The 576716-nt window shown below is 35.0% G+C and overlaps 1 protein-coding gene and 1 long non-coding RNA gene across 3 annotated transcripts; one reads left to right on the top strand and one right to left on the bottom strand.

Moving 5' to 3' along the window:
• Positions 1 to 106027: 106027 nt before the first annotated feature.
• Positions 106028 to 481426, bottom strand: RIT2 (Ras like without CAAX 2). Of its 2 annotated transcripts, XM_012440882.2 has the most exons (6): positions 480994 to 481084; positions 435194 to 435325; positions 404986 to 405042; positions 341164 to 341237; positions 282362 to 282553; positions 106028 to 106354 (listed from the first exon to the last, which is right to left on the bottom strand). In XM_012440882.2, the coding sequence occupies exons 3-6, from the start codon at positions 405038 to 405040 to the stop codon at positions 106127 to 106129; spliced, it is 549 nt and encodes a 182-aa protein (XP_012296305.1). In that variant the 5' UTR covers positions 405041 to 405042; positions 435194 to 435325; positions 480994 to 481084; the 3' UTR covers positions 106028 to 106126. The 2 variants fall into 2 exon arrangements, with proteins under 2 accessions (XP_012296305.1, XP_012296304.1); XM_012440881.3 differs by lacking the exon at positions 435194 to 435325 and having other exon boundaries at positions 480994 to 481426.
• On the top strand, positions 481322 to 516565 carry LOC105709055 (uncharacterized). Its single transcript, XR_001105434.3, has 3 exons — positions 481322 to 481578; positions 510372 to 510511; positions 513439 to 516565. It is a non-coding gene; the product is annotated as an uncharacterized LOC105709055 (long non-coding RNA).
• The last annotated feature ends 60151 nt before the right edge of the window (positions 516566 to 576716 follow it).

Raw genomic sequence — 576716 nt, 5'->3', positions numbered from 1 at the left:
CCTGATGCAACACATTGCCATCAATCAGAACACATTTTTCTGTTCATGTTTTTCATCCACAAATGATGCCTTTTCTATCTTCACTAAGCACCTATCACACACTGTGGCAGTCAACAGTTTAAGGTTGACTGCAAAACTAAAACAAATTTCTTTTTTTCTTCAACAATTTCATGGCTAGAAGATTTGTTCTTACTGTCGATCTTAGCAACCTCACAAAATGTTTTCTCTTACCTTATTATGTCAAGGACTTTCACATTTTCACTTAAAGAAAGCACTTGGTGGCTTCTCCTTGGCATATCTGTATCACCAGCATCACTTCTGTTGTGCTTTGGAACCATTATTAAGTGAAATAAAGTTTCCTTGAGCACAAGCATTGCGACAGTAGATCTGATAACTTAGATAGCTACTAAGTGACTGACAGGTAAAGTGTATAGTGTGGATGGACTGGACATAGGGAAGATTTATATCCTGGGTGGGACAGAGCATGGTGGTGTGAAACATTATCATATGACTCAGAACAGCACACAATTTAAAACTTACACATTTTTTAATTTTGGAATTTTCTGTTTAATATTTTTGGACTATGACTGACCACAGGTAACTGAAACTGCAGAAAGCAAAACCATGGATAGGACGATACTACTCTACTTGCATTTACCTGGCTTCTCTAAAATGAGAACTCCCAGTGTAGATGGCCCTAATTTGTAACTCACATTCAAAGTCTACAACGATAGAGAGAAATTTGGGAAACACATTTAAGTTGTGTCTACATATACAAACTGGTTTTGAGAGAACTAGTGATGAAACTAAGTTAAGCAATTATTTAGAATGGGATTATAAATATTTAATTTCTTCGTACTAGTTCTTACTAAATTCAACTCCCCTTTCTCCAAATTCTGTGTGTACAGACCATGACCTTAAAATTAGTGCTAATAGCAAAACCCCTTTACCCTTTGCAGATATCCTTCTTGAGTCTTTGTTGAGAGAAGAATTGCTTCCATGGTATGGCAAAAAGTAGATGAGTGTTTTTGAAGAGCCATTCAGTTCATTATTTTCAGTAATAATTGAAACATTGAGTTGAATACTTCAAAGATCTGAATGAATCATTAGATTCAAAATCAGGATCTGATCAGCAACTATTTACAATTGGAACAACCCTGAGCTTCAACATTTCTAGCTTGATTGGGTAAACCAGAGAAAGTAAAAAGTTAAAGGAGTGATAAAGCTATTAGGAATAAAATATTTAGAAATCTGAGAGATATTCTTTGAAACACAGACCTTTATTTCATGGGTAGATAGATATGTCTAGGATATTGCTGCTGGGGAAGAAAAAAAAATTTCCTTGAAGTAAAAGAAGGACTAACATATTAATCACCTTATACTGAAGGGCTTAATAGCCACAGCCCTAGATCAGTACATCTAGGATTGAGTTTTGATAATAATGCTATTATCTCTATAAGATCAGAACAAAATGACTCACCTTCATTTTTCTCATCTGTACAATGGGGATAATAGTTGCACATGATGGTCTATTCCTGGAAAGTTTTTGGGAGGATGAAATGAGGTAATGCCTGTGGTTCCTGAAAAACACTAAGGGTTCAGTAATGGTTAGCTGTTCATATTATTGGTAGTATTTGTAAAATATGTCTTGAGCAATTCTTCAGGGCAAGCAGTGAGCTAGAATTTGAGGACAGAGTGCCACTGAGCATCTCACAGTTTAATGGAACAACAGACATATAATAAGAGCATGGTAATGTGACAAGAACCAAACACAGATATAGGTAAGGTTCTTTGACTGTATGTAGGAAGAATTAAATAATGGTATAAGGTAAATTTATAAAACACTGTATATAGTAGGTGATACATGAGCCCCAATTAATATGATAAATTGGAGTTTTCTTGGAAGGAGAGTATTGTGAGAATGGATTGTCTGGCTTTTAGTTTTAACAGAAGCTGTATTTGAGTGTGCTTCAATGTGATTTTGTTAGCAATTAATGGTGAATAATTTTATTAATCTAGTTATTAGTGTTCAGGGATGTGAGAGAGGAATATAAGGGTATCCATTTGGAAAGGAAACAAGTGCCAGATTTTGAAAGACATCATGTAGCAGTCTCAGGACTTTGAATTTAATACTTTAGGCAACAGTCAGCCATATAAACTTTAGAAAACTGAGGAGTAACATAACATATTTTCTGACATTTTAGAAAGATCACTGTGATAACATTGATGAGGAAGGATTTTAGGTCAAAAAGACAATATGTAAGGGGAATGCATAAGAGACTCTTTATTTTAAGTCTATGTGAGAAGTGGAGGGAGTTTTATCTAAGACAATAAAAACAGTGATGGAAAGAAAAATGTAAATCTAAGAGGATGAAGTTTAGGTTCTCAGAAACATGTGAGATATAAAGGAGACACAGACGTCAAGAATGACCATATCAATGGTTATGAATTGAATTAACTCTTTTAATTACTGACACTATTGTTACAGGACAGGGGTCCTGATCCAGACCCCAAGGGAGGGTTCTTGGATGTCATGCAAGAAAGAATTCAGGGAAAGTCAGCAGTGCAAAGTAAAACTAAGTTTATTAAGAGAGTAAAGTAGTGAAAGAACAGCTACTCCCAGACAGAGTAGGAAGTTCTCGAAAGTAAGAGGAAGAACACATGCAGCCTAGGTACGATGCTTGTATACATGGGAAGATGTGCTCTGCTACAAGGGTTTGTGATAAAGGATTAATTTTCTTAATTGCAAGGATGGATACTATTATGTTTAAAGCAAAACTAGGAATGCCTTTGTTCTCCAGATATCAGGATATTTGAACACTCCCAAGTCTGGGTCTGTTTAGTAAACATTATTAGTTTGTTCCCTTAACCATGAACATCTAGAGGCTAGGAATGCCTAACTTTCTGAGAATGCAGCCCAGTAAGTCCCAGCCTCATTTTTCTATCCCTCACTTAAAATGGACTCACTTTGGTTTGAAAGCCTCTGACACCATTAATAAAGATAGGGGATATAGTTGTGGCTTGGATTAACAAGTGGAGAGAGATATTATATTCCGTTTTGGAAATGATGAATGTGAGGTGCTTAGTTTACCTAGGAGTGGAAAGTCAGATGCCAAGTGTTATAAATGAGAGACTGAGGGGAGAGGTCTTGCATGACCATGCTTGCCTGAGGATTGTCACCCTGCAGGAGTTAGATGAAACCCAGACAGCCACTGTACTTCCCCAGAGAGAGACATATAAAGAAAGAATAAGGAGTGAGCATTATCTTTACTCAAAGGGAGTACCTAGATGCTCCATCTACAGGTAAACTAACAAAAAAGTAAATGTGGTGAAATGTAAAACAGTTGATGAATTTCCATAAAGAGCACAAAGGAGCTCTTTATACTATCCTTAAATTTTTTTCTAAGTTTCAAATTATGTCAAAATAAAAATTTTATCCAAAAAAAATCTTTGCAACAGAAACACTACCACATAATTACTCTAAAATTTGTGTAAGATAAAACAGTTTGACAAAATTGGTGAGATACTTTCTTTTAATTAGATGTATTTATCATTTTGCTAATGTTGCCAGTATAAGACTTTTTCCTTCAATGTTAAGTTCTCTGATTGGCTTAATAGAAAGTTGCCTAATTCTGCGATACTGTGAAATTTCCTGTAATCTATAGTGAGGAATTAAGTGAATGTGTTATCATTCCAGTCAATGGGTAACAATCAGACCAGACTTCTTCATGAAAATGTAGGAGGGAATGGAGGGGTCAGTTATCCAGGAAATGGAGGAAGTTCAGTTATAGGAATCTAACTTCAAGGCTGTATGTTTGACATGTGAGATGAATGTTCATATTAACAGAACTCAGATAATTTACAATCTCTGACTTGGGGCTCTTACTTGGTAAATGCCATAAAAAATGACATAGTACATTTTTATTTTGGTAACACTTTCCCATTTCCTTTAGCTTGAGAAAATCTATTGAAGCCCAAGGGCTTAGAAGAACACCATACTCTTATCTGTTTTCTTTGGGAGGATATGTACAGAAACAAGTTATTTTAGTTTCTTGAATGTGGTCATAATGTACCAGCCAGAAGGGGTTTTTATGAGTCTTCCAATACAAGATAAAGTGGATTTTGTTATTAGAATATCAGTTCCAGTAGAGGTACCTCTTAAAACCGGCCATTTAACAGTGTCTCTGACATTTGGCTTTTAAATGCAAATATATATTTGAAAAATAATCCACAGCATTAATTTTTAATGATTTTAAATATCTGAAATAATATTTTCATTTAAACTGAGTCGTCAAAGAAAATTTTAATAATACAATTTTTATTTTTTGTGAAAACATTTACATAATTGACATTGGATCTTACCTTTCTTCTCAATAACCTTGCTGTTTGATCATTGTTTCGTGTAGTTTTCAGTAACATTGAAAGGTTGCAAACACTAACAGTGTTCTCTTCAGCTACGTGATGTTGTGTGAGCTATGCAACTGTCCTAAATCTTCGTTTCCCCACAATAAAAATAGTCACAGAATATTTATCATCAGCTTATGAATATTAAATAAGATAATGTATATGAAATATTTAGCATGGTACCTCATTTGTTCTAAGTAGTCAATATATGTAAGGTATTATTATCTTAAGATGAAAACTTTAATAATTTTGTCCTTTTGGACTAATGCATCTATTAGTCTATTGGCACAGAAAATCAAAACATTCATATTCATTTATGGTCTGAATTGATCATTTCTTTTATTATCTGGTTAATTTAATTAAACCAGCAATGTCATTTTGTATATTGATCAATGAATTATATAGTCAGTCAATGTTTGTTTTTGAAAACTTATTGTATGTCCCTGTCTTAGCCATTGTAGAGGATACAATGTTTATGTCTCTCCCGAAGGTTATTTTTTTATCTAAAATCTGAAAGTATGGCTAATGTTTGGGTGTTTTGTAATGAACTTGTAGCTCTTAGTTATTTTGATTTTCTTTAATTTAACAAAGAGATCATATTCTACTTTCATGGGAGGAATATACAGATTATACACACAGTAGGGGATATACAGATTATAAGATTAGACTATATCCTTAAGAATCAGTCTAGTGGGTAAAACAAATGATCATAGTATAGCGTTATATTCAGCACAATAAGTGTGCATAAATGATAAAATGCTAGCAGATGGTAATGGAGAAAACAATGACGAGTTATATCTAGCAGGTTTGAGAGGACTAGATTGAGAATGGGAGCTTGAACGAGGGTGTGAAGGATGAGTACACACAGTTTCAGCAGAGTAAGGAGTCTGGAATAGATGGAAGAATGAAAGAGCTGGCATGTAAAAAAGAACTACATGCTATTTGATTGCAGAAGTAAAGAATTAAGTGGATGAAGCAAAGGAAGTGGGAATAGATGGTTTGGGCAGAATCACATAATACATCTTGGTCATTTCAATTCCTACCGCATTTCTTCATGGGAAATCTAGTTCCTTCCTTTCTTTCAGCTTAATATAAAATTCAAATGTCTTTTGCATATGTTCTTTCACTTTCCGTGTGAGATGATAATGTATGTGTTTCATTATGGGAGATTTTCTTGGGTGAAGAAATGAGAAACTAGAAATCTCTCAGCAATAAAACATTCTTTTCCAAATGTCTCACTGCTAATCCCTAATAGAGCTTTCATCCATTATTCCAAGAGCTGCGATGACTGCTCCTACAGGACCCTGACAGTTTCTTAGCTCCTTCAACAGGACCAAGTCAACTCTTAATTCTTCCTAAAGAGGTCACTGAGGAGCCTCAGGTAGCAGCTGCTTGCTACCTGTCACTTTTTGAGAAATTATTCACAGTGTCCTATTCTTGCCTCTGGGAAATAGGCCTGTGAAATAGCCCATGCTGTCACATGTCTTGTTAATTTTTAGGTGTTTTTTTTTTTTTTTAAATTTCTTGGCTATGTTTCAAGTCAGGTTAAGTTTTCATGTAGTAGCTAAGGGAAAATTCTAAAGTTTTATAGAAGAACCTGCTTTCCTATAACTTCTTGGCAGCCAAAAATTCAGTGTTCTAGAATGGCCAAAACACAGAGTTCACTTGTAAATAGTAATCTCCCAATTCACAGAGGGCAGAGAAGCACCTGTGTAAACACTGGGAGTAATCCTCAGTTTCCCTAAACTGGACAGGAAAATAAGTGTAGATTTCTGGACCTCATTCTTCCCTGACTGAATCAACTTGGGGGACATGGGATCTGCCTTTTAAGGCAGTGCGTATTCCATAGCAACTTTTTTCTCACCGAAGTTTTAAGAGCTCTGATATAAACTAAAACATTTGAAGACACTGAAAGATTTTGAAAGTTGTGCTTTGGGAAGATTAACGTTCTAGCATAGTACAAGATAGATTAGATTAAGGAGAATTTGGAGGCCATGATGTAGTTAGAAAGTTATTGCACTTCTAAAACAGGTCTAAGGGCATGAGGACAGGTATTAATCTGGTATTTGGGTGGATGTGTGGCCGTAAATCATGGTAATAAATAGAGAAGATTGCAGTATAAATGTTTTCTTTTGATGTGCTTAAAAGACATATCCTCTAGCATAACAAACCCTGCCTCATCATTAAGAAATAGTGAAGAGATGGGCATGTGCTTTAACTTAAAAGGGCCAAATGTTCCCCGTGAGTGTTGACATGAAACTGGGAATTAAATATGACCATCCAACTTCTCCAAGAAAGACATTCACTGAATTAATAAGCTCAAGAAAGCTTCGTTTCGCCCTAGTTGTGAATGCAAGCAGATGGCCAGTCACACATGCCACTGAGAAACACTGAATTGGTTTTATCTTTTTTAAAACAAACTAGGTTTTGATTATTCCAAGATGAAAGCTATTATGGAAAATGTCTATTGAGATGGGACAACAATGAACCTGACAAAATGGGCACAAGAAACAAATAAAAATGAGAGGTTTTGTGAGGACAGGCACAAAGCAGTTCTCCAATTCTGCTTTAGTTACCCAGGTAAATGGAATTTTATAATACAAGAGCTGGACAGGACTATTTAGGCTCCCAGTGTTCTTCACTCTACAGATGAGAATACAACAATTCAGAGACAAAAGCTTTCCTATGTCCTTTCACCTACATAACCAAAGCATTTTTATTTACTTCAAAACTGATGCAAGTCATGCCAAAATAAGCAGGTGTATGTGTGCTATCTTGTTCATTTTTTAAAAAAATAAGCTTCTTTTTAAACCAAAACATAACATAGATTCAGAAAATAAGTCATGTTGTCAATATTCTAATTGATGAATATTTACAAAATGAATTATGTAAAAATGATGCAGTAAAGAAATAGAACATTATTAGTAATTCAAAGTTCCGCATATCCTCTTTCTCATTCATTATTTACTCTAAGTTTATAATCTCAGGTTGTTTTAAGTTTAAGCCTATTAAAAGCAATGCTATTTTGAAATATTTCTTGTGCATGTCTTTTATAAAGATATATACTTTCCTATTGATTATATACCTAGAAGTATAAATTTTAGATTGTAATACATGTGTACAATTAACTTATTAGATTTTACTAGTTTCCTGGCAGATAATTGTATATGGTCATTAAATTTAAAATCAAAATAGTACTGTCAAGCTTGGGGAAAGTAATAGTTGGTTAATAAACTTTGCTAAAGAAATTAGAAATATATTTTTAAATGAATCTTGATCCCTACCTCACAATATAGACAAAAAGCAATGCCAAGTAAATTGTAGTAAATATTAAAATTTGAAAAATATAGCTTCAAGAAGTTATATTAAATTATATTGTTATGTAGTCTTTTGTCATGTAGACTTTTGGGCAGAGGAAAAAAAACTTTTTATAAATTGATAAAATATAGCCATGTTAACTCTAAGAATTTCTCTTAAGAATTAAAAAGGTAAACAGAGTGAAAAATACTTGCAATACGTGTAACTGAATTCAGAATATATAAAATCTGATACAACTCAAAGAAAAGACAGCCCAGTAAATATTGTGCTAGTCTGGAATGGGCATTTTAGGAGAGAAAATAACCTAATGACCAATGAAAATGCAAAACTAATATTAAACCCAGAATTAAGTACTACCACACACACACTGAATTGGTTAAAATGCACTGGAGAGGAAGATGAGCACTGGGTTTTCTCACAAACTGCTAATGGGAGTGTTAATTGCCTCAACCTCTTTTAAATCCTGTTGTACATTATCTATTAAAATTATAAAGACTCTCCTGAGTCTACACCCAAAAACATATATCCCATGAGACAGGTACTAGAATGCTCACAAAAGATTAATTTATAATATCCCAATATGAAAACAACACAATGTTTTATCCAAAATAGTACTGATTAATTTTATATATTGAATTACGGAATGCAATAATTAGTATGGTAGGGATAAGCAAAGTGTTTTTAAAGAGACAGTAAGGGAGAAACATTGTTCAGGAGGGAATTGGTGCTCTGCTTTTTCCCTGGATGATGTTTATCCAGTTGTTTGCTTTGCAATAAGTCATTGAACCATTCACACATTTTGTTCACTTTTCCGTAATATATTTTTATTTCACAGTAAAAAACGGAATCAACCAAATTTGATAAAGAATTATTATACTAGAAACAGAAGAGGAACATTTTGAGGTAAAGGCTAAAAAAAGAAAAACATAGCTCCAATAGTAATCAGAGTACTTGGGGAAAGCTGATATGAGCTTAAATTCACATGGAATTTTCACAGTGCCTTAAAGAAATCACTATAGTGTCCTGATGAAATAACAAGTCAAATTAAAGCTTTGGAGGTGGGAGCTCTCTTTACAAGAACCCATTTCTTAGTGATAACACAGCTTGGTTTAGGCAAGGGACTAGGGGCCAGAGGATCTTTTTGAAGAAAAAAAGACTAAGATTATTTGAGGTTAGCTTTTCTAATGTTGGCATATTCAAAATTGTAATTCCTCTCTCCATTTCTTAAGGTGGCAGATTTAATAAAGCAGGGAAATATATTATTATTATTCAATATTATGGAATATTCCTTCTTGTATAGAATGCTCCTCCATCTCTTAGGAGCCCTGAATCTATTACTAATGGTCATTTGCATATGAGACAGTCTCATCCAAAGCTCCTGACTAGGATTCTAGGCAGACTGCACTTGAGACTGGGGCAAAAGAACATTCAGCCTCAGGAACTGTTCTTTCTGTGGACTTTTCTGGAAACATCAGTATCTCTAGCTCTTTCTATTTCTGGAGACATCTTTACTGATTATTTTAATAAGACTTTTCACCATTCATCTTTCTCTGTGGTTGTTGACCATTTTCATGGACAATTGACTCCTTGACTTGCTCTCTTCTCTATGTTGCCCCATCCTTATTGTTTTCATCGTTGTTTACATGACCTCTGGCATGCTCATTTTGTGTGTACTCAGCTTCCTGCATTTGGCTTTTCACTTGATCATTCAAACTCCCATTTCTTCTTACTTAGCATGAGCACTGTAGATTAACGTGTATATGCATATGGTAAACATGAAGTTTGAAAGTAATGATTTTATAAATAAGCAGAAGAGAGAGATAGGAAGGAGACAAGAACGGAATAAGGATAAAAATAGCTAGGAAGGCATGTGAATCACTACCGGACTTCAAACTATACTACAAGGCTACAGTAATCAAAACAGCATGGTACTGGTACCAAAACAGAGACCAATGGAGCAGAACAGAGGTCTCAGAGGCAACACCACACATCTACAATCATCCGATCTTTGACAAATCTGATAAAAACAAGCAATGGGGAAAGGAGTCTCTGTTTAATAAATGGTGTTGGGAAAACTGGCTAGCCATGTTCAGAAAGCAGAAACTGGACCCCTTTCTGACACCTTACACTAAAATTAACTCCCGATGGATTGAAGATTTAAAGATGAGACCTAATACCATAAAAACCCTAGAAGAAAACCTAGGCAAAACCATTCAGGACATAGGCGTAGGCAAGAACTTCATGACCAAAACACCAAAAGCATTGGCAACAAAAGCCAAAATAGACAAATGGGACCTAATCAAACTCCACAGCTTCTGCACAGCAAAAGAAACAGTCATTAGAGTGAATTGGCAATCAACAGAATGGGAAAGAATTTTTGCAATCTACCCATCTGACAAAGGGCTGATATCCAGAATCTACAAAGAATTAGAACAGATTTGCAAGAAGAAAACAAACAAGCCCATTCAAAAGTGGGCGAAGGATATGAACAGACACTTTACAATGGAAGACATACATGAGGCCAACAAACATGAAAAAATTCTCATCATCACTGGTCATTAGAGAAATGCAAATCAAAACTACATTGAGATACCATCTCACGCCAGGTAGAATGGCGATCATTAAAAAATCTGGAGACAACAGATGCTGGAGAGGATGTGGAGAAATAGGAACACTTTTATACTGTTGGTGGGAGTGTAAATTAGTTCAACCATTGTGGAAGACAGTGTGGCGATTCCTCAAGGACCTAGAAATAGAAATTCCATTTGATCCAGCAATCCCATTACTGGGTATATATCCAAAGGATTATAAATCGTTCTACTATATGCAATGAACATGCACATGAATGTTCATTGCAGCACAGTTTACAATAGCAAAGACCTGGAACCAACCCAATGCCCATTGATGACAGACTGGACAGGAAAAATGTGGCACATATACACCATGGAATACTATGCAGCCATAAAAAATGATGAGTTTGTGTCCTTTGTAGGGACATGGATGAACCTGGAAACCATCATTCTCAGCAAACTGACACAAGAACAGAAAATCAAACACCGCATGTTCTCACTTATAGGTGAACAATGTGTTGAACAATGAGAACACATGGACACGGAGGGGAGCATCACACACTGGGGTCTGTTGGGGGGAAATAGGGGAGGGACAGCGGGGGTGGGGAGTTGGGGAGAGATAGCATGGGGAGAAATGCCAGATATAGGTGATGGGGAGGAAGGCAGCACATCACACTGCCATGTGTGTACCTATGTAACAATCTTGCATGTTCTTCACATGTACCTCAAAACCTAAAGTGCAGTTTAAAAAAAAAAGGCATGTGAATAAATAATAAAACAAGTGAAGAGATATTTTAAAAGGAGCTTGCTTAGAGATGGAATGAAGAGTACTCAAGAAGTGTTGCTCAATAAGAGTAGCTACAGGAGATGAGAAGAGGAGCAAGTGTTAGAAAGGATAGTTTGTGGAAGGGTAATACATAGAGCAAACATTTAAAGATGAATAATTGGTGTAGTATAAAGCCAGGCTCAATATCTATTAAGAGCAAATAATATACTTTTGTCTTGAAATTAAGACTTGGATTTTGGGACCCAGAAATAAATGGCAACGAGTCTTCAAATACTATAGCAAAGCATTATTTTATTGTTTGATGTGTATTAATAAAGTGATTCAAGTATATGCTGTCATGATTTCACAGACAAAAATAGCAATTGAGTGAGAAATACAGAGTAGTGATTTGATAGAAATTGTTCATTGGTTAGGTAGTGTGAGAAGTCCTGCTGGAGATAAAATGAAAGAACATGTTGTAGACTGCTCATGCCAAGACAAAGCAAATAATCCAATTGAAATCAGTGTGTCACCATTGAGATCCCCAGACCTCATGGGGAGTAGTCTTTATTCACTTCCCTATGCCATCATCTGCATGACTCAACATCCTTACCATTGCTGATTTCTCTTTTCCTTCAAAGCTAAAGCTTTGCACTTAGCTACACATAATGACTAAAACCATGGAACTTGTAGTCAGGTCTAATGGTGACACAGAAAACAAATATGTAATTGGTCAGTTAATTCTTTATGGAAGTGCTACAAAAGAAAAGTGCAGCTTGTTAAGATAGTGTATAATTGGGCTGGGTGCGGTGGCTCAAGCCTGTAATCCCAGCACTTTGGGAGGCAGAGGCGGGCAGACCACCTAAGGTCAGGAGTTCGAGACCAGCCTAGCCAACATGATGAAATGCCATCTCTACTAAAAATACAAAAATTAGCCCAGTGGGGTGGTGGGCACCTGTAATCCCAGCTACTTGAGAGGCTGATGTGAGAGAATCACTTGAATCCGGGAGGCAGAGGTTGCAGTGAGCCAAGATGGTACCACTGCACTCAACCTGGATGACAGAGCAAGACTCCATCTCAAAACAAACAAACAACAAAAAAACTAAAACAAATAAGATAGTGTATTATTGAAAAGCTAATGTGGACTGGGAATTTGAGAACGGTATCTGTCCCCACGTAGTGATATTTATGCTGAAATCAGCCTACTTTAAGCTTTTTGCACACAGAGTAATCTCCTTCCTTCACATCTCACCCAGTTCTTGCTCTTCCTGTCTCCCAGATGGAATTCTTCCTGAGTTCCTCATGGCACATTGCCTGATTACTGTTTTGAAATGTTTGACAATACCTAAGGCTTTGAACAGATTGGAAAGGTGCACATCTAAGTCTTTGCTAATATATTCCCTAAGAACACACCATTTACTTTGTGCTCTCAAATAATATCACATCACATTAAAGTAGAATGTTTTAGTCAAAAAATTAAAATATAAAAGCTTGCAACATACAATGGAAATCTGAGGTAGAGAAGATTGGGTATCTCCTGTTGCAGTCACCAATGTGTGGTCTAAATGACTTTTAATTTAATATAATAGCTGCAGCTAATGTACCTAGCAGTGAATTTTAAATATTTTCTCATTGAAGTCTACTCAGCAAAATTTTCCTGTTCTCAGCACTATAGTGATTACCCAATAAGACTAAAGAAACAGCATATGTAAAGTATAAGGTTGAGCACAACATACTCAAATGGTGCCAAGAAGACTCATTTTGGCTGACATGGTGCACTGTCTCACTGCAAGGAAAATAGAAGGCAGTATGGTGCTGCAGTTGGGAGACTAGACTTTTGACACTGGAAACTGAGTTTAATTGTGGCTCTTTCTCACACTGCCAACACAAATCTTCACAGGTTACTTAACCAGTCTCTGCCTCAGTTTCTTCAATTGTAAAATAGTGATACATATTATATCATCAAAAGATTGCTTTGAGGATTTAATGAGATATTGCAAGTATACACTTAGTTCAGAATAGGACTGTAATAATACAGAATATTACTGCTACATGTGATTGAAGCCCAATTTAAATTGGCTTAAGCAAATAAAATACATTTTTGGCTTAGATAAAAGAGGAGAACAGGGGTGGGGTAGGACTTCAGGTCTAGTGAATCTAGGAAATCAAATTACCTGTCTCAACTTGTCTCATTGAGTCTCAGCTTCGTTCTTTCCTACTGCAGAAAGATCCCTTCTGTTTTTTGGATGGCATGACATAGGTTCTTTTAGAGTTAATCCCATCTTTCCTTGTCAATTATTAGGAGTAGTTTATATACGTCCATGCCTTACCAATATATAGATCTCCAGCAGGATTTTGTTTCCCTAGTCTTGGGCCACAGGTGCACAATTCTGGTGGAGGAATTTAGATTGGAATCCGTAGCAAAACAATTTGTTGAAGTGGGGAAGGAATAGTATTCCCCAAGAGGAGCAGGAAGATATTGTCCTAGGGAGGAGGAAGCAGCAAGATTGAGGAGTGATATAAAGTGCTGCTAAAAGATGAATGTTGAATAGATGTTGAATTCCTGTTATGGCAGAATGAATTACAAAGTTTGAGAATCCTTGAGTTGGCAAAATGGAGCTTGTGGATGACTGCTTTGGATTAGAAAGGAGAAGGAGTGAAGGGAGAAATTTCCAGCCAGTTCATCCATTCCTCATTCTCATTTCATAATTCACAATTTTCCCAAAAAGAAGAGTGAGAGAGAACATCTGTGGTAGGCAGAATAATGGTCCCCCCAAATTTTTGTGTCCTAAATTCTCGCAACATATACATGTTATGTCACAGGGTAAAAGGGACATTGCAGCCGTGATTAAATTAAATATCCTGAGATAGGAAGATTGCCCTGGATTATCTGTGTGATGCCAATATAATAACAAGTGTCCTTATAAGTGAAAGAGGAAGGCAAGGAGTCAGAAATGGCAAAGAAGATGCAATGAAAGCTGAGGTAGCAGTGATGCAGTTGCTGGCTTTTAAGATGGAAGAAGGGGCCCTAGCCAAGAAATGCATCTAACCTCTAGAATCTAGAAAGAGAAAGGGAGTAATTTTCCCCCAGAGACTACAGGGGAAGACATACTGCTAACACATTGATTTTAGCCTTATGATATTCATTTTGAACTTCTGATATTCAGAACTGCAAGATAATATTTTGTATTGTTCCAAGCCACTATGTTTATCGTATTTCTTTTTTTACAGCAGCCATAGGGAACTAATACAACATTTATATACTTATTCTAACATCTTTCCTTCTCCCACTCTCCTTCCCTGACATTCTCCCCAGTTTGCTAGGTCTTCTTTGTAATTAGTCTGAAATCCATTGACTCATATTCCCCTAGAGACTGGGGCCACAACTTTAAAAAATGACCCATCACTAAGTCCTCAGAACAAACTACTCTGTTGTGTTGTTTTACTTTTAACATCCAGGAGCAGTGGGCTTCTTCTCCTTGTGGTAAGCATCTCTAGACAGAGCCCAGGGTAAAGACAAGTCATAGTTGATTCTATATTCTCAGTTCATGTAGGTCAGATAGGTAAGTTTATTTTGAGTTTCCATGCAAGTGTATCTAGAGATATTTCAAATCATAATTATTTGAAAAATATTTTAGTCGACTTGCAGTTGGCTTCTCTAGTAGCAAAAGAACTTGTGGGAAGGAGAGGATGGTCTGCTACTGGCAGAAAAATGAGGGAGAATCACCCTGGAAAGAATTGCAATCATATGTGGAAGACGTGGGCTATTCCTCACCTTCATCCATCTCAAGCAGTCTGCTATCAGAGTCACCCTTAGGTCCCTTCAGGCCTCAGTTTGCTATTAACAATTTGCACATAACTGGTGTACTGAACAAGCAAGGCTCATGAGTGCCATCAGAGCACACATTTATTTTCTTTGCCCATTGTCCCAGTTACTCTGCTTATGAGATAGGAAGTTGTTTTTTCCCCCTTACTCTGGAGGAATATTCAAGGCAGACCCGTAACTTTTCTGATTTTTTAATTTATTCAACATTGTACAGTTAATTTGAGTCGCAAAATAGACATTTCAGCACTCAAAATGTTCAGTTCCACGGAATCGTCAGATTTATTCACAGTTACAGCTACATTACATACTTTCCTAGCTAAAGATTACTGCTGTGGGTGGTAGAGGTATGGCAATTTCTTATTTCTCCCCTTGTTGCTCCTCCCAAACTTGTAATTTATGAGCTTTCCAGGGTTGGCTCTTAGTAAAGGAGAAATATTAAGGGGAAACTTTATACTTTTGGTCTACAGTCACATGCTGATTTTCTACTGAGTCTGGCTAATGTCCAATGCTAATGGGAATTTCCAGATAGATAATGCCCAGTTAAATTTGAGTTTCAGATAAACAGTACGTTTGTTTGTTAGTTTGTGATAAGGCCTTACTTTGTCATCCAGGCTGGACTGCAGTGTTGTGATCATGGCTCACTGCAAACTCAACCTCCTGGGCTCAAGTGATTCTCCTGCCTCAGCTGCCCCCAAGTAGCTGGAACTACAGGTGTAAGCCACTATACCCAGCTAATTTTCATATTTTTAGTAGAGACAGGTTTCTCCACATTACCTGGGTTTGTCTTGAACTCCTGGGCTCAACAGATCTGCCCATCTCAGCCTCGCAAAGTCCTGGGATTACAGGTGTGAACCACAAAGCCTGGCCAAACAGCAAAAGTTTAAAGAATATGTAATGTCTCATGTAATATTTGAGACATATTTAGACTAAAACTTGTTGATAATTTTTTTATTTATATGATTTATTTATCAATAAAATTTTTATTTATGGATTCTTTGTATTCTGACAGAAATACCTTGACTATGTTGCAGGGATCTACCTTGCTAGACTCTGTAGTACCTTATTAGATAAGATCTAAGACAATTTCACATTATTGTTCTGTCATGCTTAACCCACATTTGAGCTATAAGAAATGCTTGTGCAATCTTTGCCCTGGTTAATGCTGAGCGTGTAAGTCACCAATTTCCCCACCTTGCTTTGTTCCCACTATTTGTCTCTTGTCCTTAGCGTTTCCAGTCTGCAGTCTGGCATGGGTTCACTGCACTTCTTTAACTGCAGGTGACAACTATTACATATTCAGAGACGTCACATTGGATTTCTATTCTCTAAGCCTGCAGTAAGAGGTAGACACTTTCTACCTCTACCTCTAGAAGAAGAAATTCTTAGCAAAGAAACACGTCTTTCCATGAAAGTATTCTCCAAATTCTTTCCATCTCCAAATCAAATCCTTTTATTCTCTACCCTCATTTGATTTTTTTTTTTTTTGAAATTTGCATTGTATTAGGAAGTTGACTTTGGGGCATTTTATCTATTCTATCTTGGTGCTTTCAAAAAAATTCCTAACTTAATGTCCTGTCCATATGAAAGAACACATTGGAATACGTAATCTCTAAAGTGTCTTCTTGCACTACTTTTCTACATTATCTGGGACAGCTTTCTCCTGTCCTGTTCTGAATGATATTTTTCCCCTCAGATGTTAGATATCTCATTTTTGTTATACAATTTTTTTTCCTGTCTTGAAGTTTATTTGCAAATATTCTAATTATAACATCAGAGAAGTTGTCACCTAGTGACTATAGGAACTACAAAGAAGCAAAATTATTTTAAAAATATGCAAGAGCATGTGTATCTACAGTGGATGCATCTTTCTAAAAAGCCATTTAAAAAAATACAACCTTCCTTAAAATTCTCCAAGACCTCCCATTGCTTACCAGATAAGGTGTAAAATGGTAAATAGGACATTCATACATTCCATGATGTGGTCATGTTTACATTCGTTGTGGCCATTATATTTCAGATGCTTTAAGCCAGTCCATGACTCCATACTTGTGCTTACTCTGTTTCATTGTCTTAGCTGCTTTTCTTGGTCTTATTCAAGGGGCAAAAACTACGTAGATTTTAAAACACAGGTTGAAAAATAATCTGTCCTAAACAGCTTTTGTTGAGGCTCTGTCACCCTCCTCTCTCAGAGAACTGTAGCAATGCTCCTCTCTGGTCTGTGGTCTTCACTGATTCTTGCAAACACTTCTGGGATGACTTTATTAAAAAATCACTAATTATTACTTACTTCTATTTGATTATAAATGTCTATCTTCCTCTACCAGACTCTTAAATTCTTTGAGCCAGAATCTGTATAATTTTTCTCTGCAACCCCAGCAGCTAGTTCAGTATCTTGCACATGGCATATGCTCATGTAATGTTGTTCAGAGGGTAAATTAATAGTGTGTGGGATCCCCTTCCATGTGGTCATTTTGGGATGGAACATCATGCTTCTGCTAATGTGCCAGTAGCCAAACTATTTGTGGAAAGTCTATTTTGAAATTTAGAGCCACATGAGAGCCACTTCAGAGCCATACAAGAAAGCAATCTTGGTCTTATATAGCTTTTAGTTATTGGAAAGAAAATAAAATATACTAAAAAAAAATAGAAATCAAGTCCACCTAGAAAGTAGGAATTGATATGCTTTAAGAAGATTCAAATAGGCATTAAATAAGAATTGTTTGAAAAGGAGGAAACAGCAGAGATGAATGTATTCTTTTAAAGATAGTACTCCACATTATCAACTGTACTACTGAGAATATTTTTACAATGAAAAGAGCAATCTTTGCTTTTACGATTATAGACTACTGATTTAATATTGCTTTTTACATTTTTTTGAGTAATGTTTGCAGAATATCTTAAAAGGTTAAATCCATTTCCTACTAAATATTATAGGATCTGAGTCCATCTTAATATATTACCATTTGCTTCTTGATGAAATAATAAAATCAACTCTAATTTTTTATAAAACTTAAAAATATTTTATTCTTATTTGATAATCTCAATATATGAGAGAGACCTGAATATAAAAATGAAATAATAGCCAGACCACTTATAAAACTAGAACTCTGACTCGTTGCCTGCAGGAATCTGCCCAGGAAACCAGCCCTTTATCTACAATAAACAACTGGAAAGCCAGCCTGCTATAAATCAGACATGCAGATGGCCAGATTGCTATCACTAGCAACAATACAGGAAGCTAAACAATAATATCTATAACAATCAGCCCTGAATGGCCAGTCCTTGATTAATAACTGACAAGTTTCCTGACTTTTGTCCCTGCTTCTAACTTAGGACCAATCACAGAGAGCCATATATGTAGCTCCAACCAATCACATAGGTTGCCTCATGTGTATTTGGCCTGTGTACAACTTCTCCATGCCAATAACTTCCATGCTAATAACTGGGGCATACTGGAAGCCTTCCCTTTGTTTCACTATAAAGTTTTCCACCTCTCCTATCTGCCTTTGAGCCTCTGCCAAAATACAAGTAATAATGACTTACTCCCTTGGTATAGCAAGGTCTGAATAAATAAACTTTGCCTTTCTCATTTGGTTGGTTTTCACTTATTTCTAAATATGTGATGCTCATATTTTTTTTCTCCTTTAGAACGTGATAAATATTGGACAACTTATAATTATTCTACATATTTTTGTAATAAAGAAATGTGTGGAATTACAACCACAGTTAATAGAATGCTTGCTTTATTTTTAGACTACAGAAAACTATATTTAGAATCTGGTTGGATTCTGATTTAACATAATAGCTCTTCCTAGTTTCTTCTTTTGTATTTTCACTGTTTCTGATTATCTACTTGCTAATTGCAGTTTTAATTATACTGTCATCTCCGAGGATCAGGAATCTTTTCAAGGGAAGAAAAAAACATAAAAGTACTTAATTTTCTGTTCACAAACCCCAAATATGTTGCATATTTTTTTTTATTAATCAGCAGTTTCCAGTTCTTTCTTTGCAGCCTATGTTTGGAAATTTACTTGAAAGATGAGGAAACTGCAGTGAAGAATATTTTAATATGGAATACACTAGAGCTGATCGATGGGAAATTACTGGGTAAACTGCTGTGATTTGCAATCTGCAATAGCAGCAGAATAGAATGCCATTCTGGCTTAATTGTTCCCCTTGGTAAATGGTGTCCGTGGGATGCTACTCTAGCTGTTTTGAAATCACCTTATTCCTGGGAATTATGATCATGAGATCTCTTCACAGCTAGTCTGCTGACTTGTATATCATGTTTGATCAAACAAAATGCTGCAAATGCTAGCTAAGTTGGGCGCTCCAGGCTGTTTGTACTCAATTACGAGTGCTATGTGAAGTTTTATTTTTCTTTCTGAGAATGTACTTAAGAAAAGATAAATCCTCTTTGAACTAGAGTTGCGTGAATAAGACCTACTATGGTGCTTACATTATACTTCTATATGTTTTGCCCTTGAGAATCTGATGTGGGATAAAGTCAACAGAAAGGGTGGGAGGGAGGGAGGAAGGAAGGAAGGAAGGAATCATTCATTTCAAATCAACAAGAATTTTCTAAATCTGTCAGTGTTATTTTTTTTGTTTGCTATGTCAGGTGATAAAGGAATTGAAAAAAGCATATTATTTGAAGAAAGACACCTGCAAATGAAACAAAGATAGAGGACTCTAAATATTTTGTCTTTATGCAGTCTCTCTCTTTCATTTGAACTCTTCAGAACACCTGCACATGCCCTCCAGAAACAAGCACCTCTCTTGAGGTTTTCACTTCATTGTTCTGGCAACTGAGTCATTGAGTACTCTGACCACAGTGCTCCCTCTTGGGCAAGGCACCAAACTCCAAAACATTTTATTCTTCTCCCCAAACCAAAACTTTACTCTTTCTATTTCTTTGAGGCATCTCCTTATGAATTTGGTTACAAATCAGTTTATAATTAGGTGTTTAGAGATAATCCAAATTTAACTCATTGTACATTACTATATATTTTAATAATGTCTTGAATAAGGCCATGGTTCTTAATAATGGGAACTTAAAGCCCTGTTGAAAACCAGAGTAGGAGATGTAAGAGACTGTTGGCTTCCCCTCAAATGACATTATAATGGGCCTTCTATCTTACCTGTGCAAAGCCCATCTTTGATCATGACCTCATAAAGAATCAATATGATTTTAGAGTTTCAAAGATTTATTCCTCAAAACTTAACCTGCCCCCCCTCAAAAAAACCACCATAGAATAGCCAGAATTATACTTTGATGTGGTCTTAATCTCTCTAAGTTATTATTTATATCTCAGGTACTCCATCTCTAGGTACTTGTTCTGAAGATAGCAAATTGTTCCAAAAAGGGACTCCCTGCACACCCTCAGCAGGAGCTAAAATCTTGTGTGTTCTCTGTTCCCAACACATTTGGGTGAATGTTTGCTCAACTGTCCCTACCAGGGTTTATAACAGAAAGCTGAGGTCTTGTTGTAGAATTAGGATTCAATTTAAGTGTTTGTTTGTTGGTCCATCCCTTGCTATGTTTGCAGTGTGTTCTGTGCCTCTATGGGAGACTAAGAGTAGATTTCAGATACCTCCTGCTCTGGCTTTATTCTGTTCTTTGTGCTTCCTATTCAGCACCAGATCTATGGGATGTAAATCTTCCTTTTAAGCTAGGGTTGCTGCCATCTACCTTCCTACCATTACAAGGGGCTTTGAATCATACAAAACTAAAATCTGCAGGTTCATGATATGACTTTGACTAGATTACTTAAACTTTTTCAGCATTATTTTGTTGTCATTGATTTTCAAAATGGAACTAATACCTACTTTGTAAAAATCTTTGCAAAGATTTAGAAGATTGTAAAATGCACAGCCTTTTATATATGCTTGGTGCTCAATCAAAACGTGGTCCTCCTGACCCTGCGTTTCACCTTGCTAACCTCTTTGATTCTAAGGACAGCTAAAAGTTAACAAAGCATCTTTTTTTATTAAACTAAAAGTACATAAGGTTAAAAAGGATTAAGAAATTATAAATCCAGGTCAATTAATTACTTCACTTTTTCTGAGTCATTACTGAAGGACTTAGGATACATCAATATGCTATGATTGAATTTATATGTGGTAACAAAAGGATATCTGCTTTTGCAAAAATGACAGACTGTGCTGAATTTTTAGGAATAAATAATAAACCACTTGATGTGAAGTAGTTCCTTTACTGACTGTAAATTAGCTAAAGTCAGGAGTTGGTGAACTTCTGACTTATTCACTTCAAAGTTTTGGAATTGGTGAAGTTTGTCTTTTCTCCTGTTACTCTTTCTCCTTTTTTCATACGTCCCATGGCCTAATTTCTCTTCTCTTTTCTCCTTAAAAACTCATTAGAAACTGATAACCATTATTCAAATAACAATCATTATAAATCACTAGTTTCCACCACTCAAGGACATTTACATTTTTAACATTACATATGGGATTAGAAAGATTGGTCCCCAATTGAAGGGATTTGAGCCATTTTCAAGTACAGTAAGAAAATACTTAGAGTAAAATTGAAGCCCTTTCCCAAATCCCTGAAATAAACCACTAGTAATAATCGTATTTGATCTTTCTTTTTTAAAAACACTGATATTTGAACCTATCCCACTGAAAAGATTAGAAGATTTAAGATTAGAAATCTTAAAGCATGGGTGCTTTTCTGCATGCCCCAGAAAAGACCTAGAGAATAAAGTCTGGGACCTGTTAAAAAAACATACTGTTATACACAGCATGTCCAGGTAAAGAACAGCACAGCTATGTAACAGTTTCAGTAACTGTAAAATTACTGTAAAATTATTAAATATGAAAACATAGGACAACAAATGTGAAAATGCTTTAAAGTCATTTCACGTCTATGGGACTGAAGCAATAGAATTTTCATGAATCAGATATCAGCATGTCCACCTAATATATGGACTTTTGAGGACATAGGAATAGCTCTTCCATCTTTTCACTTGAAAGTAAGTAAAAAGGTAGTAACTTGTGTTTTTCTGCAGTAAATATTATTTATTTGGTAATTTGTGTAGTAAAATTACACAGTAACTATAATTGCTTTAATGACCCACTTTCGTTGTTTTGACACAAAGAAATCAATTGTTTTCAATAAAAAGAAATGTATTAAATAGAACTCAGTATTTCCAGATGAGCTCATTTAGATAAATTTGTTTACAATATTTAGAACAAACTACACACACACACACACACACACACACACACACCCACCCACCCCACATCGGTTTTTGTCCAGGATAAAATTTGTATGACTAAAACGATAAACACTGAAATATGATTTAATTGAATTTCCTAGTTGATTTAAGTCCTTACTGTTGGTTTAAGTACAGTCTTTTTCTTTGGTTGGAATTGTAAGCTTATATGCTTGTATGGACATATCTGGTGCATATGCTTTTAGGTATGCACACAAGTCTTAAAAAACTAATTTATATTTGAAAAATGCAGAAGTACTTTTATTTATAAATGTATGTGTGTAGCAATAAGGCAAAGTTTCTTAAATAGATAATTAGCCTAGGAAGTGGATATGTAAGAATATGAATATTTATATTAAATTTCTCACTCTTTCTCTGCAATAGACAGTTGGCCACTAGCCTTAGATAGCCAAGACTATTTTTATACTCGATATTGTATATACCAAAGAGGTGTAAATGTGGGAATCTTGAATTTAAGACAGCAGGTAAGACTTCTTATAAACCCAAGAGATTTTAAAGATTTCACTCTGTAATTATACAGACTCCTCCACAAGTAATTGTTTATATAAAGAGAGAGTTTCTTAGTCCATTCCTGCTGCTATAACAACATACCACAGACGGGGTAATTTATAAGCAACAGAAGTTTATTTTCACAGTTCTTGAGGCTGGGAAATCCAAGATCAAGTCGCCGGCAGATTCAGTGTCTGGTGAAGCCTCCGTCTCAGCTTTTTAGACAGCTTCTTGTTGCTGTGTCCTCATATGGCAGAATGCAGAAGGGCAAAAAGGCATAATTAGTTCCTGCAGCCCTTTTATAAGAGCATTAATCCCATTCAGAAGGTCAGAGCCCTTATGACTTAATCATCTCTTAAATGTTTTACCTTCTAATACCATCACCTTGAGGCTAAAGTTCCAACATAAGTATTTGGAGGACACATACCTTCAAACCATAGCAGAGGGTTGGTCATTCACTTACTCAATATGTATTGAGCATACCATGACCCTGGCACTGTGCCGCATATTCAGAAGACAATGGTGACTAAGAATCCAGTTCCCAACAATAAGGAGAAAGGGCTTGGGGAAACACTGATGAGAAAGCAGTACTCAGCTACTTTAGGGAGTCATCGAAGACATTCAAGAAGAAGCAAAGGATAAAATGAAAGAAAAGATGATAGAAGCAATAAACTCATGAAGAAAACTTTAGGCAGAGGGTGAGGATATGCTAAGGTTCAGAGAATTCTGGGGGATCCCAGCATGCTCAATAAATTGTAAAGTAAAGGGCAGGTGGTAAACAGTGACTGATGATGATATAAGGGCCAGGTTGTGGAAGGTCTTTACACTGACTTAAATAATGAGAATTGTACGCCGTGACAATAGAAACCATGGAAAGATTAAACAGGCAAATGATCTGACAAGGCTGGACCCTTAAAAGATCACTCAAGCTACAGCACAAAAATATATTATTGGGAATCAGGAATTGGGGTGGGAGAGACACTGCTTTGAGATTTTGTAATTTTGAAAAGAGTGTTGGTAGTTTTTTACTTGTAGTGAAAGAAATGCAAACATTTCAGAGGTACTATATATGGTGGTAGAATCCAATAGACTTTATGAGATCCTAAGTGAAGGGAATAAAAAATGGTAAAAGGCAAAACTGATGCCCATTTTCCTCATTTAAGTAACTGGTTTTATAGTGGCATTGTTTAATGCAACAGGCAGGATTTTAACCGATACTGTTTATTAGTCAGGGTAATTAATGCTAGCTGCTATTTAAAAATCTCAATGGCAGAACAAAATTGAAGACTTGGTATTGCTCACCTCATAGTTATGATAAAGGAAACAGAGTTTCTTAGTGGCCACTCAGGAAACTGGGCTCCTTTAATCATTTGCTTATTTCATATCAGGAACTTTTGAGTCTATTTGCATTGGGGAAAGACAGAGAAAGCGAGATTTCAAATATACTTTTATGCTACTATTTTTTAAATGGTAGATATTGTTATCCTAATATAAAAGTGGGATGCTACCTTTGAAAAACACTTTAAACGTATGGCAAATGTTAGTGAAGAGGCAGCAAGCAGGAAGAAACATGGCATCAGATTTTGGGAGAAACATACCTATTCATGTTATACAGTGGCAAAAAGTTTGGGGAGAAAAAAACACTGTTCCCTGCAACAATGTGCTAAGCAGACCGTATGCCACAAGTGAACTGGCAGGTTTAGGTAGAGTTCATTAGATAGAACCTTCTTTGTATATGTTTGTTGTCAGTGGCTGCCTTGGACAAGAATGTGCAATGCGGAGGAGACCTCAGGAGTCACTTGGCCGTGTTTCAAGCAGAGAGAGAACAGAGAAAGACCAGTAATTTGGGTGCTTGTGGGACTGAAGAACTTGACTTGTTATACTCCCCAAAAAAGACATGGAATTTTAAATGGCATTAACAACAAAGGATTATTACATTTCTCAAGTGAATATTGAGGGTCTTAGAACAAAGGTCAAATTAAAGGTGTGTGCTCCTCACTCAAGGCTAATATACTTTCAAGATGGTCATGATTATGCTAAGAGAAATACACGTGGTCAAGAAATCCATCACATAAAGCCAATCTTAGAACTATGTTTAAAAAAAGTCACAAACTGAATCCAGTGGTGGATCACAAAGCTAATCCACTATGATCAAGTAGGCCTTATTCCTGGGGTGCAAGTTTGGTTCAACATATGCACATCAATAAATATGATTCATTACATAAACAGAACTACAAACAAAAGCATATAATCATCTCAATAGATGCAGGAAAGGCATTTCGTAAAATTCAACATCCTTTCATGTTAAAAACCCTCAACAAACTGGGCACTGAAGGAACATACTTCAAAATAATAAGAGCCATCTACGACAGACCCACAGCCAACATCATACTGAATGGGCAAAAGCTAGAAGCATTCCCCTTGAAAACCAAAACAAGGATGCTCTCTCTCACAACTACTGTTCAACATAGTACTGTGAGTCCTGGCCAGAGAAATCAGGCAGGAGAAAGAAATAAAAGGCATTCAAACAGTAAGAGAGGAAGCCAAACTATCCTTATTTGCAGACAATATGATTTTACACCTAAAACCGCATAGTCGCTGCCCAAAGTCTCCTTAATCTGATAAACAACTTCAGCAAATTCCAGGCTACAAAATCAATGTACAGAATCACTAGCATTCTTGTGCACCAACAATATCCAAGCTGAGAACTAAATCAAGAATGCAATCCCATTTACAATAGCCACAAAAGAATAAAATACCAAGGAATATAGCTAACTAGGGATATGAAATATCTTTATAATAAGAATTATCTAACATTGTTCAAGTAAGTCAGACATGACACAAACAAGCGGAAAAACATTTCGTACTCATGGATAGGAAGAATCAATATCATTAAAATGGTCATATTACTTAAAGCAATTTGCATATTCAATGTTATTCCTATCAAAATATCGAAAACATTCCCCACATCATTAGAAAAACTATTTAAAAATTCATATGGAACCAAAAGAGTGAGAATAACCAAGGCAATTCTAAGCAAAAAGAACAAAGCTGGAGGCATCATGTTACCTGATTTTAAACTGTATTACAAGGTTACAATAGCCAAAACAGCATGGTACTGGTACAAAAGCAGATACATAGACATATGGAACAGAATAGAGTACACAGAAATGATGCCATACACCGAAAACCATCTGATCTCCCAAAAATTCAACAAAAACAAGCAATGGGGAAAGAACTTCCTTTTCAATAAATGGTTTTGAGACTAGCCATATGTAGAAGATTGAAGCTGGACCACTTTCTTTCACCATATACAAAAATGAACTCAAGATGGATTAAAGACTTAAATGTACAACCTAAAACTATAAAAACACTGGAAGATAATCTAGGAAATACCATTGTGGACATAGGAGCTGGCAAAAATTTCACTACAAAGATGTCAAAAGCAATTGTAACAAAAATAAGAATTCACAAATGGGACCTACTTACACTACTACACAGCAAAAGAAACTATCAACAGAGTAAACAGATAAACTACAGAATAGGAGAAGATAACTGCAAACTGCACATCTGACAAAGGTTTAATATCCAGAATTTATAGGGAACTTAAATCAATAAGCAACAAACAATCTCATTAGAAAGTGGCCAAAGGACATGAATAGACACTTTTCAAACAAAGACATACACACAGTCAATAAGCATATGAAAGAATACTCAACATCACTAATTATTAGAGAAATGCAAATCCAAACTACATTGAGATACCATCTCACCAGTCAGAATGGCTATTATTAAAAAGTTAAAAGATAACAGATGCTAGCAAGGTTGCAGAGAAAAGGGAATGTTTATACACTGCTGGTGGGAATGTAAATTAGTTCAGTCATCGTGGGAAGCAGTTTGGTGATTTCTGAAAGAACTGAAAGCAGAATTACTATTCAACTCAACAATCCCATTATTGGGTTTGCTAAAGAATTAAGGATTAAAATAAAGAATAGAAATTATTCTATCATAAAGATACATGCATGAGTACGTTAATTGCAGCACTATTTACAATAGCAATAAATGCCCATCAGTTCAGTGGTAGACTGGACAAAGAAAATATATATCTCTAATTTAATGATTTTGCTGTTGTGAATGGTGATGACTTTGCTAGCTATTGTGAATATATATACATATATATGTGTGTGTGTGTGTGTATGTATATATATATATATTTATATATATATATATATATATCACATGGTGTGTATGTCTATATATAAATACACAGACATACACACCATGGAATACTACATAGCCGTAGAAAGAAACAAGACAATTTTTGGCAGCAATGTGGATGCAGCTGGAGGCCATTATCCTGAGTTAATCTAACATAAAAACAGAAAACCAAATGCTACATGTTTTCACTTATAAGTTGGAGGAAAACATTGAGTATATATGGATGCAAAGAAGGGAACAACAAATACCGGGACCCACTTGACAGTGGAGAGAGGGAGGAGGCTGAGGATCAAAAAACTACCTATCAGGTACCGTGCTTATTACCTGGGTGTAAAATAATCTGTACCACAAACTCATGAGGCATACAATTTACCTGTATAACAAACCTGCACATGTATCATTGAACCTCAAAAAGAAAACAAAAGAAAAATCTTTGGGTATAATTATTGGTACATGGAACAGACATAAAGGAAATTAATCAGAAGCACAGTACATTTTTTGAGATAAATATATTGACAAATAGTAAGACTAATATGAAAAACAGTTCACTTGATTGTTTGAAAGACAAAATGATCTTTAGGCTGTCTACTTTCCGGAAAAAGGCAGGTTTTAAAGTCCATACAACACCCACGTATGTTTAAAAGGAGGAAACTTTTGGGCAGACAGAAGAAACTTATTTCCTCTTCTTCATTGCATCAGAATGGAGCCATGTGACTGAGTTCTGGCTGCTGGAGTGTGGCCAGAAGTTATGTCCACCCATTGCAGCCTAATCGCTAGAAAGTGCTACGTGATGTTTAATGTGTGTGCTATGAATCAGTTGACCATGTGATAGAAACTAAAAGATCACATATGGATGAAGCTTGCACTGGGAAAGCATTGATGTACATGAGAAAAAACTTCCAAGTGTTAAACCACAGGCATCATAGTTTAGCTCTTACCCTAGCATCAGTAAATTTTTTCATCTGTGTAGGCTTAAGAGAGCAAATGATGGTTTCAGTTTAAAATATTTTGAATCAACGATGCCTTTGGAATGTCTAGAGTCTGACATTCAGGTCTATTAGAAATTGCAGGACTAGATGACATCATCCAGGAATTGAGTATGCAGTGAGAGGAGAAGGGAGCCATGTGTCTTACCCCTGAGGAACAGTGTCATTTACATATGGTCTGAAAAGGCTGGTCACTTAAAGGAAACTACTAAGAGTTGATCATGAATATAAAATAAAATCCAGGAGCCTCTATTGTCACCAAAAATATGGAAAGCAGGTGATTCAAAGAGGAAGCAATTCACCATGCAATACTGTGAAGAGACATCAAAAAAGAAAAGGGTTGAAAGGTATCCATTGGGGTCTCACTAATGATTTCCAAAACCAGCAGTTTTATAGGAATAGTGAGTGTGGCTCCAGATTTCAGTGGGCTGGAGCCTGAGTTGAAAGTAAAGAAGAAAAAGTATATAAGTGATTTTCAAGAATCTTGGATGAAGGTGAAGAGCAAGATAATGTAACTACAGTATATAGGGTGAAGACAGGATTTTAAGACATAAGAGGATAAAAAATGGGTGAATGATCAGCAGACAGCTCTTCATCTCTACCAGTGATTACAGAGAATCCCATCTTATACACATTATAGCTCCACTTCTAATCCTAGAACAATTTCCACACTTTTTCCCACAGTCCTGTGAAGTTAGATTGTCAAATTCTTCAAGTCAGGGAATGTCTTCTATCTCTATGTTTTCTCTAGGGCTAAACAGACATTGAGCACATAAAAGTGTAACAAATATTTTATTGATATTCAACCACAATAGAGATTGACAATGCTTGATGAGAAATGAGATTCTGAAGAAAATTCATGGTATTACATTTCAGAAATAGGAATAGAATAGAAATTTAAAAAGAAAAAGAGTCTAATTTTCAAGAATTTTGATGGAATTTTCTAGGGAGTTTTCAGAACATTCTTCTATAAACATTTTTAATATTAGTTTGCCACTAACAATTACTACAATATCAGATATAAAACTGAATACATATGTTATAAAATACTTACATATTCCTATAATTGTAGTTTCAGTATGACCTTTTAAATTTTTGTGTCACTTGTTAATCATATTAGTGCTAATAAACTACTACTACTAAGTGCACCTTCACTTTTACCTTATTTAACTTTCACATTAGGTAAATAGAATCCTGATGCAATCGAGGAATGTAGGCTAGAGGATATATTTCTTTCTACTTTGTGACAGACTGGGATTTGAATTCACTTTCTTTACTTCCCAGTCCAAGGATTTTGCACTATACAAGCTCAATACATGAATTTTTGACATTTATGTCTCAAATATTTGCTGCATACACCTAGTCAGTTTTTGTGTCTACCTTCTTTTCCCTGGCTTCTTTGATCTTTGGTATATTTGAAATGAAGGACAATTATTTCATCTAAACAGAAATGACTGTTTAACACATCCATCAAACATTTATTTGTTAGGTGGTTTATAGATCATGAAGATTTGAGGACTACTTCCATCTGAGAAGCCCATTCAGGCTGCCTGAAACCTTTTTCATCTTACAGGGCCGGCACTTAAGGTCTTGGCTCTGTAACCAATCTTAAGGTACTCAGGGAACAACAATGCACTTGCTTGAATTCTGCAAATCTTATTAATAACGTTGCTCAGTGGGTAGGTGGAAACTACTAAGTAGGGTGAGGATATTATCTGTGCCCTTGAAATAAATTGATGCTGTTTGTTATCCATAACTCTCTACATGTGAAGCTTCTTCTGGTTACAGTAGAAAACTGATACTAGCAAAAATAGTGTATCAGGAAGGTAAATAACTTCAAACTACAGAAAATTTTAGTGTTTAAAGATTATCTCAAAAATACATTTAGTTTAAAAAAAAGCAGCTCATGCTACAAGCTTAAGTTATAATATGGTAACTCTACTGTGATTATCTTAGTAATGGACAATCGGCATTTTAATTGTCTCTTTGTCAAATTGTAGTTAATGACCTTTCCTTCTCATGAAGATAGAATAAAATATGCCTTTGGAAACAAACAGAAGGGAACATAGTCTAATGAGAAATTCAAATGAGTGATATGGAGCTGCCGAGCTTGCACCTAGTACTGTACTCTGAATGGTATGTTCTTAGTAATCAGATGTGTTTGAAAATTATTTTAAAATTATGAAAAAAGATAATTAGTTATCAGCTGGAGACATTTCAGAGTTTTGCAAGCCAATTTTGAACTAAGTTTTATACCCAACTTCCAAATACTTTGAAACTATGCTTAAATTGGAGAGTTAATCTCTCCCAGAAAATATTATCATTAAATTTCCAAGAGAAGAATGCCCCTTAGAAATATAGCACATGGTTTCAATGAAAGAGATCTGGACTGATTGGGTGTGCACTTTTTGATTAGGTTCACTATCAGATATATATAGATATAGATATTTTGTAGACAAACCATGTAACTTCTCCATATGTTAGTTTTTTCACTTATAAAATGGGAAAATAATACCTGTGCTTTTTGCAGGAAATAAGGTGTAAAGTGTATATTTTCAAAGGAATAAGTATTTAGTAAATATTTATCATTTAACAATGCAAGGTTTATCATTAGTATGTCCTAAATTCTATATAAAATTATAATTCACTAGCCATTGTGGACCTGTGGTACTTCGAAACATGATACACTTTTCTTCTCTTTCCCTTTTTTTAGATTCTATTTTCAAAATTGGCTCACAGCTTGGATATATTTGAGTAAAGCAGCTCTTCCTTATGTCCCCAATCATATGGCTCTTGAGCATATAGGGAAGAGTGTGAAAGGAGAGGGTGGGAAACATTACATTAAAGATTCAAACTCCCTAGAGTTTTTTTGTTTTTTAGTATGATCTTTACAAAAGAAAAGGAAAGAGAAAGAAAAAAAAAACCCCAAGTCTATTAAAGCATATTCTATGGTCAGATATATCTCCTTTATATTTTTTCTGTTTTTTAACTTCATTAAGTGCCACTAAAAAATTAGGTTCAATTAAACTTTATTAATCTCTGCTGAGTTTTGATTGAGTATATATATACCCAGTTTAAAGCAGGCATCTGCCTTTAAAGATAAGAGACCTCCTAAATGCTTCATTTTATTAATTGCCCTGTTTCAGATTCAGCTTTGTATCTATGTCACCTGTTAAAATGTGTGGCCTCACAGAAATGATCATTGAGGGAACGTACCCTGTTTGGGTGTAAGTAGCTCAGGGAGGCAAACCTAGCAAGTAGCATTTGGTTTCCTAGATAATGGTGCCATCTTTTTGGCACTGATGGAGACAATGAAATATTCATGAGTTTCTTAAAGCCTTTTGGAAAGAATGTGTGCTGGAATGGAACATTAATGAGCCAGTTTCTTCTGGTTTCATGCCAAGCAGGGGCTGTTAAATAATTAAGGTGTGACAAGACAGAGTCTACACAGGAGGAGGTGGGAAGAATCAGTCACTCAGCATTGGAAATGTTCCCCTGCCATCTTGAAATGAACACCCATCTGGTCCAAGTTATCTTACATTCCTTCGGGTATTCTCTTTAAAAACCTTATGGTATCCAATGCATTAAGTTGTTTTAATGAAAACCTGCTTCAGGAACATTGAACTACTTCTAACATGTTTGGAAATCATTCAATTAGCCTTTATTGAATGTGATCAGCATTGTGTTAGACACTGGAGAGAAAAACGAGACAATTGTGCATCAAGATTCCTGCCCTGTCGTATCCGCAAACTAGTTGAGAAGCTATAGAAAACATTACTCTGTGGGCAATTGTTTAATTTTTTAGATGTTAAAATGCTTTAGGGAAAGAAGCATTGACTGTTGAGTCAAAAAAGTTTTCATGGAAGATAAATGATCTTGGGCCTTGGTGGAGATATTAGACATCTATAAGCAGAGGAGAAAATAAGGTTTTATCTTAAGAGGAATAAGCAAATGAGCAATAGCATAGAGGAAGAAATGCACAAAAGAGGAAGAGCAAAAATATTCTGTAATGCTGTATTAGTAGCCCTACAGAATATAATGTCCTTGTTTTTCACACACTAAAATATATGAATAATACAAGCATATGTTCTACAGGAAATGCTGAGTAGATGGGACAATGTGTTGACTCCTCAGGATGTACGAACTCTCAGAGGGAAGGTGGGTTCCCAGTAGAGATTGCTTCAGTTTTTCAGGAAAGCAGACAAATTGAATTCTGAGGAGTTTTTATGTGTACAGATCTTTCATATCAGATCATGAAAACAGACATTTTCACAGTTTTGCATTAAATATGCAAAAGCTCATGGTTCTTTCATAACAGAAAGTATTCATGTTATGAATGAATTGATCACTCATCATCCCTTGGTCACTCATACAATATCCCCAGAATCATCAGTCTGCGGCCTTCTCTGCAAGGCTGGACTTTGCAGATCTTTAATGACTACATTTGACTGTTTATATTTCTGCTTTCACTTAAGTAACTGTTACTAAGCACCCACTGTGCATAGAATAAAGGGTTTTAAAAATGGTCTCTCTGTCTCTCTCTCTCTCTGACTTACAATCTAGTTTAGAGAAAAACACAAATAAGAACATTTATAAACAGTCACCCAAAATATTATCAAATAAATCTTAGCTAATATCTTTATGAATTTCCACTTAGCCTTTGTATCCTATATGGCATGCATTGATTAGTTGTTCATTTTCTGAAATTATAACTCTGTCATATATACAGGTGATATCCTAATATATCCCATTTGTGATATGTTAAAACGTATCCCATTCATTTGCAGAATATGGTTTTTAAAAATTTTTTGAGTCAGGGCCCCTCTCTGTTGTCATCCAGGTTGGAGTGCAGTTTTAAGATCATAGGTAAGATCATAGCTCACTGCAGTGTCAAGCTCCTGGATTCAGGTGATCCTCCTGCTTCAGTCTTCCAAGTGGCTAGGACTACATCAAGCCCAGCTAAGGCTTTCTTTCTTTTTTTTTTTTTTTTTTTGAGACAGGGTCTCACTATATTGACCAGGCTGATACTGAACTCCTGGCCTCAAGCAATCCTCCCACCTTGGTCTGGCCTCCCAAAATGCTGGGATTACAGGTGTGAGTGACTGTGCCTTGCCTTTATTTGTAAAATATATTTAATGGCCACATAGCATGCTAAAATTTAATTAAATTTTTTATTCTTGCATATTTACATTTTATGTTTTATTACTACAATTAATGCTTTGATAAATATTATATTAAAATATAATTTACTTCTTATATTCTCATGGTAATTTTCTAGATATGAAATATTTGTTTCAAAATCTATCAGCATTGTTAGTGATTTTGGCACAGATTGCCAAACTTTCCTAAAAATACCCATTTATTTATTTATTTTTATTATTTTTTTTTGTGATGTAGTCTTGCTCTGTCAGTCAGGCTGGAGTGCAGTGGTGCGATCTTGGGTCACTGCAACCTCTGCCTCCCAGGTTTAAGCAATTCTCCTATCTCAGCCTCCTGAGTAGCTGGAATTACAGGTGCCCATCACCATGCGTAGCTAATTTCTGCATTTTTAGTAGAGATGGGGTTTCACCACATTGACCAGGCTGGTCTCAAACTCCTGACTTCAGGTGATCCATTTGCCTCAGCCTCCCAAAGTACTGGGATTACAAGTTATTATTCATTCAATATATGAGAAGGCCCATCTATTTCATAAACAATTTCTTGTCAATTTGTATATGATCTTTGTCTATGTCATAAATGAAAATCAAGACATTGTGTTTACTTGCATTACATATAAAGTGGAAAATTTTCTCATTTATTTAATAGACACTTAAGTGGGATTTTTACTTGTGTGTGTCATTTGTTTCATTATAACGTTTGCCCACTCTTTTATCTCTGTAAGTTGGTTTTAGTAACTATTAACAACAATAATTATTTTAAAATTCTTCATAAAACTTTGAATAATTATAAATTTTATTTGAAAATTAATCAAAAACTATAGACAAGGCTTGTTTATACCAAATGCAAGTATAGAAAGAAAATTGAAATCTTATTACTTTTTGTCATATTTAAGAATAGGTTTAAATCACTAGGCATAAGCTTTAGAGGCTGATAATTTTCTTCTAATAAGTAGATCTGATTTTCAAACCCAAGGTCCATTTGTTGGTCTTCATCACTTGATAACACACAACCTCCCACCTGATAGGAGTTATTAAAACTCAGACATAAATTCTCAGTAGACAATGCTTTTTTTGTTTGTTTGTTTGTTTTTGTTTTTAAAGAGAGCAAATGGCACATTTTATTATAAAGGGGGACTTTACCTTTAAATGCATGGAAATATTTGCTAACCATTATTCCAACTTGCAGTTTTTGAACTTGCTCATTCATCTCCTTGCTTTCTACCAGCCAGAGATAACAGCACCATTCTTGTTAATAATGTATACTTTTACTCCTCCATTACATTCTTCCTGTTTTCCCATAGTCTTCCATGAGCTGCAGTTCTTTTTTTTTCTTTTTGCTAATTCTTCCATTTAAAAATCATATTATTTGTTTTTTTATATATAACTTGAAGCTTTGAAAGTATTATTTCCTCAAAGAAGAGAAGTACCTCTGCTCTCAAAAGACTTTGCACGCTTTTTAAAAATTTAAGAACAGCTAATTTGTGGAGTTTGGAAAAGGGAATCTTATTATTTTAGAATGTGCTGAATCATTCAATGTAATGCAGCAAAGAAATTCCAATTTTACCCTCAGACTAATTGTCCAGAAAGAAAAATAAATATGCAAGAGAATTAACCTATATACAAAGTGGCCAGATGATCAATAGATAAGAGAGGCATTTGAGAGATGATATATTTATCTGTTCTTATTCCATCTCATTCTGTTCATTGAGGCAACTTAGAAAGAATAAGAGAATGACATCGGTAGTAAAGGAGAAAAAAAGACAAATAGAAAACAAGATTAGAAAAGGATGAAAGGTTGTATATGTAGCTTTAATTATCTTCAATGCTAAAAGCAAAGAAGAAATACAGATCAGTTTAAGATTCACAGAATCCATGAAAGCAAACAAGCTGATTCAAGAAGGAGAGGACTTCTTGATGCTGAGATGTACACATGCTTTATTGATGGAATTCACGGAAAATTTATTTTTAATATAACAATAAAAAAGACTTGAATAAAAGGAAGAGATGCCAGGAGGACACACTGACCTCAGGCAAAATAATTGGGAATACAAGTATATGATTTTCTGTTATTCCATATTTTTCCCTATCAAAAACTTTTTATGCTATAAATTCTTGCCTAGTTTTCTTTTTTCCCTGCCAAGTGGTATACTCCATGATAGTTGTTTAACTATTTTATTCTCATTGCTTGGTATGTGATATAGCAGCAGTAAATGTTGAGAACAAAAAAATAAATGCACATTTTTAAAAAAGAAAGTAAAGACATTTTAGGACCTGGATTGAGACATGGTACATTTTGGAGCTGGAGTTAGTGACCCAGGAAGGCCTGCACCAGGTTTGGTTTAATAATGGTTATATCTACAAGTTACAAAGACAGTAGAAGTATATTGAATGAACCTCAGTCAATCAAATGACATTCTGCTCTGTATTGCAAGTTGGGCTCGCTCAAGGGCAGTTCTGGTTCTAAAGGTCAGTACGTTGCCATGGCAGAACTGAGTGTAGGAAATCAATGAGCATTGTTCTTAAATTATGGAATTATTGGGCTCACTACTGTGTTCGTATTCCTGGTTGTTGCCTATCATCACAAACACTGCCTTTGGGCTTAGGGTGTGTATCTGAACCCCAACTCTGAATTTTGTCCTCTGCATCTCTTGAACTTTGGTTACCTTCTTTTATTATCCCTTTATTGAGAACCTACCTTTTATCAAGCATTTCCTGAGTGCTTGGGATAAAGTGGAAGAGAGATCCACACCCTACCTTCACATAGCTTGAATTCATAGGGAAATAGACATATAAGGTGAAAAATTGAAATGTTCCTATAGTTCATGGGATAATTTCTTGAGAAACCTCGTAGTCTTTTAGCCCTTGCCACTGTACAAGGCTATTTTGTTTTCCGCTTTGTGCTGTGAAGTCAAACCAGAGTCTTAATTGCTTGTGTTTGAGCTTGTCACATCAAGCTCTCAAATACTCATCATGGGAACCAACCCCCTAGTCAAGTGTCCTACCAGTCTGAGAATCAGTTCATGCATTCCAACCACTGTCCTAGTCTAGGTTACTTTCCAGCCCTCCTGGCCTGCTGCACCCTTCTATTGCTGCAGTAGACAGTATGGTTTATTGCATTTGAAAGCCAGGAAGAATTCAGCAGAATTCAGCTCTGATATTCATCAGGAGTATGACCGTACAAAATTATTTAACCTTCTGATCCACAGTCTGTGAATAGGAATAATAATGCCTTTCTCTAAATGTTTCCGTGAAGGTCAAAGCAGATGAAAGATTATTCTCTCCCAGTGCCTGGCATAGCAGCCCTTGTTTCCTTTATCAGTTCCTGAGAACATAGGTATAGCCAGTACACTATGCCTGAAGGAAGGAAGAAGTCTACAAAACTGAAAAATGGTTCAATGAATTTTTAAGTTGGGATGATTTCCCTAGACAGTACCCTGAAATAATCCATTGAAAGCTGTAATTTATTGGTAATGTTTGGGATAAAGTGACTTATCCTTCGGGAAATATAAATGATGATATAGTTCTCATAATCATTGCTTATTATCTTGTTTTCATTTCACACTTCAAAATATGGCGACTTAACTCTATGTAGAAACAGAATTACAATAACTAAGAACCACCAGGATTGTAATTGTTTTGCATTCAAATCTATTACGATATTTATTATCATATCTTTGCATAGCACTTACGTAAAATATTTAGTAATTTAATAAACTTCAGAAAAGGTTTGCCATAAAGGAGGAAAATATAGTTTTCTCATTTTCTGCAATAATACCAATTTATGTGTGTTTGTGTTTTGAATAGCACTAAAGTTTAGAGTGTCATTGTACTTTCTAAGTGTTGATTTGTGTTTTAAATCCTCCAGCTGGTCTAGTATAAAGTGGCAATTTAGTTATATTTTTGTTCAGTCAATCCCCCACACTTGCTCACACTTGCAGTTCCTAGGGCTATAAGCCTTTATTAAGGTTATAAAATGCTTCGACCTTCATCAAAGGCACAGTGACTTCCCTTGAGGTCCAAAGCATTAATGATGAGGTGAAATGTAAAATCATTATCTGAGGGCAGCATCTCTCCTACCTCAGAAGATATTCAAATCATCCAATTGAAAGGCAAACCTATCCAAAAGCTAATAAAGAATTCTCCCCGGCCATTGAAATATTGGACAAATTGCTTTTCAACTCATGATAGGATGTTAACTGTGTGACAGCTAAATGCTGCTGGTTCACTATATTCCACCTCTGTAATCTGGGTAATTGATGGTCTTTAGGTCTCAAGGTCAACAGTTGTTGGTGAGTTTGCAATGAGAAACTTCACCATGGAAATGGGCCAGTGGTGAGTGTTTATGATTTGCCATTGTTTCAATATCAAAGTCTCTATGAGGAAAGCCATACTCATTCTGGGGTAGTGTCACATTTGCATTCGACAGTTTATGAAAACTTGTAAGTGCATTGGTGGAAAATTGAATGCTGACAACATGAGAAAATGTTACTTATGTAAAAATCAGTTTATAAAGACTGGATCTCATTCCTTTCCCTTCAAAAACAAAGCAGTTTGCACCAATGTATGTAACACTCATGGGTGATAGTGGTGACAAATAAGCGTCTCCAGTAAAATCAATCTGTTTATTTCATCCCAGATTTAAAGACTATATTAAAAGGGCTCAATGTATTTGAGAGCTAGAATGAATCATGATAGTTCCTCTTGACCAGTTATTATTCCACCTTTGTATATATAAACTTACTCATCAGTTATACAGTAAAAAAGGGAGGAATTCTTTAGGAATACAACAAAATTTAGATTCCTTACTGTCAATTATCATATTTATAGTGAGGCAGGTGTTCTTGGGATTCTATTGCACAACGCAATAATTTGATGTATACTATCAGAAAGATTTTTTAAAAGTCTTTGTTAAAAGGCATCTAAATAAACAACTAGTTTAGGGGTATCCATCTAGTTCATGGGTCTGTAGAGAACCTGGATCTATAAAGGTGAAAATGTAAGTTAATAATTGTTGTCAACATACCATAATACTTGCTTGAAATCATATATTTACTGATAGTTGTAAAGATCAACTTTATTTGCTTTTGATTTTTTTGATACAAATTCAGGGCACAAGGAATAGTGTTATCTGTGTTGTCAGTACTCTTCAGAAGCTCTGGTTGGCAGTAAAGTGACTTGTGGAAAGTTTATAAAATCTGTTTTTTTGTTAAGATTAGAGAAGTAAATTTAACTCCTAATGTTTGTGTAGGTCTTGATACTGCCAAAGCATTTCCTCATATAAACTGGGCATTAGCACATAATACCTAGAGCACTGGACTGAGAATCAGAAGACCTGGCTTCTCAAAATGACTCAGACAATATCTATGACAAACTTACAAAGTTATTTTATTTGTCACGGTCCTTAATTTTTTATGATACCAGATAATCTTTAAGGCTTCTTCCAGGTTCAAACTTCATGATGCATGTAAGTTTATTATTGTTAAATGTGTATTGTACACAAGAAATCTGTTAGGCTAGTGTGACTGGAATTATGTACACTGTGACTTTGGGCACCTTGAAGGCCGGAGGTCTGCCTGCTACAGACTCAACCATCTATTTCCTCGCTTTGGAAGGAGCAAATATTTTTAAGGTAACAAGTGAAAAAAAAAGTCTAATGGGAATTTTAAGGTAAATTTACCTTGGACCTAGTTAGCCTGTGGTGCCCTATATAGAGTTAACTACAGATCAAGCAGCACTTGGGTAATGCCTTCTAAAAGCTACCCCTGCAAACGGTGTTTGACGATATTTCTCATGGCAAAGTGGAGTGAAAGGAGAAACTGAAGAACTAGTGGAACTTATGTCTGTGTCTTCAACATTTTCCACAGATGAATACAGAAAAACAAGAAAGAAACAAAACTATGCCAAACAATGCATTCAACATACTGGAAGGTAGAATATGGCTTAATTTTTACATAACTGTAATCATAAAGAAAGAAAAATGAAAACAAACAAGAAAACACCAAACTCTAGCAAGTTCTTTTATGAGCCTGCCATGGCACAAGACTTTGAAGTCAAAGAAGAGCAATCTGAGGAAGAATGGAGGGAAGAAACAAGGGAGCTGTGATGGGGATAAAGTTGAGCTAAAAACAAGAATCAGAAAGAGTCGTTCCGCTCTAAATCCAAACACTAATACTGTATCTTGGTAGATCAGAGCATATATGGCAGGGAAAGAATTTAACAGCACGTGTCACTTGACATGGCAGCCTCCTAGAGCTCCTGGGGGGAAAAAAAGACCAAAAGTGAGAGAGAAAATCTTTTGTAAAATAAGTGGCAAGAGAAAAAGCAAAAAGGAGATCATGGGGCTCTTCAAGATAAAAGAGAACAACAAGCAAACTGGAGGATACCAGTTTTTCCCTCAATCATAAAAAAGGAATGAAAATCACTAAGGATTCTAGACTTTGATACCATGACAGAAGAATATGCCATTATAAGTATTAATCTTATAAACCACCCAAAATCCCCAGAATAAACAGAAAAAAGACAAATGAATCTACACAAAATTACTGTAACATGTCAGAAAAAATGTTTTAGCACACTTCAGCTGATAAAGATAATTTTTTCCCTGTAGAAACATAAAGCAGGACTTAACAGTTTTCAGTCCAGCATGAAAGAAGCTTAGAAGTCACTGCTCAATTCTAACAACAAGTAAAAAGTTGAACAAACTGAAAAATCAACTCTTCTTAGATCTGTAAGGGTGATGAGGTCACAGGGCAAACTGCTGTCCCTAAAACTGGAGAGACAGACAGGCTGGATATAGAAAATCACAACTTATTAGGAGCAGAAACCCATGAACAGAAACCTCCATTGAAACTAGAGCAGGGGTAGAAAAGCATGAACTGTAACTGATGAATTGCTGGAGGCCGAGTGCAGAAGTAGAAAGTAGAATAAACTTACTGATTGTTGTATAGGCAATAGGTAAGATTTAAAGTATACCATTAATGACTAACAAACAAGAGAATAAAGTGTTAAATAAGAAAGCAGGAAACAAAAGAAATAATGAAAATGAAAAAAGGAAGTTAACAAGTTAAATTATATCAAAACAGAAGTTGTGTATGTGTGTGCATGTGTGTTCATGTGTGTGTGTGTGTGTTGCATAAGAGTGTATCAGGGGCATACTTTTAGGGACTGATTCAGTGAGAATGAAGCAGTGTCTTTCAGACTTGAAAAATCCTATTGAAAGCACAGGTATCACTAGTATATAGAAAAATATATGAGTGTATGCGCATATATATGTATATATACACATATAAATTTATCTCGGCAATGCATTGTTTCATAACTTGGAATTGAGAGTGTATGTGATTTTTATTGCATACAATAACAACTGTTGTTGCTTTGACAGAGATGGCAAGTGAAACTAACATTGTGCAAAGCCTAAGCATAGTTGCTGTGTTTTTCTCTGTAATAGTAATAATATGATTAAGGGAATACAAAATATGTAGAATATGGACTAGCCAGAGAGCTTGTAGCAAAAGGAAAAGACAGAATATTCCTCTTGAGCAAATGAGAGATATAGTGAATGTTGGATTTCTTCTGGTATGTTTGGGTTTTAGAATTATATTCTTATAGCTTTCTTACCCACTATGTATTAAAATTCTTTCAGAGGGGAAAACGATAAATAAGACTGAAACACTTACTTTAGCCTCACACCCACTTTTCCACAAAATGCCTTCATAAAACATTTTATTATCAAAACCATTGCATCTTAGCAGAATAAACATTTTAATTGGATAAGTTGAAAAAAGGTGATTCCTTATCTTGTAGAATATTTTCCCAACCAGAGGCTGTGTACAGTTGCTCTTAAGGTTGAGTTTTATCTTACATATCAGAGTCTAACATATTCCATACTTTCAAAATAATTATAAAATAAGTATACTAAAGTGTGAACTATTTTTCATTTTCAACAATTTATATATAGATCCAGTTTTCCCTCTTTTAGATGCATTACAGGATGTCAGTTCCCTCTGTTTATAGCTCCATAAAATTTCAACCCCCATGAACAAAAGAATATGCTAGTCTACAGAACTAAGCTTAAATTATTTTGCTCCTACTCAGAGAAGTAGTTTAATTATTTCATAAACTTTTCTCATTTAAAACAAATTTATTCTATCTTTGATGCTCACTATAAATTGCAACCATGCTTCATTCTAATATATTCTATTACTATTTGGATCCTCGGAAGATTTAAAGGATGCCAATTTCCTGTACAATTTATCAGAAAATATTTAGCAATTCTGTTCAGAGCAAACTTATAAAAATACAACTAACAAAAGATTTATTACCTTGTTTGCATTTAGCATGTTTTCAGAACTGGTAACCTAGTTCCTTCTTGCTTCCTTTTGACAAGAGTAAGTTTAATGTTAAATATTAACCCTCCTCTCCATATAGATACTCAGATATTATTTATTTAGGATGCACCAGTTGTAAAATTATTTTCATATTTTTCTACAATGCCTACATAAGTATTATCCTCCCTTATTTGATTTAATTCTCTTTCCTCATTAATTTTATTTAGTAGCCCTGTCACCTACTCCTGCAAAAAAAGAAAATAAAAGACACTATTCCCTGGGTGGAAGAAGAAAGGTTAAACTTTCTTTTAGCATTTCTTTCTTTTTTTTTTTTTTTCCAGGAAAATGTTATCTAGCTAATCTAATGGATCAAATCCCAGGGCACTGGCTGGACCATGTGCACTCAAGTATTAGGTTTTTCTGTGTTAGAAGGCTATTCATATCGCAATGGTCAAGTTTATGCATCAATTTGACAAACCTTGGTGCCTATTTGATTGGTCAAACAATAGTCTACGTGTTACTGTGACTACTTTTTAGAGTTAAATAACATTTAAATCAGTAGGCTTTGAGTAAAGCAGATTACCCTTGATAATGTGAATGGGTCTCAGTCAATCAGTTGAAGGCCTTTAAGAGCAAAGACAAATTTCCAGCAGAAGGAATTCCATCTCAACACTGTAATATCAATTCTTAGTTCAATCTCCAGCCTGTCAGCAGCCTGCCCTATGGATAATGTCGCTCCCTTCTCTCTCTCTCTCTCTCCCCCCACCTTTCAATCTCTCTCTCTCTCCCCACCCCCCCCACTCCCCATCTCTCTCTCTCTCTCTCTCTCTCTCCCCGCCCCCCCCAACCCCCATCTCTCTCTCTCTCTCTCCCGTCTCTCTCTCCTCTATTGGTGTTACCTCTCTGGAAAACACTGACAAATATACTTGCTAGTGAATCTCCTATCTATTTTCTCCTTGCATTTGTCTGGTGGAGAAAACTTACTACAAAGGACCCACTCTTTCACTTATATTTGTTCTATATTGTCATGCTTCTTCCATTTCATATGAGTACTCTACAAATAAAGATAAACATTTTCCCTCAGAGGTAAGAAATACTCAGACTATGAATCTAGAAACTCCTGCACTGAGTCTTCTAGGTGCTTGGCTAAGACAAAGTGATCCTTCCCCTAGTGTGTGCAGCTTCCTTGGGACCACAGGTAAAGCCAAACATCATCCAGTAGAATTACAAATCTTACGTAATACGCCAACATACTCTAATGACTAAATTTGTTGGAGATCGAGAGGGGAAGCTCTGTGTTGTCTGAATCTGTCTAAATCTGGTTCTAACACAAGATGGAACCACTCTGGGCAGAACATAGAGAAAAGAGTGGCACAAAATCTCATCTGTTGAGATCTCACTTTGCTCTCAACCCAATGCATTTATTCTACTTTATTATATTATTGAACACCATTAAATTTACACCGTAATCCTATGAGGTAAACATTGTCATGAGAACACTCAAGATCACAGAGCTCTTAAGTGTCTGTGTTGAGTGCCATTCCAATAAAGGAACACACGCTCTCATAGCTATCACTGTTTGTTAATCTGCTGGCTAAGTTGATAGAGGTCCATAAACCCACATGACCTTAAATGTTAATTTTCCGAAGGTATTTAAATTATGTTCTTCTAAAATTTTTATTCTTCTAACCACATAATAAAGACTGTTGTCCACTAAAATCCATGTTCTTTCAAAATTACGGAGTTGGACTAACATTCGGCTGTCTCATTGCAGACTGCATATCTTAACCCTCTTAGCAAAAAGCATTGCCATGTAAATGAATTTCCAAATTTTGGAAACCTTGCCATACTCTTTTTTTCTCTCTCTATTGGCTAAGATGACCATGGCATGGCCAATCTTGAAGTCATTTTCTGCAGATGGCAATGCCACTGTCCCCCGTGTCTCTGAATCATGACAAAAAGAGAACAACCCACTTGCCAAGAACACCTACCTTTGAACATTACATGGGTAAGAAACAGATCGGTTTATCTCTTAAGTCACTGAATAAATTGTTAGGTGTCTCGTTACAACAGAATATCTTAGTCTATCCCAACCAGGCATATTCTGCTTATATTTTTAGTTAGTTTAATTAACATATAACATTTTACTATGTAAAAATATAGTACCCTAAAATAAATTTGTTTCATTGGTGAACTTATTGTGATAATTAAATAAATATATTTATGCATGACCAAAATTAACTGTCAAGTAAATTAATTGAGGAAAAAGAATATATCACATTGGTTGGAGGTCAATATGATTAAAAAAAAAAAAAGGAATTGGTAATTTTTGACTGATTTTTCCTTTCCAGTGTATATTAAAAGTGATATGAAGACTCAATGCTATATCAGGTGTGTGCTTACTCTGTACATGCAGGACTATTTTTATTTCTTTGCTGTTCTTTATTATAGCTATGTCCTAAGTTTATCTCAAGCAAATTGTATTTCCCAAAACATTAATAACAAAATAATTAAGACAGGGTCTCCACCATTTGCTTGTTCATTTAAATCATATCATTGACTCAACTTCTCTGCTATCTTTTAATATGGCAGATCTTTATTACAGATGTTTGGTGAAGTCTCACTGAAAATTGGGCAATGAGATAAATGAATTCTCATAAGCATTTGTAACTTCCTATAACATGGTTATTTTTATTTAAAAAATATTACAGAAAGATGCCTTTCCAAACTTACTATTTTTTACTTCCTTAGATAGCAAATCAATCTACTGTCCTAACAATATACTTACATTTGTTTTCATGATCATGGAGCAGGTGGGCACATATAAGAAATGTCAAGCTTTATCAGCCTGGCTGATTACAGATATTCCATGTGGTGATTTTCAACATGGTAAAAGGAAGAAAAAAATCGATCTACCAACATAGCAAAGCAGTACTGGGTAATTTCAGTCTTCATCTCCCACCTTATCCCAATTATAAGCTTTTTTCTATTTATTCATATCTTCTACTCTTATCTTTCTATGGCCCCTAAACTCTCATCTGTGAGATATAATTTATAAAAACACCCATTGGATCCTATTAATATTTTTAATCAATACCCATTACACTTGAGGGAAAAAAAAATACAAAATCCTTAACTTGGCTTCCAGCGAACACCTTTTTTCCCACGCTGGCATGACTTCCAGTAGTTAAGTATGTTTTCATTGTTCCCAACTCACAGAGACCCTTGTTTTGTTGCTGTTTTTTAAAGCAATGAGTACTTTTCTCCCTTAAGACCATCTCATACACTGTATCTTTGGCAGGAATACTTTCTGTTATCCACTCTTCTCTCTGCTTCAAGTTAAATGACACTTCCTCAAAAAGGCCTTTTCCAACCTTGTAAGAAGCTTCTGTGTTATAACTGAGAACATACCAGAATTGTAATTTACTTTTGTGTCTGATATTAATTTAATATTTGTCAATTTTCTACAGTGAATACAATTCGGTTTGCCTGCTCAGTGTTGCTTCCCGTTTTCTGTGAAAGAAATATCTTTCTGGAAATTTCTTTCCTCACTCAGCCTTTGTGACATCTCTAAAGATGTCTTTTCTGTTATAAAATTGAAACCATACACCAACTATAATTTTCTAGTAGAGAAATGGGTGCCTAAATATAACACTTTTCTGCTAGTCACAGTTTATTGAAAAAGGGCCAGAGTTTTTCCATAGGATTTTTAAAGCATAATTATCAAGTCAGTCTTCTCTCAAGTAGAACTCTGGTACTTTTAGCAGCCTTGTTTCTACAATTTGAAGAAATACTAGATGTCTACAATAGTAGAGAATGAGGCTAACATGCAGAAAGAATTAGAGATGAGAAGGACACTGAGAGTAGCAGCATTGAGTGAGTTCCTGGTACTAGTTCTCCCAGAAACCAGGTATAACACTAACCTTCTTACAGATGGACTGATTTTATGAAGCACTCCAGTGTCTTGTTAGCTTGAGTTGGAATGCTATTATTGATAATCAAGATTGCTGGTTATTAGTATGTCCCAGGAGCTGTATGGTTGACAAATTCATGGTGTGTCTATATGGACAGGATACTCAATCTTTCTCTTTTCTTTGGAACAGACATATTTGCATGATTTTGCAAAGAAGGCTCTATCTGCTAAGGGCATATTAAACTACAAATGACTCACATACTAAGAATTAAGTTTTCTTATTTCTATCAAAACCTTCAACGGTTATGTGAAGGGTTTTCATTCTGTTTTAGGTTGAAATCTGGAAAATGTCTGGAGTGTGGAACTTTGCTCAGTACCGCGATTAAAGCCAACCATTCTAGATTTTTTTCCCTATTATGTTTCTTTCTTTCTATCATCTAAAAACATGAACTCTTATTTAAAAATATGTTTAAAATGTATTTTTAAAAAATGCATTTTTCTGATTTGTAACATTTAAGTCTTCCTATGTTCATTTATTTTAGGCATGGTTGGGTGAGGGAGGAAACTCAGCTATTTTGGTACCTTTTTCTGAGACTATTTTGCTAATGAAGGCTCCACAGATCCAACTGAGAGATGTAAAAATGTAGGCTCCCTCTGTCTCTCAAAATTCCCACCCTGGGACCATACTCTTGCTACCTCACCATATGCTTAGATATTTCAGGGAGTAAAGTCAAGTTGGAACAACATTTCCTGCTGTTTCACCATGATTGTTTGTATAACAGATGCAGGCAATCCATCAATGCCAGGAGGAACTGAAAGGAAAATGTTCTCATGACCATAGACCCCAAAACACAATTTTAAAATGCTGTTTTAAAAAGCAACATAGAGCAATATTGGTCCCCTTTTAAAAAATAAGTATTTTATTAATATTAAAATATTTAAATGATCCATTTGGAAGTAGATTGAATGTAAGCCCTATTGAAATGAAGGTTGGATATAATTGGATAGGTGAATAATGCAATAATAACAATGATAATGTTTAACTAATCATAGATTACAAAATGCTTTTTGAGCCAAGCACACATGTAATGTGTACAGCAGTTCACATGAGGCAATGATTTTAGAGATAAGAAAAATACAATTTAGTTAGGGGAAGTGATAGAACTAATGTTGTCAGAAGAAATACAGGGCATCCAGTTACATTTGAATTTCAGATTTTTTTTTTAAGTTTAAATATGTCTCAAATTTTGCATACTTATCTATATTCAAATTTAGCTGGATGCTCTGCATTTTTATTTTCTAAATCTGGTAACCCTAGATATGATACAACAAGATCACAAAGTTAGTAATTAGCAAAGCAGATAATCCTTAACAACCAGTGGAAAAGGTAGTAGCTGTACTTAGAACATAAATTTAAAAATATACTAACCAATGGGTTTCAAGTCTGAGCTTGAACTGTTAGAAAATAAATCCTAGAAGGTACATTTTGTAAACAATATAGAAACAAGGCCCTCTACTTTTTTAAACCTGTCAAGAGTCAATGTGGCAAGTCAATGAAGACTTTGGTGGGCTTCTTGATTCAATCTTCAAGACAGACACTTATAGATCCTACTAAGAACTACATATTGTTTCACTAATCACAGGTTTTAGGTTCTTGAAGCTACATATGAGTGCAAAGACAAATAGGTAAGAAACATATAGATTTTGTCAATAGAAGTTCAAAAATTTGAGTTATTGGTTTCAGAGTGAGCACTTAGAAATTCCAGAAACATACCTAAGGCATTTTTTTCCAGATGTGGCCAAAACAAGAGTTCTATAACTTACTTTATAAAAATAAAATTTAGTTAGGGAAAGTGAGAGAACTAGTGTTGTTAGAGGAAATACATATTAAGCTAGACAGAATCGGATAGTGGTAGCTGGTTATGTTAACTTAACTGTAATATTATAATGTGCAAGTTACAGGTTTGGGCTTAGCATAAAGTTTCTTTTTTTCAGTGGACATATCTATAGAACACTAAAAATAAATTCCCCCATGGGGAGTCAGAGTTATTAAGAATCCTAAGAAATGCGATCTTCTCCTTAGGAAGCAGAGCTGAATGCATGGTGCTGTCTCCTTGGAGGAATTCAGTTGAAAGATATATAATAAACTAGTACTACTCTGTTATATTTTAGATGTAATCACCCACTTGAGTATTTCTGGACTAAAGTGGCCTTCAAGTATCATTCCAGGGGTACGCCTCCAGTACCATGATAAATGATAACATAGAATTCTACTGTGGAGTGAATGATAAAAATGAGGATTCAGCAAGCCCCCTAATCTATGTGTGCTTAAACTAAGCAAAAAACATTAAGAAGCTTAACACTTGACTACAACAACAACACTGAAAAGGGAAAAAAGTTTTGCAATCTTTCCATCTGACAAAGGGCTAATATCCAGAATATACAAAAAACTTAAATTTACAAGAAAAACGCAAACAACCTCATCAAAAAGTGGGCAAAGTATATGAACAGACACTTTTCAAAAGAAGACATTTATGCAGCTAACATACATATGGAGGTATAACAGGAGGAGGAAGATTGTGAAATTTTAATAGAGTTTACCTACTCTATCCTGTAGGAGATATAAAATAGGTTTGACCATCCTTGCCATTTGCTGGAATGGTGTACTGCTGAAGTCAGGGAAAAGGTGAACTCTATAAACAAAGCTTAGAGACCCTTCTTTTCTTACCTCTTTATAAAACAGAGAAGATGAGGAAAGGGAAAGGCACTATCATAATTAAGCTGTTAGCCAGGGTGTGTGTGTGTGTGTGTGTGTGTGTATGTGTTTGTGTATTTCAATTCAATGTACAAGGACTTCTTAGCCCACAGCTCCTTTGAACACATTGTTATCCCCCATAGCATGAAGGAATAAAGTAAGCAGAGATTTCATAATCTCCGGCCTGTAATGTTTCTGCTGAAATGTCTGTAGTCTAATGGGATCTCCTTTAAAGGTGATTAGTCACTCTTCTTTTGCTAATTAATTTATTTTTTTCACTTTGACTTTCAACATTCTGAATATAACATGCTATGATGAAGTCCTTTATGCAATGTATTTTTCTGAGGATTGTTGGGCCTCCTGTAACTGGGTGTCTGACTCTCTTGCTAGATGTGGGAATTTTCATCAATTATTTTCTTAAACAGGTTTTCTAACCTCTTAAATAATCTTTCTTTCCCATCAGGAATACCAATAAATAATTTATAATTTCAGTAACTTTATGTAGTCTCAGACATCTTAAAGGCTTTGTGCATTCCCTTTTATTCTTTTTGTTGTTGTTGTTATCTTTGTCTTACTGGATTATTTCAAAAGACGTATCTTTAAGTTCTGAGATTCTTTCTTCTGCTAGATCTAGTCTGTTATTGAAGCTTTCAAATATATTTAGTATTTCCTTCAATAGATTTTTAGGTTTAGAATTTCTGCTTTTGCTTTGTAACATACCTGTATCCTTGGTAAATTTCTCATTAATGTCTTTAGTTCATTTTCTAATTTTTTGAAGTTGGCCCAAGTGTGGGATGCAGTCCAATGTTAAACTCTCAAAATTGTGCCTTGGCCCTGTGGCCAGAGAGAGCAGGTTTCTTTTCAAGTAAGTAGCATAGACAAGAGAGGAGATCCAAATAAACAAAATCATTAATGAAAAAGGAGATACTGTAACTGATACCACAGACATATAAAAGATCATCAGAGACTATTATAAATAACTATATGCTCACAAAACAGAAAGCCTAGAGGAAACTGATAAATTCCTGGAAGCATACCATCTCCCAGGATTAAACCAGAAAAGAGGAGAACGCTTATACAGACCAATAATGAATAGCGAGATTGAAACAGTAATTTAAAAATCTCCCAAAAACAACAAGTTCAGGACCAAGATGATTTACAGTGAAATTCTGCCAAAGATGCAATAAAGAACTACTACCACTCCTCCTGAAACTTTTCCACAAAATTGAGGAGAAAGTGGTTCTCCCTAGTTCATTCTATGAGGCCAGTGTCCCCTTATCCCTGATGAATATATATGAAAGACCTCAACTAAATACTAGCAAATCGAATCCAACAGCACATCAAAATGATGATACACTAAAATCAAGTGGCTCTTATCCCAGGGATTAAGTGATGGTTCAACATACACAAATCAGTAAGTGTGATACATCACATAAGCAAAATTAAGTGTAAAAATCATAGATTATTTCAATAGATGCAGAAAAAGCATGTAATAAAATTTAGCATTACTTTATAATAAAAATCCTTAACAAACTAAGCATAGATGGATAATACTTCAACATAATAAAGGCAATATATGACAAATCCACAGTCAACATCATACTTAATGGAAAAAAGTTGAAAGCATTCCCTCTAAAAACTGGAACAAGGCTAAGATGCCCACTTTCACCACTTCTATTCAATGTAGTACTGGAAGTTCTTGCCAGGTAATCAGGCAAGAGAAAAAGAAAGCCATTCAAATTGAAGAAAGAGGAAGTCAAAGTATCCCTGTTTTTGATAATATGATGTTACATTTAGAAAATCCTAAAGACTCCACCATGATACTCTTAGATTTGATAAATAAATTAATTCAATGAAGTTTCAGGGCACAAAATTAACAAATAGGAATTTATAGCATTTATGTACACCAAAAATGATCTAGCCTGGAACTAAATCAGGAAGTCAGTCACATTCACAAAGCTACAGAAACCTCCCCGCACTGAAAAAGAAAAACCAAAAAAAAAAAAAAAAAAAAAAAAAAAAAGAAAAGCAAAAAACAAAAAAAACACAAAAAAACATAGGAATATATTTAACCAAGAGTGGGGAAAGATCTCAATAAGGACTACAAAACACTGATGGAAGAAATTTTCGACAATACAAACAAACAGGGAAACATCTCATATTCACTGATTAGAAGAATTAATATTGTTAAACTTATGCTACCCAAGGCAATCTACAGATTCAATTCAATTTCTATCAAATTACCACTGTCATTTTTTAGAGAATTAGAAAAACGTGATTTTAAAATTCATATATAGAACCAAAAAAGAGCATGAATAGCCAAAGTAGTCTTAAACAAAATGAAGAAACCCAGAAGCATCACATTACCTGACTTCAAATTATACCATAAGGCAATAATAATCAAAACAGAATGGTACTGGTATAAAAATAGATACATAGATGAATGGAACAGAACAAAGAACCCAGAAATAAAGCCACATACCTACAACCAACTGATCTTCAACAAATCAACAAAAACATACCCAAAAGAAAAGTGCCCTATTCAATCAATGGTGCTTAGAAAATTATATAGCCATATGAATGAGAATGAAGCTGGATCCATATCTTTTACTATATACAGAAATCAACACAACATGAATTAAAGACCTACAGGTAAGACTTAAAACTATAAAAATTATAGAAGAAAATTTAGGAAAATCATTTCTGGCCATTGGCATAGGTAAATAATTTCTGATGAAGATCCCACAAGTGATGGCAACTGAACAAAAATAGACAAGTGGGACTTAATTAAACTAAAAGGCTTCTGCATAGCAAAGAAGCAATCAACAGAGTAAATGACAACCAATGGAATGGGAAAAGTATTTGCAACCTATGCATCTGACCAGAATCTTCAAGGAACTCAAACAGCTCAACAAGAAACAAAAAAAACACTTTATTAAAAAGTGGGCAAAGGACATAAACAGATACTGTTAAAAAGAAAATATGTAAATGACCAAGAAACATACAAAAAAAGTTCAACATCACTAATTATATGAGAAATGCAAATTAAAACCACAATGAGTTAACCATTATATACCAGTCAGAATGGCCATTATGAAAAAGTCAAAAGCAACATATGTTGGCAAGGATGTGAAAGAAAGGGAATGCTTATACACTGTTATAGGACTGTAATTTAGTACAACTGTTACAAAAATGAGATTTGTCAAATAACTAAAAATAGAACTAGTATTCAATCCAGCAATTTCCCTACTGGGTATATACCTAAAATAAAAGAAATTATATCAAAAAAGTACCTACATTTTTACATTGATCACAGCACTATTTACAATAGCAAACATATGGAATCAACTTTTGTCCATCAAGAGAGCATTGGATTAAAAAAGTGATATACGTATACCACAAAATACTTTGCAGTTATTTTAAAAAATGGTGTATATGTACACGATTTTCTTCATCTAGTTTATCATTCTTGGGCGTTTAGGTTGAATCCATACCATTGTTATTGTGAATAGTGCTACAGTGAACATATGTGTACATTTGTCATTATAATAGAACAATTTATATTCCTTTAGGTATGTACACAGTAATGGGATGGCTAGGTTGAATGATATTTCAGTTTTTAGGTCTTTGAGGGATAACCACACTCTCTTCCACAACAGATGAACTAATTTACACTCCTACTAACAATGTATATATATGTTCTTTTTTCTCCACAAACTCATCATCAGTTAATTTTTAAGTTTTTAATAAAAACCATTCTAACTGGTGTGAGATGGTATCTCATTGTTTTGATTTGCATTCCTCTAATGATCAGTAATGTTGAGTTTTTTTTCACATAATTGTTGGTTGACGTATGTCTTCTTTTGAAAAGTGTCTGTTCATTTCCTTTGCCTGCCTTTTAATGGGGTTGTTGTTTTTTCCTGTAAATTTGAGTAAGTTTCTTATAAATGGAATGCTATGTAGCCATAAAAAAGGATGAGATGTCCTTTGCAGGAACATAAATGGAGATGGAGGCCATTATCCTTAGCAAACTAACATAAGATCAAAAAAAAAAAAATACCGGATGTTCTCACTTATAAGTAGGAGCTAAGTGATGAGAACACATGGACACATAGAAGGGAACAATACACACTGGGGCCTATTGGAGGGCAGAGGGTGGAAGGAGGGAGAGTATCAGTAAAAATAACTAATGGCTACTAGGCTTAATACCTGGGTGATTAAATAATCTGTACAATAAACTCCTATGACACAAGCTTACATGTATAATGAACCTGCACATATAACTGAACTTCATATAAAATTTTTAGAAAACAAGAATGAGAAAACTTTCTGTACTAACAAGGACAAAAAGCAAGTTTCAAAAGAGGTTATATAATGAGCTACCTTTCATGTATAAGCATATGAGAGGAGTAAGAACGTGTATTCACATTTTTTTCATTTACATAAATACATACTAGACAGATATATAAGAAACTATTAAGAAAGATATATAATAAGGAGTAGAATTTCTAAAGGGTAGACCAGCCAGGGGTGGAAAATAATACTACTCAACATGCACCTTTCAAAATAATGTTTTCATGTTTTTAATTTACCTTTACTACCTATTTATTTGGTTCAAGATCTCATTTTCTTCGCTTTGAGACCAAGTAATCAGGCTTCAGACTTCTTACCTCTGCCTACCAGAAGTCACTAATCTTATGACAGACATAATTTAGGTTAGAAGAATAACAAAACTATTACTCAACTGTTTCCTTAGAAAACAAGAAACTGATATTTTTGCACATCGATTTTGTATCCTGAGACTTTGCTGAAGTTGCTTATCAGCTAAGGAGATTTGGGGCTGAGACAATGGCGTCTTCTAAATACACAATCATGTTGTCTGCAAATAGAGACAATTTGACTTCCTCTTTTCCTAATTGAATACTCCTTATTTCTTTTTCTTGCCTGATTGCCCTGGTCAGAACTTCCAATACATGTTGAATAGGAGTGGTGAGAGAAGGCATCCTTGTCTTGTGCCAGTTTTCAAAGGGAATGGTTACAGTTTTTGCCCATTCAGTATGATATTGGCTGTGGGTTTGTCATAAATAGCTTTTATTATTTTGAGATACGTTCCATCGATACCTGGTTTATTGAGGGTTTTTAGCATAAAGTGCTGTTGAATTTTGTCGAAGGCCTTCTCTGCATCTATTGAGATAATCATGTTGTTTTTGTCTTTGGTTCTGTTTATGTGATCAATTATGTTTACAGATTTGCATATGTTGAACCAACCTTGAATCCCAGGGATGAAGCCTACTTGATCGTAATGGATAAGCTTTTTGATGTGCTGTTGGATTTGGTTTGCCAGTATTTTATTGAGTATTTTTGCCTAAATGTTCTTTATGGTCATTAGATAAATGCAAATCAAAACCACATTGAGATAGCATCTCACACCAGTTAGAATGGCAATCATTAAAAAATCAGGAGACAACAGATGCTGGAGAGATGTGGAAAAATAGGACTGCTTTTACACTGTTGGTGGGAGTGTAAATTAGTTCAACCATTGTGGAAGACAGTGTGGTGATTCCTCAAGGACCTAGAACTGTTGGTGGGAGTGTAAATTAGTTCAACCATTGTGGAAGACAGTGTGGCAATTCTTCAAGGATCTAGAAATAGAAATACCATTTGACCCAGCAATTCCATTACTGGGTGTATACCCAAAAGATTATAAAACATTCCATTATAAAGATACATACACATGTATATTTATTGTGGCACTGTTTACAATAGCAAAGACTAGGAATCACTCCAAATGCCCATCAATGAGAGACTGGATAAAGAAAATGTGGCACATATACATCATGGAATATGATGCAGCCATTAAAAAGGATGAGTTCATGTCTTTTGCAGGGATATGGATGAAGCTGGAAACCATCAGTCTCAGCAAACTGACACCAAAACAGAAAACGAAACACTGCATATTCTCACTCATAAGCGGGTGTTGAACAATGAGAACACATGGACACAGGGAGGGGAGAATCACAAACCAAGGCCTGTTGTGGGTTTGTGGGCTTGGGGAGGGATAGCAAGGGTTGGGAGGCTTGAGGAGGGCTTACATTAGGATAAATACCTAATGTAGATGATGGGGGGATGGATGCAGCAAACCACCATGGCATGTGTATACCTATGTAGCCAATCTGCACGATCTGCACATGTAACCCAGAATTTAAAGTATAAAAAAAATTAAAAAAACAAACAAACAAAATAAACTGATAAAACATGTGGGCCCTGAAAATTTGAACATTATATATAAAACTGAGTTAAAATGTGCTCTAAAAACATTTATAAAGGTAAAATCAGCAGAGTTATGACAATATGCTAAAAAATATGGTGAGGGACAATATGTTAAAAAATATCCATGGAAAAGCAGGATAGAGAGTGGTCCTCCTTCTCTACTCCTTTTACAATTTTGATTTCATTGTTGAGTTTTTATGATGGACTTTTAAAGAGGGGAGATTTGCATTCAGGTCTAACATTTAAACTATTTTAAGGCCACTTTCAACACAAGTACTTTTTTTTTTTTTTTTTTTTTTTTTTTAACTGATGACTTATGTGGTTCCCCTGCCCCAGACAAGAAGAAAAAAGAGAAAAGGAAAGGGAAAGCTATTATTTAGGTCACGTAAGGGGTTTATTTAGCTTTGAGTGTTAAAAGAATTGGCACAAAGTTTGATAAAATTAAGCCACCTGTCTAAAAAATTCATAATGTTATTTTGCACCAACATGGATCCTGTGAAATGGAGGCCATTGTCCTAAGGAAAATAACTCAGAGACAGAGTCAAATACTTCGTGTTCTTATGTATAAGTCAGAGCTAAATACTGGGTATACATGGACTCACAGAATGGAATAGTAGACATTGGACACTACAAAAGGTGGGAGGGTGGAAGAGAGATGAGGTTTGAAAAATTATCTATTGGGTACAATGCTCACTGTCACCACTACTCAATATATACATGTAAGAATCTGCACTTGTACCCCCTAAACATATAAAACTTAAAAAACAAAATATTCAAAAATAAAAAAAATACTCTTGCATGGACAATGAGATATTATGTCTATTGTCAGTAGTTTAGGCTTTGGCTGCAGGACCAGTTAGCCGCACTGAGAATCCACACTACAGGGGTGGTAGACAGCAATATATGAAAAAGTCCAAATTCTAGAAGCAGCTATGCCAGGGTATATTGACCTCACTTTATGCAAGGTACATTTGTGAGTGGTAGAAACATTTTTATTGAATAAATTAGTTATTTCATAGTTATATTGGTAAATAATAAAAATAGATATTAATTGGTAAAATTGCAAGGTATTCAAGGTATATGAATTGACCAAGAAATAAAGAATCGCTTCCACTGTTTAAAAATAAGGCATAGAAATTCAGTCAGAAGAGTATTCTCTATGTTAGGGAAGGAACTGGAGACTATTTGATCCTGCCGTTGGATTGTGAAAATGGATAGTTACCTGATGATGATGATGATGACGATGATGATAAGAGTAAAGAATCCTACCTCTGGAAGGATGTGTGTGTTGTGTGGACCTTTCAGGCAAGCTGATAGAGTATCACAAAGGAATGGAAGAACTGCAAATTTACAGAACATGAAGAGGAAATAGTTTGTGCCTGCTTACAAATAAAGGTGATTTTGTTTTTTTAAATAAACATTGTTTATTTGGCAAAATGTGGTCTATAATTAGTTATAAATGTAATTCTGATTGAAAGGTTCTGAGTGGAGCTGTCACAGGGCATCACATAGTTCAGTAAGCTCTTATTGCCTCCAAAAAGAGCCCAAGAATGAGACATAAACCGGCTTGAGCCAGTATCCAACGTTTAAGATATGTTTTAGTGACTTTTTTTTTTTTTTTTTTTTGAGACGGAGTTTCGCTCTTGTTACCCAGGCTGGAGTGCAATGGCGCGATCTCGGCTCACCGCAACCTCCGCCTCGTGGGTTCAGGCAATTCTCCTGCCTTAGCCTCCTGAGTAGCTGGGATTACAGGCACACGCCACCACGCCCAACTAATTTTTTGTATTTTTAGTAGAGACGGGGTTTCACCATGTTGACCAGGATGGTCTCGATCTCTTGACCTTGTGATCCACCCGCCTCGGCCTCCCAAAGTGCTGGGATTACAGGCGTGAGCCACCGCGCCCGGCCCCTTTAGTGACTATTTTAGGCACTTTAGCTGACCAGGAGGAGAGAGATTTGAGGAAAGGGACCAAGTTTTGATGCTCCTTAGAGTGTGAAGCCAGTGTCCTAAGGCACATATCCCCAAAGTGGGCCAGAGCCCACACTAAAAAAGTTACCTTTCTTCAAGAATATGCAGAGTGGAAGATGGGAAATTCAAGGGAAGTGACTGAGAAAAAAGAGACGTTATTAAATGAGAATATGGATTTGAGGCAGTAACAGTAAAGTACTTTTGAAGCACTTTTGAGAAGCTTGTTTTTGTAGGAGGAATATTGACACCTGGGAAAGTAGTGTTAAATAAATAATGCTGCCAACAGCACACCAGGGGTGTAGATGGGCTATGAACACAGAGATACAGAGCTGAATTAATAAGGACATCTTCTATTAAATCATTTGGCAACCTGGATGCCATTTGTCATTGAAATGCAACTTAATATACATTTTATATACTATAAAATGCTCACTCTCAGATAGAGTATATTACAATGTGAATATATACACGCATGCGGATGGATATATTTTTCTCTTCCTAATTCCCTATGGGGATGTGTGCTGTCAGAACGATGCACCCTTAGATGCTGGGTAGGGAAGGCAGGACAATTATAGGCCTCCTGCAAGTGGCACCTGGCCAACTGCTAAAGAATTCATACTAATGGGGAAGGCTAGAGGGCTTTTGTGAAATGTGGAAACACTTTAACCCACTCTCTTCTCTCCAGGGTCCATCTGTACACTGTTGCCAGATTCATCTTCTTCAATTGCCAAATTTATCATATCTGTCTCCAATTTATAACCCTTAAAAAAGTTATTTATTTCTCACAGATGAAATCCAAATCCTTACACTTGGCAGGTCAGACCTTGCAGGGTATAGACTATGGAAAGAAACTCTTCTTTTGGAATAAACTGGGGATTTTCATGTTTGCTATACCTACCTTAAACTTGCTTGGCTGTGCTTTTCTCAAGCTTTTTCACTCAGTTTGCTTTGCCAACTTTTATTCTGAAAAGAATCAAAGGTTTTGTGTTTGAGAAAATAGAAAGGAGGGTGTGGCTCTGTTCCCAGTTGATTCTGTAGGTAGTTCTAGGGAAAAAAGAAAGAGCAAACTATAAAAACTTCCTTTTTATGAGAAAAGATTGCTTGCCTACAAACTCTGTCAAGGCATTTATAAGCAATTTACATAATCAACATGGATTCCAAGTATCTCTTCACTCGATTGCATTAGATAAAAACAGTTTGTGCAATATAAATCAACTTGGCTCTCCAAACTTCCTATTTATAGTTAAGGAAAAGCTCTCTTTACCTTACATGGAAAGAGGATGTTCTAGGATCAGAAACTTGTATCAATGTGCCAAGGAAGTGACACTGTAACTTGCCCCTTCTGAATTTATTAGTTATCCAAGCCTTCATTTTACCACTGGAGTAAGAAGCACCTAAGAACAGAATTAAAAGAGAGAAATAAATGTCCAAAGAGTGGAGCAAAAGAGATTTGTGTCAGCTCAAGTGCAAAGCAGTCTGGCACTGTGCCCCGTGCCTGGTGACAGCCATCCCATCTGTGTCCAGGCAGAGTTAAGGTAGGATAAAAAAATCCGTACTCCAAAATATGTGCCTATCAGTGCTTCTCTTTCTTTACTTTTCTAGTGAAAGATGAATTGCAACCTTCAACTAACATAACAACGTTGTTTTTTTCCATATCTGAGACATGTTTAACTGGGGAGCAGTCCATTTGTGGAGGCTGCCTATGGAGAGATTAGCAGAAGAGGTAACTTATAGTCCTGGAGTGAGTGTAGGAAGCAGAGGTAGAAAGAAATGAAAAGAAACGGCATCGCACATCGCACCTTTTACTTTTCCAACAAAGGGTTCCAATTGGTTGGAATGCACACATGGCCAGAGGTATGCCGAAGAGCATACCTGAGTTATATTTCTCTATTTTCATTTAGTGCTTCCAATTTGTTTCCTAAAGCCTTGGGTGAGTGTCACATTCCCTTTCCTTCTCCTCCACCCTCTTAGGAGCCTCAGTAAACATCAGACACTCACTGTTTTCTAGACGGCAGTGGTGGTGGAGGCAGAGAGGACTGTGTTTGGAGGAATAAGTGTCCACTCTCATGATCTCCTATTTCTCAGGCCATTTGTCGTGGCCTTCTTAGTGGTGAGATCTGGGAGGGTAATTTGGTAATTCGGTAGTAGACGTAAGTTTTGGTTTTCAGAGGTAAGGTGAAGTGAGGCCTGAGTAAAGATTCAGCAGTTTAGGAAGACATTCTCGTTTATTTCTATTTTGTTCAATTCAGTTTACCAGATTAGAGAAGAGGATGGAGACTTCAAGCAAGAACTGGCACATAAATAAATCTTCCTTTGGCTAGACAGTCAATCATTAAACTCTCTTATGAGGATGTAAAACTTTCACTTAACTTCTTTCTACTTTATCCCACCATAAAAAATTAAATAAAGAGTTGCTAATTTTGTGGGTCAGAAGATTCTAGATATTGAATGGCTCATGTTTTCTAATGAGTGGAGTTACTCTTCCTTTTATTTTCCATTCTATTGCTTTTACTCCAGAGAGATAAAATTCTGGGCTTTTTCTTTCCCTCCCTCCCACCTCTTTTTCTCCTTGGCAGAAGAGGCATGACAGAGAAGAGCATAAAATATACAATGCCAAATAAAGTGAATAACTGCTTTAGGACAGTGGTTCTCAGACTTTGGAAAGTCATGAATGAGTGACTTTTTCAGGGACTTACATAAGCTTGATGATATTATTTGCCAAGTTCAATATATAACTTTATGTAAATAAATATAAGTATACATACGACCTATCATCATCCTAGTTTGATAAAATAGAGGATACTTTATTACCAGAAATGTAATAAAATATTCAGGGTTTTTAAAATAGTAAAATTTGCTTTAAAAGAAACCTTATGAAATTTCTCCTGGTCAGATGAGAACTTCATCATTTGTGTAGTAGACGATCTCAAAAAGGAAAGTTTACTATTCATTGATGTTGAGCTGCTAATTTAAGTCTAACTGTGGATCATGTTTGGCTTGGAGACCTGAATGAAAGAAGAAGCACTGAGCATACCAAAGCTTTCTATATAATTATTCTTTTTTAACAGTTATATTGAAGTATAATTGTCATGCAACAAACTACTTCCATTTGAAACATACACTTTACTAAGTACACTTTGATGTGTCTATACACCTGTGAAGCAGCATCTCAATTAAGATAGCAAACTCACCATTAATTCAACAAATTTCTTTGTGCTCTATTGCAGTCTCTTCATTTAGAACCTTCCTTATCCCCAGGCAATCACGGTTATTTTGCTATAGATTAGATTTCATCTTCAAGATATTTATATCAATAAAATTGCACAATATATATAGTATACACTCCTGTGAGGGAATTTCTTGGCTTCTTTCACTCAGCGTATTTTTTTGGATTTATTTATGTTGTAGTATATATTAATAGTTATATTTTATGTTGCTGAATAATATTTCATTACATAGATTTACCACATCTTGTTTATACATTCATTTGTTCATGACTTTTGGGTAGTTTCCATATTTTGACTATCACTAATAAAGCTGCTATGAACATTCATGCAAACATCTTTGTATAATGTGCTTTTTTTCCTCTTGGGTAAATCCCAAGAGCAGATGTTTGAATTCCCTAGTAGCCACATGTTACATTCTGACCAGCAGACTATCTTTTACTCTTGTTTTGTCAAAGTTGGTATGGTTTTTTGTTTTTTTTTTAGTTTTATCCATTCTAATAGATATATAGTTGTATTTATTGTAGTTTCAATCTTAATTTCTTTGTAAGTAATTATACTGAACATTTGTTTTTGTTTTGAGATGGAGTTTTGCTCTTGTTTCCCAGGCTGGAGTGCAGTGGCGTGATCTCGGCTCTGGGTTCAAGTGATTCTCCTGCCTCAGCCTCCTGAATATCTGGGATTACAAGCATGCACCACCATGCCTGGCTAATAAACATTTTTACATAAGTTTATTTGCCATGCATGTATCTTTCTTGATAAAGTGACTGTTAAATCCTGGGCAATTTTTTCACACTGGGTTGTTTGTGTCCTTATAATTGAATTTCTGGTAAACTTTAAATATCCCCAATAACAGATATGTTTTAAATCAGATATATACTTTGTATGTGTATTCTCCCAATCTGTACTTTATCTTTTTATCCTTTTACCAATATCTTTCAAAGAAAACCAATTTATTGGATTGTTATTTTATGTCTTATCTGCTGGTGTCTTATCTAACAACTTTGCTTAATCCACATCACAGAATATTGTCTTGTTTTCTTCTCAAATTTTATTTTACTTTTTATATTTACATCTATGATCATCTTATTCTTACAGAGTTTTCAAGGTATAGATTGAAGTTCATTTCTTTTTTGCGAGGAATGTTTAATTATTCTAGTATCATTTGTTGAAAAAAGTATTCTTCTCTTCTAAATTTGCATAGTTATTTTAAAAATCAGTTGTACATATATACATACATAGGTCTGTCTCTGAATTTTCCATTCTGTTCCATTTATCTATTTGTCTCTCAATACAAGTATCACACAATCTTAAATTCTTGAAATCAAGTGATGTTAGACCTCAAAATTTATTCTTCTATTTTAAAATTTTTAAGAAATATTCTAAGTCCTTTTCATTTTATATGAATTTTAGAATCATTGTGTCACAATTTGTGCAGGAAATGTCTGCTAGAATATTGATTAGAAACATGTTGACTTTACAGGTCAATATGGAGTCTAGTATCTTAGCAATATTGAGTCTTCTGACTCATAGGGAAGGTTGCTTCACTTATTTAGATTTTCTTAATTTATATCAGTAATGTTTTATAATCTTCAACATGAAGGATTTTTACATATTTTGTTACATTTTTCTCTAAATATTTCAAATATTTCAAATTTATTATATATTGTTTCACTTTTAAGTTTCAAGTTCCGATTGCTTTATTGTCAGTATATAGAAAGGCAATTGAATTTTTATGTAGCTATCTTGTATTCTGAAAATTTTCCAAATTTACTTATTGATTCTTGCAGTTTTTTAATAGATTCCAAATAGATAGATACGGTAGGTGAATAGATAGATAATATATAAACAGGTTTCTAAATAGATAAATAATATTGTGTGTGAATAAAGAGAGTTTTACTTCCTTGGTTTCATTCCTGTTTCCTTCCATTTCTTTTTTTCTACCTTTTTGCACAGACTCAAGCCTCCAGTACATCATTGAATAGAAGTAAGGAGAGTGAACAACCTTGTCTTGTTTCTGATGTTAGGGGAAAGTATTTACTTTACATTATGAAGTATGATGTTCAGTGTTGATATTTTTGTATGTGCCCTTTATTAGGTTGAGAAGTTTTTCTTACATTTGTGGTTTGCTAAGTGGTTTTCTCAGGAATAGATACTGACATTCGTCAAATGCTTTTTCCGTGTTTATTAAGACAATCATAAAATTTTTCTTAGTAAATCTATTAATATGGCAAGTTGTATTAACTGATTTTCATATTTCTTTTTTCTTCTTTTTTCTTTTTTTATTGTACTTTAGGTTCTGGGGTACATGTGCAGATCATGCAGGATTGTTGCATAGGTACATACATTTTCATATTTCAACCAACCTTGCATTTCCAGGATAAACCTTACTCACTTTTAATAATAATATACTTTTTAAATATTGTTATATTCAAATTATAAAATTTTCTTTGGAATTTTTTAGTTAATTTCATGGGGATTTTGGTTTATAGTTTTAGTTATAATAATGGATTCATCCAGTTTTGGTATCAAGGTTTCAGGGGATGAAAGGTAGTCCTCTGAAGGATGTATCTTCATCCTAATACCCAGACTTTGTGAATATTATCTATATGGTAAAAGAGTGAATAGTACCTTTTATGGGAAAAGATGATTAAGTCAAGGATCTTTAGAGGTAGGGCTTATCTAGGATTACCTATTTGCTCTAAATCCAATGATGAGTACCTTCATAAGGCCTAGAGGCAAAGGAATATTTGAGACACACAGAGGAGGTGAAGGCACAGACATAAAAGAGAGAGAGAGAGAGAAGGCAAAATCATCACAGAGGCAGACACTGAAGTGATGTGGTCACAAACCAAGGAAAACTTGGGAACACCTAGAATTGAGATTTCAGGAAAGACACTGAATAATGAATTAGAAAATGAACTTGTTGCAAGAAAAATCAAGAATCTTAGATATGGTTATGGTGAGCTAGAGAATCCCTGTGAGATGAGACTGTCATCATCTCCCCACTAAGAAGAGAGGCATGCTGTGGACATTATCACTAGGGATTGTGAAAGACCCACAGAAAAGCCTAGGCCAGGAGTTGGAAAAAAATTATCTATAGGATTTTTCCACAATACTTTGATAATTGATTTCTTTCACCAATTATTTTTATCACCATGTAGGAGTTTGCTAAGTGGTTAACATGAGAGGTTTAAAAGACAACTAAGAAAATGGAATTAAGTTGAAAAAGTTATAGATATTCTATAATGAAGTCTTTTACAATAGTACAACATGTTTCTCATAAAAAGAAATGAAAACTTTAAAATTAACCATTTCTTAAAAAATCAATGGTAATTCTGAAATGGGTCCTTCTTTGGTCTCATACATGCTACAGTCAATGGGTGATTAAGCCAAAACCTTGTCTTTTTCACGTGTTCTTAAATATTTGTCTACTGGAATATAAAAAATGTGATGACAGGCTGATGTAAATGGAAAGCTTCACCTTGCCAGATAAATTCATTGCATGTAACTTGCCCCCCCCCAGAATTCTTATAAATGGTTTTAATTCCCTGAAAAAAATAAAATCTGGCTTCATAGTTTAAAAATGATAAGCTCCTAGAAACATTAATTTTAGTTTCTTTTTTTTCTCAGCTAATTGAGGCAAATGACCCAAGTGTAAAATTTGCCAGCAGCTTTGGTTTTATTTAATATAAAAAGCTTTCTTATCTACAGAGAACAGTAAAGAAAGCCTTGGGTGTGCACATTTGTCTATGAAGCAGCAGTATTTTCACAGGCCTTGGCCTTTGGGGAGAAAAAAAAGCACAGAACAAAGAATAGTCATCTTGAATTTCGAGTAGATACACATTTAGTTGCAGTTGTAGGTTACCTACAGGCAATGGGTCTCTAATTCATTCCCGTTATAAATTCTAATTTGTCCTCCTGGGATTAAAATAAAAAAAGGATTAATGAACATTTTCAGGGAATGAGACCAGACATACCCACTTAGCATCTTTCTTTGACATGTCACATAACCTCTCAGCATCTTCCTCATATTTCCTATTTAATTTAACCTGGTAATTTTTATTAAGGACAAAACCCACTAGAGAAAACCGCAAATAAAAGGTCAGAGCTCTATCTACTTTGTTATAAAGCCATTTTTATGATTTATTGTTTTTCTTGGGCATTCTATTCTCTTGAAATTTGGTGTTTTAAGTTTTGTCTGTCTCCATAGGGAACAAGTATCTTGCATTCATCTCTACAAATGTTTATTAAGTGTCTATGTGTATCAAACATGTACAAAATTCTAGAAATACTAAGATAAATAAGACATAATTCATTTCCTCAAGAAGTGCTCATCCTATTGAGGTGACAGATATGTTTACCCTTAACAAAATAGAGCATAGAAAGAGCTGTGTGTGTGTGGCGTGAAAATTGCTGTGGAATCTCAAAGAATCACTTTTTCTTTGCAACCTTTGTATTGCAGTTCACCACCACTTAACAACATGACATGAAATCTCATGAGTAATGAACTTGAATGTAAAAAGACGGCTTCAGATACAGTGAGCTGACATTTTACTATTTGCCCTAGGAAGGTACCCTGAGTTTGATTTATCCATATTTTGAAAATATAGCCAGCTCAGCCTTGACAGATGCCATAGAGCAAACACAGTGGGAATCCAAACTCAGCCTCAATTCTAAGCTGAAACATGTTTTTCTTCACATATCTTTGTACCTACATAACTTGATACAACTTTAAAAAATTTATAATCTGGCCATTATCAGTTTTGCTCTGGGAAGAAGCTTACTATGAGTTTTTGAGAGGAGATATTGCAATTGATGACAAATGACTAAAGAGAAGATTCTAATCTACTTTGTTTCTTTTATACCCTTTGGGGATGGTTACAGAAATAAAAATACAGGTGAACAAATATACATTTTTTTGGTGCTCCGTTAGTTTTATTGATTTTTAAAGAAATAGACAAGAAGGAAAAACATGGCTAGCTAATGAATTCTCTGTTTCTTAGGTATACTTCTATATTCTACATTTAACCTATTTAAATGCATCTAATTTAGATTTAAAATAACAGAGTAATTTCTCCTGTATTTATATGGGAATTTATTGATGAGTGAAGTTTTACATAATTTTGGAAGTCATTAGAGTAAGCATTTAGAGTATAACAGCTTTTTGTATTAACAAATAGTAATTTACAATGATTGATATTTCTGTGGCTGAAAGAGCAGTAACAGCAGAAGGTTTTTATAAGAATTCCATTTTAGCTTCATCAGAGATCCCCAGATTACTTAGAAAGTGACAATGAGTGCTTCTGCAATTGTTATAAAACAGATTGTTCTAGCAATATTCTTAATTTTAACCACTTATTTTAAAAGAATTTCAAACTCACAGAAAATTTGCAATGGAACAAAGAGCCTCTATATGCCCTTTACATAGTTTTCCTAATCGTTAACATCTACGAGACTTGCCTTAGTGTTTTCTCTGTATATTGCACTTTTTCTCTACCATGTGAGAGTGAGCTATAGGCAAGACACAGTTAGCCCTCAGTGCTTCAATGTATATTTGCAGAAAAGACATTTTCTTCATAATGAGGGTACAACCATCAAAATCAGAAAATTATCAACCCAATGTTACCATCTTCTCAACTGGCCCCTTTCAAACTTTGCCAATTCTCTGAATTATATTTACAGTCTCCTGAATCATGTGTTGCATTTAGTTGTCATAAGCTTTTAATCTCCTTCAAACTTGAATATTGCCTGTCTTTGTCTTTCATGACTTTGATGTTTTAAAGAGTATAGGCCTGTTACTATGTAGAATTTCCTTCAATTCAGATTTGAGTCGGTTTCCTCATAATTTATGCATAACTTAAACAAATACAAATTTGAGAGAGGCAGCAATTTATTACAAGTGACACTATGTTTCCTTCATTGCATTGTATCAGAAAGCACATGATGTCCATTTGTTCCATTACCGGGGATATTAACTTTTATTACTTGGTTAACATGGTGTCTTCCTGGTTTCCCCACTATAAAGTTAATTAATAATAAGTACAATAAAGTCTTAATTAATAAGTGATAAGTATTTTATGAGGAGTAGAGCTGTCCCTTCTTCATTTATTCATTTATTGATATCAGAATAGTATGATGGGTTCCTATCATGTGAAACTTTTTAAAAATACATATATGTATACATACACACACACATATGTATATATATATATAAAATGCAACCTCATATGTTTTTATGTATACACATACTTGAGATTTTATTTTGAATGCTCAATTTATTTTCATTTTAGGAAAGAACAGCCCCCTTCAAAATGGATCTTTTGTCTTTTAGGTATATGCCCATAATTATCTGAGTACTTTCCTACTATCTGGTACCATTTCTTTTGGGTTAATCTGCTATTTCTTTTTTGCCTCAGTTTTGGAGTCAGCCATACGTCCAAGGATCTTTCATTTTTCTTCTTCTTCTTCTTCTTTTTAAATAGAGAATAGTGTTTAGAAATCAAACAGACATAAACACATACATATATTTGTTTCTATCTATTTATCTAGTTGTCTATCTGTCTGTCTGTCAAAACATAAGTTCACCCCACTCCCCTAATTTCAACCCAACATCACAAGGTTTATTCTAGTATTCACCTTTTCATGTTTGTACAGTGAGAAGTCTAGATGAATCATTATCAAAGTTTTTATATATTTGCTAGTTATCCCCTGCATATGAACAGTTTAACAGCCATACAGCAAAAAGTTCAGTACTGGGCAAGCTTCATGACCTCTACTCTGGCATACCTTTCAGAAAATATTACCCAGATGAGGAGAAAGGGAAAGAGGAAGGAGGAAAGAAGAAGGAGGTAGGGAAAAGTACTATATTTTTTAAATTAACGTATGGTTTGTTATTTAGTGTGTGTGTGTATATTTATGTTATTTAGTGTATGTGTATTTATGTTATGTGTATGTACACACATACACATTGTAATAAAAATACGTATATACAGTTTTTTTGAGATACAGTCTCAGTCATTCTGCCACCCAGAATGAAGTGGAGTGGCATGATCACTGCTCACTGCAGCCTTGAAACCTGGACTCAAGTGATCTTTCCACCTCATCCTCTCGAGTAGTTGATACTACAGGTATGCACCACCATACCCTGCTAATATTTTTATTTTTTGTAGACTTGGGGTATTATGTTATTGAACCTGTATTTGTGGTACTTAATGTCAGTAATAGTATCGAGTATGAATATTTCATTTAAGTTATACTCCCTTGACCCCCTTTTATAACCAAGTATTGTCATCCTTGAAGGTGAAAAGAGGACATCCATGTTATGCCATAATTCTATTTGTTTTACCCAATATTTTATAATTTTTGTACAAATTTATAGAGTATATGAGGTAAGAACTAATACAGAAAGAGAAATAAATATGTGATTACGATAGCATGTATGTGTGTGTGTGCATGCTCCTGCATACATGAAAATATTTTTTATTTTTTATTTTATTTGTTTATTTTTATAAGACAGAGTCTGACTCTGTCACCTAGGCTGGAGTGCAGTGATGCAGCCTCAGCTCACTGTAATTCCTGTCTCCCAGGTTCAAGCGATTCTCCTGCCTCAGCCTTCTGAGTAGCTGAGATTACAGGCATGTGCCACCACGCCTGGCTAATTTTTGGTATTTTTAGCAGAGATGGTTTTTCACTATGCTGGCCAGGTTAGTCTTGAACTCCTGATCCCAGATGATCTGCCCACCTTGGCCTCCCAAAGTGCTGGGATTACAGGCATGAGCCACCACACCCAGCCAAAATCATTTTTTATTAATTGTTGAGGAAGACTGACTGACCTGGATAATTTAGTCATGAAAAATAGCACAGTCTTTTTGGTAAAAATAAATACTTGTAAATAGTGATACATAATTTAATAGCATACCTTTCTTCTCTCACAACTATGGGGAAATGCAACCTCACACGTATAAGCATTTTATTAGCAAAGAGACACAAAGTAAGCCTATAACCTCTTTTTTAGCCAGGATAAAATCTCAGATCTGGTTCTTTGTGGGTTCCAATAGCCCTTTTCAAGAAAAGTGAACTTAGAGTAAATGTGACAATACATTAGGGGCAAATTCCTGCTGACCACGATTGCTACCGAGAGCCAGTTTCTAGACACAAGGTCAATTAGGAATCAAGCCTAGAGAGTGGATGTGAGTCATGAACAATGAAGAACTCAGTAGATTCTTATACTCTATGTAGGCAACAGTACAGACTGTATCAATGTTTTAGATAGTCTATATATGGAACCACCATTAATTTCACCAAACTTACAAGTTGTACATGTTTATGCTAATTAACAGGTTGCTAATTTTACTAGTGCAAAGATAGTTCTAGGATTCATTATTCTAACTAACTTGACTCACAACAAATATACATTTTAGCTAAAATGTCAAATGGTTGAGTGTTAAGATATATTTATCAAAAGCCAAAAGTGAAGATGTATCATTATTTGTGGTCAATAAATCAATTGACGACATTGCTATATAGATCAAAGTGAACACCAACCTTCCCTTTCCACACATACTCACTATTGCCTATGCCAATGTATTTTAAATAATTTTAAGCCAATTGAACAATCATAATAACAGTTCATCCCTAAATATTTCAGAGTGTTTTTCCAAAACATAAGTCTTTTTACATGGCTAAAATGATAGAATCAACTTAGCAACATTAGTAATGATTCCTCCACAACCTAATAAATAATAAAATGCCTCCTTCTATCCAAAGATGTCCTTTGCTGCTTGTCTGTTCCAATCATAATCCAACTCAAATTGTACGTTACATTTTGCTATATACAATAAGATTGTTTTTTTCAATTTTCAACAGTCTTTAATGCAATGTCATTCTGCTAATTGACCTGTAAATTAGTCATTTTGGATTTTTGTGATTACTTCCTTGTGGTATCATTTGATGTTTTCTTTATCCTTGTATCTCTTATAAATTGAAAGTTAATTCTAAAGATTTAATTAAATGCAAAGTGTTTGTGTTACATAGACATCGGAGGTAATTTGATATCTTGCATATTATTTTTCTTGAATTTAAGGAAGCTTAGGAATGAATGAATTACTTTTCACTGATTCCATACATTTCAATCAGTACAATCATTATTATCTTTTTCATGTTCACATTATCACAGCATTTTTCAGTGGAACCTCCTGCAAGCTAACACCTTTGTTCTTTTGACATGAACAAATGATCATCGAAAATCTTCCACTTTTCTTGAACAAGATATACCATGCACTCCTTCTACTATTCCTGCCTCACACATGGAAATGAGCTATTTCCTCTAGGAACTCAGTACTCTTTTAGTTGAAGTTATATTAGAAACAAAATTCTATATTCTTACTGTGTATATCATATTTGGATAAGAGAATAGCTCTTTGTCAATTTTGTTAGAATCGTAAAGATGTATTTTTTTCAAATCATGAGTTCAAATTGCTATTTCTAGGTCAGCTGTAACATTACAGTGTAGATATAATTAGGAAGTAGAGTGCTTTAAAAAGATTGAGTTTTCAGGGAAGTCCTCCTAGGAAAAGTGACATAAAAAATGTGAATACAAGCATATATATTCACATTAGCTTCCTGGAAAAGGACATTCTAGTTAGATGGAGCAGTAAGTACAAAAACCCTAGGTAGACACTTGCTTAGGGTAAGGAACAATGAGAGATCTAGCGTGGCTGGAGTACATCCCAGTGAAAGAAGAGAGAAAAAGAAGAGAAAAAGTCAGCATGGGTGTAGAGAGTGGGGAGAGAAAGGCCAGATCATATACAGCCTTGGAAGTATTTGAAGGAACTTGCATTTTGTGCTGGGTAAGATGGATGACAATAGCAGGATGTTTTCTTTTGTTTTGAGATAACCAAAGATTCACTGAGCCCTAGAAAATGTGAGAAGAAATAGGAGCTTAGGCACTTCTTTGTATATTGGGGAGAGTGTTATTTGTTCACTATTTCTAGAGAAAATTTTGGTAACATGCATTAAAAGCTGAAATGTATATATTCTGATTTTCTAAATCAGCTTGCAAGAAATTTTCTTAATAGAATAATAGAACAAGTGTTCAGAATAATTTACAATAGGCCAAACTGAAAGATATTTATTACAGAAATTATTACAACTATGCTAAATAAGTTTAGTGAAGTATTATGCAGCCATTAAAATGATGACATGAAGCTATATCTTTTTACGTGGTTAGTGCTACGTCATATGCACTCAAGGGAAAGAACAACAATAAACTAAAAAGATAGGAAGAAAATAATAAACTGCTTCTTTGAAAAGATCTCTTAATTCTCTTAGTCTTAAATAGATAACTTTGACAAGAGAAATAAAAATCAAAAAACAAATGTAAGTAAAACATAATTTTAAAAAGTAGGTTGAGTATAATAAAATGTAAAACATAATAAAACATTTGACAATAAATTTCCCAGAAAAATAAATTACAAACTACAAGCAAAAATAATTTCTAAAATGACAAATTGGCTAATAACTTTTACTGATGGTAAAATTTTATATTTAAAAAGCTACTTTTCTTCCTAGCCCAAATATAAAAATTCTTGGCCTAAATAGTTTTGACGCTTCTATCAAGCTTTTAAAGAAATAGAGATTTTCTAACTGAAATAGTATTTTCCAGAAAAATAGAAAAGGATTAACAATTATTCAGTTGTTTTGAGGTTTGTGTTTTATTCCCAATCCATTATAGACAGAATGAGAAAATTAAGTGTAAAAATTCAAAAGACAGTATTATCTAATAAAAATATATCATGGTTAAATAGGATTTTGCCAGTTTTCTAGATGGTTAATAATAAATTACCATACTAACTCTTATCATGGCCTATAAATACTGCATAATCTGGCACCTGCCTGTGTATTTCAGCTTAATGTGCATTTCTCTCCATTGTTACTATATTCTAACCATGCAGATTTCTATTTCTTTTTATGGAGCATCAAGCTCTTTGTTGTCCCACAGACTTTTTGCTTATAATTTCCTTTTCCTGGAATTATTTTTCAAAATCTTTCCTATTGACTATCTTCTTCTTCCATCTCATGTTGAAGACTTGCCCCTCAGAGAGAACTTTCTTGACCACCCTCTCTGAGAGAAGCCCTTCTGTCTATCTTCCTTTCCAGCAACGATCTGAATATCCTGCATGCTATTTATTTGGGCATCAATTCCTACTTAATAAAACACAGGCTAACTGAGGGAAGAAACCTTGTTTGTAATATAGGGCTGGACCATAGGACTCACTACATGTCATTACATAAACTTCACAAATCACGAAGAAAGCATGAACAAGTTATTTGGTACCTCAATTTTCTCATTTACTGCTTGGCCTAGTAATCAATGCCCTGCTTACCTCAAGTGATTTTTATGAGAATTCGGTAAGATATAGAAATGTGAACTAGAAATACCATTTGACCCAGCAATCTCATTACTGGGTATATACCCAAGGGATTATAAATCATTCTATTATAACAACACATGCACATGTATGTTTATTGTGGCACTATTCACAATAGCAGACTTGGAACCAACCCAAATGCCCATCAATAATAGACTGGATAAAGGAAATGTGGCATATATATACCATGGAATACTATGCAGCCATAAATGCCATGAGTTCATATCCTTTGCAGAGACATGGATGAAGCTGGAAACCATCATTCTCAGCAAACTAACACAAGAACAGAAAACCAAATGTTGCATGTTCTCACTCATAAGTGGGAGTTGAACAATGACAACACATGGACACAGGGAGGAGAACGTCACACACTGGGGGCCTGTTGGGGGGTGGAGGGCTAAGGATAGCATTAGGAGAAATACCTAATAGATGATGGTGTGATGGATGCAGGAAACCACCGTGGCACATGCATACCTATGTAACAAACCTACATGATCTGCACATGTACCCTACCACTTAAAGTGTTAAAAAAAAAAAAAAGAAATGTGAATATCTATTCTGACATGGGAATAAATATTATTTTTATTCCTATTCTTGCTCTATTATCATCTTAACTGTTATCACCATTTGAAAACTAATTAACACTGCAAAATACATTTTTCTCCTAGTTCTTGTCAGCATCATTTATGCAAGGTGGGTCATTCGGCAGCTGGATGTTGTAATCATTTCTAATGTTCTCTCTTCAGGGATATAGATATACCATTCAGTACTTGCCTGAAAACCAAGATTATTACTGTCGTATTTTTCCACCACTGAGCTGTGCCAAGGATGTTTATGTCTGTTTTGTTGCCTTGTAAACAGATGAACAAGATCTAAAAGGAGAACCACAGTGGCTGTGCTGGGATAAAGGGCTGGCTTGCTTTTTAAAAGCCATCAATAAGAAATATGGGGATATATGAGGACTGGTTGTAAATGGAAGACATCTGAGACAGAAGCAATCTGTCCATGAATTCAGTGGGCTTCCCTAAGCCAGCAATAAGAAGAAATGGGTGTAAGGCACGGGAGACACGTCAGACATTATCTTTTAAGAAAGTCGAAAAAAAAAAACTCATCTTTTAAAAGGAGTTCCAAGATAGAATTGTTCTCAAACTTTTCTGTTTGGTCAATGTTGCATGAATTTCTTATGGATTAATTATTAATTTCACTTGAAAAACTAATGGGAGTACTCAGTAGGCACCATGCCTTGTTCTGGAGGCCAAAAGCATAGTCAAGTATACTTCAAACTTCAAGTATGGAAAATGGCACAGACCTATTCCATATACCTTTAAGTACTTTGTAGTTTAGCAAGTGGTTTTGTGTACATTACCTTTTTGAGCTTCCAGAATAAATTCTAGAGATACATAAAACAATCAAACCAAGGTTATCTAGTCAAAATTACTTCCTTAAAGGCACTCAGTTAATGGATGGGGTAACCTAGACGTAAATTGGGTTATCTGCTTCTCAAATCAGTGCTCTTTTCACTCCCTCACTCAAGTGCTTATTATCTCAAAGTGGGCGGCATTAGTAGCCATAACACAGGCCATGATGTAGTGTTTGCTGTATGACAGCCCCATATCAAGTACCTGGAGAAATAAGAGGTTACCTGAAGGAATGAAGTAAGAGATTACCTGGAAGGCATGGCATTTCTACAAAGACCAAAGACATGAAACAGAACTTCTGCCAAGTAGGAGCTCATGACCTTCTTGACGCTTAGGATATAGTTGATATCTGAAATCGTTGTGTAGCTGGCAGCATAAACAGCACTAGGAATACAGAGAAAGTAAGATGACATCTGAGAAAGTGCCAGTGAGAGATACAGTAAATGAATAAAGAAAGAACAATAGGCAAGAGCCATAAACAGGAACCCTTCATGGCACTGTAACTTGGAAAACTGAGCGCTTGAATTGGCAGGTTTTCTGTATTGCAGGTTGGGCAGTAGCATCACACGCTGTCAGATGAAAGGTCTTGGGGATGAGCTGAGACCTCAGTGGAATAAAAACTGGATTGAGGATTAATAATAGCTATTTCTTTAATTATCATTTGGTTTCTCCTGAAATAACCTAGCTAAAAAGAATTAGCCAAATAAACTTTATGATACTCTAGTGTGAGGCTAGATTTAATTACTGCATTTTAATGGCATTTTACTTTTGTCAGGTAGCTCAGGTTGGTTTTAATGCAATCAAGTAGGAATTTATAATGGATAAGGTCTTCAGATATTGTCAAGTTTTCTCTGAAGATGCTACTATCTAGGTGGCTATGTGAATACAGACTATAGTCAAGATTTAAAATATGATTTTATTCTTCTAAATGCAAAGGAAATAGATACCAATTATAGAAAATTTAGATAACACTGACATTAAAATACTTTGAAATATTAAGTTTTGGATATATAACCCCACTGCTAAAATTTTGAAGTAATAAGTTCTAAATTTTTATTATTCACATATTTATATACTTATTTGTATTTTTATGATTATAATTATATATGACATATGTAAAACCACTTTATACACATGTGTAACACATATGTGAGACATATGAGATGTGTAGAAAATGATTTTATATGTCATATAATTATAATCATATTTATATATAATATGTATAAAAATGACCTCTTATTTATATATTTTTTGTGTCTAGGTGCATATGTGTGCATATCAACAGAGAGACAGCACATTACACTTACATTGTCATTATACTATGTATAGTTGCATGTCTTGCTTTTCTCCCCACTTAACAGTTGTGAAAATTGGAGTCTATTATGTAACCCTATATATTAACCTCATCTCTTTCATGAGTCACCTTCTTCTGGCAGGCATTCATGCGAAGGAGTGTTTGCCAGACGACTGTTCCTCAGTCAGTTCACTTTGCAGATGATTTTTGCACATGCTTGCCACCCTCTTGGTGCCACTGTTTTCTCTATGGAGGCTCAATACTGGGAATCCAGGGCAAGTTCCCTCGATCCAGTTTAGCCACCGCTGTGCTGACCTCACCAAAGGGGTCATGCAGAGAAAGGTATACCCATAGATGGCCCTATGTACAAATTTTCCTAAACACCACACAAGGAAGACTGTGCATGTGTGTACAATCCACTTTCCTAAAGGATGCAGAATGACCAGAGGTGATTAAGACTCAGCGCACAAGAGGTAGGGTGGAAAATAGCCTGGATGTTGAATAAAGCCATTCCTGGAATCTAAGGAAAAATTAAAAGCTTTCTGCATCCACCATTGCTCTGATTTGCTATGCTGTCTTAAAAACACTCTCTCTAACCCTGCTACTTCCCCAAAAGAACACAATACCTTGGATGTGGCTACAGTTGTCTGGGGTAAATACCCAGGGTTTGTCTGGTGCCAGGAAAGTTTAGGACTCCGACACACACGAGTTTAGGAGCGGAGGTTTAATAGGAAAAAAGAAGAGAAAGAAAGAGAAAGGACAGTTTTCTCTCTAGTGAGAAAGAGGCTGACTGGTGGTGAATGTGCTGGATTTTATAGTCAGGTTTGAGGAGGTGATGTCTGATCATGTAGTGCTCATAGATTGGTTTGATTAGGTGTGATATTTGCATAAGGGCAACCCCACCCTAATCTTATTATGCAAATGAACTTTTCCCTTGGCCAGTGCCAACTTGTATGCTCCTAACTGTACTGACAAAGAGAAGGGAAGATGGCCCTAGTTCCTGCCAGCATTCACCCGTGCAAGCTCCCAGCTAGCTTGTCTATGTCTGCGGCTCAACTTTGCAGGCTGCTCTTGGTTAGAAAATGATTTTGGGCTGCTTTTCTTTAAAAGGAAAACCTTACCGAGGATTTCCATACCCTCACTATCTGCCTAGGCAATTTCTTCTTAACTCCTGTGTCACCTTCAGACATCGTATTTCCCACAGTCTGTGCTGTTTATTTTCAGAAATACACACTTCGAAGTGGTTTGAAGAAAGACCAGTGTATGTTTCTCAGAAGACCAGCTCTGCCTCAGGGTAGTGAGGGCCCACATCTGGTACACTGTGAGATCTTTGCCGGTGTGAAAACATAAGCCTTTGCCTTTCTCATATTTCTTCAGTCTTCAAGTGGGAAAAAATTAGATGAAAGTCACCTGGATACATTTAGGCACATGGACACACACAGAGAATACAAATAATAATTCTCACATCAAGGACAAATCTAAGTCCATTTTATAAAAGGTACTTTTTTCCTAATGCAGATAATTCACACAACTTTCGCTACTTGTAATGTAAAAAAAGCTTTACATGGTTCTGTAGAAAAGTATCAGATATCATCTCTTCTTTGTGTATCTTCCCCTACTTCAAGACATATTCAGGGCCTACTGATTCAGACATAATGACGTATAGTAATAATAACTGTGAAACAATTGGTGATCCCTCATGAAATTTCCATTTTTCTTTACCTTGAGATAGAAAAATGTCTTAAGCATGGTATGTTTTCCCTCTGAGTGACACTATTTAGTCAGCCACTCCACAATTGTTGACTCTTCATTATTTTCATCTCTCTTGTTTATAAACATATCAACCTTTAAGGATGCTTTCACTTGCTTCACAAAGAAACAGACATGTTGGGGTGTATGATAAGTGAAATGGCAAAAACAATGAACAGGTTTTCAACAAACCTAGGTTCTGATCTTTACCATTTCATTAATTACCTGAGGATCACTGGACAAATCACCTAGACTTTCTGTGCTTCAGGCACTTTCTTTTCAAAATTACGGAGAAAAAGCAAAGCAGTCTTTAAAATCCCTTCAAACACTAGTTACAGCTCCAGAAATATTTGAATCAGTAATTCCTAGCCCTGAGCCAGATTATATCCAAATATTTTGAACGATCTTTGATATGCCTCAAACAGTTATAAGCCATAAAAGGAATTGTTTTTGGTTTTAAGTAGAATTGCATCTGTCTGTCAGGGTTACTTAAAACAAATAATAATTGTTTAAAATAAAGGCAGGGAGATAATTGTGGAAAAGTTGGTAATAAGTGAGTGCCTTACTGACCTCTGTCATTATGTAGACCAAGCCCCTGCAGGCTTTCCATGACTTGACATCCATTATTGAGCTCCTGTTATAATCTAGGCACTGTGGGATCCAGTAGTAAACAAAACGTAAAGGTCTCTATGCCAGAGACCTTTAAATGGAAGGCTTAATCATTATAGAATAGACCAAGAGGCTTGTCAGTGTCAAGCTAGGGAAAGTACAATGCCCTGGTGTGTGCGGGGAAGTATGAGAGTTTAGTCCTTATGTGGAGCTTGAGGGAGGACAGGGTGCAGAAAAGAGGAAGAAGATTCTTTCTGTTAAAACAAAACAAAGTAAAACCTTGTCTAGCCCAGGCCTGAATAGATTTTATACTGCCTGCCTCGTTTTGGGCCAGATACCTGGCCTAAGCTATCTCACCTCTTAAAATATTTCTAAGTTACTCAACTTTTTGACAACATCCTAAAATTCTGACTAATGAACTTTTGCCTCTGTCACTATTTCTTCCTTAAAAACCTTCTAAGTAGTTCTCAGATTTCATTCTGAGAGAATTCCAAAAGCTTCCAACATGCTAATCTTTCATTTTCAGCTACTATACTCTCTTCCATCCCCTGCCATGTTCTTCAGAGCAAAGGTTACATAAGATGTGATACTCATATTGAAATCCAGACTGCAGATGTATGCTCCAAAGCAAAGTATAGTTGTGCTATCATTTCTATTCAATACTGAGCTGTTTCCACCACCATTGCCCTCACCAAAAGTTACACAGTAGGAATTATAGGAGTCATAGATTAAATTTAAAATAATTTAGAATTGAGAAAGATGAGGAAAGAAATCAATAGTCAAAGAGCACATGAAATGACAATCTGATAAAATTGAAACATGCAGATTCTAATATCTAGTCAGCTACTGTTACCACAGATTGGGTAAATTGTATTATATCTTTGCACTTTCCTATCTTCTTTCATGAAATGAAACATTAGAAAATCTCTAGTGTCTAAATATATCTTGCTGGTATGGTTTAAGCAATCTTATTGAGAGCAGATGATCCCTTAACTTTTCAAGAGCCACAATTCTCTAATTCTTACTTTTCCTAGAATGTTTTCATTCTAGAGATAAGAAAGCTAAGATGTGAACTAACCACTTTTAAGGACGGAAGTACTTATATAGTACATACAGGATTTTTTTCAAGTACATGAGCAAGGAAAACATGGCCTAAGCTTTTGAAGCAGGAGTGTTTTAATCTCGGAGAAAAGGGCTATCAACAAAGATAGTTAAGAATATAATAGACAAATAAGAGTCTTGGATGGTTATTATTAATCTAATATAAAAGTGTGTATAGGGAGCTTGTGTTGATTTGAAAATTAAGTCCACAAATTATTTGATACTCTTACCTTCAAGAATACAATATGGCAGGATTTATGGTATGTCTCTTTTTTATTATAAAAGGTGAAGTCTCTCTCTCTCTCTCTCTCTCGCTCGCTCGCTCGCTCACTCTCTCTCTGTCTCTCACTCTGTTTCTCATCACCTGTTCTAAGGGATGCCAGCTTCTATGCCAAATGCTAAACTACAGTGAGGTCCATGTGATGAGGTGCTGAATTTGTCTCTGGCCAAAGGCCAGTGATGAACTGAAGCCCTCAGTCCAACATCCAGCAAGAAACTGAAGTCTATCTACCAGCAGCCACTTAATTAAACTTAGAACTGAGCTGTTTGCCAATCAAGCTTTCAGTAGAGACTACATATATATGTGCCCAGTTTTGAAACAATTTGTTATGCAGGATTAATGCCAAAGTTAACCATAGTCCCTCTCAAAGATGTCTTCCATTTCTTTGGTATCTCCATTTGCTACAAAGTAAACATATATTTCCAAGTCTGATCTCCAAAGTCCATAAACTATTTATTTCAAACATAACACAACATTTTACACAACATTTCTATATGTATTCCCTGAGTTGCAGTCTAACTGGAACTAGACTTTTTGATAGAATTATGATTTTATGATGCTGAGTCTTGGTATGCGGTTTTCCTTGCATTAAAATAAATAAATAAATAAATAAATAAATAAATAAATAAATAAATAAATAACGACCCTCTCCTCCAAACTATTTATATTTCAAAGCACATCTCTTTTGCAGTGTATCTTCAAGTTTAAACAGACTGAGTCTGTCTGAAATGGAACTGTCTGAAATGGAGTTTGAGTTCTAGCTCTGCTCATTAAAGTGTGATCTCAGGCACATAACACTCTCACTTCTAAAAGATGTGGGTCATATTTTCCTACATTAAAGAATTAATATATAGATTAAAGCAGACAGTATATGTGAAAACACTTAACAGTGCTTGATGTGTAGACATTAAATAACTGTTTCTTATCATTATTATTGTTATTCTCTTCCTCATTATTCATAGATCATTGTGTTTAATTCAGATAAGATCTCTTCTTTTTAAAAAACTAATTGTACTTTTTTCTTCTTCTTTAAGGGCATTATATTTATTGCATTACAATTCTTTCTACCTTCTAATAATTTTATGCAGAGATGGTGTATTTTCTCTCTCTTTCCTGAAGTGCCTTACATATAGCACAAAACTATAAGGAACATCATATATGTTTGTTGAATCAAGTCAGATGTTAAGCTTTCAAATAGTTTTAAAAAATAATACTGACTTCTAAATTTTTTTCTAATATCTGAAACTCAGATGACCCCAGGCAGGTGGATATTTACCATATTCTTAAGATCTCTATTGAGTGATTTTTCTGTTCCTACTAAGAGTAATGAGAATCTTAGACTTTATAGTTAGATGTGATCTAACTATATAACACATCAAGCCAGTGAACTAGTTGAGCTCAGTTTCTTCACCTTGATTTTAAGTCAGTATATTTAAACTCCCTTTCAATTCTGAATTCTGAAAGTCACACTTTCCTTATATATCACTCATCTTTTATTTAGGTTTAATCTGCAGGTAGACAAAGAGACTGAATTTTTAGTACTCCAGTCATTATGTACCTTTCTGGTTTTTATAATAAGAAGGCATTTTCTTTTGGGCCAAATAAAATTGACTTTTTAAAATATTTGCTTTGGTCTCTTTCCTTTGATTTTACAACTCAAGAAGTCTGACATGTGAATTTAATGATTCACATAAAAGCCTAGTGTATTCATACAAAAACTACTTTGTTTTCTGGTTCCTGAGAAAACTGAAAACTTATGTGCTAGTCTGAGAAAGAAAGAGAAGAGAAAAAAAATGACCATTTGAAAGGTAGTAAAGGTTTATTTTACATCCTAGTTGCATTTATGCCACTAGCTGTGATTACCTTAAAAAATATATATTTATATATGATAATAAAAAGCAAAGTATAAATGTTTTTGTTCCTAGCAAATTGTGCTGTTTGTTAGCCACAAAGGTGTATTGATAGAATATATTAAAATCATAAATTTTTCTAGAGCTAAAAGAGAGCATGGGAATGATCTCATCTAGTCATTTCTAATCTGAGCTTCCTAAAGAGCTATTTTCAAGTATTTTTAAAGCCTAATATAAGTTATCCATTGGTCTGTGATATAAATACACAATAAACTATTTAACAGAATAGTCAGATGAAAGGAGTGAAAATAATAATAGAAGATGTGAGCTGGTATTTTCCTGCCATTTTTTGAAATATATATAAGGAAAATAAGTCTTAATGGTTTATTTTCTCAGGGTGACTCAGGACGCTGGAGTTAGGATTCATAAGCCTTTTGCTGATTTCCATTTAGTATTCTTTCATTTTACCTTCTAACTACAAATCATTCTGAGACTGAACTAATTCTCTGTGGTCTCACTGGTGAGAGCCTTATGGCTCTATCTATAGGCCAAATTGTACTCAGGTAAAAGCTTTCAGAGAAGTGGACTCTTATTTTAGTTGCTGGCTTCACACTGTCATTTTTGAAATTTCTGTGATGGCCACTGCCATCTGTATTATGGCTCCGACTTCTTTGGATCTCTGTGTTATACCTGTGCTTTCTGTGCAATTAGAACCTGCCCAGTTTTGGTCCTGCTTATCCACATTAAAGATCATTATTACAATTATTATTGTAATGATAACATATTTACTGAACATCTACTATGTAATAGCCATTTTACTAAATACATTAGACACATACTTCATTCAAAGCTAATAACAGCTCTGTGAGGTTCCAGTAAGTAACAATTATACAATTCAAGTATTTGACCATGCTCACTTAACTTCTGAGTATCTGATCCAGGGTTATTATTCAGGCATTATGGTTCCAGAACTGAAATATTCTTGGTCCAGAATGCAAAAAACTTGGATGTCAAAAAATCATTTTTTTTTTTTTTTTTGCCCAAGTAGGAGCTGCAAGCTGGTCCTGCCTCCTATCTGCCATCTTAATCTCATTGTCCATTTGTGTTTATATAATCAAGATCAAGTTTCTTATAATTAAAAAATAGATAAAGATTATTCTTATCATTTTCTTACTCAGCCTTTCCTTCCCTTTTTACTAATTTGTTGTCCAATATATGAAAACCTTGTCTAACAAAGATCTACCCTTCTACCATGGCTTACCTATTTATCATAGCTTTAGACAGATACTCATAGAAGCTGTCAGACTGAAAAAGATCCAATAGTTTAACACTGTTTATCAACAGATTGCCAATTAATAGCTTACAGTAACTTCATGTACATTTCATAAAAGGCAAAACGCTAACTCAAAAGCATAACTCAAAAATAAAATCTGTGGAGGATAAAATCACAAGTTATACTTCAGGTGGGGGAAAATAATTCACGGTTAACCCCCAGTCACATGGTATAGGCAGTTTTCTCATTCCTGCTTACAGCCAGATATATATGGGGTATTGTGGAGAGAGGTATACATAAGATACTAAGAGAGTTTCACCCCATGGTACTATGGGTCTGTATTCAGATTATCCAGGCTCTGGAACTTACAGCGTTTTTGATGTTGTTGTTAATTCATTCAATATTTCAGTATTGGTTGAGAAGCTAATAATAACATAGAGCATCTTTATAAGTATATAGAGAGAAGAACACAGTCGTGACCTCTGTACTCATAGAGCATACATGTAGTTTCAGGTGGAAAATGTAGACTGACTGCACACTTACATATGTTAAGTAACTCATAGTTACACTTGCCAAAGGAGGGACTTTGAAAGGATAGACCAAAGGAACCTATCCTAGCCTATGGTGTCAGGGAAGACAATGGGAAACCACTGAAGAGTTTAACTCAGTGAGTGACAAGAACCAGATATGCATTTGATTTTAGATGTGTCTTCTTAACCAACACGCTATTTATTGTCTTCTCTTTCTAGCCAAACTGACTTAAGATTTTTTGTTACAAATTGTTTTTTCTTAATTTTCCACTTACCTCATAAACATTTTGTACCATGAAATATATCATACATACAAAATGTATCTCAAATCTACATACAATTTGAAAGTAATTGCCTCCACCTTGGGATACTATGGTATTTTTGTCTTTTCTACTTCCTCCTTATCTCATATGAAACAATTTAAATTTTATAATGAATCATTTCTTGCTTTTCCTTATTCTTTTACTACATACAACTGCTTTCATAAGCAACATGCTGCATATTTTTGCCCATTTGCAAACTTTACAGATGAGTGTGTCCATGTGTGTTCATATACACACATGTGCTCACACACATACATATATATGGCCATGGACAATACAACTCTAAAAGAATTTAAAATTCTAAAATAATTTTGCACCCAGATTACTTTGCAAGTATCTTTGAGTTTTCATGCCAATCCATAGATCTTCTTTTAGAAAAAAAATACAGAATACATCAAAGATGTATAGATAAATGTGATATATGTGTATATTAATTAAAATATTATGTTAGGCATATGTGGCTTTTTTAATATACTGCTTTTACCAATGTTTTAACCTAAGTTACCAACTATTGCATGGGGTGGAACGTGCTCTATTACAAATGAATAGAATTATTAGCAGTGTGTCCATTTACCTTAAAACTAGCTCATAGATTTGTGGTTGTTTTTACATTATACTGTGTTATATCATGGTATTAACATGCTCATTTTGGTCTTTTTTTTTTTTTTTTTTTTTTTTTTTTGAGACGAAGTTTCACTCGTTACCCAGGCTGGAGTGCAATGGCGCGATCTCGGCTCACCGCAACCTCCGCCTCCTGGGTTCAGGCGATTCTCCTGCCTCAGCCTCCTGAGTAGCTGGGATTACAGGCACGCGCCACCATGCCCAGCTAATTTTTTTTTTTTTTTGTATTAGTAGAGACGGGGTTTCACCATGTTGACCAGGATGGTCTCGATCTCTTGACCTCGTGATCCACCCGCCTCGGCCTCCCAAAGTGCTGGGATTGCAGGCTTGAGCCACCGCGCCCGGCCACTCATTTTGGTCTTAGAGTTTTTCCTTCTCTATTACTTAGATAAATTATTACCATATTACTTTAAAAACAAATTCTACCTAATCTCTAGAACAGGGTAGAAGTTTGTTTGTCTAGAAATCTATAGACCAACTTCAGGATGACCCTGAACTGTGTGAAGTTGTTTATGTACATGCATAAGTCTCTGTATCTGTGGGTATAGTTGTAAGTGTAGTTGTAAAAATGAATATCATTCTTGCAACTCTGCTCTTTGTGTTTTCTTCCAATTCTGCTCATTCTACTTCATTCCTGTAAACACTTTATAATCATTTTTCCTTCCTGTTTCTTCCCTAAAATATCTTGCTTATCAGAGATAATTATACATAAAAATTAGAATATCCAAATCAATTTCTCACAATCTGTGCCCTGATTGCATGTTTCTTCTGTAATAGTAATTGCCTCTTTGTGTTTCTGTCCATTTCATCATATAGTGCTGTCATCTTGCTTTGGTGTTCACATAAAACTCTTGATAGATTACATGAATCTAAAGAATGCGATACCAGATTATCCCTCAGATAACTTTTTTACTTGATTTTGAGACAAGTTATCTCGCTCTGTCACCCAGGCTGAAGTGCATTGGCATGATCACAGCTCAATGCAGTCTTGACTTCCTGGGTTTAAGCAATCCTCCTGCTTCAGCAGCCTCCTAAGTAGGTGGGACCACAAGCACATATCACCACACATGGTTATTTTTAAAACATATTTTTGATAGAGATGGAGTCTCACTATGTTTTCTAGGCTGGTTTTGAATGCCCAGCCTCAGGTGATCCTCCCACCTTGGCCTCTCAAAGTGCTGGGAGTATAGGTGTGAGCCACTGCACCTGGAGTATATTATTTTTACCTCATATTTATTCTCTCATTTGATATTCACAACAAGGAAATTGATAAGGGTCACGATTCCTGATTTTACATAGAGAAAACCAAAGCCTAGAGAAATGTCAAATATTTTTATGATCAAAAATTCAGTTACTGATATATCTGAAAGTATTTCCACATCTGTTACTATTAATCTAGGCCTAACTGCAAGCCTCTACTTAGCTTAGTGACTGGGTAAAACCAAGTACATCTCTAGTACTAGAAAAGAAAATATGCTTGTAATTAGATAATCTAGATTTAAATCTTAGCATTACTACCTACTAAGATTTGTTACTTGATTCAAATAAGTTCTCTCTGGATCTTATCTTCTACATTTATAAAAAGTAAAAATAAAAAAGAAGAAGGGAGAGGGTCATGTTTGAGTTTCTCTTGTCCCTTCCTGCTCTAAAGTCTTTAATGGTTTGTTGTTTATTGGCAATAATCATGTCCACCGTATGAATAACTCGATCCTGCTGTCTGGCATTGCAGGAAAGAGCACTCATAGTTCTTTGAAAGAAAGAAGGAAAATCTCCTACAGTATGCTTCTAGGACTCATTCTAGCCTTAGGCTCATAGGACCCTACATATAACAGCACTGAAGTTTGTAAGGAGCAAAGGGAACCAAATGACTTGGAACAAGATTTTGACATGCGTGTCTTCGCTAATCCCTGCTAAACTGCTGATGCTGTTTCTCCTTGTGAATCACTCTATACTCACTCACTTGTGCCATCACCAACTGCTCTTCTTGGCAGGGTCCTCGGAGGGCTTTGCAGGCCACTGCCTATGGTACAGTGCCAAATGGATTGTGGGATGGATGATTGATGATCAGATAAGCATCCTGCTTTGTGGCAACACAAAACATAACTGTTATTACGTATGCAGCCTTTCAAAACACCATGTTAAATAGCCCATGTGAAAGGAAATTAACCAAATTACTATTAGGAGCTACTTTTAAAACAGATGAATTGAGGGGTCAACAATTCTCACTTCTAATCAATCACTAAGGTTTTTCTCATTTCCATCTTTTTCATGCCTTGCTTAATTCAGTTACTCGCCATTTAGTCATTAACTTGCTGCAATAGCCTCCCAACTGGACTTTTTGCTCTTAGTCTTATCCATTTCAACACGTTTTCCACAGTACTGCATTTTTCTGGAAGCTTCCCTATATCCTTTACAATACAATCCAATTCGCTTGGCATTACATAAAACACTTTTCCTGAGGTAGACCTTTCCAGGCTCTCTAGTTCCATTCTTTGTGACATACCACTGCTAACCTTACATGTAACTGTCAGCCTATTGGTAATTCTTTTGACATAGGCATCCCTATTAATGATGAATACTTAAATGCAAAATTTTAATGAAATAAATCATTTACCTTGAAGAATGACAACTTAGTGATTCCTACAAGGGTTATTTTTGGTAAAGTCTGAATGTTTGCAGTTGGTCCCAAGCATGGAGCACAACTCAGAAAGAAATAGTGCATAACGAGTACTGCATTGGGCCAAATCGTAGCTCTGCAAAAGATATGTGTATGTGCTAATCTTCAGGACCCCTGAATATTATCTTATTGCAAGAGTAAATATTTCTGTATGTCTTAGTTTGAGCTGCTGTAACAGAATACCATAGATTGGGTGGCTTAAACAACAGAAACTCATTTCATGCAAGTCTGGGGACTAGAAAGTCCCAGATCAAATTGTGTGCAGAACCACATCTGATGAGGGCACTCTTCCTGGTTTGCACAGGCCATCCTCTTGTGTGTCTTCACATGGAGGAGGATAGAACAAGGAGAAGCAAGCTTTTGTGCCTGTTTTTCTAAGGACATTGATATGGTCTAAATGTTTGTGAAGCCCTCATGAATGGGATTTGTGCCCTTATTAAAGAAAAAAAAAAAAAGCCTATAGAGTTGCCTCACCTCTTCTACCATGTGAAGATGCAATTAAAAGATAACATCTACAAAGAAACAGGCTCCTACCAGATGCTGAATCTTCTGCCCTGCTTTGGACTTCTCATCCTCCAGACGTGTGAGACACAAATTTCTGTTGTTTAAAAGCTACCTAATCTGTGTATTTTATTAAAGAAGCCTGAAAAGACTAAGCCAGGCACTAATTTCATTGATGAGGCCTCTATCCTAATGACCTAATTAACTTCTAAAGATCCCGTCTTCTAATATCTTCACAATGAGTATCAGGATTTCAACAAATAACTTCTGAGGGCAGGGGGGCACAAATATTCAGTCAATAACATTGTATATAATAAAAGATGTGATTAAGGTGAAGATCTTGAGAATAAGATCTTATCTTGGATGGTCCAAGTTGGCCCTAACACCCATAACATGTAAACTTGCACAACAGAGGCAGAAGGAGTTTTGAGATGAAGAAAATAAAGCAATTTGCCTACTGAGGCAGGGACCGGAGTAATGTGACAAGCCAAAGAATTCCTGGAGCCAGGAGAAACTGGAACAGGAAACTTTGGTGCGGGCATGGCTCTGCTGACACGTTGATTTCCAATTTATAGGCTCCAGAACTCTGTGAGAATAAATTTATGTGTTTTAAGCCACTGAGTTTGTTGTAACTTGTTACAGTAGCCACAGGAAACTAATACAGGCACTTTAGTGAGCAGCATAGGTGACTAGGAGTGCACAGAGTCAAGCAGGCAGGATTAAGTGAAGACTAGCAAAGCATATAAATAAATGATTTGCCCAATGTCGAATCATCATCCTTACACTAAAAGTAACTAAGAGATCATTTAGTCACACATTTTATTTAGTGGATAGGAAAGCTGAAGACCACTGAGTTTCCGTGGATTTTTACAGCTGTACCTGTGGAGAGTGACAGAGCCATGGTGAGAGTTTATGTCTCCTGAGAAGCTCCAAGGCTCTCTTCATCACTCTTCAATGCTTATCTGTTGAAAATGGCAGGTTTATTCACTGTAATTCTATTTGTAATCATAAAATGTAGAAACATCACTAGATCTTCACAATAGAAAATTGGTTTGGATAAAGTATATTACACCCAAATGATGGGATACTGGTAAGCCATTTTTAATATATTTCAGTTATTCAAATGGATACTATAAAAATTTAAGAATGTCTACAGAAACAAATTTATGATATATATCAGAGAAAACAAGGAATTCACCAGAGAGAATAGTGGGTAAAATTTTCTTATTATAAAGAAATCATTAAAAAGTATACCAAATGTAGACTTGAAAAATCATACACCAAAGTGTTAATTGTAATTGTTTGTGATAATAAGGATTATAGATGACTTTTATTTTTTTTACATTTTTGTGTCATAATTTTTTAAATAAATACATATTGATTTTACAATTAAAATAAATTTATTTTTGCTTAAATTTCAAAGAACAGTCATTGTGTGCCTGTACTTCAGATGCTGTTCAGGAGACCAGACGTAGATATCTAGTTTATGTTTTAATTGAGAATTAGGGGCTTGGGATTTAAGACTATCACAAGGCAGGAAGTCAGTAAAAGTGAACAACAAAGAAGCAATAAATATGGATAGAGATGGTGAAAAGGGAAGGCAGATGCAGACACACTGGCTAGAAGATGGAAAGTTTACAGATGGACTTTGGATCTCTGCCCTGTTAGCTAGCTTAATTTTATGATTTGCATTGCCATTATTAATTCTAACATGCAGATTATCTTGAAGACTCAAAGTTTCCACAGTGTGAGATCTCAGACAAGGCAGTCTGTGGAACATCTGGGGAGCATAGCCTAAATGTCATAAAGATAAACTTTCCATTAAGATTGGAGTCTGCTGAAGCCTGACTTACTAGAGAGAGGATGCCTGGTTATGAGAGTGAAGAGTTAGGAGAGGTTTAACCTGAGAACAGGAGAAGATTTGGACAGAAAGCAAAGGTGTGTACGAGTTTATGTCTCTATTTGTGTGAACGTCAGTCCCTGTACAATCCCACTGGTCTTAGAAATTTAGGGAGGTTAATTTTTCAGTCACAATGGGCTTTTAAACAAAGGGGCAAAAGCAGTAAAAAAAACCTCCCCAATCTGAGACCAGAATAAGAAGAAAATAAATCTTAAAAAGCAAATTAGTGATGTTTTACATCTTGCCCTGTAGCAAGTTCTAGCTGTACTCACAGCTGAAATATATCATTATTCATAGCAAATTTTGGGAAGTATAAATTACTATAAGCTTCCTGGAAAATAATTTGACACTTTTAATAATTTGTCCTAAAATCTTGAGGAAATAATTTGAAAGGTAGACAAAAATTATGTATAAATATGTCATTCCTGTGGTATTCCTAATATTGAAAACCTAGAAACAAATTAAATGTCTAAAATCAGATGAATTATTAAGTAATATATAGTACTTACATATGATAGACTCTTCTGTAGTCGTTAAGAATCATATTTATAAAGAGTTTAGTGAAAAAGGAACGACATTAATTTGTACATACATTACGTTAACTATGCATAATTTAAAGTAAACCTGAACATTTTACACACACACACAACTCTTTGGAGGACATTTTTCACTCTGCAAGTTTTAGAAAATGAATTTATGCATGCTACTTTTCAAGAATGTATCAACTATGAGTTAGATATATCAGTCCTGTCATATACATTTTTCTCTTTGCAAAATAATTAATATCTTGTTTTCTCTATATCAAAAGTTTAAATTATTGCCTTTTAGACATAAGCCGTTTTAACTGAGGTGAGATAATAATTCATTGTAGTTTTGATTTGTATTTCTTTGGTGACCAGTGATGTTGACCAGCTTTTCATATCCCTGTTTGCCATTTATATGTCTTTTTTTGAGAAATGACTATTTAAATATTTAAAAGAAATCAGTATATCTAAGAGATATCTGAACTCTTATGTTTGATAAAAATATCAAAAAATTAAAAAGTTCAGACTATGTAGAACATATAGATACAGACTAAGTGGAAAATTGGGGAACAGAAAACATTAAAACAACTTTTTTTTATATATTAATAAAAACGGTGTATACACGTAGACCTTACTGGTTTCCTCTGTGTATTAGCAGCACATTGCATATTTAGTACTGTGGGAAATGATCATTTATAGGTAATTCTTTGAATGGTAGAGGAATTCTTTGTTGTTCTGGATCCATAAAGAGATACAAAATAAAGTTCAAAAAAGCTAATTCGCCATGATCAAGTAGGCTTCATTCCTGGGATGCAAGGCTGGTTTAACATATAAAAATCAATAAACGTAATCTATCACATAAACAGAACCAATGACAAAAACAACATGATTATCTCAATAAATGTAGAAAAGGCCTTTGATAAAATACAACACTCTTTCATGCTGAAGACTCTCAATAAACCAGGAACTGATGGAACATATCTCAAAATAGTAAGAGCTATTTATGGCAAACCCATAGCCAGTATCATACTGAATGGGCAAAAGCTGGAAGTATTTTGTTTGAAAACTGGCACAAGACAAGGATGCCCTCTCTCACCACTCCTATTCAACATAGTATTAGAAGTTCTGGCGAGGCAATCAGGCAAGAGAAAGAAATAAAGGGTATTCAGATAGGAAGAGAGAAAATCAAATTGTCCTTGTTTGCAGATGACATGATTATATATTTAGAAAACCCCATTGTCTCTGCCCCAAAACTCCTTAAACTGATAAGCAACTTCAGCAAAGTCTCAGGATACAAAATCAATGTGCAAAAATTACAAGTATTCCTATACACCACCAATAGACTGCAGAGAACCAAATCATGAATGAACTACCATTCACAATTGCTACAAAGAGAATAAAATACCTAGGAATAGAATTTACAAGGGAAATGAAGGATCTCTTCAAGGAGAACTATAAACCACTGTTCAAGGAAATAAGAGTGGACACAAATGAATGGAAACAAATTCCATGTTCATGGATAGGAAGAATCAATATCATGAAAATGGCCATACTGCTCAAAGTAATTTGTAGAATCAGTGCTATTCCCATCAAGCTACCATTGACTTTCTTCACAGAATTAGAAAAAAAAACTACTTTAAGTTTCATATGAAACAAAAAGGAATGCATATAGCCAAGACAATCCTAAGCAAAATGAACAAAGCTGGAGGCATCATGCTACCTAACTTCAAACTATACTACAAGGCTACAATAACCAAAACAGCATGGTACTGGTACCAAAACAGATATACAGACCAATAGAATAGAACAAAGGCCTCAGAAATAACACCAGACTTCCACAACCATCTGATCTTTGATAAACCTGACAAAAACAAGCAATGGGGACAGGATTCCTTATTTAATAAATGGTGCTGTGAAAACTGGCTAGCCATATGCAGAAAAGAGAAGTGGGACCCCTTCCTTATACTTTATACAAAAATTAACTTGAGATAGATTAAACACTTAAATTTAAAACCCAAAACTATAAAACCCTAGAAGTAAACGTAGACAATACCATTCAGGACACAGGCATGGGCAAAGACTTCATGACTAAAACACCAAACACAATTGAAACAAAAGCCAAAATTGACAAATGGGATCTAATTGGACTGAAGAGCTTCTACACAGCAAAAGAAACTATCATCTGAGTGAACAGGCAATGTACAGAATGTGATAACATTTTTTGCAATGTATCCATCGGAAAAAGGGCTAATATCCAGAATCTATGAAGAACTTAAACAAATTTACAAGGGAAATCAAACAACCTCATCAAAAAGTGGGCAAAAGATATGAACTGACACTTCTGAAAAGAAGACATTTACATGGCCAACGAACATGTAAAAAAGTTCATCATCACTGGTCATTAGAGAATTGCAAATCAAAACCACAATGAGATACCATCTCATGACAATTAGAATGGCAATTATTAAAAAGTCAGGAAACAACAGATGCTGGCAAGGCCATGGAGAAATACGCCAGTTAGAATGGCAATCATTAAAAAATCTGGAGACAACAGATGCTGGAGAGGATGTGGAGAAATAGGAACACTTTTACACTGTTGGTGGGAGTGTAAATTAGTTCAACCACTGTGGAAAACAGTGTGGCGATTCCTCAAGGACCTAGAAATAGAAATTCCATTTGACCCAGCAATCCCATTACTGGGTATATATCCAAAGGATTATAAATCGTTATACTATAAGGACACATGCACACGAATGTTCATTGCAGCACAGTTTACAATAGCAAAGACCTGGAACCAACCCAAATGCCCATCGATGATAGACTGGACGGGAAAAATGTGGCACATATACACCATGGAATATTATGCAGCCATTAAAAACGAGGAGTTCACGTCCTTTGTAGGGACATGGATGAACCTGGAAACCATCATTCTCAGCAAACTGACAGAAGAACACAAAATCAAACACCACATGTTCTCACTCATAGGCGGGTGTTGAACAAGGAGAACACATGGACACAGGGAGGGGAGCACTATACACGGGGGTCTGTTGGGGGGGCAGCGGGGGGATGGGGAGTTGGGGAGGGATGGCATGGGGAGAAATGCCAGATATAGGTGAAGGGGAGGGAGGCAGCAAATCACACTGCCACGTATGCACCTATGCAACAACCTTGCATGTTTTTCACATGTACCCCAAAACCTAAAATGCAATAATAAAAAAAAAAGAAGTGCTTTTATACTGTTGGTGGGAGTATAAATTAGTTCAACCATTGTGGAAGATAATGTGGTGATTCCTCAAGGATCTAGAACCAGAAATACCATTTGACCCAGCAATCCGATTACTGGGTATATGCCCAAAGGATTATAAGTCATTCTTCTATAAAGACACATACACACATATGTTTACTGCAGCATTATTTATAATAGCAAAGACTTGGAACAAACCCAAATGCCCATAAACGATAGGCTGAATAAAGAAAATGTGGCATATATATACACCATGGAATACTATGCAGCCATAAAAATATGAGTTCATATCCTTTGCAGGGACATAGATGAAGCTGGAAGCCATCATTCTCAGCCAACTAACACAGAAACAGAAAACAAAACACCGCATGTTCTCACTCATCACTTGTAAGTGGGAGTTGAACCATAACACAAGGACACAGAGAGGGGAACATAACACACCTTGGCCTGTTGGTGGGTGGGGGGCAAGGGGAGAAAGAGCATTAGTACAAATACTTAATGCATGAGGGTTTTAAAACCTAAATGACAAGTTGATAGGTGCAGCAAACCACCATGGCACATGTATACCTATTTAACAAACCTACATGTCCTGCACATGTATCCCAGAACTTAAAGTAAATTTTTTTATAAAATCAAATTTTCTCACATAAATATGTACAATTATAACATGTCAGTAAAAAAATGAAAAGGAAAATAAAATTTAAAAACGCCCTAGCTGATATTCCCAAGAGGCTCGCCTTAACACTCATGCACAAAGTCAAATGGGAAAGTTTTGCATTTGAGATGCAATTTCCTGAATTTCAAATGATGATTTGTGTCTTTACCTTCTCATGGGGTCTAGCAGGCATATACCTGGCATATAGAGGGTGTTGCAGCTTCTGTCTGTGGCCTACTTCAGAGACATACTCCCCACTCTCCTCCCCCACACCTCCTTGCTAAGATAACTTTGATTTTGTCAACTAATCACTCTCTTCTACAGGGCTCTATGCTCCTTACAGAAGTCTGAACCAGAAGACAAATCTCTATTTGTCTAAATTAATCATTGCAATAATGTTCCCCAAACCAATGTAATGTAACTTAATTCTGATCAATGAGATGTAAGGGTGAGTCTGCAGATGTGGCTTCTGGGGAGGCTGCTTAGCTCTTAAAGTAACAATGAAGGATAGTCCTTTTGCTTTCTTTTGGACATGGATATGGGGAGATGTGATGCCACAGCTGTCTTGTAACTGAGAGGAAGCTAGTCAAACACTAAGAAAGGCAGAATAAAAGTTCAAAAGTATGAGTCCTTCCAGACACATTCAAGTTACTGCATTAACTAACTCAGAGCCACCCTGAAGCAATCCTACCTTGTTTCACTCTTTGATATAAGCAGTAACAAGGCCCTTGTGTGGTTTAAATCCTTCTGAGTTGGGTTTTCTGTTACTCAAAGCTGAAAATATTTCAATTGATAGGGAAGGTAAAGAAAATGTTTGTTGAATTGAATTCAGTTAGAAATATCTTGTGAGGTTTCGTAAGCAGACACAAAAGGCTGGAAGAAAAGGTAAGAGACTTATTCGGGGACCCAGTCATGTAGAATTTAGGATCTGCATCAGAGCTTTGCAGTGATGAGAAGTCTTAAGTGATTTTGAACAAGGAACTAATAATATTTGGTTCTGCTATTTTAAATTCATTTCTTATGCCTTCAAAATTGTTTTAGCTACCCTTTTATAGTTAATTCTTTATATATTATAAAGTTGTTTTGCTTTCATTCTTTCTGTCTTTTCCCTTAGCCATTTGTCTTCCTATTGATCTTCTACAAGTCTTACGATTTTAACATTAATGCTATTAATCCAGCTTTGGACGTTTGACCTTCTTTCTCTTCTGTGTTTTCTTGTATTTGCCCCTTGGCGTTGTGTATGCTTTTCAGGGCTGTTAGTTTCTCCAAATATAAAACTCTTTTAAATATGTGGGGTCAGGGCCAGGGCTACATTTACCAAACTGGATATAAATAAAATTGAAGAATCTCTTTGCAAAGTAAATCACTGGTCTTGAATTAACATTTCAGTGTAAATTAAATTTCCATACTTGAGATGGACATTTAAAAAGGCTGACCTACAAGTAAATACATTGTTTTCTATTTTCTCTTTTTAATAATGTGGAACCTTTAGATTTTTCTTTGAAGATATAAGTGTGTTAATTTTGCAGTTGAGTAAAATTTGGAATTTGGTTAAAATACAATTTATTTGAAATGAGATACTCTTTCCAATCCATTTCCCTTCCATTATGTTGTGTTTTATCTCATAGTCTCTGAAATATGCCTGCTTAAACATTTAAGCAGTGCTTATCAAAGATTTTCTAGACTTCATTTCTTTGATCAATTGAAATATAATTGTCTACATCACAGGAACATTTGGTTTCAAACTTGTTAGCTGTTCTACATATGGGAAATTGTGAAGTTGTGTTATTGAATATTATTTGAACTATAAGGCAATCAATAAGCATACTGATGTGATAATATCAGTGGAAAAAATCCAGACTTTGATTTACTTAAAGTTCAGTGACTTGATTAAGAAATGAGACACAGGACATAATGACCTGACTTTCAGTGGACTAGGATATACCTTATTATCTTCAAATACTTTATTCTCCTTTTTCTGACCATGAGGTTTTAGCAGTGGTTCCTTCTTGTAGCCTGAAGTCTTAGTGGGAGAATGATCCTTCTTAACTTTCTTTCTAGAATGGAAAGGCAAAAAGAGTTTCTTTCTCTCTCTATTTTAAGGGTCATAAGTTATCTTCATTTTGTTTTATCTGAGAAACCCTTGCTGATCAGCTTCTAGAAGGTAGAAGGCAAATGTTTTCTAAATGAATTTATATGTTCTCTGCTAAAGTACATATCAGTACAGTTATAGTAAGATTGTCCCATCTTTTCCTTTTTATTTTTATTTATTTTTTGAAATGGAGTCTTGCTCTGTCATCCAGGCTGGAGTGCAGTGACACAATCTCGGCTCACTGCAACCTCCCCCTCCCGCGTTCAAGCAATTCTTCTGCTTCCACCTCCCAAGTAGCTGGGATTACAGGCACATACCACCAAGCCTGGCTATTTTTTGTATTTTTGATAGAGACAGGCTTTCACTATGTTGTCCAGACTGGTCTTGAACCCTTGATCTTAAGTAATCCATCTGCCTTAGCCTCCTAAAGTGCTGAGATTACAGGCATGAGCCACCACACCTGGCCTGATTGCCCAGTCTTTTCTAGGCAAAGCCCAGAGTACAGTTGTGTTTCTTCAACAACACAATATGTTTATTCATTTAATTACTTACTCATTGATTATTCACTATATAAGACCCTGTGATGTATTTTAATGTGCATAATCTCATTTATTCTTTATACCAATTTGTGAAATAGGCTTCACTGTTATCCCCATTTTACAGATGAAGAAATGAGAAGCCCAGAGCTCAGATTGTAACTTGCTTAACATTTTACTGCTTATTTGGTTGTTTAAAACCATTCATTTTGAAACCAGTGAGCATAAAGTGATAGGCAGTTTTGAAATAACAAAATGAAGGGCATGTTCAATAGTATTAAAACGATGTAGAAAACACACAAAATGGAGGAAAGAGAGAAGTCCCCAGGATCGCTGATTTTATTATTTTGCCATGCCCTAGCTCGTGAAGCAGCCTTTTCCAAAAGCCATGCCCTGTGCAGTCTTGTGCTCAGAGAAAAAGGTATAACTGAAAAGTCTACACAGATAGTTTTTCCTCTTCACTTCCATACTATCACTCTTGACCACACTTGCCCAACTTTGTACCAAGATTATAGCTATAGCTGGTACCTGTCAAATTATCATCTATCACTGTTTTCTCATCTCAATCCATCTTGCATTTAGTTGCCAAATAAAGTTACTCTAATCAAACATCTGAAATACTGCCTACTCTCTTAACTTCCAAGTATTACCTGTTCCAGATTCTCTTTACTGTTTTGTTACCTTGCTGAGATATCTTGTTACTTTATCTTAGACTCAAGAGTTTTCAATTTGCCTAGAGTGTCCAGAAATTGTGGTGTCACTTGGATACCAGTCCTTGTTTATCTGATTGTTTTGTTGTTTCAGAATCTGCTTCTGTGTCATATTTCCCAAGATCTTCCTCCCTAACACCCCTAGTAAGAATGAGTGTGGCAGTATCAATTCATTGCCACTTACTCTCTACTCAATATTTTAAAATAACCAGGAAATACCACAGTTTGACAATTTTTGTTAAGATATTTCTTAATAGTGGTGTGTTAGAATTGTATGATCTTGACCATTTTACTTTTTAATTGCTGTTTATATTTTGGCAATCCTCACTCTTTCTTTTCTTTTATTTTCTCTTTTTTAGAGACATAATCTCACTCTGTCATCCAGGCTGTAGTACAGTGGAAATATTTTAGCTCACTTCAACCTCGGCTTTCTGATCTCAAGCGATCCTCCTGCCTCAGCACTTCTAGTAGTTGGTACTTACAGGAGCATGCCACCGAACCTGACAAACTTTTTTTTTTTTTTAATTTTTTTTGTAGAGATGGGGTCTCCTCATGTTACCCAGGCTGATCTTGAACTTTTGTTCTCAAGTGATTCTCCTGCCTTGGCTTCCCAGTGTGCTGGGATTACAAGTGCTAGCCTGGAGATTTTTTTTTTCTAAAGCTTTTACATTATAAATTCAATTTCTTTAATTTGAATAGGACTGTTTAATTTGTCTATTTCATCTTGGTTAAGTTTTAGTAGTTTGTGAATTTTAAGAAATTGATCCATTTCCTCTAAGTTGCCAAATTTATGAGTGTAGAGTTGTTTATAATATTTCTTTATCCTTTTAATGTCTTCAGGATTTGTTGTGATATGCACTATTAAGCCTGATACTGCTGATTTAGGTCTTCTCACTTTATCCTCCTATATCTTACTAGATGTTTATCAATATTATTGATTTATTTCTCAATCACCAACCAGCCCTTTGCTTTATTAAGTTTCTGTGTTATATTCGTATTTTTGGTTTCAGATTTCTGCATGTATCCTTGTTATTCCTTTCCTTCTGCCTCTGGTGTGTTTATTTTGCTTTTATTTATATGTGTTCTTGAGGTGGGAGCATAGTTATTGATTTGAGAAATTTTCTCTTTTCTAATGCATGGATTCAGTTCCATGAATTTCCCTCAACTGTTACACGTTTCCACACAAAATTTGGTATGTTTTGTTTTCATTTTTATTCAGTTCAGTGCATTATTTGATTTTTTTGAGACTTTTTTGGCCTGTGACTTATGTAGAGGTGTTGTTTATATAACACACATTATCTTGTGTTTGTTGATATATCTATTATCTTTCTTTTATTGATTTCTATTTTCATTACATCGGGATTAGAAAACTGACATTCTATGTGATTTTAGTTCTTTTATATTGATTAATTTTTGTTTTACAAACCAGGATATAATCTACGTTTTGTTGTTGCTGCTGCTTTTGTTGTTTTGAGACAATGTCCACTCTGTTACCCAGGCTGGAGTGCAGTGACACAATCACTGCAGCCTTGACCTCCTGGGCTCAAGTGATCCTGTTCTATCCTGAATACTCTCTGAGCACTTAAAAATAATGTGTATTCTACTGTTGCCAGACTGAATGTTCTATAAATGTTATTTAGATCTTGTTGGTGGATAGTATTGTGGAGCCCTTCTATGTTCTAACTGATTTCCTATCTAGTAGTTCTATCAGTTGCTGAGAGTAAGATATTAAAGTCACTAACTCTAAAGGTAGATTTGTCTATCTCTTCTTTCAAACAGATTTTGTGTCACATATTTTATATTTTGAATCTATGTTCCTGAGTACATCATACACATTCAGGATTGCTATATGTTCTTACTCTCTCTTTCTTTTCTTTTTTTTTAAGTTTTGATGTCTACTTTATTTAATATTAGTATAGCCAGTCCTGCCTTTTTGATTAAGGTTTGTTACATACTTTTCCATTCTTTTACTATTAGTTTAGCTATGTTTTAATATTTTAAGTGAGTTTCTCATAAACAGCACAGGTTTTTTTTTTTTTTTTAAATCCATTCTGCCAATCTCTGACCTTTGACTGGTATATTTTGACTATTTACATTTAAATAATTGAATTTATCAGTACTACCATAAGAAAGCACCACAGAATAGGTGGCTTAAGCAACATAATATATGTTCTCACAGTTCGGGAGGTTAGAAGTTCAAGATCAAAGTATCACTAGGTTTGATTTCTTCTGAGACACCTCTCTTTGACTTGTAGATAGCTGCTTTCTCACTACGTTCTCTGTTTATATCTGACTTTTTGTTTGTTTGTTTATGTGTGATTTGGACTGCAGATTTATCCAGCACTCAGTCTGGTGGTAGAGGAGAGACCATAGAAAGACCCATGAGATTTACCATGTTGTCATGAATCAGTTCCTGAAGTTCCTAGCCAGCTTCCTCCTTCCAGCTTTTAGTCTCTTTATCTGATGGAGAATGTTAAGGATATTTTGTATTTAGAGGGGAGCATCAGGAAATAGTAAGTGTATGCCATACTGTTCTGAAAACTGAAGTCTCCCTAGATCTTTTCATCAAAACATGTCTTCTGATAACTTTGGCTTTCTATCTAAAATTTCTGCAATCAGTCAAGCATATCATCATTGGCTTTTATATAATAGCTGATAAGAAGTAACACCAACCTTCTCTCTGCTTCTGTGCTATTGTATTGTTCAAAAAAAAAAAAGAAAAGAAAATCGTGACTTAACCCTTTTTCCTGGACAAGAGATTGTAAAGGAAATGGGAATAGCGAATAGAAAGAGCCTAAGATTCTAAGTGGGAGCCTTAAACCTGCCGAGGAAGGGAATACTTAACTGCACATTTCATAAAGATGATAGGATGACAACCTGCCCTTTGTGGGCATGACTGTGCACTTTATCTTGTATTTTGGTGGTTTCTGTTTTCTGTTTTGTGTCAGAATTTTAAAGGGCTACAGTTCTCTTGGAAAATATCAACACATTTTGGCCATGCTAAATTAGAGAACTAGAAGAGAAAACATAAAGACAGAAGATGTAATGAAGGAATGAAATATTTATTCCTTTTTCTTTCTTCTACTGAGATAAAAAAAATAAGATCAGGCAAAACTTTGAGTAAAAATACTAAAATGCCACAATCTTATGTTTATCACAGATGTAATTGGTTAACTCATTAATTTCTCTTACACACAACTTCTTATTGGTTGTTGACCTTCTGTTTCTAAAACACTTGTCACTAGTCATTGAGCAAACTTACCCTCTTTCTTTTAATGAGGTTTGATACCTTTATTTCTTCTTTTCCTTCCCTCATCTCTACAAGCTTGACTGGCTTCTCAATTACAGTAGAGCATAACATTACACAGCACAACATAACAGAACAAAATAATTTCACCTCACTCAGTTCCTACAATTGTGTTGATTCTCAAAAACATGATCTTAATGTCTTGGTGTGGGTCATAGAAATCAAACGTCATACTAGGCAAAAGATTGATCTTTGGAAAACCAGCATGTTAGGAAACTGTAAGAATGACTAATCAAATTGTGGACAATAGCCATACGTTCCCAGACAGAATTTAAGTAAGTCTGAAGAGCTCTTGGCCTGAATAAAATACCTGGTCTGTTTGGAGAAGGGCTTTGTAAAATTCTTTGTAAGTAGAAAGAAAGAATGTGTCATCATTGCTGTGAAAAATGATAGCATCACATTTCTCTAAAGAGTGGCCAATTCTTTAAAATTGTTATTCAGCCCTGAGTAAAGTATAGGTATTAGATTACATAATTGCTAATAAAATGGAATCATTCCATACTCTTTACTCCTTCCAATCAATTCTCCAGAGCCAGAATTAGCAGTTAAAAAGGTAAATACTTGTTATTTTATCCCCACTGTTTAAATTCCTTTAACGGCCTCTGGTTTCTCTCAGGATAAAGAGCAGACTCATAACCCTCACTCAAATAGACACACGTGGTCTTATCCCCAACTTTTCCATCCTGTCTCATCATGTCACAGACCTTTTTTTCATCTTTCATTTCCTGTGATATTACTCTCCATTACTCACCATTCACCCAGTTGCCACAGGTATGATGCCCATGCTGCTCTTACTCTCAGAAACCCCTAAATTCCTTCCGTTTCCTCTTGGCCTAGATAATTTGTGTTCATTCTTTATATGACAACTAAATCCTCCTATCTTCAGGGAAGCCCTGACCACCTCAACTAGGTCAAGTTCTTCTATTATGGACAATATTTACATACTCAAACTCTCTTTTATTGCATTGACTGCAGTTGCAAATTTAGAATTACAAATATAACTATTTCATTGTCATCTTTCTCTGATTAAACCACAAGCTCAAAGAGAGCAAGGACCGTGGCTGTTTTGTTGCAATTTTATCCCCAAGCTTAACGCAGTCCTTGACACAGAATAGGGTCTCAGAAAATGTTTTCTTAATAGATGGATGAATGGTTTGGTTCACTGTGTTGATTACTGAGGGATTAACAAACAATGCTGAGTAGTGTGTGCTGCACACAAGAGTTCAAAACATTAAGTAACTGAATGAATACATGAATAAATGAATATTGAATGATCTGTGAGCCAATTATCTGCTTCTGAATTTGTAGTTCATCTATCATTTTAGTTTGACATTTGAGACCATATATTTACTACCATGGAGGTCCTCTTTCTTTCCACTGATAACTGAAATGATATAAGTAATTTCTATTGTTAACCTATAAAATACTATTGAATTCAGAAGATATGCTATATAGTACATTATACAATATGTTCCAGAAGCCAAGCTAATACATTCAGGGAATGTCTATCTTTGTATATCCTAATCCCATTCCCACTTTATATGGAAACCGCTTAGTGCTCAGAGAGGTGAAGGACTTGACTGACTCAAAGTCACAGAGTCTATGATTCTGGCATGATGCAAACAGAAAGCTCTTGAGTCTATAATTCATAGGGTTTTTTTTGATCCTTCTAAATATCTGCAGGGTACTGGCATATTAACAGTGCTTTTATTTCTCACTTTGCCTCTTCTACATTTAAACATGTAGTCTAATTGTTATAAATCCAGCATTTCTCACCAGTAATAAATTCAAAACCTTTGGCAAACTTCTCTTAATTGATGCTTTCACCCCTTGTCTAATGTACTACCCTGAAGGGAGTGACTTACAATAGCATTGCTTTCAGTGTCTTGTCTTATCTAAAAAGGAAGGTAAACGACTCTCATATTTTTGAAGGACTTTAGATTTTAAGGAGACACTACAGATCTGTTCTATAAACCATATTTTAAAATGTATTTATCATATGGCTTTAATTACACCTCTAGAGAAGAAGGAACAATGCTTACATAGCAACAGACAGTTCACAGCAGAAATCACTGTTATAATCTTAATGGCATAATAGGTGTGCAGGGAAAATACATTTGCTCTTTCCTTTGAGATTACATTTACTAAAAAATCTACTTTTGAGATTATATTTACTAAAATTTTACTAAAATGGAAAAATACAATAATCAAAAGTCATTCTAGCAAAAGTTGATGTCTGAAGTTTCACTCAAGCCTAAAGTTGTCACGTCTTCTTCCCATTTGCCTCTTCCTTGAGTTTTTCATCACTGGCATTTTTACACTGGATTTTGGCCTATGAAGTTCCTAAATGGCAGTGAAGGGTACGTCAAGAGTGAGGGTGACGGAGCTTAACCGACCTCACATGCCTTGGAACTTTCTCTTCCTTGGGTCCTCAGTTTCTCTATCTATAGGGGAAGACTGGGTTGTAATAATTCATGTGGTTTCCTGAAGCACTGTTTATTTGTTATGTAATTTAACTTTTTCTTTAAGATACAAGGTTAATTGCTATGGAATATTTAAAAAGTGGATGGGATACAAAACACACTGACATTATCATTAAAAGTATGTACCAGTTTTTTACAGGGCTGAAATGGTGATTTATTAATATACTATTTTGTCTATAAAAATTAATAACTTGGACCAGTATTTTTGAAGGAAGACAGATACACCAGGTTTCATATATCATGGGGAATTAGAGGTTGAACTAGACTGAAGCAAATGGATGAAAAAAGTATAATATGGTAAATCCAGGCGAGTTTTCCATTGCATTCTTACTTCACATCTTGCTTTGTCATTCCTCATCCATTTATTCCTCTTAGTAATCCTTTTATCTTGTGGCCTATGGTTACTTTGTTCTATCCTGTAAGTCCAAGGTCTGAGGTACAGAAGATGATTTACACCGATTACCACCAAAATGACGCATGGTCTTTGTTTCCTTTCTCATTTTCAAATTTCACGTGTTCTTTGATCCTTCCACCATAGGCCCCTTTGCTCAGCTTTTAGAAATAGCCACTAGATCATATGACAAATATATTTATGTTGTTGATATGTTAAAGAGATGGCTAAATTTACCACTTTCTTAACATTTACATTTAATGGTGAATGGGTGACCTGAAAGAATGGCTGTACTTCTGCTGTCTAACCCCAAATAGAAACTCTAAGGGAAAAACTTCAAGCCAAGTAGAAGGGTTTAAACATAAGCTGAAAATAGAGGATTTAGGCCAAGCAGGTTTTAGGGCTCAGCCTTAAATCATGTAAAGCCTCAAATCAGAAGAGCTATGACTTTTTACATAAAGATGGTCTGGAAGCTTAGTCTTAAATGTTACATATGTAATGGAGATCTATCTATCTATCATCTATCTATCTATCTATCTGAGATGTAGTCTTGCTTTGTTACCCAGGCTGGAGTGCAATGGCATGATCTTGGCTCACTGCAATCTCCACCTCTGGAGTTCAAGAGGTTTTCCTGCCTCAGCCTCCCAAGTAGCTGGGATTACATGTGTGCACCACCACACTCAAATAACAGCTAATTTTTGTATTTTTAGTAGAGAAGTGGTTTTGCCATGTTAGCCAGGCTGGTCTTGAACTCCTGACTTCAGGTGATCCACCCTACTTGGTCTCCCAAAGTGCTGGGATTATAGGCATGAGCCACTGCACCTGGCCAGATCATTACATTTAAATAATTTTAAAATATATTTCCATATCTTTAAAGTTTTATTGACCCATCATTGTCTTTCTCTCTCTCTCTCTCTCTACACACACACACACACACACACACACACACACACACACATATATGTTTTTTAATATATAAATAAATATATATTTCTATATATATTATATATTTGGTGCTTCAGTGGAAGAACAGAAGCCCCCAAAAAAGGGCATCTTTCACATCTTTGGCTACTAAATTCTGTTTTGTTTCTTATTGGAAGAAGAGCAATCTTGTCAGATTACTTAAAGAAAAGCTTGAGGTTACAGTGAGCTATGATTGCACATTGCACTCTAGTCTAGAAAACAGAGCAATACCCTCTCTCTCTGAAAATAAATAAATAAATAAATAAAGCAAGCAAGCAAATAGGTCACTCACCAATATCTTCTTCCTAACGCCCACCCAAAGCCTTTTGGGCTAAATAATAGTATGAGGTTGCTTTGGGAACACTGGGGCTATTGACAAACTTCTTCATGGCCATGGGCACACTCAGTCTTTACAGACGACCTCCATTTCCATTGGTCTGTGCTTGTATATCACTTTGCCAAGGAATATTAGGAGTAATCTGGATTCCTTGGGGTGTCCGTCTGCACATGGGCTAGACAGGGGGGTGTGGAGAGATAGAACAGCTTCACCAAAGCAGTACTTGGGAATCCCACTGCCCTATTTGTTTCATGCCAGGGATCCAAAAAGAAGGCAGAAGTGCTGGAGGAGCTGGACTAGAAAGACCTGGGTCAGAATAAAGACACTGTGCTGGAAAGAATCTTGAGACCCATGGAAAAGGGGCACGTTCACTGACTCCTGTAGAGACTTCTGTTCTTCATGGCACTCTTGCCAACACCTGACATATCTGAAAGTCAACCACCCCAGCAAACAGAATAAGACCGGAGCTTTAAAAGATCAGAGAAGATACAGGGGCTACCACAGGGCATAGATGATAAGAGAAGGAAACCACTGCTATGAGGTCACTGAAGCCACACATTTCTCCTATACCCAGATGCAATTTGAAAGGGAGAACAGAGTATAACTGAGTAATCAAACACTGACCCAGCTGCACTCAGCAGAGATTGGTTAAAGAAATGTCTTAAATTATTGCCTCAGATTAGCACTAAATTACTGGCATGAACTAAAATGTAGTCCTTCCTGCCACCAGCTCCCCATTAGTCAGGGGTTCATGAGAAAGAACAGATAAGTTACAGAGAAACAAAGCAGCTATCTGTTCCTTGTACATCTGAGCATCATACAAATGATGTGTAGTCTAATTGCTCATGTTTGTTCCTTGCTGGTATTTTCTACAGAAGTTTCCGGGTTCAACTAGTGCTTCCTGAATAAAAAAATATAATATCTTAGGCTTCCATTTGTCTCTGATCTGAGAAATTATTTAATCATAAGTATCTATAAATCAATGAAGAAATACCCTAATGTAGGACATAGGTAAATGATACATTTCTGAGGGGCAGAGATTGTATTGTTTCCTAGTACCTTTTTAATAAATACACACACACACACACACACACACACACACACACACGTGCAGTATCCAGAAAAGTTTTTGGTACATAGTAGGCATTTCATTACTATTTGATAAATTGTGTTGTTTGACTACACATTGGCCTACAATGAACACTGATGCATATTGGATAAAAGCTTTTTGATAGTTGCTTGGCAATGAAAGTGTATGCACATTGTAGTTCTTGAGCTTTGGGGAATTACTTACTTACACATCCTAGGTCTGGTGAGAAGTTTTCAGGGATGTGATTAGAAACAAGATCTTGACATTTTTGTGTTATACAAACAAGAGTAATTCAATAGGCCTTGGGCAGAAATATCTAGGTTTTAATAGGGGAGACTTTCTTTTGGTTCATTCTTTCGAAAGAAAGACTGGTGTAAAATAATGCTCAATATCTGCCTCTGTCTCTGCTGGTGATAATTATCTCATATTCTTTTAGCATGTGGGTTATAATTTACAGATGTCCTTTCTACTATAGAATAAAATGATTGGACTTGGTATCTGTTCCAATCCAAGCCTCACTGAGAATTCCTAAGCTACATAAATATTTACCAGGACTCTAGAAGCATAAAGAAAGAGATGGAACAAAGGAGAAATGAGCTATAGAACTCTAGAGCCAAAAGCAGAAGAGGTGACAATGAAAGATAAAAATGAAAATTTATGAAGATTTGATTGTGTCAGAAGATGTGCCAAACACTATCATTTATGTATAGGACAGTCAATAGGTTTTCAAAAATGCAGACTTATCATTGGAAAATAGGTGCCAGGTATTGTTTCCTAGATTGCATCTTTTGGCAAAAAGAAGTGTCACTGATGGAGGGCAGCATTCACAGGGCCTTCCCAGCTTTAATGCTTTTGTCCCATTAAATTGGCACACTCACCTCCAGTACATTCTTGCTGCAAAAGGCAAAGAAGGTACTGGAGGTGAGTGTGCCAATTTAGTGGGACAAAAGCAAAGAATTAAATGTTCCAAGTAAAAGAAAGGAGGAAACAATGACCAGTTCTAAGACTATAAGAATCTTGCTATCTTTAGGTTGTCTTCGTTTGTTATTTTATTTATTTATTTATTTATTTATTTATTTATTTATTTTTGGCTTTCTTCCTAATTATGAGTCCTTTACAATTGAAAGTGCAGTGGCTCTTGTTTTAGTGGCAATATGAGATGGGGAAAACTGGTTAGTTTCTGCCTCACTCCATAGATGTGGCTTGAGTACAACCCTAGGGATAAAGTGGCAGTGGTTAGTAACAAAAGATAAGTACATGACGAGGTCCCTGATCCCAGGGTCTAAGAGAACAAAAGTGAAGTCTAAGTGGTTTTGAGAAACAGCCTTGGCCTCAAGCAGTAAAAGGACCCACAAGTACAATATCCTGAGAGGCTATTTCCAGTTCAAAATCTAAAAAATGATAATCTCTAAATTCTCTTTTAGCTGTATCTGTATCACTGTGTAAAATATCTTTTTCTCATCTCAGAATTTATAATCCCATTGTTCTTTCAGTGGAGTGAAACTCATAGGTAAATGTTAAGCTACAGGGAGTCAGGGCCCATGTCTGAGTGATTCAGTTCTGAATTCTCAGAGTTCAGCAAGTACCAGAGGCATTGTGAATAAAAAGAATAAGTGATTGAATACTGAATGATAACCATGCCCCTCATCCCTCTTGTTCCCTAATTAATGATTAAAATCTGTCTTCAACCCATGAAGATGGGCTTGATGGATTCCATCTCATGCTTAGCTTTATGGTTTTCCTCTTACTGCTTGACTATTAAACATTCAGAACTGTGCTCTCTGGTAGTGTATTTTCCAAGCTTGAATTTAATAAACCAATTCACACAATAGGAAAAAAATGAGTGAATGGGCAATTTCATTTTACATGATGACCCATTGTAAAACAAACAAGGGAAAAGCCTCTGGTAGCATTTCATGTAAGGAAACAGTGGAGAATTTAGCAATATAGGGAGCTCATAGGGTCTCTGGAGCTATCATCAAGCCTCATACCCTGCAAATGGTCCTGATGCAGGTGAAGCAGCCCTAAGAGGGACTCCTCAATGAGGGGAGCAAAGCATCCTTTTATGAGCATATGAACTACCAAATTCATAGTAGCTTCTCTCTTCCCACTACAGAGATGACACCCTTTTGCCACAGCCCAGTGCCTTCACTGTGGTAATTTTGCCACAGCTTAACTGAGACAGCACTGTAAATGTGGCAATATTATTTCAGCTCTCCAATGACCCCAAACCAGTTCCTATTATTAATAAGTCCTTTAAGGTTTATCATCTCTGGAGCATTCAAGAAGAAGCACCGTGACTTCTACAAAATTAAGAAAAAGACTAGGCTGCAGATTTCTGTTCTGAATTATTATTTCCTGCGCTTCTTCATTATTTACTGAGATTCCTGAAATGCAAACAACAACCAGAGTGTTATCAGGCAAAGGCAGATCCCCTGAGCCTTTTATCATTCTGGCTGCAATTTTGCATATTTCCTTTATAACCAGACAGCATACCAAATGAAGCTAGACTCTTTAAAAGGAAATGAGGCAATTGGAATGTCAATTTTATTTAGTAATATATGGTAAAAACTAAACAGCATATCCAGCTGATTGACAAAATCCATCCAACTGTTAAGGGCAAAACAAAACTATCTCAAGAGGTACAGTTATGCAGATCTTGCTTTTACCTACAGGCAGATATTTAGAGAGAGAGAGAGACAGAGAATATTGAAGCAGAATGCTACATATGGAATTGTCCAACTGATAAAATTCAGAGAGAGTGAGGGACTCAAAAGCAGAGATTATCATGTCATATTTTCTCTCTTCTTCTTCAAAGAGCCTTTAAGCTTCTTCCACAGGCTGTCTTTTCTCTTCAGTTTCTTTTCCATCAAGGATGGCATGGACTCCTTCTTGCGAATTTCCCTCACTAAGCCATGAAAAGCATCATCAATACAGAATCTGAGGGCCGCAGAGGTCTCAAAAAAACCGCAGTTATATTCTTGGGCCAGACTCAAGCCTTCTTCTGTAGAAACCTAAGGAAAAAATAAATAATATTAAAAAGAAAGAGAAAGACTCTTCAATTAAATATATGTCCTCTATTACAGCTATGGACCTCAGTTAAATTTAAAAATATATAAAAATGTGATAATTTGTTTTAAGAAAGAATCCTATAATTTGAAGGACAAATGAGAAATTAGAATCCTTGAAAGGATGACTGATTAAAACTGGTTAAAAACTGAACTAGAAATCAGCTCTCTGGAATTCAAAAAAGCAACATAGCAAAGTGGTCAAAGAATAGCTTTATATTAAATAAATATGTTTGTTTCAAGTACCAGCTCAACTACATGTTAGCTCTGCAAACTTGGGTAAATTTCTTGACCTTTTTTCCCCAATTTCCTCAACATAAGATGATATTAATACTTACCTCAAAACCTCTTTATTAGGATTAAGTGAGGTCATCTAAAAGAGGCACATGCTGGGCACATGTTTAAAGTTCTATAAATGTTAGTTGTTACTATAGTCCGGAGCCTTCATTTAAGAATAAGTTGAAGAGATGAAGTTGTCATAAAAATTTTAAAAAATTATCTCTCAGAAGAAAACAAAGAGCAAACATCACCATTATGGGAAAATAAGCCTCTATCTAGCTAAGTAGTCCAGAGCAGGTTTGAGGCTCCATGAGTCTTTGGTGGCACTTACCTATGCTGTGGTTCATGCTACTGTAATGGATCTCTAGGGATCATACAAACGGACTGAGGCCAGGGACCATGTCTGTCTCACTCACCATTCCTTTGGTATCTACTATAGCTCCTGATGTCTACATCATCGTTAGAAGTATTGAAAGAGTTTAAAGAATGATTAACAAAATTACCCAGGGTTGAATAAATATTAGCTAAAATATAAAAATAAATTATACACATATTTTAGCATAGTGGATTATATGTCCCTGTAGCTGGTTCTAACAATCCTACTCAAAATTTAGTGCTCCCATAAAGCCCTACCAGATTATTAGTCTCAAATCCTGAGTTACGAGGACTCTGAATTATAAATAGACCTCCCAGCTCACGCATGTTGGATATATGGCATAACCAAGAAAAAAACTTTATTCTTTTAAGCTGTTGACATTTTGCAATTGTTAGTAATCAGGGCAAAAATCAACTTTTTAAACTGATACACCTCACCGTATGGTTAGGAAGTGGCTGAGCTGGGGTATAAAAATCTATCAAGTCTATCTGATCCCAAAGACAGGTTATTCACTCTAGTCTGTGATAGATTGATTTCATTAGTGGCTGTTAAACAGAGATGAGTAACTTGTCACATTTTAACCCTACAAGATAAAACATGTCTGGATTCTCTCTTTTTTTTTCATTCCTGCTGGTAAACATACCATTCTTTTAAGCAAATTTCTATCTTAAAATAACTTAAGAAATGCAGTGAAAATAACCAACTAAAGCTAATAATATTCTGGCTTACCAGCAATTGGGCAAAGTTTTATGTTTATTAAGTAACTTCCCTGATTTTCAAATTATCACAAGTGATAATCTTACCAAACAGTATGACACTGCATAACGTGGGTTACCATTTATTTTTCTGTTATCTGGAAGAATTTCCCTCAACCAGAAGCTAATGGTGCTTATTTTATGCTTTTTATAGCAACACAACAGTTCTGGAACTATTTTCTATATTTATTGGCTTTCATTAGGTTATACTTATATTAATACAGCCTAAATGCCTTTGTGGCTTATAAAATATTTTTTGTTTTGTTGCTACACTGCTTTTTAGCAGCTAAGGAGTAGATTTTTGGTAGCTCTGCTCCAGACTGTCAGGTGGGTTCTGGTGTGTTGCTCTTATCCTTTTATTTTAGGACTCAGGCTATGAGAGCCCTCTTATCAGGGAAATAATGATATTCCCATGATATAGTGCAGATGCACAAGAGGCAGAAATTATTTTACCTATATCCCAGTGGCCAAAAGACACATGGAGAAACCTAAAGTCAGTCAGGCAGGACATATGCCCAACTCACATTGAAGCATGGCAAAAGTGGAAGGAAAACAAAGAATTTTAAGGAAGAATTGAATTGATCAAAGTCCACATAACTGCATTACAGTCTCCAGTTTTAAAAGACAAATACTGTCCAATCAGATTTTACAAAAATCACTTGCAGTTGCAGTACTTTCTATATAAAGATATAGAAAGTGAAATTTGAATGGAAATTTACACATGAAAAATGTTGGTATAGTTTAAATATCAGACAAAGTCGACAGTAACTAAAAATAGAGCATTATTTGAGTAAAAGGAAATATTTTATAATGATAAAGGAAGATATTATACTAATCAATTCTTGTGCACTAAAAATATAGTCTCAGTGTAAATTTTGAAAGTTGACAAAATAAAATCCAAAAGCTTCATGAGATATTTTAATGTGTGTCTCAGCAATTGAAAGAACTGGTAACAATCCTATTAACATGACTCCACAAGACAGGGAAAGAGGGAATCCTCCCTAAATCATTCTATAAAGCCAGTATCACCTTAATACCAAAACCAGGAAAGGACATCCTTGATGAATATAGACGCAAAAATCCATAAAAAATTACTAGCTACCTGAATCCAATAGCATTTCAAAAAGAAAATTCACCACAGTCAAGTGAGTTTCATACCAGAGATGGTTTAACATACACAAGTCAATAAATGTGATACGCCACGTAAACAGAATTTTAAAAATCACATGATCATCTCAATAGATGTAAAAAAAAAAAAAAAAAAAAAGCATTTGACAAAATCCAGTATCCCCTTGTGATTAAAACTCCCAGCAAAATTGGCATAGAAGGGACCTGCCTTAATGTAATAAAAGCTATCTATTACAAGCCCACAGCCAATGTAGTACTGAATGGGGAAAAGTTGAAAGCATTCCCTCTGAGAATGCACACATGACAAGGATGCCCACTCTCATTCCTTCTATTCAACATAGTCCTGGAAGTCTTAAGCGGAACAGTCAGACAAGAGAAAGAAATAAAGGATATCCAAATTGTTAAAACTGTTGCCGTTTGCTGATGATAAAATTGTATGCCTAGAAAACCTAAAGGCTCATCCAAAGAGCTCCTAGACCTGATAAATGAATTCAGCAAATTTCAGTATACAAAATTTATATACAAATCAGTAGCTCTGCTGTACACCAACAGTGACCAAGCTGAGAATTAAACCAAGAACACAACCTGTTTTACAAAAGCTGCAAAATAAATTCAACAAATGGTGTTGGGATAATTGGCAGGCCTCAGGTAGAAGAATGAAACTGCATACTCATCTCTCACCTTTTACAAAAATCAACTCAAGATGGATCAAGGACTTAACACCTGAAAGCATAAAAATTATAGAAGAAAACATTGGAAAAATCCTTCTAGACATTGGCTTAGGCAAAGACTTCATGAGCAAGAATACCAAAAGCAAATGCAACGAAAATGAAGATAAATACTTGGGACTTAGTTAAACTAAAAAGTTTCTGCACAGTAAAAGAAACAATCAGCAGAGTAAACAGAAAAACCACAGAGTGGAAGAAAATCTCCATAATCTATACATTTGACAAAAGATTAATATCCAGAATCTATGAGAAACTCAAAGATATCTGCAAGAAAAAAAAACAAACATACCATGAAAAAGTGGGCTAAGGACATGGATAGACAATTCTCAAAAGACAATATACAAATGGCCAAAAAATATATGAAAAAATGCTCATTATCACTAATGATTAGAGAATTGCAAATTAAAACCAAATGATATCACCTTACTTCTACAAGAATGATCCTAATAAAAAAAATCATACAATAATAGATACTAGCACGGATGTGGTGAAAAGGGACCTCTTTTACACTGCTGGTGAGAATTTAAACTAGAGCAAACACTATGTAAAACAGTGTGGAGATTCCGTAAAGAACTAAAAGTATAACTACCAGTTGATCCTGCAATGCCACTACTGGGTGTCTACCCAGAGGAAAAGAAGTCATTATACAAAAAAGATACTTGTACATGCATGTTTATAGCAGCACAATTCTCAATTGCAAAATCATGAAACCAGCCCAAATAACAAGTGGATAAATAAATGGTGGTATATATAGATACCATAAATCAACAACTGAATAAATTGTGATACACACACACACACACACACACACACACACACACCATGGAATACTACTCAGCCATAAAAAGGGAAAAAATAAGGCATTTGCAGCAACCTGGATGGAATTGGAGACCATTATTCTAAGTGAAGAAACTCAGGGATAGAAAATCAAGCATTGTGTATTCTCACTCAAAAGTGGGAGCTAAGATGCAATAATGCAAAGGCATAAGAATGATATAATGGACTTTGGGGACTCAGGAGAAAGGGTGATAGGGGGATAAAAGACTACACATTGGGTCCAATGAACACTGCTCAGGTGATGAATGCACTAAAATCTCAGAAATTACCACAAAAGAACTTATTCATGCAACCAAACACCTATTGTTCCCCAAAAACCTATTGACTTAAAAATAAGTAAAGAAATAAAGAATAAAATAAGTAGATAAATATTCAGTAAGGATACAGAAGATTTGAGCAAAACAAACACAATCAATCCAATTGACATATCATATACAACATGCTATAGATAACAAATGAAAAAGTCACATTTTCTTCAAGTTAACCTGGAACATTTATAAGAAACAGACTTTATCCTAAAGTGAGTCTCAAAACATTGAAAAGAATGAAAATCATAGCATAGCCCAAAATAAATGCAATTCATCTAGAAATTTTAAAAACTCTACAAAATTCCCAAATAGTTGAGAAAAAGTATACATCTAAATAGTCAATAGGTCAAAAAAGGAGTTATAGAAATATTTTAAAAGTATTTGAAACTGAATGCTAATGAAAATTCACTGTATGAAAACTTGTACAACTAATGCTTTATTCACGATGATGCTTATAGCATTACATGCATGTTTTAAAAAAGCATAAACACTCAAATTTAATAATCAAAACATCAACTACATAAAAGTAACCAGAAAGCTCAGCAAATTAATTTAAAGAAAGCAAAAGAAGGAAATTATAAATAAATAAAATACAAAACAATTATGCAATAGAGAAGAAAAAATCCAACACATTTTTTTATAAAGATGTCAAAATTTATAAAGCCCAGGCAAGACAGATTAAAGGTGATAAAGAAAAATAAGTTGCAAATAATCTGAAGAATGAAATACTGTGTATCACTACAGATACTACAAACATAAAAAACATAGCATGTGAGCATAATGTTTGTCCCATTATATCAGAAATATTAGGTGGAGTAATTTCTACCAAAATAAAATTTTCAAAAACTTACACTCAAAAAAAAGAAATTCTAAATTGTCCTATATACATTAGACAAAAAATTAAATTTGTGATATAAATCTTTCCCACAATTAAGTCTCTATGACCAGAAGGCTTCTTTGATGAATATGTATAGATATAAGCAACAAAGGCATATGCAAATTGTTTATAGTAACATTATTTGCAATAGCAAAAACAAGCAAGCAAAAACACTGAAAGCAACACAAACCTTATTACCAGGAGACTTGATAAATAATTTGCTATGTATTAATACAATGTAATGCTGTTCAATATAAATTAATGACATACTATTATATAAACTTAGATATACAACTTAAATATATTATATACAACTTAGATAAATCTTACAAACATAATACTGCTGAGTGAAAGAAATTGGACCTAAGGAATATTGTTAGTAAATGTTTTTTTTTTTTCTTTTCTTGTTTTTTTTTTTTTTTTTTTTTTTTTTTTTGAGACAGAGTTTCGCTCTTGTTACCCAGGCTGGAGTGCAATGGCGCGATCTCGGCTCACTGCAACCTCTGCCTCCTGGGTTCAGGCAATTCTCCTGCCTCAGCCTCCTGAGTCGCTGGGATTACAGGCACGCGCCACCGTGCCCAGCTAATTTTTTGTATCTTTAGTAGAGACGAGGTTTCACCATGTTGACCAGGATAGTCTCGATCTCTTGACCTCGTGATCCACCCGCCTTGGCCTCCCAAAGTGCTGGGATTACAGGCGTGAGCCACCGCGCCCGGCCAGTAAATGTTTAAGTATAGTTTTCAGTTTACAGAATATGGCAACATATAATTCCCATATACCCCACATTCAGTTTTCTCTATTGTTACATTAACATGTTACACAATTACATTTTTAGAGAGTTTAAAAACAGAAAAACTATTGTTAGGAGTCATATAGAGATTCCTTTAGAAGGACATACAAGGAACTTTTCTGGGCATCTTTAATAATCTTCCATTATTAACCAGTATGGTGATTTTAGGTGAGTTCATGTTGTTGTAATTTATAAAGATCTATACTTATAATTTGTGTATTTTACATGAAACTGCAATCACCCAATGAAATAAATGCACTGTAAAATATGCAGCACTCCCTTTTAATATAGAGCATAATTTTGTCCTCCAGTACAGTAATATTTCTGTAGCTAACTATTGCAACATTTATAGCAAATAGGATATATAAGATCTCCAGATAGACTCAGATCACATCAAATCATGCATTGTCACAAAAATGAGTTGGGTCTGGTTAGGTTATGCAAACGAATACATTAAGAAAAACTTTTGCTTATTACACTAGTTTGGATTTTTGTCTAAATCTAACCAATCAGATGACAAATTCTAGATTTGTATTAGTTTTTGGTGTGAAGGTTCAATAGCATAAATATAATAAATCATTTCAAATTAGTGAAAATACATTCAAACCCTGAAAATCTTTGAATCATAGGATGTCATACAGGGATTCTAAAATTCATAGAGAAGAATAAAGGCACAAGTAGAAAAGAAATATTTGAATTCTAGTAAGAAGGAGGTACGAAGAAGAATAGTAACAATAATATTGGTCTCGCCTGATTAAGGCTGTCTGAAAAACTATAATGGTTGGTTCAGGAAAATGGGGCATTAGTTAAGGGTTAGACAAATAGTCTCATTACAATACAACAGAGAACCTAGAAAAAGATAAGCGTATCTATGGAAGCTTTTTGTATTATTGGGTCATAATTCCAAATCAGTAGAGAAATGAAAGTGCTGTCAATGGTTCCTTGACATTGAGTTATCATTTTGGATTATTTTTGACCAAGATGTATGAGAGTTATTTCCACCAATATAGAAAGGTAATTTTTCTTTAAGGAGAGTAGAAGTAGAGAGAGATTGAAGTTAAGTCTTTAGCTAAATCCATAAAATTTTTAAGCATTTGAAAAAAAATATGTTTAGGTGTGTATATATAGTACATATATATACAGTACATATATATACATATATATATATATACATACACACATATGCATATTTTATATAAACACATATTTACATTCATAAAATATTTCCTAAAGGTTAAAATGTAAGCATCACAAATAAATTAAGGACATCAAAATTCAGTTAGAAGTCCAGTTTAATAACCAAGCTCGATCAGAATTAAAATTAGTAAGCAAATCTCATGCAAAGGTTTTTGCTGGACTATTATACAGCAAAACAGCACCTTTAAAAAATGATAGCAGGCTGAAGTATAAACTGTGTCTATTCATTACTTTGATAAGTAATGTAGAAATCATGGACCCTCTAATGCAAAGCATAAAATGTAGTTGAATATCATTTTAGATTCACTATCAAAATATTAATTCCATGTTATCTAATGGAAGAGTAACATTAATTTTCACATTTGCTATAATAATAGCTAATGGAAATTAAACTTCTTTTCTATATTTCCTTAAAAATTATTATATCAGTGACCTAAAGTTTTTATGTTTTAAGAAAAATACCAAAAGTGAAAGCATACTTTAACAATAAATTTTCATGTTTCAAGAAAATACATTTTCATGCTTTAAGAAAATTTCCTCTCATATCGACAAACCATACATTTGTCATTCCTACCTTTGACCTTGAAATTTATAAGCCATAAATTTAATGCAATAATTTGAGTCCAAACATGTCAAAAAACCAAGCCCAACACATACTAATTTTTATAGATTTCTGGGTTTTATGCTTACTATTATGGTCCATTTGAAGGTCCATTTGAAGGCCATATTGCAAGAGCATCATAGGGAGTAATTTTTAGGACCATAGCAGTCCACTAGTGGGAGTCTGACTGGTTTGGAACTATATTACAAGAAGTAACAGCTCCCATATTAGAATTGAAAACTAAGGTAATTAACATATTCTTTTAGCATAAGATATCTTGTCTATCTGAATTTTAAGTAAAATTAAATTTTAAGTAAAATTAAATATTGAATATTCATAAATATTCATCTACTTGATATAGTAACTCCTAAGAAAGAAGCACAATGGTAGAAAGAAATTAAATTTTCTTATTTTTCAAATGAGGAGTTTCAGGTTCGGAAAGGTTAAGCAGTGGTTAAGAAATGGTTCGAGGTCACACATCTAATTAAGTAAAATGTCCATCAGCTTCTACAATCTTCCATTAAGCATCGCTTCCCTTCTTTCCTGCTGTCTCTCATGGGGTCTTTTCAGTTCCCTGTGCTATGATTCTGTGTATTAGTTGATTATTCTGATGTGAGGTTTTACAACTTAAGATAATTCTTAAATAGTAAACACAAGGCACACAATATTTTATATTGCATTTACATGAAAAGTTAAATTTTAAATAAATATAGAAACGGGGGAAAGAAATGTTGCAGAGAGATTATTTAGGGTTAGGAAGCAATTGATGCAGATATCATTATACCACAGTGCCCCTGGATTGTGAAAAAACAAAACGTTTTTGATTGAATGTGCCACCTGGAGGCCTTAGAAAGCAATGGCAGAAAAGAAGGAATAAAGAAAAATGTTTCATACAATTAATAGAAAATTTCAATTACCCAGGGGTGCCATCTTTTTAATATATATGACCTTTTTCACCGAAGAAGATCACCATGTAATATGCCAGGTACTCCCTGAAATGCAATTTCCCATCTGCCAGAGGAAGCATTAGAACACAGCCACAGTTGCATGGGGGGTTGATGAGACCACTGGGGCAAAAAGGCAGACAGAGCCTGTTCTAGTGCAGCCCAGCTGCTAGTGGGAAGCAGCAAGCATCCTGGCCAATTAGACTTTCAGTCCCAACAGTCTGCTGACTTCAGTAGCTTCTTAGCTCTGCATATTTTTATCTTTTACCAGAACTTGGTGAAAATAAAATACATTAAATTAAATTAAGTTATTGTAAAGGTAGTCAGGGTATTGGTGGTTGCCTAATAAGCTAACAACACAAAAGGAAACTCTGACACTGTTTTGCTGTAATTGCTAACCTTGAGTGAGGGAGACTGGCAGAAAGATGGGTCTGGCTCTTCCAACAGAAGCTTTGCAAGCAAAAATCTTAGTGGTTAAGCCTACTGGGTGCTGGAAATATGCTTAGTGCACACAGCAAACTCTTTGGGATTTACTTTATATATGTTTAATACATTCTTGTCAGTGTTTCACTCTGTTTTTCCCATGAAGTTATTAATTTTCATTATGCAGCCTACATCATCAAAGTAGCAGGAATCAAAATTTCCTGGGAAATTTGTGACCAACACATCTTATTTGCTAACCTGAAGGAAAAATGGCCCAAACGTGAATTATTCTATTTTTGTTTTGTTTAGTTGTATAATTAATTTTGATCAATTTTAATAATATGAATGGCCTTGCCAATTTTCTTAACCAGTTCTAGTGAAAATACTTTTGATTTATTAAACTTGATGTATTCACTTATTTAATATGAGAGTAACTTTTTAAAAAAAGATCATCTTCCATTTAAAGGTAAGTGCTTAGATGTCATCTCAAACTCTTTTTGGGAAAAACAAAACAAAGCAAAGCACTGGCAAGATGTCCCATCCTTAGCTGCAGTCACTGACATACAGAAAACCATTCTTGACAGATCAGAGTGTGCTTACAGGATGTTGCTTCCAAGAGTGCTCTATCTGCTCTGCTATTTTTCCCCAATTATCTTTTTTAGATGGGTGAACAAGTCTGCAAACTAAGCAAAAAACTCAACTGGTGAAGAGATGTCAGTATCTTCTTAGCAGGTCCCTCTTTTAGGAGGGATCATGTTGGAGGCTCCTTCTCTTGTATTGTAAAAGAGCAGGGCAAGAATCCTCACTTCCCTTCTTTGTGGTAGGGAGAAGGAAAAGAACTCCTGGTCTTGGTATCAAAAACTCAGATTTCCACCTCAGTTCTTAGACTGGGAAGTGGTGTGGATTGGGGAAAGGGAAGGGTAGGAGTCAACAGAGGCAATTTTGTTGTGTGCTGATCTGTAGGTCTCTTTAGAATATGGAGTACATTTTACACCATAGAGCCCATCATTCCTCAACACATATTTTTATGCCTTTGCATATTGCTTTCTCCCCTCCATCTAAAAAGTCTTTCATTTTCCTTTTCTCTCACCTCTTCCCGACCTACTCAAGGCTTCACGGACCAATCCAGTCAGTCTACGGTGACCTTAGTGGCTCTGTTTTGCTGTGTAACTTATCATCCTTGGCGGAAGTTCATAGGCCTTAGTTGCTTTATCTCACCAACCAAACTGCAAGGGAGTTAGACAGAAACCATATTTTGTCTTATTTTAATCCTCATTGTGCCACACAATCAGCAAGCCACACACTTGGCAGTGGCACGTGCTCATGAAATATTTAATTTGGATGATGATGAAAATGACACCAAATAAACAGTCAATGGAGACCACAGAGTCCATTATAATGAGTTCATAAAATTCAAATTTCAGAGGCCAGGATATTGCTCTCAACTGTACTTTTGCTATATTGTGGGCTTCAGCAAATGTCTACAATTGTGCTACAGTGGATAAGAGCATAGGTTCTGGAATCAGATTACCAGGATCCAAATTCTGGCTACACCACTTTTTAGCCCTGAATTCTCAGGGAGTTGCTTAGACTGTGATTTAATTTCCTCATAAAATTCTACTTCATAGAATTGATAATAGGATTCAATGAGCTATTACATGAAAGGCACTTACATAGCTCCTAGTATACTGTGTACACCCAATAAATATTTTTTGGTTGGTTTGTTCAATGTCTGAAAAGAAGACAAAAAAAATTTTAACTTCTTTTCAGACCACATTTTATCCATGTTTATAAGTTTTCCTACTTCTCACCATGACCTACAAATTCTCCATGATATTATTTCTATCTGTTTCCCCAAGCCTGATTCGTACCACTCTGCCTCATCAACTGTATCCCATCATATTCGATACATGCCCAGTACTATCTTCCTGCCTTCATGTATTTGTAGCTTTTGTTTCCTCTGCCTGAAATGTGCTCCCCCACAGGTCTCCTCCTGGCTGTTTTCAAGTCCCAGCTGAAATATCACCTCCACTGAGACACCTTGCCTAACCATCCTCTCAAAAGCATTCTCACACATTCCCATTAATGCTATCCCATTACTCTTTTTTTTTTTTTTTTTTTTGATGGGAAGGGCACTAAATTACTATCTGAATTCATCTCACTAATTTGCTTATATGTATTTTTCAACACCACAAGTATGAAGTAAGCTTAGTTATTGCTGAAAATGTGTCTGTTTTGTTCACCTCTGTACCTGATCTCCAGCTAAATGACTGGCACTTAAGAGGGCTCATTATTTGTGGATGACATCACTGGCACCCAGGACATAGGAATGCATCTGAGGTTATAATAAACAGAGGAGTTGGTTGTCAATTGAGACAAATAAAAAAATTAAAGAGAAATCTCAGATCAATGACAATGGTTAGCGCAATGTATAGCACTGTGGTGGCATTTACAAGTAGTGCCCAGCCGTGTTAGTGGTTCTCAGCTTCCTGAGAGAGGGAGCCTTAATCTTAGACCTGAAAGGCATGTAGTAATTATTTAGGTTGGTGAGGAGGGGTGGGATGTTGGGGGAACAGGAAGGAGTCTCAGTAAAGGGACTAAGAAAGGCCTAAGGCAGAAGTGATCATGGCGCTTTTGTGGGATCATCAGTAGTTAATGTGGTTTAGACCAGAGCACTAGGGAGAAGAAGTCAATAAGAGCACAATCAGAAGAAATTAGTGAGTTTAAATGTCTAATTTATTCAGATCTGTATGAAATTTGTTAGGAATCCATCAAATAAGTAATTTTTTAAAAGCCAATTTCTTGAGTGCCTACTCTGGAAATGTAATAGGTTTTCTCTCTCTTGCTATTCTGGAGAGATATTGATTGAATGGAGAGAAAAGCAGGACATAATAAATTAAATGGTGTAGCCAGTCATTCTGGGACACGGGATGGTAATGGCTCTAGGGTAAAGGGTTTTAGACTGCTTTGTACAGGAGACATTTGAAGTCTCAAAGGCCTTGTGCTTTTCATCCCAGAAGCTCTAGTGTGCAGGGGGGAAAGGTTGCCATGGCAGCCAGTAGTTGCTATGAAGGGAAAAAAGAAAAGGTTAATGCTAAATATTTTGCTAACAGCAATATGTGCCTTCTTTTTTGAATTTTTCTCCTAAAGACGTTGCTTTTAAAATCCCTTATTAAAAATAGAAATCAATAAAATTGGGCAGTATGTGAGATATGGACCTATGCACGTGTAAGTATACATACATGTATGTGCAAGCCTAAAGATATCTTCACATATTTGCACTAATAAATAAATGTATGTATTTGATGTATACTAAATTGATGATTCTTCTGAACCTTCAGAGGATTGGTTATTATGAATAGCTAAATTTTCACATGGCCTAAAAATGTACTTTTTAAAGGCCAGAAAATATTTTATTATTTAATCTATTATGTTAATAAATGTGTATTAGGTAAAAATAGAAGACAAAAACCTTACATATTATACTTGTAACACATAAAACAATTATAATTAAGTAACAAATTATATAACTATACAATGTCTGGATTTCCTGAAGAATATAAGACCAAGAAGGCAAGGGACATTATATTGCCATCAACACATCAATGTTTTTCATGTGAACCATATTCAATAAACACTTTTCCTATCTCTTCACTGAATGGAGACTGAATAAATGGATAGGAAGTTGACCAAAGAGGAACTAACCAATTACAACAGAAGAAACTCTCTGTGAATTAAGGAGAATTGGAAGCTGAAATATCACTTGAAATACTTAAGGTTTTAAGCTATTTCCATTAACACGTCCATACAATTCATTTAAAGTGTCAAAACGCTTGATTACATTTGTTGTCAGGTTAAACCATGGCCCTGCAGAATCTCCGCACAGAAAAATAAGAAGACTGGGTCATCATGCCTTCTTGAATGAAATCTGGGGACCACAGTGGCAGATGACTTTGATGAAGCCCAGAGGAAAGCTGGCTCCACAGAGGTATCTTGGCCTCCTTCAAGCTGACTATCAACCTATATATCTTTTTGGATTATATTTGGGAAAAGCATGACATGAAAAGAAGGATGAACTAGAGCAAAATAAATTTGGCAGTTCTAACCCTGGTATCTACAGAAAACAAAACTGAACCAATATTCCACATTTTCTGACCTTACACACAGGGAGTCAGGCATTTTTTGAAAATGTATGTGCCTGTGCTTATTGGCACTGCTGTACATTTATATTTCAATCTTAGCAGAGCCATCAATGCTTTTGTCAATCATTATACTTATTATCAGCCAGTTCCCTTTCCTAGTTCTCATTTAGTTCTTCAAATCCTTCATTTCTTGTCCCAAGTCTCTGACCCCATCCTTATTTTAAGCAGATGCTCTCACCTGCCTATTTCACCTCAGCGAGAAAATAAAAGCATCCCAAAATAACGACTTTAACATCCTGAACTAGCACCTAGAATTTCATCTGTATCATTAGACATCTTATCATACTCTCTCCTCTCACGCAAAGAGAGGTTACTGATTCTTGTCAAGTTTTATACCTCTACCTGGGCTGAGTAACCTTTTCTAAAAAATCTATTTCAATCCTGCACTATTAGTCATCCCACCTTTTTCCTATATTTTCAGGCTTCTTCTATAACAGCCCTTTTGGTTTCAGAAAAATATTTAAGTCTCAACTATTTTTAGTGCCCAGTTCATTTGCTTTCTTATATCTTCCCTTTCATAACGTTAAACAGAGAAAGGATAGGGCTGGGGAAGGAAAGCAATTAGAGAAAAGAAGGAAGTACAATTTCAAAATAAAATACATTGTAGGTTTATGTACTGGTTTCTCTTAATCGTTTCTGATTTGTTCATTAGTGTTCACAATCTGCATTCTATTCCATCTCATTCTTCTAACATGGTTTTGCAAAGGTACCATTCTTACTGCCAAATCCAAAGGATACTTCCAGCAATTTTTACCAGCTTCAATGTTTGACAAATTGCCTAGTCCCTTCTTTAAATTCTTATCCTTTAATTGATGGCTTCTTCCTTTTCCTGATTTTTAAATTTTTCTTGATGACTTTTTTTTTTTTTTTTTTTTTGAGGCGGCGTTTTGCTCCTATCGCCCAGGCTGGAGTGCAACGGTACAATCTCTGCTCCCTGCTACCTTTGCCTCCCAGGTTCAGGCAATTCTCCTGCCTCAGCCTCCCAAGTAGCTGGGATTACAAGCACGTGCCACCATGCCTGGCTAATTTTTTTTCTTTTTGTATTTTCAGTAGAGACGGGGTTTCACCATGTTGACCAGGCTGGTCTTGAACTCCTGACCTCAAGTGATCCGCCTGCCCAAAGTGCTGGGTTTACAGTTGTGAGCTACCATGCCTGGTCTGATTACCCTTTCTGAATATTCTGTCTGAATATTCTGATGTTCGACTCTTCACTCATGCTTTTCACAATTATGTGCCCATTGATTCTCTCCCTGACTCTGACCAGGACTTAAATCACCAACTCCTACAGTTCCAAGCCTTCAGGCTTAGACTGGAGCTATACAAATGGCTTTCCTGAGCCTCCAGTTTGCAGATGGAAGATGTGGAACTTCTCAACCTTTGCAGTAGCATGATTCAATCCTTAATAATAAATCTCTTTGATTCTATCTCTATATATCCTATTGGTTCTGTTTCTCTGGGGAACCCTGAGTGATACAATTCTAAACGCAAAAGAATTCAGGATTGTAATAATCTCAAGGGTCATCTTTCAGGCCATCAAGTCATTACCTATGTGTCATCCACATTTCTGTTAATGATTGTCTAGTTTCTGTAGGCACTTACTTACTGCACATTCCTCTGTAAAATGACCATTTCTGTCAATGTTTCTCACATGTCATCAGAAGAAAATTTGAATTTCACAGCTAAAATTGTTCCTGGGCATCATGTACTCCAAATTCCATCTTATATGAACTAAAGAAATGAAAACAGTTTGGAAATACCTAAATTTCCAAGATAATATAATTCTTCAATATTGGAATTGGCATTAAAAACCCAGGACTGTCTTTTTGTTACCCTGTCTCTTTGTCTAAAATACAAAGATAAAGGGGTTAAAGAGATGGTGCACAAGACAAGAGCATTTTGATAAAGAGTAAAATGAAAGAAAAGGTTTAGGAAAGAGACTTCCTGGGCAATTAGGCTTGCATTGAGATGGGGGAGGCAGGGATTAGAGGCTGCTGCCATTTTTTCCAGTTAAGTCAGAAAGTAGCGGAAGACTTTAGACAGCTAGAGCTGGGGCTCTCGCTTTGTTAAATCAAGATTTATATTTTTACACCAGGCGTGGTGGCTCACACCTGTAATCCCAGCACTTTGGGAGGCTGAGGCAGGCAGATCACAAGGTCAGGAGCTCAAGACCAGCATGATCAACATTGTGAAATCCCTGTCTCTACTAAAAATAAAAAAAATTAGCCAGGCCCATGGTGGCATGCACCTGTAGTCCCAGGTACTCAGGAGGCTGAGGCAGGTGAATCGCTTGAACCTGGGAGGCGGAGGTTGCAGTGAGCCAAGATTGTGCCACTGCACTCTGACCTGGGCAACAGAGTGAAACTCCATCTCAATAATAATAATAATATATATTTAAATTGACATTCTCTGAGTGTCTTTGATAATAGAATATATGTCTGCAAGTCTCCATCCCCTTGGATTTTGGAGATATTATATGTAGATTCAAGTGGCTGCACAGATGACAGCTTTTAACTGTTGCAAGAAACCCCTCTGTGGCCTTAGAAACTCCTTTCATTTGTTGCTTCCCAAGCCCAGTAGCTTGATCATTCTTCAGGTGAACAAAATGACCTGCCTCAATGGCTGGGCACACAGCATGCCAGTGTAAGGAAGGTAATCTTGACAAGTTTGTTAAGAAGCAGTGGCCTGAGACTGCATTTCTAAGTCAGTGACACTTGTTTTCTCTTCCAGATTCTGGTCATGTCAGAGCACCTGGCAAACAACACTATCACTGCAATGGCTTGTCAGCTCACTGACATTATCTGTGCTTTATCCTCCACAGAAGCAGCTTTGTGTGAGAAAAACTGTGTTCTTTGTGGAGAACACAGGCTGTGTTAATCAAAACAGTAGGTCTCACTGAGATACAATGAAAAAATACATCCTATTTAGGAGGATTGTTGCTGAAATCAAACGGACTGGGTTCTAGTCCCAGCACTGCCACTTACTAGTTGAGTGCCCTTAATTGAATTACATATACTCTCTAATACTCAATGTCCTCACCTTAAAAGGGGTTAAAGAGAGACATGATTAATATAATATACAGAAGGCCATTTACTTATTATGTACTAAACAGAATTATATAGGGACTTTTTTGCTTGTTTATTTATTTAACGCATGGCTTGTCTCCCTGCATGAATCGTGCATCTTGATATGAGTGAGAAGTTTGATTCTTGTTTTTATGACCACCATGAGAGAGGGTGAGGTTGGGGACTCCTATGATCAGATATTCTTATATAGTTGACTTTATTACCATATCTGTCCTCAGAGGGGTGGGCTCTTCCTTTGGGCATATTTTATTGAATCAGACCTAAAAGCATTTTGCTAAAATTACAAGTCTTCATTTGCAAAAGCAATCACAGTTACGTTAAACCTATGTAGGCCAGAATCATTTTTCTCTTCAATCTGTTGAGAGCAGATAATGTTTCAGTTTCCTTGTTGTTTTCCCACATCTTTCTTCTGCCTATTCCTATAAATTCCTTGTTTCCCTTCATTATCCGGTTTTATCACTTTAGCTTTTCTCCTTAGACTTGTCTTTCTTTATATCTTCACTAGTCAACATCCTGTTAATCCTTAAGGGTTTTCTCAAGTAACTCCGAGTCTCAACTTCAAGAGTGTTTGCTGATCTCCCAGACTAGGTATAATTTTTCTTTTTTTATAAAGAAATCCCTAAGCATTTGCTTCTTATCACTTGTCCATTAGTACAAGCAATATTTTTTCTTATTCTTTACTGAGGGCAACTTTCATGGACATTACAGCAGTGTTCCTTTTATCGCTATGTCTCTTACAAGTGGAAAAATTGCCAAATTGACTGGAAAACTTGACCCCTATTTCCTAATATTAACTGTTAACGAACTAATTGTTTATAAAGTCCTTCTCTTCTCCCAATTAACACAACTCTTTCTTTAGGAATTTCAATTCTTAGTTAATCCCCTCTCATAATATGTGACTATCAAAGCAACCTGAATTTGCTCTTAATTTTTAAAAATTACTCTTATCTTTATTTTTGAGACAGAGTCTAACTCTGTTGCCCAGGCTGGGGTGCAGTGGCAGAATGTTGGTTCACTATAGCCTCTGCCTCCCAGGTTCAAGCCTCAGCCTCCCCAGAAGCTGGGATTACAGGCATTCACCACTATGTCCAGCTATGAATTTGCTCTTGAGATCAGCAATTAGTTTTTCTCAGTGACACCTAATTCAGCAAAAGTATTAGCTCCTTTGACTAACTGTAATTTGTTTAAGTACAAACCATGCATTGAGATGGGGGAGGCAGGGATTAGAAGCTGCCTGGTAGAGATGTAAGCCAAGAAATCATGGAATTATTGACATTAGAGACACTGCCAGAAATAAGTTTATTCACATATGAGCCAATTCCAGGCCACTTATGTATAGCTCTCACTGGGAGGAAGTTAATAATATTAAGAGGTAAATAATTTTTCATTAATTTTATAACTTTTAGCCTTATGCCTGGCCTTTATAAACCCATCCAGAATAAACTCCTCCCACTTTCTCTGTATAGTAACTCTTCTAATATGGAAAATATAGATCATGTCTCCTACTCATTATTTTACCACTGAATTGTATTTGAAAGATTGTTTTATCTTATTTTCAGAAGACAGTTTTCATCCTGCAGAATCTTAAACAAAAATGACACAGAGAAGAAAAACGAGTATGTGGTTCTTTCTTTGTTCTTATAGGGACCAAAAATAAGGATTCACAGAAGAAGTAATATCAACAATTTTGGTTGCAAGATCATTACTCTTCAATAAATAAATAAATATATGTAAAAATAAAAAGATTATAAAGCAAAAAAGTTACAGTCAGGCTGAAGTGCAATGGCTGATCCCAGCTCACTGAAACCTCCGCCTCCTGGGTTCAAGCTATTCTCCTGCCTCAGCCTCCTGAGTAGCTGGGATTACAGGTGTGCGCCACCACACCCAGCTAATTTTTGTATTTTTAGTAGAGACGGGGTTTCACCATGTTGGCCAGGATGGTCTTGATCTCTTGACCTCATGATCTGCCCTCCTTGGCCTCTCAAAGTGCTGGGATTACAGGCATGAGCCACCGCGCCCAGCCACTTTTTATTTTTTTATAACTCTTTGACTTTGGGAATAAAACTTAACACTCAAACACATTGTATAGTTGTACAAAATATTTTCTTCCATTTTAAGTTTTTTCTATTTAAAACTTATTTTTTTTTTAAACTTTTCTGTTAAAAGGTAAGACAGAAACACATACATCAGGCTAGACGTACACAGGGTCAGAATCATCAAGACATTACAAAGTGAAAGGAATTTTTCAGCTCCACTATAATCTTATGGAACCACCATTGTAGATGCAGCCCATCATTGACCAAAATGTTCTTATGCAGCACATGACTGTGTATCTGCTTTTTCAGGGTCTAAGGTGAGTGATACTAAATTGTTGAAGGATGAGGAAGATGTTCTGGATCAAATAAATAATGCTGAAGTGAAGATTAAACCAACAGAACTCAGAAATAACTGCTACACATGAATTTCATTCCAAAGGAGATAAACGAAGTTAGTGTTCTGCAAAGCAACATTGTGATCACACTGATTTGGATACCAGTTTTCTGATCTGTAGGATCAATGGAGAGGTCTAGAGGGTAACTGAAGTTACTTCTACTCCCAGCTTTTAAAGATTTCTTAAACTTGTTTTTCTTTGCCTCCCTCCATGCCTGTCTATCCTTTCCTCCTGAATCAATCTTTCTATGTCCCAGTTTCAAGAGTAGAACTAACATTCACCCAGATGCTAACCACCTCCCACCTTCCATATGGTACACTCTAGCTACTTTAAAGCACTTGCACTTTTTAGAATGTATCATTACCTCTACCTAGATGCATTTTTCAGGAACATATCCCATCTCTTAAAGGTTTAACCTCCACTGTCTTTGAAGTGAGCCATTATCTTTATCCCTTATTTACACATCTTTTTTCAGGTACCTTATAGATTAGATGTCCTCTTTCCCCTATAAATAGCAGTTCTTGAGGAAGAAACTATCAAGTGCAATTTTTATCCTCAGAATTTAACTATAGCAGAGTTTTAATAAATATTTGTTGAATGAATTGGATTCACAAATAAAGTCACAGGATCACAAAATCACTAACATTATCCTTTCATCTGCTAACTTTCTTATTTCACTAAGCATGTGCCATCTCTGAGAAACCTATGAAATATTAGCATAAGAAATCAAAACAAAAGTTTACTTATAAAACTAATTTGTGATGCAGTTTTATTTGGTTTGTAGTGTTTACTTGCCAGCTGATTTGAGACATTTGAGAGTCCATTTATCTAAGCTATCTTGAAAAGTCACTGTGGCTTATTGAGGCCTTCATATTTAGGCACTCAGTACAGCCTTCATCACTATGCTTCTCTGAGCCTATATTTTCTTCTCAATGGGGCTTGGAATAGTCATTAATTTTGTCATTAGTTTCTGTAACTGATGCTTGGAATGCATTATACATGCATTTGCAAATTGATAGGGTGAATATTTTGCAATTATAGAAGTAATTAATATTTGGTTATTTAAGAAGAAAAAAATGTTTTAAGAATCAGGCGTTCAATAACAAGAAATGTATGCCAAAGCCTAAGCTTTAACTATATGTAGAGAGAATAACGTCAGAGCAGTAATGCAAATGACTCAATCCATGGACAATTTAAAAACTATAAACTTTAACTTGGAACATGTCATTATCTTCTCTGAGACTTGTTGACATAGCCTGTCCTCATGAACTAGGAAATATTTACTGTATCCACAGTATTTTACAACATTAAAATTCTGTTTGTGGCTTTTGTAAACCTCCCTGGAAAATTACAAGTGAGATTAAAAGAAACTCCGACAGCCTGGGGAGGGATTGATAGATGACCTGCCATATTTAAGACAGCCAACTTTTTGCTAAGGTCAGCCCTCACATACTGAGAGAACAAAAGCAAAACACAAGGCCCAGGGAGAGCAGAGAGGCTGAAAGAACAAAGTGGGTCGACATCAGTGACCTCTAGCCTTAGACTAATGGGAAAGACAATATATGTTTATATACATAGATGCATAAATGTTTACTTGCATATTTTTATATAGACACATATAATACATGATATGGTTTGGCTGTGACCCCACCCAAATCTCAACTTGAATTGTATCTCCCAGAATTCCCATGTGTTTTCAGAGGCATCCAGGGAGAGGTAACTGAATCATGAGGGCCAGTCTTTCCTGTGATATTCTTGTGATAGTGAATAAGTCTCATGAGATCTGATGGGTTTATCAGGGGTTTCCACTTTTGTTTCTTCCTCATTTTCTCTGGCCACCACCATGTAAGAAGTGGCTTTCACCTCTCAGCATGACTCTGAAGCCTCCCCAGACATGTGGAACTGTAAGTCCAATTAAACCTCTTTTTGTTCCCAGTTTTGGGTATGTCGTTATTAGCAGCATGAAAATGAACTAATATAGTAAATTGGAATCATTAGAGTAGTGTGTTGAAGAGATACCCAAAAATGTGGAAGCAACTTTGGAACTGGGTAATAGGCAGAGACTGGAACAGTTTGAAGGGCTCAGAAGAAGATAGGAAAATGTGAGAAAGTTTGGAACTCCCTAGAGATTTGTTGAGTGGCTTTGTCCAAAATGGTGATAGTGATATGGGCAATAGAATCAGGCTAGGGTGGTGTCAGATGGAGATGAGGAACTTGTTGGGAACTGGAGTAAAGGTGATTTTTCTGTGTTTTAGCAAAAAGACTGAAGGCATTTTTTCCCTGCCTTAGAGATTTGTGGAAGTTTGAACTTGAGAAAGATGATTTAGGGTATCTGGCAGAAGAAATTTCTAAGTAGCAAAGCATTCAAGATGTGACTTGGGTGCTCTTTAAGACATTCAGTTTTATAAGGGAAGCAGAGCATAAAAGTTTGGAAAATTTGCAGCCTATGTTATGGGGAAAAAAACAAACATTTTCTTGGGAGAAATTTAAGCTAGCTGTGGAAATTTGCATAAGTAGGAAGGAGCCTAATGTTAATCCCTAAGACCATGGGGAAAATATCTCCAGACCATTTCAGAGACCTTCAGGGTAGCCCCTCCTATCACAGGCCCAAAGGCCCAGGAGGAAAAAGTGGTTTCCTGGGCTCAGTCTAGGGTCCCTATGTTGTGTGCATCCTAGGGACTTGGTGCCCTGTGACTCAGCTGCTCCAGCTGTGACTGAAAGGGCCAACTTAGAGCTTATGCTGTGGCTTCAGCAGATGGACGCTCCAAGCCTTTGCAGCTTCCATGTGATGTTGAGCCTGCAGGTGCACAGAAGTCAATAACTGAGGTTTGGGAACTTCTGCCTAGATTTCAGAAGATGTATAGAAACACCTGGAGGCCCAGGCAAAAGTTTGCTACAGGGGTGGGTCCCTCATGGAGAACCTCTGCTAGGGCAGTGAGGAAGACAAGTGTGGAGTTGGAGCCCCCACACGAAGTCCCTACGGGGGTACTGCATAGTGGAGCCGTAAGAAGAGGGCCATGGTCCTCCAGACCCCAGACTGGTAGATCCACTGACAGCTTGCACTGGGTGCCTGGAAAAGTCACAGACACTCAATGCCAGCCAATGAAAGCAGCTGGGAAGGAGGCTGTATCCTGCAAAGCCACAAGGGGCAGAGCTGCCAAAGACTGAACCCACCTCTTGGATCAGCATGACCTGGATGTGAGACCCAGAGTCAAAGACATCATTTTGGAGCTTTAAAATTTGGCTGCCCTGCTGGACTTTGGATTTGCATGGGCCCTATAATCACTTTGTTTTGACCAATTTCTCCCATTGGGAATGGCTGTTTTTACCCAATGCCTGTACCCCCATTGTAACTAGGAAGTAACTAGCATGCTTTTGATTTTACAGGCTCATAGATGGAAGGGACTTGCCTTGTCTCAGATGAGACTTTGAGTGGTGGATTTTTCAGTTAATGCTGAAATGAATTAAGACTTAGGGAGACTGTTGGGATGACATGATTGGTTTTGAAATGTAAGGATATGAGATTTGGAGGGGCCAGAGGTGAAATGATGTGGTTTGGCTGTGACCCCACCCAAATCTCAAATTGAATTTTATCTCCCAGAATTCCCACGTTTTGGGAGGGACCCAGGGAGAGACCATTGAATCATAAAGGCTGGTCTTTCTCATGTTTTTCTCATGATAGTGAATAAGTCTCACAAGATCTGATGGGTTTATCAGTGGTTTCCACTTTTGCTTCTTCATTTTCTCTTGCCACCACCTTGTAAGAAGTACCTTTTACCTCCCACCATAATTCTGAAGCCTCCCAAGCCATGTGGAACTGTAAGTCCAATTAAATCTTTTTGTTTTCAGTTTCAGATATGTCTTTATCAGCAGCACAAAAACAAATACAATACATATGTATATATGTGGTAAAATATGCATAATATAGTATATAGCATGTGTGTATTATATATACATTGCATGAGACTAAAAATAAGATGCAGTGATTTTTCATTTTCAGAGACTTATAACATTAAGTCAAAAAATGTTATAGATTACTGCTCCTCACCCTCAGTGATCTAGTTGAGTATGGACATTTACCTTTCTGAATAATTTTGTTAGAATGATACTGGGATTAACCCAAGATAGATTTTGATGAAGTGTTACCGCTAACAAAATCATCTAAATCAGGATGGCAGGCCCAAGTGCTGGTCTCAAGGTAGCCTAGCAATAAACTGCCCTCTGGATGCCTAAGCAAGCCAACCACAAGTCAGCAGAAGTTCAAGATTTCCATGAATACCTCATCCTGAGCACAGGTGAAGTGATAACTCTTCAGAAGTTCTTTGCATAACTGTGATGGCTGGGAGTTCACTGGAGGTTAGCCTAATTAGTTAATAGAGTAAAATTAGTTTCTATGACAGTTTCCAGAGCCCACTTTAATCACAGGACTAAAAAAAATGAAGAAATGAAACTGTGGAAGAAAGTAGAGATTTAAAACTTATAACTGTTTTTATTGTTCTCTAATGTTATTGACTGATTTTCTGTTGCCTAAAGCAGTTAGGAAAGATATCCCATTTCCTAGCTGGATACTGGATGTTTTATGAATTGCAGGATATACCACCATGCCCAGATTTCTGTTTTTCAGGGATAAGGCATATTTTACATTTTGGAGTAGGTTGGGTTGGGCTCTATATACATTTCAATGATAGATATTTATCTTTGCCTGCTCTGAAGGCCTTCTCTCATGTGTTTATAATGATATCCCAACTTCTTTTTGGATCAATACCCTGCTATTTCTCAGCTGAATAGTTTTCCTAGAGTTGATCCTATTTCTGGCTTCAGGTTTAGGCAAATAACCCAGGCCAGGCTAGTCAGAGAACTACATTTCTCTATCCAAATGCTGGTTGTGTGAATATAATCTGACATAAACAGGTTGATGTGATCCCTCTGTGGGGATTTTGCTAGCATTCTTGGGAAATCATTGTGTCCCTTCATAGTAGACATTAAGACTGTTTCTACCTAAGAAAAAAGTCAATAGAAAGGTAAGAAGAACAAAGAGAAAGAAATATTCTGATAACATAGTTAGGGGCTCTGAATCCAGTTTTGCCTGAAGCCAACTTAATTGAGTTTCCCAGTTATAGGAGCTAATACATTCATTTTTGTGACTTTAATTTTTTTTTAACTAATACATTGGGGTTCTGTAACAACTGAATGGGTTCTAATATAGTTATCAAGGTTTTCAGCAAACAATATACAATATGTAAGGCATTGCCTGGGACTCCTTTCTAGTCTTCTGGGGTTGCCAACTACTATGTAGACATTACTGTGAAAAGACCGCACAGTTGTTGAAAACAGGATAAATTTTAAATGGCCAGGTTCAGTGGGAGGCTTATATCTCTTACTAGATCTTCATACTTTGTACCAAATTTCAAGATCTGTTTATGTATTATTTAAAGCACAAATGTTGTAAAATAGGCTAAAAGCTAAAACAAAAAGTGTTTTCTTGGCACACCAGAAATTGTTGAGCAGGGTACTATCACTTCCCCTCTCCATCTCATGGGACTCAGAGGGCCACTCTATCTATGATTCCTTATAAAATATGATTATATTTGCAAGAACGATGTCTTACTTCTTAGCTGGATATTGGATGTTTTCTCAATTGTAAGATATACCACCATGCCTGGAGCCACTGGACTACGGGAGAATGAGTGAATCTTAGGGAAAGGGCAGAGTGTCACAGTGAGTTGAAAGAACTCCAGTATGGATTTCTACGGATCCAAGACAGTCATGGCTGAGATTCCTAGGTTTTCTCACAGCCTAGGCCAGGTTTGGAAAGAAAATGTAGTTTCTGGCTGTCCACCCGGAGACTGCTTATCATAGGGCCAAGAATTGGTTTCTGGGGCATACACAGAGATTACTGAATGAGTAAAGGAAGAATGTGGAATTGTCCTGTGCTATCTCCAATGTTAGAAATTGTTTGGGTCACATGGGCACTGAATGACAAGCTAATATAACACAAATAGTTTGGTCCACTCTCAATGCCAAAGACCAGTTGGTAGGGTGGTCACCAGCTTCCAGAGCCAGCAGAAAAGTCACCATGACCTAGAGGCATAGTTTTCTATCTCAGTAGACGAAAATAATCCTTTCTCCATGCATGTTCCCCTCCATATCACACACACATATTAGTGCAGTTTCTACAGTGAGAGAAGTTTGATGGAACAGGAAGGGAGAGAGTGAGAGGAAAGTGAATTAGTGTTCCATTTCCTTGGCATGAACCTCATTCTAGTTCTGTGAAAGCTCTGAACTAGACAGTGGCAAACAGTAACATCTAGGCTTGGTTAAATATTTACAAGATATGGAATAGCTTTAAACTGGAACAGACTGGAAACACAAAGGATAGAATTAATATTTTCTTAGTAAGGGATAGAGATATTGTTATTTGGCAATATTAAATTTTCTAATTTCCATGCCAGTTTCCAATGGGTTGTAACTTAAAACAGCAAAATAGATTTCAGTTATGTCTGTGAGTTGAGACTGTTCAATATAATCTTTCCATAGACACAAAGAAGAAGAATAAAGAAAGGAAAAAAAGAGAGCAAGGGAGGGAGGGAACAAAAGGGAAGAACTCAATCCATTACAATCTTCATTTCATTTTAAAAAGGTCGTTTTCAAAACAAAACGTAAAATGAGGGAAAGAACCAATATGACCTCTCCTTTCTCTCTCTCTTTTCTCTGTTTTATGGAAGGATTGTGCAAACATTATGAATTGGACACAGAATACAGACTTTCTCATAGAGCTTCTATGATTCCCACTCATTTACCTTTTCAGGACCACTTCCACTTTGCCTCTGTACTGTTAAGTCAAACTACATCAAACTATGAAAATTTTTACTTTTTAAATATTACATTGAGAGTTTTCCCTTCATTATTTCTATAGCTGCACTTTCCTTAGCTAGACATGTCTTTCCTTTCTTGTCACCCTTAACAATCATCAAGACAGATAGGAAACATGAGTTTCATTGCTATGTCATTTTCTCTGTTTCTTGTACCTTCTTCTAAAATGGTTTTTATCACATTTCTCTTTAATATTTCTTTTTATGTTGATCTATTTTAGTTAAAATTAAGCTCTTTGAGGGAAGGGAAGAAGTATACAGTAATGGTTAAAAGCATAAATTCTTGTATCTACATATTCATAATGAAATCTCATAATCATGAATTCAAATCCTATATGGCATTAGGCAAACTGTTTTACCTCTCTGAGCATCAGTTTAGCTGTTTTCGTAATCTTTTGTTTTCTCAGAATTTGGTATTACCATACGGTATGTATGTAATACCTATTTGAGTATTAAAATCATGAATGAATTGATTGGAAGAAATACATGGAAGGTGTTAAGACAGCGTTTGCCTTTCATGATGGGAAGAAGTCACTAAACAATTTAGATGTTTTTCTGGTTTGTTTTCCAGATGAATTGTGTTATATCTGTTGAGATGAAGTCTAATTAACAGAGTTTGGTGCTTATGGACTGGTAGCAATGTTATTCAGGGTATATTTCTTTCCTCAAATATGAGCAATATAGTGATTCAAAGAATTACAGTGACCTTTCAAGTGAGGCAGGAATTAGAAATTTTGACACATTGCCCTTTGCAACATTTTTGATGGCTGTCAGTCTGTGTACGATTTGCTGATACGACATTTATCCTATTTCTAAAAAGATATAAAATAGCTATAATAGGGTCAGGGTCATTGAATAGCCATGGCAGAAGCAACTCAGATCTGCTTCTTCAGTTGGCACAAAGGGGGTTAGTCAAAGAATTAGAGACAAATGTCAGTGAGAAGTTATCAACTACAGAAATTGAGATCTCCAGAAGTTAAGTGACTCACCCTAGGTCACAAAGCAAATTAATAATAAAGATGGCATAAACGCCCAAGTCTTCTGACACCACATCAATGCTTGTGGAACACTAGAATGGCATGGTGAGTGTTTCCTCTTCCTTCAGAATTTCTCCTTGAAAGCCATTGTCTTTGGATGCATAAAATACCTGGAACCAGTACATACTTGCTCACTGTTCTCAATGGCAATTTTTTGACCCTAATAGTCTTTATCTCAAAGTAAGTATCTTTCTCCTGAATTCACATTCTTTAATTCCAAACATAAACCTCTTGCTTAATTTTATTAAGAATTCCCTCAGCAGTGCCTTCAACCCTCCAACCTTTTGTTCTCAAACACGTAGATCCAATAAATTTCTAGGTCTTCTTGAAGTATATGAATTGTTTGTTTGTTATATTGTGACATACTAAAAAATGTAATATTTGGTCTGTGCTACCAGTTCCTGTCAAAGAACTACTAAAACCTTTGTAATTTCATGAGCAATTAGGATGCTAGGTATACCTATTGTTCTAATCGTTGCTCTTTGACCATGGTTCCTGACATGGAGCTCCTAATAAAATTTTCTGGTGATAAAAGTGTCTTTTGTTCTAATAAGGTGACTTTTGACTTTTGTTGGGCTCCTGGATGAGAGCTGATCACCAGAAAGACCAAGCCATGATTAAAAGCTTGGCATTTTCAGTCTCACCCCAAAACCCTGGGAAGGGGAGATCCTGGGATAGTTGGGAATGATTTTTTACCTTAACTTTGGGAAGCTCTTTATACATGCTGCTGCACACCAGGTCTAGTGAGACCGTGGAGAGCCATGGTTCTGGGAGAAGGGTCCAGAGTAGAGAGCAAACACATGTATATTATTAAAAATTCTCCTCGTGTTTGAGACAACTTACCCTCCAATGAGAGCCATAGCCTTAAGCCATTATAGAAAGTCCTGTTTCTTTATACACTGTATCTATTCATCCAAGGAAAAATAAAATTGTTTTTAACCCCCTTCTGTGCAAGGCAAAGACTAAATATTGGTGTTTTCTTAATAAATATTTATGTGTATGTAAATAAAGTAAAAGTCTTTAAAACTCCCGATATTTATGAACTGATCATAATGTTTGATGCAGAACTGACATCTCTGACTCTCTGAGAAAACAGATTGAAAGGAAATCAATTCCAACCAAAAGTAATGGAAGGAAGCTCTTTGTATATGCTTGGAATAAATAATAAAAACAGAGTGATGATAGCACTGAGAAACAATTTAAGGTAAGAATATTGGGAATATAAACTGATGAAAAAAACAGTTTATTTTCTAGATCATGGGTGTGGCAAACTAAGTTTATTAACAATAGTGAACTTGAATAGTTAGCCATTGCAGAGACCAGAAGACTGAAATATGCCCTCCTTTAAGCAAATTTGTTTTAAATACTTTATTTGGTGGCAGGTCTGTACTATGTGCTGGGTGAGCACTGTTTAATATTGTCTCTGTCCTCAATTAATATAAAATAGCAATTACAATAAATGTTATGAAGGATAATTGTATGAAGAATTAATGAGTATAGAGATTTGAATACATCCAATCAAGGAAGTCAGAGAAAGGATCCTAAGGAAATAATAATTGGTAAGAGAGATGACAGAAGAGTTGGCATTAACTAGATTTACCCTGTCTATCTCTGTAATACAAAAGCTGGACTGTTCCTATATTTTATTCTTTAAAATAGTAATTATTTAAAAGGACTAACAGGAAAATAGTTTTCTCTTTTGTTCACCTGGTTTTCCTCTAAATTCTAAGTGCTACACAAAAAATTCTGCAGAAAATATTAGACTAAACGCGAATGAGAGTAATGGAATTGACAGTTTTACCAATGCTATGAAAAGAAATTAATCAGTGTCACTAGGAGCCAGTAGGTGAACACTGCCTTTGAACAAAAAGATATTTTCACACCTGTAAAAGTTAAGAAAAGGAAAGCAATTCAGACCACTTATGATTTGTTTTTCTCTTTTAAGACTCACTGTGAGACCAGTATTATTTTAATGACTGCATATTTAAATAGTAGACTCAATGATGGTTTCTTTGCTTTACATTGCTTTTTCTCCCCTCTCTTCCCAACTTCATAAGCTAGTTTTTCACACAGGACCTAGTAATTTGACTATAGAGGGAAAGTCTCTAGGAGGCTAGAAAACAATGAAGGGTAAATCCACTATGAATCTTCCTGGAGAATAGCATACTCTCTCATTGCTGCCCCACAAGTTGAATGTATCAGTCTATGTTCTGTGAAAGACCTATCTTCAGCTAAAAAAAAAAAAAAGAAAAGTAAAACATAGAAATACTATCACTAATATTTCCCCAGACAGCATTTACATGACACAGAGAAATCAGGTCAATCAGGTAGCCAGGCATTTTATTTTTTAACATTATCAATTGTTTGAATTGACTAGACTTCTTTTTAACTAAACCAAATGAATAATTTGACACCATGGAGAGATGGTGTTACTCAATTTGTTTATTCATTTTAAATATCAGTATTACTGTGAAATATTAGAGAGCTATATCTAAATGTCATTTATTCTTATCTTAGTTTTCCCACAAGTAAAACACTTTTTGAATGAGAAGCTTATACTAGATTCTGAAATTCCATGATCTTGAATATGTAGTGATGGAAACACAAGCAAGACCACGGCCATGTATATGTCCTTCTAGTGACACTTCATATGCAACACTATGATAGCAGAGATTGAGACTTAAAATTGCATTATGCTTTTGAGCACATTACGTATTGTCATCTCTACTTTTCTCATTTCAAAATAAACAAGAGGAGTCAAAAATGATATTTTTGTTGAAAATGTCAACTTATGTGTTTATCAGTTTATATTGATATAACAAAGACTCCAAGTCTTAGTGGCACAACATAACAAAAGTTTTTTACATACACTAAATTTATTTCTTACATATACAACCTGCACCACAGTTTGGCTGAGGGCTCTGTTTATTGTAGCCACTCAAGTATCCATTGTATTGGAAGAGCCACCATCTTTAATAAGGCTAATCACTATGCTAGAGAGAAAAGACATCTCTGAAAGGCATTGCAGTAATAATTAAATATTTTGGCCCAGAAGCAACAGACATCATCCCACTTACAATTCACTGGCCAGAACCAACCACACGATTTCATACAATCATATGAAAATCATGAAGGGTAAATTTGTCCAGAAGGTAGAAACCCAGACATATTTTAAGTACAATATTAATAAATGCCATACCCTTTTAGGAGTAAACAGTGACTTCAGGACCAAAATAGATTCCCGATAGCCATCTATGGATTTCCTCTTTACTAGATTTTCCAAAGGTAGTTCTGAGGGCAGAAGAACTACACACACACAAACACACACAGATGCAAATATGCATATACACACACTTTTGTACTTTCTTTTCTCCTTTCCAGTACTATTCAGTAAAAAACGAGACAAGTATCTTGCTTAAGGCAATAAATTGATGTGATGAGATCATCAGAAATGCTGTGAAAGCTTGAAGATGGGTTCAACTTATTTTGTAAGAAAAGTTGGCAGCTTCAAGTGGTCTGGATTTTGGCTCAAGAGTTTAACAGTGTAGGAAAAGGGCATAAACACAAAGGGAAGATACAGTGATAGGAAGGATGGATTCTGAACAAAGGTATTTCCAGGTGTTAGGCAATGCAAGTATATAAACAGTTGGAAAATAGATGATCGAAAGAGCAAAGATATCTGAGACTAAAGATAGAGGACAATTTTATTAGATTCATTCATTCACTTATTCTTTCAGCAATTACTAATTGATGCCTGACACCTGTTAGCTCCGTTGTTGGCTCTGGATACAGAATGTACAAGAAAAACCCAGTCATTCGCTTCATGGAACTCATGGGCTCAAATGGGTAACATTATTATCATAACTAATTTTTAACCTTCACTAAGAACTACTACAAACACATGAACTCTGTGTTCATTGGAAATTATACCAAAAAAGTAAAAAATGTCAATTTTGCATGCTTCTTAAATTTATCAATATCAAATATCTTATTTAATTTTCGTAAAAAGAAACTTATGAAGTAGTACAGTATCATGTTCATTTGTGAACAAGGACACTGAGGCTCAGAGAGATTTAACAACTTGCCAAAAGTTCTGCACTAGAGCCTAAATTCAAATTTAAGAATTATGACCCTGTTTCTCACACTCTCAATTATTGTTCTACAAAAATAAAATAAAATAAAATAAGTCACATGAAGGAATGTCAGTGTAATGAGAAGCAATGGTAAGGGAATAAAGAAGGGAAATAACATCAGAGTTACATTTTCAAAATGTGATGGTCACCATGTATGTAGAATAGACTTTTGAAAGTCTAGAGTACAAGAAAAAGAAATTTATTGATGTATTTAAAAAACATGAGATTATATTAGGGTAGTGGTAGAAAAAGTGGAGGAAAATGGTCAGGTTCTGCAATACTTTGAACATAATGTTCACAGATTGCATGTGGGATTAAGAAAAGAGAGGGAAAACTTGTTCTTAGGTTTGTGTCCTGATCAATTGGGTGAATAATGTGCTATGCACTGAGATGGGGAAAAACATATAGGTTTGGGGGTAGGAGAAACAAAACATTCTGTTCAGAAATCTTTCAATTTGAAATGACATATTAAGTATTCCAATGGAGAAGAAGAAATGTCAGTCTGGCCACTGGAAATACATGTCTGGACTTCAAGAAAAGAGAAACAAGGCTGGAGACATAAATTTGGGATTCAACAGCTTACACGTGGCATTTAAGTCATGGTCCTGGATGTCTGAGTGTAAATAAATCTCTGTGACTTTCAACGTTTTCAGGTTGGGAAAAGGAAGAGGAACCAACAAAGAAGACTAAGAAGCAGTGGCCAATACAATAGGAAAAAAACCCGGGGAATGGAGACTCTTGAAAGCCATGTAAGGAATGCTTCCAGCTTCACAGGAAAAGAAAGACATCAACTGTGTCAAAAGTTGCTGCTGATACACCAAGTAAAATGGGATTTCATACTTTGGAGTTCCTTGTCAGTATACATATTGTCATTTAGATAGAGGTCACCCCTCACTTCTGATTTGTTAGAGATTTTAGTAACATAGCTTTAGACAGCAGTCTTATTCTTTCTTTGGAAGCTACTGTTAGCAAAAATTGAATTTTCAAAGCTTACTCCATTGAAGATGCTATTTATTCTCTCCTAAAAGCATATGTTTAATTTAAATAGCTAGTACCAGATAAATAGTGGTGTCTGAAACTTTTAGCCATTATAAATTATATAATCTCTTGCTACATGATAAAATAATAATATATATTTAAAAAAACACATCATAAAATGATCATCAATAAATAAAGAACAGTTGCACCATGGTAACTCCAAGTTTGCCCGGCATTTATCCTATTGATCCTCTTTGCATATTGGTTTTCAGGAAAACTTTTTTGTGTATGTTCTGTCCTACAACTGCCATTGAGAAATTTGCTATTCAAAGCCCTCATGCTGCCCGTGGCTGGCTGCTGTGCTTTTAGAGCAAAGGCACAGAATGGAACTGATCTACACATGTACTCTAAAATTATATCATTAAGCCCCTTAGTTAATTAGGTCTGGACTGCTCCCTTCTTGCAATCAGAACAGGAATTATATGCTCATTTCCTCTCTTATAGTGTCACCAAAAGAAAAAAAATCTTTACAGAAAATATGGCAGCTCCAGATGGTGACTTTCCATCAATTAAGAGAACAGATAATTTTAGTTAACCCTTGGAAATCTTACTGTCATCATTCTTTTCTCTTTTTAAAAATCTATTCTCTTTAAAAGATCTTAACATATGATCACTAATGATTACTTGTTTATAAATATCTACTGGACTTTTTATAAAAACCTTTTTTAAATATAAACTTATACTCCATATAAAATTAAAACTTAAGAAAGACCAAGACATTTTCCTAGTGAACACTTTAAATATATTTTAACAGAAAAATGATAACCCATGTATATGGGATTATCTGTCATTTTTAGATGTCATTCTATTGTTCACAGCACCAGGTGCTCTGACAGCACCAGGCCAGCAACTCATCATTACCAGCTCTACTACCCACATGTGATGCCTGTATCCCTTCTTTTCAGTGCTAGCTGCTAAAAATTCCATGTTGTTTGAAACATTCCAAACATCTATATCTGAACAGCTAATTTCTTATTTTACATATTTTCCTTAGCTATTTTGCAAGCATGTAAATGCTCTTGAGCACTTTCATCCCATAATGGGCAAAGACAACACACACATAAAAAGAGGCAATCCATTTGACTGCTTGTCAGTTGCAGCCCTGAAAAATCTATTTCCCTCTGGACAAGACATTGGTTATGATTCATTAAACTCATTGACTTACTATGAACTCTTTTCAATTTCCCTGGTAACCCCTTTCCCCAGAAAAATGTTAATTGAACCAACACATTACAAAAATCAGAAGTTTGACTAAAATCATTTTTGATTCCAAAAAATAAATTTAGTGAAGATACCCTGATTTTCATATTGACCAAGATGTCCTTAATGTTCTCCTTAGCTTAACTGAACTTTAGACAGGCTTCTTCCTACCTAGAGGCCCCTGACCTCCCTTTACTTAGAGCATCTACTTTAGAAAACTTGCCCTTGTTTTTTCTCTTCTCCTTTGAGATACAAATCTTCAACCCAGGAATTTTTTTTCAAGAACTTGTGAGCCATCCCATCGAAATATAATTATCAAAAAAGATAGAGCCCCTATCTCCCTGCATCTCTTGGAGGGCAGGAGGCTTTTTTCAACAAATGACAATAAACAAACACACAGCCTGACGAAATGGAGAATATTCCCTCATAACATCCTATCATGCTTTTCCATTAGCTCACCCAAGTGGTTGAAAATCTTCCACCTCTTTTTTTTTTTTTTTTTTGCAGGGGGACTAAATTCAATCTCTCTCTTTCATGGCAAGTCTTGACCCTTACAATAGTCTTGCATGAAATCATCCTCTCCATTTTTGATAAGTACCTGGTGCAATTATTTTTTATAGTATCAGAACAGGAGCTATGAAAGATGTGGTCACACTATAAATTTAATTCTCATCATACAGAGCTCACAGTCTTTTCAATAAATAGAAATGAAAATGCATGAGAGAATTAGTGAAAAAATAAGGGGAATAGAAGTTCTATGAGAGAAGTCAATGTGATTTGGAAATGGCCTACAGATAAGATCGTTAGTCAACACCTGTGTGAACGCAAGGTAATATTGTACAAAGTGCAACTCTGACTTTGCCACTAACTGTTCTATGACCTTGAGCGGGTTACATAATATCCATGGATCCTCGATTTTTCATACATGAAATGGAAAGAATAGACAGTTTTTCTAGGTAATGAAACTTAAAAATAGCTATTAACTATGATATGATAGCTGTAAAGTTCTAAAGGTTTTATGTATATTAAATTATTTGTTTTATATATGTTAAATATTTATTGAGTACCTGAAATAAATCTCAATTTAGAGGTTTATTTCCCCAAGGTTAAGGACCATGGCCCATGGCACAGACTCAAGAGGTCCTAAGAACATATGCCTATGGTGTTGGTTACAGCTTGATTTTATACATTTTAGGGAGGCAGAAGTTATAGTCAAAGACGTAAATCAATACATTGGCTTGGTATAATTGGTTCATCCCCAAAGGCAGGACATCTGGAAGCAGGGGGCTTCCAGCTCACAGGAAGATTTCAAAATTTCCTGATTGACCATTGGTTGAAAGAGTTAAGCTCTGCCTGAAGACTTGAAGTCAGCTTGAGTTGAGGTAAGGCAGGAAAGGGTTGTGGAAGCCCAAGCTTCATGTCATACAGATGATGCATCCAGGTAGCAGGCTTTAGAGAGAATAGATTCAGATCTTGAAAGATGTCAGACTCCCTGGAAAAGACCTAGTAAAAGAAGGAGCTTCTCTACAGAATGTAAATTTTCTCTATAAGAGACTTTTGCAGGACAATATCAACATGTGTCAAAGAAACATCATGTGACAGACAAGTTGGAACTTGGTATCTTATTTGTTTGGTCAGCCTTAATATCTCTCTGTGTTAACACTGATGCTGGTCAGTCATGACTGAATTCCAAAGGGAGGAGAGTATAATGCAGTATGTCTGACTCCCCCTTCCCTAATGGCCTGAATTAGGTTGTCAGGTTTTTTTTTTTTTTTTTTTTTTTAAATCCCATTGGCCAAGAGGTTGTCCAGTCAGTTGGCTGGGGGCCTTAGAAATTTATTTTTGGTTAATGCATCATCAGATGGTACTATTATCATCTCTATTTTATATATGAGGAAACTGAGGCAAAAAGAAAGTAACTATATTGGTAAAAATAATTATCTCCTTTGTGGCTGACCTGCAGTAAAAGTTTAAGCACTATACTGCTTACTTCACTCAAGTAATATCTGTGAAAGTGTTTTCAAACTGAAAAAAAATCAAATACACCGAAAATAAGATAAATATAAAAAGAAATCCACTCTGAAAATAATGAAAACTGTTTGACTTTGAAATTTTTGAGTTTATGTATTCTGGTATGTATGGAGTAATAAATAGAAACTCTGTAAATTATGTTTTCCTGATATTCTTTTCATTTTTTACATTGTAAAATATCAAATATTTGTCTTCCTCTTTTATACTTATTTGAAAATTATGCTTAAATTTCTACATTCCTGGATCAGCAGCATGATCCCTTGATAAATGCTTTTGTTCATAATCCTGAGGACAGATTGAAATTGGTGCTTTCTCTCAACTGAAAGCAAGGAAGAGAAAACCTAAGAGCTGTGAGCTTTCCTTTTGTTTATTCCGCCTGGCTAACCACCCAAAGCAGCCTCTCTGATCTCTCCCTGGGAGCCTCAACTGCCACTATTCTGAAAGTTGGGATTGTGCTCCACACATCTGTTACCATATTCCTCATGACTTTTAGGCACTGGAACCCAGAGGAATGGTAGAATTTAGCTGGGCTGTTGATACATATTGATAGCATGTATGAAAATATACTAGCATATATGAGCTAGTTCTGCTCTTTGGGGATTTTTGTTCTCTGACTCTCCTGTCTTGCCTATTGCTTTTCAATTATTTGCATACTTGTGTTAATGCATTCTAAAAGATAAGCAAGGATAAGGAGAATTATGCAAACTTAAATGGATCCCTTTTATTACAGTTGAAACCAAAAGTCTGATGGGGTAGAGCTAGAAATGACAGACATTTGCCATTTGACTTTTGCTCTTGGGAAAATGAGTCATGTCATCCTCTTTTTTGCTGCATTGCTCTATTTCTGGCTTTTTTTTCTTACTGAGTAAAGTTTTCTTATACAACAGCAAATAAAATAAATATTTATAATAATTCCTTGAAAATATATTAAAGATTAACTTCAAGTTTCAGAAAAAATCTAACTGTTCAATATCTTTCAAAGCACAGGAAAATGTATAGTTTCAGAATGTATGTGTTCAGTATTAATTTTCTCTGGATGTAAAGATGGGATCAACCTTAAGAGTCTGGAAGACAGCTATTTTACCATCCATTTAATAGACTCTTAGTTGGGCTGCTTAAAAATTGTCCCTTGCTACTGTAGATAATTTATAACATTAATAGTTAGAGATTAGTGCTCATGTATCTTTGAATAAAGTATTTATTGAACAACGACTATGCTCTTATTCCTTAGTGTTATATAATTTGTTATTTGGCTCTTTCTAACTAAATTCTTACACCTTATAATAGGTAGCAGGATAATTTGCTTAAAAATAGAGCTATAATATATTTATATATATCTTATAATATAGATATTTATAATATATAATGTGTTCATTTATATACATGCTTGCCTGGCTGGCAAGATGATTGATAGAAAGACAGATGGATAGATTAATAGATATATAGATAGGTAGGTAGGTAGGTAAACAGATAGATAGATGCAATATAAGACAATAGTGCTCTATAAGTTTAAGACAATTCAGACAAAGAATAGTATACCAAACACCATACAGGCTAGAAAATAAATGCTCTCACAATATTGTAAGATTCCTGGAGGTCAGTGTTCATAAGGGGAATCATAGAAACTGCAAAGCAGATATGCTTTAGTAATTATGGTTTTAAGCCGAAGTTTAATGTGGCCTAGAATCTCCTTAGTGGGGAATCTAAATGTTTCAGTGACAAGACAGAGAGCTCTAAACATGGGTAACAAAAGGCGTAATCTTGTATCTACTGGGAAAATTTTAAGTAAAGTGCCAGAGACAGGCAAAGAACAGTCAAGATCATTTCTAGGCGGTCTAGAAAGGTAATGGTTGTAAGAAGCCAGTAACAGAGGAAGGTGAGAAACAAGACAGTTGTTGATGGGTACAGTTCCACATGAGCAACCATAGGCAAATGGACCAACCAGGATATTCCAGGAACTCAATCTGTACTACAAAGTCTATAGATGCTGTGTGTAAAATAATTCTAACTTCAACTTCTTTCATTCTAAGTATTAGTATCATACTAAATAAATGTTTGTGCAGATTCTAATGCCATGAATGGAATTAATTGTGTAATGTGTGTATATATCACTCAAAATAATAAAGAAACCGAGGTGAATGTGAGGCTCGTGAGGACTGGAGTGCTAAGTGAAAGTCACTCCAGGAAATGGAACCTAAGCTGGTCATTGATAGGTGGGCAGAAATGGACAGGCAGAGAGTGGTGATGGAGAAATTAGGCCAAAGAGTAAAGGTAGGGGAGAAGCAATTAGGGGATTTCAAAATGAGTGGAAGGAAATAAAGATTTTACGTGAGTTGGTCCAAATTATATTTAGCCTGTGCAATGTTAAATGTACTTCTGAATACCAGATTCAGGAGTGATTAAAAAATCATGTGGTTTTCAGCTGAAATGACACTTAAATTTTTCTATTTTAAACAAAAATGATTTTTTATAGGTTTATAATTTTAAAACAAGTGAGGGACAGAGGACAGAGGACACAATGAGAGCTGCATGTGAAATGTCTGCACTCATACTTACATTAAGCACTACCTAATTCTGCCTAGAGGAGTGAGTTGGAAAGAGGGAAAAAAGAACATACAGTAGTAGCTCATTTGCCTGAGATTCCCAATCAGGTAAGTACCGTGGAACATGGCATCATATGTATCAGTGTTGATCTCGCTTTAAAAATAATTTATTTGTGAACTTTGGTGGACATGAGAGCTGGATTATAATTCTAACAATCTGATGGAAGGTAAACTTTGTATTAACTCCATTATGGCAAGGTTATTTATTATTCCTTATTGGGTAACATATTATGGATATTTGTTTCTGAAACCCTCAGTGAATCACCATAACTCAGCACTCATGTACTTCTAGATATTAAGGAAAACTTCCAGGGGAAGAAAATTTCAAAGAATTAACAATGACAAAACCACGCTTTCCTTGTTCACTAGTTAATTGGAGTGAGTGTAGTTGTACACACTTCCCACTCTCCTACCATGCATAATTCTACCATAGTTCTGCCATTTTATTCACATTATATATGCCAGTCTCCCTTTTGCATATCTAAATTGTGCATAGTTTTCAAGGCCAAACTCAAAATACGGTAGCTGCATAAAACCTTCCTTGATCATTCTAGTCTTCATTAATCTCTTTCTCACATTCAAAAAAAAATTAATCTTAAAATGAAATGAATTTTCATTTTAAAAGACAAAGGCTACAGAATGTCATGGTTTATGAACTAAGGTGGTAGATTTGAAAATATTTGGGTTTCAACCACTGTGCTACGTTTTTCTTTTAGCTGTCAGGCAAATTACATAATCTTCATTTTCCTCAATTTCTTCTGTTGTAGAATGGGAGCAACAGCAATGTTCAGGGCAGTTGTAAGTATTGAATAAGAAGATTTTCCAACAAGCTTTGCATGGTACTGTAAATTCTCAATAAATGTAAGACATTTCTGGTAGTAAAATGCTAGAATTACTATGAGTTCACAAATCGGAGAAATGTTTGGGAATGGAATTACTCTATTTTTTACATTCACACCAACTGCAATGCTTTTTCTGTCAATAAAAATCTTAACTACCCTTCAATGTTCAGTTCAAATCTTATATCTAACATTAAGACTGTCTCACATACCTTAATAATCATTAATCTCCTTTGAATTATCCTAGTATTCATAGAGTTACATAATACTTTAACAACATGATTTATAGAACATTGAAATGCACTTTGGATTCAAACAGACCTAAGCTTGAATCTCTTCTCTGTCATTTCCTTGCTATGTATCATTAGACATGTAACTATAATTGATCAAAGGTAAGGGACTTCACCAGTTCCAAAGAAGAAGATCTGAAAACAGTGATCAATTTTCCATCTATGAGTTATGTAATTACATATAGTATTTAATTTTAAAATTTGGTTGCATATTTTAAAGCATTTGTTAATTAATATATTAATTTAGATATAGCATTTTTCCATATTTTATAAAAATTTTCCATTTATAATTATCTTTGGCATCAATATCTCATAAGTCAGTCATTTCTAAGGTCATCAAATCCTATTTTCCAGAGCTAGCTGAGAGACTGCATTTTCGAATTTCTGAAAGATGCTGTCTATGGACATTTTGCTTTAAGTCTCCAGTTTCGTTTGCATAACCTTGACATAGATGATTTTTTTTTTCATTTGCTAAGAATAGCTGTGATCCAAATTATTCGCTACTTTGGGTTTGTAAATGACTGCATACTGTTCAACAGGCCAAGAAGTAAAACAGTTAAGTTTAAATGAAGAGCTTCTGTTGGGAAGCACAGGGCAAAAAAGCTTAGAAAATTTGGTATCATTTTATAGATAAAAATTAAACTTGAGAGATGAAATCTTATTTTACATATAGCTGTTCTCTCCTATATCCTGTACATTTAACAGAGCCACTTGTGTTACTACTAGCAGGTTTGTTATTAGAGTCCATTCAAACCATTTTAAGAAATAGTTAGAAACTGATAAATACATTATTATCGAAACACACTTTTTTTTTTCTTTGAGGGCTCTGGGTTAACAGTGAGAGTGCTTATGAAGAGGGAACATTTCCTCACCTTCAATATTTCCCTTGGTATCTGGATAAGAATACTGGTAAAACAGCTATTACTTTGGAGAGAAAAATAAAATTAACAAAACATGACTCAATACAGTTTTGCACAGTAGGGCAGAACCAGGGGAATTTGGCCATTCAGTAAAACGGACATTAATAAGGTAATTATTTAATGACATATTACTAAAAATAAAAATAAATAGATTTGGGATGCATTTATATTTATTTTACAAATGAATTTATGGTTAAACAAAAAAGTCAATCTGTAGAATAGGACAGTAAATAAAAAAGCTCTTCAACTAGAAATGGGCTCTTGCCTGGCTTCATTATGGACTCAGCATATGGACTTCGACACACGGTGCAATCTATACATTCATTATCATTCTCATTTGTGAAATGTAAATGCTACCTGTCCTACTTCACTGAATTATCTGTGGATTAAATTAGATAATAAACATGAAAAGGCTTTGATGTGTATAAAATGCAAGGCAAATGGAAGTGAAACTTGGTTACTCCTATTATTATAAATAATATTGTATATGTGTAGACTAGAACAGATTGGAAAATAGCAATGGAATTGTGAATTGAGACTAGTTACATTGCAATGACTGATATTATAAATAGCAAGAAGTAAGTGAAATTGACTAAATTATAGTTCAGTTATTTCCCCAAGTACTAAGGTTTGATGCCATTAAGCATTCATGCCATGAGTACCATGCACACTTGGTCCAGATGTGCATTAAACCAGCTGCAAATCAAAGAGCACCCAAGTAAAGTTGAATTGAGGAGAGGAAAATGTAGGGGAGATAAATTCATTTAGTTAATACACAAAAATTGCAAACATAGATAAGATTTTTTTGAGTAGTTGGAACCAAGGTTAAATATATATCAATGATACTTTCTATGTTATGGCTCCATCTTTGGCTCAATTTTTCCATCATGATGTCATGAAAACTATAACAGATCCAAAGACCTATCCTTCCAAGTTCATTGCCAGTGAAAAAGAACACATTTTTCTTCTCCAGCAGTCTACAAAAATCCTTACGATGTTTTATTACCTATGACTGGGTCACATTCCCATCTTTCAACACATTACTGTGACCAGTGGAAGGCAGTACTCTAGTTAAATATTGCACTTGGGAGCACAGAAAAAATTTAGAAGCCCCAAATAACAATCTTAAGAAGCTTTCATTCAGATTCATTTCTGTTAATTCTGGGAAAAACAAAAAGGTTTAGGATTTGTGAACTTAATATTATGGGAAATGTTACACCACAGTCATGCAAAGTCAAAACTGAAAGCATTTCTGGCAAGCAACAGTCCCTCTTTGTTTTTTAAGCATTGAGATTATGTATATTTGATGAAAGCTAATTTACTTTAATTCAATTTCCAATAGTTTATAATAATATTGGCTTTTCCCTCCTAATGTCTATTGAGTTAAAATAAAATATTACAAAAACAAATCGAATATAGCACATAACCAATAGATATTAAATTGAAAAGATAATTACAGATCTTCAATCAGACTGTCCCTTCTGATGGGATTATAGGGAAGCAAACTTCTCAAGGGACATTACATTGTACCTTATATTCTATTCTTTATTTCTCTCCAACCCCTTATCTCTACCCTTGGCACCTGGCCAGCTAATGGCTACATTGCATGTTGAAAACTGGGTTGCCACTGATTTCCAGACAATTGCTTCAGAAACAGATTTTGTCTTTATTCACAAGGACTTAATTGAAAATCTCTTGTCTCTGTTAGAGGGAGCCTGGTGATAACTCTGATGCAGATGGAGCCATAAAGAACCCTCCCCTCAGGATCTCAGCATGCTGGAGAATCATTCTGGAGGATTTTCACAGGTCTTTAATCATAATCAACCCAAGGAACTGCAGCCAGTCTCATTGCATAAACTGTTTATTTTAGTTTTAGTGTTTGTTTGTAATTACTTGTTATCCTCAACTACTGTCACACTGTCAACATATTAACTTCAGCAGTTAACAGGAGGGAATTATTCTGAAAAATAAATAGGGCATCTCTGTCAGGCCTTCAGAGATAGAAAACAGAAAAGTAGGGAGAGCCAAATGAAATTCTTTTTCCTGCCCCACAGCCCCCAGAGGAGTTGGAACAATGGATTCAAAGGCAATCCTTTCATGAAATTGCAATATAAGTAGCTGAAAGAGTGTTACAGAATAATAAGATTATAGACTTTCTTGGAATGGGCTTTATAAATAATCTAGTCAAACCCTTTATCCAAACTAGAATTTCTCACTATTGCATTTCTCATAAATAATCATCTTTCATATCCATCTGAATGCCCAAATAACTCTAAAAATATTCCAAATTAACTTATTAATCTTCACTACCACTACCATAGCCTAAGCTACCAATATTTCCCAATTGAGGTATTGCAGTATTCTCCTAAATGTTAGTTCCTTTTTTTTTCTCTTTGATATACTGATTTTCTTTATTTGGGATTAATTCCTTTTTTTCTCTCAGCTTCTTTAATCTATTTTCCTTTCAGCAACTAGAGTAATCTTAAAGAAAACCAATCCAGGACTCTTCTTTTCTTCAGTGATCACTTTCTTATAATACAGTGAAGACTAAATCTCACAGAGCCTAGCATGATACAGCTCCTGCAAAACCTTCTAGTTTCATCTAAGAACATGCTTCCCCATATTTTTTGTCTCCATCCATATTGGTTTTACTTTACTTTCTCATTTGCAATGAGCAACATTTGTACTTAAGTGCCCTGATCCTGCACTTTCTTAGCTTTTCTTTGGACAATCAGGTCTCAGCTAGAGCTCACCTCAACACAAAGCAGCCTTCTCAAAACCTCCCAGACTAATCTAATTCTCCCATTATTATTATAGATCTTGCACTTGTCTTTCATTGAATTTATTATAATTGGAATTTAAATAATTATTCGTATATGGATTTTATATCTTTTCCTTCACTAAGCTATCGGTTCAATAAAGGTAGGAAATGTGCCTGTCTCTGACACCACTATATCTCTGGCACTTTGAAAAGCAGTCTGGCTCAATAAACATTGGCTAATCAAAGGAATGGATAAATAAATGGCATTCATTAAAAAAATCATTATAAACTACTATTTTGTGAGCCTGCTTATTCTGTGAATAGGACTACAAATTATTTTTATTTTAACTCTGGAGCTGTACACAGCTGTGTACATGTTTGAGGACAGCAAATTTCCCTGAAGCATTTATTGGTATTCTTTAAGATAATATTGATTTGTAACTTTATCCACTGTATATGCAATCTAGTTTCAACCTTTAGCTACCCTCCTCTAGATCTCTAGATTTTTGTGCTTCTTCAGGGGTTAATATTTAAACTATTACACATATTCACTTGAACCTGCTTAATTTGCATGTGGAAGTAAACTTCAGAGCTGATCTACTCTTAAGGTAATTGTTCCTCCATTTGTTTGAAGCATGTTGTATTCTTTCTTCTCCTCCAAACTCTATGTTTTCCCCTTAGTTTCCTGTATTGGAATTATTACTTCTGACTGTACCCTAGTTTTTGATATATTCCACAGTTCTGTTCTCTATTCTATTAATTTTGCATGCATTCCCTTGCAGTTTCATCTTTTCCCATAGGTTTCACTAGAACTATTTTAAAAAAATTACTATTAATCTTTAATAGAAAGTAGAAATAAGAAAAAAAAGCAAACTCAGCTTCATGATTTGTCAACTAGAAAACATCATACAAATGTATGTTATTGTTGATGATGACATAGTGGTGATGATGGTGATGAAGAAAAAGAAGAAACAGTTGTCATATCCACAGAGTAGCCAAAGCTTTACTTCTGGTCTTAAATTTTTGATCACATAGACAATCAGCCTTGACTAATCCCAAACTCGTTTTGAAAATGTTAGAGGTATAACATGGCTGGCTGCTTGGTCTGAAAGTCTAAGCTCCTGACTGAATATAAACTGACTACATACATGTATTTTATTGAATCAACAAAAGCTCAGTCACTTACCTATTCTTTGATGTTGAAATTTATTGAAAGGCAGAAAGATCCAGAATGTCGTGAATTCTAACTGGAAATACCCTGGGACTAGCTAGTTCTTTTTTCAAGCATAGAACCCTGACAACATCTGGATCCTTTTCAGAACCAGAATATCCAAAACCCTGCAGTGATTTTAGCCAGTTATAAAATGTGAAAAATTTGAATTCAGATTTAACTCATTAAAAATTTCCTATCTGCAATTCTGCAGCAATAATGAAAATAAGCACTAACTAATGTACCTCAGGTCTAGAGGAAATCATACCAACAAGCTAAAAATAGCCAACTCTGGTTTTTCTCTTGGTCACTAGCACCAATTACTGATGACCGTCATTCCTTCTTTCTTTCATATCCATCTCTTGAGTTACAGAGGGAATATGTTTTACTAAACAGCTATTTGGAAGTGTTTCTCATGACACTTTTACAATACACAAAAATGTTAACTGGATGCTAGTGCTACCAGATGTTTGGGTGGTTTGTTGAACAATGTACTCACAGCATGGAAAATTGGACTTCTGCTCAATGTCATTTTGGCCATCCGAATGCCAGGAGTCATGGGACTTTTTCTGTAACCACACTAATAGCCCTATTTATTTATTTTATGTAATTTTATCTGACTTATAAAAATATTACAAAGCAGGCTTGAAAACAATGCAAGAAACACAAATCGTGAAGCCCAAATGCAGCAAATATAGGCTATCACAGTCAGAATTCAATAGAGTTGAAAATAGGGTCAAAATTAAAAGCATAAATTTTAATTAGGATCATAATTAGGATAAATGTTAAGTCTTTCACTTGGGTTCAAACAATCAGTAAAATTGCCAACATGCCTGAGATTTTATCTGTAAACCAGTTTATACAAAATGAGAAAGCAGTTCATTAGATTGCATGCTCAGTATGAACAAACAGTGATATGGTATAGTTATAAAAAGTAAACACAATTTTGAGCTGAATAATAGAAAAACTAAAAATAAGAAAGTCAGAAATTGCACTGTTCTTGGCCCTGATAAGACAGCATCTGTAGTCTCATGTGCAGTTATAGCCATTGTGTTTTACGGAAAATAATTATGAAAGGATGCATTGATATGGAAGACCAATGAGTAACATTGTCTAGTATCATTTCCTGTTTGCACAGTGACACGATGAAAAAATGGAAAATTTTGCTAAAAAGAATAATGGCTAAAAGGATGGAGGCATTATTTATTTTGTAAATAATTCCTGGGACTTAGGACATAATTTTTCTTAAAGTGTCTCTTCAAACCACATATGGGACTTCTTGCTGAATCATCTTTTTCTTTATTCATTTTCGGGATTAATTCTTGTGATATTGCTGATTTCATGAATGTTTTTATACTTTCTCATTTTCTCTATATTAGGTGTCCTAGAATCTCAAAACTATGCTATTATCAGGCAATTTGAAATGTTATGCCCTGTTTATTTGTAAAACAAAACAAAATAAACATCTTTAACATTTCATTACCAGCTTTTTTTTTTTTTTTTTGGTAGCAGTATACTATATGCTTTGGAGTGAGATAGTCTTCAGGGAATAATGACTCTGCCATCTACTAGAACTCTGGCTCTGGGCAAGGCATTTACCTTGCTAAATCTTAATTTTCACTTCTGTAAGTTGGAGATAATAATGCCACTCAACCCTTCATTCACATATAATTTTAATTAAATATTCATTAACAACCACCATAGATATTGTACATCTATTTAGTAGATTCAACAAACATTAACTTATCTGCCTGTATATCATCAGTAAATTCCAATGACTTCATCATCTCAACCTATTTTTTATTCGAATATATTTGCTTCTTTTGTTAAATTCAACTGAATATGCCAAATTTTCTCAGTCTCATCCACAGAAAGGAACTGAGATCAGCATTAGTTGATATTAAAATGAATTAAGAATACAAATCAAATTGACATGTTACCTTTTGAATTCACAAATATTTCTATCTTTTTATTCATAGAAGCTGACATTCCACTTTTCAAATGGCTCTTTCCTAATTACATATTATATTCACCTATAAATAATATAACAGAAGAGATGTTTGTGATAGTAGAGATTCATAAGGTATTTTTTTTAAAAGTACATTTACCTCTTTATTGAAACTTTTTTCAAAGTATTTAGGCTGTTTTCTTTTATCAGATAAAATTACTAGACCCTAGATCCTAAAATACATATTCAAACAGCTTGTGGTAGTAATTTTCATCAGGTAGATTGGTGGGGAATCACAGAAGTAGAAAGCAAATTATTAGTCCATATAAATTGAAATAGTAGAAAAAGCAAGTTTGTAGGTCTCTGAGTTCAATAATTAATTTTATAAAATAAATGTTATTTAAAGGTAAAAGTACTTCAAGAAATGTAAAAAAATTGTTTTAAAACAAACATCAATTAATTCTCTGTGGGCATTTTCATATGATTTATTATATGTGCCTTCTCAGCTGATTAAATAATACATACATTTTAACTTAGATGAAAGAATGGCACAGAGCCACGTGAAGTAGAAGTTTGTTATTCTGACTACTTGGAGCTTTTATATTGCTTTGGGATATCTGACCAGGTTTGATTTGATATTGTTTGTCACTGAATACTGTATGGTGTGAGTGTTTGATCTGATATTGTTTGTTGCTGAATACTATATGGCTATGTGAGTATGTTTGCAGAGGATTGTAAACAATGGGAGCTCTTCATTTCTGTGCAGCTTTCCTGTTAGTTTTCTGTAAGTGGAGCAGAAATTTAGTATGCACTATTTTAACTATTGTGGTATATTATAGGATGCAGGGGTTGCCTTGGAAACTCCACCTAATTTAAACAGTATGAAATAATATAGCATGTTTTATGGGGCTATTAAAACATGTTTTGGTACATTCCAACCTGATGCTATTTGCTGCCCACAGTATTTATTAACAGTCAGTCCTATAAAGCATTTTGCAAACAACATGGCTTTGATAAAAATAAAAATATTAATTAAAAAAATTCAATTCCAGCAACAACTCTGTTTTAATTAACTTTCGAAAGATGTTTTCACTTTAAGAAACAGAATCTATTATATTGGCTAGCATAGAACTGGATCCTGCATAGGACAAAGCACTGGTAAGTATTGAGATGGTGTGCTGCTGTTAAGAAACCTGTTAACATAATAATTTTAGTTACATTCAAGCCTGAAAGCAAAACATGAGCCCAAGGAATTTGATACACACTTATTAATGAATGAATCAAGCCATTTATAAGTGAATTGAAGAATAGAGTCACATATGGTGGACTATAAATCACAAAAAATGAGAATAAGTTGTTAAAATCAGGATGTCCCAAGGGAAGATTTTACAAAGCATCAGGATTTTCAGGACTACAAAATACAAATCAAGCATAAATTGTATAAGAAAGAACATTCACTCCAACGTGGATTAAGACTTATTTTCTTAAGAAATTAAAGATGCTGGGAGCAATGGCTCAAACTTGTAATTTCAGCACTTTGGGAGGTCAAGGCAGGTGGATCACCTGAGGTCAGGAGGTTGAGACCAGGCTGGCCAACATGGTAAAACCCTGCCTCTACTAAAAATACAAAAATTAGATGGGTGTGGTGATAAGCACCTGTAATCTCAGCTACTTGGAAGGCTGAGGCAGGAGAATCCCTTGAACCCGGGATGTGGAGATTGCAATGAGCTGAAATGACACCACTGCACTCCAGCCTGGTCGACAAGAGTGAAACTTCATCTCAAAACTAAAAAAAGAAAAAAAAGGAAGAAAAATGCCTTCTATGTATCCCCAAGCATTTTCCCATATTTAACATGATAAATAATTAACTCATGGCCTTGGTCCTGAAAGTAGGTGTCAACTATCACAGCCCACTGTGACCGGAGCCTGCTGACTTAACTCACTCGAGGGTCTTTACCATCACCAGCTTACCAGAACCGATAACCTCTAATTCCTGTTTTAATTTACAGATAGGGATAAATGTTAAAACCAGGACTTTGTAGTTCTCTGTTTTCCTAGATGTTCCCTAATCAGGCACACATGAGACAGTGCACAGGGCATATGTCAGACAGTGCTCAGGGCAATGTGAGGCCATTGGAAAGAGCACAATGGTTTTTAATGGTGAGGCTTGAAGATTATTGCAATTTTCATCAGCAAAAATTCTTTTAAAAAGTAAAAGTGGGCCGGGCGCGGTGGCTGACGCCTGTAATCCCAGCACTTTGGGAGGCCGAGGCGGGTGGATCACGAGGTCAAGAGATCGAGACCATCCTGGTCAACATGGTGAAACCTCACCTCTACTAAAAGAAAAAAAAAGAAAAAAAAAAAATACAAAAAATTAGCTGGGCATGGTGGCGCGTGCCTGTAATCCCAGCTACTCAGGAGGCTGAGGCAGGAAAATTGCCTGAACCCAGGAGGCGGAGGTTGCGGTGAGCCAAGATCGTGCCATTGCACTCCAGCCTGGGTAACAAGAGCGAAATTCCATCTCAAGATAAAAAAAAAAAAAAAAAAAAAGTAAAAGCACAACCAAAAGCAAAAGAAAACACCCATCTTTGTCTGACTATAAAAATTTAAGATTAAAGACCAAGGTTCTAGACCAATGGTTCTAATAGTTTATGTGAGTTAAATCTATTGACTTTTGCCATATTAAAAAAGTAAAATTAAGAATTTATTAATTCATGTTAAAATAACAATGATGAATCTGTTACAAGTGAACATAAATAACTTTTTATGAAAATAGGTTTTCCAAAACAGCAAATTTGTGAGAACAGTATTACTATACATTTCTTCAAATCTCATTAATATCTAGCCAAATATAAGAGAACTGGAGCCTGATTACCTAATTTTAAAATTTCCTATGTTGCAAGATATTATTTAGTTGAAATACATAAAGACTATCTGATTTCACAAAGTGGAAAAAGGGAGGAGTATCTTACCAGCCTTTCCAGGTAATTGTGGATATTCTTTTTTGCTTTTATACCAAAACCTGACTAAAAGTAAGATTCAATGTAGAATCTGAAACTATATGAGTAAATGTCATATGCTCTATTACATTTAAATCCATTTTTCTAGCTTGCATTTCAAATGAATCTTGTACCCATGCCTGATTTTGTGACATCATCTATTTATCATTTGGAAAATATTGGCTCACTGAACTATGCTGATCTTATAAATGTTAACACATTGATTATACAATATCAAAAGAATCACATTTATTGATGTCACTACCCAGCTCATAAGAGAAATCTTTATGTGTAGGGAGGCTACAAAGTCAGGGTGCAGATAAAAGCATTCAAAATTTCTAACTGTCCCTTACTCAAACTTTATTGCTGACTACAAATACTTCTCGTGCTTTCTCTTCAACAGACAGGCTTGCTTTATACAGTTTTGAGAAACTGTCTACCAACTTCTTACTGAATATTCATAGTTTGTCAGTTATGCTTTCAGGTAAAAATAATGCTTTATGAAAAAACTACTCACCCTTCAATCACACAAGTATTTGTTCTCAAGACTATTTTGCACATCATGTCACAAAAGTGTTTTATGTGGACCTTTCATTTCATTAACAAAGAGATAGGTAATCAAAGGTAGAGATTTAATACAATTAATTTTTTTACAAATCTATTAAAGGCATTCTTAAAGAAAACTGGCTTTTTTTTTAAAGTTTATTTTTACTTTTTCAGTAAAAAGTAAAAATGACCATGACCATGAACACAATGACAACAAATGCAACTTGTGCCACTACACTGATTTGTGCTAAGGGGCCAGCAACTTTCCCCTCATTTCCTTTTACACCATTGGTGTAAATATTGGCACAGTGAAATAAGCTAGTAGCAACTTACTATTATGAAAATAGTTTTGACTTCATAAAATCTCAGGTGTCTGCGGACCACACTTTGAGTGTAATAGTCTAGATTAACACTTTGCAAGGCAATTAGCCTAAATTTGCTTGAGTTTTGAATGTAAATGATTACTGCATTTGCAAAGGCAAATGGTTATAAAATTTTTAATATTTCTCTAAAATATGAGTCCATACTTAAGCAATACTGATAAAATTCAGGACAGTAAATTATAAACAGAATTTTTTAGGCTAGCAGATTAAAAGAATTATTTTTCTCTGAAGGAAATAACTTTTAATCATGGTAATTTTAAAGAATTACTCCTATAAGATATTTATGAAGGGTGTATGGCTTTAAATTATATATATTGTATTAATTGTAACTTCATATTTTCTTCCTTTCCTGTTTTGACTTCATTATCCCTATGGTATTGGCCTTTCAAATATGTACCTCTGAATCTTTCAATTTATAAATTTGTTACCTTAAATTTCAAAAAAGAAAGCCATTTTACTCTGGGTAATTTATTCCTTTCAACATTCTTGACCAGACATGGTCCTTAGTCTCCTCTGTTTTCTTGGTGAATAGGTCATTCATTTCATACATTTTAAGTAGCCTTGAATAAAGTGTTATGTTCTGAAAACACTTCTAATATTTTAAAATATGGTAGGCCAGGTGCGGTGGCTCATTCCTGTTAATCCCAGCATTTTGGGAGGCTGAGGTGGGTGGATCACCTGTGGTCAGGAGTTCAAGATCAGTCTGGCCAATGTGGTGAAACCCAGTCTCTACTAAAAATATAAAAATTAGCTGGGAGTGGTGGCAGGTGCCTGTAATCCCAGCTACTTGGGAGGCTGAGGCAGGAGAATCGCTTAAACTCGGGAGGCAGATGATGCAGTGAGCCGAGATCACTCCACTACACTACAGCCTGGGCGACAAGAGCAAAACTCCATCTCAAAGAAAAAAAAAAAAGGAAAAAAAAATATATATATAGTGTATGAAACTGTTAATCCTGGGTGAGAATAAAGACATAAAACAAAACATTTCTAGTCCTTGTGCTTTTGTTATTTACGGGAACCCTTGTCCTTAGAAGCACAAAGCCTAGAGGCAAGACTACTTTAATACAAAGTGTGTGTGTGTGTGTGTGTGTGTGTGTGTGTGTGTGTGTAATCTGAAGGAAAATAAATTAAATGTGAGTTTCCTTGGGAACTTCAGCAGGTAATGGTGTAGGTAACAGTCAATGCTAAAGATGTCAAAGAAGGCTTTTTGATTATCCCGGCTTAGAGAGAAATGAAAAGCAATTCAAAGCTGGTCCTTTGGCATATGTGGATGATGTCTTTGGAAGAGCCCCGCAGACCCTAATGAGCTGTCGGTTGGCCAGCTAGTCAAAATTCTCAGTATGCCAGAATAAATACGAACAAAGGATTAATGAATTCCTAGAAGACTTAGCATGACATCTTTCAAGGTTGTTTTGCTCAATGGAGCAAAAGCAGAATCATTTAGCATCCATTCTCTTGCCTCAGAGTTGCATGAGATAACTGAAATGAGTGAGTTACTGCTGAGAAGAACTAAAATATTAACATGAAGGTCTGTATCACAGATGCTGGGTATTTACCATACTGAGAGGTCTGAATTCTGCTAAAGCACATCAAGAGGATCTGGAAAATGATATACTTCATAGAAAAGAGAGTTTATACACTCACGCAAAAAATACACATAGAGGACATCATATAAAGTCATAATTTCTTGTAGAGATTTTATTCCCTCATCCTATCATTAAAGGGAGGAGCCACAGTGTCTTTAAAGACAAAACCTGATTCAATATCTTATTTCAGTATAGATGTCATGATAAAAACCTCTAAATTTAAACAAAAGTAAGTAAACATCATTTGAATTAGTAGATTGGCAAAAAAAGTGAATTCAGTCTTTTTTTTTTTTTTTCGTGGTAAGAGGGAAAGGAATAGTTAACACACTATCAGGTAAAAGTTTGATTAAACTGAAAAGTAGGTCATCTTTGTTCAGCAGTTTCCTCTTTAAACAACTTTTGCCCTATTTTGTAAATACCAGAAAAAATGGTAGGACATGTAAATCATCACTGTGTGTAAAAATTCATCAGAGACTGAGCTCAATAAAATATCTTTTAATAACTCCAAAAATAACCAGAATATAATTATACTGTCCTATTTAAGACAGGTACTCTACTAGTACCAGTTACTAAATTAAAAATAATATTGATACCAGAAATGGTGGCCTCAAGCTTTACAGTAAAGATCTGGATTTCCTAAGCTTTCTAGCAATGTTACAATAAAAAGAGAGCTTTGTTTAGAATGCATTTACATTGGGTGAAATTTTGTATTAGAATTGGTATTGTTTTCAAGGATTTTATACTGTTGAGATAGGATAGGCAAAACAAAAAGTAAAGGTCATATATACTTATTGCATTATGTGATTAAAAGAAACATCAAATTCAAGAAATTGTTCTAACCTGTGTTTTGAAAATCATCTGATTTGAGTCATAAAATTTTAGTGCTGGAAAGAGATTCAAAATCACAGCCAAATGCCTTATTCAGATTAAAAAGTAGGGTCAAGATTAAAAGACTTGACTGAGTTCTAAAACTAGAGAAAGATTTAAATTCAAGATTCTGAAATCCCAGTATTATTTGCTCTCCACCACACTAAGCTGCCCAATCATATGTGATTTAAAGTTTTGTCAAGTAAGGCTTTATTTTAGGCCATGAAACTGGGAATTTCAAATAAATTCAAAAGCTACATTGAATTTTTTACTTAGTCAAGAAGAGACAGTTCTAAGTGAAATCTTGTAGCACCTACCCACCTGGATGAGTGTTCAGCCTTTCCCATCTCACCCGTATGAGGCTACTTTGTAGAAATGATCTCTACTAGCCTTGAATAGAGTTTTGTATGAATATATGTGTTAAAAAATAACTGTCTAATATAAAGTTTGAGAGAAGAAATAGGACCCAATGTTAGATCAGTAGAATGACTATAGTTTATGATAATCTATTATAGGTTTCAAGATAGATAGAAGACAAGACTTCAAATGGCACTAGATTAAAGAAAAGACACATATTTAATGTGATAAATATCCCAAATACACTGATTTGATCCTTATAAATTATATAAATCTATTAAATTATCAAAACTTTGTACATCTATTATGTATCAATTTTTAAAAATCCAAAAAACCCCAAGAATAACTGTCTAAAGAAAGAGATAATTTAAGAATTGTGAGGTAACTTTTAATGAGGTGTTTTGGGGCTATATTAATAAATAATGGGGTTCATTGTTGTGGGCTTTTAAAAATACTGTCAAACTAGTAACCCACAGAAAAGAAATCATTGCTTGACTTTATGGTACAACACCTCTAGTGCACTTGCAAAGTAATCTAAGAAAGACATGCTCATTAGTGGCTCATTACTTAGCTGGCTAATTGCTGTTCATATCAGCAACACAAATCACAGAAAAAACTTATTAAAGTAACCTATTAATTTTTTTTCCTGAAGAGCTTCATTATACAGTATCTTCTCCTAATTAATGTAATCAGCACCATAAAAATCCAAGATGAAAGAGAACTATTAGGTCATCTGCATTCGACTACCTGGAAATAGAGAGGCTATTCTCTACAGTTACCAGTCCATTAATCTCAAGCAAGGAATCTCACTGACCTCACTATAAATAACTGCTTCTCTTTTAAAAAACCCTACCTATGACGTTAAATCTCTTTACTCCTTAGAAGTTTCCTTGGCTTTCTTTAAGAGGAGAATAGATGCTAAAGTTCAGAGCAATTTCTCTACATGAAACTTCTAATGCCTTGTCACTAACTCCAATGTGAAGCCCATAAACCTTCAGATATAAAATCTAAACTTTTTTTTTCACCTGGTTTTACATATTGTGACTCCAAACTGGCTTTCTAGTTTTCAGCTTCCTAGCATTGCCTGATCTCTAAATCTGAACGTTAAGCTTCAGTTGCTATCTCTCCAAGAGGTTGAATAATTTTCCCTAGCTTTGCCTTAGTTTCTGCCACTCTCTCAGTTTGGGATGACAGACTCATTCCTTTCAACTTTAGGAATATACAGAATATTTTAGATTTTGGTTGGAAAGTTAGAGTGGATGACCTCAAAAGCCTCTTTCAATTCTTAGATATTATTATTTTGTTTCTTATTTATCCCTTAGGGATCACCCACCATTAAGCTTCAGACCAAATAAAAGATCTAGAAAGAGATCATTACTACAGACTTAAAATTACTTAAATTTCCTACTCTTGATTCTTATTATTCATAGTTTTCCGCTGAATATTAAATGATAGCACCATCTATAGCCAATAATAGCATTTTAAGTGTGCAAATTTTCATATTGAAGTCATATTTGTAGAAGACATGTAGATGTAAGGACTTGTAAAGTAGGGCCCCAGCCAGAAAACAAAGGACTACACTAGTGTTGAATGGCTTTACAAATGACCAAGATGATACAGAACCATATGTCAGTGATCCAGGAAAGTCTCCCAGACCATAAACATCTGACAAGAGTTCCAAAACGTACATACAGTCAAATGGTTGAACTTCATATTTAGCTTTCTTAATGATGGGATCTAAAGTTGTTCTTATTTGTTTTGAAAGAAGTAAATTTAAAAATAAATAATATCTAACAAGTAAAAATAAACATCACTGTACTTTAAAAATCCACATATTGTCATGCCTTATATGAAAATATGTCATGTCAATCCACATACTGTTATGTCTTAGTTGAAATAGAGTGGAAGGATTCATTTGCAAAGCATGGCAAGGTGCTAGAATTTTGAGTATATAATTACTGATTAAAAGACATCAAATACCAAAAGAACATATAGAAAATGATGAAGAAATAAATGAGCAGATATCATGAAAACTAAATTATTCAGAGAAAGCAAGATCTATTTCAAGATCTATTTCAAGCCAGCATTGGGTAAATAAAGTAAATATGAGCTACTTGTATATGAGTATTGAATCAATATTTATAAATATGGAAGTCCTGGGGCTACCAGTACATGAAGAAGATACTTGTAAGCAGAAGAAAATGCAGCTACCTATAAATATGCAAGATGTATGGTAAGAGAGATATGAGCAACTTTTCATAGTATTTTGATTTGGTAGAGAAGTTATTGGTGCTGTTCACAGAGTATTTCTGGCTCTCTGAATCCAGGACATAATAGTATTAATATATCCTAGATATCTTTGAAGATAGCTATGACTATGCAACTCGCTTTGGCCAATGACATGTGAGTTGCATTTTAAGACCTAGTATACATATCTCCATATTCCCATTTTCCTGGCTTGAACATCATGGAAATGGAAGTCTCAAAATGGAGCTTTCCTCAGCTTGGGTTTCTTAGGATGGTGGGAAGTAGAATTCTCTTCCAACTTAAGATTGACAGGAGTGTAAACAAGAAATCAAGTTTTAAGTCTTTAAAGTCATTAGAAGAACATTTTAAGCATAGACTGGATCATACTGAATGACTGAAATGGCATGTTTGGCTTGGAGAATTTTGTTAGAATGTCCCCATTTCTGTACTATACTTCTCATACATGGTAATATAACAAAGTAATTGATTTTAAGTGCTCTACTCCTAAGTACTTCCCTCTCTCCGAGACAGATTGCATATCTTTATTTTATATCCTTAGAGTTTAACACAATATCTGGCATTTAGCAAGATCTTCAATGTGTTTTTGTGGAAGGAGAGAAAAAGGAAGAAATGAAAGAAAAGTGGATTGATGCAGTCTCCCAGGCTATTTATGCTGATTGGATAGACTGATTTATTCAAGAGTTTGTGACATATTTATCCTGCCCAGAGGCAAATCCACTCTTAAAAAAGCCTTTCATTAGCTTCAATGTTGCAATCATACAGAGTATTTCCCAAAAAGTAAATTTTGCAAACCTTTTGGTCTATTCACAAATTTTACAAAAAATTAAACTTTTAAGTTTCTAACAAATGTCAACACACACTTTAAAGTATATTCTGTTACAGCCACCTCAGTGACTATTATATCTTAAAGTTAGGGTCATGTTAGTATGTAGTCCAGTCCACATGAAAGTGGCTTTATGGCAAGAGAAGGCATAGAGGAACAAAATGCGTTTTTGTTTTGCATATAAAAACTTGCAAAAATTTAGTAGCAGATAGTAATGTAGTAAGACTAAATAGAGAGTTTTTACTAACGTTTATTTTTACATACTCAGAGCTGTAATCTAGTCAAGACCCCCACTACTTTAATTTTAATTTTTATTTTTGGAGTACTAACTTTCACCAGAAGATTACTAAATGAATTTATTTCTTTTACTGAAGGGTTTCTGTCAACTTTGAATAACACATAGCATGTTTTTAAAGAGAGACTATCTTTGTAGATGCTCAGTATTGACTTAGACGACTGTTTCTGATATATTGAAAATATAAATAATTTCTTTTAAAGGTACTTATTTAATAGGTTCTCTTATTAAAATAATCATCATTGGGTTGAATTGACTTTATTGCTAACAATGAAGATTTAAGAAAATAATTATTGAAAGAATTTCAGACCATGTACTTTGAAAGAAATAAAAAAGTGGTGGAGTTACATCTGCAGATGGATTTTTCTAATACCAACAGTTTTAGAAAAGTATCATTGTTCATTATTTGGACTTTTCTTGACATTAGAGTTTTATATTTTATTCCTTTAATAATAATAATAATATAAAAATTGGGAAAATAAAAATTTATGTCTAAACTTATATTTCTACATATTTTCAATATGTCAAAAACAGCCATCTAAGTCAATACTGAGCATCTACAAACATAGTGTCTCTTTAAAAACATGCTATGTGTTATTCAAATTTGACAGAACCCTTCAGTAAAAGAAATAAATTCATTTAGTAACCTTCTGGTGAAAGTTAGCACTCCAAAAATAAAAACAAAAGTTAAAGTAGTGGGGATCTAGACTAGATTGTAGCTCTGACTTGGGCTAACAGAGCAGTGTGTGGAGGCTTGCATTGTGATTTTTTGCTCCAGAGCAACTACAGGAATAAATCAGGAAACTCAAGAGGACCCACAGACCCTCTGAAGGAAACACATTGCTCCTGCAGGACAAGGAAGACACCAAAAATACTGTGAGCACCGAAACTGTGGAAGTGGAACAGGGAGATTGTCTACCCCCAGGCACACCCCCTACTGGGAAAACTGAAGGCCTGGATTACAGGAAAAGATTCTAATCCTACCTGGAGCTGAGTCAGTTGAGAGTGCTGAGTGAAATACAGAGGTAGAGAAAGCAGAGGGGAAAGCCCTTTGAGTTCACTGGGTCACCTAGCAAACCACTTCTGCCTGGCCTTACAGGGGTCCTTTGGGAGAGCAGTTAGAGGCACTGGGAAAAGCCCACAGGGAAAAGGATGTCTCCAGCTGAACTTTGTAACAATTTGAAGTGATGGAGAAGACTCCTAGCCAGAATTCAGGAGAGGGTGTGAACCTGGTGTGCAGGCTACATAGGCAGGAGAAGAAGGAAAGATATACTTGCTGTCGCAGCTGGGAGGCAAGTAACCTGGGACAAGTTCTCAGTGCTGCTTGCTCATTGCCTGGAAACAGACTTGGTGCTGTCGGTGGGGGCACCCCTTTGGATTGCATGGGAGCTGGGTGAAATTTGTGACTGCCAGCTTTCCCCACTTCCCTAAGAAGCTGCATGACACAGTAGAGACAGCCACAATCCTCCTAGGATTATATAACTCCATTGACTTGGGAACCTCATCCCCATCCCTCACAGCAGGTGCAGCAAGACCTTCCCAAGGAGAGTCTTGAGCTCTGTCCATCACCTGCTCCTCCCCATACTACCACAGCTGATGCTCTCTGGAAAGTGCCACCTCCTGGCAAGAGGCCAACCAGCACAAAAATAGTGCATTAAACCACCAAAGCTAAGAACCCTCAGACTCCATTTCACCCCCCCGCCACATCCACTGGACAGGTGCTGGATTACCATCCCTAAAACCAGCCCAGAGCCTAGTAGACTTGCTGGTCAGCTAGATCCAGGAGAGAGATAACAATCACTACAGACAGGTTCTCAGGAAGCCATATCCATAGGAAAATGGATCAGGGGAACATCCCATGGGAAAAAGAATCTGAACAACAACCTTCAGCCCTAGACCTTTCCCCTGACAGAGCCTACTCAAATGAGAAGGAACCAGAAAACCAACTCTGGTAATATGACAAAACAAGGTTCTTTAACACCCCCCAAAAAATCACACTAGTTCACCAGCAATGGATCCAAACCAAGAAGAAATCCCAATCTACCTGAGAAATAATTCAGGAGGTTAGTTATTAAGCTAGTTAGGGAGGCACCAGAGAAAGGCAAAGCCCAGTGTAAGAAAAAAGAAAAACACAAGAAGTGAAGGAAGAAATATTCAATGAAACACACAGTATAAATTTAAAAAAATCAAATCTTCAGGAAACAATGGACACGCTTATAGAAATGCAAAATGCTCTGGAAAGTCTCAGCATTAGAATCAAACAAGTAGAAAAAAGAAATTCAGAGCTGAAGACAAGGTCTTCAAATTAACTCATTCCAACAAAGACAAAGAAAAAAGAATGAAAAAATATGAACAAATACTCTATGAAGGCTGGGATTATGTTAAAAGACCAAACCTAAGAATAATCACTGTTCCTGAGGAAAACGAGAAATCTAAAAGTTTGGCAAATATATTTGGGGAATAATTGAGAAAAACATCACCAGCCTTGCTAGAGACCTAGACAATCAAATACAAAAAGCACAAAGAACACCTCGGAAACTGATCAAAAAAAATATAATCACCTAGGCACATTGTCATTGGATTATGTAAGGTTAGATGAAAGAAAGGAATCTTAAGAGCTGTGAGACAAAAGCACCAGGTAACCTAAAAAGGAAAAATTATCAGATTAACAGATTTCTCAACAGAGACCCTACTAGCTAGAAGGATTGGGGCCCTATCTTCAACCTCCTCAAACAAACAATTGTCAGTCAAGAATTTTGTATCCAGCAAAAATAAGCTTCATATATGAAGGAAAGATATAGAGATATAGTCTTTTTTGAACACATAAATGCTGTAGGAATTCACCACTACCAAGTCACCACTAGAAGAACTGCTAAAAGAAGCTCTAAATCTTGAAACAAATCCTGGAAACACATAAAAACAGAATCTCTTTAAAGCATAAATCTCACAGAATCTAGAAAATATATAAAATCTAAAATACAATTTAAAAAATAAAATTAAAAAAACCAAGGTATACAAGCAACAAATAGCACAATGAATGGAACAGTACCTTACATCTCAATACTAACATTGAATTTAAAGAGCCTAAATGCTCCATTTAAAAGATACAGAATTGCAGAATGTGTAAGAATTCATCAACTATCTGCAGCCTTCCTGAGACTCATCTAATACATAAGAACTTACATAAACTTAAGGTAAAGTGGTGGAAAAAGACATTTCACGCAAATGGACACCAAAAGTGAGCAGTAGTAGCTGTTCTTATATCAGACAAAAAAACTTCAGAGAAATGGCAGTTAAAAAAGACAAAGAGGGACATTATACAATGATAAAAGGCCTTGTTCAACAGGAAAATATCACAATCCTAAACATATATGCACCTAACACCAAATATATAAAGCAATTACTAATAGATTTAAGAAATGAGATAGCAACACAATAATATTGGGACACTTCAATACTCCACTGACAGCACTAGACAGGTCATCAAGACAGAAAGTCAACAAAGAAACAACGGATTTAAACTATACCCTGAAACAAATGGACTTAACAAATATATACAGAACAGTCCATCCAACAACTGCAGAATATAAATTCTCTTCAACAGCACATGGAACTTTCTCCAAAATAGACCATATGATAGGCCACAAAACAAGCCACAAAATTTAATCAACTGAAAATTTATCAAGCACTCTCTCAGACCACAGTGGAATAAAACTGGAAATCAACTCCAAAAGGAACCTTTAAAACCATGTAAACACATGGAAATTAAATAACCAGCTCCTGAATGATCACTGGGTCCAAAATGAAATCAAGATGGAAATTTAAAACTTCTTTGAACTGAACAATAGTGATACAACCTCTTAAAACCTCTGGGTTACAGCAGAGTTGGTGCTAAGAGGAAAATATAGCCCTAAACACCTGCATCAAAAAGCCTGAAAAAGCACAAACAGACAATCTAAGGTTAAACCTCAAAGAGCTAGAGAAACAAGAACAAACCAAACCCAAACCCAGCAGAAGAAAGGAAATAATCAATATCAGAGCAGAACTAAATGAAATTGAAACAAAGAAAAAACAAAACAAAAGATAAATGAAACAAAAAGCTGCTTCTTTGAAAAAATAAATAAAATGGATAAACCATTGGCAAGATTAGCCAAGAAAAGAAGAGAAAAAAATCTGAATAAGCTCAATAAGAAATGAAATGGGAGGTATTACAACTGACATCACAGAAATACAAAAGATTATTCAAGGCTACTAGGAAAACTTCTATCTTTATAAACTAGAAAACCTAGAAGAGACGGATCAATTCCTGGAAAGATATTACCCTCCTAGCTTAAATCAGGAGTAATTAGATACTCTGAACAGACCAATAACAAGCAGTGAGATTAAAATGGTAATTTTAAAATTACCAACAAAAATTACAGGACCAAATGGATTCACAGCAGAATTCTACCAGACATTCAAAGAAGAATTGATACCGATCCTATCGACTTGCAATTTGCAAGTCCATTAACCAGAAGCTCAAATGAACTCCTTTGTGGTCTTGGCTTACTATAAAATGAAACACAAATATCAATGCAAATCAGTGGTGATTCCTTAGAAATTATTAGTACACTGGTATAGAAATGACATGTTGTGATCTATATACAAAATGTATACAGAATTAGGAAAATTGACATGTTCAAAGAGTGAAGAAGAATGAAACAAAGTAGGTAATTATTTGATGCATTTTAGTAGAATAGCCCTGTACTTGTATGAATGTAGAAATTAATAACAAGGATAAGGGCTTTCTTATGAAGTGGGCAAACATACTTTTTAGAAAGTTCCCCAGGGTATCAGAGGCAATCAGAAAAATACAAATCACTCAAAATCCAATTTGTAGCAATTGGGGATACAGTATTTACTAAATTTTACTTGACACATTAGTCAAATAAAATCTAAAAATCTTCATGATAGCAGTGGACAAAATCTAAAAATCTAAAAATCTTTATGTTAGCAGGGACAAACGTAACAACCATAGACTATACATGTTGAAAACATCATTAATTAATGGCAAAATACATTTGAAAGACTTGGCTTTCATAATCCAGTTCACATAGAGAGCATGATGGCACAATCTCTTTCCAAGTCTTTAATCAGCTGAAATGTCCTTGGAAATAAGAATCCAGTCAGGACAGTGGTGAGCTGGTAAATATTTAATAATCAGGTCTCCAAGGAAAAAAACCAACATCTGATTTGTAGTTTTCCAATTTCCATGGTATAAATACCTCCACCATGGCTGATTTCAAACTGTTGATTTCATGATGTCACTGTACACAGACTTGGGAAGAGATGCTTGTGCACAAATGGCTCTTAAGAGTTAACATGAGCCAGAGGGAGCCAACTCCAACACACCATGGTATCAGGAGCACTCTCATGTCCTAATGCATCTAGAGAAATGAATTCACCGACTGCTTCCTCTAGGAAGGCTAGATATTATCATCATGCTCATATAATGTTGTTAATGAAGTGTGCATAGATAAGTAAAATGCAACACTTGGAAATAGAAGATTTTGAGTCAAGAGATGTATTATCTAATCCTTTCTCTGCCAATAACTACCTGTGATACTTGAGCAAGTCTACTCAATTCCTGGAGCCTCAGTTTCTTAAGTGTAAATAAAAGGCTTAAATAACATTGTTCCTGAGAACTCTTTCTATGAAAAACTATATCCCATATAATAACACAATGTAAACATCAGGGCATGGCCCCATGACTACTGTATCTAAGCTAACATAGGAATGATGATACATCTCCTAATTAGCTTTTAAAAGGCTCTACGTTTAAATCAACTCCATTATAAAATCAAAGAATGCCAGCAATGAACAAACAGAAGACCCTGATTTAGCTAGAGAGGGAGAGGAAACTATTTTAGTTCCACTGCTCACTGCACATCAGACAGCTGAAAGTATCAGCTAGAGAAGTGTCTCACATACATTAAAGTGCATAAAAATAACTGGGGACCTTGTTGAATGCAGATTTGGATTGAGACATTCTAGGGTAGGGTCTGAGAATCTGCATTCCCAACAAGCTTTCAGGGAGAAGCTATACTGCTGGCCTGAGAACCAGACTTCAAAGAGCAAGCATGTAGATTGAAGTAAAACATTTTTTTTTTTCAGTTTCTCAGACTACAATCTGGCTCCGGAAGAACTGTAGGGAGAAAAAAGGGATTTGAATAACATCAGTTATTTAAACAGATCTGAATTCATTTTGGTAGCTAGAACACTCACAATTTAGTTGATACTAAATTGATTATTTGATTCACTGTGTTCTCAAAGTTGATTCTCTTTTAATATTTTTCATCTAGTTTAAAGGTTTCACAGAATGCATGACAATGGATTAGATTTGCAAAGTTTTGTTGGCATAATGAAAAAGAAAATCCATTTTGTGACCAGTTTGATCTGTAATAATTAGTTTCACAATTATTATCCAACAATGTCTTTGAATAATTAATTGGATAATGTTCATGTAGGTTTGAAATTACTTCCATCAAAAGGTTAACATTTATTAGATGTCCTAATTATGATATATACTAAAGGAGTTTAAAATAACAGATTAGCATAGCTTTTGAAGGCAATTGCATTATAATGAAAGTAAAACTGTATTGTAATTCAGTCTATCTGGATTGAATTTTTGATGAGTGTCGCTTATCTTTAAATGGAGATTGAGAATTGGAGTTTGATCCAGGGGAGGAGGGAGGACTTTAGGGCCAATGAAATTTGGTCTTGAAATTTGATTGGCCAAGTAATAATTGTGCAACCTAAGATAAACCACATAACTTTTCTGTTCCTCAATTTCCTCATATATAAAATAGGGAAACAATATTTCTCTTTCAGGACTGTTGTTAAGTAATAATATTTATAAAGTACCTAATAGAGTGCATGCACAAAACAAGCATCCAATGAGTAGTCACTTAGAATAAATAATTTTCATGGTTATTATGGAAAAATTATTTTTTTTGTGGTACATTTTCTATTAATATAAAAAATTTATTTAGAGATAAAAATTGCATTTATTCACAACATATATTAGAGTAGGTATTCTTAGAGTAATATATTTGTCATGTTATTTTGATTTCACAAGATGAATTTTTATTAAAAATAATGTCTACTAATAAAACATCTACTTAATATGCTTAATTGTTAACATAAAGGGAAATAAATACCATATAGGAGACATCTTTAAAACAATAAAATATGTTATAGATATGAGTTACTAAATATTCAACCAGAATAAATGGTCATGTGTTATCTGATACACACAGTTAAAATACTGATGGATCTGTAACAAAACTTCATAATTCCACTTTTGCCTGTTTGTGCTACATATTACAATTGGTACTATGAAAATCACTTTAAATGTGTAATGTGGGATTCTTTTCCTCTGAGAAATTGAAAGATCTGATTCACACACTAAGCAATCAGACCCTTAAGTGATAGATCCAATCCTATCTTTGTATGTACATATTTAGAAAAGAATAAACTCTGGATAATGGAATCATCAACTAAGTCTTTGGGGAGGTCATATATTCTAATTTTTGACCTTGAATGTTAAGTGAATTTGGAAAAGTTGCTACAAGCATCAATGGATCACGCTCACTTAGCTGAGGATATCAAGAAGCACAGAAACAGAGCAATGAGCTTTGAGCACAGAATCCTGTATGCACGCTACTGATTGTATTTAAAAAGTGAATCCTCAGAAGACACAGTCAATATAGCTGAGTAAATAAAATTGGGTAAATTATGGAGCATGTGGACTACAATACAGCAGCATTTGAAGACAATGTGGGAGGCTGAACAGTGACTAATACAGAAAGTATATCCAGTTAACAGAATTGTGTTCTCTGTGGAAAGAATTGAAATGGAGAAACATTCAATGTAGAAAGGATATAGTGGTCTCCAAAAGGCTCATAAATATTGAGTCTTTAAATTATGTTTCTATTCCTTATCTCTGTCATAAGTGCTAAATGTTATAAACATATTGCACAGAATTAAGGAGATGACAGATCAATGCTATATCAAAGTTTAGATCAGAAAAGTCATTTTCTCAAGAAAGTGAAATACAAATGAAGGCAAATGTGGTAAGAAAGCCAGCTTGTGAGAAAAAGTGACATACTCTTATCTAAAATAAATATTTATCTTTCTGCCTTATATGATAAGGTGATATAGTTGAAACTAGAGGAACTGATAGCATCTAAATCATTAGAGTTATCAAATTTATATTCACCAAGTAATAGAATTATGCAAAAACAATGTAAATATCACAATCCTTGCATTTCTATTCTAACACTTAATGCTGAAAACTCTTAGTTCCATTTCATTAAAATCACCAGAGATTTGAAATAACATGTAAACAATATGTCAAACATAGAAAATATTGCCATTCATAAACTGTTCATTTCCAAAGAATATCTTGTTTGAATCCTTATTATTTTTTATATGGTTTTGTTGTTTTGTTTTTCTAAAGCAAACCTGACTGTGTCTTGTGTATTCTACAGCAAAGTGAATTTTATTGTATGTTTCTATATTTAAATAAAGTACATCTTTATGTATATCTTATTGTACTCAACAAATATCAATTAACTTATCCTGCTTATGTTATCCCCAGTTCTTAAAAGATGGAGTGTCTGTCTTCCATTACTAGGAACACAACGACTTTAAAAACATGTTCAAGTATTGTACCTGTCCAATTTTATTCACCTGTTAAATGCATTCAAGTTAGCAGAGAATTCAGTAAAAACAGCAGTAAAAACAAAGATCAATATGTGCAAAAAACAATGGATGCCTTCTATCTGATACTAATATGAGTAGAGTACAGTTGTTTCCATCCCTGGTCACACACAAAGGACTGGTTTCAGGATCCCCTGTGGATGCCAAATGTCCTCAAATCCCTTCTATAAAAGGCCAGAGCATTTGCATATAACCTACACAAATCCTTTTGTATACTTTAAGTAATCTCTAGATTACTTATGATACCAACATAATGTCTACCTATCATTTTATTAATGTGGATTCAATTAGTACTCAGCACAGAACAAATTTAAGTTTTGCTTTTTGGAACTTTGCAAAATAATTTTTCCCCCAAATATTTTGATCTGCTCTTGGCTGAGCCCATGGATAATAAACTCACAGATATGGAGTCAATTCCATTTTCATTTCACCACTGGCATTCACCTTTTGTTCAGCATTGACTGAAAAATATTCATTCATTTGATCACTATATTTAAAGCATCAAAAACTATTCTTAGAGCTATAGATACACAGATGAGCATCATCAGGACCCTGACCTTGAACAGATAGAAAGCAGAAACAAACCAGTGGAAAAAAAAAAAAGTGAGCTGAATTATCTTTCATTCATCTCTTTACATTTACTATTCTCTGGTCTCTGCCCCAACAGTTTGACCTACAGGAGTTATATCAATAGGCTTTTTAACTCTCTGATCTCCTGTAGGATTCAGCCAGTGGGGAACCATGGAAGGGATTGGAGTGAAGAAGGGTGACATCAGACTTTTTATTTCCCTGGCTTTCTTCTTAATGGTTCACCTTGGTTTGCCTTGGCTCCTGTACTGAAAGTCACAGAGCCTATTAAGGTGGCTCTCTCTACAAGACTTCTTGCCAGATTCTGCTAACCATTTCTTCTCTTTATGCTTTCAGGTCTGGAGATAGAAAAATTGTGAGATATTGAACATCTTTTCTACACTCTGCCCATCTTTGTGTATAGCCTTTTTCTTCTTATCTGAGTGTCCTCTGTTTCCTGCTAGGACCCTGATATAATTTGGATGTATGTCCTTTTCAAATCTCATGCTGAAATGTGATCTCAAATGTTGTATGTAAGGCCAGGTGGGGAGAGTTTGGATCACCATCATGGATTCCTCCTGAATGACTCTCTCCATGGTAAGGAATTCACAGGAGAGCTGCTTGTTTAAAAAAGAGTCTAGCTTCTCTTTTCTCTCTCTCTCTTTCTATGTGACATACCTGCTGCCCCTTCACCTTCCACCATGAATAAAATTTCCTGAGGCCCTCACCAGGAGCAGATGCCAGTGCCACGCTTTCTGCACAGCCTGCAGAACTCTGAGCCAAAATTTATCTTTTTTTCTTAGTCAATTACCCAGTCTCAGGTATTCCTTTATAGCAAAGAGAAATGGACAAATACAGATAGAGAAGATTTTATGCAACTAATGGGAATTAGAACCAGACTCTGTATAACAAAGAGGATTTGAGGAAATGATGTAGCATGATGAGGAGATTTAAAGAAGGGATGATGAACAAAAATACTACCTTAAACTGTGGCATCAGGATGGTACAAGATGGATTCACATGACTCTAAGTAGGGTAGTTTTGATAGAGTAGACAGTACATGCTGTGAAAATCTGGATGATAAGGCTGTAACTGTTACTTTAAAGCAGTGGTTGTCAACCAGGGGTAATTTTGTACCCAGGGGATATTTGGCAATCAATGTCTGGAGACATTTATGGTTGTCAAAACTAGAAGGGAAGAGGAGGTACCCGAGGTGCTACTAACATCTAGTGATAGAAGGCACAGAGCTGTAGACATCCTGCAATGCACAGGTAGCCCCCTCACTACAAAGAATTACTCATCTTAAAATGTCAATAGTTTAGTGTGGAATATATGTAGTATCCTTTGACTACTTGCCCTTCTATAACAATGCAGCTAGGCAGGGAAGGTTCATTCATTCATTCAGAAAATACTAATTACAGATCATCTGCATAGCACTGGGTGAAGCCCTGTGATACAAAAGCACATAAAAAGGAGCACAGTGCCTAACCTCACAGAGCATGAAACCAAATGGAGAAAAAAACACATTAATCAAACTATTAATACAAGTTCATGCAAAGTAGAAACTGGGTAAGTGTGGCCATTGAAAATACAGGAACTTACAATGGGAGAAAGAGGAGGGAGTTGTTCTATCCAATGAGATCAGAAAGGACCTGATATAGGACCCTCGAATAGTTTGGATGTATATCCCCTCCTGCAGGAATCCAGTAGGAATTAGGTAAGGCAGGAGAAAAGCTGAATGCAGAGGAGATAGCATGTGGAGAACTTGGAGTTAAGAGAAATTGGCTGACTCCATTCATGCATGTAGATCGTTTTTACTTTAGAATTGCAGTTGTGTTTGAAACTGTTTTTTTTCCCCTGCAATTAGAGAATAAGTAGTTCAGAAGTAAGAACTGTTTATATTCCTTTTAAAGCTTTACACCTATAGGGAATACTTTATAAATGGCCCTAATTATAATTGGCTCAATGGCTAATCATGCATAAAACCTGGGATCCAAAATTTAGACCTTGAAGTTATTTGGCAATTTCACTCATTTTTGAAGAAAACTCATGCACATGTTGTTGGAGATGGTTAATAGTGGCAGTTTAAAAAAGAGTTGCTCAGGTCTCTTAGATTCTATACTCTAGTCAGTCTCATGTGCAATGGCTGGTTCCAATACTTTGTTGCACAATATTAATAGACACCAGAAATCACTGCCCCAATCTGGCACACGGATTGAAAGCACACCAAATGGAGTGTCAGGAGACCTGCCCCATTCCCCCAGCTCTGCTCTAATTACTCCATAATAATTAGAATTCCTAAAACTACGTATCCCATTTCTTGCTGCTAAAGGTTTATTAATAATATCTTTATTTTACATATCTGAAGAAACAATGACACTCTGTCTTTGAAACAACACTAAAATGTATAAAGCACTATGCAAATGTAAAGACAGACATAATGATTTGAAAATAAGTATTGAGAATTCATATCATAAAAAGCAGGAAATTCAAAATGCGAAACACTGGCCAACATCCAAAGAGAATGACAACTACAATAAAGTTGGCAATGAAGGCATTTGCCCTTGGAAGCAGAGTTCAGAAAGGAGAAAGAAACTAAGTGATTCCCACTGTTGAGACTGTGCCCAAGAAAACTATGGTGGAAAGCCTATCCGTGGAGCATCCTCAGAGGCACTAGTAAAGAAATCAGCACTGGACAGGCAACAAAGTGGCATCAAATTCCTTAAAGGGCAATTGTACCGAGAGCCTCAAATCAGATAACTCTAATGCCTGCTTTGTGATAGGTAAAGACAAAAAATACCCGTTTTCATTTTTAGTCAGAAAAACCTCTCTGAGTGCTTCCTCAGCTGTGGTATTTTACAAAAATAAAACCTCAGAGCCAAATTTCACTGCAAGGGTATTTATTTATCACAAAATATCTCACACATTTGTTTCAACACCATGGAGATGAATATGGCCAATCCTTAACTGATATTTAGGCTCTACCTTTATATAGCTTGAATGGAAACTCAGCGAGAGGAAAACGAACTCATTGTTTCCACATATCTGCATTCCACAGGCATTTATCAAATGCCTACTTGGTGCACACAACTTTGATTAAAACATGTGGAAGCAAAGATTAGGTGATTAAATAACTGCTAATATAAAAAGCATATTTAGGTGTAAACAGCATTACAGGAGAATCAAGAGATCAAGCTTCTACTTTTACATTCTGTCTAATATGCTAAGTGGCTGGCAACTTATCCCTGTACACTTGTTGCTCATTTTAAAAATAGAATGTGGATTAGAATAAAATAATACTAGTAAGCAAATATATATTTTATGATGTGTCTATTATGCACCAGTACTACACCAGAAGTTTCACATTCACCGTTTTATTTAATGTTTACAGAAAATGTTTGAGATAATCATATTTAATGGATAAGAAAATGGGTTCAATTCACAGAGTCAAGTTAATAAGTGAGAAAAAGGCACAACTGAGATTGAAGCCCATGCTCTCCCTATCACCTTATCCTTTTCCTGTTCAAATGTGGGGAAGTTGGTTGAACAAGCATGTGTTCGACCTTAGTAATTATCAGGAAACACTCTTTACATATATAGCATAATTCCATGTATGTCACCATCTTTTCAAATGAAGACTTTTGGTTCATATTCAGTTTACACTCATTTCCTTGTTTACATCAAATAGTTATTCAGTAAATGATGGTAAAATAGTCATGAGAAAATATTAATTTCACTATTACTAATGGTTCTAGATTCGTGAGTTTATAACTGTGTGAGAAATATTTGAACTTTCAACTCTTCTTCAACATGTAGCATATTTTTAACCTTGAATGTTATACACTGAAAGAAGCGAATGTTGAGTTGATAAATTCTCTTGGTTTAATTTCCTACAGTTACAATTTAAAAGTCAAAGAACAAGGGGAAGGTTGTAACTGACACAGTGAGTCAATTAGACTGTTACAAAGATTAGTCATAAACAAGAAATGACTTATGAAGACATGTTCCACTTTCATTACCATTGTCCTTTCTTTCTTGGAATTAAGTCAATATGAGAGTGCAATATTCACAATTACTTTTGACATTCCATTGACAATTCTAACAGTAGGGACAAGATTCATTTCCTTGCTATTTTTCAACCTTTTTTCTCAAAGATGCATAAAATTATATGGTAATCTAAGTATTAAGCCGAAGAGATGATAACTGACATTTCAGATCTAATAATGAATGGTTATAAATCAGATAATTTTATATCTCTGCAGATATATTAATCTAAAAATCCATTTGAAGCAGTGGGATTTTAATAAGGATATTCATATCAAATTATTCTCCTAGGCAAATCTCTAGCTATAGCTATTTTAAGCCGTGTGTGTGTGTGTGTGTGTGTGTGTGTGTGTTTAATTATGAGAGAAAAAAACTAAGGAGAAAAATTTTGATAATTAAGAAAAATGCAGAGCACACACTATCAAGACTTTATTGATAGAATTTCATCAAGTTATTCTATGCCTGATAAAAGGTCATATTCAGAGAGCCATATTCATGAAGTTGAATTAACTTCTATTTTCAAGCTAAAAAAAAATTAGATTGGACCATTCCCATCAACTCCATTAATTGCAGGAATTTGACATTTTGCACATACAACCAGTTCTACAATTTTGACTGAATTCATCAATCTGTGTAGTCAAATAAATTTGATAATTTAGTCAAACTTATGTTATGTAATTTAATGAAAAATGATGGCCACCTCAGGTTTTTTAATAACTGATGAAAATTATTTCCATTAATATACATAATCTCTAAAGACAAAATTAACATTGATATAAGTGTGTAAAAAATATAGGACATGGAAAAGAGTAGAAAAAAATACATGAAGCCAAATTTATTCCACAATGTGTTAAGTATAAGCTAGAGACAGATTGAAAATTTAGTCCTAAATTTTAACAGATAGTGTTAACAGGAAGATAGGGCTAGCCACATAATTCAGTGTCTTTATGTTAGCAGTTAATTGATTGCTAGATTAAAACAAAATATTTCTATTACTAGGACCAATAAAAAATTTTCTTAAAGGAATAATGCATGAATAATGCCTCCCCAAACACCTTTAAAGTATACATTGTTGGTATACTAGAACATAATTGATTTTTAAAAATTTATAGACAAAGCATTTTACACAAAACTATAGCACAGTTTTACATATGTACATAGCTGTAAAAATGTGACATAAAATATAAGCAAATCAATTTTAATAATATATAAAATAATATCAATACCAGTAACAGTAGCAAAGATTTCTTACCTGGTACTATTCTATGTGTTTTATGTATAGACATATATTAATTTACAATAATCTCTAAGAAAAATTATTATAAGTTTTTAAATGGATCAAAAATATATATTAAGTGTGTTCAATTGAAAACTAGGGTTTGGATAGCATACTCCTTGGGTTTACTTCTTCTGTGCAATCTCTATACGTTTCACTCTTTTTGAGCTTTTTTGCAACTCTGTAAGTTGTAGAAACTGATAACAATGCAAATAATTTGTGACTATAGAAACTGAATTAATTTTCATCTGGTGGAATGCAATAAATTATTGTCCTGTGGATAGACTCATTTAACATATCTTTGAAAATTAATTTCTGCCTTGCTTATTGTCTATACGTGGAGCACTTCTAACTCTCCTTTGAATCAGTTGTGACATCTTGCTAAATCCCTCATTAATTAATTAATCAGTCAGTTAAAATTATTGGAAAATGTTCATTTTATTTTTGTTTGAGAGTGTGGACTTTACCTTTTTTACACAAAAAAATCCTAATTGTATTTAAATATATTTAATCTCCAGTTGAAGGAGGCACTCTCTTACATCGATTTTACAGAAGAGAAAGCTGAAGCATATAGATGTTAAGTTACTTTCCCAAGGCCATTCACATAGTAAGTGGCATGGCCAGAATCTGAACCTAAGGTTAGGTTTATCTCAACATTATAATGTTTAATATTGTAATTGATAGAGAAACAGATTAAGAGAGAATGAAGATTTAATAATTGCAAGAGATGCAAAAAAAAAAAAAAACCACTTCATAAAATTTTACATTTATATCTTCCTATATCAACCAACCAACCATCCAACCAATCTCTCCCAGGAACCTGAGATAAAGAAACTGGGAGCAAACATGTTTTAATATTTACATATTAGAGTTATTTACATGAAAGTAAGAATGTATTAAAATCCTACCACTCCACATGTTTATATTATACAAAAAGATACAGGCAGTAAGATACAGTTTTATTCTAACCCTTAAATTTTTTTTTTCAGATAAAAAAAAAATTGAAGGGTTAGAATAAAAATGTTATTTACTGTCAATTTGATATTCTAAGATTTTTCAGGTATAAAATATAAGAATTAGTAGGTGATTTCAGCAAATGTGCCAAATACAAGGTAAATTTTCAAGAATTAGTAGCATTTTAAAATATAAGTAATGAAAATCAGAAAAATAAAATACTAAAAACTAAAATCCATGTTAGCAGAATAAAATATATACTTTTAAACAAATCTAATGATAACATCTATCTCTAAAAGAGAATATTACCAAATATATTGAAAACATAAAAGAAAATGAATTCAGGTTTTGGCAGTTATTGGGTTACTTAAAATGTATGTCAGTTCTCTAAATTCATATAGAAAAGTCCAAAAATGCAATTCTTAAACAAGCAAACAAAAAAAGAGGAGGAAAGACTTTGCCTAATATGTTTGAGGTTTTGTATAATGCTATTTGTTGATAGTAATGAGAACCATACAGTATTTGTGCAGGAAAGAACAGAATACAGGGTTTAGATGCTGACCGGTAAAAGACTGTGTTATATTTTAGAAAATAACTAGAAGGAAAAGAAGAATGTTTTAATAAACATTGTTGAGGCAATAGGTTTTCTATTTGAGAAAAATAAAATTGCATTAGATATATTCATTGAATCACATACAAAATAAAGTATAACTGTACATTAATTAGTAGAAAATAAAAAAGACTGACTTAAAGACCTCAGGGTAGTAAAAGGTTTCTTAAATCAGGCTTAAAAGGCAAAAATGATGCACAAAATAATAAATATATTTGTACAAAAATCAAACATTTTTAATACAAAGGATTCTAAAAATAAAATTAAAGGACAGGTAAAAATACTGGGTGAAGATATTTCCAGCATAAAAAAAGTAAAAGCGAAGGAGCAAGGAATTCACCAACAGATCAGTTTATTTTTATAAACATAGGATATGTATAGGCAATTCACATAAGAATAAAATGGAATGGTCAATAAACATATAAAGATTTTCAATGTCAAGTATTTAGAAAAATGTAAAATAAAATCGCAATGAAATGCCATTTTATTCTCTATTAGGTTGGAAAACAAAAGAAATTTGACAATAGTAAGTGCTGACAAGTATATGCATTGACAAGAAACTCTCAGACTCTTCTGGCAAGATCATAAATTTTTAAAACCACTCTGGAGAGGATTTTGTCAATTTTAGTATGTTATACATACGCAATTATCAATTCAAAAACAGTTTAGGAAATATTCAGTGAAATTAATATCAAACACATTGATCACTAAAATGAAAATAAACTTCATGTTGGGTAACTATAGAATATTTCATTGTGGGTCTTATTGGAGCATCAGCATAGATAATTTGTTTGTAAAACATCAACTTAGGTGACTACATTGTTTAATTTACCTGTAGATTTTTAAACTACCATTCAGTTACATAATGCAAATCTACTATTTAGTGATAACTTTGGTTTTAGAATAGGTGACATGTAGCCCTTCATTTTTGTAGAAAATATTTAACAAAGTCATTTGGTTGTTAAAGCAATCAAGTTGATAGAGTTAATATAAGAGAATCAGTTAGGTTAGGCAATGATGAGCCAAGACCTTTCATGGAATGAAAATTGAAACTTGGTGGTAACTTGAAAGGAGAGTAACCATTAATTTCAAGGAAAGAAATATGGAAAGTCAAGGGAATTGTCATCATGGCCTGGAGTGTAAAGATTCATAGTATATTCTATTCTCACATTGGAAGTAAACAGGAGACTGAAAAGGCTTAGACTCAGCTTTATCATGCTTCTTGTGTTGCCTAAAAACTAAATTCATGTTCTAGAAGTAAAATTTATCATTCCTTCTTCTTAGGCTCTGATATTCAGGACAGGCATAGACTGTCTAAAATAAATCTTACCCTTGCAACAGGGCACAAGTGCTCCCTAGACTAGTTTTCTGACTCACCTGTGCCCTCTTCCAGCAGGGCACAGGTGCTGCCTTGGTGACCTCTCACCATTGTCTATCAGTAGCAGAGCACTAAGAAAAATTCCCGGGATCCTTCTTGGATCTTTGGAAGAACCATCTGGACAGGTGGAGATAAGTATATTAGAGATGGATTGGGGCCAGAAGCCTGACTATTCTCTTTACATGGTTCTTTGTCTTATGGTTCATGAGTACAATTGGAATAGTTCATCCAAATTCTGATTCTGATGTCTAATATGTATATCTATATTAGATGATCATCTTATAGACATATACGATGATCATGGCTTTTTAAAACATGATTTTTAGAACAAGAATTACAAAATTAAAAGTAATATTAATACTATAAAACACACATCTCTTCCTATAAGATCTGGATAGTATGACACACCAGAAAGTAATACTTTTACAAAAGGTTAAATTCTACTACCTACCCAGGGATAATTATTTCTCATTGGAGGGTGAATCTGTGTGCTTCCTGTGTCTCTAGGTTGAGCCTAAATTGCAAGGAGATGTTCTGAGGGAGAGGAGGAGAGCCAGGTATTTCTTCCAGTCCTGGAGAACATACGATGGCAATTAAAGGACAAAGAAAAGGTCCATGACCATCTGTTGTTAGATGGAATTCTCTCAAATCAACACCACCTTTGTGGCTATGTTTCTTAAAAGTCAGTATAAAGGGTAATCGAACTCAAAGAAACTTAAGGAAAACTACAGGATGACAAGGAGAAGAGAGAATAGAAGTAGGGTGTGAGGTGAGGAGATGTAGATTAAAAAGAAATTAAAAATAAAATAAACAAGAGTATAAATAGCAAAACAAACAAAACATCCATATAAAAGATATGTTATAATTTAGAGGATTAAAAGAGCAGAAAATAAATCAATGGTAAAATTGAAATGAAAAAATTAAATATAAAAATAAATGAACATAAGGACCAATGACAAGGATTAAAAAGTAATAGAAATAAAGAGGACTGAAGAAAGCTGTATTTAAATCATCATTCAAACAGTGGAAAAATGAGATACATAGATGAGAAAAATAGAGGAATAAACAAATTACCAGAAGGAAACAAGGAGTGAGAATTTCTAAAAATTCTTGCAGCTGTCCAGTTGTTTTTCTTGACAGATACCCTCACCCCTAATGTAATGGGCGGAACTTAGAGACCATAACTAGCTAGCCATACCCACTCAACTATCACTTCCTTCAGGATCAGGCTCATAAAGCCACTATCTGAAGTGGTAGGGACATGTGTTTTTAATACAGAGCCACAGGTACACTTTCTAGGTTATAATAGCAACCATCCATAACCCAATTTGGTGTTGCCTGGTCGTCTGTTTTCTATTCACAGTAATTATTTGGAATGGCAGTTTAAACTGCTCTCTACTACAGTAAGATGGTCAACATAGGATATCACATGACTCATAAATACAGACAGCAGTGAGAATTCCTTTCATAAAGGCTTCACTTAGTTGTCGAAAAATTTTCCAGGGAGAAAAAGCTTCCATGAGTAGCCCAGGGGAAATTATACACTGCCCATTCAACAGACTTGCTGGATTAAGAAGATTAAACTTTGGATCCATAAAGTGTATAGACCAAAGCTCTACAGGAACTAAACAAAGACAGGAATTTACTAATCATCTGTAGCTGAAAACAGGGCTGCCAAATGAGACTAGAACTCAGAGGTCCTTCCACATCACTCTTTCTATCTTGTCTGACTGCCTTGTAAATACGAAAACAATAGATGCTATAGGAATTTACAGCAAGATAGTGAACAAGTTCTGCTTCAATCATAGATAGGTTTATAATAAGTGCTTTTTGGTGATAATCTGTTCCTTTCCAAGACCATTAAATGAATCAAGGCTGATCAAGTTCTCCACGTAAAAACAGAATCCTTGAGTCACCAATTTTACTATCTTCCCAAAAGTAATTGGTAGAAATGGATTCTTCTTCCCATAGTATTTTCTAATTTACTTTTCTAAATAAGGGCACAGAACAAAGATGTAGAAACTGAATGTGCTTTTCCTTATTGGATAATGAAATTCAAGTGTGTTGACCTCCTGACCATGATGTATAAGTCTAATGATTTTAAAATTACTTTTGCCTGCTGAGTTGTATATTCTAGCCTGGGACTAACTAATTATCATTTTAAACTGAACAGATTATGTAAATGAGTGTGCTTGATAGTTTGTTATTTTCTTTGTGCACACTATGAAAGGCAGGAACAGTTTCTCAAATAAAATGAATTAAACATCTGTGCTTAGGATTGTCTCAGTGTTAAAACACTGGTTTTCTCATAAAGATAGTTTTATATCTAGACAAGCAAATGCTTCAGAGGAAGAGTAATTTGAAGGACGGTAGGAAACTCCCATTCCCCATAAAATTAGCTTTGTTTTTTATTTGTTTCTTTTCTACCAGATTTGTCCTTTGTTACTAAGAATTTTTTCCTTATTATTATTATTTTTAGTTTAAATCCATTGTTTATTTGGACACATTTGCTTTGGTAGAGATAATCAGATCCTTTAATCAAAACACAGATAGGAGAGTACTCTATGTGGGGATGGACATAGGGCGTGTTTGAGATCTTAAACCAGAGTTCCAAAGAGTGGGAAAAGTGATGGAGGATTAAGGAAGAGGAGAGAAAACTGGAGGAAGGAAGAACTGTGATGAGGCTGACATTTGTGAATAATAAGTTCTACATTTGATCTAATTCTTGCAGGTATGGAATGCAGGTAGATAAAACATACATTTAACTAGGAAATGGATGTTCAAGTAAGTCAAATATATGTCAAATACAGATGAAGGTCAGGAAAACCACTCTGCTCCTAACCCCCCATGCCTCATCCCTACTCTGCAATGGCTGTGACCCTACATTAATCCTCTAGCTTCTAGACCATTTACTTGGAAGCTCAAACTTGATATCCACTCAATTTTCTTCCAATCCTACAAACATTCACACAAACCCAAGTCACACACTATCATGTCTACTATTTTTATACTTGTCTTGCTATTTCTACATTAAAGGCAGACTCACAGGAGAAAGCTTCAGGGCAGGAAACAACCAGAGGAAGAATTTTACAAAATATGCTGAAAATGGGAAAGAAATAAAGAAGCAAGTTGGAAATCGACAGAGAGGCAGCTTATGGTCCAGAGTGTGTCACTAGATTTGGTTTTTAATTATTTAGTGTTTGCTCAAAGTTAGAATGAAACCAACCATTACATTTAATCTTGAGTCTATAGCAGCAGTGAATAGCTAAGTGGTGTAATAAATATGTGATTAGTTTCCAAATAATGTAAATACAAAATGAAAAGTATTGATGAAATAAACTTATAGGCTGGTCACTTAACCACACCCACAATAATGAAAACAGGATTTTTTCTTCTTATTTTACACAAAACCTGATTTCCAAGCAATTCCCACTGTCAGAACACAACTAATAAATAATTCTGTAAAAAGATCCTGAATGAAAATCTTATCTTTCATTTTATTTATTTCTATTGATGTACAATTTGTGTACATATTTATGGGGTGCATATATTTTGACACATGCATAGACTGTTTAATGATCTAATTAGAGTAGAATATTCACTACCTTAAACATTTATCATGTATTTGTTTGAAAACATTTCAAATTTTCTATTCTAGCTAATTTGAAATATACAACATATTGTAGTTAACTATAGTCACCCTATTGTGTTATTAGATAGTAGAACTTATTCTTTCTGGCCAAGCAAGGTGGCTCAGTCCTGTAATCTCAGCAGTTTGGGAAGCCAAGGTGGGTGGATCATTTGAAGTCAGGAGTTTGAGACCAGCCTGGCCAACAAGGTGAAATCCTATCTCTATTAAAAATACGAAAAAAAAAAAAAAAAAAAAGCTGAGCATGGTGGTGCATGCCTGTAATTCCAGCTACTAGGGAAGTTGAGGCAGGATAATCACTTGAAACCCAGAGACAGAGGTTGCAATGAGCTGAGATCCCATCACTGCACTCCAGTCTGGGTGACAGAGTGAGACTTCATCTCAAAAAAAAAAAGCTTATTTGTTTTATTTAACTGTATGTTTGTACCTATTAACATATATTTACTAATCTCTCCTCCCTCAACACACACTCTTCTCAGCCTCTAGTATCTATCATTCTACTGTTTACCTCCATGATCAATATTTTCAGCTGCCTCATATGAGTGAGAACATAGGAATATTTGTCTTTCTATGTCTGACTTAATTCACTTAGCATAATAACCTCCATTTCCATTTGCTGCAAATTATAGGATTTCATTCATTTTTATGGCTGAGTAGTATTCCACTATGTGTATATACTATATTTTAAACATCCATTCCTCTGTTAATGAACATTTAGGTTGATTCAATACCTTTACTGTGAATACTCTTCCAATAAACATGGGGTACAGGCATCCCTTTGAAATACTGAAGATCTTGTCTTTTTAAAAGATAGGATGAACTGTACAGGAAATAAAGCTACTTTATACAGCATTTTACATTATACATATGTTTACATATACTACTTCATGTAACTAAAATAAGTAAAATGACTTGCACCAAAGATAAAGTAACTTCAAAGTTACAGATGGGCTCAAACTAATTCTCTTGAGTCAAAATCCCAAGTTATCTCAGTTTCTTATTCAATTAGAGAAATGATTTGTTCAATACATTTGTATAGGCTAATTCAGCTCAAATCGGGCAATATAATTTAACAGATACTTATTGAGCACCAACTCTGTGCCCAGCCTTTGGTATGTATGGATAGAGAGAAAAACAAAGAAAAATAAAATTAAATAAAAGACACAGTATTGTTCTCAGGGTACACTCTTCCTGTGGTGAAAAGGCATATGTTTGTGAAGAAGGGAAAGGGGAAGAAACATTATGTTGTTATTATTGTCTGCTAGGTATGATGCTTTGATTTTGGTCTTTCCAACAACCACTAGAAATATATACTGCTTCTGTTTTACACAGAGGAGTGCAAACAAAGAGACAGTAAGTAACTCACCCTCTTTCCCAGCTGATGTGGAGTGGACTCCATCAGACTGGTCTTTCCCTACCATGCTTTCCTCCTTTTCAGGGGTTATAAATAAACTAACAAAAGGCAAAAACTCATTTACCATGAAGTTTACAAGGAGAAGAACATAGGACTGACTGTTTTGTCCAAGGTTCTTGTCTGCTTGGTGTATGGTATAGTTGCAAATTTTGTAGAGTGAGAATCCAAAAGTCTGCAGTCTAGATTTGCATCTGCTTTAAATTCATTTTGTGGATTTGGACAATTCATGTAAACTTCAAGAGCCTTTATTTTCTTACCTATAACTGAATGGACTGGATTGGACAAACCCTAAGGTTCATCTTATTTCCAAAATAATGCTTTGACTGAAATTTATCTACATTAATTATATAACTGGATATTGGAAACTCCATTATTTATAAATACAATGGTGGGGGTGGAGTAGAATTTTGTTATCATTCTCTCTCTCTCTCTCTAACACACACAGTGGTATGCACATACACACACACACACACTCTTCAATAGTTTTGAGTAGTTTTCAAAACTTTTTGCAGAATTAAAATAAGATTAGCTATATAAAAATTAATTTTTAGTAAGTAATTAGGGAAAATAATTAGAATTACATGAATAAATGTTTCAAAACAGTTGAAAAAATATTTAAATATGTAAGTATACAGGGAAGAGCTGTACTATTTTTTCAAACAATATCACATTACAAAAAATATCTTCAATATTTTGTCCACTTAAATATGTACCTACAAATTAAGCAAAAAGCAGTTCATGCCAGAGTGAATTCATTGCATCCTTTAGAATGTTTTGACATGCTTGACATAAATTAGTCTCATAACAGACATGATTGTTAAACCATGTAAGCACAAAACAAAATTCATTTAATTTTGCTGAATGAGTTGGTCAAGCAGGACTCCTCAAACTGTCCTCACACTACCCTTTGACATAAGGAGTCAAAGGTTTCTACTTGAAGAATCATGCAGTTCTAACCTGTGAAGCTTCCAGTTCTCTCACTGTTAACTATTTCTAACTAGAGTAAGATTTCAGCTCAAAATGCTTCAGACAAATAAAAAGACTGAATGAACAATATGAGGACTATGATAGTAGTATTATACTATAATAGGGTATTGTTTTCAGGATTTTTACTAAATGTGTAGATTGTGGCTGCTCTTGACCCAGGAGGAAAAACTATGTAGCTATGTAAGATAATACATATATTAATTTGTTCCACTACAGTAATCATTTGCACACATACACACACAAACTTATAACATCATGTTCTATACCTTAAATATATACAATAAGATTCATTGTAAAAAATATTTCTGGAAATCTATGTTCTACACTGGCCATACTCAATGCCCTTGGAAGGAGATTTCTTCAAAGCTTACATGAGTCCATTCTATTTACATAATATTCTCTTTTAAAAACTGTTACTTGTTTACTAAAAGATTTCTTGACCTAGTATTTAATAGATATGATAGCAGGATGTGTATAAATGATGTGCAGAGAAGCACACATGAAGTTGGAATTGCACCTCAGAATGATAATCTTTAAAGATAAGGTCTTCAATGTAAAGAAATTAATGCATGTGAATGCAGGAACCAATTTTAGATGCCTAGGCACCAGATACTTTCAGAATAACTGCAGGTTAAATAAGAGTTATAAATAAATAGTCATAAATTAAACTCTTTAAAGAGTTATATATTGAATTTCATTAAATACAAGTTATAAATTAAAGCCAGAATATTTGTTGTTTGCTCAAAATTGTATTTGAATAAAAATAGTAAATCAATATTTGCTAAATATAAAATTGTTTATCTCATTATTAACAGCAATGCATTTATTTGTAGTAAAAGTATCCAAATCATTTCACTTCTCTGGGCTTCAGTTTTCTACTTTGGAAAATGAAAAATGAGGTAATCTTTAAGTTCTTTTTCTAGGTGTGAATCTTATTTCTTATTTAAGAACGTATATCTTACACACTTCCTACTTTCATTTCAAAGTTGGGGGAAGAAAGAAAATTGGAACAGTAATAATCCATAAGGGCAAATGCAACAAAATCTTTCATCAAACCAAACCAACCAATAGGAAATAAGAAATCCTTCATCTCATATTTTCTTTTTTTTTCCTCTCTCAAGTAAGTGTCTTTCCTTTCTAGTCTTGGAGGTCACAGTGGGTTTAATGCTCCCTGGAAGTAACGATCTACAAAGCTCCTCTTTTAGATATAGAATCATCAATGGCTGAGCTAGGCTGAAGGAAACAACACAGAATGGGACGGGGAGAGTAAAGCTGAAGTCCTCTGCTCTGCCTTAGGAGCCCACGTGTGTGGAATAGTCAACATACTAGAAGGCAGCATGGGAGCCCTGGACACTGAAGACCAAAAGACAAGAAAACAGCAGAAAAAAAGGAGGTGAGCAGGCAAAGCAGACACATTTTACTTCTTCAGAGTTTTAGATCAAAATGACAGAGGAGAGGCTTCATTTGGGGATACTAACATAATTTTTCCTAATTGTCAGTTAATAAAGACAAAGAAAAGGAACATTAACCCCCGTAGAAACGATATGAACAGTAATAGAGAAGAAAAATGCCACCAGCTCTTTTAGCCTTTGCTGAGGAATAGCCATAGTAAAGTAATATTCACTTTACTTAGAGATTACCAAAATATTCTGAGATGATATATTATCCTGTTTCCCATCCACCTTCAGAAGGAAAAGAGTTATGAGTTAAGTACATCACAGTTTTTAAGACGCTTTCTGATTTGCATAAGAATTTAATCAAAGCTTTCCCCAATACAAAGACTCTCAGGAATACTGCTCCTGATTGATAAGATGGGAAGGACTCTAGTTATTTTTACCACCATCAGACAGACCCACTGGGTTCACTAATGCATCGTTCTTCAAACTATCTATGGAGACAGCTGTTTGTTTTCTTTTTCCAACTGTCATACACAGATACACAGTCCTACTGTGCAGGTCTACTGTGCAGTTCAAACCACAACTTACCATGTGGATTAATTCACACCCACACCACTCCTAAGCCCTCTTTAATAAAACGCTTCAACTGATTATGCCCTTGAATATCATCGTAATGTTAAACTGTTTTAAAATTTCTTTAAAAAATAACCATTTACTTTTAAGTTCTAAACTTATCTCATGCTAATCATATGCAGTTCATAGGCTGGCACTTGTTTAGGGAACTACTTTGAGGAAAACACTATTCAAAGCTGTTAGGAGACTTGCAAAAGAATTTAACCAAAGCCTTCTCTAATAACACAGTTCTTCAGATTAGAGAGGCACAACTACATGAAAGGAAGATAAACAAAGAAGGTATTGGGATTTAGGGTAAAACCTGGTCTTTTTGTAGCCCCAGTTTGGGCTGTTAAGCCAGCTTCCCTTGGTAGTGTTGTTTATTTTTGTTGCTTTGTTTTTATTTACAGGTACATTTTAAGATATCTTTCAATTGAAATTAAACCAGGTATTTTGGAAACAGAACACGCTCAGTTTCTGTCTACACAGTACCAAGAAAATTAGGTAAGTATACTGGAACCAGCCCAAATGCCCACCGATGATAGACTGGATAAAGAAAATGTGGCACATATACATCATGAAATAAAAAAGGATGATTGCATGTCCTTTGTAGGGACATGGATGAATCTGGAAACCATCATTCTCAGCAAACTGACACAAGAACAGAAGACCAAACACCATATGTTCTCACTCATAGGTGGGTGAACAATGAGAACACATGAACACAGGGAGGGGAGCATCACACATTGGGGTCTGTGGGCCTAGGGGAGAAATAGCAAGGGGTGGGGAGGTTAGGGAGGGATAACATTGGGAGAAATGCCTGATGTAGGTGACAGGGGGCTGAAGGCAGCACACCACCACGGTATGTGTGTACCTATGCAACAGTCAGGCAAGTTCTGCCCATGTACCCCAGAACTTGAAGTATAATAATAATAATAAAAGAAAATTAAGTAAATATGGGAAAATAGCAGTAAAACATGAAGTAGAAAGATAAATAAAGCACATGAATGACTCTTTGGGGAGAAACAGATGTCATGGCAATATAAAAACCTGACCAACTCAATGCTGATTAACCCTTTCTCTAAAGTGCTGAAATTTCCAGCTTTCACTGCAAAATTGAATTCATCATTACACATTCCACTGCACTACTCGTTAATTGCTTTATGTATTTTATTGCTTTTTCATTTCTCCAAGCGGATTAAATAAGCTTACCAAAGGCAGAATTTGTGCAATATTTTTTTCTTTATATAACTTCATAGGACTTACATAAAGTTCTAAGAGTAAGGTTTCAGGAAATAGCCCTTCTACTTTTTCAGGCTTTTTGGAAATATTTCTCCCAAAGTTTATTTTGCAATATCGTTTTTGGTAAAAAAACATGATAGACTGGAGTCCTGATGAATTTTCTAAATAACTTCTAGAAGTTCTTTTTTATTATCTAATAATAATTATAACAATAACAATTCCTATTATTATTAGTGTATGTTGATGTCAAGAGCCCTGGCTGTATGTCATGTAATAACTACTTTTAATCTTCCATGGCAATTAAGGTCATGAGGCTTAAATCTATAGAAGAGAAAACTGAAATTTAAGGATGTCAAAAAACTCATCCCTGGTCACATAGCTACTAAGTGGCAATGTTATTACAAAGCATCAAAACAGCTTTGTCTCAGTCCAAAGCCCCTTTTCTTCATACTGCTTTGTTTTTCCTATAAACATGTTGCCTTTTTAAGCTTCTTGATTATATGCCTCAGAATTTGAAAACCAAAATCTCTGGGTTTACTTTGATACCCTAAACCCCATGAGTCCGGATTAAGCACTAGAAAGTTTGCTTCAGCTGTTATTTACAACCAAAAAGAACAAGCATTAGAAACAGCTACATATGGTATTGAAACTGGCATGCACAATTTTCTCTCACTTGAGAAGAAGGAGCTTGCCAGAGCTAGTGCATGCCTCACCTTGCAGAGCAACTTCCGACAACAAGACGTTCAAACCAGATGGGTCCTGGCAATAGGCATCACAACACCCAGCCCATAATGACAAGGAAATGCTAACATGACAGAAAGCTAGTAAACATATTAAAAATCTTCCCTCATCCATTGCACACTGGAAAATGAGAAGAGCAAAATCCCAATAAACCAAATTAACAAAAATCAAGAGAGGGCCAAGCTCCATGTCTGACTTCAGCTGACCTCCATTAGAGGGCCATTTCTGTAGGATCAATACCCCTAATGCATAACTATAGACACCCACCAATCAATGGAAAGTGATAAAGAAAGCAGAATCAATAAACATTAGAGGAGCTAGAGAAAGTGAAGAAGGAAAAAAACTGCAGTGAGAATACTGGACTTTGCTGAAATGAGAGGTATGGGAATTGCTTGAGAGCCATGTGTTTTCTCACTCATCTAAACTATTTCCCCCCGACTGTAAAAGCTTATATCTTGGCCTGAGTTGACTTTATGTGCAGATGGTTAATATCACAGTGTGACTTGAAGGCTTGATTGACTTAAAAGATTTCCTCAAGAAATTCCATAGCATGAATCGTCTGAAACTATAATGTGATACTATAATGTGACAAAGTCCTGTCTTCACGGTCTTCTTATAAAATGTAAGTGCTCCTAGAAGCCTAACACATCATGTTATTATCAGTGTAACATCGATTATGTAGTATCTACCATTTAGCAAGTATTTAATATTAATGTGGCCAGATAAAATTCAGAACACCATGCAATATTTAAGATTGAGAGAATGAACATACAAATGGACAGTGGTCAGACTATACCTAAAAATAAAATGCTGACCCACAATCTTCAACAGCTTTCCCAGGAAACCAACTTCATATCTACAATAACTAGTTCAGGAAGCCATTCTGCTGTATGTCAGATTTGCAGCAAGCCAGATTTCTATCTCCAGAAACAATCCAGGAAGCCAAACAATAACTTCTGAAAACACCAAAATGGCCAGACCTGGATTAACAACTAAAAACTCCCTTATCTTTGTCTCTACTTTCAACTAAGGTTCAATCAAAAAAGGCTAAATGTGCACACTTAGTCTATCTCATAGGATGTCCCATTCTGGTTAGCACATCTAAAAGCTTCTGCACTGGAAAAGCCTCCAATCAGGGCACACCTGAATCTTTTCCTTGTTTCAACTATAATGCTTTCTCACTTCTCTGCTTGCCTTTCAGTCTCTGCCAAAATACAAGTGATGGTGGCTAACTCTCTTGCTCTGAATAAATAGCCTTTCCTTATTCTCATTTGTTTGCTTTCATTTATTCCTACAGGACATACAATATTAGAAAATTATTTACTATTTATCTAAAATTTAAATCCAACTGGGCATCCAGTGTTTTCATTTGCTATTTCTGGCAACAAATGCCATCTTTACTATATGCCAAGGACTTACTATACAGCAATACTTACTGTATGCCAAGAACTTGCTATATGGCAATACTTACAGTATGCCAAGGACTGCCACAAAAGTTTGACATACATTGCTTTTAACTTTCACAATATTCTGAAGTAGATATCATTCATAAATGGGGCAGTTATGGCTTAGAGACATTTAGTAATTTGCTTGAATGCTAAAATGAAGGATTCAGAACTGCATCTGTCATATGGTAAAGCCCATGCCCTTTACCACTAGACTACCTTCTGAAGTAAAGACTAGCATTTCCACAAAGGAATTTGCACAAAATTCCTGTTTGACAAGACCTAAATGCTAACCTATAAGCTAGAGAGCAGGCAGAAATTGGTACCTAAAGATACTAAGTATAGGGAACACAGAAGATGTGCTGGATTAGGGAAAGAAAGAAAATGAGAAAGAATGAATGATGTCAATGATGTGTTTCATTAAATGCTTTTATGAAAACCTAATCTTAAAAAACTCAAACACGCATGCTCATTATGATAGGCATATCAGAGAAACTCACAGATATTTTCCTATCTCCCCATTCCCTTGTATACCATAAACTGGTAGAAAAACAGCCTTCAGGTTGCATAATAACAGCTTTTCATTCATAAAGCTTAAACTAAATAAAATTTGAGGCTCCTTTTTGAAAATGTGCAGTTTTAAAATTATATAATCATAAAATGTTACTGCTTTCTAATTTTCCTTCTATAAAGAGCTATGATAAATTTAGGTGAAATTCAATTTCTAGAAAACAGTATTTCCTCCTCTTGATGGTTTGCTTCTTTCATCTAACGATGAAAATATATCACACATAATTTTTCATCTTTATATTCTGGAAACCTGAAATTAGAGGCAATATTAAGACATCTAAAGTGTTGCTTTCAGTTTTCATACCCTAAGCTTACATCAAGATTTGATCTTCTCTGTATATTTCCATAGCTACCATTCAATAACTATATTATACCAGTGAAATAAGTTTATTAATTTTGGTTGTATCATTTTTCCTTTTTGTGGATTTTAATTTTTACATTTAATATTATAAAATATGTATATGCTTTCATGAGTGTACAAGGGAATCATCTCATTGTTATTAATCCAGCCCCAAATTGTCCAAGCTTTGAAGCAGCTGACTTAGACCAGGGTTTATATTAATCTCTCTTCTCACTCAGCCCTCAATAGCTTTGTCATAAAGCTTATGCCACCATGTCTTGCACATTCTGCATCCTGTATTCACATAATGAATTCTTTTAACTATAAGTTGAAGATATCACATTATTTTTCTCAAAAATTTTTTGTGGTATTTTCACACTGTTCCAGACAACTTCCAGCCAATTGAGAAAGGTAAAAAATGTTTATTTGTTGCAGGCTGATATGCAACTAATTTGTCTATTAATGATATTTCTCCCCGGGGAAAACATTCCTTTAATGTCTTTGCCAGGTTAACCTTCTGCTATAATGCAGGTCTGATTACCATTTGTTAATTTTATTTGCATTCATTGATCCACTTATATATTAGTCACAATTTGACTTAATTTCCATTTGGTGGAAAGTATACATGGATGTTATCAAAATATCTACAGAATAAAATAGCCTCGAGCTTGTATTATCAATGTCTGTCATTCTTTAACAAAATGTATAAATTACAGAATAGTCAGAAACAGATGGTGCAAATGTAAATTACTGATATAAAATATTTTATTCCCCCCAAACTATTATTTTATCGAATATAATAAATACATGCAACACATTTTTCTCAATGTAAGAAAATGTATTAATGTAAATATATATTTTAGGAGATTGAGGGGACTAGAAGTCTTATAAATATGCTTCTCAGATATTTATCAACAACCATAAGCAGAGCTAAGACTTTAATAGGACACTAATCTAGGTCTTCCTACCTTAAGCTGAGATAAAGTTTTAATCATTTATTTTAAGAAGAAATGTATTACAGATTGAGCATCCCAACTCCAAAACTCTGAAATTCAAAATGCTCCAAAATTTGAAACATTTTGATGTGCCAACATGATGCCACAAGTGGAAAATTCCATACCTGACCTCATGTAATGGGCTCCAGTCAAAATACAAAAATTTGTCATCCCAGAGAAACTGTAATTCAGAAATAGAGTAGACCTGATGACTTCAGCTGAGCCTCTTAGCCTTGTAATTTGTCAAATCTGAAATAAAATTAGAAAATAATCTCTTCCAAAATTCTTCTAAAGAATAGAAAGCTGAGGCCCAAAATTTTTTAGTGATTGTATCAAATTCCTATTGATTTCTAAAGCCAGTAATATTTCTATTCTTAGGTTTTTGTTAGAATCAACTAAATTCAACATTTTTACCTAACACCTGCATTGTACTAGATATTCTTCTAAGCATTGGGAATCTAATTAGGGAATAATGTGAAGTCTTTATAAGCAAATAGCCATGACTAACAGACAAAGCAGTAGGTAAACACTCAGCTCACATAGAATGTGATGAGTTCTAAAGCTGGAGTAAAAAACGGCTATAGTGATTCCAAGTAGGGACACCATACTTGTTTTGTGGAGCATCATTCCAAAATATTCCATACATTAATGAGTATATGGTTCAAACCCATGAATTTTAAAGCCTGCTGTCTCAGCCTTTGAAAAATCTCCAGCTGCCTCCAGGTATCTCTTAGGATTTTCTCCTATTTCCCTACTAAAAATATATCAAAAGAGAGCAATGAAATATTGATCTCAGGATCATAATTCAAAGATCATCAAATACATATTTATAAAACTATTCAATGCTCTGGCAAGATCCCTTCCAGGGCATGACCACCTGTCTGGAAATTTGGTGCACAGGACTCACACACATAGAGACACAAAAGATAAAAGCTGAAGTAAGAGATTTTATCTCTGTCTCCAGAACTCCTGATTCAAATCACAACTCTGTTCATTTATCATTTCATTGGCCTTAGTGACATTGGAATACAGCAAGAAAGCTCAGGGAGGTTTTCAATTTACAAACTTATTGTGACCTATTTCTATAGAACTTTGGAAAGTATATAACAGATTTGGATGTCAGAAAAATGTTGATGTTTGTAGCAATGACTGCAGAGGTACAATAAAACAGGGTCTGTCAGCTCAAGAGAAGTCTTAGAACACAGATTAATTTTCCCAGAGGAACTGATATCTAAGGAAGTATCTGAAAGACAATTAAAAGTTATTTTGGTGAAGACAAATGATAAGAACATTTGTGTAAGAGAAAATATGTTATCAATTACAGGAATAAAAGGAAAGAGTGATTTAAGAAATTAAAAAAAGGGATAGAATTTAATTGATAATTAAAGTGATGCAGGATTTTCTTAGACGCTTTGTTGGACTCGTGACGGGGCAAATGTTTTCTTGGCCTACAGTGCTCAACCCCTTGTGGGAGGGAGCGTGCGAGCCTGTGAGTGTGGTACCTGGCCAGCCTCTCTGGGCACTGACATTGGAGAAAGCTCTGTGCGGCAGTGCCTGGGTGGGGGTGCCTGCAATCCTAAAGCACGCAACCCCATGTTATAGTGCTCTCTTAGCTCCACAGTCCATGGACAGCAGTGTATCAGCTCAGCTGGGCACTTGCCTTGTCACATGGGGCAGCTGCCCTCCACTAGTGAGGGCAAAGGGCCAATGTGACAGCCTTTTCTGGGTACCTGCACTTGGTGGGTCCAGAGCTCTTGTCCGGTGTCCAAGAAGAATGAGGTCACACAGGCATTTGAAGGATGGTGAAGGCAGGGAATTTTATTACGTAATGAAAATGGTTCTCAGTGGAGAAGGAAGCTGGAGAGGGGATAGGATGGGCAGATAATCTTTCCTGAACTCTAGTCAGCTCTTCCATGAAGTCCAGCCGGCTCGTCCCTGAAGTCAAGTGGTCTGGCTGAAGTCAGGCTGCCTCTCTGAAAGCAAGCTGCCTCTCTACCCTACTGACTGAGTCTGAGGTCTTTATAGGAACAGGATAGCCTGGGCAGAGTGGGCAGTAGGTAGTTTTGGAAAAGGCAACATTTGATTGGTAAAGACATTATTTGGAAAGAATCAATCGAGAGAGTAGGCAAACAGAAATAAAAGTTCTCACTTTGGGCCTCAATTTTCAGGCTACTTTGGCTTGAAGGTGATGTTTCACCAGGGACCTGTCCCTATCTGCCTAGAATTTCTCTGCCTCCATTCTCTATCAAAAGTAGTGCCAGATACATAACAGGTATTCAATAAATATGTGATTATTAATTGTACAAGTGGACAATGAAGTAATCAAGAGTAATATTTAAGTTTTGGAGTAGAGCATTTTAGTAGACACTGATGTCCATTACTGCCATAAAAATCTAAGAATGAGGGCAAATGATGTGTTCAATTTTGAACACCTTGAATTTGAAGGATCTGTAGAATATCAAAATTAAGAAGCTGGGTATATGGGATTGTAACTCAGTAAAAAATATATTGATGATAATACTGATTTAGTAGTAATCGGAGTATTGAAGACGATTGGAAAAAATAAAATGGAAGATATTTTTTAGGGATCATGTATAGAGAAAAACAAATGAGGAAACTCAATGCCGTAGTAAAAACTAAAGACCTAAGTGAAGAGATTACACAGATTAGATAGCAGTTAACTTTTTCAAACAGTGTAAAGAGGTCAAATATGTTTTCAAATGAAGACAGTCCAAATATATAGAGTTGAGGAAAAAATATATGGACATATGTTTTTATATATGTATAAATAATATATATTTATGCACTATATAATTTATATTTTATTTAAGGGAAAAATATATAGATTTATATAGACAGTATAAATACAGATTTAGGGAACATTATTGACAAATTTGACCTAATTAATATACATTGCACCCAATAACTGTAGAATGCATAAATTTTTCCAGTACATGTGAAGCAATTAGAAATATTGGTCATATATTTGCATAATGGAAACTTCTTTATATTCCAAAGAATTTAAATTGTAATAGAAATATTATACAAATATTACATACTAAATATTATAGAAATTATAGAGTATATTGTTTCACAATTGTGCAATTAAGCGAGAAATCACTAAATACAAAAAGGTAATTAGGAAATACTTTTCTATGCAAAGACTAATACATAGTTGTATAAAAAGACAAAGTATCAAAGAAGAAATCACAATTAAAATTAGAAAATATTTTCAAATGTTTAGAATTAGAAAGAAATATTATATTTTCAAACTTGTGTAATATAGTCTAGAGGGAAATTCAAATTTTTGTTAATGTATATATGAGAAATAAAGTTTTGAAATCAGTACACTACATACCAATGTTAAGAAATTAGCCAAACAAGAAAAAAGTTAAACTAAAAATGTAGTAGGTAATAGGAAGAAAATAACAAACGTAAGAGCAGAAATTAAGCCAATAAAAAGTAAAGCAAAACAGCAGCTCTTAAAAAACAGAGATTATAATTATATTAATTCCTGGGCATAGTGAGACAAAAAGAGAGATAGCAGAGAGTAACTAAGATCAGGAAGAAAAAAGGGGGTGTGATGTAACTTCATCAGATACTGAAAATGTCATAGCAAGTATATGACATAGAATTATAACTCAGCAAAATTTACATTAAATAAACCAATTCCCAGAAAAATAATACATAAAAGCCATATACAAAGAAAAAAAATCAGAATAATTTTATAATTATAAAATAAAATAAATCTGTAACTGAAAACCTTAAAAAAAAAGGTTTTTAAACCATGAATTCCAGCATGCATTTAGGAAAAACATAATCTTACATAACTTATTCTTGCTTGGTATGGTATCAGCTTTGATAATAAAATTTAACAAGAGTTATCACAGTGGAAAACTAGAGTCCAATCTCACAACCATAGATGCTAAAATTCTAAATAAAATAGTAGCAAACCAAATCCATCAATATATTAAAAAAACATTAAATCACAAATTGAGGCTATTCTAAGAATTAAAATTTGGTTTAATATTCAACAAAAATAATATAATTCTTTTCATTAACAGAAGAAAGAAGAAAAAGTACACAATTATATCAATAGATGCAAAAAACTTCAATATTATTTACTGATATAAAAATATTTAACAAACCAAGAATAAAAAGGAACTCTTCAAAGCTATAAGAAGTATTTACAAAAAATCCAGAGCAAACGTTATACTTCAATTTTAATGTTAAAACTTTACTTTTGAGGTTAGGACAATGCCATGAATAGCCACTGATAACACTATTTAATATTTTACCTTAGTGTTAGAACACTCGATATCTTGAACTGGGTTATAATTTTATGGGTTTTCACTCTGGTGTAACTATTGAGTTGTGCATTTATATTTTGTACTTTGCTGTATGTAGGTTACATACTCCTCTTCCTCCTCCAAATTCTAGTATTGACAACAAGTACTATCGTTGGCCATGAAGTAAAAGGTCTTCAGAAAAATCTATATTGGACTGTTCCTCTCTAAGAAAAGTGGTCAGTATTGGTTAAATTCAATTGAACAAACCTGAACTTAATCACAATTTTTAAAGCATACACATTTTAACTTGGGTATAAAACAAAGAAAAATGTGGTATAAAAACGAGTTGCCTTAGAGGAGCAACTTATTGAACTACAGGAAATAAAGAACTATAAAGAAACAAAGATATCCTGACAACCATAACCATTCATGTTCTGAGGCTCTACTTAATGATCTTACTGAGCATGCCACCTCCATGCCAGGAACACTGCAGAACTAAGTTGTCTTACTTTAAACAATATTCTCTATCATTGGATCAACACTCAGACTCCAAGGGAAGTCATTTTAAGTTAAAAAAAAAATAAAAGTAGCAAAATTACCATCACTTTAAAGATCCTTTTATACCCTAAAAAAATTCTAGGTAGTTCATTTAATAAATCTTCATGTACCTCAAGATAGTTAAGTCATCTGTCATTCTTCATGTCCCCAGTCCATATAACCATAATTTCTAATCTTTTAAAACAGATATATTTAACTAAAGAGATTTAAAGTCTTTTACTTTATATTTTGACTGCTGGAGAGATAGTTAGAATTATTTGTACCTACGTTGTAGGTAGTCCTTTGTAGAATAACAATTATAGTCTGCAGTATAATTTTCAGTTTTTCAAGAAGGAATAATAAATGTACATGTGTTTATAAAATATGAATTAAGTAAAGGATAAGAGCATTAGAATTTGAATTAAGAGATGTATTTTTCTGAGTAGTCAGTTAGCAGGACCAAGGTAAGATAACTAAACATGTTACCAAGCTGGCTACTAGATTATAAATCTAATTTATAATGAATTTATAAAGTATTGTGATAGACACTGTGATAGGCCTTCTAGGCCCCCCTATTAAGAGAGACATTACCCAGCTGCTGGAAATGTAGTAGGCAGATAGTGTTCAGTTGTCAATGCCTTTGGTCATTGCCTGTCTTCTGGGAGCTGTCTTGCCAAGCTCATTCCAAGGATGGTTTTCATCAGAAACTGTTAAATGTTGGCCATGTTGACATGTTGACTCAATTCAGAAAAATTCTAAAAGGCAATTCTTGCTCCAAAACTCTTCCCCTAATAGGTTTGGCTGAGACTGTAATTGGGTTTTCATTGCAGAGCTGAACTTCATTTTAGAGTCTACTTCCTACAAAACACAACCTATTACAAGGATCATAGACTTAAATGGACTATAGCAGGCTGGGTGCAGTGGCTCACACCTATAATCCCAGTCCTATGGGAGGCTAAGGCAGGCAGATCATGACATCAGGAGTTCAAGACCAGTCTGGCCAATATGGTGAAATCTCCTCTCTACTAAAAATACAAAAATTAGCTGGGTGTGGCGGCAAGAACCTGAAGTCCTAGCTACTCGGAAGGCTGAGCAGAAGAATTGCTTGAACTCAGGAGGCAGAGATTGCAGTGAGCCAAGATCGCGCCACTACACACTCAAGGCTGGGCAACAGAGCAAGACTCTGTCTCAACAAAAAAAGGGACTATAGCTGTATAACATGTTTAAGACTATAAAGCCTGAGTGGTCTTTCTCAATACAAGTTAAGTGAGTAGATATCTCAGTGTATACCTATCTTCCTGTAGTCACAGGCTTCAGTAGTCCCAATTGAAACTTGGCAGTTAACATGGAACAATAATGTCGCTACAACTTATACAGCACTTATTCTGTGGCAAATTTCTGCATGTTTTATATGTATTTATTCCTTAAAACAGTGTTGTGAAGTAGGAATTATTATTATCATCATTTATTTTACAGAGAAGAAAACAGATGCCATACATACTGAAGAGCTAGCCCAGGTTATAAACACAGAAAATGACTGACTCAGGTTCAAGCTGCTGCCTGGCTACAGAGTTCCCTCTCGTTAGCATAAACTGAATATCATTTACAGAAAGCACATTGCGAAGTTTTCTTTTAGTGATAAATATTTTTGAAGTACTCTTCTAAAATGCTTATTCAACTTTAGGAGTTATTTATTAGAATAGTTTGATGATTGAAGCAATCTTTTGGTGCTTGGAATTATCTAATTTTGAGAAAAAGTCATGGATTATTAAGGTTTATCTGAGATAGGTCTGTAAACAAATTGATCATTATTTCTAGGCGTCCTAGCCACTTGTAATTATGAAACTAGATCATAAGAAACCAAAAGGAAACTTTTAAAACCCAGTTTATAAGCATTAGTTTATTTAATCCTCTCAATAATCTTTGAGTTACCTGCTGTTTTCAGGTGAGGAAATAGACCTAGTGAGGCAAGCCGACTTGTCTACAGTCACACAGTCATAGGATATCTAGTGTAGAGCTGAGATTTGAACCCAGGCAATCTGGGCCCACGCTCGAGTTCCTAACTACTCTATACACTTTGAATATGGTCCAGTCTGAAATTCAATATTTATAGGCCAAAAAGACATTCTCCATCCAGACCACAAGCATCTCTATTATTTATCACCTAAATCTCTTCATACATATTGTGTGCCAATGGGAATACTTTTTGATTTAGTATCTGTGTTTGCAAGTGCATCCAAATATATTTTTGAGTCAGATGACCTGGGTTCAAGTTTTAGTACTGCCATTCATTAGCTATAAGACCTTAGGCAAGTAATGACTCAACTTGAGGAATCTCAGTTCTCTCGTGGGTAAAAGTCAACTCATAGTCTTTTCCAGGCTAAGTGTGAAGATTAACTGAGATGCAAATAAAGTGTGCAGTACGGTGCATGGCATATAGAGAGCACCCAATATAGTCACTATTATTAACATCTGTATTAGTACAACTGAAGCAGCAAGTTATCTTCAAGTTTGAGAGTGAACTTCAACAATAAGAAAAATGTAAGAAACTTTCTCTTATTCAGAACCTTCTAAATAATGTAGCAAATCATGGGACATTTATTCATCACCACCTCATATATATCTAAACAGAACAATAAGGTATGAATTAACTGTTTCTAACCCAATCCAGCTTGATGAGCTGGAAAACGCTAGGAAGGCAGGAAAACCCTAGGGAGCTGTGCCCTCAACTCAGTCAGTAAGAGCTGCCTGACAAGGGAAAAGCTATTTCACCCTCTTGGTCCTCAATTTTCTCATCTATATAATTAAGACTGCATTAGATAAAATCTAAGTTTCCCTTAAACAGTAATAGTCCACAATTCTTATGCTAAATATTCTAAAATTAAGGTACAAAGGTCATGTTCCTATAGTTTTTAAATAGACTAGAAAGTATAATTTTAAGAAAAAATTAAAAATGTGTGTGTGTTTGTGTGTGTGTGTGTGTGTGAGAGAGAGAGAGAGAGAGAGAAAATACACATAGCAAAATGAATAAAATGTTAATGAATCCATTCTGGGGTCACATAGGAACATTTAGGGAAGAAAAATATCTGGCAATGATAATTCTTTGGAATGCTCCTCTCTTTACCTCTCTATGTTTAATTTGCTATCAAAACAATTGGTTAAAATCTGGACAGGAAATTCGAAATGCCACCAGTTTTGAATCATTTTACCCTGGGGCATGGCTATCACTCAGTTTCACCATTATCCACATTATCTAAATTGTTTGAACATGTTTATGCACAGTTAATGGATTGTATTATAAAGAGTAAAGTTGGCCTGGATATAAATCTGGTGGCAGACCACATTTGTTGATGACTGTGTTAATAGCCTTTATGCATGAATTCCTTTTACACATCAAGCTGACTCACCAGCAAAGATATTCCTGAAAGATGGAGTGATTTCAAAGGCTTGGGGAAGATTATTGAGAATGGATGAAAAACAATTACACTTGATTTTCTAGTCAGGAAAAAATGTTGAAGATAAAAGGTATGTAAATAAAGAAAAAATATTTCATGAAAGCAGTATGTAGAAGACACGATATCTACCTTATTGTTTTTCTTTGGTTTTCACGTGAAACCACATCATGCTTTCTGGGGTTTTCAGAGCCCCAGCTTATTTTCGTGTTGGCTGCAAGTCCTCCTTTCTCCAAGGTGCTTCCTTAACTCCCGGGTCTTATACCTAATGATCTCATCCATCTCTGAAATTACTGTCACAACACATTAGGTATTCTCTTTATGACTTTGTTCTGTGACCATAACATGCATTGTTTTCTCAACCTACTCTATAATTCCCAGAAGCCAGGAACCAGATGTTAGGTATTTTTCATATCCTCCACATTGCCTTTTACAGTGATGTATACTTAAGACGTGTTCATGAGTGAGAAAATAAATGAATTAATAAACTAATTAGTAGTGCCAATGACCAAAAAAACTTTACCTAATCTTGCGAAATGGGTGTCACTTTTTCATTCAGATAATGCCACAAGTCTAGCCAAAGAAAATCACTATTACTCCAAAAACCCTGACTATTTTGAGGTGACTTTTTCTCTTTTCTATCTCTGCAGAGGTACTTGATACTTTATATTTGTGGTTTACTTATTTTTTTTCCTCTTTCTTTTTTGAAATTATAGTTTAAGTTCTGGGGTCCATGTAGTATGCTTATTATTTTAAATGTACCTTTTCACACAGAATCTTGTCTTTTTGATAATAAGCCAGTTGTGTATTCAGTAATTTAATTTTGCTCATAGATTGTTTTAGAATCAAGTATTACTGAATAGAACATTCAACGATATGTGTTTGAGAAGCAAAACAAGACAAGAGCAACAAACACAGAAAATGTGGAGGATTCTCAAAATGTGTGCTCAATGTTGCCTATCATATCTTATTTCTAGAAGCAGTCATAGGCATAGGAGCAAAAATTGAAAGGCAATGGTTTTCAATTTTTTTTTTTTAACCCTTGAACTCTTACAAGACAGGTAAGGGTCAGCAGTGCACTATAACTCCTATGGGTAGTATCTGCTCTCTGAGGTACCTGCAGAGAGGTGACAGGCTGCAGGATACATGGGATTCCACAGATGCCTACAAAGTCCTCTCTGATTTTTGTCTGCTTCCGGACACCAGAACAGTGGGTCTGATCTTCAGTGCAAAGTTCACTACAAGGATATAAAATGGTGGCCACCATCTACTATCACCCTCAAGACAACCATAAATTTCTATTCTCTAAATTAAGCCATTAAGTCCTAAAGACAGCTATTAAAATACAAAGTGTACCTTAACACAATAAAATGGTAGCAAATTATGATATAATTCTCTCTCATTTATAGTTTAATACATTTAGATGAATTAATCAGGTTCTTTGCTGTTGCTTTAAAATCCATGATTATAGCTTTAAAACTTAGGAAAGGTCAGTTTTGAAAGAAATTGAAGGTAGTAAGAAAGGCAATAATGAATTTAGCATATAGGGAATCACAGATAAATGTCTTATTGAGTTAGGATACATAATAAAATACTAGTAAAGCCCTGTACAGTTGAGCTGATGTGTCTAAATATGAGATTTAGGATGGGTTGATTAATTGGAATCTTACTTTATGGTGTTCAGGCTCTGGCACTTTCTTCTCACTTTCACCATTTATTTGTTACTCAGAGATGTTGTAGAGAGACAGGGAGTAGAGTCAAAACTAAATGAAAATGGAAGCCCATTTCCAGATGTTCTCCTTTTCACAGATTTGTCCTCTTTTATGATCACATGCCCTTTACAACCTTGTTGCTTCTGCCTTTATAGTTTCTAATTTACATGTCAGTAAAATTAAGCAAACTCAACTTAACTCTCTTTTGAGGCTTTCTTTTCACAATTTTTTTTTTTGAAACACAGTCTGCCTCTGCCTGCCAGGCTGAGTGCATTGGTGTGATCTCAGATCATTGCAACCTCCACCTCCCAGGTTTAAGCAATGCTCCTGCCTCAGCCTCTCCAATAGGTGGGATCACAGGTGCCCGCCACCACGCCCAGCTAATTTTTGTATTTTTAGAAGAGATGGGGTTTCACCATGTTGGCCAGGCTGATCTCAAACTCCTGACCTGAGGTGATCTGCCCACCTCAGCCTCCCAGAGTGCTGGGATTACCAGCATAAGCCACCATGCCTGGCTTCTTTTCAGAATTTTGTAATGACTTGAAATAAATTTGTGATACCTGTCTTTGATGCACATTTACAATTAGTTACACCTTTGCTATTGATATAAAAATGATCAAAATGTAGATCTACCTGCTAAGCCATTTGGGGTATTTAATGAGCTGATGTTGAGTTGTCACAATTGACACTGCTCACTTTTAATAACAAGCTACCCTATACTATTAAATTCTGACTATGTACAAGTTAAAAACCCAACCAGTTCATTGGCACAAACTCAGACTACATTGAAACATAGCAACTGAATCCATCATTTGAAATAAATTAATAGAATATTCCTTCTTAGAATTTCTAATATTTTGTCATGTGTATTTATTTTCTAGCCTTTGCATGTTAAAAGCATAAAACTTGAAATAAAGACTCATAGAATACTATACAGGTTACAAGTACTGGAGGATTCAGTTTCTCACCTATAAATTTGTATTTTTGGCTTACTCATATTTTATGCTGTTATTGTAATTTTAATTTGATCCCTACAGAAGAATTTCTCAGAATCTGAGGATTTGCCCTTTTTAGATCTGTAACTCTCATGCAGGCTTGTAAAGTCCTGTGTACATGTTCAGTAATTTTCAGTGATTATATGGATTTAGCAGCTGTTTTAGGTTCTTTTTTTTAAATGCAATTTAAAATTTTGTTCTCCTAAATCTCTGACCTGTGTCAAATCTAAAAATACGTTGCAATACATGCTTAGAAAAAAACTCTGGGTTTATACTCCAATCAAAGGTTTATACTCCAATTAAATTTATTCTATTCAAATAAAACTTATTTTCAACTTAAAAGTTCTGTGTACATTAGATTCAAAGGAGATAATCTGTTTCTTATCTGCCTTCTCTTATTTCTTATTACTGGTAACTCATTGCTTGACCCTTTAACTGTATCATGCAATTAGTAATTCATTATATAACTTTATTATTATTCTTTAAACATTTGCTCTATTTCTGTAATTATGATGTAAACTCCTTGAGGACAAGGACCATGTCTTACACTACTTTGGTTCCTTGCATTCTATAGCCAGATCAGAACAAAGTGGTGTAGTACATGTACCTTTCTAGTTTTATTACTGAATATTGATCCTAATTCTCCAATCAATAGGTCAGAGAAGTTGATATAACCATAATTTGATTGTCACCAGCCTATGTATTATTCACATTATAATCTCATGGCTCTTTGTGTATGATCTTTAAGATAGTAAGCTTATAATAAGTAACTAGCAAGTGGGAGATCTTGCATGATTATCCAGGAAGGCAGGTGAGAGGCAAAATTTCACCTGGCTTTTCCAGTCAGCAGACAGTGAAACATTCCTGTGTGGGGTAGTTTTAAGCCTCCTTCCTTACCCCCAATGCTCTGTCATTATTTGAGCCCCTACTTTTCTTTTAGGGTCTTAATAGTAACTGTGAAGTTAAATTGGCCTTTGGAACTGAAACAAACATAATTTTATTTCTCTGCATATTTTTCTGTCTATGAGACCAGGCATATAGTCGAATACTGAGAATGAAAAACAAATAGCTAAGGTATTTGTTCTAGGAAATATCTGCTCCTGGAAGATAAGACTATGGACCCAACTAAAATAGCTTTATACTAGATTAGCAACTTGATCATAAAAATTTACACTAAGACCTTGGCCTTCTCCTCAGTCCCCAAATCCTACTACTCTCCTCTGATCTCCTCCTTTTGAGATGCTACTAAGAGGCTATAAAGGTGGTATTCTCCCTTAGTGGAGTAAGTGTAAAAAAACTTGGATTTACCTTATTAATATGTTTCCATGGTAAAATGTAGGGAGGGAGAATCAACATACAACAATTTTCTAAATCAGGCAGGAAATCTGTAATCAGAATTACATATTATAAGTGTTCTCATTTCTAAAAATCAGCAAAATATTTTGCACAGCCGAGACATGTCTCTATCAAATGTTATTTTACCAGATTTCAAAATGGTTTTTACATTCTTCAGATAACAAGGCCTGGTGGGATCTTGCTTTTGTTTGAGGTTAGATTATCGTATAGAAACTTTTCATCAGGGAAATACTCTCTACCCTTCTAATGATTTTACTTAAGCATTACCATTGTGAAATTTATAAGAGAGTAGGAGGTAAATTTTTATTCCAGAGGCATTTTGAAAGGGCAGAATAGTCACTCAAGATATACAATTATAGGAGAGGTTAACCATCTCTGCTCACTACTATAATTCACCAAATGTATCACACAATAAAATTCTGTGATAACTCACTTTTCCTGACAAAACCTGTAATGAGAACAGAAAATGGAATAAATTCATCTAATCACTTGACCCAACCTGTAAGTAGAAAGGGGGTAAATGCCACAGAATTATACCTTCTAAAAGTCACCATTCAGCTGTAGTCTCATGGCTTTCCTTAGATTACTTAACTATATATCTTTTATAAATTTTACCTCTCATTTCAAAAAGTTCACGAAGCCTAGTCAGCATTTTAGATAATAGTTATAGAATGTAACGTAGAAAAACATTTTGAATTCTGTTTTTTCTATTGTCTATAGCATATAGCCTTCTAGTTTGCTTCAGTAATTACATCAAATGCTATAAAAGGATGGTGACATGCAAACATTTGATAAACATCTACCATACATTGATAACTCTGCTAGCTGAATCATTAGTAAAATTTTAGTATTCTTTTTAAAAGGTACTATGTCCATTCTGTCTTTATTGAGAGTGATGTTGGGGCTCAAAAAAATACCCCAAAATGAATCCCTCAGAAGTAAAAGATTTTCTTTTGACTTTTTTCTGCCCGCTTGTTTCTCAGGTCCGTTCCTTCTTAGGACTAGCCATAGAAACTAGAATTCTTCTTTCCAAAGGTGGATCACAGAGATCAGAATCCCTTTTCCTCAAATTCATCCATAAAGTCTAAAGATAATATTCTAACTTTCCTTCGCCTATCTATGTAAAGATATCTATCTATCTATGTAAAACCTGTCTAAAAAGAAATCCTGTGATCTACTTGGTTTGACTATAAGTCATATGACCTTTGTTTAGGAGAGAGTCCTATCTCATACCTAGAAGGAAGGAATGCGTGGTTGGAGAGACAAAGAAGAATCTAGGCAGACATGCCTTGCTGGGTTACCCTACTTCATCTAGCAGCTTTAGATCCTACCCTTTTTGCCCAATCATATTTCTATACAGCCGTCCATACTCTGTTTAGCCTACACGTAAAACTAGACAATTTCTCTTGAATTTTTTTCATTATGAAGGCTTCTGTGTATATACATTAAATACATTTGTATGCCTTTTCTCCAATTAATCTGCCTTAGGGGGATTGATTTTTCAGCAATACTTCAGAAAGCTAAGGGGAAGTATGACCCCATAGTGATATCAAGAGAAACACAAGTCAGAAAGTCACAGTACTATTCTAACTGGATTCTGCCTTCAATTCTTCCAAGAGCAAGCCCCTTAAAATTATCCATGTTCAGTTTTTCTTCTGAACATGAAGAGGATTAGACTAAAAGAGTGGTTCTCAAAAAGTAGGAGAGGGGAATTTTTCCCTTATTTCTCAAGAAGACATTTGGCAATTACTGAGGCATTTTTAATTATCACAACTGTGGTGAGGAGAGATACTAGCATCTAGTCAGGAGAGGGCAGGGATACTGTGAAACATCCCAGAAACTACAAGGCCACCTTCCACAGCAAAACATTATCTGTCCTAAAATATCTGTAGTTTCATAGTTGAGAAATACCAAACTAAAACATCTCTAAGGTCCCACTTCATTCATATTCTATAAATCTTCATCTAACTTCTTTGTCTATGTGATTCTCTTCAGCTCATTTTTATATCAAACCACACATTTATGGACAACAGCATTGAGTTATTTGTTGAAAGGTAAAATTTTTAATTACCCTGGTATAATTTTATTTCCTGACCTAGTCTAACGGATCCTTAGCACAAGAGGTTACAATTGAATACACAAAAAATTATACAAATAAATTACTAAAAAATTATTATTACAGAACAAGATAAATCAAGACATTTTAGGTAAAAGAGCTTAATCCTGCTGGTGTCATTTACAACTACATCCCATGCACATCATAGCCAGCCCCTGAAAAGGGCCTGCATACCCCACAAAGTAAGAATTTTGCAATGAAGTGGCCATGCCCTGGATGTTTTTGCATACGTTGATATGAAGGGGGTCTTTATTTTTGCAATTGGAGTGTATGGGATAATTTGATTTGAGACAGGTTGCAGGACAAAAGTGATTTATGGAGAGAATTGCATGTTATTTGGTAATGCTCAAGACCTAGGTAATGGGAAAGAGCCTTGGGCTACATAAGTATGAGTAAAGGTGATTTAATAACATTTGCAGGCTGGGCATGGTGGCTCACACCTTTAATTCCAGCACTTGGGGAGACTGAGGCGGGTGGATCGCCTGAGGTCAGGAGTTTGAGACCAGCCTGGTCAACATGGTGAAACCCTGTCTCTACTAAAAATATTAGAATTAGCTGGGTGCAGTGGCCAGGAGGTAGAGGTTGCAGTGAGCCAAGAGCATGCCATTGCACACCAGCCTGAGCAACAGAGCGAGACTCTGCCTCAAAAAAAAAAAAAAAAAATTGCAAAGACTTCAAAAGTTTGAGTTCAAGCAGAGCTGCTTTTCATATCAGGTGGTGATACATGAAACAGACATGGAAAGAGGACCATCTCTGCACCTCTGTATGAATACCTGTTCTGCTCTGGAATCTAAGAGCTCTCAGAAGTAGAGGCACTTTGCACTCTCCCAGTGAGCCCCAACAGCAGTGGGCTATTTTAAGAAGCTTCACTAGAAAACGGATAAAAATGTGTGACTATAGACAAGAACAGAAGAGAAACCTACAGAAGTAGATGATGCAGCATAAATGCCATGAAGGAGTCTCCTGAAAGGAAACTTGCCCCATTCAAATTTTAATAAAAGATTTATTGGGGTGTAGTTAACATACCATAAAATTCACCGACTTAGTGTATAAAGCTCAGTGGCTTTAATATTTACAAAAGAGTGCAAACATCAACACTATGTAATTTTGGAACATTGTTATCGTGCTTAAGAGAAACTACATAGACATTTGCAGTTTATTCCAGTTTTTCATTCTTGGTCCCTGAGGCTGTGGCAACCACAAATCTATTTTCCATCCTTGTAGACTTCCCAATTCTGAAGTTTTCATATAATCGGAATCATAATATGTGGTCTTTTATGTCTGTATTGTTTCAGATAGGATAATGTTTGCAAGGTTCATCCATATTGTACCATTTATCAGTAATTCATTTCTTTGTACTGCTAAATAATATTCCATTGTATGGATATATTACATTTTGTTTATCATTTCATCAGTTGATGGCATTTTGATTGTGTTCATTTTGGGGGTATTATAAATTGTACTGTTATGAACATTCATGTATGTTTTTAGGTGGACATATGTTTGTATTTGTATTGGGTATATACTTTTGAGTGGAACTGATGAGTCATCTGGTAACTCTATGTTTAATAATTTGGGGAACTACTGAACTTGGTTCCACAGAGGCCACACCATTTTAAAATCTCCCCAGCAATGTGTGAGAGTTCTGATTTCTCCACATCTATGCGAATTATTGTTGGGCTATGCCTTGTGGTTTTTTTTTTTTTTTTTTACATATTAGTGGGTGTGAACTGATGTCTCATGGTTTTGATTTACATTTCCTCAATGACTAATAATATTGAGCACATTTTCCAGTGCACATTGGTAATTTAAAAAAATCTTCCTTGGTGAAATGACTATTCAAATCTTCGGCTGATTTTTAAATTGGGCTATTTATCCACATATCATTGAGTTGTAAGTGTTCTTTGTATAGCCTGGCTAAAAGTCTCTCATAAGATATGTCATTTGCCAATATTTTCTTTCATTATGTGGATTTTTATACATTTGATGGTCTCTTTAAAGCTGAAAAGATTTTAATGTGGTATGTACAATAATCATTTGAAAAATTCTGTTTTTTTCTTTGTTGTTTGCGCTTTTTGTGTTATATCTGAGTCCATTGCCTAATCCATTATGAAAATGTGCTGCTATGTGTTCTTTTTACAAGTGTACCTTCTATATTTGGATTTATGATCTATTTTTTAATCTATGATTTATTTCAGTTTGTATATGGTATGAGACATTTAACAGTAGTTCAAGTTTATTCTTTTTCATTTTTTTTTTTTTTTTGAGACAGGTTCTCACTCTGTTGCCCAGGCTGGAGTGCAGTGGCACCACTCCGGCTCACTGCAAACTCTGCCTCCCGGGTTCAAGTGATTCTTATGCCTCAGCCTCCCAAGTAGCTGGAACTACAGGTGCTATGTGACTATGAATATATCAGAAGTTTTCAGAGCCCCTCTACATAGAAAAGTTTTTTTAGAAAACCTCTTGTTTATACCATCTTATGTTACCACCTCAAACAGTTGCACGGTTAAACAATTGTCACTGATTATTTTTCATGAATATCCTGGGGATATTCTCACTAAGCAGTTCCAACTGCAGCTCTTTTCTCACCAACCAGCTCCAACTTCAACTCAGGACAAATAAAGACAAACCATGTGAATGAGACTTCTCTCAAGAAATTTCATGTAAGTCATGCAATGCTCTAGGGATTAGGTTTCTAGGGAGCTCAAAACCTGTTTCCCTCTCTGGTGGCTGCTAGGATACAGTTTTTAACAGACACCATGTTTCTAAGACTTGTTTTTTAAAGACCATGGAACTGGGAAGAAGGATACGGAAATAGGGTAAGTTTAAAATGCCACAAAGCTTGTTGTTCTTACAGAGATTCAGACATTTTTCTTTAATAAGTACTCATAGAATTATTGCAAGCATTTGGTTGATTTTCAGAGTTTTGAAAAAGTTGATTTTAATAATTTTTTCCAGTGTTCTCATTGCTTTTATAGAGAAGCAGGTTTTTAGATATTCTTACTCCGACATTCAAGTTCCTTTAGAACTTGAATGAAAGTTATCATACCATTTCTTCTGATCTCTAATTAGGAAGAGGATGGGGAGAGTAGACTGAGAATACCTTGTCTAGGAGGAATGCTACTTGTTTTTAAAAATATAAAAATTTCCGTAAGTTTCTATGTAGTCTCTACTAGGCTGCAGACAGCTTAGTAATGAACCCTGTTTTTTATGCATTCTTTATGCTAGCAGACAAGCCTTTAGGCAAGGCCTGAAAGAAAGCAGATGAACCAAAGAGAAAAAATGACCTCACTCTGCACAGCCATGTTCCTATATTCCCAGGATGGCAAGCATCTGTGCAGGTTACACTTTGAGGAAAAAAAAAATCTTTCTTAAAAACTATTTATCTGAGAATTAATCTTTATCTTTATAAAGGATGCATGCATGTGTATGGGTGTGTGTATTTTTGTATGTTTCTGTGTCACACATTAATTTAGATTGTACTCAAATGTATGGACAAGATGCAGCTTCTTTACTTTACTTAAAACAGGCCTGATCTTTCTCATAAAATTTATACTTGAGTATAGTGAGGAAATAAAATAAAACAACTATTTTGGGGCAATCTGCCCTAAAATATTTTAGGACTCAATAGTTTAAATAGACTATTTAGGTTTACATTGAACTGTTTACTCAGTATTCCATATTTATCTTCTCTGCTAACAGCTACAGTTAGGGAAAGGACATTTTTCATTCCTTGCCTGGGTGACATTCTCTTAAATGTACCTGACCTTAGTTCCATCTCTGGCATTTCCTGACTGATTTGAGTAGCAGCAGCAATCTATATTTTTGCACTCTATCAGGGAATGCCAGACGACTCAACTTCTCCTTTTCTCTTTTGCCTTTTTGTCTTATTGGGTACTTATTTCAGACTCTCTAATCCACATATCTGTCATGATATCGCCAAGTACTCCACCACTGTATGCCCCATGGGAGGCAAGCTGTTTTTTAATGGAGTATTCACATGACAGCATAGATTAAGGCTCAGAAATACAACAGAGACCCTATCTTTGTCTGACTATGCTGTTCCACTAGATTAATAATTTGATACTCTTCCTATACTGGTTTGGGGCCACCCACTTTGTTAAGAGGTTCTGCAGAGCAATCTTCTAGAGTTTCTAAAAGTAAATATATCAAGAATCTCTCTGTTCTCTATTTTCATCAAATTATCCAGTATGCCTACTCTTCTCCCTTTCACTAGGCATGATAAACAGGGGCCAAATGAATCTAGAGCATCTTATTTCCTTCAAATATGACTGGCTTTGAGTCCTATTTTCTACAAGCATATTATTTTAAATGCCAGAAATTTTTTATATCTCTCTGTATTGCAACTACCACAATACTAATCCCACCTTCTACCCTGGATGTTTGATATTTAAGCATGACAGAAGAGAAGGTCAGGTATGTTGAAAAACGAAAGAGAAAAGCATTTTACTTTTTTCTCCTTTTTAAAAATTAGTAATGGATATGGTTTGATAGGTGTCCCTATCAAAATCTCTTCTCGAATTGTAATCCCCATGTGCCGAAGGAGGGACCTGGTGGTAGATGATTGGATTATAGGGGTGGATCCTCCATGCTGTTCTTATGATAGAGAGTTCTCATGAGATCTGATGGTTTAAAAGTGGCATATCCCCCTTTACTCTCACTCTTCTGCCATCACATGAAGAAAGTCCTTGCTTCCCCCTTGCCTTCCACTATGATTATAAATTTCCTGAGGCCTCTCCAGCCATGTGGAACTGTGAGTCAATTAAATATTTTTTCTTCGTAAATTACCTAGTCTCAGGTAGTTCTTTATAGCATGTGAAAATAAACTACAATAAAATACAATAATATTACACACATCTATAATATGATCCAGGGAGACCAAAAGATGCTTTGACTGATGAAGCTAAACATATTGCATTATGGTAAATATTATTTGATATAACCACCTCCATCCAAAAGCAGAAGTAAATAGTTTGAAGTCCCTGGTTTTAAATTGCAGTGCCAATTTCGCAGTTCATGAGTCCGTTAAAACTTGATCTAATTCATATAGGCTTTCCCTGTATTCACTAATGTATCTTATTGTGTGCTATGCATCATGCATTGTACTTCACAACACAACATACAAACTTCCTGAACTCAAAAATACGTTGGCAACATCAGTGTTTCAGCCACCTGAGGAAGGGTCATTTTTCACTGCAATTTGACCCTATTTTATGGGCTTATATAACTTACCTAATAAGATTATGAAATTTCTGAGAACAGAGGACAAATCTCCTAACTTTGTATATTTTCAATGATGCCTATGATTAGGTAGAGGAGCATAAACCATATACTGAATAATCTATTAATACTTAGAATCTTTGAGTTCCCATAGATACCAGTATAGGATTCACATACTTCCTTTTTTTTTTTCTCTGTCTTCTGTGTTGTACCCACACAACAAGATAAGGCATTTTATCCACAGAAGCCTCAAATCTGGTAACTGTAGACTAACGTTTATAAATTGTGATCATCCTCTGGGCACAGATTATAGAATCTGCTGTGTTGATATGCCAGCAAAATAAACTCTCCATTATTACTGAAAATTTTTAGACAAGCATACCTAATTTGGCAGAATCTTCCTCTTGTTGGCTTTTGGAATTCAAAGTTATGTAGGTGTATATAAGTATTTATCTTAGACTTCTCATCATTTAAAAGGACACTTTGAAAAAGCTTAACAAAATCAGAGGACCTCTAATCCTGATTATCAAAGTTTACCTCTACCATTATTCTTTCATTAAATATACCAATATTTAACTCTCCCTGATTTTCTTTGTGGTATTTTTACCAATGAAGAAGAAAATTCTTCTGCTACATCTTTCTTGGTCTCAGTAATCCACTAAAGAAAAATGATCTAGATAAAAGTAAACAAAGAATGTTACTGGACCTCTTACAAGAAGTAACATAAATATCTTCCAAATTAAATTTGGAAGCCACACATGCTTTCTTGGAAATTTCAGGAAAAGAACTCTCCAGTTCTTTCTCTGAATTAACTTCTAGCATATTCAGTTGAACTTTCTCATGTCCTCAGGCCTGTTACCACTAGTTCCAGGTGAAGTATTATAGCAGTGCAAAAACTTTGAATATGGCTACAGAACACCTCAATTCGAATCTTAGGCCATATTACAGAAAATTCTAACTAATCCCTTTTAAATGATCAGCAAAGGATGTGTATTTCAAGAATAAATCTAAATAAACTAGTGAGAAGCCAAAGTCAATAACTGGGGGACTGAAGCCAAACTAATTGCATCAGGTACTGGGGTCTGTATAAAAGAAAAAAACAATGATGACATATCATTAAGAAATTTTCTGGGAAACTAGCAACTCCATTTCCAAATTGAATAACAAGATTGTACCTTTCAATAATTTCTTGACCCAGAACGTACGGCACAACACTTTCCTATCAATCACTCACATCTGCCTGTTGGTTGCCAAGCCTTTCTCCTTTTTATTGAGAAGTTTAAATCATCACAGGAGAAGTTGAACCAGGTATCAACACTTGAAGTACTCAGACCATTAATGAGATTTTCAATTTTCCTTTCAATTTCATCTTTTTCCACATTATGCCCCTGAATAATTGAAAAAATCTTTTATAAATTACAAATCTACATGAAACCTCTGTGTACAATAGTCATTTAATTAGTCAACGCTTTCTGCTGTTGTTAACTTAATAGAGTAATTGGTGTTTCTACTGCAAGCTCTGCACTCTGGTGTACTCTGACAGGAAGTCAGAACTCCTGTTCTTTCATGGGAAATAACTAGACATCTGGGTCTTGTCTTCAAATGAGAGAAGCATAGGAAGGGAATTAAAAATGTTGTCTTCATTATTGTGGCAGTTTTCAAAGAGACTGGCTCATATTGAAATTCTTGAGTTTTCAGGGGGAAATTCTGTGCTATTTACACCATGCCACTCGATCTGCTCTTCCATTTATCCATTGTAAAGAACCAGATCCTTTTTCACAGAGCCTGAGTTACACCACCGTCTTCATTTCTGCCTAGGAAGGAATTCCAGTGACTTCAAAACACAGGCTTAACAACTTTCAGTGCTCCACTAAGCCTTGCCAAGGCAGGTTAATTTTTAGGAGGCTCCATATACCCTGAAAGGTAGGGACTGCCACAGACCCAGCTCACCATGTACCGACAGTCTTTGCCTATGTATGGCAATGTATGCCTTGTATAAAACCCAAAACACCTGCCTTACTTACTAAATGGACATTCAGCTGCTCTTTGGGAACCTGAGCTTCAGTCTGATTGACAAAAATCCATACCTTGTAACTCATTTTTGTCAGCTCTCATTCCCAAGAGGTTAGACTTTGTACTTCACACCCAGAACTAGTTATAGCCCAGTTACTAAACTCAGCATATCACCTCAGCCATGAGCATTGCTATCTATTCTTTCTAACAATTCCTCACAATAAACTCTGGCATGCTAATGTAATCCAATGCAAGCTGACCCTAATCCATTGCAAATCTTGAAGACTGACTGTGCATAGTTGGCCATCCCAATGTGTCCCTGGGCATGCTATGCTGGACCTCAGTCCACTTACTTTCCTTGAGGACCTGATGTGAAGTCCCTGTGTTCCACAAATCCAAGCTCATCTTCTATTGTGATTAGCAACACAAATAGATTGAATTTAATTCCTTGACCAATTTTCCCCCGTGGCCTTCACATAGTATATTATGGCATCTCAAATAAATAGGCACATAGCAATATATAAACGTATTACCTTGAAATTTAACATCGGCTCTCCCCAAATGTATTATACTTTCTAGATATGAGTCACTCATTCACTGAATAATAGTTTTCTAGGCCCTCTAACAGGAAAACAAGCAGCAAAAAAATCAAGTACTGTATCTTCCAGTAGCAGGGTTTTCAAAAATGTATGTAAGAAATTGACATTTTAAGAAGAGAAATGAGACATTTAGTTTTATGAGCTTCAGAGTTGGCTACTTGAAGCCTTGGTTATGCAAATTGCTTGGGTGACTGCTAACATGTTGATGGTAGAATTTAGAAAGACTAAATCTAACTGAGCCTCCCCCGCCATTTCCCCATGCAACTACAATACACTCTGCATATATTCCTAGCACCAGGCAATCTACATTCTGGAAAAACCAGATCACATAGGTCTCCCCAAATGTTTTACCAATGTCTTCAGGCTGCATCCTCTGTCTGGAATGTCCTTTATACCAATTTCTACCTAGGCAATTTTTTATCCTGGCACTTGTTTTTCTTTGGTACCATCACCTCATAGAGGCTCATCTGCAAATCCAGATCCTCAAGCTTGGTAAAACCCAGCACCATCACCTAGCTATTTCTTTTGTGTAAAGCATCTCACAGTACACTCCATAGATAAAGCAATTGACAGAAGATGCCTTGCACCTGGGTGGGTGTTGATTATGGTTTTTAAACAGTTGATATGAGAAGCTGGTTGGTTATTTTCTTCCATCTTCACCTACTTAAGCATTCAGGTTAGCAATGGATACCTTAGACTAATGCACATGTCTTGTTATCAATCCTTAAGAAATATTTAATATTCAAAAAGGAACAAATGTACATTTTTCCAAAGACACCTATAATGTTTATTAATATTTGTAAAATAAATGAAAATATATTCTGTCACAGAGAAGTGGTCTGTGAACAGAATCAATGCTTGTACTAGATTGTAAAGAAAGAAAATATCATATTTCTCTTTTTTGGTCTCTTAATTTTCCATTACTGCCTTCCCCAAGCTCTGATATTTCTCTGATTTGTCTCATCTCCAAATCAGCAATCTACTCCCCATTATCCCTACTGAAAATGGCAGAATTGTTTTCCATGTACTAGGTCTTATGACCTTGGGAATTGGTCTTCAGTGCCGTTAACTATGACAATTATTTCAATATTCATCTCATGCTGTCAGGAAAAAAACAAGGAAAGCACCCTCTTCTCCTAGGATCACTATTTCCTTTCAGATATTAAATGAATGTGATTTTTAGCAGTTTTTTAAGAAAATACCTCAATCTCATTTTATTCTTAATATTTACCCTCTGTATTATTTAGCTCAGTTCAGTAATAAAATCATATTTAAATGGCTCTTTTTCTTTTGTATTTAAACATCTTTAGACTGTTCAAAAAGTCCTTATTGTAGAGTCATAGTTTTGATATTTCTTACATGGCTTTTGTATTTTGTTTGATCGCACCTAGTTCTCTGTCACCAAAGGGCACTTACTAATTAAGTCTCCTGTTTTAAGTTTAACACCTTACAAATTTGAGTATCTTTAAAAATCTCTATTTTATATCAGCAAAATTGAGCCATCATTTGTTCAATATGAACTATTCTTTACTGTTCCTTATAAGACTGCTCTGTACCTTAATTGGGAGGGAGGCTTCTTTATAATCTCCCACTGATTTGCTTTGGCTTTTTTTAGCACTGTCAACTCTACTAACATGAAAACATTAATTAAATGTGGCTGGTGACAAGAGGCTTTGTGGGGATTCTGTAAAATTCATATGTCCTATGTCAATGATTGACAAGTGAGAGTGCATTAGAATCACTGAGCAAAACTCAGTTTGCTGGGCCCTAGTCCCATATTTCTGATTCAGTAAGCCTGAATTTGCTCTAAAAAACATTATTACTGAAAAACTCCAAGCAAATGCAACTGGTCTTGGAACCATACTTTGAGAACAAATTTTCATAGAATCCAGTCTCAGTATACTCTAATTTTAATTACTTAATCCAACAGACAATCAATATCCCAAAGAGTGCAGATGATTGGGAAAAAAATACTATTGAAAGGGCATAGTGGCTCATGCGTATAATCCCGGCACCACTGAGGCAAGTGGATTGCTTGAGCCCAGGAGTTGGAGACCAGCCTGGGGAACACAGTAAGATCCTGTTTCTGCCAAAAATTAAAAAGAAAAAATAGCCAAGTGTGGTGGCACAAGTCTGTAATCTACTAGTACTCAAGCTACTCAGGAGGCTGAGGTAGGAGGATTACTTGAGTTCAGAAGGTTGAGACTTCAGTGAATCAAAATTGAACCACTGCACTACAGTCTGGGCAACATAGCAATACCCCGACTCTACGGAAAAAAAAAAGTGCTATCACTTCCTTCGTGATTCTAAGCAATGTCTGTATACTAGAATTATCTGGAGAGCTTAAACCTCTGGAATCCCCAATCAAATCAGAATTTCTGGGGTTGAAGCTCAGGCATTAGAAGTTTCTAAAATGTCACAGGGCTATTTCAATATGTGGCCAGTGCTGAGAACCACTGCCTTACTTTAAGGAGTATTTTCCGCAGGTAAGTCAAATCAATAAGCTTGGAAGTTGAGGGGCAAGTTAGAGTTAGCGTTTGTCTTAACAACTTATACTATGTGATTTACCAATAGAAAAAGTAGACACAAGCACATTTTTCCACACATGCTTTTTTAATCGCTGGGAAAGTAAATCCATCACTTTTCTGTGAATTCGTGCACATTGAGAAATGTGATTTAAATCAATGATCCATTCAATTGTCTATTACTGTCTTTTCTTCCTCAGTGGTATCTCTCATAATTGCTCCTTAGTTTTCATTTCCATACTCAATAAATTATTAAAAATAATAGCTAATAGTATTCTGGTCCTGTGGGGGAGGGAAAAATGGCTAGCTACAGCTGTGAAAACCCAAGTTTAAGGAAATGAAGAAAACCATTGCTGGCTTATCAGTGTTACATAATTTGCTCAAGATCTTATGGCTACTACATGATGGATGTAACGAATATCATTTTTTATTTCACACATTATTTCATTATAAAAAAATAAATGAGTGCTTGTTAGATGCTAGGCAGCAGTGTAGACACTGGATACTCTTTACTAAATCAATAAATACTTGTAAGCAATGCTCAACTATATGGAGGTAAAATATATATGAAACTCATGAAGAAATGGCTCCATCTTTGTTAACATCAATCCAAAGAATGTGTAGAGTGAAGGCTCACCAATGACTTAAAGATCATCAGGCACAAGAATGCCACTCTTTAATGTGTTATTTAATTTATTCTTGGTAGTATTCAAGCAGAATTGGAATTGGACTATCAGAATCATCTTAGAATCAGGAACCTCAATGGCCTTTTCTTCCCCAGTCTTTCTCCTAATTTAGTACACCAATTATAAAACATCTCTGACAGATGACAGTACAGACTGGGCTTGAATACCTTGAATTGAGGGGCTCTCACTTTTTTACTAGACAGCCTGTTACATGGCTGGAAGCTATAGTTGGTAAATTCTGCCCCAGATGGAATCCCAAATATATTCACATGCAGGTGTTTTATTTTAAATTAAGTCCTAATATCATTTGTGGAAAAATTTATTATTTCTTCTACATCAACAGTCTCCAACCTTTTTGGCACCAGGGACCGTTTTCATGGAATACAATTTTTCCGTGGATGGTGGTGGGAATGGTTTCAGGATGAAACTGTGTCACCTCAGATCAGGGATTTGTTAGATTCGCACAAGGAGCACACAACCTAGATCCCTCATATGCACAGTTCACCATGGGGTACTACAAGAATTTAATGCTGCAGCTGATCTGATAGGAGGTGGAACTCAGGCAATCATGCTTGCTGACCCACTGTTCACCTCCTGCTGTACAGCCTGATTCTAGGCCATGGATCAGTACAGGTCCATTGACTGGGGTTTGGGGACCCCTGTTGTACATGATAGTGTTTCAATTCTGATTTCTCAGATAATAGTGGCTCAGAGACTACTTGCCTCACTACTTCACTAAGTATTGGATATATTGTTTCTCTTTATTTGGTCTTGCCTTTATCATCTCGTCATAAATTTTATTGTAGTTGCTGCCCCAACATTCATTTTTTGGCCTGATATAAAAGTTGTTTGAGCCCCAGTTGTACCCCATTCCCTTTGGTCTGGTTAAAACTTTCCATCCCTCTATGGTTGCCTGGGAGATAGCCCATTTGTCCCTCATCCCACACACCCAACACAGCTCACAGCTGTTGACCACAATAAAACTGTATAATTAACAACAGAATCATGTAAATAAGTTTTCCCCTTTGCATGTGTTTTCTTTAAACTAGTGAATCCACAAGTCATGGGGGAAAGCTTAAAGGATGCCCTTGGACCTTAATAAAGGTAAAGTCCCACATATCACGTTTCCTTTCTCTACTTGCTGTCTGTTGGTTGAGTTCCCTGCCACCTCCAGACTTCTTATTGGCCCTCATGGGCACCCCTCTTCTCTCTGGGGTCTGTAAGAAATTTCTTCTGTTTTATTTGCTCTAGTTTTATCTTCTCATTGTGTCTCACATGGCAAACACACACTAACCTAACTTGCCCCCTGAACATTGGTAACCTAGAGAGTGGCTACTTGTCTTGTTTTATGGCCACTCATAAAGACATCAAAATCAAATTAAAGAAAAATCACAGCACATCTGGTTCAGATTTATATATTAACGAAACTTGGATAATTAGAACTCTTCTTAATAATAAAATCAGCTGACTTATCTTCTGATGCTGTTGTACCTTCTCTTTTTTTTATGAGACAGAGTCTCACTCTGTCGCCTGTTGCCCAGGCTGAAGTGTGCAATGGCCAGTCTCAACTTACTGCAACCTCTTCCTCCTGTATTGAAACAATTCTCCTGCCTCAGCCTCCTGAGTAGCTGGGACTACAGGTGCATGCCACCAAACCCAGGTAATTTCTTTATTTTTTGTAGAGATGGGGTTTCATTATGTTGGCTAAGCTAGTCTTGAACTCCTGACCTCATGATTTGCCCATCTCAGGCTCCCAAAGTACTGGGATTATAGTGTGAGCCACCGTGCCCAGCCTATATGTTCTATAGTTCTTTCTAGGATTGAATTTTGTTGCCTAGTAATTATAAAGAAACATTCTAAAATACGTATGAAATGCTTTCTAAACAAGAACTCATCTTTAAAATGTCCCTACTGAAGATCCTACACATAGGAAAATTTGGGGCAAGAAAACAACCAATAGGATAGGTCAAGAAGCAAGAATATGTGACTGTATTTCATGTGAATGGTTTCCTATAAAGTTGTGCAATATGGGAGCCCTGCTCAGATGGAAACAAACAAACAAACAAACAAAAAACCTTCTTTGATAACAACATTCAGAATAGAAGTTTTGGCTTAAATCTTAGGAAATTCACTTTTAGCAGTTTTGTCAATATACCTCTTAATAGCTTTACAGTACACAAACATTTCAAGTCCTTAAGAGCTTAATTTCCTACAAAAGACTGAATATTTCACTTTTAGAGGTTAACTTTCTCATCAATAGAAACAACTCTTATTATCAGCATTTTGATGTGGACTGCAGAGCCATCAATTATTGACTTGTGGTCTACGTTCTGACTGTGATGAACTACATCATGCATTGGGCCATTCTTGCAACAACTAACTCAAGTGGGATATTACTATTCAGTTCGTGTTTGTAAAGCATCTCTAAGATTATGTCTTGTGTAACTGTGATAGCTCTTATTCATCACCTAAACTCTCTTAACTCTGTTGCATTCATCAGCAACACACATTTTAGCACTTCATATTTTCTAATATTTCCTTGTCTGGTATGATATTATATCTCAAAAGCTACATTTTAAACTATATTTTAAACATTCTGTAGAAGTCATAATCATTTACATAGTCATGTAAAAGCATTACATGATGTGGATTTAAGTTGTGCTTGTGTGTGTTCATGTATATATGTATAAACGTATACACATATGTATTTTTTCCAGCTATAACTTGCTGAATAATTAAACACATTTTATATTTCATGATACAAAAATAAAACCACCAGTGATTTATTATGAATAAAGTATAAAGTAGCACTTGGACACACAACTAATCCATACTGAATCTGTTTAATCCAGATATTATTTGTACCTCTAGATAACCAAATGTCATGGATGCATATACTGAGGAAAAACTTAGAGGCTAAGAAATAAGAAAGCAAACACCATCACTCAAACTCATTATTCCTCAGCCTGGGCCAACTAGCTGTACATGTTTTGTATGCCTGATGGCCAAAGATGCAGAAGGGTAGAAGCTGCCTTAAATCTTAGGGAATTCCTTGGCCAGTATGCTGGGCTTGCAAGTGAGAGTACTCTGAGGGAAACAACACTTCTATCATGTTACTTTACAAAATATTTATACATCACCTTAAGAGTGGCTATGTAACACTTAGCTTCGCTAAGTAATACAGCTTATTTCAAATGATCTGGAGACACAGGAACCATGGTAGGGAGTATATACAAAGGCCATGGGGACATCGTACATGTCAGGGTTGTGGACATTAGCCAATGGCTTTGCCCCACAGACTCACAGTCTCACCCTTTGCCAGGCTGCCAGACTGGGGAGGAACGTGAACATCCAGGACGGCCATCCCCAATTGTCCTTCATCATCGTGCTTTAAAAAATAATTCCTCGGCCAGGAGCGGTGGCTCACGCCTGTAATCCCAGCACTTTGGGAGGCAGAGGCGGGCGGATCACTAGGTCAAGAGATCGATACCATGTTGAAACCCTGTCTCTACTAAAAAATACAAAAATTAGCTGGGCGTGGTGGCGCGCTCCTGTAGTCCCAGCTACTCAGGAGACTGAGGCAGAAGAATCACTTGAACCCAGGAGGAGGAGGTTGCAGTGAGCCAAGATCGCGCCACTGCACCCCAGCCTGGCACCTGGCCACACAGCGAGATCTGTCTCAAAAAAAAAAAATAATAATAGTAATAATAATAATTCCTCTATATGTGAATTTTTATATTAAGTAAAAATCAAACAAAAATGAAACAGAATTTCTGGACTTTTTTCTTTTAGTGTAACACTTTAATTACAAGTGACAGGAAACCCTCTCAAACTGGGTAGGCATTGAAAAAAATTGATTGGCTGATATGGCTTAAAAGTCCAGAAACAAGACTAAATTCAGATATGTCTTGTTTGTTGCACAAAGGTGGTCAGGACCCAATTTTTCTCTCTTTCTCTCTATCCATTGAAGGTTCATCTACATTGTAGACCTGTGCAGATTCAGACACCACCTCATGATGTCAAAATTGCTGCTAGAGGAAAAAGGTCTCCTATCTACAGTTGAATAGAAGTCCTAGTGCTCTCATTGCCTGGATTTGCATCCTGTGCCCAACACTGAATCAATTGCTGTAGTCCATAGAATCCTAAACCTTCTCTGTTCACAGCAATCTGGTGTCTCAATAGTTTTTTTCATGATATCCTAAGTCAAAATAAATAAACAACGGTTCTGTTTATTAAGTAATTAGGTCCAAACAACTTGATAAACATTCATACCCTAACAATACAGTGGCTGCTTGAATATATATTTTTTAAAATGCACCTTTATTTTTAAATAAGCATAATTACCTAGTAATGGGATGTGTGGGCTATGGCACAATTTCTCAAATGTTAGAATCAGATTAGACATGCCACTCTTATTTCTTGTCGCACATTAATTTTTTCACTCAGCACTTGTTATTCTATCATGATAGTAACTGAAAAACCAGCTTCATAAACAAATGGTATTATTTGGAACATCATACAACCCATTGTTGTTTGTGGTGTACTATAGATGTATCACTGTGTCACCGTGTGTGAGTATCACCGTGGCACTCTTAAAAATTTACAGTATCCCATGATCCACACTCTGAAAGCCAAAGACATCATTAGAATGACGGAAGATGCTGCTTGGGTTTAGCTGTCCTAACCTAGTCCTTGACCTGAGAGTGAGGCTGACTTCCTAAGACTGGGTGTGGAGACATTCTGTAAGGAGAATTCAAGATGCTGTTTAATAAAATAGATTGAGAATGTTGCTGGGCAGTAAGATCTCCATTATATCCAATTTGTTTTTCCTTACTATTGCAATGTAACTATATTTATTTGCTTTTTCTGCTGTATTTACTGAATGAGACTTAAAGTTTCCTAAGGGCAGAAGCCTTGAAACACATTTAAAGTCTATATTTTCATAAATTAAAGTTTGTAAGGTTCATATTATTAGTTCTTCTCTGAGTAGAGAAATGCTGATCACATAAAAGATGATATTTAATAAATGATTATTGACTGGTTGAGAATGTGACAGAAATTCTTATAAGTAAAAACACAGAAGACACATCAAGGAACATTTTTTTCCTAAGTAATATTCCCCATATTTATTTTATACACTTTGATTTTAGAGTTATTTAACAGTTCTAGTAATTTTATTCCCTTTTGTTCTTCTCCTTGCTGTTCTTTGATGAGTTAATTAAAAAATATATAAGAATACATTAACAAGAAAGAAAGAACATTTTTCTTCTGCCATACAGAAAGAATATTCAAGATGATGAAAGTAGATATCAGAAACTTGTTAAAGCAAGTCTTCAAGAAGAAAAGAACCCTGCACTCCTAAAATTCATTTATTTTCAGGAAGGAGGGGAGCAAGTTTTCTAAAGTTATATAAGAAAATTAACTTATCTTTTCTTAGAAATAGTTTAGAAGCAGAGAGAGGCTACATGGCATAGCGCAAACAGTATTAAAGTGGGAATCAGAGAATGGTTAGTGAGCTGTGGCCCAGGGGGAACACAACATCACTTTCTTGCTGATAATTCCTCAGTTTAATTTGGAGAGCACAGCTTTAGACACAGAATGGGAAATGAAGGCTGATTGTCCATCACAATATCATTCCACTGAGCGATGGAAGGGAGCAAATTATGAATCAACATAACCCTGCTCCCATCCCTGAATTATTGAGTATGAAACTAAAACCTTGGAGAGGCTTAAACAATCTATCAGCTGCTAAGCTTTCGTTAGAAAATTAGCTCGTGATATGTAATGGTCTTTCTTATACCTTTTAATTCCTTTTAACAGTTTAAATAGAGTTTGAGTAATAGCTTCTTAATGTTCACTACAGAAGGTAACTAAATCTTTAATGGACTCCTGCTGTAGCCTGCTTAATATTGTAATTTAATTGAGGTCTATGTAAAAGAAGTTTTCTTCTACTTTTTTATATATTTATACTTGCAGATTTGTTGAGGATCCATGTTTCAGTTAAACTGTTTTGCATAAACACAACTAGTATTTGTGTGTGACTGATATGGAAATCTTCACAACAGAAGAGACTTAGTTTATGTTTGCATTGTTGAAATCTTTAGATTAGAAGGTAAATTTTAACTGAAAAAGTAAGAATTGGCCAATGCTTAATTTCCCTTTACATATGTGCAGGACCAAGAACCTGTCTTGTGCTTCCCAGCCATGTACTGTGAAACCATCATTTTGCCTGTTCTTGTTATGCAATGCATTTCTCCCTTTAATCAGGTTCTAGTCTTAGAATCTTCATCATGTTATGAATCAAGAGAAAAACTGAAAACCAACTTCCCTTTACTAGAAGATTTGAATTTTTTTAGGCACTAAAATGTGAAGCTGAAGATCTAATGATATAATTTTGCACACTTGTCCATAGCTGGGGAAAGGGAGTGAATCCATATGAGAGATGGTTTGCAAGGAGTCCAGATAAGCCTCACACAGGGTTTCCTGGTTCCCTGAGAATCACATTGCAGAGCCCGGAATCCATTTCTCTGAAAGTGAACTGATCATGGACAGGCAGCATGTGGTTTAATGTTTATTTACATAGTTTAAAACTAAGCAGGGAGAAAATTTGAGAACCAATATGGTCAGGATGTCATGGTGACTGGCAACCCTTATCTTTTCTACATATTGCTTTCCTGTCTCTCGGCTCTCCCTACTGCTAGAGTGTCTGCCACCTCTTTTCCCCACTTCCTGCCATTCATTTAGTTTTTCATGCCATATTTTCCTTTATTCCCTCTGCAGCTTTAGCATGGCATTCTGGTCCTTTTAAATACGTAACAATGGATACACTCTTGTGTTTCATTTTATCTCAAATTTTGGCTTTATCTCTGTCTTGAGCATGTGACTTTATTTTTTCTAAGCCCTAGTTGCCTTCTCTAAAACAGAAAAAAAAAAAAAAAAAAGGTAATGTACCTCATTCACAGAATTATTGTGAGGCCGGAATGAGAGAGAACATAAAGAGGATAGCACTTGACAAACTGTAATGTACTAGGAAATTGTGTTGTGCTGTTGCTGATGTTTTTATTTCTCTATGACTAGCAAACCTTTGAACAGGTGGAAACAGAGATGCTTGGTGGTATGCAGGCAAAATCTTTAGTCAATGCCAGGTCTGCCCTCCTTATTCAATATGCTGAGTTCGTGTCACTGAACTATTGTTTAAAAACATGTTTTAGGAGTTTTGCAAATAGAATATAATTGGAAACCAGGAATTTTTTTTTTTATTATCAATACAGATAGCTTCAGAAAAAATGGAAACTATAATAGACCTATCAGCGAGGCCACCCATTTTGTCTTCTTTACCCTTCTCCACACAAATCTTTCTATCCTGTGTTTTTTCTGTCCTTCTTTCTGGTGAAGAGAGTGATCTAATCTTTTTAATCTTAATGGAGTTCTAGGGATACAGCACATTGACTGGCTCAGCTATTTGCATTCGAAAATAGCATAGAAGGGATGAATGCTGTACATCAAGGATTTAATCTTAGATAATGTCATTTATCACCACAGAGTTTTGGAGGGAGATGGCTTGGTTAGGGCTTCCCTTAACGGATAATACCTCCTAAAGCATCAACAGATTTTTTTATGGAATGGTATGATTTGTGAAGGTTAAATCACAAATCCTCAAAAAAAGTCAATTCATTATTCAGTTAGTCACTGAACTTGAACTATACAGACTCAAAAAGTTTAGAGCTAGAAAAGTCTTTACAGATCATTTGGTAGTTCGGCACTCTAACTTTTAATATAGCAATTAGGTCTCAGAGAAGTGAGGTGATGAATGTATTTTTCATTACAATGACCAATATTACATAATTCAGGTATTCTCTCTCCAAGTGAAGATATTTTTTATATTCCAGTAATGATAGTACATTCTGAAACCAAACATCAATTAAACTGTGCCTGAATGTTTTTTTTTTCTGGAAAACTTCACTGATTAGTTGAGAAAGTATGTTCATGTGAAGTTATCATTTTTAGGGGAGTACAAAGGGAGTATCTAAGATGAGACAGAAAAGGAATGAGGTCTTAAATTAACTTTGTTTTCAATTTCATGCCTCTTTGCTCTCCTTGGTCTCCACCACTTGTGAGAAAAGTAATCACATGGGGATGAGAAAATAAAAGCAAAAACCATGAATAACATTATTACTGAAATTGTAAAGTTAGTAAATAACACAGAAAACACGTTCCCAGGTAATTTTGAGAAATGTATCTTTTGTGTTCATGTATTTAAAGATTCATATTAATTTTAGTACAGTTTTTTTTCTAGTAAGTCACAGTCAATGGTGTAAGAAGTACATTGTTAAGTGCCAGCATTATGCTCTACGGGTTTTTCTATGGGTGCATTTAATTTTATTTTCCCACATAATTTGAGCTACTATCCCATGGTATTAAAATATTTGATGTTAAGTTCTTATGAAATTTGGGGATTTAGATTCTTTTAAAATCCTGCTATCCCTGGCAAGAGTAGTAGAAAATCCAAACCCTTTAAGATATGCTCCTCACAGTTTTAAAATCCATTTTCCCTAGCAGGACTACTCCCCGTACTAAAGAATGGCATGAGGAATTAGCCATAGAGAACGTTTATTCTGGTTTGCAGTGTTCTGCCTCTTCTTTACCTTCCACTGCCCTTGGGAAATATCATTTTTATAGTTTCACTTTCTGTGACAGACACTGACATTTTTGAAACTAAAGTAGAAAACTACCAAATTATTAAAAGAATCAGGACAGCTCAGATATAGGTAGAAGACATATGATAAGGGTATGTAGTATATAAATATATACATAAAATTTAAGTATTCATTTATGTTTTGATTAATGTTTTATTCCTGCTCTACTTTTGACCTGAGAGAGATCTTTTTATTTTCAGGTAACTTTGAAATTGTAAATTTTTTTTGTTATATTTGTGGTTATCTCTATGAGCGTAACTTTGTTTCATGAATTGCTATTGTTATCTTCCCATCAATAATTTTTAAGTTCCTACTTTGTGCTAGGTTCTGGTCTAGATGCTCACCATATATGAGTAAACAATTTAAAAACCCCTTATCTCTGTTTTTGTGTGTATACACTGCATATATACACACATACACAAACACACAGACACATAGATACATATCTATATGTGTGTATATATGTATATGTGTGTATATATGCACACACATACGCATAAATATGTATGTTTATATACGGCTTAAGCATCTCTATTCTGAAAATCTGAAATCTCAAATACTACAAAATCACAAATCTTTTGAGCACAAATGTGATGTAACAAGTGAACAATCTCACACCTGACCTTATCTGATGAGTTGTAGACAAACCAGTCAAAACTTTATTTCATGCACAAAATTATTAAAAACATTACATGAAACTACCTTCAGGCTATATGTATAAAGTGTATATGAAACATAGATAAATTTTGGAATTGTATATTTAGGGCAACCTCAATCTATGTCTCTCAAGTTGCTAGAAATATTTTAAAAATAATGAATTCTGTGTTTGGACTTGAGTCTCATTCCCAAGATATCACATTATGTGTGTGAAAATTTCTCAAATGTCAAAAATTGAAACCCAAACACCTCTGGTCCCAAGTATTTTGGATAAGAGATACTGAACCTGTGTATCTGTATTCATATACATACATATATATATATATATACAAACACATGTGGTTGACCCTTAACCAATGCAGGGGTTGGGGCACTGACCTTCTGTGAGTGGAAAATCTGTGTATAACTTTTGACTCTCCAAAAACTTAAGTAACAGCCTTCTGTTGACCAAAGCCTTGTTAATAGCATAGTTGATTAACATGTGTTTTGTATATTATATATATTATATAGTATATTCTTATAATTTTATTAAGAGAAATTAAAAAGATGAGAAAATATATTTGCTATTTATTAAATAGAAGTGAATCATCACAAAGGTCTTCATCTCCCTTGTATTCAGATTGAGTAGGCTGAGAAGGAGGAGGAAGAAAAGAAGTTGGTTTTGCTATCTTAGGAGTGGAAGAAAATTTGAATATAAGTGGATCCATGCAGTTCAAATCCATGTTGTTCAAGAGTCAACTGTATTTATTTGTGTGTGTGTGTGTGTGTGTGTGTGTGTAAGTTACATAATCAAACACTGCAATTTCCTGCCCCCTCTCCACCTGCTCCCAAACTTGTTCCCCATTGTCAGCTACTTTCAAACCATTTAGTTATTCCTTTGGCATAAATCTCCATGTCACTACAAACCATACTTATATTGCAACTTCCTGATTTTTCTGTGTTAGGCGTTTTTCTTCTGACTTTGTCTATGGAAGGTGAGAATTTAGCTTTCTGTACCCACCCCCTCCCCTTCTGCCTGCCACCAATTCTTACTTCTGCTCACCTATTTTCCTCATCTCTTTATGGCATATTTTGACTAGAGTACCAAAGGCTATTCTAAGTGATCCTTGTGATCTCTCCACTACTGAAAAAATCTTCCCTGGGGTTTATGACTATTTTGGTCTTTGTTTCTGTTTCTATGTACTTATTCCTAATTCAATATTAAAATCTCCTCAAATTATTCTCATTTTTTTCTTAATATATTTAAATATATCAGGTATCATACCAAATCTGTCTTTTTAAAGAATCTGCTACTAAAAACTTCTGACCGGTTCCAATCTGAATGATTTATTTCCAAACCTGTGAATAGCTTTCATCCTGGGGCATTTTCAGTATCTTCCTAGAAATTTTGTCTTACTTTGAGTCAAATCCCTTCTTGCCTGAGTATTACATTTTTTCCTGGATTGTTCTACTCTTTCATTGTAACAAGGAATATCTTCCAAAAGTTTGCTAACAAAAGGTACAGGCACGAGGTATATTTGATATCTTGAATTCTAAAATATCAGTCTTATTTAATAATTGAGCTGGATATGAATTTTATTGGGATTTATCTGCAGAGTTTTTAAGGCATTCCTTCATTGTTTCTAAAATTAATTGTTGCTATTATGGCATATAAGGCAGAGGCTATTTTCATTTACGATCACCTGCATATCACCTCGTTTTTATTTTTGTTTTCTCTGTATGCAAGCTCACAATCTTCATTCTTTATATGTTATTTTTATAAGAGTATATTTTGTTACTTTTTTATTTTTGAGTTTCTTTTTCTTAAGTTTCTTCTTCTACCTCCTTCAAATTATATTTTAAATGTTGTTTGTTTTGGTTTGTAGTTTTTCTAGTTTTCATGTTCCTCAGAGAGGTCATCCACTTTTAAATATGAGCATTGTCTGCTCATATTTAAAAGTGAAGCACTAAAAATATGATTTTTATTTCAAAGACAATAAACTTTAAGTGGTTGGGCAAAATTTGTCAATTGCAGGCTTCAATTATGATAATTTGGGATTTGATAATTGAGTTTTAATCTCAATAGCTTTATACGTATTACATTCTCATAGGCTGTTAATTTTCTTCTGGAAAGACTAGCTCCAGTCTCTTGATCAGTCTGCTGGATTTCTGGGAGTTCAGTGAAAGAAGAGGGCTAGCTTGCAACATATAGTCACCCAATGTTCCCTTAATTTCTCTCTTTTGAGTATAGATCCATTTCCCTTAACTAATCTGGTGTCCCTGCTACTGAGACACAGTTTCATCTTTCTAAATCCAATATTTTCCTACCTGGGAGAGGGATAATATTGCAGTTGTGTGGCCAAAAGGACTGAATATTGTATTGTAGGTTCTTCTTATACAGACTTCCCAGCAACTCTCCTGTTTGTGGCCTACCCTGACTCCATCTCTGGAGGTACCTGCAGCTGTTTGGGGCGTCTAGGGCATGAACCAGTTTCTTTCTCAGTTTTTTCTACTGCTAGCTGAATATCTACTTTCCAACTTCTGTTTTCTTAATTTTTTGTTTTACCCCTTAAAAATATTCCCTTCCTATTGTTTTAGTGGGGTTTCAAGAGAGTTGAAAATATATGTGTATACTCAATTTACCTCCTGTAGCAGGACCCAGTCTGTTATTGTTGAAATTTTGTTTTATTTTGGTTTTGCCTTTGCTTTTGGCATCTGTATTATTGTTCTTGCCTTGTTCTTCTCTTTCACGTAGGTAAATTTCTCATTTGTTTTCTAGGTATTTATGCCTCTTGTTGTCCCCAACATAATTATATTCCTTTGAGATTCCTGTCTTCATATCTTTTCTCTTTTCTCTGTAACTTCGTCCTACTTTAAATACTTTGTATACATTGATGGCTTTGAAATAAGAATCTTGAACCCAGACTTCACCCTTCTGTTTCAGATTGGTGATTGTAACAGAAAGAGCATGTGTCCAAAGGAGAATTCTTTCTCTTCCTACCTCTTTTAAACACCCCATAGCCTGCTGCCTCTCTGACACTTGGAAACTCATTGTCAATGGTACTACAACTTGCCCACTAATTGAAAACAAACAAACCCAAAACAGAGGTTGATTAAACATCTTGTTGTCACTTGTTTTCCATATCCAATTAGTCAATAATTCATATTTAACTTGCTACCCCATTTCTCATTCAGCAATACTCAATTTTTGCATGTCTTTCCTTATTCTAATAGAGTCAGATATTTTACCACTTCAATCAATTCTTTATTCAACCTTTAAGGTGATATTTTCTAACACAGAAATAAAACTAAGTCATTTCCTTGTTTTAAACATACAGTAATACCTCTTTGTGTCAATTTCCATGTAAAAGTCCATGGCTCTTCATGACCCTGCATCTTAGTCATTTTTGGCTTCCTTGCTGTCCTCGAATCTTCTCCCCTCCATATGCATGAGGTGTTGCAGCACATGACTTGAGACTGCTCATGCTTTTTCCCTTCTCTGCATTCTCTGTTATCTTTATGACTTTCTTTATCTAACTGTCAGCTCTTCCTTAAAATCTCAGCTCAGATCTAAGAAGCATTCTCAGCATGGTCAGGTTGGTTAGGTGCCCCTCTTCTGTGCTTCCTATTTATAACTTTCGGTCAGCACTTTCAACATTATGCTCATTATGGCCTATTAGATCAAGAGTTTTCCAAGGCTCAGAATTATATCTTATTCATGTCCAGTAGTAACACCTAGGTAGTGGGTGAAGAATGTTTATTGGATTAATGAACTCCTGTCTCACATTTTTAATTGTATCTCAGGCATAGAGATGGATCATTCCAAAGCACATTGCTCATTTATTTTTTTTCCATATGATTGTACAAATCTTATTCTTGTTTCGCTACAGAATATAAGCACTTCAGGCTTTATTCACAATAACCTCTGGTTATGGTTTACATCTCTCTATTTCACATTGGGCTCTTGTTTTCAATTTGATTATTTTTTAACTATTTATTTTCTGCCATTCAAGTTTATGGCTGGGCAATAAAAAACAGGCTTAATGGACCAGTATTCCAGGATGGGAAATCATCCAGCTACTGAAGCAACGAAGATATCAAATTAGAGGCAGCACTGATTCATTCCCTCCCCATGTGATATCTGTCTGCAAATGTTTCCTGGCTATAATATAAGGGGTCTGGATCTTACTACAGATTAGGAGGCTGACAATTTTCCATTCCTCCATGTTTTCTATTTAAAAATAAGTTATTCTTGGAGCAGTGTTTGCTAATTTCAGTGATGACCAATTATTTATATCTGACTGACCATAGGCTTTAAAGGCTTTGACCTGGAAGAAACCATCAATTCAATTAAACAACCCAGTAATTCACACTGATGCTTTACACTAAATGTACTGGTTAGCTGGTGGAACTGACTAGGTAGTTCAGTCAAAAGAGGTGAATTTTTCATGTCAGCACAAAAAGGGGTTGGAAGTTGGTATCAAGATCTCCGGGTCTAGTCACTGTCACTTTTTAAGTGGTTTGTCATGGGTCAATCAGTGAAACTCTAAGCATTGATTTATCCTTCTGAAAAATGGGTTAGTAGGAGGAGCATGGTCTTCTCCAGAAGAGGACCACAATTTAATGTTAAGAATACAGCTATTTGGATGATTTCCTCTGGTCTTAGAATTCCTCCTATAAACTATGGGAATGCTGCTTTGTAGTTCTAGTAAACTGAAAAATTAGGCACACTCATAGACTTATGATATGCCTTCTTCCAACACTTATATAATGTCTGGCAGTAAGTAGGTAGCTTGATAGCATATATGATTATATATTCCATTATATATTTGTATATATTATATATTTATATTAACAAAATCATTAAGCATTAAAGAAAATTTCTCACTCTATATCTAAAACCCAATAGATAGATGTTTACAAGTTACAAAATAACATCAATTTTGAATTGCAAATAAAGAAATAAATTGGAGTTTGAAGTGGTGCTTGTGTGCACGGAAGTGGGCATGTGTGTGTGTGGGTCTATATTTCAGAACCCCAGGCAGACCTGGTATGCTAGCATATGTAAAACTCTAAATGTTGCACAAAACACTAAGGCTAAGTTAGTTTTGTTCCTGACAATAAAGCCAGGAACGGAGGAAGCTGGTGATCTAATATTGCTTAATGGACTATTGCACAGTGCACAATGTCATTGTAATTGCTCTGTAGTTAATTTGCGGTACTCTATATTTGTTCCATCTATGACTATGTTAATTTTCCTGCCAAACATTATCATAACTCAAGTGTAAATCCTCTGTTGAAGAAATTGGACATTAGAGACTCAGCAGGACACAGATTTCAGATAGCACTCTTGCAAATTGGTTACTATAGGTGAATGCTTTGGGTTTCTCAGATTTCCCTTTGCCTTGTCCAACATGTGTGAGTACAAGCAAATCTTTTCTCTCAGTGGGATGCCCCAATGCTATTTTCAGAAGTAGATGAATTTGTGATTATGTAAATAATCCTTTGAAGTAACATTTTATGATTCTAGAAACATAAGAATGGAAAAGTTTCTCTTCAAATCTTAGGTCACTCCAACTATCCAAAGTCTGACTTATCAGAGTTCCTCTGTTCAAATGACTGATTTTTCTTTTTAAAACAGCTACTATTTATAAAAATGAGTCTTGAAAATCATAAGTATAACTAACTATTGTTTTTTGATTAGAATCCCAAAAGTGTTAAATGGCAACCCTAAAATCATGTAGCCCATTAGCAGCAGAAAAACATCTTTTTTACCATGTATAATGCTATACATTATGAAAGTTTGTGGGTCATTCAGCCTTAAAAATGTTTAAAAGGTTTGCAAGACAATCAGCTTCTATGTAATAACCCAAATAAACCCAAATTATAGATGCGACAACATTACGTTTTGCCATATGCTAGGACTTAACAGTCTAGCAAAATGTTTTTAAGGAGAAAATGCCTGTCAGTTTGAAAACAGAGCATAGCAGTGAGTCTCAAAGGCTTTTCTAAGAAGATATGGGTAACCCAGGAACTAGGCAGTCAGTTCAGGAGCTGACAACTCTTGAACTTTAAATATATTCTAAGGTTGGGCTTGCCCCCATTGGATTCTCAGTTGATTTATCTCAGCCAGGAGGGTACAGACCCTTAGAGGAAATCACCCTCGCTCTTTTCCTTAATGTCAACAGTTAAGGACATAACTATGAGAAACCTAACACAATACCAGTCATCTGAGAACACATCCTGTTGGAAATCTCCACACATGGCACTAAAATAAGTGAAAGAATCTTAAGATCTTTCACTATGATCGACAGATTTCTATCACGTTTTCTCTTCACCATAGAGGTTGTTTGTATTATGTAGACCTGTTAGCTGTGTCAGTCCAGAGATGCTGGACATTTCCTCGATATTCGTTTTCCAGTACCACTTTCATTATTAAAGGTGTTCATTTGAACCTCCTGGAGAGTGAGTGCATCATTACATTACCTTGAATAATAATCTGGTGAAATCTGGTAACTTGCTACTTATCTATAGCTTAGAGGTTAATTTGTCAGTTGACCAAAATGCTACCTGACAAGCCTGGGAAACCAGAATGCAGAACAGATAAACGTTAGTTAAGTGAAGTAAGAGAATTTAAAAATGTAGAGGAAATGAGCCTGTTGGTTATAGCACAATTAGTGGACATCACATAAGGACACTATTAGATTCTACCTCAACTGTTTTCCTCTACTTTTTAGTCGACCTTCTTTAAAAGTTACTTGAACTAAATTATTCACCCCTCTCACTCTAGTTCACTTTTTAACTACTTGCAAAAAGTTTCTACATCAGCTTCCCACTAAAACTATTCTCACCAAGGTTACCAAAGTGAATGGCTTGATAGTTGTTAGGTTATACCATTGGATTAACTCAAGTCAGTCTTGATATTGAAATGCTTCTGATATGAATTCATCTTAAATCAAGGTAACAACTGGCTCTCAAAGGTATTGCTGGCAGCAAGATAAAATGAGAGCATTAAAATGGAAATAGAAAATAAAAAGACAACTCAAAAACTTTACGTGCTGCTTTTGTAACATTCATTTCACGGATGGTAAATTAAAATCAGTTATACTCCTAATAAAAATACCAATTATAATAGAAATATTCTCTAGTTAAAGAATAGTCAATTAGGCACCACAATGAAGAGTATATAGGAAATGGTACAAATATATTTTCATGTATCTTTTCTATTAGTGTAGAGAGCTGGTGGAATAGCAGTACTATGTAATTTGTTTTCATATTGTTGGACTTTCCATACGGATATTACAGACCATTAACCAAAATCACTTAAATGCAAGACATTTTCAAAAGGTTTAACATGTATTTGCATATATAATTTCTGTGATTCTGATTTAAAAATTAATCCAATAACTTCATGATATCAATGCTCCCATTTTTTATGAACTTCACAGATCTGCAAGGGCCTAGTCATAGAGGTATACTGATTACATTGGTTCTCTGACATGATCATGAAGGGGACTGAGTCCAACTTCTGTTTCTATTTCTATTTCAGCTCACTTTCTATTTCTTAGAAAGTGATTTATTAGTAACCAGGATATGTGATTATATTAATTCAGCATATTTTTTTTCAAAAGGAATTCCTCTCAACATTTTCCTTTAGATGAACTGAGAAATAAAGGCAAAGTGATAATATTTGATTTACTGCTGCCTATGATTCTCAATGATAAGCTACTGATTAAAGTATACATTCTTTTTTTTTTTTTTTTTTTTTTTTTGAGACAGAGTTTCGCTCTTGTTACCCAGGCTGGAGTGCAATGGCGCAATCTCGGCTCACCGCAACCTCCGCCTCCTGGGTTCAGGCAATTCTCCTGCCTCAGCCTCCTGAGTAGCTGGGATTACAGGCACGCGCCACCATGCCCAGCTAATTTTTTGTATTTTTAGTAGAGATGGGGTTTCACCATGTTGACCAGGATGATCTCGATCTCTTGACCTCGTGATCCACCCACCTCGGCCTCCCAAAGTGCTGGGATTACAGGCTTGAGCCACCGCGCCCAGCCTAAAGTATACATTTTTAAAGTGTAAATTTTGAAATACATTTCTACTTCTGTCAGTTTTATATTTGCTTTCTATCAAAAGCATCATAAAATCTTTATCAGACAACAGAGGAATGAATCCTTTAAACAGAACTTAGAAATTGTATTGTGTGCAGAATAATAATATAAATGAGCATAATAACAATTAGTAGGGTATAAATAGATTGATAAAAATTATGCTAGATATGTTGGACAGCACAATAGGAAGAACTAACATTAATAAATTGAGATGCTTGGATTGTATGAACTAATAGCTACACTGTTTCTGGTATGGAATAGACAGATTCCAATGCTAGATTTCTTATAGTCTTTCATGGTTAAGTAGGTCTGCCAAAACATTTAAGAAATTATGTAAACTGTTGTAAATTTTAGAAAAGTGAAGGTAATTGGGTACATAAGTTGTACTGCCTTTTCCATGATTTGATGAAATATGTGTGGTATGTGAGAAGACTGGAAGATTATTTTGCAGCACATAATGAATGCTAACATAATTTTGGGCATGTAGTATTAATATAATAAATAAAATGAACCAATGCCGGAAGTGATAGAAGGGCAATATGAAAATTAAACAGCAACGATAGTAGTAAGATTGGTAGTTTTCTAATTACGAGACAACACCGGGATGCTGAGCTACCTCCTAAATTCTTTGGTTTAGAAACAAATTATCTAGAAAAGCACATAACAGTGTTCTTATACTTTTTATTTTATTTATTAATCTATTTTTTAAGACCACAATGCTACTTTCATTCAGGACAGAGTTGAAGTCCTGGATCATGTAAGATTGTTTCTAGAAAGAATAAAACAGAAATTGGAAAGCTGAAGTCCCTAAAATAATGGGGTGGGAAGAGTATTTTTTATTAACAAAATAAAACATTTGTTTAAGGATAATGCATTGTTTCATTTAATTCATTTTGAAGTGTGACTTTGGAGAAAAAGATATGATGCTATTAAAATAAATCATACCTAAAAAACAGTAGGCTAAATAAAAGCATCCAAGACTTTAAAGGTCTATTTATAGGAGTTATTAAGAACATAAAACATACAAAAAGTAAGTAATCAAGAAATATCCCTTAGTTATCAAGAGAGAAAGAAGCAGTTTCTTTGAGAAAAATAAAACAATACTTTCTATTTCAAAAACCACCATCTTATCTAAGATTTTATCCTGGTACAACGATTTGCATGTGTGATTTCATGGTAGGTAATCTCTCTTGGAGTTTGACAAGTAGTGTAAAATAGAAAGTTTCAGACTTCAGGCTTAGGTAATGTATCACTCCACACATAAAAGAATTGTGAAAATCCAAAACACTGACAAAACCACATACTGGCAAGGATGTGCAGCAACAAGAATTCTCCTTCATTGCTGGTAGAGGACAAGGGAAGATACAAGATGGTACAGCCACTTTGGAAAACAGTAAGGCAGCCTCCTACAAAGCTAGGCATACTCTGACCATACAACCCAGCAATCAAGCTTCTTGGTATTTACTCAAATGAATTGCAAATTTATTTCCACACAAAGACTATATACAAATGTTTACCAAAGCTTTGTTCATAATTTCCGAAACTTGCTTGCAACCGACTCGTCTCACAGTAGGTGAATAAACAAACAGTGATACATTCAGATGATGTAATATTATTCAGCATCAAAAAGAAATGGGGTATTAAGTCAGGAAAAGATATGGAAGAAGCTTAAATGTCTATTATTTAAGGTAAAGGAGCCATTCTGAAAAGGCTGCACACTGTACAATTCTAACCATGTAACATTCTGGAAAAGGTAAAATTATGCAGACAGTAAAAAATTAGTGGTTGCTGGAAGTTAGAAGAGAGAGAAGAATGAATAAGCAGGGCACAGAGGATTTTTAGGGCAGTGACATTATTCTGTGTTATGCTACATAGATTATGCTACCATGGATTTGTCAAAGTCCATAGGAAGTACAACACTGAGAGCAAACCCTAATATAAACTGTGGACTTCAGGTGGTAATGGTGCATTAATGTAGGTTTATAGATTGTAACAAATATACCACTGTGGTGGGGGATTTTAATTGTGTGTCAGAAGGCAGAAAGTATATGGGAACCTTTCATACTTTACACTCAATTTTGCTATGAATTTAAAACTTCTCTAAAAAACAAAAGTTTTAGGGCCAGGTGCTGTGGCTCACGCCTGTAATCCCAGCACTTTGGGAGGCCGAGGCGGACGGATCACGAGGTCAAGAGATTGAGACTATCCTGGCCAACATGGTGAAACCCCGTCTCTACTAAAAATACAAAAAATTAGCTGGGTGTGGTGGCACACGCCTGTGGTCCCAGCTACTCAGGAGGCTGAGGGAGGAGAATTGCTTGAAACTGGAAAACAGAAGTTGCAATGAGCCGGGATCGCGCCACTGCACTCCAGCCTGGCAATACAGCAAGACACAGAAGTTTTTTTATTGTTTTTGTTTGGTTGTTTTTTGTTTTTGTTTCCCAGTAATGATAATGCTATGTTGAATAGTGGCTGTTTTAAGCCATCTGAGAAATCTCCAGACTGATTTCTACAATGGTTGAAATAATTTACATTCCCAGAAATAGAAAGGGAATAGTGTATACGTATTCTCTTTTCTCCACAGCCTCTTCACCATCTGTTGTTGTTTTTATTTATTTTTAAAATAATAGCCTAGGTATACACACGAAAGAAAATAAACTGTCCACCAGAAAGACACATGCACTCATATATTCATTGCTGCACTATTCACAATAGGAAAGACATGGGATCAACCCAGATGTGCATCAATAGTAGATTAGATAAAGAAAATGCAGTACATATATACCATGGAATACCACAAAGCCATAACAAAGAATAAAGTCAAGTTTTTTGGAGCAACATGAATGGAGCTGGAGGCCACAATCCTAAGTAAATTAATGTAGGAACAGAAAACCAAATACTGTATGTTCTCACTTGTAAGTAGGAGCTAAGCATTGAGCACATGTGGACATAAACATGATAACAATAGACACTGTGGACTACTGGAACAAGGAGGAAGGGGAGAGGGTTAAAAAATACCTACTGGGTACTATGCTTATTGTCAGGGTAACAGGATCCACACTCCAAACCCAACCATCATACAGCACTGTTGTTGAACAAATCTACACATGTACTCTTTGTTTCTAAAATGAAAGTGAAAATTTTTTAGATTTTTTTTAATTTAAAAAGATTGAAAAAATTAAAATGCATTTTAGTATAATGGACAATATTTTGATCAATTGTATCTGTTATATAAATAAGTTAACATGCTGTTTTAAAAATAAATGACATATTCTCCTCAAAAACCACCCAGGCTATCCAGCTTTCCTCCAGTATTGAAATATAAAGAGATTCTACTGATCCAACATTACTTAGTGCATCCACCAACGTATAAGGTGTAATATTTAAGTTAACATAAACAACCTCTTTAAAATAATTCCTTATCTTTACCACATGCTAAACTTTCTGATTTCACTCTACCTTAGATGGATTATATATATAATTATAACTACAGGAAAATGGGATTATTTGTGTTGCTTTCTTGCAAGAAAACAAAGTAGAATTAGCATTGACTATACAATATTATATATATTTAATTTCTCGACATTTCTGTCATGGTGATCGACTTATGTTACTAGATATTTTAGTTAACTGTGGTTTCTAACTGAAGAAAGAAGCCAGTTCTGCAACGTCTAAACTGAAAACTCAGTGATTTTTTTGGTAATGGATTAGTGAATAGCAAACATGCCCTAAAGCTAAGGAGAAAAGTCATTTTTTGATGGACACATTATTGACAAGCTTCTTTTTAAAAATGTATACTGCCATCAAACATTTATACATATAATCACAGAAGATAAACATACATACTCTATCTCATGTAACATAAGCAGGCATGTGTGTTGACAACAAAGGTTCAGAGAAAGGCAGAAAGAACATTAGAGTTTTTTTGCCATTTATAATCTGTTACATCAAATACTTTCAAGTAGGGATAAGAATTATCATTCATTTAACCAGACTTGTCCTTGTGCTATGAATTTGTTTAGTTTGTTTTCTACAAAGGACATGCATTAACGAGATAAACCCCCTCCCATTTCCTCCAAATGTTCAGTCTCTTTGAGTGACTAAATATATTTATACGTTTAGTAGTATTGTATTATGCATTATGCTGTAACATAAGAAGCTGGGTGATTTGGGAATCATTTCTGGCTACCACTGAGATGACCTCAGGAAAATCATTTGACTTGAGTGGTTTTGATTTATAAAATGAGAGTTTCAGGATACTTTATAACTATATTGCCTTCCAATTCTAAGTTTCTATATTCTTCATGGAGGAGAAAACATGGTTACTCTTTATTTGGACTATTCCCTATCATCATCCTATTATAAAAAAATTTCCATACGGAAATTTTCATGAAAGTTACCAGTAGTGAAAAAGCATTCAAAGACACCCAACAATGAGAATTTTAAATTAGTTTTTATCTTGTTGCAGGTAATTTTTTAATACTATCTACTACACAACTTGAACTCTATTTGAAAAGAAACTTAATTTTTGCAATTATTTAAATGCCACAGAAAAAAAAGAAAAGAGAGAGGAAAGGATGGAGGGAGGGATGGAGGGATGAAGAGGAAGAAGGAAGGAGGATGAAAATAAAAAAATGAAGCCAGAAAGGAAGGAGGGAGAGAGAGAGAAAAGAAAGCAGGAAGGGAAAGAGGGAGTGATGAAAGCATAGACTTCCTAAGAGCCAATAAAAAGGTCCAGAATAATCTTCTTGTTAAACTTTTACTAAATAATGGCCAAGGATATTAATGCAGCCTGCTTTTAGACCCACTTAATTGGTTCCACATTCTTTCAGCTATGTTGCCAAATCTAAAAAAATTATGAATATCAAAATAAAAGAATAATGAAGATAAATCAACATACCTCTGCCTTATTAAGCTTCCATAAACACAGAGCTGTATTAGGGAATAGGACAGTTGTCTAGGGTATAATTCTAGAAGCAATGCTAAACTATCACTGGAAATAGATACAACAAATAAATTTATATTTACCAGAAATTGTATCAGGGACTATTTAGTTTATAGTTGAAAAGAAGGTTTTGATAAATTATTTGGGTGAAGGAGAAGGTTGAATCCTCTAACAGACATATTAAACTAAAATAGATTATTATTTAGTGACTGAAAAAGAGAAAGGTCTGCATAATTGCAGAGCCTGTGTTTGCTGAAATCCAGAATATAAAAACAGAGCTGAATGGCAGACTAGAGACTCAACCCTGGCCACAGCAATTATTTTTTTCTGCCTTTACCTGATGCAGCACTCAGCTTCAATTCTAAATAACTACTGTTCTCATGTTTTAAAAATGCCAACATGAAGGTGCATTGAACCCTCTAGAAATTCCCATTCTTTCACTGAATTGTCATATAGCCTTCCATCTCCATATTTAAAACATATAAACAATGATTATTATGATCTCTACACAAGTTACTGAAGTTATTAACATATTTTCTCTGTATATTATTTATATAGAACATAAAAATGCCATTCAATGTCCACAGAAAAACCTGCACACAGATTCATGGTGGCCAAGGAAGCAACCATGATGTCCTTCAGTAGGTAAATGAATAAACAAACCATGGTATATCCAGACAATAGAATATTCTTCAGCATTTTAAAAAATGAACTATCAAGCCAAAGGAAAACATGGAATAACCTCAAATTCATATTATTAAGTGACAGAAGCCAATCTGAAAAGGCTACTTGCTGTATGATTCCAACAATATGACATTCTGGAAAAGGCGCAACCATGAAGACAATGGAAAGTGCAGTGGTTGCTAGGGTTTAAGGGGGAGGAAGGGATGAATAAGCCGGGCACAGATGAATTTAGGCAGTGAAACTATTTAGTATGACACTATAATGATAGGCACGTTATTATCTTTTTCAAAACCCATAGAATGTACAACAAGAGTGAACCCTATTATAAACCATGGGCTTAGGATAATAATGGTGTGTCAATTTAGATTCATTGATTGTGACAAATGTACTCTTCTGGTGAAGGCTGTTGATAATGGGAGAGACTTGGTATGTGTGAAGGCAGGGGGTATGTTGGAACTTCTGTATTTTCTTCTCCATTTCACTATAAATCTAAAAAAAAAAAAAAAACACTCTAAAATATAGTCTATTAACCACAACAGACCTCTCCAGGGTAGAAGGTCCAGGTCAGTGTTTCCTTCCACCAAAGTTCATGCCTGCCTCCTCCAATCTACATTGTGATCGTTCGCTTCTGAACTCTGTAGCACTTCTTGTCTAGGGTACTAATTCAGCTCTAAATATATATTCTTCTTTGCACTTTTAAAAAACAAAAACCTTTTATATGTGTAGGTCCTATTTTTCCAGCTTAAGTGAATGTCTTTTCTTTAAAATTTGTCCCAGAGCTGGACTTACTATGATTAAGAACGTCTCATGAATTAATGTATTTTAATACTATCTTAATTGGGGTCTACTAGATTCTTAAACTATGGGGGCTTATATAGATTCTTAAACTATGACTTTAAAAAATGATAAACTCTGTTCTCAGAATATCATGATGCTTCAGAGGAAATAATCCTGCTTAAGAGGGTGAGATCTGCAGTACTAAATGTGTTTGCCCATATTAAATCTTATCTGAAATTGTGCTGCCTGATTCTTTCACGTTCATAGTCTGGAGTTGCTTTGAATCTAAGCAAAGCACAACTCTTGAAAATGTAGTTAAGAAAATACCCCAGTCATTTGACAAATAAAGCAGCTTTAGGGTTATGTACATACAACATGCGTTAGTGACAAAATACCTAAGAGTATCTATTTTTCCTTGAGATAAAAGTGAATAAATAGAATTACCTAAAATCATGGTGTCATACAGAAAGATCACCTACTTACTGTTCTTTGCTTGGGAATGAGTGTGAATACCGATTTATTTTATTTTATTTTATTTTATTTTTGAGATGGAGTTTCGCTCCTGTTACCCAGGCTGGAGTGCAATGGCGCGATCTCGGCTCACCGAAACCTCCATCTCCTGGGTTCAAGCAACTCTCCTGTCTCAGCCTCCCGAGTAGCTGGGACTACAGGTGCGCGCCACCATGCCCAGCTAATTTTTTTGTATTTTTAGTAGAGATGGGGTTTCACCGTGTTGACCAGGATGGTCTCCATCTCTTGACCTCGTGATCCACCCACCTCAGCCTCCCAAAGTGATGGGATTATAGGCGTGAGCCACCGTGCCCGGCCCGAATTTACAATGTTCTGTTAGCAGTTCTCTGGATGGTCCATTTCCAATGTGGTATAAGTTAGGTCTACAGAAGTAGGAGAATTAACGCTAATTGTCTTTGCTTATTACCTCGACCTCTATCCAGCTTTGAATCAAAAAAAATTACTAAAGCGTGGAGGCTGCTTTTGGAAAGTATATCAAAATAGAAAGTCAATAGGTCCTAAAATCCAAAGCCCACAGCAATTTGGAGACCAATTGAGCATTTTAAAAGCTATCTCTCTTAGTCCTTGCTGTGCTGCTATAATAAAATACCTTAGTCTTGTTAATTCAAAATAATAAATATTTATTTCTTACAGTTCTGGAAGCTGGAAAGTCCAAGATCAAGGCCCCGGTGTCTGATGAAGGCTTGTTCTCTATTTCCAAGATGCCACCTTCCTGCTGTGTTCTCAAAAGGCAGAAGGGGTGAACAGCTCCCTTAAACCTCTTTTATGAGGGCACTAATCGCATTTATAATGGCAGAGCCTTGATGAGTTGCTCATCTCGACTAAGGGACTCACCTCTTAATACTTTTGCTTTGGAGGTTAGATTTCAATAGATATTCTGGGGGATCACCAAAATTCAGACCATAGCACTTTCTAATTTTAGGATAGTAAGAACATAGAGTTGGTCATATTAGGTCATAAAACATGTAAATGAAATACGACCTTTGAAATAGTTTTTTACATGTTGCTGTTAATAGGAATTTCCAAGTATCTATAATGAAGATAGAAGGCAAGGGAGTCAAGAGTAAATCCACTGACTTCATTCTGTCATGGTCTGGTATAGCCCTCACTCCTTTCATTACTCTTTGGTCATTTTTTTATCCTTTAGTTAAAACTCATTTTTTTAAGTGGCGTAACTCCCAATATCAAAACAATTGACACTAAAATGTGAATGAACAATAGAAGTAATCCCTTCACTAAATTATTACATTTAACAGATCCAATTTTAGTAAAAGTCATTTACCAATTGAGAGATTGTAAACTGTATTCAGGACAGCAAGCATGATAGAGCTCTTTGCCTATGTCAGAATGCTGATGGCATTCAGCAGAAAGAGCACAGCTTAGCTGATCCCTTGCAGCTGTACATCACTCCCGTCATCTCCCTATATATCCTGTGGTGGCAATGACACATGAAAATAGAAAGAAGATGGGATGTTGGCATAGTCAATGCAGTTAGTGCTTTGTAAGGAAGCTGGTGAAATAAAAAGATTGTCCATAAAATATGCATTGATGTCACAAACTATGAGTTTCTTGGAGACAAAATTCTAGCGGAAATCAACAGAAAACCCAGGAGAATCCAATAATCAGCAAGACACATAAAACATTTCAAGCATCAGTGAAGACAAACTTATCTAAGTGGCAAAAAGCATATAGTGGTCATAAAAGAATCTCACTACTTCCTGGATGGATAATGAAAGAGCAATGTATTTAACAAAATAATTGTTAGTAGAACAGCACTTAATGAAAATACATTTATAATACTCAAAAACTAGCAGTCTGATCAGTATATGCTCTGGTAATTAAAGGCTAAGCTATGATCAGTGATATGATAATGAAATAAATAAATCTTGATATGTCTGATATTGCTAAATAGTAGACTATGAAATCAGCTTTAAAGAGGAAATAATGAGAGTGGTTTATTAGAGTCAAAATTAAGATACTTTAGAGCTACAATTAATTTATAATTAAAATTAAACTGTACTGTGTGGAAGAAATTATACTCTAGTATGATAGGCAATCACATTGAGTTTTCTGTATGTAGATATACTTTTGAATAATTTGTAGATGTCAGTTTGTCTGAAAAAGTTCAGCACTAACTATAATTGCTCCATGCATAGAGAAATAGTTTTAGCAGAGGGATTAAATGCCTTTGGGCTTTGCCCCTCCTGGTAAATATGACGTACATAAATACAGGTGTTAATTTAGTCTGTTCTCAAGTTATGAAGATCCTAGTTTGGAAGAGGATGCCTCAAGTATCAGTAGAGGGAGAAAAAGTGTGAATTTCCCTCTTATCCCTAATGAGGAAATATACAGACAGTTTTATAATGAGGAATTAATTAAACTTTGACATTTTAATCTCATGCAATCAGATTATAAGATATGAATTGGAAACTTCTTTCAAAACATTTTATTCCACCAGTCTTTATACTTTTTTCTAGTAATTCTTGTAGTGACTAAAGTGCCTTGTTTTATAATATCCTCAATTATAACCTTCACATAGCTTACAGTGATTATTAGTCATTACCAATTAAAGATTGTAGATAATATAGAAAATGTTTCCTATTTTCTGACATTGAGAACAATACACATGTGCTTTAGATTCATGGTATGAGCAGAATTCTCTGAAAATGAAATATTTTATAATTTTTCCATATTACAATCTTAGGAATTCTTGCCAAATTCCTTTCGAAGACATAGTCTTATTTTTACTTCCTGTTCTGTCAATCTCCAAACTTTAATGTTTTGGAGGCAGAAGACATGTGAGCTCAGACTTCAACATTAAAGTTATAGTGCTCATGGTCAACATCAAGGTAAAAAGGCTACTATATCAACATGTGATTGGACTCATCCAATTGAGGACATATGAGATGTAAACCATTTTAAATGAAATTCAAGAAACTTGGATTATTGTCCTGGATTTTCACTCAATAGTTTTGTGATCTTAGGAAGTATTCTGTAAGCCACTTTTCTCTTGCATAGAGTGCAAAATTTGACATCTCTATTAACTAGAATAAAGGGATCTCTCAGTCAAAATGCAGGGTGAAAGGAGCAAGTTGCCCAGCAATATGTGCTTAGTAAAGTATGAATAGGCATTCAAAAATCTATAAGGAAACACATCAGACTGATAACAGTGGTTTTCTCTGGGGTGGAAACCAGGAAGATGGGGGATGCAGCAGGTAGAGTGGAAGGCAATCAAAGGCAGACTTTAGATTTGCTGGTATAGTCTTTGTTGTAAAAATAAGCTTGTTTTCTTTTATCACTTGTGAGAAGGCATGGATTCAACTTCCACTTCAAATTTAATCTGTAATGATAGGAATTTTTCTTCCTTCTGTTGCACAGCATGTCTCTCAATGGCCATTTTTCAGAACATTATCCTGACTGACTGATTTTTTAGAAAGAAGAAAGTTAACTGCTCATCACGTTTTGAAAGAAGTTTATCAATATTGTTTAATGCCAATGTGGTATTCTCTTTTCTTTCTGTTTCAAGCTATGTTCTTCTGCCCACTCTCTCAACATTGTAATACAATCTTGAATTCTTTGAAGAATGTCTTGTCTTATAGCTAAGATTCTGCACCGTCTTTTCATTCAGATGAATGTGCACATATTAATGTAATCTATTGCACTAAGAAGTCTAGATTGTCTGGAGGAACTGATATTATACCAGAAAGTATTCAGTTGACTCAGGCTTTTACACACTAAACTACCTTTGCTGATCATGGTGAGCCCTGTATATTTGTTTAACTTTTTTACTGTGTGAATACAACATCATAGAGTGAGAAAACCTGTTGAGTGAATGTCATTAGATGGGTATTCTAATCCTGGCTTAGGTAACAGTTTTGCGACCTAAGGAAGTTTACCTTCCTATGTGATTTTCTTTCCTTAAACTTGGCTTACCTGGTTTTCTTGACCAGGCTTTGCCATTTGTAATGATGCAGTCCTCTTCAATGGTACTCAGTGAGGTATGACTCCTTTTCTGTACCTATCATAATTCTCTATCTTTTCTGAGACCCGCTTGTCAACCATATAATCACAGCAACATTCTGCAGGTACTACACAGTCATTGAAAGAAAGCAACGAGAGAATGTGTCATTTCTTGTTTCTTTTCTTCTTTATATGAATCCCCTGATAACTTACTCCCTTACTGCTTTCATTATGCACCTTTACCTCACAACACACTAGTTACAGTGTCAGTCCTGGGAGAGAGAGAGAGACTTGTTGTGTTAGATCCTGATCTGATGGCACTGAGGAGTGGAATGTCAGAACTGGCAGCTGGCTGAGAGAGGGAAAGGTTAGTCTGGTGCAGGGGAAAGTGGGTTTGATTTGATATACAGAAGGACTAGGAAGAACTGTGAAGGTAAACAAAGCAGCTCAGAATGCCTTATAACTTTGTGACAGGGGAATAAAACACCTGCACATTTTAACGTATGCATTCCTAATGTGGTGACCCCAAAGGGGACAAAAAGTTGACTTTAGGGGACTAAACTGTCATACTTTTTTACGTATAAAGCACAAATAAATACAAAGCATATTAACAGATACAGTATACCTATGGTAGTAAAGTTTCATGGTGGATATATTTAGGAAAAAAATGTCTAAAACACCTACTTACATGAATTATAGTAAATTCAAATATAGTATAATAAGTATAAACTAAAACTCAAGAGATGTAAATAAAACTCAAAAATAATCTAACTATAAATATAGTTTAAAAAACAAAAGGATTAGAAACACGGGTCTAGTATCATTTAAAAATAGGCTATCAAGTATAAAGATACCTAAATGTAAATAACTAGGCCTAAGGATGGAATGAGATTACTGAAAATATCTAATGTAAATAAATAAATGCTTCAGTCTTTGTGTTATACCAGAAGAAAAACAAGGTTTGTGTGGTTAATATATCTGGCAGCAGCTGGTAATTGTGGGCAAAAGATGGAAGCAGAGGTAGAGGAGAGTGAAATGGTCAAGATTTCCTATTGAGACTCTGAAGAGAAAAGGGCCAGGGTTCAGATATCTTTCATTGCTTTGTAGGCTCCCCAAGTTGGCAGGACAGGATTGAAAAGTGCGGGCAGCCAGGCATGATGGCTCCTGCCTGAAATCTCAGCACTTTGGGAGACTGAGGTAGGCAGATCACATGAAACTGGGAGTTCCAGACCAGCCTGGCCAACATGGCAAAACCCCGTCTCTCCTAAAAATTAGCTAAGCTTGGCAGTGGGTGCCTGTAGTCTCAGCTGCTTGGGAGGCTGGGGCATGAGAATTGCTTGAGCCCAGGAGGCAGAGGTTGCAGTGTGCCAAGATTGCACCACTGCACTCCAGCCTGGGTAACAGAGTGAGACCATCTCAAAAAAAAAGAAAAAAAAGTCAACAACAAAAAAGAGAAGTGTGGGCAATTGTGTAGTGTTCTTCAGAAAGATTACAGGTTTAAACATTGAGGACCAGGAAGTCAAACCACAAAAACAAAAGAAGAAAGCATGATAGTATTACTGTAACCATATAATATCAAACTCTAAAATTACTTTGAATAACAGGCACTAAAATAATAAATATATTATTATATAGTTTGTCTTGATTAATATAGAGTCCATAATCAATTTCACTGTTTGTCCCCAAAATGCCTTTAAGCATTTTTCCTGATCCAGGATCCAATTCTGGTTTACAGATTCCATGTGATCATCATGTCCTTTTAGATATCTTCAATCTTGCCTGTCTCTTAGCATTTCTTTGTCTATTATGATAGATAGATTATAAAAAGTATGGCCAATTATTCATATTAATTGGTCTCTCAATTTAGGCTCCTCCAATGCTTTCTTGTAATTAGATTCAAGTTATGCACTTTTGAATAAGAATACTACATAAGTGATATACCCTTTTCAATGCCCCTCATTAGACCACAAAATATTCTTTGTCTGATTACAAATGATGTTCACTTTTATCACTTGGTTACGGTGTGGTCCTCTAAGGGTCTTCACTGTGATAATTGATACTTTTTCAAAGTTATTTTGTGACTATGTAAATATCCCGTTCCTCATCAAAAGCAAATATTCACTCAATAGTTTTAGCATTTATTGGTCACTCTTTTTAAAAGTAATTACTTTACATTTTGAAATATTTATTTACTAAAGGATAAGTTACTTCATTACATTGGTAAACTTACAAAATCATTTGATTCAAAAACTATTTTAAGAGACATAATCCTAATATGTATTTGAGAAAAAAACACTAAACTGCTCTAGATGCCAGAAAAAAAATAAATAAAATTAAAAACAGGCACAAATTGAGATTTGTGCTGTATAAACCAAAGGACATAGTTACAAAAGATATACATTGAGAACATGAAGGAACCAGAAAAAGTCAAAAATCACCTTGATAGAATCTACAGACTGCGTTCATATTGGTTCTTCCCATGAGATCTATAGCGATTACCTTTATTTCAATTTATGGTCAAAGTGTGAGGTAATGCAAACCCAAGATGCATTAAAAGCTCAGCTTTGGGACATTGATTTCCTTCTGAAAATATGCATGCAGTTACTAAAGATGTAAATGTGTAGCCTGCGATTGGCTGAGGCTCAGATGTAGTGATTGACCGACACCCAGCTATTTTTTATAAAATATCCGTTTAGACTTTTAGTTTGTTTATATATTAAATCAACTTGCAGTTCCTTACCTAAGGAATCAAGTAAAGAAACAGCCTCTGGCTAAATTTAATTTAACACATTTTAAAAATCTTCATGAAAGTATATACTTTCTCAACATTGTATTACATGTACAATCTCATATATTATTAAATCGAGCAAGTTAGTGTAATCAATACAAAACTATATGATTTTAAAACAATTAATAAAATTTAATTAATGAAATTAGTGAAAATGAACCACCAGAAACTAATTATTAACTAACCTCTGGTAATAATAGTTAATGTCAATTAGAACTTAAAGTTTACATTATATGTCTTAATTAAATTGAATGTGTGATTAAGAAATTTAAGATTATTTTTAATAAGGTACTTTTCATTCTACAAAATTTAATGCTGTATAATTTTTGAAGAAATTTCTGCTTCTCTTTGGTGGAAGATATTATTATTAAACCTCACATGTGACAGATGTAGTATAGACACTTAATGAGTATTAAAATTAAAATAATATCTCTGGGGCTTTTCAGAAAACCTACCTTAGAGTCAGGAATCTAAATGAAAAGTCAGGTTATTAGTCCATGCCATGACAGGCAGACACAGTCACCCGTTAAAATTAAGCAAATCCCCATATACAAATAACTAAGCTTAGGACGTGCCAGGTTAACCCTGCGTAGCCTCATTGTACCATGTTTTTTGTAAAAAAGAGAGAAGCTAAAGGGCTAACATGCAAACACCTTTTAGTCAAAGAGTTTCTTTTGATGGTGTTGGCTATATCTAAAACCAAAGTGTCATACCATCATATCTCTCATATATAGGCTTCCCTAAAAGGATAAATGTACTCCTAAATAATTATCTCTCTCTCTCTCTCTCTCTCTCTTTTCATTAATAACAGTGTTGATAGTATTTTCAGTAATAAGATATGTGAGGGATAACAGAGACTCAGCTTTGTAGGCTGAGGCAGAAGGGCTTAAGAGGAAAAACTTAGATGTTTGTGAAAGGGAAATAGTATGAAATTATATCACAGAAAAGATAGTAAGAGATGGAATCAGAAAGCAGGTAAAGCAAGGGTGAATCTTTAACAGTGGCTCTCAAAGTATGAAACACAGAACTCTAGGCATTTTAGTCTCCAAGACATCTAGTCTCCAAGACTTTTAGGAGATCTGTGAGGTCAACAGTGATATAAAAATAGCTTTTATATCACTGTTAAGATTTTATTTGGCTTTTTCTTTTTTTAACTGTGCTGGCATTTTTACTGATGATGGAAGGGCAATATTGGATAAAACTGATGGTGCCTTAGCGTGAGTCAAGGTAGTGACATCAAATTCAACTAGTACTTTTCTATTATTTGCTGCCAAGTGCTCATATTATTAAGAATGGCACTTTAAGAATAAATTTGATGAGACAATAAACATTAATTGTATTAGATATTGATGCTTGAGTTCATATTAGTTTAATATTATGTGTAAGGAAATTGGAATGATGCATAAAGCAGTTCTGCCAATGTGCAATTGTTGTCTTGGATAAAGGACTTGTACAATTGTTTCAGTGAGAAGCTGAACTAGCAATGATTTTATGCAACACCTTTTTTGCTTGAGATAATGATTAACAGATAAACCACAGTTATTCAGATTTGAGTACCTGGTAAATATTATCTTGACAATAAAAGAAGTAAAACTTTCACTGCAAGGAGAACTGACAATACTTGTGGCCAGTAACAAAATTTGAACTTGCAAGCAAAAATTAGAAGTTTGGAAAATGTGTATCCTCTATCATGGGTTTAACTATCTCCCAATTATAAAAGACTTTTAGATAAATTGGGGTAAATTTAATGAATATGACGTTTCAATATTGTACAAGTAGATGTGTCACCATTTAAAAGATCCATATAAGTCATTTAACCAATATTTTTTAGAAGTCCAATGTATGATATTATAAAACCATACCGTTTTGCTAAAAGGTCAATTTAAAGTGCAAGATAGCCCAATAAGTTTTGATTTAGAAGAATATAAAATTTTATTGGCATGGCTTTAGATTGGACTTTGTAACTACTTTTTGTAAGAAAATACCACTTGTTGAATTTTGCTGTATTGTCAAAGAAGAATATCCAAAATTATCTGGAAAATATATTAAAATATCCTCCCTTTTCTGAAATTAGATTTTTTTCCACATACTTAACCAAAACATGTTTACTGCAGATTGAATGAAGTTGCAGATAAAGAAATCTAGCTATCTTCTTTTAGACCAGGCATTAAGGAGGTTTGCAAAAATTATAAAACAATGTCACACATCACTAATTTTAAGATAAAATATAGGTATTTCCCATAAAGATCTGTTACAGATATTATCATGTAATGAGTTCATTGTTAATTTAAATAAAATATAAATAACATTAATAAATTTAAAAATTATGCTTTAATTTTTAATTTGATTAATATCAAAAGGTATGACACAGATAAATAGAAGCTCTTTGGGGGGTCCAATAATTTTACAAATGTAAAGGGGATGTTCACAGCTACTGGCATTTATGTTTCTTGCCTATAACATGTTTATTAATTTGTCATGATGGTGATTAGTATATTGGCACATTGTAAAACCCTAAAGTAAAGCAAATTATTAAGAATATAAATTCAGAAAAGGACAACAGATTGCAACTAGTGAAAGTCACATAGGGAGCTTCAAAGTTACTGAGAATGTTTTGTTTCTTGAGTATAGTGTTTACAGATGTTCATTCGATTATTGTGTACTTTATACTTTACATATTTTATATGTTCTGTTTTATCAAGTATTTAAAAAAATTTAAAAGGTGCAAATAGAATTCTAAATAATAATTTATTGGAACATGGGAGTGGAAAAAATGGGAGGGCCACTGATCATACTAATGCATTGTTTGTCAAGATAAAAACAACTTCAGAAAAAAATAAATATGTTTAAGAAAAACTGGAGGTTAACACAATAGAAATATAAACTGTCACTTCCAAACAATATGAGAGATGAAAAAGTAACAAGGAATTGTTAACTAATGACAGAAATGAATTAAATGAAAAAATCATAAATGGGAAATGCCAAATGTACCAATAATTATATGTAAATGGTTAACACTGACTTTAATTTCATAAAATTGAATTTTAAAATTAAATTCTATAAAATTAAAACAAAATTTCTTTATATATTACTTAAAAGAAGCACAATTTAAGTAAAATGACAGAAGATAGAGGACTAGAGAAGACAAAAGAAAAAAGTCAAAAAGATGGAGGGGGCATAAAAATAGTAGGAAAAGAAGTAATTCTGGATATTCAAAAATAATATACTAACATGTTTTTAACAAAATCATCTCAAATATGACACTAACTAAGAATATTATGAGAAATAATGGACAATTTTCATTCACACTAAGGTGTGATATTTTAATATGCTTCTTTCAGAATCTGATGCAATAAATAAACCAAAATATACTCTATGTGGTACATTTATTGATAGATAAAAGATAACAGATTAATAAGTTGATAGCTACACCTGTTTTTAGAGCCCCAAAATATAGAAGATATTCCATTCTTAAGCCAACAAAATATTTTGCAGAAGTTGCTTATCTAAGAGCTACAAAGCAATCAGTTCCAAGAACTGATTTCACAGAAACTGAGTTGTTTGACTGCAATAAAGCTTAATCAGAAATAAAATATGTATGTACAAAGCATAAATGCATGTTTGCCAACTAAAAAAATTAAAACTCTTGACACAATTTATGTTTAGAAGAATATGATATTTATTTACAAAATATAAGTTGTCATAATTGCCTCTAGAATAGAAAATCTTCACCTCAATCCATGACTGCTACCACTACCCAATCCATCCCCACAAAAAGGAGAATAAATCAAGTCCAGAAAGTTTACAAGACTTCATGAGACAGATAATGCTATTTGTCACAAAAGCACAGATCAAGAAGGAAGGCTACTAGACTTAATATTAGATATTGATGTTTGAAGTCATTGTTACTGATGCCAAAATGGACAGGAAAAATGTAACAATAAAAGTATAAGCAAATCTTACTAAGGCATCCTAAGTGAAAAAAAAAATCAAAGTATTTTAAATCAAAATCAAAGAAGAGTTTTTTTCCTGAAACTATGCAAATTAATTATAAAATGGATGTGGCAGAAGACTAAAAATTTAACAGACAATTAATAAAAATTAGGAAAGGATATTTGCCCTACAAATTAATGGGAAAAATTATCATGCTACGTTAATTATAATACTATATAGGAAGATAAAGAAAATGTAGGGAGAGAGATCCAAGATGGCTGATCACGAGCAGCTCAGGCTCGTAGCTCCCAGTGAAAGCACAGAGAACGAGAGGATGCCACACTTTCAGATGAATATTTGTTGCTCATGGACCAAGAGATTCCCAGCGGAGGAGCCCCACGGGTCACCAGAGCGACTCTGTGGCCAGCGCAGCGGTTTTGCTGGCACCTTAGCACGGCAGTTCTTGGTGCAGAGTCCAGAGGTTGCCGGGCAGAAAAGCACCATCAATCTTAACACTGCTGTTTTGGCCAGTGCAGTGGATTGCTCAGATTTCGGCTCTGGGAATCAACAAGTTGGATGTCTGCTCAGAGACCTAGTTAGAAAGTTGGTAATTACAAAGACGATAGAGGGATAAATATATAATGAAGGGAAGAAAGCAGCCTAAAAAGGCAGAGAATACTCAAAATCAGATTGCCTCTCCCTCTACAAGGGATCACAATTCCTCATCAGTAATGGAACAAGGCTTAATGGAGAACGAGTGTGTTCCAATAACAGAAGCAGATTTCAAAAGGTGAGTGATAAGAAACTTCTGTGAATTACAAGAACTTGTTCTAACCCAATGCAGAGAAACTAAGAACCTTGAAAAAACCTTTGATGGAAGTTAACGAGAATGGACAATTTAGAGAGGAATATAAGTGAATTGATGGAGCTGAAAAACACAATACGAGAACTTCGCGACGTATACACAAGTTTAAACAGTCGAATTGATCAAGCAGAAGAAAGGATATCAGAAGTCAAGGACCAGCTCAGTGAAATGAAACGAGAAGACAAGATTGGAGAAAAAAGGATAAAAAGGAATGAGCAAAGTCTCCAGGAAATATGGGACTATGTGAAAAGACCCAATTTACGTTTGATAGGTGTACCTGAATGTGATGAAGAGAATGAATCCAAGTTGGAAAATACTCTTCAGGTTATCATTCAGGAAAACTTTCCCAACCTAGCAAGGCAGGGTAATATTCAACTCCAGGTAATACAGAGAACACCACAAAGATATTCTTCAAGAAGACCAACCCGAAGGCACATAATCGCCAGATTTATTAGGGTTAAAATGAAGGAGAAAATACTAAGGGCAGCCAGAGAGAAAGGTCAGGTTACCCATAAAGGGAAACCTATCAGACTTACAGCAGATCTCTCAGCAGAAACCCTACAAGCCAGAAAAGAGTGGGGACCAATATTTAACATCCTTAAAGAAAAGAACTTTCAACCCAGAATTTCCTATCCAGCCAAACTAAGTTTTATAAGTGAAGGAAAAATTAAATCTTTTGCGAACAAACAAGTACTTAGAGACTTCACCACCACCAGGCCTGCTTCACAAGAGCTTCTGAAAGAAGCACTATACATATAAAGGAACAACCAATATCAGCCTTTCCAAAAATATATCAAAAAGCAAAGAGCATTAACACAATGAAAAATTTACACCAACTAATGGGCAAAACAGCCAGCTAGCATCAAATGCCAGTATTAAACTTGTATATATTCTAATAGGATAAAAAGCCAAAACCCATCGGTATGCTGCATCCAGACCCATCTCACATGCAACAATACACAAAGACTCAAAACAAAGAGAAGGAGGAAGATTTACCAACCAGAGAGTAAAAATAAACAAATAAACAAAAAGCAGGAGATGCAATTCTCGCCTCTGATAAAATAGACTTTAAAGCAACAAAGATCAAAAGAGGCAAAGAAGGACATTACATAATGGCAAAAGGATTAATGTAACAAGAAGAGCTAACGATTCTATAGATCAACGAGACAGAAAATTAACAAGGACATCCAGGACTTGAACTCAGACCTGAAACAAGTAAACTTAATAAACATTTATAGAACTCTCCACTTCAAATACACAAAACATACATTACCACCTCACACCTATTCCAAAAGTGACTACATAATTGGAAGTAAATCACTCCACAGTAATCGCACAGCATTTCATAGGTTTAAATGAAATAATGGTTGGCTGCTTGTTTGTTATTTTCTTCCCTTATTCCTTCCTGTCTACATCATTAAGTATAATTATTGGTATAAAAGAGGTTTTCAATACCCATTACTAAACTGCATTCTAGCCTGGGCAAGAAAGCAATACTCCTATTCTCTCTCTCTCTTCCTTTTTCTTCCTCTTCTTCATTCTTTTTTTTCTTTCTTCCAAAAAAAAAAAAAAAAAAAAGAAAATGCATAGTGTCCCTACAAATGGACTCAGCAGGTGCATACAAGAATTTCTTTGTATGACAGTGCAAATTAATATCTGATATATGATCAAGTAGATTTACATGATGGAAGAAAGTACTCTATTTCTATGTTGCATTATACACAAAATAAATTGTTAGATAAGCCCCAATTGTTTAAATCAAAAGTTTGAGAGTAAAGAATAAAATGTAAGAGAATATTCCTGTGGCATCAAGCAAAACCCTTATCAACAGATACAGTATGGGGAGCAATGAATCAGAATAGATGCTGGCCATGACACTGGAATAGGATCCCATAGGTGTTTGCAGTGTCAGGTATTAGTACTAAGTTACTGGATCTTTGAAAATGTAAGCAGTGTCCCAGGGAGGGGCATGAGAGACTACAGCAGCTGTAGCCACTTGGGCAAGAGGGAGGCCTGAGGTCTGGGAGGTACCTGTTAATGAGAGCTACTAGAGTATTTTACAGTTTAGTAATGGATGTGGTCTTCCAGTGTGACCCAACTACATTAGTCCTGGCCTACTGAGGATGAAATTTGTAGGTAAAAAACAAAATACAACTCACAAAAGAAACTTGAAATATTAAAGTAGATAGAATAAATGATATGATAGATTGGCATATACATATTTAACATATCACTAGCAAAGAATTAGCTGGAATATACAAGAAATTCGTATTAATCAATTCATACACAAAAAGCAGGTAATAATAGAAATTTGGGCAAAATATATAAATAGACCATACACAGAAAGGACCATCAAAAGTGCATGAAAAATTGTCCAAAGTGGCAATCAGAAGAAAGAAAGTCAAAACAGAAGGATGAGATAAAATTTAACATTAGCTGGATGAGCAAAAATTTTAAATAACTAGGACATAGAAAGATGAATTTTTATTTATTCCAGAGGATGTATACATAAAGTAGTACAATTGTTTTGGAATAAATTTGTCAATAATCTGTAAAGCTTACAATCTGCATGCCTTCATACAGTTTAATTTCACTTCACATCATGTCTACAAGGGAAGTTTTTTCACTTGTATTTGAGGAGATGTGCACAGAAACAAACATAATGGGATTTCTGGTAAAGCAAAGAACTAGGGGGAAAATTTAATACTAGATCAGTAGATAATTTTAGTATAATCATTGTTTGGAATATTATTGGAATATTATTATATGGTTATTTAATGAATAAATTAGATTTGTATATGTTAACACAGATATCAAAATCATCACAATGTGTGAAACAAGATCATGGTGAATACATCTATATGGATATACCCACATATGTGTAAAACTTCCTGTATATATGAATACATATGTATATAGCCCATGTGATATATTGAAATTTACTTACATATTACAGTAGGTAAAACATTCTGTGTTATATCTAAATATAAATGCTTTGTAAGTATAGAAAAACATGCATTTTTTTATATTGACTATATCTGCTTTAAAAGGACCAGAGCCTAGGATGATGATAAAAATGATGAGACAAAACAGAGTCCAGATAGGGGGCTGGCTTTAGCAGAACTAGGGATAAAGGCTAAGGAGGAAAAAAAATACTTATAAGCAACATTTTCCCATTTATCAATTAAAAGCAAATTAGGCAAACTGAAAATAAATATAACTGCCTATACACATATTTTTCCAGGAATCTTTTCATTTTAAGCCTTATATCTCTTTAATGAAAATTTGTTTTTTTCCAATATTGAATACCAAGTTTAAATAAGCAGGGGAGGATATGTTCCTCTGTTCGGGGCACCCAGCCATCTTGAATTCCCAAGACATATACAAATTATATACTCTGCCCATTATCATGACTCAATTTGCCATATGGCAGCAACAAAATAATACAAATTTTCTTTTCTTCTCAAAGTAAAAATCAAATCTATCTATCACACTGTCTCACTCATCTATACAGATGTATGTAATACTGAATATGCAACAAATTAGAATCATAAAACTGCTTAAATCATATTATATTAATGTTATTTATCACTATTTGGTTTTCTTTATAAGAAATGTTCCCTTTGATTACAATAAAAGGGTATTTTTAATTTGATCCTTTCTAACGCAAACACATTTTCGAGGGAAAAAAGGTAATGCTTAATTTAAAAAGTAGCATGATATACTTAAGACACTCTGATGATGCTTTTGAAATTCTTGAATTCTTAGAGAAAAGCTGCCTCCTACCCAGCTTCTATCCTGCTGTTTCTAATGATAATTTTAATTGCAGATTATTCTTGTTTTTGGAGCATTACTGATAGATTGGAAACAGATGACATACATCATTAATTGCTGTTTATGGAACACTGCCTTCAAAACCTGTCTTTCCTGCTCCAGATTTATCTGATAATTATGAAAATAGCTTTGTTTCCCTTACTAAGAGAACCAGTAATGAAAATACAGCTTTTTTGTTTAAATTATTATTCCTTGTCTTTTATACAACTCTCAATGCCTAGACTAGCCAACTGTCCCACCTATTGTCTGTCTCTCATTCCTATCATTAACTTCAGAGACTTATGCCTTAGAGGAGTCACTCAGTAACTCCTGAGTTGCCTTTTTCTAGCATGGTGATGTTCTATGGGGTCATTACTCAAACGTGCTGTTTTGCTCATACCTCCCTCAATGTGTGTTTCATAACAGAAAGGAAAGCAAATTATGGCTCTATTATTTTTAAGTCTTCTTTTAGAAAAGATTTGTTTCTGCTTTTGTATAAGCTAGTTTATCACTCAATTAAGTGCATAGACTAGTTGTGTAGGTAGATATGCCAAGAAATGAATACAGTATGAAAAGTGCAAAAGCAAAATCACTGACAAGTGTAGAGGTCACAAAAAGAGGGCACACCAATGTTTGATATTCAGTGACCAGCAAAAGGTATAGTAGGGCAATTGTTTGAAGTTCAAAGGGATGAGAAGTAGTGAAACAACTTGGCATGATGGAGGTGGACAAGACTATGCTAAGATAAAAGAAGACATTATAATTTACTCTGTAGACTGTTGAAGGGGTTGAGCACAATGATAAAGACATTTTCAATTTTTAGACATGCATTTGGAGAAACACAAACACAAAGCCCAAAGCAGAAACCTACCAACAGTGCTTCACACAGGCTGGGAAGAATCTAGCATAATCTGTATGGACTGACTAGATTCCTCTACTTTTACCACCTGTGAAGATAGCACCTGCCTCCACAAGTCCCTACATAGGGCTGGATGGATGTATTTCTGGCTCTTATCAAGAATGGCAGGCCTTTAGGGGACAAGTCTTGGTAAGTAGCTCACAGAATTTTTTTTTTTTAAGTCGGTGTCTCATTCTGTCACCCAGGCTGGAGTGTAGTGGCAGGATCTCGGCTCACTTCAACCTTCGCCTCCAGAGTTTAAGCATCAGCCTCAGCCTCCTGAATAGCTGGCATTACAGGTATGCATCACCACAGCTGGCTAATGTTTGTATTTTTAGTAGAAACAGGGTTACTCCATGTTAGTCAGGCTGGTCTCGAACTCCTGACCTCGTGATCCACCTGCCTCGGCCTCCCAAAGTGCTGGGATTACAGGCGTGAGCTACTGCACCCAGCCAGATCTTTTAAAATAATACTTTCAATTCAATCACACTCACTGGCATTAAATTAATGCACGGTTAATTTGGAACAGCTAGCTGTATGGACAAAGGCTGAAAGCTTTAACAATTTTAGCAGAGGGCCTGCTGGCCACAGAATAAATATGCCATTAAATCATCTGAGTGAGTTCTTCTTCTGGCAATAGCTGAATATGTAATTTTGAATAACTCCTCTCCTACTGAAACAAACTAGTAAAACTGGAAAGACTATTGAAAAAAAAATCTATTTGACAGTTTTGGTAAGTTACTAACAGTGAAGAAGTACAGTGATTGGTAAAATAGGAGAGTCAAAGACGAAGCCAGTAATCTGGAGTTTCTTTCCCTGCAAAAGTATGTGAGCTTCCATTAAGAAGCTGAACAGAGCATAGGTCCCCTCAGGAATGGCAACAAAAATGGTAGCCCAGGAGCTGCTAAAAAGTAGGTGACTAGAAAGCATCTCCCTACCCCCTGGAATTTGGGTTGGGGCTCCCATATCCTTACCCTAGGAACAAGAGTGAATTCGAAATAGATGAGACCCCACAGGGTCTCTAACCCAGCTTCCTATCAACTCAAGTCTTGAGTAGACTGAAAGGAGATTTTTAGTCCTCTTAGTCTCCTTCCATAAGTAAATTTTAAGTCACCATGATTAAAAAACTAAAAGTCTAAAAAAATTAAAAAGTGGAAGATACTAACTGGATTCAGAAAAACAGTTATTCATCACAAATTTTTAATAATTGTCCTTTGCAACTCAAAGAAATAGATGATTACAATTTTTAGCAAAGAAGATGAAATTTAAAATCAGAATTTCTAGAATCAAAAATATAAAAATTGAAATTAATAGCTCAATGGATGTGTTTAAAGCAGATTAATTATAAGGGAAATGCAGAGAGAATAAAAAAAAGTTTAGAAGAAAAATTTCCAAAATTGAAGCACAGGGATATTAAATGACAGAAAATAAAGAAAAGAACAACACTGTGATACTAAGTAAGGTAAAAATAGATTAACATAGCTCTAACTGGAATCCCAGGAGGAAAGAAAGAATAAGATAAAGGAAGCCTGATGAGAAATACCTTCAAACTAGCAAGTAGATAATGGACACCAGAAGAAATGGAATGCTGTATTCAAGTTGTTGAAATAAGGTAACTGCCAACCTGGACATAATAGAATGTTGTACCCAAATGTATAATATGCATGGAATACTTAACGAAACTAACAAAAGGAGTGTTATAAATCAACTTTATAAATTTCAAAGAACTAAAATTGTACAAATTATATTCTTTTAAAACATTAGAAAATAAAAAGGCATTAAATAACAAAATGATAACTAGTAATTTACCATATGATAAAAAATTAGGGCTGCACATCTGAAAAATGCATGACTCAAAACAGAAATCACTATTGAAATTAGAAAATATTTTTGATGAATAAGAAAAATGCAATATGTAAAAATTTAGAATAAAGCTATTTAGCTAAAGCCTGCCTTAGAAGGATAATTATAACCTTAAAGACATAAATTAGAAAAGAAGACTGGATGACAGTGGATATGCCGAGTAAGTATCCATCTCAAGTATTCTGAAACAGAACAGTAAATTAAACTCCAACATATCAGAAAGAAGAAATAATCAAAACAAAAGGCAAAGAAAAAGTAAATACAAACATTCCATGATAAACTCACTAATACAAATAATAAAATATAAAGAATAATATATCAAGACCTGAGTTTTTTTCCAGGAACATATGGTACATTTTACAATTAAAAATGAACTGGTGGAATTCATCATTAATAAAATTACAAAATCAAAATTTATGCTTGAGAACACTAATAAAATAGATAAATAGCTCTAAAGATTGTTCAAGAAGAGCAGTACCAATAAACTATATTTGGAATGGAAAAGGGGACATCACTTCAGATTCTACAAACTAATAATATCAGAAAGGCTTACAACAATTTTGTACCAATACATTTGGAAATTGGATGAAGTACATAAACTATTAGAAAAATTCAATTTATCTAATGAATATAAAAATAAAGAATCAAAATAGTTACATAACTCTTAAGAGTTGAATTCATAATTTAAAACTTTACAACAAACAGTAGGCCCATAATAATTTACCAGTGTATCTATTCCAATATTTTAAGAAAATAGTATTATTTTTGCATAAGTTATTTCAGAGAATAGGAAAAAATAGTTCTCAATTTCTTTTGAGGCCATAATAACATTGCCTCAACTAATAGTTTACCAGGATATAACAAAATATTAATCTAGGTCAATCTCACTCATGATCAGAGATACAAAAAAATCCTAAACAAAATATCTGCAAAATGAATCCAGCAATATAGCATGGAGACTTGAGTTTTTTTTTTTTTTTTAAGGAAATACCTGGTAGACTTACTTCACAAGTAAAAATAAATCAATGAAATTCCCAATTTAATAAGATAAATTGATGAAATTCCAAATTTAATAAGGTAAATCTTAAGAATCTATCAAAGGAAAATCAAAAGTATTCATAAAATTTAATATTCTTTCATGATAGATACTCTTAGCAAACAATGACTAAAAAAATCAATTTTATAAAAGAAGTGTCTGACAAAGTAAATGCAGTTAACGAATAAATGTTGGAGCTTTTTGTCTGAAATCAGGAATGGAAAAAAGATGCCCAATTTAATTTACCTTTTACATTTAGACCTACAATGCTATTCAACACTGCAAGAGGGAACCTGGAAATAAATTCAAAAAAGAAATAAGATAAGATTAAAAAGTAGAAAGGAAATAAGACAGCGTTCATTATTTATAGAAGACATCAGTGTGTATATAGGAAATGCTAAAGGTCAAATGTTAAAATTAATGAGTGAATATAGTGAAGTTTCTGGATGTGGCAGGTTGTGTTTTCTAAGATGGGTGCAACAAGATCTTTCATTTAGCACGTTCTTATTATGTGATGGTGACAATCCTCCCATTGAGAAGTGTAGTTCACGTTTCCTCTTCTTCAATCTAGATGAAGTTGTGAATATGGAGAAAGAATGCTATATGACTGGGTCATCACATGTGATTCAGCTTCTGTTTGGTTCTCTTGGGTTGCTCATTCTTGGGGTTCAAGCTGCATGCTGTGAGCAAGCCCAGAGTGTATGGTTAGAAACATGTAAACAGTTCTCTTGTAAACAGTTGCAGTTGAGATTTTAGTAAACAGCAAGCATCAACCACCAAATAAGTAAGTGGAGAAATCTTAGATGATTGTTGCCTCAGAAACCATTTGACCACAACCAAATGGGAAATTTGAACAATAACTGCCTAGATGAACCCAGTTAATCCCTAGAACCCCAATGAATAAGAAAATAATTATTAAGACATAATGAATTGAAATGATACATTGTGCAGCAATGAATAAGTTGGTAAATATATTTAAAAATAGAAAATAAAATGTAAAAAATGATTCAATCTTTCAAAATAGTGAAAAACATAAAATTTAGAAAGATGTTCAAGTCTTCCTTTTAAAAAACTCTAAAACATAATGGACAATACTAAAGATTAAGTAAATAGTATTTACAATGTTCATTGATTAAAATATTCAACATTGTAAAGTTGTCAATTCTCCCCAAGTTATTCACTCTAATTCAATCAAAATATGGACAGATACATGTGTGTATCTGTTTGCATGTGAAATTGACAAGCCAATTTTAATATATATTTATGAAAATGGAGAAGACCAATAATAGACAAGAAATTTCTAAATAAGAAAAATAAATTTGAGATCTTTTACTATCACATATCAAGTCTCATAATAGAACTACTGCAACTGTAATATTATGTTATCAGAGTAGTTACAGACAGACAATGGAACAGATAAGAGAGTCTACAAATGGACTAACACACACATGGTCAGTTGCTTTATCACAAGGTGGACCTTGAAGAGTAATAGAAAAAGTAAGATCTCTTTCACAAATGGCACTGGGTCAAATTGCCTCTCATAAGGACCCAAAAAAAGTTTCATCCTTACTACAGGAATTCTAGTAGGACTACAGGTGTAAATATTTAAGGTAAAATAAATAATATAGAATAAAACAAAAATATAATTTTCACAAGCTTAGGTAGAAGAGGATTTCTTAAAATAGTTTCACAGAAAGCACCAACTATAAAAGAAAAGATTGATAAACTGTACCACAACAAAATTAAGAATTTATCTTAATCAATGGTATATTCAAAGAATGATAGAACAAGCCAAGTGGGGAAAATATGTACAACACATATTTCCGACAAGTGACCACATCCAAACCAATTGTCAGAACTCCTACGTACCACTGAGAACAAGATAAGCTAATACAAGACTAGCAAGGGTACTGAGAACAAGATAACCTAATACAAGACTAGCAAGGGACTTGAATAAGTCTCTAGTGAAAGAGGATATGGAAATTATCACTCTGTATTTGAAAAGAGGCTCCTCTTCACTAGTATTCAGGGAAGTGCAGAAAAACCACAAGGAAATATCATTATATGCAGAATGGAATATTTAAAATTAAAGAGACTGACAAGTTGGCAAGGATTTGGAGTAAATGGAATTCTCATACACTACTGGTAGTAGTGTCAGCTTAAACAACCACATTGGAAAACAGTTTGGTAAAATCGACTGAAGTTGAACATATGCACAACTTATGACCCAACAATTTCACTCCTAAATAAGGAACCAATAAAAATAATAAATATGTGATTCAAACAATAAGAGAAAGAACAGTAATAGCAGCATTATTGATAAAAGCCTCAAACTGGACACAATCTAAGTGTCCGCTAGAATAGATTAATAAATTGTAACATATTCTAATGGAAATACTTTATTATGATAATAATAAATGGACTTGTAAAACCATGGATGAATCTCACAAATATATTGACTGAAAGAAGTCAGAAACATACAATATGCTTGTAAAAGTTCATTCATTCAAAGTTTTAAAAAAAGGACCAACTAGTCTGATGTTAAAAATCAAGGTAGTGGTTTTCTTAGAAAAGAAAGGGGATCATTTATGTAACAATCTTCAGAGGGGTTAAGCTTTTAATGTGTCAGATTCTATTTCTTGACTTGAATGGTGGTTATACAACTATAGGCACTTTTTGATAATTAAGCTGTACACTTATTATTGGCATACATTTCTGCGTGTGTGTTAATCTTTAATACCAAAACACCCACCAAATTTTGAAATACATTGTACAAACCTAAGATGGCTTAAAAAGAGATAACTCAGGAGTCTCTAGTGAATACATTCCTTCAGAATTTGTTGTATATGTGGCAGGTGCAACCCTCTTTACCAGGCCAGATTTGGTCTCTTAATTGCATAGCTATCATTAGTCTCCTCCCCTGCCTTCGAGTTGAAAAAGAGGTGCAGTGAATAGAATCACATAAAAGAGGTCCCCCTTATCGAGAAAAGAAGGGTTTTGTGGACAATGTAGTGACGTGATTGTTGAACATCCTGACCAATATTGCTCTCTTTTGCTCTTAGTCATCTTTTGACTCTGTGTCTTTTCTACCTCTTTAATTCTCCTGTTTAAAATGAAGTGGTCTGGATTAAATTATAGCAAAAATCCCTTCCAACTCAAGTTCTGTTTCTCCCTCAGAGTTGTTCTGTGCATTTTGATAGATTAAAAGAGGTCAGCACTGCCTGAACATTACTTTGTAATCAATCAATCAGTGGACATAAAATACCCCATATATATCCAAGACAATGCTGGAATGTTTGAGGGATTTAAGAGAATTAAAGTAAAATCAGACTTATTTTGAGGAACTTACAGCATAACTTAGAAGAAAATCAAAAGAAACATTCCCAGAACAAACAATAATTAATAGCATCGAAGTGAGGCATTTGATATATATCAAAGGAAGTATTCACTGTTTTTATCTGTTTTTTCATAAAACAGAAAATTCTCTCCAGAATGATTTTGGTGAAGTCATGGAAGAAAATATGTGCTTTAACCTGGGCCTTGAGGAATAGAAAAATGTGGTAAGACTAGGAGGCATATTTAGGTGTCCAGTGTGAACACAGGCAGGGAATATAATGAAATATGCATGAAAAAATGTTTGCTGGAGCTCAGAAAAGCTACCTTCTAGTGATGAATAAAAGATAAAATTATTTATTGGATGAAAGCCCATTGGTATGTGTGCTCATTTTACTTCCGACACATTACTGGATTCTATAATTTGGAAACAGAATGGCCTTAAAATGATATGAAGATAAAATTTCAGTTAGATAGGAGAAATAAGTTCAAGAGATCTATTGCACAACATGGTGACTTTAATTAGTATATTATATACTTAGAAATTACTAAGAAAGTAGATTATGTGTTCTCACCATGAAAATGATAAATTTGTGAAGTAATACATGTATTAATTAACTCTAGCCATTCCATAGGGAAAACAAATTTTAAAACATCATATTATATACTATGAATATATAAAATTTGTATTTGTCAATTAAAAAGTGAATAATTTTTTTTAAAAAAAAGAATAAAAGAGATAAACCAGGGTCTAATCTGCATGAGTACAACAGCAGAGAAACTCCAACCATTCCAGCCTCTACTTCACATGTGAACCAATGGCAGGCAGAACAACCCACTCTCGGAGCCAGCATCAGCAGAACCCTGCATCCTCCTGACACCAATGGACTAGGAAAGTTCCTATGACCACTGCAGACAACATCAGAAGTTGAGTAGGAAGCCCCAAAGGTGTAAAGGAACAAAACAGACTAGAAAGCATTGCAAGAAAAGGAACAACTAAATAATCATTGGACCCAAAACCCACAAAAGTAGTCCAGAACTCACATATGAACCCTAAACAGAGCAACTACCTGCTGAAATAGAAAAAATAAATAGGAATAAGAGTTTACTAATATAATGACTGAAATGTCTAGGGCGCAATAAGAATTGCTGGTACCAAAAACCAGAAAAATCACAATATGAATGAGAAAAGACAATCATTTGATGCCAATACCAAGACTATCCACATGTTGGAATTATCTGATAAAGATTTAGCCAGGCATGGTGGCTCATGCCTGTAAGACTAGTGCTTTGGGAGGCCAACACAGGAGGATTCTTTGAGGCCAGGGGTTCCAGACTAGCCTGGGTAATGTAGTGAGACCCTATCTGTATAAGAATTTTAAAAACTAGCCAGGTGTGATGGCATGTGCCTGTAGTCCCAGCTACTTGGGAGACAGACAGGAGGTTTGCTTGAGCCCAGGAGGTAGAAGAGGTTGTAGTGAGCTATGATCCTCACTACACTCCAGCCTGGGTAACAGAGTAAGACCCTGTGAAAAGAAAAAAGAAAAAAGAAAAGGAGAAAAGAAAAAAAAGAAAAGAAAAGAGAAAAGAAAAAAAAGAAAAGAAAAGAAAGGAAAGGAAAAAAAAGGAGGGGAGGGGAGGGGAGGGAAAGGAAAAGAAAAAAGAAAAGGCGAGCAAGGCAGCCATCCGTCAACATAAAATGGTTCAATAATCATTATAATTTATTGTAAAACAAATTTAAAATACATAAAGAATCTCAGGACATAAATAGAATATATAAAAATAAAAAGCAATCAAATAGAAATTATGTGAGTGAAAAACAAAATAACCAAAGAAAGAAACAAGCAAAAATTTCACTGGATATTCTCAACAGTAGAGTGGAAAAGACACAGAAACAAAATCAGTGAACTTGAAGACAAATTAATAGAATTTACTCAAAATGAACAACAAAGAGAAAATAGACTAAAAGAAAAATAAACAGAGACCAAGGGATCTATGGGACAATAACAAACACCTGACATTAGAATCATCAGAATTTTGATAAAGAAAAGAAATAGAGAGGTGCTAAGAAAGTATTTAAATAAATATTTGAAAGCCTAACAAATCTGGAAAAACACACAAAGCTACAGATTTAGGATAAACCTAAAACTTCACCAATCATATAATAATTGAACTTCTGAAAACTATACACAAAGAACAAATTATTAAAATAGAGAAAACTACTGCATTATCTATAAAGAAAAAGCAAATTTAATGACAGAATCTGTCATCTGAATCTATGAAAGACAGAAGGAAGTGGTACAAGCTGTATCAAGTGCTGAAAGAGCTGTTCAATCCCAAATTGTGTATCTGGTGAAACCATCCTTCATACTGAAGTGGAAATAAAGAAATTCTCAGTTGAAAGGAAACAGAGAATTTGTTGCTAGCAGATTTACCATTAAAGAATAGCTGAAGGACTGCTGGTAGGAATGTATAGGTAGGTAAGTTGGTTCAAAAGTAATTGTGGTTTTTGGCATTTTTTTTAAACCACAATTACTTTTGCTCCAACCTAATAAATTAGTACGATGACTATGGAAAATGATAGGCAATTTCTTAAAGAACAAAAACTAGAACGACCATTTGATCCAGGAATCCCACTATTGAGTATCTATCCAAAGGAAAAGAAGTCATTATATGAAAAAGACACATACACATATATGTTTATAGCACCACAATTCACAATTGCAAGGATATGGAACCAAACCAAGTGCCCACTGACTGAGTGGATAAAGAAGATGTTGCATAGGTACATCATGGAATACTGCTCAGCCATAAAAAAGAATGAAATAATGTCTTTTCATCAACTTGGACAGAGCTGGAGGCCATCATTCTAAGTGAAGTGACTCAAGAATTAAACAACTACCATATATTCTCACTTATAAGTGAGACCTAAGCTATGAGGATGCAAAGGCATTAAGAGTGATATAATGGATTTTGGGGACTCAGGGGCTGGACTGTTGGGAATGGGGTGAGGGATAAAAGAGTACACACTGGGCACAGTGTATACTGCTCAGATGACAGTTTCACTAAAATCTAAGAAATCACCACTAAAGAACATAACCATATCACCAAAAACCTACCTACACCCCAAAAATTGTTGGAATACATTTAAAAACCTTCCAGTTTTCAAGTTCATATTTTGCAAATCTAAAAATCAAATCACCCTAATGCAATAAAACAATTTATTTTCTTAAAAAACAGAATAGCTGAAGGAAACTCGAAAGTAAAAATAATTACAAAAGATGATGACTGGGATCTTTAGAAAGTAAAGAACAGAATGTGCATAAATTGCAGTGAACATAATAGGACCATATTTCATCTCATGAGTTTAAAAATTATATTTTATGGTTGGAGTAAAAGATGAACACCATCTGACATGGTGTTCTATGTATGCAAAGGAAATGATTGAGACAATTATACCTGAAAGCAGTTAAAGGGGCCTAAATTCAAGTAAGGTTTTCATACTTGAAGTGGTAACACATTGACACCAGCAGGCAACTACTAGGAAAACTGTATAAAAAGTTATAATGAAAAACATAAATACATCAAAACAGAATTAGAAAAATCTGTTCAAGTTATCCACAGTTAGGCCAAGATACATACACACAAACAATGGAAAATTGAGAAAGAGAAAGTGAAAACAGAAAATAAATAATAAAAAGGCAGACATAGGCCCTCACCTATCAGTAATTATTTAATTGTAACAATCTAAATAAACCAATGAAAAGGTAGTGGTTCACAAAGTGGAATTAACAAACACCACCCACTTATATGTGGGTTGTAAGAAATTTGCTTTGAAAATTATTGATATAGACAGGAGGCAGGGAAATACTGGGTAGAAGAGGGTGGTTTCCTGGCAAAGGCCCCACTCTCAAGCCTGGAAACCCACAGCCCCAAATGGGAAAAGACATTTCTGTTTTCCTGCTCAAAAGTTGCCTTTTGGCCCACAACACTCCCCTATCCTGTACCTATATAAACCCCAAATCCCAGGCTCCAAGAGCAGATGAGCAGAGGAACAGAGTGGTGTTCCTCTGAGCAAAGTGGCAGCAGAGAGGCAGAGTGGTGAAGCAGAGAAGGAGAGAAGAGAAGGAGCATCTAAATGTTGAGAGGAGTTCAGCTGGGGATAGTTGGAGAAATTGGCCAGGGGATGGCCAAACTCCATGGGATGATCATCTTTTTACTCCATCCACTTTCCAGCTCCCCATCCATCTGGCTGAAGCCACCTTCATCACACAATAAAATCCCTGCATTCACCATCCTTCAAGTCCAAGTGACCTGATTCTTCCTGGACACTGGACAAGGACCCAGGAACCAAGAAGGCAGGGTATAAAAGGCTGTCATCTGATTCTTCACTGAGCTGGTTTAACACTTAGCCTTCTGTGGACAACAACTGCTAAAAAAGCATTAACTGTGACATACCCCTAGACACTACCATGGGGCTGGAGCCCAAAAGTGCTCTCCCTTGTTCCTGCACATGCCCATCTGCCTGCTCCCCCTCCAGTAAGGGATTCACACATGGTGGCAGAGCCACACCCCTGTTGTGAGTCCCAGAAGGGGATCAGGGAATTCTGCTGTTTCATTGTGACATAGATAAGTTGAAAGCAAAAGGATAGAAAAGATATATCAGGCAAATATTAATTTTTAAAAGGAGCAACTATGCTAACACTAGATCAAGGAGACTTAAAAGCAAATGAAATTTCTACAGACAAAGAACAGTAGATCAACAACAGAAACTCAGAGGGAACATTTTCAAAATCTTGGGAATTAAAAATATACTTCTAAATAATGCATTAGTCAAAGAGGAACTATCAAGAGAAAACAATACATAGAAGGGAATAAAAATAAAGACAAAATTTATATTTAAAAGATATAAAGAAAAATTCAAAACAAGCTGAAGGAAGAAAATAATAAAGATAAAATCAGAAATCAATGCATTTGTAAACAAGAAAATAGAAAACTAATAAAACTAAAAGCCAATTCATCTAAAAAATATCAACAAAATTGGTAAACTTTTAGCAAAATTGACAGACATAAAATGAGACAAGACCTAAATCATAAAATCAGAAATGAAATAGAAGACATCTCAACAGATCCATGGGCAACTATATGAGATGATGGATATGGTAATTTGTTTCACTATAGCAACCATTTTACCATATATACATATTTTACAACATTATGTTATATGCCTTATATATATATATACACACACAAAGTTTTCATTGAAATAAATTTTAAAAATGATTACAAGGAAATATTATGAATAACTTAACACTCATCAATTCAGTAAGGTGGAAGGAATAAACCACTTCTTGAAAACCACAAACTCCTCAAACTCAGCCAAAACCAATTAGATAAATAAGATAGCTCTATAACTGTTGAAGACTCAAATTTTTATTTTAAAAGCTTCTGCTCAAGAAATTTCCAGGCCCAGACGGTATCATTGGAAATTTTTACCAAATATTCAAAAAAGAATTAACAGATTTTACACAATTTCTTTCCATAATATGAATTAGAAAGTATTGTCATTCATATTATGAAGCCAGTATTATACTGATACCCAAACCCAACAGAGATCACATGAAATGTAAAAATTGTAGACCAGTATATCTCATTAACTTAAATGAAAATAATTCTCAACAAAATTTTACCAAAATATTATAGAAAAACATATGCATATAATAATGCACTATGATAAAATGTGATTTATTCCAGCTATGTGAGACTGGTTAAAGATTCAAAATATATTAGTGTAGTCCATCATTTCAATAAGCTAAGGAAAAAAATGTATAATATTATTTGCCACAGGAAAAGCATGTTATATACCCATTTACGAAAACAAAATTCACTTTTAGAACATTAGGAATACAGATGAATAGCCTCAAACTTATAAAGAATATCTATTTAAAAAATTACAGAAAATATTTTAATGGTGAAAAATTGAATGCTTTGCCTCTAAGATTGGGCATAAGGCAAAGATGTCTTTCCTTACACTTTCCTTACACTTATGCAAATAATTCTGGACATTCTAGCCATTGCAAGAAAGCAAGGAATGGAAATTAAAGATATACACATAAGAAAGAAAGAAAAAACTATTTGCAAATGGCAAGCTTGTCTATATAGAACACCCCAAGTAATCTACAAAATACTTTGAGAACTAATGAGTTTCTCTCGTGTTCAGTAAGGTTACAAAATACTGCATGAATACACAAAATGCAATGTATTTAAACATACAGATAACGAATAATTGAAAATAAAAATTTAATGACAAAAATATAATACCATTTTCAGTTACTCCTAAGAAAATTATATATACAGGTATGAATCTAATCAACAGTATTTGCATAATTAAAATAATAAAATGCTCATGAAGAAATCAAAGAAGAGCTAAATACTTGTAGAAACCTAATGGATTGGAAAACCCAACATAGTAAAAATGTCAATTCAACATAACCAATAGGCTTAACTTAATTTCTTTCAAAATGTCATTGAAGTTCTTTGTAAACACAGAATTACTGTAAAATTAACAAAGAAACAGAATGCATTAAAACAACCAAAATATGTTTTAAAAAGAAGAAAAATGAAGGAGGAATTATTAATGTTAAGATTTATGTAAAAGTCTCTGAGCTGTCAACTGACACAGGTGTCCAGGAGATGCCACAGAGCAGAGTTTGTGACTCTATCTGCTGAAGCTGAAGTAATCAAGTCAGTCTGGTAGTGGCAGAAGGATAGATGGATCAAAGGAACAGAATAGAACATGCAGACATGACTCCACATTAATATGCTTAATTAATTTTTTATAAAGGTGTAAAAGCATTTCAACAAAGAAGTAAAACACTTTTCAATAAATGATGCTGGAGCAATGAAACATCCATCAGCCAAAAATAATATCACTTTATACAAAAAATAATTTTCAAAATGGATAATTGATATAAATGTAAGACATAAAATGATATAATTTTTAGAAAGTTACACAGGAAAAGCTCTTGGGTACCTATGACTAGGCGGTGTTCTTAGATTTGGTACCAAAACCATAATTCATAGAGGGAAAAAAATCAATAAATTGAGTTCATTAAAATTTAAAACTTTCACTCTGTGAAAGATCCTGTTAAAAGACAAACTACTGACTAGAAGCAAATATTTCTAAGTCACATATCTAAAAAAGTCTTGAATCTAGAAAATGCAAGTCTCATAACTCAAATTTAAAAAAACACAATCCAACCATAAATGGTCAATGAATATAATGAAAATGAAAATCAGCATTATGTTTGGCAAAATAAGCCAGGCACAGAAAGACAAATACTTCATGTTTTCACTTATACATGGAATCTAAACAAGTTGGACTCATAGAAAGAGTAAAAGGTGGTTACGAGGGACTGCAGGAAGGGGTTGGCGGGATGGTCAAAGGATACAACATTTCAGCTAGTTAGGAGTAATAAGGACAAATGATCTCTTCTACAATATAGTGGCTATAGTTAATAACAATGTGCAATTCCTTGTAAATCACTAAGAGTAGATTTTAAGTGTTCTCACCACAAAAAATAAGTATATTAGGTAATGCATATGTTAAGTAGTTCAATTTAGTCATTTCGTAATGTATAATTTTACAAAACATCATGTTGTACCTGATAAATATATCTAATTTTATTTGTCAATTAAAAAGGTAAATTAAAAAAAAGGAAAATGATCAGAAGCATGCACAGATACTTGCCTGTAGAGGATATTCAGATAGCAAATATACCCATAGCTATCTGAATATCCTCTACAGGTAAGTTCAATATTATTAATCATTAGACTAATGCAAATTAAAATCACAATGAGATATCACTATATGCTGATCAAACTGACTAAAATGAAAAATAGTGATAACATCTAATGCTGGCAAGGGTGAGAATATAAGATAATAGAGCCAGCCATTCTGGAAAATACTTCGGCATTTCCTTTTAAAACTAAAATAGACTTATCATAAGATCTAGCAACTGTGTTCTTAGCCATTTATTCCAGAGAGGTAAAAGCTTATATTCACACAGGAACTTGTGTATGAATGCCCATAGCAGCTTTCTTCATAATAGCACCAAACTGTATGTTACCCAAATGTTCTTAAAAGGGTGAACAGACAAACTGTGATGCATCCAAATCTGAATGCTATTTAGTAATAAAAAAAACACACTACAGATAACAAAAACTTGGGTGTAATTCAAGAAATAATACAAAATAGAAAAAAATCTCAAAAGGATACATTCTAACTCATTTTATTTATATACTAAGCAAAAAGTAAAATACATAGATAAAAAATATGGTAGTAGACTAGTAGTTGCCAGGGGTTAGGGGTAGGATAGGAAGGAGATGGACAAGGGACAACACAACAGGCCTCAGAGTAATGGCAGAGTTGAGTATCTTGATTATGATGGTGGTTAAGCAGGCTACGCATGTGACAGAATTGCATCAAATTATACACATACACACAGGCATGAGTACACGTATAACCGATGAAATCTGAATGAACTTTATGCATTGAATCAATGTCAGTTTATTGTTTTTCATATTATTCTAGAGTTGCATAAGACGTTAACATTGAGAATGCTAAGAGAAGGATGCACAGGGTTTTTATACACATTTGTTTGTAACTTCTTGTGCATCTGTAATTATTTCTAAATAAATAATTTTTAAAAGCTGGATTATGTAATTCCCTAAGCACGTGGTTGAGTTAAAGTTTAAAAAAAAAAAAACAGTACTTCATAAACACACAGCTAGTGCTCCTGATTCTGAGTATTTGTAATTCAACCTACGGATATCATTCTTTTGAATTTACAGTATTTCCTTGAATTGTCTAATGCACTTACATGAATACATATAACTACACACACAGACACACACACACACACAAACACACACACCCGATACACTTGATTATTGAGTACAGTCAGAAGACTGATTGCTCAGAGTTGAGGAAATTTTCCACAAATGTTAGGGTTTGGGCAGGCAAGAATACCTGGGAAAGGACATAGAGACTTAAAATCATAGATAAGGTAATAAAATTTTAAAACTTTACCCACTCAGTATTTCCTTTCTGGAATCTCTTTTAAGTAATTGGTTTTCAAAATTATGAAAGATCAGTCAAAAGTGGTATTGTAATTTTGGATTTCATTTCAAGAAACCAGTCCAATTCTGTAACAGCTTTGCTTTTCTCTTTTTCTTAAAAGAAACAAGCTTATTTCCCAAAGCCTTTTCTGGCTTGTCAATTTTACAAACGCAGTCAATGATCCATGAAAACCAAACAATTCAGTGTAAGACAATTTAAATAAAGAGGGGAGGCAAACAGTTACAATGTCAGTTCAATCTGAGGAGACACAAGCTTTCTTCCAACGAAACATGAAACTATCAAGAGGAAGTCTATTTAGGTGTAGATGTGCAACACAAACAGTGAAATTTAGATTTTTCTAAATGACAAATTTGCCTGGGAAACTAGATTGAATCTGTAACACTTTCAACATGATTATTTTTAATATAAGCATTAATTAATTTTGTTTAAGATTATTTTATATTTAAACATTTGTATATATGCAAGCATGTATATATATACACACACATACATATACTTGTATATATGTGCATATATAATATATATATTCCTGTATTATTAGGTATATATTACACTGTATGTGTATATATATTTTTTTCTTTTAGGTCTTAAATATTTCAGTTAAGGCCTTTAAAACACTTGTTGGTTCTATGCTCTCATAGTGATTTGAAATAAAATTATCCTTCATGTACTTCATTTTATATTCATGGCTCTCTAACTTTAGCATACTGTACTCTAGTATCACCCAGATAATTTGTTAAAATAGATTGCTGTGCTTACCCACAGAGTTTCTGATTTACCAGAACTAGGATGGGGCCTGAATAATTTGTATTTCTAATGAAGTTCACAGGTGGTACTATCTCTTCTGGTTTGGGGACAACCAGACCAGAACTACAGTTCTCATCCAAGATGAGTTTTTCCATACATTTAAAACTCAGTTTAGCTTTTCTGGAATGGCCAGGAATCTTTTGTATGTGCCTATTGTCTATTTGCAAATAACTTGCCCTTACTTAGCTCATATACTATGCAAAAAAGCAATAATTTCTTCAAAGCTCTCTTAGGCAGATTTTAGTTATTAAAGAATTGCTACTTTGTTTGACAGCTGAAAAGTTGGGAAATAACTTCAAAATTGATCTTGCAAAATCCATATGCTGAAGTGATATCAGAAAGCTCCCTAGGCCTTCACCCAGATTAATTACACTTACCTTTCACACAATTCGTATGTACTTGATTAGCCGGTTTCTAATTTGTAAGAAAGAATATTAGAAGAATAATATAATAATAATAATATCAGAATAATCCAGACTATTGTAATAATCTAGATGAGGGATGAAGATAGTAGCACCCAGTATTTTATTGAGTCACTACTCTGTGCCACACACTGCACTAGATAACCTACTGACATCATATCATCTGCTCCACTCAAAAAACTATGATGGAATTATTATCATCTCATTTTACAGAAGTAGACACAGAGACAGAGTCTGGAGTGCAACATGTTTATTAGGAATCAACATTTGTGAAAGGAAGAAGAAGGAAGCAGGGTTGAGCAGAGGGAGAAGTTGAATGTCAATGCAACCCCAACAGAGTCTTTACCAAACTAGTGGGGGGCTCTCAAGTAAGATTTGCCTGTCAGTATTTCACACTGGGCTGAAATGGCTGGAAATGTATGCCCACACCTAACTGGAAATGAGTTTCCCCAGAAAGGATGTGACATCAGGCAAGGAGACTCTATGTAGCTGAGGCTGACCTTTTAAGCACTTAGTGGCTGGAAGCTATCTACAAATTACATCTTCCCACCCCTGTGCTGGGCAGGAAGTACTTCTCTGAAGAACTTAGGTACACATCTTGTGTCTGCCACTGATTTGTCCAAGAACAGAGTAATCATCTGCATAACAATTCAAACCCAGGACTATCTGATTCTTTCAACCACATAATCTGTTAGTTTCTGTATGCTGAGTACATTTCTTAACAGTGTCATCAGGACTCCATCATGGACACCCAGTGAATTGCGTGATAATGCAGTGATGACCTTAGGTGCCACTGAGGAATGTAGCAGAATATGTTGCTACATGAAAGGTCTCTAAACCTCACTGTAATCTTGTCACCTGCCAACCTGTCAGTGTGCGGTATGAGTATGGAATTCATGAACAGTCAGCACTATCCCTTTCACTCAAGCTACTATCACTTCTCATCCTGACGACTGAAAGAGCCTCCAAATGCATCTCGCTGCTTCATTGTTGCTCCACCCAATGGCAAGACTGACTAAATAGAAACGTATTCATACCACAATTCTGCTCAAATGTTTTAAACAATTGTTGTTCACACTTAAATCCAAATCCTCACCAAAGAAATCTGAAGCTTTATATAACCTGACCTTGCCTCCTTACCAGCTATTATGGCTTTCAAACATGCTAAGCTAAATCCAACTGTGAAGATTTTACAAATGCTGCTGGTTCTGTCTGGAATACTCTTCATCCAAATCCTCCCCATCCTAATCCTCCCCACACTCCTGAGTTGTGATCTCTGCCATCTTTATAGAGACTCCATCTTGATCACCCTAGAGAAAATTCAGCTTTTACTCTTACACTCCATATGCCAACCCCTTCCCTTGCTTCATATATCTTCTTTGCTCTTTTCACTACTCAGAATTGTGTACACATGTGTGTATGTGTGCATACATATTTGAGTGTGTATAACTTTAGTTTTGCATTGTACAGGTAGAATACACATACCCATACTCAAATTGTTCATTGTCTGTCTCCTCCACTGTAACTTCACAATATTACATATAGAGATTTTCACTGTCAAGTTCATCTATGTGCTCCCAGATTCTAAAAGAGTGCTTGTTATCCATTGGGAAAATTAATCAAATGAAATAAATGACAATAGTGAAAACATATATATATATATATGCTAAGAAAACTCAAACTCAAATTCCAGTTCTACAACCAACCAGTTTGAATAAATCATGTAAAACTCTAAGCTTTGTTTTGTTTTGTCTCAATTGAAGTTAATATATTCACATTTAATTAAATAACATACTACAAAATGCTATGGAAAAGATAAATAGGGATAATTAATCATTAGTTGAATGAGTATCTATCTCAAAATAATTAGTAAATTACTGAAACTTTTTTTCCCTTCAAAAAAATAAGCCCTTATCATTTAGAAAATATGTTTACATAAATTTTCCAGTGCACTGACAATGAAAGATAAAGAAGTGATATTCTTTTATTTTTTAAGTTTGAGTCGTATTTGCAACTAATTACTGCATTATACCATATCCAATATGTTCTGGTACATATTTATGTTTTGTCTTTGATTAAATGTGTCTTCAAGAGAGAAACTATGTATGAAATTATGCTTAGGATGCTTGATATGTGTGTACTAGGCAGACTGATCTTCCAAGTTTCCCACTGATCACTCTACTGCTTGTGTACACTCTTAAGACCCAAGGTTTCTTTCTTCCTCCCTAGATTGAGTATTTCTAGTTCTTTCTAAAAGAATGACACCATTCACCTTATTTTTCCTACTTGGTCAAGATATTCATTCACTCAGCATCTTGATTCTTCAAATGTGCTACCCGCATGGGTCTTTCCTGGTTTTCAAAAACTATTGCACTTATAGATTGTGCCATATCATTCAACATTTAATTGCATTGTTTAGTAGTTTTCTCCCTACATCATTTGCACAGATCCTGAGGAGAATGGAAAGTTCTTGAGGACACGGACTGGATTACTCATTCCTTTACTATATTCCAAAACCATCACCACTGTCCAAAAATAAGTAGATGCTTGATAGAACTCTAAATAGATGTTATGCTTTTCTTAATCCAGTAATTTCTAATCTCACAGTTCCAAATACCCCTCTCAGTAAAGAAATGAAACTGTTTTAATTAGATATCTCACTAAAGAATAAATAAAGGCCTTTCATGATTTCAACTCAGTACTTCAAGAGTTATGTAGACTGCGGGAAGCAGAGTTTCCAGGCCTAAAGCTGAGAATTAAGATGCAATTCGGATGTTGGGACCAAGAGGTTTATCTATCTTCAGGATATCTTCAGGATAAAACTGTTAGTGGTCTGCAATTTATGTAAAATTATCTAATCTAGCTCCCATATCCCTGAAACTTATTTCATTCACAGACTATTTCTACTTTGCACAGCTTGTCAGGGTTTTGCAAAAAGAGAAATCAGGGATTATCTCCTTCTACTTTCCAGTGGGAAGACAGAAGCTTGCATAAATAGGGACAAAGACCATGGAAGCTCAAGATCCTAATGTTGCTCAGAAATTGAGAGGCATTTTTTTTTTTTGATACAGAATAGTCTCGCTCCGTTGCCCAGATGGAGTATAGCAGTGCGATCTCTGCTCACCGCAGTCTCCATCTCCCGGGTTCAAGTGATGCTTATGCCTCAACCTCCTGAGTACCTGGAATTATAGGTGCCCGCCACTATGCCCTGCTAATTTTTGTATTTAAGGAGAGATGGGGTTTCGTCATCTTGGCCAGGTTGGTCTGGAACTCTTGACCTCAAGAGATCTTCCTGCCTTGGCCTCCCAAAGTGCTAGTATTACAGGCATGAGCTATGGCGCTCGGCCAAGACAGGCTTTAGGATAGTCTGGATAAGCTTTGGACAGAATTTTTTGGCTGTTATAAAACAGAGTTTTCCAGTAGTTTTGAATCCCATTTCCTTATTTTGATTTTTCCTCACACCAAAAGGGTAAGGAAGCCAACATGGGGCTATTACTGACTTTTCCATGGCCTGGAACTGCCCACTCCACACCCAAAGAATCATCATCCTGATTCTTTCTGTTCCTCTTTGTCTATTAGATGCTATTGCTCTGAGAAGCACGCTAGGATCTAGAAGCTGACGTAAAAAATAAATTCATGATAAAATGACAATTGTTTGTAGGCCAACCATAGGACATGGTGAGATTTTAAGTCAGAACACACTGAATTTTATCTCTCAACTCTAACTAGAGTTGTGTGACCTTGAACAAGTTATTGAATGTATTAGAGATTCAGTTGACTCATATGTAAATAGAGTACTTCATGGTCTTGTGGTTAGGATTAAATAAAATAATGTGTGTAACATGCCCAACACAGAGCCTTAAAAATACTAAATGTATCATTAGTATCATCATCATAGAAATGAATGTTGTTCATAGATTAAATATTATTCTTTAAGTCCTTCCACATTTTAGCTCAAGGAGGTGAATAATGATAAACACATAATACACTAAAATTCGTTGTCTTTTTATTTATTTTTTATCTTTTTTAGAAAGAGCCTTGGGATTTCCCAAAATGCATTAAGAATACAGGAACCTAATCTTTCCAAGTATGAAAAGAGGCAGCTTTAACCATCAAGATTCTTTCCTTCCAAACTCTTTTAATGTGGGCTGATAAGGCATAAGAGTTGTTTAGTGATAATCCTACTTCTTTGCCTCTCACCACTAAACAATAGCAGCAGCGTAATTTCATCTTTGAGAGTTTAACTTTATTACTCTAGGAATCCTCACAGAATTCCTTTGAGCTGCAAACCATCTAGGTATGAGCATCATTATTTTTCTTCTTAATTTGCTTTTTTTTTTTTTTCCACAGGAAGGAACAGAAACCTAACCTTTCAAATACTGAGGAACAAAAAGAGTATAATGTGATAGCATTTTAGTCTTAATTTTGTCACTAGCTGCAATAGTTTAGTAAAGTCAGTTCCTATCAATATATCATTTGTCAGATGTCCTCATTCTTCAAATACTTGGCTTACAACTACATAGGGCAGTTACAACATTAAAATAAAGTGTGAATTAAAATCATTTTGCTAAGGAAAAACCACTCTGCTGTTTTAAGAGTAATTATTTCTATCACAACCGCAGCCAGAAGCCAAATTTGTACATCAACACTTCATTATTGGAGACAGTGGTACATGGACAGTTTTACAAAGATTGCAATTTGTGTTTTCATGGTTTTTGCACTTGCTGTGACTATCTTGTTTACAGTACTTGCTTTTATCTATAAGGAAAAGACTGTCAAATCTGCACAGTTACTCAACTTAATATATTTTCCTGAGTTTTTATTTCAGTGACATTTGTGATCCTTGTGATTCATTTCACTGCTAATCTAAAAGGAGCAGGTAATTATCCAGGCTGAGATGGGGTTCTGATAAACATGCCTTCGTGAGAGCCAAAGGATCACCTTTGAGCCTGGTAAAACAGGGTCTGGAGAGTGAGGGAGAAGTAAATGTCAGCCAGCTTTGGAGTCATGGAGAGCAATCACTATAGAGAAAATTTAGTTAATTTTGGCCTGAAAAAGTTTTCAGAATGTTTTCAAATTCACTAGCTTTTCAGAGTCACTTACAGCTTTCCTAACTGAAACCCCACCAGAGGTTTTTTGTTTTCTAGGAATTCTTAGAAGTGCAACAAAAATGTTCATATGATCACTTGATGATACATTGAGTGTGCTTTGTCATAATAGTTCCTAGAAGCTGTAAGAAAAGTAAAGCACTTGCACTCTTCAGAGAAGTATAGGAAAGGTTCAGCTACTAAGCCTCCAACTGCCAAGTGTCTAAGAATAGATTCATATTTAACTGATGAGATAAACTTGAGTGATTAACCCATAGAAATGCAACCATATCACGCTGAGCATATCTTTGGAGAAATGGAAACAGCAAAGTACGACGGCAGAACAGGTGCAGAAGAGATGAACAAATATTATAGTTCCTAAAACAATAATTAGCTGCCACTTTAAGATGCTTAGATTCTCAAGCAAAATGTATAAAAATCTCACCACAAAATTGCATTGCACTAAATCATAGAAATACTTTTCCCATTAAGAATCAACTTGTACACATGAACTCTGTATAAGATCTTTTCAATTTAAGAAAACTTAATATGTATTAGGTATGAAAATCCATATTTATAATATCCTTAACATAGGAGACAACTATTTTCTTTCATGATGATTCCTACATTAGGAAAAGGTTTTACTAGTTGACTACTTTAAATAGGCTAAAAATAGATCATTAACTGGAAGAACATGAACTATTAAAAGCCAGTTCAAATTTAAGGTCAATTAAAATAAAGATAAAGCATCTCAATTTATATCGAAGCAACTCAATTTAGAGAATTAGATTTACAAAACTTTGATTTGCATGATACTTCTCAGTAATGTTACTTTGTACAATCTGAGACATGTACAATCTGCAGAACTCTTAAGGTCACACTTCAGAAGTGAACAAGAATCATTTCTACTGTATTTCAGCATATAGCCCCAGATCCTAGGGGATGAGGCATTAGTAAGGACTCTGAAAAATAGCATATATGGTGAAATATATTGTAGTGGCCAACACAATTTACCATGGGACCACCATGATTTGTTAGAAAAATCATGTGCATCATTTCTTTCTCATAATTCTCAATGTGAATCTTGGAAAGCAGCCATATTTTGTACTATGCATCCTCAGAGCAAAAGACAGAAGCACTAGATAAAATTGGCACTCACCTGGCGGAACTGTTCCAGGTCAATTTTGTTACCCACCAGCACCAGGGGAATTTCATAGGTGTGGCGGACCTGAAAAATGAGTTCTTTAAACTTGGCAGCCTCCTGAAATGATTGACGGTCAGTGACGGAGTAGCAGATGATGAAGCCTTCGCCACCCCGCATGTACTGCTCCCGCATGGCTGTGAATTCTGCCTGCAGGAAAATAAAATTTAGTTATAGGCTTCGGATATAGCTAATTAATATGAGTTCTAAATGTAATCATTATAAAATTTGAATGTTTTAACAATTAAGAATATTGATATTTAATCATAGGCAATTTCATTTAAGAGATCTTAGAAAGACATATTAAATAGCAATTTTTACTCATGAACTCTTAGGCATTCTATAAAGATGACATATTTTTTTAAATTTGTAATGACCTCGCTTTAAGAAAATGAATCTAAATGTGTATACTCCAATCATTAAATTTATTTGGACCCAGTCTATTCTTTAAATTACATATTTCAGATATTTTCTCACTTTCAACTTATTGAAACCAGTTTTCTTTTCTAGAAAGTGAAAAAAAAATGTATAATCTAAGGAAGTTGGCTTCACTTTGCAAATGAAAGTAAGTTTGTATAGAGGATTTGCCAAAGATATGCCAAGGAACCTGGGAGAATAAATTTCTTGTTTTTATTTTCAAAAATATGAAAGTGAATTAGAGTTAGACCTTGGTTTTCCTTGTGAATAGAAAAAGTTATTAGCATCAATAATTCCAGATCCAGTTATATGTTTGTGTATCAGATTTGTCTCTTGAAGGTGCATATACAGAAGGATCTGGATTGCTGAGGGACGGGTCAGTTTCTATATTCTGCTGACTTTTTCATCTTCTCTCCCCACAGAGGAGGGCAGGATTACAGTCCAGGTGGTGCAAAAGCCCCAATCTTAGAAATACCCCTTTATCAGTTTTCCATCTTGCTTACTACCTCAACTACTACTTCTTGATGACTGAAAATTCAATATTTGGTCTGAATTACAATTTGGAAAGTTCCTTTAAGTCTAAAATATCTGTTTTCATTCACTCTTATACTGAAACTACTGTTATAATGACAAGGTCAAATTAGATACAAGCAATGGAAAATATAAAACTTAACCTCTGTGGAATAAGCAATGAAAAAACAAAAGAGCATATTGCAACTTGGACAATTTGTGCTATAAGTAATCAAATAATATTTTAGGTGGGTTTTCACTGTGTTTGAAGAACTTGAGAAAATGTGACTTATTTACCTAGGAAAATGTTTATAAGAACTCATAAAATGTCCTGCTTGGAGGAATTTTTTAAATAAATGTTCATTTGATTTAAGATAGCTTGAAAGACGGAAGCATTTATGTAGATCCAGAAACTTTGGAAAACTAGGGTTCTTGCAAATTGAGAGACTGATACAGTTAGTAAATTCCTGAGTTGATAGGTGAATTTCACCAATCATTTTCAGCAAATATGGATTAAATGCAAACAGGCTTTGCATTGACTTTAAGCAATCATTTCTAAGTTGCAAGAACTGGATCACAGAGAGGGCAAGAGATTTGTCCAAGGACAGACAGCAACCTGATATATAGTTGGTTCAAAAACTCCTATTTCCTGACTCTGTCCCAAATTACTTAGCATTAAATTTTATTTTAACGCAATCCTAAATTTCACTATGTGAGTGAAATATACTAATTTGGGAGAAAAAATACTCTATTGGATCCATGTTTCATTCCCAAACCAAGATTGGGTAATAAAATATTTGGGGTCCCTCACAGTTCTGACATACTCCAATTTTGAAACCCTATATCTCAATCAGAACCCCATAATTGACAGGGATCAATTAGAGAATTATGAACTGAAAATGATAACTTATAGTTTCTCAAATTTATATTTCTTTGGAAAAGAAATGATAGGATCATCTTAGAAATATATTTGGTCTTCAGGAAAACATAACTAGATCTGTTTTATCAGTTGCATATGATTCAAATGATAACAAAAATGCAAACTAAATTGGAAAAGATCTATTTAACAATTTAAAGTTTATTTTATTTTTCAACTATTATTTTCAGTACTAAAGTTTTCAATTTTCAATCATCTAGTCCTTTTAGAAAATTAACAAATATTAGCAAAATATTTAAATGGTACAGATGTATATAGTACAAATTTAGTTTTCTTCCCACCTCAAGCTTCTAGTTTTCCTTTTCAAATGCATCAGTTAATAATTTATTTAACTTTACACTATTGTCTGTATAAATACAAGCATATACGTATTCCTTCTTCCTTTATACATCTTTCTAAATTCAATTGGGAACATAATATATACCTTTAATTATAATTTAATAGCCCTAATATACAATGGAAACTATTCTATATAAGGATATATAAATATTGCTTATTCTTTTTTAAAGAGGCATCATAATTTTTTAATACATGTACCATAATTTATTTAGCTACTTATCTATGAAAGGCATTTAGATGGTCTCATTTTATTCTAATTATAGACAAAGCTGTGATATATATTATTAAACATTCATATTGCACTGATTTATCTATACCTGAGAAACAGTATTTTTAGACCAAAAAAAACATACATTTTGCTTTTGAGAAATATTGCCAATTTCAATGCCAAAGACATTATATCAACAATACTTTCTCCAACATAATATAAATATGAACATTTCTCTTCATTTTCAACAATGCTGCTTATAAAATTGTTCTATGTTTATAAATCGTAGAATTGAAGCATCATGTTCCTTTTATTTGCATTTATTATTTATGTGTTATGTTCAGCATGTCCTATGTTTTATATTCATTTATATATTGTCTTCTACATATTGATTTTTATTTTGTTGAGAAGAATGTAGTGGTTTTCTTTGAAGGGAGTTGGTTCTACTTGTTATTCAATTGTATATTTTTAAAAATTTGAACTGAGGGAAGATATTTCTATGTGAGACATAAGAAAAAGAGCAATGCATTTGACTACTTCAACAAAAATATACCATAAAGAAATGACTAGCAAATTTAATAAAGTGGAACAACCTGTTAGGAAGACAAACAACTTACAGAAAGACAAAATTCACAAAGAAAATATTAGATGATTGAATAACTAAAGGTCCAATAGCACTTGCTAACCAGATTCAAAGTCACATACATATCACATTAAAAATAGATATGTCAAGGAATCACATCTGATCTAAATTGGAAGAAATCTCCAGGTATGAAGTTCCAGCATACATACTTTAAAATTTGGATGATTTTTACTTTGCACCTCTCTGTATGAATATGCATTTATGGTCAAGAGTGGTCTTTATAATCTGGAAGCAGAGAAAGAGAGTCATAGTACATGACCTCTATCTAGGACTGTTGTCTACTTAAAGCATGTCTCTGACATGTCACGTGAACTCTCTGTGCCTCAATTTTCTCCTTTGTTAAAGATGGATTAGGACACACACTTTACCAGTCTTACAAGGCAGTAGAAAGGCTCAAATGAGAGAAGAGGTGTGAAAATGCTTTGATGAATTTTTTAAATAAGATACAAATTAAGCCTATTATTATCTCTGGTACAAATCCGGCAGAATAGAAATCCTCTTTAAGATGCATGAAATCCTCTTTTAGATGCATTAAATATAAATGTGAGCATGTTTTTTATATAAGCTTAATCAGAAAAGTATTAACCTTTTTTTCCCAAACAGAAAATGTTTCCGCAAATAAAACAGACATAGTGAAGCTATCATAACTAATGGGGAGAATATTTTCTCTTTGATGACCTTTTCCATGCCAACTCTTTATACAATATGTGTGCATGTTTCTGGGTGTGTGTGTATGTGTGTATGTGTGTGTGTGTGTGTGTGTGTTTTACTAAACATGTAGTAGAGGCTGATGGGACTCAGAGAATTGAGCGAATCTCTTTACTATGTATCAACTTAATAATATACAATACGGAAATCACTTTAAAAGAAAAAATGCTGTATTCGACATGTTGCTTCGTCTTCATTCACCCATGAATTAAAGATTCCTATACTTTCTGTTTGGTGTATCCTGAATGTTAATACCTTCTTCATTTGCGTCTTGCTATAAACAAAACTCATTGGTTAATTATTCAGGAACATTATTGATTACATTTGCTCTCTATAAATAGCAACATATCTATGAAACAGACCCTCTGTATAAAATGCTACAAATATAAGCAATACTAATATTTTCAGAGTTATTCTGAATACATTTCAGTTTGATCAGTTGCCTTTGATATACTTCCTTACATTAAAATTGTGTGATAATTTTTTATATATTCTGAAAATGAATAAAGAATTTTTGATGAATCTCATATTTCAACTTCTTGATTATCAAAGTAAGGAATTTAAGCAGGTAATAGGAAATGTTGGAACTGGACCAGCTCCCTGTTTCATTCAAGTAGCAATACTACAAAGATATGAATGTCTAACTATATTCAAAATGTACTAGCACTATATTTGGACCAGCTTATTAACCACCCCCCAGTAATGGCACACCGATAGCATTACCTATACTGATCTGAATCCCTTTTGGCCATCTCTTTTAAAAAACCATATGTCCACATCAAATTTGTTATCCTTATGAAAATAGGTAAATTGAAAAGTCAGTCAGTCATATACTTAAAACTATACCAAGTGGTAGGGCATGAAAACAAAAACAAAGTCTGAACTTGTCTGGGTTTGGGAAACACAACCAAGCCAAGATAAAACAAATGAATAATAATTAAGATCTAAATAAACCTTGGGGTTCAGAAAAGGGCAAGAACAGTTTTCAGAAGGAAAGAAAAGAGGAGTGGGTGAGGGAGTAAGATAGTCTTCCTTAAATGCATTATTTGTAAAGAGATCCTCAACTTTTAGGTAACCTCACTTCCTAAGGGTATGTATTGTCACTTTTAAATGGACTTTTATAGTCCAAATTTATCATCTGCATAACAGTTAATTATCTAGGACCTGCTTACCCTTCAATAGTTGAGTTTTTGGAGGGTGCCATAGCACAGAATCATGTGATTGTTGTTTCTTTTGCTTACATCTTTTTAACAAAAGAAGAATAGAAAAACTTATAAATGATTAAAGTCCAGGTATCATAAATTTACTATAATTTTTGCAAAGCGCAAGGACTGAAGTACGTAAGGGTGGCGGTTTCTCAGTCTCAATCTGATGCCTCAAACTGGTTATGTCAATTGAAATGAAAATGAACAAAGAGCTTTTATAAATACCGATAATATGAAGTCAAAGATTGTGCCTAAAAGTCAAAATATAATTAACAAATACTATTTTACAGTTTTCAGAGAAGATAACCTATCATTTGTTTCTTGGTATTTGACACATATTTTTAGGAATGCATTTTATCATGGAATTCTGCCGGTACTGTGCCTAACTCATTCATAAAATATTTATTGAGCACTTACATATGACAGGCATGTAAGATTTGAGATTGCTAAAATGAATACATATAATAAAGCAAAAATATGGATAAATATAAAAAAGACAAATAAAAATTAGAGCATCAGAGCCAGGACAGAGTGAGGAGACAGAATTTTATTTACAATTTGACTATGAATATCTAAACAACCCAAGCTACAATGAAAACATGATCAATTACATCACTTTTGTCATCAATAACAACATATTAACTTGACACAAATCTCCACTAAGCACTGAGAGCAGAAGGCAATTTCTCTTCTGGGGCTTGAGATAAGGGACAACATCTTCAATGTCAACCCAACTAGATCTGCAGTACCAGGTTCTCTAAAACTAATTTGTGATTGTGGTTTTCAATGTAAGCCTTGCCAAACATTTCATAGACATGTGAAATAATACTGATAAAATCTTCAAGTAAGATAATAGAAAATTATTCTGTAGAAAGTGATCAGTATGTAATAATTGAGAATGATTAAAATCCTTGTATTTTAGTTCCTGAAAAACTAGGAAGGGCCTTGATTCTGATGTTGGCATTGACATTGGAGGCTTGAAGGATACTTGGAATCCCACTATAATGACTGTTCCTGGAAAAACTCTTAACTAAATACAATGTGAAAAGCATTAATGTTGTAATGCAGGAAAAGCTGCATTAATTTGTAGATCACAATGCAAAGTGAAAATGTGGGGCTACTTGTTCAAAAATTATTAAGAATTTCAAGACAGCAAGAGTAAAATATTAAAACAATTGCAATGCCCTTCTGGGTTTGGGACCCTGAGCAGCTGCAGAAATTGCCAGCTCATGAAGTCAGTCCCATTGCAATGGGATCAGCACAAAATAACAGCCAGGAGCACATGTGAGGGGAACTCCAAAGAAGACTCCATGGACAGGTGTCCCAGAGAGAACAGTGGCAATTACGTTCAGAAGTCAAGTCAGTACTGAAGCACGGTAACCCCAGTGAGGAACAAAGGCCTGCACAAGGATGAATGCTCCAGGAGTTGAGAGGTGTGGAGTTGTGGCAAGATGGAGGGTATAGGGTGACAGACTGGAATAGACCCTTAAGATGGGAAAAGATGCTACAGAAACAGGCAAGAAAAGGAAATAATTAAATTCCAGTTTTTGTAGCCCTGGATCTGGTAGTTAAAATGACAGAGATGAGCTGATTTAGAAAGTAAATAACTTAAGGGCCATCATGTCCCATACAGAGTTCTACTTGTCTGGTTAGAGTTAATACTAGATATCCAAATGGAATGAACTAACCACAAATAACTGGAAATATGGCTTAGGCAAAAGATTAGAAAATAAATGGGGTAGTTGTGACAGTCAGACTCAGGGGGCATTGAATATGTGAACTGGAAGTAAGGTACAAATCAATTAGTCTGGATCAGTTTTGGGGGACAAATACTTTTTGTCCCTTCTTTTTGAGAGCTGGAATTTTGCCTCCATTTGAAGTATTATATCTATTTTGAAGGAGATTTTATAAAAATGCTTTTTGACAGATTTCTTCTAGTTTTGTTCTCTTTTGCCAGGCATGCTCAGTACTGAACTGTCCTCAGATTTTAGCACTTATGCCTGTCTTTTATTATAATTACATGTGTTTTACTCTCATTCTCATCACTAGACTCTAACCTACCTAAGCATCGTATTCTCCAAAGCACTAGGGACAGTGCCTGGATCAAAGCCCAAAAGATAATTATATTATCACTTGGTTAATTACTTACTTTAAGCTAAATGTTTTTAAATATGTTACTATTCCCTGGATGATAGACACTTTAAGGGGAGTGAGGATTGGAGGCTGGAGATGAAGATAAAAGGAAAAGTGAATCAAATCCTTAAACTAAAAGGATAAAGCCTTTAGTTACTTATTCATTCCTATACATGTCAAGCCAGGTCTAGTTTAACTTTCAGATAAACCTATATCCCACTGAAATCCACAGCAATTAAAAATCAAGTTAATGTTCCTTATTTTGTTCTCTAGCATTAGTCATTTGTCTTATGCTAAGAAGAGAGGAGGAAAGAAGAATCTTACTGTCTTTGAATTAAATTTTGCACCAAAATTTCTTTACCATAGAAGCCTGTTTGCCTTTCCTCCTTCTATTTAACTTGTATTTTGTCAAAGACTTAAAGTTTCCTGACTGCTTCTGGGTGGTACAAATCCACTAAAAGATATTTATAATCACAGCTGGCTTCCTGTTTATCCTGGAGGTTACTCATACTGGGAGCTGTTTTCCTGCTGATAAAACCTACAGAATGCATCTTGGAAGAAGCCAGCATAACTGTGTTGTGAAAGGATTTCATCTACTGTAGTTTAGTCATCCCCAACGTGATACTAAAAGGATGATCTCAACAAAAATGTAGTGAAATAAGAAAATCCACAGGTCAAAATTGCAGTTGCTAACTGATTTAGAGTACATGATACGATACTACTATAAATAAGAAAAATAATATGGGACTCATGCTCACACATATGCTTTCTCTAAAAAAGTTTCACCATCCACAATGAAATTCATATTTTCAAATATTTAATAAAAAATAAATTACTATTTGGTTTCTTCTTTGGTAAAAAACCGAATGATTTTGTTTTGCAATATGAATAATAATTTGTCTCCAGATAATTATAAAATTTTAGAGTCATATTGAGAGGCCAGCACTCCCTCATCATACATATGAGGAAAGTGATTACTGGAGCAGATGTTTGTCCTCTATAACATCAGAAGTACAACCAGGAAGAGATTACGAGCTTCTTGACCATCATAAAGTTCTGGATATACTACATTACTCAGCTTAGTTATACCTCCTGAATGGCTTCTCTAACCCCAGGGTCTCCTTTTTCCAATCCATCAGTGGGGGAAAATCCATCCATTTCACTATCTAATTACTATTTGTTAAGTACTGCATTTATTCTGCAGCTCTTCTGTCTCCAAAGGTCCAGTGGGTACACATTTACTTTCACATCAAATCTATACTCATCAGCCTGATTTTAAGACCCTATATAATCTGATATCATGCTACAAATCAAGCTTTATCTCCAGTTAATATTTAATATGTCCTCTCTAATGGGGTCACTTCTCTCATGGATTGATCATATAAGCTGTCTCTCTTACCACTGTCCCTTCATACACATTATTCCTCATACTTGAACCTTTACCAGCTATTAGAGAATTTAGTGATTATCAGATGCAAAGATTTTACTTTGCAGATGAGAAAATCAGAGCTTAGAAATGTAATGATGACATCATTTTCTCATAGCTAATTAAAACATAGCCAGCTCAGAAAGTCCAGTTTTCTAATCCCTTCTATATTGCATGGGTAGCTTTTCTTCCTTTGCTGTGATGTGAGTCTTATACATGTTTCTTAGTCAATTACATTCTTCCTGTTTTTTTTCTTGTGAACTTATACCTAAGAAACCCAGTCTTTATTATTTTTTGTATACTTTTATCATTTATGAACATAAAAAATTAGCAATTACTTACACCTTATTTTATTTTTATTCAAGGAATTAGATTTGTGTCACCAAGCAAATTTTAAACACTTTAGAGGTCAACATCTATGCTTAAATTGTGCTTAACACATATTGCTTGGTAGATTTTTAACATTAAAAATTCAATTAAATTGCTGCCATTTGAACAAATAAATGCCATTTAGAAAAATACTTTGATGTGCTAATTCTATGATAATATATGTATTCTGGAACACAGTCATAATAAGCAAGCTTCTAACAGTGAAGGAGTTTGTGAGTCCTAATAAGGTATATCATCCTAGATAAATCTTTTAAGAAAATAGGGAGGAAAAGTTTTAAAATTTATATTGTTAAAAGATATGTCTGTACAAGCAAAATAAGCAAAGTTTTTGTTCTCAAGTCAATCAATACCTTTCTTCTTAAAATACATTTGTAACCTTGTGAAATGGTTTGGCTGTGTCCCGGCTCAAATCTCATCTTGAATTGTAGTTCTCATAATTCCTACATCCTAAAAGGGACCTGGTGAGAGGTAATCGAATCATGAAGGTGGTTACCTCCATGCTGTTCACATGATAGTGAGTGAGCTGAGTGAGTTCTTATGAAATCTAATGGTTTTATAAGGGGCTTTTCACATTTTTGCTCATTTTTCTCCTTCCTGCCACCATGTGAAGAAGAACATGTTTACATTTTGCAAATCAAGCTTTATATCCAGTTTATATTGAATATGCTCTCCACTGAGATTAAGTATTTTCTGAGGTCTCCCAGCCGTGCTGAACTGTGAGTCAGTTAAACCTCTTTCCTTTACAAATTATCCAATCTCAGGTATATCTTTATTAGCAGCATCAGAACAGACTAATATGCCTTGTATACAAATATATTAGGAAAAAAATTAAATATATAGAAAAAAATAATTGTTTATTCCATATTATTTCAACTCCTTGCAGTAACTGTGCTCAATCAAATAATTTGGTTATACAAATGTAGTTGTGTTTCATTATACTTTTAGACTCAGGTGAGCTGTTCCATAACACAAAAACATTGTCATATCAGTTTGGTAATTTTAGAATCATTTTGATCTAGTTATTTAAAATAGAATAATTTTAAAATTGCATATTCAACTACATTGGAAAAAACAGGATTTCATTATATGTTAAAGCCAGGAAAAATATGAAGATAATGGAGATTGATGAGAATGGGGATATTTGAGTTTTGAAATAATCAAGGCTGGTTTCTATTTGCGAGATGACTCAAGATGGATTCACTTGGGAAGTTAATAGTTTTTGTGATTGTTAGTAAGTTGTAGTAGTCAATATAAAAAGTATGGATAAGAGAGAGATCCAAGATTGCTGATGATTAGCAGCTTGGGCACGTACCTCCCAGTGAAAGCTCAAAGAACGAGAGGACGCCACACTTTCAGACGAATATTTGTTGCTCACGGACCAGGAGATTCCCAGTGGAGGAGCCCCACGGGTCGCCAGGGCGACTCTTGTGGCCGGCGTGGTGGTTTTGCTGGTGCCTTAGCACGCCAGTTCTTGGTGCAGAGTCCGGAGATTCCCGGGCAGAAAAGCACCATCAATCTTAACACCGCTGTTTTGGCCGGCTCAGTGGATTGCTCAGATCTCGGCGCAGGGAATCAACAAGTTGGACGTCAGAGACCCAGTTAGAAAGCCGGTAATTATAAAGACGACAGACGGACAAATATATAATGAAGGGAAGAAACCAGCGTAAAAAGGTAGAGAATACTCAAAATCAGAATGCCTCTCCCTCTACAGGGGATTGCAATTCCTCATCAGTAATGGAACAAGGCTTAATAGATTACACGTGTGTTCCAATAACAGAAGCAGGTTTCAAAACGTGGGTGATAAGAAACTTCTGTGAATTAAAAGAACTTGTTCTAACCCAATGCAAAGAAACTAAGAACCTTGAAAAAAGGTTTGACGAACTGTTAACGAGAATGGACAATTTAGAGAAGAATATAAGTGAATTGATCGAGCTGAAAAACACAACATGAGAACTTCGCGAAGCATGCACAAGTTTAAACAGTCGAATTGATCAAGCAGAAGGAAGGATATCAGAAGTCGAGGACCAGCTCAGTGAAATGAAACGAGAAGACAAGAATGCAGAAAAAAGGATGAAAAGGAATGAGCAAAGTCTCCAGGAAATATCGGACTGTGTGAAAAGACCTAATTTACGTTTGATAGGTGTACCTGAATGTGATGAAGAGAATGAATCCAAGTTGGAAAATACTCTTCAGGATATCATTCAGGAAAATTTTCCCAACCTGGCAAGGAAGGGTAATATTCAACTCCAGGTAATACAGAGAACACCACAAAGATATTCTTCAAGAAGACCAACCCCAAGGCACATAATCGCCAGATTTATTAGGGTTGAAATGAAGGAGAAAATACTAAGGGCAGCCAGAGAGAAAGGTCAGGTTACCCATAAAGGGAAACCTATCAGACTTACAGCAGATCTCTCAGCAGAAACCCTACAAGCCAGAAAAGAGTGGGGACCAATATTTAACATCCTTAAAGAAAAGAACTTTCAACCCAGAATTTCCTATCCAGCCAAACTAAACTTTATGAGCGAAGGAAAAATTAAATCTTTTGCGAACAAACAAGTACTTAGAGAGTTCACCACCACCAGGCCTGCTTTACAAGAGCTTCTGAAAGAAGCACTATACATATAAAGGAACAACTAATATCAGCCTTTCCAAAAATATATCAAAAAGCAAAGAACTTCAACACAATAAAAAATTTACATCAACTAATGAGCAAAACAGCCAGCTAGCATCAAACGCCGGTATTAAACCTATATATATTTTAATTGGATAAAAAGCCAAAACCCATCGGTATGCTGCATCCGGGCCCATCTTACATGCAACAATACACAAAGACTCAGAGAGAAGGAGGAAGATTTACCAATCAAACAGAGAGTAAAAATAAACTAATAAACAAAAAGCAGGAGATGCAATTCTCACCTCTGATAAAGTAGACTTTAAAGCAACAAAGATCAAAAGAGGCCAGGAATGACATTACATAATGGCAAAAGGATCAATGTAACAAGAAGAGCTAATGATTCTATAGATCAACGAGATAGAAAATTAACAAGGATATTCAGAACTTGAACTCAGACCCGGAACAAGTAAACTTAATAAACATTTATAGAACTCTCCACTTCAAATACACAAAACATACATTACCACCTCACACCTATTCCAAAGGTGACTATATAATTGGAAGTAAATCACTCCTCAGTAATCGCATAGCATTTCATAGGTTTAAATGAAATATTGGTTGGCTGTTTGTTTGTTATCTTCTTCCCTTATTCCTTCCTGACTACATCATTAAGTAGAATTATCAGTATAAAAGAGCTTGTCAATACCCATTACTAAATTGCATTCTAGCCTGGGCAAGAAAGCAATACTCCCATTCTCTCTCCCTCTTTCTTTTCCTTCTCCCTCCTCCCCATTCTCTCTCTCTCTTTCTCTTCCTTTTTCCTCCTTCCTATTCTCTCTCTCTCTTTCAAAAAAAAAAAAAAGTATGGATAGATGAATATTATATTAACATAGAGCATAAATATTAACATCATATAATATATGCATGCATACAAAATATAAGCACATAAATTAATATTGTAAAGCATGTTTCATTATTTAAAAATGTACTTTGGTACCTAGTACATATAATTATAGACAATGTTTTTCTTAAACCCAAATATTGCAGCAATATTTTAAAAATAAATTATTGCTGCAATATTTTAAAATCAAAATACCTGTTCAAGAGGGTTAGCAATTTCTCAGTCTCTTGACCCTCAAGATGCAATTGAAATCACAGAACTATTTTTATTATTTGATATCTATACTATCATTGAAAAACAAAATGGTAACAGTAGCTCAAAATTTCTGGAAAATTAAAAGTGAAAGCAGAAAAAAAATGATAGAAGAGTTCTAATGAAGACTTGGGAATCTTCAAACACAGCATCATCAACAAATAGAAAAAGTCAGGGTGTCTGCAGGTAGTGATCAGGGTAATTAAATAAAAAAATGGCTGGGACAAAAAAAAAATAGACAAAGAAAAACCTTTCCCTTACCTTAGCACTGATTGCTTTTACCACTTGTTCAAAGCCCTGTGGATCCTGTTAAGGAAGAGACAAGGTCTAACTGGGGCATAGTGTTGGGGCCTCAAGAGAGAGAGCTGAGCAGATTCTGAGATGATTCTGAATTGCTTCATGAGAGAGTGGAGCAGGGCAGAATGAACTAACACGGCTCAGTTAGGAAACATGCTAAGGGAATTCCCCCACATTACTCGACAGCAGAGACACCCTCTCCCTCGTTTTTTGTGGCAGTCTTCTACCTGCACGTCTTTCAGATTTTAGCAAACACAGACACCGCAGGGTTGGTTAAGAGACGCGAAGCTCTGGACTCGTATCACATCACATGTTAGACGGTGTCAGTGCAGTTGCATAGGGTGCCCTGCTGGATTCTAAGATCTAAAAGAGCTTAGACTAACTATGTAACTGACTATGTAACCTCTTACATAGTATTTGCACAGTGTCTGCTATAAGATAATAGACATATTGTTACCAGAAGGCAGGCCTGGAGTGTGAGATGTCCGGGTTCTTGGCGTGTTGAACAAATTGCGCAAAGTAACAAAGGAACGAAACTGTGAAAGTAGGAATTTGTTGAAGCTAGAGAACGCTCCACAGGGTGGGAACCGACCCCAGAAAACAGCTCAAGACCCAGGTGACAAAGTTTTCTCTGGTTTAAATACCCCCTTTTGAGGTCCGGATTGGCTACCCACTAGGTAATTGAAAGATTTTGCCTCTGGCCAATTAGAAATCAGAGTGAATTGACGCCCTATGCAGGTGAAGGCACGGACTGCACGTGGCCCGAGGGCAATCCAAGGCACTTGCCCTTTGCATCTGAGATCCAATGGAAAGGGAGGTGGTGCAAGGAGTAGCCTTTGATACTTTGTTACTGAGGTGTAGAGAGATGGGGTTTCTCCTTTGCCTCCAGCTTTAGGAAGTGAGCACAAATTGACCTTAGATGCCCTGCCTCCAGACCCAAGTGTTTTCTTTTTTAATCCAGCTTTAGGAAATTAGCGCCAATTGGCTTTCATTTCCCCGTCTCTAGACTCTATTCTCCTGCCTCGATATCATATGCTAAACAATCAAATAAATAAGTACACTTTTTGAATCACAGTATCAGGTTCACTATCATTTAACTGGGGAAATTGCCAGGACACACATAGACTTCCATTTCCTAACCAGCTTTTGCCATAACAAAAGTAGAGCCCAAACTTCCAGGCACACTGGAGAATGTTAAGTTTCCATTTAAGTACGTGAAACAACAGAGAAAAGTGTAAGTGGTTGTCGTTGTTAATGATGTTGTTTCAGTTTCAGGGAACTCATAAATAAGAACCATTCTCAGAAATGTTGGACTATTAAAGTGAAGAACCAGAGACATTACACATTTTTCTAACCTCTCAGAAACTTTTTCTGACTCCTCTTCATTCTGTGGTTTCTATCTTTAAACCTTAATTATATATCCCTATACTATATGTGGCATTCTTTACTCCACCTTCATATCAAGATGAGTACATGTGATATAATTAAGAGAATGTGTGCTGGACGCTGTGGCTCATGCCTGTAATCCCACACTTTGGGAGGCCAAGGCGGGTGGATCACCTGAAGTCAGGAGTTCGAGACCAGCCTGACCAACATGGTGAAACCCTGTATCTACTAAAAATACAAAAAGTAGCCATGATTTGTGGTACAGGCCTATAATCCCAGCTACTCATGAGGCTGAGGAAAGAGAATCAATTGAACCCAGGAGGCAGAGATTGCAGTGAGTTGCAATTGTGCCATTGCACTATGGCATGGGCAGTAAGAGCAAAACTCAACTCGAGAGAGAGAGAAAGAGAGAGAGAGAGAGAGAGAGAGAGAGAATATGTGACTTGAGAGAACCACAAACATGACTTTGGATCTGCTGAGCAAATATGTTGATTTCTCTGACCATTATTTCCTCATCTAGAATATGAAAGATCAATGCATTTCCAGATCACCAATGTGAAGATTAAATAATATAATGTATGAAAATGCCTTCCTCTATGTTGGATCTAAAATGGATTGCCTCTGAAAAATACTAGCTTGGCCACCATAATTTTTTTTCTATCCTCATGAAACTCACCTAAGTAAAAATCCCTAATTATAAATTTTATTCTTGAATAATTTGGCCAACAGTTTTGTCTTTAAATGTCCTTAAAAACACGCCTGCTTCTATGCAGTACCCATGATGAGAGTACTCTATTATCTGAGCAATTAAAAACAAAATTTTATGCTACTTGAACCTCAGAGGTACAGCAGAGAAAGTGATGAAGGGGATAATAAAAGCCTGATTGTGCTGGCAACATGATAAGTAGGGTAGCATGCATGGATTCCTATTTCCTATTATTTCAAATAGGAAATAAAGAAAAAGAAGATGTGCTCTGGAAAGCATCAAATGCATCTGCAAAGCTGGTTATCAGCTAACCACAAAGCTTCCTGATCTACATTGTCTCTGGGCTGGATCTCATTTGCTCGAATTTAGATTGACTGGAAAAGACTGTAAATAAGACAGAGTTGGAATATAAGTTGTAAAACAACAGAGATAAACTGCATTGGGGGAACATAAAAACTAACCCAATCTTATGAAACTGAAAAACTCAGAAAACAGTAATTGTAACTATTTTGGGAGATAACAGATAAATACAAGTCTTCAGGAGGCAAGGGACTGGCTATAGCTCTTTGAGAAGCAAATGTGGGAGAGGGTCAGGGCATCCACAGTTCTCTATGACTGAGGACTCCAGTAGCTGTGTGGGATTACCTTGAGCTAAGGAAACTTCAGCATAAAGCACAGTAGATAAATAGAAGGGTGTTCAAACATGGTCACCAATGTATTCCAAGGATTTTTGTAAAGAGGAAATATTACGAAGAAAGAAAAGAGAGTGGAGAAGCAACTACATTGCACTTGAGTCAACAGATGTTTAAAATTGGGTATTTGAAAGTTTTAAGTGAGAAAGGAGATAAGTATAAAATAGTATCAAGTGTGGCCAAGGGGATAAAGTAATGGCATAAAACAAAACAAGGAGCTTTCAAGCAATGGGTGCAGAAAGCCTGGTGGTAGAAATGCCAGTCCTGGAGATGTCTGCAATGAGACTGAACAAGTTTGAACACATCTATTTCAAGAAATTCTCATCCTGGATGAATAAAAAAGAGCAAAATGATACTATAAAATAATTCCTTCCCACCTAATTTTTAAGATTCAGTAGAGTTTAAGACATGTGTTGAACACTGCAAAATTTGGTACTCACTTTCCTCCTCTTCCCTAAAAATACTATCCTTCAAAGCTGCTGAAGGAAGATTTAATAAGGTAACAAAGTTTCAACTTTGAAATATGCATTAGGACAAAATTTTGCTTCCAAAATAGCAAGCTGCCTACTCCAATGTTAGAATTGAAGAAAGATCCAAATATGGAAAATATTCTATTTACATTTGGTTCAAAAGCTCAAGAATTATTAACTTACTCTGATTAAGAGAGCTATTATTAATAAACTCATTAATATAGCACACATAATACACTACTTTTCTGTTTTAAGAGACAGCATCTTTCTCTGTTGCCCAGGATGGTATAAAGTGACACAATCATTGCTCACTACAGCCTCAACTTCCTTGGTTCAAGTGATCCTCCCATCTCAGCCTCCTAAGTAGCTAGGACTATAGGCATGTACCACCATGCTCAGCTATTTTTTTATTTTTTAATTTTCACTACAGATGGCATCTCACTATGTTGCCCAAGCTGGTCTCAAACTCATGGGCTCAAGTGATACTCTTGCCTTGGCATCCGAAAGTGCTGGAGTTATGCTGGTATGAAACAGCACTCCCTGCCAATAGACTACTTCTTATTTGCTTAGAAGACATTAAATAAAACAACGAACTTAATAGAATTTTTCAAATACATTCATTGAGGACGTAAGAAAGCAGGATGATTTGAAAATGAAAACTGTCCAAGGGTTACACCAGCTCTTGAGGCTGGTGAGAGGGATTAAGCATGGGGCTCTGGAGCTATACTGCCTGGGTTTGAATTCTAAATCTGCCACTTCATAGGTCCCTAGGACTCTGCTTTTTCATCTATGCAATGAGGTTAGTAAGAGTACCCAACCAATAAGATTGTTGTAAGACCAAGTCCGTTATTACAACTAAAGCTCTGCAAAAATTTCCTCTGGTGACTGGGCGCGGTGGCTCACGCCTGTAATCCCAGCACTTTGGGAGGCCAAGGCGGGCGGATCACGAGATCAAGAAATCGAGACCATCCTGGCCAACATGGTGAAACCCCGTCTCTACTAAAAAGTACAAAAAATTAGCCGAGCGTGGCAGTGGCCGCCTGTAGTCCCAGCTACTCGGGAGGCTGAGGCAGGAGAATTGCTTGAAACCGGAAAACGGAAGTTGCAATGAGCCGGGATCGCGGCACTGTACTGCTGCCTGGCGATAGAGCGAGATTATGTCTCAAAAAAAAAATAAATAAATTTCCTCTCGTAACATGTTCCAAGACTACCTGGGCATAGTAACAGCCAATATAGCAACTATATTGCTTGGTGGCCGGGCGTGGTGGCTTCCAGCACTTTGGGAGGCTGAGGCCGGTGGATCACCTGCGGTCAGGAGTTCGCGACCAACCTGGCTAACTTGGTGAAACCCCTCTCTACTAAAAATACAAAAAATTAGGCATGGTGGTGGGCGCCTGTAATCTCAGCTACTCGGGAGGCTGAGGCAGGAGAATCGCTTGAACCCAAGAGGCAGAGGTTGCAGTGAGCCGAAATAGTATCATTGCACTCTAGCCTGGGCAACAAGAGCAAAACTCTGTCACAAACAAAAAAATAAATATTGCTTGGTTTACTAGGTCTGTTTCTTCTGCTTAGCTCAAGATAGAACTAGTAGCTCTATTTGTTACAAATGATCAGGAATGAGATGTGGAATTGTGGTTTGGACTTGCCCCTTTTAATCACCTATTGTTAGGCTGACAGAGTTACAAATAAGCCTAAAGCCACAGATAATTACCCGCAGGAAGAAATTCTACTTATCTCCTGAAACGGTTTACTAATGCTCAATCTGATATTATTACTAAAAGAAAATGTCAATTCCAATTTTTAAAATTTTGTTCTTTATTCCAAGTCAAAATCTGCCTATAAAAATTTAGTTTTTTTTTTTTAAAAAAAAGCTACTAAAGTAACATTAGTATTCATTTCTAAAATCTGGACTGCAAGCCTAATTATAAACCTAGGTCTCTCTCCCAACATTATGCTAGAAAACAATATAACTTTTGATAGCTCTCGGCACAACATATAATAATAAAAAAAATACATCATTTAAAAAATTTTTATAAATACAATAATAGTGTGAAAATAATAACCAGAGCCAGAAGGATTTGCTTGAGAGAGTTTCATACATGTACACAGCAATCTGCATTAGTCTGACCATTCCCCTATTGTTTGTCTATCTGAATGAAGGCTGATAGGGATAAATCATTTAGATTAACACTCAAAAGAAGCTGACACTGGTGTTTTAATACAGCCAAAGCTGAATAACGATAGTCCAGGAAAAATACATTTTATGCCCCCATGCATTTGTTTATGTGGCTCCCTATACCTTAAATTTCCTTTTCATTCCTCAAGGTTCAGTTTAAATGTTACAATTCACATCTCCTGCCTCCCTTCAGAGGAAAAATGTTCTCTCAAATTTTCAAAGCTTACATCATATATATATACACACACACACATACACACATGTGTGTTTATGTATATAAAATATTTAAACATATAATGTATACACAATATTTATTTAATTCATTTAATATATTTAAATATATATAGGTGAGGACTTACTGTACTTACTTTTGTACTAAATTACAGCATCATCCTTCTCTTTTGTGTATATGCATTTAAATACTTATGTGTATATATATTTAAATATATATAATGTGTATACACACACACATTATACACCCTCTCTTAACAGGGGCCTTGTGTTATCCTTGATGTCTACTTGTTGGCCTATCACACTGTGTGACTGGCTTCCAGGTCAGGTACTGTATCTTTTCAATGTAAGTAAGAATGTACTAGCAGAGTGCTGCACACAGCACTTAGTAGGTCTTCCACAACTATTTGTTAAGTGAATGAAAAATCACATTATATAAAATTCTTAACAGTGTACGTGCCTCTTTTGTTAGCTTCATTTTTTTTTTCAAATCCAATAGTATTGAAAGGTATCAATAATTTCAATTTATATATTTAAAAAAAGCCTAGGAACATTCAGTATTTTGATCAAAGTCACACAGTTAGTGAATAGGGAGATGAAAATCTCAAATTAACTCCACTTAACTCTTAATTCTGATGTACATTCCAAAATAGCATGCTGGTAAGTTTTCTGACTCTCAGAGCAGCAATGTTACTTGTTTTATGGTACAAAATCTCACTGGTCTAGGACTTTAAATGCAACTGATCTGATAGCAAAAACCAAAGTCCCATTTATTCCTAGTTGATATCTTGGAAAATTGTGTTCATTCTGTCAGGCTTGACACTCAGGCTTCTAATGCATGTTGTTTGGCTTTCTCACATTATTCAGCAGAAGGGAGGCTTTAAACAACATTTAAGGGAAAGGATCTTGAATGTGGGAAGAAGGGATATCCAGACAGAGACTTTACAAAGGCAAAGAGAAGTGAGCAAGTGGTGTATATCATTTTAAGCAGATTTGCATGACTGGAGCCAAGAGCTACTGTCAAGGAAGAAAATAGACTGGCTGTACGTAGAATTGGGATAAGAAACTGTCAAGATGGTATGATTTGAGGAACACTAAAAGCTATTTCCTTGCCTAGAAGTGCTTTCCCTGCTGAATCCTCCCACTGCCTAATATTACTTATTTTTCTGAGTTAGAGCATCAAAAAGTGCTGTTCACAGTCAAGTCTGTTTTCCAGGAGGGATTAAAGTTTCATTGTTTGCTACCCATAGATACAATGTGAAATGGTTAATCAAATTACCCCTTAAGGAATTTAAGGTTAATAAATTCCTTAAAACAATACAGGTAAATCCAGAATAAGGCATGTAAACAAATGTTTTCTAGAGGAGGTAATAATAATCCCTATTCCCGTTACTAAACAGTATTGTTGTGGAGTAGAATAAAGCACATCAATTTTCTATGGGGAAAGTGCCAGATAATTTAATGTATTATTATTTGTTTTAATGTCTAACATGATATATTTAAGTAGAATTAATAACTAACATTGATTTTACAGTGCTGTTGGTCAGGTATTGTTCTATGTCTCATATATATGTATATGTGTATGTATATTTAATATGTATGTTTTATTCCAGTTAATTTTATGAACAACCCTATAATGAAGAGACTAAGGAACTAAAAAGGAGACAAACCAAGGAACAGAGAGGATAAATAACCTGTCCAAGTTCACCACAACTAGTTAGTCATAGAACTGGGATTACTGTGATAGGCGAATTTGTTCAATCTCTCTCATTTCCATTAACAGCAGTTTATGCAAGGATAAGTGACTATCTCACTGGTATTCAAGCTATCAATGTATCATTTATATCTGACTCATCAAATTAGTTGCTTTATAGTGTTATCTTAATTGTTCAAGTCAAAAAAAAAACCTGTGAATATGTCAAACACTTACATTGATTTGCCCTTTGCCTTTTCAAAGTAGAAATAACCCCTTAGAACCTAGAAATAACAATTGATCACCCCCAAACCTCTCCATATGGCTTGGCATAAGGACTGCTTTTCTCTGGCACACAGACTGGTAGCTGCTGCCAAGACTCAACTTCTATGATTTTTCCATTAATTGAAGGCATGCATGTACCTCCACCCACTGGACAGTGAAGGAGATGTGGACTCTCACTATCAGAAACCTCTCTCTCCTCAGGAGTCCAGTGACTTGCTTCCTGGCATATTTAACATTAAATCAAGTTTCACAGCTATGTGCAGCCTTCCTCTTCCTTTAACTGTTACCCTATCTTCAACAGTAGGTTGCAAATAAAGTCATTTTCTTCAACATTGTTTTGTTACACATTGATGAGGAAAAATATCAGGCCACTCTCTGTGTGGAGTTTGTACATTCTCCCTATGCCCACGTGCATTTTATCTGGGTACTTGGGCTTCCTTCCACGTGCCAAAGCTGTGTCCATTAGGTGAATTGGTAGGTTTAAATAGCTCTACTCAGTGTAAGTGTGGATGTCGGTATGAGTGTGGCCTGCGATGGGACGGTGTCCAGTCCAGAGTGGGTTCCCATCTTGCATCCTGAGCTGTCAGGATAGGCTGCACCCATGACTGTGAACTAAAATAAGCAGGTTCGAAAAGAAAATGAATGAATACAAATTGTTGTCAAATAAAAATCCACCAAATCTGCATAATCATTTAAATGTATGACAATAAACAATGTGGTAGGAAAGCAGCCATCAAGTCTGCCATGTTGGTGACTGATGATGTTTGAACTGTATGGTGGTAGGAAGTACTCCTGACAGTTTTCAATTTGCAAATACTTATTCTTTGATTTAACTCACCACAACTATGACCTCTGTCAACCCTAATTCACCACACATTGGGTAAATAATTATTTTATGTGTTTTTATTAATTTTTCCTAAATGTATGTATATTTCATATTTATTTCTTCATTTTCTGAAGTGGTTTGGGTATTTATTTAGAAGTTTGATAAATTTTTTTTACCAGAAATAGGTCATAGGAACTTAATTCGTGTTTATATCTATTAACCTATGGTAGAATTGGTTTTGTCATGTTATTGTATATAAAATTAAAGTTTCCAAGAACCTGTCAATTACATGAGGACATTAGCTGAGGACTTACTGCACTTACTTTTGTCCTAAATTATGGAGTCATTCTTCTCTTTTATTCCCACACCTCACATTGAATCTACTAGCAAATGCCAGTTCTGCCTTCAATATATCTCCAGAATCCAACTGCTTATTTTTTTCTTTCAGTAAGGACATCACCATGGTGTAAGCCCCACCCCACTCCCTTACTTTATTGCAATACACTCCTAGCTGATTTTCCTGCCCCTCCAAGATCTATCATCAACACAGCATTCAGACCAAGCCTCTGAAATGTAAGCCAGGTCAGGTCCCTTCCCTACTTTGAACTGGCTAATGGCTCCCATGTCCTTCAGTGGAAAAGACAAAATGTTTTGACAATGAGCCCCAGGGTCACATGCAGACTTCCACTACCCCCCTTCTCTGTTTCTGTCTCTTACTGAGCCTCACTTGCTCATCCCACTCCAGCCACACTTGTCTTTTCTCTGTTCTCTAAATGTGAGAGGCAAACTCTCATACTTCTTGTTTACTTTTTCTTTATAGTTCTTATGCATCTAGCAGACCATAAGGTTTGGTTGTTTATTTATGTAGTTTATGGTTTGTCTCCCCCACTACAATGTAAGCTTCATGAGGTCATGAATTTATGTTCCCTTTATTGGCAGCAATGTCCCCTAGCCTTAGGCATGCCTGGCACAGGACAGTTGATCACTGAGTCTTGAGAAGGGCTGATTGGCCAGATAAGCCTCTGTGATTTGAAGAGAAAGTATGCATCTCAATGAGGTAGCCTCTATTCAGCTTCAATACTTCATTTGCACATGGGAGAGAGAGTCAGAAATATGAATTTTTGTCAGGTAAAAATTCCATTGTTTTGTTGATGATGATGTTTTGTTTTCAGGTCTTCAAACCAAGCAAATTATGTTGATAGGGACAGATTTTTCTACAAGTCCCTACTTTGGGGCTCTATCCTGAGACTCTGAAATGCTAAGAATCTTTTTAGATGTAATACTCAAAGATGCTACTTAAGGTCCATTTTCCAGATCACACTTATTTCCAAGAAAATGTACAATTTATAAGAGCCAATGTTTTCAGTCATCTTAAGAGAGAGATTTTATCACTTCTGCAAAGTCTCTCTCCATTAACCCATCTAGGAGAGACAAGACGGCAGTTGCAATAATTAAAGGACTTGTGAGAGTGATTATTTTAATTACTGCATGCTAAGAAAACTCAAACATTAGTTTTTGGTTTATATTCTCTTTTGTTTATAAAATAATATTTCTCAAAAATTTACTTAAAATTACATTAATGAAGGTGAGAGAGCAATTTCTATTCAACTTTATTTTATTCTCAAGTATAATTATTTATGGCTGAGAACTTTAGCACTTGTACTCTATAAGATATTTTACAGGTATATTTTGTCACTGAAGATTTAGCATTCACTTAATTAAACTGCTCATTGATATTTATTCCGTAAGAATTTTTCTGCAAAGGGTAATTACAAATATGCATAGTCAGTAAGTGCATCTAGCTTTTTATTTTTTAAATTCTTTATTTTTCCCATGTGAGAGAAAATGGGTTATCAGTTTAATATTCCTTTAGGCATAAGGCTCTTCTTTGAAGAGGAAAAACAGACTGGCAAAGATCCATTCCATTTGAATATCACAGGCTGAATATGCCTTCAAGAACGTGGGCACCAACACTGTGTGAATTTGGTGTAGGTTTTTGCTGCATAGGCAAAATTATGGGAGTTGCTGTTGAGTGTTTACCCATGACAGAAGAAGCATTAGCTTATTTCAGTTAGGCAGTGATAAGGCTACATTTCATTTGATTACTAATGTCATAATTTTGTACTAGGTATGGTCTTTTTTAAACTTCTGTTCTCTTATCCTTTTTAAAACATGCATGCATTTTCTTTCTTTCCCAGACTTGTGCAAGGATTCATCATATCTGTGAAGGCTTTTGTTTATAAGATGTGCAAGCTATGCTTAGCAAATCCAACAGTCAGATAAAATAACTTTATCAACAAATAGGAAGAAAAAATACTCAAACCAGTATTTGATGAATTTTAAGTTAGTGATATCATTTCACATATTTACATGCGGAAAATAAGAAAAGAGGAATATCAGATAAATGGAGTTGGTTGAAGAACAACCACTAATTTGCTAATGATTTTTGTTGTTTAATTTCAAATTTTTAGTAAAGGTCATACAAAGGCAATTTTTAAATGCTGTGAATACTTTGGGTGCATATTGTATGTACTTGAATGCTATGTTTTAATACAAAACTAAAATTTCTCAAATGTAAAATCAAGTAAACTGACCATAGTATGTAGACCCTATGAAAAAATAGTTTAGTCTAAGGAGTAGAAGCCTGCATGCTAATATGGCATTTTTATTAAAAAGTTGCAGTAGTAGTAATCTCTCAATATAGCCCAGTGGTTCACACAGCTTGCTGAACCTCATAATTTCCATTGCTTTTTTTTTAGTTTTAAATTATTAATTTAATTTATTTTAAATTTATTTTTATTTATTATACTTTAAGTTATGGGATACATGAGCAGAATGTGCAGGTTTGTTACATAGGTATACATGTGCCATGGTGGTTTGCTGCACCCATCAACCCATCATCTACATTAGATATTTTTCCTAATGCTATCCATCCCCTAGCCCTGCCTCTCCTGACAGGCCCCATATGTGATGTTCCCCTCCCTGTGTCCATGTGTTCTCCTCATTGTTCAACTTTCACTTACGAATGAGAATATGTAGTCTTTGGTTTTCTGCTCTTGTGTTAGTTTGTTGAGAATGATGGTTTCCAGCTTCATCCATGTCCCTGCAAAGGAGAGGAACTCATCCTTTTTAATGGGTGCATAATATTCCATGATGTATATGTGTGCATGTGTCTTTGAAGTAGAATAATTTATAATCTTTTGGATATATACCCAGTAATGGGATTGCTGGGTCAAATGGTATTTCTGGTTCTAGATGCTTGAGGAATCACCACATGTCTTCCACAATAGTTGAACTAATTTACACTCCACCAACACTGTAAAAGCATTCCTATTTCTCCAGCATCTGTTGTTTCCTGACTTTTTAAAGATCACCATTATAACTGGCATGAGATGGTATCTCATTGTGGTTTTGATTTAGATTTCTCTAATGACCAGTGATGATGAGCTTTTGTCTCTTCATATCCTTCACCCACTTTTAGATGGGGTTGTTTGTTTTTTCTTGTAAATTTATTCAAGTTCTTTGTAGATTCTGAATATTAGCCCTTTGTCAGATTGATAGATTGCAAAAAGTTTCTCCCATAACGTAGGTTGCCTGTTCATTCTGATAATAGTTTATTTTGTTGTTCAGAAGCTCTTTAGTTTAATTAGATCCCATTTGTCAATTTTGCCTTTTATTGTCATTGCTTTTGGTGTTTTAATCATGAAGTCTTTGCCCATGCCTATATCCTGAACGGTATTGCCTAGGTTTTCTTCTAGAGTTTTTTATGATTTTAGGGCTTACATTTAAGTCTTTAATGCATCTTGAGTCAATTTTTGTATAAGGTGTAAGGAAAGGGTCCAGTTTCAGCTTTCTGCATATGGCTAGCCAGTTTTCCCAATACCATTTGTTAAATAATCATTTCTCCATTGCTTCTTTTTGTCAAATTTGTTGAAGATCAGATGGTTGTAGATACTGGCATTATTTCTGAGGCCTCCGTTCTGTTCCATTGGTCCTTATATCTGTTTCGATACCGGTACCATGCTGTTTTTGGTTTTTTCTTTTTCCTTTTTTTTTTCCTTAAGAAAGAGGGATAGGAAGGAAGGAATAGAAGGAAGAAAGGAAGGAAGTGAAAGGAGAGAGAAAAACCAACTTGTTTGTAGCAGCACATGCTGTTTTTGTTACTGTAGCCTTGTAGTATAGTTTGAGGTCAGGTAGCATGATGCCTCCAGCTTTGCTCTTTTTGCTTAGGATGGCTTGGCTATACGGGCTCTTTTTTGGATCCATATGAAATTTAAAATAGTTTTTTCTAATTCTGTGAAGAAAGTCAAGGTAGCTTGGTGGAGATAGCATTGAATCTATAAATTACTTCAGGCAGTATGACCATTTTCACAATATGGATTCTTCTTATCCATAAGTGTGGAATGTTTATCCATTTGTTTGTGTCTTCTCTTATTTCTTTGAGCAATAGTTTGTAGTTCTCCCTGAAGAGATCCTTCGCATCCCTTGTAAGTTGTATTCCTAGGTATTTTATTCTCTTTGTGGCAATTGTGAATGGTAATTCACTCATGATTTGGCTCTCTGTTTGTCTAATATTTGTATATAGGAACGCTTGTGATTTTTGCATATTGTATTTGTATTCTGAGACTTTGCTGAAGTTGCTTGTCAGGCTAAAGAGATTTTGGGCTGAGACGATGGAGTCTTCTAAATGTACAATCATGTCATCTGCAAACTGAGACAATTTGACTTCCTCTCTTCCTATTTGAATACCCTTTATTTCTTTCTCTTGCCTGATTGCCCTGGCCAGAACTTCCAATAGTATGTTGAGTAGGAGTGGTGAGAGAGGGCATCTTTGTCTTGTGCCCATTTTCAAAGGAAATGCTTCCAGCTTTTTCCATTCAGTATGATATTGGCTATCAGTCTGTCATAAATAGCTCTTATTATTTTGAGATACGGTCCATCAGTGCCTAGTTTATTGAGTGATTTTAGCATGAAAGAGTGTTGAATTTTATCAAAGACCTTTTCTGCATCAATTGAGATAATCATGTGGTTTTTGTCATTTATCTGTTTATGTGATGGATAACATTTTTTGATTTGTGCACGTTGAACCAGTATTGTATCCCAGAGATGAAGCCGACTTGATTGTGGTGGATAAGCTTTTAGATGTGCTGCTGGATTTGGTTGGCCATTATTTTATTGAGAATTCTCAAATCAATGTTCATCCGGGGAATATTGGCTTAAAATTTTGTTATTGTTGTGTCTCTGCCAGGTTTTGGTAGCAGGATGATGCTGGCCTTCTAAAATGAGTTAGGGATGATTCCCTCTTTTTCTGTTTTTTGGAATAGTTTCATAAAGAATGGAGCCAGTTCCTCTTTGTACCTATGGTAGAATTGCATAGGTGAACCCGTCTGGTTCTGGCTATTAATTATTGCCTCAATTTCAGAAATTGTTATTGGTCTATTCAGGGATTTGACTACTTCCTGGTTTAGTCTTGGGAGGGTGTATATGTCCAAGAATTTATCAAAATTCTTCTAGATTTTCTAGTTTATTTGCATCAAAGTGTTTATAATACTCTCTGCTGGTAGTTTGTATATCTGTGGGATCAGTGGTGATATCACCTTTATTATATTTTATTGTGTCTATTTGACTCATATCTTTCCTTCTTTATTACTCTGGTTAGCAGTCTATTTTGTTTATCTTTTCAAAAAAACAGCTCCTGGATTGATTGATTTTTTTGAAGGGATCTTTTTGTCTCTGTCTTCCTCAGCTCTGCTCTAATCTTAGTTATTTCATGTATTCTAGATTTTGAATTTGTTTCCTCTTGCTTCGCTAGTTCTTTTAATTGTGATGTTAGGGTGTCGATTTTAGATCTTTCCTGCTTATTATTGTGGGCATTTAGTGCTATAAAGTTCCCTCTAAATACTGCTTTAGCTGTGTCCCAGAGATTCTGGTATTTTTTGTCTTTGTTCTCATTGGTTTCAAAGAACTTATTTATAAAATATCTGCCTTAATTTCATTATTTACCCCATAGTCATTCAGGAGCTAGTTATTCAGTTTCCATGTAGTTGTGCAGTTTTGAGTGAGTTTCTTAATCTTGAGTTCAAATTTGATTGCACTGTGTTCTGAGAGGCTGTTATGATTTTTGTTCTTTTGCATTTGATGAGAAGTGTTTTACTTCCAATTATGTAGTCGATTTTAGAATAAGTGCAATGTGGTGCTGAGAAGAATGTATATTCTGTTGATTTGGGGTAACAGCAGATCTCTCTGCAGAAACCCTACATGCCAGAAGAAAGTGGGGGCCAATATTCAACATCCTTAAAGAAAATAATTTTCAATCCAGAATTACATACCCAGCCAAACTAAGCTTCATAAGCAAAGGAGAAATAAAATCCTTTACAGACAAGCAAATGCTGAGAGATTTTGTTACCACCAGGCCTGCCTTACAAGAGCTCCTGAAGGAAGCACTAAATATGGGAAGGAAAGACTGGTACTAGCAACTGCAAAAATACACCAAATTGTAAAGACCATCGACACTATGAAGAAACTGCATCAGCTAATGGGCAAAATAACCGGCTAGCATCATAATGACAGGATCAAATTCACATAAAACAATATTAATCTTAAATGCAAATGGGCTAAATGCCAATTAAAAGACACAGACTGGCAAATTGGATAAAGAATCAAGACTCATTGGTATGCTGTATTCAGGAGACCCATCTCTGGTGCAAAGACACGCATAGGCTCAAAATAAAGGGATGAAGGAAGATTTACTAAGCAAATGGAAAGCAAAAAAAATAAAAAAGGTGTTGCAATCCTAGTCTCTGATAAAATAGACTTTAAACCACCAAAGATTAAAAAAAAAAAAAGACCAACAAAGACATTACATAATGGTGAAGGGATCGATGCAACAAGAAGAGCTAACTATCCTAAATATATATGCACCCAATACATGAGGACCTACATTCATAAAGCAAGTTCTTAGAGACCTGCAAAGAGACTTAAACTCCCATACAATAATAGTGGGAGACTTTAACACCCCACTGTCAATATTAGACAGATCAACGAGACAAATAATTAACAAGAATATTCAGGACTTTAACTCAGCTCTGGACCAAGCGGACCTAATAGACATAATTTGTAATTCTGACAAGTTCCTATTTGATAGGGATAGTGCTGTTCTGAGAACCACATGTTTAAAACCACAGATGTAGCTTATGTTTTTCTACACTTCTCTTTCTTGGTAGGCCTGTTACAATCCTATTAAAGACAACACAAAACTCTCATGTTCAGGAGGCAGTCTACTCTCTTTTAAACCCCAGTGAATCTAATGTTTTTTATCAGTTAATAAACTATAGGTATATTCTTTAAATACTCTATTTAATAATATATACTGTACCTACAATTCTGAGAGATTTCAAGGGTTAAAGAGTAATTATTTTTCTTATTTGCTAAAAGGAACAAAACAGTATATAGTTTATAAATTTTCTAAGAAGTTCTATCTGAATCTTGCCAACCTTGTTCTTAACGGTGCTATGAAAGACCTAGAAACTAGGAATTATCAAGGGTAAAAGTATATTGCCTAAAATCTCAAGAAAATATCATTTTGCTACAGGAGATTTAAGATAAAGTACTCCACCATTTCAGAAGAGACATCAATGAAAGTGAAATTTAGTGAGTTAGCATCCAAAGATAGTAACGAAAAAAATATAAAGGGTCACTTTCAGCTCTGAAAATCCCTTATTTATGGTAAATTACCTGACCTAAGCTTTGAGAAGTGCAAAGAAAGATTTTTTTTTTTTCCATCTTGGTTCTAGAATTTATTTGCCTAGCAAGAGGTACTATGGACCAGAAGTAAAATGGGTCAAAGAAGAGAAGAGCTATTTCTGTTCTCTTTTTTACATATCTCAAATGAAAATTATAACTATGAATATGTGGATATGATATAGACTTTCCAACTAAGCAGATTGGGAAATGATTCATTGAAGAGCTAGATTTGTGTTAGTTCTTAACTCAAGGATTTAGACATATGGATATAGGGAAAACTGACGTTCAAGAGCACATGAAACTATTAGGAAAAAGAAGGATGTTGGAATTGAGATACTTACATAGTGAATAGCTAGTGGTTCCTTTGGAGAGAAGGCTTATCTGAGAGTGGACTGAATTCCTTTGTTCTGAAAACAGTTGACAGCTGGATTGACTAATTCATTTGTGGAGTCCAGGTTAAATTGTTTGTGGATGTTGTGATCAGTCGATTATTTACAATTCAATGAACGAATCTTTCATTGCCCATGGCTGAGCACATTAAGAAAATGGAATTGAGTTCCTTCAGTGTTTTGCTTTGAATTTCCTGTATTAACCTTTGTTACCCCCAGTGCCATTTCATGTCTCTGTTTTTGCACTGAATATTAGAGGGAGTAAGCCTTCAAAAAAATCACTTGATAAGGACTGAACCTAATAGGGACCTTAAATGTTACAGTTATAAAAGTGAAGGATTTTCTGTACAGAGGATGAGGCCATGAATCAGCAATACTGCTACTATCCCAGCATAGTAAGCACAAGGTGAGTAAAGGAATTAGAAATGTGGGTCAGTAGCACATGGACTATGAACAGCTTGAAACAGATCAGCACAGAGAACTGCAGAGGAAATGGGTATTGATATAGAACATTATGTTCAATATTCATAGTAGCTGTATATAAAATATATTTAAGTCGAAAGAAGAATAAAATGTATATATTTCTCCTAGAGAGTAAGTGGTATTACTTTGTGAGATATTTTACTCTTTACCTAAAGATCTGAACTAAAGAACTTCTTCAAGTATAATTTATACATATTTATATCTATGTATGTATCTATTTGGATTAGATGGATTGTACCTAAGTAAACAAAGTTAGCAGAACTACTTTTGGAATGCAGTTTTCAGCAGACTTATTTCTGTTTCAGTATGATACACCATGCCTCCTACCATTCTAAATGTGGCATATATAATATGCTTTTAATTGGAATGAATTACATTTCATCTTATGCAGAGGATATTGAGACATTTGTGACATCTTTAAGCATAATGAGGAATGGAAAACAAGGAGCGAAAATAATTTTCTTAAATAATATAATGTCCTGATATGTTGCTCAAATGTTCAAAGGTATTGGCAACCTTAGGTAGTTAGAGGAGAGAGGGGATGTGTGTCTGTTCCAAGTTAACTCCCAGGATCTGATCTCTGATATTTGGTCTTTCTCAGTGACACTTTGAGTTTTGCAGGAGCAAGGAAGAGTTTATGATTCAGGGTAAAGTACCAGTGTTCATCCTGGGGCCAGAATGAACAGGTGTCTTGTTATAGAATTAGCAGTTTAAGAATGGGATACATCAGATGGGATGACAAGAATTGAAGTCAAGACATAAAATACAAGTTTGGAAAGTGCACATGTATTTTAGAAAATGGACCTGAGCAGAATGCAAACTAGGGAATCTCCCAGTTTGCTCAAGGAGTCCTAGATGATGTCTGACTTGTCTGAGGTATTTGTTAATACATCCTTATCTTCTGAAAAGTGTTCTCTTTGGATAAGTTATATGATCATCTTATTCAGAGGAAAATCAAGAGAAAGAAACCAGTGGGGGCATTGCTTTCTCAGCTGGAGCAAACCCAAAGCAAGCAAAACTCTGTGATGGCAAGACCCTACGCCCAAGTAACCCTCAAACCACCCCACTTTCCTCTCCATTATACGTCAAGAAACAAGTCAAATCCCAAAGTATAGGAAAGGAAATGAGAAAGGCAGAGAATCCTGCCCACCTGGGAGCTTAGAACTCTCAGAGCAACTCTGCTCCTGTTAAAGCTTCATTGGTTTTTCAACTCACTTTTTTCTTCTGATTTCCCATAGCTCTACTTCCCATCTGTGCTTCAGCCAGTAACACAGCTGGGGAGAAATTAAAATAGAGAGTGCTGCAGCAATACTTACAATTTGGAGCTCTAATTAGATGCCCTGCCACATAAACGAGGGCTTCCAAACCAAACAGATCTGAACTACACCATATATCTTTCTGCTCCAAAAGGGGCACATTTGTGGTGCCAGGTGCCCAATGAAGTGCCAATAATTCCCTATTGATGTGAGGATGACAGAGAACTCTCTGAATAAAGGAGTCAACCTAAATAACAAATAGAGAGGGGCTCCCTAAAAGAAGTTTATTTGGGAATAGGGCATTGCATGGACATATGCATATCATAGTAAATTATGTGTATATTCAAGGAGGAAAAGGAACGCAAAGGTTTTTAAGTGAAAAAATGAGGAATATTACATAAATGTTTCAAAATAATTATTCATGGCTACAAAGATCAGTACCAGGGGTGATGCCAGTCTGTGGTTAGACAGGTAATTGCTGGGCCGATATCCTTGAAGAAATATATTTTGTCTAAGGTTGTGATGGCCTTTGTGCAAGGTTGTAGTTTTTGCAGTCTTTTTCAGTATCAGCTATACGAGTATGAGAAAACTCTCTTCATAGTCTTTCTCAGCTTTGTTTAACTATTTCTTATTAGTTGCTCCACTTTGATTCTGACAAGTTTCACAAAGAATATTCAGAGGGACAGAATTACATGGGGCTTTGGATTCAATAATCTGAGACTTATTTCTCCAGTGATGAATATATCTAAAGAATAAATTTGGTTGAATTAAAAAAAAAAATTCTCACTGAATCTTTACCCCAATTGATCTGGATTTGTTCCTGAAGGGAGCATTTTTAGGGCTTGGATGTTATATACACAAGAAAGGAAGAATAAATATCTGCTATTCACTTATATCCACATAATGAGAGAATCACCTCTTAGCATCTCTAAAATTTGATTGTAAAAATTAAAACAGCTCATGTACAAGATATAACAAATTAAATAATATAAAGAGGTTTGTATCCAAAATCAGGAGTTATCTATTTTACTTCTTCCAATATTTTGTGCTTCTGCATTAATTTTAGTCAATCATTCTATATGCAACTGCTTATCTTCTTCTAGTTAACTAAAAAATATATATATGCTATAAGGCTACAGTAGCCAAAACATCATGGTACTGGTACAAAAACAGACAAATTGACAAATGGAACAGAATAGAGAGCCCAGAAATAAAGCTGCACACCTACAGCCATCTGATCTTCAACAAAAAATAAACAATGAGGCCGGGCGCAGTGGCTCATGCCTGTAATCCCAGCAGTTTGGGAGGCCGAGGCAGGTGGATCACGAGGTCAAGAGATCGAGACCATCCTGGTCAACATGGTGAAACACTGTTTCTACTAAAAATACAAAAAATTAGCTGGGCATGGTGGCGCCTGCCTGTAATCCCAGCTACTCAGGAGGCTGAGGCAGGAGAATTGCCTGAACCCAGGAGGCGGAGGTTGCGGTGAGCCGAGATCACGCCATTGCACTCCAGCCTGGGTAACAAGAGTGAAACTCCATCTCAAAAACAAAAAAAAAAATAACAATAATAATAATAATAAATAAACAATGGGGAATGGACTCCCTATTCAATAAATGGTGCTGAGAAACTGACTAGCCACAGGCAGAAGAATGAAATGGGATTCCTACATCTCACCATTGAAAAATAGCTCAAGATGGATGAAAGATTTGTATGTAAGACCTCAAACTATAAGAATCCTACAAGAAAACCTAGGAACACCACTCCATAGACTTTGGGAAACACCATAGGCTTTGGGAATGAATTTATGATTAAGTCCCCAACAGCAATTGCAACAAAAACAAAAAATGACAAATGGGGACTGATTAAAAACTAAAGAGCTTCTGCATAGCAAAAGAAACTTTCAATAGAGTAAACAAGACAACTTACAGAATGGGAGAGAATATTCACAAACTATGCATCTGACAAAGGTCTAAATATCCAGAATCTATAAAAAACTTAAAGAATTTAACAAGCAAAAAACAAATAACCCCATTTTTAAAAATGGGCAAAAGACATGAACAGACATAAAAAAAAAAAAAAAGACATACAAGTGGTTTCCAAACTTGTGGAGCATGTGGAAAAAATGCTCCACATCACTAATTATCAGAGAAATGCAAATCAAAACCACAATGAGATACCATCTCACACCAGTCAGAGTGGCTATTATTAAAAAGTCAAAAACAAAAAACAAAAAATAAAAACAGAAGCTGGTAAGGCTGCAGAGAAAAGGGAACACTTAAACTCTACTGGTGGGAAAGTAAATTAGTTTAGCCACTGAGGAAAGCAGTTTGGAGTTTCTCAGATAACTTAATACAGAACTACCATTTACCCAGAAATCCCATTACTCAGTATACATCAAAAAGGAAATAAATAATTCTACCAAAAAGACACGTGTACTTGCCTGTTCATCATAGCATTATTCACAATATCAAAAAGTCATGGAATCAATCTAAGTACCCATCAATGGGGGAATGAATAAAGAAAATGTAGAAAATGTAGTGTATATACCATGGACTACTATGCAAGCATAAAAACGAATGAAATCATGTCCTTTGCAGCAACATGGGTGCAGTTGGAGGTCATTATCCTAAGCAAATTAACACAGAAACAGAAAACCAAACCATATGTTCTCACTTATAAGTGGGAGCTAAACATCAAGTATTCCTGGACATAAAGATAGCAACAATAAATACTGGGGACTGCTAAAAAAGGAGGAATGGAGAGGGGAAAGCATTAAAAAATTAACAGTTGGATACTAGGCTCTGTACTGGGGTGATGGATCATTCATACCCCAAACCTTAGCATCACACAATATACCCAGGTAATAAACCTGCACATGTACCAGCTGAATCTAAAATAAAAGTTAAAAAAGAATATATATATATACACAACATACATATATATAAATAAATATTCATACACACACACACATATATATATATGTGTATGTATATTTGAGAGACAGAGAGAGAAAGAGAAAAAAATTATATGATCTAGTAATTCCAATTCTGAGTATTTAACCAATAGAATCGATATTAGGATCTCAAAGATATATTTGTACTCCCATATTTATTGCAGCATTATTTACAATAGTCATGAGATGGAATGTAAGTAATGCTTCAACTGAATGTCCACTGATTGAATAATGAAAATAGAAAATGTGGTTTATATACGTACACTCTGTATTAGTCTGTTCTCATGCCGCTTATAAAGACACACCTGACTAGGTAATTTATAAAGGAAAGAGGTTTAATTGACTCAGTTCCACAAGGCTAGGGAGGCCTCACAATCATGGCCAAAGGCAAATGAGGAGCAAAGTCACATCTTACATGGTGGTGGGCAAGAGAGTTTGTGTAGGGGAATTTCCCCTTTATAAAACCATTGAATCTCCTGAGATGTATGCTACAAATATATACTACTACTGAGATGTATACTACAAAAACCTATATACAAAAACCTATATAAACCTATGTACATATGTACACATTATATATATACAGCTATACATTCACTATCACAAGCACAGCATAGGAAAGATCCACCCCCATGATTCAATTATCTCCTACTGGGTCACTCCCAAGGCACATGGGAATTACAGGACCTTCAATTAAAGATGAGATTTTGGTGGGGACACAGCCAAACCATATCACACTGGAATATGATTCAGCCTTCAAAGGGAAGAAAATCCTGCCATTTATGATACCATGGATGAACATTGAGGATATTATGCTAAGTGAAATAAGCCAGACACAGAAGAATAAATACCATATTATACCACTTATGGGAGGAATCTGAAACAGTCAAACTTTATAGAAGCAGAGAGTAGAATGGTAGTTGCCAGGGGCTGGTGAAAAGAGAAAATGGGGATTATGAGTCAAAAAGTACAAAGCTTTAACTGTACATCATTAATAAAACCTAGGGATCTACTGTATAGCATAGTGACTATAGTTAGTGATACTGTATTGCATACTTAAAACTTTTCTGAGAGAGCAAATTTTACGTTAAGTGTTTTTATCACAAAAACAGAGTATGGAAGGAAATTTCTGGAGGTAATGAATATGTTTATGGCATAGATTGTGTTGATGGTTTCACAGATGTATGCTGTACAGCTTTTTGTATGTCAATCATACCTCAATAATGTAGTTAAAAAAATAAATGGTACTACAAGTAAAAGATTCTTCTAATGTCATTAAATAGAAAAAATACATGTACACTACATATACACACATTCAGATATGTATAATGTATAAAGAATAATTTAGGCTACCACCAGCTTTAGAAATAAAATATTACTATACCTATTGGAGTTTCCTATTTATCTCTTCCTGAGAACAATGTTTATATTCTTGAGGTAAACATTATCCTGTATTTTTTGCTTATCTTCTCTTTCTTTTCTTTATAGTTTTATACTGCTGAGGTGTTTTTTTACACATTATACCATCCTTTCTCAGCTTTCCCAGAAAATCTGCAGAATAAATCACATTGTTTTTCATTGCTACTTCCTCTGCAGAAACCTACGTTGTCATTTTCTTCACTCTACAAAATCAGTCTCATTCATTCGTTTATTTTGTTTCTTCCCAAAATGTATAACAATCTCTCATCCAATTGTTTTCTCTTTTTGTCTTTATGGTCATGCAAATTTTAGTCCTTTAATATCACTTTAATATGTTTTAAGAGAGAGAAAAGAGACATATGCTGACATTCTGCCATGTTTATTTTTAAATCATTATACATTATTGAAATATACAATTTTAGTTTCTCCCAAAAGCCTTATCTTTTATTATGATATTGAATTATTTTAAAGGAATACCAAGAATCAACGATTGGAAAGGAAAGATATTTAATGGAAAAAATGAACCATCTCAGAGACACTCTAAAAATAGGTGATACAGAGGTAAGGCCAGAAACAGCTGTTGCTTTGAGAATGTGGGAGAACAAAGAGGATGTTAAAAAACTATAGGAGGCATTTGTAGAGGAGCCAGTGGTAGCATGATTCCTATGATAGCAGAAAAGCAATAGCTGTTTGGGGCCTTACCTCTGTATCACCCATTTTTAGGGTGCCTCTGAGATGGCTCATTTTTCCATCAAATATCTTTCCTTTCTAATCATTGATTATTGTTATTCCTTTAAAATAAGTCGATATCATAATAAATGATTAGGCTCTTGGGAGAAATTAAAAATGTATATTTTAATAATTCTGGCCTACAAGGGGCAGGGATGCTTAAAAGAACACCAGGAACCCCTTATTTGGTTAAGGCCATTTAATTCTCATGAAATCACAAAGACATATGTGACAGGAAGGTCTCGTTATCCTCAGGAGCAACACCATTAAAGTTTGGGATATTTCCCATTGTTGCTTTCCACAGCAAAGTTCTTTCAAATTTAGTTGTAATGCCCAATACTATTCTTAAAATATTTCAATTATTATTTCTAGAAATAAATGTTTAAAAGAAGTGTAGGATTTAAAAATAAAGTACTTTAGAATAACAGTAGAGATCAGATAATATCTAGAGAGCCTTCCCAAATATTATGCTCCAGGCTGAGCCGCAATCTCAGGCTTTTCTTATCTTCTGGAATGAACTCTATTTCTCAGCTAAAACTTGAAAAGAAACAAGTTTGCTGAAGATTTCTTTGCAAATTGTAGAGTTTATGCTCCTGAAGCGTCTCAGGTTGCAAGAAAAATATCTCATAGAGAAGAGTATAAAAGCAGAAAAATCAATAAAAATAGTAGTGTATGTTTTAAAATACAGTAAATTGAGTGCGGTGGCCTGTGCCTATAATCTCAGCACTTTGGGAGGCCTAGGCAGGCAGATCACTTGAGGTCAGGAGTTTGAGATCAGCCTGACCAACATGGTGAAACCCCATCTCTACTAAAAATACAAAAATTAGCAGAGTATGATGTCAGGCACCTGTAATCCTGGCTACTTAGGAGGCTGAGGCAGGAGAATCGCTTGAACCTGGGAGGCAGAGGTTGCAGTGAGCCAATACTGGGCCATTGCACTCCAGCCTTAGCAACAAGAGTGAAACTCCATCTCAAAATAATAATAATAATACAGTAAATATATTAGGTTGGTGCAAATATAATTGCTGTTTTTTCCATTAAAAGTAATGGCAAAAATAGATAATGGTATCAACTTTCAAAAGAAAATAGAAAGTAATTAATTCCATTTAGTACATGATCCTTCTGATGCATGTTCTTACTTATTCAAGACAGCCTCACAAGTTCTATATAATGTAGACTTGATCAGACGTTGTTTGTTGAGCCATCTCTTACTTGCTTAAAGCTGAATGTGTTTTGGATTTATATTTTCCTTTTTTTAAAAATTTTGTTAAAGTCTTAATGAGATTTGTATGTACAACATAGCCTTTAGGTGATTTTCTCAATGCATGTTTATGTGCCCAATCTCCAGCCCATACAGTGAATCGGTGCTTTCTCTATATTCCACACTAAAGCATTTCGAGGGTAAGTGGCTGGGTGCGATGGATCACACCTATAGACCCAGCACTTTGGGAGGCTGAGTCAGGTGGTCCACAAGGTCAATAGATCCAGATCATCCTGGCCAACATGGTGAAACCCCGTCTCTACTAAAAATATACAAATTAGCTGGGTGTGGTGGCACATGCCTGTAGTTCCAGCCATGCAGGAGACTGAGGCAGGAGAATCACTTGAACCCTCGAGGCAGAGGTTGCAGTGAGCCTAGCTGAGATCACGCCACTGCACTATAGCCTGGAGACAGAGGGAGACTCCGTCTCAAAAAAAAAAAAAAAAAAAAAAAAAAGAAAAGGACAGATGTGAAACTCTATAAATATTTTGCCTCTATTATGTTCATTAAAGAATTCTATTATCTTTCTCCTCAGCTTTATCCTTTAAAAAACATGTCACTTTACATTTACCACCTCTCTTAATGTTCTCAATTATATTTTTCCTTCTCTGCATAGGAGATTCAGGTCACAATAAGTGAGAAAGCAATAGGCTGTATGTTTGCTTAAAAATACTTGTGTTGTTGGGCATTTCAAAGTATTTTATATCAGGCAAACTATAGCTCTGGGAGGTCAAGGGGACACACTGGTGTCTCCATGCAGATATAAGGAGACCAGGATAGAAAACATAAGGTCATTTTATAATACATTTCTGAGGAAGTCAGATAAGCAGTAATTAAATTATCAGGAAAAAAAAAAAGAGTTGAGCATGATAATTCAAGCTGTTTCTAAACAGTGACCACAAGAGCTGTAATCACAGATTGAAATTGTTCAATAATACTATTGTCATTTCAGCCAAGTTACTGCTGTTGGAAACCAAATTGTATGCAGAAGAGCAAACACCAGAGTCCAAGAATTCAGATGTAATATTTAACAAGTAGGTGAGTAAGATAACAAACCAAAAACACAAATGATACCAGGCTGATGTGAAGGCAGAAGCCAGCTGACCATGGTGGCACATGAAGAACAGTGGTTTGATTATGAACTAGCCTCACTTTGGTGTTAAATATGCCCCAGCATTCTCTCTACGTAAGTTTTAAAGAGGGTACTGTCAGGTTAGGACTTAAACAAAAGAGTCACAACGTCCTTCCACTTACGACATTTTATGATTTCATGGCTTTGCATGTGAAATAGCAAGTCAATGTCAGAGCAGAGGCTAAGACTTTATTCTCTGGTTATATGCCTGAGTCTCTATCCCGAGCATTCTGATGTAATTGGTTTGGTGTAGCCTGATCCTCATGATGTTTTTAATTATAATTGTCCTTTTTAATGAGATTTAATTCATATAACAGAAAACTTACCGTTTGAAGTGTGCAGTTCAGGTTTTTACTATATTCACAAAGTTGTTCAATTATCACCACTAAGTCCAGATCATTTACTTCACCCCGAAAAGAAACCTCAAATGTATTCCTTGTTCCCTCTTTCCCAGCTCCTGGCATGCCAGAATGTGACTACTTTCATCTCTATGAATTTACCTACTCTGGAAAATTCATTTAGTCTTTTTGGATGTTATTTCTTTTGCATCTGTATGTAGTCTTTTGCATCTGTCTTCTTTCACTTACATGTTTTCAAGGTTTATCACCTCAGGAGGCTTAAAAGCTACCCTATGTGGTTCTTATATGCAGCTAAGATTGAGACCACTACAAAAGGAACCCTTTCTTCCCAGAAAATTCAGGTAAAGACTGAGGCACTGGGGGATCAGAAGGTTTGGGTTTACTCTGAGTTTTCAAGTGATTCTTAAGGACAGCTCTACTTCCCTTAGCAGCATAAGAGCAATGCTAATCTCTACCCACACTCCACATCTCCGCTAGAGGATGCTCATGATTAAAAGAAATAGGTCAAACCCCCAATAATCTAGCCAACCCTTACTCAGTGCCCCAGGAATAAGTGCTGATTTTTATTCTCAGTGCCCTTTTTATTCTCTCTGTGTCCTCTTTTGCTGTCATTTTGCTAAATCTTTGATCACTTAGGCATGGAGATGGCATATCTGTAACCTCCATGGACTATTTGGGCTTTGTGGAATGAGGTGAAGGTTAGAGATAAATGAAACATGTACTTGAAATTTGATTTCCTCTCTGCTCCATTTCATCGGTTTGAGAGATGGTGAATCTAATCACAGATTGATCTTATTAAGTCTAATGACCTGATGATTAACAAGAGAAATGCATCTGTGGTCAAATTGCCTGTTTTAATTATTCTAAGGAGCTTCAACATCAATGGGCAGCAGGAAGCAGTCTCTTAGATGTGGATTGGCTTGCACCTGGTGTTGTCTCAGTTATTACTCTCTTGTTACCTAGCAGAGAAATTACATCTAAAAAACTCAGATGTACTCAATGTCTCACAACTTGCAATAGGCAGCATGAGTCAGAGGTGAAAGGTTTGATACTGATATGTGTCACAAATTGTAATGGCATCCCAGTGTCCCAGAAGTCTGCTAAGAGAGGAGATGAGAAAAAGCTGGAGAGGAGTCTATTGGTAGGAGATAAAGTGGAGACTGTTGTGACAAATGGAAGCCAAAGTCTAGTCCAAGAAAGTTACTAATAATAGAGAGGACAAAATGTTTACTGAGAATTCAGGCAAAGACTGAATGGTGTCTGGGCTGTTCTGTGGCAAAGCCTTCTTAGGGACAATAGAAAAACCAGACCTGAGGTTGTACTATTAATCAACATCAGTTAAAAAGTGGAATAGTTTTAAATGATACATACATTAGGCATTATATATTCACTTAAAACACAAATGTATATTCATCTTCAAATCTTTGATGGTGAGCCAACACACCCCTTTTTTGAAATAAGCCTGCCAAATGGAGTTATATTTTGGCACAAAACATCCATAATGCATCCTTCATGCTTTAAATTTTGATACTATTAAAGTAGAAGAATATAACACAGTTGTGAGTCTAGAATCTATGAGTTCAGAATTATAGATTTTTAAATGACAAATTTTAAACTGTCTTGCCAATCCTGTGGCAACAATAATTTGGGAGGAGAGAAAGCTGAGACTCATGCTTAACATACTATTTCAAATCACTCAACTTGGTCTGCATGTTGACTCTCTTCTCACAGTATTCCATCAGTTCATGGAATTTATGTAAATTAAATAATTCCTTTAATACCAGCAGTTTGGGAGGCTGGAGCAGGTAAATCACTTTAGGTCAGGAGTTCAAGACCAGCCTGGTCAACATGGTGAAACCCTGTCTCTACTAAAAATACAAAAATTAGCCAGGCATAGTATCATGCACCTGTAATACCAGCCACTTTGGAGGCTAAGGCCAGAGAATCGCTTGAACCCAGGAGGCAGAGGTTGCAGAGAGGTGAGATTGCACCACTACACTCCAACCTGGGCAACAGAGCGAGACTCTTTCTCAAAAAATCAATTAATTAATTAATTGACAATTTACTTAAACTAAAAAGGATGTACAACTGGCATAAACTGGTTTGGAAGAAAACATTACCAACTCTTAGCAAGCGTGATGGAGAGAGCTTCAGATAAGGTATAGCAGAGTGTAATCTTGCTGCCAGAATTTAGAGAATTGGAGACACTGGTCATTGAGGGAGGAGAGACCACTCATTAACCTGCTGGGTGAGTTAAAGAGAATGCTGGCTAAAAGAGTTCCTACTGTAACAGCTGATAAGAATAGAGTGACGTATTCTATCACAGGCTTGGGGAGCCATGGATTGTCCACCTTTGGCAAGGCAAGAAACAGTCTATAAAAATTAGTTTCTTATCAAGACTTTAATTCAAGATCAGCAATTTGGAAATACCCAAAGTTTACAAATTTGGTAGATATTGATTTCTGTCTTAAAATGTAATTGTGCATCAGCATTCCAGCAATTCTTATCCATTGTTCTTTATAAAATGTAGAATCTTAATCTGTTATGCTACAAAATGTATAGAAAATTATTGACCAACATATGTACCATTCTCGTGCCTACATATGCATTCAGCAGCTAGAAATGTCCTTTTATCTGGCTCCAGGTACTGGGGTAAGAATGATATCAATTCTGATTAATATAGAAGTTTCAGGCAGCCACCAATTAGCTAACATGACAATACATTTCATACTAATGGGGCATAAACTAGGGGTGCTTTTGAAATTCGGGGAACAAGGTTTTTAATAACAAAATGAAGCAATGAGGACAAGCTTGATAGGAATTTGTTGGGAAGAGGCAAAAGAATGATCAAATACAATATATAATTTGATCATGAAAAATACTAAAATGTCAGACCATGTCTAGACCATAAGATATTGCCAAGTGTAACTCCTGAACATTTCCCTAAATCCTATCTCTACGTCTGAAATGACTCTGGAATGTGCCCCCTGTCCATTCACAGAGCCAGGCTTCCATCCGTTGCCTGGAATTCTTTAAAGGCCTTTTAATGATCTTCTTACATGTATTGTCTCCTTACAGTTCTTTCTCTATGCTACTCCAGGGTGAACATTTAAAAAGACAACCACACTTTTGTTACTCTCCATCAATGACATCCCATTATTCCTGGAACAAAATTCAGACTGATTAACCTGGCTTGGTATAATTAGACTGATGTGCTTAGCCCTATTTTGGCACATGGTCCTCCACATGCTCTCTGTCTGAGCAGTACTGGGCATCTCTCAATTTACAAAGTTGCTATCCTCTCTCTTGCTACAGATATATCCACATGTCAGTTTTCATGCCAGTAATAGTTTTTATTTCCTCCCCTATCTGCCTCTTGAACTCAAGTTCATGTCTTAACTTAAAGCCTTTATTGACCTTAACCCTCGGTATTACGCAAGGTTCCCTGTGCACAGTTGCAATTGTTTAGAATAGTTCAGTTTTACATCTGTCTTTTGCACTAGACCACACTTCATTAAGGGTGTCCATCTCTGCCTTGTTCCTATACTTTCTTGTGTCCAGCTTCATATGTGAACATCACAGGTGCTTAATAAAAGTTTGCTGACTATATTAACTATTTTTATTGTTTACAAAATAATTTGAAGTCTTATTATTTGACTTTTTAATTGCTAGAGCTAAAAACTGCAGAGACATTGCCAATATTAAAACAGTCATTTTAAGACAACAAAAATGCTTTTTTAAATAATAATTCTTTAAAAAATTAAAGAAAAATTTCTTTACTGATTCTAGGAATTGTAATATATATAATGATAAGTTTAACAAGTATCATACTATTACTCTTAAATTCTACAATTAAACAGTACAGCTTTCACTCTAGATCCTAAACATATACTAACTTTAAAAAGATAGTTTTCTCATTTATTGAAAAGTTTCATTTATCAGTCTCCTTTTTGGAATTTACATGTTAAGAGACTTTCATTCAGTCTTGAAACAAATGGAATGAAGGGCCCAGACTAGTATGTTGCTATTCTAACAGGCTCTGAGGACAGTCATTTGTCAGATTTAGGCCACTGTACTCCATTTAGAATAATTCGTATGATAAAACTGTAGCATTTATAAAATTTCACAATTTAATTGCACTATGAACCCTTGCTTACAGGTTTATCTGTCCCACAGGGGATCAACAGCCTGGTGAGAACATTGCAGCTTATGTAAAATAATGCAGTCATTTATTATATGCCTAAACTTGAGATATTTCTAGAAAGATGACTAGGGAGATGACCATGCACGTGGAGTCACTGAAGAAGCCACGAGTTGGTACCTCTTAACTAAAGCAAACTTAGTATAAGTCAAGTTCCAAGAAAAGATGAATGAGATTACGTTCACTACCAAACAAATACTGAGTTAAGAATAGGATATTTTTAAAAAGTAAATTATATCATCAGTTACGAATAGTCAGAAATTTAACTTCTATAGGTTAATTGAAATATCTGGCCGGTTGCGGTGGCTCAAGCCTGTAATCCCAGCACTTTGGGAGGCCGAGGCATGTGGATCACGAGGTCAAGAGATCGAGACCATCCTGGTCAACATGGTGAAACCCCATCTCTACTAAAAAAAAGAAAAAATTAGCTGGGCATGGTGGTGCGTGCCTGTAATCCCAGCTACTCAGGAGGCTGAGGCAAGAGAATTGCCTGAACCCAGGAGGCGGATGTTGCGGTGAGCCGAGATCGCGCCATTGCACTCCAGCCTGGGTAACGAGAGAGAAACTCCGTCTCAAAAAAAAAAAAAAAAAAAAAAAAAAAAAAAAAAAATCTTAAAACACTGTTCAAGCTTCACTCTTCTGTGGTAGATTCCCAAGGTTACAGGATCTTCATAAAGGGCTACTCTTCTCAGCATTCTCTTAGAAGAGAATTAAGGAATTGTCATAGAAGTCCACATCACCTAACATTATAAACATATTTTCATGGTCAAAACCTCTGCAGAATATGTAAATTTGAGAAGATTTAGGGTCAATTTTTTGAGGTCCCATCAATGTTTTTGTTTGTTTGTTTGAGACAAAGTCTTGCTCTGTCGCCCAGGTTGGAGTGCAGTGCAGTGGCACAATCTCAACTTACCACAAGCTCTGCCTCCTGGGTTCAAGCGATTCTCCTGCCTCAGCCTCCCAAGTAGCTGGGATTACTGGCACCCACCACTACCCTCAGCTAATTTTTGTATTTTTAGTAGAGACGGGGTTTCACCATGTTGGCCAGGCTGTTTTTGAATTCCTAACTTCATGTGATCGCCTGCCTTGGCCTTCCAAACTGCTGGGATTACAGGCCTGAGCAAGCTGAAGGTTGAAGTCAGCAATATTCATAAGCTGTAAAGGTATTTCCTAAGAAAGATATTTTCTTAACAGGCCCTACATCAATAATGTAGGCTAGCATAAACAAAGCAAGGTTATATACAGTTTGTTATCAGCAAATATATTGACTAGCATGTTTGTTTGTTTTTTATAAAAAAAAAAAAAGATACTCATCACTTCCTCAAGATAGGGGAACATTGTCCTCCTGTTACAAAACAAACCTCTCAAAACATTATATATTTGTGTACTTTTACTCAACCACCTTTCTTCTAAGTTATTTTAATGGTTAATAATATTAGTTTTTTTGCTTATTGTTTATGCTTATAATGTTCCCCTTGTATCTTAGAGTGTCTAATTGGTAAAATTAAGGATGTTGTGGCACGTTTCAAAACTGCCATTTCTGGGATAAACAGAAGGGGATTATTTTAAAAGCATTCTGTTTTACAGGGTTCATACATAAAAGAATAAAAAATTGAAAATAACGAATGTTACAGTCACTATACACTCAGCTAATATTTATCCTAATTTTCTACTGTAAAAACAATTCAAGACTTCAGATTTTTTCTGGAATGACACAAATTCTACATTGTCCTTTTATTTCTGAGTTTAATAAATATCTGATTAGAAATACTATTAAAGTTGTTACCAGTTCCTCCAGAAGTAGAATTTTGACAAAGATTGGACAGCAAAGCTGGCCAATTTATTGCAGGACACATCAACTCAGCTTTAACACAGGAGTGCTGAGTTCCTAATATGATTACATTCAGCCTGTGGACTCTTATCAAGACTCAGCTAGAGCTATTCAGCCAAGCTTACTGTAATACCATCCTCTGATGATTGGCTTTCACTTGTAACCACACATTTCTCTGAACTAGAGTATAAAACCAAGGTAGAAGTAGACATGGCACCTAAAGACATGTGCAGCTGTAAAATAATCACATTGATGTATTGTGAAAATGTGTGACCTCAATTAATGGGTTGACCTCATAGTTAAATTTTATAATCATATCCCTTGAGCTACTGGGTATGTTGCTATTTACGCTACAGTTTCTATGGTCTCACCTGAGTCACAAAATGAAAATAGCAATAATTTTTCTTTAACCACCACAACTACTAACATGGAGTCGTCTGGCATTCTAACACCAATTAGTAGAACAACCTCCCCCAGTGGTATTCTCTCAGAGGAGAGTGAGAGTATGGATTTTACATAGCACTGTCTGTAGAGTCTTTATAAATATATTGATTCTATTGACTTTCTGTAGTTTAATGAGAAGATGATGTTTGGCTGCCTCTCACCTGTGTCTTGTCTATTTTTTATTGCTCCACAACACAACATCTTTTCTGTACATTTTAGATGTGAGAACAAAGGAGAGAAATGTTTAGGGGTGAAAACACTGGTAGCTATGAAAGCAGACTACTACCGTACTTTCACATGAAACCTCCCTGATACAAAATAGTCTATCATTCTACCAGAAAGAACTTTGGATTTCCTGGTATAGCAACTTTATTGTAAAATCAAAGTTGCATATCTGCAAAGAAAAGTAATAGCACTCTGCATTTTGCTACAAATGGAGCTTTGCTGTATCATAGCAGGACGAGATAACAATTAAAAACAACGGGAAGATAAAACCCATTTAAAAGGGTTTTAAAACTATTTTTATCCTTTGAGAGCATCAGTTTATAAGCCCATTAAAATATTGCTGCTGAAAATGCATTTTTAATTCCCATTAGATAAAATTATATTTTAACTTTCATTTGAAACTTGAATTGATTCAAGATGAGAGAATAGCATTTTCGGATAATAAGCTGAAAGATCCTACATGACTGCCAGAGCCACTCAGAGACTTGTGTTTAGAGAGTGAAAGTGTGTTTATCTGAACAGCCTTTGAGAGTCAAACAGCTTTGCTTCAAAGTAGAAAGCAGGGTGCAAGATTTTTGGCTTAGGAGCCTGGCAGGAAAAATATGTCTTTTGATTTCTTAGTGATATCAAAGATACTTATTAGCTTAGTGGAGGGACTCCATGTCATTTCAAACCATCATTCTAACATAGACCCCCTATTTCTGTGAGTAGTCTCTGAATGAGATGTTCATTATCGTTTTCATTTGCATTAAAAAGAACTCAGAATTCACAGGATGCTAGAATACAAATAAACTTAACAAACAGTCTCCAGAACAACCCTATATAAAGTGGCTCCTCATCAAATTCTATTGATCAGAAGACATTTTTTACTTACTTTTGAAGGCACTTAATGGCTCTGGGGTGATACATTTTCCAACTCTTTCAGTCACAGTGTGTCTCCAATTGCATTAGAGTCAAAATCAGCATGCTATTTACCTGTCCATGTTACAAGGAATAATCCATGTTCCTTGAATAGGAGCATTTAATCTCTGCTGCCTAATTGCAGAATTGATTTCTAATGGAGAGGTTTGGTTCCCCAAATTCCATCTTTTCCTGTTTTTCAGATGAAATACAACATACTTATTTTCCAGGGCCTTTGAAAATTCTTAGGAATAAGAATGGGTTTAACAGAAAATAAGTTTACAATAGTCTTGAACCAGAAAAACCCAGGATATATTATTTTCTTCTGCAATTGATTGAAAAAAGTTACCTAATTAAGAACCACCTACAATATAGCTAGCAAGACCCCAGGCATAGACAGTGACACGGGAACAGCCAGTGTATCTGGAAATCCATAAGGGGTCAAGACAGTATTTAGAAGAAAGGAAATAGAAAACTGGGTTCTTGAAACTCATTCAAGGCTTGAGGAATCCCTCTTACTCTCTGACTATCTTTCCAAAAGAACACAGAAAAAGTTTTAACATAATAGTATTGCTATATTTATGGGAAAAAAAGAAGGAAAAGTTTTTATAATACCTTTCTTTGGCTTTGTCATCAAAATGTTGAGAAAGGAAAATAAATCCTGGCCGGGTGTGATGGCTCAAACCTGCAATCCCAGCACTTTGCAAGGCCGAGGAGGGCTGATCGCTTGAGGTCAGGAGTTCGAAACCAGCCTGGCCAACATGCTGAAACCCCATCTCTACTAAAAAAATACAAAAATTAGCTGAATGTGGTTGCAGGTGCCTCTAATCCCAGCTACTGAGGAAACTGGGGCAGAAGAATCGCTTGAACCCAGGAGGTGGAGGTTGCAATGAGACAATATCGTGCTACTGCCCTCCAGCCTGGGAAATAGAGAGAGAATCTGTCTTTCAAAATATAATAAAAATAAAATAAAATAAATCATTCAATCAATCAATCAATCAATGTTGGGACCTCAAACTCATTAAGACAAAGGGAAAAGTTAAACTGTGAACTGGGTCACGCAAACCTTCCTCCTGCTTTCGGTTCCTAAATAAGATAGCTACAAGATGAAAAGCTACATGTCTCCCCAAATTTTGCCCACAAGGAAATGCCTAGTGACATCCAAGATCTTTACCCTAAAGTGTTTCTGTTAGAATTTCACCATGACAATGTAAATTGATAGTTTATCTTTACAGGTGCAGTCACTACTCCACACACCGCCCCCCACAAACTGCCCCTGACACAAATACACAAATGCATATTTGATTGTTCTCCTGCCCAATTTTGTTTATGTTATCTTATGTAAAAATAATGCAGTTTCACTACTGAGCCAGAAAAGGCATGAACGACTATTTTTTCCTACTCTGCATTTTACATAAGAATTGTGTACTTCTCAGTATCCTGCCCTTTCCCCTTTAAATTTGGAGTCCTCAAAATCATCTTCAGAGAAAGGCATAAACCTGTCTCCTGGTTGGACGTCCTTAACTTTAGCAAATAAACCTAAAATGATTAAGACTTGTCTTCTCATTTTTTTTTGACTGACAATGTCCTATTCCTAGAAGACTTGCAATGGTAGGCATCACTATTCATATGTTTTTCTTTCAGCAGACTAGTATTTTGGAGACTGTGTGTATAAATATACTTCTTCAGCGATATTAAGTCTTTTGGGAGAAGCTCTCCTAATTTATCTTTCTCTGGTTACCATTTTGCTTGAGCAAAGACAGTTGATTCTCATTCTTAAAACTTAACTGACAGCTACCTTAACAACACATTAATGACATTTTCTCTTAACCAACAGGTACATCTTGCCTAAGTTGCAAATTGCATGAAGGAAAAAAACTTTAATTTATTTGAATCTATTATCACTATTAGTAATGTTCAGAGAACATAATCCATGTATAAAACTAAATAATTTACTATTAAATGAATGAGCAAATCAATTTTGAGAATGATAGAATGTTAGAGAACAAAATCCTTTAAATAATATTTAACCCAAGCTCTTTGTTTTAAAAATGGGAAGAAAGAGAATCACAGGCACAATAAATATTTTCTTATCTATTGCTACATATCCCATTTAAGTCAGAAGTAAAAAAAAGAGGTCATATGATCTATATGTTTCATTCATTTGCATTACGTAGTTATTCTTAACTGTCTCTGCTTTATGATACAACTGTACCATAGCTACAGCAAGCAGTATGGGCTAAACCTGTTGTCCTCACTAATTTGATCATTCATATAGATACCAAATAGAATGCAATATTGTTAATTATTTATATAATCTAAATCCTTTCCCAATTGATCAATATATGGACCATGTAAATCAAGGAAACATTGAAAACAAACACCCCTAACATTTAGAGTTAGGGAAGATAAAACTTTTTGTGTAAAATATTATAAAGGATGTAAAGAAATGAAAAAATATAAAAATATGGTGGTAAACAAACATGTGTACTCATGACTGGCTTTTTTTCTTTCTTTTCAGAATTCTTCCATGATTTTACCAACCAGCCAACCAGAGTGTTTGATTCATTGTTCAAAGTTTCCAACAAGGTGTCTTTTAATTTTATCACTGATATTGTCCAAAAGTGATACATGAATAGCAAGCACTACCACTCATAGATAGTCCAATCTTACTCACCTTCACAGAGAAAGCTTTTAGAAGAGGTAATATAACCATATCACTGCAGGATTTCAGAAATGATTCACGAGCATGATAGGATCACTCCATCTTTGGCATTTAGAAGCCATGTGACCTTGGATAAGCCATTTAACCTCTTCTGAGCCCCAGTGTCTTTATTTGTAAACTGAAGAGACTAAAATATGTGACCTCCTAAAGCTCCTTCTAATATTTGATACTCATAATTATATAAATTTTCATGGATATTAAGTAGAAACCCTTTGTAAATTGGCTTCAGAGTTTCTGCTGAGAACTATCCTTAGTGAAATTTCTGTTGGTACAGTGGCCCAGCAGTAATTACAGGATGCAAAGCTCTGTCATTATCCAATGCAAAAATGAAATACTGAAGGAAATGCTTTGAATTAATGGTGACCAGTAAGCTAAGAAATGAATAATGAGACCATTGAATGGCATTCTGTTTTTCAGCTATTTCTATCAAAAGTATACTTTAAAGAATCTTGGTAGTCATTTTATGTAGTACTTTTATGCCAAGTATATTTTTTTTAATTTGGCAAATTTAGTCTTGAAATTGCCAAGTTTCAGCTAAAAATATAAATGATAAATATAAATCTAAATGATCTACATATCACACTGTTGAGTAAATAGGTGCTTAAAGCATGTTTTGATAAAAACATTCACTATTTATGAGAGAAAGCTAAAGAGGTGATATGATAAAATATGTAGTAGTGAAATTTGACATTTCTTTCTTCAGTTTTGAGTCTAAATTATTTCTTAATATGTACAAAAATGAAAGTGTAAGTTCTCCAAGGACAAGGACTACCATAATTTCATTTCTCTTGTATCAATATGGATCAACATGTATTATAAATATGTGGATGTTCAATTAATCATGTTGAGAATGTGAGATACATATATATTTACACACACATTCACACACACACACATATGACAACATATAAGAGAAAACATAGTTGTTTCTTAAATACAGAGAATTACTAAGAACATTGTGATTGCCTTCTAAAATCTTTTGTAAATCTTTCACAGTTCCTAGCCTAGATATTTTTTTTCCTAAGTCAATAGAAATATTTACCCTTGAAACATACTGTAGAAATGGTCATTTTGAAACAGTTTTTTCTAAAATTTTACACTTTCTGCCTTCTTTAGCAGAAAATCCTAATCATAATTTTAATATATTCATAGTTTAATATTGTTGTTTATTAATAGTATTATTATACCTAGCTGCTTGCTTTGAGAACAAATGGTCCCAGACTTACATATTTCTAAAATAATTTTTGAGTTTTATCTTATATTTTAAAATAATTTTATCTTTTTTCTATAAGTTGTCAGTTTATTTTACTATTAAAATATTTGCTTCTAGAAACCTAATTTTAGTTCTAAAAATTATAAACAAAATAAAAATAGGTAATCAGCATGTTATATCTGACTCTAATATCAAATAGACTCAGAATGAGAGCATGATAGTTTTCCTTGTTGTGAATTTATAAACAATATATGAATTTTATTTGATGGATTTTTTTGACATTTGTTTTGACTACCAAAACCATTTTTATTTGGCTTATATTTTCTGGTCTTCTTCAGTATAGTGATTGGCTTTTCCAGTTTGCTTGTTTAATCACAGTTGGTTTTATAGCCATGTACTGCACAGAGCCACTGTACTGGAAGAAAGCTACTAGTTTGTGATTTGGATGACTATATAATTTAATTCAAACTGGAATACTTTTGACTGAAATGCAATGCTGCCAAAAGAATGAACAAGTATTGGCCGGGCGTGGTGGCTCATGCCTGTAATCCCAGCACTTTGGGAGGCCGAGGTGGGCAGATCACAGGGTCAAGAGATCGAGACCATCCTGGCCAACATGGTGAAACCCCGTCTCTACTAAAAAATAAAAAAATTAGCTGGGCGTGGTGGTGCACACCTGTAGTCCCAGCTACTCGAGAGGCTGAGGCAGGAGAATTGCTTGAACCTGGGAGGCAGAGGTTACAGTGAGACAGGATCGAGCCACTGCACTCCAGCCTGGTGCCTGGTGACAGAGCGAGACTCTGTCTCCAAAAAAAAAAAAAAAAAAAAAGAATTAACAAGTTAAGTATTAGTCGCTATACAGCAGAAGATACCAACTAAGAATGTCCTGGGAAAATCAGGATTCATGGCAATCCTATTTGCAGTAATGTTATTAATGAATTGTTTTCAAGCATCTCAGATCCAAAACAATGGATCACAATGACCTTGGCCCATTTTTCACAAGATCAAAGGATATGCTTAACTCCACCAATTCAGGATGTGAGTAGGGTTGTAAACATACTCTGTCTTCTTATAGTAAGACATGGATTGGCCTGTGTTGATTTTCCTAACGACAATGGTTATAATATCAGTTTGCACTTAAATATCTGGCTATATTTTTTAATGTTCCTTTTTAAGTTTTCTTTTACCTTTTTCCCATATATTTCTGATTATATGGCAAGCCCTTCAGGTAAAGCCTTAGTTTTTAAAAATGTGCCTTTCTTCTAGATAGACTAGGAAATACTAGCATGGAGTGATTTAAGAGGTATGTGAACAGAATACATGTTTTAAGATTATAGTTGCAGGATACCTGTATAGAGTCTAGTGTTGAGTAGGCAGCAGTGAGGAGAAGCATAGTGGAGGAGGTAGTAAAAGGAGGGTAGAAATCTCTCCACTTCCTCAGTGTCACATCCTAGGGATAATACACAAATCTGAAAATTGGGAATGTTTTTAAAGCCTCCCTTCTCATGCCTTTGATTTTGATATTGTATTGCTTGCATTGACTCTTAGCAAGTTAGTTAGCATCTATCAAATAATCAAAACTATTGAAATGTAGCAAAAGCAGACTGGAGAGTTTGGACACATGTATTGATTCTGGAGTATAATTTGTGACGAAATGTCCTAAACATCATTCTAACAAAAACTCTTGATTTGGAACTTTATTTCCAGTTTGGGAATGATTCTAGCCCAAGTTTTGTTGTTTTGGACCTTAAAATATCCACAGTCCTGATAAAAGCAATGGGGAAAGGATTCCCTATTTAATAAATGGTGTTGGAAAAACTGGCTAGCCATATGCAGAAAGCTGAAATTGGATCCCTTCCTTACGCCTTATACAAAAATTAACTCCAGATGGATTAAAGATTTAAACATAAGACCTAACACCATAAAATCCCTAGAAGAAAACCTACTCAGTACCATACAGGACATAGGCATGGGCAAGGACTTCGTGACCAAAACACCAAAAGCACTGGCAACAGAAGCCAAAATTGACAAATGGGATCTAATTTAACTAAAGAGCTTCTGTGCAGCAAAAGAAACTATCATTAGAGTGAACCAGCAACCAACAGAATGAGAACAAATTTTTACAATCTACCCATCTGACAAAGGGCTAATATCCAGAACCTACAAAGAACTTAAACAAACAAATTTACAAGAAAAAAAACAACCCCATCAAAAAGTGGGTGAAGGATATGAACAGACACTTCTCAAAAGAAGACATTTATGCAGCCAACAAACATATGACAAAAAGCTCAACATCACTGGTCATTAGAGAAATGAAAATCAGAACCACATTGAGATACTATCTCATGACAATTATAATGGCAATCATTAAAAAATCAGGAGACAACATGCTGAAGAGGGTGTGGAGAAATAGGAATGCTTTTACACTGTTGGTGGGAGTGTAGATTAGTTCAGACATTGTGAAAGACAGTGTGGCGATTCCTCAAGGTTCTAGAAATAGAAATACCATCTGACCCAGCAATCCCATTACTGGGTACATACCCAAAGGATTGTAAATCATTTTATTATAAAGACACATGCACACATATGTTTATTGCATCACTGTTCACAATAGCAGAGACTTGGTACCATCCCAAATGCCCATCAATAATAGACTGTATAAAGAAAATGTGGCACATATACACCATGGAATATGATGCAGCTATTAAAAAGAATGAGTTCATATCCTTTGCAGGGACATGGATAAAGCTGCAAACCATCATTCTCAACAATCTGACACAAGAACAGAAAACCAAACACCACATCTTCTCACTTTGAGTGTTGAGCAATGAGAACACAGGGACACAGGGAGGGGAACATCACACACCAGGGTCTGTTGGGGGTGGGGGTCTGCGGAGGGATAGCAAGGGGTGTGGGTTAGGGGATGGGTAGCATTAGGAGAAATACCTAATATAGATGACAGGGTGATGGATGTAGCAAACCACCATGGCATGTGTATACCTATGTAACAAACCTGCACATTCTGCACATGTACCTCAGACTTAGAGTATTATATATATGTGTATATATATATCCATCCATATTGTGGGGATATATATCCATCCATGATTGTGGGGCGAGATATATATATATATCCATCCATATATATATGTGTGTGTGTGTGTATATATATATATCCCCACAATCATTTGTAGAAGAATAAGATTCCTTGAAGAAGGGGTTATGCTCTAGTATTCTCTTTAAAGATAAGCTACAAACTGGGAAGAAAGAAAAAAATTATTGTTTGTGGCTATAAAGCAATGTGAGCTTCCAGAGAAGAATTATATAAAAATTAGGCTACTAGTAATTCAGAAATCAGGGTTTTATATATGGAAGACACTTTAGAGATCAAGTCTAATTTCTTCATTTCACAGATGAGTAAACTAAATCTAGATTGCCTACAGGATTTGCTTTGACTGCAGAGTTGGTAAAGGGACTAAACCTAACACCAAATTACAACCGTTTCTCGTTGTTCCAGAATGACTTAATCCAGGCCAAAGTCAGGTATGGGGCAAGACATAGGTCTCAGAATTGACTAGATATGTTAGCATGTAAAAAAAAAAGAAGAAGATATTTGGAGAATCATTTTTATTGCTTCTAATAAGAATGAAGAGTAGTCAATACATTTATAATTAAACTTTCTATATATATTTTGCTAGAGTTTCACCTAAACTCATATTCTTAAAAAACCTTATCTTTAACTTTTGAATTAGATCTTTTAGATATCGAAGATAACAAACTATCAAAATTTCTGCATTTCTACCCTAATACTTATCATAATTTGCTGCAAGTTTTAATTAATGTATCTTCACTTCCCCAAACCTCAAGTATTTTGAAAACAGAGCCTCAATTTTATTTCATTCTGCATTTTCTTGACCTATTGCAGTTCTTGGTACACACTAAGTTATTCCATAAAAGAAGTAAAAAAAAAGAGCCTCAGTGGAAATTTAAATGGATTTTAGTCACAGATGGCTTAAGAATTGGCTGTACTACCTTAGCTAAATCACATAACTTGTATTAGTCTTGCATTTTCTATTTATGTAATGAGTAATTTTTTTTGAGGAGATAGATCTGGAACCAGTAGATGAAAACTATAAAGAAATACCCAGCTCATTGCAAGAAAACCTCTTTCTAATAAGTAAAGTTTTCCAAAACTATGCTTGTTTGTTTCCTAAAACAGAATTCTTAACAAATGGAAGAGGTCAATCGTAGGCTTAATGAGCATGCAGAGGAAGAATTAAGTATTAAAAAAATGAAAAGCTGGAAAGATGGTTAGGGTACAAGATCTTTATAATCTGAGATTTGGTAATGCCATGCTATTACTGTGGCACTGGAAGACTATGTGTATAGCATGATAAAGTGCAGGACATGCTCCCCCAAAATATGGTACCTCTGAAATGCGGAGAACCTCAAAAGCAGAAAGGTCTATCTGAATAAGCAGAAAGATCTATCTGAACTTCTCTCACCCCTGCTCTTTTGAAGATGCTCATCTGACAGGTATCCAGCCCTATATCCAGAGCAAAGGAATATTCCACATAAATGCCAAAATATGGTATAGTAATGGTATAGTAATGGTTTACTTTATAACCATAACCAATGGTAATTGTTTCTTAATATTAGGTCGTAACCATTTTTAGTCAATCATAATTGACACTACTGTTAATTCTTCATTAAACCTGAGCATAAAAATATATAGTTTTTCCTGGGTCTTTGAGTCTTCATTTTGGAAAGCTCCCATGTCATGTAAAGCTTTGGTTAAATAAAGCGTTTTGCTTATCTACTGTTAATGTCTCTGTCTTTTGTTACAGGGTGTCAGCCATGAAGCTTGCAGTGGGCAAGGAAAATATATCACTTGTTCTCTCCTACAAGCACAAACATGAAACACATTGGGACTTGGCCTCCAACACTGCCACCAAGAAGACACTCACTTTACTTCTTTGTATAACATTTTACTCAAATTCTAGGTGGTGACATTAATAGTAGCTTTTCTGTCTAATTCCTGGATTTGTTGTAAGGATAATAAACTTCAACATATATTGAAAACGAATAGTTCTGAAAGAAAACAAGATGATATTATTAAAAATACTTCAATGATGTTCTCTCCTGTTCCCTACAGGGAACATAAGTTCTGTTAAATCAACTGTATAGACCACCTCCCGATTGGAAGAATTTAATAATGGTTTGGAAGCCAACATACCACCATCTGTTTAGCCTGATGTACTCCCAACTACGTTTGGCTGCAGTTGAGATTAGCTTTAAAAAATTTTATTGATGTGAACATTTAATAGCTTTGTCTTTTTAATCGTATGTTTGCAAATTTCTCAGTATTACCAGAGCATAGAGTCTCAGATTTATCTCTCATCACTTACCACTTCATCCACAATGAGGTAAGATTCTCCATCTCCAGCCATATGTAACTGAAAAATGTTCTAATACTATTCTGTATTGTTCAGCCATTGCCACAATAATGCTACATGACAAACCACCTCAAACGTAGGGTCTTAAAGCAACTAGTGTTCATGATTTTTCTAGTTCACAAATCTGTGTGGTGTCTGTTGCAGATCTGTTCCATGTGTGGGTAGACTGGACTTTCTTTCTTTCTTTGGGTTGGGTTTAGGTCTTTTCACAGGTTTTCTCAATCACCAAAGACCAATGGCTATCTGCAGCATTCACTTCTCTTGAGAAGTAGCACAAATACACTTAATACCTCTGAAGACCTTAGACCAAGACTAGCAGATTGTCTCATCTGCCTGCATTCCATTGGACTAACCAATGACGTAGCCACGTCTACATCAATGAGAAGGAGAAATATATTAGCTATTTATCATTATATTAGCACCACACCTGGGACCAGGTAAGTCTACATAAATACTGTAGACTGAATGAATATTCCCTAAATGAAAATTTCACTTACTATCAAAGCATAATTCTAGTTGAGCATAGTTGAGTATTTCCAATAACACAGCTTTGCTATTTCCCAGAGCAGCCTATTTTGTTTTTTGATTTAAGCATTTCAGTTACTACAAAACCCCTATATAATGAGTTAAATTTAACCTACTCAATGTTCTTCCAATTAGATCTCTAGTTTCCCCTAAAAAAGTATACTTCCTCTTAGATAAGAGAGCCGTTTCAAATAATTGAAGTAATTTTTCCATTCTATATATTCCCAGTGCCTTCAACAGATATCACCCCCATAAATCCATTGTCCAAATGTTTCTAGAAGTAAATGCATCTGTTAATATATAGATTTCAAATAGTCTTTGCATAACTCAAATATAGAAAGAGATCCCCTATTTCTAGTTGCTTGTACACTATCAATATTCCAATTATGCAGTTAATTTAAAAGTTGTAACATAAAGTGATGAAAAATAAAATTTTTTTTAATTGTGAAAATCTTTAAGTACAAAGGGAAATAATATAATGAAGACCTGTGTATACATGACCTAGGTTTTCAACTTAATAATTTACTATATTTATTAGAACTCTAATAGAACATGAATTATTACATGTATAGTGGAAGTCTACTTTGTATTTTCCCCCTTTCCTAACTCATTCCTTTTCAGCTATAAGAGATAATGACTTGCTTAAATATTTTATAAAAATTTATCACATTCTAAGTCATAACCAAAAATCTATATACATCAAATAATCAATTTTTAGACTATATTATTTACATTTTAATCAGAAATCAAAAAATTATTATGTGAAAATATATCTATTTTGTAGTGACTGCAGTATTCTATTTAAGTTAAATGTGTTTACAAATCCACAGCTATACAGCTTTTCAATCTAATACCAACAGAGGTGCATTAAAACTTCCTACTATATAAAATTTTGAATTTATAAATGTTTTAGAATTCTTTTCATTTCCCTTAAAAATTACAGATTAGAATTTTAGAATATTGTGAAAATTTTTTATTACAACTGTTACTTTTACACTTTAATAATACTTTTGCATAATATCTATCTGTCTTATATTAATACAGGTGTATTTGCTTTGGGTTTGGCTACTTTTGCCCACGTTTTTAATTCCTTATTTGATTTTCCATCTTTCTGTACATTTATGTCTTTTTAACCCAAATATAGTTTAGTTTTATTCTTTTGTTCAATATGATACTGACAATATTTGCCTATTCTAGGACAGAGAGTTTCATTTATTTTGATTTCCAATATTTTGATATATATATATATTATACTTCCTTGTTACCTTGCTTTTTATTATTTCTTTTTGTCTTATATTGTATTAATAACTTTTTATTTATTCTTCTCTTTTTCCTTTGCTTGTTATCAAATTATATGGTTTATGTCTAGCACTTAATATATGAGTTTACATTTTTAGCATAATCATTTTTGAAGTATGAGGTTAAATAAAATATCCACCCTTCTTCAAAATATATCTAGGACTTTGAGATGTTTTAAATCTTATACCTTTCCTCACAACTTACTTATAAATGTGATGTAATATTTAATTCTATTTTTATATCACAAAAAAATTATTTCTCTTTCTCTTAGTCCTTCATCTTTTTCTTCTTCCCTACAGGTTTGCAAACTAATGTATTAGACCATACTGAATCTTGATTATATCACTTATCCCATCATTCTCTCCTTAGCCTTAGTTCCATGAGCACATTGGCTAAGCATATCTTCCTTCATATTTGCCTAAAATTCTCTAATAGAAATTATTATCACATTAGTATCTAGGTCAGAGTTTTTTACAAACCTGAGGAAATAAAGGATTTTTAAATTTTATAATTTCATTGGCAATATAACACCTATATAGACTCTTTTATGTTTAGAAAATTGAGGCAATTTTGAAATATTCTGATTGGTAATGAGTAATGGGTCACATTTTAATTTTAATTCCTTTTAAATTTAATTCCTGATTGTTATCACAAATTTGTTCTTCTTCTGCAGGAATAAAGTCATCTTCTCTTTTGTGGTAAATATATTTAAAGTTAAAGCATAAAATAATCTCAGAGATTGGAGAGGTTTAAGAACATCACCTACCTGGCCAGCAGTGTCCAAGATGTCCAGATAAGCCGGCTCATTGTCAATCCTGACCTGGGTCTTATAAGCATCTTCTGAAAAACACAAGGCAACATTTACATTTAAATATGTTCTACAGGAAAGGCATGATTAATTTTTAGATTTCACATGGAAGAATTTCTATAAGAGAATCAGAAATGCTACTAAAATAGCATACATAGATTGAAAAGGATGTAACCTAGAGAAATATAGGATAAAGTGTTTCTGCTTAAAGTGAAATCAAGTATATTTCTCTTTCATCAGGAAAATTTTATGATCTGAGGTGCCCTAGTGATGTTACCTAGAGAGCAACATGGAACAAATGTTATCAGTTCTTTCTTAACAATGAAGGGCAAAATTGTATCCTAACATCTTAATGGTAAAAGCCTGAAAGCTTTTATTAGATCAGGAGGAAGACAAGATTCCCTGCTCTCACCTCCTCTATTTAACATAGTACTAGAAGTCATAGCCAGAGCAATTAGCCAAGGATTAAAAGTAAAATCATCCCAATAGGAAAAGGAGTAAAATTATCTCTGTTCACAGACAACATGATCTTATATGTAGAACCTTAAAGATTACATACATGCAAACCCTAAACAAATTCAGCAAAGTTGTAGAATGTAAAGTCAACAAGCAAAAATTAGATAAGTTTCTATCAACCAGGAATAATATGAAAAGAAAAATTAGGAAATCAACTTCATTTATGATGACATCAAAAATAATAAAATACTTAGGAATTAACAAACGATGTGAACACTTATACATCGAAAATGGTAAAATGTTGCTGAGAGAAATTAAAGACACAAATGTAAAAGACATTTGATATCTATGGACTGAAAGACTGTTAAAATGTTAATACATGCCAAAGGAATGTATAGATTTAATGCAATCCTTATCAAAATCCCAACAATGTTTTTGTAGAAATAGAAAAAGTCATCCAAAGGACTGTAATAGCCAAAACAATTTTGAAAAAGAAGAACAAAACTTGAGGTCTCACACTTCCTGATTTCAAAACTTATTACACAGCTTCAATAATAAAAGCATTGTAGAACTTGCACAAAAACAGACAAATATATCAATGATGAATAGAGAGCCTATAAATAAAATAGAGAATAGAAATAGAGAGCCTGAAAATGACCCCTGAAATATATGATCAAATAGTTTCAGCAAAGGTGCTAGGACTGACTAGTCAATGAAGAAAGGATAGATTTTGCTTTTTGGGTTTTTTTTTTTAAAATGATGCCGAGAAAACTGGTATCACATGCAAAAAAGAAAACAATAAGGTTGGATTCTCATCTTATAACACACACAAAAACTAACTGTAAATGCATCAAAGAACTAAATGTTAAAGTTATAAAACTCTTAGAAGAAAGCATAAGAAAAAGCTTTATGATACTGTATTTGGTAATGATTTATTGGATATGATGCCAAAACACAAGCAGCAAAAGTAAAAGTAAATAAATTGGACCACATCAAAATTTAAAACTATGCAACAAAAGATATAATCAACAGAGAGGAAGACAACTCATAGAATGGGAGAAAATATTCACAAATCATATATCTGATAAGGGGTTACTACTTAGAATATATAAAGAACTCTTACAATTCAACAAAAAAACCAATTGGATTAGGAAAAACAAGCAAAATACTTGAATCTACATGTTCAATAAGCACATGAGAAGAAGCTTAAATTCAGTAATAATTATTAGGGAAATGAAAATTAAAACCATAATAAGACCATTTCATACCCATTAAGACATTATCAAACAAAAAACCCAGAAATTAATAGGAGCTGAGAATGTGAATAAAGCAGAACCTTTGGGTACTGTTAGTGGCAATGTAACTTGGTTCAGTTGTCTACGGACAGCAGTATAGAGATACCTCAAATAATTCCAAATAAAATTATCATATGATCCAGTAATTTCAGTACTGGGAACATACCCAAAAGAGTTGAAAGCAAGATCTTGAAGAAATATAAATCCATGTGCTCACAGCAGAATTATTCACAGTAAACAAGAGGCAGAAACAACCAAGGTGTCCATTGATGGATAAATGTAGGCAAAATATACTATATACACACAATAGAATATTATTTAGCCTTAAAAAGGAAGGAAATTTTGACGCATGCTACAACATGGATGAACCTTGAGTACATGATGCTAAGTCAAATGAAACAGTTACAGAAAGATAAAAACTGTATGACTTGACTTATATGAGGTACTTAGAGTAGTGGAAATCACAGAAATAGAAAGTAGAATGGTGGTAGCGAGAGGACCAGGAAGGGGGTAAATGGGGTGCTGTTTTTTAATGGGTATAGTTTCAGTTTTGTAGGATGAAAAAGTTCTGGAGATTGGTTACAGAACAATGTTAATGTCCTTAATACTAATTAACTGTAAAGTTAAAGTAGTTATGATGGTGAATTTTATGTTATGTGTATTTTATAATTAAAAAAAATTAAGGTAAAAAAGTTGAATTCTAATAATAGAAAGTGTACATAAATGGAGCAAAAATATTAGAAATGAGGAAACTACTTGCTCCCAAGAGCTTTCTGTTGATGTGATTCTATTTAACAGAGCAAATTTGAAGTATAGCAAATTTGAATACTAGAAAAGTATTTAATACATTAAACATTCATGCTTAACTATGATCCCTGCTATGGTTTGAATGTTTGTTCCTTCCAAAACTCATGTTGAAATTTAATTCCCAATGTGGCAGTTTTGAGAGTTGGAGCCTTTAAGAGGTAATCCCTGATGAATGGATTACTCCATTCATGCATTAACGAATTAATGGGTTAATGGGTTATCAGGAAAGTAGGACTGATGTCTATATAAGAAGAGGAAGAGACCTAAGCTAGTGATTTAGCACACTCAACTCCTCATAATGTGATGCCCTCTACTGCCTCAGGACTCTAGAGAAAGTCATTGGCAAGAAGGCCCTCACCAGATGTGGCCCCTTGTTGAACATGTAAGTCTCCATAACTGTGTAAAATAAATTCATTTTTTAAATAAGTTATTCAGTTTCAGGTGTTCTGAGTGACAGCAAATAGACTGTAAGTCCAAAAAAAAAAAAAAAAAAGCAACAGAGAAATCAGCTATGAGACATTGATGAGATCTGACACACAGCAGATAACAAAGAATAGAGGAAGAGAAGAAGAAAAAAGATAAAGAAAAATGAGATGTAAGTTTTGATGATAGGCATTGAGGATGAATAAAAATTGTGTACAATCCCCTAGTTGACATTATTTTCAAAATTTCAAAATATTCAATGTAAGGACTATGTCTTCCCCAAACCTATGATCAAGGAAGAATAAGAAAGATGAGAATCAGAGTGGGAAAAAGCTAAGTGAGAAGAGTCATAGGTTTGGGAATGAGCAGGATCTTACTTAGAAGTATGAATTTTTAACCAGTGAGACTTTTTAGGAGCTAGATGGTCCCATAGAAATGTTAGGTCTGTGTAAGGTCACAGAAAAGCTGTAACCAATAAAATAGAATTTTCTGGGCCCAGACTCTTGAAGTCTTTCAAATTTGAATCTCTCTTTAGTGTTTATTTTATTTCAGGCCAATGAGCCTGCTGTACTCTTTAGCTTTCATTTGACTTTATATTTTATAATATGTGATGTTCACTCAACTTAAGTGTTTGCCTCGACAACTGAATGACTTCATGTTTTGCATTTCTAATTCCTATCCAGAGACATCAACTGTTCTTCAGTTTCTTGAACAGCAAAACAGTATCATTTGCTTAATCAGAGAAACATAGTTTTATTTACAGTTGTAAATAACAATTGACAAAACTCTTAGGAGGAGACCAGGAAGTCATAAAACCACTTGTGCTACAATCGATTAACCATTTCTATTTCTTTTCCTTGGGAGCTTTGAGGGCCTACAATCTGGGATTCAAAGCTTAGTAAGACTCAGTTCCTCCATCAAAAAACTTACAGTCTAGTAAAAGGGCGCATACATGCAAAGATTCAAATATCATATGATATGGACATTGAAATATCCATATCAAGTTGTTAAGGGATCAAAAAGAGAAAATAAATTCTCTCCAGTAAGGAATGTAACTTACAGTTTTAAAGAGATTAGTGTTTGAGTAGCTTATTAAAGTGAATGGGATTTTTCCAGATGAAAACGAAATGAGATGCATACTCAGCAGCCATAGTACCTCCCTCTGAGTAGCAAATTCTTGGTGAGATTAAAAAACATAAATAACTAAAGGTGACATATAAAACTGACACTTTAAGAAAGCAGAGTTTTTACATGATTTTAACATTGTCTTTTTGTTTTAAAATAATGCTTTTTTTAATTAAGGTAAAATTCAAAAATTAACCATTTGTAGGTATACAATTCAGTGGTATTTAGCACATTCACAATGTTGTACAACCATCACTACTATCAAGTTCCAATTTTTCTTATCACTTCAAAAGAAAAACCTATACCCATTGGTCAGCCATAATCTACTCCTGCTACTCCCACCTGCTAGCAACCACCAATCTAAGGATTTACTGATTCTGAATATTTCATATAAATAAAATTGCATCATATATATTAGTTTGTAACACTTAGCATATCAAGAGAGAGCCTGGGGCTAGAGTTGGTTCAAAGTGTTTCAGGTCTTGATGAAATCTTCCGGGTGTAAGATTGATGTGTAGTTGCAGCATGTACCAGTACTTTATTCCTTTTCATGACTGAATAATATTCCATTTCATGTGATTATCACATTTTGTTTTTCTATTCATCTACTTACGCACATTTGAGTTACTTCTACATTTTGGATCATGTAGATAGTAATGGAATAAACATTTTTGTACAGCATTTTAATTATTTTGAATAAATACCTTGTAGTAGAATTGGTGGTTTACATGGTGATTCTATGCATAACTTTTTTAAACCTGCCAAATCTTTTTCCACCATTGCTGCAACATTTTTCATTCCCTCCAGTAAAGTACAAGGATCCCAATTACATGACATTTTTGCCAACGCTTGTTATTTTTATATTTTTGACTATAAGCATCCTAGTTGGTATGATGTAGTATCTCTTTGTGGTTTTGATTTGCATTTCCTTAATGAATAATGATGTTGAACATTTTTTTATGCTTACTATCCATTTGAATATTCTCTTTGGAAAAGTGTGAATTCAAGTGTTTTGTTTGTTTGTTTGTTTTTTTGTTTTTGCTCTTTTTTTTAGGTTTAGGGATACATGTACAGGATTGTTAGAAGAGTAAACTGCATATCATGGGTTTTTTTTTTGTACAGACTAGTCACCCAGGTAATAAGCATAGTACCCAACAGGTATTTTTTTTTATCATCTCCTCCTCCCATCTTCCACTCTCAAGTAGGCCCCAGTGTCTGTTGTTCCCCTCTTTGTGCACATGTGTTCTTATTGTTTAGCTCGCACTTATAAGTAAGAACATAACAGCGTTTGGTTTTCTGTTACTGTGTTAGTTTGCTTAAGATAAGTCTCCAGGTCTATCCATATCCCTGCAAAGAACATGATCTTGTTATTTTTCATTTCTGCAAAGTATTCCATGGTGTGTATTTATCCTATTTTCTTTATTCAGCCTCCCATTTATGGGCATTTAAGTTGATTCCATGTTTTGATGTCTTTGGCATTGTGAATGGTGCTACAACAAACAGACATGTGTGTGTGTCTTTATGGTAGAAACAAATTAAATTCCTTTGGGTTTATACCTAATAATGGGAGGCTGGGTCAAATGGTAATTTTGTTTTTAGTTATTTGAGAAATCACCATATCCCTTTCCACAATGGCTGAACTAATTTTCTCACCCACCAACAGTGTATAAGCATTCCTTTTTCTCTGCAACCTCACTGGCATCTGCTAATTTTTTAACTTTTAAATAATGGCCATTCTCACTGGTGTGAGATAGTATCTTATCGTGGCTTTGATTTGCATTTATCTACTGATTAGTGATGGTGATATAAAGGAATGTTGAATTTTATCAAAAGTATTTTCTGCATCTATTGAGACAACCATGTGGGTTTTGTTTTTAGTTGTTTATATAATGAATCACACTTATTGATCTGCATATGTTGAGCCAACCTTGCATCCCAGGGATGAAGCCTACTTGATCATGATGGATTAGCTTTTTGATGTGCTGCTGGATTTAGTTTGCTAGTATGTTGTTGAGGAATTTTGCATATAGAGGAACAAACCCCGGCCGAGAGTGTGGGATCCAGGTCATGGGCTGCTTGACAGAACACAGCCAGGACCAAGGTCAGTGGGCCTGTTACTCAGGACAGAGAGGACCCTGAGCAGATAGTGATGATGGCAAGGTTAAGGCCAAATTTTAATATAGCTGAGTCCACAGGGAGATGAGGCTGTCTTTGGGCCTATACTTGTGACTACAGTAAGTGAGCCTGCCACCTGGGTTTTGGCCTGCCTTCTCAAAATCTTCATTCATAATCTGCGGTTCCGCTGGAGTTTCACAACTTCCTACCTAGATCCCAAAGCTTCCAGCATGTTTCCACGAAGCCAGTTGTAAATGGCTGCCAAATTATTGTTGCTCTGGAGGAATATGCACAGCAGATCTCCTATTCTGCCATCTTGCTGACCTCATGTACCCCAATTCAAGATTTTTCTTCTATTTTAATGTAAGCATCTACAGCTAGATATTTCCCTTTTAGCATTGCTTTTGCTGCATCCCATAAGTTTTGGAATGCTGTGTTTTTTCATTTTCATTCATTTCTAAATATTTTCTAACTTCCCTTGAGATTTCTTCTTGAACTCCTTGGTAGTTTGAGAATTGGTTGTTTAATTTCCACAAATTGTAAATAATTCAGTTTTCTTTTGATTGTTGATTTCTAGTTTTAGTCTTTTGTGATTAGAAAAGATACTTTGTATGATTTGAATATTACTTTCTACTTACACTTGGAAGACAAAGACATCCTTCCTGGGAGAAGTAACACTTAATTGATTAGGAGTTAAGGAAAAGTGAAGCAAGAGAGAAAAGGAAAAAATATATATATATAAAGAAAGAAAACCAGAATCTCAAATGTTGAAAAGAGCATGGAACAACAATAATAACAACTTAGATAATTTCAGTTTGGCTAAACCCTAGAGTTTAGAGAAGAAATGTTGATGAAATTTAAGCGATAAATCAGATTAACTTATGAACATATCTTAAAGAATTATGTATTTGAGTGAGGTATCTGAAGTAAGACTGCCTGGGTTTAAACCCTGGTTCCATCATTATTCGCTGTCTGATTTTAGAAAAATCACTTGACATATCTAAAATGTAGATGTCTCATTTGTAAAGGTAACAATTATTTGTATTTGGGTCATGGTGCTGTTTGAAGGATTTAATGATATAAGGTGAGGAAATCACCTTATATCTTGTATATAACAAATACAAGAGTGTCTTGCATTAAAAAAAAAACCTAATGAAGGGTAAATATGTTTGTTATTATTAAGAAATGTGGGCCTAATTATAATGCCATCTGTAAATGTGCATTTTAGAATGCTCTCTCTGGCGGAAGTGTGGTGAGTGAATTGAAAGGTGGAAGACTAGAGGAACAGAAAGAAGATTAAGTAGATATGTAGTAATCTGGGTGAGAAATAATGTCTAAGATAATGGCATTTGGGTTGGAGGAAATTTGACAGAGTTGCAAGATGTTTAGAAGGTAGAAACTATAGCACTTAGTGACTAAACATATGAGAAAACAAGAAGGAAGAAGGTAGAAGAGAAGCTGTCAGATTTCTTGCATTTGAAGCTGGGCAGATGGGTATGACATTTCCTAAAAGAGGGGAGGTAGAAGGATAACCACAAGTTTAATTTTAGAAAGGTTGACTTTGCCATGTCTGTGGCTCATTTAAGACAATAAATGAACAGTTAACTAGGCCTGAAGCTCTGGCTAAAGCTCTAAGACTCTTCTTTCATTCTATGCATTTATGTTCTTATTCATGCCAATCTTATTCTACATATTTCAGCCTGTTAAATATACTTCTGTAAAACACAGGTTTACATATTATCTGTAAAACACAGCTGGACCTTCTGAAACTGGAAGTCAAAAACTCCTACAGTCTGGCTGCAATCTACATTTTGTTTTATGTATCATTTGTATTATAAACAAAAAGCAAACTGAATCACTGCTAAAAGCTTTTAGAACATCATCGGATTTTGGCACAACTCAGTTATTATTCATACTGTTGATTGTGAGCCACAAGTAAACAAATGAATTCTTTTCAGAAACCATTGTGGTAGAAAGTAGTAATGATCAACCACAGGAGGCATTTGTCCAATGCATAATGCTGAGTAACTCTCACAAATCAGATGATTGCCAGCTGCGGGAGTTATGCAGACACACAAAAACACACATGGGCAGATAGAATCATGGGCTCTACTCTCAAAACGTTTGTAAAATCATGGTGGGAGACATACACATCAACACACATACAATGGGATATTAAAATCACAAAACATGTAGAGCATAAATCCCACTTCAAGGAAATTCATTTCTTATGACTGTGCTCCAGAAGACAGAAGTTGTGGAAAGTATGACTTGCAGAGTGCTCCATCTAGTATGATTTTAGCAACTCTCAGTGATTCTAAATTTATTCAGCATATGGCCAACCATACATTTTTTCTGTTTTCTATTCTACTGCTCTTTGTACATTCACTGATCTTCCTCTCACAAAAGAGAAATCTTGTGGAATCACTTGCAATTTATTTGAAGATGCATGGGGTTGTTTTTCAATTTCATAGGGAAATAAGAATAGTTACTCTGAAGAGGGCTCTGTGACCCAAGGATTATAAGTGAATCCTTCAGATTTCTTGTTCGTTTATTTAAACTCAAAGGTGCAAAGAAGAGCCTGCTGAGGCCAGGGGCACGCTGAGTAATCTAGGCGAGAACTGCTCTATGTGATTATCTGAGCGCTAGATAAGCCCAGCACATGAAATGTATATCAAATAAAAGCTTCTCTTGGTATCAAAAACTCCTCAAAGGGCCTTGATGAGAATTGGCTGGAAACTAAAGCCAGGCCTTTTATTCAAGGGTTTTTTTTCTCTCTTTTAAAAAGTGTCTATCAGAGTACACATTTCATTGTGGGGAATCTAGGTCACCTGCCTGGCCTCCATAGAAACTAATCCTTTTCATTTCCTCCCCATAAACAATCTTTCTGTTTCCATTCATTCACTCCCTTTGAGACCACCCATGCAGAAATACACTGTCAGAAATACTCTCTTGAATGCATATAAACACTTTCCTGAATTTCAATCATCTGCCTATAGACCCAATCCTGAAGTGAACTCATTTATCTTCCCAAGCATGAGGCCAAATGTATACAAAGCTTTATCAGGCAGAAATGCTAGCAGCTGCCTGCTATATCATTTGCACAGAAAAGCACACCGGGACTGCATTCTTGGAAAAATCTACTACCTTAAAGTTTATCTCAAAATATTAATGTTTAATTTCAGATCATTGCTTCTCAGGATATGTCGTCTCCACTGTCCCTCTTTAGCAGAATTGCATAAGAAGAAATCACTAGAGGCTGTATTAAAACCTCAAATCTATCACTAAATATATATTATTGGTTAGCTATGAAACCTTATTTGTAAGATGGTGATAATAGCAAACACTAGTCAATGCATGGGAGTTCGATAAGGATCAACAAAAGTAGCACGTAAGATAGAGCTTTTGAAAAAAGAAAGCAAAATTGAAACTAGAGGAATATTATGTTAGGAGTTTTATTTAGTGTTGCTTCACATTAGCCATGAAACTAAATTATTTCTGCTATTTATATTTACCCATGTGGAAATATTTTTCCCAAGTAAATCATAAACATTTTGGCAAAACATGTTTGCAATAATTATCAGAAATATAAAGTTTTTGGTTAATTAGAAAGTGTAAGCTGTTCTTGATAATTTTCCCAAAGCAACTAATGTAATTTTTTTTCCAGAATAAACATATTCATTTAAATTATTTTAAAATATTTTAGCTGGAAATATAAAGTTGGGATGATATAAGACCAGTAAAATATACAACTGAGAAAAATATCAGAAATTTAATGTTAAATTTTTATTAGATAACTTCTAAATATCTTAAGGTAATGGAAAACTTCTTACATGGTTTACTTCATAATTTGAAATATATAATTGGTATTACAGTAAAGCTATTTTTCCATAACTCTGAGCTATTATACATCTCCAAGATATTAATCACCAACCCCAATTTTTTGAAAGCCATAAATACTACAGAGTCTCATAGAATCTATTTATAAGATATTTCTCAAAGGATTACTTAAATAAATCATCTCAATTGTGGGCACATATGTGCATGTGTGTACACAGCAGAAGTATCTTGCAACATAGTGTGTTGGACACTTTTTCTTGAACAAGATGTTAAATCATGGATGAAATAGCATTTATACAAATCTAATGTATGTATCAATATATTGATCAATAAAGGATTCAATAAATATTTGAATATGTAATAGGAGCTGTACACTTGGATGGCAATACAGTCTATACAGTTGAAAAAGGTAGGTGGTTTCTACCCACATTGAATTTATAATCTTGTGGGAATACATATAAAAAGCAATTGCACTCACTATACTTTAATGAGTGCTACATTAGAAGCACTTTAGGGTGCTTATTTGGGGAGATTTCAGAGAACACTCAGAGGAACTGATGTTGATCTAAGGTCAGTCCAAGTGATGGAATGAAAACAGAGTTTGGAAGGAGGAAGACTAGGAGGGCTTGGCCAGGAAGAGAGAAGGGAAGTTACATGAGATCTGATGTAACCCTTCCTTTGAGCCTAGACATTCAGTGAAATGCCATAAAAGTCTACATGTTTGTTGGCTGTGAAAAAGGTTTGTAAAACTGGCTGAATTTAGCTTGTGGAGTGACTTAGGGCAAAGAAAAATCAATCTTTTCTATCATAGAAGTAAAAGCTGAAGATGGGGAAGCCATAGGACATACACCCTAGAAATTCACAGGAATTATATGGCAGAACATGGATTTTTTTTTCATGCTGTAATATTGAGAATTCAGTACAGTTTCCTTAGGTCTGTGAGAAATAGGAGCTTCCAGACATTAGACTTACACAGCTATTGAAATCTTTCCCCCAGAAATTTCCCAGAAATCAACTACCCCACTAGCATCTGTTTATATAGATGGAATCTCCCTGGTATCAGAGGGATGCTGGTTATTATCAAGTACCCCACCACCACTAGGTAGGTAATAGGGTAGTTGATACCAACCAGCATCTCTCTGATACCCTCAGGAGATTCCCTATATCACTGCTCTGGAAAGTCTGCTCAAAGTGGCCAATCACACACTTGCTGTAGTGTTTGCAGGCTGGTTCTCCAGTGACTAGCATGCTTGTCAGAATGTCTGTGCCCCTGGACTTCTCTGCAAGTGGCCTTGCCATGAATGTAAAACCCAGAGAGAAGGAGAAAGCTGGGGTATGTCCTGTGGAACCACAGAACCCTGCCTGGAGGTTTGCAGGTGCAGAGGACCACTACTGGAAGATGTCATTTTAAACTGTGACTTATCAAATCAAGGACAAGCAGATGGAGAAGTATTTGAAAAGAAATAATAGCCATCTTCCAACAAGAAGACCTGTAGCCTTGGCAAGAGTATGCTGAAGGAACAGCCAAATCACTGCTCTTCTCCAAAGCCATTATCTACAGAAAATGCTTCAGGGTATCTCTCTTGTAAGTTAGGAACATTTAATTGTTTCTTTTCAACCTGAAAGAATAGAAGGATCCATTGGAAACCTGGCTCTCTTCTGCCCAAGATATGAGCAACAGGACTAGATCACAGTGATTGATGCTGACCAGTTCTTTGTTTCTGCCTCACTTAATTATTGTTTGGGGATGAACAGGGAGAGAAGAAGAAGATATTCTTGTCTCCCCAGCATGTGACATCTCTTGGTCTACCTTTTTTAACCCTCAACATGCCCTTGAAGAATGGCTTTATGATCCTAAGACCATGATCTCTACAATACCTGTCTTCCAGAGGTTTTATATGATAGAATGAGCTTAAATACATATTACTTCTTCACAGAAATAAAAGAACTTTTATGATCAGGGCAATTGTATAAGTCTCAGAGTCTTAATGATTCTTCAGCCTCAGCTGATGGACCCTCTGAGACCATTCCAATGTATCTCTGATCCCCATCAAGAAACTATGAGAATGTCTAGTGACAAAGGTCTAATTTATACTAAGACTGCTGTTTCTGAGATGATAAAATCAAAGGAATTTTTCCTATTCTTCCTGCTGTGTAAAATTTAAAACCAGGAGCCATTCATAATCCCAAAAGACACAATCCCAAATGCCATAATCTCAACTGTTGAAATCCTGGAAGATAAAATTCCAGAAATATAATTCTGGAAAAAAAAATTAAGAAATATTTAAAATGTTTATTCATATTTTAATGGTAATTCCTTTGAGAAAAATATAAAAATATGACAGAATACTTCATAGGCCACTTTACACAATAAAATAAGCAATAATAATATACATATTTTTTGCAAGCATAAACAGGTATATTAATGATAGTCTCAGGAATATAACAGCTATGATCAGATAAACCATAGTCATAAAGAAATAGGTCAAGAAGTGAAATGTATAAACACATATCACTAAAGTTGTTAATTGTGTGCACATAGGTTTATAACTGCAGTCAACCAAAACACTGTCATGAACAACCTAAGTCCTGACTAGATTGACTAGAATCCATGATGGGTCACCACCACATATGTCCCAAAAGCTGAGATCTCAATAAATTTTTTTTTCACAAATGCAGATGTACAAAAAGGACATCCCTTAATTGATGGTGGAAGCTTTAACCTTTCTACGTTGAGTACCAGGGAAGCCAGTGTTGTAACCCTCAGTCTGAAGCCAAAGCCTCGGGACTTGGGGAGCTGCTGGTGTAAGACCTGGAGTCCAAAGGCTGATGTGCCTGGAGTTCTGAAGTCCAAAGCAGTAGAGGAAAAGTCTGTCTCAGCTCTCAGAGAAAGATCAATTTGCCTTCTGTGTTTGTTCTCTGCAGGTGCCCAGCCAACTGGATGGTGCTACCAATATTGTTGGCAAATCTTTCCCAGCTAGTCCACTTAGACTCACATAGTGATCTCTGCAAACATGCACATATACCCACCAAAAGTAATGCTTTACCAGGTTTCTAGATATTCCTTAATCCAATCAAGTAGACACCTAAAATTAAGTCCACAAATCCACTCCTTAACATCTTGGCATCTGTACACATTTCCTAAAACCATATTTAATTTCCAAATAAAGATAATCACAAGGTAATAGGTTCAGCTAACATGATACAGTTATCCTGTTACTGTAATTTTCAGGATTTTAGATGTTAGGGATTTTAGACTTTTGGGACATAGATTTAGGAGTTTTGATCTTTCAGGATTTCAACTTTTGGTATTATGGCATTGAGGATAATCTCTTTTGAGATTATTATCCAGATTTACACTTGCTCAAATACTTATGTGTATATTAAACAAAATGCATAATTTATATGTTAAAAATTATCCAATACTAATGAGAGAACTCAAATAATATTTAAAAATATATTATTTATCTAGATTGGAAGACTCAGCATAACAAAGGTGTTGATTCTCTACAAATATATGTAATGATGTAACAAAATTCTTATTAGAATTGCAAAACACCTTTTGTACCTATAGTACAATTATTTAAAATATTTTGTGAAAAAGGAAAGGAATTGAAAAAGAATAGGAATATAATAATAGAATAGGAAGGAATGGGAATTTTGAAAAAGAAAAATAAAATGGAAAGAATCAGTTTACCTGATTTCAAGAGTTATCATACAGCTACAATAATCAAGGCAATGTGATGCGGGCAAGGGATACAGACACACAGATAAATGGAACAGAACAGAGAATCCAGAATTAAGCCCACAAATATGTGACTTACTAAATTTTGACAAAGGCACAAAAGCAATTCAGTGGAGGAAAAAATAGGGGTTTTTAGCCAGTAGTGTGGGACCAACAAAAACACCCACTGGCAAAACAAACGATCCTAGAGCTAATCTCACATCTTTCACATAATTAGCCTAAATGGATCACAGAATTGAATATACAATTCAAAACTACAAATTTTAGAAAAAAATGAGAAAATCTTCAGAATCCAAAGCTCTTAGAATTAAATTTCTAAGATGACATCTTAAGAACTGACTATAAAAATGAACTTCATCAAAATTCTAAAAATCAACAACTTTTGCTCTATGAAAGACTCCATTAACAGGAGGAAAAGACCAGCTAGAACAGTAGAAAATATTTGCAAATCACATATCTGACAGAAAACTAGTATTTAACATATATAAACAACTCTCAAAACTGAAGAGTAAAAGCAAAAAAAATAGACAATTCAATTAGAAAGTGATCAAAAGCCAGGAAGAGTAATTTTCACCAAATATTATATATAGATGGCAAATAAGCACATGAAAACATGTTCAACATTATTAGCCCTAGATAGGTACAAATTAAAAGCACAATAAGATATCACTACATATGTATCAGAATGGCTAAAATAAAAAATGTAGTGACATTACCTAATGATGGTAAGAATGTGTAAGGTATTTATCCATAAATACATTTACTATATATTTATGGATGCATAAAATGCTGCAACCACTCTGAAGAACAGTTTGACAGTTTCTTCTAATCATGAATGTACCACACAGAGCAACAATCACTTCATATATATATCATATAAAATAGCAATTGCACTCCTGAGCATTTATTTCAGAGAAATAAAGACATGTTCACAAGGAACACAAGGGAAGTAATGTTTTCAAGTTCTTTATCTTAGCTTCATTCATAATAGCAAAAAACTGGACACATCGTAAATATTTTTCTATCAACAAATGGTTACACAAACTGTGATACAACCATATGGAATATTGTTCAGTAATTTAAAAAAAGCAGTGAAGTATCATTGATAGAGGTAACAAACTGTGTATATCTCTCTAGTATTATTCTAATTGAAATAAGCCAATCTTTATAGGTTACAAGCTGTATGATTCCATTTATATAATGTTCCTTAAGTGACAAAATTGTAGGTATAAAGAACAGATTTGTGGGTGCCAAGAATCGTGGAGGGAGAAATATGGCTTCATAAGGCAATATAAGGAATCCCTGTGGTCAGGGAACTGTTCTGTGTCTTGACCATCAATAACAATATCCTGGTTGTGACACTTTGCTGTAATTTTCAAGAGGTTACCATTAGAAAAACTGGGTAAAGGAACATGAGGTGTTTCTATATTATTTCTGTTTTTAATTTATTTTCATTTATTATATTTTTTGGCTTCCAACAAGAAACAATCTGTATTATTTTTTATAATTTCATGTGAACTTATAATTATCTAAAACTAAAAAGTTGAATTAAAAATATCAATATCTAGTGATGTTGAAAAAACTCAAAATTTCAAAAAACATATTAGCAAACGGCATAGAAGGCATCTTGCTTTACTGAATACTGGGCGTGTAAACAAAATCTAAAGCTAACATCATGATTAATAGAAAAATACTAAAATTATTCCCTCTGAGACTGGATACAAGATAAGATTACTCAGTATCAACAATTTTATTCACCTGGTTCTTGTGTTTCATACCTGCTTAGTTCTGCAAGAAAAATGATTGATGTGAAAAAAAAAGATTATCATTGAAAAAATGCCATCATGAAAAATATTGTTTGGGCATGTAGAAAATTCAAAGAAGCTATGGAAAAACTAGATTAAATAAATGAATTTGTTATGTTTTCTGGCAATAAACTCAATCAAGAGAAATCAATTTGTTTGTATGTATAAGAAACAGGAAATATAATTATTTAATAATGTAATTTACCATAATATCCAAAATTATCAAATTCCAAAAATAAATCTTGTAAAACTTTTGTAAGACTTCTACTTAGAAAGCTATGAGATATTAAGAAGAAAAGTAAAGTTCTTCTAAATAAGTGGAAGTATATGCCATGTTTATGGGTTGGAAGATTCAATATTGCAATGACATTAGATTTTCCCTAATTGATCTAGAAATGCATATTAAACAGATTTTGGGGTGGGAGCACTGTTGCACCAACTGATTCTAAATTAATGTGGAAATGAACAGAGCCAAGAATTGTTTAGACAATCTTGGAAAAGGACAACAAGCTCTACCATGTATTAGGACTTACTGTCAATTTATAGCAGTTAAGACAGTATGATATTGGCACATGGGTAGAAAAATAAACAGAATAAAGAACCTACACACTAATGAATCCTTTTTCAGGATTACACTTGGAATTTCTGAGCTGTGGAAAATGACATCTTTCAATAAATAAAATTCAATTGAATGTAAATATTATAATTTATATATGGAATATAAATATTGGGAAATAATGGAATTTGCTATCTTACATTATATATAATAAAGAAATTTTAGTTAAATCATATATATAAACATTCAAGGAAAAACAATAAACCATATAGGAGATACTGTAAAAGAATACCTTCATGATGTAGAGTGGTAAATCCTCTTAATAACTAATATAAAACTGCATAAAGTAAAAGATTGACCATTTGGAATACATTTATAAAAATTGGGCTACATTAAAACTAAAAAGATTGGTCATCAAAAGCATTTAGCATGAGAATGAAAATATGGCCATTTTGTGAAATAAAGTAAGTGTAACAACAAAACGTTCATATCCAGAATATGTAAAGCATTCCTATAGATCATTCACAAAAAGATGATCTCCAGTGAAGGGCAGGCAAGAGATGGAGCAGTTGTAATTGTGGTTTTCAGTTTGTTTGTTTGTTAATAATAACAGATAAAGCTGTTTATTTTTATTTTTATTTTGTATTTTTTTTATATATTTATTTTGAGATGGAGTCTTGTTCTGTCACCCAGGCAGGAATGCAATGGCAGAATCTCAGCTCACTGCAGCCTCCCACTCCTGGGTTTAAGCAATTCTCGTGCCACAGCCTCCCAAGTAGCTGAGACTATAGGCACATGCAACTACGCCCAGCTAATATTTGTGCTTTTGGTCGAAGATGGGATTTCACCATGTTGGGCAGCCTGGTCTCAAACTCTTGGCCTCAAATGATCCATCTGCCTTTACCTCCCAAAGTGCTGGGGTTACAGGCGTGAGCCACTGAGCCCAGCCAGCTGTTGATTTTTAGTAAACAATGAGAAATGTGAAGTATTATTTTAGTAAATAAACTTAAAGCTGTATTACCTTATTAACAACTAGTAAAAAGCAAATTAAAACTATCTTCTGATCCAAATGCTAACCTAACAGCATGGCAAATTTCAAAGACTGAAAATATCAAATAATGGAGAGCTCGTGGTGCTACGAGAACTTTCATAATACTACCAATGGAGTGCAAAATAATTTAGCCAACTGTTTGGAACTATCAACTAAAGCTGATCCTATACATAACTTATGTGACAAGCTGAATTATTGATTCCAGTTACATATATACATATATATGTGTGTGTGTATGTATATATACAAATGAGAGCATGATACAAGTGTTTATACGTGTAAGTGTGTGTGTGTGTGTGTGTGTGTATACATACACATGTATCATGGTCTCATGGCAAGTGGATGTACTTCCCCACTCTTTGATTTTAGACTTGACCATGTGATTTGCATAATAAAATAATAATTGGTCTAATGTGAAAAGAAGCATGAAACATGCATGTGCAGTGTGGCTAAGGCTGCTTTGATTACTCCATTGCCATGGGAAAAATATTTCCTGGGAAACCTACTGACTTCAGAAGCAACCCAGATACCTATCTGAAACAGACATCCCAATTCATCTACAGGTGTATGAGGGCCAAATAAAAGTTGTTACCACTCCAACTTTGTGGCAATGTGTTGTACAACAAAAATATGCTAGAATACATTGTTACAGGCAAGTTGACACATCAGGAATATATGTACATGCAGATTTACACATGTTCATGAAACACATAAATGAGAATTTTTTTTTTTTGCTTTTTTCTAGGCTTGCATTATAGTCTGATTTACCAATAGAGAATATTTATATCACCATTATTCATACCATCCCTAAACTGGAAACAACCCAGATGTCTTAGTTCATTTGTGTTGCTATAAAATAATACTTGAGACTGGGTAATTTATAAAGAAAAGAGGTTTATTTGGGTCACAGTCTGCAGACTGTACAAAAACATGGGGTCAACATCTGCTTCTGACAAGGGCCTCGGGAAACTTCCACTTGTGGCAAAAGGTGAAGTGGATCAGATGTCATGTAATGAGAGAGGGAGGAAGAGACAGTGAAAAAGGTGCCAGGCTCTTTTCAACGAGAGCCTTGTGGGAACTAAGAGTGAGAACTCTGAGAGTAGTACCAAGCCATTTATAAGGGATCCATCCCCATGACCCAAACACCTTCCATTAGGCTCACCTCCAGCATTGAGGATTAAATTTCAACACGATATTTGGAAGGGAAAAATACCCAAATTTTATCACCAGAGTTTATCAGTAGTAGGATGTAGAAATGATCTCAAGTGTACTTATAGATTATCTTTGCTATGAAATTTTTTAAACTACATAATACAACAATGTGGTTTAATCTTAGAAACATAATGTTGATTGAGACAAGCCGGACAGAAAATATACTTTACTTAAAAAAATAAAAAAAAGTTTTAAAAAGAGAATGTTGTAATTTCCTGAATTGTAAGAAAAAAAATACTCACTTTCTCTAACTGTTCCTATTTTTATGGTAATACTATATTTGCACAAAATTAACCCATGACTTGACTATTTTTTTCCAATAATTTTCTTATTTTTTCTAGTCTCTATCAATTGCATTTCATAAAATGACAATTTCTAGATACTTAGTCTTCATATTGAATAAATACATTTCTGACAGTGCTGGTGAGTATTGGTTTTGAGGATGAAAAGCAGAATGATGTCGAAGGACCTTTCTGTTCAAAATGTTGTTCTCATTGTCCTGGCATGATGCCCCAAGTTCCACCTCTCTACTTCATTCCCTCTGGTTAAGATAAGCCATTTTATTTCCAGGGACTCCCTATTAAAATGCAATAAAACTACAGGAGAGGTAAAATATTAAGCTATTATCAACTACAAACACCTTACCCTGAGATTACTTTTGTACAAAATTAGCTGTCACAAGAGAAAGTGGAAAGCAAGGCCTGAGGGAATGATCAGCAGGAATGATAAAAGGGAAATGGAAGGAGAGAGAAACACTGCTAATAGATTTAGAAGCAGAGACTAGGTGAGTACTAGGGTGAACAACAGAGCCGCAAGAGGAGGGTGGGTTCCTGAGAACCAGAAAGGACTGCGGGTTAGGGCAGCAATCTGCTGAAGAGTAATGTTCTTCTCAAAACCGATTAACAACATAGTGTGTGTTTTTTATTGTTCCCCAAGCCTGCTGAATATGGAGTTTTAATAAGTGAACCCCATTATACACCAAAGATAAATCTGACAGAGAGGAACATAATGCATGGAATTCCTGGCTTGTCTTTGTGATGTTGGACAATCCTTAATTTGTCAGCTTCTCTAAGAGCTACAGTAACAAAACTCCCTTTATAGATGGAGGACAAAAAGTTTTGTTTCTGTCTTTGTTCTTGGACAATGGACTATAGTAAGGCTTAACAAACTTTTTCTGTACATACAAATCTCCTGAGCATCTGGTTAAATGCAGATTCTGATTCAGTGTTGGGCTGGAATTGGGATTCTGTATTTCTAGTAAGCTACCAGGCCATACCATGCTTCTGGTTCAGGACCTACAGCAGCACTATCCAACAGAAATATAGTATGAGCCACATATACAGTTTTCTAGTAGCCATACTAACACAATAAAAGGAAATAGATTAAATTGAATGTAATATACGTTATTTAACTCAATTTATCCAAAGTATCATTTGAATCTCTGCAAGTAATATAGAGAAATATTAATGAGATATTTTACATTAATTCTCTTATATTAAGTTATTAATAGCCATGGTGTACATTACACTTATAGAACATGTTGATTTGGGCTAGTGACATATCAAGTGCATGAAAGCCCATGTTGCTCATGGCTACTGTGTTGGCCAAAGTAGATCTAGAGAGAAAGGATCACTTGTTGTAAACCAGTAGATCTCCATAGATTCAAAATGTAGCTGTAGAATATTCTTTCACACCTCTTCATGGCCTTTTTGATTAAAGGAGACAAAATAATAATTTAAATATAATACAAGTGAATGTCATCCCTACTTATGGTTTAAACTCCTACAATTTCATAGTTTACTTTTGTATTAGGGTTATCCAGAGAAACAGAACAAATAAGATAGATACATGTACACACACATATAGTATACAATTTGCAGTATACATATTAGACCTTCTACATTTACAGGTATTTATCTTTACAGATATATTAGATTTTCTATATTTAGAGATCCTATATGTATATATAGGAGTTTATTGTAAGGAATGCACTAATGGAGGCTAAGTCCTCAGATCTGCAGCCAACAGATTGGAGACCCAGGAAAGTCAGTGGTGTTTCTTCAGATTCAGTCAGTCTGACTTTGAAGACCTGAGTACTAGGGAACAAATGGTATAACTTTCAGTTCAAACATAGGAGAGGACCAGTGACCCCAGTTCAAGCAGTCAGGCAGAAGGAGTTTGCTATTACTCAGCTTTTTTAGGTCTTCAATGGCTTGAATAGGGCCCATCGACATTAGGAAGGGGAATTTGCTTTACTGAATATACAAATTCAAATATTAATCTCATCCAGAAACATTTTCACAGACTCATCCAGGATAATGGCTGACCAAATGTCTAGGCACCCCATGGCCCAGTTCAGGTGATGCATAAAATTAACTATCACACTTCCCTATGAAGGGTTTCTGCGCTTGCCCAGTCAGAAACGGTTACACTCTCTATTGTACTTCTCAAAACCTTGCACATAATTTTGTTAAAAAAAAACTTTATCATTTTGTTGTAATTATTTGTCTTAGTCTCAGCTGTTTCAAAACATGAAGCATGCCTTATTCATCTTTGTATATTCATTTACTAACATTCTAACAGGCATATAATAAGTGGTCAATAAATTCAGTTTACTTTCTTCTCACATTGTATCTGGCACGCTGCTCAGTTTTTTTTTTCAGATGTGATATTAAATTTGCACAACACAAGGTGAAGTATATACCAATATGTCAATTTTAAATATGAAAACAGGGAAGTATTGCACTTTACAATCAGAGAGCCAATAAAAGACATTTGGGAGATTAAGCTAAGTCTGTTAGACACCAAAAGCCACTCCTATTTACTACATTGGTTGTTTTCTAAAGACTAACCAAATGAGTACAGAGGTTGCCTTTGAAGATTTGCTGTTTCTTCTTAAATAAATTGAGTAAATATATAACTCCCAAGTCTAGTCCAGGCTTAAATTAATACTCAGATATAAATAAGAAAAAGCAGAACCTTTTCTGAAACCACGTTTAGTAAAACACAGGAAAAATCAAGATGTTGGACAACTGTTAAGTTTGTAACCCAGCATCTTTTGAGTCCTACCTTCCATGATTGAGATAGAAGCAGCAATACACTTTCCCAGCCTCTTTTGCATTGAAGGTACAGGCTCATGTATCCAATGAAAACCTTAATTCAAACATCAGCCATATAAGAATACCTGTACCATGTGTATCTGAATTTCTGGGAAGAAGACACAGTATGGCAAACACCACAATATGGCAAACACCATACACGGTGGTGGCAATGGCAGTTTCACTGCTGGGTTGGTGCAACTGAAGCATAATTTAGAGCTGCTTCAGGATGTACACTCTCAAAATTCACTTCTCTATATTCACTGCAGGTGATGTAATCAATATATATCTAAATTATTTCCAATTTTGGATACCTTGAAATCATCCTAGAGAAATGACTTCCCACACCACTTTACAGAATATTTGAGTTTGGACACTCAACAACCTGGCCATCCCTGTAAAAACATTTTTCCTAGACCTAGCTCTTATTCCCTCCTCCTTCTTTAGGCTTCTGCACCATGCAACATTTAATTTTTCCTTCTCTTCCCCACAGCAGCAATTCTCATTTATAGTCTCTGTGTCACCTTTAAACATCTGGTCTCCATTTACCTTTCCACCACTCAGTGAGAACAGCCTGTTGTTTCAGAGCTATGCACCAGAGCAAAAGACAAGGACACACAGCTACTAATTAATTTTTATAGCACATCATTTACTCTTAGTTTTTCTCTCCCTTCTGAGGCACCAAATATAGAAAATGTCTGCCAAGTGTGTAGACTGAGTGATAGGCACATGTCCTTTCTATATGGTTAGGGGCTATCAGCAGAAACTCACAGATGTTTTTTTTTTCATGTTCCCTTTCCTTCCTCCCTTCCTATGTTCAATGTTATGACTGCATTTGGGGGGAAAATAAGCAATATTGAGAAATCGAAGAAAGTAAAGGAAGAAAGAAAGAAAAAGACAAAGAAAGAAAGAAAAGGAAAGAAGGAAGGAAGGAAAGAAAAAGAAAGAGAAAGAAAGAAAGAAAGAAAAAGAAAGAAAAGGAAAAAGAGAGAGAAAGGAAAGGAAAAGAAAAAAGGAAGAAAGGAAGAGAGGGAGGGAGGGAGGGAAAGAAACTGACCTGGAGTTCTTACCTGACTAAAAGTTTACTTTGTTTCATATTTTTATGACAGAGAGACACAGCTAATGATGCTAATCTTGTATCCCATATGTGTTGTCACTATTTTCACATACTCATTTAAAAGTATTTTGAGCATCTACAAATTTGCTTGTGGGCATAATGTGAACACAACTGAAAAAAATCACATCTTTCACATACTGTAATGTAAAGGAAAAGAACTTAAAATAATAAAAGGTGATAAACAGTGAAGCACTATTGTACTGCCTCAAGGTGTTCCCACCAACTCTTGGAAAATAGCCAGCGACTCCAACAGACATTCAAATAATAAAGATGAGGAGCAGGTATCAACACCTGGAATTTAAACATGCCTGATGATCATTGACACAGTTATTTTTCCATGCCCCTGACTACTGTATTGAGAGAGAGAGAATTTCAGTGAAAAACAATGGAAACTATATTGTTACCAAATTTTCTAAGCCAAAGAACAAGGTAGCTTGCAATAAGGCTCTGATACATTTACCACATACATTTTTCAACTTACTTCCAACTTTCAGCCACTCACTGCTACTTTTCCTATCTTCTAAACACACAGGACATTTTGTGTTCTCTTGATAAACCATGGGATAGCACACTTTCATGACATGTTTTACTAGGAATGCCATCTTCCACCTCTCTATTATGTAAAGTGCTGCTCATTAGGTTTAAGGACTAGCCCAAATATTATTTTATTTGTGAAGGGTTGACCTACCCATCTTTCTCGAAATAATTTATATACCTCTTTTTCACAATGACAAATCAATTTACCACATCTCTATAAGAACGCTTTGCTCGTAAGTAGAGATGACTATAAATTCTTGCCCTTATTCCCTTTTAGTTTTAGCTCTTCTGTTTGTGACATAACCCTCTCCCTCTCTCATTGCGAAAGTGCGTAATACTCTTTTTGCCCCACAAGCCAGGTCGAGTAGATTGGACGAACACTAAGCATTTGGTCTTAGATAACGAGTTCAATCTGATTTTCTGGAAATAGGTTTTGGATTTTTTTTAAAAGATCTCTTGGTGATTCTAATGTGTAGCCAGAGGTACAAATCACTGAACTAAAGAGATAAAGCCATACACTGCCTTGAGTCAATAATATTCAGTGTCTCAAGAATGTAAAGAGAGATACAGAAATAAAATTACTAGGTATCAAGATCATGCATAGCCAGACTGAGGTTCCAATTTTGCCAAGTGGGTATGCTAAAGCTTAGACAGTTGCTCTGCCAGTCTGCAAGGCTATCTGCAATTAATGCCTCCTCATTTTTCTGCGGGGGCAGGGGAAATAATTTCATATACCTATTAGTAAAAGAGGTAAGGTTATATGACTTTTACAAGGTAGAAAAGACTCTTGGTGTTAGATGATTGCAAACTGGGTTACTACAGGAAATTTGTTGCTGGGAAGACCTATTTTGTGGTCCAGTTTTACCATGTGTTAATTCTAATTTTTATCACCAAGGACTACAGATATAAAGGCTCTTTATACCTGAAGAAGAAAATAAATGTCTACCTCAATCTCTTTCCCTACCCCTTTCCAAAGTTTCAAAGAAAAGCAAATTTACAACTTCCTTAAGAGATAACTTTACTACTATTTTCTAACTTCAAGAAGTTCCTCTGTTTAAACTTAAGTATCTTTATTTGCCTCTCCGGCTGATCTCTGCTTATGCTATGATTTTTTTCATAGGCACTGAGCAATAATAAAAAAAATTTCAATCCTCTAATCAGTTCATATTAATCTGACATTCAAAATGCAGGCTCACTTTTTTTAAAATGCTAACACTGATGGCCATACAGGTTGCGAAGAGTACAACCCTAGATGGTCCTATTTTCTTAAACACCAATGTGAAAAAAACTATCTGGAAGTGTGAAAAGTAAAGACCCTGCCTATGAGGAAGGGGGAGAAGTAACATATTTACATACAAATGTACATGGCCATACACTTGCAGCTACAGCAAATATTAGGATATTCATGGAGAAAGAGAGGGTGTTTCCACTGGAGAAAAAGGAGTCAAACAATACAACTTGGCAAATTAACTGAGAGCTGAGAGTTCCAAAAACAGAAATGGCCCAGATAACTGTAAAGTGATCTGATAGTAGAAATTGAATGGGAAACAGTACCTGATCATGAGATCACTGAGGATTTTATCAAGACACTTGAAGTTTTAATTTTATCACTTTCAAACTCTAGAGAAGTTAAGATTTTCAAAAGACACAAAAAGACAATATATCCAGAAAACAGGTGTTAAGGGGGAGGTTGTAATGCTGATAAATGACAGAAAGAGCAGACCTCCTTGACTTCTTATTCCTTCTCTTAATGGGGGAATTGTATTAAGAATCAAAAGATTAAACTAACACTTGTAAAGAAAGAATGAAATCCCAATATGTATGATTAGATTGTAAGGGAATATGTAGCTACTCCAACAAAGTGAAAAATCTCCTTTTTCAGATTAATGGCATTTAAAAATTCTAAGAAAATGTGGTTTTGAACCTTCACCACACAGGCTAATGTACTTCAGATAGGCGACTGACTTACAATCTCAGTTGACAAAATGGAGAAGTATAACCTGGGAACAAAGATAACTGGAGAGATTACTAAATTTTGAATTACTTCATCTACACTGATAAATGATAGATTGTTATAGGTATGTAGAAATTTTTCTAATAGTTTTCTATGAATGTTTCCATGTGCCACAATTTGCTTTGCATTTTTATTAATTTTAACAGAGGTACAGAAAAATATAGTTCATATAGGAAGATGGTTAAAAACTGAGAAAGCTAATGAATAGTTTAAATGATGTAATTGGTATCCCAAAGGTCCCTGACAGGGTTAAACAATCAATTGCAATAGGAAAAGACTCAGTATAGAGTGATACAATTTTCAAAGGATGTTTTATATTTCCTTCTCAATATCCATGGACAGGATGAAGAGATTTATATTTAAAATAGCAGATATGATAAAAATAATGTGAATTTTTCTATTGATAAGTGAGGTGGTTTGGCCCTGCATCCCCACTCAAATCTCATCTCAAATTATAATCCCGACATGTTGAGGGAGAGACCTGGTGGGAGGTGATTGGATCATGAAGGTGGTTCCCCCACGCTGTTCTTTTGCTAGTGAGTGAGTTCTCATGCTGATGGTTTAAAAGTGTTTGGCAGTTCCCTGACCGCACCCCCAGTAGCCATGTAAGATGTGCCTTTACTTCCCTTTTGCCTTGAAGCTTCCTGAGGCCTCCCCAGCCATGTGGAACTGTGTGTTAATCAAACCTTTTTCCTTTAAAAATTACCCAGTCTCAGCTATTTCTTTATAGCAGTGTGAAAATGGACTAATTCAATAATCCCAAAAGAAGTCAATAGAGTATTTACAAAAGCCAGCCAAGCTCTCTTGGGCTATAGGGGTTGCATTGGGAAAGTAGGAATATCTGCACTTATTTAAAACAATATTATCTACTTATCGGGCTGTAGGTGAACTATCTCATTCATTGCAGTGGGATACCACTCTGATATTGACAGATCGTGATGTACACAGGGAGAGACAAGAGTCGTTTCTGGATTTGAAGTCTTGCTGCAAAAGATAAATGGAGGATGAGAAATGGAGAATGTTTAGCTTCCAGAGGGGAGGTCCATGCAGTGAATGTTTAATGTCAATGTTTTAAAGGGTTTCTATGTAGACAGGAACTTTTAGTGTGACTCTAAGGAAGATACAACAAAACAAAAATAAACTATTTGGATAAATTTCAAGGAAAATATATTTTAGCTCAATATAAGGAAAAAAATGTATAGGCAAGATATTCATATACAGGCCAAAAGATAAGATGAGTTTTCTTAAAGGAAAGTGAGTGGTGATAAACATGGGCTGTAGTCAGAAGAGATGTAGTAAAAAGGGTTCATACGTAAGATGGGTGGTTAGACTGAATATCTTTTAAGACTTTTCTCCCATCTCAGTATGGAGGAATTCTGGAAACAGATAGGGAAGATCATTATAAACCTATTTGAGACTAGGAATTAAGTGAGAAATAGTCCTTGCCTTTTTAAGTAATTTGGGATTTTAAACGGTGACTTCAAAGTTTAATTATACTTCTTTTAAACACATTTTTTTTCTCATTTCCTCCTTATATTATTAACCCTCTAACTGTACTTTCCAAAGATCTTGTATCAAAGGGGCAGTCATCTGTTAACATAGAATTGAATATTTTTAAGCTGCTTTGTTTTTGGAGTAGCACAATTAAGAAAATAAGGATCTCTCTCAAACATAAGATAGGTGGTTAGACTGAATATCTTTTAAGATTTTTCTCCCATCTCAGTATGGAGGAATTCTGGAAATAAGGGGAGAGAGGAATTCTGGAAATAAGGGGAGAGAGATCCAAGATGGCTGATCACTAGCAGCTCGGGATTGTAGCTTCCAGAGAAAGTGCACAGAACGAGAGGACGCCACACTTTCAGATGAATTTTTGTTACCCACAGACTGGAAGATTCCCAGCGGAGGAGGCCCATGGGTTGCCAGGGTGACTCTTGTGGCTGGCATCACAGTTTTGCCGGCGCCCCAGCACAGCGGTTCTTGGTGCAAGTAAATGGGACAGGGTCCCCTTTTGATTGACGTTTGGAGCTCCGGGAAGGCAGAGTCGCCCATTTACCTGATTGAAGAAGGGACTCAAGAGGGAAGCCAGACCGGAGATTCCCGGGCAGAAAAGCATCACGAATCTTAATGCTGCTGTTTTGGCCAGCGCAGTGGGTTGCTCAGATTTCAGCATTGGGAATCAACAAGTTGGATGTCCACTCAGATACCTAATTTGAAAGTAGGCAATTACAAAGACGACAGGTGGATGAACTTACAATGATGGGAAGAAACCAGCGTAAAAAGGCTGAGAATACCCAAGATCAGAATGCCTCTCCTTCTACAGGTGATCGCAGTTTCTCATCAACAAGAGAACAAGGCCTGATGGAGAGCGAGTATGTTCCAATAACAGATTTGGGCTTCAGAAAGTGGATAATAAGGAACTTTAGTGAGCTAAAAGAACATGTTCTAGCTCAATGTACAGAAACTAAGAACTTTGAAAAAAGGTTTGATGAAATGCTAACAAGAATTGACAACTTAGAGAGGAATATAAGTGAATAAATGGAACTGAAGAACACAATACAAGAACTTAGCAAAGTATGCCCAGGTTTTTTTTTTTTTTAAAGAAAGAAAAAAAAAGAATGAAGAAGAAGAAAAAGGAAGAGAGAGAGAGAATAGGAGTATTGCTTTCTTGCTCAGGCTAGAATGCAATTTAGTAATGGGTATTGAAAACCTCTTTTATACCAATAATTATACTTAATGATGTAGACAGGAAGGAATAAGGGAAGAAAATAACAAACAAGCAGCCAATCATTATTTCATTTAAACCTATGAAATGCTATGCGATTACTGTGGAGTGATTTACTTCCAATTATGTAGTCACTTTTGGAATAGGTGTGAGGTGGTAATGTATGTTCTGTGTATTTGAAGTGGAGAGTTCTATAAATGTTTATTAAGTTTACTTGTTCCGGGTCTGAGTTCAAGTCCTGGTTGTCCTTGTTAATTTTCTGTCTCGTTGATCTATAGAATCGTTAGCTCTTCTTGTTACATTGATCCTTTTACCATTATGTAATGTCCTTCTTTGCCTCTTTTGATCTTTGTTGCTTTAAAGTCTACTTTATCAGAGGCGAGAATTGCATCTCCTGCTTTTTGTTTATTTGTTTATTTTTACTCTCTGTTTGGATGGTAAATCTTCCTCCTTCTCTTTGAGTCTTTGTGTATTGCTGCATGTGAGATGGGTCTGGATGCAGCACACCGATGGGTTTTGGCTTTTTATCCAATTAGAATATATGTAAGTTTAATACTGCCATTTGATGCTAGTTGGTTGTTTTGCCCATTAGTCGGTGTACATTTTTCATTGTGTTAATGCTCTTTGCTTTTTGATATATTTTTGGAAAGGCTGATATTGGTTGTTCCTTTATATGTATAGTGCTTCTTTCAGAAGCTCTTGTGAAGCAGGCCTGGTGGTGGTGAAATCTCTAAGTACTTGTTTGTTCGCAAAAGATTTAATTATTCCTTCGCACATAAAGCTTAGTTTGGCTGGATATGAAATTCTGGATTGAAAGTTCTTTTCTTTAAGGATATTAAATATTGGTCCCCACTCTTTTCTGGCTTGCAGGGTTTCTGCTGAGAGATCTGCTGTAAGTCTGATAGGTTTCCCTTTATGGGTAACCTGACCTTTCTCTCTGGCTGCCCTTAGTATTTTCTCCTTCATTTCAACCCTAATAAATCTGGCAATTATGTGCCTTGGGGTTGGTCTTCTTGAAGAATATCTTTGTGGTGTTCTCTGTATTACCTGGAGTTGAATATTACCCTGCCTTGCTAGGTTGGGAAAGTTTTCCTGAATGATATCCTGAAGAGTATTTTCCAACTTGGATTCATTCTCTTCATCACATTCAGGTACACCTATCAAACGTAAATTAGCTCTTTTCACATAGTCCCATATTTCCTGGAGACTTTGCTCATTCCTTTTCATCCTTTTTTCTCCAATCTTGTCTTTTCGTTTCACTTCACTGAGCTGGTCCTCGACTTCTGATATCCTTTCTTCTGCTTGATCAATTCGACTGTTTAAACTTGTGCATACTTCGTGAAGTTCTCGTGTTGTGTTTTTCAGCTCCATCAATTCACTTATATTCCTCTCTAAATTGTCCATTCTCATTAGCATTTTGTCAAACCTTTTTTCAAGGTTCTTAGTTTCTTTGCATTGGGTTAGAACAAGTTCTTTTAATTCACGGAAGTTTCTTATCACCCACCTTTTGAAACCTGCTTCTGTTATTGGAACACACTCGTTCTCCATTAAGCCTTGTTCCGTTACTGATGAGGAATTGCGATCCCCTGTAGAGGGAGAGGCATTCTGATTTTGAGTATTCTCTGCCTTTTTAGGCTGGTTTCTTCTCTTCATTATATATTTATCCCTCTGTCGTCTTTGTAATTACCGACTTTCTAACTAGGTCTCTGAGCGGACGTCCAACTTTTGATTCCCAGCGCCGAAATCTGAGCAATCCACTGTGCTGGCCAAAACAGCGGTGTTAAGATTGATGGTGCTTTTCTGCCTAGGAACCTCCGGACTCTGCACCTAGAACTGCTGCGCTAAGGCGCCAGCAAAACCGCCACGCCGGCCACAAGAGTTGCTCTGGCGACCCGTGGGGCTCCTCTGCTGGGAATCTCCTGGTCCGTGAGCAACAAATACTCATCTGAAAGTGTGGCGTCCTCTCGTTCTCTGCGCTTTCACTGGGAGGTACGTGCCTGAGCTGCTAGTGATCAGCCATCTTGGATCGCTCTCTCGTATGCACAGGTTTTAACAGTCAAATTGATCAAGCAGAATAAAGGATATCAGAGGTCGAAGACCAACTTAATGAAATGAAACGAGAAGACAAGATTAGAGAATAGAGAGTAAAAAGGAATGAGCAGTCTCCAAGAAATATGGGACTATGTGAAAAGACCTAATTTACTATTGATAGGTATAACCGAATGTCATGAAGAGAATGAATACAAGTTGGAAAATATTCTTCAGGATATTATTCAGGAAAACTTTCCTAATCTAGTAAGGCAGGAAAATACTCAACTCCAGCTAATCCATAGAACAGCACAAAGATATTCCTCAAGTAGAGCAACTCCAAGACACATAATCGCTAGATTCACTAGGGTTGAAATAAAGGAGAAAATTTTAAGGTCCACTAGAGAGAAAGGTCACATTATCCATAAAGGGATGCCTATCAGACTCACAGCAGACCTCTCACCAGAAACCCTACAAACTAGAAGAGAGTGGGGGTCAATATTCAATATCCTCAAAGAAAAGAATTTTCAACCCAGAATCTCGTATCCCGCCAAACTAAGCTTCATAAGCGAAGGAAAAAGAAAATTTTCCACAAACAAGCAAGCACTCAGAGATTTCATCACCACCAGGCCTGCTTTACAAGAGCTTCTGAAAGAAGCACTACAAACAGAAAGGAACAACCAGTATCAGTCATCCCAAAAACTTACTAAAACGTAAAGAGTATCTCTATAATGAAGAATCTACATCAACTAATGGGCAAAATAGCCAGCTAGCATTAAATGACAATATTGAACACACAAATATTAATTCTAAATTTAAATGGATTAAATGCCCCAATCAAAGACACAGGTAAATTGAATAAAAAGTCAAAACCCATCGGTACGCTGTATCCAGATCTATTTCACAAGCAACGACATACAAAGACTCAAAACAAAGGGATGGAGAAAGATTCACCAATTAAATGGAGAGCAAAAAAAAAAAAAAACAAAAAAACAGGAGTTGTAACTTTCGACTCTCACAGAATAGACTTTAATAGTGACAAAGACTAAAAGAAACAATGAAGGACATTGCATAATGGTAGAAGGATCGATGCAACAACAGGAGTTGATGATTATAAATATATATGCACCCAATACAGGAGCACCCAGATACATAAGACAAGTTCTTAATGACTTATAAAGAGACCTGGACTCCCACACAATAATAGTGAGAGATTTTGACACCACATTGTTAATAGTCGATGGATCGACAACATAGAAAATTAATAGGGACATCTATGATTTGAACTTAGACTTGGAATAAGTAAACTTAGTGAATATTTATAGAATTCTCCACCCCAGGTCCACAGAACATACATTTTTCTCAGTATCATATTACACCTATTTTGAAAGTGACTACATAATTGGAAGTAAATCACTCTTCAGCATTTGCATAGCATTTCACAGACTTAAATGAAATATTGCTTGGCTGTTTGTTTGTTATTTTCTTCCCTTATTCCTTCCCGTCTCCTTTGTTAAGCACAATTATCGGCATAAAAGAGGTTTTTAATACCTATTTTTAGATTGCATTCCAGACCGGGCAATAGAGCAAGAATCCTGTTCTCTGTCCCCCTTTTTCTTTCTCTTTCTTTCTTTCTCTCATAAAAAAAAAAGAAAGAAAGAAACTGCAGAAATCTAAACTGGTTAAAGAGGAGACTATTGTATAACAGAACCTAATTCAGAAACTCATTGTGAGGATTATATGAGATAATCCATTTAAAATATTTATGCGAGGGGTGGTGGCTCACGCCTGTAATTCCAGCACTTTGGGAGGCCAAGGCAGGCAGATCATGAAGTCAGAAGTTTGAGACCAGCCTGGCCAACATGATGAAACCCCATCTCTACTAAAGCTACAAAAATTAGCCAGGCACGTGCCTGTAATCCCAGCTACTCAGGAGGCTGAGACAGGAGAATTGCTTGAACTTGGGAGGTAGAGGTTTCAGTGAGCTGAGATCAAGCCTTTGCACTCCAGCTTGGGCAACAAGATCGAAACTCCATCTCAAAAAACAAAACAAAACATTATTTATTTATTTTTATTTTAATTAAAAAATACTCGAGAGGCTGAGGCAGGAGAATCGCTTGAACCCAGGAAGCATAGGTTTCAGTGAGCCGAGATCACGCCATTGCACTCCAGCCTGGGTAACAAGAGCAAGAAACTCCATCTCAAAAAAAAAAAAAGAGTGAACCTCCATCTCAAAAAAAAAAAATAAATAAAAACCTTTTAATTTTTGTGGGTACACAGATGGGTGTATATATTTATGGAGGTCCCGAGCATTTAAATAAAGGATACCTGGCTGGTTAAGGTGACTCACCCCTTTAATCCCAGCACTTTGGGAGGCTGCAGCAGGAGGATCACTTGAGCTTTAAAAAAAAAAGGAAGAAAGAAAATAAGGAACATCTCCTCTCTCTCTGCTGGAGTGGATATGTGTCCATGGCATGGGGCTGGAATTTCAGAAGTTTAGTGGATTAGTCAGGATTATCTAAAGGGACAGGACTAATAGGACAGATGTATATCTTAAAGAGAGTTTATTAAGGAGTACTGACTCACCCGATCACAAAGTGAAGTCCTACAATAGGCCTTCTGCAAGCTGGGGAGCAAGGAAGGCATTCCAAGTGCCAAAACCTCAAAAGTAGAAAAGCCGAAGTGCAGCCTTCAGTCTGTGGCTAAAGACCTGAGAGCCTTTGGCAAACCTCTGGTCCAAGAGTCTAAAAGCTGAAAAACTTGGAGTTCAATGTTTGAGGGCAGGAAGCAACCAGCACAGCAGAAAGATGAGAGCCAGAAGACTTAATTGATCAAGTTCTTCCACGTTCTTCAGCCTGTTTTTATTCTAGTCACACTACAGCTGATTAGATTGTGCCCACCTGGGTTAAGGGTGGGTCTGCCTCTCCCAGTCCACTGACTCAAATGTTAATCTCATTTGGCAACACCCTCACAGACACACCCAGAAAAAGTCTTTGCATCCTTCAATCCAATCAAGTTGACACTCAGTGTTAAACATCACATTCAGTAAACAGAAACAGTTCAAAATGTATTACTCCATACCAAAGACACTTTTAAAAACTACCCACATATTAGTGACAATTACCACTCTCTGCCTAAAGCTAAAGCTCTTTAAGGTGAGATGCATGATCCACTAGTTCCTGCAAGGTATACTGATGATCTCTTGCAGGGACTAGTACATTGATGAACCACCGGGAAGGGAGTAGTCTCAGTCATTTTAATTATTTATCTGGAGTAGAAATTGTAATCTATTGTAGCACCTCCAGTGTGCCCGACACTTTCTTGGAAGTGCAATTAGTTCATTCTGCTGACTGGGAGCTTTCTTCCTTTACTAATCTTTTTCTGGAATGATGCTGCCCACCCTCCAAAAGATGACTAAGTCTTAATCCCCAAAATCTAGAACTACATTACACTACAGCGCAAGGGGAAATTGAAGTTTATGTGGATTTAATGCTGTTAATCCGCTTAACTCAGTATAGAGAGATTTTTCAGGATTATCCAGTTGTGACCAATGTGATCACAGAGGCCTTTAAAGAGGAAGAAAGAGGCAGAAAAAGATGTGACTAAGGAAGGAAGGATAAAAATATGCTGTGTTGTTGGCACTGAAGATAGGCGGCAGGTGGGGAACAAAGCAAGGCACGCAGGTAGCCAGGAGTTGGGTAAAGAGCAAGGAAACAGATTGTCTTCTAGAGCCTCTAGCAAGGAACTCAGGCCAACTGGTACCTTGATCTTAGTCCAGTGAGATCTGTGTCAAAACTCTGACCTCCAGAACTCTATGAAATTAAATCTGCATTGTTATAAGTCATCATGTTCCTTGTCATTTGTTAATGACATCAATAGAAAACTAATAAAACATCCAAGCACCACCTTTTCTTTCTGTGCTCAGGAAACAAACAAGCAAACAAAAAAAGTTATTTAAGAGAACAGAATAGTAGAATTCTCTTAAATGGAATTTTAAATGAGAAATTTACCAATTTTATTTCTCTAGTCTTGTTTGCATATAGGTAACTTATTTTTCTGAGTGAAAACACAAAGACCCTTACCTTAATTGCAAACAATAATCAGAGTTGATTTGTCTAATCCCTTTAAAAGAAATCTTCTTATATGAAGGATGAGTCTCATACAGATTTTTGTTTACTGGTAAAAATTCACTGAATTAAAAATAAATTTCTTCACTGTTAATCACATCTACTTCTTGACTTCTATTTAATTGACTCTAGTACCAATGTCCCTAATAATTAGAAAGAAAGGAAGCTACAATTCTTTGATAGCTCGTTCTGCTCATCCAACTAGTAAATTGGTGACTTGAGATAAAAACCTTTGTCTTTCCGACGTCAGAACTTGGTCCTCTCCCTGCTATCATTACTTTTTTTTTCCCTCCTCAGTGACACACACACACACACACACACACACACACACACACAGACACAATTACTTTTTTTCCCTCCTCAGTGACACACACACACATACACACACATACACACACACACTGACACACACACACATTAATATTGCTCTCCTAGGCCTACCCAGGTTCTGAAGAATGGCCAGTATGGTCTAGACTAGAGTGTCTTGCTCCCTATTTTGAAAGTAGAAAATATCCATTTTCCTACCCCAAAAGATATTCAATATGACCTTCTGTGGCAACAGGTTCATTCTTTCTCTGCTTTTTCTGTACTCTGTTCAACAGATCAGAAGGATCTGGGTATGCTCTGTACTGATATTTCCCCCCCAGGTGGCTGTTTCAACTGCCAAGAACAGTACTTTAACTATCAGTACTTTGGCTAGCCTGGAGATCTTTGCTGCTTAAAATACTGTGTACTTATGAAAAGGACTTTCATTTCATATTACTGTCTATAAATCTGCCTCTGAGAGTGAGGGCCCTAATGGATAAAGTCTGTATTAAATGTATTTAATTATTACAGAGTTTCCAGTTTCTGTTCGCTAGGCCTGAATCAACATGCCTACCACAGGGAGGCACACTGTCAGGAGGTCAGCTCTCCCTACTCTGCTTAGGATGAGTTTAACTCATTCAGAACTGAAGTTAGAGGTGTTTTATGCAAACATGATGCATAATCCTCGGCTTACAACAAATTAGGGTATTTCTATTTATCTCAAGGGGTAATGTCAACATTAAAAAAGTAATTTTTCAAAAGCTGTTTTTAAAGTTAGCCTGAGCCTTGTAGCAGGACTTCCCAGTAAGCAGATTTAAATCTACTGGGAGACCTCAAATGCCTCCAGTGTGCCCAACACTTTCTTGGAAGTGCAATTAGTCCATTCTGCTGAGTCTGAGCTTTGCTCTTTTACTAATCTTTTCTCTGGAATGAATGACCTTGTACCACCTCTGCTTCCTACTTATCCTCCAGGACTCAGGCTAAGTACTTCCTCCTCTTCTGTGAGACCATTCGCTACAGCAAAGTAATAATTGCCCTTTGCTACTCTTACTCACAGATTTTCTTTCTGTAAGATTTTCACATTATGTTTCTTATTGTAATTTTTTATGTTGGCTATTATCTTCCTATGAGATTGTTAGATCTGTAGGCTCAATTACTATGCTGTGCTCATGTCTGCATATCTTCACAGCATTGAGCACAGCCTGGCTATCAGAATGTGAACCAAACTGCCAAAGGCAGAGATCAGGAAGAGGGAAAACATTTGTGGCAGAATCTGGAAATATTTCTTGTGTAACCTCTAAGACTTCCTAGGAATGGGCCCTTTAAACAAATTGCTGCAGTGCTCTGAGACTAAGTTTCCTTAAATAGTGACTTCTGCTATAACACTAATTTGATATCCTGCTTTATCTAAAAAAAATAAGAAGACACTGGATATTCTTTCCATAGGAGGGAGGGTGTGCCATGTGACATAGAATTTTTAAATTATGGAGTGTACCACCCCTCAACTCTTCATCTCCAATTCTTCAGTCAATTCTATCTCATTTCATTATATCTGGCTTCAAAACCTGCTGTGATAAACTCTAGGTAAACAAAGCTTGAGAATATGAAATTTGATTTTAAAAAGGAAATATTTTAAACTGAAGTTATCATAATGTTGATTTACAAAAATAAACACTGGCTATTAATTAAGAAGTATCATTTCTTTCTATTTCTACATATACAAACAGTTGTTTACAAAGGGAATATTTTTGAAATATGTAATATACATTTTTATCACCTCTGAGATTAGAAGATCATGTTGTGAGAACATAAACTAATGTATCTTAATAAAATGATAGTGAAAAAACATGATTAACGGCAAATGCATATGCATTTTCCATTACGAGAACTCACTTAATTACTCTAAAGTAAGCCTCCTATTGACAGTGACAGCATTGCCCAAATTTGTGGCAGTGATATAAGACAAAACCAGTTAGAAGAAGTAAAACTAGATTCTGGAAAGATGGAAAGGGCATAGACTTTGGATCTCGCTCCATTTCCTCATTTAAAAAATATGCCCCCTAAGAAAAAACTATCACTTAAATAAAGTATCCCATGGACCCAAAAATATGATTAGATTTAAGACTTATTACTGAACATTATTACTCCACATTGCATGGGGTTAGCTTGTGTGCAATAGAAAACAAAGGTAGACAACATGAGGTCTGATGAATCCAAAAACTAGTACACATTCAAAAGACCAGAAAACCAACTGGAGAATAGTAGCTGCAACTGAGGGGGATTTACACACTGCAATAGCCAGAGAGAGCAAAAAAAATCTCAGAAAGAATAAAGATGTTAAAGTAGAATGCTCTCTAAATGCTTCCAAAACTAATTCATCAAAATTCTAACAAAAACCCATGCTGAGAAGAAACCTTTGGAAAAAAATAAAATTGAGAATAACAAGCTTAAGAGAAACAAAGGAAAAAGAATGAATAAATTAAAAAGGGGGGAGAAACAAAGAGAAAAGCTCCCACAAAATAAGCTTTGAACAGAAAATTGTGCTGTATAGTAGTACAAATTTTAAGAAGCTATCTTAAATGGTGCTTCTGTATAAAATATCAGGAAAACCAATTTCATATAAAATGTATAAAAGGGTTAAATCCATCTTTTGTACAAATATAAGTGAATAGAAAAAGAAAGAAGGAGGACAAGGAGGAGGAGGAGGAAGAGGAAGAAGAATAAGGAGGAGGAGAAGGAAGGGGAGAAGGAGGAGGAGGGACATGGGGAAGAGAAGGAGGTAGAGGAGGAGGAAGGAGAAGGAGAGGAGGAAGAAGAGGGAGAGAAGGGGAGAAGAAAGCAGCAGCAGTAAAACATCCCTGTAGACAAGAAAATCATACAAGGACAGCTCACAAACATTTGGGAATGGTACCCAGTGTTTTTTAAATGAGTTAAAATGTATTAAGAGAATAATGCAAGATAATAAATAACATAAATCCAAATTAGGAGAATTAGGAAGGTTATATAAACTTAGGAAAGAACAAATCATGTCAGAAATAAAGGCTCAAGTAGAAAGAGGTCTAGAGTCAATAAATACAATTGGTGGTGCCTTAAGAGTTGTGAAAGATAAAACTTAAAAAATGTTTAAAAAGAAAAAGAAATTTTATTTATTTTTTTAAATTATTTTTTATTAATATATACATTTAATAGACATTTTAAATGCATGTATTATATAAACATAGAAATTTTAAAAACAAAAAAAATTCAAAAGAAGTGCAAATATATGACAGGCAAAGAAGTTCCAAAATATTAGTAATAGTAAGCTCCAAAGAAGGAGATCAAAGCTAGAGAAAACAGCAAATATTAAAAACTGTAATTCAAGATGGTTTTCTGGAATTAAAGAAAAGAATTAAAAGTTACATATTAAAAAGTTATATTGTATACCTGAGGAAATCAACCCAGAACCACCATTATAAAGAGAATGCCTTATACAATTATTGGACTTGATAGAAAAATAAAAATAAAAAAGAAATAATAAATAATAGAAAAAAGTTAGATTGTCATCATACTCAGAGAAAATCAGAGTAATATATTAAAGGTGCTCAAGGAAAGAAAACATAAACCAAATATTTTATGTCATGCAAACTAACTTTCAAGTATAAAGATAATAGATGAATTATCAACATGCAAAATCTTAGTAATGTTTTTGTAAGTTCTTTCTTAGTAAAATACTTATAAGCACCCAGTAGGAATGACTATGCCTAGCACACAGGTTGTAGTGTTAAATTACCATTTTGTGCTGCGACAAACCACAGATTTTAGAGAAATGGCTGAGTGCAGTTCTGAGGTGGGAAACAAGCAACAAGAGTCAAGAACATACTTTCATTTCAGATAAGAAGAAAGCTACCAAAGACTACTGGAGTTGTGCTCATAAAACTCAGGAGTCAACTTGAAAAATTGCCACTGGCAAAAGATAAGGCAATTGGAACATCATTAAAGACAACGACTTCATTGAAGTAAAACCCACCAGGTATGTTTGCCTATAAATTAATAATGATATATGGTCACCTTTGGAGAATGCTAGAGAATCATCTCATTATTTTGAAAACTGGTAAATCATGGAAAGACTCAAACAGTTAATTCTCTTGCCATTTCTGTACAAATGAAAACAGAGTAGTCAAATAGCATTAGTCATTTCATTTTATAAAAACATCCCCCAAACTAAGAAAAGTAGAAAAGATAGAGTTGGAATATCATCATTTTGCAATTCTTGATAAATTAAGAAACTAAGCATTGATTCATATAAACGGTGGCTATAAGGATACTTTTTCTTATACTGACTCATTAAGGTGTACACTACTTTATGTTATCTTCAATAAACAGCAATAAAAAGTTAAAAAAAAAGAGTGAAAGTAGATTATTTCATTTATTCAGGCCATTTATTTAATTATGAAATAAACCTTACAACATTCAATACTAAACCTCTAAGCACATTTTATACTACCACGTGCTGTGAGAAAAAACTTGGGATAGCTTTGTATAAATCTCTCTGTCTTGGAAAAAAAAATGTTTTTAAAAGGATTGTAATAGCACCTTGATAAATAAGACAATTTATTTAAAGAAGTAGTATCAATAATGTTTATTACAATAAATACAGAAAGGATTCAGAAATTTTTATTTTCTAGCTATAGTCTCTGTGGAACTCACTTTCCTAGGTGGTTAAAAATATAGGAGTTTCTGTTTCTCCTGTTAAAGTTATGCTGAGGATCAAGTGAGATATTCAACTGAAAACATAAAAAAGCAACATGAAGAACTGTATTATCATTTGGAAATGTGGCAAACTACCACTACTCTAAATGATCTTCAAGTAGTAAACACTGTAAATATTTGGTATTTATAAAAAATAATGAATTAGAAACCAATCAATAGCAATGCCAGATAACTTAAGACATCCCAATTCCCCATGTATACACCAGAAAAAAAATTAGTTAAATATACACAAGTCAGTCATAAACTTTTTAAAAAATTTTAAATGTAATGTTATTGTTTGTAAATAAAGAAAACAATGCAAGAAATGTGACTGCTACATTTTTCAGTAAGTGGAGCAGACTGAGAATGAATGGACCATTTAAGATAAAATGACCTGAATATTACATGGACATGGACAAAATATTTTTGTGTGTACTCTTAGGTCCTCTTTGCAGGGCTAGGAGAAAATGGACTTCTTTAAAGAGTTAAAATGCTTCCACTTTCAATACAAATGGAGAAGAAATAGAGAAGTGTCAGGCAACAGAAAGTTGGTCATTGGTGAAGTACAGAGAAATGAGGCAGCTGGAATATTTTCACAACTCATTCCCTCTTCTTCTTGGAACAGCCTGAATATTTTCATGGTCTTATTAAAGACAATTTCAGAAATGCTTTTATGCATCATTGGATGCTATTTTTAAATAGGCTAAATCTTATGAAAATTTATGTTTAATTCTAAAACATGTTCCACCCACCACCGTATTCCAATTAAAGCGTGACATTGACACATTCCATGTCCCAGTCTGATGCAGTGTTGAGAATGCACATAATCTCACATGCTGGTATCTCTCCAAACCAGGAAGCCTCTTTCACCTCTAATTTGCATGATGCATTCATTTTCAAATTAGTCACGTGATTAATGAGCATCTTGGAGAGTGTCCAGTTTTATCCACTCTGTCATGTTCCCCTTATTCCCACCACCAGACTCAATTAACTCTCCCAACTAGTGCCAAATGATTTCACACAGTATAAATTATGCTTTTTCATTTGTTCCAGAAAACAGTCACACCCACTGCAATTTAGAATTGTGTTTTCCATTGGTGAGGATAATTAATTGTAAAAATGTGTATCAGCAAGTATTTTCCTTTACTACATAGACCAAACCTTCAACTGTTCAGTATTTATCAAACTCCAAACTTGTACTCCAGGATGTTCATCCTCAGCCTCTGAAGAAAACACTGCAGATTTGCAGAGAAATTCTTATAATGAGCTGTTGTCAAACTTGAATTAGGTTGCAGTCCTCTAATAGAAGATAATTAATGTAAAAATGACTTTATAATGAGGAAACTGAAGACTTATGTTATTCTTTTCTCACCATCATATATTATCTGTTTCTCCATCTCACAGCTTGGTTGAATTTTGTAAATTTTTATTATTTGAATATCCAGTTATAATATGAAAATTAAGCTCTGCTTTTCTGCCTTCACATCATCTCAGTTTAATTGAAATATTTTTCAACTCATGCATAATCTACAAAGAAAAAAATTGTATTTCTTCTGCAACAATTTTGCTCCAGTTTGAGTCATTAATAATAATTATAAATTTTTGAAAATCAAATATAATAGTTGCTTTTGAAAACAGTTATATTTTCACTGGACATTCCAGAGAGCATTTCTGTTTCACAAAGAAAAAATAATCATTGGGCATCTTGGTTAAAATAATTTGTTTAACTGAAAAACTTTAGATCTTTTATTTGAAAACACACCCACATGCGCACATATCCGAGCTCTAGGTCATGATTAATTTTTACAAGAATAAAATAAAATAAAAATGTTGTAAACAGGTATTTGTGCTGTGGTGTAATATTTGTACATGTTTAAAATTGCATAATTTATTGAAAAACATGGGAAAACAATTATTCTGTTCCCAAGTTGTCTAGGAGAACAATAGCTGTTCCCAAGATGTAATTCTGGGTGCTGAAGACATGGGACCTAAATAGATAGAAAGAGTCCTGGTTCTTGTGAAAGACAATGGAACAAGAAATACATGTCCAAGAAAAATATATTAATTAATGATAAATGCTATACAGAAAATATTATTAAGGTAATATAATAGAGTATCTCCAAAGAGAAAACATTTCTGAGGATATCTGAATGACAAAGAGGAGTCAGCCATGTGAAATAGGTACAAAAGTCTTCTGGACAGATAAAGCAACTAATAGACAAAATCAGGAGACTCAGGACCCAGCGTGGTGGTGTGTTCAAGGAGGAGCAGGAAGGTGATGCTGGCTAAGGAATAATGGGCAATGGGGAGAGTGGGACAGAATACAGAAAGAGATCAGAGGGGCAGGCAGGAACTGCATTATGCAAAGGGGCCAGCCAGCCGTGTTACTCTAAGTGCAATACGAAGCAAAGGAGAGAGATATCCTCTGGCAGCTATGTGGAAAACAGAACAGAATGAGACAAGACAAAGACATGGAGGGGAAGCTGTGTGATTTTGGGTGTTGATTGCACAGTCTACCTCCGCCTTTTGTTTTACTGTATCTCAAACAAATGTAGATTAAAGAAAAGTTTGGTAGAGAAAAACAGATAAATTAAAGTCAACCAAATAGAAATTTTTATCCCGGAAATAAAATATTCCTGGGCCTAACTGAAGAACTCTATATTGAACTTCACTGATAGGAATTTGAACCTTTGTTTCTGTTCACTTCCCTTTGCCATAAACATTTCTTTCCCTTTAGGGTTATTTCAGGGTCAGTTTCAGTTTGATGTGTTCCTAGTGCTTTTTCAGACATCTTAAACTGAGGGGGTCATTTTTTGCTTTATGAAATTCCGGAACACTTATTGTAAATGTCATTTCCTTGGAATATTCAATAAAGTAGTAATAATTTTGTATTTTAATAGAGAACATCAATATTTGAGTATTAAATTAAAAGACTGCATAAATTGAATATGGTAAGATATTTAAAGTCAGAAGAGCTTCATGTTCCTGAAATTATTCCATTGGGAAACTATCTTTCCCATTTTCATGTTCAACTAATTCTGTAACCTTAAGACAGCATTAAGAAGAGTTCAGCTATGAGCCACATAATTGTGAAAGGGGTTAACAATAAAATTCAAAGTTCTTTAATGCTCATCTCATTTCTCTTTTTTAGATGGTGTGACCTAGGAGTATAAATTACTGCAGACTGAGCATTATTGTGCAAAGGTCAAGACTATTTGTTTTAAATTTACTGGATTGCAAAGTACTAGAAAAATACCTTATTGCCTTCAGATACTGCTTTTCTTTCTTTTCTTTACCTCTATAAATCAAAACCACAATAGTTTCAAATGGAGAAAGTAATTTCTACATGTGAAATTTTCAGCACTGCATTCTAGACCTGAATTGATATACAATATAGCTGTCTTATTTAAAACATAGTAGAGATGATTTATTCTGGGGGATTTGTATATTATACTTCTGAGAATTTAAGAGAAAATAACAAATTTTCACATTTCAGTTAAATTTATGAAAATACAAATGGTAGCATCTGTATTCCTACCTTTTCTGATTTTTAAGTGTTCTCTACACTCATTTAATTGGTTTTACTTTTTATACTCTACTCTTGAAGGATAATGTATCTAAATATACTAATAACTAATCAAACTGATGACATTGAAAATATTCTTATTTGAATGCCAAATTCTGGTACTTTTGTTTAAAAACTGTTATAGTATCTTATGATCAACCATAGTTGGTTTTCTTTTTAAACAAGGTAAACATGAAATATAACTTGCTAGCTAATAGTTTGCATGTGTGTAATGAATATAAATTTATGTCAATAATTTTCACTTTCCTAGTGATATTTAGTGATATTGTAGTGTCCAGGAATCATGACTGAGAATTACTGCTCCTGCAGTTTCTGATTCCCAGCAGGGAGAATGTTGAACTTTCATTATCCATTGACGAAATATATTTCTCCTAGTATTTATAGATGAGCTTAGGAAAGGAAAGTACTACAACAGAAAAACATGTCATCATTTGGGGCCAAGATTACAGGAGAATTTCTGTATAGTGCCACATGTTTTAAACATTCCCGTATCATTACAGTTTTGTTCTGCATTATACAGTGCTGAAGTACTAGGCTTATATGACTCACGTTTTCCTTCTGAAACTATTGCTTTTAGCACTATCAGAATAACTGTCTGTATGATATATTAACCCACTGCAATTTTCTGTATCAAATACTATGAACTTGAAAACCAGATCAATAAGCATCTTGATGTTGTGTGTAAAGACAAAAGGAAAACTGATTTCAACAAGGGCCCTTCCATCCTCTCCTGGGCACACTTTCATAAACTGGGTCCTTTTGGTTTCTTTATGGTTTCCTGTCTCTAGGCTAGATACGCTAAATGCTGCCATCATTGAGATATTAAGCTTCTCTTAAGGTGAAAATATAACATTTTTTTTTTCTTTTCTTTTTTTTTTTTTTTTGAGACGGAGTTTCGCTCTTGTTACCCAGGCTGGAGCGCAATGGCGCGATCTCGGCTCACCGCAACCTCCGCCTCCTGGGTTCAGGCAATTCTCCTGCCTCAGCCTCCTGAGTAGCTGGGATTACAGGCACGCGCCACCATGCCCAGCTAATTTTTTGTATTAGTAGAGACGGGGTTTCACCATGTTGACCAGGATGGTCTCGATCTCTTGACCTCGTGATCCACCCGCCTCGGCCTCCCAAAGTGCTGGGATTACAGGCGTGAGGAAAATATAACATTTAAATTTATTCACTAAGTACAAATTGAGTTTTTTCAAGTCTCCACTGTTGGACAATGCATTGGAATTTCAAAAGAAAAGATAATTATGAAACCAATAATCACATTTAAAAAAGACATTGCCACTAACAATCCAGGGAAGTGGACTGTCAGGGAAATTATTCTTAAAGAGGTAATACATGAGCTTATTTTTGAAGCTAAAATAGGCTTTAACTAAGCAAAGCACAGAGACTTGAGATAGAAGTAGAGGTAGAGCAAGGCAGAAGAACATACTTCAGACATATAGATTCAGTTTTTGAAGAAGCACTGTGGAAGGGGGAGAGGCATTGATATTTAGAACAAAAAGAAAGACAGTATTGCTTAAGTGCAAAGAGAAAACAGAAGAGAATGGTGCTTACAAGGCTTGAAAACTTGACAGAGCAGCCCAAGTACAGCATTGCAGGACATAGTAGGTTTTTTTCGCCTAACTTTCAAGGAAAGTCATTGAAAAATTTTAAGCAGAAAGAAGGATATGCATTTGAGTTATGTAAATGCGTGTGAACATATAATCATATCTGAATTTTAAAAAGATCACTTTGGAGACTTTCTTTGTAAGATGGAGGCCTTCACTCCCATCTCAGATATGTAGAAATAATTAAAAACAAATACACATTTTTAAAATATAATAAATACATAAATATTCTCCAGGAAAGAGACTTTCAAAAGAACAAAAGGAAGAAAAAGTGGGAATAAAAACAAAGAGACCAACATTGTAAATAAAAAACACAAAATAAGACTGCAGGAATAAGTCTAGATATACCAGTTATTTTTTAAACTGTGAACAAATTAATCTATTGAAAAGAAAATTTAACTGATTAAATGGAAAAATTCTTACATAAATTACATATATAGATAGAAATTAAGTGTATAATAATCTTTATAGTGCCATATCACAGAAAAGCAAAAGTTAACAATTTTTATAGCTATGTACAATACATGAATAAATTTCACAAAGATAATATTGAATGTAGAATAGCAAGATGAAGAATAACAGAGACTGTATTTACAATTACACAAATATAAGTATTGCAGAATTGTTTAGGCACTCTTGCTTTGTATTAAAACTTTTAAGAAAAGCATGGAAAATGTAGGGTTATAAAGAACATGGTTATGGGTAGATAGCATCAGAAGTACTTATGAAATGTTGACACAGTACAATATTTTAGCAGTGTATTAGTTATCTGGGTGGTTACTGTGTAATAAAATATTGATCTATAGCAGTTATGATAGCGAAAATATTTTTAGAAGATATTTTGGAGATAGAATCAATAGGTCAATAATATCATACCTAAGAGGGGTGAGTAAAAAGAGTCAAGGATGACCATCAGTTTCAGAGCTTGAATTACTAGACGTCATTGAATTACTAGCAATGTCATTCACTGACTCAGAGAACACCACAAGAGGAACAATTTGGATAGGTGTGAGATCATAAGTTTAATCTGAAATGGTAAAATTTGAGCTATGTACAGAACATCCAACTAGAAATGTCAAGTAGGTAATTGTTTGTGTAATTCTAGAAGTCAAAAACGAAATCTAATTTAGTTATTTTCAGGTATATAAGACATAAATTTGGGAGTCATAGACATGTAGATGGCAATTAAAAACATGATAATTTTTTAGATTTTCTGGAGAAAGAACCAGGGTGAGAAGAGAGTGTACAAATAATTAAGGCTTGAAAAACACCTAGATTTATTGATCAGATATCCCAGGATGAGTTTTCAAAATCAGCAGAGCAGTGCCTGAAAATAAGTAATGAGCCATAAGCCAGGAGATTATGTTGAATAAGACAAAAGAAGAGAATGCTTCCCCTAAAAAGGGCATAATCACCAGTATTGGTTACCTCTTAGAAGCACAGTGAAACATTGACTGTCTAACATGCACAAAATATAACAGTATATGGAAGGTTAAAGTAAAAATACCACTCATATGCTGATACTTGTAACCCCTATCTATCTTAAACAGTCTACCATGGCCTCATATATGCTGAGAAGCTTTTAGTTAGTTAACTTGGTTTGACTAAAGAAGGTTTCATTATTCCTAGGTATATGACCATGTAAGGACATCGGGAAAATAAATATATATTTTTAAATGCTACTATCCAGCTCCTAATGAAAAAAGAGAGTGAGAATTTGTTTAATGTACAAAAGCTTTAAATAACCAAGTAAGCATAAAGATGCATCAACTTTTATTTATGACTTTCCTCGATTATATGTGTCTGGAAGATTTGTTTCCTATCATTTCACATGACTGATAAAAATTGAGAGATAAAATAAATTATAGCTGTGTTACATACGGATAGTTGCTTACATTGGTATGGTGCTTGATAGCTTTTAAATTGTTTTTCACATAGTTAATTTTAGCTTCAAAACAATTTTGTTTTTGTTTTTAAAAATAAATATGACAGGCATTATTTTACAAATAAGAAAACAAAGACCAGGATTGGATCAATAATTTGTAGAGAAAGACAACTAATTTGGACGCTGCTCTTCTGAAGTTTAATTCAGTCCCTTTTTATCATATAGATTCTAAACGTACCGGACATACTGTAACATTGTAAGAGAAGGTGTTTTATCCCCACCACCCCAAACCCCAGGTAAGACATAAACACACCAACTCTAAATGACTGCGTCCAGGAAATATTCAAAGTTAAAGGAAATTACCTATCTTTGTACTAATGAGAGTGCACATTATGGGACTGTCTTTAATCAGAGAAAGTCAAATTATACAATATGGACAATTGACATATTCAATTTGATTATTTACATGAATCTGACTAACCAAATATTTCTAAATATTTTCCTCCATGTCCTAATTTCATGCTGAATAAATACATACTGATATGGACAACTTTAATGTGAAATGTGAAAATGTTGTCCTCCTTGTTCACGGAAACCATATCAACATAGTAGTTAAAATTACATTAGTTAAATTAAAAGCTTTAAGCAGAATCTGACATGGCTAATAACAAAGCTCCTCTCTGAAGAGGCCATAAATTAAAAGGTAATTGTAAATAGCGCTGACATTGGGTCAAAAATTATGGATTAGGATCCTAGTTTTATCAACTTTTAAATATATGGCACTGGGTAAATGTGTCTAAATTACACTAAATAATTGAAAGTACTGAGAGGTATGTTACAATTTTAAATGTATCCCTAAGTAGAAAATTTAAACTCTACATTTTAAAAATGAATTACACAAATTGGGAGAGGAAAATGTACATTTTGTTAGCTCTCTTTAGGTATGCTTAAAATAGCTTCTACATCTCAATTTGCTTTCATCAGCAATCAGTCAATATGTAGGTCATGCCCACATGAATACTCTTCTTCCCACTCTATTTACGTAATTGGTTTATTAGGAGTCAATAAATACAAAAAGAAATCTTTAAAAATAAGCTATTAAAAATAATAAAAAAATGTAAATGTAAGTAATTTATTTCATAGTACAATTGGTTCATGTTTGTTTAGTTAGGTTGACCAGCAATAATTTTAATTAGCTTCTGAATTTAGTCAGCATCAAAGATGGCTGACTAAATATTTCATCGGTTATAGTAATCTGAAAACTATATTAAAAGAATAATTATAACACTGTTTTTATTACATTACTTAGTAGTAGTAGTTAGTATTTAGAATTAAGAAATGATCACATTATGCCAGGTTCTTGGCTACACATTTATTAAGTCAGTTAACCCTCACAGAAGACTTATATGGTAGGGAGAGTTATTAATTCCATTTTTCATTGAAGAAATATAGTTCAGTAAACCATATGTAGAAATGTAGTTATCTTCCTGGCGTCACACAAATGAGAGTCACATGTTATTTAAAGCCAGATGAATCAAACTTCCATCTGTGAGCTGGTAGCACTGGCCATTAGTTGGCAGAAGTTCTAGATTATTTACAGTAAATCAGTAACATTGATGACTATAGGAAGAAAATTGTCTTTGCAACCTTATACACACACGTGTACTGTAAGAATAAGACAGTAGACTACATTGTTACTAAGTTTATGCTGACATGAATTTTCTTCCTTTTTTTGTATCATATAAACAGTTAGTAGGGAGGTGCCCTAGCAAGTTGGGCACAAGGTCAAACAGCTTTGTAAAATTTGTAAAATGAATCACACAGTTCAGTTCACTGTGTCTTATCCCTCTGAGTCCCTTTCCCTCACACTGCCCTTCACACGAGGAGTGGTTGGAGTAGCCGCAGATGTTTCTGGCATCCGGGAAAGATGCAGAGGACACTGCAGAGGCCAATTGACTGTGATAGTATTAGAACTGAAGTTTTAGGGCTGCTTACTTGCAGAGGTGCCTTCCGAGGCCCTATATATAATTATGTATTCAAAAGTATATACTTTTTTGCTTTTTTTAAAGATACAAGTATTTCAGAAACCCACATCAAGTGGGCTAGTAAGAACTTAACTATACATATACATGATTGCATGTAAAAATATATAATATTAAAACAAGTTAAGTTAAATGTATCTCCAAATCAAAACTGAGAGAATTCATAAAACAGCAAGAGAAACACATCTAGTCACATAGAAGGGAACGAACCCTTATCAGATTGACAGTGGATTTCTAAGCAGAAACCTGACAGTCCAGGAGAGAATGAAAATATATAGTTACAGTGCTGAAGGAAAAACAAACAAAAAACAAACAAAAAACCTGCCAGTCAAGAATAAAATACTTAGTAATGTTATTCCTCATAAATGAATAACAAATGCAGTCTTTTCTAGACTAGCAAAAACTGAAGAATTTGTCACCCCTAGACTAACCCCACAAGAAATGCTAAGGAAGTTCTGTACCTGAAAGTAAAAGGACAATATCTACCATCATGAAAACATAAAAGTATAAAAATCACTGGTAGAGCAAACAAATAAATGAGGAAAATAAAGATCTCAATATTACCACTACAAAAAACCATGAAGCTACAATAAATAAGAATGAAATAAAAAAATCAAAGAACAAATAATATACAAAACAACCAGAAAACAATGAACAAAAATATAGAAATAAATGCTCACATATCAAGATTAACCCTGAATAGAAACAGATTACATTTTCCACTTAAAAAATATAGACTGGCTAAACAGATTTTTTAAATGATGCAAATATATGCTACCTAACAGAAACTCACTTCACTAGTAAAGACATGCAGACTGAAGATAAAGGGATAGAAGAAGATATCCCAAGCATATGGAAACCAAGAACAAGCAACAACAACAACAAAAGTGCAGGCCAATATCCTTAAAAAAACGTAGATACAAAAATTTTCAAAAAATACTAGCAAACTAAATCAAACAGAGCATCAGAAAGATAATGCAATATGATTAAGTGGCATTTATTCCAGAGATTCAAGGATGGTTCAACATATGCATATCAGCAAACATGATACCTCACATTGATAGCATAAAGGAGAAAATTATATAATTATCTCAATAGATGCCAAAAAAGCATTGATAAAATTCAATATCCCTTCATGACAAAAAAAAAAAACACCCAAAAACTAGACATAGAAGGAACATACCTAACATAATAAAGGTCATCTATGACAAACTCACAGGTAGCATCATACTGAATGGGGAAAAGCTGAAAACATTTCCTCTAAGAACCAGAATAATACAAGGATGCCTACTTTCCCCACTCTTATTCAACTTAGTACTGGAGTTCCTAGCCAGAACAATCAGGCAAGAGAACAGTATAAAAGGCAATAAATTGAAAAACAGTAAGTCGAATTATCCCTCTTTGCAGATGACATGATTTTATATTCAGAAAACCCTAAAGATTCCATTAGAAAACTCTTAGATCTGATAAACTTACTCAGTAAAGCTGTAGAATACAAAATCAACATACAAAGATCAATAGTGTTTTTATACACCAATAATGAACTAGTAGAAAAAGAAATCAAGAAGGCAATCCCATCTACAATAGTTATCCAAAAAAAAAAAAAAAAGCTAGGAATAAATTTAACCCAGCTGATAAAAGACCTCTACAGGAAAGCTGCAAAATACTGATGAAAGAAATCAAAGAGGACACAAAAAACATATGAGAAGACATTTCATGCTTATGAATTAGAATAATTAATACTGTTAAAATGGCTATACTACCCAAAGTCATCTATAGATTCAATGCAATTCACATCAATAGAGGGATATCATTTTTCACAGAAATAGAAAAAGCAATCTTAAACTGCATATGAGGCCAGGCATGGTGGCTCATGCCTGTAATCCCAGCATTTTGGGACTCCGGGGTGAACAGATCATTTGAGGTCAGGAGTTCAAGACCAGCCTGGCTAACAAGGTGAAATCCTTTGTCTACTAAAAATACAAAAAATAGCTGGGCAGGGCAGCTTGTGCCTGTTGTCCCAGCTACTTGGGAGGCAGAGGCATGAGAATCACTTAAATCTGGGAGGCAGAGGTTGCAGTGAGCCAAGATTGTGCCACTGCTTTCCAGCCTGGGCAACAGAGTGAGACTCTGTCTAAAACAAAACAAAAAATGCAAATGAAACCTAAAAAGCACCTAAATAGACAAATAAATCTTGAGAAAGAAGAACGAAACTGGAGGCATCACATTAACTGACTTCAACATATCTTATAAGGTTATGGTCACAAAAACAACATGCATAGTATTATTACAAAAACAGACATATTGTCCTATGAAGCAAAACAGAGCACTCAGAAATAAATACACATATTTATAGCCAACTGATTTTCAACAAATTTTCCAAGAACATGCATTGGGCAAAAGGCACTGTCTTCAATAAATGGTTCTGGAAAAACTAGATATCCATTTGCAGCAGAATGAAATGAGATTCCTGTCTCTCACTATATAAAAAAAAAATTCAAAATGGATTAAGGACTTAAAACTACTAGAAGAAAACATAAGACAAACTCTAGGACATTGGGCTAGGCAAATATTTCATTTCAAATACATCAAAAGAACAGACAACAAAAGCAAAAATAGATAAATGGGGCTGCATTAAAATAAATGCTTTCTACACAGCAAAGGAAACAGTCAACAAAATGAAGAGACAACCTGCTGAAGGGCAGAAAATGTTTGCAAACAATTCATCTGACATAGGGCTAATATTCAGAATATATAATGAACTCAAAAAACTCAATAGCAAAATATAAATTAATTTTATAAAATAATTTCATTAACAAGTAAGCACAGAGGTGGAAAGAATATTTCTCAATAGATGACATACAAATGTCCAACAAGTATATGGAGAAATGCTCAATATCATTAATCATCAGGGAAATGCAAATTAAAACTAAATGAGACATTAGCTTATCCCAGTTAGAATAAATACTATCAAGTTGCGAAAAACTAACAGATCCCAGTAAGCATGCAAAGAAAATAGAACTCTTACACACTGATGGTGAAAATGTAAATTAGTATAGTGATATGTTTTGGATCTGTGTCTCCACCCAAATCTCATGTTCAATTGTTATCCCCAATGTTGGATGTGGGGCCTAGTGGAAGGTGAATGGATCATGGCAGTGGTTTCTCACGAACTGTTTAGCACCATACCCTTGGCGCTGTCCTTGTGATAGTGAGTGAGTGAGTTATTGTGAGATCTGGTTGTTTAAAAGTGTGTAGCAGCTCCCTCATCTCTTCCTCCTGCTCCGACCATGTAAAACATGCCTACTTCCCCTTTGCCTTCCACCATGATTGTAAGTTTCCTAAAGCCTCCCCAGAAGCAGAAGCCACCATGCTTTAATACAGCCTGCAGAACTGTGAGCTAATTAAACCTCATTTCTTTATAAATTACTCAGCCTCAGGTATTTATAGCAATATAAGAACAGATTAATACATATAGCCATTATGGAGAACAGTATAGGGGTTCCTCAAAAAAGTAAAAATAGAACTACCATATAATCCAGCAATTTCACCATTGGGAATTTATTCAAAGACAAGAAAATTATTATATCAGAGGGATGCCTGCATTCCCATGTTTATTGCAGCACTATTCACTATAGCAAAGATAAGGAATCAACCTAAATGTTCATCAGTGGATGAATGAATAAAGAAAATGTGATATATAACACAATGGAATACTATTTGGCCTTAAAAAAAATGAAACCCTGTCATTTGCAGCAACATAAACAGAACTGGAGGTCATTAAAGTAAGTGAAATAAGCCAGGCACAGAAAGACAAATATCATATGTTCTCACTTATAAGCGGAAGCTTTATCTTATGGAGGTAGAGAGTAGAATGATATTTACCAGATGCTAGGAGTAAATATGTGTGAGTAGCTGGGGGTCAGGGATAAAGAAAAGTTGGCTAATGGGTAGAAACATACAGTTAGATGGAAGGAATAAGGTTGAATGTGTGGAAGCAGAGTAGGGTAACTATAGTTAACAATAATGAATTGTATAATTCAAAATAGCTAGAATATAGGACTTAAAATGTTTCTAACACATAGAAATGGTCAATACTTAGGATGATGCATATAAACTAAATACTGTGACTTGACCATAACATATTCAATACATATAATGAGATATCACATGTACCTCATAAATATATACAAATATTATTTATCAATAAAATATTTCTAAAGTTTCCACATCAACCTTCTAACCTTAATTACTGGTAAGCTTGTAGTTTCTGTCTCTTCCATGAAAATATAATCTCTATGAGGGCAGGAAATTTGTTTTGTTCATTGCTATAGCCCAGCTCAAAAAAAATGTCATGAACCTATTACATATTTATTAATTATTAAAAAATGAATGAACATGAGTCAGAACATTGATAGCCAAAGCAACCTGAAGGAGTGAGAATTCTTCTAACCTGCAGAACTCAAAACTAATAAGATTATGCTAACATATTTAAACAATACATGGTTTATTCAAAAGAGGATTCGCTTATCATGAACGCTGAGAAAACAGTGTTCTTTCAATTTTTCTGGGACTGAGCGAAATCATAGTTTATTTTGGAATACAGAATAAAGTGTTGCAGTCTTCACTGTAAGACCAATGCAGTTGTGAAATATGTCACACATTCTTAGTATGACATCATTAAAACTTTCAGTTCTCTTAATTTCCTTGGACTAATTCAATACTTAAGAGCCAAATCCTGTATTCCCATATAAAACATCTGTCATGGAGATCATATGCTACTCATATCCAGCTTTTCAACAGAGACTTCTGGATCAGAATTTCTAATTATGATTTGCCCTCTTTTATGTAGTTTTGCCACAGAAAAATTATGATAATCACAGTGCTTTGAGTAATTCCAGCTGTGGTGACAGTAATATCTCATTGTAAGTTAATAAATTGACATTATGATTGCCTTTCCATCCTCTATGAGTAGATTCTCTGAGGCTTCAAAGAACAGCACCAAGTCTAGGTGGCTTTTTCCTGACAGCTTTCCATTTCACAATTTTCATCTTATAGTTCGATTACTTCCTGCTAAGGAAATCAAAATATTCATTTTGTCTTCAGCAGAGTATAAAGCAGTTATATCTACATTATTTCACATAGAAATCATGAAATATAATGTCATCGCTGCATTTTTATAGATGAGGAAAGGTAAGCAATATATGTTAAATTTTTCAAGGCCGAAGGGGCAATAAGTACTTTCATCATTCGCTCAACAGTATATTGATAATCTGCTATAAACCACACACTGATCATTTTAGGGAGACTCCAATGACTTAAACTGCATTTATTTTCTAGCTAAGGAAGACACATGCAACTATATACTAAGTAAAAAGGTAATATGTGCTTTGAGAAAAAGAATACAAAAGAGTAAGTGTATTCTGGAGGTTCAATGATGGTCAGTGTAAGCCTGCTTTAATAAAAGGCATTTGAATCCTGAAGCAGAAACTTGAAAAAGTTAAGGATGTTAGCTTTATGAGTATCTGAAGAAAAGTATCCCAGGAAAGGAAATATCAAGTACAAAGATGTCAATGTAAGAAATTATCTGGCATGTTCCAGAAACAAAGAGAATAGTGAGGATGATACCAAATAAATGAGGAAGAATGCTGAGAAATAAAAGTCAGATGGTCAAGGTATGTGATTCATAGGCTTTTATAGGCCTTCGTCAGTTAGCTTTTACTCTGGGTGAAATGAGGAGCTACTGAAGGGTTTTGAATAGAGTGACATAAACAAGCTTATGTTTTAAAAATATCTTTCCACTATAAAAATAGTACATACATCAATGAAGCAGAATAGAAAGCCCAGAAATAAAGCCGCATACCTACAGCCAACTGATCTTCCACAAAGTCAAGAAAAACATACACTGGACAAAGGACACCTTATTCAATAGATGGTACTGAGGAAACTGGATTGTCATATCCGGAATAATGAAACTGGACCCCTATCTTTACCATAGACAAATATTAACTCAAGGTGGGGTTTGAGACTTACATGTAAGGCCTAAAAACATTAAAAAAAAAACTAGAATAAAAACTGGGAGAAATTCTTTTGGACATTACCTTTGGCAAGTAATTCATGACTGAGACCTCAAAAACAAATGCAACAAAAACAAAAATAGACAAATAAGATTTAATTAAACTAAAAAACTTGTGCACATCTAAATAAGTAATCAACAGAGTAAACAGACAACCTTCAGGACAGGAGAAAATATTTGCAAACTATGCTTCCAACAAAGGGCTAATATCGAATATCTACAAGGAACTCAAAACATCTCAACAACAACAACAACAACAACAAAATAGCTCATTAAAAAGTGGGCATTGAACAGAAAAAGACTTTTTTTTCCAAAGGAAGATACACAAACAGCAAACAAATATATGAATAAATATATAAATATATGAATAAATGCTTAGTATCACTCATCATCAGAGAAATGCAAATTAAACCAATGAAATATCACCTTACACCAGTCAGAATGGCTATTATTAAAAAGTCAACAGACCTGGTGGTGGCTTATGCCTGTAATCTCAGGACGAGGTAGGTGGATCACCTGAGGTCAAGAGTTCAAAACAAGCCTGGCCAACATGGTGAAACCTCATCTCCACTAAAAGTACAAACATTAGTAGGGCATGCTGGCATGTGCCTGTAATTGCAGCTACTCAGGATGCTGAAGCAGGAGAATTTCTTGAACCCAGGAGGATGAGGCTGCAGCGAACTGAAATCATGTCACTTCACTTCAGCCTCAGTGACAGAGTGAGATTCTGTCTCAAAACAAAATAAGAAGTCAACAAATAGCAGATCTTGGTGAGGATGGAGAAAAAAGGGAATGCTTATACACTCTTGGTAAGAATGTAAATTAGTACAAACTGTGGAAAATGATATAGAGATTTATCAGAGAACTAAAAATAAAACTACCAGCCGGGCGCAGTGGCTCACGCCTGTAATCCCAGCACTTTGGGAGGCTGAGGCGGGTGGATCACAAGGTCAAGAGATCGAGACCATCCTAGTCAACATGGTGAAATCCCGTCTCTACTAAAAACATAAAAAATTAACTGGGCATGGTGGCACGTGCCTGTAATCCCAGCTACTCAGGAGGCTGAGGCAGGAAAATTGCCTGAACCCAGGAGGCGGAGGTTGCGGTGAGCCGAGATCACGCCATTGCACTCCAGCCTGGGTAACAAGAGTGAAACTCCTTCTCAAAAAAAAAAGAAAAAAAAAAAACAAAACTACCATTTGATTTAGCAATCCCACTACTGGGTATCTACTTGAAGGAAAATAAATCATCATAGCAAAAAATGTACCTACATTTGTATATTTATTGCAGCACTTTTCACAATAGTAATGACATGGAATCAAACTAAGTGTCCATAAAAGAAAGACTGTATAAAGAAAATATGACATATATGTGACATATCTATATAGATATATATATGCCATGAAATACTGTATAAAAAAGAAACATGTCCTCTTCAGCAACATGGATGAAACTAGAGGCACTTATGTTATGCGAAATAACTCAAATAGAAATTCAAATACCATATGTTCTTGCTTATAAGTGGGAGCTAAATATTGTGTACACATGAAAATAAAGAGTATAATAATAGATACTGAAGACTCCAAAAGAGGGGATGGTGGTGGTAGGGGGTGTGAGGGATTAAAAATTATTTAATGGATACAAGATACAATCTTCAGGTGATGGCTAAACTGAAAGACAACACTTCACCACTATACAATATATCCATGAAACAAAACTGCATTCTTACCTCTAAATCTATAAATTAATAAAAAAAGGCAAAAAATCATTCTGTTATAGTGAAACTAAACTATGAAGTGAGGCAAGAGTAGAAATGGAGCTAAAATAGTAATCTAGGCTGGGGATTCTTCTGACTCAGATCAAGATGGTAGCAGGAGAGGTAGTGAGAATAGATGGATGTTGTACATATTTAGAGGTAGAGTCAACAAGACCTCCTGAGAGTATATTGTGTGGCAAAAAATAAAAATCAAGAAAGAGTCAAAGGTTTTAGGCATGAGAACCCAGAAATTTGAGATTACTATAGAGATAAGGAAAGGCTGTAGAAGAAAAAGATTTTTTGTAGAATGAACCAGAAATCAGCTGTGAACAGGGGACTTTAGAAATGTCTATTAGACATCTAAATGGAGTTGAGTTGAAAGCTAGATATTTAAGTGTGAAATTCAGGAGAGAAATATAAGATAAAGAAATAAATTTTGGAGTTGTAACACATACATGATATGCAAGGCCATGGCACTGAAGAGAATCACCAATGAAGGGAATGTGGATAGAGACAATAAGAAGGCCAAATGCAAGAAGACCAAACACTGAGTCTTAGGGGGACTTCAATGTCCAGGAAAAGAGGAAGAACCAGGCAGTGTCAGAAAAGCTGTCACAGAGATTAGAGGAAAATCAAGAGAGTATGATATGCTGTATGCCAAGTGAAAAGAGTCAATAAAATCCAAGAGTGGTAAAACATATCAAATGCTACTGGTAAGTTAAAATGGAGAGAATTAATATTGTCATTGGACTAGCCACTAAAGAGTCAAGGAAACCTTGATAAACGCAATTTCAGTAGAGTGATGGGATGAAAACATGACTAGAGTTGATTGAGGAAAGTAGTAGAAAAGGAATTAGTGTCTGGAGATACATTCAACTCTGAGCAGTTTTATCGCATCACAGTGGAGAAATGTGAAAGGCATCAGTAGAAGAAGTGGGGTCAAAAATGAATTTTTAATTTTTCTTAATATTTAGAGTGCAAGAAAACCACCATTTTTATGATGATGAGAAATGATTCATAAAAAGAAAAGATTGTCTTGAGCAATATTTTTGGGGATGGAATCTACTGAATGCAAATGGTAGTTCTGGCTTATGTAGGAGCATTGGCAGTTCACCTAAGTTAATAAGTGGCAAGGATAATTGTGGACTCAGAGTAGTGTGTAGCTTTGGAAGTATCTTCTGGGTGGGAGTCTTTAAAATTTATCTTCAGGTCCATTGTCTAATTAAAGTAGAAAGCAAGATCATCAGTTCAGATATGAAGATAGGAGGAGAAGTTGGTGATTTTAGGGCAGTGAGAGATTGAGTAGTCTACGACCTGAATGTGTTTTCCAGGGCATCATTGAAAGCCTATTTAAGATCAAGCTTAGGACATTTAAAGTGAGACTAGACTTCCTGGTCATACTCAGCTGCTCCAATGCAATTTCATAAAATGCAAAGGTTTAGGTTTAATTAGGGTGGTGCTTAGCTTACTACATCGAATGAGAGAAGGGGTCTGAAGTTATGTGACCATAGAAATCTAATTTAGATAACGGGAAAAATGACACTGAAGTTGCTCATGCATTCTTATATTCAACAAATATTTTGATCATTCCTAATAAAACATGCACTGTGTGAAGTCATGTGTGAAATTCAGAACAAAGCAGACACATTTCCTGCCATCATGGAACGTACATTTCATATGGTAAGAGGAACAAAAAATTCATATAATTTTAAATTCAGAGTTGAATAAATATGATTAAGGAAACAAGCTGTGTGCTGATAAAGGAAATACACTGTATGTTTTTCATTAATATGCGTGCATGTGTGCCTATGTGTGTGTTTATGTGCTAAACAGTTCATTTAGATAAGGTGATCAGAGACCTTTCTGAGGCAATGTACGTAAACTGAGACCTGAAGAATGAATAAGAACTTGTCCTGTAAAGAGCAGAAAGAAGGTGTTCAAGGTACAGGAAGGTACCTTGACAAAAACCCAAAGGCAGAGAAGAGGTTGCTTGGCATGTTTAAAGAACTAAAGGGAGTCCAGTGTGGTTGCTGCACAGCAAGCAGGAGGGTGTCATAAGATTCATTTGAAAAGAAAATAAGAAGCCAGGGTGAAGGCAGAATTCAATATCAATTTAATTAGTTTCATACTAATTACCTTATTATTCTACCACATTCAAACATTCCAGGGTCATGAATAAATATAATTCTTCAAGTTTAGTTTATAGGCCTTGATTTCCTTCAAGAGTTATACTGTAGCACTTATTCTGCCTAGTAGTAATATCCTCCCTTCTCCAGACGCCTTCAGTAACTATCCCTTCAGTGCTGCTCTGTAGACCATGGCTCTGTGCTTTGCTCTCTAGAATAATTGGATACATTAATCTATGCAAATATATAATGATTCCTAATGGCTCTGGGCATTAACTCTCCCCTGAGCATTTACATTTTAACAGGAATTTTCTGGTGACACAAAGGAGTGACTCTATTAATGTACATTTTAGATACAAAACAGGTCATTTTAGTGTAATTCAAACACACACTCTCTCTAAATTCCTTGCTTAAGAAGTATTTTTTTTTCTACCAGAGATATTGAGAAATGTATACTTAATGTGGTACATTTTTTCCATGCTGGTCTAACAGCCATTGAACATGAGGCTATCTACAAGATGACCTGTCTATATTGTTGATGTACTTTGCTGCTTATATAATGTCCATGTTTTTTCAAGCTGCCCAAATCATTCAGGAAGACTTAACTCTATATATGGCATTTTATTCTTTCTTTGTAGAGCTTGTTGCAGTCCTTACCAATTGCTCAGAAAGAATATAAATCTTTCAGATGAAGGTATTATGCAGTTTTCATGGCTTGTAAGTGAAATCGAAAATCTAAAACACTAAAAGAGGAAAAGCATTCTCAGTTGAGTCAATTACAAGAGGATGTATTCCTTGAAAATGGGATATGTAAGTACAGTTGGAAACTTGTTGGTCTTGTGAATTTCTGGGCACCAGAGAACCAAATAAATGTATGTGCAAATGAGTTAATAAAGTAATAACTGATTCCTGGGTTGTTAAAGCTTTTTTCTTTCCATAGGGAAAGCAACCCTAAGAAACAATTGGATAGGTCCTTAAGGGGTTCTATTGTAACTAAATTGTGTGCTGTATGTTTTTTTTTAATTTTTATTATACTTTAAGTTCTGGGGTACATGTGCAGTATGTGCAGGTTTGTTACGTAGGTATACACGTGCCATGGTGGTTTGCTGCATCCATCCCCCCATCATCTACATTAGATATTTCTCCTAATGTTAGCCTTCCCCAATCCCCCCATGCCCTGGTATCCCTTCCCTAGCCCCCCTACCCCCAAAAGGCCCCAGTGTATGATGTTCCCTTCTCTGTGTCCATGTGTTCTCATTGTTCAACACCCACTTATGTGTGCTATATTAATGTAATAATGTCAGGTCATTTTAATGCAGTGAGACCAAACAAAAAGAAAAATTGGACTCTAGACAAAGAGATATGATCAGCTCTCAGAAATGATGAAATCAAACTAGGCAAAGAAACTCAATGAGAAAGAATTCTTGCATATTATTGTATACCTTTGACTCTTTGCTTTGAACAATATCTGAAACATAAATATTTGTTAATGAATTAATATTGAATAAAGAGGAAGGATTAGAAGAGCAGAAGGAGTAAGATGAGAAAAAAGGAAGAATGATTGGCATTAGCACAATGCTTTTAATTTTTCCTAAAAATTTTCTTCTGCTAATCATTTTAGGTCAGGAAATAGCCATTAACAAACAGAGAATTTTTATAAAAGACTGCTAGAATATCTTGGTTCATTATTAGTTTAGTTGCTCACCAGGACTCTAAAGTTACTATAGCAATATCTAAAAATGATTAATGCTTTCCTACAAATGTATTTGCTTACTAATTTTTCATTTAAGGGATATTTTTTAGCATCTGCTCTATGTTCAACATTCTGTTTAGGTCTGAGATACACTAGTAATAACATACTGAGCTTTTTTTTTTTACCTTCATGACACTGATTAGACAGATAATTATCCAAATAATTACTTAATTTCATAGAGATAAGTGATATTAAAAGTATTCAAGATTCTGAAAGAATGCATAAAGAAAAGGCTTATTTTTGGGTAGCCAAAAGGGGTGCTCTTGAGGAAGCAATATTTAAATTTAAGTTTAACAAAAAACTATGAGTTAGCAAAGCAAAGATGTAGGTGAAAAAGGGAAGAGCATTTGGGGTAAAATATGGATGAAAATACCTTAAGAGAGAAAAGGGCTTGACCAGTTTGTGGGTCTAAAATAAGGTGGATGTGGTCGATGCCCAAGAAGGAAGTGGCAAGTGCGGAAGCTGAAGACAGAAACAGCAGCAAGACCATGAGAGTCTTCACTTTGTGCTTAGATTTTTTTTATGCTAAAAATAATACAACACTAGGGACCATCAAACAGAGAATAAAGTAGTCCAAATTTATATTTATAAAGATCTGTTTTGGTTCTGTGTAGAACCAATTTTAAATTGAGTCTAAATTGGAGATGGGTGTGGCTTAGAACAAAATTACCAAAAAGGTTATAGAGAAATGGGGACACTTTTAAGACCTGTTATAAAGTTAGACAAAACAGAATTTTGTGAGTGATTTAATGTTGAAGTTTAAATAAGTATCATGAATTATTCTTGATTTCTGGCATAAGATGCTGGTGGATGAGGTGCTTTACCATGAGAAAGAATCCTGGAAAAAGTAAACAACTACTACAGAAAATCAGCTATTAGTTAAAGTTGGGGCATGTTTAATTTTTCTGCCTTGGAACGTTCAAAGGGAAAAGTGAAGCAGGCTGTCAGTAATATTCATCTTTCTCTCACAGAAGAGTGTAAGACTGTAGGTATCTAAACCCTTAGCTAGGCCTACAAGATCTTTAAAAATCTGGTGCCTGGTAATGTATTGTATTTAGCTCTGTCTTGCCATTCTACATATCATGCCACTTACTTCACCCTTGGACTTCTGGTTTCCAAAATGCCCCAGCTCCGCCACTCGTCGTGTTGTCTTGTCTCGGTGCCTGTACTTTTTGCTTTAGCAATCCCTCCTCTTCACCGACCTAGTTCCTATGCATCTTTCAAAAATAAGTGCAGACATTATCTGCTCTAAACTGTCAAATAAATATATGACAGGCCATTCACTGTTTTGGACTGAGCTCCTGCCCTGGGCCTAACAGACCCGACCAAACCAAAATGAAGTCGCTCACGCTAGATGCCACAAAACCAAACTGAAACTTTAAGCAAGCAAATAGACACCCCAGCAGGGTATCTATTTCCTGAAAGCAAGAGATTCCATTCTACCTGAGTCAGTGTAAAAAGAAGTCTCCTCTGCTTCAACCCTTACGAAAACAGTACTGTGAAGTAACCTGATATTAACCAATCAGCTTTTCCTTTCTATCCTTCTAAACTCATTGGTTGCTGATGTTGAAATTCTTGCCAGTAAATAAAGGCAACAATTACTCCTTGGAAAGAACACTGGTATCAAATAATATATCTAACTCTTGTCAGTGATAAAGGGATCTTATGTTTTCAGAATTAATGTATATTCGAAAGAAGAATAACTCTAAGCTGAATAAAAGGGATAAAATAAAATCATATATTCCTCAAATATTTTTGAGTAAAGGCTATTCAGAAGCCTCAGTCAGTAGGGTAACAAACAGATCTAGAGAAGGATAGAAAAATATTTATTTTCTATCTAAATTGTAAAAAAAAGTATCCTTGATAGGTGTTATTCTTTTCTAATTTGTATGATTTTCAAACAATACTAATATAAATTTCCTCTTGAGGGGTCATTAAGTCAGCCACGCTGAGTTACAGTTATATAGTAGAGGCAGGTGAAAGGTAAATTATTTGAGACTTTTACCTTCTGCAAGCAGGTTACCAATGGAAAATTGTTAACCAATATTCCCACTAGAAAAGCCAAGAAATGAAATGATGAGAAAATAGAATCGAAAGAAATCAAGTACTCTATGTTTCCATTTTCAGACTTCTTCCTCTAAAACTGTTTTATTTATAGCCAGATAAATGTATGATTTTAGCTATCTGTTAGTACTGAATGTCCAGGTATCTTAATCTCAAGTGATAGATGTGCCTCATGGATAACTAAAGGAGACATCATCATATACTTCTCATTTCTTCCTTTTGAAGGAGTCATTTATTATTTATTCACATCTACTGCCCTATTGAAGCTGTTAGATGTGAGAGTTTGGTGAACACAAGGCTGGTTTTTGAGACACCAATACATACAAAGCTTAAAGAATAACAGAAAATAATAAACAACTGAGTGATTTTCTGACTTCATAAAGTATATATTATATTATTGAATTTTTCAACAAGATAAAAGATTTAGAGCTTTTTCCAAAGATTTCCCCTCTTCTGTAACTTACAGTGTGTGGTACAAAGCTATTGGCATTCTAGAATTAAGATATTTAGAAAATACACATAGAGAATTATCAAGCAACAGTTGCAGCTAATCACTTTTAAAACTTCACGAAGTTGTTACTTTCTCTTTAGAAACAAACCTCAACTTATTGAGGAAGCCCTTTCTGGTTACCGTATACTAATTGCATGTACTTAAATCTAATTGATTTACTTCAACTGATGAGTTGGTCTTAATAAATAATCAGACATTAAAAAATAAGTATGTTTTATGTATGTCAGCAATAGTATGCAAGCAAATATTCTGGGGGCTTTCGGGAAGGAATATAGGAGTATAATCTGTAGAATGACATTAATGTATCAAGTAGGATCTTGAATTAAAATTTTTTGATGAGCAGAATAGAAACTAGAGTATCTTACTCATGGGTGGGGTGAGAATAAGAGCTATTCAGACTGAGGGAACAAATAGGGTAAGTAAGGGAGTGGTTGAAGGAGCACACCATGCAGGCAAGCAGTCATCCCTGAGGAATTTAACAGCTCTATGCTCCCCTCTCTGGGAAATAATGCTTGATGTGTTAATACCAGTGTGTTTCTAGACAAAGAGTACTATGGTGGACTCTGCTTGAAAATCTCCAGCCAATTTGTTAAAGTAGTTTTTTGAATGAATAAAGCAATTTTAAAAACATCTTTTGTGCTTTGAATGAGGGAGAAAACCTGTTCCCCAATGCAAAGCTTCTGTAGTATATTATGATAGAAAACTGGATAGGAGGAATAAAACATGGCTGTTGTTTTGGCTCTAACAATATTTTTACACCTTGAATGTCAGTTTCCTAACCATCAAGATGAGGATGATGGATAATATTATGTCAATATCTAACTTTCCAAATGTACTATTAACATGATTAAATAACTCTATAGTAGAAAATGCAGAGACTGACAGAAGTGAGCAAATAACCAAATACATATATAATCACATCAATTTTATTATCCAGAGTACAATTTTATTATTCAGAGAAACTTCTCAAATGCAGGTAGATATCCATTATTAGATACCAAAATCACTTAATAGATTCCAACCACCATTTACCAGAAAGAAATAAAATAGAATAGATAATACCAGAGTACCTGGCAAGAAGTAAGGACAAATATTGTCTCTTGAAGCTCCTGTTGTGGCAACTTACATATTATAAATTTCTGTATATGTGTTCTGGGGCATAGAGTAAATTATATTTATTTTCCATCAACATTGCTAATATTTTTAAGCCACTTAGTCACAGTGTCTTTGTTCAAGCTAAAGGAGAAAAGAGATTTTTACTTACCTATAGTAGGGTCATGATAATCTGGGAACTGATGACTAATAAACTGCATTGTCATTGCTGAAAGAAAAAAATACATGTTGTTTAATAAATATTCACCAATTCATCAATAAGTTATTTACCAACATAGTTCACAAACCTTTTAATAGGTTCTGGGGAAGAACTTATTTGTGTGAGTGACCAATTTAATTCCATATGAAATGAAAACGGTAAGACAAAGTTCTAGAAGGAAAAATCTGTTGAATAATGCCAGATACTTCTCTGAAATAAATATGTTTGAATTGTAAGTGTATTTCAATAAAAATTGTATTAGAGTACAAATAAGCACTTGGCATAATGAAAATGTAACCCAGCTGCACAATCCCTCTTGACCAGCTCTGGTTAAATAGTTGGTAATGAAGGACAAGTCCCTTTCACCAAAAATCTGTACATTCTCTGGGACTCTAAGTTTTTCATCTTAAGAGTAAATAGATACCCTCTGAAGTTCTTATGAGCTATAAAGATATGTAATTACATGATTTTTGTCTTTAATTAACTGTTCAAAATTAAGATTATTTCAGCTACTTTTATCTTGCCCAATTTATGTTATTGACCACCTTTTTCATTACTTTTTTCTGTAATCTTATGTTCTTCACATTATTTCCAAATCTATGATTTTGTAAAACATTTGCAATATTTCTATTGTAGAGGATTTCCTCATGTGAATATCCATTATTAGGAAACAAAAGGAACTCTGAAGCAAAGCAACAAACTTAGATAAAAATGGTGTATAATAGCTCTTATCTTTCTTTTATCCTCACTTCTGCATGTGTGTTTGTTGTCAGGCTCTCCCTGAGCAAACTTTAGGTAAGACCCTAAACCTTCTTTTCCACTAAGCCTCAAACATGGATGCTGTCCTTGCATTTCTGGCTGGGACTATATAGCTCACTTGTAGTACAAATCCTGCTAAGTCAGTTTAGAGAGAATCCTCCCTGACTTGATATTTGGTCACTCTGTCCTACCTTTAACAAGAATCCTGCTAAATCAGTTTAGAAAGAATCTTCTTCCCCTTGATGTCTCCTCTCAGGACTTCTCCATTCACAGGTGCAACCCCTCCCCTCTCACCTTCCTCCTCCCCAGCCTTGCCTATAAATCGCCATGTGTTCTTTCTGTATTTGGAATTGAGCCCGGTTCTATACTAACGACTCTTTTCCCTACTGAGAAATGTAAAAAAATAGAAACTGACCCAGTGGAGGAGAATTTCTGCTTCATGCTTTAACAATTGTTTACCTCCTTTGTTTGCATTGACAAAAGAGGTCTCTACATGAAAGTATTACTCAATTTGACAGCTTTGGGCAACTTTTTAAATGCAAATAAACATTCCTTACAGATAACCTGATGAGTTAGAATACTTAGGTAAACAAACCGAAATAAAATACATGTTTATGTTTATTAAGTGGACATGAAGAAGCATTTCGAAAACACTTTTCCTGAGCTTTAAAATGGCAGTTGCCTCCCTCTTTTAATCCCTGACTGGTTTATCATATCTTCCATACAAACATTATAAATTTTGAGTTTTCACTCCAACAAAGTTTTCAAAGGTCTTGATTCTTTCTGCTATTACTCTAGTTCAGAATCTTATATTTCTTTTGAAAATCTTTATTGAATTAGACCAAAAACTGTTTCCTCCATAAATATTTTATTTTCTTTATATTAGATCTTTCCTAATGGTACCAACATCATCATTTTTAAAAATTATGACATTCGAATGTCGGCTGCTATTGAAATAAAGAACATAATGTTCAACATAATATGCTAATATATGTGGTCTTTTGTAAACTGTGTTCATCTTGCCTTTTAGTCTGAACTTATACCACTGCCCAAATAGCTACTAATCTTATTCTCAGACTTACTGTGGTACTTTCCATCCATGAGAATGCCTTTATTCTATGACATAAAAATGACCTTTGCCTTCTTCATTTTGATATCATAATGATGAAGACTCGCTCCTTGCCCAGACTTCGGTCAGGCTCCTCTGAACCTCTTCTCACCTACACCTAAACTTTTGTGCTTCCATGTTCATCTTTTCACAACCCAGGTTTAGCAAGAATACCGCTAAATCCGTGTAGAGAGCATCCCCTACCATTGATATCTGATCATTCTCAATACTTGATCAAATTTTTCATCCCCACCACTCCTCAAGAAATATTTGATTACCCTGCCTTCAAAAAGAATCTCATTAAATCTGTTTAACCAGAATCACCCCTTCTGGATATTTCTTAATACATTTCCATCCACTGACCCCAATCCTGCTTCTCGGCTATACATCTGCCTTAGTGTTGCTGTATTTGGAACTAAGACCAGTTCTATATGTAGTTCTTCCTTATTCTTTGCCATAGTTCCTGAATAAAATCTGTTCATACCAATTTAACTCCTCTCTGGCTCTGATTTTCTCTAACAATGCTAATTAAAATTGATATCTCTATTCAAATGTCACACCCTTCTATTCACACATTTAAACTTTCCTCTACCAGGTATCAGCACTTGATAGTCATGGAATCAACAAACAATAGAAAGAACTGCGTATAATTATGGGCTAAGTTAATTGCTATGCAATTGGGAAGGAATTGTGGAGGCTGAAGAAGTTTTGAACAAATTTAAGAAAAAAGATATGAAAGCATTTTAAGAAATAATAGAAATATTTGGATAGTAGACTTGAGAATCATAGAACCAACGTCAGAAATAAATGAATCAGTCAAGGACTTACCTGTTACAGTTATTTATAAGAGCACCTAGGCCAGGCATGCTGGCTCACACCTGTAATCCTAGCACTTTGGGAGGCTGAAGCAGGCAGATGACCTGAGGTCAGGAGTTTGAGAACAGCCTGGCCAGCCCACATGGTGAAAAACTGTCTCTACTAAAAATACAAAAATTAGCTGGGCATGGTGGCACATGCTTGTAATCCCAGCTACTCAGGAGGCTGAGGCAGGAGAATCACTTTACCCAGGAGGTGGAGGTTGAAGTGAGCCAAAACCACACCATTGCACTTCAGCCTGGGTGACAGAGTGAGACTCCATTTCCACCCTCCCCCATAAAACCAAACAAACAAAAACACCTGACATATATTTAGATGATGGAGTTTGTGCTTTAATGGAAACCTGCTGCTTGTTGTATAATTGAAAAAAGCCCTTCAATTGTTGAATCTTCTGACCCACCACTGAGACAGAACCAAAGCAAAATGAGCCAGCTGAGCTTTGTTTCAGAATTCAAACGATAATTTTAGAAAGATGGATTTGTAAAAGTTTCTTTTGTGTTTTACAAAGTGGCTCCCCTAAGGGACATCTAACAGGCATTTCCATTTGGGGGGAGATAATTTGTAAAACAAACAATTTTTGAAAAATCTCTCCTAAATACCTATCAAGCTCAACCTGTTATCGAACTGGAACAATCTGTCATCAGCCAGACTGGAGATTAAATTTTATTTCATTTTATGTTACACAGTTTTACATCCTCAAATAATTGGCATTCTATTATTCCTTGCTAAAGAGCAACTTCATAAGAAACTGAAACATCATAATTCTATTCTTTTTTCAGATATTTTAATTATATTGACTTTATACCATTTGATATAATTATATTGACTTTATAATACATTGGTTCTAAATATCTAGTAACAATGGTCTTTTACTCGCAAAACATTCATTTATGTGCACACAAGAATACAATATTGAGATATGGGTAATGATCAGAAAGTCTCAAGTAAGAACAGTGGCCCTAAAAAATACCAGCATAAGTCAGAAATCAATATTTTGATCAGAGTGTTAGGATATCCATGAGCAATGCAATTGTGAATTGTGACTTCTATTATTAAAAACTTTCCCTTATCTCATTTAATTAATTTTTTTCTTTTTAGTCTGATCAAAATTATAATCACTACATTAACTTTATTTCAATTTTAGGGGTTTATTCCTAATTTTCTGCAAATTTACAATTTAAAATCACTGTGTTTCAGGGGGTTCTTGGTATACTATAGTGTTGGATTTTTTTGTACCAATTTAAAACTTGTTTAATTTTTTTTTTTTTTTTCTTTTTTTTTTTTTTTTTTTTTGAGACGGAGTTTCGCTCTTGATACCCAGGCTGGAGCGCAATGGCGCGATCTCGGCTCACCGCAATCTCCGCCTCCTGGGTTCAGGCAATTCTCCTGCCTCAGCCTCCTGAGTAGCTGGGATTACAGGCACGCGCCACCGTGCCCAGCTAATTTTTTGTATTAGTAGAGACGGGGTTTCACCATGTTGACCAGGATGGTCTCGATCTCTTGACCTCGTGATCCACCCGCCTCGGCCTCCCAAAGTGCTGGGATTACAGGCTTGAGCCACCGCGCCCGGCCAAAACTTGTTTTATTTTAATAGGCAAGTTAAGACCATTCACATTCTTGTACTTATATTCTTATTCTTGTTTTAGTCTAAGGTTTAAAATTAAGTATAATAAATCTTCATCAAAGTTTTCCCAGTCTTCTTCTTCTGATTGGATGGAGGAATATATATATTAATATAAACTTATAGACTTCATGGGTACAGTATTTCCAGTGTTCTTGCCTACTTAAAACTATTTTCCTATAGCCTTGATACTGACAAGACAACTTGGCGGGATATAAAATACTTGTCCTCTTTTCTAAACCACATTAACTGTTTGATCTGTTTTCCTGGAGATACTAAGGATTCCTTTTTCTTTATAGTCCACTAGTTTTTCTAAGTTATGTCTTAAAATTAATAGTTTCAGATTTTTTTTTCAGGTACAAGTGAATTTTTTCAATAAGTAAACACATGTTTTCTTTAATTTTTATAACTTTTTATTGAATTATGTTTTTTTTTTTTTACATATTGTTGTTTTTATTCTTCAAGGATTTGACTTTTTATACTGTTGAATATTCTTTGCCTGGTTTCCATTTCCATCACATTTTCTCTGACTCTTTAGGTCTTGTAAAAATTATTAATCACATATTCATTCTCTTTGTAGTTTCCCTGCTTTCTTCAAATGGCTCAGTTTTCATTCCAAACTATTCTCCCAACAGCGTCTTGTGATTTGCCCCTTATTTCTGAGATGATTTTGTATTTTCCTACAATTTCTCTTTTGTCAGTATATTTCTTCTTTTTTAAGTTCTTTCTGTTTCTTGGGTTTTGAATTCCTGATTCTGTTTAAATTCATCTACATATGATTATTTGAGGATATTTAATTCAGTTAAGCTTCTTGTAGTACATGTCAATGCTTTGTTAAATTTTGTGGGAGAATATTTATTAGCTTAAAAGAGTTGATTCACTCTTTTTTATTCATTTTAAGGTAGTTTTGTATCATGTTTGCTTTGCCTTTTTTTCCCTCTATTCCTAGGTATTACATATTTAGAGTTATATCAAGGCTGTTGTCTTCTGTCAGGTTGGTAAAGTGCTGTTTTTTGTTGTTGTTTTTTTATTCCAAATTCTATAACATTGGGAGGTGGGGATAATAGGAGTAATTGTCATATCTTGTTTCTCTTTTATTTCACCAGGATTTTTAGCTTTCTTTACTATCTTCCTATCTTTTCCTTCACTGCTGCATCTAGAAGGTAAATACCTCTTTTCTATTTATCTCCATCTCCCTGGGAAGCAGACTGTCAGTTCTGGTTCTTATTGCTGTGAAACATAAAGTCCCAGACTAATGTTCAGTATTTTTGCAGTTAGTGTTGCATGACTTTCTTTCGAAGGATGATTTTTAAGTACCAATATTTCATTTAAGTACTTGACTTTCCTCTTCTCTTTTTCTCAGTCTTTTAAGTGTTCCCTCTCTTCATACTCTGCAACCACAGTCTTGTAATGGCAACAGAATTTCTGTTGACATTCTGTTTTATTTTTCTACTTAGAGGTAATTTGACATTCATGGCGTAGATCACATGTGGTTTAATTGTACTTCTTGTTGGTATTTTGGCTTTGAGAAAGGATATATGGAGAAATTTAGATTCAAGAGGCCAACTATATCCTGCTACTAATTTCTCACTGACCAGTAAACTCTTACGTGTAAGATGGAGCCCACAAAATTCTTGAAGTATAGATCTTGGAAACTTGATGCTTAAAATGAGCAATTAAATTTGTCATGAAGTATTTAGGTCAACTATAAGTTAAATGCAGCATATTTACTTTCTTTTCTTATCTACACATCAAGTTACTTCAATTAGACGACTGGAAATTCATTTGTCTAAGAAGGCCGAGAGAGAAGCGTAAGAAAAACTGTTACTGTATCACGATTTGGTCAAGACCACTTAGAACAAGAAAAATTATGCTGTCCATTCCAAAAGATTTTAAAATTCACCCATAAAATATCGACTGAGCATCTACTGTGTACCAGATACTAGCAATACCAAATTAATAGGTGGAATCCTTCAAATATAGTGAATTCTAGATGTGTTTTAGATCTCCCGAATCAGAAAATTAAGGTGCCTGCATGTGAAAGTGTGGATAGAGGAGAGACTGATAGAAATAGGTCCCCTGGCATAACTATAATGTATAAGAAAGCTATTTCTCAGCTACCTCTTAAAAAGAATTTATTAGTGCAAAAGACAAATGGCTGAACAAAGTTTTGGTGTTTTTTCTAGAATTATTTTTCACTCCTGTCAAAATGTAACATAAGGGAGGCTGGAAAATGATGGTTCTATTCCATGGAGTCTTTCCCAGATCCTCTCATCAGGTGGTGTCCCACCCCTCAGAACTCAAGGCCTCCATTGAGTTCTTTATGACAAATTGGCAGAAAAGCAAAGTAAGAGAATTCACAGAGAATTGCATGACAGAATCTTAAGGAAAAAGTGCCACAAATATTGTACACTACTGTATCCACAGTCTATTATTAAAAAAAAAAAATGCAGTTACTTGGCTCCTCCTAACTGCTATGAGGCTGAGATGTATGTTAGGAAGAAAGCAAAATAGGTTTGTTGAACACATAACAGGCTTCAGCATAAGAGTGGAAACGATATTTAAAGGACGCGTGGAAATGTGAAATGAAGGAAAATGAAATGTTATACTTTCCCCCCAAAAAGAAAAATCCTTGTCTGAAAAAACTAACTTTGGTCTTAATGTTACTCTGTATCTTACTAGCCTCTATAAGGAATCCTTCTAAATTATCTGAATAAAGCATCTTTTAATTTTTTATTAATATTAACAGGAATTATTATAAAAACATAGTTTTAAAAAATTTTGTAGGGTATAGCAATCTACATGCTAGGAATATATACATAATTGTATTTATTGCTTTTAAAAATTAATTCTTTAGATAGGAGTATATCTGAAATAACATATGAATAGTTTTTTTCATGTTAACTGTGTGGTCATCATAAAAAATCTGGGAAAAGAAATAACAATAGGAGGTTTGTTCTACTGCATGCACATAAATGCTTCTTTGAAAGCTGGTTAGTGGTTTTATGGATACAAAGAAAGTGCGGAGTGTGTATGAGTAGAGAAGACATTGGGTCAGAAAATTTGAGTCACCTATTGCAATCTTAATAAAAGTAATTAGGGATGAAAATAAAGAATGTTTAGTAGACTCGATAGACCTTTGCTTTGACTTGTAAAATTATTACAGTAATGCATTACCCTTGTATAGCAAGTAAGAATACTACCCTGCTGTAGAAATGGACATTACTTAATGATAAGCGCTGGATACCATTAGGAAGTACCTGATGGATTTCATATCAAAGACACTTTTTCTTTATTAGTGGCCATATCATTAACATATGTTATGTAAATGTAGTGTTTCCAAGGACTTAATAAAATATTCATTAAGTACATATAATAAATAATGGCCAAATGCATCTTAAATGTTCATAAAATAGTAGTGGTGAGAGATTAAAAACAATCATTTTTTAAAGCAAACATATTTTGTGTGGACTTCTTTTTTCATGCACATATTTTTATTTAAATTTCCATTTTATTATTCAGATATTCCCATAATTTACTATTTCATTTTAAAGTTAAATATAAGTCAACTGCTTCTTGCTTTGCATAATTCAGTATTAAATCATCAAATTTACTTCTCTGAATATCTGACAATATTATATATCACCCTCCTTGGAATGTCAGTGGTATTTGGCCAGAGGCAGAGACTGTCAGTTATGAAAGAGGAAAATTACAGAAAGGGGTTATTTTCCACAAAATATATATATATATATATATATATATATATATATATGTATTAAAATATTGTATAAGATCATACCACTCATTATTACTCCTCCAACCCACACTCATTCCTCCAAAATATTTTTTATATTTATGCAAAGTACTAAATTAAAGCAATTTAGAGAATAATATAATTTAAAACTCAAAGACAGGGTTGGCAAATCACTGCTTTTCCTTTGAGAATTGATGACCTGTCAGTGCAATGGGAAAAATGAGATTAGGAGATAGGTCACTAAGATTTAGTCCCGTTTTTCTTGGTTTTTGAGACCTTGAAAGCATTACTCAAATTTTCTGACTTCATTTTCTTGTATGAAAAATGAGAGGAGAGAAGAGAGATAACTTAAAACCACATCCAGATTAAGCATTCTGCAATGCCCCTTTCTTCATTTAACTGTTACCATCATTGCCATTCCTTCTTCATCTATTTAGGATCTGGTTATCTTATTTTCTTGTACTTCAGTTCTCTATTTTAGTCATTCTGTTTCAGTCACATTGGCCTTCAGAATTTGTCATACCTTCCAATAATCCCCTTTCCCAAGGACAGTCTTTGTTGGTGCTTCTACCTCTGCCTGGAGAACTCTCCCCCAGATACCTGCACTGCTTGCCCTAGGCTTCTTTCAGATCATTACTCACATGGGCCTTCTCTGGAAGGTATTCTCTCATTACTGAACTTAAACCAAAATCCATTCCTTCTCCTTGGAACTCCCTATATTCCCTTGCTGGCCTTCATTCATTCAAATATGTGTCAGACACTTCTTAAATAGTTGGGATATGTCTGTGCACAAAACAGATAAAGACCCTTGCCTTCTAAGGGTTTACATCTGAAAAGGAAACAGGGAGTTGTGGAGGAGGACAACCAGTAAAAATATACACACATTTGCTTACACAGTAATAGTATGTTTAATGGTGACAACAGCAACAAAAAATAAAATTATTATAGCATTATTATTAAAATAAACATTTATTATGGTAGGTAGGATAAAATTTAATGGCAAAATTAAATAGATTTATCATTTTCAACAAGAATAGGAACCATGTACCATTTTCCACTAGGATAACGAGTATTAAGTTGTTAAATCTTTTATATCCCAATGGATGTATTTACAAGAAATTATAGCATTTTTATTTAAGACATCATTATTTAAAATAAGTCACAAATTATGTCCTTTAAATTTAGGATAATATTTTTAGATATCAACTTAAAAGTATTTAAGTTTGATTTCTAATCTGCAAAATTCCTTGAAGAAACAATTTAACAAAATTGTTTTGAGATCCATATAGTAACTTGGTCAGGTTACAGAGCTATATCAAGGAATCAAATTTAATTGGCCCTAGGACCCCAAAACCAGACTCTTTCCATTGTGCTAATTGATTTTCATTAATTCCTTCCTCTTACCTGAAAATTTATGCTCTATCATAAGTGGGCCATTAATATTTGCCAAGTAATATCATATATGTACACTAAATGTTTATTTTTGAATGAATAAATAAATGAATGCCTCTAAAATTACCTCTTGACTCAAAGTCAAACTAAGGTAAAAACAGAGATGGTGATCTTTTATTTTCCCCTCAGCACACATATTTACAAATATTTTCTAAAATGCATTGAGTTGAAGGTCAGAAATAGCACTGTAAGAATTCATAGCCTAGGATATTTCCCAAAAAGGACATGCCCAGAGGAAGCATGGCAGCAAAGACACCCGGGCAGCCAAGCTGCTGAGCACAGAGAGTAAGACTGAGATAACAACCAACCTGGAATGGCCCCAAATAGGAGTGATAGGATCTTTTTAAAGTCAAGGTAAAAGGAAGGTACTGAGAATGGTGGTAAAACAGGGTCGTTGTGGAGTTTGGCAAAGATCTCCTAATTTTCTTTGCAACTTTTGATACTGGCAATGTTGAACTTCTCTACTAAAAGAACGTTGAATCAGAAATTGGGTAAGAAGTATCCCAATCCCACTCTAATGATACCTTTCATTTTTTTCTAATTAATGCAATTCTAAGTTGAAAGAGGTTCTCCTCTGTTTTCTCTAGGGGTACTGCAGGTTGTAAATTTCTATAAAATTAACATTTAAAAAGGGGTATTCAGCACTGGTGGTTTTGTGCTTTCCAAATCAAAAGCATAATTCAGCAGATTTATATGAGGGTAATGAAGCTCAACAATCCAGGCCAATCCCAAATCTCTCCTTCCCAAAGTTAGATTTTCTGAACCAATTATTTTCTTAGAACAAAACTATCACAGTTCAAAGGTGGGAAGGGAATCTGAGAAAGTGATTTAATTTGTTTATTTAATTATAAAACACTTACTGAAAACCTGATACGTCTACATTTCTATATATATGTGGTTATAGGATATGGATAGTTGAGAAGGAAGCACTGAGATTTGGGCGTTGAGGGACAGATGAGAAAACAGCACCATTTGGTTGGGGGAATGGTGTTCAACTGAGAAGTTGGATGGGAGCAGCACCTTTTGAAATTCTTCATTTCCTTGAGTGTTTTTCCTTCTGTGGAAAGTTTCCCTTTACTTTCTTGACATTTCTCCACAAACTCACTGCTAATAGAAAGAAATTGTGCTTTCCAGGACTTTAAAAACTCTATTCATCTTCACTGACTGATTTGCAAGGGTGATTGATGAGACACACAAAAAAGCAAAGAACATTAAAACTAAATATTACCAGTCATCATTTATTTGCTGTATGCTGACAGTTTATTTTATACTTAAACAAAGAAGAAAAATAGACATTTTCACTAATATTTCCTCAAGTATTTTATCATTTAGGATGAACCTCATCTCCTTAGATAAATGAAATACTGTTAGTGCCCTGCATACCTTTGCCAACATACGTAAATACAACTCTCTCTGTAGCACAATTTTTACAGCATAATAATTAATGGAGACAATTATTGGAGTCTCATCTACATGAACGGGTGGTAGTAACTACAGACAATTCCAAAGTATTCAGAGTTTAGAATGTATATAATTTGTCATAGGAGTTATCGTAGACATTAATATCTAATCCATTGAGAATTCATATTGTTATCATTTGCCACAATAAAAATTTACTCTGTCTTGACATCCTGATCCTGCAGTGAAAACATTTTCTGACATTTTAGATATTCATGTTGGTAAGTAATAGACACCCATGTATACCTGGGGCTGAAGGTTTTTCTTTCATTGGTTTAGAAGATTCTCAAAGCATGAAGGCACCTGTGATTTAAGTATTGCTATAATATTTGCATACATCCTAAGCATTTTCTTTTGTTTGATGAATCTTTATCCTACTTGTAATAATTTTGTAAAATCTCTTTGAGAATAGATCATAGGTTAGTCAGCTGCTCCCTTGGGCATTGGAGGGCACAAAAAACATTTGCCTCACCCCTAGTATCTTTCTACCTTCTGCCTGAAACTTCCCATTTTGTGTGTCGTACCTTGAATGTGTTTGGCCTCCTAGACTCTTTTCTTAAGACGTCATTAGCTTCCAACAGTTTCCACAGTCTTTCATGAGAAAAACTCTGAAAATGAAGGATAGACCATATCCTGAATAAAAGTCATACTCTTTTCATGGCCTTACCTAGATCATAGCTATTTATATTAATCAGGCTAATAATGGTGAGAATCTTTATAATATTATAGTTTCATAAGGTTCTTTTGGTTTATACATTATTTTAACTATATTTTTCTTTTCACAACATATGTGAAATGATATCAATCTAAAGGCAATGGCTAATAGGCTGGGTGTCAGATGCAGCAAGATAGGCAGTCCTGATGGGCTGGAATGATGGGACCAACCCAGAAAGATAAAACATAACAGAATCATGGAAAATCTTGTATTTTAGTCCAAATAATCAGTGTGACAATTACAAGAACGAGTCAGTGCTGGCACGACGTCTGTTCAAATGAAAAAGATGTGGAGGTTAGGATCAGATCTACATAATTGTCTGACACAACATAAAATTTGAAGGATTTGCACAGTTTTAGAGCAGATTGTGACCACATTATTAATTTTCAACATATCACTTGTTTGGTCCACTAGACTAGATTTGTTATGGTAACACAACCACATCGACTGACTAGACCAGTCGCTGGACTGGCTTTCATCTTGCTTCCATAGTAAACATGCTTTGGCTCCACACAGTGCCCAGAGATGAGCTCTGCCTACAGCTGTGTGGCTTCTGCTGCCTTCTAATCACCTGACAGCTCTCTAGAGACTGGCAACATGGTGCCTGGCAGACAACACAGGGTTTTCTGCCGTCAACATTCACAGAATTGAATCATGCCTATTATGTCTAGGGCAGTGATTCTTATAATATGGTCAAATAACACTTAGGATCTGAGAGCCCTTTCATAGGGTAAATGAGGTTCTCTTTTTTCCCACTTGTGTGTTTGAAACCAGCTTTTTAAATATACTCAACCAAAACAACACAGTTTAGCATATTGAACACAGTAACAGATAGACAAATGCAACTGCCTTTTAAGATAGACATCCTTGGAGATTTTAAAACAAAACTTCAGTTTTAATGTATAGTGTGGTAGATATCAATAACAATAATTCACATAAACAAAGCTCTTCAGGGTGCTCAGTCATTTTCGAGTGTTTAGTGTGATCCTGAGAACAAAGAGCTTGAGTACCTCTGATCTAACACAAAACTTAACCCTTCTAAATTAAAAAAACAAACAAAACTATTCATTTATCAATTAATAAATATTTCAAAGGCCTATTTCAAAAGATGACACAATTTGAAAACATATTTGAACAAGTTGTCTATATGACTCCAGGTCATTTCTTTTTTCTCATTTCGTTTTATTTTATCACCATTTTTCCTTTCTCAATGTCATATATTCATGGCTATTGTGCTTTTATGTCTCCCTTTTTTCTTTTAATCTTTCCCTTTTTCACTTATTTTGTCCCTCTTGCCATATCCAACTATTTCTCCCATCACTCTTTCTCCCTTTCTAGAACTTGCTGTCACTTTTTGTTTTTCCGCTTCACCACTATCTTACCTGTGCATAATATCAAATTATAGAATTAAAATTAATGCTTTGCCTAATCGATAAAGTTTTAGTAAATTTTGGGCAAATTATTCCCTCTTCTCTGATCCCAGGACAGCTAATATTAAAATTTTGGTGACTAAAAATCAAAACAACACCAAAAATACATTTATAAGTTATACTTAAATGTAAATGCTTGCATTTTTCTCTAGAAATGCTTTTCAATATTCTTAGGAAATATAAAGAGTAAATAAAGTTAAAATAAAATTATTTTATTTATGATATGATATGTAAAGAGTGTACAAATGAGAAGAGTAAGCATAATGTGAAGAAAAAGGAAGAAGTTGCTGTGAAAAGGTCTGAAGCCAGGGGCTGAGAGAGATGGAACATGCCAGGGAGCCACGCAAGGGAACATGGTTAGAAAATTCAGGACAATTTAATGATAGATGTCAAATTTAAAGTATGTGATTTCTTTGTGTTGAAATTATACTCCTTTGTTCCTCCTCTTGAATAAATTGGATAACACAAACATATAAGGGGAGTTCTCCTGCTTAAACCCATCAGAAAGTAGAGGCTGGCTGGTCAAAGAGACCGGCAGCCTTGGACGCTGAGGGTACAAGTTGAAACACGTGAGATCAATGAAATGGCTGCAGGTATGGATTGACTCCGAGATAACCCATAGGGATCTGTGATCTATCAGATTTGGAATCACTAAAGGTACAAAGAAGGCATAATGACCTTCACAATGTGTGTTATGCTGGGACTTGAACCATTCCATTTTCTGACTTTTAAGCCAGTGTCTTTAACAATCATTTTATTATGTGGTTGCATTATATGGGTTCATTAAATTCAAAGCTAATTTATGTCAGGCTCCTGTTTCTTTTGCATATTTATATCAATAATATTAGTGTTAAACATGACATTAAGTATAGCATATATTCGTTAAAAATTGGTAACCAACTCACTGCCGATATAAATAAATGCATCAAATATTTTGAAACCAGCAATTCAAAGAATTAGATATTTAGGTTATGAGGTTACATGAAACTGTCAGTCTGGGAAAATAGCTAAGGAAGCAAGTTCTAGAAGCTTAAGACATTTTCGGGATACTTACACATGACATAGTTTTAGGAGAGTTATTAAGTAATTTTTCTATCTCTTAGTAGCCTCATCTGTAATGTAGTGTTAATAATAATACGCACTATTGGTTTGTTAGGAAAGGTAACAATGTACGTACAGAATTTAAACTAGTGACCAATCATAAACTCTTGATAAACATTTATTGAGATTTACTTTCAAACCATTTTATTTGGAATGATTCAAATGATTTGTCTTTTTCAACATTTCATCATGGTCTCAGGGTCTATCTAGCTAAAATATGATGTTTTTTTAAAAAAACCGCAGCTCACATATGTTCATATGATGTTATCCCATCTGTTTGAAATATTACATTTCAATCAACTGGTGTTTCACTTTAATGAGTACACCTTGTTTGATGTTCCTTACATATTATCATGGGAATGCCAGTTGTTCATTTTTCTGTTGTTTAATTAATGAATTAGTAGAGAAGAGAATATAATCAATAATCTGGTTTCTAAAATGGTTTCAACCACATGTTAGACTGAATTAAAAAATAGTTTGAATCTAGAGTAGTCACTCAACTTATTACTTGGTAAGGGTTGTTTTCTGCTGTTAGCCCTTCTTAATACATGAATTGTAGCACCACCAGTATGGCACTCCAACTCTCTGGAGCAAAAGTTAAGTGAATTATGGAGAGAAAACTGGCAAACTAGCACTGACAGACATGATGATAGTGAATGTTGGCTTGTGAAATTCCAAAGACAGCATGTAGTTCCCTTTCATAAACAACGACACAATAAGAACTACCGGGAAATTGTCCAAGGTTTGATAGAAAGATCATTGAGCAACAGTGTCAGGAGAGCTAGATTCTCATAACATCAAATGCTAGCTCATTAAATTAATTCAGACAAGTCACAATGACAGCTCTAGCTCAATTTTCTTAGCTCTAAATCACAAGGACTGTAATAGATATATTCTTTTTATTTTCTGTAATTTTATTCAACAAACATCTGCACTGCAGCTAGGTCCTCCATTGAGTTTGAGGGACACAGAAGTAGAAGAGGTAAATTCTATCTTCAAGGAACTCATAGCAGAATGAAGGATAAAAATTAAAAAGATAATTACATCATTGTGCACTAAATGTTATGATCATTAATCACAGTTTCTAATTTAGGGAAGGAAGAGGGAATATACTCTAACCTTGGGGAGAATTAATTATTTCTCTGAGAAGGTAGGGGCATTCTGAATCTTGAATAGTGACTATGTATTAATAGTTAACGATGCACATGGGTAGGGAATAGAGGAGACTTACAGGCAAAGGAAAGAGCATGTGTCACAGTCCCAAAGGCTCAGGCAACAAGCTGTATTCAAGTATTTCTGTTAATTCCTTATAGATGGAGCTCAGGGTGGATATAAGGTGTGCAGTGTGCAGATGGAGGCTGGAGAGAAAATCTAAAGTCGTATCACCAAGGGCCCATTGTGTCATGCTAAACATTTTAAGCTTTGTTCTGAAAGCAGTGAGTTAATTGAGAAGTTTTTTTTTTTTTTTTTAATGGAAGAGACATACTCAGAATTGCTTTTTATTTGTTTGTTTGAGACAGGATCTTGCTCTGTCTCCCAGGATGGAGTAGAGTGGCACAATTATGGATCACTGCAACCTTCAATTCCTGGCTTAAGTGATCCTCCCCACTCAGCCTCCCCAGGACCTGGGACTGAAAGTTTGCAGCACCAGGACTGGCTAATTTTTAATTTTTTGGTGTGTAAGGAAGGACAGTGTCTTATTATGTTGTCCTGAGTTCAAGTGATCCTACTGCCTTGACCTCCCAAATAACTAGGATTACAGGTATAAGCAACCATGCCCAGCAGAATTGCTTTTTGAAAATAAATTCTACCAGCAAAAGTGAAGAAACAGATATAAATCGACATTTCTGGGGACAGGAATACCTGTTAGAAATCAGCTGTGTGAAATCTGAATGAGGAAAGGTGAAGCCTATACAGAAGACTCTGTCAGTATAGGTGGTGTGGTGTTACGGTGTTACGGTATATACTGGTTTGTGTCCAGGGTTTCTGGTTCATGACTCCTGTGGTAATGCTCATTTTAGTCTCTTGTTACAATATTGTGTGTATTGAGCCTCAAGGGTAGGCCTCAGGAAACAGAATCCCCTTCTGTCCTCCATCTGCTCCAAAGCAGCACTCCAATCTTTCCTGCCTTTCTGACTATGAGTTTTAAGACCCTTCCCAGAGAGGGTCCTGCCCAATACCTAAGGGAAGGAATGCTAACACTGTGGAGCTTCCATAAAAAAACCAGGAGGTCAGGGTTTGAGGAGCTTCAGGACAGCTGAGCACATGGAAGTTCCTGGAGTACAGCGCACCTGGGGAGGGCACAGAAGCTCCGTGCTCCTTCCCCTATACTTTGCCCTAAGTGTCTCTTCATATGTATCCTTTTGAAGTATTCTTTTTAATACACCTGCAAACATAAGCAAGTGTCGCCCTGAGTTCTCCGAGCCACCCCAGCAAATTAATCCCACCCAAAAGAGGGTAGTGAGAACCCCAACGTGAAGCCAGTTGGTCAGAAATTCCAGAGGCTCGGACTTACAACTAGTGTCAGGCATGGAGCAGGGAATACTGGGGGCTGGAACCCCAACCTGTAGGGTCTGACACTATCTCCAAGTAGATAGTGTCCCACCTGACTCAGAGGAGACCCAGTTCACTATTCAGTGGGTGGTGAAACAAAACACATATATGGCCACAGAAGTCTTCTGTGTTAATAATTGCTGATGTGTGGCATGAAAGTAGAGGAAAAATGCAGTTAGAGGGGAGAGATTTTCCATTACAGGTAGGAAGAGGTGTAATGGATAGATATCACAGAAGAGAATTTGGAGGAATTGGAGACTGATCAAATAGACGAGGTATTTTTTTCTGGGTGGATGAGATGGTGACCTTTGCTAAGGGAACACAGGAATAGTAACAGGTTGATTAAGATAAAAAATTTCCATCCAGAAGTTCACTTTAAAGTACTTGCTGGCTTATAATGAAAGACATTCATAAATTAGATAAATGTGTCTAGAGATCTGGAGATGATCCCTCAGATCTTTTCATATACTATAACTTAATTTATTAAAAAATTAAAAATGAAAACCTTTTTTAGTGTTAACTGTCTGCCAGCCATTGGTCTAAATCTGAATAATTAAATGAGAGAATATTAAGTACTTGCTGTATACATTGCTCTTGCTTTGAAGTAGCTCATTAACTCAGGAGGGATATAAGCCATGTTGTCGAACTTACAAAATAGAAAATCAAAATGTCAAACAAAACGTTTAACTTTTAACCTTTTAACTTGTTATGGAGATGCCCTCAATCATCTCTTCCCAGATAAAATTCCTACTTGTTCAAGCTAGAGGTTTTTTTGGACCCTTTCCACTCCCTATCTCTCCTGTCTTCTTACTGATTTTTGGATTATCACAAGCCTGTTCTTATCCTGTATGATACAGACTCAGAGAGGATACCCAGGACTCACCAAAGTTTTACAAGACATGCCAGACAATAGCTTGCTGAATAAAAACACTCCACTCTCATGAATTTACTTTAAGCTTTCACTCCTTTTGCTACAATTGTTAATGTATTCAGCAGTGGCTAATAAATAAATAATGATAGCTTATTTTCCTTGTCACAATATCAACCTTTAATTATGGAATTAACTTACATTGTGTATATAAATTAAAAAGTTAAATAATGCAATAGATATGTGTGTAAAAGACCTGAACTTAAATCATTATGAAAATAATGGCTGCTCTGAGAAATTTAATTAGGATTATGTAAAGAATAAAGAGGTATTTATGGGGTGATTTATTAATTGGACTTATATGTTTCTATTATGTTATCCAAGGTGATTTGTAGGATGTCAAATATAATTTGAAAATAAATGATGAACATTTCCTAACTCTATCTTTGCATATCCTTCATGAGCTTTATCACATAACCTCCTATATAAAACTCTCTATTACACATAGGATCAGTTCCAAACTCCCTAGTTTGAAACTCAGAAAATCTTCCTAATCTGTTAGCCTGAATCTGAACAAAAAAGTCCAGGGGCTGGTGACCTATCCAAACTTCTCCCTTCCACACTGTTGACGTTACCCCAGCCTTGTCTCTTATCTACTCATCTCTTTCTTCTGTATTTAAACTCATAACATTTAGCTCAGTTTCCCTTTCCTAAGAACTTACCTGATCCTCCCAGTCTTTGACGACATCTAATTACCTTTAGCACTAATTCTCTGCCTTCTTTCTTACTCTAATAATACATGTAAGTCTGTGACTCTAAGTAGCCTATAAAAAAAAGTGTAGAGAAAGTAGCCAGAAGTGAGCAGGAGATAACAGTTCTGTCTCTCCCACCAAAAGAGGCACATTGCATATTTTTTCAAGTCTTGACAGCACTTTTTGATAGATACTATTTTATGTAGATAATTAAAGGGGGCCCAGAGAGGTTTGAATAACTTGCCAAAGCCCTCTCTGCTTTTAACGGGAAACACTATTTAAATCCAATACTGCCTGGTGTATGTTCTTCATCCTCTTTCCTATGGCCACATTGTAGGGGTATCGGCTTTGAAGTCAGGGTACTAGGATTTAAATGACAATGCTGCTCCTTGTTAGCTGTGTGGATTAGTTTAGTAAATGCTGTCTAAATTCTTTGTTAAGTAATTTACACACTTACTAGTGGTAGCTTTGTGAACAAGAACCCTAGAGCCTGGTACATAAGCTATGCTCACTTTGTAAATAAGGAAATTGAAGCACAAGGAGGTTAGAAAACTTGTCCAAAGTTGCATAATAAGACACAAAACTGGATTTCAATCCCAGGCAGTCAGCCTACACTCCGAACTATTACATTCATTATTATGATAGCTTCTATGGAAAGCTATCATAACCCCTTTAAGCAGCAATAGATTTCTTATGCATAAAATGGGTATAGAACTGTTTCAAGGATTAAATGGGATGATAGGGAAAAACTTAGCATAATGACTGGCACATAAAGGAACTAATAAATACTTGTTGTTATCTTCATCATTTTATTATTCTGTTTGGAGGGCTGGGATGAAGAAACTCAATATTTTTACCCCACCCAAAAGTGATTCTGAGAGTAGTTGAATGTTCTACCTCATATTTGTTGATTTGGTTATGAAAATGTTACATGTTTTAAAAGATGGTAAAGAAAACATGGGCATTATCAAATATTGACAGATACATGGATTAGTAAAAAATTATATTTAAATTATAGATGATGGAGCATTGTTTTATGATTTCATATACAAATGAGTTCTTTCTGGAAGAAATTTTCTCTTTACATCCATTTAACAGCAGAAACCAATAGTATAATCTACTGCAGAATCTGAACACTTGCTTTAATCATACTTGCCTATAATAGAGTCATACAAATGTATTTTGGACCCCGTCATATCAGTTTCTATCATTACCTTCTTTACTAATAGCTAAATGCTCCCAAGGCAGAGTTATTGGCAGAATTTGGACACAATAGAACACTTTGATCATTTGCAATTCCCCACGGAGAGGGTAAAAGTTGTGAAATCAACTCTTTGTGGAAATGTAGCTTTGTTTGTCCTTACCCCCAGATTTGAGCCATTCTGTCTGTAAATGCATGTCTGAGATGTAAGAATGCCAAGACTGGAGTGTGCTGCTGGGTCAGTATCAATATCCCTTCTGACAAAAATGAAGGATCTGAAGGTAGACAGGATTATGATGGTCCCCAGCTGGGGACAGAAAGAATTTCAAAATAAGGTCGAAAGGTGTCTTTTTGAGGCAATTTATAATGTGTTACTAATAAGATTAGGAAGAGTTCTAAATCTCAGAAAGACTAATCTTTAACTAAAGACTAATCTTTAACTCCTAATAGCTAAATTGGACTGTGTCGAGTAACATGTTTAAATAAAAAAAAGGACATAATAATGAAAGGTGGTCTATATGGACTCGAGACTATTAACTGAAGCATAATTACATGCCAGAAGGTTCATTCAGCAATGACTATGGAGGAGATAAATGATATCTGGAAAATAAGTATTTTAATAATCAGGAAGACAGGATATGCTGCGTAAAATTTTCCATAGCTCTTTTCAATTCCTTATATGCTGTTTTATGCCCTAAAACCCTTCTGCTTTCCTAATCCATTTGCTTGGTACCTTGATAATAGAAGGATTTCCTGAAATAGCAGAAAATAAGGTAATTTGCAAAAGAATAACTCTCATTGTAAATTGACCATTTTGCTTCTTAAAATTTTAAATTGATTAGAATGAATTAGTCTTACAGATTTTGTTACTCCCATGATGCATTCATAAAAGTTTGTTTGTGAACCTGCAAAACCAAGAAGAAATCCTGAACCTGTAGAGATGCCTTCATGGTGATATATGTGGTTTTCAATCTGCTGATTGTTTTCATCTACACTGGAGCTTTCAAATATAACTGTGCATTAGACTGACCTTGGTTACTATTAAATACATCAATTCATGGATAACCCTTCAGACTTGTGAAAGTAGCTAGGGGCTGACACACTGTTATTTAAAAAGCGTATGAGCTGATCCTGGTGTTACATTTTCTATGTTTTCTGAAAATAAGGCCATAGACTAAGGTCATATTCATGGGAGAAGAACAACCTGATAAATCAGTGATGGCTTCTTAGTTATGTATACAAATAACTATCTCAAAAAATTGAGAACCAGCCATATTTTTATGAAGAAAAGCTGCATAAACTGTATAATTCTCTCAGCCCTCCCCATGGGGTCTCCTCCAGAGACATGGCCTCTGGGAGAGCTTGATGGATGTCTGGTGATGAAAACAATGATGAAATGGCACTAAGACACTAAGATGGAAATTATGGTTGTGAGTGCTTGACAACTCTGTATCAAAAGCTGAATTAGAGGCAGATTAGTTAAGACAATCTCTCAACTTCAAGTATATCTACCCCTAAATCAAAAGAGGGTGCCCATGATATCCTTCAAGTTATCCAGAAAAGAGTCAGAAATGATTAAATAAAATAGAGTCATCATTATCCACAAAAGGGAGGGTTCATGCTACATTTTTTATAGCTCCTTTAGTAACTCCTGAACACAATGACAACAGGAATTCTTCACTGTGTTTGAAAAAAAGATGTCGTTTAAAATATAACACAAAGATAAAATCCACAAGTGTAACATTAAATAAATGACATTATTTAGTACTAGCAATTTTACTGGAAGACTGGTTATGAATGTTTTTGCACATGTCTTGGAGAAAAGGATGTGGATTCCATGGAATATAAAACTTCAACTGTATACCACGGGTCTAGTAGGCAAGGATGTGAGTGCAGAGAAGTAAGCTAAATGACACAGGAAGACAGGTACCTTGGGGTTGGCACGCAGAACTTTAAAGTTATGGGTTAGAAATAGTAACCTAAAAATTAGAATTTTGTAAAGGTTAATTCCACACCTAAGCCCTCAGTTTTTCTCTGAATTTTATTGGCTTCCATGGCATGTGTGGATGATCTACATGAGAGTGTGTATGTACAGAGTCCAGTCCTGTCTGCAAAAGTAAAAAATAAGTGAGGACATGTCAATAATATGCCTACATCTACTCATACTGGACAAGCAACAACTGTCTCTTGTTATTACACATGCAGAAGCCTAAGTTTACCAGGAAATTTTTGCACAAAAATATATTTATTATTTAATAATACAGTTAATATTTATACTTTAAAAAGTCACTGATAAAGACAAATTCCAGGGTATTAAAGAATCACCAGCGCTCTCTGGAAAGCTAAGCCAATCCCGTGAAACTCATCAATACTAGAGGTCATTGAATCTAAAAAAAATGATGAAAGTAATATTCCATCCAAGATTGTGCAGACACTGTCATCAAGACTAATAAACATTTATTGCAAAAGATTATTGGGAAGCTTCTCAGAGCTGTTTTCTCCTAGGGAAATAGGAATTTACAGGAACTATGGTTTAAAGGAAATTCTATCACCCATCATATTTTAGGCTGAGAAATGACCAATAGGGGCCAGTGTAAGTGGTGGCACTTATGAAACAAGAAGTCAGCACTTGACAGCCATTTTATTACACCTTGAACATATTGAAGAAATAAATCATAACCATAGTAAAGAATTTGCGCTCTTGAAATCTTGGGCTTGAGAACAAAAGCCAAAGTCTACGGAGACTACAGAGATGAATTCTAAGCACTGTACACATTTGAGTTGCTCCAGGCATTAGTAAGGACCTGGCAGTCATGGATCCCCTGGGGTTTGGCCAGGGAGCAATGACCAGGACAATAGCTTTTGACTTAACAGAATTGCCATGATCTTTGAATTACCCTCAGTAAACAAAGTAAATTGCCTGTTTCCTTACTCTTGCCCCTGATACCACAAATTTCCACTATAAACTTTGATTTAATTCTATTCATGGGACTTTGCTTTTCCATGGTGTGAGTTCTGGAAAAAATAAAATTCCTGTTCTTGTTCTGATGATGAAGGGTACATAAGCAAGTCTAACCATCCAGCAGGATGAGGTGGTGGGGCCGGGGGGCGGGAGGACGTATATAAATATGGATTGCCAGTGGAGACTATTTGTAGATATAGGACATTGAGTTATGTATTTCTTTAGGCAGGAGGACCAGCTAACAGTATGAAATGCTTATTCATATTTGTTATATCCAAGTTTTCTTTTTCCATGTCTTCTCTTGTCCTATAATATATTGTTCTAATCAGCAGACCTATTTTCTGCCCTCTTTGATACCACGATCTTACTTATTGTTTGAGTTAAATCACAGAGGCCTCTAGCCCTTGGCTTTCTCAAAGTGAAGCACTATATATAAAATGAGTTACTGCAAATAAGACAAGGTCCAGTGCTATAAAACTGTCAACCTCATCTCCAGCATTTTCTTTCCAAATAGCACTACATACTTTCTTAATATTACTTCGCTTTGAAAAAGGGCAAGTTTCTATTAAAGTTAGGCATCTATGAATCTCATGTTTCAACACAATCCCAATAACACAAAGGAATTTGGAATATTAAACATGGATCATTTTGAATAGTTTTTTGGTAAGGATCTAGTGAGTGTGCACGCATGTGCATGAACATGCATTAAACTGGCATTCAATATTTAGTTACCATGAGAACAGATGACATTTAGTGTGGGTTTAAGATTTGAGGTATAGCATCCTATAGTTTTCCACACTCCATCCAGGAACATAAACAATTATGGGGCAGCAGATGTTATTTTCTCTAGCAATGGAGGTAATCTTCCAAGTGATTGACACTTTTTCTTTTTTGGTATGTCATGTAAGGTAGAACGAGATGTAGTAAATGGCTTGGGCCAAGAAATTAGAATGATCTCAGAAGACAACCATCCTTGGGAGGATTTTGGTGTGTCTTACCTGGGCAACATATAATATAATTTTGGACTTTCTAGACCTGTATGAGAAGAGGAAACATACAGTGAGCAAACAAAGAAAACTAGAAATGTATCAAGAAGATTTTTATTTTGGCATAGCATCTGGTAAATGTATTATCTCTAAATTAAAGTGCTAATTAAGAAAAAATGAACTGAGTAGTGGCTTAGCAGCCAAGTAATTTGCTGCCATCCTACATGGTTTAGAAGCACAAGCTTGGTTGTAACTTTGTTGGTAGTAATGTTGACACATTCTCTTTTTTATGTATTTCAAATATCAAATGATTAAAATCACTGGAATGTACAGTGATACAAAAATTACCTTTGAATCTATGAAAGGATGATCAAGTAAGTGACTAGCATGAGAAGCCTAGGTGTGAATTACTATCCTTAGACATATCAATTCTAGACTATCTGCTACTCAAAGAATAATCCAGCTTTAGATTCGTCTGGGAGCTTGCCAAAAATGCAGACACTAAAGGCTCCATCCCAAACCTACTAAATTAGATTCTAATTTTAACAAGAGAATTCAAATGTACAATGAAGTTTGAGATGCACTTTTGTACTACACACAGAAGATTTGATGTGTCCTTGTTTGTGTATGTGAGTGTGCAGGACACAAACACAAGAATCATTTACAAACATCACACTGTCATTGAAAGTTCAAGTCTATAAAAAAATAACTGCTTCTGGCTGGGTTCAGTATCTCATGCTTGTAACTGCAGGACTTTGACAAGCCAATGTGGGCAGCTTGCTTGAGCCCAGGAGTTTGAGACCATCCTTGGCAACATGGCAAAACCTTGCCTTTACAAAAAATGCAAAAATTACCCAGGCATGATGGTGTGCACCTGTAATTCCAGCTACCCAGGAGGCTGAGGTGGTAGAATTATTTGAGCCTGAGAGGTCGAGACTGCAGTGAGTTGTGATCACACCACTGCACTCTAGTCTGGATGCGCAGAGTGAGACCCTGTCTCAAGAAAAAAATATAGCTTTTTTATTTTTCAATACATTGAAGGCTTGAACCTATTATCAATATTGTTTCTTGTCTTTTTTTGTTCCTCAGGAACCACTTGTCTCCAATCTTCAACATAGCTGTTCCTCCCTACTGGCCTCACACCAAAATCAAGTTTGCACAGGGGCAGTAGGCTTGAAGATGTATGGAAATGAAATACATTTCCTCCATATTTTTTTCCAAAGAGGAATGGCATGACCATATTTTTAAGATAGTAGAATTCATTATTAGTATTTATTGAGGACATACAATGTGCAAATCTTTCTTGCAAGGGTTTTATATGCATCATCTCATTCATCCCCACGATGACATTATGACATGGGTATAATTATTTATCTGTTTTAAAAATGTCAACAGTGAGTTTCAGAAACTTTAAATAATTCCCTATGGACATACAGCTCTCACAAGGTAGAAGCAGACTTCATTGAAAACCACAATGTTATTCTCGTTTTGGGTAGAGCATTCAAATTATAGGGATTTTACACTGGTCCAAGCTTGAGCAATATCAGGGGTTAGTAGCAGTTAGCATAGACAAGATAGTATATCTAGGACTAGTATAGAATAATTAGGTTAGAAACAGGACAGCAAACAGAATTAAGAGTTCATTGATCTCTCCACCTATCTAAATCAATTCAATTCAATGTTTCATCTTGCATACAAAAGTTGCAGCACTGACAACTGAGGGACACTGATGAAATATCTCCTTTCTAATTTCTGTAAACACTTATTTGACTTAAATTACTTTGACCACTTACTAACTTGATTTGTTTTATTGCCCTATGAAATGTGAAATTTCTCCAGTTATACTGTGAGCTCTTTGTATGGATGAAAATCATTCTTACACTTTTTTTTCTTTTATTTCACAGAAAGGACAGCATATGGCCTGGCTTTAGCTTCTGCCTAACATGTGTATGGATTAATTAATTAGCAGGTTCCAGCAACTCTTGATTTTAAGGGATGTCCTAGAGTAGGTCTAGGATTTAGACATGTGCAACAAGTGAGAAGTAACCCCACCCTGGAGGCTTAAGAAGGCCTCCTTAGAGAAGTTCCAGGAAGTTTATGTTAGGGACAATTAGGCTTAAAGCACAGTCTTTATTCCCTTTGTGAACTGAAGTTCATCCATGATAACACAGCATATTAACTAAGTAATTAACTTGAAAAGATCTGAGAAGTATTTTATAGATAACAGTAGAATTTTAGATCTAAAGCACACTTTAGAGAGAATAGCATTCCAACTCCCTGAATCAGAAATCAGAGTTCACAGAGAATGAGAGTTATCCAATGTAGTAAAGCAAAACTCAAAATAGAATCAAGGTCTCCTGATACCCTGTCCAGTATTACTCTGCCATATGATGCTATCTTCCCAGTCAAGCACATTTGATGTTATGATTGAGTAATAAAACTTCCTCATAGTTAGGGAGTCTGAATGCCACTAATCTTGTAATGAAACACTTCATTCCAAGTTCCACAATACAGTCACAATGACACCAGAATAATCCAGCAGACAAAATTGCACTTAGAGTTAAGGGCCCAAATGGTTAGCTATGGGATTGGGAGATGCTGTGAGAGAACTAGCTATGCCTTCATATCATTCCAGGAAGTATTGTGTCTGGTGTCTATTACTAAGCTGGAACCTACCACCTTTTTGATGCCAATGATGTTAACTCCATTGAGGAAATGATTAATTAACATTGAAATTTTCAAAATATGGACACACGAAAATAAATTAAAATGTACCCCAGTCATACAAACATCATACAGAAAAAAATAAGTAGACGAACTAAAACACAATGATTGCAGATTTTGTCTGGTGCATATGGGAAGAAAAGGATATTGTGCGTTTTATACTGTTATATTTATATTATTTATATTTGTCTTTGTTACATGTAAAACCAGGTATTTTAGATCACCCCAACATGAGTAAAGCATCACTGTTACTCCTACAGTTTACAATGAGTATAGTTGAGAGCAGATGCCCAGCATTTTTTTTGAATCTAAGTAATTGAGCATGGCATTCCCATAGCAAGTGTTTCCATGAGCTCATTTAATGTATTATAACAGTCCCTATGACCAAGATATTATAATATCGACATTGTAGCTAAAGAAACTGAGGCTCAAATATACTGCAAGGTAAGTACTACAGTGTAACATAACTGATAAATGATCAAGACAGAATTTGATTTCAAATTTTCCAGATTCTAAAACCAGTTCTCTCAACTATTTTATGATGGTTGATTTATTGTTTCTTTAAGACATTCCAGGCTCCTTTATGTTTGTCAGAATATTGATTTTACAATTATTTTCACTAGACTAATATGTAATAGAAATCCATAATATAGTCTACCATTTCTCCTATTTTCTCAAATTTTTTTGATTCATGTATATTAACATATTCACAGAAAACTCAGGACCCTTTTACCACTTGTGGAAAAATAATAAGCAACAGAGATTAGACTCTTTTTCAGAGTTCTATATGCTACTGATGATAGCAAGAGGAAACAGACAAATTCCTAGGAAGACGGGGATAGGTCCCCAGTGAAACCTGACCTTTAAGCCAAGGACAATCTGAAGCCTAAAAACCAACTGCCAGGTCTGGATAGAGTCAATGACCAGAGTGAGAACTTTCATCCCTGTCTTACCCACTCTTTCTCAATTGGTTCCTTCTTTATGATGACTTTTAACCTATGGAATGGTGCTTTTTCCAAGACCTCCGCCATGGACCAATCAGCAGTAGTTCCCCATTATAAGCCCTTAAAAACACCCCACTCAGTCTCACAGAAGGCAACCCACTTTTGGGTTCCCTCTCTCTGCTGAGAGCTTTTATAAAAGTCTACTCTGCCTTACTCACTTTCCAGTGTCTGAGTACCTTATTCTTCTTGGTTGCAGAACAAGAACCTGGAACTCGCTGAACGGTAGGAGTGAAAAAGTTGTGAGGGTCTTACCCTCTGAGCTGCGGGCAGCAGAGAGTAAAAGAGTTGTAATTCTCCCTCCCACTTACCAAACAATGGGAGAGAAGAAGCTGCTGGTCAAGTCAGTTCCTCTTGCTCACCAAACCACAGTATAGAAGCCACAGGATGCCACTCCCTCCCACTTGCTGAGCTACAGGAGTGAAGAAGCGAAGCTCCTGGGCACCACTTTCTCCTGCTCACTGAACTACAGAAGGAAAATAGCCACAACATAGGGAGGTTGACATGGATTTAATGTTTTATGTGACTTACTATGTAGATATTCAGGACATGGATGAATGAAAAAAAAAAAAAAGGACATTTTGCTGTGTGAAGTATTATGACACCCTCACAATTTATTTAAAAATTGAGAGTGAATGTCTATACTTCAAGACAAAAAAGAGGTATCATTCCTTAAGACGGGCAGTTGTGGCCCAGTTACAAATAAAAACATCACAGTTCTTCCTCTTCTATACATTCCACATATTCCTATACAGTATGGCCTGTAATCCATTATTCTTAGTGGCTGAAAAGATTTTGATGAGACTTATATTCCATAGTTTATAATATATGAATTATGAATCTTAATGTTGTATTCACGATAAATATTGGATAATAATATTAAACGTGAATTCTCAAATTACATGTATTGCTTCAGAGACTTTGATAAGCTACGCTTTGTCCTCAGGAAAACCAGTAAATTGGTGAGCTCCACAAGACCAAGATCAGTAGCTTAAATAGCCTCTTTGTCAGTCTAGAGTATCTAGAACAGAGCAGGGAAAAGTCAATATGCTTTAGATAAATATCAATCTTATTTGGCAGGATAAAATCACCACATGTTTAAATATGGGTGAGTGATACAACATCAACTAGGCACATAATAAGAAAAAAAGTAATTCTGACATGCAAATGGGGATTCAGAGTGACATATAAGGCCTTAATTAGATAAAGGCATTCTAACAGAAATATGATATTGATAACTTAGAGGGTGTGCGGCTGTCAATACAAATGGACTTTAGTAACAAGAATTAGAAAATGGTGGTTATCTTTTATAAAAAAGGCTAGGGACATATCAAAGCGATAGACATAGCAAAGAGATGGCTGTGGTGCTTATATATTTTCCTTGAGGGTTGTAACCAGAGAAAGAAGTTCACAGCAGAGCAGATTTAAATCAAACTATGCAGATTAAATTATGGCTGGACTCAGACCTTTCCTTAAAAAGTTGTACAGTAAATATTAGTTTGAGTAAAAAAGAGATACGTTTTATAAATTTTAATATGGAATCATTATATTGTCAATTTATCTTGGAGAAGGGGTGGTTTAAAACATGATTCACCATACTTGTGTCAGGAGTTTTTCTCCCAGTCAAATTCAGAAAGCACAGGGTTCTATACCCGTAGCCTGGTATGTTGACCAATATTGACTAACTTGCTTGGCTCCATTGGTAACCTTTGGGGATGAATGAGTAGACAATTTCTGGTTTATATGCAGGAATATAAACCCAATATCTTCTGATTCGTGTAAGAAATTATTTGTGGACATTGATAGCCCTAAGACATTAACAATTTTAACAAAAGTCATTTATTTTATGCCCCTTTTGAAATTAAAGTTTGTTGAAGAAGTTTTATAGATTATTTTTTAGTAATATGTTTCAGTCAGGAATCCAGTGAAATGCCTTTAAACTTCAGTTTTGAGTCATAAGTTATTTTATTTTATTTAGGGTATAACTTTTTCTGGAAATCTTAATAACATAAAATACAGTTCTTATACAACAGCTTAGAAGATGCTTGAAAATGAGAAGTAAAACACTTTTCTCAAAATCAAGGATTGCATACTTCTTTCATCTTGTTACTAAACAGACAACTAGGCATGTTATGTCAGTAAGTCAAAAGTGGGCTGTGGGAATGATTATGGAAATGTCTATTAGGTACCCACAAGAGCTGGGAGGTCATAGGAAGAAATAAGATGACATCTCATTACAGATTTCAAATGTCTTAAAATAAAACGTGTCTTAAAACTTCAATCACTTGTTTTACAGATGAAAAATTTATGTCCAGAGAAGGTAAAGGATTTGGTTAGGGACTTAGAAGCTCAGGAATGGCAATACTGGAAGCAGAAACATGATTTTATGGCTTCCTTAAAATTTATTCAATAAAGTCTGATAAAGTAATGGATGGATGCCCTCATAAGATGATCACAAACTTCAGAACAGAAATAAATATAATTCAATCTTGGATTTGTTGAAAGAAAGTTAATTAAGGTAGGAAAAATGCTAGCGTCTTCTAACTACAGAAATCTCAACTCACCAGAAGGTTATATACCAGAATATATAATAAACGAATGAAAACATTTGTTAAGCATTGGTTTCAAGTTAGAGTAATGCAGAGCTTTTTCAGAAGAGAGTTAAGTGCATTTATTATTGGTGAAAATAGCTTATTCCCCTGACTGCAGTAGCTCTAAGTAATGTACATTTTGGAGGTGACAAATTTCTTTTTACATCCTATTACTAAGCAATACACATTTCACTCAGGCTAACACAAGAATTAAATAAAGAGATGCAATTTCAGACAGAATAAAGTACCTAGGATCAGTAGATGGCAGGCAGGTCCCCATAAAACATTTAAAGAGCACTAGAGCAATATGATTTCTTGCACAATTTTTCTTCTGGGTTCATGTGATGTGTTTTAACTCAGACACTCTTAGCAATGAAGTTCTGAAAGAAGAAAAATGGTCCCTTTAAGGACACTTTTCAAAATAAATCACAATTAGAGCATCAAATTCTCATTCTTAATCAGGTGACTGGCCAGAAGTCAGTTTACCTAAAAGTTGAACCAAAAATTTTATATTCTGTATTCCTCACAAAAACTATTTTGGTTTTATTTGTTTGTTTGTTTGTTTGTTTCTTTATTTTTGAGGCAGAGTTTTGGTCTGTCGCCCAGGCTGGAGTGCAGGGGTGCTATTCTCCTGCCTCAGCCTCTCCAGTAGCTGGGATTACAGGTGTGCACCATGACACATTGCTGATTTTTGTATTTTTTAAATAGAGACTGGATTTCACTATGTTGGCCAGGCTAGTCTCAAACTCCTGACCTCGTGATCCACCTGCCTCAGCCTCCCAAAATGCTGAGATTACAGGTGTGAGCCATCACTCCTAGCCCATAATCACAATTTAAATAGATACAATTTAGTGAGTTGTATAAGATTTTACTGGATTTGCTCATTATAAGCTCTGTTCGGCCTCACTTTCACTTTTTGGGATTTTTTTAGAGACATGGTCTCAATCTGTTGCCCAAGTTGGAGTGCAGTGTGGCTCAGTTAAAGCTCACTGTAGTCTAAAACTCCTGGGCTCAAGTGATCCTCTAACTTCAGCCTCCCTAGTAGCTGGGACTACAGGCTTGAACCACCAACATTGGCTATCATTTTTACTTTTTCTAAACATGCAAAGTAAATCACAAAATAGCAACTTATTTCATTTTAACTAGACTTTTTTTCCTGGTTTTTGTTTTTATTTGCCTACACTTTCCTTTTGTGTGCACTCATCAGTAGAACGTTCTGAATCACAGGGAACACATCTTCAACCATCTGTACATTATTTAACAATAATCGAAGTGTTTTATCTTCTTTATTTACTTGAACTAATGCCACCCCCATTTTCACCACCAACCCCATTCTTTTATTTTATAAAATGAAAGCAATTAGACAGATATTCCTGCATGCTATTGAAAATTGTGTGGCAACAAAGCTAAGACAAAGAGAGTAGAAATAGGTAATTCCCAATTATGCAATCATGGAAGGTTTTATAGAGAAATAACATTTGAGTGAAGATATGAACCATAAATAAAATTTAGAAGGGTAGAAGGGGCAGGTAGAAAACCTTGGATATGCAGATACAGGCTTAATCCAAAGCATGTAGTTGGGATAGAAAAAACACATGGTTTTTAGTTAGTAGTATTTATGTTAAGGCTATAAAATTATGTCCACATTAATACTCATGAATTTCCAAAAATTATTTCACTGGTTTAACACCATAGATTCTAGATAATTAGAATCTGTAAATTTAAATCTAGAATTTAAGCTAATTCTAGATTAAAAGTTGAGTGCTATCTATTTAATTGAATACTTGATGCATTATCATCATTATAAAAAATGTAACCACATGAACTGAAACCAAGTGGTAAGTCTGGGTTACAAAGTGCCCATCCAGAATGATCTAGAATATGCTTACAATGATTTATAATTGGCTATTTAATTCACAAAATTCACAAAGAAAATCCATAGGGAAATTTCATACTCGGATAGCAAGGGTCTGTAAACCTCCATTTAAGAAGTACTGTGTCCTAGGCAATTGTACACCATTAGAGTTTAAAAGTACATATCAAATTGGTACTCACAGAAGAAATATTCCAGAGGATTTCATCTTAAGACACAATTGGGAGCATTTGAAATAACATATTCATTAACTTCGTCTATCAACTAGCATATAGATAAGGCCTTAGGATTCACCTAGGTGTCAGGTGTTAGAGAGACAAAGATAAACAGATGGTTGTGTCATAAAGAAGCTCATGGTTTAGTTAGAACAAAGTCCATTTGACATACAAGAACAATAAAATATGGAGATTCAATGGCAGAGAAATTGACAAGGAAATGCTATTTAACCTAACTTAGAGGTCAGAGAAGATTGGCTAGGCTAAGTATTAAGCAATGCACACAAACTGTATTTAAGCATGTGTTTCGACATGTGAGTAGAAATGAGGTAGAGCATTTAAAGAAGAAAGGACATATAAATCAATGTTCCTAAGTGAAAAATTGGAAGCAGGCATTGAAAATGTAGACAGCAACTAGATCCCTGTGATTGTAGTAAATTAATGTTAAGGAGTTGACTTTGTCTTTAGGCCATAGTGAGTTTTAGGATCCTGGGAGGCAAGACATGACAGTTGACTTGGCATTTCAGTAAGATAACTATAAGGAGAAGAAAAGCAAAGAGGAAAGACAGAAGACTAGTGTAACCTTACTCAAAGTAATGATGGGTTTCTGGGATACAACATGGGTGATAGAGATGAGTAACTGAAGGATAGAAATCGTATTCAAAAGGTAAAACCAGTAGGACATCACATACACAAAGGAGTGACTAAAAGGAGAAAATTAAGCAACAGCTAATTTTCCATCTTATTGGATATATGCAAATTGAAAACAAGAATATTGACTAAAAGAGTCAAACTCTGTAAAATATTTGAAGAGATTTATTCTGAGCCCACTATGAGTGACCATGCACATGACACAGCCCAATATAAGTGACCAAGTGCATGACATTGCCCTTTGGAAACCTGAGAACATGTTCTCAAGATAGTCAGGGCACAGCCTAGCTTTATACATTCTGAGGAGACATGAGACATCAATCAAATTCATGTAAGATACACATGGGTTCATTGCAGAAAGATGGAATGGCTCAAAGCAGGTGCTTCTTGGTTATAGGTGTATTTTAAAAGTTTTCTGATTGGTAATTAGTTGAGAGAGTTATTATCAATAGAAAGGAATGTCTGGGTTATGATAAGGGGTTGAGGGACCAAAGTTTTATTATGAAAATGAAGCCTCCAGGTAGCACACTTCAGATAGAATAGATTGTAAATGTTCCTTATCAGACCTAAGGTCTATGTTACTGTTAAATGCTGATCAGCTGTTCCTGAATTCCAAAAGGGAGGAAGGCATAATGAGGCATGTCTGACCCCCTCTTACTCTCATGACCTGAACCAATCTTTCAGGTTAACTTTGGGGTGCCCCTAGCTGAGAGGAGAAAGTTCATTCAGATAGTTGGAAAGGAGGGGGCTTAGAATTTTGATATGCAAGATTATACTGAGAAGAGAAAATAATTAAGAAACTAAATGATGGGTTTAGTTTTTGACATGTTGATTGTGTAAGGCCTGTGAGCTATCCAAGGCTCTAATGGAAGACACAATACAAATTTGAAATTTGGGCAAACGCTGTGACTTGGAAATAAAATTGTAAGATTCAACAACTTAGTACTTGACCAATCTAATGAGGATGCATAAGATAGCTACTATTTATTGAGTAATTACAGGAGGCTGGATTCTCTCCAGAGTTCTTTAAATGAATTATCTCATTTAAGACTCACAATGAATCTATGGAATAAGTACAGACAAGTAAACTGAAGCCCAAGATCACACAGGTAGTTAGGGTTAGAGCTCAGACTCAAGTTCAGGAAAGCTAACCTCAAGGGATTTGCTCATAATGACTAGGCTAACCAACTGAAACATTTGGATTCTCTGAGAGAGTGCATAATGAGAGGAGCTTTGGGCAATAGCAGAACCCTGGAGAACAGCAGCAATTTTACATTTTATATTTATTATTTTATTGGAAAATGAGCCTATGAAGGAGCTAGAAATAAGAGAGACCCACAGCAAACCACGAGATCAGGAGTTCGAAACCAGCCTGGCCAACGTGGGAAAACCCCGTTTCTACTAAAAATACAAAAATTAGCTGGATGTGGTGGTGCGCACCTGTTGTCTCAGCTACTCAGGAGGCTGAGGCAGAAGAATCGCTTGAACCTGGGAGGTGGACATTGCAGTGAGCCAAGATCTTGCCACTGTACTCCAGCCTCACAATAGAGTAAGAGTCCATCTCAAATAAATAAATAATAAAAATAAAACAAAGATAATATCAATTCTTGCAAAATATAGTAGTTAAGAAAATTTATCCTTTACCACAAACCCTTGTAGCAGAGTACATCTCCCTGTGATTTTTTCTTCATTGCTTTTTTGTTATCTTATATATAAACAACATTTTACCTAAGGTGGGTGTGTTCCTCCTCTTACTATTGGGAACACCCTACTCTGTCTATGGAGTAGCTATTCTTTCACCACTTTATTTTCTTAATAACCTTGCTTTCACTTTGCACTGTGGACTTGCCCTGAATTCTTTCTTGCGTGAGATTCAAGAGCCCTCTCTTGGGGTCTAGATTGGGACCCCTTTCCTGTAACACTCTGAATTGCTCTAAATAATTCTCTGTGTTATCTCTGTTAATTTGGAAATACAATGTTATCATCATCTCTCTAATTCCATCTAGACTTGGCTTGTCTCTATCACGTAACCAATCTCCTTGTTTTTGTCTTTGCCCACCTACTGTCTATGCTTCATGCAGAAACTAGAGTGACATACTGAAAATATTAATCTAATCCTGTTAAATCCTTGCTCAGAATTTTCTGATGGCTTCTTATGACACTTAATATAAAATCTGAAATCCTTTCCAAAGGCCTACACACACTTCTGGGTTTGGTCCCTGCTCTATTTGTGACCTTTTAACTTAATGATGTCCCTTTCTGGAGTATTCTTTCACAAAGTATTCACCAAGCTTTTTCCTCTCATTTCCTTCAGTTCTCAGCAGAGATGCCACTTTGTCAGATAATATATCCTTGAGAACAATAGGATAATAACTTTCTAACCACTTTCTACTCCTCTTGTTGTGGCTTATTTTTGTCTCATTACTTCTCATTATCATTATATTATATTGGATCATATTGTAATATACATCTGTAAGTTCTCTAAGTTCCTGCAGCTAGAAAAGAGCCTTGCACTGAGGACTGCTCAAATATATATGCCCAATGAATGGGCAAAGGAAGGAAAGTATGTCTATGGCAATGCTACATATTGCTAGGAAAATAATGGTGGGGGACTTGTTGCTTTAGAATTTTTATTCAACTGGAAAATGATTTTTCATGTCTCTATTTAAGAATGATATCACCATCCTGTCAAATAGACAATATGGGTTTGAGGAATTGGTAATCAATAGATTACGATCACTTCACCAGAAACTGAAATCTTAAGAATGCAAAGGAAAGCTATAATCACAATTTCTCTTTCTTCACTTCTACTTTTAGAAATAGTTCAGGAGACAAAAACTATGGTTATCTTCTAATTTCTTCATTTATATTAATGGAGAGATATAATGGAGAATGTGGTAATAAGGGGAAAGATGTCAATTTAACTCAGTAAAACTACAGTGAGTCCCTGTGTGCCAAAGACTATGCTGGCTACAAACAGCAAAGTGCCGTTTAAAAGAAAGAAATATGATGAGTTAAGAATCACATTTGTTCTCAGGTCACACAGGTATATTTTTAACAAGAGCGAATGCAGCAGGGGAAAAGGGAAGCAGCTTTTATTGATCTTGTTATTTATATGAAAACATGATTTGCCTGTTTACCACAGTGTTCATTAAGTGCATCAGCTATTATGTAGTGAATTTCTCCAACACAATGAATATATTCAGCTGAAAATTACCAGAGCAACCATTTCATAGAATGATAATGCCTGTGAGAAATACAGCAGTAATCCAGTCAGTTAAATGTCTGCCCATAGATTTGGGTATTGCTATAACAGTCCACATGCTTTCTGCAATTACAAGCCAGCTCCATATTTATTAGTTTATTTTCTGTATACAGCCAGTTTTATCATCCCTTAGACCTTGTAAAAAAGCTGGTAATTAACCTTTTCTTGTTACACTTGTATAAAATGTGACTGAAACAACTTAATATAGGAAAAAAAAAAGAATATTGGCTTTTCCTGGTGTTTTCATGGCTTCAAAGTGAAATGTGTATTTTTACCAAAACTTTTCTAGGTTCCTCCATCTGAGCGATATAAACCTTGCAGACTATTCTGTTGCATCTATAAGCAAGGGAAATTTTTAATTGTGAGATTTTATTTAGTGGTTCAGTTTCTCTGAAATTTGGAAATAAATATCTTTTAAAAGTCCTGAATATTCTCCCTTTTCAAAACCATCTTAGTGTCAGCCTTAAGTTTTATGATCACTCTGAATTGTTTGAATCCGATGCTTTTATTTCAACTCTAACCCGTATATATCAAAATATATGCAGCAACATCTCAGGTTCTCAACTGGTGGTGGGGGTTGGGGGGGCTGGCTGTGAATTTGAATGGGACCAAAAGAACATCTTTATTTCTAACTTAACAGTTGGGGGATATCCTTTCAAAACAAGTCTCTGGTTGATGGTATTTTCTTCCATTGTTAATATATTGACCCTACTGGAGTACCATTAGCAGTATCCATGGCTTTGTTACCAGTACACGTAAGTGCTTATCTCCAGATTGTACAGATATCTCAAGATGCTGCTAATAATTATTAATACTTTAAAATTACAGTAGTTATTTCTCTTCTGATAGATCTTATCCATGTGTGCTTAAGGAATCACTTACATTACTGTATTACATTTATTAATACTATAACAAATTATTTTAATTCAGTTTGTTTTCTTTAATTCTACCTCCTTTATTTTGTGTTTAAAAGCATTATTAAGAGGAGACTTTCTGTAGATTTCATGACTCTCAAAGGTGTCTATGACTCCAAACCTGACAGGTGAACTGGAAGCATGTTATACCTTTTTTTGTTCACTTATTCGTCTTCTGAATCATGCTATTAACAAAAGAATTATCAGTTTTCAGATAATTTATTCATGCCTGTAGATCCTGCAGATACGCTATTTTTTTTTTTTTAAATGGAGTCTCACTATGTCACCAAGGCTAGAGTGCAGTGGTGTGATCTCTCCTCACCGCAACCTTGCAACCTCCACCTCCTGTTGCAAGCGATTCTCCTGCCTCAGCCTCCTAAGTAGCTGGGATTACAGGTGCATGCCACCATGCCAGCTAATATTTGTATTTTTAATAGATATGGGATTTCACCATGTTGGCCAGGCTGGTCTCAAACTCCTGACCTCAGGTGATCCACCTGCCTCAGCCTCCCAAAGTTCTGGGATTACAGGCGTGAACCACTGCACCTGGCCCTAATTTGTGGTATTTTTGTTCCTGAGCAGTTCATCGAGAGAATTCCAGAATTGGGATCTCCCTTATAAGCCTTTTTCCAAATCAATTTGCTTACGACACTGTTGACAGAGTTAATAATCAAACAGTCATTTAGGGCTAAGAGTTCTTTTTAGCTTTTTATGACTACATAAAATTGTAAAAAGAAAACAAGACATTACTCTTGGAGATAAATGAGAAGAAATCCTTCAAGTCTTTAGGAAATTACACCTGTAATGTTTCTGTGAAAAACAAAACAGTCAATTAGCAAGCTAGTCATCAACTAAGTAGCCGGGATGGATTGCTGGTCTAGTTCTTGCTCAGAGGAATTTAGGGTTTGTTTTTTTCTTTCCCCATGCCGTTTTCTTCCACAAATCTTTGCCTTACCAGCTCTGCTCTGCATTTCATCTGCCTGTTCTGAATCTCATTTTCTCAGGCTTTTTGTAACTTCCAATATCTTGCAAGGTGGTAACTAATTAATCTCTTACTGGAATTGACACTAAAGGAAAAACAAAGACACAAGAAAATTTCCTCACATTCTGTTTCTTTGTTATTTAACACTTAACACTCACTAGGTGTGGGATGCTGTCGGGGAAAAGGAGAATAAAGCATAATTCTCCACCTCAAGCTGTCTTATACATTCTACCTCCCTCTTTTCTCTGAATCATGCTCCCTGTATACCCTTTTGGTGTTTCTCAACAGATGCCATGTGTCTGAATTTAAAAAATGACCTTAGGGTGAATTGATATTTCTAACTAGAAATGTGACAATAACTTAATATTTAGGGTGTAGAACTCTTCGGGGGCCAACGTCCAGCTTTCTAAAAAGTGGAAGAGCTGCATCATAGGGAAAAGTTAATGTTTCCACCCCCCATCTTCTTAGTCAGATGACAGCTATCATCTCATTGGTTAGCATGAGATCAGTCCTCATTGATCCTCTGAAGGTTACTCCACTTGTTTGCTTATTTTTGTTGTTCGTTTTATTCTGACAGTTTTTAGAACTCACTGTGCCACTTTGTGAAAGGATACTATCAAATGCTAGAGTGCTAGAGTTTTGACTTCCGCTGCTCGGTTCTGTTCTTTTTATCACAACATAATAGCAGAAAATGTCAAAGAAGTTTAATGTTGCCAATATCGGTTTCCTTTGGATGTATCTGGTGTGGCACTTAAAGGCATGATGTCATTCTTTCTTTGTGATGCTAGCATCAAACACACATTTACATGTAAATTATTACTGATCTCTACTATCCACTGTCTTCATATAACTAAGCCCCTCCTCCAAAGATAATCCTGCCTGATTATCTAAGCCTAAACTAAAACGGTCTTCTTTAAACATGGATTCACTTTTGCAGATATCTTCATATGTGAACTGAGCTAGAGGTGGATGTAGATACAAAGATGAAATCAAATATGGACCGTGCCATCCAGGAATGGCAATTAGGAACTCTCCCCTTCAGCAATCCAGGCTGGTGGAGGGGAAATACCTAGTTTCCACTAACCATAACACACAAGAGTGCTCTAATGGCATTTAAAGAAATTTGCTGTGCATAAGTAATTTGAAATAAGAATTAATTTGTGGGTTCCAGTAATGTCTCATGGAAGAGGTAGCAGTTTAAAGAGTGTGAAAGCATGGAAGAGAATTTGATAGGCAGAGATAAATGAAAGGAAATGTTGTTATTAATGACATAGAGGGAGGAACACGTGGATTGAGTCACCTGGTGTGCCTGGACCATAGTGTATGTGAGGGAAGGTTAATAAATGGGTAGTTTTACAAAACAAAATTAGACTGCTTCAGAAACCAGGACTTTTTTTTTTTTTTTGAGATAGAGTTTCTCTCTTTTTACCCAGGGTGGAGTGCAATGGCGTGATCTTGGCTCACCACAACCTCCTTGGTTCAAGCAATTCTCCTGCCTCAGCCTCCCGAATAGCTGGGACTACAGGCGTGCGCCACCATGCCCAGCTACTTTTTGTATTTTTAGTAGAGACGGGGTTTCACTATGTTGACCAGGATGGTCTTGATCTCTTGACCTCATGATCCACCCTCCTCAGCCTCCCAAAGTGAGGCCTTTTTTTTAAATACACAATTGCAGATGGTATTACTAAATAGCCTTTTGCTATTTAGAAGCAGCATTAAAAATAGTGGCAGTAATTAGAGAGTAGAGATCAACTAAAATGAACTCATTTAATATTTAAGTAAAAATATTTCAATGAAACCACGCAGCAATTAACACACTTAAATCTCTTAACGTCTTTCTCTATATATCTTCAGATTTTTCTTTGCATATGTTTGTAGGCATACATTTGTGTGTTTATACATACATGTATGTATTTTTAAGCAAACGAGATTACACTCTACATATCATTTTGTAACTTACTTTTTTCCACTAATAAATCTCATCTTGCTACTTCAGTAAATGTTTATATTATATAAAATTCCTGCTATGTTCAAAGTTCCCCAATGAGTCCCCAATTTTTCTGCATACCTAATTTACCTAAACTGGGATTTCATTCAAAACTGTGCATTACCCCTTATTCTTTTGTGCTTTATGACTCTTTTTAAGATACCTGTACATGTATGTTCATTGCAACACTATTCACAATAGTAATGACATGGAATCAACCCAAATGCCCATCAGTGATAGACTGGATAAAGAAAATGTGGTAAATATACACTGTGGAATACTATGCAGCCATACAAGGGAATGAGATCATGTCCCTTGCAGGGACATGGATGGAACTGGAAGCCATTATTTTCAGCAAACTACCGCAGGAGCAGAAAACCAAATATCACATGTTCTTGCCTTTAAGCAGGAGATGAACAATGAGAACGCATGGATGCAGGGAGGGGAAAAACACACGCTGGGGCCTATTGTGGGAGCACACTGGGAGGCAGAACATCAGGAAAAATAGCTAATGCATGCTGGGCTTAATACCTAGGTGATGGGTTGATAGGTGCAGCAAACCACCATGGCACACATTTACCTATGTGACAAACCTGCATTTCCTGTACATGTACCCAAGAACTTGAAATAAAATAAAATAAAAATTTAGAAAGACTCTTTTAAAAACAGTACTAAGATGTGTCTTAAATTATTTATTATTCTTAGTTGTTAAGTTCAATTATATCCTGCTTTTGTTTTATGCTTGCCAAATAAGAATACTTATATTCCCTGCTATATTTAATGTTTAAGTCAGTAACTCTTCTTTTTTTTATTTCTAACATGGGCGCCATTAGCAATAAAAATGATTTTTTTTTTCATGTTGATCTATATATGATACAAGCAAAACAAAACTAGTTTTCCCTTTCATGAAGTGGCATGAACAGAGGTTATGGTGAAAAATGTTTGTAGGCATTTTCTTTTCTGTGTGTCCATGATTAACTTCCTTGATAAGAAATTGACTCCTTTGTAAATCTTAATGTTTAATTAGCTTAGAAACTGTGAGAGGCTTAGATATAACCAGCCCTGAGATACTCAATGCATATATACATATCTTTTGCTTTATAAAGAATGACTTTTTATAGAAAAAATGAATCCTGTCTTAAAACACAAAATTGAAAGTATGAAGTTCCTGTAAATTTTTCTTAAATATAACTGCTTGTTTCTGAGTCTAAATATGCATGCATATTATTTTTAGTATCATTTAATTATAGTTGGAATTGTGATTGCAACCACCTTTTCAGTTTGCTGCCATTTTGCCTTTTGCCACAGAGTTTCATTCTGGCTCCCCCTCTTTTTGTCTAACAACTCTGTCAGTCTCATCAGATGAGCAGAAATGCCCTTGCTTTTCTCAAGCTACACTAGACGAAAAGAGGAGAAAAAATGGACTTTTTGAAGATGATTGAATTTTGTATGAATCCAAAGCTCATTTCCTTTTTGGCTTTAGTGAATAAAAGGATATTTGCAAGATCCTGCAATACTAGCTATCATTTTTTATCATTTTAGCATGGGGAGCGATTTCAATAGAAACAAGCTGAGATGAAGGACAATTAAGCATAGGCCTGGCTTTAGAGTGCTGTTGGCATTGCTAGACAGGTCCATTTTTGTGATAATATCTAAGTTCTATTCAATTTCCTCCACTTTATACCGTGGTACTTACAGCTTCACATTATTCTGATCGTGAGAATATATTATTTCTTTCTTGTAGAAAACTTAATGTATACTGAAACCTGGGTATACAGAATGGTGACAGAAAGAGGACCATCCCCAGAATGTGTTGACTGATTTCTGCAGTTCATTAAGTGCTTAGGAGATGTTTGTCTACTTAAAGCTGCATAACTATAGTATTCTTTCCATAAAATTGATCATTTTTTCTCTAAATAATTTTTTATTGAGCATCTACTAAATGTCAAGCTTAGGATACAGCAGCAATTAACAGGAAAGAAAAGCAAAAAGAAAAAGAAAAACAAAACACCTTACCTTACGTAGTTTACGTTCTAACAAGGTGTTTGTTGTGTTGTGAAGGAAGAGGAGTATGGGATTACCAGAAAAGAAAAAAAAAGGTATAATATGAAATATACTGAATTTTGGTAAATGCTAAAGTGATACCTAAAAAATGTGTAAGGGTTGAGGGTGGGAAGTTGCCAGGATGGTGTAATAAAGATGGTAACGTTTCACTGAGGTCCATATATATCTCTAGTAACATCACTTTCTAGCTCACGATACTGAAGAAGGCAAAGAAGACTCATGTTACCGGAATGAACTGGGCATGAGTTAAATCCTAAGAGATCTTCAGAATTTTGTTGTTTCATCCCAAGATAGCAATGGCAAAGACTGTGTTGTTTCTTTTTAATAGGCTCAAACACAAGATTCATTTGAGTCCAATAGAACCTATAATTTCTGTTTCTTTACAAACACTGTCAGAACAATCATAGGTATATAGTGCCAGGAAATAGAAAAGATGCCTGAATGCTTTCTATATGTAGGTATTGAGAAGGCAAAATTTTGCTTGTGCATGTAAGGTTGTTTATTACAGAATCTTATTAAAAAACCAGTCTATTGGGTAGTTATAAAATCTCATTCAAACTCCCAATTGGGGCAAAACTTTCTTCTTGTATCACTGAAGACATGGCCAAAGTGCTCTCTTCTTGAACATTTTTCTCTGTGGCATTTTGTTGTTTGGTAACTTCTATTCCAAGGAAAAACTTCTTCATGTTGAGTTTAAGTCTGGACGTTTGCAACTTGAAATCTTATCTGTTTTTATCACTATTACATTCTTAGTGAGAATCCTGTAACACCAGGAGGCTCCAGTTCTTGTCCAGGATTAAGCACTAACTGGATTTATGGCTGTGATGATTCATGTAACATCTTTTGAATTCAAATTGTAACATGAGCAATGTAGCAAACACTTTTATAACTGACAACCCATCACTTATCCAACAGCTATTGTGCCCACCACCTGTCACCATATCTATTTCTATAGCCTGAACAAAGTCTATGTGCATTTACGCATGTATTCTTTATTAGATGGTATTAGAGATTTAAAAAATAGTGTCTAGAGCAGGTAGTATGTAGCACTTTTTTAGGACATTGTTTTTTTTTAATGTATTATGCTTCTGTTTTCTGTGTAAGGTGAGGCAAAATTACCTAGATGCTTACTTCTCTTCAGCTAATTCAGGTTAATATTGTCATAAAATTCTCAAATTTAGCAAAACATTCATATTTTGCTAACAGACATGGCTCGCTTCCTCCAAAGACATTCTCTTTTGAAAGGGATGCTAAAGAAAGAGTCTTCCTACGACCTGGCTCAATTTCACAGTAAACCCCAGATATTGCATACCATCGACAGCTAAGTGTTCTGCTTTTTATTACTGTGAGTAATGATATGGTCAATGTTTAATTTTCTAATTTTAAACTCCCTGACTGAGATTTCAAACCTCTCAATACTCTTGCACCTGACAATTCCTCTAACCACATCTCCATTCTCTCCAAAGGTTAAGCCTGTCCCTACTCTAACCTCTCTATGCCCCTTCCAGGTGCATGCTTGCCACTGTACTTTTGTCCAAGCCTGGAGGGAAGGATCTACTTCATTCCTTCCAGCTAGTCTTCCTTCTAGGTTTAGCTAAATTCCCACCTTTACAAGAAAGCTTTTCCTTATAATTGCCACGTGTATAAATCTATACAACCTCTGAATTTCAAAATATCTAGAATCTATTTTTATGGATATATTCAACACCTCCAAATAATCTATAAGTTCCTTAAGCCTCATTGATCCTTGCATTGTGCACCTGCTAAACATCACTGGCTCTGTGCACTACCCAGCATACTTTACATTTCTCCTGGAGCCCACAGAGAAAAGAACAAGGTGCAGACAAACCAGGGAGAAGGCTAAGCAGAATCCCAGACTCCTGCTCCCCAAGATGTTTTGGCCTCAGATATGGAGCTTTGGACCCAGGAGAGTTAAAGGCATTGTCTCAGATTATCTTTCTTAATATTCTTCTGATTTGTTTCTCTCTGACTGTGGTCTTTTCATCTCAGCTGCATCAATCTTCTGTCCAAGGGCATCTACAGAGTCCAGAGGGCTAGTATACATCCCAGAGGAGCAGGAAAAAGAGCAGGGACACTGTAAAAGATGTGCCCTGGTTGGACTGCAGGATCCACACCGTAATTAAATATAATTCCAGTGATAGAGCAGGGCCCTGTCAGATAAATCACATTCTGTTTGAATACTTAACACTTTTTTCTTGGGCAAACATCAAAGATAATTTGTTTCATTTAAAAAGAAAACAATTGCAATTGCTTTATAAATATTGTTCCAAGTAGTAGCAACATAATTTATAGGAATACAGAGCCTTACAAATCATCTAATTCAATTTTTAATTTTTCAAGTGAAGAATCAAAACAACCTAAATTCACAAGGGTTTGTAAAACTTATTCATGATCATTCTTTAGCGAAGGCTGGAGCTGAGATTTGTGTGTTTTTTGTTTTTTGATTTTTTTTTTTTTACTAATAAGATTGGAAGTAAAACAAAGATTGAACCAACAAATCAGAAAAAAAAATACTGGATGCATTGTAATGAATATTTCTAATCCATTATGAACATTTTTGTGGCCAAGTGATTGGACATCAAGAAAACATATTTTTTTCTGATATTTTCATGTGTATTAAGACACAACTAATTTATAAGTGAAGAATTTCCAATTTCTCCTATAGGACTGGTGTAATCCCCAGAGATCATCTTTAAGAAGGACTCTGATGACAACTAAAGCTGTCAAAAGGGTTCCTTGGAAAAACTCCAAGTAAGAGAAACCTGACTTATGACAGGTGAACACAAAAGACAATTTTCCTCTTCCATAATTGAAGTCAGTGTCATTTTTCTATTTTATATTTTAAGAGTCAGCAGTATGTCTAAGCAAACTGGAGACATACTACATTAGAAAGTAAATTTGGAGCCTATAATCCTGGTTTCCTCAGACTCACTATTGGTCAGTGAAATTCGTCATAACTAGACTTCTCTCCTACAAAGTAAAGGAAGCCTCGACTTTGAATTTCATATTAGAATATGAAAAAGGCATCTGAGCCTCAGTGTGTTGCTTCAGTCAGTAAAAGTACCTCTGTCACCTACCTGGGTTCTACCATAAAATCTGAAAATCTTACTCACTCATCATATGTATTATTAAGATGTTGGTTCATTTTCATTTTCAAAAAGTAATTAAAGAGAGGGAAATGAGACATTGAGGCCTTAAATTTCACTCAGTATTTACCACATCAGTTCTTACATTTCTTTTTATTTATTGGTGACTAAGACCTCTGGGTTAAATAGACTTTCCGGCCACCAATCTATATTCAGTTCCTATCCTGTGCCAGGATGTTTTCCTCTGTTAAAGAATGTATGAGCATCGTCCAGTTCCTCACATCAACTCATCAACTCTGCAAAGGCAGGCATTTTTTTTCCCATTCTAATGATGAGAAAAACAAGATCAATACAGTTTGTACATGTTCTGCCCCTCAAGATAAAACACACCTGATTAGTGATAGATAAAGGAGTTGAATCTGGGACTTTCTGATTTCTCACACTTTGCTGTCTCCTACTTGATGTTTCTAAATTTAACCATTATGCAACATTTGGATGTTTGATCACATTGACTTAGACAACCAGCTGATGGCAACCTGAAGCTAAATGATCAAAACCCTACCTCCTTACCTCACACCTCTGCTTCTCCCTTCTGCCCCCTTATTGCTTACCTGCTACCTTGTTTTTTTTTTTTTTTTAATACATTTAGGCTTGAAAAATTGGCAGTGACCGTAAACATTTTTTTTTATTTTCCCAAACCCATTATATGCTTATTTCGTTTGATTCTTTCACAAAGCAAGATAAGAAGGGAAATTCTGAAGTCTTCCAATTGAGAATAGAAGAAATCAAATCCCAACGCAGTCGTTCAGTGACTGGCTCAACGTCACTTGCTGTCAGTCACTTGCTCTAAGAACAACTTTTATTCCTGTTGTGTCCTGTATGCTTTCCATAGGGTTCCTTCTTCTTAAGAAGGATGACCATGTAATTTATTATTCAAACCAAAACACTTTTGAGGATGAAAAAGGATTCTGTTTAGAATTACGCAAGGACAACAAGGATATACCAGGATCCTGGGGTAAACCTGAGCAGATGGTCACCTTAGTCTAAATGAACGTAAGTTTCCTTTAAAACAATGAACCTTATTAGCAAATTGCCACGAGTTTTGGTGACAAATGACAGTCTTTGTTATGTAAGAAATTAATCCAGTTTTTCTCAGTCATTAATATAATAATTACACACATAGGTCTACTACTAAAAATACACAAACACTAATAAAAAGGCCTAAAAATATCTTACCCTTTGGATGTTTATACTTATTTATGTTTAAATAATAACACTTAGAAAATAATCATGATGCTGCTTGTATCATAGCACTTTATAATTTACATACTGCTCTTGAGAGCAGCTGTCATTATTTATTATTTTTTAAACTTCATAACAACCATAATGATAATCATCATAATGATGGTTAATATTTGTTAGTAACCATGCATTCTCTCAATCAATCCATCTTCTCAGTAAATTATAGAGTAAATATTATTGTTTCTCTGTATTGAAGAGAAAGAAATTTAGACACAGAGAGGTTTGGTAACTTCATTGTCATGCTGCTAAGTCGGACTTCTGCATAGAGGCCCTTATCGCTATTCATTAGGAGTTCTCCACCCTGAGATAAATGTGTGTGCCTCATCCTTCCTGTTTCTTTCACGGATAAGCAAACTAGGGTATCAAGAGACTGAGTTCCTCCTAGAAGTTTCCTGATTACTAAGAGGGAGAGCTGTAATTAAAACTCAGGTATTTTTATTTCCTGTTTGTTCTGCCCACTTTTATCACACAGTGCTTCATGAATAATAGATTTACTATTAATCAACACAATAGTTTGTTTAATTATGTTCAGAACCTTCAATGTGACTTTCCAAGCCTATATCAATAGCATTCCTTCTCATGCTTTCCAACTTATCTTCTTTCCTTTCTTTCTTCTTACATTTATTTTTCCCATTCTTCTTCCTTCCTTGCTGACTACCAACACCAAACATTCTCTGAGTAACTGATTTATTCTTAGCAGTAGGCTAAGCACAGGTTACTGTAGACAACATAACCTTTTAAAGGTAGTCATAATCTGGTCCTGGGCTTTTTTTGGTTGGTAGGCTATTAATTACTGCTTCGATTTCAGAACTTGTTATTGGTTTATTCAGGGAATCGACCTCTTCCTGGTTTAGTATTGAAAGGGTGTATGTGTCCAGGAATTTAGTAATTTCTTCGAGATTTTCTAGTTTATTTGCATAGAGGCCTTTATAGTATTCTCTGATGGTGGTTTGTATTTCTGTGGGATCAGTGGTGATATCCTTTTTTATCATTTTTTATTGTATCTATTGGATTCAGAGCTGAATTCTACCAGAGGTACAAAGAGGAGCCAGTAACATTCCTTCTGAAACTATTCCAAACAATAGAAAAAGAGGGACTCCTTCCTAACTCATTTTATGAAGCCAGCATCATCCTGATAGCAAAACCTGGCAGGGATATAACAAAAAAAGAAAATTTCAGGCCAATACCATCATTGATGAACATCGATGTGAAAACCCTCAATGACATACTGCAAACCAAATCCGGCAGCACATCAAAAAGCTTATACATCATGATCAAGTTGGCTTCATCCTTGGGATGCAAGGATGGCTCAACCTACATAAATCAATCAATGTAATCCATTACATAAACAGAACCAATGACAAGCATCACATGATTATTTCAATAAATACAGAAAAGACTTTTGCTAAAATTCAACACCCCTTCATGCTAAAAACACTGAAAACACTAGGTATTGATGGAACATATCTCAAAATAATAAGAGCTATTTATGACAAACTGATAGCAATATCATACAGAATGGGCAACAGCTGAAAGCATTCCCTTTGAAAACTGGCACAAGACAAGGATGCCGTCTCTCACCACTCCTATTCAACATAATATTGGATGTTCTGGCCAGGGCAATCAGGCAAGAGAAAGAAATAAAGGGTATACAAATAGAAAGAGAGGAAGTCAAATTTCTCTGTTTGCAGATGACATGATTATATATTTAGAAAACCCCATTTTCTCAGCCCCAAAACTCCTTAAGCTGATAAGCAATTTCAGCAAAGTCTCAGGATACAAATTCAATGTGAAAAAATCACAAGCATTTCTATACACAAATAAAAGACAAACAGAGAGCCAAATCATGAGTGAACTCCCATTTACAATTGCTACAAAGAGAATAAAATATCTAGGAATATAATTTACAAGGAATGTGAAGGACCTCTTCAAGGAGAACTACAAACCACTGCTCAAGGAAATAAGAGGACAGAAACAAATGGAAAAACATTCTATGCTAATGGATAGGAAGAATTAATACTGTGAAAATGACCATACTGCTCAAAGTAATTTACAGATTCAATGCTATTCCCATCAAGCTATCTTTGACTTTCTTCACAGAATTGGAAAAAACTACTTTAAATTTTATATAGATCCAAAAAAGAGCCCACAATCCTAAACAAACAGAACAAAGCTGGAGGCATCATGTTATCTGACTTCAAACTATATTACAAGACTACACTATCAAAACAGATATATAGACCAATGGAACAGAACAGAGGCCTTAGAACTAACACCACACATCTACAACCATCTGATCTTTGACAAACTTGACAAAAACAAGCAATGGGGATAGGATTCCCTATTTAATAAATGGTATTGGGAAAACTTGCTACCTATATGCAGAAAACTGAAATGGAGTCCCTTCCTTACACATTATACAGAAATTAACTCAAGATGCATTAAAGATTTAAACATAAGACCTAAAAACATAAAAACTCTAGAAGAAAACCTATGCAATACAGTTCAGGACATAGGCATGGGCAAAGAGTTCATAATTAAAACACCAAAACCAATTGCAACAGAAGCCAAAATTGACAAATGGGATCTAATAAACTAAAGAGTTTCTTCATAGCAAAAGAAACTGTCATCAGAGCAAACAGGAAACCTACAGAATGGGAAAACCTTTTTGCAATCTATCCATCTGACAAATATCTAATATTCAGAATCTGCAAGGAACTTAAACAAATTTACAAGAAAAGACAAACACACCCCTCAAAAAGTGGATAAATAATATGAACAGTGAACAGACAGTTCTCAAAAGAAGATATTTATGTGGTCAACAAACATATGAAAAAAAGCTCATCATCGCTGGTCATTAGAGAAATGTGAATCAAAACCACAATGAGATACCATCTCATGCCAGTTAGAGTGGTGATCATTAAAAGGTCAGGAAACAACAGATGCTGGTGAGGCTGTGGAGCAATCGGAATGCTTTTACACTGTCAGTGGGAGTGTAAATTAGTTCAACCCTTGTGGAAGACATGTGGAGATTTCTCAAGGATCTAGAACCAGAAATACCATTTGACCCAACAATGCCATTACTTGGTATATATCAAAAGGATTGTAAATCATTCTACTATAAAGACAGATGCACACATAAGTTTATTGCAGCACTATTTACATTAGCAAAGACTTGGAACCAACCCAAATGCCCATCAATGATAGATTGGATAAAGAAAATGTGGCACATATACATCATGTAAAACTAGGTAGCCATAAAAAACGGATGAGTTCATGTCCTTTGTAGGGACATGGATGAAGTTGGCAACCATCATTCTCAGCAAACTAACACAGGAACAGAAAACTAAACACTGCATGTTCTCACTCATGTAGGAATAGAACAATGAACACATGTGCACACAGGGAGGGGAGTATCACACACCTGGGCCTGTCAGGGGGTGGGGGTAAAGGGGAGGGATAGCATAGGACAAATACTTAATGCATGCAGAGCTTAAAACATAGATCACAGGTTGATGGGTGCAGGAAATCACCATGGCATATGTATATTTATGTAACAAACCTACACATTCTGCACATATATCCCAGAACTTAAAGCATAATAATAAAAAAAGATAGTAATAATCTATTGAAAGATGAAGAACTATCAATTGAGGGTTACTGTAGCCTGTACCATGGCCATGTGTGAGGAGCAGTGGGAGTATCTTATAGCTCTGTAGATGAAGGTGGGATGAGGGGGACGTAGGAAAGAGGAGGAAAGAGAAGAATAAGAAGGAAGGGGGAAGATATTTTGGTAATAGGAAATATTATAATAGGAAGAGGTAAGATATTTTGAGGAAATGATGTAGTGGTTTTGCAGCATGAGAAGAGAAAATGTCTTTTTAAAATTATTATCTATTTACTTCTCTTATACAGCATTGACAAAAAAATAAACAAAAATAAAAAGAAAAATATTTATTAATGTATTGATATTTAATAAATAATAATTATATATATTTGTGGGGTACAATGTGATATTTTGTTCATGTATAGATTGTAAAAAGAGTAAATGTAACTGACTCAGATATCTATGATCTCACCACCTTACTGGGATTTTTTGTAGTAAGAATGTGAATAAAATCTATTTTTTTCAGCGAGTTTGAGATATACAATACATTATTATTATTTTGGTCACCAGATAGTGCAATAAAATACTAAAGAGTATTCCATTAGTCTAACTTTGTACCTTTGCTCAACGTCTTCTCTTTTTTCATTCCTTCTCTTCCGTTGCAGCCTCTGGTAATCACCTTTACATTCTGTTTCTATGAGGATTTGTTTAGATTCTACATACATGAATTTGTAGTATTTGTCTTTCTGCACTTGGCTTATTTAATTTAGCATAATGTCCTCCAGTTCCATCCATGTTGTTATAAATGACATAATTTCCTTCCTTTCATAGTTTTAAAGTATAGGTTATTATGCCTTATCCACAGATATTGTTTGGCTGTGTCCCCACCCAAATCTCATCTTGAATTGTAGCTCCCATAATTCCTGCATGTTGTGAGAGGGACTCAATGGAAGATAACTGAATCATGGGGGCAGTTTACCCCATACTTCTCTCATGGTAGTGAAGAAGTCTCACAGGATCTGATGATTTTATAAACGGGAGTTCCTCTGCACAAGCCCTCTTGCTTGCCACCACGTAAGATGTGCCTTTCACCTTCTGCCATGATTGTGAGGCTACAACGTCAGGGTGCAAAAATCACTAATATTTCTATACACCAACAACAGTGAAGCTGAGTGCCAAATCAGGAACACAATCCCATTCACAATTTCTGTAAAAAGAAAAAAATACCAAGAAATGCAGCTAACCAGAAAGGTGAAAGATCTCTACAATGAGAACTTTAAAACACTGCTCAAATAAATCAGAGATGACATAAACAAGTGGAAAAACATTCCAAACTCATGGATAGAAAAAATCAATATAGCTAAAATGACCATACTGCTCAAGATAATTTGTAAAAAACTATTTTAAAATTCATATGGAACCAATAAAGGGCCCAAATAGCCAAGACAATCCTAAGCAAAAAGAACAAAGCTGGAGGTATCTTGCTACCCAACTTCAAACTATATTACAGGGTTATAGTAACCAAAACGGCTTGTCACTGGTACAAAAACAGACACATAGACCAATGGAACAGCATGGTGAACCCAGAAGTAAGGCTGCATATTTACAACTATCTGATTTTTGGCAGAACTGACAAAAACAATGAGGAAAGGATTCCCTATTCGATAAATGGTGCTTGAGTATCGGGCAAGCACCACATGTGGAAGGTTAAAAATTGGATCTCTTCCTTTCATATACAAAAAGTAAATCAAGATGGAATAAAGATTTAAATATACACCCCCAAATTATAAAAAGCTTGGAAGACAGCATAGTCAATACTATCCTAGACCCAGGAACTAGGCAAAGATTTCATGAGGAAGATGTCAAAAGCAATTGCAACAAAAGCAAAAATTGACAGGAATCTAATTAAACTGAAACACTTATGCACAACAAATGAAACTATCAACAGAGTGAACAGACAACCTACAAAATGGAAGAAAAATTTTGTGAACTATGCATCTGACAAGGATCTAATACCTAGAAGCTATGAGGAACTTAAACAAATTTACGAGAAATGAAAAAACATTAAAAAGTAGTCAAAGGACATCAATAGACACTTTCAAAAGAAGACCTGCATGTGACCAACAATCATATGAACAAAAGCCCAACAACACTGATCATTAGAGAAATGCAAATCAAAACCACAATGTGATACCATCTCACACCAGTCAGAATGGCTATTACTAGAAAGTCAAAAAATAACAGAGGCTGTTGAGGTCATGGAGAAAAACAAACACTTATACACTGTTGGTGGAAGTGTAAATAGTTCAGCCATGTGGAAGATAGTGGCAATTCCTCAAAGACATAAACACAGAAACACTATTTGACCCAGCAATCCCATTATTGGGTATAAACCCAAAGGAATATAAATCATTCTGTTACAGAGACGTGCACATGTATATTACAACACTATTCACAATAGCAAAGACATCAAATCAATCTAAATGTCCAATAATGATAGACTAGATAAACAAATTGTGGTACATATACACCATGGAATACTATGCAGCCATAAAAAGAACAAAATCATGTCATTTGCAGGAACTTGCATGGAACTGAAGGCCACTATCCTTAGTAAACTAATGCAGGAACAGAAAACAAAATGCTGTGTGTTTCACTTATAAGTTGGAACTAAATTATGAGAATGCATGTATACATAGAGGGGAAAAACACCTACGGGGAATGTTGGAGAGTGGATGATGGGAGGAGGGAGAGGATCAGGAAAAATAATTAATGGGTACTAGACTTAATATCTGGGGGATGAAATAATCTGCACAACAAACCCCCATGACACAAGTTTACCTATATGGCAAACCTGCACATGTATGTATCCCTGAACTTAAAATAAAAGTTAGTAAGAAAAAAAACAAAAAGAAAATTATTTTTTAAAAAAAGAGTTTTCAAATTTGTCCTCCTGAATTTAAAAGTAAATAAAGAGAATGTGTTTTTATTTACTATTTATTTTAATATATATACATCAAACACTTATTTTGATAAAGATTTTGGCCTTTGTGCTATTACTTTTAAAAAAAAATATATATATATATTTTGAGACAGAGCCTCTCTCTGTCACCCAGGCGAGTGCAGTGACATGATCTTGGCTCATTGCAACCTCCACCTCCTGGGTTCAAGAGATTCTTCTGCCTCAGCCTCCCGAGTAGCTGGATTACAGGCGCATGCCACCGTGCCTGGCTAATTTTTTGTATTTTTAATAGAGACAGTGTTTCACCATGTTAGCCAGGATGGTCTCGATCTCCTGACCTTGTGGTCTGCTCACCTTGGCCTCCCAAAGTGCTAGGACTACATGTGTAAGCCACACGCCCAGCCTGTGCTATTATTTAAGACAAAGAAAATAAAATTGTTGCCTATACAGAGTTTATACACTCACTTATAGAGAATAGACAACAAAGGGCAATCTTAAGACAGAGACATGGTTTGTTTTTTTGTTTTTGTCATTGCTTTTCCCATCAATACCAATGAGTTCACTAACATCTTTGGGTAGAAGCTTGATCTTATATTATGGATTTGCATTGGGTGATATTAAAATGCTGAATAAGGCAGTCTTTGCCAAGGCTCCATTTGGAAACCCCTTGCTTCTGACAAATGTGGCCACAAGCAGTAGGTCATGATTATCTTCATTTGGACCCTCTGCTATGGCTGGGTGTGTAAGTCTGATTTCCTATGAGTCACATGTGCCTTGGATTTCTTCACTTTAAACTGGATTGTTCTCCGGAAATTAAAACAAAATTGAATATTCAATTACCTAACAGAAAGAAGATGTGCTATCAAAGAAATTGCATTATATGCTCCAAAGACAAAGATGACCTTTGGATTATGTGTTATTTAGGATTCTGAATGTTCCTGGTCTCTTCTCTGCCTACAATAATTGAGGGAAGATTTCATCTGTTTTATTCAACCTTGCCTTCTTTAGCAATATTTTTAAAAAACCTCTGATGCATCCATTTTTCCTTGGCCTTAGCTACATATAGGTTTTTAAGCACTATCTACACATACCTAAGTAAAATAATTTCGAGCTTTGAAAGAATTCCAACTAATTATATGCTAAGTAATTTATCATTTCGTATATATTATTTCATGGATAATTTTAACGGTAACTGTGGTCAAAACAGATCATAGATCTCTTCTTTTGATGACATCACATACAAACACATTATGAAAAATAGTCATACTTTCCAAGGTACTGGGACCTCCACTACCTTGGAAAAATTATCAGAGGACCCAGAGGATGATTCTTTAGCTTGTAGCTGCACATGTAGTTACCTCTCCCCAGGAAATATACTTTTTAGCTAGGGCTCTGTAGAGCTCTGACTCCGTAATCCCCAAAATGGAGGCTTATGGAGATAGAAAACTAACACTCTAGCATATCTACAATAGCCAAAATCAAAGATTTGTTTTTTTTCTTCTTTAAAATGGATCAATCATACCTTCCCGACCAGTTCACAAAACTATGAGGTTTAAGACAACTTTGTGTAAAAAATGCTTTTATTCCCTAAAATCTATTTAACTAAAATCAAGTTTGTTATCTCTTCATATGAAAATGGCAGAATAGATTCTCACCGAATATGGGATGTATGTTTGAGTTTGTGAAACTCATATATAGTCTCAGGGTTAACTGAGGTTATTCTAGGAACATTTTAAAGACATATTAAGTCCTTCTTCAGATCAAAAACCAGTGTGATTACAAACTGAGAGGAACATGGTGGCCAATATGAGCCCCATATTGACTGTTATCAAGACAGAAGCTCAGCTTGAAGGCAGCATTTTACATCAAAACACTTTCTCAATATCAAGTAAATGTTGAAGGAATGACAGTGAGGCAAGATACTATTATATAATTGCAAGAAACACAATATTAATTAAGCAAGAAATCATGACTGGAACTTAGTTCCTATAAAAGCTTTCTTATTTTGCCTCTCTTGGACCAGTCTGGAATAGTCAGGGGAAGTTTCTGTCTTTTTGTTAGTCAAAGTTACATATTAAATAATGTGATTAGTATCACTAAATATTAGCTAATATGAGCATTGACAAATGCACAGTATATTCTTACATGTAAGCAAGGTTATAATTTCTACACAATAGCTATTATAATTTTTTTTAAAGAATAAAATTACAGTGTAATACCACTAACTCTAATTTTATTAGCTTTGATCAAAAAGAGAAACAAAATTCTCGAAAAAGAATATGTGAGTAGGTGGGAGAATTTATTTAAGAGCTGGAAAACATCTTGAGTTAAACTAATTTAGTGCTTTCACTTTTCAAATGAGAAAACAGAGCCCTAAAGGAGAGAAGGCTACTGTTGTATTTCTTGCTAAATTATGTCACTGTCAATCAAGGAAAAATGCTCCTTTCTCTGAGTCTATTGGAGTGGGCTGTAACTCCCTCCCTCCTATCAATGGCAAAGCCTAACAACTAGTTTTCTTTGAGGAGATGGAAATGTGCTTTCTGATTTTCTGCAGCAAAAATCATACTTACTTTGACAATATTTCAGGGAAATGTGTTTTTAAAAATCTTTATTGCTATCAGCAGTTTATTGGTATAGACCTGGCTCTTTTATTTATTCCTCCTTTGTTTTGCATAAATGGAGGGTGTTGGGAGATTTGCTCCCCCAAAACAGCCACATCTAAAGGAAATAGAGGATGAGCATCCTGGAGGTGATGGACCCTATCAGCATGTAGAAGGTAATGCTTTCTTCTGAGTTGAAATTTCCAAAAAGTCGGTTCTCTGTTAAGTCAGTGAAAAAGAGAAGAAATGAGCTAACTCCAGAATTTTGCTTGCTGGGTGGTGTAGGATCCCAAGACAACAAGGGAACTAGTGAAGGTCATGAAAACTGGTAAAGGTCTTGTGCCTCTCAGGTCAGTACTGACACCGACTTGCAGAAACAGTAAAATTTACCATCACCACACTATCTTCATATTTCCACATTATATTAAAATAGTTTATGCAAGATGAGCTACCGAAGTTTGGATTGCACAAAAAACATATGTGCAAAGCAAATTTGAAAATGAAAGCCAGGGCTGGGACCAGAGTGAGGCAGGAATAGATTCGGAGAGAGAAGCAGGGAGGCAAGCACCAAAAATTCAATAATCTAGAAAAATTAGTTTTAATGAATATTTTAAAATTGAAAATTAATGCAAAAATCCATGAAGAACATTTCAAAATTGGTATCAGTGTTTTTTTTTTTTTTTTTTTTTTTTTTTTTTTCACTTTGCCTCAGGCTCCAATATGATTTGGCATGGCTCTGATGGAAGATCTGGAAAATCAATGGAAGATCTGGAAGATCAATGGAAGCCAGAGGGAAATTAAATAATTATTTCTATTCTGAGCATTGAATATGATAGAAGTAGTATTATAGAAGATGAGTATTTACAAATCTGAGTTGGAGATGGAAGTGAAATCCCTGCTTATAGACCAGCTTCAAGTTCCCCACTCTCTTGCTTTTAATCATCTCACACTATGGATCAGTGGTCATATATTGTGCAATATGTTTTCTTTCATATGGTTCTTGATAGCATCATGAATTGTTAATTACTTTCAATTGAGTTAATCAGCATTAGAAAGGTTAAAAAAGACTTTCAAGACACAGGATTTTTATGATACAGAAAATGACAGTGAGTTTCATGGGAAAATATATCCAGAGAAATTGTATTAAGAACAGGCCCACCTTGTTTGTAGGAAGATTTCACAATTAATTTAAGAAAATTAATGTAGATACTATGGAATGACATATGAAGAGATAACATCAAGGAATTAATAATTCAAAATATTAGACATAAATTAACAAACTGTTGTTTCCATCAATTAGAAACCCAAGGTGGTACATTCTGTTTAAAACATAGACAAGTACACAAATAAATTTAAAACTTACTACTTGGGAGAAAATTTATTTAAATTACTTAATCATATGTAAAAAAAGTAAACTTAATTTTAAATTCAATGTAATCATTATATCTAAACAAAAATGGCATAAGATTATATCTTTAATACCTACCCACTTACTATCCGCAATATAACTGCACTGGCTAATTTGATAAATTGAGCAACAGATGCAGATTTTAAGTATTAACTCAACTGACATGAAAATTTGATTAGACAAGATATTTAACATTATTATATCTGGAAATACATATGGATAGAATATGGATGTTTAAAAATCTACCTTTTTCCCCTCACACTAATATTAGAGGTGAGGAATATAAAATCAAGAGAGGTTTGATCACTCAGCTCGCTACCGAAAGATTCTGGCTTATTAGGAGACAGTAGATATTTATACACAGTAATGTCTGCATTTACAGTAATTAAGACTTTGCAAAGATGTTAATAATTAGAAGGGGAAAAAATCTTATATAGCAAATGTTCAAGAAGCAGAACAACCATCAAAGTGAGAATATTTCATCTTGGAGTAGAAAAAGGAAGGCAGAAAGGAAACAGAGGAGTGAATATAAATCCTAACTTCTAAACAAGTATTTCCTCAGAGTCTGTTAAAAAATCCAGGAAAGCTGGGCACAGTGGCTCATGTCTGTAATCTCAGCACTTTGGGAGGACGAGGCAGGGGATCACGAAGTCAAGAGCTCGAGACCAGCTTGACCAATATGGTGAAACCTCATCTCTACTAAAAAAAAAAAAAAAAATACAAAAATTATCCGGGCGTAGTGGTGGTGCATGCCTGTAGTCCCAGCTACTCGGGAGACTGAGACAGGAGAATCGCTTGAAGCGGGGAGGCAGAGGTTGCAGTGAGCCAAGATTTCGCCACTGCACTCCAGCCTGGGTGACAGAGCAGGACTCCATCTCAAAAAAAAAATTAAATTAAATAAATAAATGAATAAAAGAGGTCCAAGAAGCACATATTCTAGATCAGCACCAGCAAACCAGACAGAGATGAGTTGAAGGGAACTTTAAATTTTGGTCTATCTGAATTTCTCTGGTCCATATGTTAGTAATTCATAGAACCTAGCTGGAAACTATTTTCTTCCTTGTCATGTTATTAAACAGTATTCTTTGAGATTTAGAGGGGTGACAGTTTTCCTAAATCTGAAAATGAATCTAAATTTCAAGAAGAGTAAACCATGTGCATAATATCCCAGAAAAAGGGTAAAGATTATTTTTAACATGTCAAATTTCCATTAAGGAGACAATATATATTTATATTGCCCATAGCATTCACAGACACATACTAGCAGATACATGGGAACAGATTATTTGCATATTATATTTTGATGACTGCTAGAGAGATACTCTTGCTTTCACATTTCTCTTTTATCAGCCTGTAATAGTATCTAAAATGGTTTTAAAATCATGTTTGTATGTTTGTTTGGTGATTAAAGATATTTAATAAAACAACTAAAATTACTAAGTTCAGTGGTGGGGGTTCACAAGTGTTTGCTTTATTCTTAACTTTTCTAGGTTACATACTTTTTATATGTATCAAGAATTTTATACTCAAAGAGTTACATAAAATTAAAATTCTAGGGAAATTACTTAACATAATCGATAAAATTATTTATGCCACAGTTGCTTGAATAAATATATTACATGCTACATTTTGAGTTATTTGGAAATGTCTAATGCTAAAAACAAAATCCAATGGACTGGGAGAAGAATGTAATGAAGGGATAAAGAGAAGTAGAGAAACGAGCTTCATGTTTAGAAAGAGGTGTGTCTTTGATTCTATCCAAAGGGTGTTAGCTGTTGTTTAGAATTAGAAGAAACTAATTTTAACTAACAAATATGCAAGTGTCCAGTATATGCTGAGCCCTTGCTATTGTGAAAAAGAGAGAAAGCAGCATTATGTAAACTAGGGATTCTCAAACTGCTATACAATATGATTATATGGGGAGTTTTGAAAACACCCTTTAGAGTTTCTGATTCTGTAATCTGAAGTGGGGTTTGAACATTCGTATTTCTAACAATTTCCCAGATGCTGTGGCTGCTGAGGACCAAGGAACAACAATTTGAGAAGTAATGGCATAGAGTGTAGAGTATATAAAACTTAACTTATGGTTTATATTATAGAGAAAAGACAGGACATAAACAGAAAAGGTTAAATATACAAATCAGAATATGTTAAGTGTTAAATAAATAGCACAGACAGTGAAAACTAGAAATACTGAGAGGAAGAATAAATTACTGTGGGTTTGGGTATTTACCTCTTAGTTCTTGAAGAATAAATGAAATTAAATGAGCAGAAAAAATTCCAGAAAGTTACTGGAAATAAGTAGGACATCTTATACAAAAATTAGGTATAGAGACATAAGGTATACTTGGGAGATGAAAAGTTCCCTTTGCCTGGAGCAAAGGGTTTGTTTAAGAAAACAGTAATTCCCACTGGGGAAGTTTTATTGGAGGCTGATGCTAGATCTACATAGAAATCTGAATAAAAAGTAAACTTTGTCCACCAGGCAGTATGGAAGCTCTAAGACCTGAAAAGTGTTGCTACAGAGCTCTTTATTACAACGATCTCTAAGGGTAGTTTTCCAGTCAGGCTTCAGTGAACTCCCTCTTACATAAATCATAACCAAAGTCCTGTCCTTTGGAAGACCATCCATCACTTTCAGGAAAGAGGCATTTTTAATATCAGCAAATTAAACACAAATGGATATTAAAAACTCCAACAGATGATTAATCAATAAAGGTGGAAGCAGAGGACCTTATTAGTTAGCTAGAGATTAGCTGGTGTAGCTCAAGTGCTAGCTATAAAACTTGAAAATTAAAAATGATAGCATGTGCTGGGAGTGACGGGGAGCAGCTCAAAGAGATGTAAAATGCGTGACCTTCCAGAAGCTCAAATTGAACAAAATACTGAAGCTATAACCTGGCTCCTTAAATTCTCTTTTGAATTTGCTTGCTTCTAAAGGTTTTCTGCATGAGAAACTTGCAGTGTTGGAAGTTGTATTAGAAAGTCCTTTTCTGAGGGATCAGAATAATTCTAGGCAATAACTTTTTATGGTCAGAGTTTTCAAAAACTGCAGGAACATATCTTCCTTTCTGGGAAGAACCAGAGGTTTAGAAATCAGAGGCCACTTTCTTTCCCAGAAAATCATTAGCAAAAGTGGCCTTTGGTTCCCCTCCTTCTAAGCCCATTTGCTCAGGATTGCATGAATCTTTTCACCCTAGATAAAGACAGAATAGTTGTAATACACAGGGACATAAATAAGAAATGCTTTTATTGAAGTAAGGGAGAATAAAGTTATCTTGGTCTTAGAGAAAAATAGAGAAAACATAATTGTCAGCCTGGGTAGGACAGAATAGGGTGTTTTTTTTTGCAAAGACATAATGGTTACAATAACAATAGCAACAATCATAACCACAACGACAATACCTAGTGCTTATGTGGAAGTTACAGGTACTGTTTTCAGGATTTTATATACATGAATTCATTGGAAGCCTATTCATTAATTCATTGTAAGGCCACCATACAATTATCCCCACTTGAAAGAGAAGAAAACCAAGATTCAGAGATGCTGAGTGATATGCCCATGATCACAACATTACTGAAGGAATGGACCAGGATTTAAAGGCTGGTAGCAAGATCTCAAATCTTGTCTCTTAAGCATGTACTATACAAAACAAACCCAGCTTCAGAGGAATGAACAGTCACATCAATATTTGGGATGAAATAGAGAAAAAGGATGGCAACATCTGGCCTATGCTCCTAAGAAAACCTCCATGCTGTTGGCACATGATTTTAAGAAATGAAGGAGATGAACTTTTCTGATGTTCTATTTTGGTTCTAGGTAAATTATATATAGCAAATTTATGTGTAACAGATAATCAGAAAAATAAGCACTAACAAGATCAGCTTTGATGCTTTGGTAATTGCAATTTCCTTATCATTTGTCTCTCTTTGCCTTTCTGAAGGTGTGGGCTCGGGCTAATTCTATGACTCTAGCATCCAGAATGATGGTTGAAAATCTATAGAACTCAATACATTTATACTGCATATTAAATGAATGAATGATCCAGTTCAAAACTCCTTAATAGAGTGTGATTTCCAAGATTATAATGATCTATAAACAAGTTTTTATTGATTCCCCTTTCATTTAGAATATGTAAATGTAAATTTGCATTTTAATCTTTATATATATATATATATATACACACACATATATATATATAAAAGTACCTCCTCCTCACCTTAACTATCGGTCTATTTATTAATACAATAAAAATAATAACTTCAGACATTTATCTAATACCAACTATATGGATGACACGTATTTATATGGATTGCTACATGTAATCTTTATATCTTCCCTACAGTATAGGTTCTGTTTCAAAAAGTCTTAAACTCAATGGGAGTATAAGCATCAGAAATCATAAACACTTGTGTATTTTGTCTCTCTACAATATCAAGAGCCGTGTATGCTCTCTTTTGCTGCATAATATTAAAAGAACAATCTTACAAGGCTTTTTCTTTAATTTTTGACAAATTTGCAGAGAACAATACATTCAATTGATGACAAAACCATTTTTGGCTTAGGCCAACAATACTCTCCTATCAATCATTAAAAGCTTTTGGCATTTCTTTCAAAATATATCTAGAGACTTATCACTTCTCATCTCCACTGCTACAACCCTGAATCTAACAAACCACTGGCAAGACTAGTATTCTTATTTTCCATACTTTAGAGATAAATACATTGAGGCTTCATAAGTTTAGGCAATTTTATTTCGTTTATTCACTAGGCACGTGGGAGAATAAAACAGACATTCTAGTGTTGGAGAAGGCCAACAATAACTAGTAACATAATCAGTTATTACATTGGAAAGTGATAGATGCTGTAGAAAGAGAAAAGCGGACCAGAGAAACGGAGATGCGGATGTGGTAGGAAGGTGAGGTTTTCAATAGAATAGGCTGGTGCGGACAGGTCCATTGAGATGACAATAGGAGAGAGATGTTTAGAAAAGCTAGAGTAAGCCCAGCAGATATCTGGAGAAAAGTATCCCAGGCAGAGGAAAAAGCCAGCACAAAGACCTTAAAAGGGAAGTGTGCCTGTCTGGCGTATTTTAGAAACAGCATGGAAGCTGATATCACTGAATTAGAGAGAGCAAGAGGGAGGTTAGTAGGACATGTGATCACAGAAGTGACATCACCAGCTGTTAAAAGTGCTGTGAGTGAAACAAGAGCCAGGGTAGAGTTTTAAGCACAGTGATGACAAAATCTGACTTGTAGCTTAAAAGGACCACTCTAGCTGCTGTGTTAATAAATTGTAGGAGACAATTGAAACATGAAGAAGGGTTAGCACAAAACTATAGATACAGGCAAAAGAAGATGGTAAATTCAAATTCAATTCACAACTGAATTTTGAAAAAAAGGACACCTCTGGATATACAAAGAAGACAAAACCAAGGAAATTACTTTTGAAATGGGTGTGGAAGTATGAAGGAAAGAGAGGAGTAAGGCATCAGGCCAACGTTTTGGGCCTGTGCGATTGGAAAGATGGAGTTGCTCTCAATTTATATGAGGGATACTAGGGGTAAACAAGTTTGAAAAGAAGATCAGTGGTTTAGTTTTCAGGAATTTTAGTCTTCATTTCCAGGCTTCAAAATTCCCCAGAGCATCTCCCAATCACTGCCTCCTCCCTCCCCTGAAAGGAGAGTACCTAGACATATGGTGATCTCTTCCTTGTGTGCATGTGTATGTACGTATTCACAGATAAATATATGCACATACTCATATATATATTTTATCTATGTATAATTAATGTGTGTGTATATACATATATATATATATATATAAATTCTAACACAATTGATTCACTCAGAATAAACATGTAGACGTTTAATTGAGGACCATTAGGAATAATGCCACTGTAAACATTCTGACCGTGTCTCTTTGTTCATACATAGGAATTTCTATTGAGTTTATATAACTAGGAATAGAATTGCTAAATCATATTATCAGGTTACATATTTCTTCATCTTAATACAGAGTGTCAAATTATTTTGTATGGTATGTATGAATTCATACTCGCATTATGCCCTACCCCTCAGTTAGCATTGTAGTCTTTTAAAATTTTTGTCATTTTAATTATGTCTAATTATCTCAATATAAATTTAGATATAAATGTAATCTAGATATAAATTTAATTTAATACAAAGATATAAAGGTATATAAATTATATTGAACGCATGTGACTAGATGAAATACCCTAGGAAATTAAAATGAGAAGAAGCTGTGTGCACTGCAACATTAAGAGATCCAGAAGAAGAGGAAGAACCAGCAAAGTCACTTGACTTATTAGTGGGAGAACTGAATTTCAGTGCATGCCTGTCCCTCTTCAAAGTCCATGCTGTTTCAAATAGTCTGTTGGTGCATAATCAGTTATTTTTAATTCAGCATTGATGTATTTATTTGTTCATTTATTTATTATTTTTCTTTATGGAGACAGAGTCTCATTTTGTTGCCCAGGCTGATGTGCAGAGGTGTGATCTTGGCTTACTGCAACCTTCACCTCCTGGGTTTAAGTGATTCTCATGCCTTAGCTTCCCAAGTAGCTGAAACTGCAGGCATGTACCACCACTCAGCGAATTTTTGTATTTTTAGTAGAAACGGTTGTTTTGCCATGTTGGCCAAGCTGGTCTCAAACTCCTGGCCTCAAGTGAGTGCTGGGATTACAGGTGTGAGCCACTGTACCCAGACCTTAACTCAGCATTTATATCTTACTTGTTTGTGACTATCTGCCATATTTTGATGGACGAATATCCTGTGATCTATTTGTGTTTCTGAGCATCCTAAACATTGGGGGTAGGCTTCTTCATCTTCAAATCCACTGTCACCAAAGACTGTTAATGCTGGCCTGAGTCTAGGTTTTTCCCAAGCCACACCCCTGCCCTATACTCACTCACCTGCCATTTCTGTCTTGGTGCCAGTTTCTTTCTCTACTATTCATGGCTCTATTGTGACATTTTAAAATATTGCTTAGTTTTATTTTACTACATATGCCTGGTGTCTTGCTCTCTGCATTTCCTCAAAGATGAAAGAAGGGTCTTATGTTTATAAATATTTTTGGAGATTTACTCCCATAAGTATCATAGAAGAAAGACAATACAAAAATATATTTCCTACTTTTCATGAATTTGAGACTAAGACATGAAAATTAAATATAAAGAGATAACAAATTAAATACAAATTCAAAATTTAAATGCCATTTTAAGACCATAAGCCAGATGCTCAAAGAAACTGCATAATTGTAAATAGTTATTGGAAGGAATAATAATCAGAAAGAATTTTTTTCATTTTTGTATCATCCAGCACAAAATGTCACAGAAAGAATTTTAAGTGTTATAAAGAAGAGAGAAGATGTTAGACTAGAGTAAACAGGGAGGAAGTTAAGGAGCAAGAAGTACTTGTGCAGAATCTGAAAGGACAGATCAAATTAACAAATCGAGGGAAAGGAGGAGAGAGCTTATTTTAAAATAACTTTGTGAATAATACAGGGAAGAAGTTCCAAGAATTTGGAGGAACAAAAAATAAAGTAATTTGTCTAGAAGATAGGGGACAATGATGGAAGGACATGTTTGGGTCTATTTGAATTCTGAAAGGATGGTGTTGGAATAAAGTAATATGTCTTAGTTGTTCAAGGAGGAGAAGAATCAAAATGGTATTTCAGGACAATCAAACTGACAGTGGTGTGAAGAGCAGGTAAGAGTGGGATATGGGGGTTTAAAAATTGGTAGATGAAATCCCACTACTGTGTATCTATCTAATGAAAAGGGAATCAGTATATTAAAAGGATACTTACAACCCTATGTTTATTGCACCACTATGCACAATAACTGAGATATGGCATACACCTGAATGCCCATCAACAGATGAATGGAAAAAGGAAATGTCATAGACATACATGATGGAATGCTCTTCAGACATGAAATAAGAATGAAATCCTGTCATTTGCAGCAACGTGGATGAGCCTGGAGGACATTACGTTAAGTAAAATAAATTAGGCATAGAAAGATAAATACCAAAAGTTCTCACTCGTAAGTGAAACCTAAAAAAGTTGATATCATAGAAGTAGAACTGTGGTCATTAGAGGCTGGGAAGAGCAGTGGAGGGGAGGATGGGGAGAGTTTGGTTAACAGATACAAAATCACAGCTAGATGGGAGGAATGAGTCTGGTGTTCCACAGTGCTGTATAATAAATGTGGTCAGCTATAATTTATAGCGTAGTTTCAAAAAGTTAGAGAGGATTTTAATGTTCACAGCACAAAGAAGTAATAAATGTTCGAGGTGATAGATATCCTAATTACCATTATTTGATCATTACACATTGTATACACCTATCAAAATAGCACATAAATACATATGATTATTACTTGTCAATTAAAACTGAAAGGGAGAAAAAAAAAGATGCTGAGGTATTCCAGATTTCTGTTGCTCAGAATTTGCCCATATAAAATGCCTAATGTTTCCCACCTATTTCAATCCTAAGATAATGATGTTGGAATAAAGTAAGATATTTTTTTTAAACAGTAAATAAAAAATAAATATAATAGGCAGGAACCAATTAGCTAAAGATTTTACAGTTTCAAATAAAAGATGTGCCCTTTTGCTACTAAATAAAGAGCCTGATTTCTTCAATTAAACAAAAGTTGTATGCATGTAGCTTATTATTAGATTTTCCTGCAACCATTAAATATGACTTTTTCCCTTTAAATGTTCAGTGTTGTTACTATGGAGAATGCAAGATAAGTCATATAACTCAAAATTTATTAAAACAATACACATATTGGAAAACTTAATTTCAGTCCAGATTCAAGCAGAGTCATGCTCTGTTAAAAGTCAACCCTTCTAATCGGGCCCTTTGTGGGCCATTGTAGCAGGCAATTGTCCTCCAATCCTTTCTCTAACAGGCTGTGCTGTGTGTGTGTGTGTGTGTGTGTGTGTGTGTGTGTGTGTGTGTGTATGGGTCAATTAGAATGAATAAAGGGATTGTTTACTAAGGTAACTAGCAAACCACCATTATTACTGTCACTGAAATTACCACTCAAGAGACCAAAGCTGAAACTAATCAATATCAGGATTTAGAGAGCAAGAACAGGAATAGAGCAGGTGCATATATAGTGGCAGGTTTACAATATTCAACCCAAATTGTATTTTCCTAGGATTTATCTGAAAGATGTGCCACTACCATTCCCTATGTTACAGAGGTCAACTGCCTTAGGTGGAGGCACGAAAGGAAGGAGGAAGGAACATAAAAAAGAAGGAAGGAAGGAAGGAAAGAGGGAGGGAGGGAGGGAGAGAAGGCAGGGAGGGAAGGAGGGAGAAAGGAAGGAAGGAAGAGTTTTAATGAAGGTGTACAATTGGGCTCTATAATCTATGGTTTTTGTTTAATATTTTCCAATGTCACCTACCCAGCAATTCTCTGAGGATATTTTAATTAAAGCCCTTAATGGGGAAAATGAAGACTCAAAGAGCTTAAGTGATCTGTGCAAGGTCAAGTGTTGTCAAAGGTAAATAATGAAGAACAACGCTATCCATTTATGTTATAAACATTGTCCCATAGCTTGTGCCAGATTTTGTTATTAATATTCTGAGTATGAACCATTATAGTAGTTATTATTGTAATCTCCATTTTACAGATGAGAAAACACAAATATGGATTTCCTGGGTTACTCAAACCTCCAGTTCACATCATTCTGTCATCACTTTTATGGTGGGGCTTCATTGTGCAGAATGAAAGTTGATCAAAAGAATGCATGGTGGGGAGCACAGTGAATGAACAGTAGTTAAGAGCTGTTCACTGGCGGTGACTGAGTTCTGTGTAGTCACCTCAGGCTCTGGGTTCCTGAGTCAAATACCTACCTTCTTCAAACCTTACTGTTTTCATCTATAAATAAGGGATATTAACCACATCTACAGTGCAGGGTTTAGTGAGATTTGATAAATAAATATATTTAGTGAATTTTGAACAGGGTCAGACATATGCAAAATTCAAAAGTGTTGGCTTTTATTTTGACATTCATTGAAGGAAGAAATTGAAAGAGTTATAGTTTGGACAAAATAAAAAACATTCCTCTTTTGTGAGTTCACACAGATTTATGAACACAGACACAAACTTGATTGCTGATTTTAAAGCATATTAAGAGGAACTGTGAACTGGTCAGGTGTCTAAGGACTTCTGATTCATTCAGTAAGTGACTACCCAAATATTGACTTTCATATATACAAGAAATCTTCTGATAAATGACTTCCCTTATCTACCACCACCACAACTTCTCTAACTACAATAAAAACCTTTGTTTGGTGTTCCATTTTAAGACCACAAATTATCTACACGATTTCATTTCAATTCAATTAAAGATTTTTTTCCTGTGAGTGCAAATCTCGTTTTCACTCTGCTTTCCCTTTCAATGCAACATCTCCAGGGGTCCCCAATTCTCCACTTCCACTTCAGCGTTACATCCTTCACACACACTTTAGTGAGAATCAGGCACATGTTTCTATCTGCCCAATGCACTTGGCAGTGGCAGAATGCTGAAGTGCTTGGAGTGTGTGGGGACCAAAACTATCAATATTCTCATGCTGATGCTGTGGTGTTAGCTGAAGTAGAATTATAGTAGGCAGAAAGGGCAGAAATGTCTGGCACAGTGGCTAGCAGTGGCACTTAGCTTGTCCTTGCTGACCAACATGAAGGACAGACGGCACTATTTGGTCAGGGTCACCAGAAAGCTGGTATTTATGAGCAAAGCCCAAGTGATTGAGTTGACATCATTGACAGGCTTTGCAAATAGCCAAATTCATTGATAAGAGTGCACCTTGCACGTGTGTAAGCAGTACAGTGGACTACTGTCTGTGTGTACAGTTGCAATCCCACCACACTGCAAACACACACACACACACACACACACACAGACACACACAGAAATAATCAGTCATAGTCAACAGCTTGATCTCCAGTGAGATTTTATACTGGGTTTGGGAGGCAGTATGGCCTATTGGAAAAATTCATGCTCCAGGAAGTCAGGAGACTCTAGTCTCAATGCTACTAATGAACAGCTGAACAATGTATGGTAGGTCAGTTTAACTTCCTAAGCCGTAGTTGTCACTGCTTCCAAAATACCTTCCATACATCTCTATCATTGTCTCACAAGTCTGGTTATACATCATGTTGTTACCCTGGTGGACAGGGCGGAGGCTGTGTCTAATTCTTGGTAATATCTGTGGGCTTTTCATAGGTCTAGGCACGTGTGTGCATGAGCGTGCACACATACACACACACACACACACACATACAGACACTTTTTTAACAGTTTCTATCAATTACTCCAAAATGTATATATTCAAAGAAAATATGCTTCCCTAAGTAGATTAGCACCTAATTTCAAAAATCTACATGGTTTATTCAGCACTGTTTATTTTCTTTGTTAGCATGATCCCAGGTTTCAATAAATTCCTATAATTACTGGGTTACTTGGTTTCTCATTAAGGGAATCGTCACCTTCTCTCTATGAGGTTGAGGCCCCCAAGGGTCTCTGAGTGGACAAGAACAAACCAGTCTTTGGCACCTCCAGGCTAAAATGTTTAGTCAGAGCTCTTCCTGCTACCCACTACCCCATTTAATAAGGATAGCACTCTCTGTTGTTTGCGTAGAAAATTAAAAATATTAAAATATTTTCATATAGATGATTATGTTTGATATTTAAAATACATCTATGAAAATGCAGCTGAAGTTAGATCTCAGGTTCACCGTACCATGTCTTCAAACAATAAAACAAAAACTTTCTGATGAGAAAATAAAAAGAATGTAAACATTGAACATAGACATCCATCTATAGGCACCTTAGGTTCGTCATTTAATATCTATGTGCCTCGGGCCATATTACATGTGTGTTTGTGTGTGTGTGTGTGTGTGTGTGTACCTCAGTTTTCTCATTTATAAAATGCAAATAGTAATGCCTTCCTCACAAGATGAAGGCAGGGCTAGAGGTATAGGAAGGCAGGGGAATGTGATAAACCGTCAGTCAGCAGAACACCAAAGTGAATGCGTAAACCTAAAGAGCCCAGCAGCACGTGGGCTCATTCAGGAATCATTACATGCTCATTCATCTCCAGTCATAGATGGGGCAGACATATCACATAGTATTCACGTGGAGAGTTGTAGTAACTCTTTCATCAATTTGAAATCTACAGAGTGCATATAATCTTGGAGATGTTGTCAATCAGAGCCTTTTGCCTGAATTCTGCTTTCAATAATTACTTGAGTGAGTAGATACCAAATTACTCTTTGCTGAGCCTTATTTAGACCTGTTGGCTAATACTTCCTGACAGTATTTCAGTGAGTGATGGTCCACAGTATAACTAAGGTGGTAACAATTACGGGTGAAAACAGAAGGCCCTGGAATCTTAAAATCTTTTTACTTTCCCCTTGTTTATTTATTTTCTTTTGCCTTACATTCCATGAGGCTAGGATAACGCATGGCATGATGTGACAATTGTTCAGCTTTGTCAGACTCAAAGTTCTGCTAATGAGGTAAAACACAGAGGCTCCGGGACATGAATGATGCACTTGGTTGTTTGCCTTGATTTAATTCATCAGATAAAGGCTCAACTTCCTACATGATTTCCTAATGCACCGAGGTGGAAGGAATTGGTTGTGTGCAGCTTTCTGTTTATCTCAGAAATATTGTTATTGCTTTCTCTTTATAAAATCCTGCTACACAAAACTGAATTTACAGAGGTGACAAATTGCAAATGGCCGTGGGAGAGAATATGTTTGTTTATTTTACAAATGAGTTTTCTCTTTACAAAGAATTCACAATGGATGCATTCTAATAAATTCTGAGTTCCCTAACCCTTTTTGTGCTTTCAGTTTTTGTTGTGTAACTTTTTCACAGTTTACTAAGTTATCTATTGAACAAATCTCAAAAGATATTCTTTCAACTATCCCTTAAAGACACTAAGTTATCAGGATCCTCCCATTAAAAATTATAAGCCCCTACATCCCTTTTTGCCATTGTATACACTATTTATGTTCAATTTTCTTCCTCAGTTCTCCCCATACTTTTCCTTTTCAGCATCAAAAAATCCTCCTTATCCATAAGACACAATTTAAATACCATCTCTGCTGTGATTTCGTCTCAACTCTCTTTCTTTTTTTTTTTTTTGAGACGGAGTTTCGCTCTTGTTACTCAGGCTGGAGTGCAATGACGCGATCTTGGCTCACCGCAACCTCCGCCTCCTGGGTTCAGGCAATTCTCCTGCCTCAGCCTCATGAGTAGCTGGGATTACAGGCGCGCGCCACCATGCCCAGGTAATTTTTTGTATTTTTAGTAGAGGCGGGGTTTCACCATGTTGACAAGGATGGTCTCGATCTCTTGACCTCGTGATCCATCCACCTCGGCCTCCCAAAGTGCTGGGATTACAGGCTTGAGCCACAGAGCCCGGCAATTTCTTCTCGATTTTCATATCTCTTATAGTCACCCCTTATCCTGAGTTTCTAAAGCTCTTACATTGGAAGCCTAATATAAGGTTATTGTTTTGTATGACATATTACAGCAAATTTTCCACCATGACATGGTGCACTCCCAGAGCTCAGGAATCATCTGAAATCATAGTTATGAATAACACCTTCTCCCTTCTCAGTGACTTGCATAGTGTTTCATAAATATTTCACACTTGAAGGTGTATGTTAAGACAACACTTAACCAAGTAATTCCAAGATGTGTCCTGTTGACCAGAGGAGGACACATAGTTCTCATCTGACACTTGGAACTTTTATCTGCTTTTCCCACACAATTTGATAGAAAAACAATGTAGCATTAGAAAGCCTGCATCAATGTCCAGTCCTTGCTTTCTGACTTTCCTACTTCTGTTACTCTTAGGCAAATCTCCTGATATTTCTGTGCTCAGATACCTCTCTTACTTGCTTTTTTATTTTTATTATCAAGTAAGATCATAATACAGAATAGGTAAAATGTTATTTTTACCCCAATTTTATGCAATAATATTTTATTTTGCCAAATATGATCATTATGAATCTTATATCCTTTAAATATTAAAATATAATCATTATGTTAAGTGTATGCCTGTATACAAATATCTCCTGTACTCCATAAATATACATATACCTACTATGTACCCATAAAAATAAAAAAATCAATAAAATAAAAATCTAACTTAGCATAAATCCCAAATGCAGATATTTCCCAAAATACCGGGAAAATAAGATATTATTATTATAGAATAAAAGCTGTTGAATAATTTGATTCTGAACTTGGAGAAATAGGTGGGACACCAAGGAGAGCAACATTTAATCATGCTCTGTCATTAAGGAACAGCCTTGCTGTTTCAAAACACCTATGACAGTCAATATTTAAAACTGTTACAAGGGTTATTTAGACTCCATAAAACTTTAAAACTATAACCATGAGATTATTTTCAGTTTCATTTTTGGAGGGTGGGTGGGTGGTGGCCAGTGGAACAAAATGACATAGACAGCTAAAAGAAGGTGACTAACATACTGAAATTTATTGGATAATTGCTCTTTTTAGTTTTTTTCCTTTGTTTTGAGTTGTAATCACAGTTTGTACACATAAGTTTCTATTCTACTGTCATTTAATGTTATTTCACTGAATGTATGTGTGTGTGTGTGTATGTGTGTGTATATACACATTATATGTATGTTGTTTCTTAAGTTGTTTTCTCGTCATGAGTCTTAACTTCATTATGTTTAAAATAAACTTTATTGTGTATATTTAAGGTATACAATATGATGTTGTGGAATACATATAGATTCTAAAATCTTTACTATAGGAAAACAAATTAGCATATCCATCATTTCACATAGTCACTTTTTATGGGGAGCGGCAGCTACAGCAGCTAAAATCTACTAATTTATGCAGCACTATAAATAATAGCCAAGATTTGGAAGCAACCTAAGTATCCATCAACAGAAGAATTAATAAAGGAAATGTGGTATATACACAATGGAATGTTATTCAGCCTTAAAAAAGACTGAGATCTAGTCACTTGCAACAGCATGGATGGAAATGGAGATCATTGTGTTAAGTGAAATAAGCCAGACACAGAAAGACAAACTTCACATGTTCTCATTCATTTGTGGAAGTTAAAAATTAAAACAATATAATTCATGGAGATAATAGCATGTTGGTTACCAGAGGCTGGGAAGGATAGTAGGAAGAGGGAGTGGAGATGGTTAATCACTACAAAATTATGGTTAGATGGGAATGAATAAGATCTAACATTTGATAGAGCAACAGGAAGATTATTGTCACCAATAAGTTACTGTACATTTTAAAACAGCAAAAAAAGTATAATGGAATATTTGTAACACAAATAAATGATGAATGCTTGAGGTGATGGATACACCATACCCTGATGTGATTATTATACACTGTATGTCTGTATCCAAATATCTCATGTACTCCATAAATATGTATATATACTCCTACTATGTACCCATAAAAATAAAAAATAAAATAAAATCTACTAGTTTGCACAAACCCCAAATAAAATATTATTACCTATAGTCCTCATCCTATATGTTAGATCTCTATACGTGTTAACTCCTACACACCTGCTACTTTGTATACATATCTTTTACTTCGTATGGCACAGTTTTGATTCAGCTTACACTGTAAAAATTGGAGAGTGATGAAAAAGCTGTTTCAACAACGTCAGAAGGGCTGCATTCTGGATCCGACTCTGCCACTGATTTATATATGGCCTTTGCAGGTCTCTTCAACTCTCAAGGCCTCAGTTTGGCCATTGTCCAAATAATTCTTGTGTATCCCTGTTTTCCCTGTAGTTAGTAACACTCTTGAACAATATTACATATAAAAATTTAAATACAAAGATAAATATTTGTTTTATAAATATTACCCCCATGACCAGGCACAAGTTATTTTTTGGACTTCTGTTTTTCCATCTCTGAAATGGAAATACCGACTCTGACTGTGGTGAGGACTGAGTATAAGCATAAAGTACATGTAGCCCATACCTGTCATGTAATGAGGGCTTCATAAATGTTTATGTTCTTCATCTTTCCTCTCTATAGCAGCTAGTAATAGGACTGTGCATAATACATGTTAAATAAACTTTATTAATTACTTGTGGTTTACAATTTATCACATACAGTACATTTATTAACTGGCATATTTTAAATATTGTGGGAATTCCTATTTCAGTAAAGTTGCAAATTCTTTTAAAAATTCCTATTCAAAAAAATATATTTTAGGAAAACATAGATAAAAACATTTCTCAGGCCAGGCATCATGACTCATGCCTATAATCCCAGCACTTTGTGGGGGCTGAGGCAGGAGCATTGTTTGAGGCCATAAGTTCGAGACCAACCTGGGCAATATAGTGATAACCCATATCTACAAAAAGAAAAGATAAAAAAAATTAAATATTAATACGCATAGAAATCTTTAAGATTTTAAAAATTATAGTCACATAAATTGAGTTTTTAATCCATGTTTAAGGCTGACTTGGACCTGACTCTCAAAATTGGAAACAGATGATAGCTTCATGCACCTTCTTTAGTTTCTTTAGAAGAGCAGATCTCTCCTGGAAATCTCTTCACACAACCCATGGTAATGGGGTTGTACAATCCCTTCATATACCTCTGTTGATCTAAGTCTTCAACATGAAAAGTAGCTTTTAAAATACATATTTTAGAGCTATGATCATGCCACTGTACCCCAGCCTGGGCTTAAATAAGGCAAAATAAACCATATATATTTTTAGTTCATTGAAAGCTAATATTTTAACCTTCAGTAGAAGGTTAGTATTGAGAATCAGTGCTTGAATGTTTATGTACTTATATAATAACATCATATAAGTCACAGGAGAAAAGTCCAAGGACCAGATGGTTTTATCACTGTGATTTCAAACACTTAGTCATAAGGACAGCATTTTTCAGGTGTGAAATTGTAGTATGAAAAATATTCTCTGGTGTAGTAGCCAAGGTTGCCATTTATATATAATCAATACAACTGAGCTATTTACACTCTTTATCCTTAACTTTCTCTGAGAATGAGGTGATAATTCTTGTCTTGTCATCTCACTGGAAAAGTTTTGTTCAAGTACTTAATTATGAACTGACTTCTATTTTACAATGAGAAGATGAGAGCAAGCCAGACCACTCTGTGAGTCACGTGTCATATTGAAAATCCATAGTCATTGGAACAGTAACAGTGATCAGTCAGCACAAATAATACTGGGGAGAGATCAAAATAGAACACAAAATATCACCACTATAATATCAGCAATATCACAAGAAAAGTGTGTTGCTGAAGGCTGTTCCTGTCCAGCATCTCTTCTTCCAGGTTTCATTTCCATGGAATGAAATGAAGTAGGCTAAAAACCAGTCACTCTATCCCCACATCCCCCAACCTCCTGGTGAAAAAGCAAATACCTAGCCAGCAAACAAAAGCAATACAGAGGCACATTATTGGGACTATTTCAGCATCTCCCTGACCTCACAAGCTGCTGGTAGCATTTTCCATGGATTGGCCTTTCGCCTGTATTTTTTAGATCTGTTTTCCTCTCTTCTTTGGTATTTTATTCTCACATTGTTTATTTCTCTCTTCCTCACTGTATCTAACTGGATTCTTGTAAAGTATAACTTTATTTTGTATAGATCACGTTGTCTTTATCCTTCCTCCCTTCTCTCCCTCCTCTCCTAAATCCTCTCCCATTTTGAATCCTTTCTTTTCAAATCATTATGTTAGAAGGAGAAGGCTTTTTAAAAATTCCTCATTCATACACAATTACAAAGTTTTTCATTTCACATTTTCCCCTCCCCAGGAGAGATGAATAATTTCTTTTTACTTTGATAAGCACTGTGCTACTGACCACATTTAGATATACCTATTTCTTTTATTTTTATGAGAATTCTCTTTTGTAGGGGGGAGGAGAAGGGGTGGGGGTGATGAATGTTATGTTTTTGGCTGTCTTTACCTTTGCTGTCCACTAAAGTCAAAATCTCCTTCCTCTTCCTTCACTGTTCAGTTTTCTTATCCCTTGTGACCCCACCACCAAAGTTGTTAGCTTTATAATTTCTTCTGCCAAAAATGTTGTCTTCAACTGTCAACGTTTTTGTCAACACTAAAATTATTGAATTGCTTTCATACTTTTTTCCATGTTAACTATAATATTTCTTCTGCCTTTTAGCATCCCCAAAGATATATTCCCAGTGGAGATATTTAATACTTATATAAAAAGCTATATTTATTTATTTTCTAGTGATAGCCATGGCTCTGAGCTGTCTAACATTTGATCAGCCTCAAAAACTACTACGTATATAATTTTTAAAATTTTGTTCTATTTGGCCTTTTAGGCTCCTAAAGAATCCCAACAACTGACACTTCTATTCTTTAGGTACCAGAACAAATTTACTATTCTTCATCTTTATTATCACCTCATCTTCATTTATTTGTGCAGCTTTCTCCTTTAATTAACCACAAAGTTTAGTTTGATCACCCTGCACAGGACTCACAATGAATATCATTCCATAAATCACTGCCACTTTCAAAAGCCAACTTTCCTTCTGGTATTCAAAGCCCACACATACTATGTCAGACTACAAACAAGGAAAAATAACCTCCTAATGACAGAAACAAACAGCAATTAGCATTGATCGTCCTGAGTATATGTCTGTGTTTGTAACTGTGTGTTTCATTGAATATTTATAGCACTTCCTTTATGTGAAGATTTTTGAGAATAGGAGAACATTTTCCTCATACCATGACAATTTCATACATATTTTTATTATTAAAAAAGACCTATACACTAAGAGCAAATATCACCCAGCATGAAATCAAAGAAAACAATTATCCTCTTAAAGTTCTGTGGATCATCACTGACTGACTGCTTTCTCCTGACTCATCAGCATTGGTTTAACAGTTCTGACAATTCCGAGCATCCTGCCAGACCGACACTCTGTATTTAACTGCCTCAGTTCACCTCTAACAGCATCAGCAATATCATTTTTCTTTCACTCTATAGAGTTGTCTCTATAGAGGTCTCTCCTTCCCCAGAATTTGGTGTGAAAACTTACCGCTTTTACCAACTCCCCCTGATCCCAGCATTACCACCTTGTACTCTCTGGACCCGCCTGATGCACTGCCTGGGGAGCAGCTGGCTTCATTTTCTACCTCCATCTTACCCGAGGGACTGGAGGAAAAAAAAAGAAGGAAAAAGTCACCCGTGTCAGGTGCTTGCTCGAATATTAAACAACTCTAAAACTGTGTCAAAGCAAAGGTTTCAGTATGAGGTAAGAACCATCAGCGTAAGGCTGGCTGCTGGTCCTCTGCTCGAGCGGGTCTCATAGCAACCACTTCAATTGCTTCCAATAAAAATCTGGCTTTTGCATCTCCCCCCTCCTTCCTTCCGATTCTTCATTCTTTCACGTCTCCCACAATCTCTCTCTCTCTCTCTCTCAATTTTTATTTCCTCCCTCCTCTGATTCTTTCTCCATTTCCCTTCCTCACTCTCTGTCTCTCCTTTCTCTTTCCTGCCTACCTCCTGCAGAGTCACAGTTATTAGTGGCACACACACATTCGACCCCTTTTCAGGCTGGGCTGCTAGAATGGAATGAATCTGAGACCTCACAGGAGTTGCTATGTCTCACAGGATGACTTCTGTAGGTACAACTTCAAAGATACTATTTTCTTTTAATCAAGGTCAATTAATTAATAAGGATTTCTTCTGCTTATATTCTTGCATTTTATCACTCTTCTATTGCAGTTTTCATTCTGGGAAAATGGAAAAGCAAACAAAAACAAAACAGAATGGTAACTCAGGGCTCATAAGAATGGGTTTTCAGTGTTACTGAAATAACACTTAGCTAACAGGAATTTTTCAGCTCATTGACAGTTGCAGGTTTAACATGGGGGGAGGTAATTGAATTAGATCATTGTCATGTTTGGACAAGGCTCATGCTTGTTTACATTAAGTTATTAGAAACAGCCTAAATCAGAAGGACTCTATCAAGCATGAAAGAGATAACTGATAAACATTTTTACTGACAATTATAGTAGCATAAAAGATTGTAGAAGAGTATTTTTAAATGTCCAAACTATTATTCCCTGTTTGAATTCTTATAAAGCTTTGCAGTCTTTGTTTTTCTCAAAAGAACTTCTAAACTACAGAGGTTTTATAATGTTTTCAGTAATTCCTAATTGTCATAATAAGATCCTGTCTTTCAATCAACATGATGATGTTCTACACGTTTATTGGCTATTTTCTAAGGCTTGAATCATTATTAGATGCAGACAAGTGTTTGGTGTGCATAAGCTTGTCTTTCTCTCTAGATGTTAAGATCCCCTTGGAAAGGAACTATATTTAACCCATTTCTTGTGGCTCTACAGTGTGTGCACGGAGTAGGCACTCAACATAAACTTGCTGGTTTCTGGAGAGGCTTCAAATTGTTATAGCCAAGAGCACAGGCTCTGGAGCCAGATTGCTTGTGTTCAAATCTGGAATTGGCCACTTACCAGCTATATGACCTTGTGCAAATTCTTTTACCTCTCTGTGCCTCAGTTTCTTTATCAGTAAATAGTTAATTAAAATCCTACTTTGTTAACCCATTAAGTGAGCTAATAGTTACATAGTGCTTAACACTGTGTCTGACCAGTGATAAGTACCACACGGATATGTGATATTATGATTACATTACTTTGAGTCTGTGCTGCTGTCAGTCTACTGTTTATAAACACTCATCTGAGAAGAGAAGATTATCTTTTCATGTGTTTATTGGCCATCTGTATATCTTCTTTGCCAAAGTATCTGTTCAAGTCTTTTGCTTATTTTTATACTTAGGTGTTTATTTCCTTATTGAGTTTTGAGAATTCTTTATATATTCCAGATGTAAGTCATTTATCATATAAATATTCTGTAAATATTTTCCTCTAGCATATGATTTTTCTTAATAGTGTCTTTCAAAGATCAGGAGTTTTAAATTTTGATGGGGTCCAATTTGTATTTTTTTCTTTTACAGACCATCCATCAGGTTTTAAATGAAACTTTGTCCAATTATTCTATTCCCACTTTTCTATGTTTTTTACTCTTTGTGCATTCATTCACTGCCATAGGTCAATTTATCACCTTTCTATAGGTAACTGCCAAGTTTGTAATTCTGAACCCAATTTTTTCTTTGAGCTGCGGAAATGATTCTAACTGTGTCTGGGATGTCTCCATCAAAACCCTAATTAAATCTTAACCTCGTATGTCCAGAAGTACATCACTCTCAACCCCAAAAAACAGTCAACAGTGTTCTCTACCTTTGTAGGGAGCATTATCACCTTCCAGGTCCTAATTTTAGCATCACCTCTTCTAGTATTTGACCTCCATAACTGAAGTAGCTCTTTAACTTTTTCTCCCTGAATACAAGATCTCTGCCCTCTGTTCCTTTTCACAGTCCTCAATTCATCCTATACACTGACATCAGAGAAATCCACCTAAAGTGTCAACTTGACAGACCTTGTTGTACACATATTTATATATCAAATGCTTAAATAATTCAACCCAGTAACTCAGGATGGCACATAGGGACACAAAGTATTCATTTCAGTCTCGTATTCTAATGTGGTCCTCACTCTCCCTACAGTACAGTCAGGCAAAGCGGACTACCTGCCTTTCTTCCGATATAACTATCATTTCCATAATTGACTCTAATAAAGAACTAGGGCTATAATTATCCTATAATAATTTAATTGAAACTTTATTCCTCAATGAAGTGGTACATATAAACAATATCATTTAGCTTCAAGGTCTGGGTTTTTTTGTTTGTTTCTAGCTGTGTTGCTGAAATTCTTATGACCTTGAGCAAATCATGTGTCTTTCTAGCTATTCCACCATCTGTTACTCTGTTTTCCATGTCAGCCATTCTGATTTGGTGAGAAAGCATAGAAATTGTCATGCCAGCTGTGTCCTTGGTCCTGTTCTTTATTTACCATACTATTTTAATGTTGATTAAGAGAAAAGAATACATGGAAATGTCCCTTCATGATAAATAAGTGAGTGTCTTTCCAAATATTAACAGACACTGTGAGATGTGAAAAAGACATATAAGTAGTGAATTGCCTTTGTTCGCTATTGTTAATGTATCTGTCCATATTCCTCCTATAAGAATTAGTAGGGTTTCTTTTCCTATTTACATGGAAAAAAACAAAAACATGAAGTGCAGGGAGACTTTCCTAGATATGAAGCCCTCTTTATCTGTCTCTTCTTTGAAATTTGAAGGCACTCCACCGTAGATCCTTCTCCTGCAGTACTAGGGACTAGAAAACCTTCTGATTGATAATGGAATAATTTTGAAGCATTCTGATGCTACTGTTTTTTCAGTTTTATTCAGTGACTTTTGTGAGTTTGCATTTCTCTTCCCTTGCCTTGACCAGTACACCCAAAATTCTGTGTTGTGTGTTTTGTGTGTTTTTGTGTGTTGGCCAGGGGTTGGCATATCTTCTAGTTGTATAAATGATGATTGAATAGAGTTCTTAAGAAATCAAAATCATTTCCTAACAGATAGCTTTGCACTCGGGAAAATTATCAAATGAAAAGAGTTTGCAAACACTTCCTCCAACCTTCCCTGGCAGTTGCCGTTCTTTCTGGATGACACATCGTATCCTTTGAGTGGTAGACTCCATTAAATTAAGACGCAGGTGTTCAGTGTTCATTCAGAGCCAGTCAACTCCCTAAGCAGGGCCCAGGTACACTCCACCTCGCCTCTGTGGGCTACTGCTGCTCACCATTCGTCTTTCTCAGAGGACAAAAGGTAAAGCTAATTTAACAAGCAATTCCCTGAAAAGCAATGTATTTGTTTTATTTATATCGATACAGTTCTAAACTCCTTTAAAAACTGCTAAGGCATCCAGTTACTCTGATAGAATATAGGGGAGAAGTTTGGAGATTCAAGAGTTCTTTTCTCACCTTTTCGGTTACTGGTACATACTTTCTCACCCTATTGCCTGCAAAGCCACTTTTCCTTTCATTTGAATTTGTTGTATTTTTTACAATGACTTATTTACACTTTAGTCCACCTTACTAAAAAGTTGTGACCTCGTCTGTATGTGACCTCATCTGTATTCAACTTTACCTCTCTAGGATGTTTCAGTGTCAAAAACACATTTTCAACAAAATGAGTTTTAAAGACCTGATTAGCTTTTATTTGTAATTCTTGAACCAGGAATCATCCGGTCCACAAAATAGACAAAAGCTCCACTGGGCATAGTAGTCTAGTTACTTTCTGTAAAACAGGTTGACCAAACACAAGAAAATAGAGTAGAGCAAAAGCAGATTGAATAATATCAAGCTCTTCAGGTTACTTTTACCAGAGAAAACAGAGGGGATTTTCTTATCATGCTGGATTAGGTTAACTCAACCCCTTTTGACTGGTTGATGTGAGTCTCCTGTTTTGCTTTATTTTGTTAATTGGCTGCTTGAAGATTTGGCTATCAACTCTCTCCTGGTTTCTTGGAAAGTCAGATCTTACAAAACTGGTTCGCTTAGGTTTTGGTATGGTAACATAGAAATGTAGCAACCCATTTTGGGTTGGCCTGCTGGGGCCAAGTGTAGAACCTCAGTCCAAACCAATGACCTCTCATAAATTTTATTTAATAGCACAGTACCTGGAATGTGCTAGATGACTAAGATATTTTTGTTAAATAAAGGAATTTGTTGTGCCAAGTGAGTGACTACATACTGTCATTGTTAATAAAATTTACCTTTCAAAGTGTATAATTTATTATTAATACCTTAATAAAAAGACAAATCAACTTAGTTGATAATTTGAATAAATGAATGTTTGGCATGCATGTTCTCACCATGAAGTGTAAGACCATTGTACAAACTGAAAATAATATCAAAGCCAAAGGATTAAGAAGAAAAAGCTAATTTTCTGAATGAGGAGCAGAGCACAGGCTTCTTAACCACACGCTGACCTACTCACATTCAGTAAAATTTAGTCAGTGTGAATACTTCTGTTTGTGGTACTTTCATCCTGAAGGCTTACTAAGGTGAAATACCTAAAAAAAATGGATCTTACATGTAATCTAAGTGACTTGCATGTATTTATTCAACATGTATTCATTTATTAAACATAGATTAATTTCCTCATTCTCAAATTCATTCGTTGCACAACTGTGTTCAGCCTTTCAGGAAAAAAAAAAAAAAAAAAGGAAAACACAATGTAGTTCATGAGTTCAAAATTACACAATGTAGTTCATGAGTTCAAAATTATGAGAGCCTGGTGTGGGGAAAAAGGCAGCTGCCTACCAGGCTTCAGAATAAGCCAGCACGTGGCAAGTAATTGAATAGATAAATGGGCAGAGTATGGCAGGATTGCGGGAGAAGAGGAAACTGACTCCAAGTAGGAAGACAAAGTGAGGTGTCAACAAAGAAGACTGCCTTGGGCTAAGACTTAAAGTAAATCTCCAAAGTAGGAGATTACAAAAGCAAGGGTGATGAAAGTTTAGAAAATAAAAGGTATTTGGTAAATTATTAGTTGAAAACATAACTGATGCAAATGAATATAAGAATATAGTCCAAAACTGGGTTATAGACCAATCACAGAGAGTTATGTTATAGAATATAGAGCTTGGATTTTTTATTTTTATTTCCTTTTTCTTTAAGCAAAGCACAATACCAACTTTGAAGTAAAACAGTGAATAACGCAGGTTTATAATTAGAGAGAAATCAAGGTCTGGCTCAAGTTTACTTTTTATCCATTAATGCTTTTTGACTTTCTCAAATAGCAGTGAGTTGGAAGGCAGCTAAATTTCTATAATATTTGTTATTGTTTAGTTACTAATTTGACACTTAGCTTCTACAATTTACTAAATTATAACCTATTTGAGAGGAGCTCTTGTTTCATTATTTCTGAATATTTTTTATGGTCTTGGGCCCAGGCCCTGATATGAAAATGATAATTGAAAAAATTGTTCAGACTTCTTTTAAATCAATATACTTCATAATAGTATCTGACATGGATATTACTGATGGTAATTTTTTTTTCTCTTCAGTCAGTCAAAGTTGACTTTTACAAGTAAATGAAATAATATTAGGCTAAGGCTATATCAAAACATAGACAAGCTAATGATGTGAATATTTAAACCTTATAAAAACAAAATGACTTTATAGTGGCAAATTTCAGAGGAATATCCTGAAAATTTCCATTTGCAGATTATTGCCCAGAGATTTCAATCATTTTTTACTTTCATCTGTTTATGACAACTATAATTAATGTCTGCAATGATAACTCTGAGGCCATGTAAGATTCTGCAATATAATGTCCAAGAAATATTTAATTTTATTCAGTGAAAATTTGATGTTATCTTTTTATTAAAGTTTCATCTTATAGCAGATGCCATCAGCTGTCAATTTGAATTTTTAAATATTGGAATATAGTATTATGCTCAAATTCTGTATAAGGATCTACTATAACTACCTCAGTGAGCAAAATGGCATTATATTAGATTAAATAGGCAATGAAGCTTTTTAATATTGTGCTTGAATAATTTTATATTCCACTGCAAATATTATCACACAGCCCTGCTATTAACATTAAAATAATTGTTTTCTAGCTTAAAAGTTAAGACAATATTACATTTTTACCAATGTTATTTGCGAGACTACTTTAATTTATCCTGAGAGATAAGAAATTAAAATTAGAAGCTGCCTTAGATACATATAGTATAGCCTTTCATCTGAGAAAATATCCCATAATCAATAATTATTGATCTATTCTTTGAATACCAAGTATGAGAGACTCACTGTATTACAAAATTGCCCACTGTGATCTCTTATGACAATGGAAAACACTCAGAATTTAGATTAAGGGAGGACTGATTATGAACTGACCTCTCTTACCAATTTACTAACAGTATTACAATGAAAACATGTTTTCATCTCTCAGGGCTTTAGTGTCTTTATCTTCAAAATAGAAACCTAATATAAGCAGTTTTTGTGAAATTCAAATGAGATGATGTAAACTCAGTGCCTGGGAACAACATTCATAGTAAACAATTATGTATTGGAAACTACACATGAAACCCTGTCTCTGCTACCATACAAAACTAGCTGGAGGTGGTGGCGTGTGCCCATAATTCGAGCTACTTGGGAGGCTGAGGCACTAGCGCATTCGCTTGAACCAGGGAGGCGGAGTTTTCAGCAAGCCGAAATCGCACCCTTGCACTCCAACCTGGGCAACAAGAGCAAAACTCCGTCTCAAAAAAAAAAAAAAAAAAAAAAAAGAATTCATTTGTCAAGTACCTTTCAAGTTCATTCATTTGTCAAGTACTTTTTAAATAAGAGAGAAATTGAGCTGAGGGTCTTGATTATTCCAGCCCCATGTAATTTAGAAACTGAGTTGAATCTGGTACAGTCAGTGTAGGAAATGCACAGTCTCTTCACAAAGCATGGAGGAAAGGACAGGTAATGCACAACATTGCTATGTCCGTTAAGTGCTAAGTATGGAAGGGTGGCAGAAGAGAAATCTCAAAAGACAGCTTGGAAGTAAACTATGATAGCTTTTTTTATCATTTTTGTTTTTCAATTTTGAGAAGTTTGGACTTACACACCAGGTGATGTGAAGACGAAGATGGCTTCTAAGTAGAAATGTAATATGAATAGGTTGGTGGTTTACAAAACTTACAAAGCTCTCTCTAGAGGTAGTGTGAAGAGTGGATTAAAATGAGGAGAAGCTTAGGCACCAATAAAATATCTGGGTGGTTCTTTGGTTTTCCTGTAGAGAAAAGATCATAATCTGAATTAGATTAATTAAGTCCATGTCATAGAAAATGTAAAGGTAAATGTGACCCATGACATGACTGGAGAAAAACTGGCAGGTGATGGTGTGCCTGGGATGCATGAGAATTGGAAAGGAACAGGAATCAAAGATGGCTGAGGTTTTCTGTTGGATCACTGGTTCTCACAGACGGGTAATATCATCACTTCTATTACAACAAGGATAATATGTGATTTTATCACACATAGATACTTCTATGGTATCTCAAGGTGACAGAATTGAGAAAATATAGACTGGTTGAAGTAAACAGAGAGATATACATAATGAGTCCAATTTTGTTTACATTAAGATTGATGTGCTTGGTAGGGCACAGTGGCTCATGCCTGTAATCCTAGCACTTTGGGAGGTGGAGGCAGGCTGATCATGTGAGGTGAGGCGTTCCAGACCACCCTGGCCAACATGGCAAAATCCTGTCTTTACTAAAAATATGAGCTGAAATCATGCCACTGCACTTCAGGCTGGGTGACCCAGTGAGACCATCTAAAAAAAAAAAAAAAAAGGACTGATATGCTTTTGGAATGTTGGAATGTCTTGTTAAATATGTAAAGAAAGCAGTCTCAAACTATGGATTTGGAGCTGAGAAGAGAGGTTGTGGATTAAGAGATCTTCAGTTTATTAGTGGTAAATGAAACAACAGGAAGAGATGAGATTCTCTATGGAGTGCTTTCTAGAAAGAAGAGAAATCTAAACTGCCTTTATGAATGGATAGATGAACTAAAATTAAGCAAGGTAATATTTTCTGTGTTCTCTCTTCAAGGTGCTTTGGTAAGAAATTTTGGGGGCATTTATTTGTTTATTTATTTATTTGAGACAGGGTCTCATTCTATTACCAAGGCTAAAGCACAGTGAGTGATCATGGCTCTCCACAGTCTCAAACTCCTGGTCTCAGGTGACTCTCCTACCTCATCTTCCTGAGTAGCTGAGGCTACAGGCAGGCACCACCATACCCACCTAATTTTTAAAAAATTTTGTAGAGCTTGAGTCTTGCTATGTTTCCCGGGCTGGTGTAGAATGTCTGGGTTCAAGTGATCCTCCTGCCTTGGCCTCTCAAAGTGCTGAGATTATGCATGAGCCACTGCACCTGACTTTGCATGTTTTTTTTAATTGTATCTATACAATAATCCTTTAATGCCGACATCCACATTATTGAAAAGATAAAGAAGAAACATACAGAGATTTAGGAAAGCCGTGAGGAGAATAGAATGCAAGCCAAAAGAGCCTTGAAGAAGCAAGTGTTGGTCAATGCCATCTAGTGCTTCAGATTGGTCATGTAAAAATAGCAGTGACAGTATGTCATTCCATTTGAAAAGTAAGAGCTCATTAGTGAAAACAGAAATCTTAGCAGAAAAGGAAGAGTGGAAATCAGATAGCAAGAAATAAGTGGAGTCCAGGAGTTTAGCACTGACATATATGCTTTTAATTTGAAAAGTTGATGGTGCCAGAAAAGTGTGATAAAATCACATCTTATCCTTGTTGAGGCTATGACTTGAAATGGTTATAGAATCAATGGAAAATCATTTTTAAGATATGATTGCCACAATATTTATAAAAACAACTGATGTCATTCTAATTATACATATTTAAAATAGCTTGTCAAAGATCCTACGTGTAGGGAGCAGAGAATGCCAAGATTTGATCTTAATTTTTACAATGAATATTTGACAATCATATGTCTTTTAAACATATATACATTTCTTGCTTATAAAATTTTTTAAAACTATATTTTACGCACAGGTCTGTGATAGATCTTAACTTTTGTGTTAGTTTTATTGCTTGGTTTTGCTTTCATTAAAAACTCTTTTTATAGCCTATTGTAAACTTACCTTCACTTAGATTCAGGTAATCATTCTTGTCCTATTATCTTTTGTGACTGTAAATAATTTGCTTTATTTTGCTACCTTGATGATATTTATAGATCATGTCATAGAGATCCTACCTTGGAGACCTCTCTTTTGTAGACTATATAAATTTCATCCCTTATACCTCAACTCATATGTCTTACCCTCTAATCCTGGGATATATTTTGTTGACCTTTTGATTTGTCCTTTTTCTCAACTCACCTCTACAACTTGTCAGTAGTGCCTAGAGAAATTGGGGTGGAAAACTAATGGTTTAAAATGCTATCTAGCAAAGAGTTCAGATAGAGCTTTCCTAACAGTCTAACCAAAATACTTATGAAGATGGAGAAAATAGAAAAGCAAATTCACAGAGGAGAAAGACAAGAAAAAGTAAGGCTAACTGGAGAAAAAAATAATCACTGACATTTCTGTTCTTGGCTTGATGAAATCTACCAAATCTGCTGTCCCAAATACCAAAAGAGAGACACATGAAACTCATGCACTCCCTGCACTCTCCCCTGATTTAGAGATGAGTGTCTGCACCAAATATAAAACTGGGCATGGATTATTCCACTGTCCAAGTGCTGATTTTTGAAATTTTCCAGGAGCCTACTTTCCCATCATATTTTTTAAGCCTATCCATAATTGTAACAGTGTGTCACATACATAAGAGGAGTGTGGATAGTTATATATTGCACTCTGGAGTTTAGTCTCAACAAAACAAGAGAAATGAATAACCTAAGGAAAAGAACATTCTATATATTGTAAATTTTCTAAGCACTTCTGTTCAGGGAAGTAAGAGTTGAGACCAGGCAGCATGGGGAAACTGAGACTCAGACAGATTCACACATGTGCAAAAAAGCAACCAGAAAAGAAGCATCTAAAAAAAGTTGTGGCACAAGAAAAAGAATGTTGTCACAATGACAAAGAGGGAAAACAGACCTCTGAAGAATCTTACAATTCTGTGATTTTTGCTCCAAAAATACTTACATAAAATATTTACAAATTCTTAATAGTACATCAGAATGTGGTCTCTATAGAAAAGTTAAAAGTTGTTTTTAAACAGAATTTTTATAGAAAAGTAGAACTTGATATAAAGAGAAGGCTCAGAGATGAAAGTATAATAGTGGCAGAAGATACAATGTCACACTCATAAAGTAATAATTGTCATTTTAGTATCAGGTATCTGGACTGGCATAGTGGTTCTCAATAAATATCAGCTATTATATTTAATAAAAGATTTAAAAAATAGGATGTGCTATTGGAAAATGCAAAGAAACTTCTGTTGCACTAATGGAGTTTAAACTCTAATTGAAAATGGCAAAATAGATTTGACAATATTGAAATTAAATCAGTGGTATGGAGCAAAACCTTTAAAATGTTTCCCAGGATGGAGAGGAAAAAGGCAAATTAGTAACAGTGATGAGAAAAATGATAGAGCTGGATTGCATTTTCACCCAAATCATAAATGATGATTGTTCCCTCCATTCCTCTTAGACAAGTGGAGAATGAGCACAACAGGCGTAGTGCTGTATTTGACACAAAGCATCAGCTAAAATCACCAAGTCAGAGGTATGTTGCTGCAAGAGGAGGTATAAGGCAAGCAGGATGTAGATTTTTTTTTCCTCCACTTAACTGCTATGTTTGTTCCTTAGGGACCAAATATAAGGAAAAGCATCATAGAAAGAAATCAAAACAGAAGCTAAAAAGAACTACAAAAACACCAATAATGTGAAAAGAAATTAATACTAGCCAAAAATAAGGGAACCAAAATCAGAAATTAGGGAGCTAAGGCCAGGAAAAAATTTCTGAATTGCTGAATGTCATGTTTAATTAGGTGTCTTCAAGTGTTATACTGGAGGTAGCCCTTCCAGGAGCTAACTCTGGCTGGAGAGGATGTGATTCCCAGAAAATATATTAATTATCTCAGTCCAAAATGTTAACTTACATGTCATTTAAAGTTGAGCCCACACAAGAGGTCTCATTTTGTTACTGAGCATAGCTCACTAAGATGCTTAAGAAAGGGTTTGTTGGGCTAAATAAAGATGGCAGACCAGGAAGGAGCCTTAAAAAGGAAATGAAAGTCAACGGAGAAAGAGTTGCCAGAGATCAGCCTGTGAACTTTATGTATCAGCTCAGGAGATGCTACCACTTGAAAAATCTCCCCTGTTTGAGAGAAGAGCTCTAGAAGACCTTGAACTGCTGTTTCCTTAAGCACTTGGATCTTGTTAATTCTGTGCCATCAAGCAGTATTCTGCATTGAATTTGCCTTTGCAGGAAAATAATATGAATCCTCAACTCAGGTACAAAAGACTTTGGTATTCGCCTTGACCTACTTCTCAATCTTGCAACATCCCTGTCTGCATTCCAGATTTGCATTCCTTCAGTTTATGCTCCATACATCAGGGATTGCAAGCTCCGGGAAGGCTAATTCAGTGTTTTACTGTCATAATTAATGATTTATTTTGAGGTAGAATATTGCTTTTTTTATCATCTACTTATCCTAGTTCTACCTTTGGAATGCAAACAGTCTACCCACTCTTTGATGAGAAAGCCCTTTGCCTCCTTTTGCTCTTTTTTTTCCAGACACAATGCTGGTTTCTGTAAGAGCTCTGTGTCTGATCAAGACTTTACAGTATGTTTTACCCTCATATAAAAGTCTTCTAAATCATTCCTGTTAAATCTTAGAAAATGATCTGTCTTTCCACTCAGATAACTAATCTAAGCATAATCCATCTAGCAGTAAGACGAGAAACTCATCAAAGTCACCTGCAATCAAGGTATCTAACAAACATACTGCACTGTTAGATGTGGCCCTAAATTCCAACTGAAGTACTTATTGGGTTTAATTGCTGCTTTGCACATATATGGGCACGGCCTACATTTGTTTTTCCCCAACATGTGAATTTGTGCTTGGATGCAGAAATGCCTCCACCAACTTCCTGGACTGCAAAGTCATGAAATATTTAGTAGCTGTTCATTGCTCTTTGCTTTCTGATGCACTTAGCACATCTCATAAACACCCCAAAATAGATCAGGAATGTGAAGTGTAGTGGATTTTGGTGGTTAATCTCAATCTCCAATGGGAGAAGGCATTGGCAACTCTAAAAAAATAATGTAGGCTAAATGTTAGATAAATTAAAAAGTAAGACAAAGTCCTTATTGAGATTGGTAGGTATTGATTCCTTGTGAGTCTAAGTACACATGTTAAGCCTCTAAAGAGTCAAAAGTGCTGATGTATTATTGGGCTCACAGAAGAATGATCAGGATACAAGAGGGAAAGAATTACTATCCCAGGAATTACAGCTTTTAGTTCTCTTCAGGCTCTGAAAGGAATGACGTTGTCCAAAGACTGAGGCAGAAATATCATTAAGTGTCTATTAAACACTTAAAGTAAGGAATAAGAGTCTATCAACTGGAAGCCCAGCTGGACCTTTTACAGAAGACAGCACTGGAAAACTCAGACTTTCAAACAAGGAAAGGATTCACTGAATGTAACTTATCTAAGTTATTGGCCATGAACAACTTTAACAGAAATTGTCTTATGAATAACTTTAAAAATTCTACAGTTAATAATTAAAAAAAAAAATCTTAGAGCTGCAGGAGTGTTGAGATAGTTTCCCAGCAAAATTTCCTACCTAATTAAGAACCCCCCAGAGCTGGGTCTGCTGTGTCTTGTTCAATACCTTCAGTGACAGAGAGCAAGCTCCGTCTTTAGCATGAATCCAAAGTACTAGTAATGGCTCAATTAAGGATTTAGCACCAGAAGATATGGTTTAATTCTTAGATCTGTCATTCACCACGGAGATGAATCACTATGTTTTAGAACTTCTGTTATATATTTTAAAAATCTATAAAATCAGATAACACCCACCATAAACCATAAAAATATAGCGGGTTATTTTTACTCTACAAGGAAAAAATATATGGTGTATGGTTTTGTTATTAGTGTTTTGAAAATAATATAATGTATTGAAGTAAATTTGGTTTCTTTGTAATTTCTTCCCACTTAATTTGGTTTTACTATGTGCAACAATAGAGAACAATCCTTCTGAAAAATAAATATGTAAATGACTGGCAGCAGTTATTTTCCTTCAGTTTAGTTTTGTCACTTGGAGGCCAAGTGCCCTTGGTTACTGCCAGGATTCCTCTTTGGAGACACACTCCTTGTCACATTGCTTACCTTCCTCTGTGTGTTTCATATGCAACTTGTCAGCAACACTCTTAAAGAGGGGATCTGGAAGAAAGCACTTCTGGTATCACTGAGCACTCATGGATACAGTGAAATGACTCTTCTTGGAGCCAGGATATCATGCTTTTATAGAGACATCTTTAGCATATTCAACCATGCATTTATTAAAATATAGTATTTTTCCATGTATTTGAATGTTCATTTAAATCCTGCTTTTATTGTCTATTTTGTGACTATGCCTTATTTCACTAAATGGATGATCAATCTTTAGGGGCAGAGATGACTTCTTTTGATGCTAATGGCACTTGGCATGTGCTGGGCTAAGTGTCAGATGTTCAAAGAGAATAGGTATTAAATTGAATCAAATTAAATGGTACTTAAAACTTCAACAGAAAAAAGGCTAACTTCTGTTCCAGAAACCTCCTAGAATCATTACTTGGGTATTCTTTTCATAGGAAAATTAGAATCACAAGGAAAAAAAAAGTGAGGAGGGGATGACAAAGATCTCAGCCTTCAATGCAATTAACCTATGTTCAATAACAGACTGCATTGTGAATATTGATAGTGTCCATATAAGCCACACAATAGTAGAGGATTGCAGCAGATAACTGCTTAGGACAGGCTGTCCTCAATTTTAGAAAATGAATACACCTTGATCAAAATTTGTTACTGTCATATGTTAGAAAGTAACTATTCTCTTTTAGAAGTCCACTTGGCAAAGTGCCCCTTAATAACATCCAGTCTCCCAGTACCTTTAATTGTTTCCAGATCACTAATCATTTGATTGAGAGAGCAAGGGGAATGGGGAAAAAGGGAAAGTGAAACTGAAAGCTAAAGGGTTTAGAGCCATTACTAATTGAAGGTCAATCAGAAAAGTATTGAACATCTGGCAATGAAGATCTAAGTTAGACACAAGCAGGAGTTTGAATTGCAAAGGTTGTGTCTGCTGGGAGCACTGTTCAGGGATCACTGTGCAGGAGGTACTGTTTGCACCAGGTGGAGGTGCTCATGCCCTACCCATCCCACCACTGCAGGGCTGTCTCTCAGAACATTATAGGGCTCTGAGTGGATCTTGGGCACAAGGCTGCTCTTCTCTATCCTGGCCCATCCTTTCCATAAATGACAATTATTTTTCCATATACTCTGTTTATGGATTATATGACTCAAAGCCTTCATTCTCGTATTTACTCTTTCCTAGTTTCTTTCATTTTTTTCTCAGTACTCTTAAGTCCATGCATTTCAAATCTTGAATTTTTTTTAACTTTTGAAGTGATTTTAGAAAAATGTCCAAACCTCTGGTAGAATAATTTATGAAATTTTCATCTGATCAGTGGATGATTTTTAAACAGTTGAGGATTTTCTTGTCATGCCCTGTAAATTAGCAGGGGTATCTTTGGAGTAAGGTGAGAGTACGTCGGCTATAAAACATTCAGGAAATAACCCCAGCTGCCCGCTTCCATCAGCAATGGCAAGGAAAGCAGTTGGGGTTTCTGCCTCAGTGGAGCATCAGACTGCAGTTGCAGCTGAGGAAGCACATGGCTTTCTGAGGCAAGAGTTCAGGCTGGATTCTCTGGATTGTGACTTTGAGATTAACAAGCTCCCCAGGGAGCTCCACTGGAGATGATTTTGGCGATAGGAAAGTTTTCTTTAAATTGGGAAAACAGGCTTCTTAGAGCAAAGCCATCTCCACTCAAGCTGTCACTATAACAGAAAATAGATTGTCACTTCCAGCTGCCAACACAAGGCTTTGGAAGAAGACTAGGGAGTCAGAATTGTTTACATTTTCAGTTGAATACAGTTGATTTTCATAAAGTGACCAAAATCTGCAAGCTGCTCTCTGCAATCCTATACTTCAAAAAATCATATAAAATAGTTAACTAAATAAGCAAGAGAAAAAAATTAGAAATTAACCCTATGTGCAAATAGGCCTAATTGGAATTCTCCTTTCTGTGATTCTTTTTCTTCAATTAAACTATTAACTCTTTAAAAATTAATCAAAATTATACTTCTGCACAGTTTGAAGATTTGAATAAGCACAGAAAAGGTTAGAACATAAACAAAATCTTAAGGTAAAACAAAAACTTACGTTTTGAAGAGGATGTTGGAAATTCATGACACTAGATAGGGCTTTATTTTTCCTAAACTGTGTATGATGCAAACTGATAATCAGTCTAGAAAATATCTACATCACACTTCATGGTAGCATGTGCCACATGTGAATGATTTGATTTTAATTTAAGTACTTCATTGCCATTTCCAAATAATGAGTTCATAAAATGTACATTTTAGTTTGAATGCAAAACAAGAATATTTTACACTGATGTACAAAGTATGACAAATTTTGATTACGAATTTGCAGATAGAAAATAATTTAAGCACATTTTCTAATTTAAAAAAAAAATCTCGAACACTTCTCAAAAGAAGCCATTTATGCAGCCAAAAAACGATGAAAAAAGCTCATCATCCCTCATCATTAGAGAAATACAAATGAAAACCACAATGAGATACCATCTCATGCCAGTTAGAAAGGTGATCATTAAAATATCAGGGAACAACAGACGCTGGAGAGGATGTGGAGAAATAGGAACGCTTTTACACTGTTGGGGAAGTGCAAATTAGTTCAGCCATTGTGGAAGACAGTGTGGCGATTCATCAAGGATCAAGAACCAGAAATACCATTTGAACCAGCAATCAGATTACTGGGTTTATACCCAAAGGATTTTAAATCATTCTACTGTAAAGACACAGGCACACATATGTTTATTGCTGCACTGTTTACAATAGCAAAGACTTGGAATCAACCCAAATGCCCATAAATGATAGACTGGATAAAGAAAATGTGGCACATATATACCATGGAATACTATGCAACTATAAAAAAGGATGAGTTCATGTCCTTTGCAGAGACATGGATGAAGCTGGAAACCATCATTCTCAGCAAACTAACACAGAAATAGAAAACCAAACACTGCATGTTTTCAACTCATAAGTGGGAGTTGAACAATGAGAACACATGGAAACAGGGAAAGAAGCATCATACACCAGGGGCTGATGATGGTTGGGGGACTAAGAAAGGGGTAGCATTAGGAGAAATACCTAATGTAGATGACAGGTTGATAGATGCAGCAAACCACCATGGCACATGTATACCTGTGTAACAAACCTATACATTCTGCACATGTATTCTAGAACTTAAAGTATAAGTAATAAATAAATAAATAAATAAAGGCTTCTCTTCCCACATCTAAAACAACAACAACAACAACAACAACAACAACTTCTGCTGGCACTGGACAAATATAGGGATTTGGATTTTTAAGTCTGCTAATATTTTTACTTTGCTCCTTGTACCATTCACTAAGATTTTGTTTATGTAAGAAAATAAAATTGAAAAAAAATGTCTCTTAAGACATTTCTCAGGCACTTTGAATGTGTAGAGCACATTCTTTCAGTGATACCACTTAAAATATCAACCTGTGCCCTGTTACTTGTCCACTCATATTTGTATGACTTTGCATACTTGCTCAGGACTATTAGTTGAGATTTTGTGGAAATGTTGTGTAAACTGGTCTCACATAAACAGAGTATATGGTCATCTTGATAAAGGATTTGAGAATGTTAAAAAGAGACTCTTACCTTGAAATGTCTACTTCATATGACATCATTGTGTTATGATGTTTAGTGATTTTTAAACTTACAACATAGTTGAGGTGAGAGAGATTTGTTAGAGATGGTTTATGTGTATCTCCTCATTTTAAACATTACAGAAGAAAAATCTAGACAGACGGGGTGACTTTGACAGATTCATTATCTAGCTTCCTAGAAGCTGTGTTGAGATCCTGAACACAAGTGTCTAAATTCCAGTCAAATGATTACAGGATCCAGCTTTGCCATCCTCCCTAAATTCTACTTTAAAATTAGATGTTTCCTAGAACAAATTTGTGATATGGTTTGTCTGTGTCTCCACCCAAATCTCAACTTAAATTGTATCTCTCAGAATTCTCATGTGTTGGAGGAGGGATCCAGGGAGAGGTAATTGAATCATGGGAACCAGTCTTTCCTATGTTATTCTTGTGATAGTGAAGAAGTCTCAGGAGGTCTGGTGGTTTTATCAGGGGTTTTTGCTTTTGCTTTTTCCTCATTTTTCTCTTGCTGCCACCATGTAAGAAGTGCCTATTGTCTCCTACCATGATTCTGAGGCCTCCCTATCCGTGTGGAACTGTAAGTCCAATTAAACCTCTTAATTGCTCCTAGTTTCAGGTATGTCTTTATCAGCAGCATGAAAACAAAGTAATACAGTTCGTTTCAGACATGAGTTGGGATTTTGTTTTCTTTTGCTACTTTCCTAATTGTGGGCTTGCTAATGAGGTCTACCATAGGATGGAGATTGAAAATTGGAAGGTGCCCAATTAGAGAATGAGGGTGGGGGAATGGAAAGACACTAAGAAAAGGTGGTGTGTGAAAAGTCACTTAGACGAAGTTTATTGTGCCATCTAAACACATGGCTGTACTGAAACAACAGCTAATGAGAAAATATCAGATCAAATATTGAAACTGCTGTAGCTGTCTCAATACTGCGGATCTTCTGATGATGTCATTTCCTTTTGATCATGGCCCTCCCATGCCTGTCTCCTATTCTCTAGAAAAAATAATGCTATAAAGAACATGCAGGGCAAGTTGCAGAATCTGGTTCCATTCATATGCCAAATCTAGTGGAAATGAGTTTCCTGCAAGCTGAAGGGAAGTTCAGAGGAAGATGGGACAGGTGGTAGATGTGTGTCTCTCATTCTCTGATAATGAACAGATCCTCCCCCACCAATTTTATTAAGTGCATTATAGTTGTGCCTCTTCTGCATGATCAATGTAAATGGGAGCATGCACCAGATGATTTTTGATAGGTCAGAAGTTGGCTGATTGGAGACAGAATAATAATTTCACTGACAAATGCACTGGATGAATACAGAGAGCATATTCTGAAAAACGTAAGAAGGACAAAAGATCTGAGCTGAAAAATACAAAGAAGAAGAAGGCAAGCAAAGGAAATATAAATAAATTTGTCAGGAGCTACCTTGTGTCTCTACTATCTGCAAATCTCCAACCTCCTCATTTCACCAAGAAAAAAAATGTGACTGAATGGAGAAGTGGCTGGGGACTGGCAGTGGGTGTGATTAGAAGGAGGAGGAAATTGTCTGTGAGTATGTGTAACATACCTGGGTCTACTGCTAAGGATTTAACAGCCCAGAAAGGAAGATGGCAATAAGAATAAGTAACTCAAATAAAGTAAATCTTGATAATGCTGTGAGGAAACTATTCATTGGTCTCCTGAGAGATAACCCCTGAGACTTTGTGTAAACAAAGATGTCATCACGAAGGATTTATTTGATTGAGGGCATGCACATGTACAAAAACCAAAGGAAAGTTTTACAGACAGAACTTGAAAAAGTGGTGATATGCACAACTGGCTCTCAGACAGATACCACCTCTACTCTGTCATTTAATACTCACTCACATGTGCATGAGGTAAGGATTAATATCATCAATTGTCAGTGAAGAAGCTGAGGTTTATAAATGTTTAGTAACACACACAAGGCCACGTTGGCAGGGACAGAACTCAAAACTTGGCTGTAGTCTTTCAGTTATGCCTGAGGGCTTCTCATTCCTTTCTACATAGGCATGTTATAAAAAACAAAGAAAGACCACACATTTTCTGAGGTGCTGCACTGTGTGCTGTAGCCTAGTAATAGAGTAGGCCCCACATTGCAGGGTTATGTTCCTTTAGGGATCTTGCCCAGAACTTGAAGGATAAACCGGAATGACTCCATTCACAGGATCTCTCTGTGCACTAGGATACATTCCTTCCCCATGAGCCTGGCACTGATTCATGTAGGTGAGAGAGACTCCCACTTTCTCAGCTGATAGAAAATTTATTTTTGAACTCTTTCACACACTTGTTCTTCTGCCACAGGGAGCCTACTCATTAATGTGATCTCTCACTTTGCACCTAATTAAATGCATGTAAATTCAAAAGTACATCATGTCATTGTACTAAGGAATAGATGTGTTGGATATAATCTAAAGCCCGCTAGGAATTTAAAGTTCAGAAATACCATGGTAATTGCTTTCAAGACTGAGTGAGTTTTTCAAGTGTTGAGGCTGAGGAGCCATGCAAAGAAAGGACATCCATGCAGTCATTGAGCATATGGTGCTCAGAATGGCCTTCTCTTCTTCCCAATTTCATTCCTCATTACTTTGTTGAAAGAGGTAGAAGTAATTATTATGGAATTTATAAGGGATATCTAATGATATCCTTAGATGAGGGACATCTAATCCATTTGAACATCATGATTTTACATCTTCTGTCCACACCTCCATATCCTTAGCCCACTTCTGGCAATATTATATAGTATAATACATTGTGGGAGATTCTCAGAGACCATTTCTGGTCTACAGAACTTTGAAATGTGCATATTGAAGCCAAATTTGGCATAATTTAGACTTGTAAGATTTGCAATTGCCTTGGATATAAGAAGTCCATAAATACAGCTTTAGCCTTTTAAGATGGAAGAAAATGATTTCTAAATTGAAAAGGAAAGACAAATTTTTTTCAATAGAGCTACCTGCCTCTCAATTTTATAGCCTCATAATCATAATATCAGATATGATTATAAATTGATTGGGTTGACATTTTTATAAGCAGATTAAAACTCATTCACTCAAGTGAACATTATTCTTTAAAGTATTCTCCATAGAACACTATTATAGTTATTATAGCTATTCATAGGTGCACAAATATTTCAGCATCCCTTCTTTTGGATTTATCTTCAGATCCAGTTCACAAAGTGCAGAAAGCATGAGTTTCATGAATTTACTGTGTCCCATATTGTTTATTGCCCTACTCTATTTCAAACAGTGTGCTTAATGACCATTTCCAAACAATGTGTCTAATACTTTGCAGAGATTTCCATAGAGATTATCTGATTTTTTTTCAGCAAGTTGAAAAAATTATCTTTGGACTAAATATATTATACAATGGTCCTGTTGTCACTTATCAAGAGAATCTAAGATGAGGAGTTTCATAAAAACAGTTCAGAGAAAGGAGATCTGAAAAAATTATGGAATTTATTTAAGAACTGATTCACAATGTTTAGTTCCTGACAAAGTTAGAGCAAGGTTGAATTTAACCTTGTTCCTGAACACTGTGTTTCAAAGCTCTCTACAGCACTTTGGACCACTCTCAATTTCAGTTGCTGGGACTCTTGGACTTCCCCAATCTGGCAATTTGCACATAGCCTGTTTGCACCATGCAGGTCCTGTCCCTGGGCATTGGTCTTCTCATTTTTCTCCCAGGACTTCAGAAGTGATGTGTAGTTTTCTAAGGTCTTCATTTGAAAGAAGAAGAAGAAGAGGAAGAAGAAGAAGAAGAACAAGAAGAACAAGAAGAAGAAGAAGGAAGGAAGAAGGAAGAAGGAAGAAGAAGGAGAAGGAGAAGAGGAGGAGGAGACTTTAATTGGGATACACTATATGGTTTGGCTGTGTTGTCACCCAAATCTCATAGTAATTTATAGTTCCCATAATCCCTAGGTGTCATGGGAGGAACCTGGCAGGAGGTAATAGTGAATAAATCTTATGAGATCTGATGATTTTGTAAAGGAACATTCCCCTACATACTGTCTTTTCTCTCTTTTGCCTGCTGCCATGTAGGATGTGTCTTTTCTCCTCCTTCACCTTCTGTCATGATTGTGAGGCCTCCCTAGCCATGTGGAACTGTGAGTTCATTGAACCTCTTTTTCTTTATAAATTACCCAGTCTCAATACAATATATAATTCCAAGGTTTGTTCAAAACTTGATCCCATTACTTGAAACTGTTAATAATTATTTGTCTCAAGAATTGTAGTGTAATTAAATTAATTTTCCCAAATAAATGTGAGCCTGATCACATGAATGGAGTGGCCAAATATGCCAAAATATGAACCACTCATGTGTAAATGAAGACAATTCATGCTGTTCTTCAGTTGAGAACATCATCCCAATCTTCCCCTTGAAAGACCCACCAAAATGATCCCTTTTGTCAGAACTTCCTTAGACCATGCTGCCATACCACCTCCTCATTCACTACCTGTGACACTCATTTCAGAGTTACTCAAGCATGTATCTGTAATTTCTGGTATGTCGTGAACTAAAATATCTATTGAAAATACTTCATATTTCTTAATTTTTTTCACTAAATTCTTCTTGATTCTTTGAATTCGCACATTAGAGTGTGAGACCCATTAGAGCATGAGATCCATTAGAGCACAAACTATATCTATCCCTCCTCTGTATGGCCTATACCACAAGTAGATTTAATAGTTACTTATTAACTGGTTATTTTAATAAGGATTCCTTACATGAAACTGCTTATCTTGTAGGTATTAAAAAAACCCATTTGGGGGAAAGTACTACAATTTTATCAACACTCTCCCTTTTCTTATCTTGCTTTCTATTTGAATACTTAGACGACTTAGCACAGTCTCTGAGTTGAGGAGGAAGGGGCACACCTTAGTTCTTGAAACGCTCTCTAGTTTGTCCATGACTTGAGCTGAAACATGACTAGAAAAGCCTAAAGTCTTAGGGAAGGTTAAGGAAGCAGAGGAAGGCCATGAGATGGGAGCACATTGCTATGACTATTGACAAATAATTATATAGTGATTTATTTTATTTGAAAATTCTATGAGACTTGCCTGTGACATCTGGAATCAATGCTTTAGTTAAAGTCCTGAAGGCAGGGTCATAAATATATAGCACATGTAAATAGGTAATGTAGGACCCAAAAGACAAGTTAAAATTTAGGTAGAAATAATATTAACTCTTATATACATTATTTAACTTATCTGAAAGCGCTTATCAGTAGATCAGATTGAAAACAAATCTCAAGACTTTTGTTGACTACAAGTCACATAATATGACTGCTATGAAAACCAGAATTAATTTACATTAATACAGATAATATCTAAGTCGGGCTTTCCTATATTCTACATTCATCTGCTCACATCGGTAGTGCAGTGTTCAGTTCTAGATAAAGTATTTACAAGAACATTGATATATTAAGTCAAATCCACAGAGGAATGGCCAGGATGATAAGAAGGCTAGAAACCAAGTCACTTGATTAAAAGTTACAGCAGGTGAGAACATAAATAAAATAGAAAGCTAAGAAAAATAAAATAATGAGGACTTCTTCAAATATTTGAAGTGCTAATATGTGGACAGAGCACTGTTTGTGTTGTAAAAGCTACTGCTAATCCATGTATATTATAAGAGAATGTTCAGCCAAAGAGAGGTTGCCTACCAAACTGAGCTGTACACATTGGGATCAGATGACTTTGGGGTTAGGGACTCCCTGTTAGTCAAGCTGTTAAAACAGGTATTGAAGAAACACCAGTTAAGGATACGTAGAAGGGATTCTAATACTACAGATAAGGCAACCATTGAGGTTGTTTCTCTCATCCTGAAATATACATGCAGCAATCACACAAACAGAGAATGAATTTCACTTCCAAAATGAAACCTGAATTTATAATTAAATTAGTCAATTCTTTTGAGACATTATACTTTTTTAAAATGTAAAAATGTTTGGGGTCCATGTACAACCCAGAGCAAACTGTTAGAACGAAGATAATATCCTCCTCCATGGTGTGTTTGCCCTCACCACGCAATAACTACAACACAATCTTCGGCTACAGAAGACAACACGGACCACTGAGATAATTGTCCAGGAGAGTTTTTAAATGGATTGCTTTGGAATTAATGCCTATGTTTCTTTCTTTGTTCATGTGCTGTGCTAACCACGTGCCATCAAAACCAGGGAGATAAAGTGAACTTTATTTGTTGAAATCACAAGGAACATTCATTCTCATATAGCTCCTGAGAATGAAAGAAGAAACCTACAATTTTCCACATTTGTTTTTATTTTAGAAATGTGCATTTAATTTAACATCCACCTGACTTTTATTTTCCTTCATGAAAGGATGTCAGATATGATAAGGATCAGATAAGTTAAAAGCCACTTTCAGCCTCATTGTCCCTTTGTGTTAACAAAACCTCATAAAAGCAGATGGATAGCCTAAGCCAACTTCTTTCTATGACCATCCAAAGATAAACACTCTGTGCCTTATCAGCTGAAAAGGGGATTCTTCATTTTTATCAGAGAATAGAGTTTAGTTGCTTAGTTGGAAATAAAAATCGATGGCCACATTTGGCATTGTTTAAAAAGAATCTTTTTTTTAAAAAAATTATTAAACCACAGAGAAACAACTAGATCTCCCAAGAATTTCTTTCCCGTATAAATCCTGAGTTAAACAGCAAATGCTAACTTTTGGCTAACAAACTGAATGAAGATAGAAGTGTAGATTCTATGTAAGCTATCAGGAATTTTAATGAGATCATAAAACTAAATTCCTTCATTATAATTATTTCAAATCAGTAATAAAAAGTTTCTAACTCAAGTTTATACCAAAAGTCTTACCTCATAAATGTATTTTACTAGCTCACAGTATACTCTTTCCCAGACCTCAGAGAATCATTCACAGGCTTATCAGATCCTATCTCTATAACCCCTCTGTTCCTATTGATCCTCTATCCTTTTAATTACTATATGCTTGTCACCAGTCATTTGGGAATCATCTATTGCAATGCCCTAACATTTGACTTTTGACATGGACCCATCTTCACTTTTTGAATGGACCTTAATATTCTTGAGACTGAAAGCCATGCTAGCCCAGGGAAACATTTTGCACCCAGAGGTGCTCTATGAATAAGCAAATAACACTAAAAGCAGTGAATGCATTTGGGAAAAGTTGTCTATCAAGGAAGTGGGAGTCTCAAAATTAAAAATCAAGTTACCTCACTCATGAGCCCAGATTCTTTCTTCTTTATCACCTACCTCCATTGAATTTCACTCCCAAGTATTGGTCACTTTTTAGAACAACTGAATAACTATTTAATGCATGTAATACTTCACTTTCTCTCTATTCTTTACATTTTAAACGGGGGTACAGAATTCATTATGTCCTAGGACAAAAATCAGTTGTGAAATTTGAGATGTTGTAGTTATTGGGAAGACGCTTTGATCAAATATGGACTTTCTCAAGTATCACAAGTTTTATAATAATATGAAGAATTGCCAATCTGCTTATATAAAACCAGTTTCTTCAGGGAGTATGCTGGGATGATGACAATGTTATTTTCCAAGCAAACCAGGATCCTCTGCACTCAGGACATCGATACTTGAATGGACAATAAGTGTCATCTCTATAATGTTCATCATTCTTTCTCCCAAAACCAAGAGGTACATTCTGGCTTGCTAGCCCCTGCAGTGTGGCTTTATCTAATATAGTACAGTGAGAGAGAAACTGTTAGGCATAAAGAGAAACATAATTAAATTCTCTATTTGCTCAATGAGTATTACTACTGCAATGGTATAATTTCTGATTGCTAAACCTGAATTAGTGACATGGAAATACATAATCATTATAAAAATGTTATAATACTTCTCTGTTTAATCACTTCCTGTGAGTTTACAAGTACAATTTATGCTCAAGCTCTCCATTCAACAATGTGAGAGAAACAAGAAGGAATGCAAAGGAAGTGTGAGAAAAAGCCCAGCCTTGAAGGAAATAGCAAACTTGAGGGCATTAAAATACATAAGAGAGATGAAAAGAAAAGGTAAGATAACATATCATTCTATAAACAATTGTGTATATGTATAATAAAATCAGAATATTTCAAACATAGGAGACATGATTTTGAACCAAAAAAAAATGTAGAATGACTGAGAATGATGGATCATGCCTGTAACCCCAGTGTTTGGGAGGCCAAGACAGAAGGATCACTTGAGGCCAGAAGTTTGAGACCAACCTGGTCAACATAGTGAGACATTGCCTCTAAAAAATAAAATAAGAATTAAAAAAATTGGTGAAAATTAATACAAATTTTTTTAGAAAATAAGGGTTTCAGCTTTCACTACTAACCAATTTCTAACCAATTATTTTCTATAATTATTTTATTAAATATTGGTAATAATGAAAATAGTAACAATTATACTACTAATAACTGACATGTTTGGAGATTTCTATGTGATTTGCACCGATATAAGTACTTTACATATGTTAAAAGATTAAATTCTTCACAGCAATTGTATGTGCTGAGCATTTTTATAAGACCCAATTCACAAATGAAGAAACGGAGGCAAAGAGAAGTTAGGTAATTTGCTTGTGGCCATTTAGCTATTCAAAGTCGTAACTCACTATACTATATTAACTCTCTTATCTGCCTAGCACTTTCCCCTTTCTTTGCCACATATTTATTGAGTGTATACTTAATCATTTATTTTTATTTATATCCTGATAGCCAAAAAAAAAAAAAAAAAAAAAAAATCGGCAAAAGATAAAAGATAAGCTTACAGCGGAAGACTTTAGTCAGACATTAAACAATTATGCCACAGTGGCCTGGCTTCACCAATGACAAACTATATAACAGAACCAATGATTCTTCCAGGAACTATTGCTGTGTGCATGAGCTTGTGCCAACATGACTGACAGGCATTAGTCCACCTCTAATGTTCCTCAAATTTCTGAGAGTATCCACGGGTGCTACCACATGTAGACTCAAGACCCGACTCCTGGTGTCTATGTGTTTTTGTTATTGCCTCTTTTGATGATGACTGTCTTATGTTTGTTTATTTGTTTTTTGAAACAGTCTCTCTCTGTAACTCAGGCTGGAGTGCAATAGCACTATCTTGACTCACTGCAACCTCTACTTCCCAGGTTCAAGCGATTCTCTTGTTTCTGCCTCCCATGTAGCTGGAACTACAGACATAGATATTTTAGTAGAGACAGAGTTTCACCATGCTGGCCAGGCTGGTCTTGAACTCCTGATCTCAAATGATCCACTTGCTTTGACCTTCCAAAGTGCTGGAATTGCAGGCGTGAGCTGCTGCGCCTGGCCAATGATAACCATTTTAAAATTACTTTCTTCAGGTTACGGCCATCCTTCAGTTGTCACCACTGGACTACAAATACTTTAATTCACCTCAGTGACCTAGTGTGACCAGACCATTCCATTAGTCCAACAACTTTCTTAGTAAAATCTTGCTAACGAAAGCAAGCTAAAATAGAGAACTATTGCTAATTGAAATGGCAGTATTTGGATTTCCCAAGGATGCCCTCCACTGTAATACTGCACTCTACATAAACTCACCTGAAATGTTCACCAGAAATGCCCAGGATCTATTATGCCTTACAATCCAGGTCCAGCTAACATGTACAAATAAAACACAATGTATCTCCTTCACCCTTATCTAAATCCCATCTCCCAAGTTTTCATTTCCCTTCATAAAACTGATTCTTCCTGCTAATAATGAACAGTAGAAACTCCCACTCACACAGGATTATTAAAATCACCTAAAACCTTCATTTGGACAATTAAATTTCATTAAAATATAGCACATTATATTTAATACATTATAAATGTCAGTTGTATAACATAGAACATCATAGGCTCAATCCAGCTACTTTCTCTGACTCTTCCCCATGTGAGATGAGGACCACGACTTTTTGCCACTTGGAGGAAATGGAGATGGGTGGACAGAAATGTCAACTCGTTTTCCTGCTCAAGCAAACAAGAAGTCACATGTATACATCGGACATAGGCAAGAAAGAAATAGAAAATGCAAAAAAGGTAATTAAAGATAGTTTGATAATGAGACTACTTAGCCAGATTAAGAAAGGCCAATAGCAAATAGTAACATTAGTGATAGCCAGATACTCACTGCAAGTGGAGAATGCTATTATGAACCCAATGAGACATAGTAGGTGTAAGAGATGCTTACCTCTCAGAGGATAAAAACTCAGCCATTGCTGCACAGCCACCCATCTGCAAAGGAGTGCCTCATTTTTATGAGGCAACAAAAATCTCAGATTCTTTTATCCTTGTCTGTCTGGGCTCCTGCTTGTATGTCCCCTTTGCTGAACCCAACCAAATCCAAAGGCAAGGGTGCCAGTTATGAAGTTTATAGGAGTCAGTACTGAAAGAAGTCAGGAGAGAGTGGGCCTGAAACAGCCAAAAGAGAATGTCCACTAAAACACATACCTCAGTATGATCAGTAGATACTTTATAAAATGCACAAACGTAGATCTATGGAGATGTAGCTTCCTGTTTCCAAGCAGCATTAAGGTCCACAGAGGCACAGTTCTGCTAAAAGGCTTTCTGAGAATAGAAAGTAATAGTTTACCTTAAAAGCAAATTCTTCTGGGCGCAGTGGTGGGTTCCTGCAGTCCCAGATACTCAGGAGGCTGAGGCAGGAGGATCACTGAAATTCAGGAGTTTGAGATCAGCCTAGGCAATGCAGAGAGACCTATCTCAATTAACCAATTAATAAATTAATAAATTCTATTTTACATTTAAATTAAGTCTGCTGAAGAAGACAAAGTTTCTTAGAAATTTTAATTGCAATCATACTACTTCTTCTTGTTAACCTACCAGATTTCACAAAGATTTTAGGTTTAACAGCACATTCTTGAACAAGGACAAAAATAGGAAGTGCCGCAATGAAAGTGGGTGTGGTGATTTCAACAGAAAATCTCAGCTAAGGTCACCTCTTGAAACTGGGCATTGATTTTGGCTCAAGGCATGCTGGGAAACTAAAAATATAATGAGTTATTGTTCTGGTTTTATAATAAATGAATCAGTTCGTCATGAGAAACAGCATTTTGTCACAGGATCCTTAATCAGGAGCAAGATCAGAGCAATGATTTATAAGATCAATCTGGTAGCAATATTCTAGACTAATTAAAGTAGACAAGACAATAGGAAGAAGACCACTGAGTTGTAGGGGGCTAGAGAGGGTGGAAGCCATGTATTAGTGATCGATCCACTCAATCAAGAATAGTATAGGGACAGAAAAAAAAGAGAGGTTCTGAGTAAAACGATGCACTGAATGGGAATAGGATTTAGTGATTTAGTGGAAATTAGGGTTGACAGAGGGGGAAATACTTACAAATACATATGTTTAGGAGGCACGATAAAGAAATAATATAGCAAAAGAGGGAAATAAATTATCTGCAATACAAGAGGTAGGTTTTTTGGGGAAGTCAGCAGCTTAAATCTATACTTACCCATTTCTATTTAGTGACATTGATGTAAAGAGCTGGCAAATAGTTCTATCTTAGATGGACAAATGTCTACAATTGTTTTCTTTGTGGTGTCAGAGATCAGGCTTTTGATAGACATCAGTAGTGGCACTCACCTCCTTCTGTTTACCCCTGTTCAAAACCCAGGAAGAAAGGGATCTAGACTTGGCATTGATGTGCATCAGGGCCTCACAGTGTGAAGCCATTAGAGAGTCACACTTGTCTTTTACCTGCTTCAGGATTACGGCTAGAATTTTGATGGAAGTGTGAAACCACTTGCAAATTGTAAGCAACCAATACGTACTTGAATGAATAAATGAATTCTGTACTGAAGAGGTCTAAAAAGAGTGTCAAGATTTTATATTTATAAGTAGTATCAAGATAGAAATAACAAGTCCGCTATATTAAACAAATACTGAGAATCTGCTATGTTACAGGAACAGTCTCATGAGCTGGGGATACTGTATGAGCAAGAAAGATCTAATTCCAGCCCTCATGGACATGGGACTGCATAGATACAACTTACTTTGAAGGGCCTCAACTCTATGGAGCTGAAAGTTACTGATGAATGGACAAGGTAAAAAAGATGAAGTAGACCTGATAAGTTCTAACTCTGATTAAGGATTCAAAGTAGGAGAATAAAATACTCACAAGACTTCTCCAAGGTCTGGCCTCGTGCATCTCAAAAGAAAGAGCAATGAGACTTTGGACAGACACCTTAGCCAGGAATATGCAGTGTACCACGTGATAGGTTTGATAAGAACAAACCACATATGTCTAATTTACTGTGGCTAGTACTTTGTAAATCTTAATATTTCCTTTTAAATAAAAAATAATGAACATGCATTTGTGTAAAGGAAGGAGCAGTTAATACTTCTTTAAAATTAATAAAGGTTGGTTTTTTTTTAATCAAATATTCAAATAGTTTATATTTCTATGATACTTAAAATAACAATGTGCAGGCTTGGTGTAGTGGCTCACTCCTGCAATCCCAGAATTTTTGGTGGCTGAGACAGGAGGATTACTTGAGCCCTGGAGTTTGAGACCAGCCTAAGCAACATAGTGAGACCTCATCTCTACTAAAAATTAAAAAATTAGCTGGGCATAGTGGTATACTTCTATAGTCCTAGCTACTTGGGAGGCTGAGGTGGGAGGATCACTTGAGCCAGAGGCTGAGGCTGCAGTGAGCCGTAATCACTCCAATACACTGCATTCCAGCCTAGGTAACAGAGTGAGACCTTGTTTCAAAAGTAACAAAACCCCCAAACCAAAAAAACCCAAGATGGTACTTTGGTAAGCATTGATAGAAAATTTAATGGTACAAAACAAGCAATCCTCTGTGTTTGTGTGTGTATGTGTATGCGTATATATACACATAAAAATTCATATGTACACAGAAAATTATGAAGTATGTGTTAAGAGAAACATCACATTACTTAATACCTAACATTATTAAGGGATACTTATCAAATTATCACCTCATCTTTTAACATGTACTATAGAATTTTAAGATAAATTAAAAAGTCAGAGTAAAAAAAAAGAAACCATAAAATACAAAAAAAATTGCAAGTGAATACATTAACATGCTTGTTCTTAATGGCTCACATTAACCCAGGGCCCCTGTGAAACAGGCCTGACTTTCGCAAATTACTTTTTGCTATTTCAATTTTGCCTCTGGCTTATAACATTAGAAATAAGTGATCTATAAGAATTATGACCACTAGAGGGAAAAAGCATAAAATACTCCAAGATGTCCAAAACATTAGATTTCTTTTGTCTAAGTTAGCCAAGAAATCTAAATCATTTGCAGTTGGGTTTTGAGAAACATATGGGCCATCAGACTTCCCCTGAAATAGAGTGAGCAAATTGAGCTTGACAGAGTCAAGTTCATTTTGGCATAAGACTTTTTGTTTTTTTGAGAAATATTTATGCTATTTTTCCCCTGAAAATATCCTTAAAAATTTACTTGGAAATAAATATATTATTTATTGATTTAAAAAAATGCTTAGCTTCTATTGTGTGCAAAATTCTGAATTAGTTACTGTGGTTATGGAAATAAAACTTAGGTTAAATTATCTAAAAATTCCTACCGAAAAGAATTTTGAAATCCAGAGAGGGATATTAATCTTTGAGACCCTGTCTAGAGAATTGCTACCATCTTCTCAGATAATTCGAGTAAGAGCGTAAACACAGTTTTCAAACCAGCCTTGCTTCTAGTACAGCTTTGGAAACAGCCTCACGGTACGTTGAGTAGACAGCTCAGACCTACCAAAACTCACAGCTATATATTTGTAAGTCCTCTCTTCTATGGAAAACCCTCTAAAGCTATTCTTTTTGAATGTTTTATATTTGAATTAAAATATTCCCTAAGAATTTATCAGTGCTTTATATCTTTGATGTGACAGCAGATCAACACTCTGTCCCACACTGTTTTCTGTCCAACAGTGGAGATCCTTTTTATGACAATAAAGAAAATGTTAGTCTACAAATTTAGGGGTTATGATCTTAACCTAACTTCTCAATTAACCTAGTCTTAATTATAAATGGAGACATCAGTAATCATAAACTATTGGGTTTCAGCAATAGGTTTTTCCACTCTTTGTACATCCTTTCCACCAACAGACCAACTTCTCACTTACCTAATCTTTGTAGTCTTACATTTTCTAGTCTTTTCTATGTTCACTATCCATAAACAGCCACATAAATGTTATACTTTATTAACTAGTATATCATCTCTGACTTTTCAAAAGAATAAAATCTATATTCCAACAGGATAGTTAGTTAAACAATGTTGCAATGACTATGCATCAATGGAAATAGGAGAACTGGAGAAACTGAAGATTGGGGAATTATTTTTTAGCAGTATCTATCCTTGACACTTTCCTTCCTCTTTTTTACTGAGGACGCTTACTTTTAAAATTCCTTACATTGAAATTCTGTCTGCCATTTTAAGGGTGAAATTGACCATAGGAATAAGCATTACATTTATAAGATAAAAGCTTTTGGGTAATTACATGACCATATTCTGAGGAGGAGAATAGTGAGGTAGGCTGACTGAAAAGTAGATACATAATGTTAAGGACTTAAGTACTGATTTAAGTGTATAATGAGCTTTAGATTTTAAAAATAAAGAGTTTAAAAATTCTTATACATACACCTTTTAAGAAGAAAGAAAATTAGTAAATGACATTTATATTTTAAGGCATGTAAAAATACTATAAAGTGATTGCTAGTATGACCGAACACTATTCATTTGATATTCACTCTAATAACAGTATGGATTTTTCATGTTATATCTAATCAGAAGAGTAAGTTCAAGGATAGTCATTGCCTGATGACATCAATAAATTTTTTCATGAATATGCTAACCCATGGGAGTCCATTTGTTTAGTAGATTTACTAGTTTCTTGTAAATAATCATTTAATCTTCTCCTTAATGTCTACTCTGGAATCTTCCATAAACTGAATGCAACATCTTCTCCATCTATTTCTTTATAACTTTAGTTTGCAAACCTGCAGAAAAAAAAAAGAAGAAGAAAGAGTGGAGAAAACAAAGAGGAATAAAAGAGAAGAAACAAGAAAAAGAACAGAAACACTATCTATGCGTGATGTCCAAAGCCTCTATGCTCATTCTTGCTTTCACGTTTTAGTTCATTGTTTCTCTCACCTGCCATTCTCATTCTTCCCCATTTAAAACCTTCCTTTCTCTTCAGAGTCCAAATCAAACTTGTCTTCTTCGTGAAAATTTCTCAAATTCATCAAAGTAATTTAATGTTTCATCTAATATAAACAATATCTTTACTTAATATGCTTCTTCACATTTAGTTCTATGCGTGTATGATTAATATATACCAAGTGATGGCTAACCCTGGGAACAGACTGTTGCAAAGTGGCAGCTCCTACTCTGGTTGAACTTAGTGGTTATCTTCACGTGTATTTGTCTTATTTTAGACTGCAAATTGCTGAGGGATAGAATTATTTCTAAGAACTTCCTTAATAAGCAAAGAAGATTATTTCTCAATACATAGATGGAACATAACAATCAATAAAACTCCCAATAGATTGTTCTATAGTGGGGATTAGCAAACTTTTATTGTCAAGAGTCAAAGAATAAATGTTTCCAGCTTGTAGACTGCCAGTTCTTGGGAACAACTAGTGAAATCCGCCATTGTAGCATGAAAGCAATCATAAGTAATACATAAGTGAGTTGGCATGGCTGTGTTCTAATAAAACTTCATTTACTACAAGAGGCAACCGATGTGGTTTGTTCCTTAGCCTGTCATTTGCAGACCCCTGCACTAGAAGATCTTTTCTGAGGTTGGATTTCCTGGAAGCAGTCAGAGATAGGGATTAAGGTGCAGGAGTAAAACCTGTAAGGGAGGGAGGAAAGAAGGATGGAGAAAAGGAAGGAACATAACAGGATGTGGTCTCAGAAAAAGACTGGTCCTGCTTGACCCATTGTAGGGAGGCAAGTGCCTCTGGAGCAGAAGGTTGTTCTCTCATCAGGCAAAGGAATGGGATTCTGTACCCACTTACCTCCACCAGGCAGTTTTTTGCTATAGGCTTCTGGGGGTGGGATTGGAGTGTGGGAAGTTATTAGTTTTAACTCCTCAGCCGGAAGGTTCCTGTCAGTCAAGGGCAATTCTCCATGGTAATTCTCAATGATAATTTACATTGTTGGTGAGTATAAATGCATTGGAGAACAATTTGATTTTATTAAAACCAGAAGTTACTAGTGGGGCGTGGTGGTGCACACCTGTAGTCTTAGCTAATCAGGAGGCTGAGGTGGGGCATCTCTTGATCCTGGTATGTAGAGGCCGCAGTGAGCTGTGATCATGTCACTGCACTCCTTATCTGGAGACTCAGGGCTCCCAAACCCACTAACAGACACTTTCAGGCCTACTAGAGATGTAGACCCAGAACTAATGGGTCCAGTGTCACTTCCGCTCACTCATGTCTAGTGAAATGTGTCCCAGACCCAGCCCAGATTCAGTTCACAAGTTTGGGAGTCTACATCCCTCCTAGGAGGCTGGGCCACTGGGGCCATCTTTGGAGACCAGATAGTGAAAGTGACCTGTCAGTCTCTGTGTGAGCTGATCTCAGATTGCCTCTGCCTTTACCTCCACTTTGCCCAGTCCAGCACCACGACTTCACTATGATGAGCCAAGATGATCTGAGGCACAATCCTTATAACTACAAGTTCTTCTACTAGTTCGGAACTTCCTCAGGCATCACATGGTTCAATCCTCACTTCAGGTCATTGCTCAAAGCTGACCTAAAATAATGCCCACCCTTGTCACGCTATCTCCACAGCCTGCTTTATTTCTCGTCATAGTACATTTGCTCCCTTGACTTATGATCTATTTGTTTATTGTCTCACCTTGAAGAAAATGTAAATGCCACAAGAGCAGAGAGTTTGGCTACATTATTTTATTTATTGCTGCTTCCTCAGTGTAGGATATTTGGCACATTGTAATTGCTCAATAAACACTCTTCGAAAAGTACATACATTTGAAATTGTACACAGTATTTGATCCATAAAAATCGCACTTCAAGTATTTATAATCAGAAAATAATAGAACAAGTGTATGTGTTAGCACAGATGCTAAGATTAGTGTTGTTTATAATGCATCTTTCGTTTACAATTAGAGTTTTTTATACTCGTATCTTCAGTGATAATCAGAAACTAAAGAATTTTCATCTCTATTTATTGGCATTAACAGATACATCTCCAAGACCTGCTTTAGAATAGATAAGGCACATCAAAAAAGGAACCGATATTATATTTGTATATAATTTTATGTGCACGTACGTATACACACACATACACACTCAAAAGAGAAAGAAATTCCTTGAAGAATGTTTAGTAAAATAATAATTAACTCTAATAAGTTTGGGTAATTTTTATTTTCCCTTTGATTGTTTACTGACTTAATTTTTTCACAAGTATATAATATGTATGACACAAAATAGAAATGATAAATTTACCTTAAAAAGTGGTCCAATTTAACTTGTACTTTCTCTGTGAAGCCCGTTGCATTTTAAATCATCTCCAAACAATTTAGTAGTTGACTTTTTAATTGTGTTATTTATGCTTTTTTGTTCATTCTTTGTCGAAAATAAAGTTTTGTACTTGGAGACTGTAACAGAAATACTCTGCTGCAAATTCGGATTTCTCTGGGATTAAAAAGTAAAAGCTCAAATATTTATCAGTGTAGTGAATAGAATTGAACACAAAAATTTATCAATCACTACATTTTTATTAAAGGAAGACCTATGATCTACCTTATTTTTTTTATACAGCTCCAGAAAGAGGTATAATTATGTGATGGCTTTCCAGAAATATTTTATTGAAAATGGAAGATTGACAGAAAAGAAGATATAAAGTTAACAGACTCTATAAAGAACACATATATTTACCCAAAACCTTTCCAAACTTCTCTTTTTCCTTCCCTTAAAACGTGACTCCCTCTTTCCTCTTCCTTCTGCTGTTAATTTATGTTTTTGAACTACTCTAGTCCACGGTGTCATCAATTCTCACCTTCATATGTTCTTAGATCATTACTTAATACCCAATCCCACTTTGATGGTGCTGGACACTCAGCAGCATTTTAAAAAATAATTGTTGGATTCAGAACCATCTCTATATGTTCTTTCAGATTTCTGGATTGGCCAGTAGTACTGTCTATACTTAAATCAGAACAGTTTTGTAATTTAGCTGTGGAAATGCCCTGTGATTGAGACATGGGTGTATTTATTATACTTCCTCCAAAAAACAAGCTGTGTCCTAGAGCTACTCATAAAATATTCACAGCAATATCGCAGTTTTATTATTTAAATTAAATAATATATTTGACACAGCACTCAGTACACAAGAAGCTCTCAATAAATGTTAAGCTCTGTGTTTAACTTTCGCTCTTCCTCTAGACAAAATGTATTTTATAAAGCATAACTGAAACATACTGAATTTTAATATAAATTATTGGCTCTGTTTTCTCCAATTGTAACAAGAAACAGAACAAAGATCTTGGAAATTCTGCAACATAAACTGGTAAGTATGAGAATTAGATGGCTTACGGATATGAACATAAACTTACTTATATTTTACCTTTCAGGAACAATTCATGCTCAGCTTTGATGGCTTTTTGGTCACCACAGTCAGCTTTCTGGGTTTCACTCAGCAGTGACAGACAATTCATCACATGTAACAATAAATATCAACTCATAGCTGGAAATCGGGATGAATGTTATCCCAAGCAACAGTGGTTGAACTGGCAAATTACTCTTCACCATAAATACACTAACCCTGAAAAGTTGTTAAGCAATAAAATGCACATCACAAAGACATCTGATATTTGAAAAAGAACCCCGAATTAACCGGCAAAAGGGAGTCATCAGTCTTCCTGATAGATGAGTAGAGATTAATCCTGTTTGCTGGTTCATAGCAAATCATGTAAAGCCTATCTTCTCCTACACCAAAATGCTACTTCCTACCTGTCAGACTTTCTCTTTAAAACACAGAATAATATTCATCCACCTTCTGTAGCTACTCATAGTCTTATTCTTATTTCGGCTGTAATAAACACACCCTATTTTTTGAATATGTCATATTTTAAGGCCACTTTAAGAGGGCTGCTGTGTATTAGAATTTAGAACATCTGTGTGAGTTGCATTTACAATGTATTTATTTATGCGTTTTGCAAATTTATTTACTCTCTGAGATATTTAACAGATTATATTAAAAATGCTAGGAAGTTTAGCCCAACATGAGGCAAAACAAAAATTATTAGCAACCATTTTTCTCAGGTTAATAACATCAAAATACTATCAAATTTCATTTTTCATTTTCTTTGGTTGTGAAAGTTATTATAATTATACAGAAGCCATATTGCACAGTCAAAAATTATATCATACTGCCAGTAAATATAAATAGAATAAATATTAATTGAAATTATATCTATATATTTGCAAGATCATATATTTTAGACTCAATTCTTATACATAAACATATGTATGGGCTTGAGGAAATACTTTCACTAGTGATTTATTTAAACATCCTCAAAACAGAGAAATCATATCTTATGGTTTTTCTCTGCTACGTGAGCTCCTAAAACCTGAGCAAATAAGGTTATCTAATGTGTTTCAAAGGATTTTTTAAAAAGAAACTAACATAATTAAAAATTAAAATCGATTTTTACATTTTGTCTTGTGTTTTGGAAATATTTTCCCTCCTCTTTGACTTGTTTGCCACAGAAATATCTGTAGCATTTATTTGATAATTAGTTTAATATACTATTTGGTATGTTATGTTGCCTCTAATCAAATAAAGGATTCTTTAACTTTTATCTTTACAAAGGCAAGTACAGTTTACTTTGCTGCATTTGGTGAGAAAACAACCTGAAAGATTATCAAATATCTTCATTAAACGGATGAGATTCAAAGAGTTTAGTGACCTGCATAACATGTACATTGTAGCAGTTCTAGAAGGAAAATGGATATTTAGCTTCTTGACCTATGGTCTTTCCTGTTATTTCTATAAGTGTGATTAGCTCCACTTATAGAGACCTAAACTTATGTTCTGAACAAAAGTCACTCAACCCAGCCATATACCACCTGCCCTTAACCAGAAACGTTGACTCGAAACTTTTTGCCTCTTTCAGTACCATTGGAATACATGAAACCTGCACACGCACACCATATCATGATAACTTATTGCCACAAATTAACTTATTTATAAATTGACCCTCCAAAAATAGACTCACTGGCACAATATACTTACCAATACGCAAGGCGTTTTTGTGAGCTCACAGATCTTAAGATCATTTTGTTTCTATTGCCTTGTCATTGCTCAACCTCTAAAGTTTTCCAAGAGGGAGAAAACATAGTCAAGGTAAAATAGTACACAGAGCACATCATGGTAAATTCTAAGGAGAGAGTCACAGCAGATAAGATCATCTCCAAATTTGTCATTTCCACAGTACACAGTGTCCTGACCATGGTAGACATTCAAATACATTTGTTGAGTTAGTTTCATTTATATTTTAAAATAGGATTGCTAGCAAACTGTTGACAAAGTGCTTACAATTGTCCATTAGTTGCTCACTGACTTAACCTGATCAAACTTCAGTCAGGCTTCTCTTCTCTCCGCAGGTCCCTAAACTTTGGCTGGCCCCAAGTCTGAGCAAGCAGCAAGCACTAAAACACAAAGGATCCCCTATTAATAGCTCGTTTTAGGAATCAGCTGAACACAGCTAAAAATACTTTCTATGAGACCACCACCCTGAACATGCTATCTGTTCGCCTCCACTCAGTTGCCAGTTTCTCCTCAAAGGCTCCTGCTCGCCCTGCTTGACCCTTCTTATAAAGAAAAGCCTTTTTGTGTTTGATTTTGAGAACTTGCAGATTCTAAGCTTGGAGCATTGTGATAGTCTTTTTGAATAAAGTTTCTCCTTAACCTAAGTCTAGGTTTTGTTTTTATTTGACACCGTTATCAGACATAGATCACAGAACGAGGAATTTCCTTTGCTCAGTCGCATATCATTCTCCTATAAAAAGCAGAAATCTAAAAGCATTATATTTTAAGTGTTAGCATCACCTATAAATTAGACAAACCTATGATTTTATTCTTAATTTATTTAGCATATTCAAGAAAGTGTTGGTGTCTGTGGGTTTGTAATAGAGAGTGATGCAATATTCTGAACAGCTGTCAATAATGTCACATCGTTAACCATATACGCAGTGACTGCAAGGGAAAATAATCAGAATTCATATTTTATATCCAAATTTTATTTTTGAACAGCAATAAGATCGGCTATCTCAGGAAATTCAGCATGACTGGAGTCAGTATAACTTCAGTCTGGTGTCTTAATACCATCCGAAATGCACTAAAGATAAGAAATGCTTCAGAATGATAAGACTTGAAATATGGTTGCTGGTTTGAATTTAATGTATGAGGAATAATAAAATCATTTCACAAAGAAAATAATGTAATGTAAAGTGAGATAAGAATATCAATGTATCTGGCACTTAGACTCCACATGTCAGGACATTATTGTTAGAACAATTTACTATTATATCTTATTTAAACACCACATTATTTCCAATATAGTTGCCACCAGATATAATTTTCACTTTTCTACTGACTCTATTCCAAGACTTCAAAAGACTTTAGAACTGTTTTATAGAATATTCTTCTTCGAGAATTAGAAAAGGAGGCATGGAAAGGTTAGGTTGCTCAGGAGGCAGTGTTGCATATCGGTAAAGGGCTCCACAGCCCTCCTTTCCCTTGCAAAAGAACCCTCATTTATTGGGGTTCACTCAATTGAGTCTTCATTTTAGTGAAATCTGAACTCTATTACACATGGATTGGAGAAAGTAATATATTCTAAAGGGTGTAGAACTTCATATGTTGGCTGTATTTTTATTATATTTTAAGAGAAAACATCCAAGGAATACACTATAAATGTATTTCAACTTCTATAACTATAATTTTGGAAAGTCAGTCTTGGCACAAGGAAGCATAAACCATATTGTTTTGTTTTTAATTGTATTAATTGAAGTATGACTTACAGTAAATAAAATGCATGATTCTTTGGTGTTAAATATTACAGACTTGTGACTCCCTCTCTTTTTCTCTATGGTAAAAATATTTGACATTTGAAAATACAAGAAAATTATATACTATTTCTTCATTTTGGACATTGGTTTTAAGGTAGCGCAGACTGGTGTCATTTCAAAGGCTTCCTAACTCACACGACTGACATGAATGCTGGCTGTCATCCGGCACCTCAGTTGAAAATTTGACTGGAACATCTACACGTGGCTTGTGCATGTGGCCTGGCTCCAAGGAAACAGCTGGTTTCCATGAATGAAGCTCTGAGAGAAACAGGTGGAAGCTGTATTGCCTTTCAAAATCTAGCCTTGGAAGCCATATAACATCATTTCTGCCATAGTCATAGGACTTCCTAGATTCAAGAGGAAGGAAAGTTCTTCATTTTTCTTTCTTCATTTTTTTTAAAGCATTTCTTAATAGAAAAGAGTCATTGCCACATTATTAGACAAGTGTACAAGATAAAGAAAGCTTGATGCAGACACCTTGGAAAATACAATCTGCCTCAGTTTTGCATGGTAAGTAATATTAGTGTATTTGCTCTGAGAGTAAAATATAAAATTCTTGGAACATTGTAAGATCCTAATACATATCAATCACCTTCTACATGTACTTATGTTTGCTTATGTGATTCTAGTCTTAGTAAACCTCATGTCTTGTTTCACAGTGATTACACTATATCTATTTTTTAACTGCCTTTTTTGTTATATCATTTACATATTGCTGTTATAATGTTGTATAAAAACCAACCACAAGACCTCAGTGACATATAAATGTATTGCTCAAGTGTCTGGGGTTAGGAAAGAATTGATTAGGCAGATTGGCTGATCTCGGCTGGGTCTGCTCGTAAGTTTGGATATCGGCTGGATGGTTTGTGAGGCAAGTGCTGTGACTGGCTCTGCTCCACCTGCAGTGATGTGCTGGTAAAGTGCATTTCAATGAAAAATAACAACAAAAGAGTGGAAGTTCTGATGTGTAGCATTTGCTCATTTCCCTGGTTTCATGCTACCAGTGGTTTAACAGCTGGCTCACGAAATTTGTGAATATTTAAAAGTGAAGTCATGCAAGCCTATACAAATCAATTGGAGCACACTGCCATAACATCTCTCTCTCACCAGAAGACTAACTCTAGCATGCTGCAATCGTGATGGCAGAGATACAAAAGGGAAAGCCCCAGTACACAAGCCCATTTCAACCTTGGTTCGGGTCATGACTGGCACTTGCCATTAGCCAAAGCAAGTCATAAAGTTGGGTATGATGAGCTTCTCTTCTCATGAAGGGGTGCCATGCAAAGTCCCATGGTAAGGGGTTTAGATACAGATTTCAACCCATCCTGGTAACCTATCATACTGAAGATTCTCATATTTTGTTTTAAGAATATGCTTTCTATACTTGTATATTAATTTTAAAACTGAGGCAAAAACATACCAAAAATGATTTCGTTATTTGACAATGGATACTCTGAGAAATCAGGATCATTTGCCTGACTCTTGGATTTGGTGAAATATGCTTGATCTGAATTCTTATTATTATTAGCACATACATTCTCTCACTGGTATGTATTTGTACACATGCAAGGAAGTCTATAAGTAACTTAGAAAATATGTATGTTATGATTTTCTTAGCACAAGAGAGTATAATTTTGTTCCAGGTTTGAGAAAATCTTTTTTGGCAGCCAGTCTTCTTGCGATTGATTAGAATTCAAGACAGGCGGTGAGAATGTTGGCATTGCAATGGTAGAATAATTGCAGGATTTACAATATGAACCAATATGAGAGATAATCTGGGACTGCTTTCAGAAGAATAAAAATAGTGACAGTTCATGGAGATGTTGCTTATCCTCATTTATGGTTGGATTATCTTCCGGTGTTTGTAAACTTAACCCTTGATCATTCTGAAACTCTAATAAAATCCAGATTTTTCTCCCAAATTTGCTAATAATGCCAATGTGACTTTTACGTGACAAAGAACCAAATATTAATTCTGAGAGTAGAATTTATTTTCTGAACAGAGACTTAAAACATATAACCTCACCATTAAGTTTGAGAGTACATTATCAATTACGAAAACCGTTCTCGCTGCTGCTGTGACCCTAACAGATCCATAAGTATTCCAATGTGGCTTTTTCTTCACCTTTCTGCTCTCATTGCTTCTACTTTTCAACCCTTAAGAAACAGAGAAATTTCTTCCTGCAATGCTTGAGGAAAGCAAGGCTTTACTTTATAATATGGGTTTCACTGAAGGACTTGTCAAACTGAATGGAATGTAGGGTGATTCAAATGTTCTGTCAAGGGCATAGACAGCAAAAAACAGTGCTCTGTGGTTTGTCAAAAATTCATTTAGAGAACACTTCAATTGTTCCTACTGGAAAAAAAAGTGTATTATAAATCACGAATTCCTCCTGTTTATATTCTAATATAAACCACCTCCAGATGAGAGCTTATTTAATTCAAATAAGCTTTCTTTTAAGTATCAACCTATTATTTAATATGAAAAGAGAGCTTATAAGCTCTCTTTTCATATTAAATAATAGGTTGATACTTAAAAGATGTTTCCATCAAAGCATCTTAGGAAGCTTTATTTGCATTAATTGACTCAACATTCCTTATACAGAGAAAGGCTGGTGCTATTACTTTTCTTTCTCTGTGTTACTGAATTTTATTTCTTCTCCAATTGATGCATTATATTTTTGTAAGTTCCATCAGAATTCTGATAATTCAATAATAGAATTCAAAAGATATAACTGATAGAAAGTATTTAATTAAATTGCAATGGTAGAATAATTGCAGGATTTAAAATATGAATCAAAATTTTTTTCACTAGGTATACTTTTCTTCCAAAAATTACTTTTGTTTCTTTGACATTTTATTTAATCATGCTGTTTATGAAAGAGTTATTATTGAATAATTGACTGCAAGTGACTCTGACTATTGAGAATTCTACTTTTCTCTCAAGATCACCTAAGGTCTTGCATCCCTTAGGAAGACTTCTTTGTGTAATTCAACCTTTATTTTGTTTCATTTGTGAGACTGACTTCATGATAGACCTCAAAATTATATTTAGTTCATTTCAGTGGTTGAAATCTGTTAATTGTTCTTAAACTAGGGTGTGATTTTATAAAGCTATTGAAGGTAGTTTAGACTTCTGCTTTTGGCTTTGGTAGAAACTCATACCTGACTGAAGCTCCCACAGAGAACTACAAGAAATTGATAAAATATTCTGAAAAAACGTTGTTTGAAGGTTATTAGAAAACTTTCATTTTTCCAAGATCTGAAGAGCTAAACTTTCTGACAGAAGCAAAGAACCGATAGGTGAACCTGCCACTTGTTGTATTTTTCCTGGCAGCAAATTCAGATTCTACTTTAATGACTCAAGAGCTGAGCAGAACTCAGGGCAATCTAATAGGATGTGGGAGACAGCAGTTGGAGTTCAGATTCTGCCCAGGCAGAGGAGCCAAGGTAAACATCCAAAGATTTCATTGAGGGGTCTCTAAAGTCCTGCATTCATATATTCATTGTAAAAAAGCATTTCTCAGGAGCATATTCAATTTTTAATTAATCCAATCCTTGAAGGAAATTATGGTAAATTATCCCTAGTTCAAGTTTATTTAAAAAACAAATTCCTATAGAACAACAGTAATCAAGAAAATATGGTTCTGGCATAGATGGATTTATAGGCCAATGATATAGAATTAGGATTCTAGAAATATTTACTTATTCCACAAAATAAAACAGCTGAGGAGGAAAGTGGCAATCTAAATAACATGTAAAATAAAATATCCCATCTGAAACAGGGAAGATAAAAGGAAGTAAAACATCAAAATGGACACAATAGAACATGAGCATGTAGAAAACAAAGGTCTGAGTTAAGGTAAAAAGCAGTATTTTCCTGCTTTCACACTCAATACGACATAAAATACTTCTGTTACCAGATATGTGGGGGTTTTCCCTACATACCAAGTAATTCTTCAGCAGATTCTCCAGGAGATACTAGCCGAGTGTCCTCTAATTCAATTCAATTCTGACACTATCTGTGTGGAGGTAGCATCAGATCCTAGATTGAGGGCTTAGTGACCCAAAAACTGCCCCCTGCTGAGATAGCCAGGTGGGAAAGGCTCCCTGGCAAAATTCTAACTGGCCTGTGCATTGGGGTGGAGCCACAGAAGTTCATGCCATTTGCAGCAGGGAGGAATCTGGATCCTCCTCCTCCAGTGTGGAACCTGGGATTCAAACTGCAAGGCAGGAAGTGCACCAGGATGGACTATGGCTTTGTGGAAGGTCTCTATTTCCCCCTTTCCTTCCTTTTTTCCCAATAAACCTTGCAAATATCAGGCAAAACAATAGTTAACAAAAGGCACTGAACTTAGGAAACTGAAGCAATCTTTCTAACCTTTATTTGGAATATAGCTGATCCTTATTTTGTTTTTCAGAGCCACAGAAACTTATTTTGAACTATTTATGGCCTTTAATAATTGAGTAAGGTATATTTCTGTAAACAAGATTTGGAGCATGTTATTTCTCTCTGCCTAGTTTCTCTAGAATTTGGAAACCATCTGTGAGTATTCTTAACTTACGGCAATATGGTTTTTTGCATCAATGCAGTAAGAATTCGTTTGTACCCCTTTGCAACAGGACACGATTGGAGAAGTTGGTTATTTTACCACAGGTTTGACTGGAAGGGTTTACTTCCCTTTAAGGAGTCAATCTTGACTTGGAGAGATAGTAAAAGCCCCATGGGAGACTGGCCTCATATTCTTGCCTATGCAGTCTCTGTACAGAATTCCTGATCTGTGGTCAATAAGAAATGTCACTTTCTAGGAGGTCCAGAATCTCCAAGTTTATTTTGAGACCATTAAAGGAGAGGATCACCCACCTCACAGGTATTTGAGGATACAAACCCATGGCTGGGCTAAATTTTTCAAAGGTCTTATCTGAGATTCCCTGTAGAACAGTGTTCTATCAAAGCCAATCCAAAAGGCCTATGTAGAAATCATTACTCTTGTTGCACTTTATGTAAATAATCAAGGCCAAGTATAAGACTAAAGTCTATTTTGCAAACAACACAGTCCTATCATGATTTGCTTTGTTAATGAAAATGAGGGCTGGAGAGAAAGAAATTATGTTTCAAAACTTATTATACATTTGTCATTAAATTCTAAAATCATTAGTTGTTTTTTAACTTTTTGCCTACATTTTTAGACTAACCCTGCTTGTTCCTGTGAACCAATCAGCAATCTCTAGCTGCAGCTCAGATGGAATAAGATGGATGGGTAATGTAAAAAATCTGGATTAATATTCTAGTTCTGAGCAATTATCTTGTAAATTCTGCCAGGTGATTGGAATAAATAGGGTGCCCATCAACCAGAGGTTTCATTTTTCAGAAAGTAAGACCAAGGGAGGTAACCAAAGCTCAGCACAATATACCCAAATTCTAGCAAGCATAATTAGAGCCACCAGTTATCTGGGCATGTCACGACTTATCTTTTTCTCTCCCTTATTTGAGGAGGACTCAATTCCACAGCTTCACCTTAGCATTCAGATTATGATAAGGAGTCCAGGTCCCCCAAGACACATTTTTTGTCCCAAGCTCAATTTCAAGGTTTGGGTCAAAGCCCTAGGAAGAAAACTGGATGTGAGGATCCAGAGGAAGATTATAACAGACGTTAAAAGGCACAGTGCAGGTAAGCCTGGCTGAATCATGCAGATTAAACCAAGCTCAAGCTTCCTGTTTCATGGATAAAGGCCATATTAGTAATCATGTCATAAGTGAGGTTAAGAGAACTCCAAGGATACTGACATGAGGTGGGAAAGAGACATGGGTGAGATTGGATAATCTCTATAGTCTAAGCCCCCTGCTTCCTGGGTGCAAGCCACTTTGGCACTCATGGCAGCACCTGCCAAGGTCACTGGGGCTCAGGAATGCAACGACAGAAGAAACAAAGAGAACACTCTTTCCTCTCTCCCTCGTGTACCCCAGGTACCTGCTAGGAAGAAATGAGAACTGAGGATGCCTGCTCCCCTTTTTCTAGATAAATAACCATTCATCCTCAGTCTGTATCCCTTTTGAATGCATCCTGAACCCCTGGGACTCCTTTGAAAAAACACCTTTTTTCCTTTCTCCTCCTCAGATCTGTCTTCACAGATAGGTAACTATGTCTCTGTACTATAAAACACCCTCCTTAGATGCATCCTCCAAACTGGGAAAGGTTAATTTTCCAAACCTTAAACTGGTTGGCTTAGGATTGGGCCCAGGGGAAAGGAACTCAGAAGTCCAACATGCTGGCAAAATGGTAAAGTTTTCTGCCACTTGGGCTTTTGGCCCCCCCTCCCTGCACGAACTGGAAAAAGTTCTTGGAATTTTTGAGCTGTCCTTACTTCTCTCCTTGTTTCATTTTGATACATGTTTTCTAATAACCCAGTTTGTATATTCTTGCCTTCAGGCCATCAAACTCTAAAAGGTCATGCAACGAGAGCTGCTGATGAATGGCCCCTTCTGCTCAGAACCCTTAAATAAGCCTCTGAGGGAGCTCTGACTGCCATTTTCCAAAACAGTGCCCCTTGTCAGCAAGAAGCAGTTAAGATCAGTCTTCATCTTTATCCTTACTCTAACTGCAGTTAGATGTTCTTCTTCTTCTTTTTTAGATGAAATCTTGCTCTGTCTCCCAGGGTTGAAGGCTTCAGTGCAGTGGTGCAATCTCAGCTTCCTGCAACCTCTGCCTTCCAGATTCAAGCCATTCTCCTGCTTCAGCCTCCCAAGTAGCTGGGATTATAGGCATGCACCACCATGATCGGCTAATTTTTGTGTTTTTAGTACAGATGGGGTTTCGCCATGTTGGCCAGGCTGGTCTCAAACTCCTGACCTCAAATGATCCACCCACCTCGGCCTTCTAAAGTGCTGGGATTATAGGCATGAGCCTCCGCCCCCAGCCTGTACTTCTTTAAAGTGGGGAATGAGACAGCCAGTTGAGAAGGACTCTGGCAAAACTCCAGCTGACCTGCGAATTGGGGTGGAGCCACAGAAGTTCACACCATTTGCAGTTGGGAGGAACCTGGCCCCTCCTCTTCCTGTGTGAAAACTGGGATTGAAGCTGCGATTCAGAAGCCCAAAAGCTGGAACTCTGGCTTTGCAGATGGTCCCTGTATCCCTTTTTCTTCCTTTTCACCCAATAAACCCTGCCCTGCTCATGCTTCAAATTGTGCACCTAAATTTTCATGGCTGTAAGACAAGGACCCCATCTTTAGCTGAACTAAGGAAAATTCCTGAAATGCTACCACTTTAGATGTCAGTTATAAGCTCCAGGTGTCTTGTGCTTTCAACTGACAGACTATAAATTGGGTTCCCACTGCCTCCTGCTTGGGTTTGATTAATTCACTAGAACAGTTCAGAAAACTCAGGGAAACACTTAACTTGCATTTATTCATGTATATAAAGGATATTACAAAGGACACAGATGAACAGCCAGATGGAAGAGGTGCATAGGGTGAGGTATGAGAGGAGGGGAGTGGAGCTTCTATGCCCTCTCTAGGCACATCTCCATCTAAGAACTTTCACATATTCAGATATCTGGAATCTCCTAAAATTCAATCTTTTCTGTTTTTATGGCAGCTTCATTAATTAGGAATGATTAATTCAGTCATTGGTTATTAAACATTTGGTTCTTATCCTTTTCCCAGAGATTGTGGGTTGGGGCTAAAACTCCCAACCCTCTAACCATCTAACCATGCTTTGGTCTTTCTGGGGACCAGTCCCCATCCTGAACTATCTAGAGACCTCTAGCCATGAGTCATTTCATTATTATATACAAGATACACTTATAAAGTCAGATATTCCAAGGGTATTAGGGCCTATAGGCCAAGGAACAGGCACAATGACTAAATATACATTTCCCAATATTACAATATGTAATTAGAAATCTAGTAGGAAAGGAGAGCGATTGTGAAGCTAGTATCCATGGCATAAATGAGGTCTAGGGAATGCTAAGGCTTCTGACAGTAGAGGGAATACAGACGTAGGTAAGAGCAGATAATTTTTATTCTCTAGGCCCTCTCTGCTTCATGGGTGAAAGCCACTTTGGGAACCATGGGTGGCACCCTGTCTTAGTTGTCAGGAGTTGGCAATACAAGGATAGAGGAAAGAAAGAGCAATGTCTCATTTTCCCTTTCTCACATACCCGGGGTATTTTCTAGGAAATAAAGTAGCCATTTATCTTCAGTCTGTAATCCTTTTGAATGCATCCTGAACCCTTGGGACTACTTTGAAGAAAATGCCTTCTTTTTTCCTTTCTCCTCCTCTGGTCTTTCTTCAATAATAGGATTGTATCTGTGTACTATGGAATACTCTCCTCACATGCATCCTCCAAGCTGGGAAAAGTTAATTTCCCAAACCTTAAAATGGTTGGCTCAGGTTTGGGCTCAGGGAACGGGAACCCAGAAGTCTAACATACCAGCAAAAGACTAAAACTTTTGTTTACCAGTTTACCAGTAGAGGTTTTGGTCTCCCTCTCTCCCTGCAAAGTTAGAAAAAGGCCTGGGGATTTTTGAGCTGTCCTTACTTCTCCTCTTGTTTTATTCTGATACATGTTTTCTAATAACCCAGCACCTTCAGGCCATCAAACTCCAAGCGGTCATGCAAATAAAGCCTAAAATGATTGCCCTTTCTTCTAGGGACCCTTAGATAGGCCTCTGAGAGATCTCTGATTGCCATTTCTCCCAAAACAGCGCCCCCTGTCAGCAGGAAGCAGTTAAGATTGGTCTTTGTTTTTATCCTTATGCTTATTCTAACGGCAGTTAGATGTACTTCTTTAGAGGGATTAATGAGATAGCCAAGTAAAAAGGGCTCCCCGGAGAATCTTCAACCAGCCTGAGCACTGGGAAGATAGGGTGAAGCCTTGGAAAGTTCACACCATTTGTTAGGGTGAGGAGCCTGGCTGCTCTTGTTCTTGAGTGGGAACCTGGGATTTGGCCAGTGTGGTGGAGAATTAGCAGGACCTCATCTCACTTTGCTGTGTTGGATTTCCCTCTATCCTTTTCACCCAATAAATTCCATCCCTTTCCCCCTTCAAAGTATCTGTGTGCCTAATCTTTCCTGGTCATGTAATAAGAACCTGGGTTTTCCTACAACACATGCACTGCTGATAAAGCTATATTAACCAACCTCCCTGAAGGCTCAGGGAGCTTCACAGAAGAGGAGGGTATGTGACATTGTAAGAGCTAAAGTAGGAAGGTGGAGTGTAGTGGTCAAAGCAACTTCATCTTGGAAGCTACTATGCCATGTTGGCTTCTGGTTAACTCCTATTCCAGAAAGCCTCTAAAATTTCCGGTTTATCTATTCTTCCTTACCGTAAATCCAGCCCTTAGTTCAAGGAGTCTCTATGGTATCGTACTTCAATTGTTCTACAAATCCCTTCTGAATCACTCCTTTACCTTGGTTTATGAGCCTTGGGTCTGGTGAGTAATGATACAGGGATCCACCATCTTGTCTTATTGCCATCTGAGACACAAACATGGCTTTTGTTCATACGTCCCTATTAAATGTTTATTCTAAGAAATAAAAGAAGAAATAAGATAAACATCAAAATGATAGATGAATAAATTTAATAAGGAAAAACAACAATTCTTTGTTCTGTGACCTAATAAATGTAGCATTAGAATATGTTGTACAAAAAAAGAGATAATTAATAGAAAAAATAGATTTACTATCTCACTAGGAGATTTTAGCATATCTCCTTCTCCTTAAATAAATGATACAACAGGTCAACGAAAATTCAGTAGAGAAACTGAAGAGTTGAATAACATAGTAAATAAACTTGAACTAATTGAGCTAACATTTGCAAGATACATATTTATTTAAAATTTACATGAAAAACTTACCAAATTTACTATAGCTTTAGCCAAAAAGCAAATCTCATCAAATTTCAAAAGGTCAAAGTAATTCAGAAAATGGAAATAGATTAGAAAGAGAAAAGCCAAAAACACTTGAAAATTAAGCAAAAGGTTATTAAATAATCCATCACCAAGAAGAAACCAGAAGGGAAATAAGAAATAAATTTTAATAATAATTGAATGTAATGGAAATATAACTCCAAATTTTTGAGATGTAGCTTAGTTGTAATGTTTGGTTAAACTTTCATGACCTGATTTAAGGTCATTATGAAAATTTGCATTTTTTTTACATAAATGGAATGTAAAAATAAAACTAAATAAAAATAAAACAAAAATAAGTTAAAAATAAAATAATTCCTAGGAATAAATTTAATGAAATACATGCAAAACTACTCCCAAAATTAGAAAATTTCAAAATAAATTTAAATTATATATTAAATATTTGATGTTACAAAATGTCAGTCTCATTAAATTGATCTCAATTAATTGCAGTCTTGATCAACATTCCTGCAGAAATTTGTTGTAGGTATTGACAAGTTAATGTTACAGTAGGTAGCTAGTCAGGCATGAGCCATGCAGGAGAGGGTTCCCCCCTGCCCACACCAGTAATGTGAGGTGACCATCAGATGATGCTCAGGAAGTTGTTAACTGTCTCTCTAAAATAATAATTGGTCACAGCCAGGGTAAGGCAGTGTCCTAATACATGGAAAACCTCTGAAATTGGTGAACAGCAGCTTCCCAATATGATCTTAGGAGTTGGGCGAGTGGGCTCAAGCATGTGCATTAAGAGACAAAATGGTTGAATTTAACTGGTATATGATCTTCTAGGGACATTCAACTGACAAGGGAAAAATGCTTCAGGGAACATGTAGATAGTTCCAGTAAACACGCTTTGCATGCTTCCCTCCCAAGCACTAGCAGGCCACGGAGCATGCGGACAGCCTACTCCGTAGGAAGAATCAGGAGAGAAGGGACCCAAGACCCTGGAAGTATGCCAACCTATAAAATTCAAGTCAACAGGTCAACTTGAGCACTTGATCTCTCAAGTCACCTGCTCGGTCCTCTTCCAAGTATACTTTACTTCTTTTCATTCTTGCCCTAAAGCTCCTCAATAAGCTCTCACTATGGTTCTAAAATTTGTCTCTGTTTCTCCTTCTCCTCAAATCTTCTTCTGAGGGGGCAAAAATTGAGGTTGCTGCAGACCCCTATGAATTTGCTGCCAATAACACTAATTCTGCAATCTGTAAGAAAGCAAAAAAAAAAAAAAAAAAAAAAAAGACCAAGAAAATGTAATTGGTGTTGAGGATAAAAATGTTAAAAGGCTTTAGTGTACTATCAAAATGATTAGATGAAACAATAACAAAAACACATTAATTAAACAACATACAAAGAGAACAAAATGGCCCACACATATATGAAAATGAGATTTACAACAAAGGTGATACTGCAGAGTAGTGGAGGAAAGGTCGTCTTATCAATAAATAGTGTTGGTTCAATTGAATGTCCATATAGCAAAAAATAAATCTTGAGCCATCTTCACATTGTAAACCATAATCAATCTCATGTAAACTCTATATATAATTTTAAAGTAAAATAATACAACTTTTAAAGAGTAATATAGGAAAATAACAACATGATCTTAGCAAAAGATTTTTTTATCAGGACATAAGTACACATGAACAAAAGATTGGAAAAAAGTAGACAAAATTAAAATTAAGAAAAATCTATTCCTGAATTTCAAGGATGAAAAGTTAATGTAAATAACAGGAAAAAGAATAATCATAGGCTCATCTCCATCGATTCAGGACAAACTTCTCTTGAAATTCAGCACTAATTTATAATAAAAGTGCTTTAAAAACAAGAAATGCAAGGTAATTCCTTTAATCTGATCAGAAATATCTAAAACAAATATTCATAATCGTGAAATATTAATGTTTCTGGCATTGGAAGTAAAACAAGGATACCTGCTTTCATAAGAGAATGTATGTCCACTTCTTTTCAACCTTATACTGGTGATCCTAGTCAGTATATTAGCCAAAAATTAAACATAAAATTTTTAAGAATTGAAAAACAATAAAACTGTCACTATTAGCAGAAAACATTTGAGTGCACCAAGAATATCCAAAATAATCTATAGACAAATTACTAAAATTCATACGTGAGCCAGTATCTGGAAACTTTGTATTACAACAACTGTTCCATTTTTCTTTCCAGTAGCTTATTACATGAAACACAAATGCCATTTGTCTGGATATCTCGTTGACCTAAACTGTGCCTTGCTTTTTTTAAATTGAGCATACCATATTCACTCTTTGGAGCCATCTAATCTAACCTATGTCTAAACTAACATCAGTGTTCTCTTTATCATATTGTCCCCAAATCCCTCCATGTATCCACGTGACTCTCCCTTCTAATCTGTAATTCTTTGTTGGGTCATTCATGTGACACTAGATTTGTGTCAATATTTTTTACCTTAACAAAAAACTGGAAACTCCTTGAAAGCAGGGAACACACGCTGAACAAATTTGTTTTCAATTGTGTCTTTTAAGTTTGATATATTCAAAAGATATGGATCAAATTAAGAAATAAAATAGCTTACTAAACAGAAGTGCTGTAAAATGACATTTTAATATAGTTTTTGTATTGCAGCTTTCTCTTTGCTTGAACAGCATGTCTAAAAATCTGTATAAACGTCTTGCCCCATCTCCTTGTTCCTAAATCTAGATAGCTAGTCATGGACAATCCCTTTAATCAATCAGTTTGTAACTCAAACAAGTCACAATCTGAATGGTCTGGAAGAAAGAACAAAATAGGCTTGCCCTGGGCACTGCTGGCATCATGTACAGGGAGTCAGAAGGTATTTGTCACTGTAATAATTATTTTGACTCCTATTGAATAGCTTAAACTCTCTGGGTATCATTCACAATCTATTTTTGTCTGTAATAATCATAACATTCCCTTTGATTGAATTTCAGGTATAGTACAAAACTGGATGAAAATCAGTAGGAAATTAATATTCAGACAGCTATTAAGGATGTTAAAATGAACAGTATTATTATTAAAGTTGGCATGATAATTTATATCCAGGCCATATAACTACATTTGTGCCTTTCCAGGTGGATAATGTTAGGACTTACTTTGGATTTCCAGCACAGAGTATTATGTCATCAGCTCTGAGTCATTTAAAAACACCTGAAATACGGTACCTTCTATGTCAAGGAAATATATAAGCACAGTTGAGACACAAATGAACAAGGCAGACAGATTATTTGACCACATGATGCTTATAATTTAGTGTGATAAATATTTTTATAAGTTAATAAAGGGTCCAAGCTATTTATTACCCCCTACAGTGGTTTATCATCTGAGACTATGTTTTTCAGTCTGTACTGCTTCTTAAGACTATTATATTTCGTTGTTTTACTTCTCAAAATGCTGAGGGGGATTTCTCTTATTTAATTTATGTTTTTCTCCTTGTCTCAAAATATATTCAAAATAATTAAAATATTAAGTTAAACAATTCTGGAATGCCTACAGATTTTTTTTTACAATAAACAGACTCTTTGATTTGAAGAGAACATTATGGTTATAATTATTTTACAAATAAGAAAAATGATTATATTATATTCCATATTCCAACAGAATACCCAGTTTGCAGGAATTAGGATTTGGATGAATGTTTATTGAAATAAAATAGAAATTATAGTTATAATTCAAAGTTGTGATTTACCTCTGAAAAGGTAAATAAGAAAAATATATAGGAAGGAAAATGTAAAAGGGGCTAAGATTCATTTGAAAAATTTTAGTTGTCAAATTACTTGAAGACCTTTCATACTGTATTTTTTAATTATATCAATTGTTCCTGCATTTCATGGTACATTTGATACCACACAATATGACATGTCAAAAGCAATATCACAAATGGAAAACAAAGACAAGGCTGACTTAGGGCCTCTCAACTGCGGCACTCGTGTGTGTGTGTGTGTGTGTGTCTCCAACATTGTTTAACATCTTCAATTTTTTCAAATGTTACCAACAAAAATTCATCAACTTACCTCTAAAGTTTTTTTTTTATTTTTTCTTCTAACTTTCCTACAGTTTCACTTGATTTTTAAACATCCACTGGCTCATCCTACCCCCTGCCCAAATAGAGCCAATTTATCAAGACAGGAATTGTATACATAAAATGTTTCATACAAGCAGAGCTGGCTAAAAAAGTGTCTTGAGTTCTATTATTACTCAAATCAGCCTCCCTAAACATTTAAAGGCTGGAGTCTTTTTAAAGATTTGGCATGGGAGGCCGAGGCGGGTGGATCACGAGGTCAAGAGATCGAGACCATCCTGGTCAACATGGTGAAACCCCGTCTCTACTAAAAATACAAAAAATTAGCTGGGCACGGTGGCGCGTGCCTGTAATCCCAGCTACTCAGGAGGCTGAGGCAGGAGAATTGCCATTGCACTCCAGCCTGGGTAACAAGAGCGAAACTCCGTCTCAAAAAAAAAAAAAAAAAAAAAAAAAAAAAAAAAAGATTTGGCAGGCAGCAGGGCTAGGGAATGGGTATGCCTACCGATTAGGTTGGTTGGGGACAAATTCATAGGGAGTAGAGTAGAAACTATGTTCTTGCACTGAGTTAGTTCCTGGGTGGGTGCCACAGACCAGATGAGCCAGTTTATTGGTCTGGCTGTTACCAGCTGATCCATAAGAATGTGGGGTCTGAAAAATACCTTAACTACCTATCTTAGGAATTACAATAGCAATGTTAGCCACAGGAGCAATTGGGAAGGTTAGGAACCTTGTGGCCTCTGGCTTCATGGTTCTTAGGCAAGGAGGGGGTTTGTTTTGGGAAAGGGCTATTACCATCTTTGTTTCAAAGTTAAACTGTAAACAAAATTCCTCCTATAGTTAGCTGGGCCTACATCCAGGAATGAACGATGGCAGTTTGAAAGTTAAAGGCAAGATGGTGTCATTTAGGTAAGGTCTCTTTCACTACCATAATTTTCGAACTCTTACAATTTTTTCAATTTGAAAAAAAATTAAGAAGTTTGCAAAATTCACATTATCTTAGGATGTGACCTAAGAAAACCTTCAAGTCATTTTTTAAAATGTAACTTCAAACCATTTTCAAAACGTTTTAAAGTAAGTAATTTTAGTATGTGAGAGAAATGTAATTCAGTTTCCACAGGCTAAATTATTTCACCAAACTATAACTAGAATTTCCAAATCGATGGCTTCTCATTTTTGCAATCAAGTTGGTGTCCAAGCATATTCTGAAAAGGTATTAATGTCTCTATAAGAAGTTTTAATCAGTGCTTTATTTGTAATGATGGCATATAGTATGAGCATAATCTTCATTGTCTAGGTACATTTGTAATACAATACAGTCACTTAGTTTTAGTGCCTTTATTTGCATGTGGACCTGGGATAACATTTTCACCCAGTGAGAGCTCAATCATCTCAGTAGTAAAGTATCTGATGGTTACACTGAACTTAAAAGAACTGCACTGAGTATGGTGATATGGCTTACCCTGGTAAAAGCATGTGGAGATAAGGAAGAACATCCATGTTTTAGGTAAGTAAGCTTTTGGACTTTCTTAGCAATAATTTCAGAATATTTAATAAAGTTCTTATGTTTTTAATGCTAGTAATTGTATTATATTACCATTCACTACAGATTTCAATAAAGTTGCAATATTAACAACAACAACAAAAACTTCACAGAGTTATCAAGTAAATTTTATTTAAAATGTCATTCAGGAATGAATGATAGAACTCTACTTACTGGTAGAGTTCAGTGAAATCTGACATCTGAGTTTTCCCAACAATTAAACAAAGCCCTAAAATTATTGGTAATATCTATACAAAATACCCTTCTCATTCTCAGAGTAGGTATTATTGATATATTTACATTTCAAATACTACAAAACTATAGTAACTGAAACACCATGCTACTGGAATAAAGAAAAAGAACAGACACATAGACTAATGGAACAGAATAGAGAACTCAGAAATAAATCTATACACTTCCAACACATTCTACAAAGGCATCAAGAGCACACATTGGTGAAAGGACATCCTCTTTAATCAGTGGTACTCGGAAAACTGTGTATTTATTGAAGAAGACTAAAACTCAATCCCCATGTCTTACTATATACAAAGATCAAATAAAAATGAATTAAAGACTTAAATGTAAGACCTGAAACTATGAAACTACTAGAAGAAAACATTGAAAAAATGCTACAGAACATTGGTCTGGGCAAAATATATTTTGGGATAAGTCCCCAAAACACAGGCAACAAACATAAAAATAGACAAATAGGATTATATCAAACTATAATATCTTCTGTACAGAAAAGAAAACAACTAACAAAGTGAGTGGACAACATGCAGAATGGGAGAAAATATTTGCAAACCATCTTTCCAACAAGGAATTAATAATTAGAATATATAAAGAATCAAAAGACTCAATAGCAAAAACAAATGATCTGATTAAAAAAGGGGCAAAAGACTGAATAGACATTTCTCAGAAGAAAACATACAAATGGCCAACAGGTGTATGGAAAAATGCTTAACATTACCAATCACCTATACTCCAATGAAATATTATCTCACTCCAGTTAGAATGGCTATTAATAAAAGAGAAGAAATAGCAGGTTCTGATGAAGATGTGAAGAAAAGGAAACCCTTGTACACTGTTGGTAGGAACATAAAGTAGTGCGGCCACTATGGAGATTATGGAGGTTCTTCAAAAAATTAAAAATAGAACCATGATATGAGCCAGCAATCCACTGCTAGGTATGTATCCAAAAGAAAGAAAATCAGTATATTGAAGAGACATATATACTCTCATATTTATTGCAGCATTATTCATAATAGTCAAGATAAGGAAGCAACATAAGTGACTATCAGCTGGTGAATGGATAAAGAAAATGTGGTATATATACATAATGGATTATTATCCAGTCATTAAAAAAGCGATGTCTCATCATTTGCAGCAATAGGGATGGAACTGGAGCTCATTATGTTAGGTGAAATAAGGTAGGCAGAGAACAACAAATATCACATGTTCTCACTCCTACATATTCTCATGTCTGGGACCTGAAAGAGTGGATCTCACAGAGGTAGAGAATAGAATGGTGATTGTCAGAGGCTGGGAAGGGAGGGGGAGAGGAGACAGATAAAGAGAAGTTGTCTAATGGGTAAAAAATATAGTTAGATATAAGGAAGAAGTTGTAGTATTTGAAGGTACCGTAAGGCAATTTTAGTTAATAATAATTTATTGAATATTTCCTATTAGCTAGAAAAGAAAAAATTGTAATGTTCCCAACACACACACAAAAAAAGATAAATGTTTGAGGTATAGATATTCCAATTACCCTAACTTGATCATTACACACTATATACATGTATCAGAATATCACACACAACCCCCAAATTTGTACAGCTATGACATATTAATAAAAATATTTTTTAAAAACCCACAGATTTAATATAGAACCCGCTTCAAAACTATATTTTCCCACCATTAGACTCAACCTCAGTGATTTAGTATCAACAAAATAGCACGATCTATGACAAAAAAATTGTTATTAGAATCAATTTTGCCAATTAGCCTTTATCTTATTTGTATATTTATTTTGTTTTAATGTTGTATAAGTATTATAAGCATTTGTAGAGTTTACTTACTTTTATTTTTGCATACCTTACCTTTTATCTTTTTTTTCTCAACAACATCCATAAATAGGGCATATATATGTAATTCATTATTTCACTGATACACTTTTGAACGTGATATGGAACACAAAGAATAATTTCTAGGTCAGGTCAGGCATAAATCAGATCTCTCCTGGGAAAACTGGGATATATGTTCATTCAACATAGATAACTCAAGTTTGAAAATCATTGATTTAATCCAGCATTTTCAAATAATCACAATGCATGCCTCTCAGCAACTTCTAGCTGGTTATAGAGCTAGGAATGGCTAAAAGAATGTGGTACAAGCAGCAGCATTGATTTCTATTCTTCAAAATAAACTTCCATTCACCAGTGTCCTAAACTCATTGAAATAGTCACACATTAATGTTGGAGCTAAATGGTAAAAACTTAGGTTAGTATTAAAAATATATTTGATCGCTCATGCATGCCACTTGAACATACAATTTCTGAGGTAAGTGTTGGTCTCAGAGCAGTTTAATCCAATCACTGATAGTTTATCTATTTCTACTTTAATCTTTGATTAAAATCTATGATACACTTCCTCAAACAGTAATTCAATAATGTTTATGATAACATTATTGGACCAAACTTTTTAGTACAAAAAAGGAATATGTGCATTTTAGAAAGTATTTCAACAAGTTTGAAAGCAGGTAGAGAATTTAAGGCAATCAATGACAGACAAGGAAATTCAGGTGGCTCAGACACTTTTCCTTCTTCAATAGCTTTCCAGATGATGGAGGTTTTATTAGAATGTGCTTCACATTTGCTAATGCAGGCCTACCAAAATCACGTATTCTAAGGTGATATTTTACTCCTCCTCTCTGTTCCCTATGCATGCCATCATTAGACACTATTGATACACAGCCACCTGTGAATACAGCACTCAAGCATGCATGGCATTTCTAAAGTAATTCGGAGAGCGATGACAGCAGGTAAAATTGGAACACTCCCAGAGGATGCTCATTCTGCATTCAGAGACACTCCAGATATATTTGAAGAGTTTCTCTAATTTGCATTATTTCTAAATACATTTCACATACTTTTCCAAGTTTGCTAGCTGTATTGCAATATGCACATTAATATTTAAGCTTATGTCAGGCTTAGATATATGAATTAACTAAGAGGCATAAATTAAGTGCACATTTATGTGGTATTTTATGGAAGACATGTTATTGTGGCTCCCTTAGCTTTGGAATGAGACAAAGCCACTCACACAGCTCTTTCCTTGTTGACACTAACATGTCCTGGAGTACCTCTTGTACCTTCCTTTGGCTGTCCATGACAGTAAATAGCTACGAGTGGCTTACAACAAATAAAAAAAATCAATCAGTTAATTGTTTAAATCACAGTTACATAGCAGGTGTTTATTTATTTTTTTTTCCCCAGCAGGACTGGGAAAAATATGAGCTTTAAACATTGTTTTTCTAAAATGTCTCTACTTGAAAACCTCCAATTAGTAGCTAATCATTATTGCTGAAAGCTACTGATTCTGTCTTTGTACAGATTTAGAGGTTCTTTGAAAATCTCCGTATTTGTGGTGGGTAAAATCTTGGTCCCATCATAGTCTTTGCTCCTTAGTTTTACTCCTGTGCTTTTGTTATGTTACATGACAAAAGGGACTTTGCAGATATAATTAAAGTAAAAAGGGGAAGTCAGAGATTCAAAGCATGAAAAAGGTTCAACATGTCATGAAAATAAAATAGGGACTTCAGTTCTGCAATCATAAAGAACTACATTCTACTAACAATCTGAAGTAGATTTTTTGCTCAGTCTCTAGGTAAGATTCCAGTACTGTCCACATCTTGATTTCAATCTTGTAAGACCCTGAGCAGAGAACCCAGTTGTGTCATGCTATGCCCAGACTTCTGTTTGACTCATGAAACCATGAGATAACAAATGGGTGTTTTTTGTGATAATTTGGTAAACAACAATAGAAGAACAATATCTATTAGAAGTATACGAGAATCTAGAGGGCTTCTTGTTCAACACTTATTTATTCATAAGGAACATTGCTATAGTTTGGCTATAACTCATTTAAGCCTTTCAAATCTCATGTTGAAATTTGATATCCAATGTTGGAGATGTGGCCTAGTGGAAGGTGCTTGTGTCATGGCAGTGGATACCCATGAATAGATTAATGCCCTTCCTGGGCAGCCAGCAAAATGAGGAGGTGAATGAACATTTTTTTCTTTGTAAATCACTGAACAACAGGTATTCCTTTATGGCAACACAAATAGACTAACACAAAAATAAAATCCAAGGAAAGTACAAGATTTGTCCAAGGTTATAGTTTATTTATTTATTTAGAGACAGGGTCTCACTCTGTCACTCAGGCTGAAGTGCTGTGTGGCCCCATCATAGCTCACAGCAGCCTCGAACCCCTGGGCTCAAGTGATCCATAAGCTGTGTACCACCATATCCGGCTATTTTTTTTTAATTTTTAGTTTTTGTTGAGATAAGGTTTCACTAGGTTGATCAGGCTGGTCTTGAATTCCTGGCCTGAAGTGATTCTTCCATGTTGGCCTCTGAAAAGCACTACAATTACAGGCATGAGAGCCACTGTGTCTGACCGAGGTCACGGTTTATAATTGACTGTCGTTTACTGGTTTTCTAATCTTTTCTACTATCTTAATTTGTTGATTTGTTCATGAAACTATTATTTTAACAACTTTTTTTTTAAAGAAGTAAAGAAGGCAAAGAGTTTGTGAGTCCTCCTGCACATAGAATCACTGGTTTTTTTTTTTTTTTTTTTGAGCTACTTCTATGTACTCAGTACAGTGTTTGATGCTTTAAAAATATTATTTATTTCATACAATTCTGGTATAATATGTATACAAATAAAAACATTGCAAAAATATCTTAAGTATCAAGTCATCTACAGAAACTATTTGCTAAAAATGAGTTCAGAAAAAGAAATTATTACCTTACGATAGAAAGAATCAAGGAAAGTTCTATGGAAGTGATGACACAGATCCTGTGGATTAAAAAGTGGAGAGAATATGTTCCATTTCAGCTGCCTTAAGTAGTCTTGAATGCTCACATTTTGCACTCTGAGCAGGCTGAAAAAAGTCAGCAAGAGCAACTGATGCTTGGGATCAGAGACAGCATTTGCCCAAGCCTTCCATTCTTCAGCCTTTAAAATGTCTTTCTTTTGTTGGTACCCTAATTTGCCTGGTCCTTTAACTTGCAACCTATATGCTACCTACTATTGCTTAAACTCCATTAATGAGATCATTAGGAAATATTTTGTTCTTAAAAGATTTATTTCTGGAATGCCTTTTTCTAATGATTTAGACTAAGTATGATATTGCACAACTAGAGGCAAAAGCAATATTTTTGTCTGGGCTAAGCGTACCTAGCAGAGCTCACTGGTCCAAGAGGGATATCTAAAGAAAAATTCAGATAAATTAAAAGTGAGGAATGGGTCAATTTCTGTAAGTGCATGGAACAAAAGCAGATATCATGAATGATGTTTTTGCTATAATAGTTTTACTGTTCTATTCAAACTAAGCACAGGATGCATGAAGACGAAAAATATGTTATAAAGTTAAGTTGGCATTAGGCAGCAGAAGAGCTTAAATAACAAGTTATCAAATTTGAGAGGTTTTAAATTTATTTATTATAGATATTGGAAAGTGTTTGAATCAATTGCCAGAGAAGTGTGAATCATTGGGATAGCTACTCTATTAGCTCTTAAGGGAAGTATAAAGGAGGCATATTTTCATGGCAAGAAAGGGAGCTGATATTTATTTGCAAGCCTGTTGTGGCAGAAGCTATCAAGTATTTCACAAAATCAATTTTCTCTTCAATCAGTGAGATGTGACCATATGATTAAGCTCCAGCCAATGAAGTAAGTTAATATTGTGCTTCCCTTCTCAACCCTGCCCATAAAACCTTCCCACTCTCAGATAGTCATGCTCTTCCCAATTCTACATGCTTTTAAATCCTAAGTAAGCTGATGTTGGATAACATATATTGAAAAAGTTGGAGTCACAAAATGATCCCTGAAGGACAGCTGCCCACCAATCATAAACACTTATTACAGACTATGTGAAGAAAATAAACTATCACATAAGGTTTTTTATTAGTCAGATTTTTCTGAGGGGAAACTCCAACATCTCAGTATCTTACAAGAGCAAATACCTATTTTTCACTCACATTACTTGAGGACTGAGGTTTAATGGCAGTTCTGCTCCAGGCAGTGGTGGACTCTGATTTTATTCAGTGTGTCTTTACAACATGGGGCCAAGGCTGCAGAAGACTTTATCTGAGACATGCTCTTCTCATGGCAAAGTGAACAATTCAAGAATCCTAGACAATGTAGTTAATCACATTCATAGTTGTGTAGCATTCATCACTTCCACTGATGTTCTACAGGCTAAAGAATCAATAATCAAGCCCCATGTCTAGGCATGTGTGTGGAGGGTTGGGAGTGGTGCTGTCATATCCTTCCAGGAAGGTTAGAGTGAGTAATTGAGAACAATAATACAATCAATCATAGAATTTTACATTTTGTGGCTTATTTGTTACAATTTATTTGCTCTAATACACTTACTATTAATATATACACTCTCTGGGTTAAAGACTTTCATATATGATCCCGACCTTCCACCCCATTCCAACCTATGCCCAAAAGTGTATTTTAGATATAAAATAACAGTTCAGGAATATAAAACAATATTCCCAGTGATATTTACCATATGGAGTAAGAGGCACAATTCAAGTCCAGCTCTGCCTATTTTATTGTTCTAACTAAAAACGTCTGATGCTACACACCACCATAGTTTTCTTTTTCTTTCTTTCTTTTTTTAATTTTGAGATGGTGTTCCGCTCTTGTTGCCCAGACTGGAGTGCAATGGCACAATCTGGGCTCACTGCAACCTCTGCCTCCAGAGTTCAAGCAATTCTTCTGGCTCAGTCTCCCAAGTAGCTGGGATTAAGGGCAAGTGCACCCATGCCTGGCTAATTTTGTATTTTTAGTAGAGAGGGGGTTTTTCCATGTTGTCAGGCTGGTCTTGCACTCTCGCCCTAACACTGACCAGTCACCAGGCAGCCCCAGTGTTCCACATGTAACCTGTGATGGAGCTAGATGATTTGTAAAGTATCTTCCATATGTCTGAGTCTGTGTCACTCACTAGGATGGAGGACTGCCAGTATGAAATCCTACCTTCTAAGCTTTGTGGATAACTGTTCTATAACTGATACATGTACGATTCAGTTGCTTCCTCCCCCCTCTCACATATAATCCAGTTTATTTTATAAAAGACATGAAGCATGCAATGCATCACACAGCCAAACAGAAGTTACAGCAGCACAGATGCAGCATCTTGGCCTCTCAACTGCACAGGACATGCTAGAAATCCAGACACTTTTAAGCAAATGTAACATAATAGCAAGGAAACAGAAAACAGAAGAAACAGTCAAAAAAAAAAAAAAAAGTCTGAATTCTAACATCTATTACACTTTCTCTGTGCCAGGCACTGTTCTAAATCCTTTTAATCCATTCTATTACCCTGTGATGTAGGCATTTATATTACCTCTTATTTCACAGAAGAGGTCATTGATGGGTAAATTGCTGCAGTGACTTGTCCCCATTCATAAGGTTAGGATTGAAATTCAGGCAGTTTGGCTCAAAAATTTATCTCAAACCACCTTGCTTTGCTGCCATGTAAACATAACCCCACAATAATTTATATTATCTTCCCAGATGCTGCCTTTATGTAGCACAGCAAGAAACTCACAGAGTCCAGCATTGGGAATGTGTTTTCCTAAATTCTTTTTCCCAAGATTTTTTCCTCAAACTTACTTTAGTCCACTGTCAGATCATATACATTTATTTAAGTTAAAAATAAATAGTATCTGCTTGTGAAATGCCAATATCTTTAGTCAATGTGTTAAGCTTTTGTCATATAGAAGTATTTTTCTGTGTAGATGCCATGACATGAAAAATGGTAATGTCAGATAGTGGAATATACTAATTGGTACTCAACACTCTTCTTCCCTCACCCTGCTACTGAGAACTATCTTCTATATAAGTGCTACATCAAAAAGGAAGCACTTAACCCAAGAAGTCAAAAGTTTGGTAGATAAGGAAGAGAAAAGAGATTCTAGTTAGTGAAATGTTGAGTAAACTGACAGAGGTAAAGGTGTGAGAACACCCATGGATGTATGAGGTCAGTAGGGTGGAAATGAATCAAGGAGAGTCTTGTTAGGGGAACACTGTATCTCAGTTTTCCAGCTGAACCTAAACTGAAGCTTTGCTGAAGCGTTGAAATGATTGGGTACTCTTCTACATCTTCCTCTCCTTTTAAGTTCTTGTGAATGCTCGTGTTGTGTACTGGAGCTTAGTAATAATTATATAACTAATGTCTCATGAAGTCAGTGAGATAGTGACTTGAAAGTTGACCTAGTCTCATACTTTTGCTCTTTAATATTCTAGCTATATAATCTCAAATGACTAAATTAAGAAAAGCATTAGTTTTCCTATCTAGATAATACATGTAATAAAATTTACTTGAGAGAATCAAATAAGATACAGTACTTGCAAATTCTAAAGCATTAACTATTGTCAATAATTAGTAACATTAATTTAAAACATTATTCTTGCATGCTGTTTTCTTTCTTAAATGAAGTTTTAAGTACTCTGTTACTTTTGACCATCATACAAATCAGGTGCAACAGGAGATGGGAGAGTTGCTGATATAACATAGTTTGTAAAACTGGTAAATAAATAAACAAAATTATATTCTTTGGTTCTAGAACTGCACACAATACATCGTAATATAAGTAAACAAACCCTTAGCAGGCAAGTCTGATGTGTGTATTGATATCTTCCTAAGCAGAGCTAGCACAATAGACCTTTAAAAATATTCTTACAAATTTTAAGAGGATAAAAAAGAGAAATTTGACCAGAGAAACAGTTTTATATATACAAATATATCTGTATATATGTGTGCACATATAAATATATATGCATATATATAAGCTATATGTAAGTATATATAAACTTTATCTAGAAAGTGGAACTAAAGTTTGTTTGCCTATTTATTGATAATATATTTATGTCTTTGAGACTTGACAATATAGTTTTCAGTGAATATTTCCCCACTCATTCTTTTTTCCTGTCCATTTAGTTCCGATTCTCCAATATGTAAATCATTACTTCTAGTTTTCTGTTTGTGCTTCCAGAATTTTTATACATATGCAAGTGTGCATGTGTGTGTGTGTGTGTATGTGTTTTTTCTTCTTCTGTCTTAGAAATATGGTGAAATCGTTTTCTGCGTACTTTGCAGTGGATTTCATATTAAGATGTAAAGACATTCTGTTTTCTTTTCTATTATGAAAAGCTACATTAAGACATTGAAAGATTCTAATTTTTTGTCCTTACAAACAATAATGAAATCAATAGTCCCATAAACCTATTCTTTTGAACATATATAATATAGCTGAAGAAACAGTCTGATGAATGAAATGGCTGTTATCAGTGGTTCCTGCCGGGGGCTGTAGTATTGTAGTTCAAATAGCTGAATACTTAAATATCTATAAATTATGTAGAAAACATCATCACTACTGTATGTGTCAGATATTATAGAAAAGGCTCAACCTCAAAAATTAAACATTCAGATAATAAGAGCTTACACATTTACATGCCAATATACCAACATTAAAAGTAAATTAAGTTGGAAAACTTTCCAAAGTATATCATACATGTTGTTGCTTCTGAGAGTAGACTGGAACACACATAAATCTTCTGCCTACAAGCTGTTGTCTCAAACTCATCACCAGTAGCCCCTAAAACACACACACACACACACACACACACACACACACACACTCCTACATGATGATTCTCTCATTTTTGTTTCTAAATTAAGTATATCTAAAAGAAAATTTAACTGAGTATTTGGCAGCTTGGAGTTCTGATTTAAATATCCCAAATCTTTTGGCAATTTGGAACCCTGGAGTCAGTCATTCAATGGCCAAATATCTGAATCTGAATCCTGGAACCAGATGAACTCTAACATCCTTCCTATTTCTGTGCTACAGTGATTCTATAATGCCCCCAAGTCACTCAGTTCTTAATCCAAAATTAAGTTCATCTTCTTCATTTTCCTTACACAGACATCAAAAAAATTCTAAAAATTTGTTAAATTCCAAATCTGTAGTATTTCTTCATTTGTGCTTTCTTTCAATCCCACTGCCACTGAGCTAATTTAAGCCCACATGATTTCTTAAGTGTATTGTTGTAATAACTTCCTTAAAAAGTACATATTTCTCTACTGGTATTATCTATGTATTTCAATTATTCTTTGCTACCCTTGGTCCCTCAGAACAATGAGTAATTGAGGTTTCTTTATGTAGATGATTTTATGAAAGCATGCTTTTTATTCTATATGATATGGATTAATAGTTTGTGTGAAAAAATATTGTTTTAAATATTTTAGATTACTAGTAGTCTCTAAATTTGTTAAGTTGATAAATGGAAGTTAATGGCAAGAAGATATCACTGAAATACATGCTCTTCACCAAGAATATTATTGTTGGTACCTCAGGAGAGAAAAAACAATATAAAATTATGAAAAAAAATCACCTTATAGAAGAAAGTCAGTGGGAAAGAAATGAAAGTCAGACTAGTTCATATGTGAAAACAGCTGGAAGGCCTCTAGTAAGCTGGATTCTGTAATTCCTAGGTTATCCCCAAATAGATGTATGTGTATTTTAAGTTGTTTTTAAGTTGTCTCTCACATAAGGCAATGTTAGTATGCAATAAATGGCTTTATGATTTGAATAGTTATATCCACATCTGAATAAGAATTTTTGTTTTTTCAAATGTACAAAGTTCCTGTTGTATTAACAATGTCTAGTCATAATCTGGGTTTTCACTACCTATTTTTCAATACAAATACATCACTAAACATTAAATACAGTACTCTTCTCATTTTAAATGATAAACAAATGATAATGCAGAATGAATAAAGTGGCATTGGAGTTGTAGAGCTGAGCTAGAATATTAATAAAAGATTTGTTTTTTATGAACATGAACTGCTTACAATATATTATCTCAAACTCATCACTAGCAGCCCCCAAAACACACACACACACACACACACACACACACACACACTCTTACATACTGATTCTCTCATTTTTGTTTCTAAATTAAGGGTATCTAAAAGAAATCCTGGTCCTACACTCCCTAATTGCGTGATGTAGAAAAAGTTATTTTATATATTCAATCTCCAGTTTCCTCATTGGATAATAATAATTGTAATATAAGTTTTATTGTGCTGTTTTGAGGATAGCCAAAATAATGTAAAGCATTTTACACAATGCTTGGCACAATGCTTGTATCATCATTATCATCATCATCACCACCACCACCATCATCATTTCTGTATGTTTGGATTATGGTGTTCCATGTCATATATCCTTTATGATGTGTATTATGTATCTATTCCGAAATTTGGAAAGATTTTATTTTATATATATTTGTGTGTGTGCATGTGTGTGTGTGTGTGTGTGTGTGTGTGTGTGTGAGAATATATGGCCCTATAGGCCTGTGTTTGGCTTTTAGAATCATTTTAACAAAGGTAACACTTCATAATATTCCTCTGTACTCTTCTACATTCATCTTACTCATTTTTTAGGCTTTTATGGGTAAAGATCATGTATTGTTCATACTTAAATATCAGCTAAGTATAAAATGAAAATAAACCAGTATTAATAGCACCTACTGTTTGTCACACATTGTGTTAAAAATTTTACATATAAAAATTTTACATTAAGATGAGTGTTCTTAACTTTTCCTGAGGTATGAAAGATTTAATTATGTCATTTAAATGATAAAGAGCTGGTAGGCAAGGCTTTGGGTCACATACACAGATCCCTTCCTCCACAGCACAAAGATTTTCTATGATACCCTGTGATTTCTCCCTGGGATAGAGAGTAGGGCCAAGTACACAATAGACATTCAGTGAAAATTTGTGGAATAGACAAGTAACCTAAGAAATACAGCCTGAGCTTTATTTTTGTTTTGAATAGTTATAGCTATATCTGAATAATAAATTATATATATATATAGATATACATATATATAAGTTTTACATGTTGCATTTTATTGCTTCTTTTGATTTATTTTATTTTTATTTTATTATTTTACTTTAAGTTCTGGGGTACATGTGCAGGTCATGCAGGTTTGTTACATAGGTACATATGTGCCATAGTGGTTTGCTGCATCCATCACCTTGTCATCTACATTAGGTATTTCTCCTAATGCTATCCCTCCCCTAGTGCCCATCCCCCGACAGGCCCGTGTGTAATGTTCCCTTCCCTGTGTCCATGTATTGTCATTATCAACTCCTGCTTATGAGTGAGAACATGCGGTGTTTGGTTTTCTGTTCCTGTGTTAGTTTGCTGAGAATGATGATTTCCAGCTTCATCCATATCCTGCAAAGGACATGAACTCATCATTTTTATATGGCTGCAGAGTATACCATGGTGCATATGTGTCACATTTTCTTTATCCAGTCTATCATTGATGGGCATTTGAGTTGGTTCCAAGTCTTTGCTGTTGTGAATCATGCCGTAATGAACATACGTGTGCATGCGTCATATTTTAAAAAATGTACAAAATGCCTACTATATTGACAATATTTAGTTGTAATCTGATCTTCACTGCCTATTTCTCAATAAAAATACATTGCTAATGTTAAAATATAGTCCTCTTTTCATTTTAGACAATAAATCAGTCAAAATGCGGAATGGATGATAGGTAAATCCTATACTTTACAAATACAAATCTTTCACCTGTTCTGTTTCTGCCACCTGCCACATGCTCCTATAATTTCTCCATGTCTAAGTTTTTCACACTTTTAAAGCTGATTAATCTTTATGAATTAAAGTTAGGTTCATTTTAGGCAAATATTTTTATCCATATTTTTATATTTTTCTCAGGAAAAATGGTTCTTTGAACTGGAATTTTGGTTCATTTCAATGTTTACAGAAATTTTACAAAGTTATATTTATGCATCATTAGTAAAATAAATTGAGCTGGGAAACTGATAACATCACAATATATCCCTAATTTGCTGTGACAAAGTGTTGTATATGAAAAAGTTGACTGTACCCACACTTTTTATTTATTATAGCTGTTATTACAGAGTTTTACTTTAGTGTCTGTAGATTTTACTAACAGAGCCAATAAATAAGCCCAGTGGTAATTTATGAGTGTCTTTTTCACTGTAGGTGGGGTATGGATTAAATTCACCACCTAAATTCAGTAACTATTGTGCCAAAGATGAGCTCTGAGAAAATGCCCATCTACAAAGATGAAAGCTGTATTTAATATGAAACTTTGTATTGCTAGTTCTAATCATTTATTCAATTAATTAGTCATACTGGTTTCCAAACACGCAAATTGGATTATTGTAGTGCAATGAGCAATATATTAGCAGATATTACTGTTAAGAGAACTTTAATTTTACATTATAACCTGGAACTGCCTAAAACAACATTCTTCACTTGAACCAACTGCCCCAACTGTCAGTAGGGACTCAAGTTACATTCAATTATTGAATTCTCCACTAGGAGAAAGGGCCAATTAAAATTAGAGACAATTTGAACTGAAAAACAATTTTACTGAAAAGGAGTTACTTTTCAAAATACATACTACCTGAGACACAAATGGAGATATATAAGCTAATTATTGAAATAGAATGGCTATTGATTCATCTAATAAAATTTGGGGATTTTTCTGGTTTCCTGAAGTGGCTAAGCTTAGGGTCTTTTGAATGACTTCAAGCTACCATAGGCTCGTTTTTCCTTTTTTAAATTAATTTGTTTAGTCTTTTATTTATATACCCGAAATTAAATATATATGTATATGTGTATATATACATACACATATATATACACACATACACATATACATATATATACACATACATATATATGTATACATATATATGTATTCAGGTATACAAACGCACAGAATTATAATTAAATGAATGAGATTAGAATTTAGATTGTGGCAATCAGAACCCTGGAGACAGAATCACTAAATCAACATTCTTAGAGCACCTGTTTTTATTGAAAATAGGTTTCCTCACACTGAAGCTTGTATCATGACCAAAGAATTGAAGCACATCTCTTCACTAGCGTGTTACACAGTTTGAAAGAATAAAATACCTGTATGAATGAATGTCTTCCCCCAAATAAGCATAGCTCTCTCTTGAACATACAAGTGTCAAAGTTAAGCTGCCACATAAATAAAATAAATAAGAAAACATTCAAAATTAACTGTTCACTAAGATTTATTGTATGAAGTTCTATAAAATGACCAGTTCATATTGTTTATGAACATTTACCTCATGGAAAGAACAATTTTTGAATCTAAGAACTAACTCTGAGAGTTGAAGAGGAACAAAATAATCAACTGGTATGAAGCAAAGACCATTACATGAGAAGGTGTCTATGCAAGCCTTTGATCATTATTACAACCACTATTATTTTTGTCTTTATCATTGCTGTTTTTATTATTTTTTTTCAAAAAATACTTGACACTCTGGAAAATAGCACCATCAGTTAAGAGAACAAAACCAAAAGCTTTGATGTCTGATTACATATTTAAATCTTATACAACACCTGGTCAAAAAGGCAAGTATCAAGAGTCAAAATGTAGTGCTACTAGATCTAGTTCAGAGGAACCCAAATAACCACAACTTTGCTCAAAGAAGTACATTACACCACTTTATGCCACTTTATGCTTACTTAAACAAAATAGTACATTAAAGAAAAATCTAGTTTCAGTTTGTCCATAGCCTTTAATGTCTGGGACATTCTTTCAAATGATACTTGGTTCCTCTTCTCATTCTGATCTTTTATAGTCTGCTTCTGTCTTAATCTTGGAATGAATCTTAATCTGTCATTGGAATGAATACCCACTGTATTCATTCCAATGACAATCTCAGATAATTATCAGATATCAAACATCAACTTTGTGTGGGAAATGTTCTACACCTATTTTAGTAGCTTTAGTCACTTTCCTCTGGACTAAATTCTCCCATTTCTCACATTCGACTCCTATGCATTACAATAAAGATGTTCTAACAGCACCTAAGGAAGAAATATTTAATCAGAGTTTCTAATTTTGGACAACCTTGGTAACAGCTACTTTAAAAGAAGAAAATCTCTATTTTCTTCTTTTAATCAGAGTTTCTAATTTTGGACAACCTTGGTAACAGCTACTTTAAAAGAAGAAAATACCTATTTCCTAATGAAGAAAACTCACTGATTCCTCAAAATGATGACCCGAAACCAGTGAAATCCACTCTTTGCATGCAGTTCTATGCTTTTCTAATGCTCTCAGGCCTTTTGAAGTCATGCTCAAACTTTTGAATATCTTTGTATTATTTGGGGATCTCTAGAGGGACAGAACTAATAGAATATCTATATACATATATGTTCCTCTGTCCATTTTTATATATGAGTTTATTATATTTATTATATATATATGGATTTATTTATTATATATATTATAGATATATATGAGTTTATTAAAAAGTATTGACTCACACGGTCACAAGGTGAAGTCCTAAGGCTGTCTGCAAGTTGAGGAGCAGGGACGCCAGTTCAAGTCCCCAAACCTCAAAAGTAAGGAAGCCGACAGTGCAGCCTTCAGTCTGTGGTCAAAGGTCCAAGAATTCGAAAGCTAAGGAACTTGGAGTCTAGTGTTTGAGGGCAGGAAGCATCCAGGATGTGAGAAAGATATATGTCGAAAGACTCAGCCAGTCCAATCCTTCCAGGTTCTTCTACCTGCTTTTACTTCTAGCTGAGCTGGCAGCTGATTATTGTGCCCACCTATACTGAGGATGGGTCTGCCTTTCCCAGTACACTGAATCAAATGTTAATTTCCTTTGGCAACAACCTCACAGGCATTACTTTGCATCCTTCGGTTCAATCAAATAGATGCTCAATATTAACCATTACATCTGTTACTCTTTCCTCACTCCTTTCACAGTTTTCACGTAAAAAATGTAATTTTGAAAAAAAAACCACCACAATCATTTGGAAGCAGATGGTTTCCTTATATACCCCTCTTGCTTGCCCTCATTTTCATTACTGATGCCACTCTTCATGTGGAGACCTCTCCTCTTTCTCCTGGACTATCACAGCAACCTTTCTCTGGCCTTGTGTCTCTGGTTCTCTTCCCACCTCCCTACAAGTCACAATCTGTCTGGTACAATGATGCCAGAGTTATCTTCTAAAATTACCACTTCCAATATTCCACTACTATGCTTAAAAAATATCTCCTCCAAATGTGCCTTTATTCCATTCCATTCACTCTCTACATCTCTCCACGACATGACCTTCCATGAACTTATTTCTACTTGATTTTCAAACTTTATTTCTCACTCTTACATGCTATAGTTCAGTAAAAAATGAATGACTTACCAAGACAGATGCATATCCTATAGTGTACAAGAACAGTGCTTTCACCTGTACCTTTTCTTCCAGCAGCTATGTGTTCCTATAATCTTTCCATGTCTAGATTTTTCACACTTTTTGTTGGTTCAAATTACACCTTTTGCAGAAAGCCATTTCTGTTGCACCCAGTCAGAACTAAGTTGTAACTTGTCTGTATCTTTGTTAATAGAAAAATAAATCTCTATAAAATAGTTTAAAGAGGCTTATTCTGAGCCAATATGAGTGACCTCAGTTTAGGGAATCATAGTTTGAAGGAGTCCTAAGAAAGTGCACATGAGGTGGACGGATGACAGTATGGTTTTACACATTTTAGAGAGGCAGGAGTTACAGTCAATGGCATAAGTCAGTGCATGAAAGGTATACATTGGTTCAGCCTGAAAAGTTAGGCTGTCTTGAAGCAAGGGCTTGCAAGTCATAGGAAGATTCAGCGATTTCTTCAACCTGCAATTGATTAAAGAAACAAGACTTTGGAAACTTGGAGCTAACAGGAAGGAATGTTTAAATTAAGATAAGGATGAGTCAGCCACAGATTCATGGCCAGCAAGCGTGACTTAACCCTTGCCTAGAATGGCCTTAGCACTTGTTTATAATTTGGTATTTTATTGCCACAAAGTGTCTGCATTGTCAGTCTTATGATCTCTGTTTTAGCATTTAATGCTGGCCAGTTGTGCTTGAACTCCAAAGCGGCAGAGGCTATAATGAAGCATGTCTGACCTTCCTTCATGCCATGGCTGGGAACTTAGTTTTAAAGGTTTCTCTGGGATCCCTTTGGCTAAGAGGGAGTTTGTTCAGTGGGAGCTTAGAATTTTATTTTTAATTTACACTCTATTATGATACATACTTCTAAAAGTAATGGACCATATAATGCAATTCACCTTTTATAGAGAACAAGTTAGATCAAGTAAATAGATATCCATAACATGCCGTTGTTAGATTAGCAAGTTACAATGTAATAAGTAATGTACAATCTCATTCTTCTCTAAACTAATCAACAATGAGGTGTGCCTGACCTTCCTTCCTGTCAAAAATATCATGACAATATTTCATTAGTAATATAAAATATAGTTACATAAAAGTATGTAACAATATTTCATTAGTAACATATAATTTTAATGTTATTTTATTATATTTTATTAGTAATGTATAATTTATGTTTAGTGTGAAGGAGGAAGAGAAAGAGGAAGAACAAAAACAAGAAGAAAAAGCAGAAACCAAAATTCAAAGAAGAAAATTAGGCACCTGCAATGCCAGCACACAGAAACAAATATTGTTAGGGTTTTGATGTATCCCTTCAGTATTTTTAACAGTATATGCTTATGGCAACACACTGTACATGCATTTTTAATGTTTCATGTTTCTTTAAAGTTACTTTTAAAAACAATTTTTTAAATTTTTTGATATGTTGCTCTCTAAAAATTACAAAATTGACTTGTGCTCACTGCAACCAATAAAAAAATGCCGCCTAAGGTTCAACATATATAAAATATATATTTGAAGATATACAGAATGAAATATGCATATGAATAGGCACACAAATATAGGACCTATTGTTTATTGTTTAGAGAAGAAAGAGACTGTACTCTGCCCATTACATTGTAACTTGCTATTCTAACAACAGCATGCTATGGATATCCATTTACTTTTACTAACATAGATCTAACTTCTTCTCTATAAAAGGTGAATTCCATTGTATGGGCCATTATCCTTCTTATGTAATTCTTGTTACTTTTAGTTTCAAACTATGCTGCTATAAACATCCTTATATACTGAATCAGTCAGATGTCAAAGATAATTTCAAAAGTGAAATTGTAGGGGAGCCAAAAAGGACGTACCCGTGACTTGGAACTACTAGTATAAAGCTATCATCATCCCTGGAGCAGAAGGGACACAGAAAAATAAATGTTACCACAAATTGAAGAAGAGATTCACATAAAGAAGGCTGCTTTAAGATGACAAATGACCTGTGATTGATAAGTGTGGCCAGCCTCAGGTTACCTCTCAAAGGAGTCAAGAAATTAAATATCCTGGATGGGCGCTGTGGCTCACGCTTGTAATCCCAGCACTTTGGGAGTCCAAGGCAGGTGGATCACAATGTCAGGAGTTCAAGCCCAGCCTGGCCAATATGGTGAAACCCCTTCTCTACTAAAAATACAAAAAATTTGCTGGGTGTGGTGGCGGGTGCCTGTAGTACCAGCTACTTGGGAGGATGCGGCAGGAGAATCACTTGAACCTGGGAGACAAAAGTTGCAGTGAGCCTGGATTATGCCACTGCACTCCAGCCTGGGTGACAGAGTGAGACTCCATCTCAAAAAAAGAAAAAAAAAAGGAAAGAAAAGAAATTAAGTATCTTGATTTCACTCTTCTACTCAGCTCTTCCCCAGCCTCCAACTGAGGTTCCCCAATCAGAAGTTAAATGGTACAAGAGACCATTCACATAATCTCTACAGACTAGTCTGGATTTGTAAGAGATACAAATTTGTAAGAGATTTGTAAGAGATAGATTATCAGGTGTATATGTCAAACTTAAGCATATAATACTAGATTGTTTTTTAAGAAGACCACAGCAATTTATACTTCCATCAGATTGCATCCTGCTTTTACCCATAAAATTGTGTCATTTTCCTTTGAATTATATTCTTCTTCAATGTCAAATTTTGTAATTGCATGGTGCCTATTCTTTTGATGTGTCATAAGTCATTTAATACATTCTTTTAGTGTATTAGATCTTAGATTGCTTTCACTCTTTTCATTAAATGCAAGGCAATAAGATCTTTAGTCTATTATGGTTATTTTCTTTGGATAAAATTTTAGGATTTTCTGATCAAAGAATCTGCCTAATTTCCTATGTTTGTATGTGGAAAATTATGTTAATCAATTGTTTGCTGACAAGTACTTACGTTTCAAGCTATCCATTGATAACAGAACAGAAAAATTAACGGACCAAATTAGGTTACTGAGATTACATCTATGTATTAGATTGATTTAAAACATACAGCAAGAAGCAAGGGCAAAGAGGTATTGTAAGTATATATTCATAGGATCATGTATATGTATGGTAAAATACTACTCAGACTGTTATAGATAGTGTCCATCCAAAGTTCAGGTGTTGACCTAACCGCAGTGTGCAGTGTGGTTGTATTGGAGATGGGACTGCTAAGGAAGTAATAAAAGTTGAATGAAGTCAAAAGGGTGCATGGGGCTCCAATCCAATAGAATTTATGTTCTTTTTAATTTTTTTTTTATTTTTGAGACAGGGCTTATACTCTTGTCCATGCTGGAGTGCAGTGCTGCTATATTCACTCACTGCAGCCTCAACCTTCTTTTGGTAAACATGGATTCTCACTGCATTGCCAAGGATGGTCTCAAACTCCTGGGCTCAAGTGATCCTCCTGCCCTGACCTCCCAAAATGCTGGAATTACAGCCATGAGCCACTGCACCTGACAAATTAATATCCCCATAAGAGGAGACATCAGAGAGCTCTCCTCTCACCCCCACCTCTCTGATTTCACATGGAAGAAAAGTCATGTGTCCTCACAATGAACCTAATCAGCCAGCATTTGGATCTTTGATGTCACAGCCTTCAAAACTGTGAGCAATAAATTTCTGTTATTTAAACACCCCAATTTGTGTTATTTTGTCATAGCAGCCCAAGTGAACTAACACATTGCCTGAATCCTCTGTTATGAAATGGTCAAATGTCCTGTCACTCTGCAGCATCAGGCTACCCTACAGATGGTGTGGTTATAAGGACCAGAGTTGAGGTTTAGGACAGAGACTTAGCAAATGGAAGGCGCTAGAGTCAACATGACACACTTGCTCTATTGCAGAAATAGACTAACAACAACACTTGCTACGCATATAGCTCACTGACTAATGTGCTTAGCAGCTCTAGGGCTTATCTTTATGGGGCTAGAATAGACCATGTGTACCATAAATTTATATTTTCCAGATGAAATATACACACCAAGTTATATCTGAATTTCATATAAACAACAACAAATATATATATATATACACAACAACAACAAAATATATGTGTATATATATATATATATATAAGTTGTCAGTCTGGAGCTGTCATAATCTGTTCTCTATATTTAAAATTTACTTTGCATTCCTATTCTTTTCTACTTATAAGATATTCTTGATTGTTCCATTCTTTTTGTCTGTATTCAAAACACATGTGCTCCATTTATTCTATCTATAACTAATGTGTCTCACAAGTTAGTAACCTACTTATTATCTATTCTTATCATGTCTCCTGAGTTTCATCCATCTTATTGTGTTTTTTTCTCTGCTAGAGTTGAATAAAATACTCTCAAATAATACAGCAAGCACATAGTGCACTAATTTTTACCAAATATTACTATGTATGTATATGTCATTTCCTTCCCAAACCATGATCAATTTAGTAAAAGTATACATTTGATTCCCTTTTTAGGGGAAACTCTGCCCTACCTCAGCCTCACTCAGATATTGAAACTGAAGCTTCCTCCCAGGATTCAGCCTACCTGGATTTTGAGCCAATGCTTGCAGAAGCATGTGAAATCTTTTCCTTATATGAGGAAGAAATGTGGAAGCATGGGATTAAAAGCTCTGTTGGGTGAGCCTGGAACCTATCAACTCATCAAGCTTTTTTCTTCTCATGGCCCTTGATGTGTCACCCCAGGATATATTTAGTTTCTTGAATACACAATGCTTTTCAAAGGTAGAAAATTTGTTGATGATTTATTTCCTAGTAGATTTTTTATTTGTTTGTTTGTTTTATCTCAAGCCTTCTCCTACATTGCAAAGTTATCTTCTATATTGTAAATATAATGGCACTTTCCTTATTCTAAATTAATTCTACCTATTACATGCTTTCATACTACTTTGTACTCTTATTTGCAGGATTTATCACAAAGGAAGTGTAGGACTTTTTATTAATTACTCTATTTGTCTGCCAATAGAATGTCAGCTTTATTGTAGCATTATTTATGATCATAAAAAAGCATTCAAAATGTTTATTAGTGGACTATTTTGTTTACTTTTATATCCTCCATACATAAGACCAGTGACTGTATATGCACAATGATTTTTGTTAATTAATTATTGAATAATCATAGCTGGATATATTTGTTTTGGGCCTGATGCAAAGTGGAAGTCTAAGTAAATTAGATTGACTTTTTTATACAACTCATATTTTTATTTTAAAGATACTCTTCAAGGATGCCACTAAAATGGGCTTGGGAAAGCAGAACCAATTGAATATGTATACCCTTTCATAGTGGGTACCGTGAAGGCTTACTTTTGTTTTAATTTAACTTTGGTATGTCTATCTAAAAATATCATTGACCTTTGGTTAATAATCTATACAAAATTATGATTTGTTTTTACATTTAGTCTAATTTTAATTTTTGTTACAATAGACATCTGAACTTCAGTGGAGTTCATTTTTGCATTATGGAGTACTCTATTTCACTGATGATGCTCTCCTATAGAAAAATCTAATTTGAGCAAGACTTCATGAAACTAGAAACCTTAACTACCAGAAACCTTAACTACTATCGGATGATAACAAAAAGATATGCCACATGCAGGTAAAACTGGCAAATGCTTCAAAATTACATGAGAAGACAGGTGTAGTCAAGAAATGTTATCTTCAGTTCCCAAGATATTTTGCATTTTTCTAGACTCTTCTGCCTGAGACATAAGTTGGAAACCAACTGATATCATTGAAATTCAGCCAGCATCTCAGGATACAATTTTATTCTGTTTAACTCAAATCCTTGGTAAAATTTTGGATGCCATTTTTGCATAATTTCCAAATGTTCCTTCTTGCTCTGAGCTGTATTTTTGTATATTCTTCTTCCAAATCACTGCTAACAACAACACAGAGAAGAAAAAAATAAGAAAAGTTGCACATTTGAATGAAAACTAAGTTATTATAATTCCCACCCCAGGTAATAATATTCAACAAATTTTCTACGCTTTCCATTAGATTACATAATTGGGATAATCAATATAAATAGAGAAGGGTAAGAAAGTAAATGTGCATAATATGCACAAAAAGTGATGGGGGTGGGGAGAGATGGGCAGAAAGAGATAAATTATCTAAACTTCCTGAAAATCTACTATAATAATCTGTACTCATTTCAGAGACACCTAGATAATTACAAGAAGACCAGATTAGTTGAAGCCTTCTCAGCTACCAAACCTTGCCAGCGACTCATTGATGCTTTCCACAGATGGTCCTGCTATTACTCCATTGAGAACTATATAAATCATTTATCCTCCTGTAGACAACCTATCAAATTGAGGAACAGACTGATAAACTAATATGTTCTATGTCAGGAAGTCGTATGTTTACTAAGCAACATCGAAACCACACTGCCTCTCTACTTGAGTACAACTATTATAAAGAACAACTATTTCAAAGAACTTCAGCAAAGACTAATAAAGGGGTACAGTATTGTATGCAATAGCCTGTTTGTATATATGTGTGTACATGGATGTGTATGTGCATATATTTCTGTATGTTTGTATAAGAAACAGATAGACTAGGCCGGGCGTTGTGGCTCACGCCTGTACTCCAAGCACTTTGGAGGCCAAGGCAGGTGGATCACCTGAGGTCGGGGGTTCAAGACCAACCTGACCAACATGGTGAAACCCCTTCTTTAAAAAAAAAAAAAGAAAGAAACAGATAGACAGAGTGACAGAAGGAAACAGAAACCAGAATAACAGACAAGGAAGTTCTTCAATGGCAAAGCCCTAATCTCATGTTTTATGCCAAACATTGTATTGGTAAATACGGGGTTTTAAAAATAAACTATGGCTGGAATAATAGGCCAAAACATAATTTATAGGACAACAGAAACTTTATTGGGTCAGTAATTTACCACAGAAAATCACATCCTAAGATAACACAGTTTTGAAGTTCATAAAAAGTGCTTTAAAAGCCAAGAGATGAATGCTTTGAGTCTGCAAATTGGGACTTTAATATGATGTTTAAGTTTCTTTGAAATTAGGCTCCAATAAAAGCTGTGTAAAATGAACATAACATTTCAAGAATAGTTGCAAAGAGTTATTTTAACTTTAAACTGTCTGCAATTCAGTGAGAATTTCCTTGTTAAACAATCAGTAGTATTTTAAGTGAAGCTATTGTCACTGGGAACCTTACAAAAGAGTATAAACAGGGTATTGGCCCTCAAGATATCTTTTTAAAAACCTGTCAAGTGTTCTTTCTTTCCATTCTCTTCACCGAGTGAGTTATTCTAGCACTGAGCAATTTGCGCATCATGTATCTTCATCTCCTGCACTCAGAAAAGGTAATAATTTTCTGATTTCAGCTCTGTTGAAGAAGTATACTTAATGTGTCAGGTGTTAAGTAAATTGAGGAACATTACCAACTCTGGTTTTCAATTATTAGAAAAAGATCATAGAATCATCAAATCTAGAGTTGGAAAATGATCTATAATGATCAGTTTCATTAGGAAAGTAATTTATGCAAACAAAACTTTAGGCAGGGGCACAATACATAAGAAGATGGCTAGTTGAGTGGAATAAATGTATTTACATTTAATTAATAATTACTCATTTGTTATAAAGTGAACTATAAGAAGAGTGAGTTTTTTGTGAGGAATGTTGTGCTATGGTAGCAGACAATTTCTCAATCTGAATAGTTTAACAAAGAGTTTATTTCTCATCCACAAAGGTTGTTGCATTTCCAAAGAATCTCATAAGCAACTTCCTCCAAGCAGTGACAATGCAGCTCTGCTGCTTTGCACTTTTGGTTCTGTTACATGAACCATAGGTCAAGTTCATGATCGCCACAGCAAATCAAGAGAAACTCAAGAATAATATCAGCAACTGAATTCCTCAGTGTGTGGCTCTAGTCATTTCTGCTTCCAATCCATTGGCCTCGTCATTAGTCTGCCTAACTACTAAAAGATGCAGAATTATAATTATCTCATTTGTCCAGAGGAAAAGGAGAACTGGGTATGTTTTGGTAAAAGAATATACCACAGAAAATTTCAAGATGTTATTACTAGTTAACCAAAGTGCATGTTTAGGTAACTCTAATAGATACTAATGAATTATCCTGCAAAATAATGTTAAATATTGAGGCATTAAAATATATTTTAATATATGGGGTAATATTCTTAAAAAATTCTGGATAGTTTTACATAAATATAATTCCTCATGAAATTTGGTTTCATTTTACTAATTTAAAAATGCTTTGTTGATATTTAATGACATTGAATTAATTTAGTAGTTTAACAAAGGTTTTTAAAATATTTTTACTACCTTAGAAACAACTATTTTTTTCAAATATCATTTATATTCTTCAACATAGTGCAATTTCCTTCATAAAGGTAGAATAATTTTCATAAAAATATACTTAGAATGGTATATATTACTTATGTAGTATGTACTGTATGCTATTCCAATATAATTATACATCACTAAGTGAGGAGGATACATTCTGAGAAATAAGTCATCAGTCAACTTTGTTGTGAAGATCATAGAGTGTAATTATACAAACCAGCTGGCATAACCCACTACACACATGGGCGATATGATATAGCCTATTGATCTGAGGCTATAAACCTGTTCATCATGTTACTGTACTGAACACTGTAAGCAATTGTAGCACTATGATAAGTGCTTGTGTATCTGAATACATCTAAAGATAGAACAGGTACAGTAAAAATACAGTATGAAATATTTTTTAAAAAAGGTACATCTGTATAGAGCACTTACTATGAGTGACTCTTGAAGAACTGGATGTTTCTCTGAGTTAGTCAGTGAGTGAGTGGTGAGCAAATGTGAAGCCCTAGGACATTCCTGTACATTGCTATAGACTTTATGAATACTGAATATTTACACTGCACTAAATTTGTAAAAAATAATTTAATAATAAATTAACCTTAGTTTACTGTAACTTTATTTACTTTATAAGCTTTTCAATTTTTTAACTTTTTGATTCTTTTGTAATAACACTTACCTTAAAAAGCAAACACATACATCTGCCTAAAAGTTGCTTTTTATATACCTCTATAAGCTTTTTATGTAAAAATTTTTATTTGTTTACTTTTTAAACTATTTCTGCTGAAAACTACAAAAACTATAGTAGTTAGTAAAAACTTACGATGAGGCCAATATATTGGATACAGAAGTGACAAGAGTCACACACTGAGGCATTTAGTTGTGGATATTATTCTTGAGTTGCTCTTGATTTGCTGTGGTGATCATGGACTTGGCATATGATTTATATAACAGAACCGAAAGTGCAAAGCAGCAGAGCCACTACGTCACCACTTGGAGGCCACATTATCTGAGGCCTATTGGCTTAGAATCATCTCTATCACTGTCCCACTGGAAGGTCTTCAGGGGTAATTATACAAATGGAATTGTCATCTACTCTGGTAACAATGCTTTCTTCTGGAATGCCTCCTGAAGGATCTGCCTGAGATTGTTTGACAGGCAACTCTTATTTATTTAATATGTCTAGTGTGGTAAATACATAAATCAGTAACATTATCATTATCAAGTATAATGTACTGTACATAATCATATGTATTATACTTTTATAGGACTGGAAACTCAGAAGGTTTGCTTACACTAGCATCACCACAAAAACACAAGTAATGTGCTGTACTACATTACAATGGCTATGACATAACTAGGTGACAGAAAGTTTACAGCTCATTCTAATCTTAAGGGACCATTGTATATGTGGTCTATCATTGACTGAAATGTCATTATGTGGCACATGAGAGTTAATATTTATCATACTGGATAATAAAGGATCTGATTTTGTATTTATTTTCCCATAGATTATTATTAATACCCTGGAAAGCTAATGATTTTTGTGTCACATATTTATTTTTTGATCACATTACTAAACATTTTATTATTTCAGTAGCTTTTCAGTGAGTTTTTTCAAGTTTCCCAGGTGAACAATTATATCACCTGAGAATAATGGTTATTTAATCATTTTATTTTTCTCTTTGTGCTTTTTCATGTCTGGTCACATTGATCTGCCCACTAGGATGACAAGCAATATTAAATATACTTTTATTTTTTCTCTGATTTTAGTTATTTTCCTGCTCAAATGAATATAAATCTTGGTTCCAGTTAGACACTTTATTCATATTAGGAAGACATTCTCTTACAATTAGATTTGTAAGTGATATGAATGCTGAAATTTTCATTTTTTTTAGCATCTATTACCATAATCATTTGTTTGTTCTTCTCTGAAGTTTTGATATAAAGAATTATAACCATATGTTTTCTAATACCCAGTCTTTATTTTATTTATACAATAAACCTTAATTTTTCTTGCTGTATTATTTCAATAGATTTAATTTACTAATATTTTCTTTATGAAATTTGCCTAAGTATATGCAATGTTGGAATCAGATGTATTTTCAGCTTAGTAGAATAATTTGTGTGCAGTATTTTTTTTTCATTTTCCAAGTGCTAAAGCAACATAAAGGGCAGATAAATTATTATATCTTTAAAGAAGTTGGAAAAAGAAAACTTACCTTTATATTATCTAGTTTATTTTTTTTAAAAAAACTATGTTTTCAATTGCTTCTTCTAGTCATTTTGCTTTTTGGTAACTCTGTGAATCAATGTTGATCATTTGTATCTTTTTATAAGATTCATAACTCAGTATTTTCAAATTTATAGCTATATTTATCTATATTGCATAGATTTGGAGATAATTGTCCCTTAAAACTTTTCTGTCCTTGCTGCATTGGCATTATCTTAGTGGTCTAAATTGTCCCTCTTTGCACTTATGTCTATCTTTTCAAGTACTGGATTCTTGGATTGATTCATAAAGCCTTCTTTTTGTTCTGATGTCCAGTTAATTAATTAACTAGATTTAATATGTCCAGTTGTAACTGGCTTATAATAATTAACAAGCTAAGAGGTAAAGCTGATTTTACAGTCTGTATTCTTGTACTGGAGCTCCAATATAAACTAATATAACTCTATTCTACATTTCATGATTCTTCTTTCTTACTCATGTCGCTCCAAACCGAAAGTTAAAAATGATTTTCGAAGTTTTACCTACCATTTACAAACTTTTGTTCGAAGATTTATTCTTTCTATATCAATTTTAAATTTAACAGATTTATATTTTCTATGATTGTTTCTTTTTTGTTTTTATATTTATTTTATTTTCTTCTTAGATTAGAGGTCATCATAGAGCTTCTTGAACAAGAAAATATGTAGTAAAAATTAGATCTATTACTTGTTTGTTTCACTGATTTCTTCATTCAAATTTAGTGTGTTGGTTTTTTAATCAACTTTACTTAGATATAATTCAGCATAAAATTAAACACACACACTTAGATGAGTTTTGACAAAATATATACCACCTTGTAACCCCCTCCCACTCATGATATAGAACCTTTCCACATTTTAGTAAACAGAAATATTCCACATACAGCTTTCAATCTCATCTCTATGGCCTCATTTACCCACACTTAATACTGGTTCTGAGAGACCACAGATGAATTTCTATGACTATCTATTAATTTAGTATATCCTATAATGTAATATAATTAGAATCATACTATTTTATGACTTATTTTTACCCATGCTTTGAGTCTTATCCATGTTGCTATATTTTCTATAATGTGTGGAATAATGTTCTATTGTATGACTATACCATAATTTTTTATCCATTTATCTACCATGAACATTTAGTTTGCTTCCAGGTTTGGATATTATAAATAAATTTACAGTTAAAGGTCATCTTTTTGGTGAACAGATATTTTTATTTGGGGCTAAACACCTAGGAGAAAAATTGCTGACTCATATGGTAAATACATGTTTAACTCTATAAGGAACTGCCAAACTCTCTTCCAAATTAGTCGTTCAATTTTGTGATGTTACTACAGCAATGTGTAAGACCTATAGTTGCTTCAAATTTCCACCGACATTTGCTATTGTCAATTTTTTAAATGTTAGCCACTCAAACGGGTATACAGTGACATCTCATTGCATTTCAGCTTTCGATTCTCAAGTGAATAATGATATCTTGCACCTTGTCATGTCATTCACATATCTCTTTTCATAAAGTTCCTCTGCAATATTTTAGCCTATTTAAAACAGTAGTCATTTTTTTATTGAAGTCTAAATGTTCTTGATATATTCTCAATGAAAATCTTTTGTCAGATACATGTATTTGAACAATTTCTTCCACTCTGTGAATTGCTTTGATGTTTACAATAGTGTATTTTAAAGAGATTTTTATTTTGATGAATTTTAACTTATCACTTTTTTTTGCTTGTTTTTTTCAGTAGTTTTATGTTTCCATTTTTATATCTAGGTCTATTATCTATTTTTAGTTCATATTTTGTTTATGGCATGTGAGTAAAATTCAAAATTCATATTTTCTAATATATATTTAGTTATATCAGCATCACGTCTTCTTAGAAAGCTGTATCATTTCTCTCATTGAATTACCATACTGTTGTGGTTGAAAAAGAGTGGATCATATAGGTGTGAATCAATTTCTGGACTGTTATTTTGACTCATTAACTTATATGTCTACTTCTAAGTAAATATAAACATTTTTTAAAGAGTATCTGAAACTTTATAGTAAGTCTTGAAAGTTCTCTTTTTTCTACATACATATTTGGCATTTTTTCTCTTACAGCAATTTCTATTTTGAAAATATTCATTTTGTTTTTTCTTATAATTTTATTTCTTCTGTAAGTTTCTTGTTTTCTCATTCAAATCATATTTTCCTTTAATGGTTTAAGCACGTTTTATAATATCTACTTTAAAGTGCTTGCCAAATGCAGTGTCTGGGTTATTTCAAAGTCAGTTTTTATTGACTATCTTTTTTCTGGGCTATGGGTCAAATTTTTGGATTTTGTGATATATTTAATTTTTGTTGCACACTAGATAATGAAAATAATGTCATAGAGATTTTAGATTCTGTTACTTCCTCTGAAGAAAGTTGATTTAGTAGTAGGGAGTATAAATACTGAGTTATTATCTTGAACTGCAGTGGAATAATACAATGAATTGTTAGGATAGATCTTTGGGAAACCTAAAGTGTTTGTCAAATCTTTCTAACCAGATGGTATTCAAACTCCAAACTGTGTCTTTATTGTATATTTTATAAGGGGTTGCTTTAGATTTGGTTTGAATGAATCTAAAGTAGATCCTGTTTGGGGTGTGGTTTGCTCCTGAAAGAATTTTCCAGAGCCTCCAACTGGATGCCTAAAATGCTAATAGAGTACTATTAGTTGTCTCCACTCTGTATGAAAAAACAATTTCTTCCAGCATCTCTAGACCATTGTTATCTCTGTTCTGCTCACAACTTTCTAAACTATTTGGTAACCCTCAAGGCCTCACATGGGCTGCCCAGTTCTCAGCGAAAAGACCCTCACAGGACCTGGACAGGTTTCCAGAGACTACCTTCCTGAATACCCTGGTTCCTGTTGCACTGTGGATCCCAACAGCTTTAGCCTCTTTTCATAACATACCTTTACTTCCTCACCCCACTGTGACAGCTGTGCTAGTCCTGGATCCCAGCTCACTATGCTGTAGTCAATTAGCTTTCTTCAAGAAAAGAACTGAACCAATTTGGAGGTCTGTCTCCTCAGTTTTACATCTCTCAGGATTTGTCATCTTATTGTGCCTGTTTTCTATGACTAGCTTTTTTTCCTCTGGTCCCTAGGTTTCTAATCTAGAAAATGAAAGCTTTAATACTGATTAAAATCTAAGTTCTTTACCTGTTCTAAACTTTCATGAGTCTGGAATATATGCATTACCTTGTTTGCATATGTAACATTTGTTTTCCAGATTTTTCATTCCCTAAAGGATTTTCAGTAAAAGAATAAAATATATTTTCATGACAAACTATTTGCAAACATATATAATCAACTTACATGAAATACAAGGTAAAGTAATAGATCGAAATTCCTTGAAAGCTGTGTCTAAAACAAATAATTGAAGAGGGAGTTACTTTAAAAAATCATAAATCATTTCTGCTGACAATATCACTATTCAATATTTCAGGCAATTTTTCAGAAGGCATCACATCTAAGAGGTTGAAGGCGCTTCTTCCCCAGTTACTTGAGTGCCCTTAGAATGGAATATTAGAAAATCTCATAATCACAGTAATTCAGCCTCATTTATCCAAGAGTATAATCATCAGAGATGTTTCCGACCTGGATTCATACCTGGTGTCGGACTCACAATGAAGAAAATACCACCTAAATTATTCAAATATAATGAATTAAGCAATAGGTAAAAATGTACTATCTAGAAAGACTTTTTGTTTTTATTGCTGTTTCTAGGCAAAAAATCAAAGTGAAATCCTTTTTTAAACAGTATTTCAACTTTAAAAATGCAATTAATTTTATATACATATAAAATTGTTTTACCACCATACAATGAAGTGAATCTTTTTATGAAATAAAAACAATTAAATATTTCATACTACCTTGTTGAATATGGGAGAAATTCTTAGCGATTTCTGAGCACATTCAGTGATTCAATTATAAATAGATAAAGAAAGGTTAAAATGGTTGTATTTCAGTTTGGATGATAAGAAATATGCCAACTTTCAAGAAAATTGGCAAATTGGCATTTTAACCAAGCTCCTTTTTTTATGTAATGTTCAGTTAATCACAGCATGCAGATAACAAAATCCTCCTCCTCTCTGAGTCAGTTCTGGATTTATGGGCTTTTTTTTTTTTTCAGGAGAGTTGACTATTTATTTCCTCTCTAGAAGACTGAGTAAAATAGGTTGCATTACCTTTTGTTCTAAGTTTTACCATATACATTTCATTAGAATGAGATTCCAGGGGTGGAAAAACAGTAAGGCTTTAAAAAGGTAAGAAGTCTCTGGAAGATTTGGATATCATCCTAATCTCTCTGCAAAAGAGTAAAGTCCTTTTTTCTCTGTAATAGAAATTAGTTGCAATAAAGTTGTCCCCCAGTATACACAGGGGATTGGTTCCAGGACCTCCCTCCGCCTTTTCCCTGTGGAAACCAAAATCCATGGATGTTCAAGGCTCTTATATAAAAGGGCAGTGTATTTGCATATAGCCTAAGCACATTCTCTCATATTCTTTAAATCACCTTTAGATTACTTGTAATGCCTAATACCATGTAACTGTTATGTAAATATTTGTTATACTGTATTGCTTTTATATTTGTATCATTTTTATTGTTTTATTGTTATTTTAAAAAATTTTAAAACATACTTTTGACCTGTGGTTGGTTGAATTCAGTGATGCAAAACCCAAAGATATGGAGGGAAGGTTGGTTGTATTCAAAATGTGGACTAAGCAAAGGTATAGACAAATAAATTAATGTGACAGAATACAGCCCATAAGTAGACCCATATAGATATAGTCAACCGTTATTTGAAAAAAAGTAAAGACAGTATACCATGAAGACAAGGTAGTCTTTTCAAGAAATGGTACTAGAACAACTGGACATCTATTTGCAATAAAAAATGAATTTAGACGTGGGGCTTACAGACTTCATAAATATATTTCAGGATAAATCATAAATCTGAATGTAACCACAGAGCTATAAAACTCCTTAAAGATAAAATAGGGAAAAATCTAGATGACTTTGAGTTTGTTGGTAACTTTTTAGATTCAATACCAAAGGCAGGATCCATGAAAGAACTAAGTTGGTAAGGTGGACTTCATAGAAGATAAAAATGTCAGCTCTGTGAAGGACACTGTCAAGAGAACAAGACAAGTAATAGATTGGGGAAAAGTGTATGCAAAAGATATATTTGATTAAAAAACTGTTACTTTATATGTACATAAAACAATTTAAACCCAACAATAATAAAATAAACAAATTTTTAAAAAATGGTCAAAGGATCTGAATAGGCACCTCATCAAAGAAGATATGCAAAGGCAAATAAGCACACAAAAAGTTGCTCAACATCCTGTATTGTTACAGACTTATAAGCTGAAGCAACAATGATATACCACCATGTACCTACCAAATGACCAAAAGTGAAAATGTTGACACCACCAAATGCTCATGAGGACATAGAACAACAGGAACTCCCATTAATTGCTGGTGTGAATGCAAAATCATACAGCAACTTCAGAGACAGCTTGACAATTTTTTACAAAACTTGACAATTTTTTACAAAACTAAATGTACTCTTACCACATAATCCAATAATCACACTTCCTAATATTTACCTAAATAAGTTCAAAACGTATGTCCAACCAAAACCTACACACAGATGTTTATAGCAGTTTTATCCATAATTACTGAAACTAAGAAATAACCAAGATGCCCTTCAGTTGTTGAATGGCTAAATAAACTATGATATAGTCAGACAACAGAATATTATTCAACAAGAGAAGAAATGAACAATCTAGTGTGAAGAAACATGTAGGAAACTTAGATGTCTACTTCTGAGGAGAATGAGTCAATCTGAAAAGGTTACATTATGTGTGATTCCAACTATATACTATTCTGGAAAAGGTGAAACTATGGAGACAATAAAAAGACCAGTGGCACCAGGGGCTGGTTCGGAGGGAGGAATGAATAGGTGGAACTTAAAAGGTTTTCAGGGCAGTGAAGCTAGTTTTTGCATACTTTTGCAATAATCCATCAAATGATCCTAATGTAAATCTTGGATTTGAGAGAGGATGATATGTTAATGTTGTAACAATGTACCCTTCTGGTGTGGAATATGGACAGAAGGGGAGGATATGTGTGTTAAGGGGGTAGGCAATATATAAAAACCCTCAGACTTTGTACTCAGACTTACTGTGAAGTGGAAACTATCCAAAGAAGTAAAATCTATTTTTAAAAAACCGTATTAACTCTTCAAAACAAATGGTTAAAAATATACATCGAGAGATAATTGTGAACAATTTATTTTAACCACAATTAATATTAATAATGTGATAGGCAACTATAAACCTAACATGAGCTTAATAGACAAAAAAAAAAAAAAAAACCAGCAAATACTAAAAGTGTTCCATTTATTCTTAGATTTCATTACCTGAAATGTTTGTTGAGTATTTAAGAAGGTAATGGTTATGATATAATATGTGCTAGTCAAATTGTATTAGAGGTTCATCACTTTGCGCATCTTCATGTATATTCACATGACTATGCCAAGGGTTCATACTAGAGTGAGAGAAGACACAAAGTTCATTATAAAACTCCTGAGCAGAGCTGACATTTTACACTTTGTATCACCAATATAATTTCATTTTTCAATATCAATCCAAAAAAAAAAACTTCACAAGTTTATCCTGAGATAAAAGACCATTCTAAAATATTCTTGGAAAATATGTGTAATTAGCAATACATTAGTCCAAACTTGATAAACTATGCTGTAATAACAAATAAACTCCCAATAAGAGTGATCCGCCATGACAAAGGTTTCTATCATCAACATATAATGTTTAACATGGATGCCACTGATAAGGCTCTCCAGGACCACTCTCTTCCATGTGGTGTTTCAGAAATTTCGGCTTTGGCACTCACAGTCCTTCGCTTCCAGGTACATGAAGGAAGAGGTGAAAGCACTTTTGAGAAGCACCGTTTTCTTACAAAACTATTTATTTATTTATTTTTATTGTAATAATTTGGCTTTGTACAGTAATTGATTCTTACTTTCATATCCTAGTCATCTTTCATGATAATATTTATACCCAAAATAATGTATAAAAATCTTTAAAGTGTTGTATTTATATTATCTCAATTACCCTCACAACTGCATTAGGATTATTACGTTGGTATTTCAAAGATGTCTTCGGCTATTTATAAATACACAGAGGATAGCGGCCCTCAAAATGGTGACATGTACTAATGTTTTTCAACTGTTTAGGACCTGGCTTACTGTATAGATCTTTTGGGTTTTGTTTGTTTTCTTTGCTTTTATTTTCAGTGCTCTCCAGGAGATTGATCTACAAGATTTTTTGTTAATGGGGTGTTCACTCAGATTTCTTCAGGAGACTTAGGTAACAGTTATTTCTTCAACTGACTAGTGTTCGACTGGTTATTTCTTCTGAAACTTCTATTTTCCCAGCACACACATATACTGTACAACAGTTTAGCATTCCATTATGGTCATTCTCTCTCAAAACAAATGTAGATGCATCTTAGCAGTATTGCTTTGTGTTCATTTGAATTTTGGAGATTATTCACAGTTGATTTGGCCCACAGAAACTCATCCATTAGTTGTGTGACACACATTTTTCAGGTCTTTTCTTTTTTCTCTTCTCTTCAGCCTACAGATTGTCATGCTTTTTCTCATCCTATTGTCAGATTTCAACTTGACCTTTCTGAGCTGGTGGTCCTTAAAGTTTTAATTCCATATGACTCATAATACTGCCATTTCTCTCTTATCACCTTAAATTTTCATGCATTATTTTTGTTGCATTAATCTAATTCCTTCAATTCCAATTTTCTTTTATTTTTTAAATTTTCTCTTGTTACTCTTGACTCCTTGGAATACTATGGGCAAATCTATTCACCTGCCAAGACTTAACTTACCTTTACCAGAGATTTGAATCTAAATTATCACTAACATCTATCATGTGTGATTCTGCAAGGATCTTCTTTGTAAATTACTCTGTTTTCAAAAATAAATTATAATAAGTAGGGTAGATATCACTTAATTTTACCCTCTTCAACAGATGTTCTTCTGTAAAAAACCACTCAGTGAATTTAGTACCACCAAGCATTAGTACAGTTCAATTGGTGGGAAATAAAAAATTATTGGTCTTAAACGTGAAGATGAGGGCCAGGCACGGTGGCTCACGCCTGTAATCCCAGCACTTTGGGAGGCCGAGGCAGGCAGATCACCTGAGGTCCGGAGTTTGAGACCAACCTGGCCAACATGGTGAAACTCTGTCTCTACCAAAAATACAAAAATTAGCCGAGTGTGGTGGTGGGTGCCTATAATCCCAGCTACTCGGGAGGCTGAGGCAGGAGAATCACTTGAGCCTGGGAGGTGGAGGGTACAGTGAACTGAGATTGTGCCATTGTACTCCAGTCTGGGTGATAGAGCGAGACTCCGTCTAAAAAAAAAAATCATGGAGATAGGTAAGGACCCTTTTCATGAATGGGAACACCTGTGGTTACAAGAACCAGTAGCTACCATTTTTTTCATGGCTCCATAAGCAAAGTGATCAATAGGATGTAGGGTGAGGAAAATGAAAGAAAAATGTGTAGATACATATGTGAGTATGCCTACAGAGCACCTCCTCCCAAATAGTGGTGAGATTGGTGGATGAGTGGCAAATGGAAGTTCCACTTGGATTATAGGGGCTAGCCAGAGAAGTACTATTTATTGCTACTAATGTGACTAAATTGATCAAGTCTGGTGTGAATTAAAAAAAAAAACTCATTTTTACCAACAAATGTGGTCCTTGCACTCAGTTTGTTTGTATAGTTTACAGTATCATTTAGCTACTTAGTGATGCCTGTTTCCTAACCTTCACACCACTACCTCTTTGTTTTATGATGTGCTGATGCTCAGCCTCCTAACTTTTTTTTCCAGGACATCATCCTCTAGTAGAGGGCCAACACAGGAGAAAAGGCCTTTAATTTTGAGGATTGGTTTGCAATTTCCTAGACCTGTAGATGTACTATGGATTGCATAGAAGACTTCCATTCATTCCTTGTCCCAGCCTTTGAGACCTGTATCTGGAGCTGTGTTTCAGGAGCAGCATTCAAAAAGAGCAGAGCACCTTCAGACATAATGCTAGGTTTCCATATGTGAAGGCCTTCACTGAATAGACAGAGCAGGCAGTGATAAATACGTTCTGATGACATCATTGCAAAAATTAGACAACTTTTATCATTTTTCACTATCTCACAGAAGCTTAAAGATATTCTATATACACAAAATGCATCCAGATATAATCAAGGAGATTTGCTTTCTCAGCTAATATCTTACTCTTATATAATTACTAAAAAGATAATCTTAGGTCCCTGCAATTGCCAGTAAGATATAACAAAGACAGGATGGGTTGATGTAATGAGATAAGCTCTGGAGTAGGATTGAAAAGATTTGAATTCTAATTAGCAGACCTCCGATTTTTGAAGAATCATTTAGTCTTTGGAAACCACAGCTTTCTCATCTTCAAATACATCTTCTTTCTACGGGATAAATACATCTACTATCTAAGGTTGTCGTGAATTGGGGATATATATAAAATACCTAGTTTAGAGCTATCTCACCAAGTGTTTGTTTCCTAAGTTTATCTCCTTAAGACTTTAAGATATCTCCTCATCTTTTCTATACATTAAAATATTTCTTTTGGATATGTGCAATGATTCTTCTATCAATTTTCAAAGTCTGTTTTGTATTCTACAATTTCCTTTAAAAATTTTTTTCTACTGTACTCATTTTTTCTTATTTTCTAAGGAGAGATAATGAAGTCATTATAGGCTGACTGCATACATAAGTTTTATTTCTTAAATATAAAATTCTATTGTTTTGTGAATTCCTGAGAAGAAAACACATTAGCAGCAATAGCAAGATTCATTTAAGTTACAACATTATATTTTATTTTAATTAAAGGAAATGAAAATATCTCAGAATAACATAGAGAGGAGATTCCTGGTAACAGGAAGGGGCAGGAATGTATTGAAACACAGATTGACAAAAGTACAGGTAGTGTGTCTTCAGGTGAGTCCCGAGTAAAGTAAGTTGGTTTGAATAAAATTATCAACAAGTATGGTTTAAATGCTCATTCTTGATCAATAAAATTAGGCCCTCTTTCATGCACACTTTATTCAACTAAGTCACCTATTCTGACCATCAATGACATAGGTCAAAAACAGTTATGTAGAAAAGTGGCAATGATTAATGACCTTTCTTTTCTGATGTAAAACTTTAGAAATGAATAAAATCTCCAATTTAAACAGAAGTCAATGGACAGTTTTTTCCCTCAGGAAAGCCTAAGTTCCCTATTGTAACATGAATAGCTTGGTGAAGTTTTTTGTTACTGTATTTTTTTTTTTAAATAAAAACAGAAGCCATAATCAGAATTTTGCCTCTTATATTCAATAAACAATTCTTTAATATTATGTCTATAAAAATAAAATAACTTGATTACAATTAATTGTTTCTATAAGCCTTGGGTGGAGATTTCCCTAAGATTATTCTTTATCTGTCGTAACTCTCTCATTGTGAAGCACTAACCAGACAGGCTACAGTGTTCCTGAAAGTCTATTTATTGCTTAATCTTTTTTCTTCTTTCCCAATAAGACTTTTATTTCAAACAGTCACTGTTGAATAATATATCCTCTAAGTAAAATCTTCCTTCCTGAGTGAAGGATGATTATTTTAATATGGTGGCTGCCAACAACTACCACTTACTCTCCAATCATGGTGGGTTTATTTTGTTTTATTGTGTTTCTTAGTCTGTAACCCTCAAACCTGTACATTAACAATTATCTTTCATATCAGAAGAGAGGCCACTGAATTTGAAATGTGCTGATGGTTCAGAATATAAAACTTTAGCACTGCAAACAGTCACAGTGTCCCAGAGCTTTATCCATAAGCTCCTTCTCTGGTCTCCTAATGGGTTAGAATGCTCCAGGGAAGAATTGTCTGTGTCTCTTTTCTAGTCTCTAATTATGTCATTCTAACACCAGTGAAATTTAATTAATGTGTTCCTTTTTACCAATTTTTTGAAGGATTAGACTGAATAGTATAGGTTTTGGGATCATCACTGGATTTTACTATAACCTGCTTAAAATTTGTTAGCATGAGTAGTTTTATTGAGAGGGCAAGCAATCAATCAATGAACAACAACAACAAAAATAGTTCCTAAGAATTTATATGCTCAGCATTGTAAAAACTGTCACAGAAGAAACCATCATGCTTCCACTTTGAAGAGATCTTTGTGAATAGAATTCAAATTCAGAGTACAGCCAACTTCATTGCTAAAATAATCAGAAAAACTACCCAGGTGAAGTGGTTCTGAGGAAGGAAGCAGTGTAAACTACAGTAAACAGATGAATAATCTCATGAAAGGTGGTTCTCAGGAGCTTTATAGAACTTGGAGAGAAAGGGCAAGAAGGTTAGTGGGAGATGAGGAATATGTATAGACATTGAAGTGAAAAGTTAGTTGGCTTTAATTGTGAGGGAGCAGTTGAGACAGTTGGGGTTTTCTGCCTAATTCAGAGATACCTGTAGCAGGATAAGTGAGATTAAGATGACACAGAGGCTCTTTAATTGGTGCAGAGGGTTTTCATTAAGTACTCAGTTAGCTGGAATCCATACATGATATCTAAATCTACATCTCACCGAATAAGATATACATCTCTTCAAAGTGGAAGAATTATTTTTCCTTCTGTGACAGTTTTTACATTCAGTCTTAACATAAATACTGAAGACATTAATTATGATATGACCGAAATAAAATTAAGTATTATGGGTGAAGTGATAATTAGTCTAGCAGAAAAAACCACTGAGCTTTTGACATGGTTCTATTACTAACTAGTGCTGGGATCTTGGAATAGTTTACTAATTTTTTATTACTTGAATTTCCTTATCTATAAAATTAAAAAGTTGAAAACAATAGTCTTTAATATATATTCTACCTGTAAAATAAAGGAACTAGTGTCAAATTATCTGACTATCCTATGTGGAATAGTGTGTTTCCAAACTAAATTAGCTCTGTTTTTCAGAAAAGGGTTATCTGTGAAGATTTTTTAAAAATGAAAGTATGAGATTGCTACCTGATTTTCTCACTGGAAAACTGTTCACATTTTCTATCTTAGTCCATATTTCTGTTCTTATCTTTTCAAATTTAATTTCCTTTAGAAAGTTTCAGTCTATGTTTTGGAGGATAGTGATTTTATTTATCTCTTCAAAAAATGAATGACTACTATGCCACAGAATCTGTGTAACATTTTGAATAAAGTAGTGCAAAGTTTACATATGGTTCTAACTAGAGGATACAGGCTTTTATGTATGAGAAAGCAAAACAAAATTAGATTCAGAAATAATATAGTGAAATTAAAATGAGGAAAGTACACTGAAGCAACTAGCAGAAACCTATACTTGACAATATGTTGAAGGGTCATATTTGGAGAGAGTGGTCAGGAAAAGTCTGCTTGAGTAGACAGTATTCGAGAGGATATCTAAATATTGACAGGGACCAACCATGTAAAGTATTATGGAGAGGGAAATTCAGGCAGATGGACCAGAGGTGTAAAATTGGGAAATAACTTATAAATATTGACAGGAGCCAACCATGATGTAAAAAATGAAAAATTCTTTGGGAAACAAAGATGGGTGGATTACTTGAACTTAGGAGTTTGAGACCAGCCTGGGCAACATGGCAAAAACCCATCTATTAAAAAATACAAAAAATTATCCAGTCAGGGTGGCATGCGCCTGTGGTCCCAGCTACTCGAGAGGCTGAGCTGAGAGGATAGCTCGACCTTGGGAGGTAAAGGTTGCAGAGAGCCGAGATTGCACCACTGCAGTCCAGCCTGGGTAACAGAGCAAGATCTTGTCTCAAATAAATAAAGAGTAAAGAAAAGAAAACACAAAAAAGAAAATAAAAATTCGTGTAGTAAAAACAGAATAACCAAGTAGAAATGTTTCAGCCTCATGAAATGTTGAAACATAGACAACATAATAATCCAGCAAAGACTCATCCATGTAGATTAAATGGAACTCTTCTTGGTGTAATAGTTAGAAATGTATCTCAAACTAGGCAAAGTGCTAAAAGATGATGTTAATACACTGAACCTTCCAGAGTGGGATTGGCTTGAAAGAGAAGCAAGATATAGGAGTGCAAGCAAGTTGTGAGGACTTTGTTTCTCTCTTGCTGTCTTTGTTTCTCAGGCCAGCTTTCCCTTCTTCCTTCTTAACCATTCCATCCACATATAGTAGGAAATATGGCCATTAGAAACTTTCATTTTTCACCTTCTTTTTGCATTCTCAGAGCAATTTAATTCTCAGATGAGAAAGTAATCTTCTTTCCTTTCTCTCCAATAAAGATGCTCATTATTCAAGCTTTGGTCACATGTATATTAATACAACATTTATTTTGGCCATGAAGCTGATATGCACTGACTGAGCAAACATGACTCAAGTGGTGATGGGGA

This window comes from Aotus nancymaae, unplaced genomic scaffold (assembly GCF_030222135.1).
Source record: "Aotus nancymaae isolate 86718 unplaced genomic scaffold, 86718_ANA_hifiasm-v0.15.2.pri h1tg000020l, whole genome shotgun sequence".
NCBI classification, from domain to species: domain Eukaryota; kingdom Metazoa; phylum Chordata; class Mammalia; order Primates; family Aotidae; genus Aotus; species Aotus nancymaae.
The sequence above is the reverse complement of the archived record's forward strand: the minus strand, read 5'-3'. Positions and strand labels throughout refer to the sequence as shown.

Coding starts and splice junctions, on each gene's coding strand:
- RIT2 (XM_012440881.3), bottom strand. CDS start 481,096: ATGGAGGTAGAAAATGAAGCCAGCTGCTCCCCAGGCAGTGCATCAGGC. Junction 341,238..404,985: donor TTATCATGACCCTACTATAG/GTAAGTAAAAAT, acceptor TGTGTTTTTCAG/AAGATGCTTATAAGACCCAG. Junction 282,554..341,163: donor TCTTGGACACTGCTGGCCAG/GTAGGTGATGTT, acceptor ATTTTCCTGCAG/GCAGAATTCACAGCCATGCG.